Source organism: Giraffa tippelskirchi, chromosome 13 (assembly GCF_054371585.1).
Source record: "Giraffa tippelskirchi isolate mGirTip1 chromosome 13, T2T-mGirTip1v1.2.pri, whole genome shotgun sequence".
In the NCBI taxonomy this organism is placed as follows: Eukaryota; Metazoa; Chordata; class Mammalia; order Artiodactyla; family Giraffidae; genus Giraffa; species Giraffa tippelskirchi.
In genome coordinates this window covers 39497185-40060655 of record NC_137287.1, presented here as the reverse complement: position 1 = coordinate 40060655, position 563471 = coordinate 39497185, and the positions used below count along the sequence as shown (strand labels likewise).

General features: G+C 49.4%; 16 protein-coding genes, 8 long non-coding RNA genes, 1 other non-coding gene and 1 pseudogene across 178 annotated transcripts in view; 12 read left to right on the top strand and 14 right to left on the bottom strand.

Moving 5' to 3' along the window:
- NHERF2 (NHERF family PDZ scaffold protein 2) overlaps window positions 1–681 on the top strand; it is a 10707-nt gene extending 10026 nt beyond the window's left edge. For all 8 annotated transcript variants that reach the window (XM_081555499.1, XM_081555498.1, XM_081555496.1 and 5 more), the window contains one exon: window positions 1–681. This exon is cut by the window's left edge. The gene's annotated coding sequence lies outside the window, so the exon portion shown is untranslated.
- A 635-nt stretch (window positions 682–1316) lies between these two features.
- On the bottom strand, window positions 1317–6860 carry NTHL1 (nth like DNA glycosylase 1). 7 transcript variants are annotated; one of them, XM_081555490.1, is made up of 7 exons: window positions 6251–6860; window positions 5773–6151; window positions 5442–5680; window positions 4761–4931; window positions 3733–3892; window positions 1614–1719; window positions 1317–1540 (listed from the first exon to the last, which is right to left on the bottom strand). In XM_081555490.1, exons 2-7 carry the CDS (start codon window positions 5894–5896, stop codon window positions 1417–1419), a joined length of 924 nt encoding a protein of 307 aa, XP_081411616.1. In that variant the 5' UTR covers window positions 5897–6151; window positions 6251–6860; the 3' UTR covers window positions 1317–1416. The 7 variants fall into 7 exon arrangements, with proteins under 7 accessions (XP_081411616.1, XP_081411613.1, XP_081411614.1 ...); XM_081555487.1 differs by having other exon boundaries at window positions 4761–4934; window positions 5773–5934; window positions 6720–6860; XM_081555488.1 differs by having other exon boundaries at window positions 5773–5934; window positions 6720–6860.
- A 131-nt stretch (window positions 6861–6991) lies between these two features.
- On the top strand, window positions 6992–37724 carry TSC2 (TSC complex subunit 2). Of its 50 annotated transcripts, none has more exons than XM_081555450.1 (42): window positions 6992–7080; window positions 7609–7770; window positions 8785–8871; window positions 10635–10745; window positions 11405–11549; window positions 12537–12654; window positions 12996–13044; window positions 13461–13586; window positions 13908–13981; window positions 14995–15121; window positions 15862–16005; window positions 16800–16937; window positions 17442–17545; window positions 17960–18041; window positions 19108–19263; window positions 19698–19814; window positions 22133–22255; window positions 22915–23000; window positions 23183–23333; window positions 23943–24065; window positions 24526–24660; window positions 25881–26070; window positions 26866–26959; window positions 27158–27260; window positions 27395–27489; window positions 28573–28701; window positions 30063–30224; window positions 30369–30521; window positions 30644–30756; window positions 31253–31468; window positions 31945–32148; window positions 32717–32785; window positions 33968–34098; window positions 34467–34966; window positions 35135–35210; window positions 35431–35517; window positions 36236–36422; window positions 36507–36646; window positions 36783–36861; window positions 36943–37034; window positions 37126–37224; window positions 37333–37724. In XM_081555450.1, exons 2-42 carry the CDS (start codon window positions 7633–7635, stop codon window positions 37501–37503), a joined length of 5424 nt encoding a protein of 1807 aa, XP_081411576.1. In that variant the 5' UTR covers window positions 6992–7080; window positions 7609–7632; the 3' UTR covers window positions 37504–37724. The 50 variants fall into 50 exon arrangements, with proteins under 50 accessions (XP_081411576.1, XP_081411575.1, XP_081411568.1 ...); XM_081555449.1 differs by having other exon boundaries at window positions 36780–36861; XM_081555442.1 differs by having other exon boundaries at window positions 32621–32785.
- LOC145531841 (uncharacterized) lies at window positions 29556–33078 on the bottom strand. Its single transcript, XR_014072801.1, has 2 exons — window positions 32932–33078; window positions 29556–32798 (listed from the first exon to the last, which is right to left on the bottom strand). It is a non-coding gene; the product is annotated as an uncharacterized LOC145531841 (long non-coding RNA).
- PKD1 (polycystin 1, transient receptor potential channel interacting) lies at window positions 37716–77330 on the bottom strand. 7 transcript variants are annotated; one of them, XM_081555429.1, is made up of 46 exons: window positions 76870–77330; window positions 64002–64073; window positions 63815–63886; window positions 63562–63731; window positions 62661–63332; window positions 62392–62575; window positions 61098–61318; window positions 60674–60789; window positions 59939–60065; window positions 59382–59626; window positions 58245–59000; window positions 57343–57474; window positions 56924–57099; window positions 56600–56733; window positions 52437–56050; window positions 52089–52238; window positions 51072–51215; window positions 50709–50988; window positions 50429–50642; window positions 50177–50348; window positions 49920–50072; window positions 49157–49301; window positions 48389–49011; window positions 47995–48149; window positions 47655–47907; window positions 47379–47574; window positions 45592–45762; window positions 45253–45396; window positions 44961–45171; window positions 44750–44876; window positions 43953–44069; window positions 43823–43872; window positions 43278–43462; window positions 43113–43206; window positions 42708–42826; window positions 42432–42634; window positions 42163–42357; window positions 41657–41796; window positions 41164–41276; window positions 40789–40936; window positions 40569–40694; window positions 40264–40438; window positions 39861–40151; window positions 39654–39788; window positions 39273–39578; window positions 37716–39179 (listed from the first exon to the last, which is right to left on the bottom strand). In XM_081555429.1, the coding sequence occupies exons 1-46, from the start codon at window positions 77082–77084 to the stop codon at window positions 38709–38711; spliced, it is 12912 nt and encodes a 4303-aa protein (XP_081411555.1). In that variant the 5' UTR covers window positions 77085–77330; the 3' UTR covers window positions 37716–38708. The 7 variants fall into 7 exon arrangements, with proteins under 7 accessions (XP_081411555.1, XP_081411556.1, XP_081411554.1 ...); XM_081555430.1 differs by having other exon boundaries at window positions 43823–43895; window positions 43961–44069; XM_081555428.1 differs by having other exon boundaries at window positions 40569–40697; window positions 47995–48151; window positions 48391–49011.
- Window positions 77331–80132: 2802 nt separating this feature from the next.
- On the bottom strand, window positions 80133–92712 carry LOC145531831 (uncharacterized). Of its 4 annotated transcripts, XR_014072790.1 has the most exons (6): window positions 91188–92712; window positions 89772–89884; window positions 87133–87400; window positions 85667–85775; window positions 84687–84773; window positions 80133–80316 (listed from the first exon to the last, which is right to left on the bottom strand). It is a non-coding gene; the product is annotated as an uncharacterized LOC145531831 (long non-coding RNA). The 4 variants fall into 4 exon arrangements; XR_014072793.1 differs by lacking the exon at window positions 89772–89884 and having other exon boundaries at window positions 85517–87400; window positions 91188–92701; XR_014072788.1 differs by lacking the exon at window positions 89772–89884 and having other exon boundaries at window positions 85667–87400; window positions 91188–92701.
- RAB26 (RAB26, member RAS oncogene family) lies at window positions 92449–98453 on the top strand. 6 transcript variants are annotated; one of them, XM_081555423.1, is made up of 9 exons: window positions 92449–92802; window positions 93866–93976; window positions 96282–96323; window positions 96416–96482; window positions 96659–96711; window positions 97088–97153; window positions 97233–97289; window positions 97379–97455; window positions 97558–98453. In XM_081555423.1, exons 1-9 carry the CDS (start codon window positions 92620–92622, stop codon window positions 97658–97660), a joined length of 759 nt encoding a protein of 252 aa, XP_081411549.1. In that variant the 5' UTR covers window positions 92449–92619; the 3' UTR covers window positions 97661–98453. The 6 variants fall into 6 exon arrangements, with proteins under 6 accessions (XP_081411549.1, XP_081411548.1, XP_081411552.1 ...); XM_081555422.1 differs by having other exon boundaries at window positions 97358–97455; XM_081555426.1 differs by lacking the exon at window positions 93866–93976.
- LOC145531832 (uncharacterized) lies at window positions 98400–104471 on the bottom strand. Its single transcript, XR_014072794.1, has 2 exons — window positions 104236–104471; window positions 98400–104010 (listed from the first exon to the last, which is right to left on the bottom strand). It is a non-coding gene; the product is annotated as an uncharacterized LOC145531832 (long non-coding RNA).
- LOC145533600 (small nucleolar RNA SNORD60) lies at window positions 104113–104195 on the bottom strand. The gene has a single exon (XR_014074187.1). It is a non-coding gene; the product is annotated as a small nucleolar RNA SNORD60 (small nucleolar RNA).
- Window positions 104472–104872: 401 nt separating the features above from the next.
- On the top strand, window positions 104873–122554 carry TRAF7 (TNF receptor associated factor 7). 15 transcript variants are annotated; one of them, XM_081555411.1, is made up of 22 exons: window positions 104873–104935; window positions 109832–110155; window positions 112203–112318; window positions 112548–112605; window positions 114011–114102; window positions 116891–117007; window positions 117394–117486; window positions 117629–117662; window positions 118215–118398; window positions 118503–118631; window positions 119239–119456; window positions 119532–119605; window positions 119781–119829; window positions 119906–120033; window positions 120229–120311; window positions 120906–120945; window positions 121067–121183; window positions 121256–121378; window positions 121481–121600; window positions 121690–121821; window positions 121905–122024; window positions 122191–122554. In XM_081555411.1, exons 3-22 carry the CDS (start codon window positions 112241–112243, stop codon window positions 122203–122205), a joined length of 2004 nt encoding a protein of 667 aa, XP_081411537.1. In that variant the 5' UTR covers window positions 104873–104935; window positions 109832–110155; window positions 112203–112240; the 3' UTR covers window positions 122206–122554. The 15 variants fall into 15 exon arrangements, with proteins under 15 accessions (XP_081411537.1, XP_081411535.1, XP_081411544.1 ...); XM_081555409.1 differs by having other exon boundaries at window positions 118503–118637; XM_081555418.1 differs by lacking the exon at window positions 109832–110155 and having other exon boundaries at window positions 118215–118305.
- A 1130-nt stretch (window positions 122555–123684) lies between these two features.
- Window positions 123685–140614, bottom strand: CASKIN1 (CASK interacting protein 1). The gene is made up of 20 exons (XM_081555406.1): window positions 140521–140614; window positions 134528–134579; window positions 134324–134421; window positions 133876–134021; window positions 133688–133783; window positions 133448–133578; window positions 132848–132956; window positions 132654–132762; window positions 132469–132563; window positions 132197–132314; window positions 130968–131069; window positions 130794–130882; window positions 130634–130718; window positions 130457–130548; window positions 129568–129678; window positions 129384–129485; window positions 127944–128082; window positions 125834–127861; window positions 124720–125140; window positions 123685–124387 (listed from the first exon to the last, which is right to left on the bottom strand). Exons 1-20 carry the CDS (start codon window positions 140612–140614, stop codon window positions 124291–124293), a joined length of 4314 nt encoding a protein of 1437 aa, XP_081411532.1. The 3' UTR covers window positions 123685–124290.
- LOC145531833 (uncharacterized) lies at window positions 124595–136717 on the top strand. The gene is made up of 4 exons (XR_014072795.1): window positions 124595–124781; window positions 127972–128076; window positions 131954–132327; window positions 132769–136717. It is a non-coding gene; the product is annotated as an uncharacterized LOC145531833 (long non-coding RNA).
- Window positions 140615–147663: 7049 nt separating the features above from the next.
- Window positions 147664–151538, top strand: MLST8 (MTOR associated protein MLST8). Of its 18 annotated transcripts, none has more exons than XM_081555404.1 (9): window positions 147664–147700; window positions 148323–148396; window positions 148528–148576; window positions 148658–148820; window positions 149238–149313; window positions 149401–149553; window positions 150420–150544; window positions 150687–150850; window positions 150940–151538. In XM_081555404.1, the coding sequence occupies exons 3-9, from the start codon at window positions 148561–148563 to the stop codon at window positions 151056–151058; spliced, it is 816 nt and encodes a 271-aa protein (XP_081411530.1). In that variant the 5' UTR covers window positions 147664–147700; window positions 148323–148396; window positions 148528–148560; the 3' UTR covers window positions 151059–151538. The 18 variants fall into 18 exon arrangements, with proteins under 18 accessions (XP_081411530.1, XP_081411527.1, XP_081411529.1 ...); XM_081555401.1 differs by having other exon boundaries at window positions 148525–148576; XM_081555403.1 differs by having other exon boundaries at window positions 148284–148396.
- Window positions 150939–153601, bottom strand: BRICD5 (BRICHOS domain containing 5). The gene is made up of 7 exons (XM_081552273.1): window positions 153453–153601; window positions 153335–153356; window positions 152606–152728; window positions 152257–152412; window positions 152069–152170; window positions 151701–151854; window positions 150939–151597 (listed from the first exon to the last, which is right to left on the bottom strand). Exons 1-7 carry the CDS (start codon window positions 153599–153601, stop codon window positions 151503–151505), a joined length of 801 nt encoding a protein of 266 aa, XP_081408399.1. The 3' UTR covers window positions 150939–151502.
- Window positions 153602–155656: 2055 nt separating this feature from the next.
- PGP (phosphoglycolate phosphatase) lies at window positions 155657–156863 on the bottom strand. Its single transcript, XM_081555387.1, has 2 exons — window positions 156122–156863; window positions 155657–156022 (listed from the first exon to the last, which is right to left on the bottom strand). The coding sequence occupies exons 1-2, from the start codon at window positions 156759–156761 to the stop codon at window positions 155697–155699; spliced, it is 966 nt and encodes a 321-aa protein (XP_081411513.1). The 5' UTR covers window positions 156762–156863; the 3' UTR covers window positions 155657–155696.
- A 441-nt stretch (window positions 156864–157304) lies between these two features.
- On the top strand, window positions 157305–160049 carry LOC145531826 (uncharacterized). The gene is made up of 2 exons (XR_014072785.1): window positions 157305–158656; window positions 158803–160049. It is a non-coding gene; the product is annotated as an uncharacterized LOC145531826 (long non-coding RNA).
- Window positions 160050–163114: 3065 nt separating this feature from the next.
- Window positions 163115–175782, top strand: E4F1 (E4F transcription factor 1). 8 transcript variants are annotated; one of them, XM_081555343.1, is made up of 14 exons: window positions 163115–163276; window positions 168758–168906; window positions 169869–169974; window positions 172296–172489; window positions 172585–172705; window positions 172907–172966; window positions 173060–173229; window positions 173536–173745; window positions 173990–174098; window positions 174241–174458; window positions 174610–174808; window positions 174896–175038; window positions 175108–175170; window positions 175248–175782. In XM_081555343.1, exons 1-14 carry the CDS (start codon window positions 163120–163122, stop codon window positions 175602–175604), a joined length of 2256 nt encoding a protein of 751 aa, XP_081411469.1. In that variant the 5' UTR covers window positions 163115–163119; the 3' UTR covers window positions 175605–175782. The 8 variants fall into 8 exon arrangements, with proteins under 8 accessions (XP_081411469.1, XP_081411468.1, XP_081411467.1 ...); XM_081555342.1 differs by having other exon boundaries at window positions 172814–172966; window positions 173536–173736; XM_081555341.1 differs by having other exon boundaries at window positions 172814–172966; window positions 173993–174098.
- Window positions 175783–176224: 442 nt separating this feature from the next.
- Window positions 176225–180679, top strand: DNASE1L2 (deoxyribonuclease 1 like 2). The gene is given in 8 exon segments (XM_081555375.1): window positions 176225–176665; window positions 176887–177074; window positions 177167–177255; window positions 177350–177433; window positions 177513–177675; window positions 177678–177797; window positions 177909–178160; window positions 178518–180679. Coding segments are annotated over 7 exon segments (903 nt in total). The 5' UTR covers window positions 176225–176665; window positions 176887–176930; the 3' UTR covers window positions 178569–180679.
- Window positions 179847–192659, bottom strand: ECI1 (enoyl-CoA delta isomerase 1). 15 transcript variants are annotated; one of them, XM_081555364.1, is made up of 7 exons: window positions 192595–192659; window positions 192183–192462; window positions 189989–190116; window positions 182915–183061; window positions 182076–182197; window positions 181813–181991; window positions 179847–180496 (listed from the first exon to the last, which is right to left on the bottom strand). In XM_081555364.1, the coding sequence occupies exons 3-7, from the start codon at window positions 190103–190105 to the stop codon at window positions 180264–180266; spliced, it is 798 nt and encodes a 265-aa protein (XP_081411490.1). In that variant the 5' UTR covers window positions 190106–190116; window positions 192183–192462; window positions 192595–192659; the 3' UTR covers window positions 179847–180263. The 15 variants fall into 15 exon arrangements, with proteins under 15 accessions (XP_081411490.1, XP_081411484.1, XP_081411480.1 ...); XM_081555358.1 differs by having other exon boundaries at window positions 179847–180441; XM_081555354.1 differs by having other exon boundaries at window positions 179847–180499; window positions 192346–192462.
- Window positions 192660–193367: 708 nt separating this feature from the next.
- RNPS1 (RNA binding protein with serine rich domain 1) lies at window positions 193368–202048 on the bottom strand. 6 transcript variants are annotated; one of them, XM_081555372.1, is made up of 9 exons: window positions 201613–202048; window positions 201178–201504; window positions 199012–199199; window positions 198615–198770; window positions 197824–198015; window positions 197535–197637; window positions 197093–197246; window positions 194837–194978; window positions 193368–194339 (listed from the first exon to the last, which is right to left on the bottom strand). In XM_081555372.1, the coding sequence occupies exons 3-9, from the start codon at window positions 199080–199082 to the stop codon at window positions 194240–194242; spliced, it is 918 nt and encodes a 305-aa protein (XP_081411498.1). In that variant the 5' UTR covers window positions 199083–199199; window positions 201178–201504; window positions 201613–202048; the 3' UTR covers window positions 193368–194239. The 6 variants fall into 6 exon arrangements, with proteins under 6 accessions (XP_081411498.1, XP_081411497.1, XP_081411496.1 ...); XM_081555371.1 differs by having other exon boundaries at window positions 201187–201504; XM_081555370.1 differs by lacking the exon at window positions 201178–201504.
- Window positions 202049–209342: 7294 nt separating this feature from the next.
- Window positions 209343–251582, bottom strand: LOC145531809 (phospholipid-transporting ATPase ABCA3). 5 transcript variants are annotated; one of them, XM_081555313.1, is made up of 34 exons: window positions 251405–251582; window positions 243354–243552; window positions 243009–243138; window positions 242179–242395; window positions 240998–241068; window positions 240626–240890; window positions 239543–239670; window positions 238726–238891; window positions 234800–235059; window positions 232714–232830; window positions 232356–232476; window positions 230511–230684; window positions 228255–228436; window positions 225884–226027; window positions 225251–225380; window positions 224454–224608; window positions 224074–224229; window positions 223780–223990; window positions 222644–222794; window positions 220827–220925; window positions 219345–219531; window positions 218315–218618; window positions 217720–217993; window positions 215897–216101; window positions 215418–215637; window positions 214985–215143; window positions 214540–214712; window positions 213857–213985; window positions 213558–213752; window positions 211669–211856; window positions 211060–211230; window positions 210638–210828; window positions 210428–210501; window positions 209343–210078 (listed from the first exon to the last, which is right to left on the bottom strand). In XM_081555313.1, the coding sequence occupies exons 5-34, from the start codon at window positions 241049–241051 to the stop codon at window positions 209947–209949; spliced, it is 5115 nt and encodes a 1704-aa protein (XP_081411439.1). In that variant the 5' UTR covers window positions 241052–241068; window positions 242179–242395; window positions 243009–243138; window positions 243354–243552; window positions 251405–251582; the 3' UTR covers window positions 209343–209946. The 5 variants fall into 5 exon arrangements, with proteins under 5 accessions (XP_081411439.1, XP_081411436.1, XP_081411437.1 ...); XM_081555310.1 differs by having other exon boundaries at window positions 243009–243224; window positions 243354–243559; window positions 251409–251582; XM_081555311.1 differs by having other exon boundaries at window positions 243354–243559; window positions 251409–251582.
- On the top strand, window positions 213600–226316 carry LOC145531821 (uncharacterized). The gene is made up of 4 exons (XR_014072782.1): window positions 213600–213754; window positions 213896–214013; window positions 223716–224640; window positions 226085–226316. It is a non-coding gene; the product is annotated as an uncharacterized LOC145531821 (long non-coding RNA).
- Window positions 251583–269649: 18067 nt separating the features above from the next.
- LOC145533591 (small nucleolar RNA SNORA72) lies at window positions 269650–269797 on the bottom strand (annotated as a pseudogene).
- Window positions 269798–274400: 4603 nt separating this feature from the next.
- LOC145531810 (ankyrin repeat domain-containing protein 26-like) lies at window positions 274401–552701 on the bottom strand. Of its 16 annotated transcripts, none has more exons than XR_014072771.1 (29): window positions 356364–356735; window positions 353848–353962; window positions 353512–353685; window positions 348760–348866; window positions 347161–347298; window positions 344029–344096; window positions 341465–341498; window positions 340310–340379; window positions 337169–337229; window positions 336880–337079; window positions 333438–333531; window positions 327082–327110; window positions 326914–326986; window positions 320695–320940; window positions 309061–309143; window positions 304343–304494; window positions 302710–302880; window positions 300929–300962; window positions 300514–300649; window positions 298777–298825; window positions 297732–297912; window positions 296880–297025; window positions 293669–294604; window positions 288565–288635; window positions 287702–287792; window positions 281632–281787; window positions 280691–280905; window positions 275765–275810; window positions 274401–274640 (listed from the first exon to the last, which is right to left on the bottom strand). XR_014072771.1 is itself a non-coding variant. In XM_081555327.1 (29 exons), exons 5-28 carry the CDS (start codon window positions 348816–348818, stop codon window positions 275783–275785), a joined length of 3375 nt encoding a protein of 1124 aa, XP_081411453.1. In that variant the 5' UTR covers window positions 348819–348866; window positions 353512–353685; window positions 353848–353962; window positions 460998–461066; window positions 552251–552701; the 3' UTR covers window positions 274401–274640; window positions 275765–275782. The 16 variants fall into 16 exon arrangements, 14 of the variants coding, with proteins under 14 accessions (XP_081411453.1, XP_081411440.1, XP_081411454.1 ...); XR_014072772.1 differs by having other exon boundaries at window positions 302710–302877; XM_081555327.1 differs by lacking the exons at window positions 296880–297025; window positions 356364–356735 and adding exons at window positions 460998–461066; window positions 552251–552701.
- Window positions 420174–436738, top strand: LOC145533270 (uncharacterized). The gene is made up of 3 exons (XR_014073966.1): window positions 420174–420257; window positions 421784–421861; window positions 435497–436738. It is a non-coding gene; the product is annotated as an uncharacterized LOC145533270 (long non-coding RNA).
- Window positions 552702–552899: 198 nt separating the features above from the next.
- Window positions 552900–562303, top strand: LOC145531820 (uncharacterized). Of its 2 annotated transcripts, XR_014072781.1 has the most exons (5): window positions 552900–552956; window positions 553178–553328; window positions 553905–554056; window positions 557260–557331; window positions 559638–562303. It is a non-coding gene; the product is annotated as an uncharacterized LOC145531820 (long non-coding RNA). The 2 variants fall into 2 exon arrangements; XR_014072780.1 differs by lacking the exon at window positions 552900–552956 and having other exon boundaries at window positions 553021–553328.
- Window positions 562304–563471: the final 1168 nt, after the last annotated feature.

The window sequence follows — 563471 nt, the reverse complement described above, 5'->3', positions numbered from 1 at the left end:
CCTGCTCCCCACCCGCGGGGTGCTAGGGGAGTGTGGCCGCAAAATGGGCAGAGGGAGCCCCTGAGATGTGAGAGACCCAGGGAGACAGTGAGGGGCAGGGGGATAAAGGGGGGAGGGGCGGCGGTGACCCACGGGCTGGCCGCTGTGCTGACTGCCTGGGCCTGCTGACTTACAGGAATTTGTGTTTTGGCTTTTTTTTTTTTCCAGAAAGAGCTCTAGCTCCACATATGTTTCCACTTAATAGCAGAGCCCTGCCCCCACCCCCTCAGGACGTGCTCTCTAAATACTTGCAATAAAACAAACCTTTCTCTGCACACCATTTCCCCCCTCACCCCCTCAGCAGCAGCCATCCCAAGTGGGAGCCCCAGGGACTGGGCTGGGGGCTCGCAGGCTTCAGGGCAGGGGCTGTGGGAGCTGCCCTCTGTCCCATCCTGGGGTGGGCGGTCTGAGGATGGAGGCCCGTGCCCCTGAGGAGGGCACCTCTGGACAGGCCCCTCGTCCCTGCAGGGCAGCCCCCAGGAAGGATCCCAGGCTCCGGGCTTGGCCCCTGCCGGGAGCCTCCCTGGAGGAACCCCGATCTGCCTTCCCTCTGCCCAGATCCCGACCCACCGACCGACATCGCTGTCTGCCCTACAAGCCATAGCGCATGCGCGCCCTCAGAATAAACAGGCCTTCCTTGGACACTGGCTGGCTGTCCTTCCTGAGCCTGCGTGTCAGGGGCTGGGGGGGCCATGGTCCAGGCAGGGAGGCGGCAGTCCGCGGCGCCCCAAGACTCAGCTGAGGCACACAGCCCCCTTCCTAAGCCTCCACTCCCCAGATCCATCTGCCTGGCCCCTCCCAGCGCACTGGGTCCCCCTGTACCTCTGAGCCCTGCCCTCCTGTCTCCAGACTGGGCCCCGGCCGCCTGCAGGAGCACGCGGGTCAGGCCTCTGCCCTATGTGGGCCTGCCTGGGCCTGCTGGCGTCGGTGAGACCAGGTGGCTGTGTAAATACTGGGGGTGGGGGCTTGAGGCAGGGCTGGGCTCTCGGGGCACAAGTTCAGGAGGGGGCGTGTTCCCAGGTCCCTAGCCAGCTGCCGAGGGAGGCAGCTGCGTCCCCTGCGGGCGTCCAGACAGCTGGCTGCAGCTGGCTCCCATGACCCCCCGCCCCCGGCCCTGCACGCAGCCCAGATCGTCACGTCCCCATCCCAGCCTCCCAGGCCGCCCTGTTCCAGATACATGTGAGCATGGGTGTGCACACAGCTCACACACAGCTCATGCGTGTGCTTTCCAGCCTGCCTTCCGCCTCCGCCCTGGTACAACTCAGCCAGACCCCAACTACAAACAACCCCAAGCTTTATTATAAACAGGCTACGGCTCCCCAGCAAAGGCACAGAGAGACAGTGGCCAGAGTGGCGCCGGGTAGAGGCCCCAGGCCCTCAGGGTCCCCGTGCAGCTGGGCACAGGGCCCGGTTGAGGCAGGCCTGGCAGCGTGGGCGGACGGGCAGGCAAGTCTGCTGGCCGAAGCCCACCAGCAGGCCGTTGATTTCGCTCCACAGTTCCCTGTGGGGGTGGGAGCCATGAGTGTGAAGTGTGGAGGGAGGGAGCCCGCCCCGCCCCACCCTACCCCACACACCTGGGCAGCCACTCCTCCAGGGCTCTGCGGGTTTCCTCTGGGGACCTGGTTGCCTTCTTGGTCCACCTGAGTCGGTTGGCGATTCTATGCACATGTGTGTCCACTGCTGCTTGGAAACGAGGCAGGGTGAACACTCAGCAGGCTCACGGGCCAGAATGCCCATGCCTGCCCTTGGCTCTCAACGTGGGTGGGTGAGGGGTCCCTGTGGCTCCTCCCTGCCCCCCCCCAAGCTTCTGAGGAGGGCCCAGAACTGCATAGGCCTGACAGAGGGTTGTCTGGGCCTGTGGCTGGGCAGGAGCTGAAGCCAGACCCAGAGGTCTTGGCCTTCTACACGGGGTGCAGGCAGCAGCACCTCCTTGCCCTGGCACTGGCTGTGGGTGCCAGGCTGGATGGCAGCAGCTTGGCCCGCACAGAGCATGTGCCACTGCACCGTCAGGGACAGAGTGGCAAGCGCGGCCAGGACAGCAGCAGCTGTCGTCCACAGGGCCGCAGCCCCTGCTCCCGACCGGCCACCCGGGGGCTTGGCCAGGGCATCTGCTCGGTGGGGCCCCCTCCCCTCACCAGATGCGGTCCCTGCCTCCTCCCCCCATTGTGTCTGCCCAAAAGAAAGCGAGAAAGCGAGTTCCTGCACTAGCTCACTTCTCTGCTGCTAGCTGCCTGGAAAAAGGCTCAGCTCTCCCCCAACAGCTGTGACGGGCATCCCGGGGGCTCAGGGAGAGCAGGTGAATGGAGAAGGCACACCCTGGGGTCACCAAGGCTCGGCTTCTTTCCCTGTAACGTGGAGGTGAGCGCTCCCTTAAGTTACCCGGGGCTGCACCGCACTGTGAGGCCCCGGGTGGGCTGGTCCAGGAGGGCTCTGCACCTCTGGGCTGCTAACAGGAGCAAATGCTTCCCCTGCTTTGTGGCCCAGTTCAGAGAGGCCAAGTGCCTCGCCCAGGGTCACCCAGCTGGGAGGGTGACCAGCTACTGGAGGGGTATGTGCTCCGACCCCCACCAGGGTCGCCCTGCAGCTGGCCGGGCCCACGGACGACCACGAAGCACACAGTTCCCACACTCCGCCGGTCCAGCTGAGGGAGGGCCCTCCCCCACAGACCCGCCCGCCCGCCCGCCCGCCCGCTCCTGGACACGGGCAGCCAAGGACAGCCACCAGGAGAAGCTCGAGTGTCTGCTGAGCGGCTGGCAGCCGCGGGAGCCCACTGGGGGTGGGGGACTCTGCCTGGCCCGGCTCCTGAGCTCCTGCCTGGGGGGCTGGGGGTGCGGAGCCCTGCTCCTCCCGCGGGCAGGGCAGGGAAGGGGTCCCCAGCCCAGAGGCAGGCTTTACCAGCCACGGGAGCCCTGGGGCATTCCCTACAGCCTCTCCTGGCTCCTCTGCACAAGCCCCTGAGAAGCGCCAGGGTGGGGCACACAACGGGTCATGGGTCAAGGCCTGGTTCCCAGGCTGACTGGGCCTGTGCCATGAGGCCTCGGAGGCCCCAACCCGCTGGGCTAAGATCTGAGGAGGCCGGCCTGCCCTGATGCCGTGGTCTGTCTCCACTCGGCGCTCCTCCAGGGCCAGGATGCAACACAAGGACCCAGAAGAGGAGTCCAGGACGGGCCGCCCCCAACCCCTGGGGTTCCATCTTCCTTCTGTCCACGCTCATCCCAGACCCTTGTGCTCTGACCTCTCCCCTGCCCCGCGGCTCTGCAGATGCTGTTCCTTCTGCCCAGAGTGCATTTCCTCCTCTTGGCCTGGCCAGCCCACCTCGCCACTCAGCTCTTGGCTGATTTATCACCTCCTCAGGAAGTCCTCCAGACACCCCAGACCAGGCTGGCTCCCAAGGTGCCCTGCACGCCCCGTCAGCGTTTCTACCCTCAAGCGGAGAGCTGTCTGATGTCTCTCTCGCTCATGTGGCACAGTCCTGAGTCGGCCGTGGGCCTCTTCTGGGGCTCAGCACACCGCAGGTGCTCAGCAAACAGGAGCTCCTCCCGTCAGTACCCATCTCTGGGTGGGGCGGCCTTGCTCCTGACTCTTTGGGCTGAGCTGTGAACGAGGAGGCCTGAGCTGGGGACGTGGGGAATCTCGACAGCAGCCAGCAAGCCTGGAGCCGGCCACTCCTGTCTCATGGTGTGCTCCACTCACCAATGCCTGACACGGTGCCCCAGGCCACCGCCATGGCCAAGTGTGCCATCTTGGGCCCAACGCCGGGCAGCGCCACCAGCTCTGCCACGGAGGCTGGGATGTCCCCATCGTAACGCTGCTGCAGGATTGCACTGGTCTGCTTGATGTACTTCACCTTGCTCTGAAAGATTGTGGGGGTGAGCCCTGGAGGTCAGGGGTATCACCTGACTGGGGAGGACGAGGCGTAGAGAAGACCCCCAGGTGCCCAAAGCTACCCATCACCGGTCCAGGACACACTCAGAAGCACCTGCTTGCCAAGGGCAGCAGGAAGGCCAAGGGAGGCCCAATGCAGGCCTACCTCCCACCTGCCTGGGCCCCAGGACAAGTGTGCGGGGTCTGGTTTGAGTCCCCCTGCCCCATCACTCCCTACAGGAGACCAGGCAGGCTAAGAAGGGCCAGCCGTGTCAATGTCAGCAGCTGGGCCCACAGTACCTGGGCCATCAGGAAGGAAGGCTGGAGACTGGGGCTCGCCCGCCTGCTGCCAGGCCAGCAGGGCAGTTCCCATCCTGGGCCTGAGTGGACAGGGCTATTTAAAACCCATCTGACAAACTGCAGCCCAAGCCAGTGCCAAGGGGAAACAGCCCCGCCTACCCGCCACCCAGCACTTGGTGGCGGCCTGCTGCCGCTCCCGAGGGGGAGGGCTGTGCACTCCAGGGAGGCTCTGCGTCAACAAAGGACTAAGTGGGTGGGCAGCCTTAGGGAGGAAGGGAAGGGCCAGGCGGCTGGGCGGGGTGGAGGAGGAAGGAAGGGGTGGGCTGCAAACAGGAAAGGCCAAGGAGCTCTGGGGTCTGGACTGAGGCCCCACCACCCAGCCCCCTGTAGGCTGGTCAAAGAGGCAAGGGCAGGATGGGGCTCCAAGGGAACTCACAGCCAGGGATGCCTGCCCCGGCGATCCCCCCCCTCACCGCACCCCTGCAGCTGCTCAGCCTCCTTGACACCTTTTGCAAGCCAGTAGCGCCCCCAGGCCTGCTGGCCACAGGCTGGCTCACCCTCCAGAAGCCCACGGGATAGATGAGTGCGCCCAGCGTGCTGTCGTCCGTTTGCAGGATGCTGTCCACCGTCAGGCCCCGGGCCCGTAGCCGCTGCATGGCGCCCGCTGTCACCTGGTCCTTGGTCTGGCTGGAGAGCATCAGGGACAGCAGCACCTGGTACCTCTGCACCTGCTTGCACAGGGACGGGCACCAGGATGGTGGTGGGTCCTGGGTGCTCACCGTGGGCCAGGCCCCAGCCAAGCCCTTTACTCATCTCCACGTGTCACTCCGGGCCTGGCCAAGGGGGCGTGTGTGGTGTCTGGCTTAGGTCTGTTTTTCCACTCAGGAAGAAAATAACTGCACCTGCTTTGCAAGATCACTGTGAGGCTTAAAGAACCGCACCTGGCACGACGCCAGCACTTGACACTGCTCGGTTACTCTTGTTATTGTTATCACTTCACAAAGGATACTGCGGTTCACTTTACAGACAAGCAAACTGAGGCCCAAGTCACAAGGTAGCAGACTTGGGGTTGGAATCAGGTTGGTCTTAGGACCAGGCTCTGGCCCAGTGAAGTATAAGGAATTCCCTCTCTGAGCCAATGTTACCCAACACCCCTCATGTGCCAGCTGTCCCTGCTAGAGACTAGGAAGCGAGTGTCTTGTTCAGAAGAGGTCACCGGCAGATGGGTCCCTGCCTACCTTTGGGGATGCGCTGGGGTCAAAGCAGTGCTCAGCCCCTAGCTGGTCCACGGGCGCGTCCTTCCCACTCCTCATGGTCCGGATGTTGTCCAGCTGCCGCCGCCAGTCCTGAGGCTCCCAGGGTGGTGCCTGGAAATGCTTGGCCCCCTCGCCTTCCTCACCTTCTGAGGCCTCGTAAGCCACACTCAGTCTTCGTGCCTTCCGCTGATGCTTCACGGGGCTGTAGCTTTTCCTCCCTTCTGCAAAAAGTGCCACTGGGTGTGGGCGCTGCCCTACCTGCTATCTCATCCCATATCGTTTGTTCAACAACCACCCATCACCCATCACCTACTACAGCCTGGGGTTCTCTGGCCTCTATGGCACGTGTTCTGGGCCAGGTCAGCCTTCCTTATGGCGCTGCCCCTCTGACCAAGCCCACTGCTGCACATGAGGACGCTAGTGATGGCTTCCACCATGGCAGCTTTCGCTCTAGTCTCGACGCTGTCAGAGAGAGCTTAATAAAAATCTGGATTAAGTCACGTGACTTCCTGTTGGAAACCTTTCATTGGTTTTCCTCTTTACTCGTGAAGAACTCCAAACTGTCCTGGCATCAAAGCTCCTGCCCGTTGTGCCTGTCCCCTCTGCCATGCTTCTGCCCAGTGTGTCATCCTGTCTGTCTGGACTACCCCTGGAGACTTTGGGTGTCTGTGTGAATCCTCCTCTGGCCAATCCTGCAGACATCCAGGCAAGACAAGGGGCAGGGGCCCTGTCATCCTCACTCATTGCTGAGTCCCAAAGTAAGCCCCCAAAGTAAGGAAACATGTAGGTACCTGGTATGGATGTAAATAGTAAGGAAAGTCACACCATTTCCCATTTTCTCTCAGAGGCACCCTCTAGCACGGGGAGAAACCATCTGGCTGGGAGTGTCCCTGGCACCGGACCTCTGAGCTGGAAGCAGCTCTCAGGACAGGGCCAGTGCGCCTCGCAGTCAGCCTGGCACAAGTGGCGTACCCTAGGGCATGCTAGTGGGACTGGGAGGGCTTTCTTGAACAAGATGTAGGCGGAGGAGGTGGGAATGCCCGAACTCAGCCCCTGTCTGCTGGGAACCGAGGGCAAGGCAGGAACTCACGGCCCGCCCCGCTGTCCCCCTCCGTGCAGCCCAGGAGCTCGCCCAAGGCTGCTGGGTACCAGCCCTCGCGGGTCGGAGCCCTCACGTGCGACTGGGACCCCAGCCTCCAGTCCCTTGCAGGTTCCCTTCCCCGCCTCTCATCCTGTGCCCCATCTCGGGCGCGGCGCTACCTGCAGCCGCCTCTCCACTCTGGAGCGGCGCGGCCTTCTCCCCACCCCTCTGCAGGCTGGCCCCGGTCCCCCGGCTCCGGGTGCGGGTCACCACCATCCTCACTCCCGCTGCGTTCATGGCGGATTCCTGCGGACTACACCTCCCGCCTGCCCCCGCGCCCTTCCCACGTGACCAGACCCTTGCCCGGCCGTCCAGACAGAGAGCGGCCCAGGACTACGCCTCCCAGCAAGCGCTGCGGCGGCCCTCGGCGCCCTCCCACGGCCGGAAGTGCGGGTCGCGTTTCCGGCGGTGGCCTGGGGCCTGGGGTGTGCTGGGTTCTCCGCCCCGGGACAGCCCGGTGCCCCGCGGGCGGGGCGAGTGGTGAGTGGCTCGCGGCGTCTGGACCGCTGGCGCCGGCTCGGCCCGCGGGGTGGCCGGCCCCGACGGGGCGGCGGGGGACGCTTGCTCCTCCAGGCCTGCCCCGCGCTGAGGCGTCGGGGGCGGACCCCGCGGTGTCTCGCTTGGCCCTCGGGCGTGCCCACCTCAGACTGACCCTGGAGCTCCAAACATTCCTTGGCTTTAAGTCTATGGAGGGTGCGGGGGGATGGTCCCTGCTCCTGACGTCCCCCTGACAGTCCTCCCCCACACGCGGAGAAGAGAGACGGCAGACGGGGCTCCCTGGACCCCGCGGCGGCCGCCCCCGGGGCCCTTCCCTCACCGCACGCACTGAGTCAGGACGCGCGGGCAGACGGCCGGGCCCTTCCCGGGTTTATTTCTGGCCGGGACCGCCTGGCTGTGGTGGAGGTCTCCTGGGGGCTGAGGGAGGAATAAAGGTCGTGCCCACCGGGAACCTAGGGTTTGCGGGCGGGCAGAGCCGTCCCTGATGTCTCTGCCTGATTCTCGGCACAGAGGAGTCCTCTGGTGCGTCCCAGCATGGCTAAGCCAGCAAGCAAAGATTCAGGCTTGAAGGAGAAGTTCAAGATTCTGTTGGGACTGGGGACTCCACGGCCAAATCCCAGGTCTGCAGAGGGCAAACAGACTGAGTTTATCATCACCGCGGAAATCCTGCGAGTGAGTGAGCTGCCTGGGTCTTCTCTATTGAATGGGAGGTGCAGGGAAGGCTGAGTTTGACCTGTCACCAGGTTCTGTGGGGCTGCTGTCCCCAGCACCATGGTAGTGATGGTTGCGTCTTTTCCTCTGGATATTCAGGAAGTCAGGATCTTGGGGACTTGGTCCAGCACACTGGAGTTAGTATTCAGATGTTGATGTTAAGAAAATCTGTTTCACTAGATGTGACCAGAACACCACAGTCTCCACAGGTGATTAGGATTATGCCCAGGTATAACTGATAACTTGAGAATTCTTGGGAGAAGTAAGTCTTCACTCTTTTGCATGTGTTGGAATCTCCCTACCACATGCCTACTCAGTGCTTTGGCCATAAATAATGTTGAATTTTTGCGCTTTTAAGTTCGTCAGTTGGTGAAGGTGGCAGCAAAATGTGATAGATACATCCATAGGATGGAGAGACTGTTATTTGCCAAAAAAAAAAAAAGGAATGAAGCACTGATAAGATGCAAAAGCATGGATGAACCTTGAAAACATCCTAAGTGAAAGAAGCCAATCACAAAGGCTCATGTTAATGTATGATTCTGTAGATATGAAGTGTCCAGAATAAGCAAATCTATAGAGACAAAGTAGATTAGCCTTTGCCAGGGCTTGGAGTGGGGGAGGAAGGGATGGGAAGTGAAGCTTCCTTTTGAGGTGATGAAAATGTACTGGAATTAGTGGACCTGGTTGCAAGTGCTGAGTATACTAAAAGCTGAATTATACAGCTTAAAGTCATTACAATGTTGAGTTTCATATGTGAGTTTTTTTAGTGAAAAAAAGTGTAGCTATGGAAAAAAAAGTTGTTTGTTGTCGCTCCCTTAAGTTGGGAGTGGTCAACTGGTGATTCCTGGTTGCAAGAGGTCTGCTCTAGGTCACCAGTGTTGGTAAGACAGGGCAGTTCTTAGAGTGCCCTGTGATTGGCAGATAAGGAGACCTGGTGCCTGAGCCAGGACCCCCTTTCCTTCTTTATCTCTCCAGGAGCTGAGTGTTGAATGTGGCCTCAACAATCGCATCCGGGTGATAGGGCAGATCTGTGAGGTTGCCAGAACAAAGAAATTCGAAGAGGTAGGTGTGTCTCGGGTGGGTGACTGGAGAGATTCATGTGAGCTGCGCTAGAGCCTGATTTGGCTTTTTCTAGGAGCAGACCTGACAGCTGACTTTGCTAATGAACTGTCGCACACCATTTAAGAAATTTAATCTTTAGTGCTGGGGAGGGCTTCCCTGGTGGCTCAGCTGGTAAAGAATCCTCCTGCCATGCGGGACACCTGGGTTGGGAAGATCCGTTGGAGAAGGGAAAGGCTACCCACTCCAGTATTCTGGCCTGGAGAATGCCATGGACTGTATAGTCCACGGAGTTGCAAAGAGTCAGAAACGACTGAGAGACTTCTTTCACTTAGTGATAGGGAAGCTTCTGGAAATGTCCTGAGCACAACCCTGAGAGGCCAGTTACGTGTGGAGATGGGGAGCAAAGGGTTAGGCTCTTTTAGCAGATCCAGGAAAGGTTTTGCGGTGGCTTACAGAAATGCACGCTCACTGTCCTTTCACATTACAAACTTGCAGCAAAGAACAATAGGGGAATGTCTGTTTTGTTCAGCAGAGAGTATACCTTGACATAGAACAAGTCCAGGCACGCCAGTCTCTGTCTTTTGGGGAGAGACGTTTGGGTGGTATTAAGCAGCCTCACAGATGTAGGCGTGTTTATTTCTGACAGATGCTTCCAGGCTTTTTCCCATGTCCTGTGGACAGAGGGGGACGCTGCTGTTAGAGTTTCTCAAGGGCTGTGCCCTTGCCTTGCCGTCCCACTTTGGTGAAAGTGACACAGGACTAGATGTGGGTCTCATACCTGGCGGGTTCATATCTGCTTGGGTGAGAGTGACCCCTGTGTCCTCTGCAGATCATCTGAAACGTGCAGGCTGCACTTCACCAGGGATAAATGTGAGGATAGGCATCAGAGTTCTCAGAGTTGTCAGTGTGAGTGCAGAGAGGGGAGCCATGGCTGGGGTGCCGTCTAGTGAACGCGCGGCTCAGCCTCAGAGGCCCGGGTAGTCAGGGGCTCAGGTTGCATTGGGAGAAGTGCAGGGAATGGGAGAGAGGAGCGGAGGTTCTGGGGTGTCTGGAATTGGTCGGAGTGTTGGTCAGACTGCATCTAAAAGACATTTTAGTCTCCCTCTTAAGAAGAGTGAGCGCAGGAAAGGGTGAGTGGTCTGGAAACCTTGGCTGAAGTGGGGAAAGGAAGGTGATGTGAGAGGCTGATTCGAGGAGCTCTGGGGAAAGGCTCAGTTCCCTCGTGGGCTGGGTGGACTTAGGAGGCAGATTCCAAAACCTGCACAGAGTACTTAGCAGATCCAGCCGGGCAGCAGAGGCAGAGTCGGGGTGAGGTGCTAAGTAGCCCGAAGCTGGGTTGTTCACACAAGGGGGAACCAGAGTACAGGGCTCCTGGGTCAGGCCACAGGCCCGGGGATCCCTCTGTCACTGCTGGTTCTGAGCGTCTTCTGGTGACTTGGCCCAGAGAGGCTGAGAAAGCTCTGGGAACTCTCTGCTGATCTCCGGGGGCAGCCAGGACAGCCCCCCTGGCCCACCTGCTCTCCTCCCTGCCCTCAGCCTATGGCCTGGTGAGGGTTAAAGGACCTACTAGGGTTTGAAATAGCTTGGAACCGGTCCCCTGGTCAGGCTCATGCTCGCTGCTGGCTGTGACGTGTACATGAGGGCTTTAGAGAAGCGAGTTTAAGTCAGAAGACCACATTGTTCTGCTCTGTCCTTTGCCTATGAGACTGTCCCCTGAGCTGAGGGGCCAGCACACCAATCACCATCCCCTCTCTGCCGGGCAGCACGCAGTGGAAGCACTCTGGAAGGCCGTCTCGGACCTGTTGCAGCCAGAGCGGCCACCCGAGGCCCGGCATGCAGTGCTGGCTCTGCTGAAGGCCATCGTGCAGGGGCAGGTAAGGGCGGCCGTGTGCTGAGCACGCTGGACTTGCATCTGGTGGTGGCACCCTGCACGGGTCGGCCAGTGCCCAGGGCCCTGCAGCTGCACTGCTCGTGTGGGCACGTGGTGTCAACCCCTCGTATCTCTGTGACCCGCACACACCCCCACCTCCTCTCCTTTCCAGTGAGGGTGTTTGTCCCTCCTTTTTCTCTGGGTTGCAAACGAGGCAGTCTGTGCAGCATGAGGAGTGGTGCTGGCACGAGTGTGCCGTTGCTGTCTTGCTCTCATTGACCTCTTTCCCCTGCTCACCGGGGTCCGGCCCTGCTGGAACACCCAGGCCACCTCGCCATTCCTGCCCGGGAGGTTCCCTCACCTCCTGGCTGGTTTTCTCTACGCCTTCACACCACCTCTCGAGGGTGGGGCTTCATTGGCCCCTGCTGAGTACCCACCCCCGTGTCCAGACCTGGGCGCCTAGTAGGTGCTCCACACATGGGTCAGCTGATGGCCAGTGCGCCTGATCCCCTCCCCAGCTGGTCCCTCACAGCTGCTTCCTAGGGGAGGGAGACAGAGCCCCAGGGCTGGGAGTCTTGGGGCCTGTGGCACTTCTAGGACTTCTCACAGCTGCCCAGGAAACCCAGGGGATCCTGACTGCTGACCCCATGGTTTTGTCTTCAGGGGGACCGCCTGGGCGTTCTCAGGGCCCTCTTCTTCAGGGTTATCAAGGATTACCCCTCTAATGAAGACCTCCATGAGAGACTGGAAGTTTTCAAGGCCCTCACTGACAATGGGAGACACATCACCTACTTGGAAGAAGAACTGGGTGGGTGCCACATTGGGTGTGAGGTTTCTCTGGCCTTGGTGGTCAGATTTAATCTGGGATACCCAAGGCTTCAGGGTCCAGAGGGAGCACTGCAATTCACAAGGGTGGCCTGAAGAGGGCGCTGCAGCACCCAGGTTTGCTCACCTGTGTGCAGTCCGGTTCAGCTGCTCAGAGCTCCTGGGGAGTTTGTTAAAAATGCAGAGTTCTGGGCTTCGCTCCAGACCTGCTGGCTCTGAACCCCTGGGGATTAGGGACTGGACATGTCTTTTGGGTGGGCAGGGGGTGGTCTGAGTTTTGTTGTTGGAGAGCGTGCAGTCAACCCAGGCCTCAGGCTGGGTCTTGCCCAGGGTGTCCTGAGGTTTCCGGGGCCCAGGACACCTTGACTGTCTTCCTCCTTCCCCTTCATGCCAGTCTGGCCTCCTAGTCCTTCCCTTAGCTGTCTGTCCTCCCTGTTGTCCTTACAGTGTGAGTTTCCATGATCTTTAGAGTTCATGTCACTGCTGTGGGGAGAGAGAAGGGCAGAGGAAGAAGTGAATCTGACTTGGGCCTTGTTCTTCCGTCACGTAGAAAACAGGCCTCAGCTGTCGGCTCTCCTCCAGCACAGGTGCTGACGCTGAGGCAGTGGTCAGGTTTTCTGTCCAAGTTTATTTGGCTAGGAACTGAGAATTGCTTGTGTTTCTTGTGGGGTAGGCCCTCCTAGACTCTTACCCTCTGTTTGCACCCCCAGCATCAGGGGTCAGGGCTGTGAGCATCAGATGCACAAAGACTGCCGTTTCCCCAGCCCAGACCCTTCACACACATGGGTGCTGGTGAGCTCCTGTGACTCGCTGGCCTACTAGGGCTCCCGCTCAGCCTCCATCAGCATCCTGGTGGCCTGCCTGTCATTCCATGGGGACCACTGACGTGGTTTCCAGCAGAGAATGGGAGGGGGACACAGTTTCCTGGGAAGGGGGTGAGTTGTATGAACGTTGCTCTGTTTTTCCCTAGCGGACTTTGTCCTGCAGTGGATGGATGTTGGCCTGTCCTCCGAATTCCTCCTGGTGCTCGTGAACTTAGTCAAATTCAACAGCTGTTACCTTGATGAATACATTGCATCCATGGTCCAGTAAGAAAGCTTTTCAGTCACATTGGCCTGATCGCAGTCTCACTGTCTCATGTCCGCAGTGCAGCTCTACAGGGCGAATAAAGCTGTTGAAATCATTAAATGAGACATTGGAAGTGGCCAGAGCCATTTTCCACATGCTGTCTGTGTGATGTCACCTGGTGATGGGTTTACTGTCACTTGTCATGTGTTCAGAACAGCTGCAGCCTGCGGGTGGGGCGTGGTGTTGGTGCTGCACACCCCGAGCTGGGTGGCGGGAGCCCTGTGGGAGGAAGCAGGAAGTAGAGTGGAGCCACCCAGCCTCTGGGCAGTGTCCTTTCAGCTGCCTTGTGCTTCTTCCCCAGCATGGTCTGCCTGCTGTGTGTCCAGACCGTGTCCTCCGTGGACATAGAGGTCAGTGAGCCCCCAAATCCCCCCTTGCCCCAGGGATGGTCCCTTCCATCCTCCTGGGAAGGCCAGGTGGTGTTGCAACTGAGACCCTAGGCCCTTGGGTCAAGCCCTGTGCTGCCGCTCACCAGCTGGGTGGCCTCTGGCATGCTGCTTGGCCTCTCTGAGCCCAGGACTCTCCTGTAAGGAAGGGCAGTTAGGTGGCATCAGTTTTGGGGTCATAGTTCATGACGGGGTGATCCGCTGTGACTGGGATGGAGCAGGGCCTCCCAGACGCTCACTGACTCTGTGGGTCCCAGGAGGGCCACTTTGGCAGAGGGAGGGCAATCATCACTGACCAAAGGGTCGTCGGTGGGAAGCGGTGGAGGTGTCCCATTCCTGTGGGCAGGAGGCAGTGGCCTGACCCTCTCTCCACCCCCCAGGTATCTCTGCAGGTGCTGGATGCCGTGGTCTGCTACAACTGTCTGCCAGCCGAGAGCCTCCCCCTGTTCATTGTCACTCTCTGCCGCACCATCAACGTCAAGGAGCTCTGTGAGCCTTGCTGGAAGGTAGGGTCTCCCCTGCCGTCCCACAGGGACTTCCCAGGGGAGGTGACAAGTCAGCCTGAGGATGGGACAAGGGCCCTCTTGCATGCAGTGAATGGCCTCTGACTCTTGGAGGCCCAGACAGTGGCCTGCTTAGGGAAGCCAGGGCACTTTTCCAGTGGCTGAGCGGAGGCCAGGGTTTGGTGTCATTTTGAAGGCAACCTTGGCTGTCCCTGTCTGGGAGGATGTGGTGGAGAGCAGCTGGGTGCGGAGGGCTGCAGGGCGTGCCCGTGCGAGGCCTGGGGCTCGTGTCTGCCCGTCTGACCGCAACGTGTTCCTCCCCAGCTGATGCGCAACCTCCTGGGCACCCACCTGGGCCACAGCGCCATCTACCACATGTGCCGCATCATGGAGGACAGGTGAGTGAGTGCGGGCCGCCCGGCCTGTGGGCGAGGGTGCGGGTGCGGGCAGCTCGGGGGCCATGGGGCCCCCGGGTAGGCTCCCCATGTGGGCTGTGGCCCAGCACAGGCTTATGGGAGCCTCCTGGGCTGGTGGGGGGCTGCTCCATAAGGGAGCCCTGAGTCAGGGCGCATGTCTTCTGCTCCTGTCCTCCTGCTGGTGAAGTCGGAATACTCAGCCTGAGCTCCCGACCTCCCTCCACACGCGGACCTCCTCCAGTGGGCCACGTCCCCAGGCCCTGCCTCACTTCCTGCAGCCAGACCATCGCAGGGCTTGTCACTTCTGCCCCGGGATGGCTCATTGGTCCACTCCTGGCCCCACCCCCACCCTCAGCTCTAACCTGCTCACTGCTTTCCTGCACCCACTCTTGGCCTCCCAAGTCCAGTCCTCCACACAGCAGCCACACAGATCTGACCGTGTCCTTCTCTGCCTGAAGCCACAGTGGCTCCTAGTGCCCTCAGCCTGTGAGCCTCTCTTTCCCTCCGTCATGCTTTTCTACCACCCACCCCAGGCCTTGTACTACTCTTCGCCTTGCTGGAATGTCCTGCTGTCTGGGTTGAGTTTCTCTGAGTGTCCTCGACATCTCAGTGTTGTGCCTGGATTCGCTGATGGCCCGAGCAGGTCTGCTTTCGTGTCCCACGGCTCCTCCTCAGCTGTAACCGAGGAGGGTCCCCGGCCTTAGTTTACATGATCATTTGGTTCACACCTGTGTCTCCAAGGCTGTCAGCACCACGAGGCCGAGGGCCTTTGTGTCCTGGCAGCTTGAGTGGCTCCTCAGCCAGTCAGCATGATGACTGTTGAGCAGACGTGAGAACGGACCGCATTGTTGTGCTGCCCCTGGGCCCCCTATGCAGCCCATTCCCCCGCTCTGCTCCCACCTCAAAAGCGTAGGGACCTGTGGAGAAGCTGCTGGAGCCTGACAGACGCCAGGCTGCCCTCTGCTCACGTCCCGTCTTCCCGGGAACGCTTTCAGAGCCTACATGGAGGACGCACCGCTGCTGAGAGGAGCTGTGTTCTTTGTTGGCATGGCTCTCTGGGGTGCCCACCGGCTCTATTCTCTCAAGAATTCCCCAACATCTGTGTTGCCGTCATTTTATGAGGTAACTTAGTTTCCGCACCGTGGTAAGTTGGTGAGTGTTGGGGGGCTCCCCTCAGCTGGGCCAGGCCCGTCATACTGGAGTCTGCTGTAGGGACGGGGCTTTGCAGGTAGGGACGAGATGTGGGGCCTTTGAAGTGTTCATTTGCAAGCAGATGTTATTCTTTATGAGTTTCATCTTCTGCCAGCTAGCATCAGGACTGCTCAAGATGCCCTTGAGGATAGCTACATGCTTGCTTTCGACAGTCCCCTTGGTCAAGCGGCAGCCTCCCCCTTGCTCTAGAATGAGGCCAGAGATGGTAGCGCGTGTCTCCACAGTGCCTGGTGGAGTCTGGAGCACTTTATTGTGTATTTTCACGTAGTTGTCACGGCACCCTGGTGAGCTGGGGTGATCACACTCTCCTCAGCTTACCAGACGAACAGATGCGCTGGGTGGTGTCCAGGCTTGCCCCATGTCCTGATCAGGGTCGTCCTGGGTGGGGAGGGCATGCTGTCTGCACATGGCTTGCATTTCATGAGGCCAGTCAATTGGGGCCCAGAATTTGAGGTGAACGGTCTGGCTCCATCAGGCCCTTTGGAGCCAGCATAGAACACACGCTTCTGGGCTCCTGAGGTGCTGTTTCTGTGGCCTGTGAGACGTGTGGAAGTGAGGTGTCTCAGGCTAGGTTCTGAGGGAGGGCCGCGTGCCGGGGCTTCCTTTGTGAGAGCTAGCAGGAGCTGACCACCACGTGCCCTGTGTTCCAGGCCATGACCTGTCCAAATGAGGTGGTGTCCTACGAGATTGTTCTCTCCGTAACCAGACTCATCAAGAAGTACAGGAGGGAGCTCCAGGCCGTGACCTGGGACATCCTGCTGAACATCATAGAGCGCCTGCTCCAGCAGCTCCAGGTGAGGTGGGCAGGAAGGCTGGCACGGGGAGGACCGGGACTGTGGACTGGTCAGCTGGGAGGGCCCTCCCTCAGAGCCCGCTGTGGTGTGTCCCCTGATGGTGTTCAGGGCTGTCGGCTCATGGTCCACTGAAGATGGTTGTTTTTCCCAAACATGCTCCGTCAGCTGGAGCAGGACTGTGTTGTAGGTGAGCAGGGGGTGGGGGGCCACGTCAATCAGGATGGACGGAGTAACCTGCCAGGTCGCCCCCACGGCCGCAAGTGGACCGTGAAGACAGTTCCTGCCCACCGCTTTGGTGGAACTTTGGAGGAAGGCATTGCCCGTAGCAGGAAGGAGGATGTGCTGGAGCAGGGGCTGTGAGGAGAGGCAGCCACACGCAGCGCAGGCTTGGGCCTGGGCCTCCTGGGGCACTGGGCAGGCGGCCAGACCCATGGGAGGAAGGACCGGAACTCAGCAGGGCCTAGGTGCTCGTCCCTTAGGGGTGGGTGCTGACTGTTCAGGCAGTGCTTAATCTTGGAGGGATGGGCTGGAAGACCATGCCACGGGGCCCCTTAGAAGGTGTGAGAGCCTGGGGGCAGCCCACTGTGCAGGCAGCGCCAGCGCTCTGTGGGATCCGCAGTTCCCAGTGGGCAGGAGTGGCACAGTGCCTGGCACACCCAGCACGGGGCAGTCATGCCCCCGGCCCGGCTGGAGGGCTGGAGTCTGGACTCAGCTGCCTTGAGCTGAGGACTCCAATGCCGAGTCCTGGAAGGGAGCTGGGCTCCTTCCTGAGTGCCGGCGTCCTCGTGTTGCAGAGCCTGGACAGCCCAGAGCTGAGCGCCATCGTGCACGACCTGCTGAGCACAGTGGAGGAGCTGTGTGACCAGAACGAGTTTCACGGCTCGCAGGAGAGATACTTTGAGCTCGTGGAGAGGTGTGCGGACCAGAGGCCTGTAAGACCACCTCTCTCCTCACCTCGGTGGGGCTGGGGTTTAGGTTAGGTGGTTGGTGGGTGCGCTGTATGGGTCTGGGGGAGGTTCTCCGTGAATTTGAAGTAAAGGCCTGGGCAGGCTTCTGTTCCCCTGGGGGTCGTGCCCTGGTGGTGATGTCTGCAGGCGTCAGCAGGCTGGAGGCGTGCGGGTCTGGGCACTCCGCACAGCCTTACTTCATCTCCACCCACCTACGTGGTGGGAGACGCCTGGCGGTACCATGTTCGGCATGTCTGCTCCCCGAGCCTCAGGCTGTCCTGGCACCAGAGAGGCTAGCCTGATGCAAGGCTTTCATGTGGGTTTTCAGTGAGTCCTTATGAAGGCCAGCAGAGCCTCTATCGTATAGGCTCCCTAACTGTGTCCTGGAGTGGCTGGCCTCCCGGGCCAGCAGCATGCGGCTGGATTTATGAGGAAATCTCGGGAAGGGCCAAGTGGCTCCTTAACTCCAGGTCTGTTTTCTTTTGATAGGAGTCCTCCCTCTTAAACTTAATAACCTATAGGGCTCAGTCCATCCATCCAGCGAAGGACGGCTGGATCCACAACCTGCAGCTGCTGATGGAGAGGTTCTTCAGGTAGGCGCACCGGAGGCGGCGGACCTGTGTCTGCTCTGTAGGCCCATGACCAGGCCACAGTTAGCGTTTTCCTCTCCGGTTCTTGAATGTGATGGTTCTCACTGCACGGGAGAGGGTCTGTCTTCCAGTAGGGCAGACAGACAGTCCCCTGAGGTTGCTGCACTTGCTCCTCCTGTGGGGTGGTTGTCTGGAAAGAGGATGTCTCTGAGGGTCAGGTGCTCTGCCTTCCACCCATTCTGGGTCTGCATGTTGCTGCGCTGGGTCCATTCGGCAAGAATCTGGACTCAGTCTTGCCTGCCACCGAGGCGGTGGGTGTGGGGTGCCCAGAGGGAAACCCTCGGACTTCAGGCTGGCGAAGGGGGAGGCGGCGGCCGGTGCACCTGCCCAGCCCCAGCAGGTGTGCCCCGCCCCCAGGAACGAGTCACGCAGCGCCGTGCGCATCAAGGTGCTAGACGTCCTGTCCTTTGTGCTGCTCATCAACAGGCAGTTCTACGAGGTGCGTGTCTGGGCCGGCGCGGGAGCCCTGGGGTGGCGGGGGTGGGGTGACCTCTGAGGGCCATGCAGGGCAATGCTGGCCTCAGAAGCAGCCTGTGGCCCTTGCTGGGTGCTGCAGGCCTCCTGGGTTTGGTTGGCCTGGGACTTGGGGTCTGCTGGGGCCCCTCAGTGGCAGGCTTTGTTTGCTCATTGACCCCTCCCTCCCTCCCTCCTGCCAGGCCTGTGGCTGAGAGGCCAGGAGGGCATAGCCCCTGCCTTCAGGAAAACAATCTTATGTGGGAACGTTTTCCTTTGATTTTGGGATCACGCTCGCTCTCCAGACTCTGGGTGGGTCACCCACTGCCAGGGTGGTGCCAGGCCCCGCCTGCCTCTCTGTTGCGTTGCTTCTTCTCCGGTCCATCCTTCTCTGGGTTTGGGGCCAGAACCTGCCCTTCTTTCCAGAACAGCCACAGCCTCGCCCGCCGGGCTCCCTGCTCCGGGAGAGGCGCTCGGGCGCCAGGTGTCTCCTCTCTCCCAGCAGCATCCTCGCGGCGGCTTCGCTGTAATACCTACTGCTCCTGGGACCTGTCGGCCCCGCCTGCCCCTCCGCGTCCCCGCTCTCTGCATCTCTGTCTGCTGGAATTCACCCTTCAGAGTCAGCATAGCACTGCCTCTTTCAGGAAGCCCTCTGGGCTCCCGGGTCCATTGTGTTGGGGTTGTCATGTCTTGTTCTCCGCTCCTGTAGTGCCTTGTACCTGCTTCTGTGAAAGCACTCATCCTACCGCCCCATGACAGTGGGCCCCGTGATATCAGTGCACATGCAGAGGGCCCTCCGCGTGGGGTCCTTCTGAGTTGTGACACTGAGGGAGCGGGGACATGGTCACTGCCGCACCTGCAGGCTCTGCCCACGCTGGGCCACTGTGTACCTGTCATTGTCCTGAGCTGAGGGGCTGTGCCGAGCGCCCTAGTAGGGGACCTCCGGCTCTCGCACACCCCTGCCAATGGGTTGACCCAAGTCTGGAATGATGTGTTGGGTGTGTCTCAGCCATGGCCAGAGGCTCACCTGGCTGCTCTTGTGCTTGGTGCAGGAGGAGCTTATCAACTCAGTGGTCATCTCGCAGCTCTCCCACATCCCTGAGGATAGAGACCACCAGGTCCGGAAGCTGGCCACCCAGTTGCTGGTAGATCTGGCTGAAGGCTGCCACACCCATCACTTCAATAGCCTATTGGACATCATTGAGAAAGTGAGAGCTGTGTGAACCTGGGGGGCCCAGGTGGCCACTGGGACCCCTCTCAGTGGCAGAGCTCAGCAGGCAGCAGCGTTCCCTAGACCCGCTGCAGACTGACTGCTCAAGTCTCCCCGAGACTGGTTCCCTCCCGGAGTTGGGAGGCCTGGCCGGGCCTGCTGCTGCCTGGGGTCCCTGGACGTGTCTCCGTGGCTTCAGGGAGGGCTGGCTGGGGCGGGGCTTGGGTCCATTGCTCTTCTGCACAACCAGCACCCTTTTTCTTTTAGTTTTAAAATGCATTTGCAGTTTTTGATCTGTGCCTTGGCTGAGTGGACAGCACCTTTTCTTCTGAGAAATAGAGGAGAAAGTTCGCTGGTAGAGAACTTCGGAGGTGACGATTGCTGCCTGAGGGAGCGCAGAGCTGGGGTTTAGTGGAGGTCTTCTCTCTACAGGTGATCGCCCGCTCCCTCTCTCCGTCCCCCGAACTGGAGGAGAGGGATGTGGCCGCGTACTCGGCCTCCTTGGAGGATGTGAAGACTGCAGTCCTGGGGCTCCTGGTCATCCTTCAGGTGGGCTCTGCCTCGAGGGTCCTGCTCCCTGGGGACCTGCACACTCCCAGGGGTCACAGAGGGCAGGCCGTGTGTGGTCCTGCCGCCTCGGGGCTGTGGGGCCAGGTCAGAGTCCTCACGACGGGGTGGACGAGGCCCCGAGTCAGTGCAGATCTGCCTCAGCTGTCCCTGGAGCCAGGGAGGTGGGAAGGGCTGCCCTCTGTGTGGCCCCACGGTTGCGTGGCTTTCTTTAAAGTAGCTTTATTGAGAGGTAACGCACATACCATACAGCTCATCCATTCAAGTGTGTGGTTCGGTGGTTTTTGTTAAGTTCACAGAGTTGTGCAGCTGTCGTTACAGACAGTCACCCCAAAACAGCTCCACACCCATTAGCAGTCCCTCCTTATTCTCCCCTCAGCACCCCCAGCCCTTAGCAGTCACTGACACGCTTTCTCTGTGAATTTGCTTACTCTGGGCATTGCATAGCTATGGAGTCACACAACACGTGACTTGTTCTGTCTGGCATGTTTCACTGAGCATAATGTCTTTCAGGGTTCTCCCGTGTCATAGCATGCGTTGGTACTTTGTTCCTTTGTCTCGCTGAGTAATGGTTATTGTGTGGGTATCCATTCATCAGGTGGTGGTCACTTGGGTCATTTCCACTTTTTGACTATAGTGAACACTCATACGAGTTTTTGTGTGGACAAATGTTTCCTTTCTCTCAGGTATCCACCTAGGAGTGGACTTGCTGAATCAGCCAATAACTCTGGGAAATTGTCTGAGAAGCTGCCAGGCTGTTTTCTTTAGAGTCTGTCGTCTGAGAAGCTGCCAGGCTGTTTTGTTTAGGGTCCGCTCCCATTTACATTCCGAGCAGCAGTGGTGAGGGCCGTCTTCGCCACACCCTCATGCACACTCCTGATTTTCTGTTTCTTTTTGATTGTCACCATTCTCGTGGATAGGAAGTGAAGTCCCATTGTGGTTTTGATGTGCATTTTCCTAGTGACTGATGACGCTGAGCGTCTTTCCACGTGCTGGTTAGTTGCTTGTGTCTTCTTTGGGGAAACGTCTGTTCGGGTCCTTTGCCATTGTTAGGTTGGGTTGTCTTTCTTGAGCTGTTGGGGTCCTCACTCTCTGGGTACAGGTCATCTGCCCATTAGATGCTTGTGCCTGTTCTCTGTCCCCAGTGGCTCTTACCGTGTTGTGCTCGCTCTCCAGGATGGTGGCTGTCCTTGTGTGCTCACAGGCGCCCCTGGGGCTGCTGGCACCGTGGCCGTCCCTTCGCGCCCCAGCAGGGCAGTGATAGACGCTTCTGTTGCCTACCACCCGTCCATCGCTGACGGGTAAAGCATCACGGTGCTACTTAAGGTCACCTGCCAGGATCTGTATTGTGTAAAATGGAATGTTTGAATCAGTTGGTTCATCAACTACTTTGTAAAACATTGATGGTAGAACAGTTCCTGTAAAGTTTACACGTGGTAGACTTTTTATTACCTGGCGTGAAAGTTTAAAATTAAAGTGTATTTGGTACAAATACTGAACGGCACCTCCTGAGCGTCTTGTCGGCAGGAGCCTCATGCTCCCTGTGTCCTGACTTGAGAGATCGTGGGGAGCCCTGTGGTCTGGATGGACCAGAACCCTGCTGCAGGGAAGGAGGGAGAGACGATCTTGCTTTCACTTGGAAATCCAGCCTGGAGACCTGGGGCTGTCAAGCGTGTGTGTGTGTGTGTGTGTGTACAGTGATACATGTTTCAAGTCTTCTCCAAGGCTTAGAGTACAACAGAGGGGACCCCAGCCCTGCCCCATAACCCCTGACCCCTTCCTCCAAACCAGGCTGCTGGCAGCCCTGTGCTCCATCTGTCACCCCACTCCCTCAGGCCTTGCCTGTCAGGGAGGTTGCCTTGTGGAGGGGGTGGGGATGACTACCCCACCACGAGGGGACAGCCCCCTTCATGGGCCCGCGCGGGGTGACCCCCTAACCCCCGTTTCTCCCTCTTTGCCTCGTGGCGTTGAGAAGGTGCTGTCAGCGCACGTGGGTCCTGCCACACATGGCTGTGTCTTTGGGCAGTTTCCCTGATTTCTTATCTGATTCCCTTTGACAACACAGATATGTAACTGTCTCTGGTGTTTCACCTTCACCAGGGGTGGGCACGTGGGGCCGTACCTGTGGAAGGAAGCCTGGAGTGGCGTTGGTGGATCGCAGGGTTTGTCTGTTTTAAAGGGCGGTAGATGTGGTCAGTTACCTCAGTGCCTGCCTGGCTGCTCCCCCGGACACCCCGGTGCTGGCTCCCTGGCTGCATCTCAGCCTCCTGTCCTTGAGGTGACTGGCATTCTCTCTGCAGACCAAGCTGTACGCCCTGCCCGCCAGCCATGCCACACGCGTGTATGAGATGCTGGTCAGCCACATTCAGCTCCACTACAAGCACAGCTACACCCTGCCCATTGCCAGCAGCATCCGTCTGCAGGTGTGTGCCCAGGGCGCCCAGCAGCTGCAGCCGGCTCGGCAAACGCAGTGACCGCTGGCTGGAGGGGTGGCGGGGCCCTGGGGGGTCTGCAGCAGACTGTCCCTCCTTCACACCAGCTGAGCCTGTTGCTTCCTTGGCTTGTGGTCTGTGTGCCTCTCAGTCACATGGGGTTCTGAGATAGGGGCGAAGAGCGGGAATTGCCCTGACTTCCAGGGGGTCCTGATGCCCCAGAGCCTGGTGGTGGAGGGCAGGGCGGGGCACCCTGGCTTGAGCTTCCACCTGGGAGCTGGCCCAGGGTGAGCAGAGGTCGCTGGGGTGGGAGCCTTGTCCCTCCCTGTCCCTCATGGAGTGTCTGCCTGAGGGGATGGCCCTCTGTGTTTGGGGGGCGATGGTGTCCTGAGCAAAGCTCTGCTGTCAGTACCCCGGGCCATGTGTTGCTGCCCGGCCAGGTCCCACTGCCCCAGGTGAGAGACCGGTGTTGCCCAGCTCTCATGAGGATGTCACCAGCCCTGTGGGGAGGCCACGGGCACCGTGGCGTTGGGGCGGGTTTGCCGTTGAGGTGGCCACCTCTGCCAAGAGCCTGGGTGGCTGGGCGGCCATGGCCTGCTCTGTCGGACCGCGCCGCCCGCTCTCCTCAGGCCTTCGACTTCCTGCTGCAGCTGCGGGCCGACTCGCTGCACCGCCTGGGCCTGCCCAGCAAGGATGGGCTCGTGAGGTTCAGCCCCTACTGCGTCTGTGACTACCTGTACGTCAGGGGCCTGGGGTTGGGTGGCAGCTGGCTGCGCTCTCCCTGGGGCGGCCCTGTGGCTGGGGATGGTTCCAGAGGGCTTGGCGGGCAGCCCCGGTTGGGGCTCGGGGCCTGCGTCCATCCTTAGCCTGCTGGAGTGGGAGCTCTGGCCTCAGCGCATCTCCTGCTCGCTCCCACAGGGAGACAGAGAGGAGCTCTGAGAAGAAGGCTGGGGGGCCCCTGTCCCCGCCCACCGGGCCCCCTGGCCCTGCGCCCACGGGCCCCGCCGTGCGCCTCGGCTCCCTGCCGTACTCCCTGCTCTTCCGTGTCCTGCTGCAGTGTCTGAAGCAGGTGAGAGGGCTCCCAGCTGCACTGGGTCAGACCAAGCTTTGTGGATGCTCCCCAGGTGCTCAGCCCCTTCCCCGTGTGCGTGACTGTGGGGGGCACTCAAACCTGAGGGCCCTCTGGTTCCATAGCGGGGTGCTGAGTGCCTGCCATGGGCAGTGCATCCCTGGAAGCTGGGTGTGGAGCCCAGGAAACCTTCTGCTCTGGGAAGTGGTTGCGGTACAAGAGTGGTTGTGGTACTGTGTGGAGAAACAGCTGGATTGTAGCGTGGGGCGTGCCTCAGGGGAGGCTCTGACAGGAGATGTGGGGCTAGGGGGATGGTGGCATTTTATGTCTTGGGGTGTGAGGGGGGCAGGTGAGGGCAGTCTTGGAAGGTGGGTGATTCCAGCAGCAGGAGGGAGCCGGGGTGGCGGTGAGGTGGGTAAGTTGCCTGCACTGAAGCTGGAGCTGGGCCTCCTGCCCACCTGGCGTCTGGAGGCAGTGGCCATGGTCCAGGACTGAGCCTCCAAGTGCGAGCTGCGGGGAAAGAGGCCCAGGTCACGCGGGAGAGCGGGTGCGAGCCCTGCTGCTGCCCAGACGGGCTCCGGCCCTGAGACCCATCTCCCGTTGCTGCAGGAGGCCGACTGGAAGGTGCTGAAGCTGGTGCTCAGCAAGCTGCCTGAGTCGCTGCGCTACAAGGTCCTCATCTTCACCTCCCCGTGCAGTGTCGACCAGCTGTCTGCTGCCCTCTGCTCCATGGTGCGCCTTCTACTTTGGCCCTCCCCTTGGTCCACAGAGCCTGTGGGGTGGGCGGGCCCACATGTAGCACAAACAAGTTTGCCTCAGAGGCTCAGTCCCTGGCTGGAGCGCAGGAGGGGCCTCCAGGACCCTGTTGTCCCATCTGGCTCGCCTGTGGGGGATCAGGGGCCTCAGTGAAGGGCTGAGCTCACGGGCCCGGATGGGGTCCTGACTCCTCCCCTGCTCCTCCAAGGAGCTCTGTGATATGGGCACCCCATTTCCTGTCTCCCTAGCGGGTCAGCAGGTGTCCTCCTGCTGCTGTGAGAAAGCAGACTGCTGGTTAGAAAAGGAGGTAGGAGGGTCCCAGGGCTTTGGCCCATCCTCCCGCTGGGCCTCCATTTTCAGGGGCCTGCCTGGGTCCCCAGCCACCTGGCGTGACCTCTCTGCCGACAGAGCTTCACATCTGGGCCGTGGCTGTTAGCTTTCAGGTCCCAAGACCCTGGAGCGGCTCCGAGGCACCCCGGAAGGCTTCTCCAGAACCGACCTACATCTTGCTGTGGTTCCTGTGCTGACGGCACTGATCTCTTACCATAACTACTTGGACAAAACCAGACAGGTACTGGGCGGGAGAGGGACAGTTAGTCCCCAGGATGCTGGCCTCAGACACAGCGGCCCAATGTCTTCCTTATAACCTGGTGCTGGGCCAGGGTGAGGGCAGCTGCTTTTGTTTCCCTCTGGGGCCACCGCAGGCGTGGGCTGGCCCAGCCTAGAACCGCAGACGTTTGGACCCAGTGGTGCTCCCGAGTTCTCTCCGGGTGTGGGCTTATGCAGCGCTTGAATGTCCCCTCCCAACGCAGCCCCATTTTCTTTTTAAGGAGCATTTCCTGGCTTGTCCTTGCTCCAGCTTTAGGGTAGGTGCGCAGCCTCTTGACTGACCTGGGCGTGTGTGGAGAGGCAGAGTGGCCGGGCCGAAGGCCCCCTACTTCTCTCTGCCTCCACATCTGTCATTAGGAGCAACAAGCACGCATGATAAAGCCTGTCTCCTCAGGTCCACACTGCTGGGTGCAAAGCCCGCAAGGAGCCGTCACCTCTTTTAAGTTCCCAGCGCTTATCTTTGTCACTCTGTCCTCATTGAGCAGAGAACAGAAGTGTTGGGATGGTCAGGGCAAGGCGAGGCGCTAGACCCAGGACCATGTGGGCCCTGAGCCCACGCTCCCAGTCAGTGCTGCCGGGGGCTCACTGCACCTGGCTTCCCCGCCTCACTGCCCACTCACACTCTGGGGGAACGTGAGCCCCAGCTCCTCCTGTGTGGCCTGGCCTGGTTTCCATGGCTGTACTCCTGGGGTAGCTGGCCATACTGGCTGAAGGTTCCCCAAGGACCCGTGCGGCCCAGAGTGTTACTGAGGGGTGGGGCTGGCTGCAGGAGGTCAGAAGCACCCAGGGCGCAGGGGTTTTGCCCCGAGGCTGTGGCCTGAGCCGGCTCTTCTCTCCCGGGATGCGGCCCAGGGTGGGTGTGGGCCCGGCCGCCTTGCTGTGGCAGACAGCTGGGGATTCGAGAGCCCAGGGAGTTGAGCCCAGCGTGTCCTGGCTCTGGAGTGGGCTGGGGGCATGTGGAGAGGCGTCAGGGAGGCCTCGCTGTCCACTGAGCTTGGGGTCAGCTGCTGGTGACGCTGCCGCTTGGGTGCCCCAAGACCTGGGATAAGGCCCTTGGCCTTCCCCTCTGGGGTGGGGGTGGAGAGACCAGGCCCTGGCTCCCAAGAGGGGCGCTCTGTGGATGGGTCAGGGACGCGGGCCAGCCTGTGGTGGGCCTGGTGCGAGTCTTCGTGCCGTCCACAGCGTGAGATGGTGTACTGCCTGGAACAAGGCCTCATCTACCGTTGTGCCAGCCAGTGCGTGGTGGCCCTGGCCGTGTGCAGCGTGGAGATGCCTGACGTCATCCTCAAGGCACTGCCCGTCCTGGTCGTGAAGCTCACACACATCTCGGCCACGGCCAGCATGGCCATCCCACTCCTCGAGTTCCTGTCCAGTACGTGTCTGTGGCTTCGCCCATGTGTGCTGGGATGGGTGTCAGCCGGGTGGGCTCTTGAGTTTGGGGCTGCACCTTGCCTGAAGTAACCCTTCATGACTCTCACCTCCCCTTACTTCAGGTAGGTGTGCTGTGCCTCATGGGCCCCTCTGCTGCCTCAAGGCTTTTGCACCCCACCCCCCATGCTTGAGGGCTTTCCTTCCTGGCCCCTGAGGGTCTGGCTTCCTTTTTGCCCTCACGGTCAGGGGCCAAAAGCCGCCTGTTGGCTGGCCCTGGGGTGTGCTCGGCCTGGCTCTCAGCCTTCCCTTTGTCCCCTCAGCATAGCCACAGCTCGGAGGCCCTTTCACCTCTCAGGCTGGGGTGTCCAGGGGCTGGGGGTGCCTGACTCGCCCCTTCCTTCCCAGTGTCCCTGGGTATCTGGCCCTCAGCAGGCCTCAGGCATGTGGACAGCAGGAGCAGGGCAGGGCTTTGCTTTGTAAAAGGCCACCTGGGAGAAGCCGTGATTGCATATTCTTTTTGTTTACAAAGTTTTATAAAGGTGTCCTTAGCTCACAGGTCATAAAAGGAGTCTGGAGCCAGGGGACCATTGTTTGCAGCCCTTGGAACCAAGGCCCAGGGGTGGGGCATGGTCATGTTTGGGTGGGCTGCCACCTCCACTCCTTTGCTGCCCCCTCGGGTTGCAGTAGCTGGGCTGGCGTTAGACACACAGCACAGGACCCCTGATGCCCAGCCCTGCTGTGACTGTGGGCCCGTCTGCCCAGCCGTCGGGCCCCTCACTGGCTCTCCTTGTTGCAGCTCTGGCCAGGCTGCCTCACCTCTATAGGAACTTCGCAGCAGAGCAGTACGCCAGCGTGTTTGCCATCTCCCTGCCATATACCAACCCCTCCAAGTAAGTCCGAGGGCCCTCCATGCGTCCCTGTAGGCCCTCCTCCTCCTGGGTGTGGCCCAGGCCAGCTGGAGGCCTCTGCTCACCGGAGACCAGGCCTCTGGGCATAGAAGGCCTGCTTGGTCTTGGTGCCTCTGACCTGCCGCCCTCCCTCCTGGCACGTCTCCCTGGGCTGCCAGCACCGCCTTCTCTCTTCGGCAGGTTCAATCAGTACATCGTGTGCCTGGCCCATCATGTCATAGCCATGTGGTTCATCCGCTGCCGCCTGCCCTTCCGGAAGGACTTTGTTCCTTACATCACCAAGGTGAGCCAGTGAGGCCGTTGGCCGTCCACGGCTGGAGCAGGGTGACGAGGGGGAGGAGAGGTGGGTCCCACTGGGCACAACTCGTGGCCACCTGTGTCCTGGGCCTGTGGCTCAGCTCTACTCCTCTCTGCCAGGGTCTGCGCTCCAACGTCCTCCTGTCTTTCGATGACACCCCCGAGAAGGACAGCTTCAGAGCGCGGAGCACCAGTCTCAACGAGAGGCCCAAGAGGTGTGGGGCCTGTGTGGGCGGGGCAGGCCTGCCAGCAGGGCTGCGTGGTGATGCAGCCGGGGCTGCCTGGCTGCCCCAGGCCAGGGAGTGGAGATGGGCTGTGGCTGAGGGTGAGCCCCCTGCAGCCGTGCTGAGCGCCAGGTGCCCTGGGCTCAGGAGGCCGGTGGCCCCAGAAAGCCGGGGAGGCCCGCGCCCTCCGGGGCCTCGGTGTGGCTGAGCCTGTGTGCTGGATCCTGGCTGGTCCTGCCTGGATGGTGGGCAAGCACAGACTCGCCGAGCTGGAGATTGGGGTGCCAGCTAGTTCTAGGGCATCTGGATTTGTGGCTGACTTCACTGAATGAGCCCAGGGTTGACTCCTGAGAACCCTACACCCGGCCTGGATGAGGGTCCAGAGCCGCAGACACCCAGCCTCAGACTGCGGTGGCCTGCTCCCCCGAGCTCTCCCTCGGCCCACTGCTGACTGGGGACACGCTCTACATCTCAGCTGCTTTTGCCAAATCTGAGAAGAGCCGTGCTAGGCCTCGTGTTCTTGTTTTGCATTCCATTTGAACGGCTGCCCTCCGTCCCGCCCCCACTTCCCGTCCAGCTTTCCTGGCTCTCCCTGGTGGGAATACGGCATTTTCCAGAAGTCCGTGTGACCAGAGTCAGAGGCTGTTCTCTCAGGGTCCCAGCGGCTGGGACTGGGCCTGGAGTTAAGAACTGGCCTTTTCTGGAGCTGTGCCCCTCAGGGCACCAGCACCTGGTCCCGAGCCGGGGGCGGGACACCTGGTCAGCACAGCCTGGAATCTGCCGTGCAGTGCGATCCACACGTTTAATTTGCACTAATGTTCTTTGTTTTAGTATCATGCGTGAAACCTTACTTTTTCACTGTCATGTTTACACGATGTATTTTTCATGCATTTTTGTTTTCTGTTTCTCCCCTTGCTAACTGGCCTCTGGCATGGTTTTTTGTTCATCTCACCCGCGGGCTCTCCATCCTGACCCTGTGGCCTGTGACCTTTCCTCCTCATCCCTCCAATGGCTTGTCCTCCCTGCCGGGAGCTGGGCTCTCTGGGGCTTGGGCCTTCCTTCCTCACCTGGTAGTTTGAGGATAGCCAGACCCCCCAAACAAGGCTTGAATAACTCTCCACCCGTGAAAGAACTCAAGGAGAGCTCTGCAGCCGATGCCTTCCGGTGCCGCAGCATCAGTGTGTCTGAACATGTGGTCCGCAGGTAGTGGGCTCTGTCGGGCGGGGGGCTCGGACCCTGGAGCTGGGCCGTGAGTGGCGCTGCCAGGCGGGAGCACCCGGGTGGTAGTGCATGGGGCTGCTTGCATGACCTCGTCACCTGCCCATGCCCTCCCTGGCCAGAGTGGAGGAGAGCCCGCCTGGCAGCCCTTGGGCCGCGTGGCCGGGGCTCTGGGGCAGGGAGCCTGGTGGAGAGGGTTGGAAAGGTTGCATTCTGTCACCCGGCCTCGAACTAGCGCGGGCTAGCTGCACAGCGTCCTCAGAGGCCGGCCTGGGGGCCCGAAGCGGGGTGACCCTTGTGGTGTCCAGTGGCAGCGCCCACAGGCTGTCCCGGAGGTCAGGGGCCTTTGCAAACTAAAGCCACACCCATGCCAGTCACTTGAGGACAGTCTCTAGGGTTTGGCTTTTCTCTCACGTTCTCTCAAGTGGGCTTTCTTCTTGATTTTTTCCTCTGGGAAAGGTCTGCTTTCTATGGCAGGTGAGAGGAAACAGGGGCTTCTGTGTAGGGCTGTGGGCCGGGGGCCAGGCACAGGAGGCTTGGCCTCCCCAGGGGTGCAGCCTCGTCACTTTCCCTGCTGTGTCTTGAGGCTCTTGAGGGGTGGGGTTCACCGCTTCATGGCAGTGGGCCAGGCTACACCGTCTTCTCACCTGGAAGCCCCCTCAGGCCTCAGCGTCCCACAGCTCGGAGACCCAGCCCCTTGCTGATGCCTGGCTCGGGCCCCAGCCTGAGCCTGGCTTCCCTGAGTGGGGTTTGACCTGGGTGGGAATCGGGGCTGGGGAGTTGTCAGGGAGGCTCCCCTCTCAGCTGTTTTCAACAACTTACCATGAGCAAAACTCAGCCACAGGGGTGTGAAATTTGTATTGGAGTGAGACCTGCACATGCCCCTCCTCCTGGTCACGGGGCAGGGCCAGGCAGCTGAGTGTGGGGGTGAATGCAGAGCCTCACACGGGACCCAGACCCTGCCCGTCCTCCATGGGAGGGCCCGGGGGCAGAATGCAATCTTTGTCTGTGTCCTGTGGTCTCCGCGTCTCTGCATGACTCCACTGTTCTGCCACAAAGTGGTCACCTAATTCTCTTGTGCTTCGGTGAGGGGCCAGCCTCTCTCCCCGTCTCCGCGGCCTCTGCTCCGACAAGCCGGCCTGGGTCTCTCCATGAGCCCTTGTCCGCCTGCCCCCCGGGGTGGTGTGTCCACTCTTTGCCAAGATGTGGTTCAATGGGCCACGTGCCCTGCCGGGTCTTTCTGAGCGCGGCCCTCTCCGCACCTGCATGCCTTGAGCTTTGGCCCCGGTGGTAGATGACTTGGCCCCTGCCAGCATCTGACCTCACCGTGGCTCTTCTTCCAGCAGGATCCAAACCTCTCTCACGAGCGCCAGCTTGGGGTCTGCAGATGAGAACTCAATGGCCCAGGCCGACGACAACTTGAAAAACCTCCACCTGGAGCTCACAGAGACGTGTCTGGACATGATGGCCAGATACGTGTTCTCCAACTTCACGGCGGTCCCCAAGAGGTGCAACTCGGGTTCCAGGACGGGGCAGGGCTGCACTCTTCTGTGACTGCATTCGGTCAGAGCGGCCGCAGGAGTGGTCTAGGGGCGCCTTGGCCATCCAGGGCGCCCATCCAGTGAGGTGCTGACCGACTCCTGTGCTTTCAGGTCTCCCGTAGGAGAGTTCCTCCTGGCTGGTGGCAGGACCAAAACCTGGCTGGTTGGGAACAAGCTTGTCACCGTAACGACGAGTGTGGGGACTGGGACCCGGTCACTGCTAGGCCTAGACTCGGGAGAGCTGCAAGGCGGCCCAGAGTTGAGGTGACCACTGCTTTCTGCCTCTGTCTGCCTGGCCTCCATCCTGAGCCCACACCTGCATGACAGTGTCAGACCACCTGAGCCCATGGAATACCTTGGTCACACTGGGACCCTTCTGTCCTCAGCTCTGACCCCAGTATGCACATGCGACAGACAAAGGAGGCGCCTGCCAAGCTGGAGTCCCAGGCTGGGCAGCAGATGTACCACGGAGCCCGGGACCGTGTCCGCTCCATGTCTGGTGAGCCTCCGCCCCACCCCACCTGCCTCCCAGGGCCTCTGTGAGTCCCCCATGCAAGTCTCAGAAAGGCCTGTGAGCTGCAGCACAAGGCAGTCTGTTCAGGCCTGGCCCAGCTCTAAGGAACTCCAGTGCTGTCTGCGAGCCCTCCCCACCAGGTGAGGAGGGGGTGCAGCCTCTGCGCAGCAGTGCTCAGCCCCCTTGCCACGGGGTCCCGTTCTCAGGGCCTGTGTGAGCTGTCAGCCCAGCCCAGCCCACCCCTGGGGCTTTCTCTGCTGTCATTTAGATGAGCCATGGTCTGAGCGGCGGGTTCTGGGGCCCCTGCCTACTGTCCTGGGTCCACCGAGGCCGACTCGACACTGTATGAGGGCCATGCTTGGGGAGGGCCAGGCTGCCTGGGCCCCAGCTTGGAGTTTGGCAGCCTGGGCCCCCGCTGGACAGCCAGGCCTGTTGGGCCAAGCGGTGGTGGTCGCCAGCCCTCGCCTCTCCTCCTCCTCAGGGGGCCATGGCCTTCGCATGGGTGCCTTGGACACTCCAGCCTCCCACTTCCCCAGCAGCCCCACGTCCCTGGGCTCCCAGACTGCTCTAGCCAGCCAGCCTGAGAAGGCCTCAGGTGGCAGCCCACTCCCAGCGCAGAAGGAGAAGACAAACCTGGCTGCTTACGTGCCCCTGCTGACCCAGGGCTGGGCGGAGATCCTGGTCCGCAGGCCCACAGGTACCCGGGGGCGGGCCCCTGCTTGGCCGGCCTGGGCTGCTGTCAGCTCGTGGTATGCACAGTGACGCAAACGCTCTGGACACGCGGGAGCCAGTGGCAGGCAGTCGGGAGGTCACCTTGAGCTGAGTCCCCAGAGGTGGGCGTGAGGGCCAGGCTGGCAGCTGGTATGCTCAGGCCACCAGAGCAAAGCCCTGCCGGCTGGGTGGCTTAAGCACAGGATCTCCTGCCTCCCGGCCCTGGAGCCCGGGAGCCGAGTGTCAGGGTTGTGGATAGGCCTTGTTTCTCCCGCGGCCTCCTGGGCTCTTCGATGCTGTCTTCTCACTGGGTCCTTACACGGTCATCCCTCTGTGTCTTAGTCATCGTTTGTTGTATGGACCCCGGTCAGAGCAGAGCAGGGCACAGCTGGGGCTGCCCAGGGCGGGCAGAGGGCAGGGCTGCTGCTGGGGTGCTGTGCTGAGCCCTGAGCCCACCCACAGGGAACACCAGCTGGCTGATGAGCCTGGAGAACCCACTCAGCCCCTTCTCCTCGGACATCAACAGCATGCCGCTGCAGGAGCTGTCGAACGCCCTCATGGCTGCCGAGCGCTTCAAGGAGCGCCGCGACACAGCCCTGTACAAGTCGCTGTCGGTGCCAGCGGCTGGCTCGTCCAAGCCACCCCCACCCCCACGCTCCAACACAGGTGAGCGCTGGCCCTCGCCCGCCTGTGCGCCCCGTCTGAGGGCGGACATGCTGCGTGGGGTCCCAGGCCATCTTGCACTGCCAGCCTTGGGCACTGAGGAGGCCAGCTGCACGTGGGCACACTCGTCTGCAGACCTGGCACTTGAGAGTGGGGCCTGCTTCTGCAGGGGGACCCTCTGGAGACGTGGTACCGTGAATCGGTGGCTCGAGCCCTGCTCAGCCGGCCCCGCTCGTGGGGTGGACATGGGCTTCGTTCTGCACCCTCCTTGGGTGCCCAGCACTCAGGGTCCTGGAGATGGCCGCACTGCTGCTGGGGTGTGGGTATGGATGCACCAAGCTCGCCTGCGCCCGCGCCGCCCTCCTCCCCAGCTTCCCTGCAGCCGGGTGGCCACTCGTGAGGAGGAGAGGAGCGCTCCTGTCCCCGGCGTGCGCCGGAGCAGCTGGGAGCGCTGGCCGCCCCTCTCTCTCTCCAGGCTCGGGTCCTTGCAGGACCGGCGGTGCCTGTCCTCTCTGCTCGGCTGTGCGTGGCCTTCCTCCTGCTGACGGGCCGCTCACGGTTTCCCTTGCAGTGGCCTCTTTCTCCTCCCTGTGCCAGTCCAGGTGCCAAGGAAAGCTGCACAGGAGCATTTCCTGGGCAGGTATTCGTACGCTCTTTAAGGAAAGCAGTGTTTGCTGCAGAGCACCGCTCTGCCTCATAGACGCTATGTCATCGCCCCTCCTCTGGTCACCCCTCCCCGGCCCTGTCTGAGCCTCTCATCGCCTCAGGGAGCCATCCCCAACTCACATGAGGATGTTGGTGCAGAATGCCTGTGCTTTGCCGGCAGGAACCCCCACTGCCTTGGGCTCTCTGTGGCTGAGTTCTGCTCCCAAGCCCGTCGGGCCCTCCCAGCCCATCTTCAGCTTGAGGAAGTGACCTGGGCGAGTCCACCCCAGGGGCGGGTAGAGGACAGAGCTGCCCCGCCCTGGCCTCTGGTGCTGATGGGCCTTGTGAGCCCACAAATGGGGGTGTGTCTGTCTTACACACGGGCTGCCCAAGGGCCCTGCAGGCTGGCTTCCAGCCTGTTGCTCCCAACCCCCGGCCGGAGGGTGTGGCTGGCCAGGCGCTCCATCCACCCAGGCCTCCCGCATGGGCAGGACCAGCTCAGGGCGGGCACAGCAGGGCTTCTCGAGGTGGCTGATGGACTGTGTGGTGCGGGGCTGCTCTGATTCGGTCGCTTCTTCCAGCCCCCTCGCCCTGGCACTGGCACAGGAAATCTGGCTTTGGGGTCATGCTCACTCCTTAGCTGCCTGGCTCTGGGTCGGTACGGACTCAGCAGGCAAGCCTCCACCCTCCAGAACGGCTTCAGAGCCTGTGTGCACATGGGGCCCCTCACTGGTCTCTCCCTGGGGCCTGGCAGGGAGGAGTTCGGAATTCTCCCCGGCTCCTGAGGGCTGGTCAAAGCCCCTCCTCTGGGCCAGGGCATGTGTCAGACAGGGGCTTCTGCACAGGGGTCCTGTCTGCCCTTGCCCACCTGCCTTGTCGGGGGAGCCCAGGCAGCTTCTGTGGACGTTGGGATGGGAAGGTGGGCACTCCAAGGGGCCAGGTGCCCCCCATCTTGACCCCTGGGAGCCCATGAAGAGACCCCCTGTGTCAGGGCACTCAGAATGTCCTCCTCCAGCCGGCTCGATGGGAGGGGGTGGCTCAGAGCCCCTGGCAGGAGAGCCTTGGGCCAGGCCCTGCTGGGGAGCCGCTGTGCCCTCTCATGGGGAAACCCGGTACCCTGAGGCCACGTGAGAGCTGGGACCGGGCCGGCGTCCAGCAGCACGTCTGTGTCCTTCAGATTCTGCAGTAGTCCTGGAGGAGGGAGATCCAGGCGAGGCCAATTTGTCGGCGGAGCCTCCCGAGTTGGAAGACTTTGAGGCGACACTAGGCTCCGATGGGCGCTACGGGCGCAGCGACGCTTTCAGCAGGGTGAGTGCAGTTGGGGGAGCCGCCTGAGGGGCCGGTGGGTGCTATCACCCACTGCTGGGGGCACGGCGGGGCTGAGCTGCTGTAGGCTGGTTTGCTCTGCACTTCCGCCGCCCCCCATCCCTGTGTGTGTCTCTGTTGTGGGGCAGTGTGGGGTTCCCTGCAGGGGTCCACCCGGGGCTGTAGCCCCTCCACACTAGCATCCTATAGCCTGGGGCCTTGACTCTGTTGCTGAGCGAAGGGCATGGGAAAGTGCTTTTGGGGAAGGGGAACCCCTAGCTCAGTGCTGGCTGGTCCAAGGCCCTGGCTGGGGACGGGTGGGCTCCATGGGGCCTCCTGGTGAGCATTCCCTTTGGATCCGTTCTTCCCAGTCATCTTCCACCTCCAGCCAGGAGGAGAAGTCATTCCACGCAGAGGAGTTGCCTCCTGGGGGCATCCCCATCGAGCGGGCGGTCTCCTCGGAGGGCTCCCGCGCCTCCGTGGACCTCGCTTTCCAGCCCTCACAGCCCCTGAGCAAGTCCAGCTCGTCGCCTGAACTGCAGACCCTGCAGGACATCCTTGGGGACCCAGGGAACAAGGCTGAGATCGGCCAGCTGAGCCCCGAGGCCAAGGCCCGGTCGCAGTCAGGGATCCTGGACGGGGAAGCAGCTGCCTGGTCAGCCCCGGGCGAGGAGCACCGGGGCCCGGGCCCTGCCCAGCCAGAGGGCCCCCTGCCGTCCGGCTGTCCCCGCTCCCCCAGTGGTCTGCGGCCCCGAGGGTACACCATCTCGGATTCGGCCCCGTCACGCAGGGGCAAGAGGGTGGAGAGGGACGCCTTCAAGAGCCGAGCAGGGACTGCCAACACTGAGAAGGTGCCGGGCATCAACCCCAGGTGAGCCCCGCCTTCCTGGTGTTCCTGTGGGAGCCTGGTGCCGGCAGGGCCTGGGCAGAGCAGGCTGGCCACCGGAGACCAGGCTCCTCTGTGACCGTGCTCCGGCCCTCTCCCCCTTGGGCTGTGATGCTGGCTGCGACCTCACCCATCTCTTCCCCCTGCCCGCAGCTTCGTGTTCCTGCAGCTCTACCACTCACCGTTCTTCGGTGATGAGTCCAACAAGCCAATCCTTTTGCCTAATGAGGTAGGTGGGTCCTCTCTCCCTCACAGGGCCCCCTGGAGCCCGGCTGCACGTGCACAGTGGGCTGATGCCCCTGGCTGGGCAGTAGGGGCTGCAGCCCAGCTCCCGGAGGCATGCCAGAGGAGAGGCCTCTCCCGGACAGGCGCTGGGCTGGGACTGGCTGGGCAGGGCTGGAGGAGGGGACTTTTCTGCCCTGGGCTCAAGCTGGGTTCTGTGGCTACAGTCTTTTGAGCGGTCAGTGCAGCTCCTTGACCAGATCCCGTCTTACGACACGCACAAGATCGCGGTCCTGTATGTGGGAGAAGGCCAGGTGAGGCTGCTGGGCTGGCGGGGCGGCCTGGGTGCTGGGCAGAGAGGGTGGCCACCCTGCTGGGGGTGGGGTCCTTGTCCTCCGCAGAGCTGGGTTCTGCACAAGCCGCTAGAGTGTCAGGTGTGCATGGAGCACCCTTCACTCCGGGACTCAGGAGCGAGATGGACAGGCTGGGTATGAGCACAGAGCGCTGGGGGTGGGGGGGTCACTGACCCCGGGGAGGCAGCTCTGAGTGGAGACGTGGAGGAAGTGAGGACGCGCAGAGGAGTGCCGGGCAGGAGTGGCAAGGGGACAGGACTTGACTGGGGGGGGCGCGGTGGCACCCCTTGAGGCGGGCAGTTCCCGGCGCCAGGTTTGCATTGACTCGACCTGAGTCTCAGAAGTGCCCTGGCTGCTGTGGGCTGAGGGCTGGCCCCGCGGGAGGAGGGGAATGGGCAGCCAAGGACTCTGGGTTTTCCTGAGGACAGAGCCAGCCCAGGTCAGTGGCAGACAGACTAGGAACAGTGGGGTAGAGGTGGGGTGATGCCCTGGGCATGGGTGTGAAGCTGCATTGCCCTGGTCGGGTGAACGGCAGAAGGAGGGCTGTACCAAGCCACACTCGTCAGCCTGCTCCTGGCCCCCAGCAGCATCAGGCCCTTTGGGGTCCTGTGGGCCCGGGACGGGGGGTGGCTGGGGGCAGCCTGGGAGCTGGTGCTACCATGCCTTCGTCTCCCCGCAGAGCAACAGCGAGCTCGCCATCCTGTCCAACGAGCATGGCTCCTATAGGTACACAGAGTTTCTCACGGGGCTGGGCAAGCTCATCGAGCTCAAGGACTGCCAGCCAGACAAGGTGTACCTGGGCGGCCTGGACGTGTGCGGCGAGGACGGCCAGTTCACCTACTGCTGGCACGACGACATCATGCAAGGTGCGCCCTCCCTGCCCGCTGGCCCGCTCCTTGCGAAACCCCCACCCAGCCCGCCCGCCCTGCTCAGCTCTGCCCACCCCACAGCTGTCTTTCACATCGCCACCCTGATGCCCACCAAGGACGTGGACAAGCACCGCTGTGACAAGAAGCGCCACTTGGGCAACGACTTCGTGTCCATCGTCTACAATGACTCTGGCGAGGACTTCAAGTTGGGCACCATCAAGGTGTGCTTGGGGGCCCTCAGAGGCGAGCCTGGGGCCCTCGGGGCGGCAGGTGTAGGTCTGGGCCCCGGGCAGAGTGTGGAGGGGGTCGCAGAAAGTGGCCGTCAGTACCACGGTGACCCTGCTTTCGTGTGAGCAGGGCCAATTTAACTTTGTCCACGTGATTATCACCCCCCTGGACTACGAGTGCAACCTGGTATCTCTGCAGTGCAGGAAAGGTGAGGCGAGGCGGGGCGGGGGGCAGGGGGTTGAGGAGAGGCTCCAGGGCTGAGCCCCACATGAGCGCCATGTCTCTGCAGATATGGAGGGCCTTGTAGACACCAGCATGGCGAAGATCGTGTCCGACCGAAACCTGCCCTTCGTGGCCCGCCAGATGGCCCTGCATGCGAACGTGAGCAGTGGTAGCCCCTGGGAGGTGGGGGTCAGGCCCACAGGTGACCCCACACAGGGCTCACTGTCCTGCCCTCCCAACCCCACCCCAGATGGCCTCGCAGGTGCACCATAGCCGCTCCAACCCCACTGACATCTACCCCTCCAAGTGGATTGCCAGGCTTCGCCACATCAAGCGGCTCCGCCAGCGGGTAGGAGGCCAGGCCGTTGGGAGGGTGTGCTCCAGAGAGATGGGGTGGCCAGCCTGGGGAGCGTGCCCCACCCCCTCTGGACTTGCTGCTGAAGCCCGCCCCCCCCAGATCCGTGAGGAAGCCCACTGCTCGAGCACCAGCCTGCCCCTGATGCAGACACACCCTCCTGGTCATGCCAAGGCTCCAGCACAGGCCCCGGCCGAGCCCACACCCGCCTACGAGACGGGCCAGCGGAAGCGCCTGGTCTCCTCTGTGGACGACTTCACTGAGTTCGTGTGAGGCCGTGCAGGGTGGGTAGTTGGACCCGTGGGACTTCTCTGACGCAGACACATCCTGGGCTCCTCAAGCTGTTTGAGCAGCTGTGCTGCCCTGTGCTGACCCTCCCTGCCCCCATGGCGCTGGGTGATATTTATCTGTGCAAATAAAGTGCTGGTGTGACCCAGGCCTGTGCACTCAGACACACACCCCAGAGTGGACACAGGCACGGAGCAGTCAGTCAACTCGTTTATTTGACTTCGTCTGTTGGGGGGTGGGACTAGGCTGTAGCTTCAGCCATGCCCAATGGAATGGGAAGGGGGCCTGCCAGGCTGCTGCTGGGGCCTTGCCCTTGGGACAGCCTCACATGTACGTGATCACGCTCACCTCCCCCGGCCTGGGAGCCAGCCCCCAGGGAGAGATCTTCCCCTACCAGCCCTAGGGTCCCAGCCCTCATCCAGACCTGACACCAGCAGGCCTGGGCAGGACGCTAAGGCCATGGCGGTGGCAAGGCCAGCCTGGGGGGGTTTCCCCTCCAAAACCCTTTCTGCCCAGCACCTGCCCAAGGCCAGACTTGGATCTGAGAAGCAGCTGCTGCTCCTCCAGCTGGGCGGGCAGGTGTCTGGGGAGGGAAGGCCAGCTCTGGCGGTCCCAGCTCCCCTTCACTGTGGGTGACTGTGGGCATAGGCTGCTTCAGCCACCAGACCCCTCGGCTGTATTGAAAAATAAAGCGACGTACAAAAATATATACATTTTAACCCCACATAAATTACAACAGATGCGGTGGCAGCTGGAGGCGAGGGCACTGAGCAGGGATGGAGGAGGTAATAACTTAGGGGAGGACGACAAGAGTGCAGGCCCCTCCCCAGAGCCTGGGTCCTTGGCAGGGGAGACGGCAGCCAGGAGGGCGGCCGGGCACAGCCCGCTGTACCTGAGGACTCGGGAAATAAATTAGCGTCTGAGGCCGGGCACTCGTCCAGCACTGCTGTGTCCTCCCACAGGAGTGGGAGGGGACCCTGGGTCTGAGCTGGCCATGTGGCCTCTGTAAAGTGCTGAAGCCCGCAGAGAGCCTGCCTGCTCTCTGGGGACCTGCGTGCAGCTGTCCTGCCTGGCCTGCGACCGAGGGTGGCAGAAGGTGATAATACTGAGCGGTGTTTGCTCTGGCTCCAAGGGGCCAGAGGGGAGCCACGGGCCCGTCCTGGGGAGCGGGGAGCCCAGAGGCCCTGGCACTAAGAGCTACTGGGGTGGATCTTGTTCTTGGCCCGCAGCGATGCTCTGCTGGGGCCTGTAGCCAGGCCAATGCCGCGACTGGCCCGGGCAAGGCGGCTGGGCAGGATGGGCCGCAGGCCTGGGGAGGGGCCGGGAGGTGGGGAGGCCGGGGGCGCACTGCTCCTGCGGCCTTGTAGGTGCTGCAGCCGCCGCTCCAGCTGGTAGACGTCCTCCGTGGCCTGATTGAGCCGATCAAACTGGGCAAGTAGGGCCTCAAACACAGCATGGAGGCGGGAGGGCTCGGGCTCCAGCTCCCGAGGCCCTGGCCGGCCCAGGCCCACACTCAGCCCATCCAGCTGGCTGGAGGAGGTGGAGGGGCGGGAGGCGTCAGAGCCCCCGCTGGGTGGGGGCACGTCCGGAGAAGCCTTGGAGCCCCGGGATGAGCGGGAGGGCAGCGGCTCCATCCCTTCAAAGCGGACTTTGTGGCGGAACTGGGGGCGGCACAGGGGCTCGGTCAGTCCGGCTGCGCCCTAGGCTCTGCTGGGCCCAGGGTGCGTCCCTCTCCCCCCCTGGGCCGTACCCACCTCCTTGACCTTGCTGAAGCCCATCCAGAGGCGCAGGCGGCGCAGGAACAGCTCCACCATCTCATAGTCCTGCGGCTCCCAGGCGGGGCGGTACAGCTCCCCACGCAGAGTGTGGTACCGCCACCGCAGGAGAACAGACCCCAGCCTCAAGGCCCCCCACAGCCGCAGGGCCCAGAGTCCCGTGCACAGCATGGGGGACAGGCGCCAGGACTCCGCAGGGCACAGGGCAGGACCCCCGGTCCCGGGGCACAGCACCAGGAGGGCCTGGGCAGCGCTCCGAAGCGAGTCCACACAGGAGGAGACCAACTGCGGGGGAGGGGGCACGAGTGAGGGGTGGGTCCGGACTCAGCCACCCTCTCCCACGGCCCCGCCGGGACCTACCAGGACAGCAAGCTGCGCGTAGGCTGCGGCGAGCACCACCAGGCCTAAGGCTGCCCCTGCGAGCTCCGGCAGCGCCCGGCACAGCGTCTTGCCGAAAACTGACCACTGGCGCACAAAGCGCAGCTGCTGGGCGGCCTGCGGACAAAGGGCGTCAGGCGACTAACCCTGCCAATGCTGCCCGCCCCGACCCACCGGCTCAGCCCTCACCTTGACCAAGAGCAGGAAGAGCAGCGAGGCGGTCAGGCCGCGAGCAACGGCGCTCAGTTGGGCCACCTGTTCGAAGCTGGTGAAGCGGTGCGGGCGGCGGCGCAGGAAGCGGGTCCACTGGCGGTCGGCGGCGCCCAACTGAGCCAAGCGCACCAGCGCCGCGGCTGCTGTCAGCGCCACCAGCAGCCACCGCGCCCAGGTCCCAGCCCGCGTGGCGCGCGCGCGCCCCTCCCTGCGCCAGGCGCGCACCTCGGCCGCCGAGAAGTACAAGGCGAACAGAAGCAGGCTCACCTGGTGGGGCGGGGTCGGGGTCGGGGTCGGGGTCAGTTTCGAGGGAGGAGACCGGGGCGGGACCAGACTCGTGGAAGGAGGGCAGGGCCACGGCCGTGGGGGCGGGGCCTACCGAGGTGAGCAGCGGCAGCGAGAGGCCAGCGCTGAGCCGCCGCAGCGCGAACGGGCGGACGCTGAGCGCTGCCACTGCGTGTCCGGCCGCCGGGAACTCCAGACGCAGCGTGACGGCGGCGTGCAGCCCCACGGCCGGGCTGTAGCGCGTCAGCTCCACAAACACGGCGCGGCTTCTGCGCGGAGGGCACGGGCAGGGGCCGGGAGTCGGAGAGGGCCGCGCCGCGCGGGAGAGACCGGTGTTCTCCAAAGGGGCTGGGGCGGCGCGCGCGGGGAGCGGGCGGAGGAGCCGAGCGCGGGGCCCACCTGTTGTCGATCCAGTTGTGCAGCTGCAGGAAGCCCAGCTGCGTGCGGCTCTCCTCCAGGCTAGGCCCCAGCTCCTGCACGTAGCCCCCGCTGTCGTACACAGCGCAGGAGCCCCAGGACCACATGCTGCTGGGAGGGGCGGCGTCAGCGCCGGTGCCCCGGCAAACTCCTCTGAAGGGCTGCCCCTACCCCCGGCACCCCGGCCGCCCTCCGGGCTCACCCCAGCAGGTCTGGCGCCGAGTAGGCCCAGATCTCGGAGCCGTTGAGAGCAGCGCTCCCCCAGCCAACGCCGTAGTCGCTGGTGCTGAAGCTGCCCGAGGCTGCTGAGCAGGCAGGGTCTCTGGAGCCAGGTGGGTGCGGGCAGAGCGCTGAAAGCAGAGGGTCCAGGGCCCTGCCTGTTTACCAGCCTCCGGGCCAAACTCGGCGGGGCCTCACCGAACCCGCCCAGCACCCCAGGAAGTAGGTATCACTGTCTGTACATCAGGAGACCCAGGCAGGCCGTCACCCAGCTGCGGGTGTTGGGTCCAGACCCCGCCAAAGGCTTCCCTTTGGAAACAAGTTAGGCTAAGTGCCAGGGCGCCCCTCGGCTACTCACCTTCCTGCAGCCGCACCTGCCGCAGCCGTGGGGGCCCCAGCTCTGGCCTGGACTGGTTCCCGTGGATGTAGGGGAGCAGAACGTGGGACATCCATGGCCAGAACTCATCAGACCTGCCCACGCCAGACCCAGAGTCAGTCACATGGCTGTCCCTCACAGCCTGGCCCCCCCGGGGTGAGAGGCCCAGGGCACACTGCCAGCACAGTCCTGGCTGGGCCAGTGGGAGGTGGCCAGTGCTGCCCAGGGGAGGAGGCACGGCCTGGGCTTCCTGACACTCGGGGCTGGTGAAGCTGGGCTGGGCCTGTACTGTGTCCTCTTCCCATGGCCAGCAGCACCCACTCCAGTTCTGATGACCAGAAATGGATTGAGACGCTTCCCAAAGCCCCCAAGGGGCTGCGCTGCACCAAGGGTGGGATTGAGGTGAACCCTGGCCGGCATCAGCACCGCCCTGGCCCGGAGGACAGACCTGTGCCTGCATACAGGGCGTCCGTACCGGGTGATAGCCAGGAAGGACTGGCTGTCCAGCTCCTGCTTGATGGCACTCTGCAGGCGGTAGGCATGGTTGTGGCATGAGGTATCCCCGTAGTTGGCCAGCAGTGTCACCAGCAGGAAGAACATGTAAACCAGAAGGCCCTGGGGGGCAGGGATGGCCCTGGGGTCAGCCAAACCCAGTCTGGCACCCCATGGGTGCAGCCTGTGACAGAGCATGGCTTCCACATGCTAGGCAGCAAAGTGCCCATAGCCAGGGAGGCTGGTGCTGAGAGCCAGGCCTGTGGGCACACATGGTCTGCGAAGGCCAAGAAGCCACACCAGGGCTGCAGGAGGAGGTCGTGGGAGGGGCGGGGACCACAGAGCCCTAGACCACCCGTGGAAGGGCCTTCTGTGGTCAGGAGGAGGGCTCATTGAGGTTTTCGAGAAAGGCGCGCCCTCCTGGAAGGTGCTGCCTGGGCCAGGAGGCCGGGAAGGGAGGCCAGGCGCCAGAGCGGGGCCCGAGCTCACCCGCAGCATCCCGTGCAGCCTCTTGACCTTCCGGGCTTCCTCCTTTGCCAGGAAGAGTGCGAAGCCGTGGGGCGGCCGCACGCGGGGCACTCGCTCGCTCACAGGTGTCACGGCTGGGCTCTCCACCAGGGTGTCATCCTCATCAGGGTGCAGCCGCTTGGCCACCAGGGAGAAGTACAGGGCCTCCAGCAGGACCTGGGCCAGGGCTGGCGTCACAGGGGCCCACGGCAGCCAAAGCCTGGCGGGCTGGCCCCACGCACCCCACTCACCTTGAGCGGCTCCCAGCAGAGGAACGAGGCCAGGAAGCTGGAGCCGCTTGAGAGGAGCCACATGACAGACACGCTGGGGGGGAAGCTGGCGCCGACCCACCCTGACACACCCACGGCCACGGCCACCAGAAGCAGGCTGAGCCCGTGGGCCAGGGGTGCACACCAGGCTGGCAGCAGCCGCTTCCGCAGACCCTCCACCAGCCCTGGGAAGGCAGACAGATGGGTCAGCAGTGGCTCAGAGGACCAGGGAAGCTGTCCTGGGATTTGGGAGAGCACCTGTCCTGGGGAGCCTGGCCGGCGGGGGCTGTTCCCATGTCAGGCCTGGGCTGAGCAGCCCCGTGTTCCCCGGGCTCCACAGCATCACAGGCTGGGTCTTCTCACCAGGGGCGCTGCACCTGAGACAAGATGGGGGCACTCGCCCGTCACTGCTTGGGGGCGCGGCCAGCCCCCTCTGGCCTCTGTGGAGAGAGGACAGCGCCCCAGGCCAGGCAGAGGGTGCTGGGCCCGCTGGCTGTTCTGGGGTAGGGCCAGGGCTCAGCAACCTGGCGCTCGCCTTGTGGTGCTGAGATCCGATGCTGTCCTTCCTGCCGCCGCTCCAGCAGCTGTCGCCCCACAGCACCGCACCAGGGCGACTTGACTGAGCTCCCCACCACCACCCCCTCCCCGGAGCCCGGCACTCACAGGCCAGTGAGCAGGTCTGTTTCTCCCTGAGTGTCCTGGGTGGGGGCCAGGCTGCCGGCCCCTTCAGCCAGGATCTGCCGGATAAGGTCCTCATCTGGAAGGGGCAGGACGGGTCAGGCTGGAGCCCTCCTGGGGGGCCGGGCAGCACCTCCCCACCCTGCGCACCTGAAGCTGAGAAGTACTTGGCAGGCGAGGAGGGGCTGACCAGGGAGAGACTGTCCTCCTCTGGGCCTGGTGTGAGGCCCATCTGGCCCCGAGCCAGCCGCTGCAGGGCACTGCCCGTGACAGACGGGTCACTCAGCAAGTCTGGCCAGCGGAGGGTGCCTTCGCTGAACGGCCAGCACACCAGGCTGCAAGCAACAGTCAGCAAGGCAAGGGGAGCCCGGGCACGTGGCTGCACACATACCCAACCCAAGTCCTGTCACACGCAGACACACGGGACTCTAAGCAAATGCTCCCAGGACCGGCGTGTAGCACAGATGAGGACACGTGACCCACACGACACACAGAAGAGAACACTCAATGCCCACGACACACGGATGGGGACACGCAACCCACACGACACACGGACAAGTGACCCACACAATACGCAGAGGACACGCGACGCGACATGCGGAGGGGGACACGCGGAACAGGACACGCAATGTGACACATGCGAGGCACAGCTGACCCACACAAGAAACAGCTCACGCTTTCTTTAGGGACCCCACCTTTTAGAATCCTCCAGAAATATGTCCTGTTTCATTTGTTCAGCGAAGGCCTGTTGAGAAACACACAGAAAGCCTGACCCCAGACTGCCCGGGCCGCAGCCCCACCCGGCAGGCCCCCAGGATCCCGCACCTTGGCACCAAGTCCTGGGAAGGCGAGCATGGAGCTGTCCAGCATGGACGAGTCCAGGCAACTGTCCACGTCCAGCGCCTGCGGCCCTGTGGGGGTGGGGCTTGGGCCCCCTGCCACCTGTGGGAGAGGTAGGTGGTCAGCAGGACGCAGCTCGGGCTCCCGCTGTGGGGAGGCATGCCCGCCCCAGTGAGCAGAGTCTGAAGCAGTGCTGTCCTGAGAATGTTCTAGAAACATGCAAGTGCCCCACACCTACAGACTCCATCACAGGAGCCACTCGCCAAGTGCCAACGCGGAGCGCCAGGAGTGACTCCTGCAAGAAGCTGAAGTCGTATCTAATCTGAATCAGCGTAACTGTGGGCAGCCACACATGGCTAAGGACTACCCTACCGGGTCGCTGCCCGAGCTGTGTAACCTTTGCTGAGCACTGCGTGAGGTCTCTTTCTGGCTCTGGCCTCGGGTTGAGTCAGGAAGTGCCCCTCTCGGGTTTTATCAAGCCTGTGTGGGACTGGTGTTGGTCTTTCCATAACCGCTTGGGGGATTCGCTACTGAGGCCACCTGGGCTGTTCCTGGAGGTTTTAAGAGGCCAAGCCAACTGCCGCGCTTGCCCGGGGTCTGCTCAGACTTTCTCCTCACATCGGTTTTTCTCAGAACCTGCAGCTCATCGTCCTGGAAGCCCGTCCCTGCCTGCTCAGGGACCTGACACGCGGGTGTCAACAGCTCACGGGGGCCCGTTCACGCCTGACTCTGACATGCTCTGGGTGCCAACCCTCCCTGGGCCAGGGGCCCCATGCACCCACCTTGCTCCGGGACATGCGGAAGAGGAACAGGATGGCCAGGTAGACGGGGTAGACGACCAGGCTGGACACGAGGCCGATGGCAACGGTGTCCAGGCTCAGCGGGGCCAGGCTGGACGCGGGGCCCCGGCTGCGGGAGAGGACAGACGGGCTGGCTTGCGGGGAGGTGTTGGGGGGGTTGCTGAGGTGGGTGGGCCGGCCCCGCAGCACATACCTGTGGGCGCTGTCCCCCACAGCCCCGTACCACACAGCATTAGCACCCAGGAAGAGGCCGACAAGGAGGACGCAGCACGTGGCGCGCTGCACGCGCGTGAAGCGGCTCCGAGGTGGCCGGTCCCACATGGAGAGCCAGACGTGCTTGTCGAAGAAGCCGCGCTGCAGCTCAGCCACCAGGAGGCGCTGGAACCGCCGCAGCGCTGCGTCGCCTGGGGAGGGACAGGTGGGCTTCAGGAGACCCCAGGCCAGGCATTTGTTTGTTTTGTGGCGGCCGCCAGGAAGGGTCTTACTTGCAGCCAGCACCTCCTTCTCCACCAGGCCCCCATTGGCCTCCGTCTCCACCGACAGCCAGTCGTTGACAAGGAAGAAGGTGCTGCGGGTGCTCTGCAGGTCCCGGACGATGACGTGCTGCAGGAACCAGGCGGGGCTCAGCCCTGCAAGAGGGGGCAGGCGGTCGGGGCCGGCAGGCGGTGGGCGGGCAGGGCAGGTAGGGCAGGGTGGGCAGTCAGGGCCAGTGGGGTGGGCGGTCAGGGCCAGCAGGCAGCGGGCTGCGGGGTGGGCGGTCAGGGCCAGCGGGCTGTGGGTGGGCAGGGCAGGCAGGACAGGGTGGGCAGGCGGTGGGCCCCCACCTTTGTTGTCGTGCCACACACGGATCTTCCACAGGCGGCCCAGGCTGTGTGGGGTGGCAATCTGGAAGACGTCCAGGCTGTTGCGCTGGAAGGCTCCATCCCCATCCAGGTGCCGGTGGCCGCTGCGGCCGTCTGCCCCGCACAACATGATGCCCACGTGAGCCGTGGTCCCTGGAGGACAGGCGGACAGGAGGCACGACTCTGGGTTGCTGTCCCCGGATGCTGAGCCTGGGTGCGTGTGCCTGTCTATCTCCCTGCGACAGGCAGACGATCTCAGGCCCTCAAACTGTTCCACGAACGGCCCCCGGTAGTGGCGGCGCGTTAACTGCGAGTGACCACGGAGGACAGAAACACGGCTGCCAGCCTGCAGTCTGCTACGCGAGTAAGAGACCCCCGTCCTGGTGGCGACTGGTGACACCACCCCTTCCAGAGCCTGCTAGGAACCAGTCACCGCGCACCTGTCTCCACACGAACCGCCGAGTACACAGTGCTCTCACCTCCGTGTCGGCCACGGTAAACCTACACGTTTTATGAACGTCATAGAGAGGAATAGAAAAAAACTTCAAAAATAAACATTTCCCTGGACTTTCTTGGCGGTCCAATGGTAAATATCTGCCTTGCAATGGAGGGGACACAGGTTCGATCCCGGGTCCCAGAAGATCCCAAATGCACTGGGACAACTCGGCCAGGGCACCATGGTGACGAAGCCCTTGCTCTAGAGCCCGGAACCACAGTCTTGAGTCTGAGTGCCGAGAGCCCGTGCTCCGAGAGCCCATGCTCCGCAGCCAGAGAGCAGCGCCCGGGCCACAACTAGAGAAGGCCCACGCAGCAACCAAGACCCAGGGCAGCTTCAGGATAAACAAACACATACACATTCAAGAAAATAAACACTTTCTTAACAGGAGAGGGGACCAGGCGGTAAAGATGAAAGCACAGCAGAGAGATGAGAACTGGAACCAAAGAAGTGCACTTGGAATCAAAGGCAAACGCGTAAGTGAAGACCCAGTCAACTGTGCGGCTCCTGCCACCAACCCAGGCCCTAAAAGGCCGCCGGTGGCAGCAGAGTGGCTGACACAAGCGGGACAGTGGCTGCAACAAAAAGGAGGAAGACGCCGCGGGGCAACCGATACGGCAAACGCTTCTTCACGGGAGACGAGCTCTTGGAGGGGCTTCACAGCAGGAGCACGGATGACGTGGGTGGTAAAATGACCTCTGGCAGAAGCACAAAACCGCCTCTAAGATGGTGCTCACTGACAGGAATGCTGCTCAGACCACTCGCTCAGTTTCCCACAGAGAAACAAGATGCCTGATCTCAGCGTCCAACACATGCATCATACAGTACTGACCCCATGCCAACCTGCTTCTCTGACGTCTATAACCGATGGGTCAGAGAGCTAGGGATGTCATGAAAACAATTTTTTCACCAGGACAACCTGCTGCTGTTTAGTAATCACCTCCCATACTGATAGATGGACTTTGATGGTGGCTCAGTCAGTAAAGAATCCACCTGCAATGTAGGAGACCCGGGTTGATCCCTGGGTCAGGAAGATCCCCTGGAGAACGGAATGGCAAGCCACTCCAGTATTCTCGCCTGGAGAATCCACGGACAGAGGAGCTGGGCGGGCTGCAGTCCATGGGGCCAGAGTTGGTCATGACTTAGTGACTAAACCACCACACAGTCGATGCTCCGGCTGGTCCTGCCCGCCTGTGCATGCCAGTGGCTGCCCTGTGGGACTGCGCACCCACAGGCCACCGCGTGTGGACCCGCCCTGCCGGAAGCCCCTCACCTGAGCCCCGGCCCCAGCCGGTCTTGACCAGGATCTCATACTTGAAGCGGCCCCCCTTCCCGCAGAACGGGATGGCGCGGACCCGGCGGACGTCCAGCTGGTCCAGCTTCCGCAGGATCATGGCCATGACCACGTAGGTCAGCAGGCACACGGCGCAGGTCAGCAGGACGACGTGGTTGACGCCTGAGGCCGGCTCCTGGGGAGATAGGCCCGTCAGCCCCGAGGCCGCGCACCATGGCGCCGGGCTTCCCTCCGTCCGGGCGTGGCGCCACTCACGGGAAAGGTGAACTCGACGCGGCTGGCGGGCACGAAGAGGCTGGCACCAAAGGCGGTGAGGTGGCGGGTCAGGCAGACAGCCTCGTGAGGCGAGGTCTCCTCCAGAGGCACCAGCCCCTCCGTGCGCCACGCCATGTCCTCCTCGCTGAAGTACTGGCAGAGCGACGTGTACAGGCCCACGGACACCGCCAGCGCAGACCAGCGGAAGTGGCTGCTCAGGTTCAGGTAGTAGCTCGCGCCCAAGTCTCGGGACCTGCAAGGGGGGGCATGTCATGGCCAGGCCCTGCCCGGCCTGCTCCCACTACGGGGACCCCACCCACCAATGAGGCCCACTGCGTACCCCGGGGAGATGAAGAAGGTGTAGGGCCTGTGGTCGCCGCCCGCCAGGGCCTCCAGGCTGATCCTCTTGCTGGCTGAACAGTTGTGCTCGTTGGGCTGGGGCTCCGAGTGCAGGTAGGCGGCCAGGAAGGGCTCGGGCTCCTCTGGCAGGTACTGCTCTGTGGGCGGGTAGCACAGGCAGGCTCGGACCCCCGCCCGGCAGCTCACACGCCCCGGGAGCCCTCCCCCGTCTGGGCAGGGCCCTAGGGCCTCGTGAAGCAGGACACAGGCCTGACCAAAGGCTGCAAGTTGGGGGTGCCCGTGAGAAATGCCTATCTAGCTGGCCACCGTGCCGCCTCACACGGGCTGGGCCGAGAGACAAGGAGGCCGTACACCAGGGGCCCCGCCTGCCACGCACCGTCCAGCACCGTGAAGGTGAGCTGCAGGTGCAGCCCGGCCTCAGGGTTGCTGTTCTCAGGGGTGACCACCACGCTGACTGAGGCCCGGGGCTGGATGATGGCAGAGCCGGCGGGGACACGCTGGCCCTGGGTGGCCTGATCCGAGTTGTTGGGCACCTTCACGGTGATGGCGCGCTCTGAGGCCAGCTGCCTGATGGGGATCTGGGCACCGGCCTGCGTCTGGAAGGCCATGGAGGCCACCTTGGTGGAGACGGTGTAGTTGCTGATGTAGCCAAAGGGGAAAGGGTTGGAGTCCACGAGCAGGATGAGCTGCACCACATCGCTGAGGTTGGGCAAGGCCGCGCTGAAGGCCTCGGGGATGGAGAAGTGGCAGCCAGGGCCTGGGGCATCGCCCTGGCACAGCAGGCTCTGCGGGTCCGAGCGCTTGCCCTGTGCCAGGATCTCCTCCCCCGCCAGCGTCAGGGGCTCCTCGTTGAGCACACGGGAGCGCGTGAGGATGCCCACGAGGGCGGACGAGAGCTGGTAGGCCCTGGACGCCACCAGCAACGAGGGCGGCTCTGCCCCCAGCTCCGAGGACTGTGGGCCCTGCACATCTGAGCTGGCCACGTGGATGAGATCGCCTGTGGGCGGGAGAGGTCACGGGGGCAGGGGGGAGGGGGAGGCAAGTGAGGGGAGGGGTGGAGGAGGGGTGGGGGCAGAGATGGGAGGGGAGCAAAGGTCAGAGGCCCGAGGCAGGGGCAGAGATGTTGGCGTGGGGCAGCGCACCTGTGATGTTGAGGATGCTGTCTGCAATGGTGGTGGGTGTCCCCGCACCCGTGGCGGTCTCCGCCTGCAGGATGCGCATCATGTCCTCCAGCCTGTGCAGCGTCTTCTTCAGGCAAGAGCGGCACACGAGCTCCCGGCTGGACACCTGCAAGGCACCCGCACCGCGTCCAGCTGGCTGGCCAGGCCAGTGGGGCTCGCCCCGCTCACCCCGACCCTAGGGCAGCCTCTGCAGGGGCCTCCCCACCTCAGCCAGCCAATCTGAAGCCCCCTTCCCGTTGCATTCTGCAGAATCCACGCTGACCACACCTCCGCCCCAGGCCTCTCCCCTGGGAGCCCCTCAGCGACCCTTCCCCACATGCAGGCCAACTTCAAGGTGAAGTGACCCCACTGGCCATCCCAGCCCCTCACACGACTGAGCCAGCTGCAGAGAAGACAGCGACCCCACCCAGCGCAGAGACCCTGCACTGTCCTCCTGAGGCCACAGCAGCAGCCCCCGGCCTCCCCGGCACCGTGGCTCCATCAGGACGGAAACCAGCCCAACCTGGCTGCTGACTCCTGGGTGACGGGGCGGGGACCACAGGCCCGGGGGGAGCACAGAACAGCATCTTCACGTCCGCCACCCCCACCTGGTACTCCGCATGCCCAGAGCCCCAGGGGCCGCCCTGGGAGGTGCGCAGCCGTGCAGATGTGGCTGGGAAGGGAGCTCTCGGGGCATCGGTGGGGGGGGGGGGCCCAGGCTGCCGCGTGGCTGGGCCTGTCCTACCGTGCACTGGGCCAACGCAGCCGCCACCTGCTGGATATCATCCACCGTGTTGACCCGCAGGGACACCAGTGTCTCTGTGATGTTTTTGCGTATCTGGGCGCGCAGCTCCTGCCTGGGGTCCGGCTCCACCAGCACGGGCAGCGCCTGCTCGTACTGTGGGTACAGGGCCGTCAGCGGGCAGCACCAGCCCGGCACTGGCAAAGGGGGCTTCCCGGGACCTATGGGGGGCCGCCTGGCACGGGGGGGGTCTCGCCCACCTCGTTGAGCACGGCAATGAGGGCCAGCGAGTACTCCATGACATGCTGGGGGTCGGCCTGCCGCAGCAGCCCGGGCAGCGTGCTCCCCGCCAGGCTGTGCAGCCAGGCCATGAGGTCCGGGGGGCCGTCAGTGGGGTCCCCGGGGGGGTCTGGCAGGGTGATGGTCAGAGACCTGTGGGCAGAGGCGGGGCGTGAGCTGGGCTGGGCCCTCTCCCACCCCCAGCCGGGCCGGTTCCATGGGCGCGGGCTCACCTGTTGAGGGCGACCACGGCGGCCCCTAGCTGGTCCTGCACCAGCACGGCCAGGCCCACCACAAAGTGTGGCGCAAAGCCAGGTGGCAGCACGGCCCCGTAGGTGGCGAGGCTGCCCTTGTAGACGCAAAACTCCTCGCAGTGGCCTTGGCGGCAGCGCCGCAGCTGCAGCGCGTACACCAGCGGCGCACCTGCATCCTCCGCGTCCTGCCAGCCTGTGGGCCCAGGGCGTCAGCGGGGTCCCTGCCTGCCCCGCCCAGCCCCGTGGCCACCGTACTCACCCGCGCACTCGAAGTGCAGCTTGGTGGTGAGGGCACGCACGTCCTCCAGCGGGAAGAGGCGGCAGGAGCCGCCCCGTGGCGGGCGGTTGGGTGCCAGGCGGATGGAGGCGCAGCCCTGCTCCTGGCCTGAGCGGCCCAGCACAGTCAGCGTGAAGGTGTAGCCCTCACCGTCGCGCAGCACGCCCCGCCGCACCACCAGCCGCATGCCCGCGCTGCCCGTGGATGTGGTTGTCGCGTCCAACACCAGCGTCTCATTGCTGAAACTGCGCGCGGCCCAGAGCTGAGGGGGCACGGAGACCACGGTGCTTGGAGGAGGGTCTCCTCCAGGACCCCCCCCAGCGCACCCAGCCCCTTCCCACTCACCCCGCGCTCCGGGCCCCCGTCGCAGTTGTCACAGCGACCCTCCAGGTACACATAGGAGCTGCGGCTCACCGCGTACACCGCCTGTGCCTTGCAGGACACGCACTCCAGGGACACGATGGGCACCCGGCCGCTGCGGACGAGCACCTGGAAGCCAGCAGGATGAGGGGGCCTGCCCACCCAAGGTGGGGCTCTCCCAACACCAGACCCTCCTGTTTGCTCGTGCGGAGGGCAGCAGCAGACCCGCGGGGGAGCAAGGCTGCCAGCCCTGTCGTGCCCAGCCCTCCTGTGCCCCTGGCCCTGCCACGCCCACCTGCCAAGGCTCCTCTCAGCCCAGACCTCACCCAGGACTCTGTGGTTTTGTGACTCCCAGGCTGGAGGAGGGGACTTGAGGAGCACAGACCACAAGGGCTTGTCTTCTGCAGCCCCCAGGGCCCCCCGACAGGGGCGCAGACACAAGTGGAGCAGAGGCAGGAAGGCGTGAGGGGACGACAGCTAGCTAGGTGTGGCTCCGTCTGAGCCCCTCGCTGCTGTGCACTCCGGGGGGTCCCTGGCACACAGCCCCAGATGGCCCCTCTGGGCAGGACCCCCGCCGGGCAGAGGCCTGGCACCCCCCGGCACGGGGGACGCACCCCATCTTGGGCGCCAGCAGGGCCTGGCACACCAGCTCCCGTCACAGCCGGCGGGGCGCCACGGGCTGCTGCGCTCAGGGAGGGAGACTGTACCATGCAAGCGGCCAGGCCTCCGTTCTGGGAGGGGCTCCCACGTGCTGGGAGGGGACGGCCTAGGGCTGCGCCTCAAGGCTTCCTGCGCTGCCTCGGCCTTTTCGAGGAAAGCTGTCTCATTAAACAAAAACGGCATCGAGAGGAGTGATAACTCAAGACCAATGGCTTCCAGGAGCCCCGAAACGTAAAGACACCCCTCAGGAGCGGGAGCTGGGCGCTGCGTGTGCTCTGCTTCGCCAGCCGCGCCAGTCTGGGGGCCAAGGGCTCCCCGGGGCTGGGCCGTGGCAGCACCCACCGTCTGACTGGTGACCTCCTCCTTGCGGCCGGCCTTCCACACGGTCAGGTTGAAGGTGTACTCCACACCAGCGCGCAGACGCTCCCGAGGGATGGTGACCACGCTGCTGCCACGGGGCCCGAAGTTCAGCACACACCCGCCGCTCTCACTCTGCAGCCCGTATGGGGGGGGGTGAGACCCCAGAGCTGCTCTGGCCCGCCCTGTGGCAGCTGCGAAGACCCCCTACCTCCCACTGCGGTCCAGCCCCCTCCCCGGGCACTCAGACCCCAGGCGGACCCCAGGCCTGCCGGGCTCGTCACACAGATGCCCCGAGCAGGGCGGGGAGGACGCACACCCCACGTGGCTGACCTGCGTCGCGGCCACGCAGGCCCAGTGGAAGCTGAGCGGCGTCTGGTCACCATCCTCCAGGTTGGGGTCGTAGGACTTACTCCCGTCCAGCACCAGGTCCTGGGAGTCCGACCACACACGGGAGGAGCCTCCCTCGACGATGGGCACCAGACGCTCGGGGGCCACCGTCACGTTGGCCTGGATGCTCCGCGCCAGCGGGGTATCCCCGAACGACACCATGAACACAAAGCAGTAGTGGCCCACAGGCAGCGCGAGCCGCGGGACCACCAGCTGGGGCCGGCTCACGTCCACCCCCGGCAGGGCCACCCGGGCTGCGCGCCCAGGCCTCTGGCAGCTGGCAGCGCGGTACACCTCCCAGCGGTACTCAGTCTGGTAAGTGACGCAGTCTCGCAGGTCCACGTGGGCCTCCAGGTAGTTGCGCTGGGAGCGCCTCATGAGCACCTGTGGGGGCAGGGCCACGTCCACCGCGGGCTCCCTGCATGCCAGCACGTGGACGGTGACCGTGGCCTGTGCCACGAAAAAGCTCACCAGATTGGAGGCGTTCACCTGCACACGGTAGTCCCCGGGCTGCAGGTAGGAGTGCACCGCCCAGGGCACGTCCGTGTCCTCCGCTGGGGCCCCGTCCCCGAAGTCCCAGTGGTAGGACACACGCCGGGCACTGGGGCTGGTGGCTGCCTCGAACTGGGCGGAGCGGTTGGCGAAGCAGCGGTGGCCATGCAGCACCACATGCTGGATGACATCCTGCACCTCCACCAGCAGCGTGAGGTTCACACCACCCAGCTCGTTGAAGGCGCGCACGTGGATCTCCAGCAGCCCCGCAGCCACGGGGGTGTAGGTGACGTCGCGGCCCGAGAGGATGACCAGCGAGTCCCCCTGCACCTTCTGCAGCGAGAAGTACCAGGCGTAGGCAACGCGGGAGCCACGCTGCACGCGGGCGCTAAAGTTCCGCTCAGCGCCTGTGGCGATGGCCGGCCCGCAGCAGCTGGGCACCTGCAGCCCCCCTACAGCCTCCAGCACCGAGACCCGCACCTGGGCCTGCGCCCGGCTCACGTGGTTCTCGGCGTGCACGCTCACCGTGTAGTCCCCAACCCGGGGGAAGCTGCGGGAGAAGTGGGGCGCGGGCAGCACCTCGAGGCCGGCCCCGCCGACCTGCAGGAGGAAGCGGGCGGCCGAGCCGGCGGCCAGCAAGACCTGAAAGTGCACTGGCTGCCCGGGTTCCGCCACCTTCCTGCTGGCCCACAGCACCAGGCCCACGACGGGCTCCTGCACCGTGAGGTTGTGTGTGGCCACGACCCAGCTGACTGCGTTGGAGGCATTGAGCTGGACCGAGACTGGGCCAGCGTCGGGAAGGACCACGGTGACATGCTGGCCCTGCCTGCTGCCGCCCAGCATGGCCCAGTGCCAGCTCACATCAGTGCCCGTGGCCAGCTGCCCCCAGAAGGGCACCGTGGAACCGGCCACCACGAAGCCGCCGTCCAGGCCCCCGGTCCGGATGCTGAGGCCGCTGACGGGCACCTGCACGACTACCTCCACGCTGGCGTTGGCTGAGCCCAGCTGGTTCTCGGCCGTGACTGTGACCAGGCGCAGGCCGGGGCTGGGGAAGGTGAGGGTGGTGGACGGCTCTGGGGTCTCCCAGTGCACCCCCTCCTCCAGGGACCAGGTGTAAGTGACACCGCTGCCCCCAGCCAGCTCGGCCTGGAGGGCAACACTCGCATTGATGGCAGCTGGGTTCGGGGAGGCGGTGACGGCCAGCCACCCCACCGGCTCCACGAAGTCCACCGTGCAGTTTGCTGAGGTGCTGCCCAGCATGTTGGTGGCCCGCAGCTGGACGTGGTAGGTGCCGGCCTCAAGCACGGTGAGCGAGAAGGCTTTGCCGCTGCCGGCCAGGCTGGGGCCTCCATCGCGCTGAGCGGCCCAGCTGTAGGAGATGTTGGTGCCGTCACGCACCATGGCCTGCAGCTGCAGTGTGCGGTTGGTGGGGAAGCAGCAGCCACCGCCTACCACCTGCAGTCCCTCGATGTGCTGCAGGACGTAGATGAAGATGCTGTCCTGGGCAGCGCCAACCTCATTCTCGGCCGTGATGATGATGTTGAAGGTGCCCACGGAGCGGAAGGTATAAGAGATGGTGGGGCCCCCGGGGATGGGCGTGCAGCGGTCACAGAGGACCCAGGAGTAGCGCACGTCACTGCCAGCCTCCAGTGTGGTGCTGAAGCTCACGCTGCCGTTGAGGGGCACCACCGTGCGGCTGGCGTTCACGCTGAGCCCCCGCACACGCTGCTGCACTGTCACGTTCAGCCGGGCCTCCCCCCGGCTCACCTCGTTCCAGCCGGCCACCCTGACTTGGAAGCAGCCTGTGCTGCCGTAGGCATGGGTGACCGTGGGGCCCTGCAGCTGCCCGCCGTCCCCCAGCTCCCACAGGTAGCTGGCGGGGCACCCACGGCCCACGGCGGAGAACAGGTAGGGCTGCTGCAGCTCCAGAGCATGGGAGCCATTGACCCTGATGCCCATGACCTCCACAGGCTCCTGCACCTCCACCAGCGCCGAGTCGTTGGCAGCTGAGATGTTGTTGGATGCGGTGACTGTCACCAGGTAGGAGCCTGCAAGCTGGTAGGTGAACGTGGCCTCGGGGCCCCCGACGCGGGCAGCGGCATCCTCGGCGCCGAAGTCCCAGGTGTAGCAGTAGGGGAAGGGGGGCCAGGCACGGGCCAGCAGGCGGGCCTCATCCCCAAGCCGTACGAACTGCCTCTCGGGCTGCAGGGTGACATTGCCCAGCTCGGGCTCCACGCAGACGCTGCTAAAGTAGTGCGCTTTGTTCACGCGGCTCGACAGCACCAGCGCCAGCGGGAACACACCACTGCGAGTAAAGTTGTGCATCACAGTCGGGTCCCCCCGGACGCTGATGTTGGACGAGCCGTCCCCGAAGGTCCAGTCAAAGACGTAGTGGACAGGGTCCCCGGTGACGTGGGCTGTGAGCCGGGCATGTGGCTGGGAGGCAATGCAGGCCACCGGGTCGATCCACAGCACCTCCAGGACAAAGACGTGCACGGGCAGGCTGCGGGCCAGGCGGCCGGCGGGGCTGTGCACGCCCACCGTCACCGTGCAATTCTGCGCCCGCTGGTACACATGCTCCACCGTGGCCTCGGGGCCCGTGAGCACTGTGCCGTCCCCCATGTCGAAAGTCCACGTGACGTTGTCGCCAGAATCCAGGGCAGCGCTGACCACCGTGGGTACACCCTGCTCCACGGCAGGGCTCAGGCTCACCGTCAGGCCACGGAGCTCCTCGAAGACGCGGATGCTGACGCCCGCCACTGCGTGGCTCACCGTGTTGTTGACCTCCAGGCGGACACGGTACGTGCCCCTCGAGGCGAACGTGTGGTTGATGTCTGGCTGGGGCTGGGAGATAGCTGGGGAGCCGTCCCCGAAGTCCCACGTGTAGAGGACACCGCCCGGCGATGGAAGCGGGCACGGGAAGAAGGTGACAGGCCAGCCAGCCACCAGGACCTGGCTGCCCACAGCCACGGCCACAGCCGGCAGGGCGGCACGCACGCTGACAGGTACCTGCTGCGTCAGGTTCTCGAAGGCAGTGGACACCAGCAGGGTCAGGTTGTATTCACCTGATGGACAGGCCCCGAGTGGGGATGTGGCCGAGCCAGCGCTGCCACCTGGCTCCAAAACCCCTCCCCACCCTGGGCTGTGGGCAGGGCCGTGGGGCAAACAGGGCCCCAGGTGGAGTGTGAACACCCGGGCCCGCGTGCTCTCCAAAAGGGGCGAGGCAGAAAGAGGTGAAGGGCAACGGTCTCAGGGGTGAACGCCTTGGGTGACGGGGTGGGTGCAGGGCTGGGATTCTGGGGCAGTTTACACTTCCATGTGAGGCTTCTGGGACTTCAGAAATGACTTCCAAGGATCTCCCCTTCTCCCCCAGAAAAGGCTCAGGGAAGGGGGTGGGAGGGCCAGAAGGGGTCTGCTTCTGGCCGGCAGACTCCTGTCGCGGGGCTCTGAGGCCCAACCCCCCTCACCTCTCTTCTTCATGCTAGTGGGGGCCCCAGGCCACCAGCCCCGTCTGCATTCTGGAGGCAGGACCCAGGGACCACCCCAGAGAGGCACTGCCCCAGGGCAGAGTGCGCCCGAGCCGCAGGCCGTGAGGGCGGCAGGCAGCCGCTCACCTGGGACAGTGTAGGTGTGTGTGGTGTTGTGCTCCACCAGCACCTGGGCCACCGCGGGGTCGGGGACCTCGAAGGACTCGTTGTACGGAGGCTTGAACTGACTGACCGCCTGCTCCCCATCCCCAAACATCCACCTGCCGGGGCAGGGAACAGGCAGTGAGCAGCCTGGGGAGGCTAGGAGGGCCCGCTGCGCCCCTGCAGCGCCCACTGGCCCAGCTGCAGCCCTTCTCAGGTACCACCACCCTGCTGCGGCCCCTCTGAAGGGTCCGCGTCCCCAACACATCCTGGCAGGGAGGTGGGGGCTGGGAGAGACGCCACACTCACAGGAAGGCCACCTCCATGGCCGAGTCCACCAGCACATGGGCCGCCAGCGCCAGTGTGGCGTTGGGCGCTAGCACGGGTGGCAGCGCAGACACCCACAGGCCCCGCATCCGGTGCATCGGCTCCACAGTGACATTGAAGTGCGCGCTGACACTGCTCACGTGGTTGGAGGCCGTCAGCTGTGGACACAGGCGGCAGTGAACAGGCCACCTGCCAGCCGTGAGGCAGTGTGGACAGAGCCCCCCAATCCCCGCACTCACCCACAGCTGCCACCGGGTCCTCGGGAGCAGAGCAGAGCAGAAGGCACAAGTGAGCGGTGCACAGCCCCGCCCCGCCCCATGCCGGAGACCCCCGCCCCACCCCACCCCTGCCCTAGAGACCCCCCACCCCACCCCACCCCCGTGCCTGAGACCCCCACCCACCGAGAGCTTGAAGACGGCTGCGCTTTGGTAGATGACATTGAAAACCACATTGTGGAAGGTCAGGGACTGTTTGTCGTCGATGGTCCAGCGGAAGACCACGTCCGAGCCGGCTTCCACCACAGGACTGTACCTCTGCAGGAGGGCACCATGTGAACTGGCCATGACCCGCCCCAGGCCATGGTCCATGGGGGACGGACACTGCCCCCAGCCCACGTCCACCCGCCTGGACAAGGCTGTCTGTGGGCTTCCCTTTCAGCCACGGAGGTCACACTGTGCAGGGCTGAGCCCAGGCCTGGCCACACACCGACCTGTCTGTACCTCGGAGGCCCAGTGCCCCGACCAGAGGCCAACCCACCACGGCCTGCGCCCCCATTCCGGGCTCCCACTCAGGATGCACGTGTGTCCCCACGGGCCTCGTGGTTCTGGACGCTCCCCTATGTCACCCGACAGACAGGTGTAAGCAGGGAAGACAGGACACAACTGCGCAATGGCCCGTGTGCGAGATGGGCCCCCAGAGGACGGGCGCGGCCCCTCCCGCAGTGGCCCCAACAGCAGCTGGGTGGTAGTGGGCCCCAGCCTTAGAAAAGGCTCTCTTCGCCTGGTGAGACCCCAGTGGGGGTCTCGAAACACACCCAGGAACAGGAAGGTCAGAGGCAGGTGAAGAGCTCAACAGCTGGCTCAGGAAATGTGGGAGAAAGAAGTGTTTTCAGAACAACTGTTCCAGGGGTGACTCTCCCGTCATTTGGGGATTGACGAGCCATTTGCGCGCAGAGCCACCCGCCGGAGCCTGCCCAGAACCCGACACCTAGCCTAGTGTCCCAGCGGCCAGGCTCGCTCCACGCTGGGGATGGGCTGCCCTCCACGGGGAGCCACGTCTTGGGGGGGATGGGGACCCCACTCACCACCAGGACGCCCTGCAGCACGCGGGCCTCGGGGCTGGGCATGGCGCGGAGCCCGTGGATGGGCTCCTCTGCTGTCACCAGCAGGCTGAGGCTGGCCCGGCCGGCCCCGTTCTCTGCCGCCACCTCCACCTCATGCTCGCCCTCGCGGAGCTCTGGCAGCGTCAGCACCGAGAACAGGCTGCCGTTGGCCTCCTGGGTGCAGCCGGGTGCCAGGGCGGCCACAGCAGCCGGGCAGGCAGCCTCAAAGGGCGCACTGGCGTTGCCCCCGGGCCAGCGGGCCACAGCGGTGGCGTTGGCGCCCGAGTCCACCTGCAGCACCAGGGCTGAGCCGCTGGTGGGCACGTAGAGGCGGCCGTCTTGGGCGGCCGGATAGATGGCCCGAAGCCCGGCCACCGGGGAGAGGACGTCGAAGCTGCAGGTCAGGTTGTGCCTGGACACGCCATTGCCCACTGTGGCCCTGACCTCGTAGTGCCCTGGCCGCCGCAGCCCTGGGTTGGGGCTCAGGCCTAGCAGAGGGGTGAGCCGCTCTGTGGCGGCCAGCAACCGCAGGGCGCAGGCAGGGCCGGCTGGGGCCGACTCCAGCTGGGCAGGCAGGCGGGCGAGCCAGGCCGAGGCGCTGGCGGAGAAGTACGGGGCCTCGGGGCCCGGGCGGCCATGCGCCGGGGGGCAGCGCAGGAGGGCGCCTGGCCCCGCGTCGTGCTGCAAGCTGACAAGGTCACCGGGGAGCAGGCTGATGTCCTGGCCGTGGAAGGGGACCTGCGGGAGAGGGCGGCAGGGCTGTGTCAGGTCCTCAACACGCGAGGGGGCACTAAGTCACTCCCCACAGGGCCTCCGTGTACCTTGGTCACTCGGGGCACCCGGCTTCCCAGGGGCCTTGGAGGCACTCAGGGCAGGGACGGATGGAACACAGGGCAGAGAGGACACAGGAGGGGTGGGCTGCCTGGACAGGGGCAGGGCCTCTGCCGGACGCTGGCCAGCCGTGCCCCGAGGGCAAGTGCAAAGGCCCTGGGGTGGGGGCAGTGGTGGGCAGCAGGGGACCGGACGGCTTAGCCAGAGGGTCTGCATTTGGTCTGTCTGATGGCAAGCCGGGACCTCGGGGGTGGAGGGAGGCAGGCAGCAGGGGCCAGAGGCACGCACCGAGTACTGAGCGGGGGGGCCCGCAGGCACGGAGAAGAGGAACTCTCTCCACAGCGCGTAGGAGACCCCAGGGAGGCCTGGCCCTGGTGTGGATCCATTGGCACAGGCCCCAGGGTGGCAGGGGGTGTCCAGAGGCAGACAGACGTTGGCTCGGGGGCACAGCAGCCCTTCTGGTGTGCACACAGGGGCCAGCTCAGTCCTGTTTTCCAGGGACCTACCCTGGGGCTCGCTGTTTTCCGGGGCCCCTACAAGGAGAGGAAGGGTGCCGGGGGCCCCAGTGTGCTAACAGACCATGGGGACACCCTGCTAGGAGACGAGGTCTTGCCGGGCAGCGTTCCTGGCCCCCAGCATGACCCCTCTCACGCTCCGACCCCGGCCCCAGCAAGCTCCTCTCCAGAGCCGTCCTTGGCGTGCCCGGCATGAACCGGCATCTCCAGGCCCCACTCTGTCCACCCTGAGGCTGGAGGCCAGCCCAGCGGGCAACAGACCGACAAGACACGACAGGGCAGAGAGGCCACTCAGGCCCCCCAAGTCCTACTGCCAGGATGGGGCCCCACCTGCTCTGCGCCCCGCCCGGTACAGCTGCAGCCGCAGTTGGGCGGGCTGGCCCAGCTCCTGTGTCCCGAACTCGGCAGCAGTGAGGAAGGCTTCACGGCTCGGGCTCAGGCCAGGAAACGCCATCACCTGGCAGGGCAGGGGGCTGCTCAGCTCCGCAGGCCCTGGCCCTCAGCCTGGCCCCACCCCGACACCCAAACACCCACCAGTCAGAGGGGAGAGCCCCCCAGTGGCCTCGTCTCACACAGCGGGAAACCACGCTGCTCAGGAGAAAAACATCAGGTCAAAACCGTCTCTGAGCAACAGGAATCCCACCTTCATTTGTAAAAAAAAAAACCCCCAAATTGAGAGAGAAGGCTCGGGAGATTGGAGGCTCTCCCAGGTGCCAACCAGGGTGCTCCTCTTCTCTGCCCTGCAGTCGGTTTTCTTAATTCTCCCCACTGGACACAGGATGTTAATAAGGCCCAAAAAAAGCTTCATGGGGTTTTTGGTGGAGGGATTATCTTGTTTTTCAAACTGTTTATCACTTATTTGGCCATGCCGGGTCTCCGCTGCGCATGTGGGATCAATCCTTCTTGCAGCCTGTGGGACCTAGTTCCCCAGCCAAGGATCAAACCTGGTCCCGTGCATCGGGAGTGCGCAGTCCCAGCCACTGGACCCCCAGGGAAGTCCCAGTCTTCTTGCTTTTTAAAGGGACCCGGGGCAGCCAGGGCAAGAAGCCTGAAGGACCCGCCTACCTCGACGAGCTCCTGGGGGGCCAGGAGGGCCTCCTGCTGTTCCAGGGGGCTCAAGGGCCCCTGAAGTTCCCCACTGGGTGCTCCCACGAGGAAGTTCTCTGCATCCCACACAGGGCCTAGGGTGCAAGAGTGCAATGAGATGCTGGGCCCAGGCAGGGAGAAGAGTGTTGGGGGCCCAGGGGTTGAGGGACCTGGGACTGAGCCACCTAGCAGCAGGCCCTGGCTCGCTCCACCGGCTACGGGCCCAGTCCAGGACAGAGGACACTCAGCAAACACGTGACAAACACTGAACCGGGCGCTAGGAGCAGCTGTGCTGGCCAGGTGGGGAGGACTCCCGGGTGGCCAGGGGACCCTGTGTGCCTGGTGAGGTGTTCCTGGCCAGGGTAGCAGGTGTTCCCACCCGCCCACCCTGGGCCCCGCGCACCTCCGGGCCGCAGCTCACAGACGTAGCTGTGCGGCGCTGAGCACAGGTCCGTGTTGCACTGCCCGGCGGGCCCCAGGCGCACACAGCGCTCGGCTGTGGCGGGGTGCGGCTCCCCGGGCAGCCAGTTCTGGCAGCTCTCCAGGCTGAAGGCGCCGCCCTGGGGCACGGGGCCCGCTGCCGCCCCCTCCATGGCCGAGAAGCCGATCCACACGTCCAGGCTCCTGCGGCAGACAGCAAAGGGCAGGCGCTCGGGGGCTCCCCAGGGACCAGCACCTGCCTCACAGCAGCCCGTCAGGGGCTCCGCCTCTACCCCCACTTCCAGACGGGGACACTGAGGCTCAGAGACCGGACCTGGCAAGCGGGACCCAGGCCAGCGCCCACCCAGGCCCATCTCACGGGGCCGGGGTCCAGCTGAGACCCACACAGGGCTCTGCCTCACTCTGGGCCTGGCCACAGGACCCACGTGTCCTGAGGAGAGGCTCCAGGTGGGGCCTGTGGGCACCAAAGTGAAAGTGAAGTCACTCAGTCGTGTCCGACTCTTTGCGACCCCATGGACTGTAGCCTACCAGGCTCCTCTGTCTATGGGATTTTCCAGGCAAGAATACTGGAGTGGATTGCCATTTCCTTCTCCAGGGGATCTTCTCGACTCAGGGATCGAACTCAGGTCTTTCGCACTGTAGACAGACGCTTTACTGTCTGAGCCACCAGGAAGTAGACACCCACATACCGGCCCCCAAACGGGCCAGCCCCACAGCTCTGCAGGCAGGGACCCTCCTGGAGGCAGGGCTTGGGGACAGGCGCTGGGGTCAGAGCCGGCCCCAGGGCTGTGTTTCTACCCAGGGACCCCGGGCAAGGACTGTGACCTCTCTGAGCCTCGATCTCCCCTCAGGACACAGGACGTTCAAGGGGACCCAGAGTCGGTCACCCTCTTCCCACGGGGACCCAGGGGAGGAGGGGGCCAGCCTCCACCCCATCCCACCCCTGGCTACAGCAGGCGCTGAGGGCCACCCCTGGTGACCACTACAGAGTAGAGTCCCCCGCAGGCCTGGATGGCCAGAGCGCCCAAGAGGCTCCCAGTGACCACCCAGCAAGGTCACATCGGACTTGCCCTGCCCTCTGCAGGAGGGGCCCAGCTTGGACAGACAGGGAGAACACAGGGCCGGGTGGGGGGCAATTCCCACAGCGGGCACCCCGGTGGCCACAGCTGCATCAGCAGAGCTGACAGGAGCTGCTGCCCAGAGCCCACGGCCGGCCAGATGCAGCCCCTGCAGACGTCCCACACCCGGGCAGGCACCTGGTTACACGGGAGACCAGGAAGTGCTGCACGGCGGGGCTGTCCACCATGGCCAGGGCGGCCCCCGCCCAGGCCCGGCACTGCTCCTGCGCCTGTGCCCAGGACGCCTTCTCCGCTTGCAGGCGGTAGCAGTGCCCGTTGCCGGGGAAGATCTCAGTGTCCGAGGGGCAGAGCGGGTGCACCACTGGGGGGCAGAGGGCAGAAATGGGCGTCAATGTGTGCCTTGCCCGGGCGGCCCGCCCACCTGACAAGGCGAGGGCGGCCCCCACCTCGGGCTGGCTCCTCGCCCAGGGCCACGATGCTGTAGGTGGCCTCCAGGCCAGAGCCGCCGCGGTTTCGGACGCCGAGCTGCAGAGTCTCGTCGCTGTGCACCGAGGCCACACAGACTAGCTCCAGAGCGGCGGGGGCCGCCTCCACCCGCACCTCCGCCCCCAGATGGGCAGAGCCCACCCCCAGGGCCAGCACGGTCGTCACGGGGTAGTGGCCGGGCAGCACATAGCGGTGAGTGGCGTCTGGGCCCGCGACGTCCACCTCCGGGGACCCGTCGCCGAAGTCCCAGTGCGTGGAGCTGACCGGCAGTGAGGCGGTGACGTGGAAGGCTGCGGGCTGGCCAGAGGCCAGGGGTCCTCGGGGCCCCAGCAGGGTGGCCCCCGGGGTGGCAGGGAAGACGTGCTGGAGAAGGCTGGGCCCCCGGCAGGCGGGGGCGGGGGGCAGGGAGGGGCCGGAACAGGAGGGCAGGCAGGCGGCAGAGGCGTTGGGGGGCTGGGCTGCCCCACAAAGGCACTGGCCCTGCTCCGAAAGGGCCGCGAGGGCCTGGCCAGCCGCGAAGCAGAGGGGGCCACAGGCCTCCGGGGGCAGCGGGCCCTCGGGGGCAGCCGAGAAGGCCACCAGCGCCATGGCGCCCGAGCTGCCGTCAGGGACACAGGCGACATACTCTTCACCTGCAAGGGCGGGCAGGCTGGTCCCAAGGGTGCATCCCTCACCCAACCCCACCCCAGATCACATCACCTCCGACCCAGTGATGGCTGCGGAGCACTCACCCCACCCCAGCTGGGCACCTCTCCTCCCGTGCACATCGTCCCCTGGGCCAGAGGGCCCTCCCGACCCCTCCCCAGTCAGTAACACCCCCACCCCGAGAGGGCCCGCAGGGGTCCCGCCTGGCACACTCACCGCAGGCTCCGTCCAGCAGTGCTCCGCCAAGCAGCGGCTGGCCGGCCAGGGGCCCGGGCCCAGCACACGTGGCCGCCTCAGGCCGTACCACGCGGACCCGCTGCCCCTCCACCCAGCGCGGCAGCCAGGCCAGACTGCAGTCACACTCGAGCGGGTTCCCGCCCAGGTTTCTGCAGGGGATGGGGCAGGCTCAGTGGGCAGTGTGGGCCCCTGGGCCCAGCCGCCCACAGCCGCCAAAACCATCGATACTTACATTTCACTTAAATTAAATAAATTAGCAAATATTCCTTCTTCTAACGTAGAAATCTTGTTGTTGCTTATGTCCCTGTAAGAAAGGAGGGGTTCAGCGTGGTTTGACGAGAGCCCCCTGAACCACCACGGGGACAGGCTGTCGCTGCCTGCAGCGTGGAAGCCCGCAGCCGCCCCTGGAGGACACTCACAGCTCTGTCAGCGCCGAGAGGTTCGCCAGGACCCCGATATCCAGCGCCCGGAGCAGGTTGTGGGAGATGTCCCTGCAGAGTGTGGCAGACAGAGGTCAGCACGGGGCAGCCCAGATGCCCTCTGTCAGTGGCCACCCACCCTGAGCTCCATTTGCCCAGGTCAGCACTGCTGCCCATCTGAGAAACCCGAGGCAGGAGGAGATGGCCCCCAGCACTGCGTCTGTGCCCTCCCCCTGCCCCTCCCGCCCAGCAGGGTCAGATGCATCGTGGGGGACAGGCTTCACCTCTCCACACAGGGTTCAGAACACACGAGGCACCCCAGGGGTCTCCAGGGCCGGGCACCCAGATGCTACAGCTGGGGGGTTGGGGGTGTCCTGAGACGCAGTGGGGCACAGACGAGACCAAGGGGGAGGGACCTGGTGGAGGACTCCGCAGTACAGCAACAGTGACAGCCCATGTTAACCCTCCGGGGTCAGGGCACCGCTTAGAGCTGGACTTCCGTAAACCCAGGCACTCAAGGTCAACAGAACCATGTCAGAGAACCAACCCCAGCACAAGCACAAGAGAAGAATCAGTTTCTCAAAGCAGAAACTATCAGCAGAAGGAAAATCTCAAAAGCCAGAAGATACAACTGCGTAAAAACATGCAACATCCACACATTTTGGAAAACAAACTATCAGCCGGGAAAAGCACTAGCGATGAAGACGACGGATTGCTCTGTTCAGTCGCTCGGTCGCGTCCGACTCTCTGTGACCCCGTGGACTGCGGCACGCCAGGCCTCCCTGTCCTTCACCATCTCCCGGAGCTTGCTCAAACTCATGCGCATGGAGTCAGTGATGCCATAAAGGCTCATAATACTCTTTCCATATACGCCGTTAACAAACCATAAAGCAAGCAAGCTACTCCAGGAAAGAAAAATAAAAAAAGACCAGAGATGAGAATAGGACAAGAACTACAAACGTCACAGATGTACAGGAAAACGCCCAGTCTCGTAACAACTGGAGAAACACCAAGAAAACAGCACAAGAGCCCTTCAACCTGCCATCACCCGCAGCGCTGGCGACACGGTGACACCATGACGACGTGACCCCAGCCCCTCGTGAGTCCTTCCGGGGACACGCTCTCCAGCCACCAACGCCACCTCTCCTCCCAGCCCAGAGGTGGAGGCCGGTCGCCTCACCGGTCCAGCTCCTGGGATGGGGATGCCGGACCAGCCTAACTCAGTGGCACCACAGTCTCCACACTAGCGAGGCCTGGGCCTCCTGCCCTTTGAGCCTCTGCCCGTCAGGTGTCACACTGGCCCTCTGATGTCCCCAGAATGCCATTCACCAGCCCTGCCCTCCCAGTGATGAGCACCAGTCACACAGGCCACAGGCCCGCCAGTGCCTCCTCCAGGCCTGTCTCCAGGTCCCGCCAGCCCAGTGCCCCCCGGCCACAGCCCAGTCCAGCCCCCCAGCCCTGCTGTCCCAGCTCCCGTGGCAGCTGGGGGGTGTCCCGAGCCCAGCTCCATCGCCCCACCCAGCCCACAGACAGCGGAGCTTAGTAAGAGCTGGCTGGCGTGGAGACAAGGCCCTCCTGGGAGTCGAGGCTCTGAATGCAGCCTGGACCCCAAGCACACGCCTCGGGCAGTGCTGGGGTACCTAGGCCACCCCTCACCCCCTGCTCACGACGTCCAGAAACGAAACTCAGGAAGTGATCCCCACCCCAGTCCCTGACCGCTGCTCCTTCTGGAGACTGGCTATCCAAGCAGGGCTTCGCGGCCACCTCTACCCAAAGACTGACTGTGCCCCAAGGGCTGGAAGTCGGGTCTCAGCTGGGCTGCCCACGTGATCCTGGCTCCCAACACGGCCTGGGGGGCTTCTGATCTTCAGGTCGCCAGCCGGCCTGCAGGTGACCGACAAAGGGAGCTCGGGCCAAAGGGGCTCCCGTTCCCCCTCAGGCCCCACCAAGGGGGTGAGGGAAGGTGGACTGGACGCACTCCGCTAACCCCTGGGAGCCAGGTCTCGCCCTAGGCATTGTGGGGCAGCCATTGGGACACTGGGCACTGAGTGGACGGCACATGGACATGATGTGTTCTGCCAACGCTGGCTGCAGTCTGCCTGGGAGGGGGGCGCAGGCCCCAGGGACAGGGCCACAGCAGCCTCCAGCCCACAGTTGCAGCCCATAGGAGGTGGGCAGGACTGAAGTCTCCACTGAATTGGGGGCATCCTCGAGAGGGGCTGTGAGCAGAGAGCCTCAGGCACCGTCAAGAGGGCTGCATAACCAGGCGCTGGGTCCTCCAGGCAGCGGAACCCCTGAACCTGGACCGGGATCCCCGAGCTCAGGGCTGGGGATCCTGCTGGGATCGGACGGGGCAGAGGCTTCAGCCCGGAGGCCCAGCAGCCCCACCGAGGCTCTGCCGGCGGCCTGACTGTGCAGGCCGGGGGGACGCTTGACTTGGCAAAGGTTCTGTCCTGGAGACAAACTCAAATGGCAGCATGGGCCACCCAGGAAAGGGCACGGCTGCATGCCCACCTAGAGACGCGACAGGAGCTGATGGCCAGGGCAGCTCACAGGCCCCCGAAGCTGCGGCAGCAGGAGAGACACGGTGCGAGGCGCTGCCACGCACGTACAGCCTGGCTACAGCTGCCCAGGCCTGAAGGAGCCCCCGGCCTGCCCATCACCACGTTAAGCTGCTGAAGTTCATGCCAAGCCTCCAAGCTGTTGCTGAGGAGCGAGTTGGACGCCACTGCATGGTCACCGAACCCTGGCTTCTTAATGGCGGGTGAAGATTCCACAGGCAGATTCTGACTTATCCTGTTGATCTGTCCCACAAAGCTACCAGGAGGAGTCCTGACACCTGGAGGATCGCCAGAGCACACCGGGCTCTCGCCGGACGGCCTAGAGAAGGCTCCCCAGCAGTGCTGACACTGCTGATGGAAGCAGTGTCCATTATAAAGAGCTAGGGACAGTCACATCTACTTTAAAAAACAGGGAGACACGGTGACTCCCACATCACTGCACACAAGCCCACCTAGGATGCTGGGGCTCCTGGGCCATCCCCGGGGTGGGAAGGGACAGGCTGGGAGACCAGGGGACGTGGCCAGACTGCACCCAATGTCAAGTTCAATGCCCTGGAGTGGGGGGGGGGGGCAGGCCATGAGAAAGTTCAGCTAGACCCAAGCAGGGGCTTGTCTGGGGCTGAAGGGGGCACAGCTGTGGAGCCTGAGCCTCCAGGGTGGGGCTGCAGAAGCCTCAGCCCTGGGCCGTCAGAGGACCCAGAGGTGGGCTCGAGGGGGCGTGCAGGCCTGAGGCCCCCCCGGGGGCACCAGAGACAGCGTCCCAACCAGGGCCTCAAGTGGAAGAGAAAGGAGGACAAGCCCTACAGTGTTTTTCCACATCCCGTTTTCTGGAAAATCCATCATTAGTGGCAGCCCCTGGGAGCCATCTGTGGTTGGCTCCCAATCACCGTGGTGCCAGAAAACCAGGGCAGGAGTGGGCAGAGTGACCCTGGCATCCCCGCCACTCGGCCGGCACCACCCACAGGACGCCACCCTGGCCCCACTGCCCCACGGCCCAGCTCAGTCCTCCACCCAGTCCCGCCCAGCTGCCCCCAGGAGGCTTCCCCCACCCCGGACCGAGGGGTAAGGCCACACACTTCCCGCGCCAGGGACTCCCCTGGGCCTGGCTAGGGCCCAGGTGCAGAAAAAGACCCTGCAGCTTGAAGGCAGGCCCAGGACAGAGCCGAGCTCACCACCACGGGCCAGAGCCGCCTGGGAGCGTGCGGAAGGGTAACGGGGTGAGCTGGAGGGGCCGGGCAGAGGGGACCCTGGAGGCGGACTCTGCTGGAGTCTCACAGCCCTGAACGGCCACCTCTCCACATCTCCGTCTGCTTTTGTCGTCACCATTCTTGGGGAACGCCAAGGCTGCCGTGGGCTGGCCCCACCCCGCTCCAGCCCCTCGGGTTTCCTCTGCGCCCTGCCCCCACTTGGATTCCCCGTCTTACCAAGTCTGGGGTGGGGCACACGGCCAGCCCAGGGAGCCACCCACAGGAGCCCAGCAGGGCAGCTGTCCAAGCGCCACGGTGGGCGGCTGTCCGCCTGGGGAGGAGAGCACGCACTCAAGAGGGGTTGAGCCATACAGGGTCAACCCTCTGGGTCATCCGGACCTCCCAGGCCCAGGCCAGCAACTTCCGGGGACCCCAAGGCAGGAGGGGAAGGGGGGACCTGGGGCCCACACACCCGCACCAGCACTATGCATCACCTCCCTGGGCACCAGGGACCAGGCTAGGGGGCTGGCCCCCGACTGCCCACAGCACTGGACTGAGACGAGGGTGTCCTCACACGTGCCCCTCCCCTTCTGTTCCCTCTCCTCTTCATTTACGTATTTATTTGGCTGCATCAGACTCTCCGTGGTGGCACGTGGGCTCAGCTCCCTGACTGGAGATCAAACCTGCGTCCCCTGCACTGGAGGGAGGCTTCTTAACCACCATGCCACTTCCTCTCCTGACCCGGGACAGGCAGGGGTGATGGGGAGGAAGACCCCTGTTCGACCTCCCAGCGCCCAGCAGTCACTGGAGAGCCCCGTCTGCCCTGCCCCCCACCCTGGGGCAGGCCCAACTCCCCCGTCAGAAACCCAGCCTCCAGGGGGAGTGTGTCCTTCCTGACAGATCTCTTCTGCTGCAGCAGGAGCTGGGAGTGGGGGATCCCTGCTTCCACCAGCCAAAGGGGTCTGGGGGAAGGCAGTGAGACCCCACCCTGTGGACACCGGTGGCTCTGTCTGCCCCCCACACTGCGCCCAGCCCCTGCCTGCAGCCCCAGGCCTTGCAGAGGGGAGAGGATGTCTCAGGGCCCAGGGGAGAGAGGGGGCGGGCTGAGGGGCAACGCTGAGAGGGAAGAGGTGTCCGAGGCAGAGCCCAAGGACAGGGTCCTTCTTGAGGCTGGGTGGCTCCAAGGGTGTCGCCTCCTGGAGCTGGGGACGTGGAGGGACCCGCCCTGCCTCCTCCGGCAGCCTCAGTTTCCCCCTCTGCCCAGGCGGGGGGTGGGGGGGGCGGGTGCCCACTCCCCAGTCCAGATACCAGGCGGGGTCTGGGGGCCAGCTGGAGCCCCTGAGGAAACATCTGTACATTCCAGACACATGTGGTCAGCAGTGGAGGCAGGCGCCAGGCCCCAGACCACACCCCACCCCATGGCGCTGGCCGCCACGCTGGAAACAGGGCTGGGGAAAGGGCTCTGGAGGGGCCGCCTGCACATTACGTAACCGTGCAGCGGGCCAGCGGCCGCCTCCCCACCCCCTGGCGGGACAGGACACCCCCCCTCCCCGCCGCCCTGTCCTCTCCGCGGTGGCCCCAGGGCTCCGGGGAAACAGGGACCCCCACCACGTCCCCACGGGAGCCAGGCCCAGGCAGAAGGGGCAAGAGGCCGCAGGCCGGTCCTGGGCCCCTGGGACCCCTCAGGCCGGTCCAGACCCCACGTCCCCACTCGACGCGGCGGTAACGGCTCCCTTTGGCAGCGGGACGGGGTGGGTCAGTCTGAGTCTGGTAACCTTGCTCTGTCTTCATGCACTTCTATTTATGGTGAGCAAGGCTGGCTTCCGGGGCCGGAAATGATGTTTAAATTAATGAATTCAAGTTTTGGGGAGAGAGCTGATCTGAAGAAAAACACGCAGAGAGGGTGAGCAGCAGGCAAGAGGCCCGGGGGGCCTGGCTGGAGCCGCCCATCCCCATCTGGCTCCTCACGAGGGCCGGGAACCAGTGAGAGTGGGGTCCGGGCCTCTAACATGGGGAGAGGCCCACAGGAGCCCCGGGCGCCCGTCTCGGGCGTCAGACAGGAGGGGCCTCATCGCCAGGGCGCGTGGAGGGGCTCCCTGCAGGGCGTGGCCAGCCTGCGGCTCAGCTGTCAGCGGGACGAGACACAGGCGTCCGGTGCGGGGCTGCCCTCCCTGGGAAGCCCCTGGACCCACAGGCCACAATGGGGAAGGGAGCCCCGAGGAAGGGCCTTCCCAGGGCAGCCCACCCAGAGGCGGCCTCCGTCAGGGCACTAACCAGGCCAGGATGGGGCGAGGGGCCGAGGAAGAGGAGCCCCCCCTCAGCTGGGGACTGAGGGCCACTCTTCAGTCCCCGGGGTCGCCCCTGCTTGGCAGGGGGCAGGCACGTGGGTCCAGACGGTGGGCAATCCTGCCGCCCAGCGGGCTCCAGGGCTTGGCTTGCGGACATGGGGTCTGCAAGCCTGACCGGGCACTGGCAAGGCTGGCCTCCACTTCAGGGCACGGCCCTTTCCAGGGCGGCTCCGCAGGACCCCAGGGGGCTCCAGGGCCCGAGGGCTCAGAGCCGGGGACATGTTCCACCTGGCCTGGGCCTGTGGGCGCCTCAGGGGGAGAAGGCCCCGAAACACAGCCCCCCCCACCCAGCCTGGGCACGGCCGGGCCCCTCGGCACAGATGGCTGCCAAGCCATGAGGAACGAGGTGTGCTGAGAAGAAAGGACGTGCGTGAGCTGCATTTTCCCGCTGGTCAGCCCAGCGCCGGGCCCGGGGACACCGCCACCCCAGACAACGCGGCAGGAGCTGGATGTTTTCATTCCAGCACTCGGCAGGCTGGGCCCGCTGGCACGGCAGAATGTTCCGGAAAGGAAAATGTGTGTCTCGTCCAAAACGGCCTCATCACTTGAAACCAAACCCCAGCCGGGGCCCCCTCAGGAGCCAGGGTCCCCACACGCCCACCCACGGGCGACACTGCCCACCCACGGTTGACCAGCTGTCATAAGATGCCTTATACCTTCACCACGTTACACATCCACACGGGAAGGCATGGAACACACAAACACATAAAACTGAGATGAAAGCGCTAGAGAAACACGCCTGGCATGATACATCCCACCAGCCGCCTGGCTTTGTAGTAAAGGCACCTCTGAGGCCAGACCAGAGGCAGGAAGGCCTTTGGACACGAGGCCTCCAGGACTCGGTGCTGAAGGGTGTGTAGGAGCCTGCCTGCCCAAGGCTCACTCGTGTGTCTGGTCTGAGCAGCACAGTCACACATGTGCCGGCAAGGGCACAGCACAGGCCTTCTGTGTGCGCTGCAGCAGGGTAGGTCCTAGAGGCCCAACTCCCAGCCAGCACTTGGGGACTGGCGGTGGAGTCTGAGCTCATTCAGAAGGGCCTGGGGGCCACTCTGGCAGCAGCTACGGTTATGTGGTCACCATCAACCGAGTGCCGTGGGGACACCGCACACCCTCACCTCTGAGGCCCACAACCACAACAGGCGCATCCACTCACGGTGCCCAAATGCAGGGGAGGCAACTGAAACAGAGGCTGAGTGACTTGGGCAAGGTCACACAGGAAGCAGAGGGGCTAGGATGGGAACCAGATCTGCCCCATGCTCCTCCCGGGGGGTCACAGGGAAGGCCCAGAGCAGGGATAGCCAAGGGAATCCGGAGGAAGGAGCTGGTGGGCAGGGCCAGGCAGGTGGCCAAGGCTGAGTCAGAGCCCACCTGGTCCCCTCTGAACACATCCAGCCCCACTCAGGGACACCTTTGCCGCCACCTTGGTTACTGGCGCCGATCCCCAGGCCCTGAGTGCAGCTCCAGAGAGAGGCCCTGAGCGCACTGATGACCACCTCTCTGCCACAACCCACCAGCCAGGTGACCCCAGGAAGCAACTCAACCTCTGGGAGCCTCAGTTTCCTGGTCTATAAAATGGAGCCAAGTGTGGTTCCCAGGCCACGGCACCACACCGCCAGACAGAGAGCTCAGCAGAGTCCTGCTCACCGCAGCCGGGCAGGGAGACCAGGCGGCAGCGGGAGGGGGTGCGCGGCCCTGGATACTTTCTTCAGGGGTTTCTTTTTTAATCCGCAAACTATAAAAGTCACCGTTCCAGAGTATACAGTTCAGTAGTTTTCCGTATATTCTCAGGACTGGGCAACCACCACCCCGAATTCCAGACTATTTCATCCCCCAGGGGGAAACCAGCGTGCTTGGCCACCACCCCCAATCCCAGACTCACCCCAGCTGCAGACACTTGTCTGCTTGCGCTTCCAAGGCCTTGCCCGTTCTGGACGTTTCACATCAGCACAATCACACAACACGTGGCTCTCTACATCTGAGTTCTGTCACAGAACACGTTTTCAAGGCTCACCCATGTTGCAGTAAGCCTCAGTACCGCATTCTTTCCCGTAGCCGAACAGTATTGTACAGACAGGCCCCACTCTGTGCACATATCCATCTCCAATACGTGCTGGGGTTGTTTCCACCTCTTAGATCCTCTGAATAGTGCTGTTGTGGACATGTGTGTTCAAGTTTTTGTGTGGACGTAGATTTTGTTTCTCGGGTCTACACCAAGGGGCAGAACAGCCAGGCCCTCTGGTGACTACATTTACTTTTCGGAGGAGCTGCTGGACTGTCTTCCAGGCGTGCCGCATCCCCACCAGCTGTGGACGAGGATTCTCACCAACACCCAGTATCATCTGTCTTTTGGGGACAGCCAGCCCAGCGGGTGTGAAATGGTATCTCCCTGGAGTTTCAAGTTGCATTTCCCTGAAAGCTAGACACAGCGTCTTTTCACGTGCTTATTGGTCATTTGTGTGTCTCCTTTGGAGATTGGTCTGCTCAGATCCTCTGCCCGCTTTTTATCATCGAGTCACAGAGTTTTTATGTATTCTAGCTGCAAGTCCTTCATCAGACAGATGACAGGACGCGTGTTCCCCGCCCTTCTCCAGGGCGGTGGCTGTCCTCACTGCTGCCGGGGCCTGCCTGTCTCCTGAGGGGCTACGGGCACTGGGAGTGCTCTGCTGTCCGTCCCTTCAGGTCCCCAAGTGTCACAGCTGTAGCTGAAGCCTCCCCATTCACCTGCCTGCCATGCCAGGGGCCACATACAGGAGCGGTGTGTGCACAGCTCTGCCGTCCAGGTCTCACCAGGAAGCTCATGTGACATGTGTACCCGCAGTCTGCTTCTCCCAGTGCGGGTGGCTCAGGGACCCCAAGGGGGAGACCAGCTCGGCACGTAGGATGTCTCTGCACCCCAGCCCGCGGTCTTTCTAGAAGACGCCAATCATGACGCTTCCCTCCTGGGTCCTTCAATGCTGCCCCCACTGCCCTCTCTCCAGAGGCCCCACCTCCCACCCCTCCATCACCTGGAAGCTCTGAGACCCTGCCAGGCTGTCCGCTCTATGTGGGATGCTCTCTCCCGGCGCTGGTGACACCTCTGCACGAGCACTGAGTCTTGGCTTCAGTGTCATCTACGCTGGAGATCCCTCCAGTGGCCCCTCCAAAGCGGCCTCCTCTCTATCATTGGCCTCCTCTCTATCATTGGTTTTAATACTGGCTCCACTGTGATAACAGCCTCAGAGAGGTGGGTCTTGAAGACCCCAAGCACAGGACCAGGCACATGGCAGCCAGGCCCCCTCTCTCTTGGGAGGGCCCAGAGGCAGGACCCTCTGCTGCCCCACCAGCCCTCAAGGCAGCACAGGCACCACATGCATGGCTGCCTACATGGTACCTGGCTTTATACACAGGCCAGGCTCACGCCAAGCCTGGGGGTCCCCACCCCCACGCCCACCTTCCCTCACACCAGTGCAGCTCCCCAGGGGCTGCATCTCCCAGAGCCCCCCACACTCCCCTATCAGTTAGGGGGACATGTCAGGAAGGGCAAGGCCCTGGATGCCACCAGCCAATGGCAGACTCCAAGGCCCCAATATCCTAGTCAATGAACCAAACCCCCACTGAGTCCCTGCTCCGAGCCTGATCCTAGATCCGACATCCATGAGACAGTACGAAGCCCACTTGGAGCCCCTGGCCATCACCTGAAAGGTGGCCGGCCAAAGTCAGCCACACTGGACATGACAGACGGACGGCACCCGGGCAGTGCCGCCCCATCTAGAACTCTCTGCGCCAACCCGGCCAACACGGCAGCCGCTGGTCCTGTGGCTCGAGCGTGGGAAACGTGGCTCCCCACCCGACACAACTCTGGGCCCGAACAGCAGTGTCCGGGAAGGACGCCAAGGGCAGAGGGACACACAGAGACATGTCCCCGCACCAGGTGCCGTGGGAGCCAGTCTCTTCAGCAAATCACACGAGAGGGAAGAGAGACGGAAGCAGAGCCTGCACAACTGCAGAGATTTAAAAGACGTCAACTAGCTGCACTGCCACTGCGTGGACCGTATTTGGATCCTAATTTGTCCAGTGAAAACACTGAGACAACCACAAATTTGAACACACTGGACATGAAAGGGACCAGGGAACTGTGCACTGTTTTGGGTGTGATCGAGGGGTCACCATACATTTCCAAATGCTAACAGATCAAAAGCAGGATGGCTGGAGTTTGCTTCCAAAAGGGTGGGGGTGAGGGTGGAGCAGCAGGCCAGGCCACAGGGCAGTGGGTCTGTGAGGTTCATCACGCTCTTCCGCCCACTTCTGTGTAAGTTCAAACTCTCCAGGATAAAAGCTTTAAAAACAGGAATGTAACCACCTTTTACTGAGTGACATCATCCTGTTCAGGATGCCACCTCCCAGCAGCAAGCATCATTTAACCCAAGGAGGCTGGGGTCTCAAAACCTTGGGCCATTCTGCAAGCCCTGAATTCCCCACCAGCCAGCCCTTGTTCCCGCCCCCCGCCCCCCCGCCCCACCAAGTCAGGACACAGCTGTCCTGCAGCACCTCAGGCTGGCCAAGGAGTCTCAAATGGAGGGGTGGCTGCCCAACGCTGATGACAGAGACACTGGGCCCAAGTCCCCTAGGCTCAGGCTAGGGGTGACACCCAGGAGCCTCCCCCAGGGGGTTCCCTGGCTTCTTGGACCTCATTCCTGCGCCCTTAGAGAAGAGAAGTTTCACCTGCCTCCCTCTCTCTGACGGGGGGTGTGCAGGGTGGACAGGCAGGATGATGGCTGGGGCAGCCCACACAGAACAGATGGTGGTGCGGGGGGCTGGGTGGGGGCAGGCCTTAGCATCTGCAGTCAAGGGTCCAGCTTCCCATCGGTTCCTCGCACTCAGCCCTGCAGAAATCTCTGAGGCAGCTTCAGAGTGTCAACTGGAACATGAAGTCTCCTCGGTTCCCCGACTCCCTCCTCCCAGGCTGCAGGGCCAGCAGCCCTGGAATCCTGCCGGCTCAGGCCAGGCCGCCAGCTCCCTGGGCGTCCAGAGGCTAAGTGGACACACGCAAGGCTCAGGCTCCACTGCTGTGCCCAGGAGCCTGCTCCCTGCTGCAGGCCCCTGGCCAACCTACCAGTACCACTTATTTCCTGGACAGCTCCTGGAGGCCAGCCTGCTGCCAGGTGATGAGGTAGCAGAAATAACCAGCAGGACCTGGGGCCTGACCCCCAGCAGCTCTCAGCCCACCAGAGATGGAGGCAACCTTGCTCACAGCATCCAGAAACAAGGGCCGGGGGTGGATCCAAAACAATTACGTGGGCACTGGCCACAGACAGGAAGCCCATCTCCGTGGAGACAGCCGTGAGGGGAAACACTTCAGCTGTCAGGGAGCAAGGACAGCGTGGCCCCAAGGCTCCCAGCCGCTGCCCCTGGAGAACCAGCTCCCCCACAACACCCAGCAAAGCCCCAAGGAGGAACCCTCCAGGAGAAGTACCCACCCCTGCCCCGCCCTCAACATCCAAACTCGCCTGAACACAGACCACGAGGGTCCCCGTAATAAAAGGCAGCCACATGCTGGAGTCGCCCAGGGACTGTTACAAAACCAAATCCAAGCTTTAATAAGCCTGGGGATGTTGAATGCCCCCCAAGGGATTCCAATGTGCAGCCAGGGAGCCGTGGAGTCCTGGCTGAGGTGTCTGGAAACACCCAGACTGGGCAGTAAGGATGTGTATCACAGGCCAGGAGACTGCCCCCAGCTCTGGGTCAACTGTCTGAAAATCTCAGTTCCCCGCACCCTTTTCAATCCGACGCTGCCTCTGCCAGGCATCAGCTGTTACTGGTCACTTGTGCTCGGACAAAGCATATCACCATCACCTCCGGCCTGTGTTCTCATCTGTACAATGGGCATCTTTGCTGTACCTCACCTCAGAGGGTCAGGCTGAGGGTTAAGCATGACAATTCACTACCACACCTTGGCACTGGCCCAGGATGGAAGTGAGCTCTCCATAAAGACTGCGTGTTATTATTTCCTCCAAAATGCAAATCTGTGGGTGATTTTTCAGCGTTTTAAACTCCTCCACGGCAATCACAGTCACCCACTGTTCCCAGGATAACATCAGAGCGCTAAACAGGACAAATGAGGCCCGCGAGGACCCTAACCCACCTCCCATCCTGCCCTCAGTTCCCCAACAGCTGCCACAATGGGGGTGTACCCTACACCTGCGCTCGACCCAGTCCAGCCCCTCGGTCTTCCCCTTCCACTTCAAGCATCAGGCCAATTCTTAGCATCCATCAGAGCTCTCCACAGTCCGGCCCAGCTTCCTCCTCCTGGGCTCCCAGGTGCTGGGTATCGCCCCAGGCCAAGTCGCATCCTATTAGTCTCTAATTAGCGTTGAAGTGTTTGCGGGAGACCGCCCCGCCCCGCCCCGCCCCGCCCCGGCAGAGCCCACGGGCCCCAGTCCGCTGGCGTTCGCGGGGCCCCGCCGGGCGCGCGGTCTCCGGCTGCACAGAATCCAGGATTTTCCCATTTCCCTCTGGCTGAGGCCAGGCGGGCTGAGAGCCGGCCGCGGGCCCAGGTTTTCCTTATTTAGTCGGGCAGCCCTCACTACGCTGGAGCCTCGCCCTGGGAGAGGCCTGGCTCGCACCCCGTTTCCCCTTCTAGAGGCCGGGGACGCGCCCACGCCCTGAGAGGCTCGCCAGGCCTGCGGCCTGCCCGGCCGGCCTCTCCCCGGAGGGTGCAGGCGCCCCTCGCCCCGGCGGGCAGCCGGGCGCCATGGCAACCACCGGGCCCGCGCGGCGGGCGCGCGTTACTCACAGCGCGGTGGCGTCCGCGGGGATGCGCAGCGCGGGCCCGAGCGTCCGCAGCCCATGGCCCGAGCAGTTGACGAGGCAGGCGGCGCCGGGCGCTGGGCCGCAGAGGCAGGGGGGCGCGCACGGCCCGCAGCCGCGCCCGGAGACCCCCGCCAGCGCCCCGAGCCACAGGCCCAGGCCCAAGGCGAGCGCCAGGCGGGCGGGCGCGGCGGGCGGCATCGTCAGGGCAGCGCAAGCATGGCCCCGGCCCGCTCCCGAGGGCCCGAGCGCCCCCGGTCCCGGCGGCCGCGGCTCAGGCGGGGCCCCCGCACGGCATGACTCGCAGCGGGGCTGTATCCGGCGGCGGCCGCGGCCTGTCTGCCTGCGCGACAGCCTCTCGGCGTTCCAGCTCGCGCGCTAGCGCTGCAGTGCGGCCCGGCCGCCGGCTCCTCCTCCTCCCGGCGCGGCGCGGGGCGGGACGCCCTCTGGTCACGCCCCCCGCGCCGTATAGATTCGGGCGCGGCGCGGGGAGGGCGCTGGGGCGGGGCGTCCGGAGGTCCCGCCCCTCGCTCGCGGGGTAGCGGGCGGTGGGCGTTGCTAGGTGGGTGTGGCGTGTTGAGCTCCGCCCTTCGCTCCAGGCCGTAGGCCCGGCCCCCGGCTCTGCTCCCCACGGAGCGCCGGCCGCTGCTCTGGGCTCTCGGGTCTCTTCGCCGCATGCGCCTCCCAGCCCTCAGCGCTCGGGAGCAGTCACAGCAGCACTGAGAACACCAGCCGGCACCTCCGAGGCCTGGCTATGCGCGCTATTCCGCTCCCAGCGCCTCTGCCCCCCTCCACCACTGCGGTTTCCCGAGTGTTTGGCACACAGTAGGCACTCAATAAATGCGCATCGCTTTTCGGTCTGTGACTCTGCCAAGGGAGCTTCTGTTCCTCTCTGTGTTCAGGACATAATTATGAAACTAACGCACGTGGTGGGATGAATCCAAACCGAACAACGTGGATGAATCCTGAAAATATGTTAGAAGCTAGACACAAAGAACAACATATTATACGATTCCATTTATTTTTAAATGTCCAAAATAGGCAAATCCATAAAGACAAGAAGTAGATTAGTGGCTCCCCGGGCTGGAGGGAGGGGAAATGGGGAGTGACTGCTAATGACTATGGGGTTCCTTTTGGAGATGATGACAGGTTCTGGAGTTAGATAGTGATGATGGTTGCAGAGCCTTGCAAATATACTAAAATCACTGAACTGTGCTCTTAAAAGGGTGAATTTTATGATATGTGAATCAACTTTTAAAATAACGAAAAAATAATAAAAGTGTTGGGCCATTTGGTCATGAGTGGATACCTGACCCAAGCTGGTCAGTTGAGTCCCTCCACCAGAGCCTGGACAGAGTAGACACAAGGAGGGGGTCCCCAGACTGCCCTGTCCCACTTAAGCCCCTGTCCCACTGTCCAGCGACTTGGTGTCAGGCTGTGTCTGAAGACTTCCCAGCTCCCTCCATGTGCTTCATCTTAAGCTAGCTGGCAGCCTCAACTGAATCCACAGGTGTTGTACCCAGGTCCTGAGGCCACTTTCTGGGAAGTCCTGGTAGGACCACCGTGTGGGCACACTGAAGCTCTGCTATTTCCTGGGGGGTGAAAAGGCACAGGTACCTCCCTTTCTCAAGCAGGCCATGGCATAGCAAACCTGTTTTAGGACTGGGAGAGGGTCACACCCAAGTCGGCACCAGCTCCCAGGAAAGACCCAAGGAAGAACAGGTTCCCGGCTCAGGCCCCAGCAGGAGGTGAGCGGGGCACAGCCTGCCAGCCTCACAGGCCAACGACCCAGGAGCAAGCAGAGGCTCTGGGGGGTAGGGGAAGCGGATGGTCCTGCCCCAGCAGCAGGGGTCCGTTCTGAAGACTCAATTCTCACAACCCACTTTGTCCCCAAATCAGGACCTTAGAGCAGTGTGGGGGAGGGGCTTAAGTTAGACCCAAGGAGGAACTTCCATCCTAACAGGGAGGGATCGTGAAGCCTGCAGACCCCTTGGGCCTTGGGGCCCTTATGACATAGAGTCACAGAGGGAGTGCTTGGGGACCTACCATGGAAACACTGGCATGGAGGCTGAGCCACAGTGGACTCTATGGGACAAAGCAAGAGGAGGGGGAGGAGAAGGAGGAGGCTCAGATGGTGCCCTGCCTGGGGGCTGGGTGTCAGAATGGGTGGAGAGACTGTTGGCTGGGGGCCAGGGTTGGGGGGGGCGTAGGAGGATGTCCCACGGAGGAGAGATGTGGGGGGAAAGGTGAGGAGGGGCTTCTGGACAGATGGGGCTGGGCCCAGCCACTGGAGAAGGTGTCCAGAGTACAGCTAGAGGTGGGGTATGAAGCTGGAGGAGGGGTAGTGAGCACACCTGGGGCAGGTGGGAGAATCCAGAGGCAGAAACCCCAGCCTGGAGTTGGGGAAGGGGGAAGCCTTGGGGGGAGTCAAAGTGAGAGAGGCAGAGAAGCAGAGGGGAAGCTGGGGGAGGAGCTCCAGGGGAGAAGCCCACAGGGGCTTGTGCTGCAGAAACAGAGCAGGCCTGGGCGGGTGCAACTGTCAGTCCCTCCCTGTTCCCCCTGCACCTCCTCGTGGGGCTTCCAGAACCCTCTACAGCCTCCCACCTCCTGGCCTTGCCCCATGTTCTTCCCTTGGCTTGGAATGCTTTTGTGTCCCACCCCTTTGCAGACTCAGCAGAGGTGACTCCTCCTCCAGGAAGCTTCCCCAGCCCCCATCTCGTGCTCATTCACATTACACCGCCATCCGGGGACACAAGCACGTGTCCCCCAGCTTATCCTACCGGACAGCCCTCCCCAGGGTCACTCGATGCCTCCTCCACCCTGCTGTGTTGCTGCAGGAAACTGAAGGCGCTGTGTTCACCGTGACCCTTGCTGAGTCACACTGAGTGGAGGGGACGGCAGAAAGGCAGATGCAGGATGGTAGCAAGTGAGGGGATGTAGACACGGCTTGTTTCCCTGTTTCTAGAAGCTTAGATATGAAAGGAAAAGGAGGCAAGGGACAAGAGAAGGACACAAAGTGAGAGCCAAGGTTTTCTCTTAATACGGGAGAGACTTGAACCAATTTCCAGGCTAAGGGGAGGGTTCCAACAGAGTGGGAGAAGCGGACCGCAGAGGAGAATGTGTGCGCAGGGAGTGAAAGGATTAGTGGCGAGAACTTCCTGAGAGATTGGAGGGAGGAAACCCACATCTTTCAACTCCCCACCCACTCAGTGACGGCCTTGTTCCATCCACTCTTCAGGACTCTAGGAGGTGTGTTCTATTACTATTCCTTTTATTAAAGGGGGTAACTAATACACAGAGAGTTTAAGAAAGTTGCCCAGTCACACAGCAGGTAAGTGGAAGGACTGAGATTACTTTTCAAACCCCAGTTTTTTAATTCCAGTCAAATGACCAACTGTTAAGATTCAAGGACTCAAGATGAGGGAAGATACACCTGTAAGAAAGAGTGATGCAAAATAAGCAAAACAGATTAACCAAGTCTAAAGGACTGCTTGAATGTCGCTATGGAATATATGCAATTGATTGAAAAGGATTTCTGAAATAGAAAAATATGTGTGTGTATATATATGTGTGTGTGTGTGTGTGTGTGTGAGAGAGAGAGAGAGACAGTCTCTCAGTTATATCTGACTCTTTGTGACCCCATGGACAGTAGACGGCCAGGCTCCTCTGTCCATGGAATTCTCCAGGCAGGAATACTGGAGTGGGTTGCCGTTTCCTTCTCCAGGGGATCTTCCCGACCCAGGGATAGAACCCAGGTCTCCTGCACTGAGGGGGATTCTTTACCATCTGAGCCACCAGGGAAGCCCATATATATATAGGGTTTTTGCCACAGGGCGTGTGGTATTTTAGTTCCCTGACCAGGGATCGAACTTGCAACCCCTGCATTAAAAGCAGGGAGTCCTTATTCAAAATCTATTTATTCAGGCTGGGCTGGGTCTTACTTGTGGCTTACAGGATCTTCACTGCAGCATGTGGACTTTTTAGTGGCCGCATGCATGTGGGATCGAGTGCCCTGACCAGGGATCCCCTGCATTGGAAGAGCAGAGTCTTAACTGCTAGATTACCAGGAAAGTCCCCTGGAAAGACATGTATAAAGAAGAAAATTAATTATCTGGAAATGAAATTCTACACTATTTCAACAAATCACTTGGTGAGTCAGAGGAAATAAAATGTGCCAAAGATCCTCCCTGATTGAGGGAGGGGGACATTGGAGAAACGTTTGTTTATAAGAATTAATTAATTATGGCTGCATTACGTCTTCATTGCAGCAAGCAAACTTTCTCTAGTTGCTGCGAACGGGGACTACTCTTTGTTGTGGTACACCAGCTTATTGTGGTGGTTTCTCTTGTGGAGCACAGGCTCTAGGTACTCAGGCTTCAGTAGCTGTGGCCCATGGGCTTTGTTGCTCCACGGCATGTGGAATATTCCCAGACCAGGGATCAACCCCCTGTCCCCTGCATTAGCAAGTGAATTCCTATCCACTGTGCCATTAGGAAACTCCAAGAAACGTTTAATTCTTGATAAAATATAGATTTCAATGCTTTTTATTAATACTTAATGATAACTATTAGTTTAAAATAAAGGGGGAAACTAGAGGTGAGGGGAAAGAAACAAGAAAACCTGATTGGCCCAGGAAGGAAAGAATTAAAAAAGGCAACAGTGGATCAGTGTATTAACCAGAACACAAAGTAAGACCAAGCATGTGAATGATCACTATAAATATAAATGAGTTAAATTCCCTTGATAAAGAGCAAAGATTTTCATAATAAGAAGGCACACTAAGTCCAGGTAAATGTTGTTTACAGAGACACAGCTAAGACAAACAACCTAGAAGGCTGAGAGTAAAGAAATAGAAAAATGAAGACACAAAGAGGATGGAGTGGCAGTATTAATACTAGGAAAATAAAACCTAAATCAAAAGATAGTAAATGGGAAATGAGTCCATTTTTTTTGCACTAATTAAAAATACAATCTGTGTAGAACATATAATGAACCATTGTGTTCTCAAAAAAAGAACATCAGCAAACACAGCTACACTTAAAAATTCACAAAATCATTGTGGAAGACTTTTTTACACCTCCCTTTGAACTGTACAAATCCAGTGAACAATTTTTTTTAATTCAGTAACGATATGGAGAGTTTGAACCACACAGTTAGTAAGTTCTAGTTTATGTAACAGTACTTTGACAAGTATCTGGAAGATTATGCAATTAAGTGACCTTAGGAAACACTGCCCCCTAGAGGTGCTCTGGGTCCTTTCATCTGCTAACCGCATCACGAGTCTAGCTCACAGCTGGGGCTTCCCCAAACCCAGCTTAACCCAGGGATGTTCACCTGGGTAAAAGCCTGAAGAGCCATTCACTGAGGGTCTGGGACAAGGATGGACATCCTGATGACTCAGGTAACTGAAAGGTAAATGTGGAAGTGGTGGATATCTCCATTATCTTAATTGCAGTGATGGTTTCATGGGTGTACACTTACGTCAAAACTAATCAAATTGCACACTTTAAAACTGTGCAGTTATTGGATGTGTTAGACATTCATAAAGTTGTTTCTTACATATTTAAACACTCACAATGACAAAAAGCAGGTCAGTGGTAGCCAGGAGCTAGGGGTGGAAGGAAGGAATTACTGCAAAGGGACATGAGGAAATTTTGGAGGTGACAAAAATGTTTTATATCATGAGTATGGTGATGCTTAAATAATGATATTTGTCAAAACTCACTGAACTTTTTAGTTCAGATTGGTGAATGTTGGTATACAAAAGGGCTTCTCTGGTGGCTCAGTGGTAGAGAATCCACCTGCCAATGCAGGAGACATGGGTTCAATCCCTGGGTGAGGAAGATCCCCTGGAGAAGAAAATGGCAACCCACACTTGTATTCTTGTCTGGGAAAAGCCCATGGACAGAGGAATTTGGCAGGCTACAGTTCATGGGATCACAAGAGTCAGACACGACTGAGCAACTAATTCAACAACAGGTGTACATAAATTATGCCCCAATAAACCTGATATTTAAAAATTTTACCATCTAGAAATTGAAATACCCTTTTTTAAATCTTTTAACTTTTAATTATTTTAAATCAAGATTAAAATCAGATTATCTATAGAAATGACTAGTAATGAGCACACATCTTACCAAATCTATGGTACACAAAGTTATACGTGGAGGGAAACTGATAATATTACTTTTTTAAATTGATGATCATGGAATATCAAACTAGTATATAAGTTAAACATGCTTGTCAACATTCTAGAAAAACAACTATAAAATAAACCAAAGCAAAGTAGAAGGAAGAAAATTAGAAAGTTAAGAATATAAGTTAGCTATTTTAAAAAGAAAAAGTAGGGACTTTCCTGGTGATTCTGTGGTTAAGACTTTGTCTTCCAGTGCAGGGTGTATGGGTGTGACCCCTAGTCAGGGAGTTAGGAATCACACATGCCTCTTGGCCAAAAAAATAAATAAATAAATAAAAGAAGCAATAATGTAACAAATTCAAAAAAGACTTTTTAAAAATGGTCCATATAAAAAAAAAATCGTATAAAAAAAAAAGTAGAGGGACTTCCTTGGTGGTACAGTGGATAAGAATCTGCCTGCCAATGCAGGGGACATAGATCCCATCTCTGGTGCACCACAGCTGTTAAGCCCCTTTGCCTAGAGCCCATGCTGCACAAGGGAAGCCACTGCAAAGAGAGGCCCATGCACCTCAACAACCCCGCTTGCCACAACTAGAGAAAACCCTTGTGCAGCAATAAAGAAGTAAAATAAAAAAAAAAGTAGAATTGATTAATAAAATCAAGAGCCATTTTTAATAAGCAAGGCTATTAAGTTTCTTTTTTAAATCTCTTGGCAAGTATAGCTGAAAGAGAGATGAAAATAAAATACAGCACATTAAGAATGAAGATTTATTCACAGAAATAAAGAGTGAAAAATTATGAGATTATGTGCAATTTTTTTATCTAAAATTGTTTTGTCTAAAAACATGTTGAAATAATATAAACTATAAAAACTGACTCAAGAAAAAGTAGAAAACTAACATCCAAGGAAGAAATTGAAAATATATCAGAGCCTTGCCACAAAAAGACACTTAGATCTTTTCTTTTTTCTTAATTAAAAAAACATTTTTTGGCCATACCATGCAGCATGTGGGATCTTAGTTCCCGGATGGAACTCCTACACAGGGGAGTCCCTAGTTCAGCTCTTTTAATGGGAAAATCCTATCAAATGTGGAAAGATCAGATAGCTGTGATTTTATTTATACTCTTAGAGAACAAGGATCACATCTCAATGTACTTTATGCATGCTTATGCATAAATATGCAATGTACTTAGTAAACATAATTTGGATACCTAAAAAAATGGGGACAAATATAAGATAGAAAAAGAAATCCATAATCCAGTGACTTTTTTTAGATTTGCTCAGTCACAGAAACCTTGTTTCAAAGTCCCAAAATAAAAACTTGAATGGCCCTCTTTCAGCTGAATGAAGGATCCCAAAGGCATCAAGGTCCTAACCCCCAGAGGGTGTGAACACTACTTCATATTACAAAAGTTAACGCAGATGTGACTAAATGAATGGTCAAGATGGGGAATGACCTTGGACTATCCAGGCAGACCTTAAATGTGTTGTAATCACAAACGTCCTTGTAAGAAGTTTCGATGGCAGAAGAGAAGGCCAGGTGCCTATGGAGGTGGAAACTGGAGTGATGTGGCCACAAGCAAAGAAAAGCTGGAGACCACCAGAAGCTGAAGAGTCAGGGACTCTGCCCTGGAGCCCCCAGGAGGAACCCGCCTTGCTGACACACCTTGACTTCAGTCCCATGAAGGTCATCTCACACTTCTGGTCTCCGAAGCGCAGGATGGCCAAGTTGAGTTGCTTTGTGCTGCTGTGTCTGTGAAAATTTGTTACAGCAGCTGTAAGGAATTCACCTATGAGCCGTTACCAAAGCTACAGTGGTTACCCCTGAAGGACGTGATCTGGGGGGAGTGAAGAGATATTTTTAGGGGGGCTGTGCTGGGTCTTCATTATAGCACATGGGTTTAGTTGCCCTGAGGCATGTGGGATCTTACTTCCACGACCAGGAATAAACCCGAGTCCCCTGCATTGGAAGGCAGATTCTTAACCATTGGCCCACTAGGGAAGTCCCAAAACAAGGACTTTAATTCTTGCCTTTCCCTTTTGTGCAGCCTACGTGCCTGCAAAACTCATATATATATTATTTTTATAATTAAGAAAAGAAAAGAGATAAGGCAAGTGAATAGCTTGGCCCACTCCAGGGGCAGCCAGCTGCAGACTTCAGTGGTTGTTATGGTTACACGGGGTTCATTTTATTCCTTCCCACTGACACAGAGGTCTCCCCTGCCAGGAGGCCATGTGTGGCATGCGGGAGCTGCGAGGTCTTGCCCCCCTGGGGGCCTCAGTGCAGGGGCTGGATCAGAGCGAGGCCTCCCCCACACTCTCCACACTGCGACTGGCACACTTTTTGTCTCGAGGCTGCCAAGAGCAGCCAGATGTCAGTTCCTGAGCGGCCGTGGGAAGCAAGGATGGGGGGGGGGCTCACAGCCACACCTGCAAGGGAACAGCGCTGTGTTCCACAACCCACCCCCCACTGTGCCAGTCAGTCCTTTTCCTCACAGGCGGGGATGGACATGCACTCCTTCTACCCGCTGGGCCTCAGGGGGCGTGCGGGGCACACGGCGTGTTCCCTTGGCACGGTTGCAGAGTATGGCCCCTGAGCTCCAGGGCCTTGGGGTCAGTGGGGGGTCGGGAGGGCTCCTCTGATACCAGCTGCTTCCTCAGGTGACTCCTCAGTCACATCCGCGCTGTTGCAGCTCCTCTCTGATGTCTCCATGGCAACGTTCACGGGGATCTCATGGAACATAAGGTGTTTGAGCTAGAAGGGGCCTCAGAGATCAGTTCTTCCCACCCCCTCATCTCACAGAGAGGAGAGCGGGTTCAGACAATGTGAGCCCCATACCTGGGGGGGGGTCAGTGGGTGCTACACACCCAGTGGGGCCCCTGCCTTCGGGCACCACTCCCAGCCAGGGTCCCTCTCCCTGAGATTGCAGATCGCTGAATTCTACAGGACTGTCTTCTTGGGAGGTGCTCTGAGGGCACAAGTATTGGGGGCTCTGCCCCTCCCCTCTGGCTAAAGGAGCCTGAAGTCCAGCCTCACTCTGTTCTGCTCAGTCCTGGGCTGACCCTCCAATGTGTGGTGAGGGCAGGCAGGACGGACACTGTCCTCAGGAACCTCACTGACTGGTGCGGGGGCAGCACAGTCCCCAGGAACCACTGGAGAGCAAACGTGAGTGTCCATGTGCCTGTACAAGACTGGGGGCAGGAGGAGCCCAGGAAGTCTGCCCAGAGGAGGAGGATCCAAGCAGAGCCTGGAAGGAAGGTCAGGGAGGACTCTTATTCCTGCCTAAGGTTGCCTGGCTTGAGGGCCACACCCTATGGCTGAGCAGCGAAGCCGGAGTGCTTGGAAAATCGGAGACCAGAGAGAGACTGACTGAGGCCATAGATTCCAGTTGGTTCTCATGGCTGGGGAGTCACAGCACACACCACTCTAGGACCCCTGGTCAGACATGTGGACGGACAAGTCAGAAGGGAGAGTGCAGGAGGTGAAGGCCCCAGACAAGGGGACCAGAGGTCCAGGCCAGCAGAGGGTGCTGGAGAGAGGGTCCAGGAGTGACGCCCGGGGTGGTTCCATCCATTTGCTGGGATGTGGAACTGTGCAGCCCACCTGCCCCCCACACCCAGCAGTGAAAGTGAAAGTCGCTCAATTGCATCCAACTCTTTGCGACCCTATGGACTATAAAGTCCATGGAATTCTCCAGGCCAGAATACTGGAGTGGGTAGCCTTTCCCTTCTCAAGGGGATCTTCCCAACCCAGGGATCCAACCCAGGTCTCCCGCATTGCAGGCAGATTCTTTACCAGCTGAGTCGCAAGGGAAGCCCAAGAATACTAGAGTGGGTAGCCTTTCCCTTCTCCAGCAGATCTTCCAACCCAGGGATCGAACCAAGGTCTCCTGCATTCCAGGCGGATTCTATACCAACTGAGCTATCAGGCAGGGCCACCCTGAAGCCAGAACGGCCCCCTCCCCAGGAGACACAGCCCTCATCCTCACCTCTACCTCAGCCCCAGGACTCATTTCAGCTCCAACCCCTGCCTCAGGGACCTAGCCTGCCTTCGGGAGGTCTCTGCTCCAGGTCTGAAGATCCCCAGCTCCAGCCAGAGCCCCGCTGCTGACCTTTCCCACCACACAGCCTGCTTCTCCCCTTGCTAGGTGCCCGTGTCCAGGGCTGTGTGACAGACATCTCCACATGCTCAGCGTCTGCAGTGTGGGTGCTCATCTCCTCTTCCTGGGACCTGCCAGGGTGTCTTCTTCGCTCACAAGGCTGGCAAGTGAGGTCCTCTCCACCTGGGCTTCTCCACCAGGACGCTCGAGCTTTCTCATGGTGTGGCAGCTGGGTCCCAAGAATGAGTGTTCGAGGAGCCAGGAAAGGAGAGCTGTCAGCCTGGAGGGTATGGTCCAGAAACAGGCACAGGGTCACTTGCATTGGTCACAGCAGTCACAGACAGCCGCCATAGACCCTCCCCTCACTGGGAACAGCAGCAAAGCACCTGTCATCTTGAATCCAGCCGTGCAGTCTGCAGGGTCTCGGATTCTTTCTTGCCTCACCTCCAGGCCTGCAGATTCTGGCTCCCCCTGTCCTCATTACCCCTCCTTGGGCTCCTGCAATCCCCTCAAACTCACCTCCCTGTCCACACGCTGTACCACCCAGCTCCTCCTGGCCACACCCAGGAGCCAGGAGCAGCACCTTTCAGTTCAGTTCAGTTCAGTTGCTCAGTCGTGTCCAACTCTTTGTGACCCCATGAACCGCAGCATGCCAGGCCTCCCTATCCATTACCAACTCCCGGAGTTTACCCAAACTCAGGTCCATCAAGTCGGTGATGCCATCCAGCCATCTCATCCTCTGTCGTCCCCTTCTCCTCCTGCCCTTAATCCTTCCCAGCATCAGGGTCTTTTCCAATGAGTCAACTCTTCGCATGAGGTGGCCAAAGTATTGGAGTTTCAGTTTCAACAACAGTCCTTCCAGTGAACACCCAGGACTGATCTCCTTTAAGATGGACTGGTTGGATCTTCTTGCAGTCCAAGGGACTCTAAAGAGTCTTCTCCAACACCACAGTTCAAAAGCGTCAATTCTTCAGTGCTCAGCTTTCTTCACCGTCCAACTCTCACATCCATACATGACTACTGGAAAAACCATAGACTTGACTAGACGGACCTTTGTTGGCAAAGTAATGTCTCTGCTTTTTAATATGCTATCTAGGTTGGTCATAACTTTCCTTCCAAGGAGTAAGCGTCTTTTAATTTCAGGTCTGCATTCACCATCTGCAGTGATTTTGGAGCCCAGAAAAATAAAGTCAGCCACTGTTTCCCCATCTATTTCCCATAAAGGGATGGAACCAGATGTCATGACCTTAGTTTTCTGAATGGTGAGCTTTAAGCCAACTCTTTCACTCTCCTCCTTCACCTTCATCAAGAGGCTTTTTAGTTCCTTTTCACTTTCTGCCATAAAGGTGGTGTCATCTGAATATCTGAGGTTATTGATATTTCTCCCGGCAATCTTGATTCCAGCTTGTGCTTCTTGCAGCCCAGTGTTTCTCATGATGTACTCTGCATATAAGTTAAATAAGCAGGGTGACAATATACAGCCTTGACACACTCCTTTTCCTATTTGGAATCAGTCTGTTGTTCCATGTCCAGTTCTAACTGTTGCTTCCTGACCTGCACACAGGTTTCTCAAGAGGCAGGTCAGGTGGTCTGGTATTCCCATCTCTTTCAGAATTTTCCACAGTTTATTGTGATCCACACAGTCAAAGGCTTTGGCATAGTCAATAGAGCAGAAATAGATGTTTTTCTGGAACTCTCTTGCTCTTTCGATGATCCAGCAGATGTTGGCAATTTGGTCTCTGGTTCCTCTGCCTTTTCTAAATCCAGCTTGAACATCTGGAAGTTCACGGTTCACGTATTGCTGAAGCCTGGCTTGGAGAATTTTGAGCATTACTTTACTAGCGTGTGAGATGAGTGCAATTGTGCGGTAGTTTGAGCATTCTTTGACATTTCCTTTCTTTGGGATTGGGATGAAAACTGACCTTTTGCAGTCCTGTGGCCACTGCTGAGTTTTCCAAATTTGCTGGCAGATTTAGTGCAGCACTTTCACAGCATCATCTGTTAGGATTTGAAATAGCTCAACTGGAATTCCATCACCTCCACTAGCTTTGTTCGTAGTGATGCTTTCTAAGGCCCACTTGACTTCACATTCCAGGATGTCTGGCTCTAGGTGAGTGATCACACCATCGTGATTATCTGGGTCGTGAAGATCTTTTTTGTACAGTTCTTCTGTGTATTCTTGCCACCTCTTCTTAATATCTTCTGCTTCTGTTAGGTCCATACCATTTCTGTCCTTTATCGAGCCCATCTTTACATGAAATGTTCCCTTGGTATCTCTAATTTTCTTGAAGAGATCTCTAGTCTTTCCCATTCTGTTGTTTTCCTCTATTTCTTTGCATTGATCTCTGAGGAAGGCTTTCTTATCTCTCCTTGCTATTCTTTGGAACTCTGCATTCAAATGGGAATATCTTTCCTTTCCTCCTTTGCTTTTCACTTCTCTTCTTTTCCCAGCTATTTGTAAGGCCTCCTCAGACAGCTGTTTTGCTTTTTTGCATTTCTTTTCCGTGGGGATGGTCTTGACCCCTGCCTCCTGTACAATGTCACAAACCTCCGTCCATAGTTCATCAGGCACTCTGTCTATCAGTTCTAGTCCCTTAAATCTATTTCTCACTTCCACTGTATAATCATAAGGGATTTGATTTAGGTCATACCTGAATGTTCTAGTGGTTTTCCCCACTTTCTTCAATTTCAGTCTGAATAGCAGCACCCTCTCTCTGTTGCTCTCCTCAGAAACTACACTTCCCACCAGAAAACTTCCAAGCTCCTAGGAAAAACATTTAAACTCACCTTCCAATCTAGCCCCCTCCTTTGTCACCAATCGAATTACCTCGCATTTCTTCCAAGCAATTGGACCACACTTCAGCCTCTTCTGCTCAAAGTGGCTCCTGGCTCTCTGAATCTACACATACTCACTCCCTCCACCTGGCAAGTTTCTCTGTCTCCACTCGTGTTGCACTCCTGCTCAATCTTCAAAGCCCGGTGCAAATGCCCCACCTCCACAAGGTCTTGCTCTCACTACTCAACACACTAGACTTACTATTCTTGCCTATGGAGGCATGTTCTCCCTCAAATTCGTGTTGGCAACAACATGTCCTCTTGAAGTGGGGCCCACGTTTCTAGCTCATACTTCTTTCGCCAATTTAATAACTGTTTATTGAGACCTGGATCCGGCTGCCAGGGATATGACAGTGACCAAGACAAGCTGCTTCCTGTGCCCAGAGAGCTTACATCCCAGAGGGTGAAACAGATGGCAAACAGGGGAACCAAAAGACACGATGATCAAAGATTAGGAGAACTGCAGGAAGGCAGGGAAGGCAGAGGGGGCCTGCAAGCCAGGGATTCAGAATTCCCTCTTTCCAAGAGAAACCAGAGACCTGAATTTTCACATACTCTCCCAATTTTAAAGGTTGCCAGGTCAAGTCTTTCTCCACTACTTTCAGTCCCCTCCGCTCCTGGCTTCCCACTCTTTCTGGATTGCCAGCCTTCTCCTCTTTTCCTGTTTACTCTATGGGTAGCCACCCCCCCAACTCAGGACACCTCATCTGCAGCCCCACCCCTAAGGCAATGAAACCCCTGGTGCTTCCCGTGCCTTGGCAGCAGCTGGCAGGAAGAAGAAGAGAGCCCATGGACCAGGATGTTAGGGTCAGTGGGCACCGCCGAGTTGAGACCCTGGGCCAGCCTTGTGGGAGTGAGACACCTGGAGTCCCGAGGGCCACAGCTGTGGGGGCCCAACACCCCAAACTCAGGCCTCACCAACCACACATCTGTGCACTGACCTGGAAGAACTGGGGAACCAGAGGAGCAAGACAGTCAAGGAGGTCAGGGGGCCCTCAGGTGGGTCCCCAGGTCTGACAGGGCCCTGAGGGATGGGTCTCTCTCCAGGGAACCTCTAGGCAAGCCCTGCTTTATGCTCTCTGGAGCCGCAGTTCCCACGTAGATATCCTAGCTCTGCGGCTTCCTGCCTGATGACTAGACAGCTCCATTCCCGGTCCTTCTCCCCCCACCCCCCTGCCAACCCCCAGCCTTGGTTTTCCATCTGATCGTCGGGGCACCAGAGCAGCACTCACCTGCACCCAGCACACGATGGCACTCAGTTCAGGGCAGCCTTGCCCCAACCCTCTCATGCAGGGCCCTGCCAGGTCTCTGGAGGAATTGCTTGGCTGGGTGGCATCCTTCCATCTGTGTTTGCCCAGACCTCTGAGCCCCAGAGGCAGCGTCTGCCCATTGTGATTATTTGGATTCTGGGCACTGCCAGCTGAGAGGGCTCAAGCCTCTGAAGGGCCCAGGGTCCCAGTGACAGTGGTCATGTCTCAGGACAGAGGAGTGCAGAGCAGGGAGCTGCCTTTTGTCTGCACCTGCTGCCTGCAAGCCCTGGGAAAAGCGCATGTCAGCTCACCACTCCCAGGATTCCAGGACCAACTCAGCCTCATCCTCAAAACCCGGAGCATCTTGGGTGGCGGTCCTGGGACAGAGGTGCCAGGCCCTGCAGAGGAGTCTGCCAGGCCCCAGCATGGGGTTTGGACTGTCAGCTCTCGAAAGCACTGACAAGCGTAGGAGCCAGCCACAGCCTGGCCTCCCACCTCCTTCACCTCCTGGGTCCCTCAGGGCAGAGCCCTAGGTGAGTAGACGCTCAGAGGGCCTGCCACTGGCTGTGACACTGACTTCCCTTTCCCCGGAGATCCTGAAGCTTGAGCCTGGCAGACAGAAGCCCCAGGAGAGAGTGCCTGGTCGCCCCGGCCCTGCCGCTCAGCCTGGGCCCTACCTCCTGCCTCTGATAACCAGCTGTCAGCTGAGCCCCAGGCAGCGGGGCGCACCTGGGTTTGTTTGCCAAGCATGGAGTGTTGGAGCTTCCTGGCCCTGCCTACTCTGGAAGGGAGGGGGCGGTGCCGCAGCAGGCCAGGTGGCAACTCCAGCTGAGATGGGATCGAGTCCCAGGTGCCCATCCCACACAGGCCCGCTGCCTTAGTGCCCCCGTCTCTCCTCATCCCGGGCCTGGAGGTAGTCCGGGGGCGGGGGTCACCGGGCAAGGGGCAGCTCGGGGCGGGGTGGTGCACAGCAGAGGAGCAACAGGACGCCGAGTGCTCGGTCACCCAGGCCCACGGCCCCACACCCGCACCGAAGCCCGGGTGCCGTTACGGAGAGGCACCCCTGGGCGCAGGTTAGAGCGGTAACCGCCCCCCAGGAGCCGAGGCGCCGGGACCCCCCCGCTCCCGGGCCCGGGCCCCGCCCCCAGGGCGGGCGTCTTATTTGCATATCCCCGCCCCCGAGTGGCCATTGGCGGCGGCAGCGGGAGGCCGGGCCTGAGTGGCTGCGCGGCCGTGGGGCGGCGGGGGCGGGGCTGCGCGGAGACTGGCGCCCGGGATGTCGCCGCCGCCGCCGCCGCCGCCGGACGGCTTCGGCTTCTGGTCCGGGTCTGGCTCCCAGGGCGCGGAGAGCAGGGCGTCCTGGGGCGCGGCGGCTGCGGCGGGAGAGCACTGAGCGCCCTCCAGCCCGCTCGCCATGTCCAGGAAAAAGACCCCCAAGAGCAAGGCGGGCAGCGCACCCGCTACCTCTGCCCTGCCCGCCGCCAACGGGCCCCGGCTTGTGCGACCCGGGACTGCGCGTCCTGGCCCCGAGGCACCGCCCAACGGGCCCCTGCAGCCCGGCCGTTCTTCGATTGGCGGCGGCGGCGTCGCCTTCAAGGTGAGCCGGACACCCCCAGCCCCAGGCAATGCGAGTGCAGCAGGTGGCGTCCGGCCCGAGCTGAGCGGGGAGGGGGTCCGGGGAAAGGGTGCAGGGCCCTGCGGAGCTTCAGCGCGGAGCTGGCTCCCCAAGCAGCACCCCGCAGCTGGCAAGGCTGGCGCGGTGCACCGCGCGCGCACACACACACACACACACACACACAGCTGTCAAACCCGGGTTTGACAACCCAACATATGGCAAGGCTGCCCCCTCCCCCTCGGCGACCCTCACCCGGCGGGCAGGGCCGGACAAGGGGTCCTGCGGAAGTCACAGCCTGGCAGGTATCTTCTCCTTGTTCCCTGATGCTCCTTCCCCTATCGAAGCCCCCAGCCTCATCTTTCCATATGTTGCCTTCTCTGACCCACAGGGTCTTCCAGTCTCCTTTTAGGGGGAGAAACTAGGAAAAGGTTCACAGGCTGGGTGAGGCGCGCTGGGGCCTCCTTCTGGCCAAGGCTGAAGCTGATGAATCCTGAGGGGCTGGGGTGGCAGGCCCATCCTTGGGTTTTGGAACCTTTGACAACAGACTGGGGGAGAGGAGAAGGGCTTGAATGCCCTCCCGGCCCCTTGGCCTGAGCCCCTCCCCAAGCCAAGATCTGACCCTCACTTGGCAGATTTCTCTAGAGTCTTGCTGGGATTGGAAGAAGCCCTCTGGCGCAGAGCCCCCACCCCCACCCCAACCACCCCAGGGCTCTCAGGAGGCCCCCAATGACCAACACTCCGGTTCTGCTCCCCATGAAACTCCAGTTGCTCCCCTTCCAGACCAACCATGGTGTCCAGGTGGTGCCCCACACGAAGGCAGCAGCTCCTGTCCCCCCCCACCCATGGAGGACAGAACCTTCTAGAGAAGGCAGTTAGAGGTCCAGGCCCTATGTCTCCCCAGGCCCTGCTGCACCTGCAGACCTCATGCACTCCTGCCCCTCACCCATGGGCCCCCTCTGGCCAGGCCAGCTCAGGGGAGACTGGCCCCTCCCCTGGAGGGGTTCCCAGATACCCAGGTGCCCTCTGCCCTTTCCTCGTGCCCCAGGTCATGCTGGTAGGGGACTCAGGCGTGGGGAAGACCTGCCTGCTCGTGCGCTTCAAGGATGGGGCTTTCTTAGCAGGGACCTTTATCTCCACCGTGGGCATCGACTTCCGGGTAAGAGGGGGAGCTGACCTCCCAAGCACCAACGGGGCCCAGCCATGCCCTGGGCCCCTAACACCAGCTCATGGCTTCTTGAAATGCCCCTGGCAGCTGGTTCTCCGTTATCCCTTTGGGACCAGCGGCCTCATGAGGTGGAGCTCTGGGCTAGCCCACCTGGCTCCCACAGTCAAGGTAGTTAAGCTGGGACTTCTTCACCACCAAGCTGCCTGCTTCCCGACACCTCAAGGGTCCTGGGGACAGGTGGCAGCTGTATATGATTGAAGCAGAGATGGTACCCCTGCGTCCCAGGCTGGCACAACCCTGGGGGCTGGATCTTGTGCCTTGAGGGAGGTGCATCCTGGTGCTCCCATGGGAACTCAAAACCCATGGCCGCTGGGGAGGCCAGTGTCACTGCCCCACTGCCCAGAGGGGGCCTGAGGTGCTAGGTCCTACTAGACAGAGGGCTGTGGCGCTCAAGCACACACTCGGTCTCAGAGCCAAGGAGAAGTCCCTGTCCTTGGGCGGGGAGGCTTTTGGGAAATGATCCCCGCTCCCCAGCCCTGACTGCTTTCCCCTTCCAGAACCCCCTCACCACCTCACCCCCCGCCAGGGCTGTATCCTGGGGTCCTTCTGGGGGATGGGCCTTCACTCTTGGCTCCCGAATTGCCCTCCAGCACCCCAAGCAGCCTGTGGGGTCATGGGGGACCACAGCCTTGGGCCTGCTGGGCTCTGGTGCCCGTCTGAACTCCGTGTCCTGGGGTGCTGGTGTGTCCTCAGCAAATCCCAGATTTGCATTTTTCTCACCCTTTAATTAGACCCAGTCGGCAGAAGGCGGTGAGGGAGGCCCATTCTGGGGACAGGGAGGGGGCGCTCCCTCCAGTCTTGGGAGCCATTCTCTATCCCATTTTGGGGGTAGAGCCCTCATGTGCTCTGGGATGAAGTAAGGGTGGAGGCGCCAGAAGCGGAGGTGGCCCTGGCCTCCCTCTCGGCTCCAGGGCAGGTGCGGAGGGAGGTGAGGCAGTTTGGTTCACACCCTGTTTGGGGCGCCGGGGAAGGTGTGATGTCCCTGAAGCTGGGCTGATGGCTGCACCCATTCCCTGGAGACCCAGAAACACCCAACAGCAGGAGCTGGTGCAGCGGGAGGAAGTGCTGTTCCCCTGTTCCCGGGGCCTCAGCTGGTGACTGGCAGCCCCCGCCCCCACCTCAGCAGATGGGAGCCGGAGTTGAGCCACTTCCTGCTCTAGTCCTGAACTGGGAGTGCCCGGCAAGGGAGCATCGCCAGCCAGCCCACAGGGAGCGCCCACTGGTTACCAGGCCAGGTCCTGGGTTCTGAGCTTACCGAACGGAGCCCATTCCCGGGGAGCTGCAGAAGAGGCTTTTAAATGACCAGTTTAGCCCTGCTCTGGGCCAAACTCAGTTCTCTGTGCTTTGCACACAGTGCTCATAGAGTAATTGGGGCAGCCATGTGATGGGCACCCTGGCTATCCCCATTTGTGGATGGGGAAACTGAGGCACAGTGTTAGCAATAGGCCTGGCATCACACAGTGGGTGACTTCAAATAAGTCCTTCAAGGCAGAGGTGCCGGTGGCCCGGGAGAAGGGCCTGGGGGCTAGGAGCAGAGCACAGGGGAGAGGAATACAGGGTGAAGCTGAAACGGCAAGTGGGCACAGGGAAGCCAGCTGAGGCTGGGCACCAGGGAGCAGAGGACAGCGAGGGTGAAGGAGAGGGGATGGGCTGGGGGTGCAGGTCAACAGGGCTCAGTGACTGGGGTGGGTGGCCACCAGGGGCCCTGGAGGGCAGGAGCTGGCGGGGCTGTGTGCCAGGCCTCCAGGCTGGGCAGAGGCAGAAACACCTGGCCCAGAGTTGGACACAGCTGGCCATGGAGGGGGGCAACCTTCAAGTCCATCAGGACGGCCATCTGGGCGGGAGTGGCCTGGGCACCCGCTGTGCGTGGGCCACCAGAAGGGGCCCAGCAGCAGGAGGTAGAGGAGGTGTCGGCGAGAGCTGGGTGGCCCCCAGGGACTCAGATTCAAGGGGAAGCATTATCTGCAGGTGGAGGGCAGTAGGTGGTCAGAGGAGAACCAGGAGGTGGGCCTGAGGGCAGAGTCTGGCCAGCGGAGGCGTGGGGTAGTGGACTCAGGGGCACACCTGGAGCTCTTCACCTCAGGCTCAGCCCTGGCCTGGTACTGACTGCCCACCCCCACCCTATCCACTCCACCTCAACCCCCAATTCCCAAGCCCGCTGGAGGGGGTCTAGCCGCCACCTAGGACACTGCATTAGGTGCTGGGCCCTCGCTGGAGCTAGCTGGTTGTGTTTCAGAACAAAGTTGTGGATGTGGACGGCATGAAGGTGAAGCTGCAGGTGAGAGGTGATGTCGGGGGTGGGGGGGTGAGGGCAGGGGCACCCTGGGAAGGACCAGGCAGCGCTGATGGCTGTAGGTGCCCCGGTCATAGATCTGGGACACGGCTGGCCAGGAGAGGTTCCGCAGCATCACCCACACCTACTACCGCGACGCCCACGGTGAGCACGGGGCCCGTACCAGCTCCGGGGAGTCGGGGCCACGGCCCCCAGGCTTCTGCCCCAGGAGGGCACCTAGGGTGTGAGGAGGGCAGGAGCGGGAAGGGCATGGCGCACGAGGCGGAGGGGCGGGTGCGGGTGCTGTGGGCTCGGGAGGTCCTCACTGCCCTTCCCCCCAGCACTGCTGCTACTCTATGATGTCACCAACAAGGCCTCCTTCGACAGCATCCAGGTCAGAGGCTTCCTTCCGGGGGTCGGGCGGTGGGGAGACAAGCCGAGATGGGGCCGCCCACGTCCCCAACACCCCCTCTGGCACAGATGGCCTCAGGGTCCCAGACTCCTGAGGACCCTCCTGACAGCGGGGGAGGGGGAAAGACTGCCCCACCAGGAGCATGTTGAGTGAGCCGAAGGGGGGTTCCTGAGGCACCTTCCAGTCCAACACCTTAGATAAGGGAGCTGTTGGGTTGCCCGTGCATGGCACCCAGGGTGCACTAGTTCCGGGGACCCTCTGCTGGTTAGACACCATCAGGCACTCTGGGGGTGTGTCCTGGAGGGCCAGGGTGCCCAGAGCACTGGCCTCCAGCCTGGCCTCAGCCCCACCCACGCAGGCTTGGCTGACTGAGATCCAGGAGCACGCCCAGGACGATGTGGTTCTCATGCTGCTGGGGAACAAGGTGGGCACTCTAGCCTTAGAGGGGAGCCGGGGGTGGGGGTGGGTGACAGGGCCAGCTCTCACCAAGGTTCCTATGCCAGGTGGACTCTGCCCAGGAGCATGCAGTGAAGCGGGAGGACGCAGAGAAGCTGGCCAAGGTGAGCTGGGGTGGGGTGGGTGGCGAGCGAGCGCCCCAGGGCTATGGTGCCTGAGCCGCCCCTGCCAGGCTGCCCATGGCTGTTTGCAGGACTACGGGCTGCCGTTCATGGAGACCAGTGCCAAGACGGGGCTCAATGTGGACTTGGCCTTCATGGCCATAGCCAAGTGAGTCCTCATGGTCACCAGGAGGAGCCCCAGACCCAGGGTTCCGCGCCCCTTCCTTGGGGGTCCAGGCTGCGCCATCCCACAGTCACCCCTGCTCCACAGGGAGCTGAAACAGCGCTGCACCAAGGCCCCCGGCGAGCCCCACTTCCGGCTGCACGACTACATCCAGAAGGAGGGCCGGGGGGCTTCCTGCTGCAGACCCTGAGCCTGTGCGGCCTGGCCTCCAGGCGTCCTCCTGGAAGACTGGACAGCCTACAGCAGTCAGACCCAGGCTGAGCTTCACCCACCCCTCATCTGGGCAGGGATCCAGAGCCACGGTCCCAACACAGGCTTTACAAAGCCAGGGTGTCTGCAGTCCTTCACCTGCTGCTGCCCGAGGGCCTTGCCCCCAAGGCAACCATCTTCTGTACAGGAGGGACACCTGAAGTGTAGACTGCCAGGCACCTGGCCCTCTGGCCACGGGGCTCTGCCACCTCCATCCCCCCATGGGCACCCCCAACTTCCAGGGTGGGCTGCAGCACCCACACCATGTGTACAGTGCCTAACTGCCTAGAAAGCCATGTCTTCAGCTGTACTCGCCCAGGAAGGAAGGGGCAGGACTCTGCCCACACCGGGGGCAGAGGGCTTCACCACCAATCCCATCCTGCACTGCACCCCAAGGACCACAACTGCCTGCTGCCAGTCCCCTCAATGGGAGGCCCTGGATCAACATCAACAGGGTCTTTCAGATCCTCGTGGAGGATGCCAAGGCTATGGCTTTGTAACGCAGTGTTCAGCACATGGGAAGTCACGGAAATGTTAGAGAAATCAGGACCACCAGCCTTGCCTGTGGACCAGGGTACCATTTCAGCAGGCTGACACACAGCCTGGGCCCAGTGAGGTCAAGTCACAGGGGTGGGCAGGGCACTCCACCTTGTACTAAAGAAAAAATTCCCAAGTCAGTCTTTTGATGAAAAGCTTTTATTTCCGATCCTGGTGAATAAAGTTTGTTTTCTGGAGTGCGTCTCATCCATTGAAAGACAGCCACAAGCTCTGGAACCATCCGTAAGGAATTAAAGAGTTCACGAACCACCCCAAGGCAAAGACAACCCAAAAACCTAGAGAAGGTGGTCCTAGTAGGTGGAAAATCACTGGCATGAACTTCCATTTTCATGTTGCCCCAAGACTGCCCAGGGATGAGCAGTCATCCCAGGGAGTCCTCTGCCGTGCTAACAGGTGTGAAAACAAACACACGTGCTGTACCCCAAGAAATCTTTACAGAGAGGTTGAGAGGTAAAGATCTTCTGCAGCTTCTTCAGCCTAGCGCTAGGCTCATGGCCCCTACCTAACTAGGGCCATAGAACTCTATTCCTGCCTTGTCCAGGGTGACTTCTGCTGGAACCCCTGCCTCACCATCACCTTGACATGGAATTGTTGCAAACTGGAAGAAACGAACTCAACGGATTAAAAAGGCAGGGACCAAAAGCTAGTAAAAGGATCATGGCAACTAGAGGCCCAAATGGGGGTTAAAAACCAGACAATACTCAATAACATCCCTTTAATAAAGTGCATCCTAGACAGTCAGCACTTGGGTTACCCCGTTAGAAAGGATGAAGCCACTTGGCATGGCTGTGTAATTTTACTACCCAGTGTCATGATGTAACAAATCTTACTGCACACACTTCCAGTACAAGGCCAGTCTATTATCAGTCACTTTATCAGCCCAAGAGACAATGACAGTCTGCAGTGAGTTCCAGGTGGATTCACTCATGGCAGAGAGGATATCTGAAAGATCATGGAGCTTTATGAGTAGCAAAGCTTCCCCAAGGGGTGGCCCCACCACAAACAGCTCCAACCCCTGCTGAAATGAGGCCAACTGCCCTTTTCTCCCAGGGTGGGTGATGTTCTAGATGGTGAGACTAGGTTCCTTTGGTTACTCAGCTGGCCTAGTGTACATTGTCTCATAAACAGAACATTGTTTAGACAAGCAAAGGCCACAGCTAATCCTGAGAAAGAGGTTGTGGTCTGTTGAAGAGGGCAGCTGGCTTATATCCAGACTACAAAGAAATAGATGTCTGGATTGTATAGTCCATGGGGTCACAAAGAGTAGGACACGACTGAGCGACTTTCACAGGGACTGGAATGAAAACTGACCATTCCCAGTCCTGTGGCCACCCGTTTTCCAAATTTCTTGACATCAGAGCAGCACTTTCACAGCATCATCTTTTAGGATTTGAAATAGCTCAGCTGGAATTCTATTGCCTCTAGTAGCTTTGTAGTAATGCCTACTAAGATCCACTTGACTCCAAGATGTCTGGCTCTAGGTGAGTGACAATACCACCGTGGCTATCCAGTTGATAAGACCATTCTGGTATAGTTCTGTGTATCCTTGCCCTGCTGCTCCCTCGCCTAACTTGGGACCTTTTCTTGTCCTTGGCAGTGAATGGTGGCTACTAGTTTTCAAGCTGCAAGATCTCAGCCCCATACTTTACAGGGGATTGTTACATGAAATACAGCTGCATGGCATTTTGAATGTCTCCTTCCCGAGCTTCCCTGGTAGCTCAGTTGGTAAAGAATCCACCTGCAACGCAGGAGACCCCGGTTTGAATCCTGGGTAGAAAGATTCCTTGGAGAAGGGATAGGCTACCCACTCATAGTATTCTTGGGCTTCTTTGTGGCTCAGCTGGTAAAGAATCTGCCTAGGTTCAACACTTGGGTTGGGAAGATCCCCTGGAGAATTCCATGGACATTCCATGGTCACAGATTGTCTTGTCAAGCTGAGTCAAGGCTAATGTGTTACTGTTACTTGGGGTTTAGGTGGGTTGAAGGTGTGGCAGTTCTTTAAAATTTTTACTGAAGTATAGCTGACTTACAATGTTTTAATTTCTGGTGTACAGCAAAGTGACCCCACCATACATATATCTCTAGGTCCCTCCATGTTGCTGTAAACAGCATTTCATGTTTTGTGGCTGAGTAACAAAGAGTTGGACATGCCAACATGAGTTGGACAGGACTGAGTGGCTGAACCAAATATTCCATGGGCTACACACTTCATGTGGTCACTAAGAGTTGGACACAAATGAGCACACACATAGTATTCCACTGTGAAATGAGGGATTTTGCTCATAACCTTGTAGCATGTGAAATAAGCATAATCACATGCTAGCAAAATTATGCTCAAAATCCTTCAAGCTAGGCTTCAGCAGTATGGGAACCAAGAACTTTCAAATATACAAGTTGGGTTTCAAAGAGGCAGAACAGAATTGCCAACAGTCACTGGATTATGGAGAAAGCAAGATTGCGAGGAGAAATAACCTCAAATACGCAGATACCACCCTAATGGCAGAAAATGAAAAGGAACTAAAGAGCCACTTAGGGGTGAGAGTGAAAAGGCTGGCTTAGAACTCATTACAGAGAAGGAAATGGCAACCCACTCATCTTCTTGTCAGGAAAATCTCATGGACGCTAGTTAATGGGGTCCCTAAGAGTTGGACAATACTTAGAGACTGAACAATATTCCATAGCATGTATGTACATCTTGGATAAAAATGTACGCATCTGTCAATGGACATTTAGTGTCTTGTTATAGAAACCATGGCATGGGAAAGAGACAAGTGACACTCGGAGATGCAGAACAGCACGGTTTATTTAGCACCTGTTAGGACTCCGCTAAGTCGCCTCCAGAGGCTGAGTGCACAGGCTTTGTTCTGGCTATCTTATATGGCATGGGGTTCTGGGTCCCTAGTGACTTTCCTGCCTAAGCAGTTTGGCTGACCCAATAAGCAGGCCGGTTCACAGAACCAGAAGTGGTGAGAAATAAGCAGGCCAGTTTACAGAAGCATAAGTGGTGAGCATAGCAATAAACTTAAGCAACTATCTTTTTTTTTGCTCTTCACTATGAACACAGGAGTGCATGTTATCTTTTTGAATAATTGTTTTGTCTAGGTATGTGCCCAGGAGTTGGACTGCTGGATCAGATAACAACTCAAAAAGGGAACAGCTACCCACTCCAGTATTCTGGCCTGCAGAATTCCATGAACTGTATAGTCCATGAGGTCACAAAGAATGAGCAACTTTCACTTTCCAAAGGTTAAGCTTGTTAGCCTCCTCCAGTAATTAAATTGGCAGCAGCTACTGCCAGGCCAACATGGAGCCACTGAATGCAGTTGCTTGGAAAAATAGCCTATTGGCTGAGGAATGTCTACCAGCTTCTGTATTAGGACCCTACCACCCAGGGTAGTCCCCTCCTTTCCAGCCAGATACAAAATGGCTTTTTAAAGAGACCCAGACCAGGAGCTTTAGTGAGGACTAATTTTATAAATACAAAGAAACATCTTTGGGGGCACTCAAGCCTAATATAGCTCTTCTCTCTTGGGACAGCTGTCTATTTCCAGGGATTATAATGTATTCCATGTACTGAACTTGTTGCTATGAAATTTGTGCCTTTTTCTGGAAGAACCGGTAACTCCAGGCTTGAAGGAAATTAAGCACTTCAATGTCGTTCTCATCTGAGCCTCCATATCAACATGTTATCTACAGACTGTAGAACAGTCCCTTTTAGCATATCTTTAGTTCCTTTCTTAGGGTTTGGGCAAACAAGTGTTGATGTCCCAACACCCCTGTGGTAGGTACTTCTGTCCACCAAGTACATTGTTGCATCTGGTCCAAGTTGGGGTTAGTCCACTCAAAGGCAATCTGATATTGTGAAGGATCAACTGGGATTTAAAAGGCATCCTTGAGGTCAGAGAGTGAACCACATAGCATCTTCAGGGACTTTTATAAGGACTGGCCACAAGGGGGTGTATAGGGACCACTGCATCTTCTTGCTGAGGTCTCGCACCATCCTGTATCCCTCATTTGGCTAACTGAAAGAATGGGACTCTTGACTCAGACTGAGAGAGCACCAAGAGCCTATGTTTTAAGAATGCATCTGTTTAGGGTTGTAACCTTTTCCGTCTAATCTTATGGCTATTGTTTGTTAGGGTAAGCAGCTTCTGGCTTAAGGCGAGTTTCTGCCAGTTGGGTGTTAATGGCCTTCCAGGGACTCTGTCTCAAACTGCAGGGTTCACGGCTTGTAGACTCTGGCTGGGAACAGGTCCTTGCTCTTCCTGTTGATCAGCCTTAGCCAGGGTCAAGGTTAGAGGCTGCTTAAGGCTTCCTAACTGCCATGTGGCCCTAAGGGAGCTCAGGTCTCTCCTTGATAGTGAGGTAGGACAATCAACCCAAAAGGCATGTGAGAGGCTCAGTGAAGTAAAGGGTGCAAGGATTTTTATCAGCTAGTCACCAGGAAGGAGACCCAGCACAAGAAATCTGGACAAAATGGCTTCTGTATTAAAAAAAAAATCCTACCTGCCATCAGGGGCTCCCCGATGGATACACCCCTTGTGGTGGGGGAGCAACCAGAATCCCTGGGCTTCCAGCATGGCCATTCCAGGAGAAGGGGCCCCTTCTTTAGCAACCAAGGGCAGTCCCACCCCCAGTGACTGGCTTGTGTGTAGACTGGGCATGGCCTGGGAGCTCCTGGTACTCACTGGCCAATGGCTTGTTGGCTTACACTTAAACCTCCCTTGGTGGTCTCACCTCCAGACTGATGGTTGACCCCTCCTGCCCACTTTGGGTTGCCCTGAGGTTATGAAGCATGGTTGAGAGCCAAGGCCACCTATTTAGTTTGAGCCTTGGCCTGGCTTTTTCATGGTGAGTCCTTTCCTTCTCTTCAATCACCAAATACTTCGAAGGCCACCTCTAGGAGCTATGGCATATGTGTTTGTGGGCCTAATTTTAACTGAGTTTTTACCTAGTTTCAGGGGGATTGACCCTAGCAAGCAGAGAGGTCAACCTGTTAGAAGGAATGAGAAAATGTATTTGAAAGCCAGGTAACACTGAAAAAGATCAAGGAAGTGACCCAACAAGAAGAAAACCCTGTTCTCTTTCAGGGACAGCCTGTGAAGGCTTTTTAGAAAACCTTAAAAGAGTATCAAACTTGATACACTGCAGTTGGCTGAAATGACCTTAGGAAGATCAGTTCAACCATAGAGTCTCTTTATTTTTCCTATACTTGAGTGTATCCCCCAGGGACTGGGCTGCATGGAATTGACCAGGCAATATGGTGCTTGCAGGTGGGAATATACTGCACAGGCTGGAAGTGAGGGGGGTCCCAGAGGGAATGAAAGTAACTTGGAGGAACTGGAATTGGGATTAACAGAAGGTGGCACGAAGGCAGAGTGTGAGGTGGGAGCAACAGGAGGGTCCCAAGTCGTTCACCCTGCGTTCCTGATGATGCCTAAAGGGACGTATGAATTCTACCAGACATACCATCGAAGTTGACCAAGGTACAGTTTGCAAGTGAGGTTCAAGAAATTATCTTCCCCAAAGGCATGAAACACCAGCCTTCCTCCCAAGAGAGAAGCCATAGAAAAAAAGCGAGGCAGAAAGCGGGCAGAGGGAGAAGCCAGACATTTCCCAGCCGCAGCTGGGAAAGGCCCTGGATTTACCTGGAATCCAACGATCCCCGTCAGGGCAGCAAGGCCCCTTAGAAAGACGCTAACCTCAAGGTCTCCAGCCGGGTCACCGACGGTCCTGAAAGTCAGAAAGAGCCCAAATGTAGTCAAATGCTCTATCCTGCCATTTCTGGCAAGACCTGTTTTCACCCCCAGGCCCTTCCACGGTGGGGGCACCCTAAAGCCTCAGTCTTGCAATATAATCAGACTGCACGTGCAGTTTTCATACGAGGTGTCAGAAATTAAAACAATTCATCACAGGCTTGGAACTGAATTTGGGAAGCCAGCCCCAGCCCAGCCTTACCTCTGGGAACCATAAACAGTTCGCACTTCCGACGGAACTGGGGCGAGCGGGAGACAAGAGGGGCGTAGAGGGTGAAGACCAACGTGGGCGTTCTGACTGAGGAAGGAGCCCGGGGGCCAGGTTGGTCGACGAGTTTGGACCATCTACCCAGGTCCCGCCGGGCCAGAGTCCCTCCTCCAACGTGCAGGGTTGGGAGTCTACAGTAACATTTCCCACCGCGTGCTTGATCCTGAAAGACTGGGCGTACGCGAGACTCAAGCATTTATAGAAACTGTCCCAGCTCTGCGATTGGGCAAATCTGGAGGAAGTATCCGCCCCCGTCACCGCTGATACGCTCTTCTTTATACTCTTCCTGTCTCCACCAATCGAGCCAAGGCATCGCTTTCGGAAGCGGACTCCAGCGCCCGACCCCTTAAGCCCCACCCTTTTGCAGAGGCCATTCAACCTAGCTGCAACATAGAGTGATTCCGAAGCCACCAATCCAGTCCTGCGACGTAGGAGCCGCCGGAAGTCGTAGTTCCTGAAGAGCCGAGGGGAAGGCGGCCGCCTGGGGCCGCGAGAGCCGGAGAACTACAATTCCCGGCGGGCACCGCGCCGGTGCGCTTCCGGCTCTAGCGGCCCGTCCCTTCCCCGGCCCGCGGCTGAGGGGGCACGATGAAACGAGAGGATGACGCTCCCGTTCTCGAGCGGCCACGGGCGGGTGAGTGTCCGCGCGGGGTGCTGGGCCCGGGGCTCGCGCCTTTGGTCCGAGCGGTGGAGCGAGGGGCCCGGCGTTTGGGGTCCCGGGAAGGGTTCGCGCCTAGGGGGCGGGGCTCAGGCGCGCCGGGGTTTCCCTCGTCCGTGCGTTTGTCTGTCTGACAGCTGGGCCGTCGCTCGCTCCTCTCCTCCTTTTTCTTCTTTATTCGCTCCTTCTTCCTCCGTTTACGGTTCGCCGCCGAGTGACCAGCACTGTCACAGGTGCGGGGAGACTGCGGAAAGCGAGACCCCACTTCTCCTGTGCTCTTCTCGAGGAGGGTTTCACAGCCTCGCCCCTCTTGGCACTTCGTGCCCATCGTCGCTGCCCGCTGTGCCTTGCAGGGTGTTGATCGCTATCCCTGGGCTCCACCCACCAGATGCCAGTAGCCTCCCTCGCCCCCGGTGTGACAACCAAAAATATCTCCAGCCATTTCCAAGCGTTCCCCCTTTTCAGAACCGGTGATGGGGGGTCACCCCACAATACACAGACACAGTCATGAAGATCTGTGACAGGTGCTATGAAAAACAGAAAGAATCAGGGCGTTGAGAAAGAGACAGTACTGGGGGCTCCTGAAGGGCTTGAGGTGGGGCACCTCCAGCAAGCGGCCTGTCCTGGGAAGTTGCTGGAAAAGCGTTTTGGGCAGAAGAAGAAGGACTGCAAAGGCCCAGGATGAGAAAGTTCAGAGGACACCAGCGGGTTCTGGCGACAGGGTGAGAGGTGAAGTGGTAAGGCCAGGCCAGAGTGCAGGATGGAGGCTGCGTGGTGCTCACAAGGGAGGCTGTTGGGGAACTCGAGCACAGGAGAGCGGGCATCACATCTGTCTAGTCAAGCAAGTCTGGTTGTGTGCGGAGGGTGGACTGCTGGCTTCCCTGGGGAAGGAGAGCTGGATTGTGTGCGGTGGGGGGAGGGTGGGGGGTGGGTGGGTTCCTCTTCTAATCCTTACTTAGGTCTGGCTGCCTGGGCCAGGTTGTCTTGAGCCAGGTCAGGACGGTCAGCTGGGGCTGGGGCTGAGTCTGAGGTCCTGCTGGATTGTACCCTGCTCTTGCTGGGGGAGAGTTTCCACCCCACTGTGCTGTGTCCCATGCTTAGAGCTCTGTGCTGCCCAGCTCATCAGTTTCCCCTTCTCCCATCCTGCAGACCTCTCCTCATATACACACAGGCCCCCTCTCCTGGGGGCTGCCCACCCCCAGCCTTTAGCAAGCATGTGGCATCTCTCTTCCACATTTCTTCTCTTTGGGCCTCTCCCTTCCCACACCTCTTCTCCCCTCTGTCATAAATCTCCCCTTTCACTGCTCTGGGCATCCAAGCTTCTCCATGGAAACCCTAGTCCCTGTGTCTCGAGGTGCCTACATCGCATAACAGCACTGCCTCCAGGAAGCCAGACCCTCCTCCCTCAGAGCAGGGAGAGCCGGGATATGGGCTACCTGGCTGATAAGAGCCCAGCCAGGAAGAAGGGGCTCAAGCTGAGGTTCTCTGTGGAGTGACTCCACTATGGTTGTGTGTCATGATCTCTCTGGAAACAAATGGAAAAGATCACGGTCTTCAGTATTGCCTAAGGGGGGACAGGAACCCCTGGAAAAGTGCCTTTGGCAGATTGAGCAGTTCAGTGGTACTTCCAACCCTCTGCCTCCTCTCCGCCCCCCCAGGCTCCTGGCTTCTCCAGAGTCAGACCCAGGGTTAGTTGTCGCCACATCCCCTCCCTCTAGCGTTGGGCCTGGCATGCAGTGGGTGTGAACCTTGGCCAGTTGGCTGGACCAAGGAGTGGGCAGTTTGGGAAATGGAAGAGGATGTGGCTGAAGGGCCTGAACCACTTTGGAGGCTTCGGCTGCCCAGACACAATGATCCAGCCTCTTGCTGGCTTGAGGAGCGGCTGGTTTATGTACAAGGTGGGGCCCCTTGGTTTGCTGGCTGCCACAGAGGAAGCAGAAGGAACAGGACTTTGGTCAGCCTCGGCCCTGACCTCTTGCTGGATGTCTGTGCCTGCAGTGACCTTGCAGCTTCCGTTTTCAGTTCTTAAAAAGGAGCTGATGTCGGTGGAGCCTTCACTGCTAACTCACATGGCATCTCTCACAGTTCCTTCTAGACTTGGGTACATCCAGTCCATTTAATGGGTGAAGAAACCTGAGGACTAGGCAGGCACACAACGTGCCCGAAGTTGCACACTTGCCAAGTGGCAGAGGTGGGGTTTGAACTCAGGTCTCTCAGAGCCTGGCACTTATGGTTGGGCACCCAGCATTTCAGGCCTCTGGCTGGCTCACCCGGGGGGACCCATGAAGATGGACCCACCAATCCCTATCAGCTGATGTCCTCTGTGTCCCGTGTGCTGGCCCTGAGTCAGAAGAGACGGTCGCTCCCCAGAGGAGCGTTGAGTCAGGTGTGGGCTGGTGCTGACGTCACTGTGCACACCTAGCCCTCAGCCGCCCGGGCAGGAGGAGGTGGGCTGTCTGGAAGTCTTTTGGGGGATGGATGTTCCCAGGAGCCCCCGGGAGCAAGGAGGAGCAGCCCAGCAGAAACCAGGACTGGAGGGGTGTGCCCGAGGGCTGAGGGGCGTGGGCTGGTCACCTCCAGACCCAGATCTGGCCCAGGGACTGCGTGCCCTCCCCGACTTCCACTGAGAAGCAAGAAGGAGAAAACCCAGGAGACAGAAGCCACACAGGGAGCAATGAGACAACGGCCAGGGGAGCCTGGAGGTGCACACGGGGCCCAGGGACTACCAGCCACTTGGCTCTTAGGTCGAGGCCCCGGGCCTCTCTCCACGAGTTTAGACCCTCTGATTTGGGACAGCCTTTGGGGCTTGGCTGGGCCCTGAGGTGGAGGGAGGGTGTGGGCAGGAAAAAGCGGCCCTGCAGCTGGACACTGAGAGAGGAGGATGAATGCCACCTCTTTCCAGCACATTCTCTCCCTGTGCTGGATCTGGCCAGCCTCTTCCTCCAGGAAGCCCTCTGGATATCCCTCAGGCTGAACCAGGCCCAGACCTCATACGTGGCCCTCAGATATGGGGAAGAAACGATGGGGGGATGAGGCTGGCCCCCAGGGCGGGTGGGGAGGGGAAGGCATTTCCATTGCCAAGTGGAGGTTAAGGCTGGGCTGCGGTGCAGGGGGGGCCCGGCAGGCTGGAGAGGCTGCTTCTGGACAGGAAAGGCCAGGAGGCTGGGTGGAGGGGGCAAGGGGGCAGAGCCCTGGGGAGGGCAGGCCACAGCAGGTGTCTCAGGCAGCTCTGAAACCTCTGTGGAGTCTGGTCTGTGGGTGCCAGGGGAAGGACGGAGAGGAGAAGGCCAAGGCCTGGGCTGAGTGCTGGGCCGGAAGGTGGCTGGGCAGGCCCCAGACCAGGGCGCACTGGGGTCCGAGGGGACCCTGACAGTCACAGCCTGCCTGTCTGGGATGGAAAAGGCATATTAAGGAGACGTAGGGAACAGCGATGGGAAGTGTGTGTAGCTTTGCTATGGCGACCAGGCCTGTCTCTACAGGACTTGGCAGCCTGGCCTGGGCTTGGGCCTGGGGGCCCCTGGGGACCCCTGGGCTTGGGCCAGGGGACCCCCGGGGCAGGGCTTACCTGGGGCTGTGTGGTCTGCAAGTGATGCCAAGGCTGCACACAGAGCTCCGCAGAGCCACCCACACCCCTCCCTGGGCGGTCAGCATCAAATGTATGGCCTGATGGCGTTTAGAGGCCAGTCCACCCCTGCTGGCTCAGCATGTGCTGCTCAGGGGACCCCACCACACCTGCTGCCCAGCTGTCGGCGCGGCTGGCAGATCTTGGCCTTGTCTGGCCACCCTGCTGACCGTGGCTGCCACACAGCTGTCTGGGTAGTGCCCGAGGGGAAGGGGGCGTCATGTCCCACACTCCTGAAGGGGAGGCCCTAGCAGATCCCTTTGGGCTCCCTCCCAGGGGGGCTGATCAGAGGAACGGGCGGGGGGCTTTCCTGAAGCGGGGTGGATGGAGAAGTTCAGGCGCTGGGGCATTTGGGGCAAATTTCTAGTTCCTCATTGGGCAGTGAGTGCACCCAGGGCCCCAGGAGACCCTTAGACACGAGTGTGGGTGGACAAAGACCCCTGGGTCTTGACCCCAACTCAGGCGAGGCAGGGGAGGGGCTGTTCTTGGTCCCCCGTCCCTCCAGCCTCACCCCAGGTGGACACCCCATTTCCATCGGGACTGGGGGCCTTTCTCAGGGATAGGATCTCTGAATCTAGCTCCCAGACTGTGCTGAGGTGCCTTGGCTGGGAGGCAGGAAGGATGAGGGGGAGTGCTTTCTTGCCCTCCCTTTCCCCGGGTCTCCCGGGTCTGTCAGCCCACAGCTTTTCCCGGTTTACCAGGGGCCAGGTTCTGGTGTGGGTGAGGATTCTCACTCTCTGTTGACAACTTCCTGCCTGCCTACGAGCCTCAGGCTGATTGTGAGGTGGGGAACGGGCCTCCTCCCCCGGGGCCAGGGCACACACCCCACCACCCAACCCCTGGGCCGGCCTGCATGGAGCCCCAGCCCATGGAGTGCTGAGCTGTGCTCTTGCGTTTCTAGGGTTTTGGCCTCCAGGAAGAGGATACTGGGGAGGACTGTTATTACGAAATGCAGCCCCTGGGGGGCCAGTCTGAGGGCGGGCCGGGGGCATCTCGCTCAATTCCAAGTTCTGGATGCAATCTCAGCGTTCTGGGTGGGTGGGGCGAGCAGGGTGCCCCCACCATCCGGGGCGCACGCCCCCGCACGCCTTCCAGGGCGCATGGGTGGGCAGGGCTAGCAGGGTACCCCCACCACCGTCTGGGGTGTGAGGGTGGGCGGGACGACCAAGGTCCCCCATCATCCAGGGCTGGAGCGGCGCCCTGAACCCTGTGAACCGGAAAGTGATTCCCTCCGTCCTTCCCCCTCTCAGCCCCGGGTCGTGTGTCATCGCCCCGCCGGACCCTATTGGCTGTCTAGGGACTTTCCGGCTGATTTGCATGTTGCCTGCGAGTCCTGCGTACCTTTCTGTTTACTTCACTTCAGAGCGGGACAGCCAGACCACCGCCGCCGCAACAGGCGCTCAGGCAACCAGCACCCCTGGGGGCAGGCAGGCTGGCTGCGGCCCGGGGAGGGGGGCGCCTGCCAGGGTCTCAGCCGCCCGGACCAACCGTGGGCGCCGCTCTCTGCAGCCAGCAGCTGGCCTCGTTGGCCCAGGGAGCTTGCAGCGGAGGGGGCAGATGATTGTAAAATCCAGGTCAGTGTCAGCCGGCGGCTGCCCAGAGCCAGCCATGGGTTTCCCCAAAGGGGTGGAGCTCTTCACACCGAAGGGTTGAGTGCTGGCGCTGGCTGGGCCTCACGCCAGCCACAGCCCAGGATCCTTACTCCTAGCAGGGCCGCCCCAGGATTTCCTCCTTAACAGAGAGACCCATGGGGGCGCTGGAGGTGGGCTTCCAGAGCCCCTGTTACCCCCTAGAGAACAAGCCACAGAGAGCTGGGGGCAGCAGGGGCAAGCCCTTCGAATCACAGCGGGCAGGAGGGGGAGGGTTTGGCCAAGCTCTGGGGACCCCCCCCCGGCACTCAGAGCCCTGCAGGCGGGCGAGGTGCCTCATGGCAGTGCCACCTGTGGGGGCCAAGAGGCATCCTGTCAAGGCCTGAGTCTCAAAACTTAAGCTGGTGGTGAGAGGTGGTCTTTGGAGGGACACAGCTGGGGAAAAGTGCAGAGAGCTTTAGAACCGACCCCTCCCTGCCATCCTTCCGGTGGGCCCCAGGGCACACTGCTTGGCTGTTGTGGGGGGGCGTGGGTGTCGCTGCATGGGCCAGGTCAGGAGGGCCTGGTGTGGAAAGTGCCAGAACCAGCTGGACTGTGCCTTGCTCTCTGCTGGACTCACGTGGGGGGTGTAGAGCATCTCTCGCCTTCTCGTAGGGGGCTGGGTAGTCCTTCCCCATGGAGCCTCAGGGTCCTGCAGGACCCCCAGAGCACAAGGTGGGCCCCTGCCTGCCCCGCAGCACGGAGAGAGCTGTTCTTGATGCTGGTCTGACGGCTGGGCTGGGCGCCGAGCCCGTGGTGCATGTCCAGGGGAGGCTGCTGGAGGTCTCCCGAGGTGGAGAGCTCATGTGGGCCTGGTGACAGGGCCTGGGCGTGTGGCCTTCCTCCCTGTGCAAAGCTCGACTTCAGGCTGAAGCCTCAGGGCTGTCAACACAGCTGACCACCGTGGGGGGGACATGGTGCTCCTGGCTGTAGACTTGGCAGGTCCTGACGGCAGGCACACCTCTTTGGGGGTGGGGGGTTTGCTGATATGGCCATCTCCAGTTCAGTTCAGTTGCTCAGTCGTGGCGATTCTTTGTGACTCCATGGACTGCAGCATGCCAGGCCTCCCTGTCCATCACCAACTCCCGGAGTTTACTCAAACTCATGTCCATTGAGTCGGTGATGCCATCCAACCATCTCATCCTCTGTCGTCACCTTCTCCTCCGGCCTTCAATCTTTCCCAGCATCAGGGTCTTTTCCAATGAGTCAGTTCTTCGGATCAGTTGGCCCCATCAGGGTGGGCACTGTCTTGGGAGTGGAGCTGCTCTCCCGGAGGGCCCGTCCTCTGTGGGTGGCTGACGGGGTCTCCTTACACTCAGGCCTCGCTAGCTCTCCCTGGGCCCACCCTAGCCCCTCTCTTCTCGGGTGGGAGTCCCCGGAAACCAGGGGTGATGCCCACAGCACCGTCTCACCAGTAGCTACCTGCTACCCTAGCCCTTTAGACTGAGTCACCCTGGGGGGTGAGCAGAGTCATGCTCTGTTCCTAGGGTGGGTGACCTGCACATGGTCCAGAGTCTGAGCTCTGCGCTCTTCTCCTGCCCGAAGGGGCTTTCTGCCTGTGGTGCGGCTGGCAAGGGGTGGGTCCCCTGGGGTGTGGCCAGCATCCCACCACCCTGAAGACTGGGGCCTGACTACACCTGCCCTGGCAGGAAACGTCCTGAGGCTGGCCCAGCCTTGGCCCCAGGGGCATTCGGACCTTGGACCCCGGGGAGCAGACAGAGAAGGAGTGGGGGGGGCAGAGCTGGTGGGCTTTTCCCGAGGGCTAAGCCTTGGAGCAAGGTAGAACTGAGCACAGCTCCTGCCTCCCCTGGGCCTCCTCCTTCCCTCCAGCCCGTCCACACCTGGGGTGGGCGGGAGGTGACAGGGCTTTGACCACACAAACCCACCCTTGTTGGGATTGGTGGTGGAGCCAGGCCGAAGCCAGAGCAGGCCCGCTGGCGCGGAGCAGCCCCGCCAACCAGTCTGGAGCCCTGTGTTTGTGCTCTGCCCACAGGGGACGCCGCCCGAGGAGCCTGGATGCTGCTCTAGAGCATGAGCTCGGGCAAGGGCGCCCGCTACAACCGCTTCTCCGGGGGGCCAAGCAACCTTCCCACCCCAGACGCCACCGGGGTGAGGGGCACCCCCCGCGCCCACCCCGCATTCCTGGGCCCCGGGGGACTTCCCGGAACACCCAGTCCGTCCCTGGAGGCCCCTCGGGTGGGCTGTGCCGTGTGTGTGGTTGGTGTGTCTGCTAGTGTGCATGCAGGCTCCTCAGTGGGACAGTGTGTCAGCCCGTATCCACGTGTGTGTCCACATCCTCCATGGGGTCAGGGCCGAGTCACATTCATTCTCTCTCCAGACCAGAATGGAAACCACCTTCGGGCCCGCCTTTTCCGCTGTCACCACCATCACAAAAGGTGAGCCTGGGAGCCCAGGCCAGCTTGGGCTGGGGAAGCAGTCCGCCATCCCGCTGCCCGCCCCCAGGTCCCCCTGCACCTCCTCGCAGAGCCCTGCCCGCTGCCTGTCCGGATGGGCACCACTTCACACCCCGTCCCTTATCAAGTGACCCCTGACCCATCCAACCCCAGGCTCTTAGGATCGGGCTCGGGGACAGGCTGGGCCTGGGAACGTGGCAGGACAGACTCTTGGGGTCCTTCCTGGAGTGTGGGCCCTTGGGGAGTCCCCAGCGTGGTGTGTCCAGGAGGTGGGGAGGAACCAGCACACAAAGGCACAGCCTCCTCCCTGGAGACGGCACATGGCCCCTCTGGGAAGGACTGCTCATCCTTCTGCCTCTTCAGGGCTTTGCCCATCCTCACAGTACATGCGTGCATGCCAAGTCGCCTCAGTCGTGTCCAACTCCGTGACCCCATGGACTGTAGCCCGCCAGGCTCCCTGTCCTTGGGTTTCTCCAGACAAGAACACTGGAGTGGGTTGCCATGCCCTTCTCCAGGGGGTCTTCCCCACCCAGGGATTGAACCCATGTTTGCTGCAGCTCCTGCATCGCAGGCATGTTCTTTACCACTGAGCCAGTGGGAAGCCCCACCTCAGAGTGCCCCAGCTGCTAATTAAATTAGAGTTTTAGCTGCTTTTCCAGGGTTTTCTCTGGATACACATGGTAGCTGGGCCTCCAGCCCGCCGCACACTTCTGCTGACCCAGGCTCCTTTCTCCTGCTGAGTGACCCCCCGGGGGCTCTGAAAGAGCCCTCTTTTTTCCTCAGATGTTCCTTTCTGAGGAAAAAGCAAATACGCATCCCCTCTACCCACATCTCTCGTGTCTCTGATTTCTCATCTGCCTTTAGGAGCTGTGTGGCACACTACTCTGGCAGTCGTGAGCTCCTAGGCAGAGGGCAGCGGGACCTGTGCCACCCAGCACCCCCATCAGTGTCGGGGCAGGGCAGAGCCAGCGACCAGGCCCTCTGATTCCAGGCAGGGACGCAGGGCCACTCACAGGGCAGCCCACTGAAGCCTGGATTGTGCACCTGTGCCTTTGGGGCTGGTCGTGGGGACGTCTGGGCCTGGCTGGGCCCGAGACCGGGGGGGCCACTGTGCACCTCCAGCTGCTGCCTGTTCCCATGTGGACCCCCGACCAATGCCTTCTCTGGGCAGTTGGGGTGACACGCAGAAGGAGGTGGGTGGAGAGGGGGCCTGGACCGCCAGGCTGCTGTGCCAGCTGAGGGGCTGAGGACCTCTCTGCCTGGGGGCAGCAGGGCAAGGGCTGGGGCTGTCCGGGATGGCCCCTGCCTGGCCCACGTGCGGGGGCATTTGCTGTCCGCCCGGTGGTCAGGCCTCCCCGCGGCCCAGCATGGCCCTCTCTCCATGCAGCCGACGGGACCAGCACGTACAAGCAGCACCGCAGGACGCCCTCCTCCTCCAGCTCCCTGGCCTACTCCCCGCGGGATGAGGAGGACAGCATGGTAGGTCTGCGCCCCGCCACGCACCCCTCCCCTCGGGGCAGGCCTCTCTCTCCTGCCAGGCCCTCCCTTCCGGCCCGGGGCCCAGGAGGAGCTGAAGGTGCAGGCTCCGCTGTGGGGAGCGCCCCGCGCTCAGGGGTGAGGGTGGAGCAGACGCTCAGGGGTGAGGGTGGAGCAGAAGGTGAGGCAGGGGCCCAGCGCAGTGACACCCCCAGGCCTGAGCCCCCGTGGCCAGATTTCCAGGGAGGCAGCGGGCGAGGGGCAGCCGGGCCGGGGGGTGCGGCACCTGCAGGTCTGGACGTTTAACTCCCTCCTATGGGAGTGGTGGGAGCCATGGAAGGTTCCTTCAGGAGGCTGACCAGGTCTGATCCCCATGTTTGAAGCTTTCTTTCCTACTGAGTAGAGGCTGTGTGTGGGTTGCTGGGTGGAGGCAGGGGTCCTGAGCCTGGGAGTGCTGACCAGAAGCAGGAGTCAGCAGGCAGGGAAATGTGGACAGGCCCAGGCGGGGGTTCCTGATTAAGGAGTTTGGGGCAGCATGGAGCTGGCTGTCAGTGCCCAGGCCGTGGGGCCAGGGTCACAGTGGCCGTCCCCTGTCAGTCTGGCCCCTGGCCCCTCGCTAGGCTCTGGGGCTGCGGGGGGAAGCGAAGGCGGACCCGGCTGGTGGGCTTGGGGCGTGGTCACCCTCGGGCCCTCCCACCCGCACCTCCATCTCTGCGCTGCCCCTGCTTTCCCTGGGACCTCCACCAGACTCTGGCTGGCTCTCCAGCCCTGCTGGCCCCCGGCACCCAAGGTTTCTCCTCGGTGGCCAGCCTTTGTTTTCTGTTTATTTATTTATTTATTTATTTTTATTTTATCCTTTAAGTTACTATAGATAGTTATATTTATTGCTTTCACCTTTTAACTTTTATGATAGAGTTGAAAATTATTTATGCATCACCATAGGGAGAAAAAAAGTATTTCTAATTATTCAAAAAACACACTCGTGTGCCCAGAACGACACTAGGCCCTCCCCAAGCACAGGCTCCCACACCTGGGCTCTGCCTGCCTCTGTGTCTGAGGCCTGTGACGTGCCCGGGCCTGTGATGTGTCCAGGGTCCGTGACATGTCCGGAGGCCTGTGATGTGTCTGGGGTCCGTGACGTGCCCAGGATCTGTGACGTGTCCGGAATCTATGACATGTCCGGGGCCTGTGATGTGCCCAGGATCTGTGACATGCCCAGGATATGTGACGTGCCCAGGGCCTGTAACGTGTCTGAGGCCTGTGACGTGCCCGGGATCTGTGACATGCCCAGGGCCTGTGACGTACCCAGGGATCTGTGATGTGTCTGGGGCCTGTGATGTGTCTGAGGCCTGTGACTTGCCCGGGGCCTGTGACGTGTCTGAGGCCTATGACATGCCCGGGATCTGTGATGTGTCTGGGGCCCATGACGTGCCAGGGGCCTGTGACATGTTCATGGAGCAAGGCTGGAAGCAGTAGGCCCGCCTGCTCAGCTGGGCCTTGAGGACAGTGGATTCCTTGTGCCTGTGGTGTCTGGAATCCTTGGGTTTTGGTGGCTCCGGGTGTGGGCACGTGCTGAGGGCTCTGAGCCGCAGCCACCTGGACACCAAGTCTGTTGGCTGTTGGGCCCCCCAGGCTGCCCCCGCTGCTTGCCCTGAGGAGCTGGGCCTTCCCAGGCCCTGCGGTTTGGGGCCAGCGGCCCTGCCCCCGGCCCAGGCCTGCAGCTGCCCCTCCACTCAGGTGGAGTAGGGTCCCCGTGAGGGGGAGGCAGCCAGGGAGAGAGACCCGAGCCGTGCGCTTGGCCCTACTCCCGCCTGGACCTGCTCTCGCTCTCTGGCTTCCAGCGCTGCCCTGGGGATGGTCTGACTCACTTCCTCTGCCTGTCCCCTCTCGTTCCTCATGTGGCGTTCCCATGCAAACGTGCCACTCAGGCTGCCGGGCGCTGCCCTGGCGAGGGAGGTGTCTGTCCGTGGGCACACTGGGCACACAGATCTCTGCCGCCCGCACGCGGGGAAGCTGGGCCCTGACACTAAGCCTGCCTCCCTGGGCCCACAGGGGTCTTGCGCCTCGGGCTGGTGGGGAGGGGACCCTTCCAACAGTCCGCACACCCTGTGCGGCTCGGAAGGAGGCAGCCAGGCTGAGGGGGCTGGGCCCAGAGGGGCTGGTGGGCTGGGCGCAGAGGCAGGCGGTTTATGGCTCTTGAATGAGGCTTCGGGAAGGGTGAGGGAGGAGCATGGGAGTGATTGGAGCCGCCCCTTGTCTTGGCACACCCCCCTTCTGTGTCTCTGGGGGCTCAGGCAGAGGCCAGCACCTGTGGCCCTCCCACCTGCTCTCAGAAGCTGGACTGCAGTTTGGTCGGGGGGGGGGTGTCCACCGTCCCCTGGGAGCCGCCCCAGCCTGGCCTACTGTCCCTGGGCAGGACGGCCCCGTGGGCCCCTGGAGCCCCGCAGCCTCCTGCAGCCAGCCTTCCAGCCCCTCCCTCCGGCAGTCTGGGGGCCATGGCCACCCTCACCCCAGGATTGGCTGGTGGAGGTGCCCCCTCTGTGGCCCACATTCCCTCACGGGAAGCAGGAAGCAGGCCGAGCGTGTCCTCGTAGAATTGAATAGCAGGAAGTCTCTCCATTTACACAAAGAAAGTTGGCAGACGTGAGCGGGCGTCCCAACTGCAGGGCCAGGACCGCGGGGCCGGCAGGGCCTCGCGCAGACGGCACAGTGGGGACTGGGCGGGCGCCCGCTGGGCCAGGGGTCTGGGCCTGGCCCTCCCTCCGGCTGACGGCTGCCCCCCTGCCCGCAGCCCCCCATCAGCACCCCTCGCCGCTCCGACTCGGCCATCTCCGTGCGCTCCCTGCACTCCGAGTCTAGCATGTCCCTCCGCTCCACATTCTCGCTGCCCGAGGAGGAGGAGGAGCCGGTAGGTGTGGCCAGTGGGGGGGCCCTCCCCGTGCTGGGCGGTGGGGACCCCTTCCCCTCAGGCCCCACTTGGGGCCCTCGTCCGCACAGGTCCACATCGGGGACTCGGGGGCCCAGGCAGGGTCCCCCAGGCACGTTCTTCTCAGTCCGTGTCCCAGGGGCTGCCCGGGGACCAGTTTTCAGAAGGAAAGGCAGGGCCCACCTGGGGCCCCTTCTGGTCTGCGTCCCAGGAAGAGGGTGGGCACGACTGGAGGGCCCCTTTGCGCATGAGTCCCCTCGAGCCCTAGGCCTCAGCGGGCTCCCCTCAGGACACAGCCTGGCCCGCGGGACGGGGAGCTAGTTGCCCGCAGCCCCGGCGCCCCCTCACCCCGCCCTGCTTGGTTTCAGGAGCCGCTGGTGTTCGCCGAGCAGCCCTCGGTGAAGCTGTGCTGTCAGCTCTGCTGCAGTGTGTTCAAGGACCCCGTGATCACCACCTGTGGGGTGAGCTGCCCTCCCTGGCCTGTGCACTCTGTGAGCCCCGCACCGTGGGGCGCCCGGGCTGGCTGCCCAGCACATGCCTCTGCAGCGGGTGAGGGGTGGGCCCCACTGCGGCCATGCCCCCACCTGCCCGTTGTCCCCACAGCACACCTTCTGCCGAAGATGCGCCTTGAAATCAGGTAGGACCCTCTCAGCCCAGGCCTGGCCACCCAGCTCCCCAGTGGCAGGGAGGTCCTCCTGGGGAGGTCTGCCTGGGGCCCCGCACTGACGGAGCCCCCAGTCCTCCCCCACTGGCAGCTCCTGGGCCAGCACTCAGGCCAGGCTCGGGGCCTCCACAACAGGGCAGCTCGGTGCCCTCCCACAGCGGGCGTGGGCGAGACCCCCGGGTGCAGCGCCCGGTGTCAAGGCTGCCAGCCTCGCGGACTCAGGCCTTGGCCACTGGCCCACTCCATGCTCTGTCTCCAGCCCCCCGGCACTAGCCCAGACTCCCGGGTCCACTAAGAGGCCTCTGTCACCACCGCTCACCCAGTGGTCGTCCCTGGTGGCACTGCCGAGCGTCCCTTCCTGTTCTGGGAGCCCCAGAGGGGAAAGTAGACAAGGGGATGAGGCCCCCAGTGGAGGCTCAGCCCACCCAGCAGGGGAGCAGGCTCCAGGCCCGCCCACCAGAGCATGATCTCCCCGGGGCGGGGCTGGCTGGGCGGGCTGTGGGGTCAGTGTGCCCTCCCCCCCAGAGAAGTGCCCTGTGGACAACGCCAAGCTGACGGTGGTGGTGAACAACATCGCAGTGGCCGAGCAGATCGGCGAGCTCTTCATCCACTGCAGGCACGGCTGTCGGGCGGCGGGGGGTGGGAAGCCCTCCGTCTTCGAGGTGGACCCCCGAGGGTGCCCCTTCACCATCAAGCTCAGCGCTCGAAAGTAAGGGCCCCCGTCTGCCCCTGGTTCCCGCCCCCCGGGGCCCCTGAGAGCCAGGGCCTCTGGGGACTCAGCCCCTGCGCCGTGCTGCCCGGCCGCCCCTGCAGGGACCACGAGGGCAGCTGTGACTACAGACCTGTGCGCTGCCCCAACAACCCTAGCTGCCCGCCCCTCCTCAAGATGAACCTGGAGGCCCACCTCAAGGAGTGCGAGCACATCAAGTGTCCCCACTCCAAGTACGGGTGAGTGGGCGGGGGTGGGCGCAAGGGGCCGCCCGGGCCGGGGCAGGTGGGTGGGGGGCGGCGAGCCTGGGCTGGCATTCACAGTCCTTCCTCCAGCAAACCTTGGCTGAGATCCGCCTGAGTGCTGGGCACTGGGGAGACGGCCTTAGCAAGAGCCACACCGTTGACTGTGTAATTACAAACCGAGGTACAGGTGCCGAGGAGGAGACCTGAGCCCCGTGGGGACACGGCGCCCAGGGAGCTGGGGGCTGATGCATGCAACGGCACAAGCTGGGCCCGGACCTGGGAGAGGGCTTCCGGCAGCTGGACCAGCAGCAGGGAGTTGAGAGCAGAGGGGAGAGGGGCTGGGAGAGGAGGCGGCAGCTGGCTCTTTGGGGCAGAAGCCAGTGAGGGGGAGCAGGAGTCCTGGAGAAGCTCTGGGCCAGAGTGCAGCGGCTGGATTGCTGGCGGAGGCAGGATGGGCGGATGAGCGAGCGGGTGTGCGCAGGGTAGTGGCCCGGCACAAAAGTGGGATTTGCGGGAGACTCTCGGGGCTGGAGAGGCAGAGGGAAGGGCCCACCTGGGCGGGCAGGTGGGCAGGGCAGCTGTCCTGTCCCTCCAGGTGCACGTTCATCGGGAACCAGGACACGTACGAGACGCACTTGGAGACTTGCCGCTTTGAGGGCCTGAAGGAGTTCCTGCAGCAGACAGATGATCGCTTCCACGAGATGCACGTGGCGCTGGCCCAGAAGGACCAGGAGATCGCCTTCCTGCGCTCCATGCTGGGCAAGCTCTCGGAGAAGATCGACCAGCTGGAGAAGAGCCTGGAGCTCAAGTTCGGTGAGAGCCCGGCCCAGGGGGCGCGGGGGTCAGCCCTGCCTCTGGGTCTCTGACACCCCCTCCCCTGCCGCTCAGACGTCCTGGATGAAAACCAGAGCAAGCTCAGCGAGGACCTCATGGAGTTCCGGAGGGACGCGTCCATGTTGAACGTGAGCGGGCAGGGGCTGTGGGCGGGGCCGGACGCTGGGAGGTGGGTGGGGTGGGTCCCAGCAGGAGGCCTGTTCCACTCAGGATTAGGTGTCTGTGCTGGGGGCCCTGCCTGGGGCAGGAAAGGCCTTTAGGGCCCCACCCACCCCACCCTCTGCTCTGCTCTTGGCCCCGCAGGACGAGCTGTCCCACATCAACGCGCGGCTGAACATGGGCATCCTCGGATGTGAGTGTGGGCCCCCTGCTGCCCACCCTGTGTTCCCCGGGCCCCCAGAGCCCTCACCCCCGCCATTTCTCTGCAGCCTATGACCCACAGCAGATCTTCAAGTGCAAGGGAACTTTCGTGGGCCACCAGGGCCCAGTCTGGTGTCTCTGTGTCTACTCGATGGGGGACTTGCTCTTCAGCGGCTCCTCTGACAAGACCATCAAGGTGGGTAGGGGCCTGCCCAGGGGCCTGGCAGCCTGGAGCAGCAGGGCTGGGCATGGCACGCCAACCTCTGCCAGCTCCAGGCCTGCCTGTGGACAGGCCTTTCTCTGTTCCCCCATGCTCACATCATTCGTGCTGTAGTGCCCCCTGCCACCGGGCTGGCCCTGCTGGGATCTGCCCTGACCCTGGTCTCTGCAGGTGTGGGACACATGTACCACCTACAAGTGCCAGAAGACGCTGGAGGGCCATGACGGCATCGTGCTGGCCCTCTGCATCCAGGGGTGAGTGTGGGCGCACGTGTGTCCACTGAGCACAGGGCCCACGTGGACTGTGGCTGCATGTGTCCTAGGGTGAGTTTGTCTGCCACTCCTGGGACTCCGAGCAGGGCCGAGTCATGGGTGGCAGTATGTGGGCCTCCGTCTCTGATGCTGTGCGTTCCGTGAGCAGAGCCTTGACCCCGGAGAGCCTCAGGTGGCCAGGGACAGGTGGGACCGGAGGGGAGGCAGGCTCCTGCTGGCCAAGAGGGTCCGGCCACCCCCTCACGCCCAGAGTGCCCCTTCTAGACAGTCCCTCCTGGCGCGTGTCATGAGGCTGTGTGCTGTGGGCGTGAGTGTGTGTGTGTGAGATGACTGCCAGCAACGCTAACAAGGGCAATTACCTCCTGGCTCAGCTGTCAGACGCTTGCCAGGCAGGCATGTCCAAGGTCCTCTCACTGAGGTGGGAAGACCGAGGCTGGGCTCAAGGAAGCTGTAGTGGTCCTGGCAATGGCCCAGGCCTCTGGTTCCCGGTGGCCAGTGCTTGCTTGGCCCGGCCAGGGCGGTGTCGGCAGGGATGCTGGCTTCTCACGCCCTGACACCCTGGCTTTGCTTCCCCAGGTGCAAGCTCTACAGTGGCTCGGCCGACTGTACCATCATTGTGAGCAGGGCCGGCGGGCGGGCAGGGTTGGGCCCCACGCCTGCCTGAGAGCCTTGGGCACACTGTGCCACTGGGGCCTGGGCTCAGCAGGGCCTAAGGCTTCACGCCTGTCTCCCGCCAGGTATGGGACATACAGAACCTACAGAAGGTGAACACGATCCGGGCCCACGACAACCCGGTGTGCACGCTGGTGTCATCGCACAACATGCTCTTCAGTGGCTCCCTGAAGGCCATCAAGGTCAGGCCCGGCGAGGTGTGTGCAGGGCGCTGGGGCGCGCTCCCCAGCCTGCGCTCATGGCCACTCCCACAGGTCTGGGACATCGTGGGCACTGAGCTGAAGCTGAAGAAGGAGCTCACCGGCCTCAACCACTGGGTGCGGGCCCTGGTAGCCGCCCAGAGCTACCTGTACAGCGGCTCCTACCAGACAATCAAGGTGGGCCCTGGCCCTGAGCCGGCGCAGGGAGGTCCTCACACACACCCTGGGTTGTGGGTGGGCAGCCTGGCCTGGGACCAAGTGGCCCGTGCTTGCCCACAGATCTGGGACATCCGGACCCTCGACTGCATCCATGTCCTGCAGACGTCTGGCGGCAGCGTCTACTCTATCGCCGTGACCAATCACCACATCGTCTGCGGCACCTACGAGAACCTCATCCATGTAAGAGTGGACGCGGAGGGGCAGCCTCTGACTCCGGGCCCCTGTCTGCCCCCATCTGTGCCTCTGACCTGCTGGTGCCACCCCCCCAGGTGTGGGACATCGAGTCTAAGGAGCAGGTGCGGACCCTGACGGGCCACGTTGGCACCGTGTATGCCCTGGCAGTCATCTCGACGCCAGACCAGACCAAAGTCTTCAGTGCGTCCTATGACCGGTCTCTCAGGGTACGAGCCGGCTGAGCAACTGGAGGGGGAGGCTCAGGGTGGGTGCCAGGCCTGGGCGGTCCTCATGTCCCCTGTGTCCCCAGGTCTGGAGTATGGACAACATGATCTGCACGCAGACTCTGCTGCGTCACCAGGGCAGTGTGACCGCGCTGGCCGTGTCCCGGGGCCGGCTCTTCTCCGGAGCTGTGGACAGCACTGTGAAGGTCAGCGCCATAGCCCAGGCCATCCACAGGGGCTGCGTGGGGAAGTGGGAGCGAGGGAGGTGGGTGGGAGCTAGCACCCCGGGCAGTGGGGGGCAGGCACGGGTGGCAGCTGGCTTTGGGGCTGGGTGGCCAAAGTGGCATTTGAAACGGAGTCTTCCCCCTGCAGGTGTGGACTTGCTAACAGAATCCACACCGGGTCTCGGCTTCCTCTGGGCCTGACCTAGGCCTGTCTAAGTCTGGTGGGCACGTGACTGGTCTTGGGGTCTCTGCCTGCCCCATGGGGACTCAGCCAGGCAGGCAGTGCCCTCCCTGCCCTGTGCCCAGTGAGCCTCCCTCTGCTTGGCCCTGTCATCGTCACTGCCAGGACAGTGCCCAGCCCATCTGGGTGCCAGGTACGACGCTCGCCAGGCCCACCTCCATCCTCACTCCAGATGGACTGTGGGCCTTTTTACTCACCTTTTCTACACTGTTTTTAGACTGTATATAGATTTGATTACTTCTTGATTGAAATAAAAGCTGCACAGACTGTGGCTCTGAGTGGGGATGGTCCTCGGGGAGGGAGGACACCTGAGCATGTCGGGGTACACAGGCGCTGGCCAGTGGGAGGGAAGCTGGGCAGGGACCACAGAGGTGCCTGTTGACAACCCCAGGATGTGGTCCTATTGGTGACTGCTCCCCCCTGCCAGGAACAGGCAAGCCCCCCACTTGCCCCAATATACACCCCCCCCCACCAATAAAAGAGCCAGGCAGCTCTGTTTTCTGCTGTTTATTGACAGCTGACAGTAGCTCCCTGCCCAGACCCCCCTCCCCACCTGCTAGCCCTGGTCTGGGCCATCCACTGCAGAGAGGCCAGGCGGATGGCCAGGCCCACCCACCCAGGGACGTGTTAGCATGTGACTGCTAGGAGGGGCCCCACATGCCCAGACACCACCTCGGCAGAGCCCCTCCACCCACCCGAATCACAGTCGCTGGTTTTTGGCGTTTTTTAATTCTCTCTCTCTTTTAAAGAAATGTCAAAGTTGTGCCCAACACACGTGGATCAGCAAACACGACAGAGGAGCCCAGTCAGTACTTTTTTGGAGGGGGGAGGGGGAGAGAGAAGGCGAGAACGGCCACACGACACCACCTCGGACCACGAGCAGAGCATCTGGGAACAGGAGCAGGGCAGGCTGTCTGCGTGGGGCCAGCTGGGGCCCCCCAGAAGGGAGGGTTGGGCACACCCTTGCACGCACCACACACAGCCTGGCATGCATGCCCTGCACCCACTGTTGTCACCCATCTGACACACCCACGCTGTGCACACAGCTCCCTTGGAACCCAGGGGCACCCTCACACCAGCACCCCAGAGAGAGGCGGAGCCCTGCCCACTGTCTCCACCGCATGGAGGACACAGCCCAGCGGCGAGCAAGGCACATCCTTCAGGTTCTTCAGACGCAGAGAAATTAGGAGAGAGATCAGAGGAGAGGCCCTGGTGGAGCACGGACCCCTCCTCGGACCCCAGCCTCCCGTTTGTGCTACTGGGCCAGGGGTCTGGCCACTCTGGGACCGAGGGAGGGACAGATAGACAGACAGATGGCCAGGGTCTCTTGACAGCTTTTGTCTTGAGCTAGACTCCAGCGTCCTTGCAGTTGGTAAATGGTTTTCTATAGAATCAATAATATTTTTTTTCTTTCTTTAAATATATATTTGTTAAAGTTATACCTTTTTGTATCTCTGGGGAAATCTGCCTTAGCTCATTCCCAATAAATTAATACTCTTCGATAGCTTATATTCTGGGGGTGGGGGTTGCTGTGGGGCAGGGGGCCCAACCCAGCCCCTTGTGCTGCGCAGGAGCGGCTGGCAGAGGTCCCTATCGGGCAGTTCTGTGCTGGGCGTAGGCCTGTGCTCTGCCCCAGACTGGGGAAGGGGCTACAGCGGCTGCCCCCTGCCCACTGCCCCCCACGGTGGGCCCAACCCGGGCTCGGGGCGGGGGTTCAGGAGCAGCCCCTCCCGCACCACGGCGGGCAGAGCCTGGCGATGGGGCAGGCGGCCCAGCAGTTATTGCACGGGGAGGGGGCAGCAGCATCTGACCAGAGCCCTTGGGTCCCCTGGCCAGGCAGTCGTCCGGGCCGGGCCTGGCGGCAGGAGTTGTGCTTGTTCGGGAGCCTCGCGCTCGGCCCCCTGAGCCCCGCCCTCGCGGCCCCGCCCGCCTGCCTGCTCACGCCGCGCCCAGAGGTGCCCATTCTGAGGTAAAGGTCCGCGTGCGGGCCCGATGGGGGCGGCCGCGTCACTCCAGCATGGCGTCCAGCTGGTCGGCCAGGTCGTCAAACATGCTGCCGATGTCGTCCAGGATGCTGCCGGTGCTCTTCTCCGCGGCCGAGGGGCTGCGGGCGGGCGCGGCGTGAGCGGCCGGGCCCGGGCAAAGGCGGACCGCCCCTCCGCGCGAAGGCCGCCCAGTCGCGGACACCGCGCCCCGGTCACGCCCACACACGCTATGTGGGCGGGGCTAACTCGAGACCACCACGCCCCCATGATGTCTGCTTCGCCCCACGCACGACCAGCCCTCCTGCGCCATGTTGGCCCCGCCCCGCAGTGTGGGGCGGGGCTAGTTCAAGGCCACTCCCCTCCGACGCGACTCGCTCTCGCCGCCACAAAGCAGCCTACACGTGAGCGGCAGCCTCGGCCGCGCGCAGGCCGTACCCGGTCCCGCACCTACCGCGAGCCCTGCGCGTCCTCCTGCCGGATCTTCTCTTCTACGGCTTGCAGCGCTGCCGCCAGGCACGCGCTCGTCTCCTCCAGCTTCTGCCGGGCGCTGTCCCCCGGCGAGGCGCCGTCGGGCGCGGCTGGGGGCCCTGCAGCCGCGGCGGCAGCGCGCGGCGGTTTGGCGGGCACGTGCAGCGCGGGCGCACCCGGCGACGGCGGCCTGGCGGGGCTGGCGGGGCTGGCGCTCAGCGCTGGCGGCGTGCTGGCCGGCTTGGCGAGGGCGGCGGGTTGCTGGCGCGCCGGCGAGGGCGCGGGCGACGGGCTGGCACTGCCCGACTGCAGCCCCGCCGCGGCCTTGGCCGGCTTGGGCGCCGTGGGCGGTGGCGGCGGCTTGGGAGACACGGGCGGCGGCGTGCCGTGCGCACGCTTCACCTCTGCGGGGAGGAGGAGACTCGCACCGGGGTGGGAAGTCGCGCGGCTCGCGGAAATCGCGCGCTGCCTGTCCCGACCCAAGCCCTGTCGAAACACTGCCCAAGGGCCCTGCTTCGCAACCGCGAGCGAAAATAACGCCCTCTGCACTGCAGACCCGGCTTCAGCTCCAGCCCTTCGTGCCCCTCCGCCCTGGGTTTCCCTGAGGCTGTGGCGGGCCGGGGTGGGGGTGCGGAGCGCTTCCCTATGCACACCTGTTTGGGTCACTGCTTCCAAACTCTGACCCATCCGCCCTCCACCTCCAATCCCTTCCAGGTGTGGCCTGTTGTAGCCGCTGGCCCTTCCATTGCTTGAATGTCACAGGGCCTTTGCACCTCTGATCTTTCTGTCTGGAAGCCTCTCCCCTCCCTCCTGTGCTGGGGTCACTCTACAGCCATGTCAGAGTCCCCCGAGCCCTCCGGCCTCCTGGGCCTGTCCTCCTTCCACAGGTGCTATTTATGCACCTGTGCCTCCTCCACTGAGGACGTAAGGTACACAACTGTCCCAGCTCTGGGCTGATGCGGTAGTCCAGCAGCGGCTGGATGAGGGGCTCTGGGGATACCTTCCCACCCCACTCCCCCTGGCCTTCATCAGATCCAAGCAGAAAACCCTGCAGACCATGGCGTGGGGCCCCTCCCCAGCTGGGTCCCCACACCTACCTGGGCTGCCAGGACCTGGCAGCGGCACCTTCTTGGAGGCAGGTGTGGGCGAGCCCTGGATCTTGGGCGTGGGCTGAGCCAGAACCGGCTTGGGAGAGACAGGTGGCTTGGCCAGCTTCCGGGCATCGCTGTCCGGTGGGGGCAGCGGGGGCAGGTGCATGAGGTCAGAGGGCGGGGGCTCAGCAGGCGGGGGCGGCGGGGGCAGCTCTGGGGGTCCAGCCTGCTCAGAGGCCGGCCGGCGGCGCACAGTGCCCGTTCCATTCTGGTACACGGACAGCGGTGGTGGGGGAGGCTCGGGACCTGCCTCCCGCTCCTTGACCTTGGGCCGGCGCTTGACCGTGTCAGACTCAGTTAGGATGAACTTGACGTTCTCCTGCTGGCTCTGCTTGGCCCGGATGCGCCTCTTGAGGGTGGCACTGGCCTCCACCCTGGCTAGAGGAGGGCCCTCTGCACCCGCCTCGCCCTTGGCTGGACCTCGCGGCCGCTGCTGGGCAGCACCCTCTTCCACCAACTGGCCATGGTCTGCAGGCCCCGCTGGCTCTCCGGGACCCCGGCGAGCAGTGGCCAGCAGTCCCGTGACGGGCCCGCTCAGCGTGCGGCGCCGGTTCACCACCTCGCCGTCAGGTCCAATGGCCTCCTTGTGCTTCACTGAGGCCAGCACCGTGGCCACCCGGCCTGGCTCCGGGCTGGCAGGGTGAGGCATGGGGTGGCCCTCAGGGGGCCTGCGGGCTGCCCGGCCCCCACCCCCGATGGATGACAGCTCAAGCATGGCTGCGATGCTCTTCACGCTGCCGGCACTTCCTGTGTCCACGCTGCCAGCCAGGTCACTGGCCCGCCGGCGCTGTGCCCGGACCCCCAGGCGGCTGTCCTTAGCCCCGGCCCCCTCAGTCTCCACATCTGGCGCCGGCTCATCAGCCAGGTTGGCGCTGGCCATGGCAGAGCTGGAGCGCTTGGGCGGGGGCGGGGGCGGCCCCTTCTTCCGAGGCCGCACAGCGAACGACTGGCTGCGGTTGACGTTCTTGTCTGCACCGGCGGGCGCCCGCACCGAGTGGCTGCGGCCCACGCGCCGCTGGACCGTGGCATAGGGCCCGGCGGCGGCTGGCACCAGCAGCTCATCCCGCTCCGGCTCGCTGTCGGATGCCGCGTAGCGATTCAGGCTGTGGGCGCGCTTCTTGGGCCTCCCTGGCTCCTCATCGGCCTCGGGCGGCAGGCACAGTGTGGGTACAGGTGCAGGCGTGGGCCCCAGGGCAGCTGACCCGGCCTCGCTCTCCACTGGTTGGGGCAGCACGTAGGCGAAGCCGCGGTGTGTGGGCGACTGAGGCAGCGAGCGGGGGGACATGGGTCGCTCCGTGGGCGGCAGCAGCTGAGGGGTGGGCTTCACCTTGGCTGTGGCTGGTGCTGGGCCATGAGGCCCCCCTAGGGCCTGTGGGGAGCTTGGCCGGGGTTTCGTGGGTGTCTGGGGGGGCGTGAAGTGGCTGGCCCCCGGTGGCAGGACCTGCCGAGGCTTGCCGGGGACCGGGGGCACGCTGGCCCGCTTGACGCTGTGGCCATGGCGGCTGGGGCGGGCCTCCTTGGGAGGGGTGCTGGGGGCCAGCCCCTCATCGAGCAGGTACTCCTGGCTCCGCGACATGGGGCTGCTAGGCCCCGGGGGCCCGTTGCCCAGCAGCTCCTGGGAGCTGCTCATGTGCCGCGCCCTCCCCCCCAGGCTGGGCTCCTGCCGCCCCGAGGCTCTCGGGGCCGGTGGCAGGTGGTTGGAGGGCTTTTCAGCCGGGGCAGCCGCAGCCCCTTCCGCCGGAACGGTCAGGGCCGCCTGCAGCTCCCCGCTAAGCTCGCTGTCTTGGAAGGTGGTCATTTTCGGAGACTGGCAGTCAGCCGGGGCAGGCTCGGGTGGGGGTGGCGACTCAATGGCCGTCACCTCCAGCGACTGTGGTGCCTTCCGGCGCAGGGGTCCCCCCTCGTACTTGGCGTACTCTGCCTTCTGCAGCTCTGCCAGTTTCCGCACGGCCAGCATCAGCTTCTTCTGGTGGCCTGAGTGGGGGCGGGGCGCAGGTCAGGCCCCCGGAGCACATGGACGACTGGGTCGCGCGGCGGGGGTGGGGCGGGGCCTCACCCAGCTTGGTGATGCCGATCTCCTGCAGGTCCTCCCAGGTGATGTCGGTGATGAAGTCAATGTTCTCGTAGCCGTTGTCCACCAGCACCTTGTAGTACTGCGCCAGGCCGATCATGGACAGCCACACCGCCAGGTTCGCCTATGGGGTGGGGGACACAGAGGGCAGCCCGAGCTGGCTGCCCACACCCTGCCTTGCCGCTCGGAGCTGGTGGGGGGGGGCACCAGGCCAGCCCGGCACAGAGAGACGGAAGGACAAATGGACAGGCCGGAGGGGTCAGCACAGCCTTGACAGGAGCCCGAGGCCAGCTCACACACACGTGCGGACACAGGCAAACACACACAGAGGCGTGACTCTCTCTGCGGGATGCCCTTGGGGGCAAGGGGAGGAAGAATACCCTCCCCTGCCAGGCAGGCCAGGCAGCCATGGGGACAGCACCCACGTGGACACACCTCACGCGTCACAGATGCAGACACACAGCACCACCGACCAGCGACGTGTATACGCATAGCCTACACCCCAGTCATCCGTGGCACTGAGTCACACTCGCGCCCTCTCACCATTTCCTCACCATCGTCAGGCACACGTCACACAGCCTTGTCACACGCGTGTGCAAGTATCCATGATGGTCCTCACCCAGAACCAGCCGGTGGCCCCCTGACCGGGATCCACCTGTCCACACTCCCAGCTGGACGTCACTCACACACCAACACAGCACACTCAGTCACTGCCTGGGTGCGCAAGCAGTGCGAAGCCCCCAGGACCTGGACGTGCTGGCTGGGAGGACCCCTGAGCCACGGACTGAGTGGGGTGAGGCGGCGTGGAGGAGCATGCACCCGCCTGTCCCAGCCCCAGGGGCCCTCAGTGGCCACGGCATCTCCTTCCTGGACGGGTGGGAGCCCAAGGCAGCACGGGTGAGACAGGCTCCAGGCCCCTTTCTCCCAACCCGGAGCCTGTGCCTCCGCAGGGTGTCCATGCGTGACAGCGCGGGCCGAGGCCAGTGTGGCCATCAGTGGGCACCTGGCATGTGTTCAGTGCATGCGTGTGGTCTGCGTGCTGAGGCCTGTGCTCACACACGCCCTCCCCATGCATGTGCCTGGGTGTGTGCCTGGGTGTGTGGCAGCCCCCTGCGGTGTCAGGTGGGCGTGCGATGGGCAGCGCTAAGGGGCACCGGGTGGTGCCATCATCCCTGAGTGGCAAGTGCGTAGTAGAGACGGGGATGCTCCAGGCTCCAGGCTCCCCTCACCCGAATAGCCCTCAGAGGAGGTCACCCCGGCCCCTGCCTGAGGAGGCTGGCCCCGGGGCCCCTGACAGACGGACAGAGGCCACCCTCCGCTGTCCTCTCCCTGGACTCCCCAGAAGGCAGGGGAGGGCCGTGGCTGTCTGTCCATCTGTCGGTCTGCCCCTCCTGGGCCTGGCCAACAGGGTGCAGGGGGCCTTACGGGTTTGTGCTCGGGCAGCCAGTCGGGGAGGCTCAGGCTGCTGATCTCCGCGGTGATCTTCTTCCGGTGGCCGGGCTTGGTGACCCCGATGGCCGTGAGGTCCTAGGTGGAGAAGACTCCTGTTAGCCGGAGGCTGGGGGTCCATCTCTGGGCCAGCTGGTGGGCAGCCTTCCAGGCAGCTCACCTCAGGGGTCATGCGGCTGATGGTGGGCAAGTCGTAGCCAGCACTGATGAAGTTGGGGGCATAGAGCTGCAGCTGGAACGTGGCAAGCCACTGGCTGACAGCCTCGGCGCCCTGGAAGACACAAGGCACCCGCTGCAGGCTCGCCCACCCGCTCCCCGGCCAGGCGTGCACCCAGCCACCGCAGCGCCTCCTTCTCTGCTCAGCCGAAGACCACATGGCGCGAGCTGCTGTCCGCTGGGCCGTCCGCAGCTGCCATGCCCCTGTCAGCCTGGCCGGGTGCTCCTCCCTCTGAGTCCTGGCTCCACCGTCTCAGCATGGTCCCACGCGTTGGCCGCCTGCTGTGATCTCCACCAGGAGGGTCCCGCTGCCGTCCACATCACAGGCCTCCCTGACCGCCCCCCTTTCCTGGACCAGGGCCGCCCTGCCGTGTGGCCTGTGACAGGGGCTCTGGGAACAGGGCCTCAAGAGGGGCCGCTGACTGCTGCCTCCCCATGCAGGAGGTGGGCTCTGCCCGGGGGGACGCAGGAAGACTCAGCCAGCAGTTCACGCCCACCCTAGCACGCAGGTGCACGCACACGGACCCATCTCACCCCCACACACACTTCCACTCATCTTGCACCCACACCCTCCGCACACACACACAGGCGCACCCGTGCCCAGACCACAGTCACACCAGCCACACGCAAACACCCCCGCTCACTTCATGCCGTGTCACACTTTCAGACACACTGGCTTACACGCACAGCCTGCACAAGAGACAACAGCTACGCACACAGACTGACAGACCGACAGAAGGACAGGCCTGGCCCATCGAGGGCGCTGGCTGTGCTGTGGCCCAGCCAGGTGGGCTTCCCCGGCCCCCGCCCCTGCAGCCGCCCCGGCCCTGTACCTTGCCCTCGGACACCGCCTCCAGTTTCTTGGGTAGCTGTTCCCCATAGCCCTGCCCGGCATGGGCTGCTGGAGGCTGGGCCCGGGTTGCACCTAGGGACGAGAGGGTGAGGAGGGGTGAGGGCTGCTCAGGGGCCACCTCCGCACCTGGCCAGCAGTGCCGTATCCTTGCCCTTACCTGCAGGGCCCTCCAGAGGCTTGACTGGGCTGTCCCCGGGGCTGGAGTCGGACACTGGCTTCTGGGAGAGCACGGTTGCCAGGAGCTGGAACCCAGACAGGCTGGCTGGCCAGTGCTGCTCCAGACCCAGGCACCCCAGCCCTGCCGCCACGCCACCTACCTTAACCCCTTCAGAGCCCGCGTGCAGGGTGTGGCCCCCGCCACTCCGGCCCCCAGCCGCGCTGCTCAAGCTGCTGCTGCGGTCCCCGCCTGCCCACAGGACAGAACAATGTCAGTGATGCCCGCCCCGCCCCACCCCACCCAGCCCCACTGCCCTCCAAGGCCCCCCACCCACCTGCAAAAGGCTTCCTCAGCACCCAGATCTCCTCGGGGGGCGCAGCGGGCCCCGCGGAGCTGCCTCCCTGGGGTGGACTTGGTTCGGCACCTGCTCGGGGACCTGCAGGCCGAGCACAGCTGCTCTGAGCCCTGGACCAGCTCCAGGGCCTGTGTAGAGCAAAGACGAGACACATGCACATGCACACACGCATGCGTACATACACATGCGTACACACGCATGTGCACACAGGCTCACACGTACACACATGCAGAGACACGCGTACACACACGAGCGTACACATGCACATTCACACAGACACACATGCACACACAGAGACACACGCATGTGTGCACACATGTGCACACAGGCTGGGAGGCTCAGCGCCAGCTCCTCCTGCCCCAGCTGTCTCCAAGGAGCTGAGAGACCCTCAGAAGACCCCTCCCAACCCTGGACACTGGCAAGCAGGAGAGAACGGCAGAGCAGGGTGCAGGCCAGCTGTTCTGCCAGTGGTCCTGTATGTCGCAGGAGGATACAAACCCCTCTATGCCAGGAGAGCAGGGGGAGGAGGTCCCCAGGAGCCTGGGGCCAGGGCACTCGATGACCTTGGGTGGACTGACCACACCTCCTAGCTGGCCCCCCTCTGCCCTCTTAACGGCCTGTCAACCTCCACGTCCTCTGCATAGGGTAAACCAGTCATACCCGTACCCCATCTGAAGCCATTCCACAGCCCTGGGGCCTCCTCCTACGCCCCCCTCTCTGTCACCAAGTCAGCCACCCTGGGCTCCTCTGGACCCTCGTACACGTCACACTCTGTCCTGCCTGAGCACCTCTGCACATGTGGTTCCTGCTGCCCCAAAGGCACTGCCTGCAGCCTGCCCCCTCCCACTTCTCAGGGCCTTGTCCTTCCACTGTCTGAAGCGGGCGTCCATCTGCAGTCTCTGCGTCACTGGTCGGCACGTTGCCCTCCATGGTGACGTCACTGTCCTGTGCTCCCCTCCCCCCAGGGCCAGCTCCTTGAGAGCAGGAACGACAACCATTTGGGTGACCATCTATTCCTTGAGCCTGGTGTGCAGTGTCTGCTGAATCAATGGAGGACAGGGTCTGGGGACACGGATAAGAGAGCTGGTAGGACAAACCCTGGAGCTCACACCCAGCAATGGCAGGAGCTCGCAGTCCCGGCCCGCCCTGCAGCACACTGAGCACATGCTCCCGTCTGGCCACGAGCCCCTGGCCTGGGCTGGACTTGCCTGCTCGCTTGACGATGGCCTCACCCAGGGAAGACGGGAAGTAGCCCACACGGTCATTGCCTGTCCTGTTGTCATGGATACAGCCCTTCCACCGGCCATCTGGGTGCTGCTCAAGGACCTGGCCGGATAAGGTGAGGGGAGCATGCTCGGGGGGGACTCCCCTCCAGGTCAAGTGTATGGGTGGCCTGGGCCCCCCCAGTTCTTGCCAGGTGTTGGGGGCAGCATCCCAGGCTCCTCTCAGCCCTGCTCCAGCAGCCCCAGACCGTCCTTACTGTGATAATGTCCCCAGCTTTCACATTGAGGCTGGTCAGGTCGTAGTTGTTGCAGTAATCCTTGGTTGCCCGGACCTGCAGGGCCGCCGAGGCCTCTGGGGACACAGGAGGTGGCAGACCCCCCAGTCCTGTGAGCCGGCCCGGCCCCAGCCCTGCCCCGGCCCCCTGGCCCCGCCCAAGCCCACCTCGCAGCAGCTGCTTGATCTCCTTGCTGGCCTGGGAGGTGGTGAACTGATGCACAATGTCCAGGGCGGTCTGGCTGTAGGTGTTCCTCACGTGGGCATTGATCCCATTCTGCAGGTGCCAGAGAGTGAGGCCTGTCAAGAGCTTCCTCCACCCTCACCTGACCCCCGTGCCCCCACCCCGGCCCCCGACTTACATCCAGCAGCAGCCGAACCACCTCCGTCTTCCCGCAGAGCGCGGCCTCGTGCAGGGCGGTGCCAGACTTGGTCTGGCGGTTAATATCGATGCCGGCTTGGAGCAGGAGTCTGGCGGGGCGGCAGGGGGAGCAGGGAGGGCCTTGCACGGGAGTCCACTGGCCCGGCACCCCGAGTCGGCCTCCGACTCCTGGGGGCCCAGGATGAGCCAACCCGACCCCACCTCCCTGCAGGACGGCCTCCGCCAGTAACCGAGAACTTGCGGGGGTCCCCCTCCCGGTGCGAACCCTTTACATTCTGGTCTCGTCTCATCCCAGGACAGGCAATGCTGTGATGCGCACTTTGAGCATGGGGAAATGGAGGCTCAGAGACGCCGAGAGTGGCCACAAGGCCACCTAGCAGGCGGCACAGGCTGCAGGGTGGTAGAAGCCCGCTCCCCAGCCCCTGCTGGGCATCCTCTATGGGGCTGGCTGGAGCCATCCCTTGTACCAGAGGCCTGACCCCATCCCTGTGGCTCCCCGGCCGCTCCGGTCTTATTGCCAAGCCAGGAGCAGGCACCCTGAGGCGGGATGCCCCTCACCCCGCCCCCACCCCGGCCATACCTGATGATGTCGATGTGGCCGTTCTTGGCCGCCAGGTGCAGGGGGCTGGTGCCGTTGGGGTCGGTGGTGTCCCCCGGCCGGGGCTCCAGCAAGGCCGTACACATGTTGCTGCTCAGAAGCAGCTGGACCACCTGGAGGGAGAGGTGAAGAGTAGGGGGCCTGAGAAAGGAGGTGTTGGGGCCCCCCAGGAGAAGATGACGGAGCACATGGAGTCGCACTCGGCTCCCCGGGGAGACTTACCCCAACGCGGCCAAACTCACAGGCCAGGTCCAGGGGCGTCTTGCCCGAGTTGTCCACCATGCAGGGGTTGGACTGGTGCTGCAGCAGCATTTCGGACTGCAGGGACCACAGGGCGTGGTCAGGCCCGGGGGCATCCGTCAGGTTCCTGCTGCCCCAGGCGCCCTGTCGCCCCCAGGGGCGGTCCTTACCACATCATAGTGACCGTGCTGGGCCGCCAAGTGCAGGGGGATGTGGCCCTCGTCGGACGGGATGTTCACCGCTGAGCCCGCCTTCAGCACCAGCTTCATGGGCTCCTTGCGGCCCTGCCAGGCCGCGTAGTGCAGTGGCCGCATGCCTGGGGGGGGATGGGGGCAGTTGGGAGCTGGGGCAAGACCGTGACCCTGACCCCAACCCTGACCTCCAGGACGCTGACCCCACGAGAAGCTGCCTCGACCCAGCCCAGGACCCCGGGCTGAGACCTCAGTTGAGGGATCATCGAGGCCTCCAGGGTCCCCAAGCTCTGACTTTAACCCCGCTGCCCCTGGCTCCGAGGTCGCTGGCCTTTACTGTCCACCTCCATCACTAAATTACAAGTCCAAGAGGACAGTGGTTTTTATCCACTTCCCTCACTGCCGTGTCCTGCCTGGCAGGCCTTGCCTTTGTTGTCCTTGATGTCCACAGCAGCTTGGGCCTCCAGCAGCATGGTGATCAGCTCCGTGTTGCCATTCAGGGCCGCATGGTGCAGGGCTGAAAAGCTACGACAGGTGATGGACATGTGTGGGCAGGTGCCAGACACGCCCCCTGCCCCAGGAGTCCCTGACCCCCACACCAGACTGATGCCTCCCCGGGCTGAGAACTCACCCATCGGGGTCTTGGAAATTGACATTGATCTTCTTGGTGGAGCCCAGGAGCTCTGCGGAGGGAAGGAGACACGGTGAGGGAGGCCCACCAGGGGCCCAGCCCCCTCTAGGCAGCCCGAGAGCAGCTGGCTAGCTTCCTGGCAGGCTCAGAGCCAAAGCTATCTAGGTCTTTAGTCTAGAAGCGTTCATTCATTCACCTCTGTTCCCTGCACCCAGCACCAGGTACCAGCTTTCGGACCTCGGTTTCTCACTGAACTGAGATTCTGCAAGGTTTCCCCAGGCCAGGACCTGTCTGAGAGGCCAGGGCTGGGCGCCACACAGGCACACACATGTGCACATGAAGCCCTCCCTGGGGACGCTGGCTGAGCACCTGCCAATGGTGGGAGGGAGAGAGCCAGCCCAATCTGTCTCTCAGAAGGGCCCAGATGGGCCTAGGGGTGGCCTGCCACACCCGGAAATAGGGGTATCTCTGGGGGAGAGCCGCACTTCCAGGGTGCAGCCTCCCCCAGCTCCAGACCCAGGCCTGGCCAGTGTGGATGTGCCCCATCCAGCCAGGTGGGAAGGGGATGTCGACAAGTGGGCCCGTGCCTGTGAGCAACCACGCGGTAACGACCCCCTCCTCAGCCTGCTTGAAGCCCATGGGGCTCCGGCTCTCCCTCGGACACCCCGGTCTCCTCCACAGTCCTGGCCTCCATTGCACGCTGGCCAGCGGAGCGGAGCCCACCGATGCCCTCCCCATGGGCTCAGGTCCAGCCGGACTCGGGCCAATCCCCTGCCTGTCTGGGCCGTGGTTACATAACCCATTTGTGGGTCAGTCACTCTGTGAGGGAGGGGCTGGCAGGACAGAAGCCCCTTTGTCCAGGCCCAGGACAGGGATGGGGGTGGGAGACCGAGGGAGTCGGGTCCCAGAGGGGCTGCTGCAGGGCCCACTTGGTGACCCACAGCAGCCCCAGCCGCCCCGGTCTCGGTTCTCAGCTGCTGGACATGGGGTATGAGGTCCCTGGTGGCCTACAAGGCCCGCAGAGTCGGACAGGCCTCTGCCCCTTACTAGCCCTGTGGCCTGGGCCGTGAGCTCGGAGAGTCTAACGGGCTGGCCTCACAGGTCCAAGGGCTCAGCACGCGGTCGTTGCTGACACAGCTCTACAGGAATCCTCCTCACTCTCCCCAGGGAGGGGCTTCTCCAGCCAATAGACCAAGAGCAGAGGCTCCAGGACCAGAGGCGTCTCCACCCCGACCGCTGCCCCCTGCTCAGACATTTGGCTAATGCTGAAGTCTGTCTAAGTTTGCACCAGTGCCACTGTTGGTGGTCCAGGGCAAAACCTTGGAGGCAGCCCTGGGTCCTTATATCTTCATCAGTAAATCCTGTGGGCTCTGCCTTTAGAACCCTTTTAAAGCACACCTGGAATCCTATCCTTTGTCGGTACAAACATCCCCACCCTGGGCCAGGCCAGCATCTCTCGAAGGACCACAGCCACCTGTTCTCCACTGGCCTCCTCGCTTCCACCCTGCCTCCTCCAGTCCATCCACTGAGGTCAGTGGGGCCCCCTGAGGACATGCGTCTGATCCCACTGCTCCCATCTCACTGGGGTTAGAGGCCACAGCCGGACAATGGCCCTGCATGACACACTTCCCCCTCACCCCTGTTCCAGTCACATGAGCCTCCTTGATGGCACTCCGACACACCTGCCTCTGCCACCACAGGGCATTTGCACAAGCTGTGTATGTGGATGAGGCAGACATCATTCTTCCATCTTCCCATGACTCCCTCTTCATATCCTCTAGGCCTTTATCCAAGACCTGCTTGTCAAAGCCTCCTCACTCCCATCTAAATGTTAATTATCTGGGAGTCCGGTGGTTAGGATTCAGCACTTCCACTGCCAGGGCCGAGGTCCAATCCTTGGTTGGGGAACTAAGGATTCTGCAAGCCATGAGGCGTGGTCAAGTAATTTTAAAAATTGTTCTTGTTCAGTTGCTCAGTCATGTCCTACTCTTTGCAACCCCATGGACTGCAGCACGCCAGGCTTCCCTGTTCTTCACTATCTCCTGAAATTTGCTCAAACTCATATCCTTTGAGTCGGTGATACCATCCAACCATCTCATCCTCTGTCACCCCTTTCTCCTCCTGCCCTCAGTCTTTCCCAGCATCAGGGTCTTTTCCAGTGAATAAATAAAAGGGTAACTCCCCATCCCATCCGGTGTCTGTTGTCTTTTTCTCTTTAACTCTCATACCACCATTTATCTTGTTTATTGTCCATCTCCATCACTACATTACAAGCTCCAAGAGGACAATGGTTTTTATCCACTTAGCTCACTGCTGTATCCTTTCAGCTAACACAGTGCCGGGCACACACAAGGCGCTCAGCGCCTGGTGACTGAACTGAACTCTCATCCCACATACTCCGTCTACCTGCCAGGCCCGGCTTCAAGCGTGGGACCCGTGCGGCCACTCAAGAGGAGCCCCGCGCCGAAGGGACGCTCTGCCATTGCTGTCTAGAGACTGTTGTCTTGTGCACAAGGCAGCTCCCCTTTTCATCCTGCACTGGGCTCTGGGAACTATGCGGCCGGGCCGGCCGCCGACCCTGCTGCGAAGCTGAACGGAGCCCAGGAATTGGTGTCCCACTAGGGCACCCCCACTGCACTCGGCCACGCTCAGCACCTTCTCCCACCAGAAGGCTCTGCCCGACTCTAATGTTGCTGCCCCCGCGCCCTTAGTTCCAGTGCAGCGCGTCTCAGCTTCTCCCCAGAGCCTTCCCAGGCCAGCTTGCTCTCCCTCCTGCAGCCGGACACCCAGGCAGCTGCGCCAGGTGCTCCGAGCAGAGGCGGGGACCCGGCCATGCCTGCAGGTGCTGAGGTCTCAGAGGGGCTGGAGGTCAAGGCCCAGAAGTGATACAGACAGACAGACAGACACTGGTGGGGAGGGGGCGTCTGCATCCAGAAGGGGACCACCCCCCACAGGAGGAGGGGGCTTCTTGTAAGGTCATCTCCCCCCTCCCTGGGCTGGTCTCAAAGAGCTGGAACTGGATGTAGGTAGGCTTGAGGCCTTGGAGCACCCCCATGGGGACACTGGGCACCCAGGAAGCCCCCAAGCGGCAGCCTGCCTGAGGCTGGGGGGCTGTACCTTGCGGAGACAGGTGTCTTGAGTGAAGCTGGTGCAGAGCAGGGCTGCCCGGGCCTCAGGGCGGGTGGAGGGCAGTGGGCACAGAGCGGAAGGTCCCGGGAGCTCCTCGCCCTTCCCACGAGGCACCAAGTCCTATGGCTCACCGCCCTCACGGGGCACGCACCTGGCCCCTGACCCCCAGAACTCGGGCTCTCCTGTGGCCCCCACCTCTAATTGTTTTCCTGCCACCATCCCAACCTGGGAGACCAGCTGCAAACTCCAGCTTCAGAGACCTCAGGGGAGACAACCCCAGACCCTCTTCCGCCCTGGCCTCCCTCCACCCCTCTGCCCAGAGGCTCCCCCAGCCACGGAAGCTGTGCACAGGCTACATCCGTGCCCTCCAGGGATGGGCCTTGGCCTCCTCTGCTCCCTCGTCAGCCTGGCTGCCCACCGTGGCCTCCAGCAGGGCGAGGCTCCCCCACGCCCCCAGGGCAGGTAGCACCAGGCCAGGCGCTGGAGGGCAGCTCTCGGTGGGCTAAGGTGAGCAAGTGCAGGAGCACTGGCCTGTGGTCTCCAGTGAATCTGAAGAAAGGGGAGGTGGGGCCCGGAGGAAGGACAGGGCGTCCCCGCACCCCGGAAGTCCAGCCCCCACCCCAGTAGTTTCCCTTCCCAGCAGAGCGGTCTCTTCTTCCCTCCAAGGACGACTGCTAAGGGTGGCAGCCTGTGCATGTGAGCGGAGGCTCCCTTCAGGCGGGATGGGGGAGTCTCCAGAGCCCGGGGTGACGCTGGTGGGGGGGCTGAAGTGAAGGTGTCAGCACTGGGAGGGGACTGCGGAAACAAGGGTCATGGGAACACCTCTAGAGTTGGGGGGCCCCAGGGAGCACGGCTGGATGCCCCCCACCCCATGGCCCAAACTCCAGCTGTACTTTGCTGAATCAAAATACATCTTACTCCAAAGCAGGCCAGTGTTGCCATGACAACTGAGCTAATTCATGGAGGGATTTCTTCGTCTGATTTATTACGCCTGCCCCTGTTGAGTCAGAGAGCCCAGATTCAGGGGCCAGGGCAGGCGTCTCTCCTACCCATAGACCAAGCCACGCAGGGGCGACTGCAGAGATCCAGGTAGGGACATGGGTGGCGGTAAAAGCCCCACACATCCCCTCGGGGGCCTGAGTGGAAGAGAGGAGTCCCCAAACCTGACGCCCCACTTCTTCCACGCACCTGCCCTGGGCTGTCTAGGAAATGGCCACGGTGGCTCAGACAGTAAAGAACCCGCCTACAATGCAGGAGATCCAGGTTTGATCCCTGGGTCGGGAGGATCCGCTGGAGAGGGGAATGGCAACTCATTCCAGTATTCTTGCCCGGAGAATCCTATGGACAGAGAAACCTGGAGAGCTACAGTCCATGGGGCGGCAAAGAGTTGGACACGACTGAGTGACCAACACTATCACTACTAGCCCTTCCTGAGTACGCACGAAGGCCTGGGCTTCCTGCATACTCTCATTGTTCTTAAAACAAGGCTGTGGGGCAGGGACCACCAAGGGGCCCATCCCACAGATGAGGAGACCTGAGCTGTCTGCACCCAAGGTCGGCTGGCCACTAGGTGGAAGTCTTTGCCTTGCTTTCACCTCTCATCCCTGCTCCTGCTTTTGAGGCTCAGCTGAGGCAGCCTCTGCCTGAAAGCCCTGTATTTCTGGGCCTTGAGGCCCTGAAGCTGGTCCTCAGTGGCAGCCCATCCCTGGGCCCTGGGTACGGAAGGCAGGGCCGGCCTGTGTCTGTGAGGCACACAAGTGCAGCTCTCTAACTGCACAGGGCAGACAAGGAACGGCCAGGCGGGGCTGCAGTGGGAAGGGTCCTCCTGGGGCTCAAGGAGCTGCCCTCAACTGCCCCAGGGGCCATCTCAGTTCTCAGCATCTCTCCTGGGGAGAGGCGAGGGGGCTTCCCCTGCTTACACACCCTCCTAGGGGACGGCATGGGGCGTGGGCCACCCAGACCCCACCTGCGACCCAGAGGAGGCCGGCCGGTGCCCTCACAGGTGCCCTGACACACTGACACGGCCAGACGTGTGCAGCAGCACACACCCTTCCGTCCATCCCCAGCATCCCCGGGGGAGGCTCTGAGCTGAGCTGGGATGAGTGCTAGCATCAGGGCTCCAAGCTCCTAAGCATCCCCTGGGGCGCCCACAGCCCCAGCTCAGGAAGGCCAGTGGGAGACCCCCTCCCCTCCCAGCCCCTTTTCCCAGTAGGGAAGCCAGAGAGGGCCAGAATGGCAACTGCCTGCAACTCAGCCTGCCCGGGGCTGGGCGACCTTGGGCCTCAGCTTCCCCTCTGGTAAACGGCCCCCTGCCGGCCATGCCTGGGCAGCCACACCCCCAGCGTGGTCCTGCCCCCCCTCCCTGCCAAGCCTGTTATTAAACACGGGGCGGGGAGGGGTCTGACACACTGTTGGCCTTGTAGTCGCCCCTCACCGCAAGGCGCCCCTCCTTCTCTCCATGGCGTTGTGGGGCGGGGGTGGGTGGGTGGGGGGAGCCGCCTCGCCTTTTAAAGGCCCAGCAGAGACCTCCAGCTGTCAGCCCGCAGCCCGGAAAGGGAGGGCATCGCAGGCGGTAGAGAGGGATGCGAACGCCTGCGGCCAGGAAGGCGGATGCCGCCAGGTGCCCGCTGCGGGGCTCGGGGTGACGGCCGGGCCCTCGAGGCCGCCCCTCTTTCAGCGCTGGCAGCAGGGAGCGCGGACCGAGGGTCCGGGCGCTGCTGGCACCGCCCCGCCCCCCGGGACCCGAGAGCATCCCCCTCCGCGGCCGGCGCCGGGCGGGGTGGGGGGCTCGGCGCTGGAGACAGCCCCGGGGCGCGCCGCCGCTCCCGCCCGCCCTCCGTGCCCCCCGCGCCCCCTAGACTCACTGGCCTTCCCGGGCCGCGGCCTCTGCAGCAGCCTCTGCGCGGTCCCCACGTCCTCCGCCTTCACCGCCTGCACCAGCTCCTGCTCCTTCCCCATGGCGCGGTCGGGGCCGCAGCGACGCGGCTGCGCTCCGTGCGCTCGGCGCGGCTCCGAGGCGGCGGCGGCGGCCCCGCGGCACCGGCCGCCTCCTCCGCCCTCCCCCGCCGCCTCCTCCGCCGCCCGCGCCCCTCGCCGTCCTCGGGCTCCGGCTCGGGCTCGGGCTCCCGGCGCGGAGGGGGCGGGGAGCGCGTCACGGGCGGGGGGCGGCCCGGGGGCGGGGGCCGGCGGCGGCGGGCGCAGGGTGGGGGCGCGGCACCTGGCGCCGCCTCCCGGACGCCTGGGTCCCCCTCCTGTGGCCGCTGACCTCGGTGCGCCCGCGCCGGCCGCGCGCCTGGCTCCTTGGCTCCGCCCCTACCTCCGGCTTCGTCCTCCCAAGACGCCCCCTCCCCACGTGCCGGCCGCGCGGCTCGGGCCTGGCCTCTGCGGACACCCCGCGGCCCGGGCGATGGCCGGGGGACTGGACGCTGAGCCCCGACTCGGCGGCGACGCCAGGCAGAGCCCGAGAGCCTTCCAGAGGCTGCGGGACCCACGGGGGGAGGGACTCCGGCAGTGGGCGGGCGGGGACCCGGGCACCAAGAGACCCGGGCAGCGGGCGCGGGAGCCGGGCCGCCAGAGGCTGTCAGACATTTCTGGCCCGTGGCTCCCGTGGGAGGTGTCGAGGGACTGTGAAGAGGAATCTCCCACTAATGAATTCGGTGTCAGGGAACCCGCACACCCCCCGCCCCGCAACTGCACCTTCACGCCCCGCAGTCTCGGGCTCTCTCCACAAACAATGCTCCGCGACCCCCGCCCCCGCCTCAATTTGAACCCCGACCTCAGTGCAGCTGCCCAGCACCAGCTGGGGTTCAGCCCCCTACCCCTACCACTAAGAAGGACTGGGTTCCCTAATCCCCAGCACTGAGTGGCATGTAACTCTTCAGATCCACAAGTGGGGTTGGGGGGGAGTGCTTCAATACCCCACCCCCAGCACCAGTGGGGTCACAGCCCTGCCCAGCAGCAACCTGAACCCCCACACAAGCCTGCTTACCCCCAGCCTCTGGCCACAGCTTCTGACAGCCCCCCACCCCCACCCCCCCCCTCACACACAGGTCTCATCCTTCTGACCTCAGCCTCCTCGGGGTCTCACCTTGTCATAGCTGCAGCATTCTAGAGACAGAGTGGCTCAGACTCTCCTCATTTGCAAGGACGGGCAGATCATCCTCCCACCACGCAGCCTTGGGAAGGTTCACACACATGATGGTGGGATGCCCCTCTCCCACCCAGACCATCAAGCCGGTCCAGGAAGAAGACAGTCAGAGGGTGGGGGAGCGTGAGCAGCAGGCACTGGGATTCCCTGATCTGGGCAGCTGGTCAGTCCCCTCCATAGGGTCTCCCGTGAAGTTAGGGAGCAAGCTGATGTCTTATGTCCATGGGGGTCCCTAAACACAAGGGCCCTTCCCCCCACCCTTTATGGTTACCAATTCCTGGGCACCTGCTGCATCAGGCACTGTGCTGGTCACTTCATAGGTGAACCTGGACTTACTGTACCCTTTTCACAGATGAAGAAAGTGAGGCTCAGAAAAGCCAAGTGACTCCCAGAGTCTCCAGCTCATGAGTCTGAGATCTGAACTCACAACCGCCTCTGCATTTGTCCTAGTTCTCCCTCTTACCAGATTTGTTTTTCCAGTCACTTTGTCTTTCTGTGTCTTGGTTCCCCCTCTGTAAAATCGGGAATAATACCTCCCTGTAGATTATTTGAGAATTAACTGTAATGCTACCCATAAAGCACTTTGCCATAGAACTTAGTAAGTGCTCAGCAAATCGCTTCTGTGGGTATTGTGATATTGCCCATCTGGGTAGTGATTGCATTTTATTCATCTGCAAAGCCTAGCAGTGTGCCTAGCACACAGCAAACATTACCAAAAAACAAAAAAGTTAGCGTCCTTACCATTATTTTTATGTTTTGGCTGCCTGAGACAAACATAAACTGTGGTGTTGGAGAAGGCTCTTGAGAGTCCCTTGGACAGCAAGGAGATCAAACCAGTCAATCCTAAAGGTAATCAACCCCAAATATTCACTGGAAGGTCTGATGCTGAAGCTGAAGCTTCAACACATTGGCCACCTGATGCAAAGAGCCGACTCATTGGGAAAGATACTGATGCTGGGAAAGATTGAAGGCAGGAGGAAAAGAGGGTGACAAAGGATGAGATGGTTAGATGGCACAGCAACTCTATGAACATGAGTTTGAGCAAACTCCGGGAGATGGTGAAGCACAGGGAAACCTGGCATACTGCAGTCCACGGGATTGCAAAGAGTCAGACACGACTGAGCGACTGAACAACAACAAAGCAAACCACTCTGACCTGAGCCTAACATTTTCAGGGCCTGGGGCAAGTGTATAAACAGAGGCCCACACACCAAATGTCTAAGAATTTAAATATAAGTTGTGCTAATAACGTGTTAAATAAAGTATGTTCTATGATCCTACCTTGACAAATACACCTTCATCATGACCTGAAAGGCCAAGTCCTAGTTTAGAATGATCACATAACTCTGGAAAGTGAACTGGCCCTGCCTCTAGCTGCCTCACCTCCATTCTCTGCCCACCTCCACTTTAGACAACTAACAGGTAGCTAATAGACCTAGGGGTGGGCAACTTGCTGTGTGGTCCATCATCCTTTCAGGAGGACAGACCTGGGAAGAGAGCTGACAGATTCTGCTAGATTTGTCCTGGTAGGTGAGGCTAATGCCCTAGGAGGAATGAGGCATTCTAGATCTGCTACCAACCAGCCCAGAGAACCGGGGACAAGCTCCCTATGTTCAGCTGGCCCATCTGTAAAATGGGCCAGCAGTTCTGCCCACAGTCCACGGCTGATGGCAGGGTCTAACTGGAAACAGAGATGTGAACCTTCCTGGGGTACCCCCATCCGAGGGATGGGGGAGACAGAGCAGGCCATCCACTCTAGCCCGGGATATGAGGATGCAGAGGCGTGGGAGCTGGGCAGCTCTCCAGGAAGTTGGGCCTAGGAGGACGATCCCAGGAGGAGGGGTTGCTGAACCAGCAGAATTGCTGAGGCTCAGACTGGAGTGGAGCAGCTGCCTCACTGCAGCCTGGGCTGGCCCTCTGCCCAACTGCACAGCAACTTGTCCCCCCACCCCGGCCACAGTGCAACTCCTGCTCCTGCCCACCAGCCGTGTGCCCAGCTAGGAGCTCCCTGAAGCCCCCCAGCCCCCCCAGGGCCCTGGGGTCCAGCCCTTTGTGTAAAAAATGGTGATGATGAGTGTCCCCTCCCGGTGGACTGCTGGGGGCATGGAGGTCTGAGAGCTGCCACGGTTTCTATCATTCTCAAAGATGCCGCCTCTGTACAGTGCTCAGCTGATGCATAGTACATGGAAGGGATCAGCAACCATGGGTCGGGACTCCCCTTCCTGCCCAGCAGGGATCCTGGAGCTACTCAGGCTGAACAGGGAGCCTGGCCTGGTCTCTCAGTTACCCCATAGGCACAGGACATATGCAGCCCTCCCCCCAGTGCCAAGTCACATCAGTCGTGTCCAACTCTGGGCAACCCTATGGATTGTAGCCCGCAAGGCTCCTCTGTCCATGGGATTCTCCAGGCAAGAACACTGGAGTGAGTTGCTGTGCCCTCCTCCAGGGGATCTTCCTGACCCAGGGATTAAACCCTAGTCTCTTATGTCTCCTGCATTGGCAGGGGGCTTCTTTACCCCTAGTGCCACCTGGGAAGCTCCCCACCCAGAGTCCCCACAAAAATGCAGACTGCTCAGGGCATGCTCCCACCCCTGGCCACCGGCCCACAGACACTTGGCTGTGTCCCCCAGCCCTCTTCCCCGCACTCAGGCTCTCAGGGTTTATGCTGCTCTGGACATCCTTCAGGTGTTCCCAAGCCCGCATATCCATCTGCCACTCCCCGGAGCTGCCCTGGGGTGCCCCTGTACTTAGAGAGGAAGATGAGCATGTTTGTGGGGCAGGGGTGCCGGCATGCAGTTGCCCAGCCAGAAGGGGTGAGGTCAGGGTGTAGCTGAGCCCAGCGGTGTGGGTTCTGCCATGTTCTAACCATGTTCCTTGGGATATGTGACCCTACATCTCTGAGCCTCGGGGGGGGTTAATTTAATTTATTTTTGGCTGTGTTGGGTCTTCATCGCTGTGCAGGCTTTCTCTAGTTGCGGCAAGCGGGGGCTACTCTCTAGGTAGTGCCAGGCTTCTTGTTGTGGTGGCTTCTTCTGTTGAAGAGCATGGGCTCTAGGGCACGCGGGCTCAGTAGTTTAGTTGCTCCATGGCATGTGGGATCTTCCTGGATCGGGATCGAACCCATGTCTCCTGCGTTGGCAGGCAGATTACCACTGAGCTACCAGGGAAGCCCCAAGCCTCAGTCTTCTCACCTCCAAAATGGGGGTGGTTCCTCCTTGGCAGGGTTATTGTGAAGACCCAACACAGAATGTGGGTAAAAGGCTCAGCACAGTTTGGCGGTTTCTCAAACACTGAAACGTGGAATTACCACATGATGCAGCAACCCCACTGCTACTATATACCCAAGAAAAATCAAAATGTGTACTCAGAAGTACTCGTATAGAAAAGTTCTCGCAAGCATTATTTGTACTAGCTAAAAAGTGGAAACCATCTCATCAAGTGTCCATCGATGAATGGAAAAATGGATAAATGAAATACGGTCCCTCCATACATCCTTTTTGTTCAGCCATAAAAAGGAATGAAGTACTAACACAGGCTTCCCTTGTGGCTCAGCTGGTAAAGAACCACCTGCAATGCGGGAAACCTGGGTTCGATCCCTGGGTTGGGAAGATCCCCTGGAGAAGGGAAAGGCTACCCACTCCAGTATTCTGGCCTGGAGAATTCCATGGACTGTATAGTCCATGGGGTCACAAAGAGTCAGACACAACTGAGCAACTTTCCCTTTCACTGACACAGGCTACAACCTGGATGGACCTAGAAAATGTTATGCCCAATGAAAGAAACCAGACACAAAAGGCCATATATTGTATGACTTCATTTCTATGAAATGTCCAGAAGAGGTAAATCCATGGAGTCAGGAAGCTGATCACCGGCTGACAGGAGCTGAGGGGAGGTGGGGTGGGGGATGGGGAGTGAGTGCGGAACGGGAAGGGGGGGAGGTGGGGTTCTTTTGGAATGATGGGAATGTTCTGGAACTAGACAGAAGTGGTGGTTGCACAACATTAAGTGCCACTGAACTGTTCACTTAAAAATGGTAACTTTCATGTAATGTGAATTTCATTTCAATTCAAACAAAACATTCGGTATAGCCCCTCCATACAGAACAAGCTCTCAAAGCTATGAAAGGTGCTAAAAAAAATCAGGAGTTCAGCAAGTAAAGAGGCAGAGATGACGCATCCTAGGTGTGGGCAAAGGTTCAAAGAGAGGGTTCAGTGAATTCTGAGACTGCCGTTCACTCGTGGCTTGTACAGCGGAGAGGAGGAAGCTGCAGGGGCCGGGCCCAGGAGTCTGGAGGGTGATGGGGGACACTTGCAGCCTTCTTACAAGGTTCAGGCTTAGGATATTTTTTTATTAAAAAACATTCATTTATGTAGGGGGTGGTGGTCCACGGGATCCCGTCTGGCTGTCACACATGGGTGGGCACCACACACAGACGAAAAAGCCTTTGGGGGCAGGTCCATCACGAACTGTCTTGGCCGTGGGAAGCGAAGGTGTCTGTGGGGCCTTTGATGGACAATGTCAAACAGGGTGCTGGCTGTGAGCTGGAGACAGGTAAGGAAGGGCCCGGAGCAAGGAAGGTACTGAAAGCCCTGGAGAGTGGGCAGGAGCCCCCAGGGAGAGGGCAGACACAGGATCTCTGGAGGCCGCCAGCCTTTAGGGGAAGGCAGAGAAAGAGAGTGAATGCGGGCGGCAAGAAGCTAGCAATGGTCACAGGAGCTTTCTAGGAGCAGTGCTGTCGGCCACTGTGTAGACAGATGTGGCAAGATGCACGCGAAAAGTATGCACGGTATTTGGCAGTGTGAGATGGCCAGTGACCTTGTGAAACTCTCACGGGAGACTTGGGAGTAAAACATGACAGCTGACAGCAAGTCAAGCTGCTAGTGAGAAGTGAGGCTGGATCTCTGAAGAGTGCCGTCTGCAAGGATGGTGTTGAAATGCTGAGGGAGGGACTTCCCTGGCGGTTCCGTGGTTCAGGTTTGGTGCTTCCACTGCATGGGACACAGGTTCAATCCCTGGTCAGGGAACTAAGATCCTGCATACCATATGGCGCACAGACAAAAAATTAAAGAAAGAAAAGAAAAAGAAACGCTGATAGGAAGGAAAGAGGGAAGATTCAGGGAGGAAGATTGCTGGGACCAGGGCCTGGGTGGATCGCAGGGGACATGGCCTTGGTCAAGGGGCCAGAGAAAGGAAAAGGGGTGCAGCTGCAATTCATAAGCCTGGTGGGAAGACATCCTGGGAGAGGCTGTCTCAAGGACTCTGTTTTTTTTTGAGGCCACGTGTGTAGAATGTGGGAAGGCTGGATGGAAGAGGAGGCACGAGGGACTCCAGTAATGGAGGGGTCACTGGGATTAGTGAAGGGACCTGAGGGTCCGACTGGTCTGCACAGGCCTGACAGGGCCCAGACTAGGGTTGCCTGATGTAGCAAAGAAAACTACAAGACACCTAACCACACTTGAATTTCACACAGGCAACACAGAACGTGGTATATTCCATGCAATATTTAGGCTGTACTTAACAAAACACGTTGCTTATCTGAAATCAAATGCAACTGGATGTCCTGTAATTTACCTGGGAATCCTAGTGGGCACCAGACGGATGGGGGGGCGGGTGTGGATGGTACCACCCGGCCCAGGGAACCGCTCTCGGGAGGGTGGGGTCCTCGAGAGGGGAAAAGGCTGGGGTCGCTGCTTTCGTCCCGGGGCCTGTACCGCTTCTTCCCAGGAGGCAGGGGCCCTCTGCCCCAGAGCTTCAGTCTCGTCCCCGCCACCCCCGTCCCTCGCGCCCCTTGGTGTCGCCCTAATGCCCCATCGATAACTCGACGCTCGGCTTCTATCGACTTGCTCCGATTTCGCTAGGCGTCCTGGGCCGCGACGGAGTGCGGAGCCGCCTGAAAGGTACAGGGGCTGCGGGACGCGGGCTGGAAGGCGGCGTCCAGGGGCCGGGAGAGCGCGCCCGGGGGGCGCTGACTCCGCGGTACAGAGTCAGGGCAGTCGGCGGAGCGCCGGGGAGCTCCCCCCCTCACCCCACAGGGCCCGCCGCCGGCCCACTACGCACGCGCGGCCACCGTGCTCAGGCTTCGCTCCCGGGCCGGTGCGCAGCCCTGCGCTTGCGCGGCCTGCCCCTGCGGCACCGCGGCGGCCGCGGCGCGACTGCCCCCTGCCGGCCGCCGGTGGGAGGGCGTTCCGGCGGGGGAAGCAGCACGCGCCTCGGAGCTCCCAGCTGTCCCTTGCCGGTTGTCACGTGTCTCCCTGAACCTCTCCGCGCCTCGGTTTTCCCGGTGTCTAAAATGGGGGTGATCTCATTATTCCCCATCACCGAGTAATATGCTGTAACGTATTTAGGACATAAGGTATTTCGTAAACACTGCACTCCCCATCTCTGCTCTAGATGCTCTGATCTCTGGTCCCTGCCTGTCAGACCTAGTGCCCTGTGTTTATTTGAGTCCTTCCAGCAGCCACACCATGAATACGTCTCCAGGCACAGTGGGCAGTGACCCCGTCATCTTGGCCACTGCAGGCTATGACCACACGGTGCGGTTCTGGCAGGCCCACAGCGGGATCTGTACGCGAACCGTGCAGCACCAGGACTCCGTATCCTCCGCTGGGGCGATGGGGCGGGTGGTGCTGGACAGGATGCCCGGTGGGAAGGACACGGCACTGAACCCGCCGGGGTGGAGGCCTCGGAGGCCCCTGTTGGTCACCTTCCTTAACAGACCCAGCAGGTGAACGCGCTGGAGATCACACCCGACCGCACCATGATTGCAGCTGCAGGTACCCTGCCCTCAACCCCAACCCCTGATTTCTCCTAGGTCGATCTGCACAGCCTCACTTCAGTTTGGCCTCTGCTTCTAGGTTACCAGCACATTCGCATGTATGACCTCAACTCCAATAACCCCAACCCTATCATCAGCTATGACGGGGTCAACAAGAACATCGCATCTGTGGGCTTCCACGAGGACGGCCGCTGGATGTACACGGGCGGGGAGGACTGCACCGCCCGGATCTGGGACCTCAGGTGTGGGGCGCCGGGCGGGAGCAGCTTGCTGCCTGGGTGGGTAGGATGAGGGCCAGGCCGGGAGACTGTCTGCGCAGGTGACTTCTTGAAGGCAGGTGAGGAAAGCTGGTAGGGCAGGGAGGCAGACCCACAAAGACTCCCCCGGGCAGATCCTCAGCCTGATCCCACAGGGGACTCTGGAACAAGCTGCACCAAAGAGCAAGTCCCACCTCGAGGCAAGGGCCCACCCTTTATGCCCTTTCTCAGTCAGTCATTGGCTTCAGGCTGTCCCAGGGAGGTCTGAGCCCCCCAAGTCTTTCCTGTGAGACAGCTCCCATCACAGGCAGAGGATAAGTGGCCAGGGAAAGGGTCTCTCAGGGAGGAGGGGGGCGCTGACGGCCACTCACCACAGACAGGGTGTGTCCCCCCATCTCAAAGGTCCCGGAACCTGCAGTGTCAGCGAATCTTCCAGGTGAACGCGCCCATTAACTGTGTGTGCCTGCACCCCAACCAGGTGAGGGGGCCGCCTGGGGCTGGGTACCCTGGGGCTCTGGAGGGCAGGGTTGTTGCCCGGCCTCACCTCCCTGGCGCATAACCTCAGGCGGAGCTCATTGTGGGTGACCAGAGTGGCGCCATCCACATCTGGGACTTGAAAACCGACCACAACGAGCAGCTGATCCCAGAGCCGGAGGTCTCCATCACATCTGCTCACATTGACCCCGATGCCAGCTATATGGCTGCCGTCAACAGCACTGTGAGTCCCGGGGAGGGGCATGCAGCTCGGGGCCCAGCTCTTTAGAACCCTGTTCCCTGCAGGTGGGCTCATGCCCCAGGTGTCCCTGTGGCCTCTCCCCTCTCCCCCCGAGTCCTGCTTCCCCATCCTGGCTCCAGCTCTGACCCAGCCAGCTCCTAAAGCCAGAAACCTGGGAGTCACGCCCGGTGCAGCCTCACCGCTGGCCGTGGCCCATGCAGCAGTCCAGGCACCTCCACCTCCAGAGTCTTTCTGGTTGTCCACTTCCCTCTCTCCTCCTGGTCCCAGTTTCCCTCGTCTCTCCCAACAGTGACTGCAGCCTCTCTGACTTCCTTCCTTCTGTGACATCCCCCTGTCCCAACGCAGAGCATCTTCAGCAGGAGCAGCCTGATTGCCTCCTTCTCCTAGGTTAACACTGAGATGCTCCGGGCTCCTTACCAGGGCCTCAGGACCCTACCATTTGACCCCTGGATTCCTGTCCAGCCTCCTTTTCTCCCTTAAACATCCATTTGATCTCAGTGAATCAGTTATCCCTCGACATTCCCAAACCGTCCACTCCTAAGCCTTTGCCCTGCAGTTCGCTGTGTCTGGGTGCCCTCGTCCCATCTTGTCCTGCACATTCCTGTTGGCCAGGCGCATCCTTCAGGAAGGCCAGGCATGGCCTCCTGCCCTCAGCTCATCAGGTGTGGCCCTTGCTCAGGGCCGGGTCTCCCAGGTGCTCCCCATTGCATGTCCCTGGCCCCCAGGTCCTTGTGCGCAGCCACAGTGCTGGATGGCAGCCCCTGGATCTAGGTCTTGCCACTGGGTATCCTCCCCTACCTGTCAGACTGGAGGCCCTTGCCTCCTGTGACTTCTCTCCTCCCTGGCAGGGGAACTGCTATGTCTGGAACCTGACCGGAGGCATTGGTGACGAGGTGACACAGCTCATCCCCAAGACCAAGATCCCGGCGCACACCCGCTATGCCCTGCAGTGCCGCTTCAGCCCCGACTCCACGTGTGTGCAGGGCTGGGGGCAGGAGGCAGTGTGCCTGGGGCTGGGGGGCCTGATGCATTGGGGTCTGCTTGGAGGACAGCACGGGGGTGCGGGATGGGAGGCCTGTTGATGGCACCCCTGCCACACTCACCCCCGCCCCCAGGCTCCTCGCCACCTGCTCCGCCGACCAGACGTGCAAGATCTGGAGGACGTCCAACTTCTCCCTGATGACGGAGCTGAGCATCAAGAGCAGCAACCCCGGAGAGTCGTCCCGGGGCTGGATGTGGGGCTGTGCCTTCTCAGGGGACTCGCAGTACATCGTCACTGGTGGGCCCCGCCGCCCTGCCCTCTGCCCCACGGGCCCAGCCTGGGGCTGCTCCCCGAACCCCATCCGTGCTCTCCCTCCCTCCCTGCAGCTTCCTCTGACAACCTGGCCCGGCTCTGGTGCGTGGAGACAGGCGAGATCAAGAGAGAGTATGGCGGCCACCAGAAAGCTGTCGTGTGCTTGGCCTTCAACGACAGCGTGCTGGGCTAGCCTCGTCCCTGGGCACTGCAGGCAGCCGTCCAGGTGGCACCAGCTGGGTGTGTCTGTCCAGCTGCCCAGGTCAGAGTGACACCCCATGGGCTGGCCGCTTCATCCTAGGCTCGCTGGACTGGACTGAGCGACCCTGGACCGGCCAGGCCAGTCCACTCTAGGACTTTCTCAGCCCCGGCTGCTTATGTGGACGCAGCAGGGCTCAGGGCTCATTCCCTTCTGAAACTCTGGAGCCACAGGGCCTAGAGCCACCAAGGGGGTCCGAGGCTGGTGCTCACCCCCAGCCAGGGCCTCCCCTGGTCCCTCCCCGGCCCTGTTTTGCATCCCCAAGGCCACAGAGAACACTGTCACGGCCAGGTGGAGTGGTTTATTATCCCCGTCCGCCCTCCGTGGACTGGTGACAGGGTCGGCCAGTTGGCTGGCCTTTGGGGCCAGGCTGGGGGCTCAGTCCGGGAGGTAATAAAAGCAGACAGACACACAGATGTTACTTGGGAAGCAGATGTCGATACATAGGTAGATCAGCCGCTGCCTCTGGGGCCCTGGAGGAGGGGTCTCCGTGAACCCCAAAGGACCCTTCCCCGCTCCGCCCCCAGACTGTCCTGTGGGAGCCCAGGCCCCTCCGCACAGCCTGCCCCGACTTACCCTCTGCGCGTCGGGCCCAGTAAATGGGGGTCTTGGCACAAAGGTGCTGCACGGGAGCCCCTACTTGGGCAGGGTCCACCTCTCGGCTCCCAAGCACTGCCAGCAGCTCCTGGGCATAGTGGGTGTCCTGGCTGGGGCTTCGCATTGCCTGGAGCTGCAGAGAAGGACGCTCGCACTGCCCCTGGCTTGGTGGGGCCCACACACCCCAGGACATGCTGGCGGTGTGCCAGCCCTGCCCCGGCTCTTGTCAGCAGCCTCATCCACAGGAAGACAGAGCTTCTGTTCCCCTGAAACTGGAGCCCCAGCCCGCCCCAGGCCCAGGCTACACACAGGACCCTTTGTCTGGCCCCTGGCTGGAGGCTCCTCACCTGAGAGGTGTTCACCAGCAGCTGCAGAGTCTCACGGTCTCGGGGTTCCATCAGGCGCAAGAAGCAGGCCCGGTGCTCCGAGGGCCGGTAACAGACGTAGCCCTGGGCAGGCAGGCAGGTGAGGCAGGGCCACCTGAACCCCCCGCCCCGCCCCACCCCACCCCACCCCACCCCGCCATGCCACTCACGCTCTGCCCATCGAATAGCACTGCCCAGCTGCGGTTGCTCTGGGCTGGAGTCACCCGGATGGTTGCCACGTTCTGGGCCACGTCCACCTGCTCGGTTTGGTTGGACCGGGGCATGCCTGGGCTTGGGAGGCTCAGGCGGAGCGTCTGCAGCAGGGGCTGAGTGGGAGGCGGGAGGTCGCTGGCCAGGCTGGGGCTGCCCCGACCCGCCCCCAGCCCTGCTGGTTTCTGATGTCTGCTCCCTGCCTTGCTTGGCCCTACTGGAGGGCTGGGCGGGGCTGGTCTCTCCTCCCCCTCCTGACTCCCCTCCCGACTGTCTGAGCCTCTGCCTGGGTCCTGAGAAGGGGCTCACCTGGGAAGGGCTGTGGCTGAAACCAAAGAGCCCTCCAGCCACAGCTGCGGTAGTGGTCAGCGCCAGCAGCAGCAGCAGCAGGCCGGGAGCCCTCCAGCGCCTGTGGCAGGGCTCCGTCTCCACCTGGAGGCACATTGGAGTCAGTGGGGCCCGGAGTGGAGGCCAGGCAGTGGGCTGGTTCAGAGGAGGTAGAGGCTGAGGAAGTTCAGGAGACAGGTGCTCCCCCTGCCCTGCCGGGCAGCCCTGGGCCTCTGTCCCAAGAGGGCGCGGGTCAGAGGGCGCGGGTCGGGTTAGCGCTCACCCTCGTAGGTGTGGGGTGCTCGGGCCAGCTGCTCCCCTGCCCCATGCTGCAGCCACGGGACAATGCGAGATTGTCTGCTGCTCCCGAGTCGAGTCGGCTGGGAAACCTCAGGACACCTCCGATGAGCCAGTCCTTCTGGCCCCCTCCCTGCCTGACCCCCCTGCTTCCTCCCCAGCCCAGCCACCTGATATCCAGGTCAGAGACGGGATGCCTGGAAGGGCTACTTATCGCTGCCCGGCTCTCCTGATGCCTGGTCTGCGCAGACTAGAGCGCATGTGGGCCTGGGAGCGCAGGAGCCGTTGTGGAAGCGGAGACCCAGTGGCTGGCGCAGAGGGCAGCCCAGGTTGTCCAGGAGTTTATAATACAAAGTCTGGTTGGGGGCTGATTTCATTTTCCTGTAGACGCCTGTTCCCAGTCTCTCAGGTTACCTCTACACTCTGGGCGTGGAGCCTGGCATACAGGGGGCCATGGGCAAGTGCCCATTTCATGGGACTCTGTGGCACTTCCCTTTCCTCCCAGGCACCTCGGCTGCTTCCCAGTCCCCACCAATGCAGGGCAGTCCACAGGTGCACGCCCAAGACCAGGGCAGCTTCTAGGAGGTTCCACTGCTGGAGGGGCAGCCTCCTGGGACTGCCTGCATACTGCAGGATGGTGAGGCCAGCCTCATGCCCATCAACCCCTGCCCGGCCCAGCATGGCTGTCCCTAACTGATCAGTGCTGTGCGTTTCCAGCTGCTTGGGGCTATGGATCCCAGCACCCAGTAGCTCCCAGCACTGGCAGGTTTCAGGAGGTGCGTGTCCTTCACCAGCTTCACCCCATGACCCCTTCCTTCTCTGGTTATTTTTTGTGTGCCTTATTTTTCCTGATTCTTCAGAACCTGCCCCTCTGCAGTGGGCCTCAGACAGGGCGGAGTTTCTGTGCTCAGAGTCCCAAATCGAAGAGTCCCAGAATGGCCCTGTCCTGAGGGTACCCCCTCCTGCTCCCTGGCCGCCTGGCTGTGGTGAGACAGCCGCACCCTCCATGCAGAGGCCGCTGTCCAGGCGAGAGCAAGGAACACCAGAGTCAGCTGCGGTTGAAGAGTTTAATACACCTTTGGGTTCACACAGTGCAACAGGGGTGGGGGGGGCAGGATGCACAGGCTCCCAGGCCGCTGCCCAGCCGAAGAGGGGGGTGTCGCCAGCTGCCGCACCTGCTGTGTGCTCCTGGTGTGGGTGACAACGCCCTGACAGGCCTGCTCAATATCCAGACCCACCTTGAGCCGACCTCGCAGAGCCAACGTCAGCACCACCAACCTCACAGGCGCCGCTGCCCTTGCATTGCCCCCGGTGAAGTATGAACCCCAGATGCTCAGGCCTGGGAGGAGCCAAGGCTCAGGACATGCTTTATTGCTCTGAGAACTCTTACAGGGTGGGTGAAGGAGCATGGTGATCCTGGGGCTAGGAGAGAACTGTGGGCTCTGAGCAGAAGCCGCTGGGTGTGGGGCGAGGCACCAGGAAGCAGTCGGCCAAAAAGAACAGCTTCCCAGGCCCTCCCCTACAAGTGCAGCCACAGGCCCATCCTCAAAGGTCAGCAACTCAGGGAGCAGGCAGAAAAGGCCACAGCCCCCTGCCAAGAACCCTTGGCTAGCCAGTGGACCCAGCCAGTCCTCCAGCTGGCAAATGACAAGGGACCTCAGGATCAAGAAAGGTGGCCCCGTGGACCACTGACATATGACACCCATCCCAACCAAGTGTCTGGGAAGAGAGGAAGAGATTTGATTCCTGTTTTGGGGAACACTTCTTTCCTCCCCTACCCAGAGGGAGCCTTGGGTGACAGGCATTCTTTGGCCAGCACATGCCTTTGGCCGAACTGCTGGCTGCGGGGCACGCAGACTTCTTCAGTGGGATTTTCCCTACAAGACAGAGCACAGCTATTAATCATATGCTTACACTTAAGTCCACCACCTGACAAAGTTGTTAGAGCGCTAAAAAACAAAAACTTTTGGTACCAATGCTGCTCTGAGCTCCCTCAACGGCAGCCCTGAGTTTAACGATGGCATTCATGCCCTCCTGGCTGCTTGCCAAGCAACAGGCTCAGTCCAGACCACCTGGGTTTACATGCACCTTTGGAAAGGACGAGGCTCAGCCGGGCTGTTTACAGAAGTGCACGACTGCATGAGGGTGGCAGCCCTGGTCTCTAAAATGGAACAGACACTCAGTTGTGACATCGGAGTGGTTTTGAAGGAAGTGTGGGGTGGTGAGGGCAGCACCCCAGACCCCACGGACAGGAAGGCTCCACCAGAGAGCAGCCCCTTCCTATGCTCCCACCCTGCAGGTGAGGACCTGAGGCACCAGCAGGTTCCTCTGAGGACCACACCGATGGGGCCCTGGCTGGGTTTGCACAAGTTGTTCACAACAGTGGAAATGATCAGCCCCTCCTCCCCACTGACTCCTGAAACTTTCAATAAATATATGACACCCCTAGACCCACCTCAGTCCCACCAGTAGGCCCTGAGGTTACCTGAATCCTGGACATACATTGAACCCAACAGCAAGGCCCATGGGCACCTAACGCCCAGGATCCCCACAATGTCCTCCAAGCTTAAAAGTGCATCTTAAAATATAAGCATCTGTAAACAAAGTCGCCCTCCAAACGTTTACTTACGAGGTTAACAACTAGCACCTCTGCTTAATTCCAAGTAAGCAAACTTGAAGCCACCTAGCTGAGCGATGCTGAAGCCCCACCTATTAACTTGGGTAAGTGATTTTCAATTTTTCTTTTTTTATTCTGGAGATTAAAGACACTAAATCTTTAACCTTGAAGGGCAGGCAAAAGGTCGGCTATGCTGTCAACATAGAAATCAGGGACCATTTTCTTCTTGGCCGTGCAGTCACTTTCCTGATTACTTTTCACGTCCCGCAGACTGGAGACGCCCGTGAGGGTCAGGATGGTCTTCAGACCACAGGTCACGCCCAGGAGGATGTCTGTGTCCAGGCGGTCGCCCACCATGACGGTGCGCTCTGGGTGGATGCCATACTCCTGGGACACGCAGTCGAAGATGAAGCGGCTGGGCTTCCCAATGATGTCGGCCTGGCGCTGGGCGGCCATCTCCACGGCTCGGACCAGACAGCCGGTACCTGCGGGGGCGGAGAGGGAGGGGAGGCGTGCCGGGGGTCAGAGGCCGGGAGGGGCTTGCTGCCCGCCCTCCAGCCTCCTTCCACCCGGGGCGCACGGACCCGCGATGAAGCGGCCGTTCTCTAGTGGGAGTCGGTTGTCCATGTTGGTGCCTACAAGCAGGCAGTCGGGCTGTTGCAGGTAGCGCACCGCCTTGGTGAGCTTCATGTAACTGAAGTGCGGATCAAAGCCCACCACGACGGCGCGCACATCGGGCTCCAGGGGCGCGTCCAGCCAGGCGCCGGGGCCTTCGCCCCGCAGCGGCTCGGGCCCCACGCCCACGCAGGAGACGCCCACGGCCTCCAGCTCGGCGGCCAGGGCCACGCTGCCCAGCACGTAGGCCTTGGGGGCCGGGGAGCCGGCCAGGCGCTGGCGCAGGTAGAGCGCGGTGCAGTAGGCCGTGCCGAAGACCTCGCGGCAGGCGTCGGGCCCTGCCGGGCCGCCGAAGCCCAGGCACCGCAGCTTTTCGGCGTAGGCCTCGCGGGTCTTGCTGCTGTTGTTGGTGATGAAGCCGAGGCGCTTGCCGCGGGCCCGCAGCGCCGTCAGGGTCTCGGGCGCGCCGGGCACCGCCGTCTCGCCGCGCCACAGCACGCCGTCGCAGTCGAAGAGCACCGTGTCCACGTCGGCCAGCAGCGCCTGAGCCCGCTCGGCGTTCAGCCGCACGCACCGGCCGTCGTCGCCGCCGGCCTCCGTCGCCGCCATGGCCGCCCGCCGCCGCCGCCGCCGCCGCCACCGGCCGCCCGCAGCCGACGCCGCCGCCGCCACCGGCCGCCCGCTCTTCCTCGCAGCCGCCTGCTGCCGGTCCCGCCCCGCCCCCGGCGCGCTCATAGGCCCCGCGCCTCGCGCCTGCGGCCCATTGGGCCCCGCCTGCGCCAATCTGCCCCCGCCTCCCGCGGGCTGCGGGAGCGCCGGGCCAACCGCCGCTGTCCGCCGCGGACAGGCGGGCGGCCATTGGCTGGAGCGCCTTGGGCGCCGCGGTGATTGGCTGGCGGGGAGCCAACCGGCATTCTGCGTGGAGCGCTCACTGCGGAAATTCGGCCGAGGAGCCGGAGCGCCGCCGCAGGACGTAAGGCTGCTGTTCATTGGCTGCTGCGGTACAGCTCGCCTATTGGAGGCGCTTGGTCAGACTAGGTGACGGAGACCCTTAATCGCGTGACCCCCGCGCCGGGCCGGCTGTGATTGGCTAGCTTGTCTCCAATCTTGCGGGCGGGGCTCTCCACGGGATTGCGGCGGGAGGGGGCCGCTGTCCCCTTTGGGCCGGAGTCACGTCCGCACCTTTGCCTGGTCGGCGCTGGCGGTGCCCTCCGCCGTGGACACGGTGTCTGCGCGTTGGCCGATTATGACCTTTCTGAGAGGCAGGCCCGGGCTCCTTCCTAACAAGCCTTGCGTTCTCATTTCCAGGCCTTTGCAAAATCGCTTTCCCTGTGCTTGGTGGTCATGGGGACGAGTGATTACAGGACAGTAGGATCAGAATCTAAGAGAAGGACGTTAGTGCCTAGAACACAGCACTCGGTAACTGGTCGCTCTCATCATCATTAGGTATTACTAACTTTTATGGAGGCGTAAAACATACAGGAGATCAAACCAGTTAATCCTAAAAGAGATCAATCCTGAATATTCATTGGAAGGACTGTTGCTGAAGCTGATGCTCCAAAACTTTGGCCACCTGATGCGAAGAGCTGATTCATTGGAAAAGACTCTAGTGCTGGGAAAGATTGAGGGCAGAAGGAGAAGGGGACAGCAGAAGATGAGATGGTTAGATGGCATCATCAACTAAATGAATGTGACTTTGAGCAAACTCCGGGAGATAGTGAAGGACAAGGAAGCCTGGTGTGCTGCAGTCCATGGGGTTGCAAAGAGTCAGACACACACAAAACATAAAGTGCATAAATCTTAAGTGTGCAGCCTGATAGGATTTTAAAGAGTTGGACACAACTGGGTGGAGTGAACAACAGGCCTGTGTAAACACAGCCGAGATCAAGGTATAGAATATTTCCATCACTCCAGAAAGTTCCCTCAAGTCACTATGCGTCCCTAGAGGTTACTCCTCACCCAACTGCTTTTCTGCCTTCTGTCACCAAAGAGTGAGTCACAGCCTCCTTTGCCTGTCCTGGACTATCTTGCAGGAGCTTGCCCTGTGTACTCCTGGTTCTTCTTTCTTTTGGATCAACATAGTATCAATGAAATCCATTCTATTCAGTGTTTTTTTTTTTTAATTGTCACATGGGTCATTGTAAGAATTTACTCCCCTGTTCCCCACTTGATGGACATTTGGGTGGCTTCCAGTTTGGGGCCATTGTAAATAATGCCCCTATGAAGGTTCTTCTTCCTACACGTTCATTTCCAGACATAGGCCCTCATTTCTCTTGGGTAGATACTTAGAAGTGGAATTGCCAGTTGACACAGTAGGTGTAGTTTTCTCCTCATTACTTTCACTAGGGCCAGGGGGCAGACTAGCAGGTCCCAGCTTCCCAAGCACTTACCCTGTGCCAGGCGATCCAGACCTCCAGTTCCTAGTGTGTCAAATCTCTGCTCCTCTCTTGGGTCCCTGCTGCTGCTGCTGCTGCTGCTAAGTTGCTTCAGTCATGTCCGACTCTGTGCGACCCCATAGACAGCAGCCCACTAGGCCCTTCCGTCCCTGGGATTCTCCAGGCAAGAACGCTGGAGTGGGTTGCCATTTCCTTCTCCAATGCATGAAAGTGAAAAGTGAAAGTGAAGTCGCTCAGTCGTGTCTGACTCTCAGCAACCCCATGGACTGTAGCCTACCAGGCTCCTCCATGGGATTTTCCAGGCAAGAGTACTGTAGTGGGGTGCCATTGCCTTCTCTGCTCTTGGGTCCCAAGTCTCCATAAAGTCTACTCTGGGGCCTGCCTTACCCCCAAACCCATGAGGTAAAGCCAGTAACCTCTGTACCCTTAAGGCCCTGCTTGTTCCCCTATGGCCTGTTTGGTCTTGGCTGGTCTGGGAACCCCTGGAGGACAGGGACCATGGGCCATAAGAGCGAGCCACTGACAGTCACCAACTGGACAATTCAAAGTTGAGACTAAACTCAGTTGACCCCAAAGCTGAGCTCTGTTTTGTTTAACATTTCCTGTAGGTTGTAGGGTCTGAGTTGGCATGGCAGGAGAGGTGGAATGGCCAGTATCAAGAGAGGGGACGGTTATGGACAAGGTCCTGAAGGAGGCTGAGGACTGTCCCTGGAAGAGGTGTAATGTGTCTGGACAGGAGAGGTGCACAGCACGATGGCTTTGTGTCCCTGACACACAGTAGGTGCTCAGTGTATACCTGCCAATAGACAGTGCCAGGGTCCTCCCAAGTGAGGAAGCTGGACCACAGGTGGACTGGGGCATGGACTTAGATGGTTCAAGGACATACACTAATCTTCATGGCATTCCATGGATTTAAATTGTATTAGAGAACTTCCCTGGTGGCCCAGTGGTTAGGAATCCGCCTGCCAATGCAGGAAACACGGGTTTGATCCCTGGTCCAGGAAGATTCCACATGCTGCGGGGCAACTAAGGCCATGTGCCACAACTACCAAGTCCATGCTCTAGAGCCCGAGAGCCACAGCTGTGGAAGCCCGTGCACGCTGGAGCCTGTGCTCTGCAACAGGAGAAGCCACCACAATGAGACACCTGCACACTGCTGCTAGAGAGTAATCCCTGCTCTTTGCAACTAGAGAAAGTCTGCATGCAGAAATGAAGACCCAGCACAGCCAAAAATAAATAAATGATCTAAATGATATTTGAAACTACCAATAGCCATTAAATCTATGTTTTCACAGAGGTTCTCCTTTCTAATGAGCTAAGCAAAAAAAAAGGGGGCCATTGAAAAAGGACTGAAAGGAATTCCCTGGCAGTCCAGCAGTTAGAACTACAAGACTTCGTTGCAACGGGTGTGGGTTTAATCCCTGGTTGGGGAGCAAAGATCCCACAAGATGCACCTGCGGCCAAAACAAAACAAACAAAAACTCTTTAAAACAAAGAAAAAGGACTGAAGTGCAAAAAAAAAAAAAAGCAACTTAAATAATTCTCAACGTGAGATTGGTTGAGTAAATATAAGTACATCTGAGGACTGGAGATTAGCCACCATCATGGAGGGTGATGGGTTTCCCTGGTGTCTCGCGGCAAAAGATCTGTCTGCCAATATAGAAGATGCTTGATCGATCCCTAGGTCAGGAAGATCCCCTGGAGAAGGAAATGGCAACCCACTCCAGTATTCTCGCCTGGAGAATTCCATGGACAGAGGAGCCCGGCGGGCTACAGTGCATGGGGTTGCAAAGAGTCAGACACAACTTAGCGGCTAACATTTTCACTTTCACTTTGGAGGGTGATGGAATTTTTGTCAGGCTCTGGCCATAGAGAGGCTGGTGTCGCCTGTCAAACACACAGTGTGCAGCTGGAGCCCATGTGAGGGCAGGGTGGAAAAGGAGGCCACCTGGGGGAAGGGAGACTTTGGGGAAGGGAGAAGGCCTGACCTGGCCACTCTGCCTTCCAGGGACTTCAGGCCCATCCACTCCTGTGTCCGCTGTCTGCCTAGGCTTCAGCTGAAGCGGGGCCCAGAGCTTACCAGATCGGGATTCCCTTTTCTGACCCCCAGGGAGTAACCAGGCAGGAGCCCTGGACTGTTGCTGGGAACTCTGTCGCACAGGCTCTGGAGCACGGAGCAGGGCAGGTTGTCGGTCTCCTCTGGGCCAGCTCCTCCTCATGTCCACCAACACCCAGGCTGTGCTCTGTCTTTGAAGTCCACCCCTATTCCATTCCTCTGGGGGTCTCCCTCTACCTCTCTGCAGCTGGCTTTCCCATCACTCCCCAAAACATCCTCAAGAGAGGTGTCCTGGTCCTTTCTTCCCAGGTGCTTCCCAGATGCCTCCTGCAGCAGAAGCACCCACCTGCTCCTCCTCCTGTTTGTCCCTCTCAGAGACTGTCTTTCTTCCTTGCCCAGCAGTTAGAAGGATCCTTCTGAAACACTGTCACTCTCTCTGCTTAAACCCCTGCAATGGTGAGCAAGCCCCTTGTAGAAAGCAGCCCCATTGTTACCCTGGCCTGACCTCTGGGGATCTAACCTGTGTCTCACACATCCCAGCTCCTGCCAGGTGAAGAAGGATCCTCAGTTCCTGAGCTGGGAAGTCTCAGAATGGAGATGTCTCTGCTGGTGCCCTTTCTGGGGCAGAGCTGCCTACTCTCTGCCCGGGCCCTTGTGTCTGTGCTTGGTTTTCCCCAGAGACTGGCATTCCTGGAGGGAATGGGGTGTGACTCACCTGAGTCTCTGGAATCCAGCACTGAGCTGAGCCACAGAGAATAACTAACCTGAGAGAGCACGCCCTCTGGGTTTCTAGCCCATGACTCTGGACAGACCTCTGGCTAGCAGTTAGACCTTTGGCCAGCCAGTTAGATCTCTGGCCAGCACTTGCGCAAGTGTTCATCAGTTCTGCGCCTTAGTTTCTTCATTTTCAAAATGGGGATGATTGGTATCTTCAATGAGAAAACCCTGTAAAACACTTAGCTTAAAAAAACTACTTAAATACTACCTTGAAAAGAATTTTTAAAACTTGTATGCTCATGTTCCTAGCAGCACCATTTACAATCATAGAAAAGGTGGAAACAGCCCAAATAGGCAAAATGAAAACTGGTCTATTCATATAATGGAACATTATTCACCCATCAAAAGAAACGAAGTACTGTTGCATGTTGCATGCTACAACCTGAATGAACCTCAAAAACATCATGCTAAGTAAAGGACACCAGATGCAAAAGATTACCGTATGTAAAATTCCGATTATACGAAATGTCCAGAAAATGCAAATCCACAGAGAAAGAGGTTTGCTAGGGGCTGAGGGAGGGGACAATGAGGGGTGACTGCCAATGGGTACGGATTTTCTTTTGGAATAAAGACAATGTTCTGGAACTACAGGTTGGTGATAGTTGCACAACGTTGTGAAGGCACTGTCACTAACGGTAAATTTTATGTGTACTTATCACAACTTGAAAACTAAACACCAATACAGTATACTAATGCATATATATGGAATTTGAAAGATGGTAACGATAACTCTATATGCGAGACAGAATAAGAGACACAGATGCATAGAACAATTTTATGGACTCTGAGGGAGAAGGTGAGGGTGGGACGTTCTGGGAGAATAGCATTGAAACATGTATATTATCATATGTGAAACAGAACACCATTCCATGTTCGATGCATGAGACAAGGGCTCAGGGCCGGGGCAATGGGATGACCCAGAGGGATGGGATGGGGAGGGAGGTGGGTGGGGGGTCCAGGAAGGGGAACACGTGTAAACCCATGGCTGATTCATGTCAATGTATGGCAAAAACTATTACAATATTGTAAAGTAATTAGCCCCCAACTAAAATAAATAAATTTATAAAAAAAAAAAAAAGAAAAAAAGAAAACTATACAAAAGAATGAAGGAGTTAGTGAAGCCATCCCCAACTCGGGTTTTGTCCTTGGTCTGAGTCAGCTAGTAAGGGAGGCTCTGCCATCCGAGGGGGTCGGAGGCGGGCAGCGAGCACCACTCTACCGGCCTGATCTGGGGCAGTGTCCCGGCAGCGGCCCTCTAGAGCTCGGATCCCGGCCGCGGAACGCGCTCAGGGCCGAGCAGGAGGCGCCACCAGCAGAACTGGCCGCCTACCCAGGCTCTAGCGGCTAGACGCCGCTCGCGGACCGCAGCCCCAGCATTTCAATCCTCAGGCGCGGCCCCGCCTCGCCTGCCCTTGGCCCCGCCTCGCCCGCCCTTGGCCCCGCCTCGCCCGCCCTTGGCCCCGCCTCGCCCGCCCTTGGCCCCGCCCCACCCGTCAGTCTTCTGCACCGTAACCACACCTCTCCCGGCAGTTCCGCCTCCTGTTCTGTCTCAGCGCTTGGGCCCGCCTCTGCGCCTCCAGGCCACACCCTCGCACGGCGCCCCGCCGCCTGCCCGTCAAACCCGCCCGGGCCCCGCCTCGTCGTCCTCCTCTCATCTTCTCGCTCGCTCGCCTCGGAGCGGCCCGTTGTTATGACGACACGGTCGTAAATCCGCCATCTTCCTGCGGCGCGTTGCGACATGGAGGGTGCGATGGCAGTGCGGGTGACGGCCGCGCATACGGCAGAAGCCCGGGACGAAGCCGGGCGGGAAGCGGGCGAGGGCGGGGTCGCAGCGGCGGCGGCGGCCTTGGCCCCTGGTGGCTTTCTCGGCCTCCCGGCGCCCTTCAGCGAGGAAGGTAACAAGGGCCGCACGGGGCCGGGCGCGGCCGGGGTGGGGGCGGCTCAGCCTGGCTGGTGGAGGCCCCGACGGCCTGAGCTTCGGGCGCTACACACCCTCCCGGGCCAGCTTCCTTGCAGACCTCGTGGGTCTCCGCGGGACTCCTCAGAGCTTTCCACGAGCCCTCTGGTTTCCTCAGGCCCCCGGGCCTCACCCTGCGGGGCGCCGATCACCACCGGGGTGGACCCCAGCGCCCACCACGGATACGCACTGGTGTCCGAGCCACACGGGCTGTCCGTGGAGACTTTGGCAATCGGCTCCACCGCCTGCCGCCCCCGCCCTGTCTCCGCGTCTAGACAGGGCCCGGCCCTCCTCTGTGCCCCCTCCCACCTCACCTGACAGGCCACCAGGGCCCTGGCCGGGGTGTGGCTGAGGCTCCGGGAGGGCGGGGCCCCGGGTCTCTCTTCCACCCCCAGGGAGGTGGCAGAGCCCAGTGCTGCAAAGCTGCAGGCCGCCCAGCCCCAGCCCTGCCACATTCTAGCTGTTAGATCCTGCGCAGGTGACCACATACCTCTCTGAGCCTCCATTTCCGCTTACAGAATGGAGACGCCGGTGTTGACGATAAAAGTATGGAGCACTCATCCTTTTTCATTCTCAAGCCAGCCCTAGATGCTGTTATTGTTATTTGTTGTTATTCCCATTTCGTGGATGAGGAAAATTGAGGTTCAAAGATGTAAAAGTGACCAGGTCACCCAGTTATTTAATACTAGCTAATCTGATCACACAGACCACAGCCTTGTCTATCTCAGTGAAACTAAGCCATGCCGTGTGGGGCCACCCAAGACGGATGGGTCATGGTGGAGAGGTCTGACAGATTGTGGTCCACTGGAGAAGGGCATGGCAAACCACTTCAGTATTCTTGCCTTGAGAACCCCATGAACAGTATGAAAAGGCAAAAAGATAGGACACTGAAAGATGAATTCCCCAGGCCAGTAGGTGCCCAATATACTAATGGAGATCAGTGGAGAAATAACTCCAGAAAGAATGATGGGATGGAGCCAAAGCAAAAACGATACCCAACTGTGGATGTGACTGGTGACAGACGCAACGTCCGATGCTGTAAAGAGCAATATTGCATAGGAACCTGGAATGTTAGGTCCATGAATCAAGGCAAATTGGAAGTGGTCAAACAGGAGATGGCAAGAGTGAACATCGACATTCTAGGAATCAGCGAACTAAGGTGGACTGGAATGGGTGAATTTAACTCAGATGACCATTATATCTACTACTGTGGGCAAGAATCCCTTAGAAGAAATGGAGTAGCCATCATGGTCAACAAAAGAGTCCGAAATGCAGTACTTGGATGCAATCTCAAAAATGATAGAATGATCTCTGTTCGTTTCCAAGGCAAACCATTCAATATCACGGTAATCCAAGTCTATGCCCCAACCAGTAACGCCGAAGAAGCTGAAGTTGAACGATTCTATGAAGACCTACAAGACCTTTTAGAACTAACACCCAAAAAAGGTGTCCTTTTCATTATAGGGGACTGGAATGCAAAAGTAGGAAGTCAAGAAACACCTGGCGTAACAGGCAAGTTTGGCCTTGGAGTATAGAATGAAGCAGGGCAAAGGCTAATAGAGTTTTGCCACGAGAACGCACTGGTAATAGCAAACACCCTATTCCAACAACACAAGAGAAGACTCTACACGTGGACATCACCAGATGGTCAACACCGAAATCAGATTGATTCTATTCTTTGCAGCCAAAGATGGAGAAGCTCTATACAGTCAGCAAAAACAAGACCGGGAGCAGACTGTGGCTCGGATCATGAACTGCTTATTGCCAAATTCAGACTTAAATTGAAGAAAGTAGGGAAAACCACTAGACCATTCAGGTATGACCTAGATCAAATCCCTTATGATTAGAACGTGGAAGTGACAAATAGATTTAAGGGTCTAGACCTGATAGACAGAGTGCCTGATGAACTATGGACAGAGGTTCGTGACATTGTACAGGAGACAGGGATCAAGAAAATCCCCATGGAAAAGAAATGCAAAAAAGCAAAATGGCTGTCTGAGGAGGCCTTACAGATAGCTTGGAAGAGAAGAGAAGTGAAAAGCAAAGGAGAAAAAGAAAGATATTCCCATCTGAATGCAGAGTTCCAAAGAATAGCAAGGAGAGATAAGAAAGCCTTCCTCAGCGATCAGTGCAAAGAAATAGAGGAAAACAACAGATTGGGAAAGACTAGAGATCTCTTCAAGAAAATTAGAGATACCAAAGGAACATTTCATGCAAAGATGGGCTCGATAAAGGACAGAAATGGTATGGACCTAACAGAAGCAGAAGATATTAAGAGGAGGTGGCAAGAATACACAGAAGAACTGTACAAAAAAGATCTTCATGACCCAGATAATCACGATGGTGTGATCACTCACCTAGAGCCAGACATCCTGGAATGTGAAGTCAAGTGGGCCTTAGAAAGCATCACTACGAACAAAGCTAGTGGAGGTGATGGAATTCCAGCTGAGCTATTTCAAATCCTCAAAGGTGATGCTGTGAAAGTGCTGCACTCAATATGCCAGCAAATTTGGAAGACTCAGCAGTGGCCACAGGACTGGAAGAGGTCAGTCTTCATTCCAATCCCAAAGAAAGGCAATGCCAAAGAATGCTCAAACTACCGCACAATTGCACTCATCTCACACGCTAGTAGAGTAATGCTCAAAATTCTCCAAGCCAGGCTTCAGCAATACGTGAACCGTGAACTTCCAGATGTTCAAGCTGGTTTTAGAAAAGGCAGAAGAACCAGAGATCAAATTGCCAATATCCGCTGGATCATCGAAAAAGCAAGAGAGTTCCAGAAAAACATCTATTTCTGCTTTATTGACTATGCCAAAGCCTTGGACTGTGTGGATCACAATAAACTGTGGAAAATTCTGAAAGAGATGGGAATACCAGACCATCTGACCTGTCTCTTGAGAAACCTGTATGCAGGTCAGGAAGCAACAGTTAGAACTGGACATGGACCAACAGACTGGTTCCAAATAGGAAAAGGAGTACGTCAAGGCTGTATATTGTCACCCTGTTTATTTAACTTATATGCAGAGTACATCATGAGAAACGCTGGGCTGGAAGAAACACAAGCTGGAATCAAGATTGCCGGGAGAAATATCAATAACCTCAGATATGCGGATGACACCACCCTTATGTCAGAAAGTGAAGAAGAACTAAAGAGCCTCTTGATGAAGATGAAAGAGGAGAGTGAAAAAGTTGCCTTAAAGCTCAACGTTCAGAAAACTAAGATCATGGCATCTGGTCCCATCACTTCATGGGAAATAGATGGGGAAACAGTGGAAACAGTGTCAGACTTTATTTTTTTGGGCTCCAAAATCACTGCAGATGGTGATTGCAGCCATGAAATTAAGAGACGCTTACTCCTTGGAAGGAAGGTTATGGCGAACCTAGATAGCATATTTAAAAGCAGAGACATTACTTTGCCAACAAAAGTCCGTCTAGTCAAGGCTATGGTTTTTCCAGTGTTCATGTATGGATGTGAGAGTTGGACGGTGAAGAAAGCTGAGCGCCGAAGAATTGATGCTTTTGAACTGTGGTGTTGGAGAAGACTCTTGAGAGTCCCTTGGACTGCAAGGAGATCCAATCAATCCATCCTAAAAGAGATCAATCCTGGTTGTTCATTGGAAGGTCTGATGTTGAAGCTGAAACTCCAATACTTTGGCCACCTCATGCGAAGGGTTGACTCATTGGAAAAGACCCTGATGCTGGGTAGGATTGGGGGCGGGAGGAGAAGGGGACGACAGAGGATGAGATGGTTGGATGGCATCACCGACTCGATGGACATGGGTTTGGGTAGACTCCAGGAGTTGGTGATGGACAGAGAGGCCTGGCGTGCTGCAATTCATGGGGTCGCAGAGTCGGACACGACTGAGCGACTGAACTGAACTGAACTGATTATTTGGATGCCAGGATTGTGTGACCCCTGAACACACTCCCTTAACTTCTGGGGCTCTGTCTTCTGGTAGGTTGGTGGTGAGACTCAAAGGAGGGCATGCACGTGCATCTCTGAGAGCAATTCTGGGGACCCATGAGGGCTGCATTAACAGGGGCACTGAAGACTTTGGAGCCAGAATTTTGGTCTCTGCTCTCTGAGCTTGTCCCAGGAGACTAGACTGGGCCAGGCAGACAGGGGTTGGCTGGTGATACTGGGATGGTGGTCTTTGTTTCCACAGGGTTTGTATTCTCAGTACATCTTTCCTTGTTCCTTCTTATTCCAGCTTAGTTAGGGGCTGTACCACCTACCGAGGGGTCTCTTTGGAGGTTGCTGTGCCCTGCTGGACTTGCCTAGGGCTTCCTCTCAGGGTTACAGGGCTGGGAGTGTTCCCCTCTGTAGAGGGAATTCCTTTAGTGGCAACACGCTGATGCAGAGTCAGACTTGGTGAGTGGGCTGGGAGGATTAGGAGGGTGGAGGCACCTCAGTGCTCGGCCGGTGACTGTGTGCTATCTGGAGGTGTGACCGCCCTTGCCAGGTGGCCTTCTGTGGGCGAGTCTCGGCTGTGGTTTGGCCCTTTGTTCATTAATCCAGTAGGCATCAGCTGGGCTCCTTCTGTGCTCCAGCCTGAGTTTGACCTTGATGTGGGATTGCTCATGAGGCGGTGGGAATGGACAGACTCTTATAAAAGCGGAAGGAACATCTCCCATCACTTGGTGCAAACAGCAAGATGTCTGGGGTAGACCCTCAAGTTTAGGTCCTGGCCCCAACACTCACCAGCGGGGTAGCCTTGATCTCAGGTTGTTTTTACGGAGTGGGAATAGTCATTTCCATTTCTTCAGGGTGCTGGTCGGATGGGGTGATAACCCAGGGAGGTGCCTGGCACACTGTAGGGAACTCAGTGAGCCAGAAGTCCTCCTGCAGGACCTAGGGTGGGGACTGGCTGGTCAGCCCAGATGGTGAGGGGCTCAGGGCAATGGCCCCTGGCCCTGGAGTGTGGAGCCCCTCTGGGAAGCCCCACCCTGGGTGTCTTCACCAGGGTAGGGAGGTGTTGCCTGCTTGGAACCAGTGAAGTGTCAGGTCAGAGTGAGAAAAGAGTGGGCATGGGTCAGGCTGCCCCACTTCTCCCATGTTTGCCGAGTGCTGGCCTCTCAGCTGGAGCTGTACACACACCAAGTTGGCCCATTTTACAGATGACGAAACAGGCCCAGACATGGCTGCTGAGGTGCCTGAGGGCACATGTGAACCCCGGGTCCTCCCCTGTCCGTGAACCAGCATGGCTGAATCCCCCTGCCTCCCAGCTGCTCCCTGGGCCTCTCTGCCCTCCTGTCTGAAGTAGGGGCTTTGGACCCTTGTGCCCAAGTGGATGGTCAGGGCTGCCCCCTCCCGTATGCGGCTCTCCCTGGGGCAGGCCCCTGGTTCTGATGCCACCCCTGGGTGGGTGTCCCTAGGGCTGGAGCCCCCCCAGTCCGCCTGACCGTGGGCTCCTTGCAGATGAGGATGACGTGCACAGATGTGGCCGCTGCCAGATGGAGTTCACCACCCTGGAGGACTTCGTTCAGCACAAGCTCCAGAAGGCCTGCCAGCGGGTGCCTCAGGAAGCCCTGCCCGCCACCCCGGCAGCCGCGTTGCTGGGTCGGGAGGTGAGCGCCTCCCCCCACCCCTCCGCCCCCGCCATCGCACACAAGTGTGCACATACATCCCCGCCTGTCATCTGACAGCAGGATGAGGAGGTGGTGGCGTGGCAGGACACACCGGTGCAGCGGGGTCCCTCTGACATGGGGGCAGGCAGAGGGTGGCACCCGGTCATGGGTGGGGGGTGCTCTGCGCTCCCCTGGTTGGCCCGGGATGGCAGCCTGCTCAGCAGCCTCTGCGTGGAGCCCGCGCTTTGGGGCCTGGGGTCGCTCCTTTCTTGGGCTATCCTGACTCAGGGATGTCACGATGGCTTTTGTCTTTCTGTCCGTCCTCCTGGCCTATACACGTGGTTCCCAGGGATCCTGCAAACGAAGCGTGGCTCTGTCGTAAAAATGGCCACCTTTGTTGCACGCCATGTGTACTGGAGCTGTGCACACAGTCTTACGAGGCCCACGGCATCTTCGTGGGCTGGGCGCTCTCGATATCCTAAGCCTACGGAAGTGGGCGAGGATACTGCGAGAGAAGTTGGTGCCTCCAGTCACCCCGGGAGGGGCCTGAGGATGGGGCCCAGAGTCGTCTTGCTCTGCCCTGTGGTCTTTCCTGCCCCTCCCAGGGGTGTCCTCTTCTTTGGGAGGGCCCCAGCCCCACATCCCTGGGGGCCCTTTCCCCGACCCCCTGGCTGGGCCGGTGGGTGGAGGTCCTCACTTCCTCTCTGTAGAGCCTCTGCTGGAGCTTCTGGTCACTTCATCCTGGAGTCCTCCTTGGGCTGCTCAGGGCTTCGCGTGGGGCCCTCGTTGGCCGGAGGCATTGGAGTGATGGGGCTGACCCCTGGGCCTGGGGTGAGGGGTTCAGGCTGGGAGCAGACTGGGAGCAGTACTCTGCAGGGGAGATGCGAGCTCCTGTGTGAACACACACCTGAGTCCTAGAGCCCTGAAGACGGGTCTCCTCCATCCCTCCCGCCCCATGGCAGGTGGCACCAGGAGTGGCGGGCTCAGAGGAGCCCATCACCATGGCCCACATCGTGGTGGAGGCAGCTGCGCTCGCGGGAGACATCAACCACCCGCCTGACATAGTTGGTAAGCCGGTCTGGCCCCACCGTGGCTGTCCACACGCGGCTTTCTCAGCACTGACCCAGTAGTCGTCCGTGGGCAGGGCTGGGACCTCTGCTGCCCGTGCCCGTCGGCTGTCCCGGGAGCAGGACCTGGCCGAGGAGGGGCTGGGGCCCTGTGCGCGCCTTCCCAGGGCAGGGCCTGCTGGAGGAGCGAGCATTGGGCATCAGGCCACGCACTGCCTGGAAAGGGGGAGCCAGAGCCTGGCAATCCTGGGGACTGCTGGGCCTCAGGGCAGCTCCGCTTTGTGCACAGACCACGAGCTGGCTGCTGTCCCTGCTGTGTCCCCAGACTCTCTGCCCTGCTCCTTCCAGAATCCTCCCCACTTTTCTGCCAGTCCCCACGCCGGCCCCGGTTCCTGCTCCCCACCCACCATCGGCTCTGGAGGGTCGGCTGGGGCGCGCATGGTTGCTCCGGCTCAGCCCCGACCTGCTGCCTGACCCTGGCCGTCACCTCCCCAGTGCTCTGTCCCTCTGGCAATTCCCACCCTGATTCCCACACTGCTTTGGTTTTTAAGAGCGTGCAACGCCAAGTCAGGCTCTTTGATGGCTTTTTTAAAGCCGAAGTGCCTCATTGATGTGCAGGAGGTGAGGGGGTGTTGGGAGGTCTGGATGGGGTCACATGCTCCTTTACAGGGGACGGAGTGTGTTGCTGGGCCATTCAAAGGGCAGCCTGAGGGGCCCGGTGGCTGGGTGTGAGCATGGCAGTGGAGAGGCTGGGTTGGCCTGATGCCTCTGGAGGTGGGGACAGGAACGGGCAGGGGCTGTGGCAGGGATGCGAATCGGCAGCTGGACAGGAAGGTTTGGGTGACAGGGAGAACTTGGCCTTGGGAAGCCCTGGGGACCAGCTGGGGCAGGAAGAGGGGTGAAGGTGGCCTGGGGGAGGGGAACCTCAGAGCAGGCAGCCTCCCTCTCCCCAGGGAGGCCATGGGACCTGTCCCTGTCTCCACGCTGCCTTTCCCCCAACATTCCTGTGGACGAGGATGGTTGCCTGCCGCTCCTCCAGGATAGGAGTGTGGACGTGTGGGGCAGGGCTGTGCTCCAGCCCTGATGTGGCATTTGGTTTCTGGGTGGGAGGGTGTCATGTGGGGAAATGCGTGCCCTAGATTCAGGTAGCACCTCCAGGCTCTGGCACCCTGGAGGCCCTGCCTGCCACCCAGCCTCCAGCTGGCCCACCCTATGCTCCAGGGGCTCCTCTCTGGGCACCCCCGCCTCTCTTGCCCCCTAGGAGTTTCCCTTTTGCAGACGTCCTGGGTGGCCCAGATGTCCCCCTGGCTCAGTGATCTGGAGCCCAGGCCAGAGTCCTGAGCCGCCAGCTGCTGGCATCATCCCAGGACGGTTCTCAGCCCTTGCAGGGCCGGTGCACGGTTCACGGGGACCGCACAGGTTCCGGATACCCGCTCCAGGCCCCCTGCCTCTTCCCTGGGACCAAACTTGCTTTTCATCTCTGGCTTCGGGGTAACCACGATCCCCCCTCTCTGACCCTTCCGTCTGCTGTGCGACATTCAGACTCAGGGCCGAGCCCGGCGGAAGGCCCTGTTCTTTTAGGAATTCGCTTCTGGGGTGGAGGGAAGCTGTCAGCCCCACAGGAGCGACAGATGCCCTAATTGTTTCTGAGTCACGGAGCTTCCGTTCTGTTTTGGAAGAATGGCTTGTCAAAACATGACACTGGCCTGAGTGAGATGGTTTCTAAGAAGCGGCTTCATAGCCATTTTCCACACGTCATCTTCACGAGCAGAAATGATGAAGTGTGTTTACAGCTTAGTTTTGCACATTGTCACATTTCTTCAATACCCACGAGAGCTGCAAAAGCCCATCTTCCCCACCCTGACTGTCCCAGGCGTGTCCGGAGCGATTGCTCTCCAGGCGGGTCCCTGGCCTGCCTGCCTCGAAACTCATGCTGGTGGGCAGTCCCAGGGGCGTTTCCTCTTCACATTAGCAGGAGCCAGGGCGGCGAGCTGGCCTGTCCACTGCCTCTGCACCAGCGCTTGGCTGCCCTTGGGGACAGCAGAAGGCCTGTGCATGTCTTGCCCTGTGTGCTTCTTGGCTGGGGGCAGGGCATCTGTGTTGACACCCTGGCTAACTGTGTTCCAGAGGCCTGGAGCTCCTCTGGGCTGCCCCATGGAGTCGGAGCATCCCTTCCCGCCATCCCTTCTGGCCAAGCAGGTGCCGCGTGCTGGGCCGGGGTCGGTCGAGACGACCCCCCTGACCCCAGCAGGGTCCTCAGGCTCCATCCAAGGGCGGCAGGTCAGTGGATCTCGGGGCTGAGGCCGCTCTCCCTTTCCTCAGGAGGCGGACACGTCAAAGAGGTCATCGTGGCCTCAGAGGCGGAGCTGGGGGACAGTGAGGTGGCCGAGGCCCCAGGCAGCCCCAGCCGGGGGGGGCCTGGGCTCGCAGCGGAGGGTGAGCAGGCCCAGGTCAAGCTGCTGGTGAACAAGGACGGCCGCTACGTGTGCATGCTCTGCCACAAGACTTTCAAGACGGTGAGGCTCCGGGGCTGTGGGTGCTGGTGGGGAGCCAGGCCTCTGGCCCCTCCCTCGCTGGGCGATGCCTGAGCCTCGCTGCCCCTCCCGCACAGGGCAGCATTCTCAAGGCCCACATGGTCACGCACAGCAGCCGCAAGGACCACGAGTGCAAACTGTGCGGGGCCTCCTTCCGGACCAAAGGCTCGCTCATCCGGCACCACCGGAGGCACACAGGTGAGCCGGCCCCGGCTCGCTGCCGCCGACCCCGGGGGCAGTTCCTGGACCTTGTGGCCCCTGACTCCTGGAGGCACGAGGCCGGGACTGACCCCGTTCTCTCCGCAGACGAGCGCCCCTATAAGTGTGCCAAGTGTGGGAAGAGCTTCCGGGAGTCGGGGGCGCTGACCCGGCACCTGAAGTCTCTCACCCCGTGTACAGAGAAAATCCGCTTCAGCATGAGCAAAGACGTGGTCGTTGGCAAAGAGGACGTGCCCGCAGGTCAGCTTGGGGGGCTCCCCAGGCAGCCCTGGTTGCTCTCAGTACCACCCTGCTCCATGTGTCCTCACGGGCTCTCTTGGTTCTGCCTTAAAGGGTCCAGCGCCTCCACTGTGGGGGCTATTACCCCATCGTCGGTGGCAGGTGAGCCCATGGAGACGTCGCCGGTGATTCACCTGGTGACAGATGCCAAGGGCACTGTCATCCACGAAGTCCACGTCCAGATGCAAGAGCTTCCCCTGGGCATGAAGGCCCTCTCCCCGGAGGTGGGGGCAGGTCAGGGGTGGCCCTTGTCTGCTCAGTCTGGGCCCTGTTCTGGGCGCCGGCTCCGCTGGGAATGGGACTGACCTGGGCCTGCCTTCCTGGTGCTCAATCTGGTTGCAGGGGAAGGGAGATGAGAGACCAAGGTCGTGGCAGGGAGGGGTGGGAGTGGGTGGGCTGGGGGTGAGGGCAGGTGCGGGGGCCTTCCGGAGTGAAGGCGCCAGGTATGCATGGGCCTGGGGCCCTGGGGCGGCCTGCTGTGCTGAGTGCTGGATCGCCTGGCCAGCCCCCTCCCTCTGCCTCCCCTGCAGTCCCCGGGCCCCCAGGAGTTTCCCTGCTCCAGTGAGGGCGGCCGCGAGAACCTTCTGCACCAGGCCATGCAGAACTCTGGCATCGTACTCGAGCGGGCCCCCGGGGAGGAGGGGGCCCTGGGGCCAGCCACCCCAACCGCGTCCAGTCCCCAGCCGCTGGGAGACACTGCCCCGGAAGTGCCGCTGCTGGAGGTGGAGCAAGTGGAGACAGTAGGTCCCTGCCCCACGGTGGGCTTCTTCTGCAGGGCTGGACTTGGGGTGCCAAGTCACATGCTAGCCCGGCCGCTGCCGGCCCCATGGCCGTCCCTGGCTGTGGGAAGCTCCTCACCGTGTGCAGTGACTTGTCCCCTGACCTGCCTACCGCCTCCCAGGGTGGGGGTGCCTCCGGGTGGCCCCAGCGCTGCTAATGGGGTACAGCCACCATGGGTGCTGGAGAGATGCTGTGGTCCCCCAGCAGGTGACTGGCGAGGCCTCGGCTGTGCCCAGGACCCACCCGTGCCCTCAGTGCAGTGAGACCTTCCCAACGGCGGCCACCCTGGAGGCCCACAAAAGAGGCCATGCAGGTGGGTGGCGGGGTTAACCGTCCTGGACAGCTGTGGGCAGCCAGGATGGGCCTTCGGGTGGGCGGCAGGCAGGCAGGGTGGCCGGTGGCTAGGGTGGGGCCCTCAGGTGGTGGTCCCAGCCTGATGTGGAGCATGGCTGCAGGGTCGAGGCCCTTCACGTGCCCGCAGTGCGGCAAGGCCTTCCCCAAGGCCTACCTGCTCAAGAAGCACCAGGAGGTCCACGTGCACGAGCGCCGCTTCCGCTGCGGGGACTGCGGGAAGCTCTACAAGACCATTGCCCACGTCCGCGGCCACCGGCGCGTCCACTCGGATGAGCGGCCCTACCCCTGTCCTGAGTGCGGCAAGCGCTATAAGACCAAGGTGGGCCCTGTCCCCCTGCCTGTGGCTGCCCGCTCCCTGAGCCCCCTCTGTCCCCGGGTCCCTGCCCCCTTGTCCTGGCGTGGGCCCTCGGGGCTGGCAGAGCTGAGGCCAGGCCGGCCCTGACGTGGGCGGGGCGGGGTGGTCTCTGCAGAATGCCCAGCAGGTACACTTCCGGACGCATCTGGAGGAGAAGCCGCACGTGTGCCCGTTCTGCAGCCGTGGCTTCCGGGAGAAGGGCTCACTGGTGCGCCATGTGCGGCACCACACGGGCGAGAAGCCCTTCAAGTGCTACAAGTGTGGCCGCGGCTTTGCCGAGCATGGCACGCTCAACCGGCACCTGCGCACCAAGGGTAGGGCCAGGAGTGGGCGGGCAGGGCAGGGAGCTGGGAGCGGGTGGGTGGCAGCCCAACCAGCGCTGACTGAGTGCCCCGCCACAGGGGGCTGCCTGCTGGAGGTGGAGGAGCTGCTGGTGTCTGAGGAGAGCCCCGCTGCAGCTGCCGCCGTCCTGACCGAGGACCCGCACACCGTGTTGGTCGAGTTCTCGTCCGTGGTAGCCGACACGCAGGAGTATATCATCGAGGTGGGCGGGGGCCCGCCGGGCTGGGGTGAGGCCTGGGGTGGGCAGGGCTGACCTCTGACCCCCATCCAGGCCACTGCAGATGATGCAGAGACCAGCGAAGCCACAGAGATCATCGAGGGCACCCAGACAGAGGTGAGGGGCTGGGGAACGGGCAGAGGGGTGGCCTGGCATGCTCATCGGGCTCGGGCTGAGCTGTGGGCTGCCCACAGGTGGACAGTCACATCATGAAGGTGGTGCAGCAGATAGTGCACCAGGCCAGCGCTGGGCACCAGATCATCGTGCAGAACGTGACCATGGACCAGGAGGCGCGGCTGGGCCCGGAGGCGGCCGCAGCCGACACAATCACCATCGCCACCCCCGAGAGCCTGACGGAGCAGGTGGCCATGACACTGGCCTCGGCCATCAGCGAGGGCACTGTGCTCACGGCCCGCTCGGGCACCAGTGGCGCTGAGCAGGCCACTGTGACCATGGTCTCGTCGGAGGACATTGAGATCCTGGAGCATGCTGGCGAGCTGGTTATTGCCTCCCCAGAGGGCCAGCTTGAGGTGCAGACGGTCATTGTCTAAGCACAGGCACCTGCAGGGGCTGGCGGGCCGGTATGGGGCAGGAGCCGAGAACCTTGGGTTCCCTACCCATGCTTGCCTGGCTGAGTACAGACAAGAGGGCTTAGAACTCAGACTTTGAGAGGGGACGTGGGAGTGTAAATAGAATTTTTGGTTGCTTTACAATAAAATGTGAAAATCCGCCACTTGTGATGTTGCGGCATTAGCAGCCTCAGGCTGGTGTCTGGCAGTTCTTCCCTGGGGCAGTCCCCGCCTGCCCAGGCCACCCTCGAGGCTCTGGTGCCTGGCTGGTCCACCCAGGGCTCCCACGGGGCTGGTGGCACCTTGACGATGTGTGGGTGTCATTGGCATGTGGACAGGCAGCCTCCTGCCTCTGCCCTGCTCAGCTGGAGTCGTGACTCCCGCTTCCTGTTGCCCATCGAAGTGGGTGGGTGGGGGTGCTGCTTGCTAGCTTCCAACCCTGGGACTGGGGAATGAGGCAGGGAGAGCCAGGAGTCTCGGCTTTGTCCTTAAAAGTGATGACGTGGAGAAGCAGCAGAAGATGTTGGGCTGTAAACAGGGCTGGTCTTTCATGATTGGGTGGCCTTAGTTTCCCTGCGGGGATGCAGCTTGAGGGAGATTCTGGGTGACCTAGTTTCTCGGGGGTAGGGACAAGAACAAGCCCTGGACTGTGGGCATGGCTGGCCCTCTTTTCTAGTCCCGATGTGGCTCTTGGGTTGGCAGCCTTCTAAGCCCCTGTTCCGATAGGTGTGGGGCCCCAGAGCAGTCTCAGGGTGGAAGTCCTGCCTCCCTGTCCCCCCTCCCTCCCGTGTGTGGGGGGTGGTCCTCTGTAGGATGAGAGAGAGGTGAGAGCCAGGAGTATAGCCACCAGCTTCGTGGAGGGGGCGGGACGCAGCGCAGTCTGGCCCCTCCCTGGACCAGGGCTACAAATACCCCTGGAGTTGGGGTGCCAGCGCTGCTGTTGCACCAGCCCTTGCAGTCTGTCTCATGCCACAGACGCACCCCCAGCCTGGACCTCAGACCTCTACTGGGACGCAGATCCTGAGCCTATCCACACACCTCAGGTGAGTTCAGTGTGGGAGTGCTAAGCAGGGGCTGGATGGGAATGGACTCTAAATATTTGGGCTTCAGTTTCCCCACGGAGGAGGAGAACGGACAAGGCTGTGAACCCAGCACCACCCTGGGGAGACCTGGAGAGCAGCAGGGGGCGGCGGACTGTGGGCGGCAGAACCTGACCCGGTCCCCGCGGCCAAGATGAAGGGTGGGCTGGTGTGTCTCACTCCAGGTCCACGCTCAGGACCGGCAGTGTCTGTCCCTCTAAGACCGCCCATGGGCGGGCCCCTGACCTTATTGGCCGCGCTCTGGGCGCTGGGGGCTGCCAGAGCCCAGGCACTGCGCATCGGAGCTTTCAACATCCAGAGCTTCGGCGACAGCAAAGTGTCGGACCCGGGCTGCGGCGGCGTCATCGCGCAAGTGAGGCTGGGGTCCCGGGGCAGAGTCGCGGCTGGGCTCCTCTGACTGATCTGCGGTGCGCCTGACTCTGCACCTGCTGGCCCCTCCCCCAGATCCTGGCTGGCTATGATGTCATGCTTGTGCAGGAGGTGCGAGACCCCGACCTGAGCGCCGTGTCCGCGCTCATGGAGCAGATCAACAGGTGCAGCGGGCAGGGCCCAGCGTGGGGAGCCCCGGCCCGGACCCCAGGTCTCGGAACGATGCCTTGACCCCAAGCCCGGCCCGTATCTCCGCAGCGTGTCCAGGCACGAGTACAGCTTCGTGAGCAGTGAGCCCCTGGGTCGGGACCAGTATAAGGAAATGTACCTGTTCGTCTACAGGTGAGGGGAGGGGCCGCGCGGTGCGCGGAGCAGGGCTCCCGCTCACGGCGCCCACCCGTCCTTTACCCCCTGCCCTCAGGAAGGACACGGTGTCGGTCGTGGACACGTACCAGTACCCGGACGCCGAGGACGCCTTCAGCCGGGAGCCATTCGTGGTCAAGTTCTCGGCACCCGGCTCCGGTGAGGCCCCGCCCCGCCCCTCTGCAGGCCCCGCCCTGCCGCCGGCCTCTGACACCCAGCCCCTCCTGCAGCCACCAAGGAGCTGGTGTTGATTCCGCTGCACGCGGCGCCGCACCACGCCGTGGCCGAGATTGACGCGCTCTACGACGTGTACCTGGACGTGATCGACAAGTGGGGCACCGACGTAAGCACCCCGCGTCCGCAAGGCCCCGCCCCGCTCCCACGGCCCGAACCGGGAGGCGTGCTCCTGGGTCGGCCACAGAGCCTCAGACCGGGCCCCTGCCGTGCCCCGCAGGACATCCTATTTCTGGGCGACTTCAACGCCGACTGCAAATACGTGCGGGCGCAGGACTGGCCGGCCATCCGCCTGCGCAGTAGCGAGGTCTTTAAGTGGCTCATCCCGGACAGCGCCGACACCACGGTGGGCAACTCAGACTGCGCCTACGACCGCATCGTGGTCTGTGGCTCCCGCCTGCGCAAGAACCTGAAGCATCAGTCAGCCACCGTGCACGACTTCCAGGAGGAATTCGGCCTGGACCAGACTCAGGCAAGTCCTGGGCCCTGGGGCGAGAGGAATGCTGGACCCAGATCCCAACCTCAGGGTATCGGGCACTCCCCTGCTTGCACTAGCGTTTCTAGAAAAAGCCCTTAGAGGTTCAAGTCTGGCCTATGGAACAAACCTGGGGTGGCATGCAAGAAGCTCTTTACAACCCTGGAGTGGGGTCCTGAGACTGTGCTCCCAGCCCACCCACAGGCCATAGCTGGTGTAGATGCCAACGCCTCCCCCCAGGTGCAGCGGTTTGTTTGGACACCCTTACTGGGTAGGGGGCAGTTTTCTGGGGTGGTGCTTGAAGGAGGACTGGCTGCTCAGCAGGGTCTCAGGCTTGGCGCCTTCTCCCTCCAGGCCTTGGCCATCAGTGACCATTTTCCTGTGGAGGTGACCCTCAAGTCCTGACAGCCCTGGGGCCTGGCTGGGGCAGACTGCCTGCAGACTGGCCACAAGGAGCAAGCCCCACAGGACTCCTCCAGCATGGCCAGCCAACCCCCAGCAAGGCTGCAGGGCAGGGGCAACTAGGCCTGGACAAGTGATGGGACCATTCGGAGCCCATTTTCCCATCTGTGAAATAGGCTGCAACCACCTACCTCATAAGGTTGTGAGAAACATCTTCCAGCATGCTGGGCATGCAGCTGAGCTTGATAAACAGCACACGCTCAGCCAGGGCCCCACACACATGTGGGCTCTGACTCCTCCAGGTCCCTTCTTAGGGCTCAGCCCTTCTGGGACACAGACCTTGGTCCTGCCACCCAGCAGATCCCTGGTCCCAAGCCACCTAGGGAACAGGGACAGCCTGGCCTGCCCACGCCACCTTTTCTGCTGGGAACCCACCATGTCCAGACTGGGCTGGCTCCAGAAGACAGTGCCTGTGCTCACTGGTGGAAGCTTCTTGCTCTTTGTGTAAACTAAGTGCTTCCAAGCACCTGAACTGAGTGCACATGGGCTAAGTGCTCTCACACACACGTCGTGTGGATGTGCAAGGCCAACCTCCCAATCCTCAGCGATCTTCCTCCAGCCCTGGTTCTCAGGTCTGCAGGCCTCTAGCAGCACTTGTGGGTACGAGGGTCCTGCCCCACCCAGCACTGCAGTTGGTGGGGGTAGGTCAGGAAGGTTGTCCCCCTACCACCCGCTGGTTGGCAGCCCTGGGACTTGTGGAGAGCCCCTCATTGGTGAGTGGGCAGGCTGGGTGAGGGTCCCGCCCATAGAACCCCAACAACTCACTGTGGTACAGCCCCTTCAAAGGTGCCTTCCTAGTAGCTTCCTCCTCAGGAGCCCTGCGCTGGGCAAAGGCTCGCCAGGGAGGCTTGCCCCCGAGAATGGGGGACAAGCCAAACTGGGGTACACAGCGTAACTGACAGGGACCTGATAAGGTCGCTGGTTTTCGAAGATCTCACCTTTCGCAGGATTTAACTGGCTTGAATTATACCTTTGTTTCAAAAGAGTTTGGACAACCTTTTCTTGCTAGATCTTTCTGAAATAAGATTTAGGACACTTGCAATGTAAAATGCCTCCCTCCTTCCTCTCCAAGTTATCCAGTTTCTCTGAAACTTGTACAGGTTTTCCATCCAAACATGGTAGCCCAAGGTCTTTCCCCATTTCCTTCTCTCGTGGGGCTCGTCAGGGCCCACCAACTACTTGGCCTTATGCCTCTAGCAATCAGGTGTCCCACTAGCCAGGAACGGGAAACTCGAGGGCTTTATTCTGCTCTGGGAAAAAACAGCACACATGTTCAGTGGTGACATTGTCGAGGTCCAGGAGGGGCCCACCTGCCAGCTTATTATCCCCAGTCAAGACACTGCTTGCCAGCTGTGCCCCTCAAAGGGCACTCGGGAGTGGCAGCAGGTCTTGAGACTATGGCTGTGAGGATCAGGGCCTTCTAGGGAGATGGGCAAGACAAAGGAATGGAAGTAATTTTAAATTGGAAAAGACTGGACTTAAGTCCTCTAGAGCCACAGTGCCCGGAGGGGTGGGCTCAGCCAAAACCCTGGAGGGCAGCCCTGCCCTCAGCCTTTCCTCTGTCGGAGCTTCTCCAAGTACACCCGCAGCGACTTCTGGATGGAGTCTCTGCAGATGAAGCTGACAAAGTTCTGGATGTCAGCGTCGCGCTGCCTCAGCAGGCGGTCTGCCGTGGCCTTTCGCATCATGTTCTTGGTCAGCTGGCGCGCGTGATCTGAAGAAGACGGGGCCCACCTGTGAGGACCCGGGCTCTGTGCCGGGACAGCGGTATTGCCAAGATGCCCCAGATGGTTCCAGCCGAAACTCCGGCAGAAAACTCAAGTGAGCAAAGGGAAGAAAAGGAAAACCACTCGTCCCCTGCTGTCTGCCGCCTGCTTTTAAAAACATACAGGACGATACTGTGAAAACTGCCTTGTCAGCCCGTTATTTTCCCTCAGCTATGTTGTCGGGAATATCTTCTATGTCGCTAACTATTCCTTTACCATGTCATTAACGGCTGGCTGTGCGGTATTTGGGCATTGGCAAACCTGGCCCCCCACAGCTACAAGAGCTAAGAATGGTGGTTGCATTTTTATATATGGTGCAAAAAAAATTTTAAAGGCTAGTATTTGTGACATGTAAAAATCACTTGAAATTCAGAATTCAGTAGCTTGGTGTTCCAGTAACACTAGATACACTACCTAGTTCACACACCCTGAGGCTGCCCTCACTCCGGTGCTGTGGTTATGGCAGTGACCGTGTGACCAGCAAAGCCGGACATCTCCCTGGCCCTCTACAGACAGTCTGCTGACCCCTGGTTTCTACTGTCGTTGACATAAGCACTCCTACTGCCAGATGTAGAGCTTGTAAGCTGTTTCCAGTTGTCTGTGTAGTGAGTTGAATAGTGGACCCCAGAAAGGTATGTGTAAGTGGCCTGATTAGGAAAAAGGTTTTCGCAGAGGTAACTAAGATGAGATCATTTTGGATTTAGGGTGGGCCCTAAATCCAGGGAGGGCTTCCCTAGTGGCTCAGTTGGTAAAGAATCTGCCCACAATGCAGGACACTGCCTGCAATGCAGGAGACCCAGGTTCGATCCCTAGGAATATCCCGTGGAGAAGAAAATGGCAACCCACTCCAGTATTCTTGACTGGGAAATCCCATGGACAGAGGAGCTTGGTGGGCTATGGTCCATGGAGATGCAGAGAGTCGGGCACGACTTGGCGACTAAACCACCATAACCACTGCCTGAATCCAAGGATAGGTGTTAGAAGGAACGGGAGGTTTGAGATATAGAAACATGTAGAGGAGAAGGTGTGTGAAGACACAAGCAGGGGCTGGAGTGATGCAGCCACAGCCCAGGAGTATCTGGAGCCCCCAAAGATGAAAGAGGCCAGGAAGGCACCTCCCCGGGGCCTCTGCAGGGAGCAAGGCCCTGTTCACACCCTGATTTTAGACTCTGGCCTCCAGACTCTGAGACAATGCATTTCTCTTGTTTTAAGCACCTAAGCACCCTCACCCCTCAGTTTCCCATCTTGTCACTTCTTACACCAGCCTCAGGACACGAAGTCAGTCTGCTACTGTGAGCGGCTCATCTGTGTATGGCTTGAGAACTCCTGGTCTTATCAGGAGCCTCAGGCTGAGAGGGGAGAGGGCTCTGCCGGCCCACCAGTACCCACAGCTGCTCCCCGACCCCCACCCCGCCCCTCACCTGGAACAGCCAGCCACCGGGTCATCTCTGAGACCGCTGCGCTCAGCACCTGGTCCTCTGGCACCAGCTGGTCCACCAGGCCCACCTGGAGGGCCTCTGCCGGTGGGAAGAGCGACCCCAGCTGCAGGGCCTGCTCCGAGGCGCGGTGCCCGATGGTGTTCACATACATGTCTTTGAGCCTGGAAACAGACACCCGACTTGGAGTGGGGGCTCGGGGCTCCTGGCCAGGGGGTGGGGGCAGTGGGCCTGGCCCCCAGCCTTACCAGAAGGGGGCGATGATGCCCAGCAGGGTCTCGTTCAGCCCTATGTGGTACTTGGGGTTGTCAGCCAGGACCCGGCAGTCACAGGCGAGGGCGATGAGACAGCCCCCCGCGGGGCAGGCTCCCTGCAGGGAGAGCCAGACCACTGGGCTCCGGGGCCGCCGCGCTGGTCCCCGTAGTGTTCCAGAGAGCTGGCATGGGCACGCTCCGGGGCGGCCGTGAGCTCCCGGGTGCCTCCAGCCCCCTCCCCTCCCCTCCCTTTCCCTCCCTGTGCTGCACCAACCCTGTCTGGGGTGTGTGCGCAGCGGGACTCGCTCACCCATCAGCCTGCACACCCCTCTTCCCTCAGGGTCACTCGGGGCTGCGAGTGGCTTCTCCTCTCTCAGCTCTCGTCTGGTCCCTCAGACCCCAAATGAGCATCTGGCCTGGGCTGTCACCTCACGTCCTGCCCCAGAGGGCCTGGGGCCACCACTGTCCTCACCTCCTGCACCCACTGTCCACATGGAGGTGGCCGGTCGCCCAACCCCACAAGTCTTCCCAACCCCAGCCCTCCTCTTCTCCAGCCGGCTCAGGCCCCTGGTCTCCGCCCCACCCTTGCCTTAGGTTAGGCCAGAGCGATGCTCCCCAGATGTGACCACAAGCCCTGGCTCCCATCCCCACACTCACCCCCACCATGTGGCCCCCTCTTCTCACCCGATCTGTAATGGCAAGCTGACCTCTGCGGGTCTCCCTGACTGCTCCCTTCCTCTCTGAGGGCTTTCTAAGGGAGGGCCACGTCCACCTACCCCAAGGGCTGGCTTGCAGTGAGCAACCCAGGTGGCCCCCCCAGGAGGAACACTCACGTTGATGGCGGCAACCAGCACCAGGTTGGACAGGTACGTCCGCAGCCACAGCTCCTGCACGGCCTTCCAGTACTCGGCATAATGGGCTGGGTTCCTCCCACATATCTCCATCAGGTCCAGGCCGGCAGAGAAGACCCTGGGGCAGTCCTAGGGGGATGGGGGGCACTGTCAAAGTCCGCCTTGGGGCCCAGGGAGCGCACAAGCGCTCGAAGGCGGAAGAGCTGAGGTCACGCTCAGCAGCAGGATGGCGCCCCCAGGCGCCCTGAGCTGGGGGCTCTAGGGACTCAGCCGGGACGCTCTGGACTGTCCCCTCTGCATCCTGCCATATTCTTCCCCTTCCAGCTTCAAATGGGACGGGCAGGCGGCAGGGCCAGGTGCTCCCCAGGGACATAAAACGCGGGCCCTGTGTACCCGTGCGCACAGCCTGGGCAGAGGAGTCAGAGGCCGGGGAGGCTCCTGACAGTCAGAGAGGACACGCGTTCTGGCTAAGCCCAAAGGGCCAGCAAACCACAGACCCACCAGGGAAGGAGGGCGCGGCAAGCGGTCAAGACACACCTCCCCTCTGCCCTGGGCCAGCACTTGTGAGACTGAAGGCTGGGCGGGGCAGACCAAGACAGAAGGGGACCAGTGCTCCCGGTGTGGACACCAGGTTCTGGGTGCTCAGTGAAGAACCCAGGCTGGGGCAGGAGGGGGTCCCCGGCCGTCACACGGGGACCTTACGCCTGGGTTTCCCGCGAGCCCTCACTAGAGCATGTCTGGAACCCGAGGCTGCTGTGAGGTTGCTGATCGCTAAGCAGAGCTGGCTACAGTCGCCACAGGCCAGTGCAGATGACAGCCGCCACCCCCCCCACCAGTGTCCGTGAGGAGGGGCAGCCACACTCGACATCCCCTACGTCCTCATACGAAGTGACTGAAGCCAAGTGCAGGGCAGGCGTAGACGCACCCCGTGCTTCTCATATACACGGTGTGCAGGGCACCTGCAGGCTGGCCTTGTTTACATGGAACGCATTCCACTCTTGCCTCTAAAGCACCCCCAGGGATGGGAAGCTGGGCCGTCGGTATGAGTGTCCTACCGTCTCACCGGCCGGAATCTTGGGGTGGTGGTGGTGAGCTGCCCTGCTCCGAGGACGTGGCAGGACGGCCGTCCAACTTTCCAGCCTTCCTCCTTAACCTGTTCCCACCAAGAGCCCCTGGCTTCTCCTCCCCGCCGCCCCCTAAATTCAACACACTTTCTCAGCACCGAAGTCGACAGGCCGACAGTGCGGCCCACGGTCCTGGCACTGGAGGGAAGCAAAGGCAAAGAATTCTATTCTGGATGTGAGAGAAGCAACTGCATCGATGCCAGCTGGGGTTAACTTCTGCCAGACAGAAGGGATGGGGGCTGGCCTGTTTCTGCGACTTCCGACTGCAGTGATTCTTCTGCAGTGGGTCGAGGTCAGGAGCAAGTGAGCAAGGGAACCTGTTGTCTGTTCTTGCTCCCTTCCCCGACCCCGCTGCAGTAGGGGCCCCAATAGAGCTTTGCCTGAATTTCTTGTCGGGCCTCTAGTCAATTTCTATTGGATGAGCAAGGCCAAGAACACTGGTCAGTATCAGATTTAGGGCCCCTAGTGTGTGGCTCGTCCCCTCCTGCAGAGGGGATCTGGGCACCTCTGGGACCCCCGAACGCAGCTTCCCGGTGGGCAGCAAGTGGCTACCTGAAGCCCTGCCTTCCTGACCCAGGGGGGCTCAGGTCCCTCATCTAGGCAACACTGCCCCCGCCTCCTCGTCCTTTCCCCTCTCCCGGTGTTTCTCTACTTCTCCTCTCTGTCCTTTCCTCCTCCTGTCTTCTCCTTTCCAGAGTGGATGTCGGGCAGCCACAGCCTCACTCCTCTCAGCTGGCGAGACCTCTGGCCGCCCACGGTACACCTTGACCGTTGCCCACCAGAGGCTGGAGAGTCTAGCCTCACTCATGCAGACCCTGGCCCAGTGGGCCACCCCTGCCCAGAGAGCCACAAGAGTGACAGTTTCAGTTCTCATGTCGGGTAGCGGCTGGAAGCCCCATTGTCCTGGCATTGACTCATCTTTATTTTCCTGTTCTCTTTCTATTTTTCAGTCTTTTCTGTCCCTCCCCTGTTTTACACCTCTCCCTTGATCCTTATACCTGCACTCCCATCCTTTTTTATCTGGAAAACCTGCCCGTGTCTACAAGTTTGTGTCATTGGTATCTTTGCCTTATGTCGTTTTGTCTGTCCAGCTGCCCTGCTGATGTTGTGGGCACAGTGGAGGACTTTAGCCTTGAAATACAAAGGCAGCCCTTGTATTGTATATCTCAAACACTGCTTGAGACTCCAACCTTGGGTTACGTGGTGGGATTTTAAAGACAGAAAAGAAAGGAGCTTTCGTTTCTCCCTCCTCTGCTTTTGCAATGCAACTGTTCTGACTGCGCGCTCAGGAACTACCTGATTCATCTGTAGTCCCTCAGAATGAAGGAAAAAAGCGTGGGGGGAGGGCACTTTAAATTCAAGTGGGAAAACTAAGAGGCCTCTGGCTCTGTCTTTATGTAAAAATTGACTTGTAAATGGGCTGTATTCAATTGGCTTAAAGGCAATTGAGCCCTTACATATTCTCAGAAACATAGAAGAGGCTCATCAGAATACATTTTGGGCTCCTGTGATCTGGGAAAATAGTCAATATTTGATTAACATCTGGTATTAGTGCTGGCTTAGGCTTATGGGTTTAATTAACACAGACCTGTACTTTAGAGTCACCCACATTAAGTATTGGAGAAGGCAATGGCACCCTACTCCAGTACTCTTGCCTGGAAAATCCCATGGACGGAGGAGCCTGGTAGGCTGCAGACCATGGGGTTGCTAAGAGTCAGAAACGACTGAGCGACTTCACTTTCCCTTTTCACTTTCATAGATTGGAGAAGGAAATGGCAACCCACTCCAGTGTTCTTGCCTGGAGAATCCCAGGGACGGGGGAGCCTGGTGGGCTGCCGTCTATGGGGTCGCACAGAGTCGGACACGACTGAAGTGATTTAGCAGTAGCAGCACATTAAGTATTATTTCCCATCTGCTGCTAAGTCGCTTCAGTCGTGTCCGACTCTGTGCGACCCCATAGACAGCAGCCCACCAGGCTCTGCCATCCCTGGGATTCTCCAGGCAAGAATACTGGAGTGGGTTGCCATTTCCTTCTCCAGTGCATGAACAGGAAAAGTGAAAGTGAAGTCGCTCAGTCGCGTCCGACTCTTAGCCCGACCCCACGGACTGCAGCCTACCAGGCTCCTCCATCCATGGGATTTTCCAGGCAAGAGTACTGGAGTGGGGTGCCATTGCCTTCTCCGAAAGGAAACTATAAGCAAGGTGAAAAGACAGCCTTCAGAATGGGAGAAAATAACAGCAAATGAAGCAACTGACAAAGAATTAATCTCAAAAATATACAAGCAACTCCTGCAGCTCAATTCCAGAAAAATAAACGACCCAATCAAAAAATGGGCCAAAGAACTAAACAGACATTTCTCCAAAGAAGACATACAGATGGCTAACAACCACATGAAAAGATGCTCAACATCACTCATTATCAGAGAAATGCAAATCAAAACCATAATGAGGTACCATCTCACGGCGGTCAGAATGGCTGCTATCCAAAACTCTACAAACAATAAATGCTGGAGAGGGTGTGGAGAAAAGGGAACCCTTTTACACTGTTAGTGGGAATGCAAACTAGTACAGCCACTATGGAGAACAGTGTGGAGAGTCCTTAAAAAACTGGAAATAGAACTGCCAAATGACCCAGCAATCCCACTGCTGGGCATACACATGGAGGAAACCAGAACTGAAAGACACACGTGTACCCCAATGTTCATCACAGCACTGTTTATAATAGCCAGGACATGGAAGCAACCTAGATGTCCATCAGCAGACGAATGGATAAGGAAGCTGTGGTACATATACACGATGGAATATTACTCAGCCATTAAAAAGAATACATTCGAATCAGTTCTAATGAGGTGGATGCAACTGGAGCCTATTATACACAGTGAAGTAAGTCAGAAAGAAAAACACCAATACAGTATACTAACGCATATATATGGAATTTAGAAAGATGGTAACAATAACCCTATATGTGAGATAGCAAAAGAGACATAGAATAGTCTTTTGGACTCTGTGGGAGAAGGTGAGGGTGGGATGATTTGAGAGAATAGCACTGAAAAATGTATATTATCATATGTGAAACAGAATGCCAATCCAGGTTTGATGCATGAGACAGGGTGCTCAGGGCTGGTGCACTGGGATGACCCTGAGGGATGGGATGGGGAGTCAGGTGAGAGGGGGTTCAGGATGGGGAACACATGTACATCCGTGGCTGATTCATGTCAATGTATGGCAAAACCACTACAATATTGTAAAATAATTAGCCTCCAATTAAAATAAAAAAAAAAAAAAGAAACTGATGTCCAGCTTCAAAGGGTCCCTGGAGCATCCCAAAGAGAGAAGCAAAGCTAACTGGGTTCACTGGTTGTGTTAAATTCCGTGGGAAACACTGTCCAAACTCACTGTTGCTGGCCTCAGGTGGGACCATTGGGCTCTCCCCAGTTTTATCACGACCGCCAAACAGATGGGGAGGGGGCTTGGGGTGCTTCCACTGTCCAGTCTTTCCCCTTACTCTGTGTTCAAAAGCCCCGTTGGGAACACTCCCAGCTCGAGGCCCCCAGGTCCTGGCCCGGTGACATTTCCCACTGCGCCCAGCTCCAGTTCCTCCAGGATCTCCTTCCCTCCAGGCCCCGGCAGCCCAGACACTGTGACTACCTACTGAGCTTGCCACTTCCTAGCAGCCCACTTCCGAGGGTTTACAGATGCACAATCTCAAGCAGTACAGCCTCACATCAGGGACACTGTTACACACATAATAAGACGTAAGCGTCAGAGACAACAGATCTCCCTCAGGGAGCGCCCTGGCAGCACAGTGGCACTGCTTCGGAGGTCCCCTGTGGGGAACCCCTCATGTGAGGGGCCGATGACCAGAGACGGCTGGTTAGGAATCGACGGGAGAGCGGAGGATGCTCCAAACCCCAGGAGGTGAGAAGGGCATTCGGAGGGCCCTCAAGCCCCTTCTGACAAAAGCCTCCTGGTGAAGTGCCTCTGCACCCGGGACTTTGTTTCTAGGAGCCCTCTGGGCCACAGGTTTCTCAACATGGGAGGATCCTCTTCTAAGCCAGAAGAAACACCTCTGCACTGTATCCTTAAAAGCTGGAAATCTAAAAAAACAGATGGGTTGAAAAGGGAAAAACTTAAACTGTACTCTAACACTGCCTGACCTTTATATAAGTTGGGGTGATGGAGAAAAACTGTGAAGGAAGAATTATAAACATATGTACAAACTCAAAATATGCCTTCCTTGTTTCACATGCCCATGCAGCTATCTGGAAAGAAAGGAGACCTTTATTTTACTCTTTTAGAAAGAGGACTTTTACATGCAAAAGATTCCCTGTGAAATGTGGGGATGAGATTTTACATCTCACAGAAGCAGCTCAAAACCCTAAATGAGGCTAGATTCCCTGGCCAAGATTGTACCTGATTACTGCTGATACAGTTCAGTTGCTCAGTCGTGTCCAACTCTTTGTGACCCCATGGACTGCAGCACGTCAGGCTTCCCTGTCTATCACTAACTCCCGGAGCTTACTCAAATTCATGTCCATCGAGTTGGTGATGCCATCCAACCGTCTCATCCTCTGTCCTCCCCTTCTCCTCCTGCCTTCAGTCTTTCCCAGCATCAAGGCCTTTTCCAATGAGTCAGTTCTTCGCATCAGGTACCCAAAGTACCTGAGTTTCAGCTTCAGCATCAGTCCTTCCAATGAATAATCAGGACTGATTTCCTTTAGCATTGACTGGTTTGATTTCCTTGCAGTCCAAGGGACTCTCAAAAGTCTTCTCCAGCACCACAGTTCAAAAGCATCAATTCTTTGGCGCTCAGCTTTCTTTACAGTCCAACTCTCACATCCATACATCACTAATGGAAAAACCATAGCTTTGACTAGACGGATTTTTGTTGGCAAAGTAATATCTCTGCTTTTTAATATGCTGTCTAGGTTGGTCATAGCTTTTCTTCCAAGGAGCAAGCGTCTTTTAATTTCATGGCTGCAGTCACCATCTGCAGTGATTTTGGAGCCCCCAAAAATAAAGTCTCGCACTGTTTCCATTTTTTCCCCATCTATTTGCCATGGAGTGATGGAACTGGATGCCATGATCTTAGTTTTCTGAATGTTGAGCAGAAAAGGAATGGTTTGTGCAACTGCCAATACCTTTTGTCGCATATGAAGTTAACACCTCCTTCCATGTAGAAACCAACACCAAGAAAATCTGTCAACAAGCCATTTGACTTCCACAGATAATTATCTACTAATCCTTGCCATTCAATGTGGGCAAGGAAATGAAAACTGGCTCTCCAGCTTGTTCTCTTGGATCCCGCAAAGCATAAGAAGTCTTCTGACAGGAGGTTTTCATTTTCTCATAACCCTTTTCTTTTCAGTCATACTGATTTATGCTGCATTTTGTCTGGTGCTGTTGTCCGCCTACTGTTGTAAACCTGCGACCAAGACTTTTCCGTCCAAGGAGAATTCAGAAGGAAAAAGCCTGGCCTCTGAGACCTTGGCTCTAGGACCTGCCCGGAGAGGGATGGGGAGCACCGCTCTTGGAACAAGCAGTCTCCGGGGCCAGCCTGGGCCCCAGGAAGCTTCTGAAAACCAAGTCTGCACAGGGTCCAGACTTCGTGAAGTCGCATGGTTTCAAGGTCACCCCTGCCCAAAGGAACCCGCTCTCACCTACATCCAAGCCCAGGTATGGTGCATCGAGGCCTGCCCCAGGGCCTGGCCCCACAACTGCATGGGCCTGGGAGGCGGCCTGGGACAGAAGCATCAGCCGCCTGCGGGCGAACCAGCTGCTCACAGCCCAGCTCCCACGAGTCACACCCAGGACTATGACCCCTGGAAGGCCTGTGATGGTACCCGCACTTGGGCTGCCTGGGTTTTCTCCAGCCTGTGATGTGTGTGGCTTTCTGGGCTCGGGGCCTTGGGGGGAGCTGAGGAGGACTCACAGAAGTTAGGATGACGCCGCGGAAGGTCTTGTCGTTCTCCAGCTTCTCTAGGCTGATGACCACCTCCGTCAGCAGCTCCAGGCTGAGGGAGTTCACGGGGGGATTCCTGAACTTCATCACGGCTACCCCTAGTTTGAAAACGAAGAGGACAAAGCTCGTGCCAGCACGAGAAAGGTGCCCCCAGTCATCTATGGGAAGGCCATTGGAAGACACAGCTGTTGGGTTTTTTAAACTGAGGTGAGATTCATGTATCTTATAATAAAGGGAACCCTGTACACATCGGCAGTTACCATTCCTCCTGTTCCAGCCCCTGGGCGTGTGTACTAAGTCACTTCAGTCATGTCCGACTCTTTGAGACCCTACAGACCAAAGCCCACCAGGCTCCTGTCCATAGGATTCTCCAGGCAAGAATACTGGAGTGGGTTGCCATGCCCTCCTCCAGGGATCTTCCTGACCCAGGGATCACTAATCACTAGTCTCCTTCTTGTTCCTATGGACTTGCCAACTGTGGACCTTCTATGGAAGCGGAATCATAGAAAATATATGACCTTTTGTGTCTGCTTTCATTGACTGCTTCCAAGGTTCATCCACGAAGCAGCACGTGTCACTGCTTCGTTCCTTCTCAAGGTCAAATAACTTTCCGTGATCTGTGTGTGTACAGCACGTTCTGCTTATCCATTGACCGGCCAGCGGACACTTGAGTTAGTTCCACCTCTTGGCTATTGAGAGTACTGCTGCTGGGAGCACTCACGTACACATTTTTGTTGATCTTTCTTTTTTGAGTTTAAAATGTATTTTACTTTTAGACAACCTACATGACATGTTTTTTTCCCTCACAAACAATGCCACCACTCCAAACAAATCAATGTTCAAAACAAATGAAGAGCTCATGATGATATCAGTCCAATTTTCTCCCCGATACCAAGTCTGACAACCTCATGGGAGCAGAGGCCTTATTGTAAGTGAGCAACTCTAAGAACTAGATGTGCGAGGAGGAGCTCCAGTGGGGGGTTCTGCTTCACACTTGTTTAAGGATCAAGGGTAAGTGTATCAGGGGCCGATGTTCTCAAAACTCTCCGTTTATACATTCATTCTGCCAGCAGCAGGAAAAGCGGGAGTGAAGGGCCTGCCTCTGTGGACAGTGCAGCTGCTGGCCTGGCTGAGGCCATCTGTTTCCACTTCCCCGCCCAAGGGCAGACCCTAGGGGCTTCAGAAATGTCATCCTATGCAGAAGAATCAATCAGAACTTTCAGAAGTGAGCTCCCCAAACAAGGTTCGGAGGTAAGTTTCCGAAGCTGCCTCTGGATCTTTGCTGTTTAGTGAGACAATATCTAAGAGTTTGGGGGAAATGTAAAGGCCAAAGGTGAACAGATGGACTTGGACATCACCAGGTAAATAATCACACCCCTGGCATGGGGTGGGTACAAAATAAATGTTTCTTGAATGTTGAATAGAATCTAAAGTCAGCTTTTTTTTTTAAAAAATATTTTTAATTGGAGGATAACTGCTTTACAATACTGTGTTGGTTTATGCCATACATCAACACGATAGCACTTTGGCACTTAAATGAAAACATTTTATAAAGCACTTTTACTCCATTAATTCCTCCAAGTCTCAAGATGCCTGAAGGCCACCTGGGTCTGGCAATGAGGACAGAACCATGCTTGGCTTTGACCTCAAACTCAACCTCCTACCAGGATAAGCCGGCAATGTTTAGGAGGCTCAGAGCTGGGAGGCCGAGACAAGCTTGTCCTAAAATGTGAGTCTGTCTGTCTCTGCCCCCAAGCCCACTCAGGACCTAGCTCTGAAGGGCTCTCTGGTGGAGAAAGCACAGCTTTCTCTTTCAAAAGTGCTCTTTCTACCTCTTTTTTTTTACCCCCCTTGGAGACTTTTAAGAGGTGTTCTGATGGAGGTGGGTAGGAGTGATTTTACTTGTGGCTCCTGGCTGTAATTAAAAAAAAATATCTGCTGGGTTCTGTGCCACCTGGGAGTATTAACAAAAAGTTAAAAATGTTATTTCAAGGTGTTTCCAATGCTTTTCGCTTCCCAAGTTAATAGCTTGTATAAGGAGCACATACCCCAACCTTTAAAAACAGAAACATGTTTATCTTCATAATGAACTGGGGGGGCGGCGGTGGTGGTGAAACACCTCGACTGCTGATGACCGTTAGCTTTGAACTCAACAGAAACTTACTTCAAAATCAGGCTTTATCTCGGGATCTTTGGAAATTCGAGCGCTTTCCCGGGTCCGGATTCTAGGTCTGGGTCCGGAGCCTGGGGCCCCGCGGAGCCCACTCTGCTGCCGGCGGTCCCCCCGTTCCTCACCGCGGGGATGCCAGGCGCTCGGGGTCGCTTACCTGCGGCCGCGTCCGGCTCCACCAGCACCCGCTGGCTTCCGAAGCGCCGAGCGCCGTCCCCGCCGCCGCCGGCCGCCGGCTCCGTGCGCCCTAGGGTCGTGCCCCGGAGCAGCGCCCCTGCGGAGGTCAGCGTGAGATCGGTTAGCCCCAGCGCCCGGCGCCCCGCGCCCGGCGCCCCGCGCCCGGCGCCCCGCGCCCGGCGCCCCGCGCCCGGCGCCCCGCGCCCGGCGCCCCGCGCCGGTCACGCACACGAACGGAGCAGGGTGCGCGCAGGGAAGCGCACTCCCGACGCCAGCGCCATCTTGGCCGAGAACGGGCAGGTCGCGGCGCCGGGGCGTGGTCTTGCCGCCCGCCCCGCCCCCGGGGCCCGGGCCGCTCCTCCCGGGCGGAGCCTCGGGCTCCGCGGAGCAGGACGTTTGGGCCGCGCGGATTGGACTGCACGTAAGTCACGGAGCCAGGGGTTTGCGCTCAGCGGCGGCCAGGGGCTGCGGGGATCTGGCTCTGACACTGGAGCGCCACTTCCTGCCGGCGAGGAACCAGACTTGCAGCTGCTAGCTTAGCCTGGGGCAGAACAGCTTGGTGACGGGAACTGACTTTCACCTTCTCAAGAGGCAGCTCACTCCAACGGGGCTCCTCCTGGGGGAGGGGGAGGCGACAGCTTCCCTTTGCCCTCAATCCTGCTGAACACACACTGTGCTGGCATTCGGTTTGAAAACACCGGACACAGGAAGGGCCAAGAGATTATAATGTCTTAAGCGGTCTTCCTTCTGGAACAAACTCGTTTTTGAGGTGGGGAAGTTTTTCCGTGGTCATCTAACACAGCAGTGAATGAGACCCACCTTTTTGGTCGGGCAGAATTCAAGGCCCCTGGAACAGTTGATAACTGCCCTGGTGGTCCAGTGGTTAAGACTGTGCTCCCAACGCAGGAGGCAGGACCCTGGCTGGGGAACTAAGATAAATACTTTCAGAGTTTTCCTGGTTAAAATGTTTTGCAGCTATGACTTTGGAAATGAAACCAAACATTTATTTTAGGCAATTGTGTTTAATTCTCTTGCAACTGAAGCGGCCTTGGGGGCAAAGGACAGGAAGGAGGCAGTGAACCTGGCAGACATTGCACTCTAATCCTAGGTTTATTCAACACAATTCTTTTACTCTACACAACAAAGTACAAAGACAACATCATCTAAAATCCTACAAAGTTACAAAACTCAAAACAAAATTGATAGTACTGACTGTACAATAAAAGCTGAAAAAGCAATGTACACGTTGCCAAGGTAACCAGCAAGACCACCAAGAATACCAACACAGTGGAGTTGGGGTGGGGTTCTGTGATGACCTGGCAGAGCTGGCTCTCAACAATTTCAGAAAGAAGGGGTCTGTGTGTGTGTCCTTGCACACGACTACGTGTGTAAAGAACCATTCCGGGCAGATGACGGGGGTGGGGGCGGTATTTGAGGTTAGGACTCAGGCTGGGGAGCAGGGCCAGGCTAACAGGAATAGCAGTTGCCTAAAAGCATGCCTTTCCTGTGGGACCCCCAGACCGGCCCCAGGTCATCTGTGGAATAGGAAAATGGGCTCCCAGGACGGGGCTGTCCCCCTACCTGGAGCCCCCTGCTCACCCCTGCTGGCTCTGCCTCTAAACTGACTCTCAGGAACTAGAAACATGGAATCGCTCTAGATAGAAAACTGGAGGGCATCTTTAACAAGTATGACCCCAGACCCACAACACTCCTGCAACTGGAAGCCCGCCGCCTGGGGAGACGTCTGATCGTCGGATCGCTGCCTCCACCTTGAAGCCTGCCCCGAGGGAGGGATTTCTTCCTTGTGACCCCTCTAGAAACGGACAAGAGCAGTGGGAGGGAGTCGCAGGGGCGGAGCTCCGGGCCCCGCCTATCTATCTGGAGGAGTTGGAGCTGGAGCGGCTACGGTGGCGGCGGCGGCCGGGCGAACGGGAGCGACGGCGTGCAGGTGACCTACGGCGTGGGGAGCGCGACCTGCGGGGGGGAGGAGAAACGGTGTCAGACTGGAAACCCACGGCCACGACCACAAGGGTGCAGCCGCCTTCACACAGGGCCGCATGGCTCTAACTTGCCAGTCAGACAGCTAGATCCCTCTGGGTGGCGCCGACAGAAGCCCTGGGGCCCTGGGGAAGACGGAAACGTTCCGGAGACTAAGGGTTCTGTCCCCCAGGGCCCTGCGGTGCAGCTGGCCAGCACTAGCAGAAGGGACGGCTCAACCCTGGCCTCTGCCAAAGCTGTAGGCTCCTCTGACCCTTCCGGTCTTCTCAGAGGGCTTCCCTCAATCGGGCAGCTCTTCCCTTCCCTGGCTGGACCTCCAAAACCACCGGTGCCAATGCTGCTTTCCCACCCCCATCAGGGGGCAGGCGGGGCTAGACAAGGTCCCGAAGTCATTGCCCCCTCACTTTGTTTTGTCAATATATAAAGGGAAACTGGTCCTAATCAGCCCCCTATGAAAGCCCAGAGTGACCCACCTTCTCCTCATCCGTGGGGGTGACCTGCGCCACATAGGAGGAGGTGGCAGCATCCTCCTGGGAGGGCTGAATCTCCGGGGGGGTGGCCGTGGCCAGGGGGCCAGCACAGCGGTGGCAGTGATCTCCTGGCCATCAATTTGTCCTATTGAAAAAAGGATAAAGTCACAAAATACCTATCAAACATGCACCTACTCTGGAGGGCGAGACAGAAAGGAGCCTGGGGGAACAAGGACAACCCACTCTGGTCACAGAGAAAAAGAAGCTCATAATCACTGTCACTGGAGCTTTCATCAGGAGACCCACCGGGGGCAGGACCCTAACTGAGGACTCCATCTTGGTGTGCTGGGATACCCTTCTGGGGAAGCCCATTCAAGTCAGCACCTAAAGAACAAGCAGGAACTTGCTAAGTGAGGGGAAGGGCTTGCCCCCACCCTGAGCTGGAAGCAGGTGCTGCGCCTGAATGCCCTCCTTGAAAGTAACAGGAAGGGGGCAGAAGAGAGGAATGAGGAGACAGTCAGGGGGCTTCAGCAGGACAGAGATGGGGTGAAATTTAAGAACTCAAGGGATGAGGGGGAGGGACAATCCCAGGAGCCTGGTAATGGGTCAGGTGAAGGATGATGGGCACCAGGGGTCTGGATGAGCTGTGATTTGGGGGGGAAGGGGAAGGGTTGCATCAGATGAAGAAGGGACTATTTCTGGGATAGGGAACAAAGGACAGGATGTTCAGGAGACTTCAAGTTTGTCTAAAGAAAGTTTGCAAAAAGTGCCTCAGGGAGGTGAGTCTGTGTGCAGCCAGTACTAAAGCCACACAAGTGAATGAAACCTGCAAGGGGAGGAAGCTCAGAATGGGGCATGAGGAACCTGCAGGGTCTCAGGGAGAGGCAGAGACTCAACAGTCCCAGGGAACCAAGCACAGCCAGTGTGTTCCCAAAGGGTGGGTGGCAGGCTCTTCTACCTTCTCAGCTTCTGCTTTCAAGAGAACTTCTGAGGTACTGACTCACATCAGTACAAATCCAAGATTTGCACCTATGTTCAGAACATACTTGAAAGGCTGAAGTAGATACAGCCTAAGATGGCCCTGGCCCATGGCCAAAAGCTAGTCCTGGTTAGGTATTGCATGCGCACTGACTATGTAACAACAAAGAAAAAAAAACAAAGGGGAAAAAAAAAAAAGGAGAAAAGTCATCCTCTGGCTAGCTGCCAGTAAAAACCAAGCCCTTCCATTTCTTTCTGGAGACTGAGCGGTTCCATTCAGCACAATACAAGAAGACAGAGAAGAAGTCCTATCAGAATCTTAAGACAAGGTGGAATATTTATCATCACACACATCCTGAATGTGTCTAAGCCTCCTAAATGTTTATCAAGTGCTCAGACTCCATCAAACACAAGACTGACAGTCTCTAAAACAAAGGCGTGACTCACAAAGTTAAGAGCTGATGCCTGCAGAGTGACGGATCCCAGTTTAAGCTCAACTCCTAGAAACACTCCAGGGGGATTTAAGGAGATTGAAAGACTTAGTACCTAAGTACCAAGGAAAATTTTGTACTACACAAACTCTACCAGGGTTCAAGGGCAATTATCTTTCAAACATTTAAGAGGTCCTCCAAGGATGCCAAGGTTCTCAGGGGTTCAGACTCTTTTCCCCACTCGGCCTGGCAAGCCATATGGGGCTCGGGCAGTCCTGGCTCAGCTCAGCTGCCTGGAGGATAGAAGCAGCAAGTGGGCACAGTGAAACCCACACTCCTTAAAGTGCTGCCTATTCAAGATGCGAAACGACTGACAAGTGTTCACAGTCCTTCAAAGGTTGTCAAAGCCAATACAAAGTGGCTGTAAACATCGTCAACAGTTAAGATGCATTTTAGGAAAGAGGTAAAATTTGTGGATTCAGCAAAGTTATCCTAAAAATGCTAAGTTTTAGCAAAACAGAAAGTAACTCAGGATTAAAGAAAACATGCCCATATAAAAATGATGCTTCATTATAGTCAAATACTTTGTGAAGAAAAAAAAATCTTTCATTTGATCCTTAAGCTTTAACAGATTGAAATATGCTAATATATTCATATTTGATGAATACTTTTTCAACAATAATGCTCTGTAGAACATGTTTTTGGTAAACACACAACCACTGAGTAAGAACTGGAATCTTGACAGAGCTCCAAGGAATTCCCACATGCAGCCAGACTGGAAATCAGTTCTTATCACACCAGGTGTGGTGGGCAGCTGGTCTGGGACAGGTCAGGGCAAGGCTGGACTTACCTCCGTCCATGTGCTTCAGCGCTTTCTCAGCCTCGTCTGGATTCTCAAACTCCACATAGGCATAGCCTTTAGACAAATGGGGGTGCATCCTTTCTACAGGCATGTCAATCATTTTAATTTTCCCATATGTGGAGAATATCTCCATGATGTGATCCTAGGGAGGAAGAAGGGTCACTTAGGCTCACCCTCCCATCACTTGTGTAAAAGTCAGAGAACTCGCCAGACAATGACCACACTCTCAGCACCCTAAGCACACACACAAAATATATTCCGTTAAAAGAAAGTAACCAGTGCTCTACTTGGTCACATGCCACCAACTCAGCCCTCAGAAATGCTGCATTCTACATTCACCTTCTGGCAGAGACAGGCTTCTCGTTTTCCATTTTAAACATCTGCAAGAGATACACCCCAATGTCCACTGGACAGAAGCAGGATTCCTCACCTTGGTCACATTCCTGGTGAGCCGCCCAATGTGTACTTTGGTGGGTTTAGGGGAAGGGCTCCGCCTTTTCCTTTCCTTTTCATCTCTTTTGGGTGGTTTGGACCTAATTGAAAAATACAAAATCCTATCAAGACAGTGAAACTCCTTTTTTGGTCTACTTTGGTAATAACTATGGTAACCTTATAGCCCCAGTCTGTAAACTTAGGTCCCAGATAACTCCTGAGTTTTGGAGGTGATCCCCTGAACCAACCAGTCCCTGGCGGAGAAGAGGGGCTGGAAGAGGGCTCACTTGGAGCGGGAACGCCGCCTGTTGTCGTGTCTGCGCCGAGAAGGGCTCGGGGAGCCGGAGGAGCTGCTGGAGCTGGAGCTGCGCGACGTGCTGGAACTTCCCGAGCGGCTGGAAGCTGAAGATGAGCTAGAGCCGCTGCTGGAGCCCGTGCTGGTGCTGGAGCCTGAGCTGGAGGTAGAGCTGGACCGGGACCTGAGGGGCGAGCGGGGGGAGGTCACCGGCGGGAGCAGTGCTTCCTCACGGCAGACAAGTCAAGAGGAACCGCTGGGCTTGTATTCTCAAGCCTCACGGCTTTCCCCAGCAGGGCAAACACCGACACCCTCCAGCCCCATCCTAACAAAGCCCTCGCAGGGAGAGAAACAGCATATGTACCGTGCAGTGACAGGACTGCTTCCTACCTATACAGAAGCCTTGCCTACCGGGAGGAAAAGGAGCAGTCTGGCAAGTCAGAGCCCCTGGCTCAGCTTGGAAAGCAGCTACTGACTGACACAGGCTGGTTTTCAACAGAAGGAAAAGGAAAGAGCCAGGCTAGGGTGATCCAACCACAACTCCAAATCAAAAGCACGCGCGAGAAAAGCATAACCCAAGATGGCATTCCTAACGCCTCCAAAAAAGAAAAAGAAAAAAACATACCAACACCGCCCTCCGTATGATCAGAGCAAAGCCCAAACCAGTCTGCCATAAATTAGTAACCTGAGTGCTTTCTTTATCAATAAAAAGACACTCTGCAGGCTCTTTGGGAAGAAGAGAGCCGTGGCCCTGGAAGTAAGGCCCTGACTCGCCAGCCCCACCTGGTGCTGCTGCTCCCGCTGGAAGCGCTGCGCCTCTTCCGAGTCTTATCCCTGCCACGATCCTTCTCACTCGACTCCTTGGTGGCCCCTTTATCTTTAGAGCGGTCCTTGGACTTCTCATCTGAGCGGTCTTTGCGTTTGGTGGGAGAAGGAGCCCTGGACAGTGAGGGAGAGTGTGAGATGACATGCCCCTTGGGCTGAACCCTGAAACCACAGCACAACCCAAAAGGGGATGCCAAGGGCTATAGAAACCCCAGACCACCACAGAGCAAAATGGTCTGTGGCTTAGGACACTTTCACTGTAAAATTCAAGATATTTCCAACGTCCCCCTTTATGAGGGCCCCTAGCAACGAGCACCCCAAAAGTAGCACTAGAAAAATCTGACAGAAGGATTACCTAGTGCTGGACTTTTTATTATTTTCTTTGACTCCTAGCAAGCTCTTCTTTTTCACTCCTGATAAATCCATTCTCCCCTTCTGAGGTGTTCAAAGCAGCAATGGCGGCCTCACTTATCTGAACTCTCACGTCTAACTTGAGTCTGAGAAACGATCCCTAATCGATTGCAATTTACGCCAAAGTGCAGCCTAATAACAAGATAAAAGGATTCACAGAGTAAATTGGCAAGGCAACAAATCTACTTTGCAGTCAAAAGCTGAGCATAGGAGCAGGCAAAAAGGAACACAGTCAGCAGTGAGCATCTACCAAGCCAGGAACACCCGGCGCCATTTCCTCAGGGATCCCGCCCCCACAGGAGGCACACCAAGAACCTCATCAGCTCAGCTTGTCTTTTTCTCAAGCAATGGTGTGGGTGGTGGCGTCCTGTTCTTTCACAGGTAGTACAATGCCCACTTCTCACCAGTTTGACGGTGAGCCCTCTACAGTCCTTTAGAGACACTACAGGAGCACTTTTGCATGCAGAGCAGAGAAAACCCTCCTAAGTGACAGGATTTGACCTCGTTTCACTGCTGAATCTTTGCAGGATACATTGGATAGATATTATAACTGGAAGCAAAAACCATTTCAAGTGACTGGTACCAGTATCGAAACATTTAATAACCAAACAAATGAAACGTCCCCCATTAACATTTAAAAAGTAGTAAAGTGAGACAAAACATAACAGAAATGTAACCTGTAGAATCTAGGTGGTGGTTCTGTGACCATTCAGTGCACTAAATTTTTTCAGCTTTTTTGTATGCTCACAATTTTGGAAATGGATGCATTCACCACATGTAACGGTTTAGCTTAGTTCCTGGGCTACAGCATGTACTCAGTAAAAGGTCATCAGTAAACTATTCAAGAAAAAACTATTAATTCACTATGTGCTCTGTTTCCTGGGGCTGTTGCCTTAAGTATTTCCAGTGAGGTTTTGCACAATTTGCTTGAGTTGTAGAAGCAAAGATCTCAGGATGTTAGCCTCAACTACTCCTATCTCACCTTCCTGTAAGTAAGTAACCTGGACATAGCCCACCAATCGGGATCCTGTTTCCATGTGTGCAGTGCTGCCAAAATGCTGGATAAACATTCTGACTCAAGAAAGAGTGCCCAGCTGTGGACAAGCAAATGAGAGTGCAAGAGAGTATTACCTGTGCTGTTCTTTTCCAGGGCTATAAAGTCTCTTTTAGAGGTTATGTCTTAAAATGATAGGGCATACACAAAAGAAGCAGCCAAAATTAAAATAAATAAATAAGGCACTACAGACACTCAGTAGGCAACATTGTACATGGTTAGTGTGCTCGCTTGGACAATCAGTGAGTATAATTCAGTGCTTAAGAGTCTGAAGTCTCCCCCTTGGGTTTGATTCAAAGCTCTGTTGTGTCTTTGTATCAATCCCTTAATCTTTCTGTGCCTCAATTTCTCATCAGCATTAAGGAGAGACAGATAGTTCCTACACTTCACAGCTGTCAAGAATATAAACCAAATTAACCGATAAAAAGAGTCTTGGGGATCTAGTTAAGGCTCAACAAATGTTAGCTAATATTAGGAGGAAGGCTTTGGAGGCTTTTCTCTGAGGCAAACTCTTGGCTCCGAAGTCACACAACCTCTGAATGATCAGCAGGGGTCCCTGCACTGCCCCCATTAGGATCACTAAGAGTAGCACTGTCCAATAGAAAGAGAGCCAGCTACAAGAGTACTCTAAAATTTTCTTGTAGCCAAGTTGCAAAGAAGTATTAGTTAACAGATGAAGTTAACTTTGAGTAATGTATCTATCTGACACACTACACCCCAAACATAATCTTTCACCCATCAGCATACAAAATGATTAAATATCCACTTTTCCCCATGCTACGCTTTTTAAACACATCAATTTGAACTAGGTACATTTCAAGTACTCAGTAGCCACGTGTGGCCAGAGGCTACCTTATTACACAGCTGACCTAGAATACATATTCCAGGGCCCCACCCCAGTCCTAAAGATGTGCTTTTTAGCTTGTGAAAACAACCACCACCGTTTATTCTCAAAATTCAATTAAGACCACAGAGTAAGGGAAGGCTTTTCTGGGTGTGGCATGAGGGCTAGAAAGCAAAGGTTGATGCTGTTTACACAAGTTCAGGTAACAGGACCTTGGTTACCTCCCCCATCCTCTGGAAAGGTGCGCGTCTAACAGCCAAAAATAGAGAACAATTAGTTATATCTCGAGTGGATGGCGTTTCAGCTCACATCTTCGAAGCACCTTCTCCATTTAAAGTACATTTCAGGCACAATTCATGCGAGATTGGAAAAGGCCACGCCTCTGCTCCGTCGATTTTAACCTTTCCGTATCCTCTCTTTTGGGGTTACCCGTCAAACTGGGCCCAAGACATTAGAGGCCGTATCCCCAAGGGCTAGCACCGGGAACGGCACACAGGAACTCCGCAGACGTTCGTGGAGTCGATGTTTGAAATTAATGGCTTCAAAGGAAGGGTCAGTCGGTCACCCAGGGAATCCCAAAAAGCATCTCGTATCCACCGGCCCCGCCCCACACGCGACCTCGCCGCCCCGCGTCCGCATTCACTCACAACTCCCCAGTCCAGGAGCCAGGCCGCGGGCGCTTCCAGGGCAGGGCCCGGCGTTGCGGGCCTGGGTCTCCAGCCCGGTGAGAGGGACTGGACGGCGGAGGCCGAATTCCCGGCCGCTCCGAATCCCGCGGGCCTCACTGGTCCCGCTGCAGAGCCGAGGAAACGAGGGCGCTCTTCCGCCCGCCGCGGCCCCGACCACTTCCGGGCCGCGGCTTCGGCGCCTCCCACTCAGCCCGCCCCGGGCCACACTCTTGCTTCTCAAACCCGGAGCGACGCCACGGGCCCCGCCGTCACCACCGCGTGGCCAGGGAGGGGGCCGGCTCCACGATGCGCCCCGCCAAACTTGACGGGCGGGCCCCAAAGCTCGGATGGGGTCGGATTTCCCCCTACTTACATCTTCCCGCCGCCGCGACCTCCTCCCGCTCTTCTCAGCCTCAGAGGGCGGCGCGGCTCTTGCGTCAGAATTAGGGAGCGTGAAGGCGCGGTCGTCTGGCGCGCAGCGATGACGTCGAGCGCCTCGGCCAATGGGCGCGAGCGAGAGTGTTAAAGGGCCAAGGCCCGTTTGGGGAGAGACGCGTCGGGGCGCTTACCCTGGAGGCGCGACCGGGGCTGCCCCGGGCGGGCTGCACGCCTCGTGGGGCCGTCAAGCTGGCAGCTCTCTGGGGCTGGGAGGGCTGCTTCGTGCGGGCAGTTCGCTGGCTGGCGCGGAGTGGGTTAAGGCGGCCGCGGGCCCGCCCCTTTCCGGGCTAGCTGCGGGCCTCGCGGCGTCCCGGGTCGCTGGGCTCCAGACCTCCGCCGCTTCGTGGAGGGTCCCGGGCGGCCTGGAGGAAGGGTGCGCAGGCGCTGCACGCTCTGGCGGCTGGCCGTGGACACCGTAGGGCGGAGGCTGCTTCGCGAGCAGGGCAGTTGCGGGGATGGGTTCGTGCAATTACCGCTCGTGGCGTGAGGGGTGACCCTGTAGGCGCAGATTCTGTGCCGGGGGAATTGTACCAGGAGGACAAGGCAGGGGGTAGTGCTGCCAGAACGAGCGGGCTGCAGAAGGCAGGGTGGAAGACAGTGTTCAGAAAGGAACGCGCCTCCGAGGAGCTGACCGTGTCGCTGAGGCCTGCAGTAGAAGGGCATGCCCGGCAGAGGGAACAAAAGGTGCGAAGGCTCCTTGGAAGAAACCGGGGCTAGGAAGGTGGAGTTTAGCGTTTTGAGGAACAGAGAACTTGTGCAACATACGGCGCCAAGGCTTCATCCTGCACTGTCCGAGTCTTCTGGCAAAGGCAAGAAGCTGAGGGTTAGAGGTCCAGGACCAGGCAGGAGGCTGTCGGAGTAAAACCCGGCGCTGAGCGGGCCAGGGCTTGCAGATTTGTTTACTGTTGTGTCCCTCCCTTCTCCGAGCTGCGCCTGGGAGGCAGTCAACGTTTCCTGACTGTTAGTGGGAGGAGAAGGCAATGGCAACCCACTCCAGTACTCTTGCCTGGAAAATCCCATGGATGGAGGAGCCTGGTAGGCTGCAGTCCATGGGGTCGCTAGGAGTCGGACACGACTGAGCGGCTTCCCTTTCACTTTTCACTTTCATGCATTGGAGAAGGAAATGGCAACCCACTCCAGTGTTCTTGCCTAGAGAATCCCACGGACGGGGGAGCCTGGTGGGCTATTGTCTATGGGGTCGCACAGAGTCGGGCACGACTGAAGCGACTTAGCAGCAGCAGCAGCAGCAGCACTGGGAGAAGAAAAGGTGCGCTCCCACCCTAGACGGGCGTATGAACAGGTAGGTGCCGCAAGGAAGAGAAGGGAACAGATTCAAGGCCCTCTTTTGGGAAAAGGAACCAGTGTAGCTTGGAGATGGATCAAATATCAGGGGAAAGGACAGGACAGACCAGGACGGGGCTTGGTGGCTCCGGATGGATGGATTGATCTGTGATTGAAGTCTTCGAGTCATTGCTTGCTTCTCCATGTGGTTTTCCCAGCCAGTGGATGGTGGCCCCTTCCCTTCATCCTGTTCCTCTGGCCCTGTCCAAGGTGTCAAGTGTGCCCCTAAAACTAGCCTGGGCTGAGGGGCATCTGAGGAGTTGGGGACGGAAGACAGTTCCAGGGGCGGGGGGTGGGCAGCCTGCCTTTTGAGTCCTCTGCCTTGGCACCAGCACACCTGGGAGGTGGGGGCTGGCACTCAGTCTGGGTCCCTGTTCCCCTCTGCATTTAGATTTGGGGAGGGGAGCATTTATTTCTGCATCACTGTCACAGCTGCCATGGCCACTGAAGGAGGCTTATGTGGGACAGAAGTGTGGCTCAGGCCCTGCACCAGTGAAGAGGCCCAGAGGGTGGGTGTTGGGGGCGGGTGTGGCCTTGGTGGGCCAGGCCTGCAGCACCCGGAAGTCTGTAAGGAAGCCACGGCAGCGTGTCAGAGCCCCATATTCAGGGCCACATCAATATGTGCTGGGAAGGCCTGGAATCCAGAGCCTTTGCCCAGGGACACAGTGACACCCACCGTGGGGATGGGGCAAGCCCGTGATCACCACCGTGACAGAAGGAGGATGGAGACACAGCCATCTGGAATCTGGATTTTGTTTTGTTTTTTGTTAATGCTCTAGAGTAATAGAATTTGGCATACAAGTAAAAATTTTTTTAACACATTTTATATTAAATGTAAAAGCATGATTTATTCACTTACGAATTTAATCCAATTTGTTTCTAAATATTGATTTCATTATCAACTGTGTTACCAGCTTGTGTTATCAAGTGTGCTGAGCTTTAAAATTTTGAGCATTTTGGGTTTTGCCATTTTGAGACTCAGCAGGATGTGTTTGGAAGGAACATGAGAAAATAAAACTCTGGAGGTTCCCCAACCCCAGCCTTCCAGGAGTCCTGGGTTCCTTTCCACCCAGCCCCCGGTGCCAACTTGCTGAGGCCACAGAGATTGAGGGCCTGGGAACTGTGGCCTTTGGGGACCTCAGGGGGTGGTTGGTGTAGGTTTGATGGATGGGGTGGGCAGGGCTTCCCCGGACAGGGCCCTGGGCAGCTAGCCCCAGGCCTGGAGCTCCAGACCGTAGGCATCCTGTGGCTCTGGCCAGTGTCCTGAGCCCCTCTCCCTTAACCCCCGGTGTCGAGGTCCACCTGCTGATAATGTAGGGCTGCACTCACTTTGAGGAGCATGGCCCCATCAAGGCATACTGTCCCCCTGCCTTTATCTGCTATGTACCTGGTGGCCTCGGCAGTGCCTGCCGTTGCAGGCTGGTACCCTGCACACTGAAAGGGCCAGGGAGCGCCTGGGCTGTGTTGGAGGTCACAAGGGCCGCACAGCTTTGAGCAGGTATTTGCATACACTTGTAAAGCATGTCTGCCCTCTGCTGACAGACTCTGTGCCAAGGGCAGGCATGGTCCAGCCAAGCGGAAGAAAGGGGTTTGGGTGGGGTCAGGGCGGTTGTAATGTATTGGTGACCCTGGGAGAGGCGTTAGAGGAGGGGGTGGGTCAAGAGGGACTGACTCCTGTCTAGGGGTGAATGCCTGCAACCCCCAAAGGAGCCTTGGAGGAGGCGCCCGGGGGAGGTGCTGGCCTGTCCATCTCGGGAGCCAGGCTGGATCTGAAAGGGCCAGCCAGCTATGAGGGCCTGCAGTTGTGGGGAGGCCTCCCTGGCTCTGTGTCTGCTGTGTGGGGGCTTCAGGTCCTGAGCAACCCCCCAACCCCAAGAGACACAGACTGCCCAAAGGAGGGGCTACAGGGCCAGGGGCCGCTGAGCAGTGGGCTCGGGGGCTTGTGCTGGTTTTCGTGCCTGGAACCCCATGTCCATTTCTGCCGCGTGGAGGTCAGACTCAGCAGGTATCACTAGATCTGAGCTGCCCACCCTGGGGCAGGGGACAGGGAGGGCCAGGCCAGAGAAGGGGGCAGGTGTGCCCCATCACTGGGTGAGTCACTTTAGCCCCAGGCCTGCTCTGGCCATCTGCAGCCAGTGGACTTGGGGCTTCTCCGACCTTGGAGGCATATCACACTAGCACCTGTGGGATGTGGGCTGGGCCCCAGGAGTGGGGCCTGGGCAGCCCTGTGTGTTGAGGAAGGAAGGCAGGGGCCCCACTTCTGGGCCCAACCCCAGCTTCAGCACCGCCTGCTTGGAGCCCAGGCCACGTGTGCCCGTCAGGCGCGATGGGACTCTGGGTCCAGTGCTGTGCTGCCTCCTGGCTGTCTCTCCTTGGGGGCCTGTGGGGACTTGTCATCTTGATGCCCCTCCTTGGGCAGCCTCCCGGCCCACCTTTACCCTGAACCCTCCTTAGGGTGTCCTGCCCTCCCTTGAGGAAGGGAGAGGGACTTCAGGAGCTTGGGGTCAGGCCTGAGCTAGGGTTCAGGGAATGGGGTCTTGTGTCTGGAGAGTGGACACTGTATACTTGGCCTGCTGGCCTCAGCTGTGGAGTCAGGTGAACAACCTAACTGACCTTGGTGTTGGGGGTACCTCGTGGCACCCCTGTGGGTTTTCTCCTTGATGCAGAAATGGGTGGAGTTTAGCCTCTCTCAAGCCAGGATGGGCCGTCTGCAGGTGTAGCTCGGAACCCTAGCACAAACAGCTGGGTGCGGATGAAGGTGAGTGGCACTCACCTTCACACTGACCCATCTGTGTGGGCATGAGGGTCCCAGGGGGCCTTGCTAGCTCATGCCATGAGCGTTGCACTGGTTCCCAGAGGTGAACTGAACAGCAGCTGGTGTGGGGTAGCCCTCAGATGAAGCTGCAGGAGTTGACTGCCCCAGCTGGCAGTCTAGCCGTGGGCCAGACTTTTGGAACCCTCTCCCAGCTCCCCCCACCCTCCACTGTCATTCCCAGGCTCTGGCCCCACAAGGGTCAAGTCTGAGTGCCCTGAGGTCTTAGGATGCCACCACCTCTGTGTTCGAGGACCGGACTAAGTTCAGCAGGGCTGGGGGTGAGTCCAGCCCAGGCAGGCAGGGCCGGCCCCTCCTCCACCTGCCTGTGTGGTCAGTCCCAGTCTGTGAGCCCCTGGGACCTGCCTTCCAGCCTTCCCCTGGAAGTGCTGACCTTGTCTCCCTCCCCCATTTTGCTGGGCTTTCTCTGCCTCAGTCTTTCTGCTGCTTTGAGTCTGGGCCCAGGGGTCCCCCAAGGTCACCAGACTGGGGTGACGTTGGTTTCCTCTCAAGTGCCAGGCTAAAGATTTGGGGTTGGAATTTGCCCAGAAACTGCCCAGTTTGTTTTGCTTTTCTGAGCCCTTGCAGCCCCAGGACTAGGGCCCTCTGGCCAGGGTAGGGTGGGGAAGTAGACCCTGGGGTATGGCCACAGACCAGCAGAGTGGCCACACCCAGGTCTTCCTGGCTGAGGCGGGGTCTCATCAGCTCAGGTGGACAGTGAAGGCATGTGCGTGGAGGGCGTCACTTCCTTTATGAGGCAGCCTGCCCAGCACAGTACCGCTGACTGCGATTGTCTCCTGGTATCGGGGGTTTTTTTGGTGGGGGTATGCCTGGCTGAATAAAAGACCGTGTGTCCCACCCTGCATCTGGTGCGGCCATGGGACTGCATTCTGGATGATGACAGGGACAGAAAGCATGTGACAGTCAGGAGCTGTGCCCTTCTGCTCTGCCCCCTGCTTCCTGCTCACTCATCTGGGATTTCGGTGGCACCTTGGACCCTGGAAAGTGACCTTGAGGAGGGAGGCCTGTACCTCGATGGAGCAGGCAGGTGAGTCTGGCTCCCTGAGACCTTGACCCCAGGTGACAGAACTCCTGCCTTCTCTGGACTTGGTACTCAGCAGAGAAATAAACTCGTGTCCTTTGTAAACCCCTGCGGTGTGGTTTTCTGGTCTGTGCAGCAGGCCCAATGAAGTCTCATTCCACAGGGGCTGCTCCAGTGACCGTCTACCTGGCAGCCCTGCCCCATGGTGAAGGCAGAGGAGGGGCTTGGCCTCAGGCCCGCCCCCCGGCCCCGGGCATGATTGCCCAGTTCCTTCCTCAGGGCCCTTGGTTCTGAGTGCAGCTGTGAGGCTGAAGTATGGCCCCTGTGTCTGCCGACAGTCTCAGCTGAGCCACACTGTGGGCAGGACTCTTCCACAGGCCTGGCTCTCAGCCTGGTTGCGATTTCTAGCCCTCGGGAGCTAGGACCAGGCCGTGCAGGCAAGGAAGGCATGACCTCAGCCCTGGCGGATGTGGCAGCCTTTTGGGGTCAGCATCTCTAGGGACTGTCTGGACTGGGAGGTCTGAGTAGAATGGACAATGCTTGGGGTGGGGGTGGGGGGAACAGGCTGACCCTCCTGTTGGGGAGCCTGCGGGTCCTGTCCCCAACCCTGGGCTTGGAGCTGCTACAGCTCAAAGCAAACCACCAGGGCTGCGGTGGGGGCTTCTGAGGCCCTAATCCTGGTTCCTGAAGGACACGTGGCTCCAACGCTGGGTTCCCAGCAGCCTCGCAGATGACCTGGGGGTGCCACGTGGACCCTAACAGTGGCACCCATCTGTGGCTCTTGGGGTGTCTCCTAAGCGACTCTCCTACAGTTGCCAGAGCTCTGTGCAGTGTGGTTCATCTCCCACCTGACGTGTGCCTCCCCTCTGGTCCCCGCTGCTGAACTAGGCTGTACCTACACCTTCCTTTCCATGCCTGCTGATGGGGTTTTGGATTACCACGACCCCGCTTTCATCCTGCCAGTCTGCTCTGAGCCTCTCCACCTCATCTCCCATCAGCAAACTCACCTCTTCCCGGGCCTGTGCCATCTGATCTCAGTGTGTGTGCCTCACACATGCTGTCCTTCAGTCCTGAGCACCTTTCCTCACACTGTGTTTTGTGTCATCGAAGGGAAAGATGACGAATTTCTAAATTTTTAGCATGGGGTTAAAAACAAGGCCAGGATGCCCTGCAAGAGGGCTGCTGGTGGACATGTGGCTCAGCCCCGCTGGCTTCTGGCCTCCGCTCAGAACCGGCAAACCCAACCCAGCCGCAGCAGCCACGCACCTGCAGACAAGCCACAGCCCACCTCTCAGACGTTTGCTGTCGGGCAACGTTTAGGACCCCAACCACCCCTGTGTTTATTTTTTTCATAACATGTAACTAAATGAAAACGTTTTGAAGATCCTTAAAGGGAGTGACAGCTACTGGAAACTATTTTCAACATTCATAAACTTCGAGAGACTAATAAAAATACCAAGTTGAAACTGTACCAAAGGAACCAAAACCAAATCTTTTCTAAGCCCATGAATTCTAAGGGACTGTAAAAGGCTCAAAGATTCAAATCACAGGAATTTAGAAAGCCATAAGAGATAAGGATGCACCCACCAAAAGGGAGCTGACGCTGAAGACGACACTTCTGGAAAAAGGTGTTGAGCCTATGAGCGGCCCTGGAGCCAGAGACCCTGGGCCCTGGGCTCACCCAGACCCGCACCCTCCTCCACCAACCCTGCCTTCCTCTTTCCTCACCCTGGATGGAGGGTCTGTCGAGTGGCCCTTTATCCAACCTGCTTTTGTACTTGCAGTTTAGGCTTCTTCCACAGCAATGAGTTCTGTAAATTTACTGCAAGTTGAGAAAAACGAGCTCTCACTTTTGTCTGTTTTGTTTTGTTTTTTTGGCCATGCCTTGCAGCATGTGGGATCTTAGTTCCTCGACCAGGGATCAAACCTGAGTGCCCCTGCCTTGGGAGTGTGGAGTCTTAACCTCTGGGCCACCAGGAAGTGCCCTGCTCTCATCTGGAACTCGATATAGGAGGCTTGTCTGGGGCTGGGCGGGTGCCAGGGCCGCGGGCCCACCTCGTGACTCACAGACGACGGTTGCCTTCCCTCCCAGCCTTTATTTTCCAGACAATTGCCGCGCGTTAGGTGTGCCCTCCATGGATGCTGCTCGGCCCCAGGTGGTCCCCGACTGGCTTCCTGGCCTGTGACGTCCCCCTGGAAGATGCTGGTGGGATGATGCCGGGTGCAGGGCTGGCTCTATCTGGTGCAGCGTCCATGCTCTCCGGAGAGGGGCTCCCAGGACACGCGGCAGTGCTGGGAGCTGAGACCTCAGCGCCTAATCCGGCCACGTGGGCCCTGGGGATGGTGACAGGCACCTCTCTGTCCATACCCAGGCAGCCCATGAGCCGGCTGCCCTGGCCTGCTGGCCTCCCACTTCACCAGGTGCGAACGTAGGGGTGTGGCTGTGCACTCCACCCAGACCCGTGGCCTGCCTGCACGGACAATTGTGATTCTGGAGAGCCAGCTTGGGACCACCTGAGACGCAGGCCTGCCTGGGCCGCTTCTCAGCTCAAGGGCAGCGACACACCCGGTCTATGCTGTGCCTGGATTCTCCTCTCCATCGTAGAGAACAGTGATCAGAAGAGAGGTGTGGGGCAGGGTGGATGCAGAGGGCAAGGATGCCCATCGAGCACCCGGCTCCTCATGGACCCGCGTCCTCGGCGGATGGCTGCAGGTGGGCAAAGCTCAGGAAGACCTGCTCCAGCGAGGTCTGGCTCACGGAGTAGTCATCCACCCCATACTTCTCCTTGGCCTTCTCTAGAATGCCAAACACCTGGGGGAGTTGAGAAACCGCTGTCAGCCAGCCAGGGCCGGGGGCCTCGGCGGGTCTGGGAGTCCTCTGGCCATAGCGGGTGGGAAGGGCACCAGCAATCTCACCCCTGCCTGAGGTGAGCGGGCCTGGGCGCCCCACCCCACTCTCACTCTTCTCAGCTGTGGTCCCTCTGCAAGTTCCCTTTTTCATACCGATTTTTCCCCCCATTTGAGATATTTTGGCTATAGACACCCCAAACTTAGTAGGCATTAGGGTGAGTGTTAGAGCAGAAACTGAAAGCGATTCTTCCTTGGAAAGAGCTGACTGGAGAAGGAGTCACTGCTGGGGGCCCAGTGGGGCCCAAGCTCACCTTCGCCCAGCTGAGGTCATCGCCAGGCAGGTGGTAATGGACCATCCCTTGGTGCTCATCCTCCAGGACGCTACCTGCACAAAAGAGAGACCATGTGCCCCTGAGGGCCAGGATGGACGGCCAGGGGAGGGTGGCGTTGGCTCCGGAATCGTGACTTTTGTCCTAGTGCTCAGGGATGCACAGATGCACGGCGCCCTCTGTGGCACATACCTGGGAAGGTCAGGTTCACGAACGCCTTGAACTCCTCCAGGGCTTCCTGCTGCCCGTTGCTTCGGATCTTGGCCCGTAGGGAGTAGCCGCTGCCAAACTTGCTCTTGAGGTGCTGTGGGCTGCCCAGGCACTTGAACTGACCCTGCACCATGATGGCCAGCCGGGTGCACAAGGCTTCACACTCCTCCATGCTGGGGAGAGAGGGCGGAGCCCGATATGGCACTGGGGAATGCTGATGTCCGCCCTCCACGTCAAAACTGTGCACCTGGGAAAGTGCTGACGCCCAGATCAAGCTGTTCCTGATTCCTATGCTCAGGGTGTGGCCCACTCGCCTCACAGATTCTTCACCAGAGGCTGACAGGTCTTCCGTCCACCCAGCCCCTCCCGGCCCACCCCTCCCACAGCCCCCATCCTGGCTGTACCTGTGGGAGGTGATGACGATGGCCTTGCCGGACTCTCGGGCCCGAGCCACGGTGTCCCACAGCAGACGCCGGGCCACAGGGTCCATGCCAGTGGATGGCTCGTCTAGGAAGATGACTGCGGGCTCTCCCAGCAGGGCAATGCCGGTGCTGAGCTTGCGCTTGTTGCCACCGCTGAGGTCAAGGGGGCGCGGGGGAGGGCGAGGCTGACAGTTAGTGTGGGGTCCCAGGTCCCAGCAGAGGATGGAGCCCAGGAATGGCAGAGCCCCCAGGAAGGAGAACAAGGTGAACGTGCCTGGAAGGACCACCTCACAGAGCAGGAGGCCCTCAAGAGCTGTGCCCAGGGGTTGGCCTGCAGCCCACAGAGAGCAGTACCACTGCCTGTCTGCACCCAAGGGGGCCTGACGGGGCCCGGCCGTGCCTCCAGCAGTGAGTGCCTGCAGGGCAGCCCTTCTCACCTAGCGCTGCCTGGGCCTTGCTGCCATATCCCTGAGGATCCTGGAACAATGGGTGGGAGCCCCTGACCCATGTGCCCCCTGCTCTATGGTAAGGGAATACCCCAACCCCACCCTGGGAAGGTCTGAGAGTCATCGAGCCGGGACTGAGGCACACCTGTACGTCCTGACCAGCTTGTTGGCATGCGGCTCCAGGAGCAGACCCCGCAGCGTATTCTCAACGCACATGCTGATGTGGTGCTCAGGGATGCCCCGGAGCCGGGCGAACATGACCAGCGTCTCCCGGCCGGTCATGTGGTCCAGGAGGGCATCGAACTGGGGACAGTAGCCGATTCGCTGCCGCACCTAGGGTTGGAGCACAGCAGGGAGTTGGCAGGTCAGAAACCTTCTCTCAGATCTCCCCAAGGTGGTCCCTCAGCTGGTGCACCAGCCCTGGTGGCCGCCCTCTGCCAAAACCTGCCAAGTGGCACTTTGGTGGGGACACTGGAGAGGCTTGCCTGGCTCAGTGAGGGCCGGGGGTGCTGACACCCAGACTTCCCCCCAACCAGGGGTCAAAGACTGGCCAAAGCCCAGTCTACCCTGGGCAGCAAGGGGGCGGACAGCTACAGGAATGCATTGATTGTATGAAGTGACCATGTCTACGCAATGCTTTACAGCTGAGAGATATCCACTCTTTAGTTCATCGGATGTTTAACAAACACCTAACGTGTCCTGGGACCTTCCCTTTCTCCCTCTGTTAAGAGATGTTTGTTGGTGACACCTTTGGGGCACGGTGTAGCCTGGGCAGACGGTACGGCAGCTGGTCTCGGGTGAGTAGCCACATTTGGCAAAGCCAGAACGCCACGTGGCTGGCCTCCAGCTCCAGCCACGTTTGGCAGCTGGTGTGCACAAGCATGCCTGGGTTCTGTGGATTCCAAAGATGGGGTTTCTTTTTCTTTAACCTCCTCTGGGCTCTCAGGCTTCCAGGATCTGGTCTTAACTGGTTTGGAGACCTTGGCTGTGACTGTGGCAGTTACTATCTCTCCCCTATTCTTTCTCTTCCAACTGGAGCGCAGAGTAAACGTGTCTCAGGCTCCTCACCCTGGCCTGTGTTTCCTGGACTACATTTATAGATCCCTCTTCCTTGCATGCCTTTTCAATCTTGTTTATTTCTTTGAACACAGGAAACATGGTTGTTTTATAATCTGGGTCTGATAACTGCAAATCTAAAGTGGGAGGGTTGACCCCCTACAGAGCCCTGGCGTCTGTGGGCTCCAGCCACAGCATGCGGTCTCCTCTGTCTGCTTTGCTTTTCAACAGGCCCTGAAATACTACGTGAGGGGTTCTCGGAGGTCCAGGATGAAAGCCTTCCTGCAGACAGAGTGCTCTGCGTGCTGCAGTCAGGGCATGGCCAACAGGGAGCCCCTGATGCCAGTTCAGTAGATGCTGTCACTCCTGGGCACAGGCCCTTCTCTGCTCCTTCCTCTGCCATGCTTAGCACACCGGGAACTGTCCACACAGTCCCCAGGGACAGGATGGCCTTCGTCATGCTAACCTAGAAGGGTGGCTCATCATTTCTGCCCCCTACACACAATAAGGTCCTTAACCCACACCCGAGAGTCAGCTGCCAGTGTCCTCTGTGCAGGGGTGGCTCCTGCTTGCAGACTCCAGCTGGGGGTCGTCACTAAGCCTCTCACTCTTCCATGATCTCAGCCATGTGGTTTAAGATTAACCTTTCATCCAGCTTTTGGTTCTTGGTTTGAACAGCCCAGGGCACCATTGCCATCAATCTGTGCACACAGACTGGAGTCCTTTTATGAGGGCAGAGTTCTGTGGGTGCCGCTTTGTGCCCAGGTCCAGAGATGTCACTAGTCCAGGGTTGGGGGGACACAGTCTCAGCCTGCCCGTCTGCTGCGCCTGGTCCCTTCCGGCCCCGGGCACTCTGATTTAGCCTCACCTCTCTCTCCACCACTTGCTTAGCTCTGGCCGCGGCCACTGCCTTGTCCTGCTGTCCCTGAGCCTCGAGCCAGAGGGAAGCCTCATCCCTGCCTCCCTGGCCGCACCCACCTTTCTGATGTCAGAGCTGATGCTGTAGCCCCCAACAAAGGCATCCCCAGAGGTGATGGTCTCCTCCCCGGTCAGCATTTTGAAAGTCGTGGTTTTCCCGGCTCCGTTGAAGCCCAGCAAGCCGAAGCACTCCCCTTTCTGGACCGCGAGGGACACCTTGTCCACGGCGAGGAGCGGCGCCCGCTGCTCGTACACCTGTGCGTAAGCGGAGAACACAGCCGTGTGGAGGCGGGGCCAGCCGGCCAGGGGCGGGGCAGCAGGGCGGGGGGGGGGCGGGGCCGCGGCGTCCGCCACCTCACCTTGGAGAGCTCCTTGATGATCAGAGGCTTGTCTAGCAGGGAGTTCAGGCTGGGGGACAGGATGCGGTTCCTTTCGTCCATCACGTCCTGGTCTTCAGGGAGCGCCGCCGTCCGGATGTACACTTCTGTCTAGTTGTTTGGGAAAGAGACTGCCGGGGTGAGCTTCCCCGAGGGGTCCGTCCCCGTGGGAGGAAGAGCTAACTAACTAAGGCCTCCCAGGCTGCTCACCCCAGCTTAGCCCGACGCGGGCTGACTCAGGTCTCCCACAAGGGGAGCTGGGCGGCCATCAGAGCTGACACTGGCTCCGAGAAGACATACAACCCTTTCCTTAGAAAAGCCTAGTGTCTTAACCCCATTAGGCCTGGGGCCACCTGTCCTGCAAGTGCTGCCTCGGCAGATTTTGTTTGTTTGGGGAGGAGATGTATGTGACAAACACGAGGGCGCCCCGGCCCCCAGGTCTCCGGGGAGACTGAGATCTCCGAGGCCCCAGGCTCCCTCGATCCATGGCTTCAGAGAGCCCCAGGGGACGCTGTGAGCACTGCCGGTGGACTCCCTGTGCAGTGGCCCCAAGGAAGGCTGACCTCGGTGGCAGGGTGGCAGGGTGGTAGGGTGCCCCCGCCCGCCTCCCCCCTCCCCCCCCCGCAGAGCAGCTGAAGGCCCGACGGGTACCCGGAGCCACTCACCAGTGCTCGCCTCCTCCGGAAGGCACACAGGCAGGTCTTCAGCCTCCACAACAGGTCGGCCTCCACAAGGAAGAGCAGGGTGAGGTAGGCTATCCCTGAGGTGGCCATGGAGGTCACGAACCTGCCAACCCCTGGGGTGCTCCACGCGTAGAAGTTCTCCTGGTACTGGATGTCTGTGCAACACGGGACAGGGTGCTGCACCCGTGGCCTGGAGCGTCGCTCCCCTCCAGGGGTCCCAGCTCCCCCGCCCTCTCTCTGCGACCCCGAAGCACCTGTGCCCAGGCCCTGGGTGAAGGCTGCATAGGTGGCGCCCACTGGGCCTCTGAGGGCATGTCACAGCCACACGGGGACCCAAGCACTGCCCGTGTTTTGGCGGCTTCACCTTCGAGGTGGCCCTTGTGCCTGCGAGGGGATCAGCAGTCCCGAGTAAGGCCTGGACACTCACTGTATTTCCGGCAGTAGTGGGCTGCCACGTCGGAGGAGGTGCAGTACCGCCTGGTCTCGTAGTTCTCGTAGAAGCTGCTCACTGCCATCCCCAAGCAGTGGTTGGGCAGCACCAGAAACACGCGGTCCAGGGTTCTGGAAAGTTCTTCTAACTTGACCGCTATAGGGAGGAAGCACAGGCCAGTCAGCGCGGGAGTACACACCGCACCAGATCAAACCGGAAGGGCTGGTGTCCGGAGTTCCCCACGCAGCCCAACCACGCCTGCCCCAGGGATCCGGCACGGGGCCTGTTCTCCTGCTGGTGTCGGCGCAAGGGTGCCGTGGGGCAGGGCCGCATGCGCACAGGGGCTGCAGCACGGCCGGCCAGGGTGCCGACTGGTCGAGCGGCTCCGCGGGCCACGGAGTGAGTGAGGGGGTGGGCTCCTGGCGCCCACCTGGGATGCGCATGATGGTGACAACGAGGAAGGTGGCGATGCCCGACAGGATGTTGAATATGGTCAGCCGCGTGTAGGCGGTGGCCGCCCCGGAGAAAAAGAAGCTCATCAGGTACATGAGGGGGATGATGGCCCAGCCATAGAGAGTGAGCAGAAGCAGGGCGTCGGCCACGTGCCCATCCCGCGTGAAGGCATGCACGTCGAAGGCCTTGAACACCACCTGCAGCGGCACAGATAGTGTGCGTGAGTCCCGGCCCAGCAGCCCCCAGGCCCCACCTCCCAAAGGGGCAGAGGTCGGGGGGGGGGGGGGGGGGGCGAGGCTGAAGACGGGAGGGGCGGGGCGTGAAGACGGAAGGGGCTGCCTAGGCCTTCCCACCCTCCTCCTGTAGCAGGGGCAGAGCCGCCAGCACCCACCAGAAGCCCAGGGTGGTTTTGCAGGCTCCCCCCACCCCCAGATGCCCCAGCGCCACGCAGCTCACCAGCAGCAGCAGACTGGGGACGAGGAAGGACAGGAGGTCCCACAGCAGAGCCGAGAGCCAGAAAGTAGCCATGTGGACGCCGCTCACGAACTGCACGTGCTTGGCCTGGACGGCCCTCTCGCTGACTGCTAGGATGGAGAACGTGCTGGCCAGGAATGCCATGGCGAACAGCAAGTTGAGGGCGATGTCGAATCCTTTCCGGCCCCTGTGGTGGGAGGCGGAGAGGGCATAGGACAGGTCAGGGATAGAGCACAGCACTTCCGGGCAGCTGGGCCATCCAGTGCTGGCTCACTACTGTCCAAAGCGGGTGATGCAGTAACTCAGCCTCTAAAGGGGGTTAAGGGAGAATCCAGAGCCTCAGGGGGCTCTGCACCAGGCAAACTGCATCCCCCTACCCCTCAGGAGAACAGCTCCCTTTCTGGGCATCCGGTCCACAGTGATGGCAGTGCCGCCCTCCCAGTGGCCTTCCATCTTCCCTGTGCACCCACTTCCCACAGACACTCAGGTGTGGATCCAACACTTCTGCCCGGCTCTCTGCGGCGGCCAGGGTCAGACCCGCCATTGGGCGTGGCATCGGGGTGGTGACAGTCTCCCCACTCTTGTTCTCGAGTGGGCAGGACCTTCAGGTGCCAGCAACACCTTTCAGAAACCATTGCTGACAGCATCATTCTGTAGCTTAAACTGCCCCCTCCCCACCCCCTGAATGTTTCAACAAGCAGTGCTGGGGTGGGGAATGCTCTGAACTGATGAAGTGCTGGCAGACGTGGATGAATCTTGAGAGTGAAAGCCAGTCACTCAAGGCCACATGGTGTCTATTCCACCTATGGGAAATGTCTAGGACAGGCAAACCACGGGGACAGAGAGCCGACTCCCAGCTGCTTAGAAGTGGAGGGGAGAGGAACGGGGAGTAACTGCCACGGTGCCGCGGTTCCTTGAAGATGATGAAAACATTCGATAAAACTATGACTCAATGTCCTAGAAACCGTTCAATTGTGCACTGTGAACAGGCAAACCATGTGGCAGGTGGGTCATGTCTCCTAGAGCTGTTCCAGCAAAAGAAAAACTCCTGCTCTCGTCCACTTTCAGTGTGCTAAGCCCGACTCCCCAGCCTGACCCCTGGTGCAGTGAGAACAGAGGACTGCCGCCCAGTCTCTGCTTTTACAGTGGGGTCGAGAGGGGGCAGAGGGGGAGGAGGGCACTGAAGGGCCAGGAGGCAGTCTAAAATGGGAGGTGGTGATGAAACCCCCCATCAGTGAATGGCTCTGAGGTGGGGTGACTGTTCTGCAATGAACAGACTTTTCCAGTTTTGTCTGCACGGTCCCCAGCGGCCTAGGGGCTCTGCAACCGGGAAGAGGAGAGTCCTATACACACAAAGGTGACAAGGCCGAGGACAGAGACACCTGAGGTGGTCCCAGACTTGAGGCCACCGAGAGGCAGTGACACATACACACGCCAGGCACTGAAGGCTGCACCCCCAGGACATAGGTCGGCAAGAGTCGGGTGCAGATTTGGGAAGAGGGTGCGGCGCCCTCCAAATCCACAGGAGTCTCTGGTGGGGCCTAGGTGTGTGTAGGCTGGGGTCTCCCCAAAGTCTCTGCTGTCCCAGGAAAGGTTGTATGTGGAAGGCTGGGGAGGGTGTGGGGTTGGGGTCCCGAGAACGGGAGCTTCCTGGGAGCAAAAACAATGCTGTGTCTGCTGCTGCAGCCCTGAGGGTGTCGGGGGAGCCCAGCAGTGCCTCAGATGCGGAGGCGATCAGTCCTGGTGCTAGGAGCAGGTCCTGAGCACCTGGGGACTGGGTCCTGGGTGGGGGACAGGGCACATACTCATTGAATTGGTCCTTGGCGGCCTGCACGGCACTCCGGGGCTGGGGGAAGTTGGACACCGTGATGGAGGCCCGGGAGCCGCACAGCAGCTTGAACAGGAGGTTGTCCACGACGGCCAGCGCAGTGGCGGGGGAGTGGTATGCCTGGTTGTTGAACAGGGCGGTGACGACTGTGCGCTCGCCCGTGTCTCTGAAGGACGCTGCCACCAGGCACCGCTCGTTGAAGCCGCCCCCCTCCACTGAGGCCCTGAAAATCAGGAACTCCTCCAGGTCACCTGTGTGGTGGCGGCAGGGGCAACGGCAGGGTTAGTAGCGTGCACGACCGGCTCTAGGCTGGCGGCCCGCCAAGGCCCCACTCTGAGTGCCTGTCCTGAAGGGCCGCAGGAACCATAGAGAGGACACATCACCTATTTGCACGCTGTCCAGGGGCTGTGGGGCCACGGGGTGGGAGCCACAGGACCCAAGGCTGCAGGCCTGGGGGGGCACCCCCATAGCCACAAGCTCTTCCTTCTGCACCCCCCACATGGGTGAGGGGGGGCTCTGCCAGCACAAGCCACACCCCGAGCCCCCTGGTACACCCCCGAGACGCCCCTTACCCAGCACCTCTCGAGGCTCCTGGCCCTCGGCCTGCAGCACGTCTTTCAGATGCTCCGACAGCTGCTGATCCAGCCGAGAGGTCCCAGGGACCGAGAAGGGCACGACGGTGCGGCCGTACTCGCCCAGGGTCAGCTTCAGTATGGGGTCGTCAAAGATCTCGGAGGAGTAGTTGATGGCCAGGAGGGCCAGGGTGAGGCACGTCACGGGCACCAGGACCTGGGCCGCCGCCACCTTCCACTCGCGCCAGCTGTAGGCGGCCTTCTTCAGGAACATAGCCCAGAACTGCTGGCAGTGGAGGGCCGGCTGCGGCAGAGGGGGACAGAGATGACACGGCCGTCAGCCCTGCCCTTGCCCCCCGGCAGCATGCGCGGTCCCCATGCAGGCCTAGGGGCCTCCGGCTGACAGTTGCGCCCTGGGTCCCAGGGTTCCCCCCAGGGCCCGGGCCCTGATATGGAGGGCCCATGAGAGCACCTCCCTGTAGGTCCCCCCGGGCCTTGGGGCCTCACACCAGCTGTGGCGGCAGGGCAGGCACTGTTCTGTCATCCAAGGACGTTAGTGGACCCTGTGCTACCCCAGAGAGGAGCCAAGGCTTCAGAGGATTCCGGCCGCGCTCACAGCAGAGCAGATGGACAAACCTCCCGCTGCCTGTACTCCCCACGCTCAGTCCTTCACTGTGCAGGTCAGGTCAGCAGGGACTGGAGCCCAGCTCCGCTGTGAGCTACCCATATGACCTTGGCCCAGGCCTCAGCTTCCTGTCTGTAAAATGGGCCCACGACTGCCTCTGTCTCACTGGGTACAGGGCACATGTACACGGGGCGCTGTCAGCCTTATGAGCGGCGTTTGCCCTTATTCTTGAGTGGCCAAGTTAGAACAATGAGAAATGGCGGGTGTTCAGTTAATATGTTCCGAGTTTTCCTTCTCGGGGCCAGCCCTCAGGAGCACGAGCTGCGACCTGCCCTCTTCCCGGGGCCCGGACCCTCTGGATGCCTGTGTCTGCCCCGGTGGCCTCTGACGCTCTCACGGTCTCACCCCGGTGTTGAGCCTGACGGTGGTGCACTCCTCCTCAACCAGTGCACCGACGCCATCAGTCAGGTCCATGGTCCCACACAGGTGGCCGTCCACGGCCCAGTCGCTGGCCCGCCTCTCATGCTGGTACTGCAGGGCAGGGAGCTGGATGGCCTGGATGTCCATGCTGGTGTCCACCAGCTTGCCAACCCTGGCCGAGACACGGAGGCCGAGTCAGGACAGGCTCCTCGGGGAGGGAGAGGGCAGCGGAGGTGGAAAGCTGCTGACTGTCAGGGGCACTAAGGCAGACAGCCATCTGTCCTGCTCATCCACTCACTCATCCCTGCCTATCTCCAGGACGCCAGCTGCGGAGATCAAGCAAAGGCCAGGAGAGAGAGACAACCAGGCAGGCCCTGATCGTGAGGGCCCTGGTATCCTGGGGAGACTGACCACGGTCAGCATTTATGCCCCAGACTGTCCAGAGGGACAGGACGGGGCGCAGGGCACAACGGCAATGCGGGGAGGGCTTGTCACAGTGTGGAGACCTGCGGGTTGTGGCTCAATGCACACTGAGATCAGGAGGCAGAAGAGTGTATCTTGGGAGGGGCCACCTCGGGCGTGCGTGACGGTGCATGTGGGGGGCGGTCCCATGGACTGTAGCCCCCCAGGCTCCTTTGTCCATGGAATTCTCCAGGCAAGAGTACTGGAGTGGGCTGCCATTTCCTTCTCCAGCGTGCTTCCTGACCCAGGGATCAAACCCGGGTCTCCTGCATTGCAGGCAGATTCTTTACCAACTGAGCTCCTCAGAAGTACACGTAGGGGGCAGGTGGGGGCAAAGCTGGCAGGTCCTCAGGTGGCAGAGCCCAGAGTCACAGCCTTGGGCTGCGTGGGGGGGCTGCACTGAGGCCGGGAGCCACCCAATCTGTGCACCTGTGTATCTATATTCACTGAAGCTGTTGCCTCCTCTAGGCTGTGTGAGCCTCAAGGAAAAAATCTGCATAACATTTATTTTTATATTTCTTGTTCTTAGCACTGTATCTGCTGAATAAAGCATTCAAGAAATGCTTGACCAACGTGTTAATTGTCTGGAGCCCACGCCGCAGTTCTGAGGGGTGAAGGCTAAATTTTGCATCTTCATTACGGAAGGCGACATGCCTGGGGATGATCACCTGAGCTCTAGAAGAGCTCTCGGGAGGGGCCCAGGGGAGGGGCCAACACACACGGTGGGAGTGCAGCATCCAGGCATCAGAGTTCGACTGCTCTGCGGTCTGAGTCACCTGCGTGTCGGGAACCTGGCCGAGTCTGTGCAGGTGTTATTAACAGGGCCCTGCGGATGTGAGCTCAGGCCCTGAGGGCTGGCCCGCTGCCCTCCTGCGACCCCGGGCTGCAGGTCCACCTTGGATGGGTGTTCCAAGTGACAGTCAAGGGCACTGCTTTATCATCATCCTTTAGAAAAGCCACCTGGAGGGCTGAGCCCCCAATGGATGCAGACGCACGGGTACTGACCGGAGGAAGACCTCCTCCATGGTGGTGACGGAGGCCCCGAAGCTGGCGATGCCCAGCTCCTTCTGCTGCTTCTCCAGTTTAGCAAAAAGACTTTCAAACCTGAAAAAAAGAGAGACCAGGGTGATAAGTCGCTTCTCAGTGACTTTCTAGATGATCTGTTCCTAAATAATCACCTCTGTGCAATGTGGGAGAGGGGCAAAGGAAGGTGAGTGCCTGGAGATGGTGTCTCAGTAAAAAAGTTCAGCTTTGTCTTCCCCTGTCCCCCTTCCTCCCTCAATATCGCATTTTTTCTAATAACCTTTTTTTTTTGGGCCATGCTGTGTGGCTTGTGGGATCTCAGTTCCCTGACCAGCGATTGAACCTGGCAGTGAAAGCGCCGAATCCCAACCGTCAGATCGCCAGGGAATCCCCACACATCTTTTGGGTACTTGGGCCTGTACGGCACTCTTTGATAGCACACACCTACATGAAGTCACAGACCAAACCAAAAGAAATTGGGGAATATTCATGGACTTGTAGGACACAGAAGTCCTTTCTAAGGAGAAATCACAAAGGAAAAGATAGAACCCATTTGATGTAAAATCTCTGCGAGGGAAAAAACTCACAAAATTAGAAGGCAGCAATGAATGGGAAAAAAGGTACAACACAAATGGTTGATGTTAATACTGAATACACAGGACTGGGACATGAAACAGCCAGAAGAAGTAACGCTTAGCATCCAGTAAGCACCAGAAGTGGTCAATCTCCTGCCAGTAGGAGTGGAAGAAACACAATATGATAACTACACAGTGTGGGCCATTTCCACCCATGATACACACAAGTAATAAAGAGAAGTCCAACTCAAAGCTGGCATCTGTAAAATGGACCCTCCCCCATCCTGCTGCTGGGGAAGTCAAACTCAACACCTGTCCAGGGGGAAGTCTGGTAACATGTACCCCACTGCTGGGGATCTACCCTAAGGGGTCACTGGAGACCTCAACAGAGTTTTCTAGAAAGATGTGCATTAGCATATTGGTGTGTGTGTTTCTGTAAAACATGAATATGTGACGACAGAGTAGGTGTTAAATTATAGTACATCTAAGTCAGGGAACACTGCCATGATTAAAACCACATTTCTCAATCAGGCTTGTAGCAAGATTAATGCACCTGTAAGTTTTCTATTCCAAAGTTTCTGCATGTGAATCAGAAGTTTTGTTTTTACCTGCCCACATGGGGAGTCTGCTCTGTTTACGAGGCATGTGTCCATGGCTCAGACTACGAGACCAAGAAGATATGTGAGTTCACAGCTACACACTAACCCTGAGTGGCTGCAGTGTGAGGAGCGAGCCACACATGGAGAGCACCAGTGCACCCAGCACCCTGTGATGAGCTCCCTTCTCCTTCTTGGGTACAGCCCTGATGCACAGGGAGGCCTGGCACCCTGGGCCCAGCAAGTAGACTCACCAGGTACCAACCATCACCGGCCCAGGAGCTGAGAAGGACCCCGGCCGAGCCCACAGGTGCAGGGAGCGTGTCTCACACACAGGCGCCTTAAGTCCCACTGAGCCCCCTTCTCAGATCTGCGCCTATGTGTGTTCTGGGACATGTATATACCTCTGTGTGCTCTCTCTAGGATGCGTGCCTATGCATGCTCTGGGACACATATGTCCCTGTGAATGCTCTGGGACACACACGTACCCTTGTGTGCTCTGGGACACATATGTGCCCATGCGTGCTCCGGGACACGTATGTACCTGTGCATGCTCTGGGACACATACATACCTGTGCGTGCTCTGGGACACACATGTGCCCGTGTGTGCTCTAGCATACGTATGTACCTGTGCGTGCTCTCCTTGGGAAGAATGAACGACAGCTCTGCCCCGGCACTGCTCTCCAGGGTGGCATTGGGGATGTGGTGCTGCACCAGCCGGGTGATGCCCTCGGGGTTGCAGTGAGGCTCCTTCACCAGCGTCATGTGGTAGCCTGCGCCTGAACACCCCGGAGTGTTCAGTGCTCACCCAGTGAGCCCAGTGGGGTTCACCCCGGGCCCCGGGCTCCCTGGGGAGGGGGCAGGCTCCTGGGGATGGGGCTGCAGAGCGGGGGCAAGTGAAGTGGAAACGATGCTCCTCAGGGTGCCTCAGGGCTGTCACAAGGGTCTCAGCTCCCCTCCCCCCACCCTCGCTGGGGAGAGATGCTGGAGAACTGGGGTGCTGAGCACAAGGAGGTGAGAGCAGAGCTGGACTTCAGACTGCAAGTGGCAGAGGCTGGGGTCCAAACTGTCCCCAAGACCTCTTCTCCCTGCTTTCTTGGTAACAGAGCCTCAGGACAAAGGCCGTCCTCTTCAGCCTCCCCTGAGCATGATGGTGACCGCTCGGGGTCGCCTGCCACTTGCGGGGCTGTGTGTTGGCCAGGGGAAGCTGGGGGAGTTCAGGGTGCAACTCCTGGGGTGTCTGGGGGAGGAGCGCTGCTCTTCTGCCTTTGTTCCTTCTGCTGGAGGGATGTGGAGCAGATCTGGCCTGCCAGGACCACTTCGGATGGCGAGCGGTCCTCCAGAAGGGAAGCTGCACTCACATAGCAAAGAGGGGGCTGACTGCACCCACTGCCCACCTACTCTGGGTGGTGCTGAGGGCCCCCCGCCTGTTTGGGAGCTGAGATGCTGGTGAGCAGACTTGGGCCCTCCAATGGCACCCCTGCTCTTGGCAGGCCCAGCATTGACTGCTAGTCTACTGGTCAAGGCCAAACAACGCTCCAAATTAAGACTTTCCGCTCTCCTCTTCCTCATTCTTATAGCCCCTCCGCCCGGGCCTCGGGTCTCCACCCACAGGGAGCAGACAGGACATCTAGAGAAGGCCGCTCCCTACCTGACCTCAGGGGCCCTCGGGGAACGTGACCAGTGGATACTTTCTCTAGCACCTGGACCAGCCACGCTGACCCGTGTGGAATGGAGTTTCAGCTGCCCGCCCGCCCCGCTCACCGTATTTCTCCTTGAGGAACAGTGACGACCCACAGCACTGCAGCTCCCCCTTGGCCATGATGGCGATGCGGTCCCCCAGCAGGTCGGCCTCGTCCATGAAGTGGGTGGTCAGCAGGATGGTGCGGTCGCTCTTGTGCTGCTGCAGAAGGTCCCAGATGGCCCTCCTGGAGACGGCGTCCACGCCTGAGGTGGGCTCGTCCAGCATCAGCACCTGGAGGGCGGAGGGGCGGCCTCGTGAGGATTGCAGAGACCTGTCCCGGGCTGCAGGCCGTGCCGCAGGCCCCCCGGCCCCACCTTGGAGCCCGCGATGAGGGCGATGCCAATGGAGAGCTTGCGCCGCATCCCACCGCTCAGAAACCTGCTCCGGGAGTCCCGCTTCTCCTCCAGCCCGAGCACGTGCAGCATGTGTTTGACCTCCTCAGGGCACTTCTGACGCGGCAAGCCTTTCAGCTGAAACAGCGGGGACGGAGATCCGGCTCGTCCAGCTGGCCTTGGTGCTGTCCCTGTCCCTCCCCGTGCTGGACCTTGCGTCCTGACCACCCCGCACCCCCACAGTCTGCTGACGGCTCTCTGGAGCAGGTTCAGTTTGCTGGAAGGCTAAGGGCTCCCAAGGCTGCCTCACGGGTGATGGGACCACCGCGGCAGCCCGTGAACCCTGTCCCCCGCCGGCTCACCTGAGCATAGAAGTACAGGTGCTCGGCGACGGTCAGGTTGTCAAACAAGACGTCGTGCTGTGGGCACAGGCCCAGGCTCTTCCGGATCTGATCCATGTCCTGGGAGACGTCGTACCCGCTGATGTACGCTCGTCCGCTGGTCGGTGGGAAGAGACCTAGGGCCGAGCAGAAGACCCCGGGGCCTGAGGTCAGTGCAAACATCCTCCAGGAGCAGGAGGAGGGCTGAGCCTCCCTGGTTCGCGTGATGAGCGCCCCGCCCCACCAAGTGGGCCTCCAGAGACAGAGGAGGGTCATCAGCACTGGGTGCTGATGCGACCCTGAGCCCTCGGGCAGAGATGGGGTGGCTGGTACCTGGGGGAGCCAGTTGGAGGGCAGTCCCAGGAGTAGTGAGGCCTGGAGGATGGTCACTGCCCCATGACCTCCTGACCTTGCAGCCCAGTCTCCACAGGAGTGGCACCTTGGACACGTGCTTGATCTTGATCCCGGCCACCTCGGTTTGTTAGGGATGAGGTGGCATGTTCCCCACACCCTCGTTGCCCAGGTCCCAACTAGAGCCTGCGCTCAGGGAGGACAGGGCGACCGCCAGAGCTGGGCCGGCTGTCCAGGATGGCTTTTAGGAGAGTGGGTTCGGGACCCCCGTCAGTACGGGTGGAGCCCTTCCCTGTGGCCTGAGGGGCTCCTGCCCTGTCCCAGGGCCCCTGCAGCGCTGCAGCTCTCAGCATGGACAGGACAGCCACCTGAGGGCATGCAGCCAGGCGGTCAGGGGTGGGGAGGGGGCGTGGAGGCTGGGCCCTCACCCGTGAGCATGGAGAGGGTGGTGGTCTTCCCCGCGCCGTTGTGGCCCAGCAGGACGGTGATCTGGCCCTCGTACAGGTTCAGGTTCAGGTCTCTGACAGCCGCCTTGCCCTTGTTCCCCACTCTGAACACCTGCAGGAGAGGCAGGGCCAGCCCTGGGCATCAGGAGCCCCTCGGGCCCTCACTGCAGAGGCCTATCGTCCTACTCCCCTGGGAATCCCCGTCCACCCGAGGGTGTCGGGAGGAGATGACACCCAGCACTGCGGTCAGAGCACTGCGAGGCCGGAGTACTGATGGAAGGCCCCCTCCTTCCTGCGGCTCTCCACCCGTCCCTCCCCAGGCCCCCAGCACCCGGCGTCTCGGCGTCTGGGCAGGACTAGAAGGTCTGGAAGGCCCAGGCATCGCATATAGAGAGCCCAGAGAGCGTCCACTGCCAAGCTGATCAGAGGTTAAGGGGGGCAACAGCAGTTCCTGACTCGATCTTGAGCCTCCACACTGGGCCCCGGGGCAGAGCCGGGGTGGCCGGTGCCTTGGGGAGCCGGTCAGAGGGCAGCCCCAGGAACCTAGGAGAAGCGAGGCCTGGAGGATGGTCCCTGCCTTGTGACCCCGCAGTCTAGTCCCCACAGGTGTGGCACCTTGGACACGTGCTTGATCTTGATCCCGGCCACCAGGTCCTCGGGCTCAGCTTCAAAGTACTCAGTCCTGAGCACCTTCTCAGGGTCGTCATCCTCCTCCTCTTTCCCGAGTGCTGTCCTGGGGCGTCCACACCAGTACGAGGGCTAGGACAGAAATCTCGATCAGCCCAGTCACGTCAGCTCATTTTTTCTCTGCCACAGAGAAACCACTGACCGACACGCTGGAGCTGCGAGCCTGCCAGCCTCGAGCCTCCCCCGTGAGGCGCTGCTGCAGAGAATGCACTGCCGAGAGTCCTGGGCTCGGACGGAAACCCCTGGCAGCTCTGCGCCCACTGCCCTGGGAAATGCCGAGTCTGTTCCCTGCTCTGCCACAAGGGCTCACTGTGCACAGAGCTCAGAGGTGACAGGAGGGGAAGTAAACCAAGAAACTGAATACAAAGCCAGGTCAGGAAGTGGTCCTGCCCAGGGCGATGTGGGCAGGCCCCAGCTGCATCCTCTCCCAGGGCCGGCCTCCCTCCCACGGTCTGGCTCCTGCAGCGCAGGGGTCACTGGAGGGTGGCACATGGTTGGCACAGTGGTGTGGGTGGGGTCACAGGAGAGGTGAGCACAGGGCCCTGGAAGAAGCCCCCCAGGGGAAGCCCTGCTGGGGGAGAAGGTCTCACCCACAGCTCCAGCCCCGCTCCCCGTGTACCCCCACAGCCAATGGGGTGGTTCCAACGCGTCACATTCCATTGGTTTGGCGGGACACCTGTCTCCCGTTTTAAGTGAATGTGTCTTACAAATTACAGAAACCGCCACACAGACCAATGGCTAGTATTTTTCTTTTTCGGTGACAAAGTGATGGTGCCTCTAAGAATCAGGACCATCTTAGATGTGATGAAATAATGAGTGGACCTGATGCTGGGAAAGACTGAAGGCAAAAGGAGAAGAGGGCGGCGGAGGATAGATGGTTGGATAGCATTACTGATTCAGTGGACATGAACTTGGGCAAACTCTAGGAGATAGTGAAGGACAGGGAAGCCTTGCGTGTTGCAGTCCACGGGGATACAAAGAGCCGGACACGACTTAGCGACTGAACAACAATGACAAAGTGAATGGACACTTGACAAATATTAGTTGAACCAAAGATAAACAACGAAGTGTCTCCTGGCTAACCTAGCTAATCAACAGGGAATTAGTTAACAATTTGGTGGTGTACGCAGGAATACTGTGTAGTCGTTAAAAAGTGAAGCTGGTTGAGAAAAACGCATGTTTAAATAGAAACATATTTACAAATACAGTATACTAATGCATATATATGGAATTTGAAAGATGGTAATGATAACCCTATATGAGAGACAGAATAAGAGACACAGATGCATAGAACAATTTTATGGACTCTGAGGGAGAAGGTGAGGGTGGGACGTTCTGGGAGAATAGCATTGAAACATGTATATTATCATATGTGAAACAGAACACCATTCCATGTTCGATGCATGAGACAAGGGCTCAGGGCCGGGGCAATGGGATGACCCAGAGGGATGGGATGGGGAGGGAGGTGGGTGGGGGGTCCAGGAAGGGGAACACGTGTAAACCCATGGCTGATTCATGTCAATGTATGGCAAAAACTATTACAATATTGTAAAGTAATTAGCCCCCAACTAAAATAAATAAATTTATAAAAAAAAAATACAAATACATTTAAAAATTTATAAATATGCACAGATAAAATCTAAAAGTGTATTGGTAAGTAGACCCATATGTATATGTATTTAAAATACCTAAGATGTACACTGGGCTTCCCTGGTGGCTCAGATGGTAAAGAAACCACCTGTAATGCAGGAGACCCGGGTTTGATCCCTGGGTTGGAAAGATCCCCAGGAGAAGGGAATGGCTGCCCACTCCAGTATTCTGGCCTGGGGAATTCCACCGACAGAGGAGCCTGGGGGGCTAAAGTCCATGGGGTCGCAAAGAGTCGGACATGACTGAGCGACTAAGACTTTGTAAAATGTACCTAGAAAAAAAGAGCAAGTCTCTAGCATTTTTACATCATCCCCTTTTCTAAGAACAAACGTATACATGTCAGACAAGACACACGCTTGCTGCACACGCACAGGAAACCATCCGAAGAACGACACCCAGAGTGTCAGTGGTGTTCCTTTCTGGGTGGTGGGACTATGCTGTTCACTCCAGCAATGTGATCAGTTTTGCAAGAAGCTCTGTTACTTTGTGTGCAGAAAACCCAACCAGACAATTTTTGAGGAAGGCGGCTTGGGTGGGGCTGCGTGCAGGCCCTGTGGCCAGCTGGTCAGTGCCAGCTCCTCTCAGACCTGGGCATTGTAGGTCAGGGGATGGAAGGGCTTGGGGCACGCAGGTGGCCATCAGAACTCACCAGGATGAAGAAGTACCAGGGCTGGGGCACGCCGAACTGGCCTGGGAGGACAGCCTCCACATACCAGGTCACCAGCCCGTAGAGGGTGGAGTCCAGCAGCAGCATGCCCAGCACCTGCCCGAAGGTGAAGTCGTCGTCCACATTGACGGGACTCAGGAGGTCTTGCCACTGGATGCCTGTGCCTGGAAGACACGCCAGGAGACAGGCCTGATGCGGACCCACAGGGCAGAGTCAGTGTGGCGGCCCCCCGCTCCCAGCAAACCCTCCAGCTCTCCCCCCGCCTTTCAGACCAGAGCAGGTCACCAGCTCGGTGTCACAGAACCAGGGAAGCTCATAAACTGACGAGAGGGGCTCACGTTTGATTTGACATATACGTGTGCAAACATGTGTCCATCTACACAACCCACCTGTACATGGACACACAGACACATGTACACACACGTATGACATCTGGGTAAGGCTAGCACTGGAACAGGGTGCATTTAATAGGGGTCTTTTCAGAGAAGGGAAATATGTCAGTGCACATAAAGCTCTGTTCAGCGGTGCTCGTGGTGTTCTGTCTTCTCACTGGTTTTGTAGCATCACCGTCCAAAGGATGCCTGGGGGTTTCCGTGTGGCTGACTCCAGGGCCCCTGGTGGAAATGGCTGGTCTCCAGCCTTGTTCTCTGTTAACTTCCAAACAACTACAAATTTGTCTGTTTTAGGAAAATTCAGTATAGAATTTTGAAAACTGGGAGATGCCATCTAGTTTGACTTCTCTTTGTAAATGGCTATTTTAAAGAGCATGTGAACCCTGGAAGGTACTGTGCATTAAAAAAAAATCTACGGTTTATCACACACTGCTGAACACAGAGAGATCCATATATTTAAAAGTCCCAGTGTCAGCTGAAGAAAAAAATTCTAATGGAGGATAAAGCCACACTGAAGGTTCTCGTGGACACCCACACCCTTGCTCCTTAGACTATAGCCAGGAAGCCATGAGAAGCAGGAATTGAGGCCTGGAAGAAACGCAGGCTTTGCACCTGAAAGAGAACACCCGCGTGGGGCAGGGCTGAGACGCAGGGTTGCATTTCCCCTCCTGTGAGCAGAGCAACTCCTCCGTCTCCCCGGATGGAGGCCAGCGCAACACCGGCTACACGGAAACCCATCCTGTCCCTCCTGCCACTTCCTAGAGCCGGGGAAGCGAGAAGGCGGGCCATGTCTGGGCCACGCACCTCTTCAAGCCCTTCCGTGAGACGCTCTGAGTGATCAGAATGATCAGGGCCTTCTCCTGAGAAATGAGTGCTCTGCCACTGGAGATTTCCCAGCAAGTGTGGGGCGAAGGGGAAAACCAGGTGCACTTTCAACCCTTCGGAGGAGCCTTGACTCCATCATCAAGTGAAATCTGAGCAAAAATGAGAGCTCCCAGGCCAGCATCAGCCCAGCAGTGTTTATTTGACTGCCAAGACATTTTAGACTGCTAAGCCTAGTAGCACAGACAGTAAAGAATCTGTATGCAATGCAGGAGACCAGGGTCTGATTCCTGGGCTGGGAAGATTCCCTGGAGAAGGAAATGGCAACCCGCTCCAGTATTCTTGCCTAGAGAATTCCATGGACAGAGGAGCCTGGCAGGCTACAGTCCATGGGGTCGCAGAGTCAGACACGACTGAGCGACTAACACATGACATTTTACAAGTTAGGAATGTCACAAAACCCAAGAAAGCCATGCCCTGCTGTGTCCCTTTTCCCTCTCTCAGGTTCCCTGTCTTCATTGCCAATCCCTGCAGGAGGTATCAGGGAAACAGGGGGAGGGGAGACACTAATTCCACTTCTTTACTGAGAGCCGGGAGGTATTGAGCCTACAGACTGAGACCCCAGGCCTAGGAACCCTAAAGCCCCAAGGCAGGCGGAGACTCAGAGGTGACCAGTTTGAGCCCCACCACCAGTAAGTGCAGACTCTCACGTCCAGTGTCTTCCAGCAGTGACAGCTGGTCCCAGGCAGGGCTTTGTGGGGAGCTCAGAGCAGGGATCGGGGGGTGGCCGATGTCACGGTGGACACCCTGACTCTCTGTTCAGCCCACCACGTGCCTCTAACCTGCCTCCCCTGTGGCTCCGGCCCCTCCTCCCCGTCGTGAGGACCTGCCTTCCGGGTGCTCGGTTCGTGGAGCTGTGCCGACCTGGCTGGAGTGAGAGTCTCGGAGCTGGAGGGCACTCTGCTCAGACCCTCTTGGGGTAACTGAACCAGCAAGGGCAGCTGTGAAAAGGGAAACTACTCACCTTTGGCTTCAAATTTCCCTATGAGCTGGGCTCCCATCGCCATGGCAACATTGGACAGGAGGCAGGAGAAGAGCTTCTGGCTTAGCGTCATCCAGTTGTACCGAGGAGCGACGAAGAAGTAGGGGATGTAGGAGAAGAAGTAGAGGAAGCCGCCGATGGCCGCTGCCATGTTGGCTGCGGATGGAGAGAGGGGCAGATGGGTGTGCGCACCCCCGGGTCCCCCGGGGCACCAAGGACCTGTCCCTCGGGTGAGCTGCCCGACCCCAGCCTGACGTTGGCTGGGGACCAAAGTTCAGTGCTGGGGGACCCCCAATGAGTCCACAGCCTCTTCCCTTGTCAGGGTGCCTATGCTGCAGGGAACACCACTCCACCTGGGGCGGCGCATGTCTGCCCCATCCCAGGGACCTCATAGTGACCGCTCCACCATCTCCTACAGACCCGCCTTCAGCTGCCTTCTCCTCACGTGACAAACACTGAGCCCTGACGGCCCACTGTGCACCCCCCAGCCCTGCCCCATCTCGTTCACTCGTTCGGCCCACAGAGTCTCCTTGGATCCGCTCTGTGCCAGGCCCTGGTCCAGGCACCAGGGAGGCAAAGCCCTCCACTTGGGGAGCCTAGGACCAGTGCAGACACAGCTGGTGGAACTAGGGGAGCTTAGGACCAGCAAGGACACAGCTGGTGGAACTAGGGGAGCTTAGGACCAGTGTGTGCATAGCTGGTGGACAAGAAAACCAGCAAGGCAGGGATGCTGGGTGGGCACAGCCTACGAGGGGCAGTAAGCCGCTGACCCGGGACAAGACGCACCCTTGGCTGGGGGGCTATAACTGTAACCAGGTGGCCAAGGGAGGCTTGAATGGGAAGGTGACACGTGGGCAAGACCTGAAAGAGGCGAGTGCTGGAGGTGTGGGGAGACAGGGAGCTTTAGTCCATGCAGTGACCTCACAGGCTCCGGCCTTAAGACTTCTTTATGCCCTAAAGATCTGTTGAGGACATCAGGGTCTTCCCTGGTGGTCCAGTGGTTAGGAATCTGCCTGCCAATGCAGGGGACGTAGGTTCAATCCCTGGCCCAGGAAGATCCCACATGCCTCGGGGTAACTAACCCCGCCCACCACAGCTACTGAGCCTGAGCTCTGGAGCCCGTGAGCCACAACGAGAGAAGCCACCACAAGGAGAAGCCTGCTCACAACTAGAGAAAGCCATCGTGAAGCAATGAAAAAACCCAGTCCAACCCAAAACAAATAAATAAATAAAATTGGTTAAGGTGGTAAATTTATTATATGTATTTTACCACAATAATAATAATAATAATAATGATAATAATAATAAAGAAGTTACAAGACACGAAGAGCAGACTGAGAGGCTCCAAGTCAGGTGTAATAGGAGAGATGGGGGAATAACAGGGCATAGTGTGACAGATGGCGAACTGAAATGAAGGTCTGAGATCCTCAGATCCAAACATCTACACAGAAAAACCAGATCTAGACCGTCAGCAGCCTTCTTCCCAGCAAGAAGGGAAGCCCCATGGCCATAAGCGAATGTTATCAAAGTGCCAAGGACACGCTTACACTCAGCTAAAGCAGCCTTCGGAAGTGAGGGCAAAACAGAGCCCTCTCGTGACACAGAAAGTCAATGAGAATTAACCCCTTGCCGAGCTTCAATGAAAGAAATGCTCAAGGATGTATGCCAACACTTAGAAAGCTGAATGCAGAAGACGCGCAGAGTAAAGAACACCTTGGCCTCTGGGTCGTTTCTGCTCAGATGCCCTCGGACCCCGGAGCCTCACGCATCCCAAGAGAAACACCGCTGTCTTCTGAGCTGGGGATCCCCTAAGACAGGACAACTCACCTTTGCTGAAGAAGGTGCTGACCATGAAGCTGAAGGAGATGGAGGAGATGGCAAAGCAGGCCAGGAAGACCAGCACCAGTGAGGGGTCGCTGTGTGCGAGCACCGCCACGTCCTTCTTCACCTGCACGGCAGGGACAGTGGTGGCGGGGACAGGGACACAGGGCCACCTCCGTGCCCTCTGAGGCGGGCATCTCCAACATTAGAGCTGGGAAGGGCAGGAGGAGGCGCCACACGGCACTTTCTCCCGCCAGGATGGAGTCTTGGGGGTCTCCCTGGGGGTGCCACGGCTGCCTCTGCCCACCCCCCACCCCGGACACCTTGCTTTTCACGTCAGACTCCCTTCCAGGGCTGCGCTCACCTTGACGCAGAAGAGCAGGGTCATGAAGGAGACGGCGATGAGGAGGAGGAGGAAGAAGAGGAGGAACCACGCGGTCCAGAGCAGCCAGCTGCTGAGCCCCATCATACGCACGTACTCCTGGGGGCACATGGGCACTGCTGCACTCACTCCACGCCGCCTCCCCGGGCCCCAGAGCGCCCCCCCCACACACCACGCCATGCCTGCCCTGGCCCATACAGCTGTGCCCGCAGCCACACGGGGCTGATTTGGCTGAAACTAAGCTTAAAAATCCTGCTCCTCAGCCCTGCCCACCACAGGCACCCAGTGGGCCTGTAGCCCACTATCAGCATGGACCGCGCTGGTCTGGGGGTGGGGGGACCAGGGCCGATGAAGCGTCTCTCCTGGGCCGGCAACCAACCGAGGCTGATTTTCCAGCTTCCTACTCACAATTTCAAATGGCCTGAAAAATAGGATTGGAGCGGTGGCTACCCACACACCCCACCACTTGGGCTCAATGATCATTCAGCATCTGGTCACGCTGGGTCCATCAATGAATCTGGGGGCGTGTACACATGCAAACACTTTCTCCTGAAACCTGTCCTTGTCCACAGTTGACTGCTTCAACATTGCACCGTTTTCTTAAAGTTATTTAGGTGCCAAGCGAATAGGACCCACCTCATGAGTTCCCCGAGCCCCTCGTTTGCAGCAGTTTAAAAGCTCCAATAATCACAGAGTTGGCACTGCTGAGAACACTCTAAATGCCCTTCCACTGGCACTGCAGACATTGCTAAAGGGAGTACTATTCTGCACTTAGTCGCTCAGTCGTGTTTGACTCTTTGCAACCCCATGGACTGTAGCCCGCCAGGCTCCTCTGTCCATGGGGATTCTCCAGGCCAGAATACTAGAGTGGGTAGCCATGCCCTCCTCCAGGGGATCTTCCCGACCTAGGGACTGAACCTCGGTCTCCCGCATTGTGGGTGGATTCTTTACAGTCTGAGCCACCAGGGAAGCCCAAGAACACTGGAGTGGGTAGCCTGCCCTTCTGCAGGGGATCTTCCCGACTCAGGAATCGAACCAGGATCTCCTGCATTGCAGGAGGATTCTTTACCAGCTGAGCTACCAGGGAAGGCCTGCTAGAGGGAGAACCTCATGTAAATTCTGATGATTCTGACAGAGTCAGTGCTGGGAGCTCGCAGGGAACGCTATTGGTCCAGGGGTCTGCAGCTACGTCACATCAGTGAGGTGCACCTCACACACCTCCCAGGCCCCCACGAGTCTGCCTGGCAGCCAGACACTCTGGCCACCCTTAATTACCCCCACAGTTAGCTTCCTGCTCGCCATGTAGGGGAACGTTTTTCTCCCATCGACCTACTGTCTCAACAGAAACAGGATGCAAGCCACATACATTATTTGGAATTTCAGCAGTTGCATCAAAAAAGTTTAAAGGGAGGATTTCCTAGCAGTCCAGTGGCTCAGACTCTGTGCTCTCACTGCTGAGGGACTGAGTTCAATCCCTGGTCAGAAAACTAAGATCCTGCAAGCCACACGGCAAGGCCAAAAAAAAAAAAAAGTTTAAAACAACAAGTAAGATTAGTTTCAATAATGTGTTTTACTTAAGCTGATGTATTCAGAACGCTGTCTTTTCAATGTTCAGTCTTTAGCATGAAAAGTAAAAAAGTGTTAGTCGTTCAGTCATGTCCAACTCTTTGCAACACCAGACTCCTCTGTCAATGGAATTCTCCAGGCAAGAATACTGGAGTGGGTAGCCATTCCCTCTTTCAGGGGACCTTCCCGACCCAAGGATCGAACCCAGGTCTCCTGCACTGCAGGCAGATTCTTTCTTGTCTGAGCCCTCAGGTTAAGTCCTCGTCCAGCATATGAACTATGGTGCTTTATCAGGGTGGTAAAAATTTGGGCAGACCAGGCTTGATTTCAGAGAAGCCCAAGATGGGCTGAACCTCGCAGGCATCAGCCCCACGCCCAGCTGCCCCGGTGACCTCAGTGCTCAGCGGCTGCCCCAGTTGGGCAGCAGGACTCAGGACAGGACTGCCTGCGGCCGTACAGAGCCTGAACCCAGGGTCCCCCCAAGCAGACACAGCAGGGTTACCTTCAGCTTCTTCTCCTTCTCCTGTACGATGGCCCGGGTGATGCTGAGGGAGGTGTAGGTGAAACTCAGCATGAGCAGCAGTGGCAGCTGGTACTGGATGGCGACCAGGAAGGGGTCGGAGATGAAAGGCGGGTAAGGGAACCGCTTGGCGATCACCGCGAGCTTCTCGAACAGCTGGTGCGCGGAGGCGTTGGCGTGGTAATACATGATGGCCCTGTCCACTGCGTGCTGCATGGCCAGGAAGCCCTCGCGGATGTAACCTGTGTGTGGGGGCGGAGGGCGTTCTGGCTCATGGGGCAACACACGCGGAGGACGTCACATCCCGGTGCAGGCACTCGGAGCGCTGCAGGCACCGAGCTGGTGACGGGCTGAAGTCTCCTGCAGGCCTGACGTTCGCAGGGGCCGCTCACTCCTCTCTGGCTCCTGAGCCCTCCCTCGACCTTCCCAGCCGGCCAGGCAGCATCTCTCTGACCAGCCTCTGTGTCATCACGTCTTTCTCTGTCTCTCTTCTGCCTCCCTTGCCTGCTTTCAAGGACCTACTGAGATAATCGACAATAGTCTTGCTCCCTCAAGACCAGCTGATCAGCAACGTTCATTCCCATCTCACAGGGAGGCAGGATCCACAGACCAGAGGCCAGCACTACACCATCTCTATGTGCTCCGTGATCCCTCTCTGCTGGCCCTGTTTGACTCCTCACAGGCGTCTGTGATAAAACTTTTACAGTGAAAAAGACAGGGAGGATACACATTCCAGTCCAGAGCAAGGCCTGCTAGGGGCTGAGCCTACGGAAGTGTGGGCACAGCCTCAGGAGAGAAGGGTGGCCTGGGTCCCTGAGGTCCGAGCCCCGGGGGACATGGGGTGCAGGCCTGGGTGGTGTGGGTACCCTTGTCCCTAAAATAGTGAGTGATGCTTAGAACACCTAATGTCCAACACTGAACTGTCAGCTGCCTGGGTTACAGCCTCTAGAAAACAGAAAAGCAATTCTATGCCCACCCCCAGCACAAGGCCTTCACTTCTGCCATCTCCCTTAAGAGTAAGCAGTTTCATGGCTGTGATAACAGCAGGCGTCCAGTGAACAGTACCCCTTACTGTGCGGGGTGGCGGTTTAGTTCTCGTCTTCATGGAGACCCTGCAGAATAGCCAACACTGTCCTCATGGGACACACAGGGCCACTGAGACCAAGGTGTGGAGCCCCTACACAGCAGGAGGGGCTGCCGCCAAGACGGACCCTGGTTTCTTCCCTTGAAAGCCAACGTCTGTTTGGCTGTACACCACCTCCCCAAGGAAACACCTTGCCTGCCCCCTCTCACATGTGGTTCCCCCATGAGGCCACGCATGCTACCATGGGGTCTTCACCACCACAACCTCTGTGGTTGCTCAACACCGATGAGTAGCTACCCTCTGTGATCAATCATGGCCCCACAGCTGAAATTTTAATGATTGTCAATAATGCTGTGGGAAACATCTTTGTGTATCTGGATTTTCTCCTTCTTTCAGGCTATTCCAGGGGCTGTGTCTTTGTCAGGGATCAGGGTTCAAAGGTATGGACACTTGGGGGTGGGCTTGGGGACAACCCTGGCCTAATTCATGGAGGGGAGGGGTGGTGCTGCTGTGTGCCAGGTTCACATCCTTTCCACACCTCTCAGGGTCTTCGTGGGTTTTTTTAAGCTGATTTGGACTAAGGAGTCCTTTATGACACAGGAAGCATTCACCCTTCATCATTTGCTGCAATGTTTTCCCAGTCTCTTATTTTAAAATCACTGTTCTATCTTTTCCTTTTATTTTTTTTTAAAGCAAATTTCAAGTTTGTACACAGTGAAATCTGTCAGGCTTTTCCTTGGGGAACTGTTTCCTCTATTGCTTCCAAACTTAGGAAATTGTCCCCACAAACAGGAGGGACAGCCCTGCCCTCGGTCACTGGTGCCAGGGTTTCCTGCCGCTGGCCATAGGCAGTGGGTGTGGCAGCTGACGTGGTTTCTCCTCCCAGTCGGGGACCTGCCCGGGGCTCCACTGTGGGGCCTTACACATTTCACCCTGCCTTGCTTGTCCCTGCTCCACTTTCAGATTTAAACTTTTTCCTTGGAACTTTAGCCTGGTGACAGGGCCCTGGCCTCTGAAATGCATCTCCAGAGGCTGGTCACCTCCTGCAGTCCCAGGCTCCGTTTAGGGAACATTCCCAGGTCTTTTCATCAGACTAATAAGTTCTGCCTCTTGCAGACCTATGCTATGCTATGCTAAGTCGCTTCAGTCGTGTCCGACTCTGTGCGACCCCATAGATGGCAGCTCACCAGGCTCCGCTGTCCCTAGGATTCTCCAGGCTCTTGCCATTTCTTTCTCCAGTGCATGAAAGGGAAAAGTGAAAGTGAGGTCGCTCAGTCGTGTCCGACTCTGTGCGACCCCATGGACTGTAGCCTACCAGGCTCCTCCGTCCATGGGATTTTCCAGGCAAGAGTACTGGAGTGGGGTGCCATTGCCTTCTCCTCTTGCAGACCTAGGAATTCTGCATTCTTTGAAACACCCAGGATGCTGCCTGGAGGTCTTGGCCTGAGGGCAAAGCCTACTCCTGGAGCCCAGAAACTCAGTTTTAAGATGGGACCATAGTCAGAGATGGAGAAGGCAATGGCACCCCACTCCAGCACTCTTGCCTGGAGAATCCCTTGGACAGAGGAGCCTGGTAGGCTGCAGTCCATGGGGTCGCTAGGAGTCGGACATGACTGAGCAACTTCACTTTCACTTTTCACTTCCATGCATTGGAGAAGGAAATAGCAACCCATTCCAGTATTCTTGCCTGGAGAATCCCAGGGACGCGGGAGCCTGGTGGGCTGCCGTCTATGGGATCTCACAGAGTCGGACATGACTGAAGCGACTTAGCAGCAGCAGCATGGTCAGAGGAGGCAAACAAGCCAACTATGTGCCAGAGTTACACAGGACAGACCAACACATACCCTGATGGGACAACGAGCCGAGATCTGATGTCTGCAAACACTCCACTAACTTGATGAAATCATGGACAATTACACAAGGACCACAGAGCTTACAAAGCCTATAAAACTACACAGAGAAGGACAGGAGAGAAGGGAAATGTGGAAACAAGCCCTAAAGACCCTGTGCAAATTGAAGCTCCTTAAAAATGGAAACAGAAAAATTTTATTCAAGAGCCCATGCCATAGGTATTTTTAAAGATCATTTTGGTCTCTCAGAATCCAGGATTACTGGATGTTTTTCTTCTACCGCACGTGTGCTAAGTCACTTCAGTTGTGTCCTACTCTTTGTGACTCCATGGACTGTAGCTCACCAAGCTCCTTTGTCGATGGCAATCTCCAGGCAAGAATACTGGGGTGAGTTGCCATGCCCTCCTCCAGGGGATCTTCCTGACCCAGGAATGGAACCCATGTCTCTTATGTTACTTGCATTGGCAAGCGGGTTCTTTACCACTAGCGCCACCTGGGAAGCTTCCCTTCTTCTGCAAAGAAGATCTAATATTCATAAAAAATCTTCCTCCAGGGTTTCCCTGGTGGCTCAGTAGTAAAGAATCCACCTGCCAATGCAGGAGACAGAGGTTCGATCCCTAATCCGGGAAGATCCCACATGCCACGGAGCTACTATGCCCGGGCACCACAACCACTGAGCCTGTGCTCTAGAGCCCGGAAGATGCAACTATTGAAGCCCATGAGCCTAGAGCCTGTGCTCTGCAGTAAGAGAAGCCACCGCAATGAGAAGCCTGGGCACCATGAGGAAGAGCAGCCCCTGATCGCTGCAACTAGAGGAAGGACCACACGGCAACGAAGACCCAGCACAGCCATAAACAAATAATAAATAAAATTACTTAAAACACTTTCCTCCAAAGAAATGCAGGATGAGTTCCCCCAAGTGACTATCACCAGCACCCGGAGAGGGAAGGAGGCCCCTTGAAAGTGCTCCTCACCAGGTTCTCCGCCATCAGGGGAAGTGGGCTCCCTGGGTCCTGGGTTTGGGAAGAGTGGGAAAAGGGAAGTGGTGTGCCATCCCTCTGTCTCTTTCAGGAAAAAGGAGCCTGTCTGAGTCCACATGTAGTTTCTTCGCGTGTAACTGAAGCGTAAGTGGTATTTCACCTGCAGAAGTCAAGAGAAAACCAAGTGCTGTGAGGGGTCTGGCCAGAGGATCAAACGTCCATGCCCACTGTGGGGGGCTGGGGGACCCTCGTTCCTGTGACCTCAGCACTCCACTCCGCAAGGCCTGGGTCTCAGGAGGTGGGAGGGAGTGGTCCTGCTGGGGCACAGGGAGCCCGGGGGAACCTCTGCACCACCCATCACCACGCTCCTCTGCGTCACCAACGGGAACTCCACCTGTGATGCATCACCGCTGACCAGCAAGCCTCCAGCGTAAGGCTGGGGACCCGACGGCTTCCCAGCCTTAATGCCAGAGGGGGAACCAGAAAACCTTTGTTTGTTTAAATGTGTGACTGAAGTTCTAATGCCATGTGGCACCAAGTTCCAAGTATCTGTGGCTTTCCTACTTGTCCTATTTGATTCTGTCCAGGGAGATCAGTAATGCCTTTTACAGAACAACGGGACAGAGGGGCCACAGAGACAGTCTACAGCCACTTTCCTCAGGCAGGCGAGGCTTCTAAAACTTCTGGATCCAGGGGACAGTCACATTTGTTCCCAGGCAGGCAGAGCATCTGCAGGTGGGGAGGGGGCAGTGACCACCAGTGGCCTGGCTCCTGGAGAAGCAGCTGGGCTCCTTGGGGCTGGGGTCCTCACCGCCAAAGGCAGGGGGTCCCAGCTGTGGTTGAAGGTGTGCTCGAACACCAGGGCGGCCAGCACGTTGGTGGAGCGGTTGTCGTATCTGATGTAGTCCTCGAAGTCCTTCTCGGAGGCAAAGCCACGAGCTATGGGGAGAAGGGGCACCCGGAGTTGCCCAATCGCCCACTCTGCTTGGAAAAGCTGTACCTTCAGATCAAGGACTAAAACTCCCAAGTTGCTCTAGCGCTTTGTAAACCTCTCCTAAGATTCGAGGAGGCTTTTGTTTCTGGCAGAGACGGGCTGCGGTGAAGGCTGGCAGAACCTCGCCATCCAAGCTGGTCCTGGGCTTCTGGAAGCTGAGAACCGGAACTGGGCCGGCAGCAGTGCTGAGTGCTCACCGGCCCCTCTCTGGGGGTGGCCGCCCTGCCTGGGGCTCTGCAGCCTGCGTCGGCCTCTCTCATAACCATAATGGTGGGCTTTAAAAACCCAAGGGGGTGTGAACGTATAGTCTGTTCGGGGATCTCTTTCATTCAGACCCCGTTTCATGTGAAGAGTTTGCCCCTTAATCCCCAAGGGAGGAAGCAGAAACCTTCCCCTAAGTCCTGGCTGCACTGGACTGGACAGATCAAGGAAGGGTGGTGCCCAAACCAGGAGCAAGAGAAAAGGGAGATACTCTCTGTTCTGAGAACACCGACCTTGCAAGGGCGGCTGCACGCTTCCTGGGGATGTCCCTTAGCGTGCTTCCTGCTGACCTTTGTCAGAGCCACCCTCGCAAAACCACATTCCAGGAGAGGTCCCTGGCACTGGGCACTGAAAACATGCCTTGCCCTTGGAAGAACTTCGCTGGGGTACATGGACGCCATGCCCACTTGGATAGCTGGGGTCTGCAAACCGTCATGCATATTCCTTCACGTGACCCTCACGACCCTGGTTTCTGCTACATGAGACTCCATATGGCTGAGGGATTCGAGCAGTGCGGCCACGATGGGGGCGGCTGGGTCCACCTGGCCGCTGCCTGGCTCTTGCACCACCAGCCCTGCCCTGAGGCCCAAGCCTAGCAGCACTGCAGACCCCCGGCCCCCCACACCCTGGACACCGCACCTTGCAGATTGATCACCAGCGCCCTCTGCACGTTCTCCACCACCGTGCGCACCGCCTCACTTTGGGATGGAATGTAGGCCAGCTCCCAGGCGGCCCCCAGGGGAGGGAAGCTGAAGAAGAGGGGCAGCTCTCGGATGGACTGGCTGGGGTAGAGGGTGGCATTGGGCACGTTCTCTGACTGGATCTTCAGGCGGAGCCAGATCAGGATCCCAGAGAAGAGCAGAGGCAGAAAGAGCTCCAAGAGGGTCACCAGCACCTTCCGCTTCTGGGGAGAGATGGGGCCGCAGGGTGAGGAGGCACCAGAGCCCCTCCCACCAATGCCCCTCCACCAGGCTCCCCCCACTCCCGCAACACCCACAGAGCCGGGCCCACCTGCAGAGTATAGTTCTTCCAGAGCAGCAGCGCCAGCTGCCTGAGCACCGCCATCCTCGCTGGAGGGGCCGCTAGTCGTGGACCAAAGACAGGGTCAGGGTGTCAGTGAGATGTGAATGGTGTTGGCGGAAGGTGGGAGGTGGGGGGTACAGTCTCTCCTGAGACACAGGCCCTTAGCACCTGCTTGTGTCCCAGCCTGACTCAGACCAGCTCCCGGAGGAGGAGGCACCAGGTCTGTTCTGTCCTATTCTGTGAGTTCCAGGAACACACACCCTGTTAGGAAGCTGACTTATAGTTTTTTCTGGAACCAGATGCACCATGACCACCAGCGTGGCAATTGTGATGAACGTTATTCGCACGTTCTCTGCAGTTCATATGAATGTGCTGTTTCTTTTTTTTAATTTATGTGGATCTGCCGGGTCTCAGTTGTGGCATACGGGATCTAGTTTCCTGACCAGGGATCGAACCTGGGCCCCCTGCACTGGAAACGCAGAGTCTTAGCCACTGGACCACCAGGGAAGCCCCTGAATCTGCAGTTTCTTGGCAGAAACTCAGGCCGATGCAATCCCGGCCCTGACACTTTACTCTCCACCATCCTAGGACAGTAAAAGCAAAGTCAGCTCAGAGTCCTGGATGTGGGCAGATGTCTGAGAGCTGGAGAGGGCTGTGCGGGAGCAGTGAGGGCCCTGACCTGGGAGCAGACACTGTAGGTGGACACACAGGTGGCTGGAGGGTGCACGCTCTCCCGCCTGGAGCCCTAAGGACCAGTTTTTCCCGCTTTAACTGTGAGCAGTGGCCTATGGGCCTCCACCTGACAACACTGGTCACTTTTCTCTAGAGAGAGTCTGCTCTGAGTCACTTGAGAAAGTTGATATTCTTTTAATTGGAGGACAACTGCCTTACAACGTCGTGGTGCTTTCCACCGAACAACAACGTCAGTCGGCCATAAGTATACCTATGTCCTCTCCCGCTAGAACCTCCTCCCACCCCAACTCCATCCCATCCTGAATGTTCCAATTTAAATCCAGCACACGGAGCTGGGAGAATCTGATGTGAGATGGATCACCAAACACAGTGACAGCGGAAACAAGAACAGAGGCTTATCAAGCTCTCCCTGGATCGAGGGGAATCCACCTTCTGAGACTGCAGTGTGAGAAGCAGAGACACGGAGCCACACTAACCTCTAGAGAAGGAGGGGGTCGGAGGAGCTCAGGAAGGCCCCAGGACGCCCACGGCTAGAAGCACGTGGTTCCAGAAGCCGTGGGCATGAAGGCCGAGGCTGGACCTCAGGTGGGCGGTGAGGGCAGTAGAGGAGGGGGATCCGAGAGCTCCTTGTCACTGTCCACACCAAGGACGCAGCTGGAGTGGAGAGGGGCCCTTCACAGCTCCTGATCCTGCCTGTGGGGAGAAGCACCTGTGACTCACAGGAAGAGTCCTGAGTGTGGCTAGCCGGCCCCACACTCACACGGACCCAACAGCATCCATCAGGTGGGTCAGGACGCAAGAGGGACTCGGACAAATGGCTGGAAAACCCTTCACTAGTTAACCCGCTCCAACACTTCAGCCCAGAGAACCCACCTCCAGACCCAGTGCTCATGGAGTGAGAGCTTGTTTGTTTTCTGAAACAGCCAATTTTACTTCTGTCTCTAGTTAGTTGAAAATCATTTTCAGGAAAGCTCATTTTTAAATTAAACTCTTGCTTTAAAAAAAAAAAAAATGTGGCTGTCCGCATCTGTCTAACAGTTGTTCCTCAAAATGTATGCTTTAAAGGGCACTCAATAAATGTTAACAGAAAACACAACTGCGAGAAGTTATTTACAAATTAACTTAAAATACGGCTTTTCATTAACTGCATAGTTAAAATGTGAAGCAATTAAAGCTAAAACAGTATGAAGTGCTATTAAGCAGCGAATGAGTAAGTCATCCGAATTCTTTTAGAATTAACAAGCTGGAGAACCTGTCTTAAAAGAAGTCGTAGACCACTGATAAAAGAGTAGTCATGTAGTGTTACCCATGAAGGCCTGTGGTCTGCGAACAGTTTCGAGAACCGGTTCAGGCTAAGATGGGGAAGGGGTGCCTCCGGGGGGCTGGTCATCCACAAGGCTGGCTGACGGGTGCCTGGTGTGGCCAAGATGATGCTCCTTGACCAAGAGGGGAGGGTGAAAAGGTCCCAGTTCAAAGACGTCTTCTGGACAGAGAAGTCGACGACCTCCTTTTCTGGAAAGGTCTGGCCAGGAAAGGACACGTCCCCAGGCTTAACCCCACCTTTCCAGGTGCAGGAGGGCCAGGAAGGCAGAGAGACAGCCCATCCAGCTTCCCATGAGAACAACCCCGGACAGCGGCGCCAGGAACTGACCTGAGTCCTGGCGGCAGCTCCAAGCCGAGGCTGTCCTCTGGGGCTACGGGAGGCCGGGCTGGGAGGAGGTGGCCCCGCACAGACGGCTCTGGGGTGGGGCTGGCAGGGCTCTGGAGTGCAGGGGGCTGACCTTGGAGCTCGGGAGCACGGACACCTCATGGGACATCGGGAGGGGCCCGGGGCTCGCTGGCATGACGCTCTGGCACCTTTGGGCAAATGGGGGGCACCAGGGCATAATTTAAAAAATAATCGTAAAACACTTCTCACTGAGTTAGAAAATCAAAGTGCAAAAGAGATCGCAAGCACGTTTACTTCAGCGGAACTAAATACTATCACAGAAACATGGATTCCCGGAAACTGAGAACACTGGGGAGGCACTGTGCTCTCTCTCCTAGTACCACAAACCATGAGAGACTTTCCCTTTCTATTCCTTTATATTTCAGAACTTCCTAACCCAGTCCTGGCTCTGGTGCCCTCATCCTTTCTCAGATGAGGAGGGAGCGACTGTCCCAGGATCACACAGCAAGGATCCCACCCCCCTGGTCTGTTTTTACCACGGAACCCCTACAGTCCTGTGTACCCTAAAAGCAGCAAACACCACTATAAAATCTGTACATAATTTCTCCCAGAACCTAACGCTAGAAATCAAAAAGAAAGCATATCCCTGGAGCCTCACTACCATAGCAGACATAGTATGTATTTCTTTTAATTAATATATTTGGCTGTACTGAGTCTTAGTTGCAGCACGTGGGATCTTTTTTAGTTTCAGCCATAGGATCTAGCTCCCTGACCAGGTACTGAACCCGGTCCCCCCTGTGTTGGGAGAGCAGAGTCCTAGCCACTGGACCACTAGGGGAGTCCCATCATATGTATTTCTGTCTCCCCACATGGCTCTGCGCCGGCCTGGCTCTATCTGAAGTCTCCCTGAATGCCATACCAGCGGTCTGTTCTGAGTGCAAAAGGAATTTAAAGGAGGAGATTCCTGGAATTACAAAATCTGGGAAGCTTTCTGGTTACGAAAGCAAATGTACACGAGGAAAGGAAGTTCAAGTTCCTCAAAACACTTGAGGCCTCGGCACTCAGAGTCTCCCAGAAATGGTGGGGTGGGGGGCGCTGGGATCCAGAACCAGCCCGGGTGGGTCCACTCCAGGCTCTGCCTGCAGAGCCCCTCAAGAGCGTCTGAGGACTTCTCACAGGGCTCACGTCACACCTCCCAGGTTGGAGCCAGCAAAGGAAGGGAAAGCGCTTTCTACTGCGGAAAGGCTTGTTTGCTTACTGTTAAAATATTAAACGTTACACAAAGCATTGACTATTTCAGTGTTTGCTTTTCAGGTGAGCAATTGAGCTGGTTCAGAGTGAGTGCAACTGTGGGCTGCTCACCCCTGAGCATGCTCTCGAGGGTGCACCAGGTCCCTCTGAAAACCATGCTCCCAGTTTGGGAGCATCGTGTCGGGTGCTCGCCAGCACATGCTGAGTCCTGACACCTCCCTTCCTGATTTGGGGACTTTTTCACTATGGGCTTGAATATGTCCTCCAGTTTCTATGCACCCAAGCAAAAGAAGCTTTTATTTCTGCATACACAGAACAGAATGGTGGGAAGTATTCTTGCCTGGGAAATCCCATGGATGGAGGAGCCTGGCGGGCTACAGTCCATGGAGTCATGAAGAGTTGGACACAACTTAGCCACTCAACAACAACAACAAAACACTTCTGGAAAAGGTCACTGCCAAGCAGGCCTCAAGGCCAGCAAGAAGTGGACAGGCCCCTGGGCCCAGGCACACAGCGTTCCATCACATGTTCTGATATGTCCTAAGCTTGGCACCTTTCCTTCCACGGAAGCCAAGTCTGCACAGGCGTGGAGGGAGGCATGGCTGGGTGGGAGGGGTCTCAGCAAGGCCAAGGCGTGAGATCCCCCTGTCATGGAGAGCAGACAATCACAGCTCTGCCCTCTTGACCACAGGTGCAGAACAGAGAGAGATGGCCTTGTTGGTGATGTTGGCTGGGTCTTGGCACTTTTCCTGAGGACCAAGGTGGGCAAGGACCCATCTCAGCTGGGAAAGCATTTCCTGATGGACACAGGGAGCCCACAACAGTCAGTGGTTTTAAGCCTATGTGTGTACCCACTGAACAAGGCATGAGAGTACTTAATTGTGTGCTGGCAGAGCCTGTGGCCTTGCAGGATATACAAAGCAAAAAAGCATTTACTCATCCAGCAAACATTTGCCACGTGCTTGTGTGTGGTGGGCACTTACATCAGGTACTAAAGATTCGGAAATGAAATTCAGTGTTCTTAATCCAAGGAGTTCACAGTCTGCAAATGCTCGCATGGACTGTAATCGCTACATGCTGAGTTGCTTCAGACTGTGTTCTGAAAAGTTGTGTTCAACTCTTTTGCGGCCCCATGGACTATTATATATGGCCCGCCAGGTTCCTCTGTCCATGGAATTTTCCAGGCAAGAATACTGAAGTGGGTTGCCATGCCCTCCTCCAGGGGATCTTCCCAACCCAGGGATAGACCCCACGTCTCTTGCGTCTCCTGCATTGGCAGGTGGGTTCTTTACCACTAGCGCCACCTGTGATCGCTACAGCTGAAGTCAAATGAAGCATCGTGAGTTTCTGGAGGAGCTCCAGATTGTGTGTGTGAGTGTGTGGCTGTGTGTGTGTGTGTGAGTGTGTGTGTCTCTGGAAAAGCTCACAGGCAGTTACACAGAAGACCAGCATCAAGTTTCTTTTTCCTTGGGGTGGGGAGGGCATTCTGGATTTTGTGTGTGCGTGCCCGAGTGTGCGTGTGCGAGTGTGTGGCTCTGGGAAGGCTCGCAGGAGGTTACACAGGAGACCAGTTTCTCTGAGATTGGGAGGGCATTATAGGATTCTGGAGAAATTAGAGTGTGTGTGGGGAACAGAAAGTAACTCTGAGTGGCGGGGGAGGAGCGGCAGAGACTGAACCAGGAAGGGGAGTCAACCAAGGCCTTGGGATGCTCTGCCAAGAAGGGCACTGGGGTGGAACCTGGGTGGGGGTGGGAAGCAGGTAGAGGGGTATCCAGAAGTGCTGTAATTCTGCTTGAGGGTGTTCTGTTTTGCTTAATCTTTTACCCAGTACATGATCTGTTAAATTGTGAAAATATCTGATTCAGTGGATTCCGCAGGTGAATGTCCCAATACCAACAAGCAACATAAAAAAATCAGGCTGAAAACAGTAGGTGTATGTATAGAGGATGGTTCCCACCACTAAACCCCACTGTTGGTCTTCAAGCACGATGGGAAAGACAATCTGGAGTAAAGGAATGGCGAGAAATTCTACTTTAGAAATGAGGAAAAATTTGGTTTTACTAAAAAATATCAATAACCTCAGATATGTGGATGACACCACCCTTATGGCAGAAAGTGAAGAAGAACTAAAGAGCCTCTTCATGAAAGTGAAAGAGGAGAGTGAAAAAGCTGGCTTAAAGCTCAACATTCAGAAAACTAAGATCATGGCATCTGGTCCCATCACTTCATGGGAAATAGATGGGAAAACAGTGCAAACAGTGGCTGACTTTATTTTTTTGGGCTCCAAAATCACTGCTGATGGTGATTGCAGCCATGAAATTAAAAGACGCTTACTCCTTGGAAGGAAGGTTATGACCAACCTAGATAGCATATTAAAAAGCAGAGACATTACTTTGCCAACAAAGGTCCATCTAGTCAAGGCTATGGTTTTTCCAGTATTCATGTATGGATGTGAGAGTTGGACGGTGAAGAAAGCTGAGTGCCGAAGAATTGATGCTTTTGAACTGTGGTGTTGGAGAAGACTCTTGAGAGTCCCTTGGACTGCAAGAAGATCCAACCAGTCCACCCTAAAGGAGATGAGTCCTGGGTGTTCATTGGAAGGACTGATGTTGAAGCTGAAACTCCAATACTTTGGCCACCTTATGCGAAGAGTTGACTCATTGGAAAAGACCCTAATGCTGGGAAGGATTGAGGGCAGGAGGAGAAGGGGACGACAGAGGATGAGATGGCTGGATGGCATCACTGACTTGATGGACATGGGTTTGGGTAGACTCCGGGAGTTGGTGATGGACAGGGAGGCCTGGCGTGCTGCGATTCATTGGGTCGCAAAGAGTCGGACACGACTGAGTGACTGAACTGAACTGAACTGAATATTTAATACATAGATGCACCCTGGCACTCTTGCTGGTCTGTGTGTCAGCGGCTGCAGCTCCCTGAGGGAAGAGGGGCTCCGTCATCACTCTGTGACACGTGGGTGATAATGGGCCCTCACCTGCTGGCTTACTTGACGTCTCTCAGGTATGTTGGAGTTCACACACTTCCGGATATCATGGCTTTAAGCAGACCCTTAAAGAGCCAAAGCTTTATGATACTTTGCAGTGATTTGGTGAGCATCTATCATGGGCACTTAGAACTTAAGAAGGAAATATACATTTTCTTTCCTGAGAAGTTTCAAACCTGGAAATCTTTTTCTTTTTTCTCTAGTGACAAATGAGTGCAGCAGACTGTCAGTTAGCTTACTGGTTTTAAACCAATGCACTCAAATCTATCCCTTCAAGGAAAAGGTGAAAACGCGTGAGTTACAGCTTTTCAAAATAACCTGTGCCGAGAACAGAGGATTTATGAACACAGATGTCTGGGGATGTTTACACCAGTGCGTGACAGTATTGCCCCAGATGCAGCAAGAGCATCATCTACATGAACACTTGCACCTGAACAGCAAAAGCTTTGGGAACCAGAACGTCTACCCGACACCTGAGAGCCCCTGAACACTCACCAGCCCAGATTCATCAAGAGCTCTGGCACAATTGGTGGGTGGGATTGAAAAGTAAGTATTGGGTGCATAGCACAGTCTGTGTGCCTTCCTGAAGTTCACTGTGGACCGCTAGAAAACCAGGAACTGACATACAGAGAACTCAGAACCAGACTTTCAGATGCTGGGCTCAGGCCTCACCAAGAGTTCATAAATGGCATGTAGACTTGATCACCTGGCTCTCTTTTAAGAACAGCACACATTTGTACAATAGATTTTGCACTATTGAAAAAATTAATCATGTTCACTTTGCCTCTCATCCATTTAATAGGTCTGTATTTGTACATGCTTGTATGTCCATGATATTCAGGACAGTAGCATATGGCTATCTTTTAATTATTTATTTACCTATTTTTTGGCTCTGCCACTGCACAGCATGTGGGATCTCAGTTCCTTGACAAGGAATCAAACTCATGACCCTGTGGAGTCTTATCCACTGGATCACCGGGGAAGTGCCCACATGGCTATCTTTTCTAATAAACAAATAAAATACATGGCGGTGCATGCTCTAGTTCTTTTACATATAGCAGTGCCCCGGAAAAGAGCTTCTGGACAACTTATTTACACAACTGGCCCTTCTGTGGATAGGTGGGAACAAATATATAAGACGTGGTCATGGCCCCAGGGCCCTGTAACGCCAGGTTCAAGGCCATGCTTCAAGGGCATGGTCATCTGGAGGCTCGGATGGAGACTTACTTGGTGAGTCTCACACTCAGAGCCCATGATCTGTGGTGGCGGGCTCCTCAGAACCACACGGCTCTAAGTTTGCACTGAAGCTCCAAGCAACAGGTGATGGGGTATATTTTTAAGCCAAAGGTGTGGCCCAGAGGAGGCTACAAGGAGAGAGTTCCACAAAGTCTCTGCCATCGCCTACTCTCTTAACCCTGGCTGCAGCCTCGGTCCGGTTCGCTGTCCCACTAGCCTTCTGCTTCTCGAGGTGTAGGAAACGAGGTAACGAGGCAATTGAGCATCCCCAGAGAGAGGTAACCATGGATCTTTTGTAATAAGCAAGGCAGCAAGCTCATTAGCTCTTGCAACGGTGCCTCTCTGCCCGTCGACTCCAAATGTGGAAGACGACTCAGCGAGGCAGGGGTCAGGCACTGCCCAAGTCTCCCAGGACAGGCATGGACATCGCCTAACACTTTCCTGGGGGTAGGGCATAGACCTTCTATGATTTTTGTCAGCTTGGAGTATCACCCACTATTCCAGCCTCTGCTTTCTGAAATCCTTCCGATTATTTCCCAGTCTAGTCCTCGCCCCTTTGTGCAGCCACCACTGACAACACTGACTGGTGTGAGGGTTCATCTTGGCTGCATGATGGAATTTTCTGGAGTGCTTTAAGATAGAAAGTGATGTCTGAGGCCCACCCGTGGAGATTCTGGGCTGTGGTTTGGACCTGGGACTCTTTCCTGGGTGATTCTAACTTGCAGCCAGGGTTGAGACCTTCTGTTCTTGTCAAAAGCCATCCCTCCACCTCTGCACACTCACAGCAGCTTTTCTGGATGTCCTGTGTGGCACTTATCTCATTCTGTCTGAGGTCAGTTACTTGGGAATAAGTCATTTCTTCAGCTCTATCCCAAGGTCCCCAGTCGTGCACAGAGTCTTGCCCATCACTCTCCCCAGAGTTCTAGACTGCTCTGATCCCCCCACACCCCCAAAAGCCTCAAGAGCAGAGGAGTCTACTGTTGTTTCAGGAAGCAGGGCTGGAGAAGAAACTGCTCCAGTTTCTTCTGGAGAAAGACTCCAATTAGGGAGTCTTACCTGGGCCTTCCCAGTTGAGACAAAGTCAAAACAGGTTCCCATGAGACTGCCTGGCATATACACTGTGGCAGCTAGTGACTTAAAAAAAATAAACAACGTGAACTCCCTGTCTTGTTCCAAAATGCTGTTTCATCAGAATCATGATCAATAACCTTAGAGAAGGGATGATGTCATCCTGTTTGTTGAACGTAGTAAGCAACTGTTTAATTAAAAAAAAACAACACCCTGAGAAGTTAAAAAGGGTGGAGGGGATTCCCATGGCATCAGTTTTTACCTGTTTTCTCTTTCTTTTACTTTTCCAACGACCTTAACTTTCTAAAGGAAAACATCCTTAATCTTAAAAAAGGAGCATCAAAGTGTTTTGAATCAAATGATGCATCTGCTCAGGAGAAAAAAGAGCCTAACTCTTCCACCTGCACCTTGCCTGCCTGGGTCTCCACACTGCTCCAGGGTGTCATGTACTCCTTCAACAAGCGTTCCTGGAGTGCCTGACATGTGCCAAAGTGCTGGCTATGTGCTAGGAGCACAAGCCCCAACAAGAACCATTCCGTGCCTTCAGGGAGCTCACAGCTCAGGAGGCAGAGGAGCAAGCAAACAGAAATAACCCTAGCAGGTAACTGTCTTTAATCAGGCAAAATCCCAGGAAGTGGGGAGGGGCATTCATTCCAGGGACAAATATGCATCAGGCATGCATCCTAAGCCTTCTTTAGGAGAAGGCCCCTGCCCTCATGAAGCTTACAGTCTACTTCAGGAAAGAGAGGATACCTAGGTAAACACAAATTCATACCAAATACAGATTGACCATGGGCACCGAGGTTGTTGCGGGCCCCTCCGCCTAGACCAGGAGGTCCTCTTCCTTCGGTTCCCCACACAACTCCCACCACTAACAGTGGACCACTGGACCCCCACCCTGAGGCTCATGAGAAGGAGGGTTTGAGAGCAGGGCGGACTCCGATACGAGAGTGCATTCCCACCCACACTGGGAGTCTCTGCACCGAGAGATGAGCCAGCAGCATTGTTGGCAGCCCTGCCTCGGCTCCCCGGCCAGGGATGCTGCATGGCTTCAGCAGCAAGTGCTCAAACTGTCTGCCGGGTGAAGGCCAGCGGCTCTTAAGGTAGGAAATGTCTGTCCCCCTTCCTCAGTTCTGCACAATGGATTCCGCAGAGGTTCTAGTTCCGGGAAGGGTAAGTTTCTCCAAAGGGAGCGCCTTTGGGCAGCTGCCTGCGAGGACGGGGACACGCCCAGAACTCTCGCCTCGCGAGGGGCAGCCTGAGTCAGGGCAGCTTGGCATTGCGGGGAGATACACCTGCTGGGCCACCGCCGGAGGTCGGCGGCAGGGCGGGGGCGCGGCAGGCTCGCGGGAGCGGCCGGGTGCCCGGCCCGGGAGGGGAACAGCCGGCGGGGCAGAGAGCGTCCCAGGCGGGGAAGTGGCCCCCAAGCCAAGAGCCCTACGAGCCAGCACGGGCGAGCTACGGGTCCTGGCTGCACTCACCGACCCTCGGCGCCCGGGCGACGGCGGCCGGGGCTGCGCTCTCGCGGGGTCCCCGGCCTCGGCTCCCGGCTCCGCTCTTGTCTCGCGGCGGCGATCGCTGCTGACAGCTGCTGGGCCGCCGCGGCGGGGAGGGGGAGCCTGCGACCGGCGTCGGGTTGAGGACCTGGCGGCTCCGGGTCCTGCAGGGGGCGCGCCGGCCGGCTCGCGCATGCGCAGCGGACCGCCCCTGCGGGTGTCGGACCCGCCCCGGGAAAGCCCCGCCCCGCCCCACCCCGCTTCGCCTCTGTTTGCGCCTGCGCAGTGCCCCGCGCGTCCGCGACACGGTCTGCAGGGGACGCGCAGCACGGCCGGCAGGGGGCGCGCGACTCGGGAACCTTGGGTGCGGGCTCACTCGTGAGAAGAATCGCGTGGTCCACATGCATTTCCAGGCAGCTGAAGTAGTCGTTGCCCACTTCTGGCTTTCCTGGCCATCCGCCATTTCTCCTCCAGCACGGTGTTTGAGTTCTGGGCCTCTTCTCCCGACGGTAGAAGGGTGCTTTGCCACCATGGGCCTGGTGCGTACACGGCTAGGCAGATGAGGCCCTGGGGAAGATGAAGGGCGTGGAAATTTCTAGAAAACGGCCATGGGGTGGGCAGGAAGGCCCAGACTTCTTGGGTGTGGCGTCAGTGCCACGGCACAGTTCAGGGGGTAGTAAGGCCTCGAGGGTCACCTCAGGCAGGAGGGTCGAGAGTTAGAGCCAGGGTCACCTCGGGAGGGTCACAGGTCAGGTCGGTGTCCCCTCAAGCCGAGAGAGTCGTGAGGCCAAGTTAGGGGTCACCTTGGATGGGAGGGTCCCGAGGCCCGGCCGGGGTCACTGAGGGCAGAGGGGCTCGAGGAGGGAACGGCGTGGGGCCAACAGTCGCCAGGGGCCGGCCACTCGGCTCCTCACTGCCCGGGTCGTGAGCGCGGCCAGCAGCGTGTCGATTCTGAGGATCCTCCAGTGGCCCAATGTCCACCAGCCGCTGGCTGCCTGGCTGCCGTTGGCCGGGCCTCGGACAGCTCCTGGCGGAGGTCGCTTGGCCCGGACGCCGCCTCCTGACCAGCTGGGCTACTGCCCGCTCTGAGTACGCCCCTGGGATGAGGACACGATTGACTGAACCGTAAAGTAATGACTCGTGGCGGGAGCTTACATCTGCCCCCAGACTCCTTATGGATTAGCAATGAAGCATCGCAGAACCGCGTATTTACATAGGAACTTATTTCACTCTCTGAAGTGGTGTTATTTACTTGTTTGCTGTTCTTCTGTCTCTCTCACCAGAAGGTGGACTACATGAGGGACGTTGTTTAGTTCATGGCGACATCCCAGGGTCCTGGCACAGAGGAGGCATTTGATAAATATTTATTGAATGAAAAAGCCACAAAGACCTGGCTTCAGATCTTGCCCGGATCCTGTAACTAGTGCAGGCCTGGCACTTCAACTTCGTGAACCTCAATTTCCTATTCCTGAAATTAAAATGATAATACCAAACTCAAAGGTATTTAGTATTTCAAAATGAAATGGGAAAAAACCATAAGTGCTGGTTGCAATGCCCTGGCACCTACAAGCAGAATATAACTAGAGATTTAATCTAGACTGGTCTCTGTAATGAGGATTCAGAAAAAAAATTGAAGGCAATTACTGAATAAGTGGATTATTAATGTCACAAACATCTTAAAAATTGTCTCTCCCATCATTCTTTGTATACTGTGCCCCTTCCCTCACAACGAAAGTATTGGGAAAAACTCTGTGAACCTGGATGACTGGTCCTTCTCTTCACCCTGCTTCTCTTCCTTAATCTTTTTTTATTTCAAGAACCAATCCTTCCCATTTCTAACTTAAGTTGGTTACACCATGAGTTTTTTTGAACCCTTTCTAAATATGATCACAGTTCTGCATAACCAAGTCCAGAAACAGAACTGGCTGACTCAGAATTTCCCTTTTATGGGTGGGGCTACTAGAAGAAGAATGAGCTTGCAGATCAAGGCAGACAACTGCAAAGCGTTCTGTATCTTTGTTCTTAATCATGTTAGGGTGCCTGCTATTGTAATTATTATCAACTTTCATAATCATGAACTGGGAGGGTGTGAAGGTCACTGGCAAAGGCATATTGTCATATGTAAAGATTCCAGGCTCTGGACTTCCAGTTTGCAAGCAGCTGCCAACAGTGACTCACTTCAACTATCACGGAGGGCTTCCCAGGTGGCGCTAGTGGTCAAGAATCCATCTGCTAATGCAGGAGACCCAGGAGATTGGGACTCAGTTCTTGGGTTGGGAAGATCCCCCAGAGGAGGGAACACTGGCAACCCACTCCAGTATTCTTGCCTGGAAAATTCCAGGTACAGTGGAGCCTGGAGGGCTACAGTCCATGGGGTCACAGAGTTGGACACAGCTGAACATACATGTGCGTATACACACACACACACACCACTGAAAAATCCACCAACCTTCAGCAAGGCAAACCTGAATGCTCCATCTAGTCTTCTTCCATTGGGAGATCCATATAATGGTCATAATTTTTTTCAAAGTACACAATAGAGCTGAGACCAGAACCCAGGTGTTCAGGTTCTTGAGCTCTTTAATACACTCTGGTACGTTAATTAGTCACGTTCTTATACCATGGATATATGCCTAAAAATTATATGATACACTTCTCTGGGTCCACATGGCTCAGACATTTCTCAAGATCGATGGAAAATCTTAAAGTGGATAGTGACACTCATAATCAAATCTGTGGCTTTACAAGAGGCAGTAAGCCTAGTCATCATAATAGTTGGCTGACATATGGTGGGGCTTCCCAGGTGGCTTAGTGGAAAATGATTTGCCTGCCAGGGTAGGAGACACAGAGATGCGAATTTGATCCTTGAGTCGGGAAGATCCCCTGGAGGAAGAAATGGCAACCCACTCTAGTATTCTCGCCTGCAAAATCCCGTGGACAGAGGAGCCTGGCAGGCTATAGTTGATAGAGTTGCAAAGAGTCGGACAGGACTGACTGACTGAGCATGCACACAGGACATATGTAGTAATATATGTATATATACTATATACATTTTTAAAATGAAACCAGTATTGTAGCTCTATTTCTTTCGAGGGGCACAAATAGTATCTATATATCTACATATGCTTACACATGTATCTTTTTATACAGTAGTTACTGGTATTCAATGCAGAATTTTAGAATAGGGCTTCTCCAGTTGTTTCCAGAGGACTATGTTATAATTGGGGGATGGCTTCTAGACCAAGGGCTGTACACATACTCCTTCGTTCAGTGGTTAAGAGGCATTAATTTGTAGTGGTTAAAACCGGTTATAGGCTCTGGCCACACAGTATTGAACTGAATCCCAGATCTTAATGTCTTAACTCTTCTCTGCCTTGATTTCCATGTGTAAAATGAGGATGATATAGCACCCACTTCATAGGATTGTTATGAGTATTCAATGTATCTAAACATATAAAATACTTTAAAAAGTGCTTGACAGCTCAGTTTCCAATTTTGGGGAGAGTATGAGTAAAGCCTTTTATAATTATTTGTGACAGGTTCATGTGTAAAAAGAAAATTTTTACATTTGAAAATAAAAATTTTCATTTTGGGGGGTCAAAACTTAAGAATGGGATTATTGGATTGCATGGAAATGTATGTTTAGCTTTATAAAAAACCGCCAAAGTATTTTCCCAACTGGCTCTACCAATTTGCATTGACACTGGCTCTGTATAAGAGTTCAGTAGTTCTGTGATTTTGCCAGCACTTAAAATTTTTTAGCCATTTTAGTAGTTGTGTAGTAGTATTTTGCTGCTGCTGCTGCTAAGTCGCTTCAGTCGTGTCCGACTCTGTGCGACCCCATAGACGGCAGCCCACCAGGCTCCCCTGTCCCTGGGATTCTCCAGGCAAGAACACTGGAGTGGGTTGCCATTGCCTTCTCCAATGCATGAAAGTGAAAAGTGAAAGGGAAGTCGCTCAGTTGTGTCCGACTCTTCGCGACCCCATGGACTACAGCCTACCAGGCTCCTCCTTTATTATGGTTTAAATTTACATTTCCCTCATGACTGATGATGTTGGTGTCTTTCCATGGGCTTGTTTGCCATGCATGAATGCATGCTAAGTCGCTTCAGTCATGTCCGACTCTGTGCGACCCTATGGACAGCAGCCCACCAGGTTCCTCTGTCCTTGGGATTCTCTTGGCAAGAACACTGGAGTGGGTTGCCATTTCCTTCTCCATGGTTTGCCATACATGTATCTTTTCTGGGGTGAAGCATCTTCAGTGTTTTTGCCCATTTAAAAAAATTGGGTTGTTTGTTTTCTTATTGAGTTTTGAGAGTTTTATGTATTCTGGATACAGCTCCTTTGTCAGGTAAGTGATTTACACATTCTCTCCCCAGTCTGTGATTTGTCTTTTTATTCTGTTTACAGTCTTTTGCAGAGAAAAAGTTTTTAATTTTGGTGAAGTCCAATTTATTAGGTTTTTTTTTTATGATTTTGGTGTCATAGCTAAGACCGTTTTCCTTAATCCAAGGTCACAAAGATGTTGTTTTTTTCTATTAGGTTTTGAGTTTAGGTTTGTGTTCTATTTGAAATTAATTTCATTTAATGGATTGAAGTATAGATCAAAGTGGGTTTATTTTTTCCTATACATGGGTTCCACTTGCTCCACCACTTGTTAAAAAGATTACTCTTTTTTCATTGAATTGGTCCTTTGTAAAAAATTGGACTTATTTGTGTAGGTCTAGTTTTGGACTCTTTTCTGTCCCATTGATCTATGTGTATATGATCTTTTCGCCCAGAATTTGGAAAATTTTTCTGTAAAGGGTGCTGCTGCTGCTAAGTCACGCTTCAGTCGTGTACGACTCTGTGTGACCCCACAGACGGCAGCCCACCAGGCTTCCCCGTCCCTGGGATTCTCCAGGCAAGAACACTGGAGCAGGTTGCCAATTCCTTCTCCAATGCATGAAAGTGAAAAGTGAAAGGGAAGTCACTCAGTCGTGTCCGACTCTTCGAGACCCCATGGACTGCAGCCTACCAGGCTCCTCTGTCCATGGGATTTTCTAGGCAAGAGTACTGGAATGGGTTGCCATTGCCTTCTCTGCTGTAAAAGGTGAGATAGCAAATTTTTTCGACTTTGTATGCCAAGAGGCAGAGTTGAGAATATCATATAGCTACTTGTTATGTGATACGAAGCAAATTTCCATAAAGTTTTTATTAGTGGGATTCAATATAATAATTGAATGTGTTTTTTTCAAAACATGTATCTACTAGTGAGAAGAATGGAATTCTTTTTTATGGGATAGCATACTGTATAGCTGTGCTCAAAGATAGGTTCCCTACCACCAAAATTGACTGTAAATGTTAATCTGTGATGAGATTTGTATATTTCATCATGAACATATGATTTTGAGTGCATTCATGAGTTTGAAAGGCATTGATCAAATTCTATTAAATTCTTTCCTTTTAGCTTGTTCTTATATTCCAGATTAATTATAATCATTAGAAAGTTAGGTGCAAGCTCCTCTATTGCAGTTAAATGGATTTTGAAATATGAAGATTTCCTTTGCATTTTTGTTAAGGTCTGAAAAAATGCTTCTGAAATGTAGTTTGACCCTGGAAAACCTACCTGCTGCAAATTTGTCTGGAGATAGAGATTGCACTTCTTGTGTTCTGACAGCACTGGAAGTGCTTAGAGCACCTTGACGTTACTTGTGACAATCAAACAACGTTGGTTGTTATCAAAGTGGCTGTACCACAGTATAAGTTTCACATAAAAGTACTGTAAAAGCTAACCTTCAAAAGCTATTTAGTGTTCAATAGAAGTAGTTGCATAGCAACCCACTCCAGTATTGTTGCCTGGAGAATCCCATGGACAGAGGAACCTGCTGGACTGTAGTCCATAGGGTGTCGAGGAGTCAGAAAGGACTGAACTTGAGCTCTTATTTTACCTATTTGTGTGTGTTTGTTATGTTTTCTGGAGAAGGCGATGGCACCCCACTCCAGTACTCTTGCCTGGAAAATCCCGTGGACGGAGGAGCCTGGCGGGCTGCAGTCCATGGGGTCATGAAGAGTCAGATACGACTGAGAGACTTCACTTTCACTTTTCACTTTCATGCATTGGAGAAGGAACTGGCAACCCACTCCAGTGTTCTTGCCTGGAGAATCCCAGGGACGGGGAAGCCTGGTGGGCTGCCGTCTATGCGATTGCACAGAGTCGTACATGACTGAAGCGACTTAGCAGCAGCAGCAGCAGCAGCAGCAGAAGTAGTTGAGGGCAGCTTTTCTAACCATTAAAAGGTGTCAAAACCATTCTTAGTTTACAAGCTGTAGAAAAATGGGTCGTGGGCTGGATTTGGTCCATGGGCCATAGTTTGCCTGCTTGTGCTTCAGCTAATACCATATTGCCTTTTTAAAAAATAATTTTGTTTATTTATTCATTCTTTCACTTCTCTCTGGCTGCGCGGGGTCTTTGTGGCTGGGTTAGGGCTTTCTCTAGCTGCACAGAGTGAAGACTGCTCTCTAGCTGCGGTGCGCGGGGCTCTCTCTGCGGCGGCTCTCTGGTTGTGGCGCGCAGGCTCTAGAGTGTGCAGGCTCAGTAGTTGTGACACACAGACTTAGTTGCCCTCGGCATGTGGAATCTTCCCCGACAGGGAATGGAATCCATGTCCCCTGCATTTGCAGGCAGATTCTTAACCACTGGACCACTAGGGAAATCCTGGCCATTCTAATAGATATGTAGTGATATCTCATTCCTGTTATTTGCAGCTCCCTATGATGAATGATGAATGATGTACTCTTTTCATGTACTTATTTGTTATCTCATTAGTGAGTTGAGCAAGCGCCGGGAGAAGGTGAAGGACAGGGAAGCCTGGTGTGCTGCAGTCCATGAGGCCGCGTAGAATCAGACACGACTGAACGACTGAACAACAACAGGGACAAGTGAAAAGGGCATCAGCAGCAGTTCAGAATTCTACAGCAAAGGGCAGAAAGGGCTAGAGAAGGAGAGTCGGGCAGAAGTCAGATTATGAAAGCATCAGTGGCGCTTTAAGAGGTCTAGACATTAATGTGACTCAGAGTGCCTCATGGTCACGTGTGCTTTTAAGATTGGTGACTCTAAACACCACGGGAGGGATGAATCTGAAGGGCATATGAATAACCGGAGGAAGACGAATCTGAAGGCATTAATACTGGGGGAAAAAAGCTGATGCAGGCCTGAACTGAGGGAGTGTTTACAGAAATATTTAGGATATAAAATTTTCAGGGTACAATATAGAATAAATCTTTAAGAAACCAATAAATGTACAAATCCAGGGACCCTGAAGGAGTCGATTCTGCTTGTTATTTTATAAAACGTATCGACTGAGAAGAAAGTGATCAACATGAACTGACTGAAGTGGCTTCTAGCTATTTTGTAGTTTTCCTATCTCACATCGTCCAGTGTTGAAGGGACTCATGTAGGCGTTTTATTTGAATTTGTTTTTCCTGGACCTACCAATCTCATGGAGAAACAAGAGCAAACGACTCAGTTGTATGCTGCTGCTAAGTCGCTTCAGTCGTGTCCAACTCTGTGCGACCCCATAGACGGCAGCCCACCAGGCTCCGCCATCCCTGGGATTCTCCAGGCAGGAATACTGGAGTGGGTTGCCATTTCCTTCTCCAATGCGTGAAAGTGAAAAGTGAAAGTGAAGTCGCTCAGTCGAGTCTGACTCTTAGCAACCCCATGGACTGCAGCCTACCAGGCTCCTCCGTCCATGGGATTTTCCAGGCAAGAGTACTGGAGTGGGGTGCCATTGCCTTCTCCAACTCAGTTGTATAGGTTAAAAGAAAAAAAAAAAGCAGGTTGATTTTAGAGCTTGTAGTCTCTATTCTAGCAGATAACTGAGAATCTTCTGTAAATGCAAAGGTGAGGACAGAAAGGAAAAAAGTACAGGAGTGAAAAAAGAAACAGTGGATGATTTCTTACCATAGCCCTGACCGTATGACTGATTAAAGGTGCTAAATTAATTAGTATTTATGGACAACACGTTACTAGATTCAATAGACTGGGCATCCTTGTAGAATCAGAATTGACTTCCTATATGCTGCTTTTAAATGATACAGCACTCCTTTATACCAACATCCCTTGTGAACTCTTAATTCATTACAAATAATAAAACAAGTTGATATACTATGTGGACACAGCTGAGAAGGAGCTACTATGTAGCATATTTCCCATGACTCCCATTCCCACTGGGAAAGTCAAATCTAAAAAATAGGAAGTCACAGAAAACACAAGAAATATTTTAGTATTTGGTATCACAGTTGCTTTTCTAGTTATACTGACTATAGTCATAACTAATACTTATGAATTCACAGCTATATAAAAACATTGCCACGAAGTCACGTTTGGAGAAGGCAATCTCTATATGTCTACCTAGTCTCCCAACTAGTCCCAGAGTTCTAAACATAATCCTGCTACCCACTCTCAGGTGTATGCTAAATACTAGCCTAAATGAACTTACTTTTTTCAAACTCTCTTTGTTATTCATTGTATTACTATGGTCAGAGGGAGAATGCAAACACTTTGCTAAGAGGTATTGATTGGCTGCAGGTTGCATAAAAGGTGTCAGCACAAGGTAGATTTTGCCACAAAATCTAATTTGGAACCATCAGAAGGATGGTAAGGCCATGCCCAGGTGGCCCACAGCTGAGTGCTCTGGGCTTCTGCATTACCTTTTTTGCTTTCTGTTTCCTGGAAGCTGCGACTTGCATAGCTGACGGAGTGAGTAATTCCCTACCGGGAACAGCGCTGCAATCTTCATCTTTATCTATTATGGTCTTCTGTCCAAATTCTGTGGATGCTGACTGATTTTTGGTCGATTGGGACACCAATGCACACTGGTCATCAACTTTCAAATGCCTGGCTCTTTGACAAGTCTCATTATTGAGGCTCAAAGCGGTAGAAGCCCAATCTGAAAAATGTGAAAACAAAGTCTCCACTTATTGGAATGTGAGTAAGAGTAAAACTCGAACTTGTACAAAGTCTTTCTTCAGAGAATCAGTTCCATGTCCTCCTCTCCCCTGAAACTCACTAGTCCTTCACAGCTTACTGTATCTCACATGTCACCATCATTCATGAAGAGATGTTAACTGGTGTGTCTCGTTTCTTCTACTTTTTAATTGTCTAGTATTACTGATTTTGATTCACTCAATTTCTATTACATATTCTGTATTCCATAAGAACTTGACCAATAATTATTTTTTCAACATACAAATATATTATGAAGAAAATTTACATCTACCTTATTTTACACTTAATGATGCCTTACAATACTGTGTTCTAGAGACCATGGTTTTAATGAATGCTACTACTTTAATTAATGTTATAAACCTAGACAACATTAAAAAGCAAAGACATCACTTTGCTGACAAAGGTCCGTACAGTCAAAGCCACGTTTTTTTCAGTAGTCATGTACAGATGTGAGAGTTGGACCATAAAAAAGACTGAGCACTGAAGAATTGATGCTTTCAAAGAGTGGTGCTGGAGAAGACATCTGAAGAGTCCCTTGGACAGCAAAGAGATCAAACCAGTCAATCCTAAGAGAAATCAACCTTGAATATTCACTGGAAGGACTGATGCTGAAACTAAAGCTCCAATACTTTGGGCACTTGATGTGAAGAGCCGACTCACTGGAAAAGACCCCGATGCTGGGAAAGATTGAGGGCAGACGGAGAAGGGGACGGCAGAGGATGAGATGGTGGGATAGCATTGCTGATGGGATGGATATGAACTCGGGCAAACTCTGGGAGATGGTGAGGCACAGGGAGGCCTAGCGTGCTGAAGTCCATAGGCTCACAAAGAGTTGGACCCGACTTAGCAACTGAACACCACCACCAACGACAACTTTAATTACAATGAGATGGTCTTTACTCAAATTATCAATATCTTCAGAACTGATTTTTTAAGCCCTGGATAGACATCATAAACTTATATAGACATGATAGTCTTGTGGGTGACTAATTGTTTCCACGTGAAAATAGGATAAGTCTAAGACCACACTGGAGAAGGCAATGGCACCCCACTCCAGTACTCTTGCCTGGAAAATCCCATGGACGGAGGAGCCTGGTAGGCTGCGGTCCATGGGGTCGCTAAGAGTCAGACACGACTGAGCATCTTCACTTTCACTTTTTACTTTCATGCATTGGAGAAGGAAATGGCAACACACTCCAGTGTTCTTGCCTGGAGAATCCCAGGAACGGATGAGCCTGGTGGGCTGCCTTCTATGGAGTCGCACAGACTCCACATGACTGAAGTGACTTAGCAGCAGCATGCCACATCTTAGGTGATTTAGAATAATACTAAATAAACTGAGGGATGCTTACCATTCCTCTTCCCCATCTTATTACCTGCAGGAGGGCAGAGTTCATGAAGACCAGCCACATTAGCAGCCACCAGGGGCTCTTCCAGGAAGCCATGGGGTCGGGTCTCCTGGGCGTGTCTCACTTGCAACCTAAACAGGAGGAAAGATTTGATTTCCATTCAGCTCCAGACCCCGCAGTGGCAACACTCACCACTTACCAGATCAACAGAGGGAGGAACCCTGAGCCCCACATACTGTCTTGGAAAGCTTTGTGTTGGCCCTGGATGGAACTACCTACTGTAGAATACAGACTGTCTGGGGCTCTCTTTAGGAGGAGTCCATATCAAAGTCAGGAGGGCACCTAGACCCGCCTGCACGGTGCAGCCCATACCTCCAGCCCTCCAAAAGCCAAGCCATCTCTGCACCAACCACTGCCCAGCTCATCTGTCAGCAGCAGGGTGTGGCTGTTGGCATCCGACTCAGGGAAGCCAGCGTGGAGCCAAGGGTTAGGGCACCTGCCAGCTTCTGCTACTTCAGGCACAAATGAATCTAAGCCCTACTAAGCCAACCCAGAGAGGGGAAGGAACCTGGCCTAAGATCACACCGCAAGACAGTGACCATTCTAGGACTGGAATGCAGGTCTTCTGCTAGTTCGAGGCTTTCCTCACCAGAAGACACCGTTCATCCTCCTCGGAGCCCCCGCCCTGCAGCCAGAGAGCTGAGTGAGGAGGGGTTCAGAGGGTACAGCCTTGGAGAAGCCAATGAGCACAATCTCCTAAAAGTAGGTGAGAGCAAACCGGCGGGAGGCTGGAGGGCAGCGAGGGCTTTCCTCGGAGTCCTCCCGACGGTTTGCAGGGAAATCAGGATGGGTCGAGCCTGGAAAAGCCGAAAAGCCGTGCTCACCCTCGCCTCTCGCTTCGCCTCGCGGGCGCCTTGGCGAGCTGGTGTCCGGGGGTGAGTCGGTGGCTTTTCTCCATCTGGAGAAAGCATTAAGGGCCCGGCCTAATGCGATCCGCAAATGTGCTGCTGTTTCCGACCTGAGGCGGCGACTCTGGGCCGAAGGGAGGCGGCCAGAGCGCGGCCCTGGGCCTGTGCGTCGCCCTCGCTCGCTCGCAGCAGCCGTCCCTGGAGCGCACGCCTCCTACAAGTACCCGCCGCCTGGCGGTCTCCGCGCCCCCGCTGCGTCCCGGTCCCGCACACCCACTGGCCGCGGCGGGCGCGTCGCGCAGCCCTTGGCGCTCTAGGCGCTCGCAACCCATTTGCCAAGCGGCCGGACCTCCCGACGCCCGAGCCCACTAGCTGCTGTCAGCCCGTTTTCTACCTAGAAAGCCCCCCCCAACCCGAAGATTCCCCAAGTCGGTGGAGTTCCCCCACGCTCAAGCGTCCCCGAATGCCTCTCCTCCAAACCACTGGGACCCACGGAGCCTGCCCGGCCAGAGGTCTCCGAGCTTCGCCGAGCGCCCGCGTCCTGAAGTTCCCGGGAACCGAGTCGTGCCCTGCCGCTCGGAGCCCCTCAACCCCACTGCGCCGTCTTGCTCCGCTCCCCACCCACACCCGCGGTGGAAGAGCCTTTCCGCCCCCGGGCGCCAAGCTCCGAGCACCCACCTGGTGCCGCAGAAGCGTCCGGGACGTGCAGCCAGGCGGCGCGCGCTCGGCGCGCGCTGGGGAGAGGCGGACGGGAGCGGCCCGGTCCACACCTCGTGCGGGATCTGGGACCCGGACCTCCCCTGACGCCGGCCACCAGCTCGCGCGCTGTAGTCGCCACCGCCGCCGAGAAGTTCAATGGGGCTGGGACCCAGCCGCCCCGCCTCTTCCGCCCCCTCCGGTCGTGCGCAGCGCGGCGCTGATCCCGGCCCAGAAGTGGAGGGCGCGCACCGCCCCCTGCACCGCTGGGCTAGTGCGCGGCGCGCCCGGGCACCCGCCCGCCCTCTCGTCGACCCCGCGCCCTCCGCCCGTGCCGGGGACGCCGCGGGCTCGATGGGAGCGCGTGAGGGGCGGGAGCCGGGCGGCTCGGAGCGCGCGGGGCTAAGGCGACAGCGAGACTCCTCCGCCGTCGGAGGAGCTGGAACGCTCCTCCGGCCGCTTTTTTTTTTTTTTTAAAGCTGTGCGCATATAAGACACCATACAAGGAACAAATTTCTAAGACAACACATACAGTGACCATATCAGGGCTTCCCTGATAGCTCAGTTGGTAAAGAATCCGGTTCGATTCCTGGGTCAGGAAGATCTGCTGGAGAAGGGATAGGCTACCCACTCCAGTATTCTTGGGCTTCCCTTGTCCCTCAGCTGGTCAAGAATCCACCTGCAATGTGGGAGACCTGGGCTGGAAAGATCCCCTGGAGAAGGGAAAGGCTCCTCACTCCAGTATTCTGGCCTTAGAGAATTCCATGGACTGTATAGGGTTGCAAAGAGTCGGACACGACTGAGCAACTTTCACAAAGATTTTCACATACAGTGAACAAATATATTTTTATACTCTAATACAGCATATAGTAATTGCTAAGATATATATTAATTGGTATGCATAGGAGATAATGTATTACATAATAATTTGACATAAAACTGGTGAAATGTTTGTACTGGGTCTTTTAAACAACCATAGTAAGATTTTCTTCTTTTTTTCTCTGTAAAGTTCACTTAAAATACAATAATACTGATAATCCTTGATGCCTTGACTATTTACATGTAACATACACACACGCGCACACACAGTCACACATCCAGTACTAGTTCTAGCTTCTCATTACCTGGGCTTCCTATAGATTCATGCACTTCTACTCCCATAACCCAATGTTGGGGATTCCTGGGTTCCTTCTGGCCTCCTCTCCCCTGATCTTTCCTAGTGAGGAAAAGTTATCGTTGTATTTCCAGGTTGGGGGCACAAGACAAGAAAACCTATGGGCCAAGGGGACGTGTTACCATCCTGTGTGATGACCACCCTACAGGCTCTGTAGATCCCTCCATAAGGACAGATCTGTAGCTGAAGAGGAATCACAGTGGGAAGAGCCTCTCACTATAACCTAACAGAGAATAGAGGGCAGATGGAAATGGGGTATGACTAAAAACAAAAAACTACAAGATGGTGAGAAGGGCGTCATCTAGATTCTGGAGATGTGGCTCCATGGAACTGGTGACTCGTAGACAGAAATATATCTGCCCCCAGCAGCCTTGGTTTAGAAACTTATTCAGACTAAAGTGTACATAAAGAAAATAGGTCAGTATTTGATTCGATAAATACTTTTTAGGGATTACTCTTCTGTGTGCTAGGCACTACAAGGAATAGAGATCTGAATGGAGCAGGGTTGTTGACATTTAGAAACTTTACAGTTGAGGGAAAAAAAGAGCAATATAGCATGAAAAATTAAATAGTCCTACAAGAAATAAATGAAATATCACAAGGAGGGGGAATGACTCACTAGAAAATATATGAAACAATCAGTGCTTCAAAAATTTAGACTGAACAAGATATCACTGCAGGCTAGTCTGAGAATGCATCAGAGACTAGTAAGTATTGATGTATGGAAAGAGGAGGGACGTCCTAAAAGCTAGGGTGAGATGAGCAAAAAGTCATAAAGCCAGAAAAATAAAAGGGTATTCAGTGAACATGGTGTGGACCAGAGGATTTCAGGATCGGGGTGATTGGTGTCTAATTCCAAAAATGGAGGTTAAGATTGTGATGTCTTGGTTGTCAGACTGAGGAGCTTAACATTTTTCTAGTAGCCACTAAAATTTTTTGAGTTCTGCTACCAGATAGGATATAGTAGATGGCAGAAAGCCATAACCTCCACTGAAACAACTAAAAACATACATAAATTTTTAAAAATCTTTTTTTAAATAGAAGCAAAGAACTAAATTTACAGAGATGGAGGAGCTCCTCCTAGATGAGCCGAAGTGGCCAACTGTTCACTCCTCTGGAAGCATCTGTCAAGTCTAGGCAAGGCTGAAGATTGGGGTGGCATCAGCAGGAGACTCTTCTAGGGGGAAGGGAAATCAGTGGAGAACCTCACACATAGGCAGGCATGACAGATTAGAATCTATAAGTGCCCCAGATGCAGGGCTGGTTTCCCTTGTGGGGTGTTTGCTAAGTGTTGAGGGGGCATGGTGGGCTAGAAGACTGGGCTAGAAAGAGCTCACAGAAATGTCCCACAGCCTCTCTTGGGAACAGGTGCTTGGAAGACAAAGCCCCACTAGAATGAAGGCAAAGCTACAAACACATCACAGGTCTTGTCCAAAGAAATCTGTAATTAGAGGAAGACTTTGTCTAATTAAGATGTCACTGAACACCAGTCTCGCTCAGTGGATCTTGGATCTCGCTCTTGGATCAAGGTGGTCTGCCCCACATCCTATCTGCCCAGCAGAGGAAAGAGCAAGCTGTCTTCTGTTGAAAGGAACACTGATTTTAGTTTCTATGATTTTCTTATGCATAACATCCAGCATATAATAAAACCTTCTAAGACCTATGAAGAATCAGGAAGTATTTGAAGAGATAATGGTCAAAGAATTTCCAAAATTGGTGAAGGAATTCAGGCCACAGATTCAAGCAGCTTATCAAACCGCAAAATAAACACAAAACCATGTCTGGCAACTGTCATCAAACTTCTGAAAACCAAGTAAAGATAACTTCTTAGAAGTAGTGAGAGCAAAACTACACATTATCTACAAAAGACAAGTTAGAAATGTACTTAACTTCACCAGAAACTATAGAAGCCTGAAGACAATGAATGACATCTTTAATGTTAAAAGGAAAACAAAAATTGAGAATTTCAAGCCCAGTGAATCCTAGAATTTTATATGTAGTGAAAATATCCTTCAAAATAATGTAAAATAAAGAGGTTTTTAGGGAAAAAAAAAAAGGAGAAAATTTGTTAGTAGCAGATACATACTACAAAAGTAATTAAAGGAAGTTCTTCAGGTTGAAGGAAAATGAGTCCAGAGAGAAGCAGGAAGAGCAGCAATCAATGAGTCTGTAAAGAGAAAAACAGTAGAGAAAATTGATGAAAAGAAATGCTGATTCTGTTAAAAGATAACAAAGTTGAATAACCCTAACCACAATGACCAAGGAGAAAAATAAAAAGAGAAGACACTAACTACAAATATCAAGAATGAAATAAGGTTCTTGCTGTAAAGCCTGTAGAACCTTATTTTACAATATTTTTTTCTGCTATTTCCTTATTCTTATTTTCGATGATTTCATCAGGTTGCTATTCATTGCATGATTGCCTCAGATGGAAAAACTTATAATTTAGAAAGGAAAATAAACAGGATTTGAAAATGATTTGAAACAGAGAGAAAGGAGTGAGGGAGAGAAAATTAACTGGGTGAAATCTTTACATGAGATGCAAAATTCACAATAGTGTTTTATTGTTGTGTTATTTAGGGAAAATGAGTCTGAGCAAGATGGTGAACTCAGTTAGGGTAAACTAAGTTTCAATTTACCTCTCGGACATTTGAGTAGAGATTGTCTAGGAGGAAGATAGATATGTTGGTTTGGATTTCAAGGGAAGTCTGGAGTAGAGATTCAAGTTTGGGAGTCATCAACTTACAAGTAGGATTAAAACTGTGAGACAAGTTTGATGATGTGTAGATTGAGAAAGAAAGGATGGAGCCCCCTGACTTTACGAAAATTGGTCCTACATTCTTGGTGCCACAAAACAACACAGAGAACAGAGCCCCAAGTACCGAGAGAAAGAAACTGCATGTCCAGCTGAGGACTTTTGTCCTCAAAGAGGAACCCGGAACAGCTCACTGTGTAAGGATGGAGTTGGAGCTCTGCATCTGGATGTTCACGATGAGCAAACAGATGCAAGCACCTCATGGACTTAAAGCTGTTTAGGAGAAAGCAAACTTCCCATCTAAACTGAACGGCCCTTATCTAACAAGTGCAGTACTGTAGTTGGCAAATGACCAGATGCATTGTTAGATGTAGACAGCATTATGTTTGATTTTTTTCCCATAAGTGTCATAAGAGACTAAGAACTAATGATATTAATAAAGACCATGATGTTTTAAAGGTATTGATAGTGTTATTAATAAATATTATAGGAAAATAATAAATTTCCAGGCATATGAGCATAGGGATATTTAAAAGAGGCAAACCAATTTTCTGCAGATCTCTGGAATTAATACATTGCTATCAAACCTCGTCCCTCTAAATTTTTGCTTCCTTTTTGAAAACCAGACTTTTTTGGTAAGGGAGAATATTCTCTTCTATTTAGTTTCTCTCATGAAATTCACATCTTTTTTGTAGACATTTTGGCAACAAAGGGTCTCCCTGTATGTTTATATTGAACCACAGACCTTCCAGTAACATCCTTTGGTTTCCTTTTAATTACTGAGAAGCAGTGCTGTAATTTTATACTTGAGGCAGCAAACAACAGAAATTCCTTCATGGTGACTCAAGAAAAAGCGAGTTTGTGGTAAAGCTTCATGTGAAGTGGAATTGGAAAACTATCGCGTGCAGAGGAAGCTTGAGGGAGAGCTACCCCTTGCCCACCCGACCACCGCCATGAGCTAGCTGGCTTTTCTCACAGCATCCTTACTCCCCTGGACACATCTTCTCTGATCGCCCTCCGAGGTCTAGCCTTCTCTGCCTATGTATCATGTCCCTGTTTCCTTATGAGTCTATTCCAAAGTCTTCAGCCCACCATAACTCTCCAATTCTGCTTCATGGCACCTTTCACATTCTTCTCCCTCATGTATCTGAATTTGTTTTCAAATGTAAGTTCACAAGACCAAGAACGTGCATGACCCAGATCATCTTTTCTTACCAGGTCTCTGCTATCCGAAAGACTGCCTGCTCTTAGGTTATTCACTCTCATTCAAACAGCAGTAGCTTGAAGGTGGTGGGAGTAATCATTATTTGGTCAAAACTTTGCTATTTTGGCAGAAATCCCTGGAACTGAGAAGTTTTTCTCTTCAAAAGAAGTAGCCACAGAAGAAGCATTTGAACTTTTGCCTTTCCAATAAACACTGCATGGCCTTTAGCCTAGACTCTAATTCTTTATCATGTATATCTTCTGTCTCTTATAAATTAATTTGTGGTATTTAGAGATACATATTTTGGGGTGAAGTCAATTACACAGTATTTCTCAGCTTTCTCCCCTTCTCATCTAGAAATTGAAAGCCTAAATAAACCCCAGTTGAAATAAAAGAACACAAGAGACTGTGGAAAATTCTGAAAGCGATGGGAATACCAGACCATCTGACCTGTCTCTTGAGAAACCTGTATGCAGGTCAGGAAGCAACAGTTAGAACTGGACATGGAACAACAGACTGGTTCCAAATAGGAAAAGGAGTACATCAAGGCTATGTATTGTCACCCTGCTTACTTAACTTATATGCAGAGTACATCATGAGAAACGCTGGGCTGCAAGAAACACAAGCTGGAATCAAGATTGCCGGGAGAAATATCAATAACCTCAGATATGCAGATGACACCACCCTTATGGCAGAAAGCGAAGAAGAACTAAAGAGCGTCTGGACAAAAGTGAAAGAGGAGAGTGAAAAAGTTGGCTTAAAGCTCAACATTCAGAAAAATAAGATCATGGCATCTGGTCCCATCACTTTATGGGAAATAGATGGGGAAACAATGGAAACAGTGTCAGACTTTATTTTATTTATTTATTTTTTTAAAACAAGCTCTGGCCAGTTTTATTAAAGAAAAATTGTACATGATTTACTTTTCACCAGTCTGTTCTGGCATGCTTCTAATAATATCAGAATCACCTAAAAAATAAAACACAGTAATTTTTACAACTCATTTAATGGCAATTGGTCATCATCAAACTAGCAATGGTTATCTTTAAAAGTTATCACACTAGCTGTGCTACCATTTCTCAAGGTTGATCAGATACCTAGAGTCACAGACATTTCCCACAGATGATGCGTCATGTAAATCAGACTTGGTTTATCACCAGCATTTATAAAACCAGACCTAGGCAAAGAACTAGGTCTGGGGACACATGCATGGTCTTAATATAGTGAATGTTTAGCCTGTCCTAATTCAGACTTTATTTTTCGGGGCTCCAAAATCACTGCAGATGGTGATTGCAGCCATGAAATTAAAAGACGCTTATTCCTTGGAAGGAAAGTTATGACCAACCTAGAAAGCATATTAAAAACCAGAGACATTACTTTGCCAACAAAGGCCCGTCTAGTCAAGGCTATGGTTTTTCCAGTAGTCATGTATGGATGTGAGAGTTGGACGGTGAAGAAAGCTGATCGCCAAAGAATTGATGGTTTTGAACTGTGGTGTAGGAGAAGACTCTTGAGAGTCCCTTGGACTGCAAGGAGATCCAACCATTCCATCCTAAAGGAGATCAGTCCTGGGTGTTCATTGGAAGGACTGATGTTGAAGCTGAAACTCCAATACGTTGGCCACCTCATGCGAAGAGTTGACTCATGAGAAAAGACCCTAATGCTGGGAAGGAATGGGGGCAGGAGGAGAAGGGGACGACAGAGGATGAAATGGCTGGATGGCATCACTGACTTGATGGACATGGGTTTGGGTAGACTCTGGGAGTTGGTGATGGACAGGGAGGCCTGGCGTGTTGCGATTCATGGGCTCGCAAAGAGCTGGACATGACTGAGTGACTGAACTGAACTGACCTCACCTGGCCCACATTTTTTTCTCGGTATCTCTGGTAGCTCTCTTCCTGGGCCAGCCCCTTTATCTAAACGGTTCAACAGTTAAGGAGATGGTCAAAAGAAACACTTTGAGTCTGTTGTTTCTTAAAAATACTCTACCTAAAGTCATCCTCTTGACAAAGAGGCACATTTTGGGGTGAAAAATTTTGCTTCCCTACAATGCCTTGGATCAGGTAGAAAAGGTTAACATGGAAACCCAAGGAGGAAGCCACCTGCTTCCCAAAATAGTCCCTATAAGTTTTGAGGGACTTGCTTAGATGCCTGAATCTAAGACTTGGGGGACTTCGGCTGAGACCAATTTCTTTTGCTAGGTAAGGGTCTTGCTGATTAAATGTTGCCTAAGACAAGCCGAAATGGCAACCCACTCCAGTGTTCTTGTCTGGAGAATCCCAGGGACGAGGGAGCCCGGTGGGCTGCCGTCTATGGGGTCGCACAGAGTCGGACATGACTGAAGCGACTTAGCAGCAGCAGCAGCAAGACAAGCCAAGAGGATTTGGTGCCCATCAACTTCAGGTTTCCTTAGACTGGTTAAAGTGGCTGAATTGCGACCTAAAACTCCTCTAGGAACAAGGGGGGAAATTGTGGGGAAATAAACTTCCCTGGGGTTTCTCAGAGGCTCTTTGTCTCTTACATCTCCAGCCATTCATCTAATTAATTGCTCCAACCTGAAAGGATTCATAGTCTCATCTCCCCAAGGAGACTAAATATTATAGCTCAGGGTAGGTCCCCCGAAGGCGCTCTGTCTCATTAAGAATTTATATTTCAAGAAGGGATGAGGCCAAGATCTGGCTCCTTGAGAGATGTTGTTGCCAGCAAAGCCTATGAACAGTTACCAGGTTTAAAAAAAAAAAAAAGAAAAGAAAAAACCAACTTAGGAATAAAAATACTAACCTTCTTTGCCTTGTGCTTTGTCTGATTTCTCTTGCTCACAGGGTGATACCTTCAGAGGCCTTGCTCCTGGCCCTTCAAACCGCAGTTCCTGGTGTGAACCAGCTTGGCTGACGCTCCTGATTGGGGCAGGGGGGCCATGTGCGTTGACGCTGCATAGGACACCTTAATGCAAGATGTCAACGAGCCCTGTGAGCCCCATTACCTGGAGCAGCTGCGCCTGTCTCTGCTCCCAGAACCCTCCAACTCCACCCCTGCCCCGCTGACGAGAGCCCTATGGAGCAGCCCCGCCCGCGGTCTATTGGAGAGCATGGGCCGTACAGGAGGGCTCCCACCTTTCAGGTCCTTTGCTTCTCAACACAACTAATTCCATTGGCAGAGCGACAATGGGCAGAAGGACCCTTTTGGGGTGGGTACCAGCTTTACTTACATATCAAAGGCCAGAGTAAGGAGGAGATCCTTCCCAGGAAAGGAAAAGGCCCTTCACAAGCAGCAGGGACAAGGTTTCCTGCCGTCCTGCACCTGCTGGTGTGGAACAACTGACCTGCTCTCAACACACGGCCCCAGGTGCAGTCCTGGGTGAGGGGGCAACACCTACCTGTATGTTTACTGTGAGATATTTAGTAAGAACTGTGTCTCTGATTGCAATAACCTGTCCAGGCCTTCAGGATAAAAGGAATGAATACCGAAAGCCCAGCCAAAAGAAAGAGTGTCTCCAAGAGGTGAGTGACAGTGAACGCCAAGAGGAAGGATAAATTCAGCCAAACAAGGACTGGAAAGGTGTGGCTTTGATTCAGTGACGTGGAAGTCATCAGTGACTTGGGAGCAGTTTTGAGGGAAAGAGAGGGAAGACGGTCTAGAGTTGCCAGAGATACAGGCAAACCTTTCAAGCAGTTTGTTGTGGGACCTAAGATTGTCTGGTAAAAGTGAGAGGGGAAGAGCGGGGTGAGAAATTTATAGAAAGGAGATTTGAAATCATCATCAGAAGATACAAATTACTGAAATAAAGCAGCAGGATCACTGGGCAGTGCAGCACCGAGACGTGAGTCACGTGGAGAGGGTGAGGGGGGAGGAGGATCAGCAGTCTCACATGAACTGGAGCTCTGCCAAGTCAGACACCGAGAGGACAGGAGGAAAAGGGGATCAGGATTAAGTGAGCATTAGTAACTTGTCAGCTCTTGGAATTGTGGAGGAAACCACTTCCTGCACCCTCTTAGGTTCAGTGTTTGGGAATCTGCAAATTAAATTGTTAAAAGCAGATAACCATGAGAAAAAACACTTAATAGCTTTCTAGCAGTCATGTACACATGTGACATTTGGACCATAAGGCTGAGCACCGAAGAATTGATGCTTTCAAACTGTGGTGCTAGCGAGTCCCCTGGACAGCAAGGAGAATAAACCAGTCAATCTTAAAAGAAATCAACCCTGAATAGTTTCATTGGAAGGACTGATGCTGAAGCTCCAATACTTTGGCCACCTGATGTAAAGAGCCAACTTATTGGAAAAGACTCTGATGCTGGGAAAGATTGAGGGCCAGAGGAAAAGTAGGCAACAAAGAATGAGATGGTTAGATGGCAGCTTCGACTCAATGGATGTGAATATGAGCAAACTCTGGGAGATGGTGACAGACAGGGAATCCTGGTGTGTTGCAGCCCATGGGGTCACAAAGAGTTGGACACAACGGATCAACTGGACAATAACAACATACAAGCTTCATACAGAAATGTGACTTGAAGGGGAGGCTACACCTGGGAGATGACGTCAGCAAATGACAGGGAGTGGGAGATGAAGGCATCTTCTGAAAGACAGGTGACTTGGGGGAGGAGGGGCACTTATGCGAGAACAAATAACATTTTGGAAAGATAAATGGTACTTTAGGAGGATATATGGGAGATAGGGAGTTTTGTGAAAATGTCTGTTTGTCTGGTGCTTGGAATTATTCTCTAATTTTAAGACTTTTTCCAAAATCAAACAAAAATAGATAGGTTGATAGGTAAAGAAAAGGTGAAAAGTCTTGGGCAAATCTTATTTATCTATGAGGAACTTTTCTCTAATTTTAAGACTCTCTCCAAAAGTAAATCAAAAGTCAATTAAAACTGACTCAAATGCATTCCTTTTTATAGCTGAATAATACACAACTTCTTTATCCATTCATCTGTTGATGAATGGTTGCTTCCATGCCCTAGCTATTGTAAATGCTAGGAAGTACATAGAACGAAAAGAATGAAAGAAATACATAGACATTTTCAGATTCTTTTAAAGCTATGGACATAACTGCAATGAACACGGGTACGTGTGTTTTTTTGGAATTTGCTGTATGATGCAGAGATCCCAAAGCTGGTGGTTTGTGAAGAACTAGAGGGCTGGAATCGGGAGGGAGATAGGAGGGTGGTTCAGGAAGGAGGGTTCATATGTATATCTATGGCTGATTCAGGTTGATGTATGGCAGAAACCATCACAATATTGTAAAGTAATTATCCTCGAATTAAAAATAAAAATTAGGAAAAGTTAATTCATTTAAAGGGCAAAAACTCAGGCAAATCTTATTTCCCCACGTGGAAAGATCTATGAGTGAGTGTTTAAAGTTACATGTAGCAAGTTTATGCCACTATTAATAGTTACAATACCTCAAAATATTGACAGTAGCCATAACAGCAGTAGCTAAATCTTTAGGTCTATATATAGTGATAAAAACTGGAAAATACAAAAAAGCTATCAATCAACACCACTAAATAGTAATGACATGTTTGGTTTTATGGGTGCTGTTTAAACAGCTGGTATTAGGGCTCAGTTTGAGTTTGTAAAGGGCGTATCTGGTGGCTCTTATGGTAAACAATCCAATGCAATGCAGGTGACTCCAGTTGATCCCAGGGTCTGGAAGATCCCCTGGAGAAGGGAATGTCTGCCCACTCCATTATTCTTGCCTGGAGAATTCCAGGGACACAGGAGCCTGGTGGGCTACAGTCCATGGGCTCGCAAAGAGTCGGACACGACTGAGCGACTAACACTTTCACTTTGAACATGGAAAACTCAACAGTCCTGATGTTTCCGCTTAAAAGTAAGTTAGACGCAGAGAAACATGGCTTAAATTGCCATATAAATTTTCATGATACACACAGAATACAAAAATATTTTCCTTTAATAAAGATTTTCTCATGTTTAATGGGAAAGAACTAAAATGTCATGGAAACAGTCCAGTAGGGATATTTTTACTATTGAGTTATCAAATTATATATTTTTTTCTTCAAAATCTATATATATCATTTTGATGTTTTCACAGGTAGGTCTTAATATAGATTTGATCCACCTGTAGATAATAGGGAGTACAATCTAGAGAATTCAGATTCAAATTCAGCAGCACCTGGAAAGAGATAGAATTATATTCTTTATCTAGAATACTTGAGTTCACAAAGTATTAGCTAAAAAAAAAAAAAAAACAAAAAACCTGAGACCTTTCGTAGTGTTCTGAAGAATGAAACATATCTATATATGGCATGACACAAAATAGAAGATAATTGCATTATCTGCCGATGGTTGAATGTGTGGCTGAGTATCAGAGCTTCTGGTTTTCTCATTCTTCGTTCATTTACTCAGTAACTATGTGCAAAGGTGCTGTAACAAGCCCTGGAAGTAAACGATGAAGGTGACCCAGTGCACCCTGAAAATGATATGCTATAAAGTGGAAAAATAGATGAACAGGCGATTTCATACAGAGTCATAGATACTAAGACAGATACAAAAGACGGCACAAGGAACACTCAGAAGGAACGGCCTGCTTTGTGTCAGTGCTGCCAGCTTCCTGGTGGGGGCGCTGTGGAAGCAGAGGCCTGAAGGACAGGAAAAAGCACAGGAGACGGAGGGGAGAAGCAGGTACAAAGACCGGAGGTGAGGAAGCGCACCTGTGGGATCCTACAGTCTGGCTGGTTAGATGCAGAGCTGAGGGGCAGAGGAGGGGGGTAAGGAGATAAGGCCGACTACTGTGGCAGGACCCACACTGATGTGGGTGGTTGGAATTCTTCCTGAGGGCAAAAGATAAACTGGTGACAAAGTCAGTGACTGAGAAATTTTAAAGTCACCCATCAAGTGACAGTGACACAGATGTAATTGCTTGAGTCTGGGGTTCCTAGCCTTAACCACTACCAGACACTTGAGAAGCTGAACTCCATGTTTTCTGAGAATAGTGTCAGGGTGCAGGCTGACAGTTCCACAGGGATGGAGGAAGTAGAGGAAAGATATAGCCAGAAATGAAAAGGAATACATAGACCTTTTCAGATTTTTTAAAAAAGCTATGGAACATAATAAATAAGAAATAAGGATATTTTTTACTATGATTGCTCATGTTTTCACATTTTTCATTAGCTATGTATAAGAAAAAGTATATAACATAGCATTTGTTATACAAACAATGAAAAGAGATGCCACTTACTCTTCACAGTATTTCAGAAATCAATGTCTAAATTTAATTCATACGTTTTGGCAACATACCTTCTTCTAGTTCTCTATTTATATGCTTTTCCACCTTCCGCTGCATCTGGAATAAGTCAAATATTATTTATGCTTAGGTTAAACAAGAGATATTATCATAGAAATGATATACAACTTACTACATGTGATATTTAAATAATACTTTTAGAGACTAGACCTAACTTGAAGATTACTTAGCAGAAAAATAATCACATAAATAAAAGAAAATGAATTCCTACTTACTTTGCTTTTAGATAACAGAGCACTTATATATGGAATGCTATTTAGATTAATTTGATAAAAGTACAATAAATGTCAGTCTATTGAGTACACATAATTTCAGAGGTTACGGAATGACCCATAATCCTAGTAATGACCCACAAGATTACTATCTTCTCCTCTAACAGCTCTTGCCCTAAATGTGTACTTCCGAGACCTTTATTTTGATTTCTAGGTAAGGGTCGTGTTCAAATGGAGGAAGTAGTTTGAAGTTGAATGTTAACAAGGAAAACACATCTGCGATTTTCTTTAAACTTTTCCATTTAATGAAAACATAGAAAGGTGAGAAGATTATACACAAGAAAACAATGTACCAGCAAGATTTAATTTCGAAGATGTTTAGTGAGAAGAATTCTCCCATGAGTGCTAGTTTCCGAACTATGTCTCATAGAGGGGGAAGGTCCCACAGGGGTCACTGCTGGGTTGAGAAACAGAAGTCACAGCTGCCAGGGTCTCTGAACGCTCCTTATCTAAAGGGCTCTATACTTGTCTCCGTTTTACACAATACGGTTCCACGCAACAGTTTTTGTTTTGTTTTGTTTTGTTTTAAAGAAAGGTTGTCTATTTTGAAAAAAACAAAATTTTTTTTAAGGTATGAGAGTCATTGATTTAGTCAAAGTTCCTAATTCTACAAAAGTAGTAACAAAGCCAATGGCATTCTTACTGAGTCCAGAGTCCTACGCCAGCTACTTCCTCATATTAAGAAAAAACACATAAATCCTAACTAAAACGCAGAGAAATTGAACATGTAAAACCTTATTATACAGTTCAGTAATGCTTGTGGCATGACATGACATAGTAGCTTTCTAACTAAATGATATGTTTTAAAGGCATGAGCAAGAATAAATTTTTATCAAACTCCTATTTGTAGCAGTCTATATAGTTAATTTACACAGCATAACAGTTTATTAAACACAGGACAGGGAACTTGAAGGAGAAAATCTTGAGTTGAATCAAGCAGGCCAAAACTGAAGAGATTCATCCTTAAAAGGATGTTCGTTTCCTCCAGATAAAACCTGGCTTATTAAAATTTGTCAACAAATGAATTATCCATATTTTGCATTATTTAGGACAAAATGTAAAACACAAAACAGATCTCTCTTTACTGTCTAGCATACTTCTATCCAAGCTCTCATCATTAGTTGGTATATACAAAAAAGTATGAGCATAATCTCAACTATAAATCTGGTCAGAAATTACAGTTGAACTTCATTTCCTCAGCCTGAAGTTTCGAGGGGAGGACTTATACTCCTACCCTCCTCATGAGAAGCGAGATTTACCTAACGGGTGAGTTTGGGAGAAGGAACTAAGAAGTGCTTGCTTGGTTCTGAATCTCTTCTTTGAAAAGATGTATGTGCCCACAGCACTGTGAACGTGGGTCTGCAGTAGGCAGCCTGCCCCAGGGACGGGGCTCAAACATTTGCTTTCACCTCTTAGGCCTGCGTGGGGAAGTGTCTGACTTGGGATGAAGTGTTCGGAGGCCCGCTGTCACTGCACAGCTAAAGTATGTCCACCAGGTTCATGGCTCTCAAGAACTAAGACCCAACACAGCTGCAGCGCTGTCAAAGAAACAGATTGCTTGTCTATGATGGCAAGAAGCCAAATGAGAAAACAGGTTGAGATCGCATTTAACAAGGGCTACTTTTCTCTGAATGTGAGAGTTGGACTATAAAGAAAGCTGAGCGCCGAAGAATTGATGCTTTTGAAGTGTGGTGTTGGTGAAGACTCTTGAGAGTCCCTTGGACTGCAAGGAGATCTAACCAGTCCATCCAAAAGAAAATCAGTCCTCAATATTCATTGGAAGGACTGATGCTGAAGCTGAAACTCCAATACTTTGGCCACCTGATGTGAAGAACCGAGTCATTGGAAAAGACCCTGATACTGGGACAGATTGAAGGTGGGAGGAGAGAGAAGGGGACGACAGAGGATGAGATGGTTGGAAGGCCTCACCGACTCGATGGACATGAGTCTGAGTAAGATCTGGGCATTGGTGATGGACAGGGAAGCCTGGTGTGCTGCAGTCCATGGGGTAGCAAAGACTCAGACACGACTGAGCGACTGAACTGAACTTTTCTCTGCATCACCAACATCATGAAAACACCATCAAAACCATAAACCTGTGTGCACTGACTGGATATTTTAATCATAATGATTACACGATGAAAACTAGTTCCAATTTAAAGACTCCCCATCATTACTCGCTTAGTCATCATTCACCCAGGTGCTGTCAAGCAAAAGGGAGCTTCATTTAAAAATTTTTAATGTTTGCTTGAACTACAAATTTAGAAACATTCTACAATTGCTCAGAAAGATATTTTTTAGAAATTTATATAAAAAGGCTATAAGTAAAATAGCAATTAAAGATGTATTCTTGTGTAAGAAAATGACAAAAAATGATAACCTAAAACGACAAATTAATCTTTTGATTTAGTATTACAAGTTTGTTTAATTCATAAAAAGGATTTGTCCAGGATTCCTTCCGATGAAAAGCACCCATATGTGGTCAGTGTTCAGACTCCCGTCAGTCGCTTATGCTGAGGGGCAGAGAGCCTGCGGTGGGAGCAGAGGAGCCTGCGGTGACTGTGAAGCGTGGCCAGAGTGAGACCATCAGAGAGGAGGCCAGACACCTGAGAGAACCCTTTCAGTTACCAGGGAATAAGAGTTCATTTCTGAAGTAGAATCTAAAGGCAGCTTTTCAAGAAATTGAAGAGGTTCATAAGTATCTCTTAAAAATAGACATCTAGGACAAAAAAAAAAATCATAAAATTTTTTTCTCCTTGATTAGTACAGTTAATTATGGCTTTTACTCATGTATGGATGTGAGAGTTGGACGGTGAAGAAAGCTGAGCACCACAGAATTGATGCTTTTGAACTGTGGTGTTGGAGAAGACTCTTGAGAGTCCCTTGGACTGCAAGGAGATCCAATCAATCCGTCCTAAAAGAGATCAATCCTGGGTGTTCATTGGAAGGTCTGATGTTGAAGCTGAAGCTCCAATACTTTGGCCACCTCATGCGAAGGGTTGACTCATTGGAAAAGACCCTAATGCTGGGTAGGAATGGGGGCGGGAGGAGAAGGGGACGACAGAGGATGAGATGGTTGGATGGCATCACCGACTCGATGAACATGGGTTTGGGTGGACTCCGGGAGTTGGTGATGGACAGAGAGGCCTGGCGTGCTGCAATTCATGGGGTCGCAGAGAGTCGGACACGACTGAGCGACTGAACTGAACTGAACTTAGTGCACATAAGTCAAATAAACAGCTCAGAAGTTTCATATTGAACACTGAAGTATTATTGAAATTCCCAATGCAAGGGGGCTCCAGGACTGGCCTCGTGGTGAGAGTGCTCAGTAAAGATCTGTTCTGCTCTTTCTCCACCTCAACTTTGGTGCTCATCTCTAGCAGCCTCTCATTAGTCCTGGGGAATATGGAAAACACCAATTTCATTCATGCTTCCCTACATGACTGGCATTTTTTAAGTTGCTGTATAGTAAATGGAATTCCCATTAAACTATTTGAACACTGAAAACACAGAGGAGACCTCCTGTAAACAGTGACAGTTGTAACCTTGCTCTAAAGAAGTACACATGTGTCTGGGGCGCCTCAAGTGACAAGTCACAGTGGGAGACCAGAGAAAGGGCGTCAGAGAGAAGGGAGGTGGGCTCACAGTGATCCCTGCTGCCTCTGGGACACACCTGCCTCAAGGAAACAGTTCAGGGATGAAGAAACATATCATCCCACAAAGCCATTTTCAAGTGCTTCCTTTCACCACCCTTGTATATACGGTTCCCTCATGAACTCGGAAAATTAAGCATTTGGCTTTGAGGAATCACCTAGAGCCACAATCTCGAGGGGAGGACGAGAAAGTCAATGGGAGACAAAAGGGCTAAATAACAGCCCCAGGAACAATGACAAGTATCCCCTCTTTTCCAAAGTTCATTTTATGTTACTTCACTTCTACGAAGGGCCTATGTCAGCAACTGTTTTTGATGGCCCCCTCCCCCCCAAAAAAAAACTGAGGACAAGGTTTGGTTTCATTTCAAAAGGCAAAAAGTCACAACTGCATTCAGTGCATGTCTACAGTGAGAGGCATCGCGCTCCCCAAGCAGGGAGACCGGCCCCTCCGGGATCCTTCCCCAGAAGCCACACCCCACATCCCAGCATCAAGTCGCCACAGCCCTGAACCCTCTCTGGGAGCACCTGCGCTTCCCTTGTGTCTACTTATTTTAGGCATCGGCTAGCAGAATGTGTCCTCTGGTACCTGCTGCTTTGCTGTATGCTCTTCGGGCTGAGGAAAGGCGTCCTAGGAGTGCTCTGCTTTCAGACGGCAGCGGGGAAGCCTGGACTCAGCACTGCAGGTGGGATCTGCCCTTTCCAGCCTCCACATACCCCCTCAGTCAGGTCACCATGCTAGCTTCAGCCACTCTGTGAATTACCCTGCCTTTCACCCCTGTGTGAATTCCCCCTATTTCACAAGCATGCTTTTAAGTAGCATAGAAAAACTTACAAGGATATTGTATAACTCATTTTTCTTAGGGTGCCCTCTAGAAGTGACTATATAGTTAGCTTTCATTTCCTACTAATCTCAGGAACCTGGATCAAGAAAAATTAGGCTTCAGAGAAATGAATGGACGAAATTTATCTTCTGTGATTCTGTGTTTTGACTTACTTGTCTAGTTTATTTTCCAATGACTTTGTAAGTTTTAGTTCCTCTAAGTAGAGTTTCTTATATTTTTCCAACTCTGCTTTATTAGAATCTTGAGAAGTTTCCATCTTGGAGATTTCAGATTTCAAGTCTTTAATTCTGAGTTCCATCTGACTTCTTATGGAAGCAATATGCTCCTCTTGTAGCTGCTCCAAGTTTTCTTGAGATGCTGCTTGTATCTAAGTCAAATTTAAAAAGATACATTTTTAAAATAATTATAACCTGAATAATTATATTTGTTCCATTTAGTTTTGAGTCAGTAATTCAGACAGCGATTTTAAATGTGAAAATAAGAAGAGTGGAACTTTAAAATACTTTAAAATAATTCATGTCAATGTGACATGAATTAAATCTGAATTATAAAATTCATGTGGAATCAATGTTATAGTAGTACTTAATGAACCGGATAATTCAATGACTAAGAGGATGAAGTGAAAATTTAGAAATTGAACAGACAACTTAAGAATAATTCAAGAGGATGGTACCAGTTCTAAACCACATATTTTTTTTCCTCCTCATAGTCTTGTTTTATACCAATTGGTCTTATAAGTAAAAGGATTCTCTAGTGAGAAGCATTCTGAAAGATCAATTTAGTGATAACTGTGATGGAAACTGAAATATTTATAAGGAGAAACAAGTGCCCCCTTCCTTTCAGAAATCTACAAAACACACTGCTCTAAGGGAAGTAGAGGAAACACATAAGCTGTATACATCTAAAATGTAATTTACAGTGAGGTGAATTCAAGCACATGACTTATCAACAAGTTATCCTGCAAAAATAGGTTGACTTCTTTTAATTTCTCTATAAGATCCTGTCTTGCTCTTTCTTCAATCTCCCGTTTATACTGCTCAAATTGAGTGTGTTCTATCATATTCAGTTCTATATGACTTTCAAGTTCCACTACCTCTTGCTCCAACTTCTTTATCTCTTTCTCTAGTTTCTCACATTTCCTTTGCCATCCTTTCATTGACAATAACTCCTGTTCAAGAACTTGAATTTTTGCATCCAGGTGCGGACACTGTGAACATGCAGTTTCCAGCTCTGCTGGAAGACGATCAATCTGCAAAAATAAAACAATACCATTTGGTTCTGAGGGAAGTGGACTGAGCCCAGCCTAACACAAACCGAGAATCAAATACATACGATGGTATCTGTATTATAGACTGCAGGACCTGGAATACCTCAGAGAATCAAGAAAGAAGTTCAAACCACCAAGAGTCACAAAATATATTCCTCACTATCATCTTAGTCACACAACATCTGCACTTGATTTTACACTCTTTAATTGTTCTACAGTAATACTTTTCTATCTTTCCTCCGTAGAATGACTGCAAGTCACATCCTAGTAGAATGTCTCTTACTCCTTCCCCCCATCTTGTCCCACGGTTTTTAAAGAAGTTTGAGGTATCCTGTGTCGAGTTATCTAGGGCTGAGTTAGTAAGTGCCTCCCAAAAGAAGATTGTGAAAATAAGACTAATTACTAAATCTTGTAAATATGGATTCTAATCCAATAAGCCTTTTTCTGAACTACAAACAGTTTTTGCTCATTTGAATTACATTCCAAAGAGAAATGATTCACAAGGTTAAAGAAATCCCATCTCCTAAGAGTTTAGTGAGATGATCCATACATTTTTCTGAACAACAACAAAATGCCTCATTCTTGTAACCCTTTGTTACTTTCCACAGAATAAGAGAACATGTCAAACAAAACAAACAAACAATATTTCCTGGAATTTCAGTGACACAGAGTTGGAAAGAACTTTCATTTAGACAGAATGATTACTTGGTAAGTCGACGTGAGTGGACTTACCACTCACGTGGTGGTTTTCAAACATGTCTACAAATTCTTTGACACTTTTGTCATGAAATTCCCTCCCATTAAACATGTGCTGGCCTCAATAACTGATTCTAGTGGACAGAGCCTGGGGGAACTGCTATGTGATTTCTCAACCTAAATAGCTTCTGACTTTGGCTCCATGGGGAAAGCCCATTCTTAGCATTAGTCACCACACTCTGAAGCAGCCCAGGCCACATACTGAGCACGTCAGTGTCCCCACTGACCGTCCCCACCTAATGTCTCCTCCAAAAGCCAGCTCCAACTGCCAGATGTGTGCATGAACAAGTCTTCAGATGACTCTGGTCCCCACCTTCACGACACCCTGGCTGATGCGACTGGAGAAGAAATGAGCTGGCCTCACTCACTGAGGCTTGCCCCAACGCAGACTTGTGAACAAAGGAAATGCTGTTTTGAGTCACTAGGCTTTGAGGTGATCTCTAATGCAATTTGTTAACAGTAAATAACTGGCACAGATACTGATATTAAAAACGGGGTTCAGTGCAGTTCAGTCGCTCAGTCATGTCTGACTCTTGGTGACCCCGTGGACTACTGCACGCCAGGCTTCCCTGTCCACCATCAACTCCTGGAGCTTGCTCAAACTCGTGTCCATCGAGTCGGTGATGCCCCCTAACGAGGTACTGCCATTTAAAAAGAGCTGAAACATGTGAGAATGCCTTTGAACCTGGAGGTAGGTGGCACTTGAATGGATGCAGAGAAAGGAATGAAAACCCAGCAGGCTTCCTGACACTGTCCACAGAAGCCCGATGGTCCTTGAAGAGGCTGCTGGTGACGGCTTCTAGGCAAGAGGAGAAGCTGACTCTGACACAGGGGTGGAGACTTCTTGCTGCGAAGCAGCTGAAAGTACATCAGTGAGGGAGAGGCTGTCAGAACAATGAAAAGTGCTGTGAAATATAAAGGAGCCAGGACTCACTGGGTTCAGTGTCTGCATCCCCTTTACAGCACCTCCACATGTCCAACTGTCACATGATGCTAAAGGACAGAAATGGCTTCTGGGCTAATATCAAATCTAGGGTGCTGCCAGGGAAACACGGTCTAAAGGTAACACCTGTAGACTGTAAGTGGAAGACCCTGGAAAGACTTAAGGTGGTACCTCAGATGCCTTTAAGGATCTTAAGAGCAGAAGAATGTTAAAGGTGTCATCCTGCAAAGTTTCACAGGAAGCCCAAGGTGCAGTGCTTCCTTCAAAAAGATTTTTGAGGGTAACTTTTCTAATGGCGTGAACCCCAATCAAATTCACAGGACACCAAAAGCTTTAAAGAGAACCTTGGCAGCAAAAACACTGCTTGTTTGTTTCACCTAACAGAGACCAAGTGTGAGTCGCCCAGTCATGTCTGACTCTGTGACCCTGTAGACTGAAGCCCACCAGGCTCTTCTGTCCATGGGATTCTCTGGGAAAGAACACTGGAGTAGGTTGCCATTTCCTTCTCCAGGGGATAGGGCTTCCCTGATAGCTCAGTTGGTAAAGTACCTGCCTGCGGTACAGGAGATTCCGGTTTGATCCCTGGGTGGGGAAGACCCGCTGGAGAAGCGATAGGCTACCCACTCCAGTATTCTTGGGCTTCCCTTGTGGCTCAGCTGGTAAAGAATCTGCCCACAATGCAGGAGACCTGGGTTCGATCCCTGGGTTGCGAAGATCCCCTGGAGAAGGGAAAGGCTACCCACTCCAGTATTCTGCCCTGGAAAATTCCATGGACTATATGGTCCATGGGGTCTCAAAGAGTCAGACACAACTAAGCGACTTTCACGTTCACTTTCTCCAGGGGATCTTCCCAACCCAGGCATCAAACCTGGGTCTCCTGCATTGCAGACAGATTCTTTACTGTCTGAGACACCAGGGAAGTCCAACTGAGAGACCAAGACATACAAAATGAGAAGAAGCCTTTGGGATTTTCTTAGAAGTTCGATAAAGAGGAACCTGGCTTAGGAATCATGACTCACCTACAGACAGAGGTCATTTCTTATGAAAAAGACAGCACAGAGCTCAGAGTGTGAGCACAGAAATTAAAAAATATATATATTATCTTTGATGAGCTCACAAGTGATCAGCATTTGTAGTCAACGCAGTTTATAAACCTGGTGCCAGATTTCAAAATGAATGACTTTGCTTCAAACATCTGAAAATGATTTTTCATCATTTCATCATTTTTCTGGAATTTAAACTGGTGACATTTATTTGTTAAATATAGAGGTTGTTACACATGAAATTGACCATCTGGTGATGTCCATGTGTAGATTCATCTCTTGTGTTATTGGAAGAGGGTGTTTGCTATGACCAGTGTGTTCTCTTGGCAAAAATCTGTTTGCCTTTGCCCTGCTTCATTTTGTACTCCAAGACCAAACTTGCCTGTTATGCCACAGATCTCTTGAGTTCCTACTTTGCATTCCAGTCCCCTATGATAAAAAGTATATTTTTTTTTTCGTGTTAGTTCTAGAAGGTCTTGTAGGTCATCATAGAACTGCTCAACTTCAGCTAAAGAATTCTAAAGGATAGCAAGGAGACATAAGAAAGCATTCCTCAGTGATCAATGCAAAGAAACAGAGGAAAACAGCAGAATGGGAAAGACTGGAGATCTCGTCAAGAAAATGAGAGATACCAAGGGAACATTTCATGCAAAGATGCGCCAATTAAGGACAGAAATGGTATGAACCTAACAGAAAGCAGAAGATATTACAAAGAGGTGGCAAGAACACAAAAGAACTATACAAAAAAGATCTTCATGACCCAGATAACCATGATGGTGTGATCACTCACCTAGAGGCAGACATCCTGGAGTACAAAGTCAGGTGGGCCTTAAGAAGCACCACTACGAACAAAGCTAGTGAAGGTAATGGAATTCCAGTTGAGCTCTTTCAAATCCTAAATGATGATGCTGTGAATGTGCTGCAATCAATATGCCAGCAAATGTGGAAAACTCAGCAGTGGCCACAGGACTGGAAAAGGTCAGTTTTCATTCCAATCCCAAAGAAAGGCAATGCCAAAGAATGTTCAAACTACTGCACAATTGCACTCATCTCACATGCTAGCAAAGTAATGCTCAAGATTCTCCAAGTGAGGCTTCAACAGTACATGAACCGAGAACTTCCAGATGTTCAAGCTGGATGTAAAAAAGGCAGAGGAAAACCCATGGCTGATTCATGTCAATGTATGGCAAAAACTATTACAATATTGTAAAGTAATTAGCCCCCAACTAAAATAAATAAATTTATAAAAAAAAAAAAAAAGGCAGAGGAACCAGAGTACAAATTTCCAACATCCAGAGGATCATAGAAAAAGCAAGAGAATTCCAGAAAAACATCTACTTCTGCTTCATTGACTATGTCAAAGCCTTTGACTGTGTGGATCAAAGAAACTGTGCAAAATTCTTAAAAGAGATGGGAATACCAGACTACCTTACCTGCCTCCTCAGAAACCTGTATGCAGCTCAAGGAGCAATAGTTAGAACTAGACATGGAACAACGAACTGGTTCCAAACTGGGAAAAGAGTACATCAAGGCTGTGTATTTAACCTGCTTATTTAACTTATATGCAGAGTACATCATGTGAAATGCCACAGTGGAGGAATCACAAGCTGGAATCAAGGTTGCTGGGAGAAATATCAATAACCTCAGATATGCAGATGACACCACCCTTATGGCAGAAAGTGAAGAGGATCTGAAGATCCTCTTGAAGAAAGGGAAAGAGGAGAGTGAAAAAGCTGACTTAAAACTCAACATTGAGGAAACTAAGATCATGGCATCCAGTCCCATCACTTCATGGCAGATAGATGGGAGAACAATGGAAACAGTGACAGACTTTATTTTGGGGAGCTCCAAAATCACTGCAGATGGTGACTATATCCATGAAATTAAAAAACGCCTCCTTCTTGGAAGAAAAGTTATGACCAACCTACACAGTATATTAAAAGCAGAGATATTACTTTGCTGACAAAGGTCTGTCTAGTCAAAGCTATGGTTTTTCCAGTAATCATGGATGGATATGCGAGTTGGACCATCAAGAAAGCTGAACCCCAAAGAACTGATGCTTTTGAACTGTGGTGTTGGTGAAGACTCTTGAGAGTCCCTTGGAGTGCACGGAGATCCAACCGGTCAATCCTGGAGGAAATCAGTCCTGAATATTCATATGACTGATTCTGAAGCTGAAGCTCCAATACTTTGGCCACCTGATGTGAAGAACTGACTCATTGAAAAAGACCCTGATGCTGGGAAAGACTGAAGGCAGGAGGAGAAGGAGACGTCAGAGGATGAGATGGTTGGATTGCATCACTTACTCGATGGACATGAGTTTGAGCAGGCTCCAGGAGTTGGTGATGGACAAGGAAGACTGGCTTGCTGCAGGCCATTGGTTTGCCAAGTTGGACACAACTGAGCGACTGAACTGACACATAAAATACTAAATGCTAATGGAAGTTTTTTAAAGTGTGGCTATATTTACATTTTACTTTCTAAAGATGCTCTAAAATAATTTTCATCAGTGGTTCAAGATATTCCTGGTTTTGTTAAATCACATCTTACGAAAATAATCTTTGAAAAAAAAATCCCATGCAAACTCCACCTCTTTAAAAAAACAAAAATCCAAGAAAGGAAAAAATATATTCTTTCAGAAAGAACTGTTCCATAGAGAGACAGTATTCATTCCTGGTGAAGAGAACAAACTGCAATATTAAAAATGATTCATTCTCTAAAATCTCACAGAAAGGTTTGGATTACAAGAGAAATTCAGAATTCTCAATCAAATCATTACTCAAAGTTCCAGACTCAAACAGATGTTTGTGTATGTACCAGTGTTCATGGCAGCATTATTAACAACAGCCAGAAAGTGGAAAAACCCCAATTTCATTGACAGAGGAATGAACAAACAAAATGTGGTCTATATAAAATATTGCTTTTCGACTGGATTCTCACGTTTTAAATTAAAATCTTACGACAAAAATCATTAATTTTATGAATTCAGTCCTCTTCTTCTATAAAGAGGAATTATGCTACCAGTAGCAAACAATATCGGTAAAAATTCAGTCAACTCTTTAATCAATGAGATTTTTCACACTGTCCAAAACATATTACTAGAAAAAAGTTAAAATTCTTCCTCAGTATGACAGACATTAAGAGGTTGACTTACCAATCTTGTACGTAACTTTTTCTGAAGTTGTTCAGTTTTGCCCACTTGCTTTATGACTGTAGTTTGTAACTTGGCATTTTCAATTTCAAGCCTAAAATGCAGATTTAAAATAATTATTCTCACACATAGGTTTTTTTTTTTTTTAACATTTTTTGGATGTGGACCATTCTTAAAGTCTTTATTGAATTCACTACAGCATTACTTCTGTTTTATGTTTTGGATTTTTGGCTGTGAGGCACATGGGATCTTAGCTCCCCGACAGGGGTCAAACCCGCACATTCTGCCTTGGAAGGCAGAGTTTTAACCCCTGAACTCTCAAGGAAGTCCTTCACACATAGATTTTTAAAACACCACACTGTTGCTGAACAAACATCTGCAGTTCAATTATAGAGGATCTTAGAATTTTGAAAAGTAAATGATTTGGCAACTGTACTGTTTTTCTAGTTGTGTTTTGTGGACAATCGGCTTCTCTGGTGGCTTAGATGGTAAAGAATCTGCTGGCAATGCAGGAAACCTAGGTTCGATCCCTGGGTCAGGAAGATCCCCTGGACAAGGAAATGGCAAGCCACTCCAGGATTCTTGCCTGGAGAATTCCATGAACAGAGGACCCTGCTGGGCTATATCTCATGGGGTCATAAAGAGTTGGATGCGACTGAGTGACTAAAACTTTCCCTTTTCACTTGTGGGTAATGTGCAAAATATGGAAATAATGGGGGAAAAATATGCATCTCAAAACAGCTCAAAGCTGAAATGTCACCTAGCTTCACAGTGATGTGTTTATTATCATTACTGATTTAATTCTTGTATTATACTGTTTATCTGCTCTATACTTAAGTTGTTTTCTGTGATGCTTTAAATCGTACTTTTGGATGTGATCCTGTGGTTTTTCAGCACATCTCACGGCCTCTATATGTTGATCCTGTGCTTCTTGCAACTAAAAAGAGAAAAAAAAGGAAAAACAACTGTTTTAACTACTGATAACCTAGCGAATCCGCCATCATCACTTTCTGTCTCTTTCGTCTGCATATTGTTTACAGCTGCTTTCCTGCCATACAGCAGAGTTGAGCTGTTACAACAGACGCCTTACAGTCCACAAACTGAAAATATTTACTGTGTGCCCTTTGCAGGATGCTGACCTCTCCTCTAGCACTCAAATACAACATCATCCATGCTTTAAATTAGATTTTCTCAAACAAACACATAAATTTGTTAACTGGCCAAATGGGGAAAGACAGAAAATTACCTTATGGTAACTTTTTATTTTTTTTATTCCAAGCTCCACATCAGCCATCACTTTAAATATGCACATATGTGAATGACCACGGCTCTTCCAGTGATTACGAGAGCTAATACAGCTGTTGGTGACAACCAGATGCTTCAGGGCCTAGTGTGAGAGGCAGGAGCTACACAGGAGCTAGAATGCATAGGCCTGTGTTCCAGTTCCATCAGTTCTCAGCTGTGAGTCCTGGGGCAAATCACTTAACCTTTCTGTATCTCAGTTTCTCCATCCATAACATGGAGACAGTGGTAGCATCAACCTCAGTGGGATGCTGGGAAGATTAAACTAGCGACTATATACACAATGTATTTAGAAGAGGATGTGGCACATAGTAAGAGCTGTTTGTAACTGGCATTATTACGGTCGCTGTATTTTAACTGAAAACGATTTGGGGTCTTCTACACAAGTCACCGGAGAAGGCAATGGCACCCCACTCCAGTACTCTTGCCTGGAAAATCCCATGGATGGAGGAGCCTGGTAGGCTACAGTCCATGGGGTCGCTGAGAGTCGGACACGACTGAGCGACTTCACTTTCATTTTTCCCTTTCATGCACTGGAGAAGGAAATGGCAACCCACTCCAGTATTCTTGCCTGGAGAATCCCAGGGATGGCGGAGCCTGGTGGGCTGCTGTCTATGGGGTCGCACAGAGTCGGACACGACTGAAGCGACTTAGCAGCAGCAGCAGCAGCACACAAGTCACAGTGAACTCACTCTTCATACCGTTGCAGGTGGCAGTAAGGGGGAGCATGAGGCCCAGAACACATGTGTCCAGTACTTCGAAAACGTTCACTGACTCCACTAACCACCTAGTACTTCAGTACTTTTCTCCACTTAACAATAATTTGTAACTTACTTCCTCTCTGTACTACTCAGTGGACAATGACCACCGGTTAATATGCAAATAGCACCTCCTGGACAGAGTGGTACAGAACTTTACATGACCGTCAGAGGAAGGGTGAAGTCACTGCCATGGAAATATTACCCGACTGCTAAATCAAAGTTCTGAATAAATTCATTCCCAGCAACTGTTCATGTCTAGCAAGTACTCAGATGAGAAAATTAAGGTTACCAGTTATGGATATCAGAGAAGACATCCCCAGAACCTTAGGCTGGGAAGGTTACAAATCCATAGAGGCCTGAAAGGCTAGATACCCATAAATCCCACTTCTGGCTGCATAATGAAGGAAAGCACATTTACATTTTACTACCAGAGTCAGGGGAAAAAAAGCATTTAATTGAACAATTCTCCTCTATTAGACTAAGTGCTTTCAATTTTACATTTAATTACTTAAAATACATTTTAATAAAAGTTTTACTATACCAGCGTCTCCAAGAAGAAATTATTGGTATGGATGAAGTACTTAGTTGTATTCTAACAATTGTTAAGCTAAACTATTTTCCATTTACGCAAGACAAGTGCTGTGCATATCAAGAAATATTCCCTGTTAGATTAATGTATACTTAGACAAGATTCTCCCTCATGAAAAAAATGACAACAATGTAAAGTGAAGGGCTAAATTGCTCTTCACAGACTAGATGACAGGGCTGAAGAGAAAGGGCTCGATGAGAGCTGGACAGTCAGGGAAGCTCTGGAGGAGGAGAGACTGGGCACCAGGTCTGAATGAACGGAGGACTACCCAAGAGAAATAGAAACTGTAAAGACAGGACAGTCTGAGCAAAGGCAAGAAAAGGAGAAATCAGCCAGTGAACTCTGAGGATAAAATCCCACCACAGGGAAATAAAAACATGCCCATCCAGAAACGTATAAACCAATGTTCACAGCAGCATCATTAATAGTCACAAAGTGGAAACAACCCAAATCTCCATCAACTTATGAATGGATAAATATGGCCACATACTGTTTATCGTTTGACAATCAACAGAAATGGAAGAAGTGATACGTGCTATTACATGGATGAACCGCGAAAACATGACATCAGATGAGAAAAGCTAACCAGAAAGGAACACACACTGTGTGATTCCACTTATATGAAATACCCAGAACAGGCATGTCCACACAGATGGATATCAGACTGGGGGTTGCCTGGGGCTGAGGGAGATGAGGGGGCCATAGGTGGTTGGCCCCATCATAAGGGATGCAGGGTTTCTTTTGAGGGGTGATGGAAATGCTCTAAAATTGACTGTGGTCACAGGTGACACCTCTCTAGACTAAGAGATACTGGACTACACACTTGGAATGGGTGAATTATATGATACATCAATTATATCTCAATAGCTTTTTAAAAAATCCAAAGGCACGATCTAGATAATGTTCTTAATTCTTTATTTTGGATGTACATACTATACTCCATCTGAGGACCTCCTTGCTTTTACAATATTATCTAAAATGAATAGAAAAGAAGGCAACGCCTGAAGTCAACTGGTTTGTATAATACCCTTTCTGCACAAGTTATTCTGAAATTCACGAAATAAATATAAATATATACAGAACTCTACAGCCATTCACAAAAGGGAAGATGAGAAATGATAATTTTCTGGAACCTTCCATTAAACATTATCCTCTGATTTTATCTGGCTTGCCTCATCATGGTAATACAGCTATCACTAAAAAAAAATATTGTTCAATAGAAAAAAAGTCTCTCAACTTGTGTGACCAATGATGCACATTTCTCCACTTTCCTAAGGGTAAATAACATAAGTAAAACATATATAATGCAAATGGCAGAATGTAAGCCAGAGTTTAAGAAACGAGTGCATTATAAAGATAATAGAACTGGAGTAAATTACTTGTAATGAAAATACAAAAGAAAGCTGTTTATGAAAATGAGTGTCCTAAAACACTTTATCCTACATATTAACTGTCGACACATTCAATTTCACACGTAGCTGACTTGTGAGTTGACGTAACTTGCTCCTTAAATCCTGTGTCTCAACTTCTAAGCTGGCACGATAACATGACAAGACCTCCAGTGAAGCCTCCGTCATAGACCGCTTTTTGAGGATATCAGCCAGTTCTTGCCGAAGTTGTCTCACAGCTGCCTAATAACATGCTCTGTCACTGAGTTTATCAAATCACTTTACTATGATGTTGTGCTAATAATAGATAACCACAACATATGGACTTTGAAAACTATCACCACACACAGCAACTCACCTTCTTTCCCTCCTCACTGAATCTGGTTACAGACACAGAAGGGGCCACCCTCCGACCTTCCTGATATTAAGTTACTCCACAAAGATGCAGATCCGCTGTCCACGCCCTGCCCCTCCCAATACATCTGCAGAGCTTCACCACCTCACAACCAGAAAGAAATGGGTGTGAATGTGCAACAAGTGGTGGAAAATTCCACCCTGTGGAACATTTCCCCTCTTTCTTTATTAGAGGCTTTGATTAACTTCAGAGATCTTCACATATTCCAACCAGATCTTCACAATATTCCAACCATATTCCAACCATCTTTCCAACAGATTCCTATCCCAGCAAAAAAAGGAGGCCATTCCCTTGTGGCTTATCTATTTGATATCTAGTAGTGTGTCTATGTTCATTCAAAACTCCTAATTTATCCCTCCTCCCCACCTTTGCCCTTGGCTAACCATAAGGACCTGCTGTAGAGCACAGGGAACTCGACTCAGTATTCTGTAGTCACCTACATGGGAAAAGGAACTGAAAAAGAATGGATGTGTGTATAACTGAATCAATTTGCTGTACATCTGAAACTAACACAAAATTGTATATCAACTATATTCCAGTATAAAAGAAAAATCAAATTTAACAAATGAGGTTGCTCCCATGGCCCTCAAGGAGCCTCGTTATCCTGGCCTCCACCTACATGCCTCTGGACCGCAGCCCCTACAGCCCTCTCCCTGACTCACTCCATTCCTGCTGCTCTCAAATCCTGCTGCCACCCTTCATTTTTATGGGGCAATCTGGTATTCAAATGATAGTAATTGATCCTTAAAATGAGAATTATGAGCAAATTGTTTGTAAACATGTGCTAAGTTAATAGCATAACTAGCAGTGGGAAGATGAAAACAAGAAGAGTTTGGTTAAAGCTCACCACTTGAGTCCCAAAGTATGATTTAATGACAAGTATATTTAAACGACTTGCCAATGAAGTATCAATTAGTGACAATTCTTTAAAGAGTTGACAGGCCATAAGAATAAATGATTCAAGCCTGAAATGTTTTCCAAGTTAATTCAAATTTACATGAATAAAATTAAAATTATACCAACAAATATGACAAAAAGGTATGACAAGTTACTGAAGCCAAAGTACTATATATAAGTGATAGCATCTGGGAAACATGGAATTGACTGTCAAGGTAATCCATGTACCTGAAGCTTAATTTCAAAATATTCATTTTAGGTTTGAGCATTTCTTTTATCTGCTCCATCATTATACCAACATGTGGTAACATAAAGATGAAAATTATTATCTTAATAGTAAAAGACTAAATTACTAATACCTGTCTATATTAAAAATTTAGAACTTAATCTCTTAACATTTCACAAGCGACACGATGTCTCCACTCAAAGTGAAGCATCTCTCAGGCCTAATTTTTATTTGCCGGATACAAGGTGTGCTTTTAGGCTTGTTTAGAGACTATATATTCACAGCCTGCGTATTTTTTCATTCAACTAGATTCACCATTTGGCCAGAATCAAGAATCACTTTGAATTTTCTTTCAGGAAGTCTGAGAATTATTTCTCCTTCTGGATACTTACTTCTCTTTCTGCTTTCTCATTTTCATACTGACACATTCTCTCTTTTAAATGATTGCATTCATTGATTAACTCCTTGTTTCTTTCGTCCAGCATCAGACCTCGTTTCTCCCTTTCAGCAAGAAGTTTTCTCATGATCTGCTGAAACTGGTCTTGGATGCTAATGACTGTCTTCTCTTTACTGTCGGCTCTGTTTTGTGCATTATCCAGTTGCTGTCGGAGCAACATGTTTTCACTCTGGAGCTGAGATAATCTCTCCTCTAAGGATTCCTGCTTTCCAAGGTATTCATTCACTTTGCTTTGTTCGTTCTGATACATGTGTTCAATTTCCTGCTTTTGACACTCTGCTTGGCGTAGGTCTCTCTGGACACGTTCTAACATCAAAGTCTTTTCTCTGAGATCATCTCTCCTCTGATACAGCTTGATTCTTAGCTTATTGAATTGACTTTCCACTTTAGAAAGTTGCTGGGAAACCGTCTCACTGTTACTTTTCAGCTTAGTCACATCGAACTTCATTTGGTCCTGCAAGCATAACCTCTTGTCTTTTGCTTTCTGGAAGGCAAGTTCCAGGTCTCTTTGTGATGTCTGACCTTGATGACGCTCGTGTATATCAGCAGCCAGTCTAGAACAGAAGGATTCCACTTCTGTTTCCAGTCTTTGTTTGCTTTGTTTTACGTTCTCCAGCTCAGAGTTTAGCATTGCATTCTCAGCTACCAGAACATTAAGCTGACCAGTATACTGGAATTCAGTCTTTGTTAATATTTCCTCATTCAATTTCATTGCCTTCTGAAGATTTTCAATATCCTCAAAATATTTCTTCTCCTTTTCCTGATTCTGATTTTTTACTGCATCTATTTCCAGTCTTAGGCTGGCAATCTCACACTGCAGCATGTGGTTTTTGCATAACAGATCTTTTGTTTTTCCACCACTATCAGAAACCTAAATGAAACAAAGGAGACTTCTAGTTAGTACTCAATAAAATGACATTTCATTATTTCCTCCGAAATGAAACACTAACCTGTATGTTTATACAATGAAAAGACTGCAACAAGTGGCTCTCCAACCAGAAACATTAAGGTTTGATACAAACCTCAAACTTTATACAAGCAGAAACTCCCAAAGGTTCAAAAACTTAATTAAAGACAATGAATCCATGAAAGGAAAAAGAAATCCCGAGTGACTTTTCAAGAAGCTCAGAACTGAAAAGGCTTTTCTCTGAACCACAGTGAACCCAGAAGGCTTAAAATAAAAGATTTCTAGAGTTGACTACACTTAAAACTTGTATCCAATGTGGAATATTTATACAATGGAAAACTACTAAGCCATGAAAAAGAATGAAATAATGCTATTTGCATCAACAGAGATGGACCTAGACATTATCACACTATGTGAGGTAAGCCAGACAAAGACAAATATTATATCATACTGCTTATATGTGGAATCTAAAATGAATTTATTTACAAAACAGAAAGAGACTCACAAACATAGAAAACAAACTTATGGTCACCATGGAGGAAAGGAGGGTAGGGGAAGGGATAAATAAGGAGGTTGGGTTTAACATATACCATTATATATATAGCAAAGTGTATATAAAATAACCAGTAAGGATCTACTGTGCAACATTAGGAACTACATTTAATATTATACAAGAAGAATCTGAAAAGGAACGTGTGTGTGTGTGTGTGTGTTCCTCACTCAGTCATGTCCAACTCTTTGCATCCCCACAGACTGTAGCCCGCCAGGTGCCTCTGTCCATGGAATTCCCCAAGCAAGAATACTGGAGAGGGCAGCCATTTCCTTCTCCAGGGGATCTTCCCAACCTAAGGATTGAACCCAGGTCTCCTGCTTTGCACATGGATTCTTTACTGTCTGAGCCAGCAGGGAAGCCCCATTTATATAATATACACACACATATACATATATGTCTGAATCACTGTGCTGTATACCTGAAACTAACACAATATTGTAAATCAACTGTGATGCAATAAACAACACCACTCGCTACCTTTAAAAACACTGCATCTGATACCTCCTATACAGCTACTCCACAGCAAGAGCCATAGCTCTCTATATATTTAAATAGATTATATTTTGTACAGAAATTGTTTGAGAATATGCTACCTTTCTAACATTTTAATAGGCAATTACAGACTTATACCTATTGACAACTGTACTAAGCACTTCCACAAACATCAATTAACTCATTAGCTGTAATGATTCAGGAAAGGAAGAAGTTAAAACTATATAAGTAAGCTGCAGGCTTTTCACCAGGTTTTCTGACTCTATTAGTCCAATTACATCAAACCACAGTTACTGCTCTAGTACAAACATATCAATACAAAATCATCTTCCTATTTCATTCATGGTATATACACTAATGGTAAATAAGGTAAAATTTAGAGAGGTCTTCTTAGAGGATCATGAGATTATTTCCTGCTGTAATAACTTTCATTCTCTCTTCATACTGTTTAAAATAGTAAGATGGGAGAAATACAATGAAAAACATAATAATGATCACTAAGTGTATACTATGGCATATCTATCACTGTTTTCAAAAGTTCCTTGTACTGAAACAGGACACTACAAAGAGCAAAGGCTCATTTTCTCACAAGTACAAGAATGACTTCCAAAGTATGGTCTCTGAACTGCCTATAGTTTTATAGTTTTCCTCCTTACCTTCAGTGGAAGTATAAACTAACCTAATGATCAAGGAAGGGAAATCACTACCAAATACTAGAATATCTACTATTAGTAGCAAGAGTTTTTGATTTTTATTCCCTCGTTGGGAGGGGGGCTTCTATAAGTTTATTCTAAGAAAATACCTTGTTAAAATGTCCAAAAGTATTTTTGCAACTCATGTTGCAGCTTTTACAAACTGAAAAACTGTAAATGATGTGGAAATGCCATTGACAGGGTATTGGTTAAAGAAATGACAGTGGAGCCAAGAACGGATTCTGATTTGGACACTGGAGATGAGGACGTGCACGGAGTGACCGACACGCTCGCCCCAGAGCAGAGGGACTCTGTCGGGCAGCGCAGTCGATGGGGGAGCACAAGTGATCTGCCTGGCCTGACCACAATCAGGGTCCCGGCTCCTTTGAGACAGTCGCAAAAGATCTGAGATCAGTTCCATGGAAAATATTAAAGGCCTCTCCTTGGATGAGGCCATTGTATGTCCCAACCTGACTGATGTAGACAAATGGATTTGAATTACCAATAGTACTTTTCCGAGCTCTCCCCAAGAGGTTTTCATTGTGGGAGATCTGCTGCTAGGACCTCAGGGATGGGACCCAGTCCATGTTTGCGAGGGACATCGGCTGGGGAGTGAATTCCTCTGCTCTGAGATGCCACTTGAGAACTCTGCAGAATGAAGGAGAATCGACTTCAAGAGTGTTTGGTTTCTACCAACTGCTGGAAAAAAATTCCACGGGGAGCATTCCTGCACCTCTCGAGGATGCCAGTTAACACCTGTCCTTGAGGACTCTACTGTGAGGGAGAACCCAGCTGGGGAAGCTGGAGCCAGCTCTGAGCTGTTCACGGGGCAGGTGGACTGGAGGACTGAAGGGCACAGAGTGAGGGGGTCCATGACCCTCAGCCACCTGACACATTGAAGGCCAGAGGTAACTTGATGTAAAATTAGGCACGATCTTCCCTCCCCATGCCCCTTCTCTTCTAGACCTATTCACTCACCAGTGGTCCCTCAAGGCAGAAGGATATGTCGCCTGAGGCGAGTGGAGAGCTTAACCTCCAGTTTCTACAACAATCTCAACCCTGTGGCTTCTCAGTAACTATTGTGTGAGCTACTGACGTGACCTCTTCCTCCCTCTGATCAAATAACTGCACCCAGCATTTCAGGATTATAGAATTCTTATTTCTGGCCTTGTTACTTGGGGAACTTTGAATTTCTTTGCTTTTGTTCTTAAGAAGTAACCTAAAATTTCCTATAACACTAAATAAATGGTACATCACTAAATAAAATGGTACTTCTCCAAAAAAAGGGGATATTATAAATAATATTGATGAAATAGTGTTAGAAATTTGAAATTTTCACCAAAAATTACTCTACCTGATTCCGATTATTTCTCATGGTCTTCTGTTCCATTCTGAGTGCTCGGAGAGTGAGTTCTAGTTGTTGTTTCATTTCAACTTCTTTAGTATATTCGTCTGCTTTTCTTAACTGCTCCCTATTTTTTTCATATGACATATTAGCATTTCTTCTATTCTCTTCTTCTTGCTTTAAGGTGAATCTGAAAAATTTAGAGAACTCTTCTTAGAAAATCACGGGATTATTCGCTGCTGCTGCAATAACTTGCATTCCTTCTTCACAATCTTTAAAATAATAAAAATAGGGGGGATACAATGAAAAACACTTAATAATGATCATTGTTTTCACACAAAGGGTTAAGAATAAAATCGCATAAAATTTTGTGGGTTTTTTTGTCTTGAGAAAAATGGCTACTTCATACAACTGTGGGTGGGAATGTAAAGTAATGTAAACTTTCTGAAGAATAGTTTAGAAATATAGGTCACAGACCTTTTTAAAACTTCTCATTCTTTAACCGATATTATTAAAGAAAAATGTATTCAAAATAATTTTAAAAGGTAGAAATGAATTTATAGAAAAGATGTTCCTTACAGTATTAAATAGAATACAGAAAAGTGAAAAACAACTGAAAGTCAATTTGGTAAATAAGTCAATTTGGTTTCCAATATGGTGGACTCCTGTATGGTCATGAAAATGATGATTTGGAAAAATATACATTAAGTTATTAGAAGCATTCACTGTTAAGAACCTGCTATATTATTTCCAAGAATTTCACACTCAATACGTTTTCTCCCCTGTAAAATCCAAGAGGATAAGTTAGTCCTTATAACACGCCTACATCTCTGCAGTATTAAACGAAACAACAGTTCAAATATTTCTTTAAAAGCGAGATGTATGGTACCTCAAGCTGCCGAGCTCTTGTTCCCACTCTGCTTTCTGACGTTCTAACTGTGATTTCATTTCTTTGCTTTCTGACAGCTCTTTTTGTAGCCCACAAACCTTACTTTTCATTTTGTGAATTTCTCCTCTAAGTAGTTCACAGTGGCTTCTTTGAAAATCTACTAACCTTTCATGGGAAAAAACTGCACCCTGCATTTTCAACAAGCGACCAGAATCTGCGTGACAAAGAAAACAAAGATAGACACAAACAAACAAAAATTTATGTGAGTAATTTTTGAATATAAAGGACTGTGCCTTTCACAGTCAGTCATCCAGGCACTGAACAAATATTGTCTATAATGTGGAAGACATTCTTCTAAGGTCTGAGATAAAACAGACACCCCCGGCTCTTGTTTAGCTTGAAGTGTAGTACAAGAGAAAGACAAATCAGATAATTATGACCTCAGAGAGATACTGTAAGAAAAGAGAGTTCTATGATAACATAACAGAACTTGACACAGATTGGGTCCAGGAAAGAGTTCCCTGGGGAAGAGATGTCACACTGAGCAATGAAGGATGAGCGGGAAGTAGTGAGCAGAGTAGGAGGAACAAGCCTGGGGTCAGTCTCCAGCCGCCATATGTTTCTAACCAAGACAGAGGGAGCAGCTACCGATTTACCTTCCTGAGTGGAGCAAGAAAGAACAACGCGGACAAAATAGTTAAACGATGATTTTCATGACAAAGGCCTTCAGGGAATGAAGGACAATGATCCCGGAAACACAGGCAGGAGGTTACCCTAAGGAACGCCCCAGCTCACGGCCTGGAGAGAATTTCCAGGCCCCTACACGAGGAGAAGGAAAGGCAGCTGAGCCCACTGGAGGTGATGAAGCTGAGAGTCTTGGGAAACCAACGTGGGCAGAGATCACAGGTCAGAACCGTGGAGAGGAGGGAGTGGGACACAGAAGAAGGACCCTGGAGATCTGAGGAGGAGCCCCTCGGGTATCAAGCAGAGGAACGAACAGTGCACATGTGTGAGAAACCACCTGAGACCAGGGAGAAGCCAGCTGAAAAGACTACAGGAAACCGTGCCTGGTGCTCACTCACTCCCAGGCATTCTACCTATTCTCCTGAACCAGGCTGGAAAAACTACTTACCGGCAGGATGAACAGGGTAGTCAGCAAGGTCTTGCCTCCAAGGCAGGAAATAATCAGCCCTAGCCCCAGGGCCCCTCTGGATGCACCTAACAAATCAAGAGAAGCAAGAGCACAGAAGGATCTCTGGAAAACTCTCAATATTTGGAAACTAAATCACACGGATCTAAATAACCCTTGAATCAAAGAGGTCACGAAAAGAGAAAGTACAAAGTATTTTAAACTGAAGGAAAATGAAAACGTTAAGACCAGCAGACATTTTAGGAAACTGACAAGCTGATTCTAAAATTCAGTAGAAAGAAGGGTAAAAACTAAAACCAGATGGAACTACACAATTGTGACCTTTAACCGCACAGCAAAGAGAGGCAACAGTTGGGCTTGAAGCAAGGGGGGTAGCATGATGAAACCTGAATGTTTAAAAATAGGCAATAATTACAGTTGCTGTGCAGACCGAGGTTCTGCCAGGTGGAGGGGCAGGTAAGAAGTCCTGAGATTATTTCAGTTACTCTAGAAGGAAAATGATGCTGACCTGACCGTGGGTGAAGGCATAGGAAAGAAGAAGAGTCAACAGAAGGTACAGTGAGTGAGAAGGATCATAGGCCTGTGGCTCAGAGTACACACTCACTTTCATGTCCTTTTAATGCAAGACATACTTCTGAGATGCACAGCACTGTAACATATCCCTGGCTCTAGAGAAGTACTGACAAGGTGTGCATATATCACTACTCAACACACAGACAGGCTTTCTGTTAACATTTACACTGCGGTCCTACCTTTACACCCCACGTCGAGAGGTTCTACTTGCAACATGGAATTCGTAGAGTAAAGCACGTCGCCATCCTCAGAAACAGTCTCAGACGACCGAGTTAGGTCATGCAGGTCATTCCCGTAATTAATTTGTTCTTTGACCTACACATAAATAATACAGTTTCACAATGTCCTTAAAATATGTATAAAATATACTGAGTGTACAGAGGTGATAAATCTCTGTATCAAAACAAAAACAGACGTTTCTTAAAAGAAGACATTTTTATCAAAAGGATAACTTTATCAACAGTGTTTCTAAATGATGTGTGCAAAGTAAACTTCCCTACAACAAAGGAAGGTTTTCTATTTTACCACTATTCCTTTTACAAAGTATTTTCGACAAGGATAATATTTTTGAAAGTTCATTTTTTTTTACTATACCTTCTTCTTTTCATACGGTGTTTTCCTTGCAGGCCTAAAAGAACAAATGATTCTTTTCAGGCTAATATTAGATATTCAAAAATACAAACAATACCTAAACTTTTCTTTTTTATACAAACTCTGCATTGGTAAGTAATTGTCTATAAAGGATGCAGAAATAAGTAAGAGCAGCATTAAAGGACACAGAAAATATATTAGTAATATTAATAAAGTATTAAAGTAGATCCAAGGGAAAGGAAAAGCATAAAGTTACCTGCGTTGTGTGATAGGAAACAGTATACCAGTGTCTTTTGCACCTGTCCTTTTCAGTAAGAACTTTTATGGCAATACGACCTATCTGGAAGGTATCCCTTCAGTCCTTCTAAGAAAGAAACCCATTGGAGTAACCAAGATATTAGCTTTTTGAGGACGTCCTATGCATCGGCCAGGCATTATTAGAAATGCTTGATGTGTCTTAAGGGCATGTTGATCCTCGCAGTCACTCTGGGAGACAGGATAGGAAGGAAGACATGGAGCGCACAGAGGCTGAGGAACGTGCCCGAGCCCACTCAGCATGTCACCAACAGACCCAGAATCCAAACCCAGGGAGTCTGGCTGCCACACTGCTCTTCTAGACTATGCTGAGAAAGTAATATTGAAAAGTCTTTTTAAGTAATACACTAGCAAATGAATCTATAGTATCATTTCAGGTCTAGCTATAGCTATAAATGACGATTTCTGAAACTTAAAACATATTTCTCAAAAATTAAAAAGACTTCAGAGGTAGGCAAGACTGGAAATCTACTGTCAATAAAGTTTTGTTTTTTGTAAAGAAATTCATCGATAGGCATTCATTCAACCATTCTGCTGTTTCTTCATGCATCTGACATACATGTATTGAGCACACAATATGTGTTAATGACCTGCTTAGTACAGGAAGCACGGTTTTTGTCATTTAGATCTTTATCATCCAAAAGGAATAATTTGTGAAAGAAACTGTTAATAATTTTTTTTCTATTGAATATAAATAAAATCTTCCCTTTCCTCTGGAATCTATAAACAACTGTGAAGTTAATATGATGTGATGTTTCAGAGTACCTTACAAAATCATAGCTGCTCACCATGTTACTATCAACTAGAATCATCAAGAAATGACCATATCCTATTCAGTATAGCCTAAGTGTTTGTAAATTCACAATTATGTAATTTTTGAAAATCTATATATGATAGAATTAACTTAAGTAATCATCTGCATATTCCATTACACAGGAATATTACACTTCAGACCAATGAAAAAGCCCTTACCATAAAACTATACATGAACAGAAGTATTATGTAGAATTAGTTTACTGTAATACTTTAAAGATAATGTCATATAACCAATAAGCTTTCTAGTATGGAAATGCAAACAAGATTAAACTAAATAAATACGACTTCTGCTGGCTCATTTCCAATAGCATATATACTCTAAAAGCTCCCTTCTTAACATAAAATAAGAAACGACTTTGAACTCCACATTCCACTTCAGTTACCATCCAGTTCTTCATTGCCTGTCCCAGTAACATTTCCTAAGGGATGTTTACGTGTATTCACTACAGTCCAGCTTCCAAGGGGACTATTTACTGAAATGACTTCTGGCCAAAGGCACTGGTTCTCACCTTAACCTTTCAGCAGTGTTCGTCCACTAGAGTTGAGCAATCTCTTGTCTTGGCCTGAGCACTGTATAACGCTGCTCTATTTCCAGAAGAAGTATTCAGTGCTTATATTTCTCCCCCTACAAACAAGGAATCTGTAGCATGTACCTGTCATCACCCTGATCCACTTCCCTTAAAACGCTGTCATCATTCACGTGCAGCAGATCACCAGTCAGTGAATCGGTCTTTTCAAATATTGGTGCAATCACACGTTCTTCCGGTGTCCGTTTGTCATTGTTCTTTTTCTTTACTCTCTTCCTGTGCACGCCAGGATTGCTACTTTAAAAAGTCCACAAAAAAACCCCAATGTTTTCTAATAATTCAACGGATAAAGAATAAAAAAAACAGTTCTTGTAAAATGCCAACTCTTACCCATCTTAAGTCTTTGATTAACTCACAAAAAAGTTATGAAGCACCAACCACATGCAAAAAACCAAATTCTTCCTTCAAACACAGATATAAAATTATGAGACAATATGATATATAAAAGTTGACATATGAAAGTGACCAGTGAAATAAGGAAGGATTTGCAGAAGAAGTGAAGAGAGGAGGTCATGAGAAACAGAAAAGGGAAAAAATCTTTCTACTTGGAGGTTTGAATGTGATCACCAACATCAGGCACAGGGCATCTAGGTTGCTTCCTAGGAACCTGGAAGGAAGAGTACAAAATACATGGAAGAAAGCAGAGAGATGCATCTGGAAAGACATTGAGAAGAACCTCAAGGGCTACACTGAAAACCTGGAGTCCACTGGCTAAGTGCCTTGACTCTTAGACATGGGAGTCATAATTAGATTTACACTATATTTTTCATTTTGCTACTAAATATAATAATGGTGAATTTAGGGATTTCCCTGGTGGTTCAGTGCTTAGGAGTCCACCTGCCAATAAAGGGGGCAGGGGTTCGATTCCTGGTCAGGGAAGATCCCGCATGCCATGGTGCAACTAAACCGTGCTCCACAGCTACTGAAGCCAGCACCCTAGAGCCCACGCTCAGCATCAGGAGAAGCCACCACACTGTGAAGCCCAAGCATTGCGGCAGCAAAGACCCAGCACAGCCAAAAATAAATTAAAAAGAGAATTCAGAGAAAAAAGTAACACTTAATTTAGGTGGTATTTTAAATGACATGAGGCACATACACCATGAAAGAAGAAATCAAGGAAGTATCTGGCCAAGGGAGGAGAGTTTACTTTTAAACCACCTGCATGATGTGGTGACAGCAGCATCATGGCTGAAAGACCAATGCCTCATCGGTTCTCCCGCCACCAACAGTAATTTGGCCTTCATCCATGGACATACTCAAAGCGCTAGGAGAAAAAACCCTGCCAACCAAGAGTCCTCTAGCCAGAAACGTTGTCTTTCAGAAATGAAGGAGAAATAAAAACTTTTCCAGACAAAGCAAACCTGAGGGAGTTCATCACCACTAGTCCCGCCTCATAAGAATTGCTGAAAGAAGTCCTCAGACTGAAATGAAAGGATGTTCATTAGTGACAAAACAAATTTAAATATACAACACACTGATTAAGGCAAGTATGCAGTCAAATCCAGAATACTCTAATATGTAACATGGTGGTATGTTAACAAAGGAACTCTAGTAATAAGGCTAAAGGAGAAGAGTATTAAAAATAACTATGTCTCTAGTGAAATATAAAATCTGTACATCACAAACATTAGCTCAAGTTAGAAATTATTTTATAGGAAAATAACAAGTGACCTGCTGGTAAATATTGCTATAGGATTACCTATCAGAACCTTCATTCTCCATAGCAGGAAACTCCTGGTTGCTGTTTCCTCCACTCCTTCTCTGCTGAATCAATCCACTCTCATCAGCAGCATCGCATATGTTGTCTGATACTTCCACTTCACTACTTTTGTGCTTCTTTTCTTCTTCAACCTTTAATGAAAGCCTGACACTAAGAATAATTGTTACTTCTTCATTATAAAGATCTTTGTTTTCAATTTTATCATTTGCCTCAGCGTCTGCCCTGAATTTAAGTGATAAAAATATTTTTGTGTTTATTTTATCACTTACAATCCACTGACATTTTTGTAAAATCTGCTCCTTTCTGTTTGAGGAAATGAAACAAAATTCCCAAAATTTCAAAAACGGTTTTCTTAATAAGATGCAATTATTCATATTCAGTCTTCCCCATCTGACTGGCAGAGACAGACAAATAAAAAGACAAAGACACAAAATCTGTCCTGTTTGGTCTCTACCACCTGCATTTTCCATTAAACAGCCAGATGTAGAGGATGTAACACCTTCGTGCCTCAGAAAGGAAACATTCTTCTCTTTGAACTAAAGCTATTCTTTCCCCTCTGCCTTTTATAATTCTTTTTTCACTTGGATCGGGGAGATAGCAAAAAAGTGTTCATTAAATTAAATGAATGAAAGTTTACCAAAACACAAGGAGCAGAATGAAACTGAGGAGTTGATAGTTCATGTGGAATTCTGGAATAAAAGTAATGCTTCCCAATTCCACATTCAATAAGCATCAAACCTTACAGCTAGAGGGAATAGAAATAATTACCTATTCAGTTCAGTTCAGTCACTCAGTTGTGTCCAACTCTGTGCGACCCCATGAATCGCAGCATGCCAGGCCTCCCTGTCCATCACCAACTCCCGGAGTCTACCCAAACCCATGTCCATCGAGTCGGTGATGCCATCCAACCATCTCATCCACTGTCGTCCCCTTCTCCTCCTGCCCCCAATCCTTCCCAGCATTAGGGTCTTTTCTCATGAGTCAACTCTTCGCATGAGGTGGCCAACGTATTGGAGTTTCAGCTTCAACATCAGTCCTTCCAATGAACACCCAGGACTGATCTCCTTTAGGATGGAATGGTTGGATCTCCTTGCAGTCCAAGGGACTCTCAAGAGTCTTCTCCAACACCACAGTTCAAAAGCATCAATTCTTAGGCGCTCAGCCTTCTTCACCGTCCAACTCTCACATCCATACATGACCAATGGAAAAACCACAGCCTTGACTAGATGGACCTTTGTTGGCAAAGTAATGTCTCTGCTTTTAAATATGCCATCTAGGTTGGTCATAACCTTCCTTCCAAGGAGTAAGCGTCTTTTAATTTCATGGCTGCAATCACCATCTGCAGTGATTTTGGAGCCCCCAAAAATAAACTCTGACACTGTTTCCATTGTTTCCCCATCTATTTCCCATGAAGTGATGGGACCAGATGCCATGATCTTAGTTTTCTGAACGTTGAGCTTTAAGCCAACTTTTTCACTCTCCTCTTCCACTTTCATCAAGAGGCTCTTTAGTTCTTCTTCACTTTCTGCCATAAGGGTGGTGTCATCTGCATATCTGAGGTTATTGATATTTCTCCCGGCAATCTTGATTCCAGCTTGTGTTTCCTGCAGCCCAGCGTTTCTCATGATGTACTCTGCATATAAGTTAAGTAAGCAGGGTGACAATACATAGCCTTGACGTACTCCTTTTCCTATTTGGAACCAGTCTGTTGTTCCATGTCCAGTTCTAACTGTTGCTTCCTGACCTGCATGCAGGTTTCTCAGCAGGTCAGATGGTCTGGTATTCCGATCTCTTTCAGAATTTTCCACAGTTTGTTGTGATCCACACAGTCAAAGGCTTTGGCATAGTCAATAAAGCAGAAACAGACGTTTTTGTGGGGCTCTCTTGCTTTTTCGATGATCCAGCGGATGTTGGCAATTTGATCTCTGGTTCCTCTGCCTTTTCTAAAACCAGCTTAAACATCTGGAAGTTCACGGTTCACGTATTGCTGAAGGCTGGCTTGGAGAATTTTGAGCATTACTTGACTAGCGTGTGAGATGAGTGCAATTGTGCGGTAGTTTGAGCATTCTTTGGCATTGCCTTTCCTTGGGATTGGAATGAAAACTGACCTTTACCAGTCCTGTGGCCACTGCTGAGTTTTCCAAATTTGCTGGCATATCGAGTGCAGCACTTTCACAGCATCATCTTTGAGGATTTGAAATAGCTCAACTGGAATTCCATCACCTCTACTAGCTTTGTTCGTAGTGATGCTTTCTAAGGCCCACTTAACTTCACATTCCAGGATATCTGGCTCTAGGTGAGGGATCACACCATCATGATTATCTGGGTCATGAAGATCTTTTTTGTACAGTTCTTCTGTGTATTCTTGCCACCTCTTCTTAATATCTTCTGCTTCTGTTAGAATTATCTACTATTGCCCCACTATTTACCAAAAACAGCAATAAAATCAAAAAATATTCAAGGTTTTGTTTAAGGCCCCTAAACTGGCAGGCCCTAGCATTTTATGGCACCAAAAGAGATGATACAATTCTGGAACACTGAATGTGATACATTACCAAATAATTCATCAGATTAATCAGATAAGTTAAAAGCATGATTTTGGCACAGTAATTCATTGCCTTAGTTGGGGGTAGGGATCATCTCCCTTTTTTTCTTTTACAGGAGAATACATAGAGGTTTATTTTTGTTTCTTTTTTTTGTTTTTTTTGTCTGTTGTTCAAACTTAGTCAAAGCACCTCTTATACAAAAGTGCAAACAAACAATTTAAGAAACCTATTACGGAAGAAAGAAAAATCTCACAGCATCTCAAAACTCGGTCTTCTCCTTTGTAAATAAACACTTAATTTTTTTTTTCTTTTTTGCTCAGGGTTTATACTACCTATGGGCTTCCCTGGTGGCTCAAATGTTAAAGAATCCACCTTCAATGTGGGAGACCTGGGTTCGATCCCTGGGTTAGGAAGATCCCCCAGAGAAGGGAACAGCTACCCACTCTGGTATTCTTTCTGGCCTGGGGAACTCCATGGACAGAGGAGCCTGGCAGGCTACAGTCCAAGGGTTCGCAAAGAGTTGGACATGACTGAGCAACTTTCACAAACACACACAACTATGTAACAAAATCACACATGTCAAAACTTTCTACATTTTAGTAAACAGCATAATGGAAAGGTCTGTCTCAAAAGAAACATCTAAGAGTGCCAATTAAAGCACGTGTGGGAGCACGTGTATTTGTTATTAAAAAGATCATGAAGCGGCCATGCTGGAAACCTATGTGCCCAGTGACTGCGGAAAGCAAAGAAGATCACACATATTCAACCACAGTGAAGAGATTAGAGGGAACACGTGTTCATGTCCCATCTCTCAGTCAGTCCTTTCTTCCTGATCTATGGAAATACAACTTATATTTAACCCAACAGAGTTAAAGGGAAAAAAAAATGCAAAACCCTAGCTGATTATACTTCTTAAGCAATTTCCTTGGTGCTTATTCTGGCTCAGAAGATCACACGGTACATAGCTAAATGAGTTTCCCAGTCCATATGAAAGACTGACAGAGAAGAATTAGATATTAGAATTGATTGAAGGACAAAAGCCATGAAAATAGTTTCCTGAATTCCTATTATTGAGATAATAATCGATTTCTACACAATTACCTCTTTGGATGTCCCCGCTTTATTCATAAGTGGAAAATCAAAATGGACCACATCATCAAGAAAGAGAAAAACCAAAGCAAGAGAAAATGAAGCTCCACCTCTTTTGGAATTTGAATTTTCTCTTTTTCCAGAGCCAGCAACTCTACTTGTAACATGTCTATTTCACTCTTAAACCTCTGCATATCCTTCTCTAATTATTCATTTACATATACTTTAGATGCGCTGTGACTATTAGGTGGAGAAGAATTCCCATTTTCTAATTCAGGTTTCATGCTTTTATTGTCACTAGCACTGCAATTATCTGCATGCACTGGCTTCTGGAACCAGTCTTGTATTGCTTTATTTTTCAGATCAGTATTTTAACAACAGCAAGGGGAATGTGAATTTTTATTTGAATTATATGTTTCATCTTACCAGAGCAGACAAGCCACAGGCTAGAATGACATGCCTGTCCCATGTCTAATTTCCGATTAGCGGGATCTTGCCTCATATTTTGTGGCATTTGCTTATCAACGTCTTGGTCTTTCACTTCGACTGTAACTACCAGCTCTCCTACTTTTTTATTTTCTGTATCATTATCAAAAATCTCCTCAATTTTGATAAACACATGTTCAATGTCTAGTTGATAATTTTCAAAGTCTACTTTATTTTCAGGGAAACAAAGCTTTCAAGATGACCGACAAGTCTATCCAAGGGACCCAGAGTTTACAGGCCACAGAAAAACATTTTTGAGACTGGGTTCTTTTTGTTCAGGAAATGCTTGGAATACTAGAGAGACAGATACTCCAAATGCATCTTTTTCCTCACAATCAGGAATATAATTTGTGAGATTAGGAGATATTTCCTTTTTGTTTGCTCCTTCTTTAGATCATGTAGTGGATCTTCCTCAGGACAAACGGTAAGTTTGTATTCCTCACAAATTTCACTGAACTTTTGCTTTAATTCATTTGTGATGGGTTTTAACTTACCTTTCCATTCTAATTTGTCTTGTTGGATACACATTTTCTCATACAGTACTACACCAAAAATCAAATTTACAGTTTTACATACCTGTGAATGGTTATTTTCATCTTCATCAAGTTTTTCTTGTTCTTCCTCTGTTATCATTTCCAAGTCTAGTTCTCTTGACAGATCTGCATGTTTAGTTAAAATTACTTAGAATGTTTAGATAAAGACATAATCCTCATTTAAAACATAGATCTAAAATATTGTGTCAAATGACAGATTAAATCAAACTTATTCTTCTGTTGAATATTTACTTCTTTAAGAACTACTTCCGGGGGGCGGGGCTAAGATGGCGGAGGAATAGGACGGGGAGACCACTCTCTCCTCCACAAATTTATCGAAAGAACATCTGAACGCTGACCAAACTTCACAAAACTACTTCTGAAGGCTGGCTGAGGACGTCAGGCTTCCACAAAAACTGCGCATTATCTTCAAAAGAGGTAGGAGAAATTATAAAAGATAAAAAGAGAGACAAAAGAGTTAGGGACGGAGACCCGTCCCGGGGAGGGAGTCGTAAAAGAGGAGGAATTTCCAAGCACCAGGAAACCCTCCCACCGGCGGGTGTGGGGGAGGATTTTTTATCTCGGAGGGCAACGTAACTGGGAGGAAAAAATAAATAAAATCCACAGATTACGTGCCTAAAGCAACTCCCAGCAAAGAACCCCAGACGCTCGCATCATGCGCCACCAACAAGTGGGGGCTGAACGGAGAGGAGCGGGCGGCATTGCCTAGGGTAAGGACCGGGCCCGAGTGCCCCGAGGGCAATCTGAGGGAGCTAACGTGAGATAGTAACCTAAACTGTGGGACAGCGAGAGAGAGAGAGAACTATCCCGCGAAAAGCCCAACTCTAAGGCACTGCCGGCCCGCTCACAGAACAAAGGACTGAGCGATACCAGAGGAGAGCTAGCCGGCTGCGGACCGCCCCATCCCCCGCCGGACACAGCGGGCAGGCGGGGCCCGCCAGAGCCGGAAAGGGGCAAACTCGGCCCCAGAGAGGGCACCCCCTACCAAACTGCAAACAGGCTCCCAGTTACTAAGCAAAGACTGCCTGAGATCCCGGAGGGTCGACAGCCGCCGGGAGGGTCGCAGCCAGAGACCAGCTCCCCAGAACTGACACAAAGCACACCGGAGCCGGGCGCGCCCGTAAACCGAGGCGGGGACCAGGGAGGTGATAAGCTGCACCGCCCCAACAGGGGAGAGCGCGTTCGCCAAACTCCTGGCCGCCTGGGCAGCTCCGACCGGGAACGGCACAAGCCGCGGGCGAAACCGAGTCTGCGCCTTTGTGGAGTAACCGGGAGCCTGAACCTGAGCGGCTTAGACCTGGGAAGTGCACGCAGCTCAGGGCCCGCTCCCCGGCCGAGTAACCTGAAGCCTGAGCAGGGTAGACGGGGAAAGCACACGCGCCGTGAGCAGGGGCGAACCCAGTGCGGCCGAGACACTGCGAGCTTACCACACACACGCCAGATTTGCAGTGTTCCTTCCTCCCCACAGCACGATTGAACAAGCGAACCTAAAGAGATCACCTCCACCGCTTTGTTGCAGGGCGGAAATTAGATACTGAAGAGATCTCCAAACAGAAGCCAAATAAACAGAGGGAAGCGCTTTGGAAGGGACAGGCCAACAGATTAAGATCCCTGTAGTTAATACCGACTGCATTGAAAAGGACCTATAGATCTTGAAAAGTATAAGCAGGAATAAGGATCTATCTAAAACTGAGCAGATCCCACACTGCTCACAACACCTCCAGAGAAAGTCCGGGATATATATATTTTTTACTTTTTTTTTTTTTTTAATTTAAAAAAAAAATTTTTTTTTCTCTTCTTTCCTTTTTCTTCAAGTCCTCTATTACACCTTTAACTTTCATTTTCATAACCCACTATTAACTTGCAAAAAAAAAAAAACCCTATTTTTGAAGCAAACTACATACATATATCTTATACCTTTTGTGTTTTCTTTTTTTTAATGTTTTTTTTCCTGTTCTACATTTTTTTACTGTTTCTTTTTTTACTGTTTTACTGTTTTTTTTTTCTTTTTACACTGTTTCCTTTTTTTTTTATATTGTAAGTTTTATAAGAGTCTAACCTCTACTCTAGATTTTTAATCTTTGTTTTACATATTTGATATCAACTTTGTACATTTAAGAACCCAATCTTTAGGACCCATTTTTACTCAGGAGTGTGATCACTGGCCTGATCACTCTCTCCCCCTATTGATGCTCTTTCTTCTCCCTCAGGGAACCTCTATCTCCCACCCTCCTCCTTCTCTTCTCAACCCAATTCTGTGAATCTCTGAGGGTGTTCTGGGTACCGGAGAACACTTCAGGAACAGGATACTGCCCAGATCTCTCTCTCCCCTCTTAATTCCTCCCTTTCTACTCATGCTCACCTCTGTTACCTTCCTCCCCTCTCTCTATGTATCTCTGTGAATCACTCTGAGGGTTCCAAACTGTGGAAAGCACAGAGGGAAGTGCTTACTGGCTAGACTGCTCTCTCCACATTTGAATTCCCCTCTTCCCCTCCTGGTCACCTCAACCCCCCCCCCCCCACCTCATCTCTCCATGTAACTCAGTGAACCTTTCTGGGTATTCCTCACTGTGGAGAATCTTTTCACCATTAACCTAAAAGTTTTATTATTGAGGCTGTATGGAAGGAGAAGTCTTGAGGCTACTGCAAGAATAAGACTGAAAGCCAGGGGAAATATTAATTAATAAGAGACCATCCAATAGCCTCCATAAATTCACTGAAACCAAGCTCCACCCAAGAGACAATAAGTTCCAGAGCAAGACATACCACGCAAATTCTCCAGCAACGCAGGAACATAGACCTGAGCATCAATATACAGGCTGCCCAGAGGCACACCAAATCCATAGACATCTCAAAAATTAATACTGGTCACTCCATTGCACTCTAGAGAGCAGAAATCCAGTTCCACCCACCAGAACACCGACACAAGCTCCCCCAACCAGGAAGCCTTGACAAGCCACCTGTCCAACCCCAACCGCAGTGAGGAACCTCCACAACAAAGAGGAACTTCATACTACCAGAATACAGAAGGGCCACGCCTAACACAGCAATCTAAACAAGACGAAAAGACAGAGAAATACTCAGCAAGTAAAGGAAAATGAGAAATGCCCACAAAGCCAAACAAAAGAGGAGGAGATAGGGAATCCATCTGAAAAAGAATTTAGAATAAGGATAATAAAAATGATCCAAAATCTTGAAAGCAAAATGGAGTTACAGATAAATAGCCTGGAGACAAAGATTGAGAAGATGCAAGAAATGTTTATCAAGGACTTAGAAGAAATAAAAAGGAGTCAATATAGAATGAATAATGAAATAAAGGAGATAAAAGACACTCTGGAGGGAACCAACAGTAGAATAACGGAGGCAGAAGATAGGATAAGTGAGGTAGAAGATAGAATGATGGAAATAAACGAAGCAGAGAGGAAAAAAGAAAAAAGAATCAAAAGAAATGAGGAAAACCTCCGGGACCTCTGGGACTATATGAAACGCCCCAACATTCGAATCATAGGAGTCCCAGAAGAAGAAGATAAAAGGAAAGGCCATGAAAAAATACTCGAGGAGATAATAGTTGAAAATTTCCCTAAATTGAGGAAAGAAATAGTCACAGAAGTCCAAGAAACCCAGAGAGTTCCAAACAGGATAAACCCAAGGTGAAACACCCCAAGACACATATTAATCAAATTAACAAAGATCAAACACAAAGAACAAATATTAAAAGCAGCAAGGGAAAAACAACAAATAACACACAAGGGGATCCCCATAAGGATAACAGCTGATCTTTCAATAGAAACCCTTCAGGCTAGAAGGGAATGGCAGGACATACTTAAAGTAATGAAAGAGAATAATCTACAACCCAGATTACTGTACCCAGCAAGGATCTCATTTAGATATGAAGGAGAATTCAAAAGCTTTACAGACAAGCAAGAGCTGAGGGAATTCAGCACCACCAAACCAGCTCTCCAGCAAATGCTAAAGGATCTTCTCTAAACAGGAAACACAGAAAGGATGTTTCAACACGAACTCAAAACAACAACGTAAATAGCAACGGGATCATACTTATCAATAATTACCTTAAATGTAAATGGGTTGAATGCCCCAACCAAAAGACAAAGGCTTGCTGAATGGATACAAAAACAAGACCCCTATATATGCTGTCTACAAGAGACCCACCTCAAAACTAGAGACACACACAGGCTGAAAGTGAAAGGATGGAAAAACATATTCCATGCAAACGGAGACCAAAAGAAAGCAGGAGTCGCAATACTCATTTCAGATAAAATAGACTTTAAAATAAAGGATGTGAAAAGGGACAAAGAAGGACACTACATAAAGATCAAAGGATCAATTCAAGAAGAAGACGTAACAATCATAAATATATATGCACCAAACATAGGAGCACCACAATATATAAGGCAAATACTAACAAGTATGAAAGGGGAAATTAACAATAACACAATAATAGTGGGAGACTTTAATACTCCACTCACGCATATGGATAGATCAACTAAACAGAAAATTAACAAGGAAACACAAACTTTAAATGATACAATAGACAAATTAGATTTAATTGATATTTACAGGACTTTCCACCCCAAAACAATCAATTTTACCTTTTTCTCAAGTGCACATGGAACTTTCTCCAGGATAGATCACATCCTGGGCCATAAATCTAGCCTTGGTAAATTAAAAAAAATTGAAATCATCCCAGCCATCTTCTCTGACCACAATGCAGTAAGATTAGACCTCAATTACAGGAAAAAAACTATTAAAAGTTCCAACATATGGAGGCTAAAAAACACGCTTCTGAATAACCAACAAATCACAGAAGAAATCAAAAAAGAAATAAAATTATGCATTGAAACGAATGAAAATGAAAACACAACAACCCAAAACCTATGGGACACTGTAAAAGCAATACTAAGGGGAAGGTTCATAGCAATACAGGCGTACCTCAAGAAACAAGAAAAAAATCAAATAAATCAACTAACTCTACACCTAAAGCAACTAGAGAAGGAAGAAATGAAAAACCCCAGGGTCAGTAGAAGGAAAGAAATCTTAAAAATTAGGGCAGAAATAAATGCAAAAGAAACAAAAGAGACCATAGCAAAAATCAACAAAACTAAAAGCTGGTTTTTCGAGAAGATAAACAAAATTGATAAGCCATTAGCCAGACTCATCAAGAAACAAAGGGAGAAGAATCAGATCAACAAAATTAGAAATGAAAATGGAGAGATCACAACAGACTCCACAGAAATACAAAGGATCATAAGAGACTACTACCAACAGCTATATGCCAATAAAATGGACAACTTGGAAGAAATGGACAAATTCTTAGAAAAGTATAACTTTCCAAAACTGAACCATGAAGAAATAGAAGATCTTAACAGACCCATCACAAGCACGGAAATCGAAACTGTAATCAGAAATCTTCCAGCAAACAAAAGCCCAGGACCAGACGGCTTCACAGCGGAATTCTACCAAAAATTTAGAGAAGAACTAACACCTATCCTACTCAAACTCTTCCAGAAAATTGCAGAAGATGGTAAACTTCCAAACTCATTCTATGAGGCCACCATCACCCTAATTCCAAAACCAGACAAAGATGTCACAAAAAAGGAAAACTACAGGCCAATATCACTGATGAACATAGATGCAAAAATCCTTAATAAAATTCTAGCAAACAGAATCCAACATCATATTAAAAAGATCATACATCATGACCAAGTGGGCTTTATCCCAGGAATGCAAGGTTTTTTTAACATCCGCAAATCAATCAATGTAATACACCACATTAACAAATTGAAAGAAAAAAACCATATGGTTATCTCAATAGATGCAGAAAAAGCCTTTGACAAAATTCAGCATCCATTTATGATAAAAACCCTCCAGAAAGCAGGAATAGAAGGAACATATCTCAACATAATAAAAGCTATATATGACAAACCCACAGCAAACATTATCCTCAATGGTGAAAAATTGAAAGCATTTCCCCTAAAGTCAGGAACAAGGCAAGGATGCCCACTTTCACCACTACTATTCAACATAGTTTTGGAAGTTTTGGCCACAGCAATCAGAGCTGAAAAAGAAATAAAAGGAATACAGATAGGAAAAGAAGAAGTAAAACTCTCACTGTTTGCAGATGACATGATCCTCTACATAGAAAACCCTAAAGACTCTACTAGAAAATTACTAGAGTTGATCAATGAATATAGTAAAGTTGCAGGATATAAAATTAACACACAGAAATCCCTTGCATTCCTATACTCCAATATTGAGAAAACAGAAAGAGAAATTAAGGAAACAATACCATTCACCATTGCATCAAAAAGAATAAAATACTTAGGAATATATCTACCTAAAGAAACAAAAGACTTATATATAGAAAACTATAAAACACTGATGAAAGAAATCAAAGAGGACACAAACAGATGGAGAAATATACCATGTTCATGGATTGGAAGAATTAATATAGTGAAAATGAGTATACTACCCAAAGCAATCTATAGATTCAATGCAATCCCTATCAAGCTACCAATGGTATTTTTCACAGAACTAGAACAAATCATCTCACAATTTGTATGGAAATATAAGAAACCTCGAATAGCCAAAGCAATCTTGAGGAACAAGAATGGAACTGGAGGAATCAACCTGCCTGACTTCAGGCTCTACTACAAAGCCACAGTCATCAAGACAGTATGGTACTGGCACAAAGATAGAAATATAGATCAATGGAACAAAATAGAAAGCCCAGAGATAAACCCACGCACATATGGACACCTTATCTTCGACAAAGGAGGCAAGAATATACAATGGAGAAAAGACAATCTCTTTAACAAGTGGTGCTGGGAAAACTGGTCAACCACTTGTAAAAGAATGAAACTAGAACACTTCCTAACACCGTACACAAAAATAAACTCAAAATGGATTAAAGATCTAAATGTAAGACCAGAAACAATAAAACTCCTAGAGGAAAACATAGGCAAAACACTCTCCGACATAAATCACAGCAGGATCCTCCATGACCCACCTCCCAGAATATTGGAAATAAAAGCAAAAATAAACAAATGGGACCTAATTAAAATTAAAAGCTTTTGCACAACAAAGGAAACTATAAACAAGGTGAAAAGACAGCCTTCAGAATGGGAGAAAATAATAGCAAATGAAGCAACAGACAAACAATTAATATCAAAAATATACAAGCAACTTCTGCAGCTGAATTCCCGAAAAACAAACGACCCAATCAAAAAATGGGCCAAAGAACTAAACAGACATTTCTCCAAAGAAGACATACAGATGGCTAACAAACACATGAAAAGATGCTCAACATCACTCATTATTAGAGAAATGCAAATCAAAACCACAATGAGGTATCATTTCACACCAGTCAGAATGGCTGCTATCCAAAAGTCTACAAGCAATAAATGCTGGAGAGGGTGTGGAGAAAAGGGAACCCTCTTACACTGTTGGTGGGAATGCAAACTAGTACAGCCACTATGGAGAACAGTGTGGAGATTCCTTAAAAAACTGGGAATAGAACTGCCATATGACCCAGCAATCCCACTGCTGGGCATATACACCGAGGAAACCAGAATTGAAAGAGACGCGTGTACCCCAATGTTCATCGCAGCACTGTTTACAATAGCCACGACATGGAAGCAACCTAGATGTCCATCAGCAGACGAATGGATAAGGAAGCTGTGGTACATATACACAATGGAATATTACTCAGCCATTAAAAAAAATACATTTGAATCGGTTCTACTGAGATGGATGAAACTGGAGCCCATTATACAGAGTGAAGTAAGCCAGAAAGAAAAACAACAATACAGTATACTAATGCATATATATGGAATTTGAAAGATGGTAACGATAACCCTATATGCGAGACAGAATAAGAGACACAGATGCATGGAACAATTTTATGGACTCTGAGGGAGAAGGTGAGGGTGGGACGTTCTGGGAGAATAGCATTGAAACATGTATATTATCATATGTGAAACAGAACACCATTCCATGTTCGATGCATGTGACAAGGGCTCAGGGCCGGGGCAATGGGATGATCCAGAAGGATGGGATGGGGAGGGAGGTGGGTGGGGGGTCCAGGAAGGGGAACACATGTAAACCCATGGCTGATTCATGTCAATGTATGGCAAAAACTATTACAATATTGTAAAGTAATTAGCCCCCAACTAAAATAAATAAATTTATTAAAAAAAAAAAAAAAAGAACTACTTCCAATGACCTAAAAACTTCAACAAACCATTTGGGAAATACCAGATGTCACCAGGTTACAGGCACACAAACAGCTCAAAGATTCATTCACAAATTCATCCAAACATCAGTGAACAAAACAATCAGAAACCAAACAAAAGTTCAAAATGCAGGACAGACATAAAAAGTCACAATATATTCTCTTCTCTACTTAATAACAGGACCTTTTTAACAACACGCCAAGCTTCAACTGCAACATTATTCATGGTTTACAAAATTCTCTTACTTTTTAGCTTTTATCAGTTCCTTCATCTGAAATGCTTCCCTCTATTCTTCCGACAAATTACTTTTCATCTTTTAACGCTCAACCTGCTTTGTGAAATTGTCTTTGATTACTGCCACCCCTGATAAAGAGGTATGCCTTTCCTTGTAGCTACCTTAGTACTTTAAAGATTTTTCTAGTGTTATCTTTCTACATTTTCCTAGTGATAGATATAGATCCGAACTGTAAATTATTTCTTCACATGTCTATCCTCTTGGCTCCTAGACTGCAGAGGACAAGCTCTTAAAAGCCACTTTGGTATATACAGTGGTGTTTTTTTTTTTTTTTTAATTTTTTTATTGAAGGATAACTGCTTTACAGAATTTTGTTGTTTTCGGTCAAACCTCAACATGAATCAGCCATAGGTATACATATATCCCCCCTTTTGAACCTCCTTCTCATCTCCCTCCCCACCCCACCCCTCTAGGGTGATACAGAGCCCCAGTGTCTCTTATTCAATAATTATTTCTTGGGTTTCTGCTCAGCACTAGACACTGGAGTTTAATGAAAAATGTAGAAAAAGGTGTCAAGGGTGGCTTTTCTAGAGATAATGCCTGAGCACAGACTTACACAGTTCAAGGGCAAAGAGGGCAGGAGAGGGAGAGCATTAAAGGCTGTAGCAAGACGGGGAGAGAAGCACACACGCCGCAGGGTAGATATTTGTCCAAAGTAAAGGGACAGGGACTGACAAAGATCATGGCATCCGGTCCCATCACTTTGTGGCAAAGAGATGGGGAAACAATGGGAACAGAGACAGACTTCATTTTCTTGGGCTCCAAAATCAACGCAGATGGTGACTGCAGCCATGAAATTAAAGGACACCTGCTCCTTGGAAGAGAAGATATGACAAACTTAGCATATTAAAAACCAGAGACGTTACTTTGCTGACAAAGGTCCATCTAGTCAAAGCTAAGGCTTTTCCAGTAGTCATGTGTGGATGTGAGAGTTGGACCAATAAGAAGACTGAGCACCGAAGAACTGAAGCTTTTCAACGGTCGTGTTGGAAAAGACTCTTGACAGTCCCTTGGACTGCAAGGAGATCCAACCAGTCAATCCTAAACAAAGTCAGTTCTGAACATTCATTGGAAGGACTGGCGCTGGTGCTGAAGCTCCAGTACTTTGGCCACTGGATTCGAAGAGCTGACTCATTAGAAAAGACCTGATGCTGGGAAAGGTTGAAGTCGGGAGGAGAAGGGAATGACAGAGGATGAGATGGTTGGATGGCATCACCGACTCTATGAACGTGAGTTGAGCAAGCACCGGGAGATGGTGAAGGACAGGGAAGCCTGGTGTGCTGCAGTCCATGAGGCCGCGTAGAATCAGACACGACTCAATGACAACAACAGGGACAAGTGAAAAGGGCATCAGCAGCAGTTCAGAATTCTACAGCAAAGGGCAGAAAGGGCTAGAGAAGGAGAGTCGGGCAGAAGTCAGATTATGAAAGCATCAGTGGCGCTTTAAGAGGTCTAGACATTAATGTGACTCAGAGTGCCTCATGGTCACGTGTGCTTTTAAGATTGGTGACTCTAAACACCACGGGAGGGATGAATCTGAAGGGCATATGAATAACCGGAGGAAGACGAATCTGAAGGCATTAATACTGGGGGAAAAAAGCTGATGCAGGCCTGAACTGAGGGAGTGTTTACAGAAATATTTAGGATATAAAATTTTCAGGGTACAGTATAGAATAAATCTTTAAGAAACCAATAAATGTACAAATCCAGGGACCCTGAAGGAGTCGATTCTGCTTGTTATTTTATAAAACGTATCGACTGAGAAGAAAGTGATCAACATGAACTGACTGAAGTGGCTTCTAGCTATTTTGTAGTTTTCCTATCTCACATCGTCCAGTGTTGAAGGGACTCATGTAGGCGTTTTATTTGAATTTGTTTTTCCTGGACCTACCAATCTCATGGAGAAACAAGAGCAAACGACTCAGTTGTATGCTGCTGCTAAGTCGCTTCAGTCGTGTCCAACTCTGTGCGACCCCATAGACGGCAGCCCACCAGGCTCCGCCATCCCTGGGATTCTCCAGGCAGGAATACTGGAGTGGGTTGCCATTTCCTTCTCCAATGCGTGAAAGTGAAAAGTGAAAGTGAAGTCGCTCAGTCGAGTCTGACTCTTAGCAACCCCATGGACTGCAGCCTACCAGGCTCCTCCGTCCATGGGATTTTCCAGGCAAGAGTACTGGAGTGGGGTGCCATTGCCTTCTCCAACTCAGTTGTATAGGTTAAAAGAAAAAAAAAAAGCAGGTTGATTTTAGAGCTTGTAGTCTCTATTCTAGCAGATAACTGAGAATCTTCTGTAAATGCAAAGGTGAGGACAGAAAGGAAAAAAGTACAGGAGTGAAAAAAGAAACAGTGGATGATTTCTTACCATAGCCCTGACCGTATGACTGATTAAAGGTGCTAAATTAATTAGTATTTATGGACAACACGTTACTAGATTCAATAGACTGGGCATCCTTGTAGAATCAGAATTGACTTCCTATATGCTGCTTTTAAATGATACAGCACTCCTTTATACCAACATCCCTTGTGAACTCTTAATTCATTACAAATAATAAAACAAGTTGATATACTATGTGGACACAGCTGAGAAGGAGCTACTATGTAGCATATTTCCCATGACTCCCATTCCCACTGGGAAAGTCAAATCTAAAAAATAGGAAGTCACAGAAAACACAAGAAATATTTTAGTATTTGGTATCACAGTTGCTTTTCTAGTTATACTGAATATAATCATAACTAATACTTATGAATTCACAGCTATATAAAAACATTGCCACGAAGTCACGTTTGGAGAAGGCAATCTCTATATGTCTACCTAGTCTCCCAACTAGTCCCAGAGTTCTAAACATAATCCTGCTACCCACTCTCAGGTGTATGCTAAATACTAGCCTAAACGAACTTACTTTTTCCTAACTCTTTGTTATTTATTGTATTACTATGGTCAGAGGGAGAATGCAAACACTTTGCTAAGAGGTATTGATTGGCTGCAGGTTGCATAAAAGGTGTCAGCACAAGGTAGATTTTGCCACAAAATCTAATTTGGAACCATCAGAAGGATGGTAAGGCCATGCCCAGGTGGCCCACAGCTGAGTGCTCTGGGCTTCTGCATTACCTTTTTTGCTTTCTCTGTTTCCTGGAAGCTGCGACTTGCATAGCTGACGGAGTGAGTAATTCCCTACCGGAAACAGTGCTGCAATCTTCATCTTTATTTTATCTATTATGGTCTTCTGTCCAAATTCTGTGGATGCTGACTGATTTTTGGTCGATTGGGACACCAACGCACACTGGTCATCAACTTTCAAATGCCTGGCTCTTTGACAAGTCTCATTATTGAGGCTCAAAGCGGTAGAAGCCCAATCTGAAAAATGTGAAAACAAAGTCTCCACTTATTAGAATGTTAGTAAGAATAAAACTTGAACTTGTACAGTCTTTCTTCAGAGAATCAGTTCCATGTCCTCCTCTCCCCTGAAACTCACTAGTCCTTCACAGCTTACTATATCTCACATGTCACCATCATTCATGAAGAGATGTTAACTAGTGTGTCTCGTTTCTTCTACTTTTTAATTGTCTAGTATTACTGATTTTGATTCACTCAATTTCTATTACATATTCTGTATTCCATAAGAACTTGACCAATAATTATTTCTTCAACATACAAATATATTATGAAGAAAATTTACATCTACCTTATTTTACACTTAATGATGCCTTAGAATACTGTGTGTTCTAGAGACCATGGTTTTAAAAACACTTTTAATGAATGCTACTACTTTAATTAATGTTATAAACCTAGACAACATTAAAAAGCAAAGACATCACTTTGCTGACAAAGGTCCGTACAGTCAAAGCCATGTTTTTTTCAGTAGTCATGTACAGATGTGAGAGTTGGATCATAAAAAAGGCTGAGCAGTGAAGAATTGATGCTTTCAAAGAGTGGTGCTGGAGAAGACATCTGAGAGTCCCTTGGACAGCAAAGAGATCAAACCAGTCAATCCTAAGAGAAATCAACCTTGAATATTCACTGGAAGGACTGATGCTGAAACTAAAGCTCCAATACTTTGGGCACTTGATGTGAAGACCCGACTCACTGGAAAAAAACCTGATGCTGGGAAAGATTGAGGGCAGGTGGAGAAGGGGACAGCAGAGGATGAGATGGTGAGATAGCATCGCTGATGCGATGGATAGGAACTCGGGCAAACTCTGGGAGATGGTGAGGCACAGGGAGGCCTAGCGTGCTGAAGTCCATGGGCTCACAAAGAGTTGGACCCGACTTAGCAACTGAACACCACCACCAACGACAACTTTAATTACAATGAGATGGTCTTTACTCAAATTATCAATATCTTCAGAACTGATTTTTTAAGCCCGGGATAGACATCATAAACTTATATGAGACATGATAGTCTTGTGGGTGACTAATTGTTTCCATGTGAAAATAGGATAAGTCTAAGACCACACTGGATCCAAAGAGCACAGATCACCATGAGGCAAGAATGAATACAAAAAAGAAATATTTGCCTTCAAAAAAAGGAACTGTCAGGTATAAATTTCTTAAGAGAAATCAAAGAAACAAGCAAGAAATGTAAAAGTGAAACTTTAAACCCTGTGTCAACACAAGGGCCTCTTTATCATTTCACATCCAACCGTGCCAATGGTTTAAAATGCTGGTTCTGTAGTGTGCTCTGAGAATTCCTGAAGTCCAGAGACCCACTGGGCCAGGGGGTCCAAGAGGTCAAAACTGTTTTCACAACAACTCTAAACGTCACTTCCATGCTCATTATGTTCTGAGTGCACACAGGAGTTCTCCAGAGACAGGATATGTGATAGCACAACTCTAATGACTAAAGGAATTAGCCATTATGATTGTGTGTGCCTGTATTTTTACGATTTTTAGTTTTATTTTCCAGGAGTTTCCAGCCGAGGCGAGAGTTGGAGGTGGCCTGCTGCAGGGTCAGGGGCACTGAGTGCAGCAGTGCATGCCTGGGACCTGTTGAAGGAGGTGCTGTTATCTTCATTACCTCCACCATAGTTTGGCCTCAGGTCAAACAACAGGGAGGGAACACAGCCCCACCCATCAACGGAAAATTGGATTGAAGAGTTACTGAGCATGGCCCTGCCCATCAGAACAAGACCCAGTTTCCCCCTCAGTCAGTCTCTCCCATCAGGAAGTTTTCATAAGCCTCTTATTCTTATCCATCAGAGGGCAGATAGACTGAAAACCACAATCACAGAAAACTAACCAAACTGATCACATGGACCACAGCCTTGTCTAACTCAATGAAATTATGAGCGAGTCATGCTGTGAAGGGCCACCCAAGACAGACGGGTCATGCTGGAACGTTCTGACAAAACATGGTCCACTGGAGAAGAGAATGGCAAACCACTTCAGTATTCTTGCCTTGAGAATCCCATGAACAGTATGAAAAGGCAAAAAGATAGGACACTGAAAGATGAACTCCCCAGGTCAGTAGGTGTCCAATATGCTACTAGAGATCAGTGGAGAAATAACTCCAGAAAGAATGAAGAGACAGAGCCAAAGCAAAAACAACACGTAGTTGTGGATGTGACTGGTGATAGGAGTCAAGTCCGAGGCTGTAAAGAGCAATACTGCATAGGAACCTGGAATGTTAGGTCCATGAATCAAGGCAAATTGGAAGAGGTCAAACAGTAAATGGCAAGAGTGAACATCGACATTTTAGGAATCAGTGAACTAAAACGGACTGGTTTGTGGTTTCGTCCGTAAGTCGTGTCCGACGCTTATGACCCCATGGACTACTTGTAGCTCACCAGACTCTTCTGGCGATATGATTTTCCAAGCAAGAACGCTGGAGTGGGTTGCCATTTCCTTCCTCGGGAGATTTTCCTGACCCAGGCATCAAACCCAGGTCTCCTGCACTGCAGGCAGATTCTTTACTGACTGAGTTACCAGGGAAGACCCCAAATGGACTGGAATGGGTGAATTTAACTCAGATGACCATTATTTCTACTACTGTGGGCAAGAATCCCTTAGAGGAAATGGTGTAGCCATCACAGTCAACAAGAGTCCCAAATGAAGTACTTGGATGCAATCTCAGAAATGACACAATGATCTCTGTTCATTTCCATGGGAAACCATTCAATATTACAGTAATCCAAGTCTATGCCCCGACCAGTTATGTGGAAGAGGCTAAAGTTGAATGGTTCTATGATGACCTACAAGACCTTCTAGCACTAACACCCAAAAATGATGTTTTTTTCACTATAGGGGACTGGGATGCATAAGTAGGAAGTCACGAGATATCTGGAGTAACAGGCAAATTTGGCCTTGGAGTACAGAATGAAGCAGGACAAAGGCGAACAGAGCTTTGCTAAGAGAACGTACTGGTCATAGCAAACACCCTCTTCCAACAACACAAGAGAAGACTCTACACACGGACATCACCAGATGGTCAATGATGAAATCAGACTGATTCTATTCCTTGCGGCCAAAGATGCAGAATCTCTATAAAGTCAGCAAAAACAAGACCGGGAGCTGACTGTGGCTCAGATCATGAACTCCTTATTGCCAAATTTAGACTTACATTGAAGAAAGTAGGGAAAACCACTAGACCATTCAGGTATGACCTAAATCAAATCCCTTAGGATTATACAGCGGACATGACAAATAGATTCAAGGGATTAGATTTGATAGACAGAGTGCCTGAAGAACTATGGATGGAGACTTGTGACATTGTACAGGAGGCATTGATCAAGAACATCCCGGAGAAAAAGAAATGCAAAAAGGCAAAATGGTTGTCTGAGGAGGCCTTACAAATGGCTGAGAAATGAAGAGAAGCTAAAGGCAAGGGAGAATAGGAAACATATACCCGTTTGAATGCAGAGTTCCAAAGAATAGCAAGGAGAGATAAGAAAGCCTTTCTCCGTGATCAATGCAAAGAAATAGAAGAAAATAATAGAATGGGAAAGACTAGAGATCTCCTCAAGAAAGTAAGAGATATCAAGGGAACATTACATGCAAAAATGGGCACAATAAAGGACAGAAATGGATTGGACCTAACAGATGCAGAAGATATTAAGAAGAGGTGGTAAGAACACACACACAAAAACTATACAGAAAAGATCTTCATGATCCAGATAAGCACGATGGTGTGACCCCTCACTTAGAGCCAGACCTCCTGGAATGTGAAGTCAAGTGGGCCTTAGGAAGCATCACTACGAACAAAGCTAGTGGAGGTGATGGAATTGCAGCCGAGCTATTTCAAATCCTAACAGATGATGCTGTGAAAGTGTTGCACTAAATAGGCCAGCAAATCTGGAAAACTCAGCAGAGGCCACAGGGCTGGAAATGGTCAGTTTTCACTCCAATCCCAATGAAAGGCAATGCCAAAGAATTTTCAAACTACCCCACGATTGCACTCATTTCATCCGCTAGCAAAGTAATATTCAAAATTCTCCAGGCCAGGCCTCAACAGCACATGAAACGTGAACTTCCAGATATTCAAGCTGGATTTAGAAGAGGCAGAGGAACCAGAGATCAAATTGCCATCATCCACTGGATCATCGAAAAAACAAGAGAGTTCCAGAAAAACATCTACTTCTGCTTTATTGACCACCCCAAAGCTTTTAACTGTGTGGATCACAACAAACTGGAAAATTCTTAAAGAGATGGGAATGCCAGACCACCTGACCTGACTCCTGAGAAATCTGTATGCAGGTCAAGAAGCAATAGTTAGAACTGGACATGGAACAACAGACTGATTCCAAATAGGGAAAGGAGTACGTCAAGGCTGTATATTGTCACCCTGCTTCTTTAACTTGTATGCAGAGGACATCATGCAAAATGCCGGCTGGATGAAGCACAAGCTGAAATCAAGATAGCTGGGAGAAATATCAATAACCACAGATATGCAGATGACACCACCCTTATGGTAGAAATCGAAGAAGAACTAAAGAGCCTTTGGATGAAAGCGAAAGAGGAGAGTGAAAAAGTTGGTTTAAAACTCAACATTCAAAAAACTAAGATCAAGGCATCCGGTCCCATCCCTTCATGGCAAATAGATGGGGGAAGATGGACACAGTGACAGACTTTATTTTGGGGGGCTCCAAATCACTGCAGACGGTGACTGCACCCATGAAATTAAAAGACGCTTGCTCCTTGGAAGAAAAGCTACGACCAACCTTGACAGCATATTAAAAAGCAGAGACGTTACTTTGCCAACATCGGTCTGTCTCGTCACAGCTGTGGTTTTTCCAGTAGTCATGTGTGGATGTGACAGTTGGATTGTACAGAAAGCTGCACACCGAAGAATTGATGCTTTTGAACTGTAGTGTTGGAGAAGACTCTTGAGAGTCCTTTGGACTGCAAGGAGATCCAACAAGTCCATCCGAAGGGAATTCAGTCCTGAACATTCATTGAAAGGACTGATGCTGAAGCTGAAACTCCAATTCTTTCGGCACCTGATGTGAAGAACTGACTCAATGGAAAAGACCCTGATGCTGGCAAAGACTGAAAGCGGGAGGAGAAGGCGAAGACAGAGGATGAGATGGTTGGATGGCATCACCAACTCGATGGGCGTGAGTCTGAGTAAACTCCCGGAGTGCTGGTGAACAGGGAAGCCTGGTGTGCTGCAGTCCATGGGGTTGCAAAGAGTTGGACACGACTGAGCGACTGAACTCAACTGAACTCCCATATAGTAAACATCAATAGACATAAACAAAAGTTCCTTGGAATTCTCAATAATTTTTAGAAGTATAAAAGGATCCTAAAGCCAACAACTTTCAGAATCACTGTTTCAAAAGATTATGTCTATCAAATAGTCATTAAAGTATGATTACTTCCCCTACTTCTAATAATCAAAGACGCCACAAACTCACACACACACACACACAGTCTGCTAATCAAAACATCTGATTGGCCTACATTCATCTGTGTAACAACATTATAATGAAATAATTATCAGCTGAAATACAACTGACATATTAGAAAGTGAAGTTTTACTCTAGGGAAAGGTTAGAGTTCAAACAAGCATTCTTGGGCACTGGAAAAAATTTAGAGTCTAAAATTTAATCACTGAGATTTCCTGAGAAGTATAGAGAGTCCAAACTGAGAACTTCAGAGTGTTGAAACAGACAGAAACATCTTGAGTTTAAGCTTACATTTTAAAAATTTCTTGTTCTTATGCTTGTAAATATCTTTTGTTTCAAAAGACAGGTATCAACAATAACATTTGCCTTATGTATGTCCAATTCTTCAATTAAATTTGCAAAGAAAATGTTAGAAGTATGAAGACTGAGCATTTCAAATATTTCAGTGTCCCTCTTTCCAGAGTTAACTATGTACTGCAAAATTTACCTGAACTGGATGTTTGTAAATCCTTCATTCTGACTGTTTTATTAGGAACAGAATCTTTCCTTCTCACTGCTGGCTGAATGGGGTTTGGAAAGAATTTGATTACTAAATAACGTACATATGAGACAATCCACAGTTCAGAATTCAAGATAAAATCATAAACGTTTTTACCTTCACGTTAGGATATTTCCCAAAAGAATCTACAAGGAAAAAGGGACATAGAGTTAATTACATGTAAATATGAAAGACAGCTGTACATCCATGCAGAGTTAGTACCGAGCAGAATCCTCACGCTCAGCCTTGGCACTGAACACATTCAGTTTCAGTGTCTTGTTTTTAGGGGGATGTTAGGACACCGGCAAGACAGACATATGAATCTATTATACATAGTGAAGAAAAAATAGAAATACAGGTTTAACAAAACATGCAGTAAGATTTCAAAAGTAACATTATGCTTTGAATGGCTTTATAAAACATTAAAGTGCACATAGACCAATGTGAGCGTGCTGACTGATGAGGAGAAAATGGATCTTAATCAGAGGAGCAAGTCATGAACCCAAGAAGATAAACGTGAAAGCTGATGGTAAAATACAACAGCATATTTTGAATGCAACACAGCAGTTATCATTTACACTATTATACTATAAATACTTATCATGTTCTTCAATCTGTCCAGTCATTTAAGAAGTGCACAGTTGGGATGACAGTTCACCAGAATGCATAATTCATTTCTCATCAAAGACAGAGTAATGAACTGATTAGCCTGGATATACACTTGTAGAAAAATGGCTCATAAAAATATTCATTTTTTCCCCATATCCATGTGGGCTACTGGTATGCCTACGTGTCTTGGCTCCTCTAGTTTAGCCATCTTAAAGTGTCTCGATCCACTCATGCAAGAAGGTATGTAAGACACATCTAGGAAATAATGTGTAATAAATTCTCAATATTGAAATACAATGATCAAAAAGGAAATAATACATTTAACTGCCACAGAATTATTAGAAATTAAAAATCTTGCATGTTTCAAAATCACTGTAGTATTTATTAAAAGTATTTCTAGCATTTAGGGAATGAACCCTATTAATCTGCTTGGCTTCAAAATTTAGTTTGGTTTGGTACATCATGCTAACGCTTCAAAGGATTTCTATGAAACAACTTTCAAAAAATCAGCTCTCTTTAAAAAAAAAAGTCAATGCCTCCTTTTTCAAATTAATCTAATTTGAATAACAAACACCAGTACAACATATATCTTTTTTATTTTTTTGCTTTCTTTTTTTTTATTATTTATTTTAGTTGGGGGCTAATTACTTGACAATATTGTAGTGGTTTTTGCCATACATTGACATGAATCAGCCATGGGTTTACATGTGTTCCCCAGCCTGAACCCCCCTCCCACCTCCCTCCTCATCCCATCCTTCTGGGTCATCCCACTGCCCCAGCCCTGAGCATCTGTATCATGCATCGAACCTGGAATGGCGTTCTGTTTCACATATGATAATATACATGTTTCAATGCTATTCTCTCAGATCGTCCCACCCTCACCTTCTCCCTCAGAGTCCATAAGACTGTTCTATGTGTCTGTGTCTCTTTCTGTCTCGCATATAGGTTATCGTTACCATCTTTCAAATTCCATATATATGTGTTAGTATACTGTATTGGTGTTTTTCTTTCTGGCTTACTTCACTCTGTATAATGGGCTCCAGTTTCATCCATCTCAATAGAACTGATTCAAATGTATTCTTTTTAATGGCTGAGTAATATTCCATTGTGTACATGTACCACAGCTTCCTTATCCATTCGTCTGCTGATGGACGTCTAGGTTGCTTCCATGTCCTGGCTATTATAAACAGTGCTGCGATGAACATTGGGGTACACGTGTCTCTTTCAATTCTGGTTTCTTCAGTGTGTATGCCCAGCAGTGGGATTGCTGAGTCATATGGCAGTTCTATTCCCAGTTTTTTAAGGAATCTCCACACTGTTCTCCATAGTGGCTGTACTAGTTTGCATTCCCACCAACAGTGTAAGAGAGTTCCCTTTTCTCCACAGCCTCTCCAGCATTTCTTGCTTATAGACTTTTGGATAGCAGCCATTCTGACTGGCATGAAATGGTACCTCATTGTGGTTTTGATTTGCAACTCCAGCTGAGCTATTTCAAATCCTGAAAGATGATGCTGTGAAAGTGCTGCACTCGATATGCCAGCATATTTGGAAAACTCAGCAGTGGCCACAGGACTAGAAAAGGTCAGTTTTCATTCCAATCCCAAAGAAAGGCAATGCCAAAGAATGCTCAAACTACCGCACAATTGCACTCATCTCACACGCTAGTCAAGTAATGCTCAAAATTCTCCAAGCCAGCCTTTAGCAATACGTGAACCGTGAACTTCTAGATGTTCAAGCTGGTTTTCGAAAAGGCAGAGGAACCAGAGATCAAGTTGTCAACATCCGCTGGATCATCGAAAAAGCAAGAGAGTTCCAGAAAAACATCCATTTCTGCTTTATTGACTATGCCAAAGCCTTTGACTGTGTGGATCACAATCAACTGTGGAAAATTCTGAAAGAGATGGGAATACCAGACCATCTGACCTGTCTCTTGAGAAACCTGTATGCAGGTCAGGAAGCAACAGTCAGAAGTGGACATGGAACAACAGACTGATTCCAAATAGGAAAAGGAGTACGTCAAGGCTGTATACTGTCACCCTGCTTATTTAACTTATATGCAGAGTACATCATGAGAAAGGCTGGGCTGGAAGAAACACAAGCTGGAATCAAGATTGCCGGGAGAAATATCAATAACCTCAGATATGCAGATGACACCAGATTCTCCACAGTGAGGGATACCCAGAGAGGTTCACCGGGTTACATGGAGAGGGGAAGAGGGAGGAGGGAGATAGAGATGACCAGGAGGAGAAGAGGGGGACTCAAACGTGGAGAGAGCAATCTAGCCAGTAAACACTTCCCTATGTGCTCTCCACAGTCTGGAACCCTCAGAGAGGTTCACGGAGTTACATAGAGAGGAGGGAGGAAGGAGATAGAGGTGAGCATGAGGAGAAAGGGGGGAATCAGAGGAGAGAGAGAGATCTGGGCAATACTCTGTTCCCTAAGTGTTCTCTGGTTCCCAGAGCACCCATAGAGATTCACAGAATTGGGCTGAGAAGAGAAGGAGGAGGGGGCGATAGAGGTGCCCTGGGGGAGAAGAAAGAGAGTCAACGGGGGGAGAGAGTAATCAAGCCAGTAATCACACTCCTGAGTAAAAATGGGTACTAAAGATTGGGTTCTTAAATGTACAAAATTGATATTAAATACTATAAAACAAAGACTAAAAATCTAGAGGAGAGGTTATTAGACTCTTAAAAAATACAATATTAAAAAAAAAACCCAAAATCACAAAAAGTATAAGATATGTATATGCAGTTTGCTTTAAAAAATAGGGTCTTTTTTTTGCAAGGTAATAGTGGGTTATATAAAGGAAAATTAAAGGTGTAATAGAGGACTTACAGAAAAAAGAACAAAAATTTAAAAATTAAAAAAAAAATGGTAATAGTAAAAATATATCCATGACTTTCTCTGAAGCTGTTGTGGGCAGTGTGGGGTCAGTTCAGTTTCAGATAGTTCCTTGTTCCTGCTTATACTTTTCAAGATCTATAGGCCCCTTTCAATGTAGTCGGTGTTCACTACAGGGATTTTAAACTGTTGCAACCTGTCACTTCCAAAGCGGTTCCCTCTGTTTATTTGGCTTCTGTTTGCAGGTCTCTTCAGTGTCTAATTTCCACCCTGACACAAGGGGGCGGAGGTGGTCTCTTGAGGTTCACTTGTTCAGTCGTGCTGTAGGGAGGGAGGAACACTGCAAACTAATATCACTGGCGTGTGTGTGGAGATCTCGCAGTGTCTCAGCCGCACTGGGTTTAACCCCGCTCACGGCATGTGTGCTTTCCCCGTCTACCCTGCTCAGGCTTCAGGTTATTCTGCTGGGGAGCGGGCCCTGTGTGCACTTCCCAGGTCTAAGCCGCTCAGGTTCAGGTTCTCGAGTACTCCACAAAGGCGCAGACTCGGTTGGGCCTGCGGTTTGTGCCAATCCCCGGTCGGAGCAGCTCAGGCAGCCAGGTGTTTGGCGAGCGCGGTGCGACTTATCACCTCCCTGGTCCCAGCCTCGGTTTCTGGGTGTGCCCGGCTCCGGTGTGCCTTGTGTCAGTTCTGGGGAGCTGGTCTCTGGCTGCGACCCTCCCAGCGGATGTCAACCATGCGGAATCTCAGGAAGTCTTTGCTCTCTGGTGCTGAGTTTGCCCCTTTCCGGCTCTGGCTGGCCCCGCCTGTCCACTGCATCTGGCGGGGGATGGAGCAGTCCGCAGCCGGCTAGCTCTTCGCTGATATTGCTCAGTCCTTTGTTCTGTGAGTGGGCCAGCAGTGCCTTAGATTTGGGCTTTTCGCGGGATAGTTCTCTCTCTGGCTATCCCTCAGTTGAGGTTGCTATCTCATGTTAGCTCCCTCAGATTGCCCTCAGGGCATTCGGGCCTGGTTCTTACCCTAAGCCATGCCGCCCACTCCTCTCCGTTCAGCCCCCACTTGCTGGTGGTGGATGCGAGCATCTGGGGTACTTCTCTGCTGGGAGTTGCCTTTAGGTATTAATCTGTGGGTTTTATTTATTTATTTTTCCTCCCGGTTATGTTGCCCTCCAAGATTCAAAACCTTCCCCCAAACCTACCGGTGAGAGGGTTTCCTGGTTTCTCCTCCTTTACAACTCCCTCCCCGGGACGGATCTCCGTCCCTAACTCTTTTGTCTCTCTTTTTATCTTTTGTATTTTGTCCTACCTCCTTTCGAAGACAATGGGCTGTTTTTCTGGATGCCTGATGTCCTCTGCCAGCATTCAGAAGTTGCTTTGTGAAGTTTGCTCAGCGTTCAGATGTTCTTTCGATGAATTTGTGGGGGAGAGAGTGGTCTCCCCATCCTACTCCTCTGCCATCTTAGCCAATCTCCCCCTCCTCCAACATACATCTTTGATGCCTAAGAGTTACTTGGAGGGACTGCGGTTTACCCCACTTCTGGCACCCCCTCCCACTGCCAGGATTCTCTGGGGCAATAATGATCTTATCTCTTTTCAGGGTAAATACACTGAAGACATCTAGAAAGAGTTCTTCCAAGTGTCCTCATCAACTCCAAACTCACCTCCCTAAGGCCTGACTTTCCTCCCTTTGTCCTTTCACTAGATTCTCTCCTCTCTAAAGGGTAATCTCTGGATCTGTGGTCTTAATTCTTCCCCCTTTACATTTTTTCTATGGATCATCTCCACCACTTCTTTTTCCCTCTTTGCTTAGCAATGGTATCTTACACCTGTAATTGTTATTTCAACTCTTTGCTTCCCTCCGGCTATAAACATGCTCAGAAAGAAACACAAAATAGTGCTTTTCCTTGATCCTGTTCTGTCCTGCTCTTCCAGATTTCTCTAAAGGCAAGGCTATACCCTTGCTACTTGGAGAGCTTGTTAGAAACACAGAAGCTCAGCCCTCCTGCTCAGCATGTGCACTTCACACATGGTCCCCAAGCAACTAATTAAAATTTCAGAAATTCTGGTCTACACGGAGTCTGCTTCTATGTGACTTCAACTTAATTCATTCTCCTGAAATCTCAGCCTCCGTTTCCTCACACAAATACATTCCCCCCAAACTGAAATGACATTAGAATTTGGAAACCTTCCAATGAACTCTCTATGAGGCTGTGGGTTCCTTGGTCTCCCCATCACACCCCCTGCTCTCTCCTTCTTTCCAGTTCTCTTGTTTTGTCCCATGTGACACCATCCTGGAGAGCAGCAACATTTCATATGACATCAATTTGCACATATTTACAGCTGAGCACCTATGCCCACGCTCCTCCACAGAGGATAAAACACAGCTCTGCATGCCTAGGGACCTCAGTTCTGAATGTCTTCCTAATAACGAGTAAAACAGGAAGAGGGGGAGAACCCTGCTGTTCTTTTCTGACAAGTTTTGGTGTCGGAAGCTCACTTGAAATTCATTGTCCATGTCAAATACTCTCCCTTTATCTAAAGACCCTCATTACTTACTGCCGCCTTCCCACACAGACCTGTGTTTCCTTTCTTCATTTCCTTCCCTATCCTCTGCCTCTCTCATCCTTCATTCCCTCTTGCCTCTTATTTCTTGGCCTTCCTTAGGTGGTAGAGTATCTTGAAACAGAACTAATAATTTGTTTTTGGTCATGTGTCACATGGAATCTCAATTCCCTGAGCAGGGATCGAAACTCCACCGCCTGCACTGGAGCGTCTTAACCAGACAAAGTCTAAAACTTTGGACCGTGAAGTAAGTCTAAGAACTAATAATTTAGCTCCTTAAACTGGATTCTCAATGTAATCTGTGGTAGACACCTGATAAGATGCATAATTGCCCTCCTTTTCTCGTCTTTTTTCTCACTACCCATCCGACAGGTGATTTTCTTTGCCTATTAGAATGTATCAGCATTCCTATTTTCAGTCAACGTTCTGTCAAATGATTTTTCTGTAAAACACAGTTCTTACCTTCTACTTGTCCATTTAATGTCTTTTTTCCTCTTTGACCAGCAGTTCCAGGTAAATGATCCACATGCTTCTGTGGCAGGCTCTCAGAGATACTCTGTTAGAATGAATGATAACAATGAGTTGCATGAAGCGTTCCTAATCTGTTTTGAAGAAAGTACCCTACTTTTAACCCGGTTAAGACAGGTTTTGCCAAGATCCCACAGTCGCTATGTGACAGAACCAGGATGCTGAATTCAAACACGGTGCTGCATCACCAAGCAGTGGCTGCTGCATCTAAGAGATCAGACCCTTATCATCTCCTTCCATAGCTGCCACCTTCAAACAAGGCACAGTTACTTTATGTTACTTCAAGTATGGCTGCCATAAACGTACTCTGCACGTGCTACTTAAGCTCTCCAAAATGGTTTGCACTCACTAAAACATCACTAAAGCTAACTGCTGTTATTATAGCCCCACATATTTATTACTATTTCCCATGCTTTTGCTTCTCTTGAAATGTTCCTTGCAGATCAACCTGATAATCCAAATGTAGTAATATGTTCAAGCTTCAAGCACTATCTTGTCAACGTTGATGTGGTAAAAAAAAAAAAAAAAACACAATCAAAACGAAAATCAAAACTACAGTGAGATACCACCTCACACCAGTCAGAATGGCCATCATCCAAAAGTCTGCTGCTGCTGCTGCTGCTTAGTCACTTCAGTTGTGTCTGTCTCTGTGCGACCCTATGGACTGAAGCCTGCCAGACTTCCCTGTCCATTGGATTCTCCAGGCAAGAATACTGGAGTGGGTTGCCATGCCCTCCTTCCCGACTCAGGGATCAAACCCAGGTCTCCCACTGAAGGCAGATTCTTTACCGCTCAGACACAATGAGATACCACCTCACACCAGTCAGAATGGCTATCATCTAAAAGTCTACCAACAATAAATACTGCAGAGGGTGTGGGGGAAAGGGAACCCTCTTGCACTGCTGGTGGGAAGGCAAATGGATACAACCACTATGGAAGACGGTATGCAGATTCCTTAAGAAACTAAGAATAAAACCACCATATGACCCAGCAATCCCACTCCTAGGAGTATACCCTGAGGAAACCAAAATGGAGAAAGGCACATGCACCCTGATGTTCACTGCGACGCTACTTATGACGGCGAGAACATGGAGCAACCTAGATGGCCATCGACAGATGAGTGGATAAAGACATGGTGGTACATACACACAAAGGAGCACTACTCAGCTGTAAAAAGAAACGCATCTGAATCAGTTCTAATGAGGTGGATGAACCTAGAGCCTATTATACAGAGTGAAGTCAGTCAGAAAGAGAAATACAAATATCATATACTAACGCATATGTACGGAATGTAGAAAGATGGTACTGACGCATTTATTTGCAGGGCAGCAATGGAGAAACAAACTTAGAGACACGGGGAAAGGGGAAGAGGGGAGAGGGTGAGACGGATGGAAAGAGTAACATGGAAACTTACAATTCCATATGTAAAAACAGATAGCCAATGGGAATTTGCTCTATCACTCAGGGAACTCAAAGAGGGGCTCTGCAACAATCAAGAAGGATGAGATGGAGAGGGAGATTGGAAAGGGGGGTTTGGGAGGGAGGGGACATGGGTGTACCTATGGCTGATTCTTGTTGATGTCTGACAGAAAACAACAAAATTCTGGAAAGCAATTATCCTTCAATTAAGAATAAATGAATTTGCTACAATCCTATTTGAACATTCACATGGTTTACTGCTTCTTTCCCTGTAAACAGCACACTAACGACTCTAACTTATCTATGTCTTCTGGAATGGCAGGTAAAGATGAAAGGAATGATCTAGACGTAAAAAAAGGAGTAAAACTATGATTATCCAGGTTGAAGATTTAAAAGTTTTCAAATACATTTATGATGATCAAGCAGGACTCAATATTCACAACGGGAAAGAAAAAACAAACTAAAAAAAATCAAGTGACCACAATGACTAACTTTTCGATACGGAAGAATTTACATGTTAGTTACACATGTATAACAAAGAACTGACATGGTAATTTAACATCTATAAATATCAAAATTAATAAAGTTTCTTAAAAATAACATGGAATGTACATGTTGCTAGAGATATTTTTAAAAGAAAAAATATCTTCCACAGATAATTTTATAAACTCTGGTAGTAATTTTTCTTTCCTTATGATTTTATAATAACAAGTAGTCTATATAAGAAAAAAAGCATAAATTGTGATTTCATTCATTTAATGTATGTAAGTACCCATTATTTGCTGACATTCGGAAAAAAGAAATCAGAATCTCTCCAGAGGAAAAAAATATAGTTCTACATTTTTTATTTCAGATTGTTGCAGCTAAAAATTTTCTCATTTAATGAAGAGAGGGTAAAAATCTCATATATAAAATTAAAAATTATAATTTTAGTAAAAAGAATAGATAAAATGCTTATTTATTTCCTCTTTATTTTCAGAAAGCTCTAAAACACCCACCAAGATTATAGCAAACAGTAAGATAAATTAGATAAGTACATTAAGTATTTAGCGTCAGACACGACTGAGCGACTGAACTGAACTGAAGTTAGAAACCACAAGAAACAGAAGGGCCGAAAATTCTTAATTCATAATACACCTCCTAAGGCCTAAAACAGGGCTCATCTTGAATTGTCTCTAAACGAAAGTTTCGCTAGGTTAAATAGAAGACATTGCTTCATTAATTTCAAAGTGAGAATTTCTTTAAAATGAGAAATCACTTCAAATTTAAATGAACATCCAGAGGCAACTATATTCAAAAAACATATATACATACACAAGTATAAACAAATCACGTTGCTGTACACCTAAAACTTACACAGTATTTTAAACTGACTACACTTCAACTGAAGGAAAAAACAAGAACCACCACCAACGTCGAAAACAACCACCAAAAAAATAAGGAACACATTTTCTTTCAGTTCTTCATAAAAATCAGCCATATGTCATTCAAAAGAGTATGAGCACTGTTTTTTCACGACCTCACTTTCTCTTCTTAAGCTGAATTTGAAATTATTTCTCGCATATTTATAATATAGAGTTCCTGGTCTGACTTACTCCCACTATTTCTGTTGTGTTTGTATAATAATCTGCCTCATCCTCACCCTCATTCCATCTTATATTCACCTTGCCCTTCTTAAAGGAATTCTTCCCCTTCATCCTCCTCTCCATCTTCATATTCATCTAGTTGTTTTTCCTCAGTGCTTTGTAATTCTTTTCTTTCATAACGACATACTTAGTAGGCGAATATTTATAAATCTGAATCATGCACATGTATGGCTCTTATTATCACACCATTTCGTATCGTGACTTTGAGGGCTTCTATTTCTGTAGTGGGATCCTTTTTGTCATCATAAGGATCAGGAGAATGGTATGTGAACAAGTACAGGGAAAGAAGAGTTACAAACAGAACAACTTACCTTTGTACGACCAAGGCCTCCTACAGACTTGAGAAGTTTTGGAACAGGCTCAGGCGATGGGAAGGCAGGATGACAGATGCCCTCAAACCCGGGTGATGGTTTGGGAAATGTTTCAACCACATCTGCAACGTTACTATCAGAATTATTGTCCTCAGAGAAAGTTGTACTCTCTGGTCTCAAAATGCCACATTTTGCTTCTACTACAGTGAAAACAGGAGAGAGTACATGAGAACATGTGTCATTTCAGATCAGAGAATAACACCAGGAGGACAGTCTTCAAATAACTTACTGTTTCTCTTGGATTGCTGAGAAGGCTTCATTAGCTTTGCTAACTCTGATTTCACGACATGCTGGAGAAGAAAATAAGAGCTTGAAGAATATAATAAGTATCAACCTGAATAAAAGAATTATAACATCCCCCATTCCTCTATGATCTAACACAAAGAGCACAGGCTCTGGAGTCATTCAGATGTGGATTCTGCCACTGACTGACCTTCTCATGGGGAAAGGATTATGACAGATGACATCAGAAGCCCCAGATGTTCCTCTCCTTACCCCTAATTGACTGCTATACAAATACTATGACACCCACTAGATTACTTTCTCTACCAAAATGTTCTAGAGTGATCATTTATCTCTGGTAGTTTAGAGCACTACTGAAAAACGAAGACATTTAAATTAATTGCTATATTTTGAAATTTGCTTCCACGATTAATATATACATGAATTATCACTTGGGAAGGGAAATACGAAAGTTTAGGTTTTAGCAGAACTTTATTGAGATGGGCTAGAACTGCAAACAGGATAAGCTACTTCTATTCTGTTTGTCAAACAGCTAGAGACAAATGAAACAGGGGAAAAAAATTCAGCTGCTTCTAAGAAACAGGGAAAAAAACAAGGTTAAAGCAGTAGGGCAATGATCATGAATAAAAGCTATAAACACTCCAAACAGAAAGCCATAGGCAAACATGTTCACAATAGAGGCAGAGAGAGATGGACTGAAAGAACAGACACTGAAGAAATGTGTTCTGCAAGGAAAAATTAGGTTAACAGTAAATATTTAAAAAAAAATTTTAAAAAGGTAGAGGAGGAAGAAGAAAGGAAAAAGTGAGACATTCCTAGTCAAGAACAAACTTTATGGAAAAAAAACATAAGTATAATAAGGTATGTGAAGAAACACATATATTTAGAATTTATATACAATACATCAGGAATATATCAGAATTCTTAAGGATATACTATGAGAAAAGCCTCTGTTTCATATGATTTTATTAATATATTTTTATGCATCTACAGTGTTCTTAAAATTTTATGAAAGTATCAACATCAGTTCTGTTCAGTTCAGTTGCTCAGTTGTGTGCCACGCTTTGCAATCCCATGGACTGAAGCCTGCTTCCCTGTCCATCACCAACTCCCAGAGGTTTTACAAACTCATGTCCATTGAGTCGGTGATGCCATCCAACCATCTCATCCTCTGTTGTTCCCTTCTCCTCCCACTTTCAAACTTTCCCAGAATCGGTATTTTCCAATGAGTCGTTTCTTCGCATCAGATGGCCAAAGTATTGGAGCTTCAGCTTCAGCATGAGTCCTTGCAGTGAATGTTCAGGACTGATTTCCTTTAGGATGGACTGGTTGGATCTCCTTGCAGTCCAAGGGACTCTCAAAGAGTCTTCTCCAACACCACAGTTCAAAAGCATCAATTCTTCAACGCTCAGCCTTCTTTATACTCCAACTCTCACATCCGTACATGACTACTGGAAAACAATAGCTTGGACTAGACAGAACTTTGCTGGCAAAGTGATGTCCCTACTTTTCAACATGCTATCTAGGTTGGTCATAGCTTTTCGTCAAAGGAACAAGCGTCTTTTAATTTCACGGCTGCAGTCACCATCTGCAGTGATTTTGAAGCCCCAAAAAAGAAGTCTGTCACTGTTTCCATTGTTTCCCCATCTCTTTGCCATGAAGTGATGGGACCAGATGCCATGATCTTAGTTTTCTGAGTGCTGAGTTATAAGTCAACTTTTTCACTCTCCTCTTTCACTTTCGTCAAGAGGCTCTTTAGTTCTTCTTCAATTTCTGCCATCATGGTGGTGTCAACTGTGTATCTGAGGTTATTGATATTTCTTCCGGCTATCTTGATCCTAGCTTGTGCTTCATCCAGCCCAGCATTTCACATGATGTACTCTGCATATAAGTTAAATAAGCAGGGTGACAATTTACATCCCTGATGTACTCCTTTCCTGATTTGGAACCAGTCTATTGTTCCATATCCAGTTCTAACTGTTGCTTCTTGTCCTGTATACAGATTTCTCAGGAGGCAGGTCAGGTGGTCTGGTATTCCCATCTCTTGAAGAATTTTCTACACTTTGTTGTGATCCACAGAGTCAAATGGTTTAGCACAGTCAATAAAGCAGCAGCAGATGCTTTTCTGGAACTCGCTTGCTTTTTTTATGATCCAGAGGATGTTGACAATTTCATCTCTGGTTCCTCTGCCTTTTCTAAATCCAGCTTGAACATCTGAAGTTCATGGTTCATGTACTCTTGAAGCCTGGCTTGGAAAATTTTGAGCATTACTTTGCTAGCATGTGAGATGTGTGCAATTATGCGGTAGTTTGAACATTCTTTGGCATTGCCTTTCTTTGGGATTGGAAGGAAAACTGACCTTTTCCAGTCCTGTGGCCACTGCTGAGTCTTCCAGATTTGCTGGCATATTGAGTGCAGCACTTTCACAGCATCATCTTTCAGGATTTGAAATAGCGCAACTGCAATCCCATCACCTCCACAAGCTTTGTTCATAGTGATGCTTCCTAAGGCCCACTTGACTTCACATTCCAGGATGTTTGGCTCTAGGTGAGTGATCACACCATCATGATTATCTGAGTCATAAAGATCTTTTTTTGTAGAGTTCTGTGTATTCTTGCCACCTCATCTTAGTATCTTCTGCTTCTGTTAGGTCCATACCATTTCGTCCTTTATGCTGCTCATCTTTGCATGAAATGTTCCCATGGTATCTCTAATTTTCTTGAAGAGATCTCTAGTCTTTCCCATTCTATTGTTTCCTCTATTTCTTTGCATTCATCACTGAGAGAGGCTTTCTTATCTCTCTTTACTATTCTTTGGAACTCTGCATTCAAATAGGTATATCTTTCCATTTCTCCTTTGCCTTTTGCTTCTCTTCTTTTCTCAGCTATTTGGAAGGCCTCCTCACACAACCATTTTGCCTTTTTGCTTTTCTTTTTCTTGGGGATGATCTTGATCACTGCCTCCTGTACAATGTCACAAATCTCCATCCATAGTTCTTCAGGCACTCTGTTTATCAGATCTAATCCCTTGAATCTATTTGTCACTTCCACTGTCTAATCATAAGAGTAAATACTACATGAAACTAATTTCAGAGCAGGAAAACTAATTTCATAACAGAACACTTTACCTTGGTTTTAAAATTTAAGACTTCATTGTTTGATGTAGGCACTAAATCAACGCCAGGTTTGTTGGGAAACCTTTAAAGCAAAAACATACAATAAAAATGAGTGAGCTCATTTGCTTGAACAAAAGAAAAAAAAGCAAGTGAAAGTTTGTCTATATATTAAATGAACTTCTTGACATGAATAAAATTTGGCCTGTTTTAAAACAGCTTTTTAAAAAATGTTTTTAAAGATTTCTTGTCTTTACTGAATTAGTTCCAATGGTGCTTCTATTTTATGTTTTGGCTGTCTGACACTGAGTCATGTGAGATCTTAGCTTCCATGATGGAGTATCGAACCCACACTGCCTATATTGGAAGATGTCTTACTAATCATCTTAACCACTGCACCCCCAGGGAAGTCTCCAAAAAAGTTTTTCTGCTTGCATCTCTCCCAACCGATGAAATATCTAGTTAACACTCATTCTTAGTTTCCATAACAGAGAGTGACAGCCAATATATCAGCAGAGCCTAAAAGTAATTTGTTTTCACCAGAAGTTCTAATAGCTGATCTGAAAATCCAATTGATGGATGAAATAATTCTTGTTTGCCCAAACTGGAATAAACTTAAGACTTAAAACAAAGTGGAAGAATAGGCTTTTCCTTCTCCATTGTCTCTTCAAGGTTCAGAGACGAATCTGAGTCCATCCAAAATGGGAATCTTGGTCCGTCAGCAGGGACACCACCTATTGAGATGGCACCACTTCTCTCCTTTACTCTAAGAGGGAGCACAGGGAGTTTTCCCACAATGTTGAAACTTAAAATGGACACAAATCAAAGAACTAATTTATATCTTTAACTTATATGCTCTATGGGCACTTCTCAGTCTCTGCTGAGGGCCATGGGAATGGACGTGGGAGCCAGGAAGGCCAATTGTCAAATCACAGGTCAACTCATTTTAACCAGGGTCAATTCACTAACCTCCTGAAACCACAGTTGCCTAATTAAGTAAAAGTAGGACACAGCTACTTTACAAAGCTACTGTGATGACTCTATGTGGTCACAAATGTTAAGCATATAATGCAGTGTCTAACCCAGAGTAGAACACTCAACAAACATTAGTTTCTCTTTTCCATGTTCCCTTAGTTAAACATATAATTTAAAACATCCATAAAATCCTACCTCCTTAAAGAGTCCTCTTCAGAACTTTCATCCACTATTAAAGAAAAAAGCAAGATACATTTTAAATCAACGGAAGAAACATAGAGAATATTAAAACTTCAAGACTGATGCTTTGTTTAAAAGTATTCCTTTCCAACCGCACCTGGAGGCCACACTAGAGGAAGGGAACAGTGGTTGTACTATACTCATAGGCCACTAATGCCTAAGAACCACTCCTCCCCTTTATAGTCATTAAATGCAAAACAAAAAAACAAAGAAAGAACTGCTGTTTACAATGACCATAATCCTAACCAAACTCCAGAAGACTGACAGAAAATGATACTAAACCATTAATAGAATCAGTACTATAAGCTGACAATAGCACACTTAAACAGCACAGTATTTCTGGACTTTCACTCCCTGGAGCAGTGAACAGAGCCTACAGGTGTCTTGCTGGGACATAACACAACTTCTCTGGGTCTTCAGTTCACAATGAAAATGCCCTATCACAGGGAAGCTTGGTCTACAGGCACTGAACTTCAGAGCATGGTAAAACATCGGAAGCAAAAGTCTTCTCTTCCTGGCCCTCTTTCCAAAGGCAAGAGAAGTATGAAAGATGTGATTCCAGGTTTAGAAAGGATAATCTCTTGAAAGGCAGTTGGGGGAGGGCAAACAGGGAAAGGGGCTCAACTCAGTGGTGAGAATGGGGACTAGACCTGTAGTGGTGAGCATGAAGTAGGGTACACAGAAGCTGAACTTTTGAAAAAAGTTCCATATATATATATATATATACACACACACACACATATACACACACACACACACACACACTAGCATGTTTAAAAAGAATCTCTTAAGACTATCTCCTTCCATCACACAGAGCAGGATGGTCCAAAGAGTGCTGTGTACTAGTGAGGGATATCATTATATCAATCCTCCCCATTATATGGCAAATGTTTATAGAAATCATGCATTTTCAGCTTGGAAGGCACACATCATCACGTCCTAAGCTGATGAACAAGGGGAGGGAGGGAAGGATGGAGGGAGCCACGGACTCTGGTGCTGTTGGATGACATTTCCCAGGGGTCGTCATGATCTGATGCTGGAGGGATGACTCACATGCAGTGACTCCACGGGGAGAGGAGCACTGCAAGCCTGAGCCTGGAAGGCAGGGGCAGTGATTTGTAAATGTTTGCACCCTGTGACATCAGAACAACGCTTAGGACACAAAAGACACTTGAAAGTTATCTGTTTAGTGAACAAAGGAACAAAAAATAAGCATGTTTTCTCTGAAAATTTTGTTTACAAAAATACAGAAATTAACCAGAGAAAACTCTATTCTGAGCGTATTGAAGACCAAGAAACTGTCATCTCTGTATATCCTCTGACTAGTGTATTAAAACAACCTACAGTTCTTTAATAGATGTTTTTGTTGTTCAGTCACCAAGTTGTGTCTGACTCTTGTGACCCCATGGACTACAGCTCATCAGGCCCTTCCGTCCATGGGATTTCCCAGGCAAGAGTACTGGAGTGGGTTGCCATTTCCTTCTCCAGGGGGTCTTCCCGACACAGGGATCAAACTGTATCTCCTGCATTGGCGGGTGGATTCTTTACTACTGAGCTACCTGGGAAGCCCCCTTTGATTAGATCGAGGTCTATTCAGTTAAAGGTATCCTTGGATACCCTGTACAATGTGCTAGATGCTACATCCACTGGACCTAATGCTGTTTTTGTTAATGCAAAGTATTTTTGTGCTTGTATTCGAAACTGCAGAGTCCCAAGTTGTTCTATTTGAATATCTACTATGATCATCTTTTAACTGATGGCAAGAGAACATCTTGTTCTTACAAAACTATACTGTCATGACAATTGTCCAACACACAGAAGAAAATATCTGGTCCTAATGAAGTCAACCTATCTCACTCTCTCTGGATCTGTAAGGAATGAAGTTGGTAATCTAGATCTGATTGGTATAATAGGCAAAATAACTGGTTCTCAGCCAGGCATTGCTTTTCTGCCTTCTGTACTATTGGTAGGTATCTTTCAGAAATAATCTCTCACTACTATGCTGCACACTGGCTCAGCTTTGCAGTTATTGTTTATCATTTCTTATCCTACCAGGAAGGGATTATTCAAGTTCCCAGTTTTAGTAATGGTAACTATTTTAGTGAGACTGATCACTGCACAATAACTACTAACTATTCATTCACTAAATGCAAACCATTTCTAAAAATGAAAGTTCACTGTCATAAGAAGTCCAATCTGCTATACTATGACTATAGATGAAATGTACATCATACTAAAAACTTTTTTTCTGATTTACACAAAGATCTAATATAGAACTTTAGGGGCCATATTTAATAGATGGATTTCCTTTCAGACAATAATGTCTTTGATGTTAAATCACCTACAATTAACTTCTTAAAGAATTCTGAATACTGGAGTATAAAGAAATTAGTTTAAAAAATGAAATGCACATGCAATTTACACTAATTTTTTCCTAGTTCTTTCATTATTGAAACTTCCTCATTCCTACTTTATCTATGGTAGAATCACCAAGAGTAATTCGGTATCAGATGACTTACCTGGGTTGCTATTTTCAGGAGAAGTTTTAGGTCTCTTTTCTTTATACTCAGAAATCAGTTGGTGAAAGCTATGTATTAAAAAGGTGATAAATAATATTTTAACACTGATATGAAAAACAACTACCAAATTCTTAGATCATTTCAGACAATGTCAGCGATAATATCAAAACTTCAATTGTCCCATACATTTCAAGTTTCTAAGTTCTATAAACTTTTATTTAGCATGTAGTAAAGGAGAAAGTAAAGGTATATTGTCACCCTGCTTATTTAACTTATATGGAGAGTACATTATGAGAAATGTTGGGCTGGATGAAGCACAAGCTGGAATCAAGATTGCCAGGAGAAATATCAATAACCTCAGATATGCAGATGACACAACCTTTACGGCAGAAAGTGAAGAAGAACTAAAGAGCCTCTTGAAGAAAGTGAAAGAGGAGAATGGAAAAGTTGGCTTAAAGTTCAACATTCAGAAAACCAAGATCATGGTGTCCGGTCACATCACTTCATGGCAAATAGATGGGGAAACAGTGGAAACAGTGACTGACTTTGTTTTTTTGGGCTCCAAAATCACTGCAGATGGTGATTGCAGCCAAGAAATTAAAAGATGCTTACTACGTGGAAGGAAAGCTATGACCAACTTAGCATATTAAAAAGCAGAGACATTACTTTGTCAACAAAGGTCTGTCTAGTCAAGGTTATGGTTTCTCCAGTAGTCATGTATGGATGTGAGAGTTGGACTATAAAGAAAGTTGAGTGCAGAAGAATTGAACTGTGGTGTTGGAGAAGATTCTTGAGACTCCCTTGGACTGCAAGGAGATCCAACCAGTCCATCCTAAAGGATATCAGTCCTGAGTGTTCATTGGAAGGACTGATGTTGAAGCTGATACTCCAATATTTTGGCCACCTGATGCAAAGAGTGGACTCATTAGAAAAGACCCCGATGTTGGGAAAGATTGAAGTCAGGAGGAGAAGGGGATGACAGAGGATAAGATGGTTGGATGGCATCACTGACTCAATCGACATGAGTTTGGATAAACTCTGGGAGTTGGTGACAGACAGGGAGGCCTGGTGTGCTGCGGTTCATGGGCTCCCAAAGAGTCGAACACGACTGAGAGACTGGACTGAACTGAAAGGAGAAAGAAAAGGAAGATGAAGTCGTCCTGAACTCAGGGCAGTACAGCTCCAATAATTAACTAGATTTAGCTTGGCATACGAAAAATCTCTCGAGCTTGCAAATCCTAGCTCTATAACCAACTGCTCTTTGTTCCTGGAGGAGTTATTTCTCTATGGTTCAAAGTCTTCCTCTACACAACTGGGATATTACTACCTTATTTCACAAGAGGATTAATAGGATTTAATGAGATAATATACCCCCAAAATGCTTGCAGAAACAGTCAAAGAGTGGAATAATTTCATCTTCAACTTTATTGCTGTAACTACTTTGGAATTCCAAGTAAATCCCAATGTGTGCTTTTTCATACGTTTAACATTCAAGTGTTGCATGAAACTGTTATTAATTCTGGTGATTAGCTGTTCTTTGTGGTTTGTAACTTAGGGAATCTCAGCTCTTATATAATGTTACCTAAATTTATTATAACATATGAATTCACTACATTAGAGAACATAATGATCCCCCACTACTGCAGCTAATTACACCAAGAGCAGAAAACTAATCTGAGTCAAGACCTGGCCTGGACCACTACTCTTTCTTCTCTACCTACTCAAACTCTGAACCAGCAGATCTTTCTGACAATGATATTTAATCTCCATGTTCCTCTCCAATTCACTTGGAAGACATATCCCTACTCTTACAGTGGACACTGGCAAGTTCTAGACAGGGCTTACCTCTCTGAATTCGAACTATTTTACTTGAGGTTTAGGGATTTCTGCTGAATGGGTTCCTTATGGGGCAGATTCTGTAAACATTTAAGGTGGAGGCAGATAGGAATCTGTTGAAGATTTTCATTATTATGGGAAACAGATCCCATGAGGGGCCAAGCATAATTAGGGAATCTCAGGCAAGCTGGCACCCACTAGTCTGGAAAGGATGACAAGGAACCTGTGACCTAAGAAAAGGTGCCCCCACAGGACAGAAAGCTGCCTTGAGGTTCAAGTCTAGATACAAAGGAGAAAGGGAAGTCTGCTCAATCCCTGAAGGAGCACTTGACCCTCTCTGACAGCCTAAAATGGTCCCCGCAGACATCTGCTAGCAGAAAAGATAAATAAGAGCCTCAACGGCACCTCATCGTGAAGATCTAGGCTTACATGTGGGCTCCGCACAAGGTGTCTGAGTGAGGAGGGAAGCTAGGAGGCCCAGCTGCCCGAACTGGGTGCTGGTGGTTTGCAACAGTGACTGAAGGACAAGCATACGTATGACAACAAAGGAGCTCTCACTCTGAAGTCGACGTGTGCATCACCTTAGAGGCTGGGGAACCTGGACCCAAAGAGGCGGCCTGGGAGCAAAGGTCAATCGTTAGCCCACTGCAGGATGAGTTTCTTTTTCTCTTTTTCCTTTTAAAGTGATTTTATTAAAGGTCTTTATAGAGCCACATCCAGAGTCCAGATCCAGCTGTCAAGCAGACCCTGTCAAGACCAGCTGTAGCAGCAGTGCTGCAGCAGTAGAATCAATGCAAGCAACAGAATGACGAGAAAGAACTATTTTCTCCCCTCCAAATGACTTATGGAAGAGGACTGTCTCGTTGATCTTAGGGAATCCGCCGGGTTCTTGGAAAATTCAAGTGGAACTGTATAGAGAGGCAAGTCCTCAAGGGAAAACACAGGATGTGCTGCTCAACTAAATATTTCAAGACCCAACAAACTAGTTAGAAATATCACAACTGTGACACTATTCGTACGCCATACCGAGAGGTCACACTTGGAATGAAACGGCTAATGTCAAGCTTTCTAAGGATCAAGGTCTGCATGTCCTGAGATAAAGCACCCGGAGCCCACAGCCAAGAGTAACTAATTGGCCTTTGCTTGGCTTTCAGCTCTTGAGGGGGAACATCTCACCACCATTCTCCAAACTGCGTGCACCAAACCGGAACTCTCACTGGTCACGTAGCAAGTAACAGTTAAAATTATTTTTGGCTGCAGTTTAGTGAGAACTGGCATTTTAATGTGAACACTTACACATTAAGACCACTAAGAGCAGCAAAGTCTTCCGCAGTCCGTCTCAAAATATCTTGCGAAAAGATGTCAACACCTTGCTGAAGAAGAAGTCTGACGACATTTGGTGATTTAGACTTGATAGCAAGCATGAGGGCTGTTCTAAAACAACAGAGAGATGACTTCAGCCTCAGGAAGTTAAATTAACTTAAAGAGTTAATTTGATATGCTTTACCAAGTGAACCCCTTGCCCTTTCACGAAGAACTGACCATTTACAGGCTCCAGTGTTCATCTTTGTAAATTACCTCCAAGGCTAAAATGAAGGGACGGAAAAGCCTCCTGTCCCATTGGGATGCCAGGTAGCAGCACTTACGGGGACTTCGCTGGTGGGCCAGTGGATAAGACTCCAGGCTCCCAATGCAGGGGGCCTAGGTTCCATCCCTGGCCAGAGAACTTGATCCCATATGCTGCAATTAAGAATTCCCACAACTAGGACCCTATGCAGCCAAATAAATAAATAAATGTTTTTTAAAAACAATAATAAAGTCCTTGATGGACAAGAAACAATGCTGAGGTCACTTATCTGAGGCAAGTGACTATTTAAGGGATGAATTCCCCATTTCCTCCTTCGTCTGATAGATTCAGCTTCAAAGTCAGCTAGAGGTTGGGTTAAGGAGAGGCTACTTGCAGGCTTAAATCAAGAATATTGATAATAATGGGAATAAAAATAGTCATGGTGGCAGTTAATGATGTGGACAAGCATGTGCTAGGCACTAAAAATGAAATACTATATATAAAATCTTTCTTAACACAGGCACCTTTGAAAGATGCATTACTATTTGCCTTTCATATCAGGAAGCTTATTTGCTGATCATAAATAACCCTAATCGGTAGGAAACCTAGGAATTGAACCTAGTCTGAATCTAAAGCCCATCATTTTCATCTGTATCGTCCACCTCTGACTTGTCTTTGTTAAAGGAACTGTTTATCCAATCAAAGCTGTCTTTCTTCCTTCTACCTGCATTAAAAATGAAAATATCAAAACGTACTAAAATGAGAAAGGAGAAAAACTGATGAGCCCACAGGATCTGGTAACAGTGAGTAATAATCACGTTTTTGTGGCTGTTGTTATTTAGTCGCTATGTTGTATCTGACTCTTTTGCAACCTAATAACATCAGCATTCTTCAAACAAAGTAATTTAAAGCAAAGAGTTATCCAAAAGTCAAAATCAAGTCTTTTAGTTTACTCTGCATCTTTTTAGAGGTTAAAGAATTCTTTTAAAAGAATTAAGAAACCTGATACTGTCATGAGGTAAACTAAAAAGCAGAATCCATATTTCATAAAGCTAATAAAACTAATTTGAAATCCCTCAGCTATTACAAGATCGACCAAACACACAAAAAACAGGTTGCATATGACATCAGTCAATATTACAAAGGAATATGAATCCTGCTATATATATATTCCTGCTATATGTTGTTCATGATTCCCAGTCAGAATAATTGATTTTCTACCTAAGTGATGATGTGTTGATCACAAATCAATCCTCTTATTCATTTAATCTTGATATTACCATCCTAGAACCGCACTGAGAGTTTAAAAAGAAAAAGAACAATGGTACCTTTTTATCTTATCAACCGCATGTATATTTGCTTCTTTCTTTACTAAAAACTCCACCATTTGCTCTCTCCTTTCTTGTATCCCAAGTAACAGTGGTGTCAGGTCATCCTGTAAAACAGGGAATACCATTTCTAATGCACACAGTTAACCTATTTCAAAACTGAAATTAAAATCGTGCAATAGATTCTATGAACTTAAAAATAAGTGTCAGAAAGTAAATGAAAGAGAGCCCCCTCCTCCTCATCGCCCTGTGCACCTTCTTTCTCTTTAATATGCTCCTCCTCTGGGCCTTCCCTGGTGGTCCAGTGGATAAGAGTCGAGCTCCCCATGCAGGGGGTGCGGGTATCACTTAGCTGCTGTATCAACTGCGTGTTTTAGGAACAATGCTGAGGCAGAAACATATAATACTATCTGTAGCATGCATAACCTATCCAAGGATGACCATGAGTAAACTCAAAAGGTTTACAGACATTCCAGTGGGAATATTCTTCTCTACATGAACATGCAAACAGGAAACTTTTTTTTTTTTTTTTCAAAAAATCAACCGTGGGAACCCTGTTTTAGTGCTTTCTCAGATATGTCTTCTGGAATTTAATCTTACTCATTCTCTCTTCCTTGCTTGCTCTTTCCACTGCCCTTCCTGAAGTTAGACGTTCTGGCTGACAGGTCAGCATTAGCTAGATGCTAACTGCATGCAGAATGAGCGCCCTCCCCACTTTATCTTCAAAGACCCTTCTTGATGACTCTCATGTGATTACCTCCAGACCACCAGGAGGAAGCTTCCAAAATCCTAGAGTTCTGGTGTCTGTCTTACTTTACTGCTCTTAGTTAAAGATTGCAACATAAAATTACCAATAAATACACGCTCAACATTTTCTCAGGGAGTTGCTCTTCCACGAGCTCTCCCTGCGCTGTCTCTTATAATCCTGTGTGTTTGTGAGAATTATTCAGTGCGAAACCACCACAATCAACTTAAAAATTCTAATTTGAAAAATTCAATCCCGTTCTTAAGAGATTTTTTAAAATATGAAATCAATTATAGATTAATTAGACTGTCTTTAAAACCTTCAAATATTTATCAAAATAAACTATCAATCCAAAATTGGAAACTCAAATGCTTATGGACAGAAAGCTAATGACCTGAGTAAGTGAAAAAGCCAGGTGATACCGGCAACCCCGAAAACACATGTCCCGTACAGAAAGGGTGGCCTCTGCACGCAGACCAAACAGTAGGATGGGCTCAAGGGGGTCCAGATTTGGTCCCTGGAGAAGCCTGAACTGCAGACTTCCGCATGAGCCTCCTAAATTTGAAATGTTGACTCAATGTGTGTAGGTAAACTAAACATATCCAAGGGCCATGTTTGGTCTATGGCCCACTTTTGGTTTTATGTTTGCTGTTTCCAACAGGTGGGTGTAAAGCAAATATTTGTATGTGAACCCTTTCCTTTCTTTAGTATCATATGTTTCACAAAATAAGTGGGTCCCAATATGTAATAAATATGGCTATTAAGACTCATAATTCAAGTAAACATAAATTCTTTTAAAAAGATTCATAATTCACAGTCAAGAATGTTTCCACTGCCTTTTGAAAATACAGTCTATCTCTAGAATTCTTCTAGATTGTGAATCAAATGGATAATGAATTCCTAAGCCCGTTGAAAATAAATGCTTAAAACAATTCCCCTCTGTACTAACTTCATGGGTTTTAAAGCTCTCATCTGCTTATGCCAGGGATCAGCAATTCTAACAGACACACTGCAAGAGTCTGTCCTGCAGCTGACACCAAAAAAGGCTCATGCGTTACTATGACTGCAGTCAGGAAAACCCTGTTGGTAACGAACATCTGTTGACCTAATGATCTGGATGATAAGAGAAGGTGCAAAATCCTTCAAGGGTCAGACTCTACAGACGAAGTGACTTCGCCATGAGTAAATCTCTAAAGACTCTCAGAGTGTCACTGAATGATGAGTGGTTGGAAGGAAAAGGAGTTATCATTCAAGTCCATAGATACTGCCAAGGATACTCCTTTTAATGTCTCAAACACAGGGGCAGCAAAAAAGTCAGGCTACTATTGTTGGAAAGGAGGAAGCTGATGGAAGTAGCTAGCACTGATCAAACTCCAACGCTTCTAGAGACTACTTTCTTTTGTGAAGGGTGCATTTAGAAATTACATGTGTTCACTGCATAGTTAGTCATCAAGGATTGGATCAGAATCTCAATGGAATAGTTCTAAACACACACATCCAAGCGTTCCTGGATTTACTCAGTCAAAATCTTCAGGGAACAGCCTAGGCTTGTAAATTTTTTTAATAAGTTTTTCCAAATAATTGTAGTTCACCAACAGAATATAGCTGAGACTTAGTGCAGCAACCACTCCAGTCTCATCTCTTACTCACATGGCCAATTCCTTCTCTTACATGAGGGTTTGACTAAAAAAGAAAAGTGTAAGAGGTAAGAGTCATCAAAACTGCAATTTTTATAATTTTCCTGGGTAAACAGTGGTAGAACAGGGACTAGTAAACCCAAAAGGCAACCTGATCTCATTATTTATAAACCCGTTACTTCCTTCCCATCAAGACATTCTAGATGGGAGAGCAGAGTCTAGACTCTTATCTAAGTGGATGGTTCCGCCAGAATAGGATAATATATCAGTTAATTATTTGTTCTTCTCTCTTAATTCCCACTTACTCGCCACCTGTTCACTGCCACTCTGTTTTGCTCAGAGTCTTCTTAAAACTGGCACATAGGTAAGTTTACAATTCACTAACAGTCTTTTTCAAAATAACCATTATCCCTGAAAACTGAAAAGAACCTCACAGAAATATATAAACTGAAGGGAATAAAAAGCACAAACCAAAATCTCGGGACTTCCGAAGTGGTCCCGTGGCTGGGTCTCAGTGCTCACAGTAAAGGGGGTCTGGGTTCGACCCCTGGTCAGGAAACGAGATCCTACATGCTGAAACTAAGCCCAGCACAGCCAAATAAATAAATATTAAAATAAATAAATCCTCTTCTTGGCATTTCCCAACTGCCAAAATTCCAGCTTGACTTGCTCTTTTCAATTGCTCGCTCCTTTTCCTTTCCTTTTACCCTCTTAAGACTTGGGCAATGAGAGAGAAACCGCGTTTATATAAATCATTTTTCATAAAATGGGAATTTGTGAACAGCAGCAAGATTTCTATTATGTTGTAAAATGCTTTCGTTATATTTGAATTGTAAGACAAAGTCTACTGAGGCAAATTTTGCTTTACTGTGTTATTTTGCTGCTGCTAAGTTGCTTCAGTCGTGTCCGACTCTGTGCGACCCCATAGACAGCAGCCCACAGGGCTCCCTGGAATTCTCCAGGCAAGAATACTGGAGTGGGTTGCCATTTCCTTCTCCAGTGCATGAAAGTGAAAAGTGCAAGTGAAGTCGCTCAGTCGTGTCGGACTCCTAGCGACCCCACAGACTGCAGCGTACTAGGCTCCTCCGTCCATGGGATTTTCCAGGCAAGAGTACTGGAGTGGGTTGCCATTGCCTTCTCCGGTGTTATTTTAGACTGATTACAAAAAAAAACTTAAGTGGGGAAAAATATTTCAAAAATGTTTTACCTTTAACTAGTGCAGTGTTATCACAAAATACCGGCCATAAACACATAAAGGAACGCTTTACTCTCTAATGCTTGAGAAATATCATGATTTAAAGTGAAATCGTAGACAATTTGGTTCCTTCAAAATACTTTCACTCAGGGAAGACTGGAGCTTCCAAACACGGAAAACTGAGCCCACCTGTGAGAGTGGAGGGAGTTCCTGGCAGGGCTGCGGGGGCCGGACTTCACCTGCTTCCTGAAGAAAGAGCAGGAGGGGCAGCTCCCCAGGCACAGCTGCAACCCCGCCGAGCAGCTCCCCGGGGCTGAGCGTGGAAGACCCCAAGGTGTACCTGGCGAACCAAGTGGTCACCAGCACAAGTGAACGCCCTTGCTGCTGCTACTGCTGCTGCTAAATCGCTTCAGTCGTGTCCGACTCTGTGCAACCCCATAGACGGCAGCCTTCCAGGCTCCCCTGTCCTTGGGATTCTCCAGGCAAGAACACTGGAGTGGGTTGCCATTTCCTTCTCCAATGCATGAAAGTGAAAAGTGAAAGTGAAGTCGCTCAGTCGTGTCCGACTCTTAGCGACCCCACGGACTGTAGCCTACCAGGCTCCTCCGTCCATGGGATTTTCCAGGCAAGAGTACTGGAGTGGGGTGCCATTGCCTTCTCCAGTGAACGCCCTTGCTGGGTGTCAAACATGACCTGACCCGCCTAGCCGGATCTCAGAACCCGGGGTCCTGGAGGGCTCCGGGCTCCAGGTCTGCTGCCTCCCAGGCCCACTTGCACTCTCCCAGCTCCCCCTGCTGGGCACTCGGTCTCCTACCTCCTCTGCCCACCCGCAGCGGCGCACATTCCCTGAGCCCCTGTAAACAGCCCGTCCCCACATCACTTCAGTCCCCACAGGCCTTCATTTGCTGTGGGCTCGGAGCCTACCACCCACTCCCATGCACGTTCTAATGGGATAAACATTCCTTCTGGGGCTGAAGGGTGGCTGGCAGACAGCTCTGCCCTGTCTGGGGGCACCGACTTTTTTCACCCCTGCCCTCTGACTTGGGTTTGGAATTGTTTCCATGGTAACAGGGCCTCATGGACACTATTCAGTTTACCACTGTTGTAAATAAAACACTTGTAGATTAAAAAAATGCTTCACAAACATTTGGTAAATAAAGTTAGTTGAGCTATACCTCGTTCCTGGCTTCTATATTGGCGTTGTAGGAAAGCAGCTTTGCTGCGAGTGATTCATTCTCGCAAAAGACAGCGTAGTGCAGAGCGGTGTTGCCACAGATGTCCGTGATATTGGGGTCGGCACCATGCTCCAGCAGAAGAGTCGCACACTCCTCCTCTTGGCATTCTACGGCCTGTCAGTGTTGTGCCAAGAAACAGAGTGTAAATTCTAGGAATTCAAAGTAAACAGTCCACAAGCTTCACCAGTTTGCTATATTTCAATGAGATAAATTCACTTTTAGTCTCAGTAGCTAAATCACACCCATCTCACGTGGACATGGTTTGCTGCCCCATACCTTTATCAGCGCTGTCTTGTTTTCATTATCACACAGGTTAAGCAGGCATTTTTTCTCCAGGAGGAGAGATACCACCGCTGAATGGCCATTGGCACAGGCCAAGTGGAGGGCAGTCCTACAAAAGCAAGAGCAGTTTTTAGGAAAATTGTAGTGTAACTGTTTTAAAACAAACAACTGTTCATGTGACTGAAAACACTCAATAGCATGGTATTCCTATCCTTCTAAAACAAACATTTTGCCTTCTTCTGGAGAAAGAGCAGCATATATTAACTTTAGCTCCTCTTACACAGTAATGAAAGAACAAAATACTTGAATAGAATGCGCAAGACCTTGAGATTCAGCTCAACTAGACTTTCACTCTGTCACTTATTAGCTGTCACTCAGCCTCTTTGTGCCTCAATTTCCTCATCAACAAAATGGAGAGAGAGTAGTAGTTATCTCACAGGACACCGCTGCGATGCTAAATGAGATCCATGCACAGGGTTTAGAACTGTTCCTCGCACAGATAACACCTAGTAATTGTTAGATTATATTATCATACTTACTACTATTACTACGGTCTTACAAGGACAACATCTGAATGAAGTCAAAGGATATTACACCTCCTTTGCAGATATGTTTTGAGGATTAGAGACAACACTGTACTTCGATGATTCTAATAGGCTCATTTTCTCACATTTTAACGTCTCTGACTTTGGAATATAATTTATAATTCACAGTCTTTACAACTGCAAATTGTAGCATTTTTCTTTGTTCATTTCTCATTTTTCCTGTTGGTCTAATTACCAGGAGGTGTTTTCGTCTAAGTTTGCTTTAGAGATGATGTATGTTATGTGTTATTATATAATACAGGTACACAACACAGCGATCCACAATTGTTAAAGGTCATACTGCATTTAAAGTGACTATAAAATATTAGCCATATTCCCCATGTTGAACAATATATCCTTGTAGCTTGCAGGATTTTAGTTCCTTCACCAGAGATCGAACCCTGGGCCCAGAGCAGTGAGTCTTAACCACTGGACTGCCAGGAAATTCCCAAGATTCCCTTGACTCTGAAAAGGCTGAAAGTTGTCACAGGATACCAATCCTCACAAAAAATTCTAAAATAAATTGAAAGTGACAAATCATTTTTATCTGTGCCACATTCCTATTAGTGCCAGAAAGACAAGCCCTGTCTGCTCATCCGACTTCCCTACAGACAGCTTGATCTACAGAGATTTTTAAATTTGGGGGGTTGCTAATTCAACTTTCAGATTTTTTTTTCTTTTGGTGCCGAAACCCAGGAAACTCCAGAATTCCCTCCTTTGAAATCATTCTTAGAAAGGTCTCTGGGGTGGGATATATGTATACTTACAACTGATTTATGATGTTGTACAGCAGAAACCAATACAACATGGTAAAGCAATTACCATCCAATTAACAAAATATAAAGGTTAATAAACAGTAGAACCAGAAAATAATGTCTTTGTCAGCACACAAAAAATGTATAAATAGGAATAGGTGTTTTCTTCTGGTACTTTTCTCACTCTGTATATTTAAAATTTTTGATCTATACTCCATCTGAAACTTTTTGGTGAGATAAAAATCTAGTTACTTTTCTCTAAATAGTTACCAGGTTATTTCTCCAACATCTACACATAATTTATCCTTTCTAATAGAAAATGTCATCAAGCAAACTTTGATATCTAAAAGGGCAAATCTTTGTCTACTATACAAAACTTTCAATTTCATCACAACAATTAAAGATAGCATGTGTAACCCAAGGTCTTTAAAACCACGATATGTTTATTTGGTTTAAATATGGAAAGACCATATATCCTAAGAAAATGTCTTCCTATTCAAGGACACAGTCAGCTTCCTACTTCAAAGCTGTCTTCTAAGGTCCTTCAGCAAGGAACATATACACGTCAGTGTACACTGATATAAAACAGATATTGAATTGTATCTGAAGAATTTTTAACCCAGAAGCTGACCTGTCATGGGGATTATTTTTCTCACTATGCAGTTTTCTGTAATATATAACATTATGGTATAAAAATGTGTAGATTAAAAATAAGATGCCGACAACATCAAAAATCTGTCCACTGCCAATATCCACAATGGACGATCCACGGGAAGAAGAGTTTTCATAAATCACATGAGAAAAACAATGTGAGAGCCAGGGAATTCCAGAAGATTTCCTGAGGGCTATAGAACTTGAGAGTTCTTACTTATGAGTACATCATGTTAACGCATGCATAATAACAAATGAAAAGGAGGAGGAGGAGGAAGAAGAAGAAAAAAAGGTGTTATTCATGTTTTATTTCAGTTCTGTGATTACTGACATTCAGTTAAATATCTTTAAAACGACCAGTAAAGTGCTCTATAAGGGGAATTATAAGCGGGTCCGAAACCAGCTAAGGCTTTTGCAGCCTATCAAGTCTGTGGGGCGCTGGATCCCACAAAGGTGTCTGCGAGCCTTAGAGGGGAAACTCACAGGAGGGACCCGTGCCAGGCCCTTCCTCCCCACTTACCTGTCCAGCTTGTCCCTGTCGTTCAGGCCATTCTTTCCGAGAAACAGAACCTGCTCCACTTTGGCTACGTTGCCTACGTTGGCAGCTTTGTGGATCTTTCTCAGGTCCTTGTTTCGGACGTGGTACCCGAGCTCAAAGTTGGTTCTTTCAGGAATGCTGTCTCCCCCAGGGCTGACAGAGGAGCCGAAGGGCGGCACTGCCCTCTTACACCTGACATCCCAACTCTTCTTCATCGCAGAGCCTACGGGCTCCAAACACACCTCACCTTCCCCTCGGCTCTTCACAATCCCCTAAACCCAACACGAGCGCTACAGGTAAGCCAGAGCCGTCCCGCCACAACGTCCCAGCTGGGAAGCTCAACGGTTTGGAATCTTGCATCCCAGAATGATCATTGCTAAGCAACACCTCTAAACACACTGCCCGCGTGCCAGAATGCCCAGTGTGCATGCACAAGAACTGGAAGTGCATTTTTCAAAAGAAAAAACAATATCAATAAACCCTTACCTAAGGTAAGAAGGAAAGAGAGGACACTGAAATAAACACAGAAAGAAAAGCGACTTTACAACAGATAACTTAGAAGTAAAGAAGCATAATCGTAAGGGACCATTATTATTGATGAACAATTACAAATTGGAAAACCTAGAAGAAATAGAAAAATTCTGAGAAACATACACCCTGTCAAGACTAAAACAAGAAAAAATAGAAAAACTCAACACTCCAGTAACAAATAAGGAGATTCAAATATTAATTAAAAAAAAAAAAAACCCTCCCCAAAGTTAAAAGCTTAGGACCAAATGGATTCAAAGCTCAATTCTACCAACATTCAAGTAAGAATTAAAAGTAAGACTCTGCATAAAAAACACTTGACACAATTCAAAACCCATTCAAGATAAAAAAAATTCAATAAAATAGAAATTTCCTCAATACAATAAAAGCCATTTATGAAAAGCATGAAAACTGAAAGTGATAGTCGCTCAGTCGTGTCTGACTCTTTGCTATGCCATGGACTATACAGTCCATGGAATTCTCTAGGCCGGAATATTGGAGTGGGTAGCCTTTCCCTTCTCCAGGGGATCTTCCCAACCCAGAGATAGAACCTAGGTCTGTCGCAATGCAGGCAGATTCTTTACCAGCTGAGCACCAAGGAATCCCAAGAATACTGGAGTGGGTAGCCAATCCCTTCTCTGGTGGATCTTCCTGACCCAGAAATCCAACCAGGGTCTCCTGCATTGCAGGTGGATTCTTTACCAACTGAGCTAACAGGGAAGCTAGTCTACTTGGGAAAACAGCACCTGAGAGTAGGAAAAGCAGGGACCAAGAGGCTTGACCAGGATGGCTGCCATCTTTAAAAACAAAAAAGCCCTCTGTCCTGTGGCTAATTCATGCTGATGTTTGGCAGAAACTAACACAATTAAAAGACGCTTACTCCTTGGAAGGAAGGTTATGGCCAACCTAGATAGCATATTTAAAAACAGAGACATTACTTTGCCAACAAAAGTCAGACTAGTCAAGGCTATGGTTTTTCCTGTGGTCATGTATGGATGTGAGAGTTGGACGGTGAAGAAAGCTGAGAGCCGCAGAATTGATGCTTTTGAACTGTGGTGTTGGAGAAGACTCTTGAGAGTCCCTTGGACTGCGAGCAGATTCAATCAATCCATCCTAAAAGAGATCAATCCTGGGTGTTCATTGGAAAGACTGATGTTGAAGCTGAAACTCCAAGACTTTGGCCACCTCATGTGAAGAGTTGACTCATTGGAAAAGACCCTAATGCTGGGAAGGATTGGGGGCAGGAGGAGAAGGGGACGACAGAGGATGAGATGGCTGGATGGCATCACCGACTCGATGGACATGGGTTTGGGTAGACTCTGGGAGTTGGTGATGGACAGGAAGCCCTGGTGTGCTGCAATTCGTGGGTTCGCAAAGAGTCGGACACGACTGAGCGGCTGAACTGAACTATATAAGGAACATTGCCCATGTATGCAAAATAATCATCAAAATAAAATGTTATAAAAATTAAAACATATATGCAAAATAATTATAATCAAATAATTTATGATAAACTAATAGTAATATAATAATAAGCTTTAAGTTAAACCGGTAAGTATATGAATGTTTATATTTAACACGAGATGAACATAGCCTTTTATTTTTTTTATTTTATAAACATACCCTTTTATATCTGTGGGAAAGTGGTAGATTAATCAGTAAGTTCTTTGGGACAATAGGTAAATTAGGAGGAAAACGGGCAAACTCAGATTCCTTCTTCAATCAATGCATCAAAATCAATTTCATATGGATAAAAAATGTAAAGGTTAATATATATATGTGTGTGTGTGTGTGTGTGTGTGTGCCTGAATGTGTGTGCATATACACACTCAATATATTCCAGAAAGTGGTGGAATTTTGCAAGATCAAGAACTGTGAAAAAAGAAGTCTGATATCTGCCTGATTGTTAACCCATTGTAAGTTACTTTATCTTCCATCTGAAAGTTTTGAACATATTATAATATAATTACAATATAATTATAAATGTTACAGTTATAATATTTCTAATTTAAAGTATTTGCAATGACAGAGAACAACTAGACTTAATCACGGTGATCACTTTGAAATGTTTAGAAATATTGAAATATTATGTTGTACACAAGGAACTAATGTGGTGCCATAGGTCAACTGTACTTGGAAAACTAAGAAACAAACAAACTCAAAGAAAAAGAAGTCAGATTTATGGTCACCAGAGGCAGAAGGTGGGATGTGGGACCATTGGATGGAGACAGTTAAAACTTCCAGCTATAAGATAAATTACTCGGGGTGTAATATACAAGATGTTAAATACAAGTAACACTGCTGTACATTATATATGAAAGTTAAGAGAGTAAATCCTAAACGTTCTCATCACAAGGAAAAATTTTTTTTCTATTTCTTTAATGTTGTATCTATAGGAGATGATGGATGTTCACTAAACCTATTGTGATCATCATTTTATGATATATTGGGTTGACCAAAAAAGTTCATTTGGGGTTTTCCATTACATCTTACAGGAAACCCGAATAAACTTTTTGGCCAACCCAACATGTAAGTCAAATCTTTATGCCGTACACCTTAAATGTATACAGCATGGTATGTTAATTATGGGACTTCCCAGATGACTCAAGAGGTAAAGAATCCGCGGGCCAATGCAGGAGACGCTGGAGATGAGGGTTGGATCCCTGGGTTGGAAAGATCCCTTGGAGAACGAAATGGCAACCTACCCCAGTATTCTTGCCTGGGAAATCCCATGGACAGAGGAGCCTGGTGGTCTACGGTCCATAGGGTCACAGAGAGTTGGACATGACTGAGCTATTGAGTGCATACACACATATACACACAGACACGTTAATTATGTATCAATAAAATGGGAAGCAAACATAAAATTTAATCATCCAAAAAGAAACAAAAAAGTTTAAGAATTCTAGGGGATTCCCTGGTGGCATACTGGTTAGGACTCTGCACTTTCAGGGCTGAGGACCCGGGTTCGATCCTTGGCAGGGGAACTAGGATCCCAGAAGCCACGAAGCATGGCCAAAAAAAAAGAAAAAGAAAAAAGTCTAACACTTGGCTTCCTAAAACATTTCTACTAACTGTGTTGTTTTCCTGTGTGTGAGCCATACTTTCCTGTTTCTTTGTGTGTCAAATTTTTATTGAAAACTGGACATTTTAAATAATATAAGGTGGCAATTTTTAACCATCACCCTTAGAAGTCATGAGTTTTACCAGAATATGTGTATGTTTTTCTTTGTGTCTTTTTACATCAGTCCTGCCGGTCCAGGGAGTCCTTTCAGACTCAAGTCTTTTCTTCTTTCCCTTTTCTTTATTCAAGGAAACATTCTACCAATAGTAGTTTCACTGTAGCCTCTTTTCCATCCATGGCCTTTTCTCCTTCTGCTGCTTCCATGGTTTGAATACCAGGCCTCCAAAATCTGTTCTCCAAGTCCCTCAGCTTTTCCCTCATGATTTACACTCTGTGGTTTTCCACTGTTGTAGATGGTATTTCCTCCACTTGGACATTTTTCAACTCATCCCCTGGATTTTTTACTTTGAAAATCTCATTTGTTTTTCGTTGGGGAAAACCATTTAGGGCTGTAGTAGAATCTCCTTACATACTCTTAGTTTGTGGTTTTCCAGTTTCTTTCTGTTTCCTCCAGAGCAGTTCTATTTCTACACAAGAGGAAAACTTCGTATAAGAGTTCTGTAACAGAGATGGCTGTTCTCAGTGGGCCGCTTGTTATTCCTCTTTCTGGCTGCTGAGTCCCCTTCGATGCTGCAGCTTTTAAACTCTTTTGTGTATAAATATTGGTGCTCAAATATGGTAGAACAAAGTGGCTACCATGCCACCATGCCAAGGAGCCACAGTCAATGTCCCTGAGGGACCACAGAGACCCAGCTGGCCAGGGAGCAGTCTCCTATCAAGACATCCACAGAAAAGCTCTCTTGGGACTTCCCTTCCAGTCCAGTGGTTAGGACCTCACCCTCCAACGCAGGAGGTGCAGGCTCAATCCCTGGTCTGGGAGCTAAGTGTCATACGCCTTACAGTCAAAACACCAAACATAAAACAGAAGCAATATGGCAGCAAATTCAATAAAGACTTTTTCAATGGTCCACATTAAAAAAACAAAACAAAACAAAACAAAACCTTCAAAACAAAAAAAGAGAGAGAGAAAACTTCTCTGCCCCAAAGCGCTACTCTCTTCCCAGAGGGAAAAAAGCTCAGAGCCACTATTAAGCCTGCGTTAGGACCAGCCTGCCTGCCAGCCCCAGAACCTACCCATGGCCAGAGGGGAAGCTGGCATCAGACGACTGCAAGATTACATGATCCTGAATTACTCTGATACAGCAACCATACAGAATGAAATCTATTTATATGCATATCAGATCTTGATGTGGGGAAAATCTTTAGAAGTACAACATCAAAGGCAGGAGCCATACAAATATTTATACAGCTAATATTAAATTTGAAAACTGAAAAATCAAACATGAAAATACTTGAAACACACATAACAAACGATTATTAATGCCAACATGTAAAAATAGCCCTTAAAAACAATTAAGAAGGTGAGGAACAGATTCATTTTAAAAATGGGCAAAAGATATGAATAGGAAACTCACAAAAGAAGAAAGGCCAACAACCAAAAAAGGTATGATATCAGTAGCAATAAGAAAGAAAGTTAAAACACTTACCAGGCTGGCAAAGATTTTAAAGAATATACTACTCATGGCTAGCAAGGATCAGGTTTGAAACACATTTTAGCAAGTTGGACTTTCAAATGTTTAAATGCAAATGAAGAACAAACCGAAATCTGAACTTTCTAAGTGTACACAAAAATTGCTACACTCCAAATAACATCTCAGAACAAATTCACGTTTAAAAGCTTAGACAGCTAAAACCATAATATGGTTATGAAGTACTCTTGGTCTTAGCACATTCATTCACTCATTCCTTCTGTATTTTTGAGCACCTGCTTCATGCCAGGTCATAGCACCAAGGATGACAGTGGTAAAGGAGACAGATGTAGTTCTACCCTCAAGGAATTTAAATTCTAAAGAAACTATTATGAGAGCATTTCAGACAAATTTTGCCAATTTTAAAACACACTAATGATATGGTCACTTAACCTCCCAATCTAAAAACTAATATTGAGGGACATGTTGAAACATTACTCAAAACACATTTAAATCATAAGTAGCTTATCAGTACTGTAAAGGGAAGAAAGACAGAGCTTCACTTACTCCAGCCTTTGTAAAGATTCAACTCCAGGGACTTCCCTGGTGGTCCAGTAGCTAAGATGCTGCACTCCCAATGCAGGGGGCCTGGGTTCAATCCCTGGTCAGGGAACTAGAGCCCACATGCCGCAACTAAAGATCCCGAGTGCCACGACTAAGACCTGGCACGGCCAAGAAAATAAACAAAAATAAAGATTCAAACAATAACAGAACTTCCCTGGTGCATGCTAAACCACTCCGGTCACGTCTGACTCTTTGCTATGGATTATATCCCACCAAGCTCCTCTGTCCAAGGGATTCTCCAGGCAAGAATACTGGAGTGGGTTGCCATGCCGTCCTCCAGGGGATCTTCCCGACCCAAGGCTTGAGCTCGTGTCTCCCGCATAGCCAGGCAGTTTCTTTACCACTAGCGCCACCTCGGAAGCCCTCTCTGGTGTTCCAGTGGTAGAGAATCTACCTGCCAATAGAGGGGACACAAGTTCGATTCCTGGTTCAGGGAGATTCCACAAGCCACTGGGCGGCTGAGCGGAGCTCAAGAGCCCATGAGCTGCCAAGCAGAGAAGCCACCACAATCAGATGCCCACTCACCACAGCAAAGAGCAGCCCCAGCTCACCACAACTAGAGCAGCCTGTGTGCAGCAGCAAGGACCTAGTGCAGCCAAAGATAATAAATACATCAATCAATAAATAATTTTTAAAAATAAATTTTAAAATGATAATAATTCACTGTGACTACATCTAATACTTATATTTAGTTGAGGGCTGACCATTACCACGAATCTGTTGGTCCCCTCCCACAGCAGGTCAATGTCCACAGTAAGGAACTGACTGATGTCGTTGGTTGTGCTTAGGAATAACTGAAAAGCGAACGGATCACAAACCCTCCTTAGGAGGAACGCAGCCTATATCCTTGTTTGAAAAGCAGTTGTGTTCTGATGAAAAGTCTCTTTAAGCATTCAAAATGAAAGATGGTGTAGAGGCTCAAAGGCTTGCCTGCATCTACTCAGGGATTTGTCACAGGTTGTAAAAGAGAGGCATTTGCTACTTGGCGTAGTGCAGAAACCCAGGCTGAGGAGATGAGGCCAGACCAGGAGGAAGGCAGAGGGAGGATGAGCTAGCTGCCACAAAGAAGCTGGAAAGGTCCCATCATGGGTTTCTCCTCATCCACGGGGAAGTTGCATATTCCTAGAACTTTGCCGCCCTCAGTTAGGAGACAAGAGAAGGCAGAAACAGCCACAGTATTGAATGGCTTATTATGTGTCAGGCATGTATTACATGCTTGACAGTTTATGTAAATTAATCTCACATCAACCCTGCAAGGCAGTTCATATCACCACCACTTCTTTAAATAAGGGGCTATATTGAAGTTCTTTTGATTTTTTTTTTTTTTTTTGGCTGCACTGGGTCTTAGTTGTAGCATGCAGGATCTAGTTCCCTGACCAAGGATTAAACCCAAGTCCATGGAGACTTAACCACTGGATCACGAGCAAAGTCTCAAAATTGGGGTTCTTGAGGTAGAGAGAGCTGTCGAGTATCACAGTTAGTGAGTGGCGAAGCCTGTTGGAAACTCATTTATTTCCTCTTCACAGAGCCATATAGGATATAAAATAACTTCCTTGGGCAAAAAAATATATGAGGTTAAACATCTAAAAGAAAATATAAGAAGGTATCTGTGTGGTATCAAGGTAAGAAGGGATTTCTTTAAAAAGACATACAAAGCCAACTATAAATGATAAGATGAATAAACAGCTATTCATTCATTCAACAAATACTTTTGAACACCTACCAGAGACTGCTTGAGGCACTTGGGATCCACCATTGAAAAAAAAGACCCAAATCTCTACTAACAGAGGATTAGGATCCAGCATATATAAACGATGTCTACAAGTAAATGAGAAGAAGACAAAAAGAAACTCCTGGGCAAAAGGTATGACAAGCAGTTAACAGAAGTAGAAAACCGCATGCCAGTAAACATGAAAAAAAATGGGTCTTTACCTAGCCATCAGGAAAATACAAATTATAAACATCAAAGAGATACATTTAACAAATATGAAACTGGCAACAATGAAAAAGCTGGAAAATACTGAGTATCATTGGAGATGATAGGAGATGATATGGTACAAGAAGGACTCCTAGATTTTTGGTTGGAGTATAAATTGGTACCATGATCTCAGATAATTATTTGTGCAGTAATAGCTAGTAATTTGAAGATGGTATATTATTTCTCTCAGCAATTTCTTCCCTAGGCACAGACCCTAAAGAAGTTAACATATAAAAGAACATGTAGGGAATAAGACGGGAAGACCACTCTCTCCTCCACAAATTTATCGAAAGAACATCTGAACGCTGACCAAACTTCACAAAACTACTTCTGAAGGCTGGCAGAGGATGTCAGGCGTCCACAAAGACAGCGCATTATCTTCAAAAGAGGTGGGAGAAATTATAAAAGATAAAAAGAGAGACAAAGGAGTTAGGGACGGAGACCCGTCCCGGGGAGGGAGTCGTAGAGGAGGAGGAATTTCCAAGCGCCAGGAAACCCTCTCACCGGCGGGTGTGGGGGAAGATTTCTTATCTCGGAGGGCAACGTAACTGGGAGGAAAAAATAAATAAAATCCACAGATTACGTGCCTGGGGCAACTCCCAGCAAAGAACCCCAGACGCTCGCATCATCCGCCACCAGCAAGTCGGGGCTGAACGGAAAGGAGCGGGCGGCACTGCCTAGGGTAAGGACCGGGCCCCAGTGCCCTGAGGGCAATCTGAGGGAGCTAACGTGAGATAGTAACCTAAACTGTGGGACAGCCAGAGAGAGAGAACTATCCCGCGAAAAGCCCAACTCTAAGGCACTGCCGGCCCGCTCACAGAACAAAGGACTGAGCGATACCAGAGGAGAGCTAGCCGGCTGCGAACCGCCCCATCCCCCGCCGGACACAGCGGGCAGGTGGGGCCCGCCAGAGCCGGAAAGGGGCAAACTCGGCCCCAGAGAGGGCACCCCCTACCAAACTGCAAACAGGCTCCCAGTTTCTAAGCAAAGACTGCCTGAGATCCCGGAGGGTCGACAGCCGCCGGGAGGGTCGCAGCCAGAGACCAGCTCCCCAGAACCGACACAAAGCACACCGGAGCCGGGCGCGCCCGTAAACCGAGGTGGGGACCAGGGAGGTGATAAGCCGCACCGCCCCAACAGGGGAGAGCGTGCTCGCCAAACTCCTGGCCGCCTGAGCAGCTCCGACCGGGAACGGCACAAGCCGCGGGCGAAACCGAGTCTGCGCCTTTGTGGAGTAACCGGGAGCCTGAACCTGAGCGGCTTAGACCTGGGAAGTGCACGCAGCTCAGGGCCCGCTCCCCGGCCGAGTAACCTGAAGCCTGAGCAGGGTAGACGGGGAAAGCACACACGCCGTGAGCGGGGGCGAACCCAGTGCGGCCGAGACACTGCGAGCTTACCACACACACGCCAGATTTGCAGTGTTCCTTCCTCCCCACAGCACGATTGAACAAGCGAACCTAAAGAGATCACCTCCACCGCTTTGTTGCAGGGCGGAAATTAGATACTGAAGAGATCTCCAAACAGAAGCCAAATAAACAGAGGGAAGCGCTTTGGAAGGGACAGGCCAACAGATTAAAATTCCTGTAGTTAATACCGACTGCATTGAAAAGGACCTATAGATCTTGAAAAGTATAAGCAGGAATAAGGATCTATCTAAAACTGAGCAGATCCCACACTGCTCACAACAGCTCCAGAGAAAGTCCGGGATATATATATTTTTACTATTATTATAATTTTTTTTTTAATTAAAAAAAATTTTTTTTCTCTTCTTTCCTTTTTCTTCAAGTCCTCTATTACACCTTTAACTTTCATTTTCATAACCCACTATTAACTTGCAAAAAAAAAAAACCCTATTTTTGAAGCAAACTACATACATATATCTTATACCTTTTGTGTTTTCTTTTTTTAATGATTTTTTCCTGTTTTACTTTTTTTTACTGTTTCTTTTTTTACTGTTTTACTGTTTTTTTTCTTTTTACACTGTTTCCTTTTTTTTCTTTTTTTTTATATTGTAAGTTTTATAAGAGTCTAACCTCTACTCTAGATTTTTAATCTTTGTTTTACATATTTGATATCAATTTTGTACATTTAAGAACCCAATCTTTAGGACCCATTTTTACTCAGGAGTGTGATCACTGGCCTGATTACTCTCTCCCCCTATTGATGCTCTTTCTTCTCCCCCAGGGAACCTCTATCTCCCACCCTCCTCCTTCTCTTCTCAACCCAATTCTGTGAAACTCTGAGGGTGTTCTGGGTACCGGAGAACACTTCAGGAACAGGATACTGCCCAGATCTCTCTCTCCCCTCTTGATTCCTCCCTTTCTACTCATGCTCACCTCTATTTCCTTCCTCCCCCCTCTCTATGTATCTCTGTGAACCACTCTGAGGGTTCCAAACTGTGGAAAGCACAGAGGGAAGTGCTTACTGGCTAGATTGCTCTCTCCACATTTGAATTCCCCTCTTCCCCTCCTGGTCACCTCAACCCACCCCCACCTCATCTCTCCATGTAACTTAGTGAAACTTTCTGGGTATCCCTCACTGTGGAGAAGCTTTTCACCATTAACCTAAAAGTTTTATTATTGAGGCTGTATGGAAGGAGAAGTCTTGAGGCTACTGCAAGAATAAGACTGAAAGCCAGGGGAAACATTAATTAATAAGAGACCATCCAATAGCCTCCAAATACACACTGAAACCAAGCTCCACTCAAGAGCCAATAAGTTCCAGAGCAAGACATACCACGCAAATTCTCCAGCAACGCAGGAACATAGACCTGAGCATCAATATACAGGCTGCCCAGAGGCACACCATATCCATAGACATCTCAAAAATTAATACTGGTCACTCCATTGCACTCTAGAGAGCAGAAATCCAGCTCCACCCACAAGAACACCGACACAAGCTCCCCCAACCAGGAAGCCTTGACAAGCCACCTGTCCAACCCCAACCGCAGTGAGGAACCTCCACAACAAAGAGGAACTTCATACTACCAGAATACAGAAGGGCCACGCCTAACACAGCAATCTAAACAAGACGAAAAGACAGAGAAATACTCAGCAAGTAAAGGAAAATGAGAAATGCCCACAAAGCCAAACAAAAGAGGAGGAGATAGGGAATCCATCTGAAAAAGAATTTAGAATAAGGATAATAAAAATGATCCAAAATCTTGAAAGCAAAATGGAGTTACAGATAAATAGCCTGGAGACAAAGATTGAGAAGATGCAAGAAATGTTTATCAAGGACTTAGAAGAAATAAAAAGGAGTCAATATAGAATGAATAATGAAATAAAGGAGATAAAAGACACTCTGGAGGGAACCAACAGTAGAATAACGGAGGCAGAAGATAGGATAAGTGAGGTAGAAGATAGAATGATGGAAATAAACGAAGCAGAGAGGAAAAAAGAAAAAAGAATCAAAAGAAATGAGGAAAACCTCAGGGACCTCTGGGACAATATGAAACGCCCCAACATTCGAATCATAGGAGTCCCAGAAGAAGAAGACAAAAGGAAAGGCCATGAAAAAAATACTCGAGGAGATAATAGTTGAAAATTTCCCTAAAATGAGGAAAGAAATAGTCACAGAAGTCCAAGAAACCCAGAGAGTTCCAAACAGGATAAACCCAAGGCGAAACACCCCAAGACACATATTAATCAAATTAACAAAGATCAAACACAAAGAACAAATATTAAAAGCAGCAAGGGAAAAACAACAAATAACACACAAGGGGATCCCCATAAGGATAACAGCTGATCTTTCAATAGAAACCCTTCAGGCTAGAAGGGAATGGCAGGACATACTTAAAGTAATGAAAGAGAATAATCTACAACCCAGATTACTGTACCCAGCAAGGATCTCATTCAGATATGAAGGAGAATTCAAAAGCTTTACAGACAAGCAAGAGCTGAGGGAATTCAGCACCACCAAACCAGCTCTCCAACAAATGCTAAAGGATCTTCTCTAAACAGGAAACACAGAAAGGATGTTTCAACACGAACTCAAAACAACAAAGTAAATGGCAACGGGATCATACTTATCAATAATTACCTTAAATGTAAATGGGTTGAATGCCCCAACCAAAAGATAAAGGCTTGCTGAATGGATACAAAAACAAGACCCCTATATATGCTGTCTACAAGAGACCCACCTCAAAACTAGGGACACACACAGGCTGAAAGTGAAGGGACGGAAAAACATATTTCATGCAAACGGAGACCAAAAGAAAGCAGGAGTCGCAATACTCATTTCAGATAAAATAGACTTTAAAATAAAGGATGTGAAAAGGGACAAAGAAGGACACTACATAAAGATCAAAGGATCAATCCAAGAAGAAGACGTAACAATCATAAATATATATGCACCCAACATAGGAGCACCACAATATATAAGGCAAATACTAACAAGTATGAAAGGGGAAATTAACAATAACACAATAATAGTGGGAGACTTTAATACTCCACTCACGCATACGGATAGATCAACTAAACAGAAAATTAACAAGGAAACACAAACTTTAAATGATACAATAGACAAATTAGATTTAATTGATATTTACAGGACTTTCCACCCCAAAACAATCAATTTTACCTTTTTCTCAAGTGCACATGGAACTTTCTCCAGGATAGATCACATCCTGGGCCATAAATCTAGCCTTGGTAAATTCAAAAAAATTGAAATCATCCCAGACATCTTCTCTGACCACAATGCAGTAAGATTAGACCTCAATTACAGGAAAAAAACTATTAAAAATTCCAACATATGGAGGCTAAACAACACGCTTCTGAATAACCAACAAATCACAGAAGAAATCAAAAAAGAAATCAAATTATGCATAGAAACGAATGAAAATGAAAACACAACAACCCAAAACCTATGGGACACTGTAAAAGCAATACTAAGGGGAAGGTTCATAGCAATACAGGCGTACCTCAAGAAACAAGAAAAAAATCAAATAAATCAACTAACTCTACACCTAAAGCAACTAGAGAAGGAAGAAATGAAAAACCCCAGGGTCAGTAGAAGGAAAGAAATCTTAAAAATTAGGCCAGAAATAAATGCAAAAGAAACAAAAGAGACCATAGCAAAAATCAACAAAACTAAAAGCTGGTTTTTCGAGAAGATAAACAAAATTGACAAGCCATTAGCCAGACTCATCAAGAAACAAAGGGAGAAGAATCAGATCAACAAAATTAGAAATGAAAATGGAGAGATCACAACAGACTCCACAGAAATACAAAGGATCATAAGAGACTACTACCAACAGCTATATGCCAATAAAATGGACAACTTGGAAGAAATGGACAAATTCTTAGAAAAGTATAACTTTCCAAAACTGAACCAGGAAGAAATAGAAGATCTTAACAGACCCATCACAAGCACGGAAATCGAAACTGTAATCAGAAATCTTCCAGCAAACAAAAGCCCAGGACCAGATGGCTTCACAGTGGAATTTTACCAAAAATTTAGAGAAGAGCTAACACCTATCCTACTCAAACTCTTCCAGAAAATTGCAGAAGATGGTAAACTTCCAAACTCATTCTATGAGGCCACCATCACCCTAATTCCAAAACCAGACAAAGATGTCACAAAAAAAGAAAACTACAGGCCAATATCACGGATGAACATAGATGCAAAAATCCTTAATAAAATTCTAGCAAACAGAATCCAACATCATATTAAAAAGATCATATATCATGACCAAGTTGGCTTTATCCCAGGAATGCAAGGTTTTTTTTAACATCCGCAAATCAATCAATGTAATACACCATATTAACAAACTGAAAGAAAAAAACCATATGGTTATCTCAATCGATGCAGAAAAAGCCTTTGACAAAATTCAGCATCCATTTATGATAAAAACCCTCCAGAAAGCAGGAATAGAAGGAACATATCTCAACATAATAAAAGCTATATATGACAAACCCACAGCAAACATTATCCTCAATGGTGAAAAATTGAAAGCATTTCCCCTAAAGTCAGGAACAAGGCAAGGATGCCCACTTTCACCACTACTATTTAACATAGTTTTGGAAGTTTTGGCCACAGCAATCAGAGCTGAAAAAGAAATAAAAGGAATACAGATAGGAAAAGAAGAAGTAAAACTCTCACTGTTTGCAGATGACATGATCCTCTACATAGAAAACCCTAAAGACTCTACTAGAAAATTACTAGAGTTAATCAATGAATATAGTAAAGTTGCAGGATATAAAATTAACACACAGAAATCCCTTGCATTCCTATACTCCAATAATGAGAAAACAGAAAGAGAAATTAAGGAAACAATACCATTCACCATTGCAACAAAAAGAATAAAATACTTAGGAATATATCTACCTAAAGAAACAAAAGACTTATATATAGAAAACTATAAAACACTGATGAAAGAAATCAAAGAGGACACAAACAGATGGAGAAATATACCGTGTTCATGGATTGGAAGAATTAATATAGTGAAAATGAGTATACTACCCAAAGCAATCTATAGATTCAATGCAATCCCTATCAAGCTACCAATGGTATTTTTCACAGAACTAGAACAAATCATCTCACAATTTGTATGGAAATATAAGAAACCTCGAATAGCCAAAGCAATCTTGAGGAACAAGAATGGAACTGGAGGAATCAACCTGCCTGACTTCAGGCTCTACTACAAAGCCACAGTCATCAAGACAGTATGGTACTGGCACAAAGATAGAAATATAGATCAATGGAACAAAATAGAAAGCCCAGAGATAAACCCATGCACATATGGACACCTTATCTTCGACAAAGGAGGCAAGAATATACAATGGAGAAAAGACAATCTCTAACAAGTGGTGCTGGGAAAACTGGTCAACCACTTGTAAAAGAATGAAACTAGAACACTTCCTAACACCGTACACAAAAATAAACTCAAAATGGATTAAAGATCTAAACGTAAGACCAGAAACTATAAAACTCCTAGAGGAAAACATAGGCAAAACACTCTCAGACATAAATCACAGCAGGATCCTCCATGACCCACCTCCCAGAATATTGGAAATAAAAGCAAAAATAAACAAATGGGACCTAATTAAAATTAAAAGCTTTTGCACAACAAAGGAAACTATAAGCAAGGTGAAAAGACAGCCTTCAGAATGGGAGAAAATAATAGCAAATGAAGCAACAGACAAACAATTAATCTCAAAAATATACAAGCAACTTCTGCAGCTTAATTCCAGAAAAATAAACGACCCAATCAAAAAATGGGCCAAAGAACTAAACAGACATTTCTCCAAAGAAGACATACAGATGGCTAACAAACACATGAAAAGATGCTCAACATCACTCATTATTAGAGAAATGCAAATCAAAACCACAATGAGGTATCATTTCACACCAGTCAGAATGGCTGCTATCCAAAAGTCTACAAGCAATAAATGCTGGAGAGGGTGTGGAGAAAAGGGAACCCTCTTACACTGTTGGTGGGAATGCAAACTAGTACAGCCACTATGGAGAACAGTGTGGAGATTCCTTAAAAAACTGGGAATAGAACTGCCATATGACCCAGCAATCCCACTGCTGGGCATATACACCGAGGAAACCAGAATTGAAAGAGACGCGTGTACCCCAATGTTCATCGCAGCACTGTTTACAATAGCCACGACATGGAAGCAACCTAGATGTCCATCAGCAGACGAATGGATAAGGAAGCTGTGGTACATATACACAATGGAATATTACTCAGCCATTAAAAAAAAAATACATTTGAATCGGTTCTACTGAGATGGATGAAACTGGAGCCCATTATACAGAGTGAAGTAAGCCAGAAAGAAAAACAACAATACAGTATACTAATGCATATATATGGAATTTGAAAGATGGTAACGATAACCCTATATGCGAGACAGAATAAGAGACACAGATGCATAGAACAATTTTATGGACTCTGAGGGAGAAGGTGAGGGTGGGACGTTCTGGGAGAATAGCATTGAAACATGTATATTATCATATGTGAAACAGAACACCATTCCATGTTCGATGCATGAGACAAGGGCTCAGGGCCGGGGCAATGGGATGACCCAGAGGGATGGGATGGGGATGGAGGTGCGTGGGGGGTCCAGGAAGGGGAACACATGTAAACCCATGGCTGATTCATGTCAATGTATGGCAAAAACTATTACAATATTGTAAAGTAATTAGCCCCCCACTAAAATAAATAAATTTATAAAAAAAAAAGAACATGTAATAAAATTGTCCATAAAAACAAAATTGGAAAAACTTTAATTAGATGTGTGACAGGAGGGTAAAAAAATATGTGTTCTGAGGTCTTCGTACAATGGACTCAGCAGCAAAAATGAATGAAAGCTACACTTAACAACATGGATGAATCTCACTAACATAATGTTGAGCAAAAAAAATATGCAGCTGCAGACTACTCACAGTATCATTTCATTTACACAAAGTTTTAAAAGTAGAAAACCACAGGACAGGAACTTCCCTGGTGATCCAGTGGCTAAATTCTGCACTGCCAATGCAGAGGGCTGAAGTTTGACTCCTGGTCAGGGAACTAGGTCCTACATGCTGCAACTAAGAGTTCACATGTCACAACTAAAGATCTCACACGCTGCAACTGAAAGATTCAACATGCCACGACAAAGATGGAAGATCGAGCCTCAACTGAGACCTCGCACAGCCAAATAAATAAAATAAATATTTAAAAAATAAAAATGAAGAAAACAACACTACATATTTTGTTTAGGAATATGCAGTAAAAGTATTAAGAAAAATAAGGGAATTTTGAACTCTAAATTCAGAGTAGTTATTACATCTGGGGATAAAAGAGGAAAATGTACCTACTTCTTTGTACTGATAGTGTTTCATTGCTTAAGCTGGGAGGATGTACATGAATAGGTACTGTGTTACTATTTGTGTGTGTGTGCTCAGTAGTGTCTGACTCTTTGTGACCCATGGACTGGAACCCGCCAGGTCCCTCTGTCCATGGCATTCTCCAGGCAACAATACTGGAGTAGGGTGCCATTTCCTACTCCAGCAGATCTTCCCGACCCAGGGATTGAACCCAGGTCTCTCACATCTCCTTCATTGGCAGGTGGATTCTTTACTATTAGCACCACCTGGGAAGCCCTATATTACTATTTCATCTGATGTAACTCTTAATGATTACATAATAATAAATTTAGCAAGCTAAGTATAAACCTATAAAAACAGACCTTGCTTATGAGAAATACACAAGGACTCCTCAAATATAAATTAATGCTGTTCTCTGTAAGTTGTAAACAGCTAATCTTTGCTTTGGGTTTCAAATCTACCAGGAAACCCTGACTTAGAGAATCAGCACAAAATGTGCAGCCAGGGACATAAAGTACCGAAAACAGTGAAGGAGACGTCTTAACAGCTTTTCCTAAAAGCACGATGAGAAAACAGAGACACAAAGTCAGATCAATGGTGTCAGGTTGTCAAAGGCTACCTTGGAGATACCTCAGGGCAAAGGCTGTAAAGTACAAGAGGCCCAGGTTTTTAAAACATGGGCCAAGTGTGGGAAAGACCCAGAATGATCTTGGAATGGGGCACTCCTGAACTTTGAGACTGAGGGTATGGGAAAAGCAGAGGGTTCATTCCTAGAAGGATTTGGGGCATGCCTGGATCAGAGAGCCAGCAAGGCTACAACAGGAACCACTCTGTGTTTCTCATGCTATTTACTGGGTTGGCCAAAAAGTTCGTTTGGGTTTGTCCATCACGTCCTATGGAAAAAGCCAAATGACCATTTCGTCAACCCGATACTGGTCTCCCCAACTCAGTATGAACTTCTTCCAAGGCAGAGAGGAGGTCGTCAAACGAGTTCTCACATGTCCAGGGATCTGTGCTACACCGGGAGGGGTCCAAAGGTAAAGCACACAAAGACCTCAAGGAATGAGAGAGCAAGGTCACAGGTGAAGTGCAACGGAGGAGAAAGACATGGAGAGAATGAGCTCAAAGTCAAACACAATGAGGGGGGAAATGAACGGTGGTGAGAGGACTGGGAAAGACTTGGCCAACATCTTGCATCTTGACAGAGATAGGACTAGGAACAGAGGGGCAAGTGGAGAAAGGCTTGAGAGGAGAGGAGAATAAGCAGAGGAAAGCAAGAGGCAACAACAGTTCTATATGACTACGGCATGGATACACAACCAAACACACCACCATTGCAAGGAAACAGGAAGCCACATACAAGGGCAGTGTAAGAACTCAGTGATGCCTACCTCAGTTATCAACAGAAATTCTGACCAAGTGACGTCAGCCCTCTGCAGCCACAGGTCCCACATCTGCAGACAGAAAATATTCAGGAAGGGATTTCCCTGGTAGTTCAGTGGTTGACACTCCGCCTTCCAATGCAGCGGGTGCAGGATCAATTCCTACTCAGAGAACTAGTATCCCACATGCTGCAGGTTGCAGCCAAAAATTTCAAAAAGCAAATAAGCAAACACAACATTACAAATCAACTGTCTTCAAATTTAAAATGTTTTTAAAAAAGAAAAGAAAATATTTAGGAAAAAATTCTCCCAGAAGTTCTGAAACAAAACTTGAATTTGCCACACACCTTCGACTACTTCCACAGCATTTACATTGTATTGATCGCTATTTACAGAGCATTTACATTGTATTAAGCAGTATAAGTAATCTAGAGATGATTTAAAGTCTACAGAGGATGTGCTGAAGTTACATGCACATACTTGAGCATCCTTGGATTTTGGTATCTGCAGGAGGTTCTGGAACCAATTTCCCTACAGACAGCAAGCGATGATGCACCTACTTCCTTTCATTCTCCCCAGTAATGCTAGTTACATTTTGACTCCAAGGAATGACCTGCTTTATTGAGCCAATACCTTAACCTGAATTTGTGGCCAAAATTCAAATATTTCCAAGTGAATTCTCGTAAACTTCTATACCTCTGATAAAGACTGTGCAAGCTTAGGAAGCCTGCCTGGGATGTCTTCCTCAATCAGTATTATAGTAAAGGCAGTTTGGTCCAGCTGACATTCGGTTGGGTAATGACTCAGTGAGAAATGTGCTTGGGAAGAAAATCAGAAGAGATTCACATTTCTTTACAAGTTATAAACAACACATTTTTGTAACCAGAGAAATAAACAGAGCTCTCTTCTCAGAAAGCAAACATTTGTAGGCAAGTCACTAGATGACATCTGCTCTCTGATGGAAAATTTATGGAAAACAGCATGATCCAGGCCAAGCCAAGGGAAAGACCAATTACTATTATTTAGACTACACCACTAGTACACTTCCTTGTACAATAAACAATCACCTACCCTTTCACCTATGAATCTCTCCACCCTTTAACACCGATGTTCTCCAACTAGACACTAAATGCTTCCTTCTTCCAATAGTTAGTGATCTATTCAGTGCTCAGTGCCAACAGCAAGGATGAACATTACTGGTAGGCTCCTTTGGCCAACTTAACATATATTAGGAAAGAAGGGTGAAAAAGGATGGAAGAGAAGAAAGAATGAGAAAAGAAGTAAAATTCGTAAAGGAAGAAGTGCCTAAGACTATGACAGGTAGAGTCGAGTCCCTCTACTCAGCTGCTAGCCACTTGCATTGATGCTATACACTGAGAAAGACATCAAGTGAATTAGAGAAGAGAGTTTACCTTAGCTCTGACTCTCACTGGTTCTGAACCTTGGTTAGGTCTGTTTTGGGATCCATGACCTCTGAGGCGCTCTTTATCCTGTCCTTGAGTTTTCAAACACCACTGGTCTACCACATATCTTGCCACAGTAGATACAGAGAAGCCTGCTACAAGGAGTCCACCCACAAAGCGACACAGTCAAGATGTCAGCACTCATGTACCTATGGTAACCAAGTCCCCCTACCCAGAAACTGTCCAAGATGACCATAGGAAAACAGAACACAGGAGTATCAATAGTTGCAAGCAACTATTGTGAAATAATGTCAACCATATGATAAAAATTTTAAGGATTTTTAAATACAGTATTTATTTCTTGATTTGGCTGTATCAGGTCTCAATTGTGGCATGTGCGATCTTGGTTGCATCATGCAGATCTTTGGTTGTGGCATACAGACTCTCCAGTTGTGGTGTGTCGGTCGGCTCAGTAGTTGTGGCATGCAATCTTAGTTGCTCTATGGCATGTGAGATCTTAGTTCCCCGACCAGTGATCAAACCCACATCCTCTGCATTGCAAGGTGGATTTTTAACCCCTGGACCACCAGGGAAGTCCCTTAACGGTTTTTGATTTTGTTTTTTTTTGTTTTTTGCTGTTAGGTCAAATATAGGCAGGATCCAATAAAGAAAAAGTCACCAAGGGCAGATTTTTAAATCTTCATTCTTAAGAAAGTGGTACAGCTGGAGACCATGACAAAGCACAGGGAAACCTATAAGAACTTCACTTGAAGTTGCTCTCTTACCAAGGACCAATAGCAGTCAAAGTTGGTTGCGAGAGGAGCCACATTAAAATAAGTAGGCAGACAGAGCTATGACCCCAGCTCCCACAATTAGTCCTTTAGGATGCTACATGAATCAAATTGCAAATTAAAAAAAAACTGTATGATCAAAAATGATATTTTTTAAGATTCTTTTGATGTTGACCATTTTTAAAGTCTTTATTGAATTTGTTACAATATTGTTTCTGTTTTGTTTTGCTGCTGCAAGGCCATGTGGGATCTTAGCTCCTCGACCAACACTCCCTGCATTGGAAGGTGAAGTCTTCTCCATTGGAACCACTGGACCACCAGGTGAGTACCAAGAATTATATTTAAAATATTTAATGATTGTTAAAGCATAGGTACCAACCAATCAAACAGATGGCAGCCATAATTATTGATTGGCCAGGTAGGTAGGTATGGCTGGGAGGTACTATCCCAGATGCATTCCTGACCGTCTTAAAGACAGATTTCTAGGGTATACAAACAAACCATCAAGGAGCCTGTGGTAGCCATTACTGCTGTTCACTACATATTTCCAGTTCTCCTCTTGGGTCCATGGTCCGAGTGCATGACCCCAACCCTTTGAAGTTAGCCATGGACATGTCACTTGCTTTGGCTAACAAAGCAACAAACACTTAACAAAATGTGAGTGTTATGTGTCACTTCTACCCAGAACATTTAGAGAACCAGCTCTCAACTTGTCATACTTCCTATTCTCTACAGAAATGGCAATCAGCAATGCTTTAGATGGCAACAGCACTGAGAAGAAATGTGATCGATATACAAATGAGTGAGAAAAAGCCCTCTGCGTATTATGCTGCTGAGATTTTTTTGAAGGTTACTGCAGCATGATCTAGCCTATCCTGACTGATGCCAGGAAAACTCTGCCCACTAGTTTTGGGAATAATCAAAAGGTGATGGGGCCATTGCAAACACCCATTCAAGGACATGTGAACAGATTAAAACCAAGGTGGAAACTATAAACACCTGCGGCATTAAAACAACAGTAACAGAACATGCAAGAGGTAATATTTTGGAAACAAAGTTTTACTCTAGGAATCTAAACTTTAGGTAGCATTTGCTGTGAATACTTAAGAAAACAAAAGTGATCTTGGACTTTGAGAAACAAGATATAAAAGATGAGTTGATAAGACAGTAGCTTTAAATGAAAGGGAAGCCGGCATTAAAAAAAAAAAAAGGAAACAATCTTGATTCATTAAAAGGAGTAAAGAACGGAAATTACAGAAAATAAACTGGATGTAGTTTTTTAGCATACTAAGATGAGGGATCAATAAAAATGAAAAAGAGCAAGGGAAACTATTTAATCTAAACAACAGAGAGAAAATACTTGGAAGAGAAAATTAACAGAGCATCAGGGACCTATCGTATAATAACAAAAGATATAAAATGTAAGTTATCAGAGTATAAAAAGGAAAAAAGAAATAGTATAGGGTTAAAAAATATATTTGAAGAAATAATGGCTGAAATTCTCCCAATTCAGGGAAAACCATAAAATGAAAGATTCAAGAACGTGAATCCTTAAAAAGAATAACATCAAGGAAACACACACACAAAATACCATAATCAAACATCTGAAATCTAAGGACAAATAAACACTGCCTATAGGGGAACAGCAATTCAAATGGATAGTGGATTTCTCATCTTAAACCAAAGAGGCCAGAAAGAAGTAGCAGACATTTCAAGTGCTGAAATTAAAAAAAAAAAACAAAAAACATTTGGACCAGAACTCTATGCCCAGCATAAATACCCTTCAGGAATAAAGGGGAAATCCAGACATTCTCAGAGGAAGGAAGACTAAGATTTGTCATCAGAAGACCTACCTTTAAAGAAATGATAAAAGAAGTACTCTAAAAAGAAGGCAGGGCTCCTTTGGTGGTGCAGTGGATAAGAGTCCACCTGCCAATGCAGGGAACACAGGTTCGATCCCTGGTCCAGGAACATCCCATATGCCATGCAGCAACTAACCCCACACATCGCAACTACTGAGCCCATATGCTGCAACCATTGAGGCCTGAGCACCCTAGAGCCTGTGCTCTGCAGCAAGAGAAGCCACTGCAATGAGAAGTCCACGTGACATAACAAACAGCAGCCCTGCTGGTCACAATTAGAGAAAGTCCACAATCAACAATGAAGACCCAGTGCAGCCAAAATTATTTTTATTATATTCTTTTTAAAATTATTGTTTGAAATTTAAATTAAATTCTTTTTTAAATTATTTTTACGAAGATATTTGAAAGAAGGTAAATTGTAACAGAAGATCTGAAACTCCAAGAAGGAAGAAAGAACAATGTAATGGGTAAAAATAGGGTACAGATTGTAGAATGCCCTTGTCTTCAGGAACTTTAAAAAAAATTTTTTAATTTATTATTTTTGGCTGCACTGGGTCTTCCCCGCTGTGCACAAGCTTTCTCTACTGGCAGACAGCAGAGACTACTCTTCATTGCAGTGAGCAGGCTTCTCATTGTGGTGGTTTCTCTCATTGTGGAGCACAGGCTCTAGAGTGCAGGCTCAGTAACTGTGGCACAGGGGCCTAGGTGCCCTGGGGCATGTGGGATCTTCCCACACCAGAGATCAAACCCATGACCCCTGCACTGGAAGGCAAACTCTTAACCGCTGAACCACCAGGGAAGTCCTTCATTAGCATTATTAAAATCTATGTTTGGTAGTTGAAACAAAAAATTATATCATCTGATGTGGTCCTCAATGTATGAAAAGAACACAATTAAGATAATTACCATATTAAAAACAGGAAAAGGTAAAACCTAAATTAAGGTAAAGTTTCTACACTTCACATAGTGTCTGTGATAAGACAGTACCACCATAAGAGGGTTAGGGGAAAGAGAAAGATTCAAAACCTTCACAGAGAAGTCAACATGTAATTCTAAAAAAATTTTCAAGAAGACCACAGGAAGGCAATAAAAGGGAACCACAGGAATAAGAGACAGAGAAACAAAACATAAAATGGCAAGCTAAAACCCTAAAATAGGGACTTCCCTGGTGGTCCAGTAGCTAAGACTTGGCGCTCCCAATGTAGGGGTCCTGGGTTTGATCCCTGATCAGCAAACTAGATCCCACAGGTCACAACTAAGAGTCCACATGCCACAATTAAAGATCCTGTATGCCACAAAAAAAAAAAAAAAGATCCCACATGCTGCAACTAATACCTGGTTCAATCAAATAAATAAATAAACATTTTTAAATAAAAAATAAATAAACCCTATAAATATAACATACAGGTATAACAGCAATGATATATATTTATATAGCATATAATTAAAACATATCAATAGTTACATTAAATGGTTGAAATACACTGTATACCAGATGGAGACTCGCAGAGTAGATTAAAAAAAAGTACACACAACTCAATTATGTGCTCTCTATAAGAAATCACTGCAGACGTAATTATATAGACAGGTGGAACATAAAAAAATATTAAAGCAAAAGAAAAATATATCATTCTAATAGCATATTTAATAGTTATTTCTTTAAAGGAGTGGCTACATTAAAAGAGATAAACTTCAAAGCAAAGAAAATATCCATAGAGGAACATTCCACCAAGGAAATACAGGCACACTAAATGTGTATGCATCAAACGATAGAGCTCTAAAATACTTAAAGCAAAAACTGATAAAATTGAAAGGAAAAATACGTGAATTTACAATTAGAGTTTGAACACCCCTATGCCAGCAATTGATTGATAACTAGAGAGAAAGTCAACAACGCTACAAAAGAACTAGACAACACTGTCAATCAGCAAAATTTAATTGACCTTTGCTGCTGCTGCTGCTGCTGCTGCTAAGTCACTTCAGTCGTGCCCGACTCTGTGCGACCGCATAGACAGCAGCCCACCAGGCTCCTCTCTCCCTGGGATTCTCCAGGCAAGAATACTGGAGTGGATTTCCATTTCCTCCTCCAGTGCATGAAAGTGAAAAGCGAAAGTGAAGTCGCTCAGTTGTGTCCAACTCTTCGCGACCCCATGGGCTGTAGCCTGCCAGGCTCCTCCGTCCATGGGGTTTCCCAGGCAAGAGTACTGGAGTGGGGTGCCATTGCCTTCACTTTACCCAACAATAGCAGAATATACATTCTTTTCAAGTGCCCAGGGAACATTCACTAAAATAGATCATATTTTTGGACATGAAACAAACCTCAACAAACTTAAAATAACTGGAATCATACAGTGTGTTCTCTGACCATAATGCAATTGAGCTAGAAATCAGTACCAAAAAGGTAACAGGAAATTCTCCAAATAGAAACTAAATAACGTATTTCTAAATAATTCATGGGTCAGAGAGAACTGCTCAAAGGAAACAGAAAAATTCAAAAAATGAATTAAATTAAAACATATCAAATTTTGTGGAATATGGCAAAACAACTTACAGAAAGAAAAATTTATAGCACTAAATGCTTACTTAAAAAAAAGGAAAGATCTCAAATTAATGATCTAATTCTACCCCAAGAAAATAAAAAACAAAGAGGAAAAAATCCAAGGCAACGAGAAGAAAAAAAAATAATAAAGAGCACAAACCACGGAAGCAGAAAACAGAAAAGCAGCAGAAGAAATCAATGAAAGAAAAACCTGACAATTTGAAAAGGTCAACAATATGCATCCACAAAACGATAAATTGACAAAGAAAAAATCAAGACTGATGAAGAACAAAGAGATGATACAAACTACTGATATCAGCAATGAAACAGAGTATCACTACCGATATCACAGTTATTAAAAGGATAATTAGGGAAAACACCAAACAACGCCACATGCATAAATTCAACAATTTTGATGAAATAGGCCAACTCCTTGAAAAACAGAAACAACCAAAATTCACCCAACATAAAAAAGATAATCTACAGAGTGCTATAACTATTAAGGAAATTGAGTTCATAGTTGAAAGCCTGTCCAATACGAAAGCTCCAGCATCACGTGGTTTCTTTCACTGGAGAATTTTACCACACATTTAAAGAATTAACACCAATCCTACACAATCTGTTCCAGAAAAGAGAAGAGGAGGAAACACTCCACAACTCATTTTATGAAGACAGTATTACCTTGATATCAAAATCAGATAAAGACAGTACAAAAGAAAGTACAGGTGACTAACTCTCATAAAGTTAGATGCAAAAATCCTCAAACAAAATATGAACAAATAAAATTCAGCAGTATACAAAGAATGATACACCATGACCAACTGTGGTTTATTCTAAGAATGCAACGCTGTTTTTATTTGAAAATCAAACAGTATAATGTATCAAATCAAGAGGGTAAAAAAGATAAGTCACAAGAGCTTATCAACTGATACAGAAAAAGGCATTTGACAAAATTAAGCACTTATTCATGATCAAAATTCTTACCAAACCAGGAATAGAGAACTTCCTCAGCTTAATAAATAGCAATAATCTACAGACAATGTCATACTTACTGATGAAAGACTAAATGTTTTCTCCCTGATATCAGGAATAAGGTAGAAAGTCCACTCTCAGCACTCTTATTCATAGAACTGGAAGTGATAGCCGGTGTAATAACGCAAGAAAAGAAGACAAAGGCATGCAGATTGAAATGGAAGAAATAAAACCTTATTTATAGATGATGTGATTGTCTGTTAAATCACCTCCTAGTCACCTTATTCGTGACGAAGGGATTCCCACCTTATTGTTAAAGGAATGGCCAAACACATGACACATGACGTTGGACAGATGAGACAGACAATAGTTTATTAATCATATATACTCAAAGTCCAAGGGAAGAGCTGATACAACATCCCATGCGTGCATGCTTGCATGCTAAGTCACTTCAGTTGTGTCTGACTCTTTGCTGCACTAGGGACTATAGCCCACCAGGCTCCTCTGTCCATGGAATTCTCCAGGCAAGAAATATTGGAGTGGGTTGCCATGCCCTTCTCCAGGTGATCTTCCCTACTTAGGTATCTAACCCATGTCTCTCACGGCTCCTGCGCTGGCAGGCAGGTTCTTTATCACTAGTACCACTACATGCCATATAGGACCCCATAGTGGTCTCACTCAGGACAAAGTAAACAAGCAGGGACAAGGCACAGGCTTTGTAGTATCAAGAGTGTGAGGTGAACTCTGGCTCTCTCAAGAGGATATGACTGGCTTGTTTGAGTAATTCTGCAGGCTGCAGGGAACAGAAACCCACTACTCCGTTATAAGCAGGAACTTTGCCTCGATCCTTAGATAAGAAAGGTTGTATGCCTAGGAGACCATATCCATGGGAACAGAGTGAGGAGGGGAACCGTCAGATACACATTCAAGGCCCTCATGGGTTCACCAGATATCAAGGCAGCACATAATACTGGGCCTTAATTTTAGGCCACATTGTCTACACAGAAAATCCCAAGGAACCTACCAAAAAACTCCTAAAACTAATATTGTGGCTCAGCTGGTAAAGAATCCATCTGCAACGTGTGAGACCTGGGTTTGATCTCCAGGTTGGGAAGATCCCCTGGAGAAGGGAACGGCTACCCATGCCAGTATTCTGGCCTGGAGAATTCCATGGACCGTATAGTCCATGGGGTCACAAAGTCGGACACGACTGAGTGACTTCCACTTTCACTTTAGAATGGCTGCAGGATACAAAGTGAAAGAAAGTGAAAGTTGCTCAGTTATGTCTGACTCTTTGCGACCCCATGGACCATACAGTCCATGGAATTCTCTACACCAGAATACTGGAGTGAGTAGCCTTTCCCTTCTCCAGGGGCTCTTCCCAACCCAGGGATGGAACCCAGGTCCCCTGCAGTGCAGCCAGATTCTTTACCAGCTGAGCCACAAGGGAAGCCCAAGAATACTGGAATGGGTAGCCTATCCCTTCTCCAGCTGATCTTCCTGACCCAGGAATCAAACCACGGTCTCCTGCATTGCAGGCGGATTCTTTACCAAACTGAACTCTCAGGAAAGCCCAAAGTAACACCCAGAGTTCTACTGTATTTCTGTATTTTAGCAAATAGCATGTGGACCATAAAATGAAAAGCCCAACACCATTTACAATCACTCCAAAAAATGAAATATTTAGGTACACATACAAAAGACATTGTTCAGAATTTTACAAAATGCTTATGATAGAAGCCAATAGATCTAAATACGAAAGAAACAGACTATGTTCATGGATTGGAAGACTCAGCATGGTAAAGATGTTAATCCTCCCCAAACCAATCAATAGGTTTAACACAATCCCTAGCAAAATTCCAGCAAGATTTTCTGTATAATATAGCCACGGTTCTTCAACAGTTCATATGAAAATGCAAAAATAATAGCAAAAACAATTTTGATAAAGAAGAGGAAAGTGAGAGGAATGATTATATTCAATTTTAATACTTACCATATAGACAAAATAATAAAGATGGCATGGTACTGGAGGAGGGGTAAACACATAAATCAATAGAACAAAATAAAGAGTCTGGTAACTTCCCTTATGGCCCATAGGTTAAAGGCTGCCTGCCAATGCAGGGGAATTAGACATACCAAGAGAACATTTCATGCAAAGATGAGCACAATAAAGGACAGAAATGGTATGGACCTAACACAAGCAGAAGATATTAAGGAGAGGTGGCAAGAATACACTGAAGAACTATACAAAAAAGATCTTCATGACCCAAATAACCATGCTGGTGTGATCACCCACCTAGAGTCAGACATCCTGGAGTGTGAAGTCAAGAGGGCCTTAGGAAGCATCACTACGAACAAACCTAGTGGAGGTGATGGAATTCCAGTTGAGCTGTTTCAAATCCTAAAAGATGATGCTGTGAAAGTGCTGCACTCAACATGCCCACAAATTTGGAAAATTCAGCAGTGGTCACAGGACTGGAAAAGGTCAGTTTTCATTCCAATCCCAAAGAAAGGCAATGCCAAAGAATGTTCAAACTACCACACAGTTGCGCTCATCTCACACGCTAGTAAAGTAATGCTCAAAATTCTCCAAGCCAGGCTTCAACAGTATGTGAACCATGAACTTCCAGGCATTCCAGCTGCATTTAGAAAAGGTAGAGGAACCAGAGATCAAACTGTCAACATCCATTGGATCATCGACAAAGCAAGAGAGTTCCAGGAAAACATCTATTTCTGTTTTATTGACTACGCCAAAGCCTTTGACTGTGTGGATCACACCAAACTGAGGATAATTCTTAAAGATATGGGAATACCAGACCACCTGACCTGCCTCTTGAGAAATCTGTATGCAGGTCAAGAAGTAACAGTTAGAGCTGGGCATGGAACAACAGACTGGTTCCAAATCAGGAAAGGAGTACGTCCAGGCTATATACTGTCACCCTGCTTATTTAACTTATATGCAGAATACATCATGTGAAATGCCAGGCAGAATGAAGCACAAGCTGGAACCAAGATTGCTGGGAAACCTATCAATAACCTCAGATACAAAGATGACACCACCCTTATGGCAGAAAGTGAAGAAGAACTAAACAGTCTCTTGATGAAAGTGAAAAGAGGAGAGTGAAAAAGTTGGCTTAAAACTCAAGGTTCTGAAAACTAATCATGGCATCCAGTCCCATCACTTCATGGCAAACAGATGGGGGAACAATGGAAACAGTGACAGACTTTATTTTCTTGGGCTCCAAAATCACTGCAGATGATGCCTTCAGCCATGAAATTAAAAGACGCTTGCTCCTTGGAAGAAAAACTATGACCAAACTAGACAGCATATTAAAAACCAAAGACATTACTTTGCCAACAAAGGTCCGACTAGTCAAAACTATGGTTTTCCCAGTAACCATGTATGAATATGAGCGTTGGACTATAAAGAAAGCTGAGTGTTGAAGAATTGATGCTTCTGAACTGTGGTGTTGGAGAAGACTCTTGAGACCCCCTTGGACTGCAAGGAGAACAAACCAGTCAATCCTAAAGGAAATCAGTCCTGAATATTCATTGGAAGGATGGATGCTGAAGCTGAAACTCCAATATTTTGGCCACCTGATGAGAAGAGATGACTCACTGGAAAATACCCTGATGCTGGGAAAGATTGAGGGCAGGAGGAGAAGGACAGAGGATGAGATGGTTGGATAGCATCACCGCCTGGATGGACATGAGTTTGAGCAAGCTCTGGGAGTTGGTGACGGACAGGGAAGCCTGGCGTGCTGCAGTCCATGGGGTCGCAAAGAGCTGGGCACGACTGAGCGACTGAACTGAACTGAACTGAACTGTATTTAACATGGAACAGATGACCAATAAGGACCTGCTGTATAGCACAGGGGCTTCCCAGGTGGCGCTAGTGGTACATAACTTGCTGCCAATGTAGGAGACAATGAGAGACCCTGGTTCTATCCCTGTGTCGGAAAGATCCCCTGGAGGAGGAAATGGCAACCCACTCCAGTATTCTTGCCTGGAGAATCCCATGGACAGAGGAGCCTGGTGGGCTACAGTGCATGGGGTCACAAAGAGTCAGACTTGACTGAAATGACTCAACATTTCAGTCAGGGAACACTAGGAACACTGCTCAATATTCTGTAATAACCTAAATAGGAAAAGAACTTGAAAAAGAATATATATATACTATATATAGATATGTATAACTGAATCACTTTGCTGTACACTTGAAACTAACACAACATTGTAAACCAACTATACTCTAATACAAAATAGTTTTTAAAAATTTATATTGCACATGCTTTCATCTATATCTTTCTACATTATTTCATTATTTCCCTTGGGAAAATACCTAGAAGTAGAACAGATGAATCAAAAATATGTACATTTTAAATTATTTTGAACACATATTTCCAAAACTCATTCTAGAAAATTATAAATATACACATTGCTAGCCCTCAAGTAAACTCCAGTATGTATACATCTTCGTATATTTATTTGGTTTTCATTGTGGGTTTCATCCCATCTTATTACAGAAGAGTTTCAAGCAGCTTTTAAAGCTATATACAAGATTAAAAATATGATCAAATGGAAACTAAGGATAAGAAAAAACAAGATGAGGACAGGTGTGACATTAACATGTAAATACACTGAGATTCTCTGCAGCTGAGCACTGTAAGAAACTATATTCAAGCTTTATAAATATCCAGACAAATACTTGATTAAGCAAGGTGATGACTGAATGAATCACTTCCAATTCCTTTTGAAAGCTGGAATAGTATGCATAATAAATGACTGAGTTAACGACAGTAATAAAGTCATGTTGATAGTCATGAGACAGATATGAATAATTAGGTGATGACTGCATTAGTAAAATAAAAATAATTTTCACTCAGATGGACATCAAACTATAAAGTCCAGTGAGGTCTTCAGTCCAAAAAGGAGATTTATTATTCAAATAATTATTAAAATTTCCTATTCCTTTGTTCTTTTCTGTCGGAAAATTTTAATCAATATCCATATCCTCCTTTACCCAAATATTCACTATGCATGCAAAAGTAGTGAACTTAGTCTTATTTATACTGCACAATACTATTTCTTAAAAAATGAGTAGACTTTTAGACAATACTTATATAGAAAAATGAGGAGGTAACTTCCAGAACCAATCATTAACAATGGTGAAAACAAACCAACAAAACCAGGAACCGTTCAGTGCTACTGGAGGTGTCTGTCCAATATGCTAGCCCCCAGACACAAATGTCTAAGTCAAATTTGAGTGAAAATTAATTAACACCAAGTAAAATTTAAAAAGTCAACTCTTCAGCTTGACTAACCATGCTTCAAATGCTCAGTAGCCATATATGGCTGGTGGCAACCACTCTGGACAGTACAGATATGGATAGCAGATTATCATCACAGAAAGTTCTATTGCGTGGTACTATTTGCAGAATATAAAGTGTCTTTGATCAATAAAAAGACAGCACACTTAAAGGTGTATATATAAGCTGACTGACTAGAGGTCAAAATGTATTTTCCAATAAAATCATGAGTACAGATTATTTCTAGATGAGTCCGTAAAAGTCTCCTTGAGAAATAACAAGTGTTGGCAAGGGTGTGGAGAAGTTGGAACCCACCTCCACTCCTGGTAGGAGTGTAAAATGGTGCAATCCCTATGGAAAATAGTTTGGAGGTTCCTCAAAAAATTAAGAATTACCATATGACCCAGCAACTCCACTTGTCGAGGGAATTTAAAAGAAGGGTTTAAATAGATACCTGAGTGCCAGGGTTCACTGCAGCATTATTCACAGTGGCCAGAAAATGGAAACAATCCAAGTGACCATCAGCAGATGAATGGATAAACAAAATGTGGTTCACACATTCAATATAATAATATTCAGCCATTAAAAGAAGTAAAGATCTAATAGATGTTACAAAACATGGATGAACCCTAAAATACAGCAAGAAGATGAATACTGTAGGAAATATATGAATATATAAAACATCTGAAAGTGAAAGTGTTAGTTGCTCAATGGAGTCAACATCTGAAAATGAAAGTGTTAGTTGCTCAGTGGGGTCTGACTCTTTACTACCCCCATACCCTGCAGCCTGCCAGGCTCCTGTGTCCATGGGTTCTCCAGGCAAGAACACTGGAGTGGGTAGCCATTCCCTTCTCCAAGGTGATCTTCCTGACCCAGGGATCAAACCTGGGTTTCTTGCATTGCAGGCAGACTCTTCACCATCTTAGCCACCAGGGAAGCCCATTTCACATGATAGCACAATAATACTCAAAATCCTTCAAGCTAGGCTTCAACAGTTCATGAACCTCCAAACAGCTCGAGAACTTCCAAAAGTACAAGCTGCATTTAGAAAAGGCAGAGGAACCAGTGATCAAATTGCCAACATTTGTCAGATCATAGAAAAAGCAAGCGAATCCCAGAAAAGCATCTACTTCTGCTTCATTGACTACACTAAAGCCTTTGACTGTGTGGATCACAACAAACTGGAAAATTCTTAAAGGAGAGGGGAATACCAGACCACCTTACTTGTCTCCTGAGAAACTCATATGCAAGTCAAGAAGTAACAGTACCAGACATGGCACAGTGGACTGGTTCAAAATTAGGAAAGGAGTATGTCAAGGCTATATACTGTCACCTTGCTTATTTAACTTATATGCAGAGTACATCATGCAAGATGCCAGGCTAGATGAATCACAAGCTAGAATCAAGATTTCCAGGAGAAATATCAACAATCTCAGATATGCAGATGATACCACTCTAATGACAGAAAGCAAAGAGGAACTAAAGAGCCTCTTGATGAGGGTGAAAGAGGACAGTGAGAAAGCTGGCTAAAGACTCAACACTGAAAAAATGAAGATCAAGGCATCTGATCCCATCACTTCATGGCAAACAGATGGGGAAAAACTGGAAACAGTGACAGATTTGATTTTCTTGGGCTCCAATATCACTGTGGATGGTGGCTGCAGCCATGAAATTAAGACACTTGGTTCTGGGAAGGAAAGCTATGACAAACATAGACAGTGTATTAAAAAGCAGAGACATCACTTTTCTGACAAAGGACTGTATAGTCAAAGCTACGGTTTTTCCAGTAGTCATGTATGGATGTGAGAGCTGAACCTTAAAGAAGGCTGAGCACCAAAGAATTGATGTTTTTGAACTGTAGTGGTAGAGAAGACTCTTGAGAGCCCCTTGGATAGCAAGGAGAACAAACCAGTCAATTCTACAGGAAATCAACCCTGAATATTCATTGGAAGGACTGATGCTAAGGCTCCAATATTTGGGCCACCTGATGCAAAGAACTGACTCATTAGAAAAGATCCTGATGTTGGGAAGGATTGAGGGCAGGAGGAGAAGAGGGCAACAAAGGATGAGATAGTTGTATGGCTTCACTGACTCAATGGACATGAGTCTGAGCAGACTCTGAGAGATACTGAAAGACAGGGAAGCCTAATGTGCTGCAGTCCATGGGATCGCAAAGAGTGGGACATGACTTAGTGGCTGAATAACAACAACATAAAATATCTAGAATAGGCAAGTTTACAGGGGCAAGAAGTAGATCAGTGTTTATCAGGGGCTGGAGGGAGGCATAAGGGTAGGCACTGCTTGATGAGCACAGAGTGTGTGTCTGGGTGATGGAAAAGTTTTGAAAATAGTAACAGTGTTTACAAAACATTGTGAATAGTTTATGCCACTAATTGTACACTTAAAATGGTTAAAATGAAATATTTTGCATTATATATGTTTTGTGAAGTCGCTCAGTCGTATCCAACTCCTTGTAGACCCTATGGACTGTAGCCTACCAGGCTCCTCCATCCATGGGATTTTTACCACAATGAAAATACCCTTAAAAAGTACTCACTGAAGGACTGGCCAATGTAAACACTAAAAATAAAATCTATTTAGATGTCAATGTCACTGGAATCCTGCAAATTGACAATGCAACATAGTTGTAAATAATTCTATTATACACTTGTAATCAAACAATCAGGTAAACAATTGCATTGCTGAAAAGTAGTGCTTTATTACCTAGGAATGCTGCAGTTAAGGAATAACAAGCTTAATTAAGGAAGGAGGTCTTCACCTGAGCGGGGAATTCTGTGACAATTCATTAAACATCTTCTCAGCTTTTCCATCAACATTGGAAGTGGCTAGTAAATCATTTTATATTACAATTTGATTTAAAAATCACACCATGGAGCTTTTTCTTTTCCTTGACATGAGGATATCACTGACACTAAATTTACAGTGGTCAGTCTAGGTATTTATATTTTGCCTTCATAAATAAAATTTTAAAAGAGAAAGAGGATGGGGAAAGTAAACAATCTTTCAGTTAGGTAAGAGTAGAGGTTTGCAGCTAATATTTGTTTGTGCTAAACACTTGATATACATTATCTCATTAAAGTGCTTGCAGCGACAACTGAGAAAATACAGAGACTAAACACAAACTGATTTGCACACAGAAGATGACAGAAGAGTACACCGGAAATCAACACCACGTCGTAAATCAACCACACTTCAATAAAAAAGGAAGAAAATGACAGAAGAAAGAAATTAAGAGATTATAGGTTGGTATAATTACATTGAAGACTTCCCAGTTGGCTCAGTGGTAAAGAATCCACCTGCCAGTTCAGGAGATGTGGGTTCAATCACTGGGTTGGAAGGATCCCAGAGATTGAAAGAAGAAAATGGCAACCTTCTCCAGTATTCTTGTCTGGAGAATCCCAAGGACAGAAGAGCCTGGTGGGCTACAGTCTATGGGATCACAAAGAGTAGGACATGCCTGTGTGACTGAACACACACACACACACTACGTAATTACATCGAGACCGGGAAAAAGATGTGACAGAACAGACATAATACTTAGCTACTCAAAGTGTGGTCTGCATCCAGCAGCACTGGCATAACTTAAGGGTTTGGAGCTACTGGTTCACAACCTCTGTTTCAGCAAGATACACACATTAAAGTTTGATGAGAGGGCAGTAGAGAGGAAACCTCTGAAGGAGGTCAATTCAGTCCTTCCCTAGATGGCATCAGATACTGTCAGTGACCTACCCATCAGCCATTCTCAAACCCTTCTCTCTTGCCTGCCTTCCAATAACAACACTAAAACAGCCAGCTACTTCCCTGCCTCTCTTCTAGCTAAGAGTAGCAATGACCACCCAGGGAGACAATGAGACATGATGAAATGTTTACCGGGCAGCTTCTGGTAAAGAGTTTCCCATTTGAGAAAAGTAGAGATGGGACAGTGAGATTTTTTGTTTTGGCTACCTTATAATTACCTTTCTTCTAAGAGTCCTATTGTAAAGTTACAATGCTCATAACTGGGACAGCTATTTCATGGCTAATAAGAGCAGGCATCACCAACACAGATACTACGAACACACACATAGGGTTAAAGAGAGTCTTATGATATCACTGAGCCACTGCACCAACTGCACGGTTCACCTTTGAACTTCCTATGTTTTGTGAGATAATTACGTGTCCCTTTGTCTAAGTCACTGTTCTTTTCTTAGGGGTTTTTAAAACGTTTTATTTTATACTGGAATATATTTGATTAACAATGCTGTTAGTTTCAGACAGACAGCAGAGGGACTCAGCCATACATATATATGCGTCCGTTCTCCCCCAAACTCCCTCCCGTCCAGTTTGCCACCTAACACTGACCAGGATTTCCTCTGCTGTACCGTAGGTCCTTGCTGGCCGTCAATTTTAAGCATGGCGTTGTGCTGTCACTGTTCTATTACTTGCGTCTGAGGGCATTTCTAATATTCCTTAGGGTCAGTAGAGTGAGAAGAAAAGAGAAAGAGAGAACTGTCTAGTCCGTGTGTAGAAAAAAAGTTCATATGTAGGGGACACAAAAAAAAACTCTGAAGGACTCAGAAATTTTTAGTCACATTGTAGACTTGATTAATTCCGTTATTTACATCTCAAAGAGTTGTGTGTCTTAGTGTTTTTTCCCATAAAAACTGATAGCTGGTAAGTCTGTAATTCAAGTGAATTTTCTTTATAGACACAGAATGTGAATCACACTTGAATTGCAGTATTCTATTAAAAAAGGTTTATGAAAGTCAGTGATTAAAATTGACAAGCTTTGTACAGCAGAAATTAGCACAACACTGTAAATCAACTATACTTGAATAAAGTAAATTTTGAAAAATGACAAGCTTTGTTACTTTTTTGTTAACTAGGTTACTTTTAAACATTATTTATTTCATAATGTGTGTTGTTGATACACATTCACTGTGTACCTCCTCAAACCTGCTAAAATATAGAATTTCAGTCCGTAGGGAGCAGATTTCAAAGTGATATAAGAAGTAAACAGGTTATATTTTCCCCGAACTTCTCATGACTAAAAAAAATTAATCAAAGAGTATTTCCTCCCATTTTCTTTCCTTTCCTCTGAATCAACAAAGTCTTGTTTGGAAGAAAAATGGAAATTTCAGCATCTATTTCTGTATGGAATTGAAATGTTCCATGACACTTCTATCATACCTACCACTATAAGCCAGGGCTGCTCCACTTCTGTTGCCAACAACAAAAAAGTGCAGTAAAAGATATGAATTACCAGAATTTGCAGGGATTAGGATTTAAATATTCTCATTATTGAGTATGATGAAAGACTATATTTAAACACTTGTGAATGAAAATCTTTTATGAATCTATAAATGCATTTCCTATAACAGTAACATAATAAATCTTTAGATCATTGTGAACTTCCATGGATCTCACAGAAATCAATGATGTAAAAACTACGGAAAGGTTAAAATGAAAGATGAATTGCTTGAACTTAACTGTTAATGTATCCTAGAACATACCTCAGAGATACACATGGGAATTGTTTCTGGATTTTTTTTTAATCATTTGGTTTTGGCTCAGACCTTTTTTTTCTTTTGCAGGGGACTTGTTTGTTTGTCATTAATCTCTTCTCTCAAAAGATTACAAGATTATGCCCAAGAAATAATTTGGGTTTTCAAAGTTTTATTATTTTTAAATATATTTTTACAGTATATGCATTCAAACTTAATGTATACTTAACAAAATAATTCTCAAACTCCAGTGTGCATGGGAATCAGCTGGGGTCTTGTTGAAATGCAGGCTCAAATTCAGGAGATCTGGTGCTGGGCCTGAGACTCTGCATTTCTCACCAACTGAACCTGGCACTGCGGGTTCCCACACCATTCTTTTGGTAGCAGGGCCTTGCATCTTATTCGTCACAAAGTGCATTCATTTATATGATTCTCCTATAATTCTCACGCTCCCCCCACCATATCAATGCTTAAGAAAAATTAAGTTGCTGAGAGCTTCGGGGTCTTCTCAAGACCATATGCAATACAGCTAACCCTCCAACCCACACAAACAGACACAAATCTAATTTTCTTTCTACTTCAAAAGACGGCTTTTCCCTGCACCCCTGCCAGGTTAGACATCCAGTCCTTTGGAGAAAAATGAGAACAAGTCCTGCAGTGCACGAGTTCATTTAGACTGTATAATTATCTGGGCTTCCCTGGTGGCTCAGTCGGTAAAGAATCTGCCTGCAATGCAGGAGATCTAGGTTCCACCCCCGAGTTGGGGAGATCCCCTGGAGAAGGAAATGGCAATCCACTCCAGTATTCTTGCCTGGAAAACCCCATGGACAGGGGAGCCTGGCAGGCTACAGTAGCCAATGTATGAGCAAAATAAATCAACTCCAACTACAATTCAGGCTACAATAGAAGGATTTATTTGGTTTTATTTATATATCAGAAGGCATTGTAATTTTGAATTTAATTACACACTAGAATGTTATACAGAGAGCAATGTCCATTTACATACACTGTGTGTCATTATCACACCAGCTTTAAATAAAGCAGAAGTTAGTTAATATTCAGATGGGGGAAGGATGGGCGATAAACAGACTTACTAATTCAGAAGACACTGGTCCCAGTCCAGAGGAAAACAGAATAAGGGCTTGGTTCTCTTTCCACTTTTGTCTTCCTTTCCTCTTTTTCTCTACCCTCCTCCTTCCTTCTCTGCCACAGCATCCATCTCTATAGAACCCTTAAGGATCTGGTTCCATTTTTCATGAGGGAATTAACTGAAAAAGTTAAAATGCCTGCGAGGGTCTGAGAGCAGCAGAAAGCCTCGTTATTTGGAGTTCTGTAGGCCAGCTCATGGCATTCACACTTAAGGAAGCCTCCTGCAACACTACCCAGAATAAGCATATGGCAGACCTCTGTAAGCAACCATCACTAACTATTCAGTCATGTTCATTATGTTTGAATTAACAGTGACAGGACACGTCCTATTTATTAGATGATGTTTCTATTTAATTCCCTATTATCTATTAAAGTCTCTCAGCTCTTGCAGAAAGGATGCAGAGAAAAGTCATGCACAGAGCTCAAGGACCACCCACATATTACTTTTCCCATTCTTTTCAAAATACAGTTCAAAAGAGTGGACTTCAAAAATCAGCACCACCACATTAGTACAGCATCGTAACCTCACACTTCTGGTTCTGACTAGAGTGCTGGAAGGAGAAATGCACTGCTGGTTTTTTCCCTAGCTGGGAGCCAAGTTACCCTCATTCCTGGGGAGCAAAGTGGAAGTGACACTGAACTGCAGAGTTGCTGGGTGAAAGGATGGTTTCAATATACTGTTGGTGGTATGGTCATGTAAGCTATCCCGCATTACATTCTCTGAATCTACACATCTGTCAGTGGGTCAGTGTGCTAGCATCACAAGACTGGAAATGAAGGCTAGCATGGACCTACTTAAAGATCACTGCTTCTGTCACATACGTCTCCAATACTGCTCAACTGACATGATGTGGGAGGGCTGTGAAGATTAACTGCAAGGTAGCCATTCAAGAGGGCTCTGAGCTAAGACCTTGGTCCTGTGGGTTGGCTCAAGTCAGGCATCTATGGAGCTTTCTATTGGGATTTTCTGAGATCTGATAGCTTATCACCATCTCTCATTCTCTAATCCCAAGTGACCACTATGCTGATGGGATATAGCCAGCACTGGGATCGCCACACACAGACTCCAATCTCTCTTTATTTTTTGCTTGAACGGTGTTCTTCTAAAGTTGTAGGTTACCCACTGCTGCAAAACAGCTATAACCACTCTAGAGCTTTCATTCCCATGTACAGACTTCTCTCTTCCCCCACTCTGATTTGATTAGAGAAAAAACAAAAAAATGCCTGCAGAGTTACTACTTGCATTCACCATGTCACAGCATGAGAATCAAGAACTCTATATATCTGAAACTAACAAAACAAGAGTAAGATGTTTATTTTTGTGGGGTTTCTGATTTTTGAGGTTTATGTAAAAATGGTCATCTCTTTTTGAAGACAGGAAAAGTAATACAATGACTCAGAGTGAGCCCTGGGTACAATGTGTAGACATGGCTGAATGTCCTCATGCGACTTAGATTTTGTTAACTCTAAACAAATCCTGTTTGCAGGACTGATTATTCTTTACTAAAAAAGGAATTAAAAAATTTTCCTCAGCAGAAAAACTGACACAAAGTCTTAACAGTAGCCTAAAGACTAAAAATTCATTTACTGAGTGCATTTTGTTTAAATTAAAGTAGCATATAATCTATTCAATGTCTGAGTTCATTTGTAAATAAATGCCTACCCCTGCAAATAACAATAATAACATGCTGCATGTGTTGCAATCTTTTATACTTTTAAACACTTTCAATATGAAATGAACCACTTTTAATTTCAATAAACATCCAGAAAATTTATACATTGATTTAATTGTCAAATGTTCCACCAAAAAGAGATATTGAAATCCTAAACTTCAGTACCTCAGAATGTGACTTACTTGGAAAAAGTAAGGTTATAATGAGGCAATCAGGTTAAAATGAGGTCATTAAGGTAGACACCAATCCAATATGACAGCATCTTTATTAAAAAGAGGAAATTTAGACACAGACAGGCTCAGAAGGAAGATGATGTGAGGAGACAGCAAACAGACAGTATGAATCAAGCCAGGGAATATCTGAGACCTCCAGAAGCCAGTTTTCTTCTGCTTGCCAGGAATCACTCATTTCAACCATTGTTTTCTTTAGTGAGGCTTCTCTTGGAGGATCTGACATGGAAGCTGATGGGTTCTGCTTCCTAGATGAAGGAACTATGGTTGCAAAAGTGCTGAATTTCTAAATTTACATAATGAATGTTCAAGTAATATGATTGTGTACCGTGGAAAAATAATTTCAGGGAGCAAGTTCCTTCTTTCTAAGTGGGGGCCTGTAATTTCATTGCATAAATGTCCTAGTATATTCAGCATATATTTATGAAGTACTTATTATGTGCCTGGTACAGTATGAGACAGGATAATTCATGGAACACACAATTAAACTGAGATGTCATTATAAGTAGATCTGGCAAAAAATGACAACAGTTTCCTAAACACTCTAGGTGGAGCCAGGAAAAAAAAGAGTCCCCACCCCCACTTTGGAAAGCTTGAGCTAAGTTTGATACTGTCATGGAAGAACTTGGTATATTCTCCATTAAAACAGAGATATTTTTGTTGGGCTTAATAAATAATATCAACAAGCTTTATTGTTCAATTAAGGTGATTGAATCAAATGAGATTATTAGCAATTCTCATGGCAGCAATGCCTAATCTTTGCTTACCATTTGCTCAAAATTGTCAAGCACTCTCTTCTTTGATCTTTTCAACCACTTTATTGGGCAGGTACTACAGTGACCTCACTGTGAAGATGAATAAACCCGTACATAGAGGAGCAAATACCATACTTATGAGGTCACAGATGTAATAAAAGTGCAGTCACATTCCAAAACCATGATTGTCTATTTCCAGAACTGACAGAAGAAGCAAAGGACACTCACTTTCTGAACAGCACATCCACTAACTAGGTTAGACTTTGAGTAAAGGGACTTCCCTGGTGATTCAGGGGTTAGGATTCCGAGCTTCCAGTGGGGGACTTGATGGGAGAAGGGCTTGATTCCTCGATCAGGGAACTGGTATCTCACACACTGAGTGGAATGGCCAAAAAACTTCTAGAAAAAAAAAAGAAAAAGAACTTTGGGTAAAAATTCACCTCTGAATCTCCTGAAATAATAGCCTTTGATTCACAGTTATGCAAAATCCTCCCTTCATTTTTACAAAGTCTAGTCTAAGAGAGTAACAATACTCCAAGAAAAGAAAATACTATAAAAACTACAGATAGCAGGGTTTACAGATCCCTCAGAATGTGAATTTCATTTGTTGAATAAATCACTCCAGAGTACAAATTAGTATTTCAGAAGAGAAAAAAGTGCATATAGATGATCATTGGAGTAAAGGAGTAACAGATGGCAAGTGGAACCTTTAAAAATCCAATATCAGTGAATCAGACACATGAGATTGGAAAATACCCTTTTGTTTCTACCTTCAACAAATCTCTTCCCAAATAAAAATTCTCCTGTCAGCTATAGAGTTTATATCAAATCTACCACAAGTGTTCAAAGCAAAGAGAAAACCATGGTGGTGTTAAATGACAGAACTGGAAATGGCCTTAGAGACTATGTGTAACCCTCATACAGACGTTGAAACCTCAGCACAGAGTTTAAAGTTGGTAACACTGTAGATTGAAATCCTATGGCTAAAATGCATTCATTGTTAATGTGGGAATCGTAAGAGTGTTTGTCCAAAGTATTCTTTCTTCTCTCTGTGTTCTTCTGGAGGTGAGGTCTGACATGTTTATTAGTTCAAACAGTTCGTAACTCTGTTAAGAACATCCAGCGCTCATATATTTTCTAAAGCTGACTTATCACCAATAAGGTATTTCATTTTCACAAGAACCTTTTCACACATGGGTCACATGCCAATGCAGCATTTTTCCCTCATAATCTTGAAAGGTGAGGCAGATTTGACTCCATCCTTCTTCTAGAGCATGTGGGGAGAGTATCAGCCACAATGACAGTTAGGAGGATGACTTCACTGAGTTCTGGTCTGTGATATATAGCTGGGAGAGGAAAATTATTTTAAAACGTGCTTCACATCCCCCAACCTCTCTACTCCTTGCATGGTGGCACTGGTAGTCTTTTGTTCCACATGACACGACCTCAGCATGGAAACATCCCAGGTTCCTGGGTCATCACTTGAAAGAAGCCCACTCAGGAGAGCTGCCCGACCTCCACTGTACTACAGCATGGGTGACAAATAATCATTCTCTGACAGCACAGAGAATTCAAGATGCGCTTGTTACCACAGCATCACCTAACCTCTCCTACTATCATAGGGAAGAACTCTCTGTAATGACCAGTCCTACAATTGTGCTTATTCAGAACTGAGAGCATCCTGAACACATGCACACAGCTTTCCATATCATGATGGTGTTGACAGCAAATCAAAAATCTAAAAGAAAGTAATATAGCTGGCTTTATTTTCTCTTTCTCTGGGTCTCTCACTTCTGTTTCTCATTGTCCACCTACTCTGGGGCTCAGTCTATATCCCTGAGATGCGAACACTAGGCTTGCCAGCTCTACTCTACTGGATCAGCCTTCTCCATGTCAACATTCTAACAATTTCAGGCTCCACATCTTTGGTATCTGATTCGCTTTATTCACTGGGTTCGTTGTTACATAACTGATTCAATCCATGTCGACATCTACTCAAGTTAGTATCTCTAACTTATCAGGGTCTGTTACAAACACAGATTGTGGCTGGTATCCCTGCATATATAAGGATGTGGAATCAAATATCCTTTAGTTGGTATATCTTACTATTTCTTCTCCAGGTTTTGGCACCATTATAGTTAACAAGGGCTTCCCTGGTGGCTCAGATGGTAAAGAATCCATCTGCAATACAGGAGACCTGGGTTTGATCCCTGGGTTGGGACGATCCCCTGGAGGACGGCATGGCAATCCATTCCAGTATTCTTGCCTGGAGAATCCCATGGACAGAGGAACCTGGTGGGCTACATGGGGTAGCCATGGGGTTGCAAAGAGTTGGAAACGACTGAGTAACTAAGCACAACACACAGCCAAAAACACCCTTCACATCTGTTGGTTAGATAGGACTACCAGAAAATAACTTTTTTTCACTTTTACCTTTTCCCTTGATAAGTAGTTTTACATAAATATATTATTCACCTTATCTATGTTGGGAGACATAAGTGATTCCATTAACAACAAAATGTCAAGAAGAGCAGATATACCTAAATCTTTCCCCTATTATGGGAATGTAAAGATCTCATGAAACTTCTAAGGAGAGGATTCCCTTCAGTTGGAGTTGAATGTTGGAAAAATTTCTCCTTGCCTTCTGACATGATATGATACAGTTGCAACAGTGATGGAGAAGGAAAGGGGATGATTTTGGAGGAGAGCTTGAAGTGATGAATTGAGAAGAGAGGAATGTGACGCTAGTCTGCTCCTCTGAAACTGTCGGGAATCACCAAGTCAGTAAAACCTCCAAACATCTGAAGACAGACACATATTTATAGTCTTATTTTCCTTTTGTAAAGAGGAAAATCACTACATGGGGAAAAAAGAGTGAGAATATTTGCAGCAACAAGAGACAACCTAACACCAGAGATAAGCATGTGTAAAGGGCACCTGCTTCCCTATAAGAGACACAGAAGAGAGATTATCTTGAAGATACACAAAGAATTGCCTGAAGGACTAGAAGCTTTTATCCAGAGAAAAAATGGGAGGAGAAGGCAAAGCTGAAAGAATTGTCAAGAAAACACAAGAATATGCTCAAACCAAGCCCAACCATGAGTGAGGAGGAGCTCAGTCACTTAAGGAATGTGCAGTGGCTCAGAACACCAACAGCAAAGGGCATGCACATCACCGGCTTCATTCACAACTTACTGGTTCTTGGTCAGCGATTTTAACCCATTGTCATAAATCAACAACCCTAACCCTAACCCTAACCTGATGTCCAGTATTAATAGTGTCTGCCATGGTAGCTTCACTTGACCCATTCTGATTGGTGATACAGGACACAGGTCATTACTCTGTGATCATGGCACCTATTTCTCTAGCTTTCTAGAAACTGGGACCTAGTCAATATATTTTAATTTACTTATTTTCTGCTTAAACCCCTAATGATTGACTTCTCTTGTCTGTAAGCATACCCCTGGAGTGGACATCTTTTGTGCTCCGCTCAGATCCTCTGATCCCACTCTTCAGTGCTGGGCGGTTTCCCCCCAGATTCTGTGCGTTCTTGGTTGTAAAGGCAACTCTTGCAACTTTCTTTGAAAGGACTACCCTCGGAGTATAAAACTGTTTTGTACACAAGCCCAAAGAGCTGAAAATGCTTGAAAACTGATGCCCTCCTTAGGCAGTATTTGACAAATGACCAACAGGTTAGGAATATGAAAACTCCTATATCAGCTGGGTAGGGCTGCTGTAACAAAGTACCACAGCCTGAACGCCATCAACAACAGAAATTTACTTTCTCACAATCCTGGAGGCTAGGAGCCAAAAATCAACCTGTCATTAGAGCTGGTTCTGCTGAGGCTGATCTCCTTGGCTTACCTTCTTCCTGTGTCTTCACGTGGTCTTCGTTTCGTGTGTGTCCGTGTTCTGATCTCTTCTTAGGAGGACACTGGTCATAGTGGGTTGGGGCCCACCCATGCGACCTCATCTTAACTTTTTTCCTTTTTAATTGGAGGATAATTTCTTTAAAATGTTGTGCTGGTTTCTGCTGTACAACAGCACAAATCAGTCATAAGTATACATACATGCCGCCTTCCCTCTTGAGACTCTCTCCCACTCTATCCAACAGCACGCCACTCCAGGTCATCACAGAGTGCCGGGTGGGGACCCCTGCATACAGCAGCTTCCCACTACCTATCTACTTCATACGTGGTAGTGTATATATGTCAGTGCTAGTCTTTCAACTTGTCCCACCCTCTCCTTAACCCACTGTGGCCACAAGACCATCCTCTATGGCTGTGTCACTGTTCCTGCCGAATCAACAGGATCACCAGTACCATTTTTCTAGATTCCATGTATATTCATTAATTTGGTTTTCTCTCTCTGACATTTCACGCTGTGTAACAGGTTCTAGGTTCATTCACCACATTACAACTGATTCAAATTCATTCCTTGTTATGGCTGAGTCATATTACACTGTGGGCTTCCCAGGTGGCTCAGTGGTAAAGAATCCACCTGCAGTGCAAGAGACGTGGGTTTGATCCCTGGGTTGGGAAGATCCCCTGGAGGAGAACATGGCAACCCACTCCAGTATTCCTGTCTGAGAAATTCCATGGACAGAGAAGCCTGGAGGGCTACGGTCCATGGGGTCACAAAGAGTCAGACACAACTTAGTGACTAAACAACAATATTCCATTGTATATATGTACCATAACTTCCTTACCCATTCATCTATCAATGGACATCCAGGTTGACTCCATGTCCTGACCAGTATAAATAGGGCTGTGATGAACACTGGGGGGTATATGTGTCTTTTTTAATTACGGTTTTCTCAGGGTATATGCCCAGTAGTGGGATTGCTGGGTCATAATGGGCTTCCCAGGTGGCGCTAGTGGTAAAGAACCCACCAGCCAATGAATGAGACATAAGAGACATGGGTTTGATCCCTGGGTCAGGAAGGTTCCCTGGAAGACGGCATGGCAACCCACACCAGTATTCTTGACTGGAGAATTCCATGGACAGAGAGAACTTGTGGGCTACAGTCCATGGGGTCACAAAGAGTTGGACACAACTGAAGCAATTTAGCATGCACACATGCCCAGCACATAGTAAGTAAAAACAACTCCAAATATAGTCACATTCTGAGGTACTGAGAAGTTAAGACTTCAATATCTGAATTTTTAGGGGGACACAATTCAGCTTATATCAACAACCTCCCTTGTCTCAAGCAGATATAAACAATGAGACATTGTGTACTCCAGAGAGGCTCTTAAAGATGAAGCTGAGGCTGGGACATGGTCTAAAATCACACTCTTTCCTGAGTTTCTTGCCCTTGTTTGGCCAGTTCCACTCAGTATTTCAGAGGTTTCTTCTGGGAGCCCTTCCTTAATAAATTACTTGAACAGGAATTCTCATCTCTGGCTTTGCTTCCTGGAAAGCTGAACCATTAGATTATTCTGAATAATACACCTTCCTTTGCTCAGATGGTATTCCAACAGAAAAAACTTCAAGAGGACAAGCACATCATCTGTAAAGCATCAGGAAGTGCTGCCAATGAGACAGAGAACTGAGGACTTTGAAAGCCCTCTCCTCTACAGAAGCCCTGAGGACACGGGGGACAATGGTCAGAAATCACCTTTCCAGAGCTCTGGAAATTAACCAAAGGCTTGCAACACTCTAGAAAACACACATCCAAGAAAAATGGCTGAATCTCAGTAAGAACAGACAACTTGCAGCATTTCAACTTGTCTACTTCTATCCCCCTTTCCAACTCTGCAGTAGCCTTGAAAAACCAACACCCTCACAATCAGTGAAAACTAACATTCTAGCAGCCTCTGAAAGTGTCATAACAGGGATGAAGTTATTCCAGTGCCCAAATCCCAGAGAACTGCCATTATCTGACCTGCCTGTCCATTCCCTGGAAAGGAACTCTCATAGAATCAGCTTTCATTTGACCTAATTCAGAATTCTTCCAGGGAAACAGCTTTTCAATACACTGTAATCAAACTATCAAATGTGAAAGCAACAAGAGATTCTTGAAAGCTGCAAAAAAGATGTACTCATCACATACAAGGGCTCCTCAATAAGATTAATAACTAATTTCTCATCAGAAATCATAAAGACCATAGGCAGTGAGATGATACATTCAAAGTGCTGAAATAAAAACACTATCAACCAAGAGTTGAAGCAGTAATTCTATAGAACCAAGACTTTTACATCCAGTAAAATTATCCTTTGAAAGCTAGGGAGAAATTAAGTTACTTCTATATAAACAAAAATGGAGAGAAGTGGTCATTAAAATACCTGCTCTACAATAAATACTAAAGGAAGAAATGAAGGAACACTAGACAGTAACTTAAATCCACATAAATAAATAAATTATAGCAGTAGAGATAGCAACATAAATATAAAAGATTCTATAATGTGTGTATTATTTATAGTACTTTGTCTTCCTAACTGATGAAAAGCAAACTATAAAGCAATAATTATAAATCTGTGTAGATGAGCCTATAAAGAAAGAAGATGCAATTTGCATGGCAATAACAGCAGCAAGGATGATGCATAAACTAGGGTCATTTAGGAACAAAGGTTTTTAAACTACTGACATTAAGTTTGTGTTAATCTTACTAGATTGTATAAATTAATATGTTAATCATTATTCCTAGGACAGTCACTAGGAAAATGATACATACAATAAAATAAATGACAAGGGAATTAAAGTGATACACTAGAAAAACAACACAAAAGAAGGCAGTAAAAGAGGAAATGCAGAACAACAAGAACAAAATAGACATGAGGCATCGAGAAAATAAATAGAAAAATGGAAAACATAAGTATTACCATATAGCAATTTCATTAAATGTAAATGGAATAAACACTCAAATTAAAAGGCACTGCTTGGTAGAATGGATTTTTTTCTAAAAAGAGGAAGAAAAAAAACCCATGATCTGACTACATGTAAATCAAAACCACAATGAGATACCACAATATTCTAAGGTATTATTTGTTCTTCCTTCTCTTTTATGACATCTTTGTCTGGTTTTGGAATTAGGGTGATGGTGGCCTCATAGAATGAGTTTGGAAGTTTACCATCTTCTGCAATTTTCTGGAAGAGTTTGAGTAGGATAGGTGTTAGCTCTTCTCTAAATTTTTGGTAGAATTCCGCTGTGAAGCCGTCTGGTCCTGGGCTTTTGTTTGTTGGAAGATTTCTGATTACAGTTTCGATTTCCGTGCTTGTGATGGGTCTGTTAAGATCTTCTATTTCTTCCTGGTTCAGTTTTGGAAAGTTATACTTTTCTAAGAATTTGTCCATTTCTTCCAAGTTGTCCATTTTATTGGCATATAGCTGTTGGTAGTAGTCTCTTATGATCCTTTGTATTTCTGTGGAGTCTGTTGTGATCTCTCCATTTTCATTTCTAATTTTGTTGATCTGATTCTTCTCCCTTTGTTTCTTGATGAGTCTGGCTAATGGCTTGTCAATTTTGTTTATCTTCTTGAAAAACCAGCTTTTAGTTTTGTTGATTTTTGCTATGGTCTCTTTTGTTTCTTTTGCATTTATTTCTGGCCTAATTTTTAAGATTTCTTTCCTTCTACTGACCCTGGGGTTTTTCATTTCTTCCTTCTCTAGTTGCTTTAGGTGTAGAGTTAGTTGATTTATTTGATTTTTTTCTTGTTTCTTGAGGTACACCTGTATTGCTATGAACCTTCCCCTTAGTATTGCTTTTACAGTGTCCCATAGGTTTTGGGTTGTTGTGTTTTCATTTTCATTCGTTTCTATGCATAATTTGATTTCTTTTTTGATTTCTTCTGTGATTTGTTGGTTATTCAGAAGCGTGTTGTTTAGCCTCCATATGTTGGAATTTTTAATAGTTTTTTTCCTGTAATTGAGGTCTAATCTTACTGCACTGTGGTCAGAGAAGATGGCTGGGATGATTTCAATTTTTTTGAATTTACCAAGGCTAGATTTATGGCCCAGGATGTGATCTATCCTGGAGAAAGTTCCATGTGCACTTGAGAAAAAGGTAAAATTGATTGTTTTGGGGTGGAAAGTCCTGTAAATATCAATTAAATCTAATTTGTCTATTGTATCATTTAAAGTTTGTGTTTCCTTGTTAATTTTCTGTTTAGTTGATCTATCCATATGTGTGAGTGGAGTATTAAAGTCTCCCACTATTATTGTGTTATTGTTAATTTCCCCTCTCATACTTGTTAGTATTTGCCTTATATATTGTGGTGTTCCTATGTTGGGTGCATATATATTTATGATTGTTACGTCTTCTTCTTGGATTGATCCTTTGATCTTTATGTAGTGTCCTTCTTTGTCCCTTTTCACATCCTTTATTTTAAAGTCTATTTTATCTGAAATGAGTATTGCGACTCCTGCTTTCGTTTGGTCTCCGTTTGCATGAAATATGTTTTTCCATCCCTTCACTTTCAGCCTGTGTGTGTCCCTAGTTTTGAGGTGGGTCTCTTGTAGACAGCATATATAGGGGTCTTGTTTTTGTATCCATTCAGCAAGCCTTTGTCTTTTGGTTGGGGCATTCAACCCATTTACATTTAAGGTAATTATTAATAAGTATGATCCCGTTGCCATTTACTTTGTTGTTTTGAGTTCGTGTTGAAACATCCTTTCTGTGTTTCCTATTTAGAGAAGATCCTTTAGCATTTGTTGGAGAGCTGGTTTGGTGGTGCTGAATTCCCTCAGCTCTTGCTTGTCTGTAAAGCTTTTGAATTCTCCTTCATATCTGAATGAGATCCTTGCTGGGTACAGTAATCTGGGTTGTAGATTATTCTCTTTCATTACTTTAAGTATGTCCTGCCATTCCCTTCTAGCCTGAAGGGTTTCTATTGAAAGATCAGCTGTTATCCTTATGGGGATCCCCTTGTGTGTTATTTGTTGTTTTTCCCTTGCTGCTTTTAATATTTGTTCTTTGTGTTTGATCTTTGTTAATTTGATTAATATGTGTCTTGGGGTGTTTCGCCTTGGGTTTATCCTGTTTGGAACTCTCTGGGTTTCTTGGACTTCTGTGACTATTTCTTTCCTCATTTTAGGGAAATTTTCAACTATTATCTCCTCGAGTATTTTTTCATGGCCTTTCCTTTTATCTTCTTCTTCTGGGACTCCTATGATTCGAATGTTGGGGCGTTTCATATTGTCCCAGAGGTCTCGGAGGTTTTCCTCATTTCTTTTGATTCTTTTTTCTTTTTTCCTCTCTGCTTCGTTTATTTCCATCATTCTATCTTCTACCTCACTTATCCTATCTTCTGCCTCCATTATTCTACTGTTGGTTCCCTCCAGAGTGTCTTTTATCTCCTTTATTTCATTATTCATTCTATATTGACTCCTTTTTATTTCTTCTAAGTCCTTGATAAACATTTCTTGCATCTTCTCAATCTTTGTCTCCAGGCTATTTATCTGTAACTCCATTTTGCTTTCAAGATTTTGGATCATTTTTATTATCCTTATTCTAAATTCTTTTTCAGATAGATTCCCTATCTCCTCCTCTTTTGTTTGGCTTTGTGGGCATTTCTCATTTTCCTTTACTTGCTGAGTATATCTCTGCCTTTTCATCTTGTTTAGATTGCTGTGTTAGGCGTGGCCCTTCTGTATTCTGGTAGTATGAAGTTCCTCTTTATTGTGGAGGTTTCTCACTGCGGTTGGGGTTGGACAGGTGGCTTGTCAAGGCTTCCTGGTTGGGGGAGCTTGTGTCGGTGTTCTGGTGGGTGGAGCTGGATTTCTGCTCTTTAGAGTGCAATGGAGTGACCAGTATTAATTTTTGAGATGTCTATGGATTTGGTGTGCCTCTGGGCAGCCTGTATATTGATGCTCAGGTCTATGTTCCTGTGTTGCTGGAGAATTTGCGTGGTATGTCTTGCTCTGGAACTTATTGGCTCTTGGGTGGAGCTTGGTTTCAGTGTATATATGGAGGCTATTGGATGGTCTCTTATTAATTAATGTTTCCCCTGGCTTTCAGTCTTATTCTTGCAGTAGCCTCTAGACTTCTCCTTCCATACAGCCTCAATAATAAAACTTTTAGGTTAATGGTGAAAAGATTCTCCACAGTGAGGGATACCCAGAAAGGTTCACTGAGTTACATGGAGAGATGAGGTTGGGGGGGGGGTTTGGGGTGACCAGGAGGGGAAGAGGGGAATTCAAATGTGGAGAGAGCAATCTAGCCAGTAAGCACTTCCCTCTGTGCTTTCCACAGTTTGGAACCCTCAGAGTGGTTCACAGAGATACATAGAGAGGGGGGAGGAAGGTAATAGAGGTGAGCATGAGTAGAAAGGGAGGAATCAAGAGGGGAGAGGGAGATCTGGGCAGTATCCTGTTCCTGAAGTGTTCTCCGGTACCCAGAACACCCTCAGAGATTCACAGAATTGGGTTGAGAAGAGAAGGAGGAGAGTGGGAGATAGAGGTTCCCTGGGGGAGAAGAAAGAGCATCAATAGGGGGAGAGAGTGATCAGGCCAGTGATCACACTCCTGAGTAAAAATGGGTCCTAAAGATTGGGTTCTTAAATGTACAAAATTGATATCAAATATGTAAAACAAAGATTAAAAATCTAGAGTAGAGGTTAGACTCTTATAAAACTTACAATATAAAAAAAAAAGAAAAAAGGAAACAGTGTAAAAAGAAAAAAACCCAGTAAAACAGTAAAAAAAAAGAAACAGTAAAAAAAAAAGTAAAACAGGAAAAAAAACATTAAAAAAAGAAAACACAAAAGGTATAAGATATATGTATGTAGTTTGCTTCAAAAATAGGGTGTTTTTTTTTTTTTGCAAGTTAATAGTGGGTTATGAAAATGAAATTTAAAGGTGTAAAAGAGGACTTGAAGAAAAAGGAAAGAAGAGAAAAAAAAATTTTTTTTTAAAAATTAAAAAAAAAAAAAAATAATAATAGTAAAAAAATATATATATATCCCGGACTTTCTCTGGAGCTGTTGTGAGCAGTGTGGGATCTGCTCAGTTTCAGATAGATCCTTATTCCTGCTTATACTTTTCAAGATCTATACGTCCTTTTCAATGCAGTCGGTATTAACTACAGGGATTTTAATCTGTTTGCCTGTCCCTTCCAAAGCGCTTCCCTCTGTTTTATTTGGCTTCTGTTTGGAGATCTCTTTAGTATCTAATTTCCGCCCTGCAACAAAGCGGTGGAGGTGATCTCTTTAGGTTCGCTTGTTCAATCGAGCTGTGGGGAGGAAGGAACACTGCAAATCTGGCGTGTGTGTGGTAAGCTCGCAGTGTCTCGGCCGCACTGGGTTCGCCCCCGCTCACGGCGTGTGTGCTTTCCCCGTCTACCCTGCTCAGGCTTCAGGTTACTCGGCCGGGGAGCGGGCCCTGAGCTACGTGCACTTCCCAGGTCTAAGCCGCTCAGGTTCAGGCTCCCGGTTACTCCACAAAGGCGCAGACTCGGTTTCGCCCGCGGCTTGTGCCGTTCCCGGTCGGAGCTGCCCAGGCGGCCAGGAGTTTGGCGAGCGCGCTCTCCCCTGTTGGGGCGGTGCGGCTTATCACCTCCCTGGTCCCCACCTCGGTTTACGGGCGCGCCCGGCTCCGGTGTGCTTTGTGTCAGTTCTGGGGAGCTGGTCTCTGGCTGCGACCCTCCTGGCGGCTGTCGACCCTCCGGGATCTCAGGCAGTCTTTGCTTAGTAACTGGGAGCCTGTTTGCAGTTTGGTAGGGGGTGCCCTCTCTGGGGCCGAGTTTGCCCCTTTCCGGCTCTGGCGGGCCCCGCCTGCCCGCTGTGTCCGGCGGGGGATGGGGCGGTCCGCAGCCGGCTAGCTCTCCTCTGGTATCGCTCAGTCCTTTGTTCTGTGAGCGGGCCGGCAGTGCCTTAGAGTTGGGCTTTTCGTGGGATAGTTCTCTCTCTCTGGCTGTCCCACAGTTTAGGTTACTATCTCACGTTAGCTCCCTCAGATTGCCCCCAGGGCACTCGGGCCCGGTCCTTACCCTAGGCAGTGCCGCCCGCTCCTCTCCGTTCAGCCCCCACTTGCTGGTGGCGGATGATGCGAGCGTCTGGGGTTCTTTGCTGGGAGTTGCTTTAGGCACGTAATCTGTGGATTTTATTTATTTTTTCCTCCCTGTTACGTTGCCCTCCGAGATAAGAAATCTTCCCCCACACCCGCCGGTGGGAGGGTTTCCTGGTGCTTGGAAATTCCTCCTCTTTTACGACTCCCTCCCCAGGACGGGTCTCCGTCCCTAGCTCTTTTGTCTCTCTTTTTATCTTTTATAATTTCTCCTACCTGCTTTTGAATATAACGCGCTGTCTTTGTGGAAGCCTGACGTCCTCTGCCAGCCTTCAGAAGTAGTTTTGTGAAGTTTGGTCAGCGTTCAGATGTTCTTTCGATAAATTTGTGGAGGAGAGAGTGGTCTCCCCGTCCTATTCCTCCGCCATCTTAGCCCCGCCCTCCTTCCTTCTCTTTTAAAGTTTCTATTGTTTGGGGATCTGAATGTTTTGAAGAAAACACTGAATCATACCTCACCTCTGTGTGCACATACGTACACACACACACTAGCATAGTTTTATGTCTCAGTTCTACATGCTGAAATGGAGGAAACTCAATAGGTAAGGGCCAAATAATGATATTCATAGAACTTAATGCTGTGTCAACAACATGCCCACATCTATCCAAATGTAGGCTTTCCAAAACATTTTAGAAACAAAATTTATACTCACAAAATATGCCACATACATGCAAACTGGGCCAGAGAGCCTTGCAGAATCAGAAGGGACTATTTTGCAATATGTACTATCTCCCTTTATCTCCACTGCAACCCTGTGATATAAATATTAACAGGTATTTTAATCTCCACTTAAAAATAAGGACTTAGATGTCAGGAATATACACTATTTGCAGAAGCTGCACAGTTAATTTGTAGCAGAAACAGTATGAAAACATACCCTGATTCTTTCCTATTTTTATTGGAAAGAGCACATCTTCCCTCTCATCATACAGGCAGCCCGTTGAAGCAGCAAGTGAAATTGTTCTGACTTTGTAGTTAAAATACCTGAGAGAATTTTTAAGTAGGTGATGAGATTTTGCTATTCTATAACTTAATTTAAAAAGAGGAATGAAAGAAGTTGTGCTGAGAATGGGATGCAAGTCTTTAATGGCATATTTGCTTAAAATACTGTAGACGGAATTGCCCATGAGCTGCTTATTGAAATCAAATAAATTTCTTTAAATCACTGTCTTTTTCTTTTCATTAACAAAGTCTGCATTGGCGATAAGTTTGCAGTCATTACAGTGATAAAACGCGGCCTATCAACCTGTCTAGAGGAAGTCAATAGCACACTGAACCAAGCACCCTCCCTTCAGCATGTACACACACAAATGTAATATCCTCATTTTATGGCCTGAAGTATTTTTCTCTTCTACTATGTGCTTTTCAAAAAGTGGCAATGCCTTAGAAGCAAAATGAGGACACTCGAGGAACTTTTGAAATAAATTCATTATCTGTTCCTGTTAGAGAAAATTGTCATAAACCACAAGGCATTGTATTTTGGCTACACTATCAGCCAGCCACCTTTTATGGAACTGTCTTTACTACCTACTGCATTTCTTGAAATTGCCCACGTTGCTCATAAATATCAAACAAGGTTCACATACTTACCTGGGCTTTTCTATTTAGCAAGTGACAGCAAAAGGCCCTCCCAGTAGAATGCTATCCATGTAATTTAGCTGAGGAAGTAAAACTAAGAACCAAGACGTCTCTTGTCCCACCATGGTTGCACTGCTGAACAAGAAAATGTCCCTTACCCTCACTGAGAAGCAGCACCAAGAGGGAGCATAGAGCATGTTTGTATGATGCAACCAGCTGTGCATGGAATGAACTCTCAATTAAAAATTATGTAAGAGTAATAATACTAGGGTCACCACTGTCATTTTAATTTCAGTGGAATTGAAAGCCAGTGCTCTGCCAGCACTAAGCCATTCTGATTCATTTCTACCTCCTTCTCTAAGATGGTATAGCCAACACAGTATAGGTCTCCAATGCTACAAGAAGAGATTAAGTGGGAAGGCAATCAAAGATTACTTTAAGGCACAGAAAAATCCCTACAACACCTATGATATTCTTCTCCCTTCTTGTAGAAAAGGATTTGGCTCCCTGTTTCTTCATCTGTAAAACAGTAATAAGAGTATCTGACCAAGAAAACCGTTGTAAAGACCGAATGAAAAAAAGCATGTATCAAAGTCTTCTGGTTAAGATGACACCAAAAGTCTGCATGGAAACACCACCAAAGTCACCTCTAGCTAGGCTAACCAAGAATAAAAGACAACACAAATTGCTAGTGTCAAAAATGCAAGAAATGCCATCACAACTGATCTCATACATATTTAAATAGTAACAGAGGAATACTTACTACAAAAAACCCTATGGTCACAACTTTGGCCATTTAGATAAAAGAGACAAACTCATATAAGGAGAAGTAAATAAGCTGAATAGCCCTATATGTACTTTTTAACTGAATCAATATTTAATAGCCTTCTAAAAAAACACACAAAGTATCAGGCTAAAATGGTTTCACTGGTAAATTCTACCAAACACTTAAAAAGAAATTATACCAATTCTCTGCCAAAAAAGAGAAACAAGAAATAATTCTATGAGGCCAACATTATCCTAAAACTGAAACCAGATAAATATTACAAGGAAACAAATAACTAGTATCCAAATGATTAAGATCATGAATATATATGTGAACTTCCTTATAAATATTAGCAAACAACTCAAAAACTGCATAAAAAGAATTCTATAGCCCAACCAAGCAGGATTTATTCTAGATATGAAAGGTTGGTTCAACATTCAAAAATCCATCAATGTAATCCATCTTATTAACAGAAAATTCTAGGTAACATAAAATAAACAAAAGATAAAATTTTAAGGATCAGAAGCCAAATAACGATTATCATAGCAACAGAACAACAACTGAAATCACTCACTGAGTCCATAAAGAAGTGATCTTTTTGCTCACTGCCATACCAGTTCAGCCTTGTCCTACCAGGAACAAACAGAAAAAGGGCAAAAAGCAAGGCCAGAACTGAGGGGCTTGCTTTCTCCTTTACCTGAGAGTCTGAATGAAGATTTTGAAATTTAGCTGTTTATGTACCCATTTCACAGAACAAAGAAAATCAATACTCAAAAGACTAAATAACCTGTTTTGGATCAACCAGTGCTTGAGTAACAGACCAGGAAGTGATGCCAAGTGTGACAGCAAAGCAGTAGCCATGGAAGCACACTGGATCTTAGAAATAGCAAAAAGGAAACTCCTGAGTGACAACAAAGGAGCCATTTGGGAATCCCTCTGGGCAAAGAGGCCTGGATTAAGAAAAAAGGAAGTGAGTCTGCACCGTAGTAGCAAACAAGCAAATCACCCTCTTCCCTCTCTGCTACTTGATTCATGGAGAGAGTGACACTGGAGTACATGGAGCCCAAGGGCAGAGGGAGAAGCAGACAGGTAGGAGAAAAGGTATCTGCAACACTGTGGGTGTAGACAGGAGTGCGCTGCAGTGCTGGGGGTACGCCTTACCTGGGTGACTCACAGAAGGCTTCCATTGAAGGGAAGGAGTGAAAGTGAAAGCAAAAGTCGCCCAGTCCTGACTCTTTGCGACCCCATGGACTATACAGCCCATGGGATTCTCCAGGCCAGAATACTGGAGCGGGTTCTCCAGGGGATCTTCCCAACCCAGAGATAGAATCCATGTCTCCCACATCACAGGGAGATTCTTTACCAGCTGAGCCACAAGGGAAGCCCAAGAATACTGGAGTGGGTAGCCTATCCCTTCTCCAGGCGATCTTCCTGACTGGGGTCTCCTGCATTGCAGATGGATTCTTTACCAACTGAGCCATGAGGAAAGCCTCTTATGAGAGGAAGAGCCTTAAAGATGAATGGACATCAAAGATCTTAACCATTGACTCTTCTATTAACTAACTGTGTGAGCCTAAGTAAGTTATGTAACTTCTCTGGACTTTGCAATGTTTCATCTACAAAATGACAGAGGAAGATGAGAGTTTTTAAGCATTCTCTTAGTTCCATCAGTCAAGAATTGTATGCCTTTGTAACAGAATGGAAATACTGTCCGACTTTCCCCCACCATCTCTCATGCATGCCGTGTTTTTCCTTTCCCTTCTGCTTACTTTGCCAACCCACACTACCCTACTACACCCCTAGCACCACCACTGAAAAGAGAGGAAGTGAAACACAAGTTTTAAAATGGCAAGTGCCTTTACTCTTAGCTGAGTTTAACATGCATTTAGTCATCTGCAGTGGGTTATTCTGGCTTTAGACTCTATTTATTCTGTCAGTCAGTAAAAAAAGGTACCACTCAACACACCACCACCACAGCATATGTGCAGACTCTAGCATGGAAAGAGGACTCCTTTTTGTGGAATTTTAGAAAAGCTATTAGCTTTATAGCATTTCACTAATATTTTTGGCATTTCAACATACGATTTCAAATCTTAGGCATATGGAATCTCTAGGGAGTCTATTACATTTGAATGAACTGTAATATTTTATTGCTAAAGGGCTATTTTTTAGACAAACTAAAGAAAAAAAAAGTGATGAAAATGCTGGGTCATTGTAGAAACAGAAGGAAAAAGAGAAAAGTACAGAGGAATTAGTACAGATAAAAACCTTGGATTCTGACAGGTTCTAAAGGGCAGAGATGACTCAAACTAACATAGGGAAGATCCAATTATTCAAAATCTTCTTTCCATTATCAGCAAGGAAAATCAGCATCCCTGTGACCATGTTCTGTCATATAGCTGAGCTGGGATGGCAGAGTCTAGCCTTTGAGTGAGTAGACCCAGCTTCTGAGTGCTGTGTGACTTTGGAGAAACTCTTTAACCTTTCTGAATTTCAGTCCCCCCATGTGCAAAATGAAGTATTTTGTGAGGAGAATAGAAAGTGGAAAAAATGGATTTTAGGTCATACTATCTGGGTTCATTCACTCACTTATTCTTTATTATATGCTTACCAGGCATAAAGCACTAAGGATCTTCCGGTGAGTAAAAACAAACAGAAAGCTATGAAAATATAATTACACCAATAAAAATAAAGATGCACTTGTGAGGTAGCCAGAGAAAAGATGTGCGACACCAGAACTATGATAGGAGCTGAGTTGTGCATGTGATGAAAATAAAAGGCTTGGGGAATGGAAGAGAACGTTCTGGGAATGGCCTTGAGGAATTGCAAACTAGCATTAACTAGTCAAGGAGGACAAGCCTCCAAGACAAATAAAGGAAAGGAGAGAAAGGAGGACTCTGGGATATTAACATTGTTGAGACCAGAACAGGTCTCTCAGGAGGCAGCCTGTGGTTGACCCATATGAGCCTGGTGACAATGAGGGAGCAGGCAGGGCCATGTCTACCTCTCTTAGCTTGGTGACTGTCAACAAGTCTTGAGGCCAGTTTGAGTCTCAATTTCCCCAGCTATGAAAAAAATAATGGAGCTAACCATATCTCCTTTAGAGAGAATGCCACAGTATTTGACAGAGTCACAAAATATTCCCCTGTATGTACAAGATTCATGCAAGAAAATTTTTCATGGCATTAATTCAGATTTAACACACCTTCAAATTTGTCTTGGTGGGGTTAATCAGAATAACTATTATGAAATTGACTCCTCAGTCAAATATACTATAATTGACAACTTTTAGGTAACAATCTACATAGACGTGTAAATATGCAAGCAAATAAAACCAAAGTTAAAAGATCATTAGCAGGTAATTCAGGAGGATTATATAATAGAGGTCTATTACATGGATCAGTTACAGTGTTGACAGCACAGCTGTCATCATTTAAAATTTCTCTTTCACATCAAGACTAAACCGGTCTTACAACTCCCAAGAAGATACCACACTTACTACCCCATTCTTTTGCAAGAATTAGAACAAAAACCTCACCTGTTGACATTCCTCAGTAAATAAACAGCATCTACAAAGCACAGGGCATTCCCTTCTTGCTCTTCTTTATCTGGGAGAACAGTAGGCAGGATTACCTTTTATTTCATGCTTGTTATGTTCAAATGACCAGGTTACATGCTTTATATACTTCATCTCCCCTAAGCACCTGGCAAACCTGCCAGGTAATTATGACCAGTCCCAACAGGGGATGAGACTGAGGCTCACTGAAGTTAAATGACTTACAGTTACAAGGCTCATACATGGAAGAGCCAAGATCTGAAATCAAATCACTCTTGTTCTAAAACCTAAGATTTTGTTATATCAATTTTTCCCCCAAACTCAATGGCTCAATGGGGTAACAATAAAAGAGGTGGGAAGGGAGGGAAGGGCAGAAGGAGTCCAATGATAACACTGGCAGTAAAGGAGAATATTATCTGTAGATAGTGCTGTCCGATTTAGCATATAAAAATACAGAACATTACATTTGAATTTGAAATAATCCTTTTTTTAAAAGCCCACCCCCATGTAATATTTGGGACCTATCCACACTAAAAACAATTGTTTGATATTTAACTGAAATTCAAATTTAACTAGGCATCCTGTATTTCACCTGGTAACCCTATTCGTAGTTTTAAAACAACAATAAAACTATCTAAAACTATCTTATGGAGGCACCTTAAAAAACTAAACAAAGAGCTAACATATAATCTGATATCCCACTCATGAGCATGTATCTGTAAAAAACTATAATTCAAAAAGATACATGCGGCCAATTCCATTGCAGCATTACTTACAATAGCAAAGATACGGAGGCAACCAAAATGTCCATCAACAGATGAATGGATAAAGAAGATGTGGTACGTATATATGATGGAATATTACTCAACCATAAAAAATAAAGAAAAATGTTATCTGTAGCAACATGGATGGACTTAGAGAATATCATACTAAGTGAAGCAAGTCAGAAAGAGAAAGACAAATATCACATGATTTATTGCTTATATGCGGAATATTTTAAAAATGATACAAGTGAACTTACGTACTAAACAGAAATAGACACACAGACATAGAAAACAAAATTACGGTTACCACGAGGGAAAGGTGGGGGACGTTTAAATTATGAGTTAAGGGTCAATATACACACACTATATAAAATAAATAACCAAGAAGGATCTACTGTATAGCACAGGGAACTATATGAATATTCTGTAATAATCTATAAGGGAAAAGAATCTGGAAAAGGATACACACACACACACACACACACACACACACACACACACACTATACAGTTGTTCATTTTCTAACTCATGTCTGACTCTTTGTGACCCCCACGGACTGTAGCATTCCAGGCTTCCCTGTCCTTCACTATCTCCCAGAGTTTGCTCAAATTCATGTCCATTGAGTCAGTGATGCTCTCTAACCATCTCATTCTCTGCCACCCCCTTCTTCTTTGCCCTCCATCTTTCCCAGCATCGGGGTCTTTTCCAGTGAGATGGCTCTTCACATCAGGTGGCCTAAGTATTGGAGCTTCAGCTTCAGCATCAGTCCTTCCAATGAACATTCAAGGTTGATTTCCTTTAGGATTGACTGGTTTATCTCCTTGCAGGGTGGCCCTGCATGCCATGACTCATAGCTTCATTGAGATACCCATGCCTCTTCACCACAACAAGGCTGTGATCCATGAAGGGGATATATACATATATTATGAATCACTTTCCTGTACACTTGAAACTGATACAACACTGTAAATCCAATATACTTTAATACTAGAGTCTAACCCCCCTCTCCTTGGATCTGGATTGGTCTTGTACCTTGCCTAACCAAGAAATTTTAGCAGAGTGATGTTCTGACACTTCTAAGCCTGGAATACTAGAAGCCTTGGCACTTCCTTCTAGGTCTCTTGTGATGTTCACTTGCCAGATGCTCCCTGTGGGAATACTCTGTCACAGAATTCTGATGAGAACCCAAAAGCATGCAGCCAGGACGTGGGCAAGAACTCTTGTTGACAATCACAGCTGAGTTCCCAGCCAGCAACTATGAATCATATAAATGTCCAGTCAGGTAACCCTGCAGGTAATCAGAATCTCAGTTTCTTCTGACCATACCTGCACAAGAGACCTCAAGAAAGAATCACCCAACTCAGTCAAGCACAAGCTGTGCTAGACAGTTATAAATTTTCTGCATCAGTGGCTTGTGTATCATACAGCCATAGGTAACTGAAAGTGAAGTGAAGTGAAAATTGCTCAGTCATGTCTGACTCTTTGTAATCCCATGGACTATACCATCCATGGAATTCTCTAGGTCAGAATACTGGAGTGGGTAGCCTTTCCCTTCTCCAGGGGATCTTCCCAATCCAGGGATCGAATCCAAGTCTCCCACATTGCAGGTGGATTCTTTACCAGCTGAGCCACAAGGGAAGCCCAAGAATACTGGAATGGGTAGCCTTTCACTTCTCCAGCAGATCTTCCAGACGCAGGAATTGAACCAGGGTCTCCTGCTTTGCAGACGGATTCTTTGCAGAAGGATCCAACTGAGCTATCAGAGGATGGAGAAGCATAATTTATGACATTAAAAAAGGAAGTTCCACATAAATATTTGGGAAACACTGAAATTATATTTTCCTCTTGGAGATTCACAATGTCATATCAACAGTTCTGGAAATATGCAAGAAAAAAGGATTTAATTTTATTCAACCCCATGTTTCTTAAATAGTCACATAATTCATTCTGTATAACTCACTAACATTTTGGGAAACAGTGTCTTGGAAAGCTCAGTTTAGGAAATTCTACATCATTCCAAGCTATGTTCCATCAAAACAAATGAAATGATAAACCCTAATGGTGGACTCCAAGAGAGAACTAAGATGTAGAAATATTATTTAGATTATACAACATATATGGTAACTATATTCTCTGAACAAACAGGGATATATGTTCTAATGAAGAAGAATACACACAGAGAGAATGGGAGGGAATATTTGAAATTGAGATCTATTGATTGTTTGAGGTCTATTCCAGGAAACCTGGGATGCAAAACATCTGAAGCAAAGTCTTTATTGTTAATAGAAAGTTCTCAGTTAAGACGCCTTCTATCTTAACACAAGCTAGAGATTTCAACTCAAAGTTTCACCTCACAGTTTAAATTACGCAGCTTGTCTACAGCAGACAATCTAATTCAAATCTTCACTTTAAGCTGTGCTATATAGATAGGGCTTTACTAGTAAAATAAATCACAAAGTACAAGGAATATTTGTCTCCACCCATTTGTCTGAAAAAGATCTCAAGTCATAAAAACTATAATTCTCTACCATTTCTTGACATCTATATACCAGTTGACATATTTTCCCTCTTTAGTTCATGATAGTAGGTGGAAAGATATTTTTTAACTTCTCATTTATCTACTTTTAATAAATCATAAAGATAGCATATTCTTTTGCAGGTTTTCTTAAATATGAGTGTTTTTCAAGTCAACTGCTTGAAGGAAAAGACATTTTTATTTATGGATTCCGCTGAGATGAAAGAAAGTAAACAGCTGTATAAATAAATTGCTACAAACATCTCCTTCATTTTAATGTAGTTATCGAAGTACAACAGGTATTTACAATGAAACACTGCATAGAGAGAAGGCAAACACATGAAATCAACCAAGAGAGATGTCGGTAAGAAGAATCTGTGGTCTTGCTATTTTATTTGTGAAACTTGAGGATACCAATGAATGGAAAGCCAGGTCAGCTGAGCATAAGCCACTAATGCAGAAGCAGCTTCTCTTCACAAAAAGCTCTTGTTTCATCTTATCTGGTTCATTTTGCAAAGAGGAGACTCCAGCTTAGATAAAAAGCCCTCACCTGCCCTGGGTGTGAGCAGTAGCATGTTCTCAAAAAGTAGCACCTTTTCAAAAATGTTCACATACCACTGTTATCATATATTTTAAAGAAGAGAAAAAGTATAGATGAAGTGGAGTGAAATATACTACAAAATCATCAATCATCAAACCTCAGGAAGCACAGTAATCAAAGAGTTTTTGGTGAGTGTATCTGTGTTTTTTTAAATGTGTTTTCTCACCTCTATTAACAATGAAACAGGCTCCATCTCTCAAGAAGACACATGGCCCTGTTCTAGGGGTTTTATTTGCATTGACATATATAGAAATGGCACCCTGGACATGGACAGGACAGACATGGGCCCTAGAGAGAGGCTCTGCCTACCTCTCTCCTCTCCACTGGCTGTGCTGGCAGGTTGCTGGACTTGCTATTGCCACATAGCAAACGAGTTCTTCAAGTTCATATATCCTTCCAAGCAATAGCGGCCCACCCAAAGCATATACCTAGTCCCTTGGACGGGGAAGGCACTGGCGACCCAGTCCAGTCCTCTTGCCTGGAAAATCCCATGGACAGAGGAGTCGGGTAGGCTGCAGTCCATGGGGTCGCTAAGAGTCGGATGCAACTGAGCGACTTCACTTTCACTTTTCCCTTTCATGCACTGGAGAAGGAAATGGCAACCCACTCCAGTATTCTTGCCTGGAGAATCCCAGGAATGGGGGAGCCTGGTGGGCTGCCTGCCGTCTATGGGGTCACATAGAGTCAGACACGACTGACGCGACTTAGCAGCAGCCCCTCTGATTTTAAGTCCCATTAAGGTTTTTAGTTACACCTGAACAAGAGAATTAACACCCTAAGGATATGGTAAATAGATCTAGGTTGTCATCAATTGGGGAAAAGTAACTTAGTTACAGGTGTGTAAGAGTAGAAGCAAAGTAAGCAAAACAGTCCAAATAACCTTGTACAACATGTGAATTCTTAAAATGTTAACTCAGGAAGCCTTCCCAAATGTTTGTTAGAGAGATTGACAAGTAATCTAAAAAGACCAAGGTACTCAAGAGATACCTTAGGTTCTCCTGGAAGAAGAAATATTAACAAACTTATACACACACACAGAATCACAGCTGTGGAAATAGGGTTACTAGAATCAGTTGCATGGAAGCTTCCTTCCATTCAAACTTTGCAAAACCTCTATAAATAAGCCAGTCCCATGAAAGTCAAAACTTCACATCCTTGACCTGAGCCCTCCTTGCCAGAGTTTTGAATTTACCTTTTTTATCTAATAATTCTACCTGAAAGTTTATTATATAAGCATTTACACTCTCATGCTCTTTTTCCAATTCAATTCTCTTGACAATCCAGAGAAACTGGACCCAGTTATACAAGAAACCCAAGGACAATAGACTTCGGTGAGTTTCTAGTGACACAGCTACTTAGGGGAGAGGCAAACAAGGTTGGGACTTGAAACATTTTTTTTTTCTTTTTTAACTATTAATCAACTGCTCTTTCTCTAATGATTGATTCTCAGTTTATCTCTCTCCTATTCCCTTGCACCATTTCTGTATCCAATTTTACGGCACTATCAGGTAACTCTCAGAGTTATCTGAGATCATTACAGGAAGGTAACAAGAAAAATCAGAGTTTTCAAGACTAAATTCAGACCAGGAAAAAATAATCTCTCTATATAACGAATGAAACAGTGCTTCAGTGGTAGGAGAAATAGGTGCTGACCTAAGTAACTTTGGAAATGAGAGGAGACTATGAAGTTACAGATAAAAGGAACTGAACATACGATAGCATTGTAGTTGATAAAGGTGTTTCTTATGGGAGTTGTTGTTTAGTCACTAAGTTGTGTCTGACTCTTTGTGACCTCATGGATTGTAGCCCACTAGGCTCCTCTGTCTGTGGGATTTCCCAGGCAAGAATACTGGAGTGGGTTGCCATTTCCTTCTCCAAGGCATCTTCCTGATCCAGGGATCAAACCCATGTCTCTTGAATTGGTAGGCAGATTCTTTACCACTGAGCCACCAACGAAGCCCTTCTCCTAAGAGTGAAACTGAAAGTGAAGTCGCTCAGTCATTTCCAACTCTTTGCGGCCCCACAGACTGTAGCCTACTAGGTTCCTGATCCACGGGATTTTCCAGGCAAGAGTACTGGAGTGGGTTGCCATTTCCTTCCCCATCTCATAAGAGTAGAGGCTACCAATTCTGAAACCACTTTATGTGTATACTGGAACTAAACATATAGGTAAATGGATAGTGGGCAGTAGGAGCTAGGTTTCCCATTATTACACTGGGAGGTTACAGATAAACAAGCAAGGAGGTTAGAATGAATTATGTGATACAGGTTAGAGTCGGAAACATCAGTATTAACTCACATTTAACTTAATAGAGACACAGATGGGTAAAACATAGAAATGATCGCTAACATGTATATATATACACAGGTTAGTAAACATATATATGTGTGTGTGTATATATTTCTAAATTCTGTTTGCTTTAAGCAATGACATCCCAGTAGCAATGAAACATCTAGCACCCAGATCTTGGCTTACAACAGAATTCTCCAATACAAGGAGAAATAGCTGATTCTAGGATGAAGGCAGTGAATACACAAAGTGAGCCTGTATGCCACAGTGCCAGAAAGTAAGGAAATGCTCAAAAAACAGAGTGATGAGTATGCCAAAGGGACACAAGACTCAAATGAAAGTGTTCAATGACCAAAGCTGGAACAGTTAGAGCAACAAAATAAATAACATACTACTGGGCTACAGCCTAATATATAAAGTAACTATCAATGAACCCATGCTGATATTAAATAAGTTATTAAATACATAAATAAATAAGGAAGAACAGGAACATCTCCTATACAGAACTCCAAATAATCTGTGTATGTCCTCCCACTCGTAAGTAAAGCATAACCTGTCCCCCCATCCCCAGTGTGGGCAGCACACAGCAACTTCCTGCTAAAGAGTACAGTATGGAAAGGGAGGGGAGGAGTAACTTTACAGCATGAAAACTATTTCAACCAAATGATCAAGAGTTTAACATCACTGGCAAAGAGTCATGTTGACAGCATGTACTCTTTTTTTAATTGAAGTATAGTGAATTTACAGTATTATATTAGTTTCAAGTATACAGTATAGTGATTCAGTATTTTTAAAACACTGGGTATAATTTTCTGTGTGACACAGTATATCTTTGTTGCTTATCTCTTTTACGTATAGCACTTTGCATCTGTTAGTCCCACACCCTAAATCTGTCCCTCCACCATTCCCTCTCCCCTTTGGTAACTACAAAGCTGTTCTCCCTCCCTGAGTCTGTTTCTGTTGTGCATATACATTCATTTGTACTATTTTTTAGATTCCACATATAAATAATATTGTCTTTCTCTATGATTTGTTTCACTAAGCATAATATTCTCTAGGCCCATATATGTTGCTATAAATGGCAGAATCTCATTCTTTTTTTAAGCTGAGTAATATTCCATTGTATATATATATGCTGCTGCTGCTGCTGCTGCTAAGTCACTTCAGCCGTGTCCGACTCTGTGCGACCCCATAGACGGCAGCCCACCAGGCTCCGACGTCCCTGGGATTCTGCAGGTAAGAACACTGGAGTGGGTTGCCGTTTCCTTCTTCAGTGCATGAAAGGGAAAAGTGAAAGTGAAGTCGCTCAGTCGTCCGACTCTTAGCGGCCCCATGGACTGTAGCCTACCAGGCTCCTCCGTCCATGGGATTTTCCAGGCAAGAGTACTGGAGTGGGGTGCCATTGTCCTCTCCGTATATATATATACTACCTCTTATTAATCCAGTCACCTGTTGATAGACACTTGTTTCCATGTCTTGGTAGATAATTGTAAGTAGTGCTGTTTTGAATACTATGGTGCATATCTGAAGTATCTTTTCAAATTAGCATTTTCATTTTTTTCCTGGCTTTATACCCAGGAGTTAAATTACTGTATCATGCAATGGTTCTGGGTTTCCCTTGTGGCTTAGCTGGTAAAGAATCCACCTGCAGTGCAGGAGACCTGGGTTCGATCCCTGGGTTGGGAAGATCCCCTGGAGAAGGAAAAGGCTTCAGTATTCTGGCCTGGAGAATTCCATGGACTGTATAGTCCATGGGGTCACAAAGAGTCAGACATGACTAAATGACTTTCACTCACTTTCATAATGGCTCTGTGTTTAGTTTTTTTGAGGAAAGTCACACTATTTTCTATAGTGGCTGCACCAATTGACATTCCCACCAAGAGTGTATGAGGTTCCCTTTTCTCCACATGCTGTTGTTGTTCAGTCATCAAGGCATGTCCCACTCTTTGCAACCCCATGGACTGTAGCACAGCAGGCTTCTCTGTCACTCACTATCTCCTGGAGTTTTCCCAAGTTCATGTCCATTGAATTGGTGATGCCATCCAACCATCTCATCCCCTGTTCCCCTCTTCTCCTTCTGCCTTCAATCTTTTCCAGCATCAGGGTGTTTTCCAATAAGTCAGCCATTCACATCAGGTGGCCAAAGTATTGGAGCTTCAGCTTCACATCAGTCCTTCCAGAGAGTATTCAGGGTTGGTTTCCTTTAAGATTGACTGGTTTGATCTCCTTGCTTTCCAAGGGACTCTCAAGAGTCTTCTCCAACACCACAGTTCAAAAGCATCAATTTTTCGGCACTCTGCCTCCTTTATTGTCCAACTCCCACATTTATATATGACCTTTCCAACAGTTGTTATTTATAGACTTTTTGATGATGGCCATTCTGAGGTAGCATCTCATTGTAGTTTTGATTTGCATTTCTCTAATGATTAGCTATGTTGAGCATATTTTCATGTTCACGTTAGCCATCTGCATGCCTCCTTGGAAAAATGCCAATGCAGGTTTTCTGTCCATTGATAGACTAGGTTGTTGTTTTGATACTGAAATATGTGAGTTGTTTATATAGTCTGGATATGAACTCCTTGTTCTCATGTAACTCATGTAAGTTATATCTTTGTAAATATTTTTGGCCATTCTGTAAATTGTATTTTCATTTTGTCAATTGTTTCCTTTGCTGTGCAAAACCTTTAAGTTTAATTACATTTCATTTCTTTATTTTTGCTCACATTTCTTTTCCCTTAGGAGACCGATTCAAAATATACTGCTACAATTTATGTCAAACACGTACCTGTGTACACATGCCTATGTACTTTTCTAAGAATTTTACAGTTTTCATTCTTACATTTAGGTCTTTAAACTGTTTTGACTTTATTTTTGTATATGATACAAGGGAATGTTCTGATGTCATTGTTTTACTTAGACTTGTCCAGTTTTCCCAGGACCACTTATGTATATTTTTTATCCATGGTATATTCTTGCCTCCTCTGGCATAGATTAATTGACCACAGGTGCATTGGTTTATTTCTGAGTTCTCAGGTCTGTTTCATTCATCTGTGTGTTTTTTGTGCCATCATCTTATAGTTTTGATTATTGTAGCTTTATAGTACAGTCAGAAATCTGGGAGGGCAATACTTCCAGCTTTCTTCTTTTTTCTCAAGATTGCCTTGTCAGTTTGAGGTCTTTTGTGGTTCTAGTTGAATTTTAGTATTTGTTCTAGTTCTGTGAAAAAATGTCATGGGTACTTTGATAGGGACTGCATTTAATCTGTAGATTGCTTTGGGGAAGATGGCCATTTTAACAATATTAAGTCTTCCAATCCAAGAGCATTAAATATCTTTCCATTTCTTTGTATCATCTTTAATTTCCTTCATCAGTGTTTTATAGTTTTCAGAACACCAGTCTTTTGTTTCCTTGGACAGCTTTATTCCTAGGTATTTTATTCTTCTTGATTCAATTTTAAATGGGACTTTTCATTTTTTTCTGATATTTCATTATAAATGTACATAAATGCAACAGATTTCTGTATATTAATCTTGTATCTTTTAACCTTGCTGAATTCACTTATTAGTTTTAATAGTTTGGGGGCAGAAACCTTAGGGTCTTCTATGTAAAGTCATTCATTTGCAAATAGGACAGTTTTACCTCTTCCCTTCCAATCTGAATACATTTATTTATTTTTCTTATCTAAATGCTATCACTAGGCCTTCCAGTTCTATGCTAAATAGAAGTGACGAGACAGGATGTATTTTTCTTCTTCCTGAATTTAGCAAGAAAGCTTTCAGCTTTTTATCATTAAGTATGATGTTGGCTGTGGGTTTGCCACACACGTCCTTTATTATGTTGATATATGTTCCCTGGGTACCCACTTTGATGAAAGTGTTTATCATGAATGGATGTTAAATTCTGTCAAATGATATTTTTTTTTCTGCATCTATTGAGATGATGATGTGATTTTTACCCTTCCTTTTGTTAATGCAGTGTACCACATTTGTTGATTTACAAATGTTAAAACACCCTCATAATCCTCATTAAATCCAACTTGATCATGGTGTATGGTCCTTTTTATATATAGTTGAAATTGATTTGTGAATATTTTTACATCTATATTCAGCAAAGATATTGGCCTGTAATTTTGTTCTATATTGTCTTTGTATGCTTTTGCTATCAGGGTAATGGCCTCACAGAATGATTTGGGGAATAGGTATAATAGGAATTGGTTCTTCTTTATTTGTTCATAGAATTCCCCCTTGAAGTTATCTAATCTTGGACTTTTCTTTTCTGGGAGCTACTTTTTTATTACAAATTCAATTTCACTTCTAGTGATCAGTCCGCTCAAATTGTGTTTCTTCCTGACTCAGTATTGGCAGGCTGTATATTTCTAATTTTTTCATTTCTTCTAGGTTGTACAGTTTGTTGCTCATAGTATTCTCTTACAATTTTATGTGTCACTGTGTTATCAGTTATTATTTCCCCCTCTTTCATTTCTTATTTTGTTCATTTGAATCCTCTTTTCTTCTTGGTGAACAATTTTATGTGTCACTGTGTTATCAGTTATTATTTCCCCCTCTTTCATTTCTTATTTTGTTCATTTGAATCCTCTTTTCTTCTTGGTGAACCTACCTAAAGGCTTATCAATTTTATTTTTCTTTTTTAAAAACCAGCTCTTAGTTTTATTGATCTTTTCTATTTTTTGCTGTTGCTGACATCTTTTATTTTTATTTCTCTCTTATCTTTATTATTTCCTTCTTCTTCTATTTTGGGATTTTTTTCTTCTTCCTTTTCCAATACTTTTAGGTCATATGTTTAGATTGTTTATTTGCTATTTCTCTTGTTTCTTGAGGAAGGCCTGCTGCTAAGTCGCTTCAGTCGTGTCCGACTCTGTGCGACCCCACAGACGGCAGCCCACCAGGCTCTGCCGCCCCTGGGATTCTCCAGGCAAGAATACTGGAGTGGGTTGCCGTTTCCTTCTCCAGTGCATGAAAAGGAAAAATGAAAGTGAAGTCGCTCAGTCGTGTCCGACCCTTAGAGACCCCATGGGCTGCAGCCTACCAGGCTCCTCCGTCCATGGGATTTTTCCAGGCAAGAGTACTGGAGTGGGGTGCCATTGCCTTCTCCGAGGAAGGCCTATATCGCTATAAACCTCCCTCTTAGAACTGCCTTTGATGCATCCCATAGATTTTGGAAAGTTGTGTTTTCATTTTTACTTGTCTTGAGGTATTTTCTGATATCTTCTGTGGTTTCGTCACTAATCCATTTCTTAAAGGTAGAAATTTATTTATTTGGCTGCGCTGGGCTTAGTGACGGCAGGCAGGATCTTCATTCTTTGTGGTGGCATGCAGCATCTTTTAGTTTCTGCATGCAGGATCTTTGACCTTCATTGCAGCATGTGTGGTCTTTAGTTGTAGCATGCAAACTCTTAGCTGTGGCATGTAGGATCTATAATAGTTTCCAACCAGGGATCAAATCCAGGCCTCCTTCAATGCGAGTGCAGAGTGTTGGCTACTGGATCACCAGAAAAGTTCCAACCAACTGACCTTTTAGTAGCATGCTGTTTAGTCTCCATGTGTTTCTTCTTTTCCCATTTCTCTTTTTGTAGCCAATTTCTAGTTTTATACCATTGTGGTTGGAAGAAAAGCTTGATATAATTTCTACCCCCTTAAATTTGTTGAGGCTTGTCTTGTGGTCTAATATGTGATTGATCTTGAAGAACATTCCAAGCACACTTGGAAAGAATGTGTATTCTAGGTTTTTTTGGATGTAGTGTCCTGTAGATCTCAATTAAGTCCAACTGGTCTCGTGTGTCATTTAGGACCTCTGTTACTTTACTGATTTTCTGCCTGGATTATCTGTCTGTGGGTTTTAAAGTCCACTACTATCACTGTATTTTTGTCAGCTTCTCCTTTTATACCTAATACTATTAGTATTAGTATGTGTGTACTAAGCTATACACACACATACACACTCCTGTATTGAGTGAACATGTCAACAAGTGTAATATCCTCTTCTTGTATTGATCCTTTTGTCATTATATAATGTCCTTCTTAGTCTTTTGTTATAGTATTTCTTTTAAAGTCTATTTTGTCTGATGTAAGTATTGCCACCCCCACTTTCTAGCCATTTCCACTTGCATGAAATATTCCCTCACTTTTAATCTGTGTGTGCCTTTAGCCCTGAAAAGAGTCTCTTGTAGACAGCACATTGAAGAGTCTTATTCTGTTACCCATTAGCCACTGATCTTCTGATTGAAGGATTTAGTCCATTAACATTTAAACTAATTATCAACAATATGTATTTTTGCCATTTTATGACTTATTTTCCAGTTATTTTTGTAGTTCTGTATTCATTTCTTCCTTTTGTTTCTCTCATTGTGTTTTGACAGTTTTCTTTAGTAGTATGGTTTTGTTCTTTCCTTTTAGTTCATTTGAGTCCTCTCTCTTTTCTTCTTGGTGGGCCTAAAGGCTTATCAATTTTGTTTATCTTTTTACTTTTTTTACTTATACAATAGTCTATCTATTGTATGTGTTTGATTTGTGGTTACCACAGAGTTCATATATGCTGATCCATTATTATATTTACTTATTTTAAACTGACATGTCATTTAAGTTTAAATGCATTCTAAAAGATCTTTGTTTTTTACTCCCTTCTCCCACATTTTGTGTTTTTGATGTTATATTTTACATATTCATGCTTATCCCTTAGCTGCTTATTATAGCTATTGTTGCTTTTATAATTTTGTCTTTTAATCTGTATACTTACTTAAAAATCTTTAATCTTTACTATATATCCACCTTTTCTACTGTGATTTCCCTTTACTACAGATTCTTTCTTCCACTTAGCAAAGACTCTTAAACATTTGTTTTAGGGTAGATTTAGTATTGCTTGATCCTAGTTTTTCCTCGTCTGAATTCTTTAGCTCCCCTTCTATTTTAAATAATAATCTTGCTAGGTAGAGTATCCTAGGTTGCATGTTTTTCCCGTTTTGCAGTTTGAATATATCATGCCACTCTATTCTAGCCTGCAAAGCTTCTGCAGCTAAATCAGCGAGAACTTTATGGCAGTTCCCTTGTATATAGCTTTTTGTTTTTCTCTTGCTACCTTTAGAATAATCTCTTTTAACTTGTGTCATTTTAATTATTATATGTCTTGCCTTAGTGTCTGTTTGAGTTTACCCTGTTTGGGACCCTCTGTGCTTCCTATACCAGGGTATCATTAAAACATTTACCAAGTGAAGGGAAAAGCAATGCCATGAATATTCCAAGACACAAGATATTTAAAATTATCTTTATATTTGCTTTGAAAGAAACTGAGGCAATCTCTTTCTTCTCTTACCTGATTTCTCTTCATGAGATTTTTCTTGTGCTTATAACTAATGTTACTCAGCATGTTGGAGTTACCAGTTGGCAGTGGGAGGCAGTGGTTTGACACAACGGGTAGGGGAGTCTAAGACTCATGTATTTACAGAAGATAGGCTTGCAAAGCGGACAAGCCACATGTGGATAAGGAGGAGTTAGCTCAAAGGTTTCATTAATTCTAGACTCAAGAATCAAAAGTGAAACTGGTCTTTTAAATAGAGTACCTTAACAGAAAATTAAAGCACTAATTAGAGGGCTTCTCTCAACTTGGTCAAAAATTCAGAAGACATGGAAAGCTTTATTTTCTTTTCTACTTCAATTCTAAGCAGCATACAGAATTAATATAATGGACAAGCTGAACTCAGCATGGTACAAAGTGAATCTCTTTCATGAATGGAGTAAGGCAGAGGCGGAGGGAGATGCCACAGCAGTAGGGAGGGAGGGACTTGAAAACTACATTTTATATTCCAGTCACTGTAAGAATCATGGAAGGTTCTGACCTCCTCACTATTCATTTTTTTCCATTCCTAAAGAGAACAAACAAAGCAAAAGAAAACAGCTTCAGGCCTCAAAATAGCAGGTTTCAAATGCTGAGAATCATGATGCATACAACACCTTACAGCAACCCACTGTGCATGATTTCAGAGCATCAGCAGCAAGTAGCGAAGGGATACAGGGATATGGATCACTCCAGCATTACCTGCTAAAAGTTATTACCAATCCCAGCTCAGTAAGGCTGCTCAGGAACCTTGGGAAGCTGAAAACTCTAAATACTAATGAAAAACCAAACTGAATGCTCTTGATCTTGATCTCCATTCAGGAAACCCCAAGCAAGTCTGTAAAAGGTTCTCCTTGAACATATTCCCTGAGCATTTGCGATGCTATGGTCTGGGGTGCATATGAACATTTCAATGGGAAGATTTCTCTAAATGAGATGCTCTAGTTCCAAATTAACTTCAATTTCTGGCTAATTCACCAGATCTTTTCCCCAGGGCCACCTCCTCTTGAAACTCCTGGGAATTATGTTTTCTTCTCTGGGGGCAGCCCAAAGCCAACGACTGGTTCATGGGTACCATGGTTGGTTCCCTTGTCTTAGAGTGGAACAACTTTTAGTGATTTATCTTCCAGAGCTCCCCATGGCATCAGGCTGAAGTTAGACCTCAGCTGAAACCACATCATTGACTAAATCCTTACTTGTCCTATTCACATTCTCTCACTTCCTTACAGGTTTTACCTGAGAGTAATCCCTCCAGAAAAACTTGTGCCGGAATTCCTTTCTCAGGTTCTGCTTGTAGGCAGTCTGATCTAAGTTAACCCCAATAAAAAATTCTAATGCTGATGACGTTGGTGACATTATCAACAACTGCAAACACAACAGAAACTTTCATATACTGAGTGTTTATTATAGTCAGGCACAGTTTTAAGGGTTTTACTGAATAAATCATCTCTTTTAAGCCTCACAAAATCCACGAGGTAGGTACTATTAATATCCCCATTTGGTAGAAGAAAAGTTTTGGAGGAGTTAAAAATACTCGCCCAAGGTCACACAACCAGTAAACGGTGAATCCCAGGCAGTTATTCTCACTCCTAATCTATTTTACAACCACAAAATTCTTAACTCATTATTGACTAGGGAATTTTTGCACAAACTAATGCCTGTGGCCAGTGATTTTTATTTTGGCCAGCTTAAAATTAATTGTTATTTCCCTAATACTCTGAGGGTTACTACACTCAGTAGTTACACCTGACACACCCACAAAATCTTCTAATTTTTGTGAAATGTTGTCTTCAACCCACTCTTCTGTAGAAGCAAAGAAGCATTCTCCAGCACCATGAGTTTCACTTTTACTTTCCCTATCAGAATCAATCACTGAGGGGTTTTTGTCTTTTTTTTAATCTAAGATCATCTGAATTCAGATCATCTGAATCAAAACTACATTCTGAAGAACCTGAATAAAATTCAGCAAAAAATTCTTCACTCAAAATTTTGTGATGCATCATTTTTTAAAATTTTATATTTATAATATACACAAGGTTGGAACAAAAACTTAATGGAGCAAAATGTGAATGATAATGAACTCGATCAATTTTAAGTTCTAACAACTTCCATTGTGATGTTCATTGTATCACTCTCTAAAAATATACTGATACATCTTTAGTCATTAATACATTAAAATCAATCCGTTATAAAGTTTCTTATCTTCAGAACTCAAAAACATATCTTTGACAACCTAGAAGGGTGGGATTGGGGGGAGGTAGGAGGGATGTTCAAGTGAGAGGGGACAAGGGTAGAACTATGGCTGATTCATGCTGATGTTTGGTAGAAACTAACACAATACCGTAAAGCAATTATTCTTCAATTAAAAACAAATATATATATATATATATTTTTAATGAACAACAAAAAATTATCTTTAAGCAAATAGTCTATTTTGGCCCTGGGATCTAAAGAAGTATGAAGAATTGAGGCCTGAAAATACAAGAAGGCCAGCTACTGATTAGTAGGGTGTTGGGGACACCATTGAGAGGAAGGGGCCCTATCACCTTCTCTTCAGTAGAGCTCAGGTCACACAAAGTCGAAGTCCAGATTCCTTCTGTATTATAGACTAATTTAAGGAAAAGGAATACTGAAGCTCCAATATTTTGGCCACCTGACATGAAGAGCCAACTCACTGGAAAAGACCCTAATGCTGGGAAAGATTGACGGCAGGAGGAGAAGGGGTTGACAAAGGGTGAGATGGTTGGATGGCATCACTGACTAAATGGACATAAGTTTGAGCAAACTCTGGGAGATTAGCGAAGGACAGGGAAGCCTAGCGTGCTGCAGTCCACAGGGTTGCAAAGAGTCAGACATGACTGAGCAACTGAACAGCAAGGAAAATCAGGTGAATGATCCACAGCAGCTGGTATCCTGTACTTTGGGTTCATGACTCCTGGCTGTAAGAACCCAAACCGGCTGTAAGAACTGAAACTGGCTGTAAGAACCCAGGAAAAGAGTTACAAGAGCCTTTTCTTTTCTCATTCCCGAGAGCAGCTACAAATATCCCCTCAACACAGAGCCTCAGGAGGGCTGTTTTTGCTTAACAGCAACCAGTGAGAAAGCAAAAGGCCAGCAGTGTCCCGCCAGAGACTTACTGTGCCCTGGACCACTTCCCGCATAAACAATGTGGGGATGCCTTTAAAGAAAGGATGTCCTTGGCTTTTTGAGGGTTAGAGTGATCATCCTACAAAACCACAACCTTTCCCCGGCCTTGAGTTCCCCGTTTGCAAAATGTAAATATCTGTGGTTTTACTTCTGCATAACCTTTTTTAGCAAACCCACAAGAATTTGAGTTCCAGTGTAAGTGATTTGCCAACTACTCCAGTTAGGCATAATTAGAAAAAATAGAAACCAAGGTTTTCAGGGGAAGAAGACAGTAACTCAGGAAGCAGAATCAGAGTAGGAAATTTGACAATAAAACCCAGGAAGAGAGAAGAGAGGGAAAACAAGCTTAACTCGGGGCCAGATGAAAACTTCTAGGCACTTATCTTTAGTGAAGAAATTGTTTCTCTCTATATACGTAATTCAAAATAAAGTTTTAGACTGTACACAGTCTTATGTCACTTTACACGTATGTCAAAATTAAACCAGTTTCTCTTAGGTTTTTTTTTTTAATTAAAAACTTCTTGAGAAGTCCTTAGCAGCTGGACTCTTCCTATCTTTGGAACCTTTGCTTGGCCACCCTCTTAAGATACTTGACAAAACAGCATGAGGTAAAGTGAAGCCTATGTCTTAAAAACTAAATGCTTGTGCTTATTGGGAAGAAGGAAACTGTGATTTGTATAGTAGTTGCTAATGTCTAAGTCTGCCATAATGGATAGAAACAAATCTGAATGCCTAGATTATTCTGCATTTTGGAAGCCAAGGGTGAATGCTAGAGATGGGATATAGGCAGATTGAGGCAGTATTTTTGCGCTAAAAATTCCAACACTATCTCTATGGCATTGAATGTTTAGGAGAAATCCTAGTCAGAGAGGAGAAAAATATTTTGAGGTTGTGCTCATTATTGACAACAAAGTAAAGCAACTCTATAAACACAACCAATATTCACCTGGAACAGGGTAGTTTTTTGGAGAAGGAAATGGCAACCCACTCCAGTATTCTTATCTGGAAAATTCCATGGACAGAGGAACCTGGAGGGCCACAGTCCATGGGATCGCAAAGAGTCAGCCATGACTGAGCACATCCACACAGGGTAGTTTCATGATACTCATTATTAAACCACGAAACACACCTTCCTGGTTGTTAAATGGCTGTTGTCCTCAGCAACCTGAGCTCCTCCATTCCTCCCCAGAAATCACAGGATTCCCAGGACCTAGTAACTAAAGGACTAACACCTATACTAACAAAAGGTCCACATAGTCCAAGCTATGGTTTTTCCAGTAGTCATGTATGGATGTGAGTGTTAGACCATAAGGAAGGCTGAGTGCTGAAGAATTGATGCTTTTGAATTGTGGTACTCGAAAAGACACTTGAGAGTCCCTTGGACTGCAAGGAGATCAAACCAGTCAATCCTAAAGGATCAACCTTGAATATTCATTGGAAGGACTGATGCTGAAGCTGAAGCTCCAAAACCTTGGCCACCTGATGCAAAGAGTCGACTCAATGGAAAAGACCCAGCTCCTAGGAAAGATTAAAAGCAAAAGGAAAAGAAGGTGGCAGAGGATGAGATGGTTAGATAACATTACCGTCTCAATTAACATGAATTTGAGCAAACTCAAGGAGATAGTGAAGGACAGGTCACAAAGAGTCGGACTCGACTTTGCGACTGAACAACAACACCTAGACAGGCTCAGACCAGTGTCCACCCTAAATGGTCAGGGCCCCACCACTGACGGCAGACCAATCTGTCAACGTGACATTGAAACCACATGATGGGAGATCATGAAATTGTATTAGTAAATAAGAGCTGCAAAATGGAAATGAAGAATACAGTGCCTATTACAATTCATTTATAATAAATAAAAAATATTTTTAATGAAATTCTCACTTCTTTTTAATTAAAGTTTCTCAACCATTATGTTTCCCACTATGGTATTTTTAAGACTCTAAGCTTTAGAGTTGGAAAGACAGGTCAGTATATCTAAAATGTGTTGTGGGTGAGTCAAAACCTCTGAGCACCTATTGACCTTAAGTCACACTGAGCCGCTTACATGGGGCTAAGCAGGCACCCAGAACAACGACCTGCCTACAACGCCCCAGTCAGAACTCACAGACCAGCAACCAATCCTGTCACACTGTGTCCTGTTTAGAATGATTCATACTTTTGGTTTTTTTAATTAATTTATTTACTTTAATTGGAGGCTAATTACTTTACAATATTGTGGTGGTTTCTGCCATACACTGACATGAATCAGCCACTGGTGTACATGTGTGCCCCATCGCAAACCCCCTTCCTTCCCACCTCCCTCCCCATCTGATTTCTCTGGATTGTCCCAGTGCACCGGCTTTGAGTGCCCTGTTTCATGCATCGAACTTGGACTGGTCATCTATTTCACATATGGTAATATACATGTTTCAATGCTATTCTCTCAAATCATCCCACCCTCGCCTTTTCCCACAGAGTCCAAAAGTCTATTCTTTATACCTGTGTCTCTTTTGCCGTCTCGCATATAGGTCATCGTTATTATCTTTCTAAATTCCATATATATGTGTTAATATACTGTATTGGTGTTTTTCTTTCTGACTTACTTCACTCTGTATAATAGGCTCCAGTTTCATCCACCTCATTAGAACTGATTCCAATGCATTCTTTTTAATAGCTGACTAACATTCCATTGTGTATATGTACCACAGCTTTCTTATCCATTCTTCCGCTGATGGACATCTAGGTTGCTTCCATGTCCTGGCTATTATAAACAGTGCTGTGATGAACGTGTCTCTTTCAATTCTGGTTTCTTCAGTGTGTATGCCCAGCAGTGGGATTGCTGGGTCCTATGGCAGTTCTATTTCCAGTTTTTTAAAGGAATCTCCACACTGTTCTCCATAGTGGCTGTACTAGTTTGCATTCCCAGCAACAGTGTAAGAGGGTTCCCTTTTCTCCACTCCCTCTCCAGCATTTATTGTTTGTAGATTTTTTGATAGCAGCCATTCTGACTGGCATGAGATGGTACCTCATTGTGGTTTTGATTTGCATTTCTCTGATAATGAGTGATGTTGAGCATCTTTTCATGTGTTTGTTAGCCATCGGTATGTCTTCTTTGGAGAAATGTCTGTTTAGTTCGTTGGCCCATTTTTTGATTGGGTCGTTTATTTTTCTGGTATTGAGCTACATGAGCTGCTTGTATATTTTTGAAATTAATCCTAATAAAAGTAAAAATAAACAAATGGGACCTAATTAAACTTAGAAGCTTTGGCACAATGAAAGAAACTATAAGCAAGGTGAAAAGATGGCCTTCAGAATGGGAGAAAATAAAAGCAAATGAAGCAACTGACAAAGAATTAATCTCAAAAATGATTCATACTTTTAAAAAGCTGTTTCATTTCACTATTGCACACTCACATAGGAGAGACTTTTTTGGAGGATAGTTGTCTGGGAAACTTCCCTAATTTTTTTTCCAGCCAAGAGCAAACTGTAGCCTGTTGTGCCTCTTGGATCCCTTAGCTATCAAACAAGGTATGGACACTGAATAAGTCTGAGGAGCATGCCGGTGAATTACAGCTGGGAGCAAAATAGCAACAAAGACATAGTTGCATCCAGGAAGAAAGAGTTTTCCAACGTGTGTTTCATTGTCTCTCCTTTTCTTTTTCTTCCTTCCTTCCTTCCTCCTTCCCTTTCTCTCTTATCTATGATCTATAGTAGCCTATTTAGAAAGGTCAAGAGAAAAGGAAGAAAGGGGGAGAGAGAGAGGGGGAGGAGGAGAGAAAGAAAGAGAAAGAAAGGGCCACTTCTGCCTGAAAGGTTGGTTAAATCACAGCCCAAGTCTTAACATAAAATTGAGAGATAGCCTCTCTGCTTCAAGCTGAGGAACTCAAGTCCTTTTTCCATACACTCCATTTAACAAAGGACCATTCCTCTTTCAAACATTCAGTACCCGCATTAAGACCCTCCTCATTGCCTGCTGCCAAGACAATCTCTAAGAAATCGTCTTCTACTTGGTAATACCTTGTTGAGTTATTTTCCCCCTAAAACTACACTTTGGAGATGAGATGGTAGACTTTTAAGAGATATTACAAAATTAAGAATTCTGCCTGTTGCAGTTTCTCGGAACTAAAGCTGATCCTCATCAAATTATGCTAATTTACTGTAGAATGTTTAATTAAATCCTACCCCAAGCAATCTACTTCCAGGGTTTATTTTTATAGCTTAGAACTTTCAAACACGGAAACGCCTTTCAATTTAAATTTTTTAAAAAGAAACTATTCACTGGGGAAACTATTCACTATTTCACTAGGAAAAGAAATGTACTTTACCTCCTAGGCTTATTCCACCTTTAGTCTCTTTCTTTCTTCTTCCCATTCATTGTCTCTTTCTCTTTTCAGGAAAACAGAACGCTCCTTGGAAATCCCCTTCTTTATTCTGGTTTCTCTCTGAAGTGGCATTTTCTTGAACAGGCCATTTTCCTGGCAGATTGTGTTTGACTGAAAGTAATCATAAGCGACTGGAGATAAGATGAGATCTCTTCCATCAGAGGATGTCACCACTGACCTTGGAGGGTTTCAGTATCTCTAAACCCTCAGGCTCACTGTGTGAGGAAGAACAGGCTGACCTGTACCAGCCACCCCACCTTGTTCCCACAGACTGACGTTGGGGTGGAGGTGCTCTCTGCTCCACTCCAGCCTTGCATACAGCCCCCAAGTGAACCCTCTGTCAGCTGTGCTTCCTACGAATTCCGTTCTAGAGACCCCTCCACTGCCAAGCCCACTGAGCTTCTGCTGCTACATGCTCATTCAAGAATGTTAGACGAGAACCAGCAGATTTGAAATTTCACTCCAGTCAGGCATATTTTGTCCTTCTGCACAAAACATTACATCTGAATGTTGCATTAGCCCCAATTTTTGATTTTAATAGTCTGATGCTTTCAAATTGCTTTCCAGAGCAAGTACTTTTATCTTTATAAGGTTTCATCCTTTCCTGGATTTGAGTTAAAACAGAAAGCACTGACCTCTAACATCTGAATGTCACACACAATTTAAAGTGGACATGGCATCACTGAGGTCCTAGCCTTTTCCTATCAAAAGTCTCTACACCAGGACAGTCTTTTACCTTTGCTGTGTGACCTCTGCCCTTTCCAGCGTAAATCCCAAGGAGGAGGAGCAGTCTCCCACATAAAACACCCACTCTACCTCCTTGGAGCTCTTGTACAGGCAGCTTCTAAGGTGATGTCAGTGACGTCTGCCTCTTGGCCTTCCTGTCCTGGGTACCCCCTCCTGGATGGTGCCAGCTTGGTCTCTGTGGTCAGTTTGACACAGTCAGTTCCAGACTTCAGCTGTAAATTATGACATCACCTATCACGGATACTCTCTCTTGCTCTCTCCTCTGCACACCTGGCCTGGGAAAACTTCGTGCCATGCAGCACACAGGTAGCCCATGGAGATGCAGGGAGTCTCAGCCAGCACCTGGCCAACAACCACATGGATGAGCCTGAGAGCAGATCCTCCCCCAGCTGAGCCATCAGATGAGCCTTCAGCTCCTGCTAACATTATGACTATGCTCTTATGAAAGATTAAACCAGATTCCTGACTCACAGAAACCATCAAATAAATTTTTGTTGTTTGATGCCACTAAGTTTCAGGGCAATTCATTACATAATAATTGGCAACTAATACAGCGATGTTGACTATCCTATCCTTTTTTCTTCTAGTCTCTTCTCGTATCTCTTTCAAAGTCTCATTATGAAAGAAATCACTCAGTTATTTTGAACAAAGGGAATCTCAATGCAGAGAGTTGGTTATATAGGTGATAGAAATGCTGGGAACTCAGAGAAACAGTGAGACCATCCAGAGGTTAACAGCATCAAGCAGTCACTACCACCCCCTGACCAGAATGGCAGAGAGGGGGCGGTGTTGCCAGAGCCCAGGGGCCAGCTCACTCTACAGTGCAGTGCTGTTGAATAGAACCTCCTGAGGTAAAGGAAACGACCTGGAAATTGCACCATCCCACATGGCAGCCAAACAGAAACATGTGGCTGTTTAGCCCTTGAAATGTAGCTAGTGCAATTGAAAATTCTTTTTAATTTTATTTAAATTTAATGAATTTAAATGTATATAGCTGGATATATGGTAGTGGCCATCATGTTGCACAGTGATGCTCTAGAAGCTGAAACCACAATAGGCCATTCCCTTGGGATGTGGAGCTTTGAAGGACATGCAGATGCTGCCTAAGATGCTACCAGAGATAGAAAAGGACCGGGAGGTGGTCCCTGACATCTCTCATCTTCACCATCATTCTTCCCTCTCCAATTTCTTGCCAGGGCTTCCTATTGGTGGGATCTAGCAAGCAGCAGATTTGAGAAGCCAGTTTCAGAGCAGGAAAAGAGGTGCCAGCTTCAAGGGAGCATGTTCCTAGGAGGGAGGAACTCAAAATACTAATGAGCTCTAGAACATCCACAGGCATACACCTTTCTCATGATGAAGCAAACAACATTTTCTTGTATGTGGTACAGTACAACAGTCCTCTCCCTAAAAGGGATCTGAGAAAGTAAATGTCTCTCTACCCTGATTTACATGGTGTAAGGACTGTGGCATTTTTCACAGTAAGCTGTAAATGGCTGTTGTTAGTTTTGCATAAAAAAATTACCCCATATTTAGTGGCTTTAAAAAACATATTTATACCTTCTTACAGTTTTCCTAGGACAAGAGTTCAGGGAGAACTTAGCTGGGTCCTCTGCTTAGGATCTTACATGCTGTAATCAAAGTGTTGTCCAGGGCTGCAGTCTCAAATGAAGGCTTGGTAGAGAGGAATCCACTTCCAGCTTTACTCAGGCAGATGGAAGAATCCATTTCTTCACAGCATTGTGGCTGGGGGACCCAGCTTGTTACTGGCAGCTATGTGGAGGCTGTCCTCTAGTCCTAGAGGCCCCCCATGGTTCCTTCACACATAACATTTCCCATAAGCAGGTCAGAGCATGGCTGTTTGCTTCTTCAGGGCCAGCAGGATATGTTCTTGCTCAGACTGTTACAAAGAAGTCTCATAAAACAAAATGCAATCATGGGCACAGCACCCCATCTCCTCTGACATCTAGCATAACCTAATCAAGGACCTGTCATTTCATCAGCTTTTCTAGGTCATGGGTTCCAACTGTCCCAAGGGGAAGGGGTTAAACAAGAACACTAGTCATTGGAGGTTCACCTTGGGTAGGTCCTCCATGGTGCTGGAGAACCAAGTCGATGTCCTACTAATATTTGATGTTCATACTCTTAATAAACACCATTGCGACTGGCACAAAAGAGTTGCATAATAACAGTTTCCTGGGTTAGAAAATCATATTTGCAAGGAATTGCTCCTCGGGAATATGCTGACACCTGACATGCAGCAAGATGGGAAATGCACAGGAAATAAGCTATTCCTGGAGGTCCACCATCTGCTTGGCTAGAAGAGTAGTGAGATGTCGCAGCCTTAGGTGTGACAGCACAAGCTCACCCACCTACAAGAGTACAGATACCAGGATTTGCACAGTTCAAGAACACTGTCTAAGATAGAAGGCACACAGGCGTCGCTACGTCACAGGACAGGAAGCAGATGGAACATATTTGGCTCACATGTCACTTTTTTTTAATTGAATTAGTTGCTAACATTTTCAAGTCAGGAAATTTCACACCTAAATTCAGATTTTTTTTCTCCTGAAATTGTGTTAATCAGCAGGATATAACTTGCAGTCACCCTTTTTAAATGGGGCATGTACTTTCAGTCCATCTCAATCCTTACCCAGCTCTCTTTTCAGAAGCCATATGAGTTTGCAACCTCTGACCTAAGATAATGTCCTGGTAGGCAGAACAAATTCAACACCTGGGAACAGAGGAGATGACTAAACCCCAGAGATCCAACCAGGGAGCGTACATCAGTGATGGACTCTGTGAAGAATGGAGTCAGACTGCAGTTACAATAAGGAGACTGCACAACACAGTCTTTACAAAGAAACTCAGGATATGGATCAGAAAGAAGGTTAGTTCTACGGAAGTCAGCTAACAAAGCACACATGTGCTGCAGAATGCCATGACCAGAGCTGGGCCGAGCGGTACAGTGAGAAACACACGGTATGCAAGGATGCCTGGTGAGCCCTAGGACCCTCCTTCTCAGGGAGGTGTGCCTGGAAAAGGAGCCCCATGCGCCTCTCCCAGCAGAATGCAGGGACTGAAACCAGAGCTCCATCCTTCAAAGAGAACTGGCTCAGAAAGTAGAGAAGAGAAACAAACCTACAACTGGGAGTAAATTCCTTAAAAAGACAGGCAGAGAGGCTGGGGTTAATAGATTTCACTTAATTCTTCAATTATAAGCATCAAAAGTTGTTTTAAGAACTATTTGTCTGGTTTTCTTCAGAATGAAGTTATTAAAGTCTTCTGTTTCCTTTAAAAATAATAAAATATCATCAAAGAATCTGACATACTCAAAATCATAAATTTTAATGAGTCTAGAACAATTAACAAAAAGTTTCCATTCCAAAGGGTAAATTGCTGTTTTTATGAATTTTTCCAAAGATAAAAGAAGTTGCTCTTCTCTGAAGTTTTCTTTTCTTGCCCTTTTCTCCTTCCACAACATTTCCTGTTTCTTAGTCATCCACTACATACAAGGGTACAGAAGGATCAACTTCCTCCTGAGAAATTTCTGAGTACTTACCTGTTACTCAATTCTAATGCTTTGTACAGTCACTGGTTCCCATGGTGATTAGTTGAAAGTAACTACCACCCGCTGGACACCCACAGACTTCCCCACCATGCCAAGCAGCCACCCCTATTCTTGGTTCACAGAGGACCCACATAGTGAAGCTATATCAACCCTGGAAGTGGTGGGCATCGCTGGAAACTGGGTGAATTGGCAGTAGTCAGGTATGTTTCATGGGAGGTGATGAGGAGCAGTGGACAGCCCTCCAAGGTCAATGCCACCCATTTCAAGGTTGGCTTCAGATGCTAAGAGTGGTGTAGCAACAGTGCTCAGGCATGCCTATCCTACAAAGAACAAAATAAACCTTCCCCAAGATATATCAAGGGAATATTTCATGCAAAGATGGGCACAATAAAGGACAGAAATGGCGAGGACCTAACAGAAGCAGTAGCGATTAAGAGGAGGTGGTGAGAATATACAGAACTATCCAAAAAAGGTCTTAATGACCCAGATAACTACAATGGTGTGGTCACTCACCTAGAGCCAAACATCCTGAGTGTGAAGTCAAGTGGGCCTTAGGAAGCATTACTAGGAACAAAGCTAGTGGAGGCGATGGAATTCCAGTTGAGCTATTTCAAATCCTAAAAGATGATGCTGTTAAAGTGCTCCACTCAATATGCCAGCAGATTCGGAAAACTAAGCAATGGCCATAGGACTGAAAAAGGCCTGTTTTGATTCCAGAGCCAAAGAATGTTTACACTCTCATACAACAGCACTCATTTCATATGCTAGCAAGGTTAATACTCAAAATCCTTCAAGCCGGGCTTCAACAATACGTGAATCGAGAACTTCCAGATGTTCAAGCTAGATTTAGAAAAGGCAGAAGAACCAGAGATCAAACTGCCAACATCTGTTGGATCACAGAAAAAGCAACAGAATTCAAAAAAAAAAACATGTACTTCTGCTTTATTGACTATGCCAAAGCCTTTGACCGTGTAGATCACAACAAACTGTGGAAAATTTAAACAGACGGAAATACCAGACCTTTACCTGCCGCTTGAGAAACCTGTATATGGGTCAAGAACCAACAGTTAGAACCACACATGGAAAAACGGACTGGTTCAAATTGATAAAGCAGAACATCAAGGTTGTATACTGTCATCCTGCTTATTTAACTTATATGCAGAGTACACCATGTGAAATATTGAGCTGAATGAATCACAAGCTGGAATCAAAGTTTCCAGGAGAAATTATCAACAACCTCAGATATGTAGATAATACCTGGTCCCATCATTTCATGGCAGATAGATGGGGAAAAATGGAAATAGTGACAGACTTTATTTTCTTGGGTTCCAAAATCACTGCAGACAGTGACTGCAGCCATGAAACTAAAAGATGCTTGCTCCTTGGAAGAAAAGCTATGACAAACCTAGACAGCAGATTAAAAAGCAGACACATCACTTTGCCAACAAAGATCTGAATAGTCAATGTTATGGTTTTTCCTGTAGCCATGTATGGATGTGAGAGCTGGACCATAAAGAAGGCTGAATGCCAAAGAACTGATACTTTTCAACTGTGGTGCTAAACACTCTTTAGAGTCCCTTGGACAGCAAGGAGATCAAACCAGTCAATCCTGATGGAAATCAATCCTGAATATTTATTGGAAGGACTGATGCTGAAGCTCCAAATTTGGCCATCAGATGTGAAGAGCCAACTCACTGGAAGAGGCCCTGGTGCTGGGAAAGACTGAAGGCAGGAGAAGAAAGGGATGACAGAGGATGAGATGGTTGGATGGCATCACCAACTCAAAGGACATGAGTTTGAGCAAACTCTGTAAGACACTGAAAGACAGGGAAGCCTGGCATGCTATAGTTCATAGTGTCACAGTGTCAGACACAACTTAGTGACTGCACAACAACAACAAACAAACATACAGCCTGGAATTATGAAGGAGGTGATGGCAACCGTGAGAGAAGGAACAGGAGGAATTGAGTGGGCGGGTGTAGGACACTGCAGCGGACTGAGCCCCATCCTCCCATCCTCAGTGTGGTTAAAGGAACATACAGTCCCTAAACTCTTTCCTTGGAATCCGGCTGTCACTTCTTCTCTTTCTCCAGCTCGCCACCCACTACTGGAAGTTTCTTTTATGATACGAGTAAGTCCTTCATTTTTGTTTTCTTTCACTCTTTCTGAGTAAAACAGTTGAATACTCATTAATTTAAAAATGTATCCAGCTACAGTCTTTAAATCATGGCTCAAGGACTGTTTGCTCATAAGGGCACCAGGCAAGTGCTCCGTGTTTTCTGTGAAAGGAGAATGTGCATTTATTGTGCTCCCAGGAAGGTAAGGCTTCCCCTTCTGATTGTTATACCCTAAGGGAGGGGGCAGGGTGGAAATGTGTCCATGAAGGATGAGTTTATTGATTCTCCATGGAGCATAGCCTTAACTTTAAAATGAACCTCCAGGTACCAGAAGCTTGGTACAAAACCTCTCGGAATCACTGCACATCTTTCACCATTAGTGCTCCCTTGAGAACCTGCTAAGTAACCAAGCATGTCTGCTCCTTGATGATTCTCTTCTTAGGGAAGCTAGGTTTTGACTGGAATTTGGTTGTACACATACCCCAAAGGTTATGAAGTGATGCTGCAGACACAAGGACAAGTCACATGTCAGCCAGGCTCATCCTCTCCATCTGGGGTGGAGCCAGATTGATGGACCACAGTGAACTGTTTCGGGGTTTAAGTGAGAAAGCTTGTGAGAAGAAGGATGAAGTTGAAAAGAGATTTATTTTTATACAGTAGACAAAGGAAAGGAGGTCAAGATTGCTACCGATCATTAGGAACAATGTCTCCTAACCTTCTGTGACCACCTCAGCTGTGTGCCCTGCCTTTCAGGAATGGGCAGCACCTGACAAATACACCATCTGTGGCAGGGATAATATTGTGCCCTGGAATAAGACCCAGATCACAGCTCAGGGTCTCAAATCTCGCTTTTATCAGATGCATTTTCAGTCTATATGGGAAAATGAACGACACAGGAGAAAAATAACTTATGGTTTCTCACATCCCTGTGGCTCAAACAGTAAAGAATCTGCCTGCAATGTAGGAGACCCGGCTTAGATCCCTGGGTCAGGAAGATCATCTGGAGAAGGGAATGGCAACCCACTCCAGTGTTGTTGCCTGGAGAATTCCATGGACAGCACAGCCTTGTGGGTTACAGTCCATGGGATCACAAAGAGTTGGACACACCTGAGAGACTAACACACACACACACACAATATATATATAGTTATAGTTATATACAACAATGATATATATATATAGAGTTCTATTTTGTTTTTGACTTTTGTACTTCTAGAAATTAGAGCATGCCGTATATATTGTTCTGCAATTAGTTTTTAAATTAACTTTTTACTTAACCTAGAAAATGTTTTCTGTTAGTAATTATTGATCCAAGTCAATATTTTAAGTGCAAATTATTATTCATTGTTTAAATTTGTGAAAAATACATGCATTTACTTAAGTAATTAAAAGTAAATATATTAACATATATTAAGAACAAAAGACACTTTACAAAACCATCCCAGAATCAATTTCCTTGGTACAGTAATGACTACAATGCATCATCTGAACAACTGACCAGTCAGTGTCCATTCAAATCAGCCACCAATACTTCTCCTTCCTCTTCTACTCCACAATCTATGCAACACATTTTGACACTTGTTCTAAAGTTTGAAAATTGCATATCTTTACTCCCCAATGAAACAAGGAAGTACTTGAAGGCAAGAATCTTGTCTCACAGATAAATACAAAGATACACAGATACACTGATATATACACAGATACATACACAGTAATAGATACACAGATTTTATTTCCTGCCTTCCTACTGTCCAGTTAATTGTTGAACACATAATAAGTATTTGATAAATAATAGTTGAATTTAACTCTAAGTCTCCTTTTTAAGCTAAAAATGTGATTGTTGTAAATGTTTAAAAGGCTAGAGGCTAGAGCCATACAGGAACACAAACATCTTCTCTAAATGTACACCCTTTGCTCCATGGACCTCAGTACTAGGAAGGAGGGAGGAGCTCACTTTCACAGGCAGGTGTTTGATCTGTAACTAACGAACATTATTCTCCTTATTTTCTGTGGCCTGTGTTACTTTAAAAACTGTCTCAAAATAGCATATTACTGAGTCTTCTAGAGTGAAGGCAGAACAAGTATGACAAAGAAAACTCTGAGGTGGCCTCACTATGTATGGGCTTCCCAGGGGGTGCAGGGGTAAAGAATCTGCCTGCCAATGCAGGAGACACAAGAGACGCAGGTTCAATCCCTGGGTTGGGAAAATTCCCTGGAGGAGGACATGGCAACCCACTCCAGTATTCTTGCCTGGAGAATTCCATGCACAGAGGAGACTGGCAGGCTACAGTTCATGGGGTTGAAAAGAGTTGTACCCAACTGAGCAACTGAGCACACACTCAAACAAAACTTTTGAGGTATATGGATAAAGTTAAAGATGCAAAGAAATTTGGTATAGTGTTATTGTAAAGTAAAATTTAGAAACTAAACATCAAAAATAAAAATATTTAAAGAAATTAAACCTTTTGGCCCATGGTGTCTGGCTATCTAAAGAGGCTTATTCCTGGAAAGCCACAAGATTATGTCCTCAAAACATCCTCAGAACATTACGGATGTTCCACTGCATGCCAAGGCTCAGCCTTACAGAGGATTGCCAAGTAGTATTCACTGGCAGTCCGTGTCTCCTAAAGGTCTCCATCATCTTATTTCTTAATGATCTAGATGGGCATAAAAATGTCTATTATTATTTCCATCACTGCTTTATCTTGCTTAATAAGACAAAGTATATAACATTACTAACTAAAATTTTCTTTTGTTAAAAGCTGTCCCTTTTCTTCAGTACCATTTCTCTAGATTCCGTATTATATGTGTTAGAATATGGTATTTATCTTTCTCTTTCTGACTCCCTTCACTCTGTATAATAGGTTCTAGGTTCATCCACCTCATCAGAACTGACTCAAATGTGTTCCTTTTTATGGCTGAGTAATATTCCATTGTGCATATGTACCACAACTTCTTTATCCACTCATCTGTCGATGGACATCTAGGTTGCTTCCATGTTCTAGCTGTTGTAAATAGTGCTGCAATGAACAAGGGGGTACATATGTCTCTTTCAATTTTGGTTTCCTCAGGGTATATGCCTAGGAGTGGGATTGCTGGGTCATATGGTGGCTTGATTCCTAGTTTTTTAAGGACTCTCCACACCATCTTCCATAGTGGCTGTATCTCTTTCCATTTACACCGGCAGTGTTCCCTTTTCTCCACACACCTTCCAGCATTTATTGTTTATATTTATTGTTTGATGAGGTCCATTCTGACCCGTGTGAGGTGATACCTCATTAGAGTTTTGATCTGCATTTCTCTAATAATGAGCGATGTTGAGCATCTTTTCATGTGTTTGTTAGCCATCTGTATGTCTTTGGAGAAATGTCTGTTTAGGTCTTTTTCCCACTTTTTGATTGGGTTGTTTGTTTTTCTGGTAGAGAAACAGACATAGAGAATAGACTTACGGACATGGGGAGAGGGGAGGAGAGGGTGAGATGTATGGAAAGAGTAACGTGGAAACTTACATTACCAAATGTAAAATAGACAGCCAATGGGGATTTGCTGTACGGCTCAGGAAACTCAAACAGGGGCTCTATATCAACCTAGAGGAGTGGGATGGGGAGGGAGGGAGTTTCAAAAGGGTGGGGATATATGTAAACCTATGGATGATTCATGTTGAGGTTTGACAGAAAGCAGCAAAATTCTGTAAAGCAATTATTCTTCAATAAAAATTAATAAACTTAAAAAAATACAAAAAAAGTTGTTACTTTTCCTTTCCTGTAACAGTAAATCAGTAAAAAAAAAAAAAAAAAGATGATAAATTTTATTATTATATTTTGGGAAAATTCATTAGTAGTAAAAAAATATAGTTTGAGCAATTCAGTGAAAATAGAGGTAAAGGGAAGAATGGACATGGTTTGTTTAAATTGATATGATGTGAATGCTGAAATCATGTCATCAAAGAGTATGGGAAATTTATAATACTCAAACAGTAGACTCCCAATTTGGTTTAAATCAGAAGAAAATGTTCATGTGTATTTTCATTTAAGTTTGTTTGTACACATGTGTGTGTGTATACACACACACACACACACATATACACACAGATTGACAAAAGATATTTCCAATATTTGTAATCTCTAGATGCTGAAATTACCTATAATTCATTTTCTTTAATCTGTTGAAAATTTCCTATAATTGGCACCTTTTAATAAACACAAAGTAATATGTTAAATTAAAAACCTTAACATAATCAACAAAAAGGAGGAGACAAATTTGTTTTACTTGTAATAGATTAGAATTATAAATTCAAAAGCACAGAAAACAGAACCTAAAGGCAAGTCAATGTTCAATACAAAATGAAGACATTTTCAGTATTTACTGTAACCAATTTCATTTGCTAAGTAAAGCTTTTACTACAGAATTATTCGATTCTCAACTCAAGTGAATATTTTTGATAAACAAGAATACCTCATAAGGTTAAATCAGTCAACCAGTCAATATTATACTACACAGGCAGTTTTTTGGTTTCCTGGGGCTTTTTGTTTTGTTTTTAGTACAAACGGAACCTCACCTCCCAGCAGTACTCAATCCAGAGCAAACCCACCTCCTCATCTCTGACCAAAACCTCCCCGCCCAACACCACAGCTCACTGTGAGCCCCTCCCAAGAGCAAGTCTCTCTTACTCCCGCCCCTCGTCCCCCACATCATGGATTTCCTGGCCCATCATGAGGATAACATCAGCACACAACACCAGAATGACCAGTGTGGGAGTGTGGGTTCTCCTGGCCCCTGGCCATCTCTGCTCCCACCACAGTGATAAAAACCAACACCAGTGATGAAGAGAAATGCATTTGACCCCAATTATCAGCTCTGATGAGCCTCAGGGAAGGAGAAGGTGGAACCTAACGACTGGGAGCTTCCTTCTGGCATTCATGCAGTGCGTTCATTCATTCATGCCATAGACATTTCAGGAGCGGAGGACTGAGTTCAACCACAATCTGAGCACGTGGAGTTTCACAGGCAGGTATGAAAAAAATACATAATCCAGGAAAGACCCTCACTGTAGCCATTTATCAGCAGACCTCTTCCTTCTCTTACAACAAAAACACAATAAGATAAGGAACTGCTTCTTTCCTCCTTCCTGTAACACTAGTCTCTTCAGATCATTCAGACTTCTGCTCTCACCCTTAAATGCTATCAGTTCTATCTGCCACTAAAAATGACAACCCTGGGATACCTGGTTGAATTCTCAACTGTTACTTCTTAACATATCTTTTTCTTTTTGATTCCCTGGTTTTCCATATTAAGGAGATTAACTATAATGTTCTCACCTACCATGGTTTACTAAAGACTAAGTTTATCAAAGGGCTAAGTTGCTTCAATCATGTCCAACTCTTTGTGAATCCATGGACTGTAGTCCACCAGGCTCCTCTGTCCATGGGATTATCCAGGCAAGAATACTGGAGTGGGTTGCCATGCCCTCCTCCAGGGGATCTTCCTGACCCAGGGATCGAACCTGTGTCTCCTCAAATTCCTGCATGGCAGGCTGATTCTTTACCATTGAGCCACTGGGGAAGCCCAAGAAAGGGCTAGTTCTGAATGGTCGCTCAGTCATAACTGACTCTTTGTGACCCCATGGACTGCAGCAAGACAGGCTTCCCTGTCCACCACCAACTCCCAGAGATTGCTCAAACTCGTGTCCATCAGGTCAGTGAAGCCATCAAACCATCTTATCCTCTGTTGTCCCCCTCTTCTCCTGCCCTCAATCTTTCCCAGCATCAGGGTCTTTTCGAATGAGTCAGTTCTTCACATCAGGTGGACAAAGTAGTGGAGTTTCTGCTTCAGCATCAGTCCTTCCAATGAATATTCAGGACTGGTTTCCTTTAGGATTGACTGGTTGGATCTCCTTGCAGTCCAAGGGACTCTCAAGAGTCTTCTCCAACACCACAGTTCAAAACAATCAATTGATCAAATTAACAAAGATCAAACACAAAGAACAAATATTAAAAGCAGCAAGGGAAAAACAACAAATAACACATAAGGGGATCTCCATAAGGATAACAGCTGATCTTTCAATAGAAACTCTTCAGGCTAGAAGGGAATGGTAGGACATACTTAAAGTAATGAAAGAGAATAATCTACAACCCAGATTACTGTACCCAGCAAGGATCTCATTCAGATATGAAGGAGAATTCAAAAACTTTACAGACAAGCAAGAGCTGAGGGAATTCAGCACCACCAAGCCAGCTCTCCAACAAATGCTAAAGAATCTTCTCTAAACAGGAAACACAGAAAGGATGTTTAAACACGAACTCAAAACAACAAAGTAAATGGCAACGGGACCATATTTATCAATAATTACCTTACATGTAAATGGGTTGAATGCCCCAACCAAAAGACAAAGACTGGCTGAATGGATACAAAAACAAGACCCCTATATATGCTGTCTACAAGAGACCCACCTCAAAACTAGGGACACATACAGACTGAAAGTGAAGGGACGGAAAAACATATTTCATGCAAACGGAGACCAAAAGAAAGCAGGAGTCGCAATACTCATTTCAGATAAAATAGACTTTAAAATAAAGGCTGTGAAAAGAGACAAAGAAGGACACTACATAATGATCAAAGGATCAATCCAAGAAGAAGACATAACAATTATAAATATATATGCACCCAACATAGGAGCATCACAATATATAAGGAAAATACTAACAAGTATGAAAGGGGAAATTAACAATAACACAATAATAGTGGGAGACTTTAATACTTCACTCACACATATGGATAGATCAACTAAACAGAAAATTAACAAGGAAGGAAACACAAACTTTAAATGATACAGTAGACAAGTTAGATTTAATTGATATTTACAGGACTTTCCACCCCAAAACAATCAATTTCACCTTTTTCTCAAGTGCACACAGAACTTTCTCCAGGATAGATCACATCTTGGGCCATAAATCTAGCCTTGGTAAATTAAAAAAAAATGAAATCATCCCAGTCATCTTCTCTGACCACAATGCAAAAGCATCAATTGTTCAGTGCTCAGCTTTCTTTAACTCTCACATCCATACATGACTGCTGGAAAAACCATAGCCTTGACTAGACGGACCTTTGTTGGCAAAGTAATATCTCTGCTTTTTTTAATTTACTTTTTTATTGAAGGATAATTGCTTTACAGAATTTTATTGTTTTCTGTCAAACCTCAAGATGAATCAGCCATAGGTATACATATATGCCCTCCCTTTTGAAACTCCCTCCCATTTCCCTTCCCATTCCACCCCTCTAGGTTGATACAGAGCCCTTGTTTGAGTTTCCTGAGCCATACAGCAAATTCCCGTTGGCTATCTATTTTGCATATGGCAATGTAAGTTTCCATGTTACTCTTTCCATACATCTTACCCTCTGCTCCCCTCTCCCCATGTCCATAAGTCTATTCTCTATGTCTGTTTCTCCACTGTTTCCCTGTAAATAAATTCTTCAGTACCATTTTTCTAGATTCCATATATATGTGTTAGAATACAATATGTATCTTTCTCTTTCTGACTCTCTTCACTCTGTATAATAGGTTTTAGGTTCATCCACCTCATCAGAACTGACTGAAATGCATTCCTTTTTATGCTTTAATATTCCATTGTGTATATGTACCACAACTTATTTATCCATTCATCTGTCGCTGGACATCTAGGTTGCTTCCATGTTCTAACTATCGTGAATAGTGCTGCAATGAACAATGGGATACATGTGTCTTTTTCAATTTTGGTTTCCTCAGGGTATATGCCTAGCAGTGGGATTGCTGGGTCATATGGTGGCTTTATTCCTAGTTTTTTAAGGAATCTCCATACCGTCTTCCATAGTGACTGTATCAATTTACATTCCCACCAACAGTGCAAGAGCATTCCCTTTTCTCCACACCCTCTCTAGCATTTATTGTTTGTAGACTTTTTGATGACGGCCATTCTGACCGGTGTGAGGTGATATCTCATTGTAGTTTTGATTTGTATTTCTCTAATAATGAGCAATGTTGAGCATCTTTTCGTGTGTTTGTTAGCCATCTGCATGTCTTCTTTGGAGAAATGTCTGTTTTAAGTCTTTCTCCCACTTTTTGATTGAGTTGTTTGTTTTTCTGGTATAGAGTTGTATGAGGTGCTTGTATATTTTGGAAATTAATCCTTTGTCAGTTTTTCATTTGCTATTATTTCCTCCCATTCTGAGACTTGTCTTTTCATTTTGCTTAGTTTCCTTTGCTGTGCAAAAGCTTTTAAGTTTAATCAGGTCCCACTTGTTTCCTTTTGTGTTTATTTCTGTTACACTAGCAGGTGGGTCATAGAGGATCTTGTTTTGATTTATGTTATCGAGTGTTCTGCCTATGTTTTCCTCTAAGAGTTTTATAGTTTCTGGTCTTACATTTAGGTCTTTAATCCATTTTGAGTTTATCTTTGTGTATGGTGTTAGGAAGTGTTCTAATTTCATTCTTTTACATGGAGCAGTCCAGTTTTCCCAGCACCATTTATTGAACAGGCTGTCTTTGCCCCATTGTACATTCTTGCCTCCATTGTCAAAAATAAGGTACCCATAGGTGCATGGGTTTATTTCTGGTCTTTCTTGTTCCATTGGTCTATATTCCTGTTTTTGTGCCAGTACCGTACTGTCTTCATGGCTGTAGCTTTGTAGAATAATCTGAAGTCAGGAAGGTTCATTCCTCCAGCTCCATTCTTCTTTTTCAAGACTGCTTTGGCTATTTGGGGTCTTTTGTGTTTCCATATGAATTGTGAAATTTTTTGTTCTAGTTTAGTTTAAAATGCCATTAGTAATTTGATAGGGAATCACATTGAATCTGAAGATTGCATTTGGTAGTATAGTCATATTCACAATATTGATTCTTCCTACCCAGGAACATGGAATATCTCTCCATCTGTTTATGTCATCTTTGACTTTTTTCATTAGTGTCTTAGAATTTTCTGTATACAGTTCTTTTGTCTCCTTAGGTAAGTTTATCCTAGATATTTAATTCTTTTTGTTGCAATGGTGAATGGGATTGATTCCTTAATTTCTCTTTTTGAATTTTCATTGTTACTGTATAGAAATGCAAGTGATTTCTGTGTGTTGATTTTGTATCCTGCAACTTTGCAAAATTCTCTGATTAGCTCTAGTAATTTTCTGATACTATCTTTAGGGTTTTCTATGTACAGTATCATGTCATCTGCAAACAGTGAGAGCTTTACGTCTTCTTTTCTGATATGGATTCCTTTTATTTATTTTTCTTCTCTGATTGCTGTAGCTAGGACTTCCAGAACTATATTGAATAATATTGGTGAAAGTGGACACCCTTGTCTTGTCTCTGATCTTAGGGGGAATGCTTTCAGTTTTTCACCATTGAGAATAATGTTTGCTGTAGGCTTATCATATATGGCCTTTACTATGTTGAGGTAGGTTCCTTCTATGCCCATTTCTGAAGAGTTTTAATCACAAATGGGTGCTGCATTTTGTCCAAGGTTTTTTCTGCATCTATTGAGATGATCATATGGTTTTTACCTTTCAGTTTGTTAATATTGTGTATCACACTGATTGGTTTGCATATATTGAAGAATCCTTGCATCCCTGGATTAAACCCAACTTGATCCTGGTGTATGAGGTTTTTGATGTGTTGCTGAATTCTGTTCACTAAAATTCTATTGAGGATTTTTGCATCTATGTTCGTCAGTGATATTGGCCTGTAGTTTTCTTCTTTTGTGTTGTCTTTGTCTGGTTTTGGTATCAGGGTGATGGTGGCCTCGTAGAATGAGTTTGGAAGTGTTCCTTTCTCTGCAATTTTTTGAAACAGTTTTTAGAAGGATAGGCATTAGCTCTTCTCTAAATGTTTGATAGAATTTTCCTGTGAAGTCATCTGGTCCTGGGCTTTTGTTTTTTGGGAGATTTTTGATCACAGCTTCAATTTCAGTGCTTGTAATTGGGTGGTTCATAATTGCTATTTCTTCCTGGTTCACTCTTGGAAGACTGAACTTTTCCAAGAATATGTCCATTTCTTCCAGGTTATCCATTTTATTGCCATATAGTTGTTCATAATAGTCTCTTATAATCCTTTGTATTTCTCCATTGTCTGTTGTAACTGCTCCTTTTTCATTTCTAATTTTGTTGATTTGATTCTTCTCTCTTTTTTTCTTGATGAGTCTGGCTAAAGGCTTGTCAATTTTGTTTATCTTCTCAAAGAACCAGCTTTTAGTTTTATTGAGCTTTACTATTGTTTCTTTCATTTCCTTTTCATTTATTCCTGCTTGGATATTTGTGATTTCTTTCCTTCTACTAACTTTGAGGGGTTTTTGTTCTTCTTTTTCCAGTTGTTTTAGGTATAAAGTTAGGTTGTCTATTCAATGTTTTTCGTGTTTCTTGAGGTAGGATTGTATATCTATAAACTTCCCTCTTAGAACTGCTTTCACTGGATCCCATAGGTTTTGAGTTGTTGTGTTTTCATTGTCATTTGTTTCTAGAAATTTTTAATTTCCCTTTTGATTTCTTCAGCAACCTGTTGGTTATTTAGAAACATGTTGTTTAATCTCCATGTGTTTGTGTTTCTTATAGTTTTTTTCTTGTAATTGATATCCAGTCTCATAGTGTTGTGGTCGGAGAAGATGCCTGATATGATTTCAATTTTCTTAAATTTACTGAGGCTTGATTTGTGACCCAAGATATGGTCTATCCTGGAGAATGTTCCATGTGCACTTGAGAAGAAGGTGTATTCTTCTGCATTTGGATGGAATGTCCTGAAGATATCAATGAGATCCATCTCATCTAATGCATCATTTAAGACTTGTGTTTCCTTATAATTTTCTGTTTTGATGATCTGTCAATTGCCGTGAGATGTGTGTTAAAGTCTCCTACTATTATTGTGTTACTGTCAATTTTTCCTTTTATGTCTGTTAGTGTTTGTCTTATGTATTGAGGTGCTCCTATGTTGGATGCATAGATATTTACAATTGTTATGTCTTCCTCTCGGATTGATCCCTTGATCATTATGTAGTGTCCTTCTTTATCTCTTGTAATCTTTATTTTAAGGTCTATTTTGTCTGATATGAGGATTGCTACCCCAGCTTTCTTTTGCTTCCCATTTGCACGGAATATATTTTTTCATCCTCTCATTTCAGTTTATATGTGTCTTTAGGACTGAAGTGGGTTTCTTGTAGACAGCATATTTATGGGTCTTGTTTTTGTATCCATTCAGATAGTCTGTGTCTTTTGGTTGGAGCATTTAATCCATTTATTTTAAAGTAGTTATTGATATATATCTTCCTATTGCCATTTTCCTAATTGAGGTTAATTTTGTAGACCTTTTTTCTTCTCTTGTATTTCTTGACTACACAAGTCCTTTTACCATTTGTTGTAAAGCTGGTTTGGTGGTACTGAATTCTCTTAACTTTTGCTTGTCTGAAAGCTTTTTATTTCTCCATCAATTTTGAATGTGATCCTTGTCTGGTACGGTAATCTTGGTTGTAGACTTTTCCCTTTCAGTACTTTAAACATATCCTGCCATTCCCTTTTGGCCTGCAGAATTTCTGCTGAAAGATCAGCTGTTAAGCATATGGGGTTTCCCTTGTATGTTACTTGTTTCTTCTCCCTTGCTGCTTTTAGTATTCTTTCTTTGTGTTTAGTCTTAGTTAGTTTGATTAGTATGTGTCTTGGTGTGTTTCTCCTTGGGTTTATCCTCTATGGGACTTTTTGTGCCCCTTGGACTTGATTGACTATTTCCTTTCCCATGTTGGGGAAATTTCAACTACAATATCTTCAAAAATCTTCTCATATCCTTTCTTTTTCTCCTCTTCTTCTGGGATCCCTATAATTCAAATGTTGGTGTGTTTGGTATTGTCCTAGAGGTCTCTGAGACAATCCTCAGTTCTTTTCATTCTTTATTTTGCTCTTCAGAAGTTATTTCCACCATTTTATCTTCCAGCTCACTGCTCATTCTTCTGCTTCAGATATTCTGCTATTGATTTCTTCTAGAGTATTTTTAATTTCAGTAATTGTGTTGTTTGTTTCTGTATGTTTATTCTTTAATTCTTCTAGGTCTTTGTTAATTGACCCTTGCATATTTTCCATTTTGTTTTCAAGGTTTTTGATCATCGTTACTGTCATTATTCTAAATTATTTTCCAGGTAGTTTGCCTATTTCCTCTTCATTTATTTGGACTTCTGTGCTTCTAGTTTGTTCCTTCATTTGTGTAGTATTTCTCTGCCTTTTCATTATTTTTTTTTAACTTATTGTGTTTGACGTCTCCTTTTCCCAGGCTTCAGGGTTGCATTCTTTCTTCCTTTGGGTTTCTGCCATCCTAAGGTGGGTCCAGTGGTTTGTTTAAGCTTGTACAGCGTGAGATTTGTGCTGAGATTTTGTTTGTTTGTTTTTCCTCTGTTGTGCAAGGTTGCATGAGGTAGTAATCCTGTCTGCTGAAGACTAGGTTTATATTTTTGTTTCAATTGTTGTTTAGATGAGGTGTTCTGCACAGGGTGCTACGGGTGGTTGGGTGATGCGGGTCTCATATTCAAGTGGTTTCCTTTCGGTGAGTTCTCACTATTTGATACCCTCTGGGGTTAGTTCTCTGGTCATCTATGGTCTTGAAGTCAGTTCTCCCTCTCCAAAGTCTCAGGGCTTAATCTCAGGTCCGGAACAAAGATTCCACAAGTGGTCTGTTATGTCATTAAGTGATATTAAAACAAATATGCAAAAATGAGAAACCAAAGATGAACACCAGAGAAACGACAGTTACAAAATCAGGCAAATAGCAATTAAAATAATGGAATATACACAAACACATACACACCCATGAGCAAAGTGAAAACAGTCCAACAAAAATAAAGCACAGTAGACTGATTCGATGAACAAAGTAAATGAAATATTATATTTACCAGTTAAGAATAAGGCTAACTAAAGCACAAACTGGAAAACAAAACTAAAGCAAGGTGCCAAGTGGAGAGTAGGGCAATGAAAACCAAACTAACAAATATGTTGAGAGGAAAGGACAGAAAGAAAAGAAAAGCCTCCGTAAGCCTCTTATCCTTATCTTTCAGAGGGCAGAGAGACTGACAATCACAGTCACAGAAAACCAATCAAACTGATCACATGGACCATGCCTTGTCTAACTCAATGGAACTAGTGCCATGTAGGGCCACCCAAGATGGATGAGTCATGGTGGAGAGTTCTGCTGAAATATGGTCCATCCACTGGAGAAGGGAATGGGAAAACACTCAGTGTTCTTGCCTTGAGAACCCCATGAACTGTATGAAAAGGCAAAAACGTATGACATTGAAAGATGAACTCCCGAAGTCTGTAGGTGCCCAATATGCTACTGGAGAAAAGTGGAGAAATAACTCCAGGAAGAATGAAGAGACGGAGCCAAGGCAAAAACAACACTCAGTTGTGGATGTGACTAGTGATAGAAGTAAAGTCCAATGCTATAAAGAGCAACATTGTGTAGGAACCTGGATTGTTAGGTCCATGAATCAAGGTAAATTGGAAGTGGTCAAACAGGAGATGGCAAGAGTGAACATCGACATTCTAGGAATCAGTGAACTAAAATGGACTGGAATGGGTGAATTTAATTCAGATGACCTTTATATCTACTACTGTGGGCAAGAACCCCTTAGAAGAAATGGAGGAGTGGCCAGTAACTGGAAAAGGTCAGTTTTCATTCCAATTTCAAAGAAAAGCAGTGCCAAAGAATCTTTAAACTGCCACACAGTTCTACTCATCTCACATGCTAGCAAAATAATGCTCAAAATTCTCCAAGCCAGGCTTCCACATACAGGAACCATGAACTTCCAGATGTTCAATTTGGATTTAGAAAATGCAGAGGAAGCAGAAATCAAATTGCCAACATCCACTGGATCATTGAAAAAGCAAGAGAATTCCAGAACAACATCTACTTCTGCTTTATTGATTACGCCAAACTTTTGACTGTGTGGATCACAGCAAACTAAGAAAAATTCTTCAAGAGATGGGAGTATCAGACCACCTGACCTACCTCCTGAGAAATCTTTGTGCATGTCTAGAAGCAACAGTTAGGAGCTGGACATGGAACAACAAAGTGGTTGCAAATCGGGAAAGGGGTACGTCAAGGCTGTATGTTGTCACCCTGCTTATTTAACTTACATGCAGAGTACATCATGTGAAATGCTGGGCTGGATGAAGCACAAGCTGGAATCAAGATTGCGGGGAGAAATATCAATAACCTCAGATATGCAGATGACACCATCCTTACAGTAGAAAGTAAAGAGGAATTAAAGAGCCTCTTGATGAAAGTGAAAGAGGAGAGTGAAAAAGCTGGCTTAAAACTCAACATTCAAAAAATGAATATCATGGCATCTGGTCCCATCACTTCATGACAAATAGCTGGGGAAACAATGGAAACAGGGAGAGACTGTATTTTGGGGGGCTCTGAAATCACTGCAGATGATGACTGCTGCCAGGCAATTAAAAGATGCTTTACTCCTTGAAAGAAAAGCTATGAGTAACCTAGACAGCATATTAAAGTACAGAGACATTACTTTGCTCACAAAGGTCCATCTAATCAAAGCTGTTTTTCCAGCAGTTATCTATGGATGTGAGAGTTGGGACTATAAATAAAGCTGAGCATCAAAGAGTTGATGCTTTTGAACTGTGGTGTTGGAGAAGACTCTTGAGAGTCCCTTGGACTGCAAGAAGATCCAACCAGTCCATCCTAAAGGAAATCAGTCCTGAATATTCATTGGAAGGACTGATGTTGAAGCTGAAACTCTTAATATTTTGTCCACCTGATGTGAAGAACTGACTCACTGGAAAAGACCCTGATGCTGGGAAAGATCAAAGGCAGGAGGAGAAGGGGATGAAAGAGGATGAGATGGTTGGATGGCATCATCGACTAAAGGAAGATGAGTTTGAGCAAGCTCTGGTAATTGGTGATGGACAGGGAAGCCTGTCTTGCTGCAGTCCATGGGGTCACAGAGAATCGGACAAGACTGAGTGACTGAACGGAACTGAGCATATCCCAGCCCATCAAAACATGACCCAGTTTCCCCCACAGCCAATCTCTCCCATCAGGAAGCTTCCTTAAGTCTCTTATCCTTATCCATCAGAGGGCAGACAGGATGAAAACCACAAACACAGAATACTAATGAAAGGGCTAAAGAGTCATCAATTCATCAATTGATCATTCTGCCCAAAACTTTACACTGATGGTTTTTAAGACAGAATGCTTGGATTTGTGATAATTACCCAAAGCAAAAAACTTTCTATTTCTAAATCATAGGAGGATAGCTGTTTCATATTTAGAAGAAATGTTGTGAATGTGAGAGGGAAAATTAAATGGGAGGGTTGAAATTTAAAGAGAAGTTCACAATATACATTTAAAAAATGACCATGACCACACTTCCAGTTTATCACTTTGTATTCCAGATTTGAAGACAGTCACCATTCTCATATGTCTGTTTCCTTTATTCAAAGTGCAATATACAATGATTTTTATTTGGTAGATATTTTCAAAGCATGTAAAACTTTATGTGTGTTCCTTACAAACTGTAAAGCAATGGGAGAATTTACTTCCTTCTTACAAATATGTTTTCAGATTATTCCAAATGAAAGTTGAAATGGTGCATTTTTAACTAAAACAATAAATATTTCACAGTCTATCCTTTAGAAGTTGCCTATTTACAAATAGTGGATATAAGACCCTATTTCAACATCAACAAAATTGTTTCAGAGGAGAAATAGTCCCTAGAGGCTGAAAAGTTGTGTTCTGCTCAGTTTAAAATGGAACTATTTGTTAAAGTGCTTTTCTGTTGCCTTAAATTAATTTAAATACATTAGAAATAGTATCGCCCACCAGTTAAAAGCCTAGGAGGCTAGAATCTGATGAAACTAGCCCTGTGTTACTGGATAAGTTAATTAAAGTTTCAGGCTGTCAGCCCCCTCATTTGTAAAATACTGCATTCTATCCTAGAGACAGTGAAAGGCTTAATGAAATAGTACATGTAAATGAACTAGCAGACACCACACAGTGAGTGCTCAATAAATGTTAAGTGTGATGATAACAATTATGAAGGAAAGGTGATATTAATTTTCAAATGAGTAGGTGTTTGTCGTGTGTACCGATTTACCCATTACTGTCTCTGTGTGTCTATCTCAGGTTTGCAAATAGTGCTTTGAAAACAAATAGGAAATGATCCATTGGATTCATAGCAAGTATTAATATAAACACATGACTCAGTATTTTTTCTGAATGTTCTGCTGACACCAAACATCAGAGAAAGACACAAGGCTGGAATCCAGGAGTGAGTTGCAATTGTATTCTCTACATCAGGCTGAGAACTGGTGGAGGGACTTGCAAAGACAGAAGCCAATAAGCTTATTATATTGCAAACAGAAAAGACAAAGGTTTTTGTAATAAACACAGATTGAAAAGGGAAAGATTAAAAAAAAAAAAAAGAAAAAGAAAAGGGAAGGATTAGAGGATGAGTAACAAAGAAGAGAAGTAATTATCCTGAGTGGGCTAAAGGTGTAAAAGGATTACCACCCACCAGGCCAACTCAAGAGAATGAATCTCACAGCTTTCAGCAGCTGCAAGGCAGGTGATCCTGTAAATATTCACATAATATTTCTAAAATGAAATGCTGCTGTTAGAGAAACAAAAGAATGAAATGGGTTGTGCCATGTAGGTGTATCTGTCAGAAAACCGTCAGAAAAAGTGCTGGAAACCAGGACTCGAACCAGGCAGTCCAATAAAAGGTATTTAAATACAGAGCACTAGTTATAAGGGTGTTGGTAGAACTAAAACAAAACAAATAAAACAGGGGAAGGTGAGAAAACTGCTACCCCTCTAGGGCTAGGGAGGATGGGGGCTGTATCTGAAGCAAAAATAGGAGTCAAATCCACACAAGGGCTCAGACATGGAGAGAGACTGCCTGAAGCAAACACAAATCCTGTCTCTTTCTAGTTCACCAACAATGCCTGCTATTGGGAGAACCTATATAGCACATAGTTAGCAAGGGAGCCTGGGAGAATAGGTATCAAGGCAAGGGCATGGAGTAGATTTGAAAGCAAATGATCAGATGACCAGCACAACAATCAATCACCAAGGACACCTATGAAATAGCGAAAAAGAGACCACTCCTTCCACTTAAAGTTAAAGGGAACCCTCAACTCAAAAGAGATGACATCAACATTAGTTTTCCTGAGTACCATTTGGAAATAAGGTTGGGTTCTGTCCCCCCATCAAAAAGGCACCGTTAATATTGGAAGTCTTCCCACATAATCAGACATCTTTCTGCATGCAAAAGGGTCAGAGGAAATCCATTTTCAGTTGTTAATCTACTCTTGGATTTTATAGCCCTCAAAGAATTCAAGGAAAAAACATAGGGAAATGAGTGCAGGATGGTCATAACTTTAATTTTCCTAAGATATTATAACTTACACAAATACCATCGAGCAATTTCCTAATTTTATAAAATAAGGATATTGTAATAGTAAAAAGACTAAGTCCGGTCCTGGCTGCCCTGTCTTTACTTTCCTCATTTTGTTGCAGCCTCTGAAAAGTGTTCAGATCCTGTACAGAATCACAGAAGGACACACACTACCTTTTCTCAAAGGGAGGTTCCCAAAAGGATCATATTGACTTGTAAAACTGAATGAGCTCTGCAGGGGAAAACACAGAATCCTGGACCAACTAAATGTGTACAAGCTTGGTCAATGTCACCTCTGGGTCCTACTTGCCCTAGGCTGTGAGGATTAGGTTAGACCAGCTCTGCATCCTCAGGGCACACGCAGAGATGGAAGTGCCGACTTGCTCAGCTCAGTCTCACTAAAGTGTGAGAACAGAAACCATAAAACCCAATTCCTGACCCAGTGTGCATGCTCAGGTCTTACCCACCACGTGGGCGGTCAAGGACACCTGAGCACTCAAAACAGCTCCCTAGACCAGTCCCTTAGCCCCTCTCTTGTGCCACCATTTTTCTCTGCTCACATTCACGGAGCAATATATCCTCCAAATTGACCAGAAAAGATCTCATCCACCCATGATGCCCATGAGGGTGGAGCCAGCACCTCACCATTCTTCTTCCCACCAACTAGTTTAATATAAAAATGGGATGGTGTTAAAAGACGGCCTAATAGAAGAATTCATTCTTCTCTTATTAAATTTAATGATTTTATTGACAAACGTCAATCTGTAATTGCAAAGAAAACAAAACATGAAAAGAAAAAGACATAAAGAGTTCTCCCATTATGCTGATGCTGGATTAAATGATCACCAATACTAAATTTCTACAGAAAATTAACAAGATGAGGTGGGATGGGTAGCATGAATATAAACCATTGATAACATGTCCCTCATATAATCACTGCAGCAAACCCAAGTGACCTGAAAAGTCCACTAGAGAATTCTGATCAATAAAGTAAAAGACATGTGGGGGTTTATTTCTCTTTGGTTTCTTAACTAATAGGTAATTTAAATGCAAGTCCTGCTCAGAGCTGCTTCAAAAAAGAAGCCCGTGTGGTCACAGGGTGTCACCGACAGCAAAGGTCCTGCTTTGTTTACACCTAGGGACATGACAGCACCTGCTGGCTTCATCACCCCAGAGAGGTTAAATGATGCTCAATATTGCTTGACCTGAAGAGAGGTTGGTTATCACCCTGAGTAACGAGGCAAAAAATACAATAACAAAGTGATTCTTTGTGAAATTAATGCATCCTTTGATATATCAAGGTACACGCTCAGAGTCCTGTGTCCAGGTACACACAATTTCCTGGCATGAAAGGGCAGAAGGGAGAAATCCTGGGTTGAAGAAAAAAGGCACAATTCACTTCCAACGGTTCCTAGATTGATTTCATCAGCTTCCACTGAGAAGAGCTTTGTAACATTCTTCTGTCACTGTCGGAGCCCTGACCCAAAACTTGAAGTCTAGAAAAGTCACTTTGAGGAACCACACAGCCTTTTTTCGAGGAAGCCACCTGCTTGGTGCACCCAGACAACAGCCTGACACCGTCCACGCTCGCCCAGAGACAGCACAATTGCAAGTGTGAGCCCACCTCCAGGGAAACCAACGTGTAAAGGTTCTTAAAAAGAGCATCTTACCTGATGCGGCTGTGAGCTGGACCATCTGCTATAGGAAGGGACACTGGACGGCTTGCTGGCTGCGGTTCTCTGAAAAGGGAGAAAAGATGTCATGCTGTCACACAGACCGAATACACTTTATATTTCTGTAAGTGAATGGTTTATCCAGGGTCTACAGTTCCCAAAATTAGCATGTCTTAGAGTCTATCCTGAATATTCGTTGGAAGGACTGATGCTGAAACTGAAGCTCCAATACTTTGGCCACGTGATGTGAAGAGCTGACTCACTGGAATAGATCCTGATGCTGGGGAGAAGGGAAGGCAGGACCATAAGGGAGGGACAGAGGACGAAATGGTTGGATGGCATCATCGACGTGAGTTTGAGCAAATTCTGGGAGATGGTGAAGGACAGAGAAGCCTGGCATGCTGCAGTCCATGGGTCACAACTGAGTGACGGGACAAGAGCAAAGAGTCTGTCTGAACTAAGTCTGTGCCATTTCTTCCAAAACATAGTCTCCTCAACAACTATAATTACATGGACATTACAGTCAAGATATCTGGATCCAAGTCTCGGTTTGTACCAGCTGTTTAACTTGGTACGAGTTACCCACCTGCTCTCTGTCTCCACTTTCTCTTCTATGAACCCAGAATAATCAATGTTATGCCACAGGCTTCCTGTGGGAGTCACATATGACAATAGTTGTGGAGCGCTTTGTCTAGTAAAGAGCTATGAAAATACGAGGCATCCATTCAACAAGCAGAAGATAAGACTTTGCTATATGTTTCTGTTTGAAGCAAAACTGGTTTACAAACACCCAAGGTAATAAATCAGGTCATGGGACAGTTGGTGATTCTTTTTTAAATAAAAAAAATTTTTAATTGGAAGATAATTGCTTTACAATGTTGTATTCGTTTCTGCTGTACAACAATGTGAATCAGCTATATGTATACATGTACCTCCTCCCTCTTGAGCTTCCCTCACAGCCCTCCATCCCCTCTAGATCATCACAGAGCACTGAGCTGAGCTCCCTGTGCTATACAGCAGCTTCCCAGAGGCCAGTGTATTCATGACAATTCTACTCTCTCAATTCAGGTGGCCTTGTTATAAAAAGATCCTTTATCTTACAAGATGAACACACCATTGCTGGTCAACCTGGGCTCACAAAAAAGACCCAAGCTCACCATAGAGGAGCTCACCCAAAAACCATTCTCATCACCACTTCCTTTGCTTACTTCTACCATGGAGGCTAGAAAAGCTACAAGCTCACTCTGAGTACTTCCTCTCATCAATACTGGCCCATGAGATGTGACTATGATTCTGCTATGGGTGGGGGGTGATATGGGAGTTCTGGGAAACCCTTTGCTTTTCTGACAAAAGGGGAAAGATAAGACTTACACTTTCTCCATCACTCTTCTTTCTCTCTACACACAGATATGCTACATGGGAGCTGCAGCAACCATTTTGTAACCAAGAAGAAAAGGCTGAACTGCTATCTTTGATCTTGTTCAGCAGCTGAACCATGACTTATGGCTACTGTGCTGTACTCAGTCGCCTGGTTGTGGCCTTCTTTGTGACCCAACGGACTGTAGCCCTCCAGGCTCCTCTGTCCATGGAACTGTCCAGGCAAGGGTACTGGAGTGGACTGCCGTTTTCTTCTCCATTCTGGGTAGTACTTTTGCCTAAACCCTCCTTGTGTTATTGGCAATAATCATGCTTGTCTGCTAACTGCAAGGTGTAATGCAAAGCTCTACTAGCTCATTCAGATGAAGAGTCAAATTACAAGATTTTAATTCTTCAGAAGTTTGTGGATGTTTCAGGTACAGAGAACACACAGACAGAGGCATGAAGATGTGGAAGTGATCGATAAACTTGAAAAACGATCAGTAGATCAATATGGTAAGGCCAACTCCTGCTTCCCCATTTCTGTACTCCATCTGCTCTTCAGGACCGCTGTGGGATCCTGGGCCAATCTTTGCTGATTACGACGGCTTCCCTGCCTCTCTGCAATGGTAAGCCTGGAGTGCTGGATGCTGCTGTGTCCTGCCTGCTCTGATCAGCTTCCCTCTGCATCTGCCTCCCTGTGGGAGGAGGGCTGGGACCAGTTTTCAGGCCCTTCCAGTCTCTCCTGGCCCAGTGAGGTTCATGAGATCAGACCCAAGAGTAAGTGTGAGAGAAGCATCTCTGTTCTCAACTTAGATGGAAGGAGAAACTCAAGGAGGAGCTAGAAGTTAAACCAAAAGCTTCATTGTATTTCCTCAGGGAGAAGTAACAGGAATGATCTTACCACTGAAGGACCATGTGTATTCTCTGATGCTCACTTTCCTAATTGTGAAATAAGGTCTCCATGCTGTCTTCCCATCTAGCCCCAAATCCACTCAATTCAATGATTCTAATATATTCACATTTAGAGTATATAAATCATTACCTATTATAGTGGCAACACTGACTTTTCATGAAAAGATCTGATTGTTTTCAACGCCATTTTGTTAAACTTCTTAAATCTCAGCTAACTAGATAAGGTTCATAATCTAAAATAACTTTTTGCCTGGATACTTTAACAGAGTTCGTCTTCTCTACACTTTTAGGAACAGGCTGTCAGCTCCTTTTCCAGCCTAACAGTTTGGGCTTCAGTGAAGTCTCTTTATGTCTCTTTAAATGATAGATTTTAGAATTAAGCATGAGACTAATTTTGGAGGCATCATGTCTTGAGAACACAACTCATCATTGTTTAAAGTCACAACGTGGGTTTCTAAAATTGTAACAATGAATTTTATATTTGTTATCAAAAAATCAATCTTTGAATTTTTTGATTGAGATGTAATTGACACATAACATTGTGTAAGTTTAAGGTCTATAGTATGTTGATTTGATACATTTATATACTGCAATATGATGACACCTGTAGTGTAACACCTCTGTCAGATCACACAGTTACCATTTCTTTTTTGTTAGAACAATTAAGATCTAGTCTATCAGCAACTTTGAAGTTTATTACAAAGTGTTATTGACTGTGATGACTAAGCTGGGCATTAGATATCTGAAACTTATTTTATCTACTAGTTGCAACTTTGTATCCTTAAATAATGCCTTCCTCCCCCCAGCTCTTGCTAACCACCATTCTCCTCTCTGTTACTATGATCTTGAGTTTTTAAAATATTTATTTGGCTGTACTGGGTCCCAGTTACAAAACATGGGATCTTTGATCCTTGTCGCAACATGCAGGATTTTTAGTTGTGGCATGCAAACTTCTAGTTGGGGCATATCGGATCTAGTTCCCCAACCAGGGATTGAACCTGGCCTCCTACATTGGGAGCACAGAGTCCTAGCCACTGGACCACCCGGGAAGTCCCTACCTTAACTGTTCTAGATTTCCATGTATAAATGATATCAGACAGTATTTGTCTGTCTCCTTCTGACTTATTTCACTTAGTATAATGTCTTCCAAGTTCAACCATGTTCTCACAAATGGCAGGCTTTCCTTTCTGGTGGTTGAATAGTATTCTGTTGTGTATACATCTTTTATATCGTAAGTGTCAATGAACACTTACTAGGTTGCTCCCATATCTTGGCTCTTGTGAATAAACATGCCTTAAACTGGACATGGAACAACAGACTGGTTCCAAATAGGAAAAGGAGTACGTCAAGGCTGTATATTGTCACCCTGCTTATTTAACTTATATGCAGAGTACATCATGAGAAACGCTGGGCTGCAAGAAACACAAGCTGGAATCAAGATTGCCAGGAGAAATATCAATAACCTCAGATATGCGGATGACACCACCCTTATGGCAGAAAGTGAAGAAGAACTAAACAGCCTCTTGATGAAGGTGAAAGAGGAGAGTGAAAAAGTTGGCTTAAAGCTCAACGTTCAGAAAACTAAGATCATGGCATCTGGTCCCATCACTCCATGGGAAATAGATGGGGAAACAGTGGAAACAGTGTCAGACTTTATTTTTTTTGGGGCTCCAGAATCACTGCTGATGGTGACTGCAGCCATGAAATTAAAAGACGTTTACTCCTTGGAAGGAAGGTTATGGCCAACCTAGATAGCATATTTAAAAGCAGAGACATTACTTCGCCAATGAAAGTCCGTCTAGTCAAGGCTATGGTTTTTCCATTGGTCATGTATGGATGTGAGAGTTGGACGGTGAAGAAAGCTGAGTGCCGAAGAATTGATGCTTTTGAACTGTGGTGTTGGAGAAGACTCTTGAGAGTCCCTTGGACTGCAAGGAGATCCAATCAATCCATCCTAAAAGAGATCAATCCTGGGTGTTCATTGGAAGGTCTGATGTTGAAACTGAAACTCCAATACTTTGGCCACCTCATGCGAAGGGTTGACTCATTGGAAAAGACCCTAATGCTGGGTAGGATTGGGGGCGGGAGGAGAACGGGACGACAGAGGATGAGATGGTTGGATGGCATCACCGACTCAGTGGACATGGGTTTGGGTAGACTCCGGGAGTTGGTGATGGACAGAGAGGCCTGGCGTGCTGCAATTCATGGGGTCGCAAAGAGTCGGACACGACTGAGCGACTGAACTGAACTGAACTAAGCTTGAGAGCACAGACATCTAGTCAATATCCTGTTTTCATTCTCTTTGTATACACACCCAGCAGTGGGATTGCTGGATCATACAGTTGTTCTAGCTTTAATCTTGTAAGTAACTCCCATACTCTTTTCTGTACTAGCTACATCAATTTATCTTCCTACCAATAGTGTAGGAAGATTTCCTTTTCTCTACATTTTTGTCAGCACTTATCTCTTATCTTCTTGAAATCTTCAGTTTTTAGAAATAAAATTTAACTTGTGATAATCAAAGCCAAACTATAAGCAGTGACATTCAAAATATATTTTTAAGAAAAGTGTAATGAGTGACCTGCAGCATATGACTCAGATTCTTAAGGAACCTTGAAGCAAAAAGGGCAGAAGGTGGGCACTTGTGGAGTTGAATGCAATAGGAAATGGACTTCTGTCTCCTCTGGGTAGGTATCACAATACTTCCACGCCCACGCTATGCTTTTCTCTAAAGGTCACACTGCAGATCAGCACTGACGCAAATATGATTAACTTTATATGGATAATTGCGGTCTTGTGATTTACATGCTTCAAGTCCTTCCAGTGCTAAGATGCTCAGAATAAATGTAAAAGGCAAGAGAGACAACAAAGCACCCGGGCAACATTAAGTACAAATGTAAAAGTCATAACAACAGTCGGGGCTTCCCTGATGGTCCAGGGGTAAAGAATCTGTCTCCCATTGCAGCGGGTGTGAGTTTTGATCCCTAGTCAGAAAACTTAATATTCCACACGCCTCGGAGAAACTCAGCCTGCAAGCCACAACTAGAGAAGCCTGAGCACCTGGCACAGACCAAAAAAAAAAAATTATAACATTGATAATCACAAAATAGCTTCTGATGGATGTGGCTGTAGTTGAAAATCAGTCTCATAGCAAAAAACATGAAACCTGGTTGGATTTCCTTCATGTGCTTTTAAATAAAGCAGCCATAATGTGTGGTTTGGATTTCAGCTTAGACAAAAATAAACTCACCTGACAAACCAGGTAACCAACTGTTCATACCCTCACCCCGCTCCCGTTAGAGTCCTGAGCAACCAGTGGTTAATCAAAGGGCAGTCCCAGATTAGAATAAAGAGCCTTGTTGGTTTCAATGCAAATTCTCTGATCCAGGGAATTCACAAGTCTCTGAGAGTGGGATCCAGCAATTTGCATTTTTAAGAGGCTCTTCAATGGATTCACATTAGATTTTACAAGCAAAAAAAAAGAAGGCAGAATAATCCTAGCATACCCTTCTCCTGCTGCAGGCATCCACTGAAAGACAAGAATCGGGAAGAGTAGAGGCAAGAAGACCCAAGGATATTATTGAGCAGTTTTCTCTCAACAGATAAAACGAACTCTCAGACTCCAGCGAAATATTTCTGGAAACTGTGGGCAGACGTTGGGGGGAAAAAGAATCTACTTTTTAATCTACAGATATGGATTAAACTTTGAACCACCAAACATTGAATTAAATGGGTAGGCAAGGGTTTCAGTTTGGATATCCACTCCCACCCCACACACTGTGCCCTTGGAAAACCTTTCCTAAATACCAAGAATAGACTCTGCCCTTTGGATATGTTTCTGACCTACTCCTTATCAAAACTCTCATCGCTGTATCTTGTAATTGCCTTCTCAATGCAGCTTTCTCTTCCCTGCTTGTCCAGTGGCTAAGACTTCATGCTCCAATGCAAGGGGCCTGGGTTCAACTCCTGGTCAGGGAACTAGATCCCACATTCTACAACTAAAGATCCCACATGCCCCAACTAAGATCCAGTGCAGCCAAATGAATGAATAAGTAAGTATTTAAATACAGCTTCCTCTTATAGATTGTACATCCCACAAGGTTAAAGGGATGGGCAGGGGGAGTAAGTTGGGGCTGGATCTTATTTACTTACCTAACCAGGAATGCCTGTACCTAGAAAATAATAAGTGCTCAGTAAACATGAAGTCGGACACAACTGAAGCGACTTAGCAGTAGTAGCAGTAGCAGCAGTAAACATGAAGTCAAACTTAACCCTATCACCAGTATGGAGACCCTGGTGATGAAAGTGACATTTTTAAGGGCAAATATCTGTAAAAATTGGTATGATTCAGGGCTCCCCTGGTGGTCCAGTGGCTGAGACTCCATGCTTCTAATGTGGGGAGCTGTGGTGGGGGGAGGGGAGGGGAGGGAGGCTTTGATCCCTGGTCAGGGAACTAGATCCCGCATGCCACAACTACAGATCCTGCAATGAAACCCAGTGCAGCCAAATAAATATATTTAAAATAAAAAAAAAAATAGGTAGGATTCAAGAGCCCCAGTGGTACTTGAACTTCTTAAAAGCATACCACTGTCATCCTAGACTTCAAGATATTAGGATGGAGAATTGTCTTAATATGGTTTCATAGAAAACACCCCTCAAGCAACTAGGGCAAAAGCAATAAGGAGAATGGTAGACCCCACTTTGAACTTGAGAATCTTGGGTGCAGGTTGATCCACATGAAAAGTCTCAGGAACGCATACTGTGGGCACACTTGGAGAATTAGATGGCCTGTCGAAGCAGGCTGAAGTCAGAAGTCCAGAAGACATTGAGACTCACATATTTATCCTTTTTTATATCTTTTCTTTCTCCCTTCCCCAGGCTGGTGAGGCTCACGGGAATGTAGGTTACTCACATCACAGAGGTATTCAGGAGGAAAAGAATGTAGAACATTTTAGTGACAAAAGCATCAGACGATGCTACTAAGAGGCTTCCTTTTTAACAGTGTTCTATTAAACCAAGCAAAGGGAATGCTGTGCAGAAACCTGGACCACAGACCAAGTTCGAGGGCAGCTCATAATTGAGGAAAGCTGCCAGATGCCACAACAAGAGAGCCAGCCAGCCAGCCAGCCACGTTTCTCCATCTTACAACTGTCCTCCAAGGCTAACTGCCCATCACCAGAAGACAAGGAACCTGGGGAACATGAACGTTTTCCAGTAGCTGGAGTATTCCTGCTTTAAGCCTTGAGTCTCTATGAAGCATGAAAAAATGAAAAACCAACAAATAGTGTTGGAAGATGCCAACTGGATGTGTGAATTTAACATCTTAACACAAAAAGTCATTGACAAACAGGATCCAGGAATCCACGTGGGTTACTCAGACAGACTGAACTCTAGATAACAGACAAAACTTCTGGGATTTTCATTTTGGATGGAAAAACAGTGTTTCCAGCTCATGCAAGAAACAAGACCGAAAAACCAAATAACTTAGACAGTAGTAACGTTTTTAATAAGCAAGGTATAGAAAGCTGACTCAAAAAGCCAGCTTTTTCTTCCAGAGCAAGAAACTTTGTAAAGTACAAATGGCAAAGCCTCTACCCAGACACGCCTTAACAAGTAGCGACTGAAAAAAAAAAACAATTCACAAAAGCAGGCAAGCCAAGAAAAGAGAATTGATTTTTGTTTTGTTTTTTACAGCTGTGTTCCAGTAACATTTTTAAAATTTATTTACTTTTAATTGAAAGATAATTGCTTTACAATATTGGTTTGATTTCTGTCATAACATCAACATGAATTAACCATAGGTGTATATATGTCCCCTCCTTCTTGAATCTCCCTCCCGCCTCCCACTCTTTCCCTTCCCTCTAGGTTATTACAGGCCCCAATTTGAGTTCCCTGAGTCATAGAGCAAGCTTCCATTGGCTATCTATTTTACATATGCAGTATATAATGAGAATGATTTAAAAGAAAAAAAAAATGTATGAAGTGAAGCCCTGAAATCTCTTTAACAATTTTGCTATTGAAAAGGCCACATAGTTTCCTCATTACAGTTGCGATGTTCTAGAATACACGTTCCAATATGTCCTGCTACACTGGCTCATCATTTACTAAACGCCTATACAGTCAGTGTCCGTGTGGTAGTTAAGAGACAGTCTCTAAACAACTTGTTCTTTATAAACACAATCACAAACTGATCACCCTCACTTTAACAAGGAAGTGTTGGGCTCAAACATGGAATCACAGAACTCTGCTGCAGAGCATCAGTGCATTCCTAACGCTGCAGAGTATCCTGAGTTGGGTAAAGGATGCTACCTGAGAGTTGACCTAAATCTTTCCAGTTTGAATAAACCTCTGATCATTAAGATATATGACAAGCAGCCCCCAGATTCTCCATTTCATCTTAGTGCCAATCATCCTTTGAAATTCTTTTTTCCCTTAAAATGATCGATTTTCTTTAACATTTCTCTGTGTGCCCTCTACCCAGGCTTTCAGTCATGTCATTGTCCTCCTTGGCCACCCCCAGCACCTCCAAACTCCTCCTTCCGAAGCTGTGAAACCTGAAATTGGATGAGTTACTATTCCTTGGGTCCTCATTCCATGACAACATGCAAAATAAAATAAATCTAAGCTAGCCTCCCTGTCTTCTCTGGTGGTTCAGACAGTAAAGAATCTGCCTGCAATTCAGGAGATGTGGGTTTGATCTCTGGGTTGGGAAGATTACCTGGAGAAGGGCATGGAAACCCACTCCAGTATTCTTGCCTGGAGAATTCATTCTATGGACAGAGGAGCCTGCCGGGCTACAATCTATGGGGTCTCAAATAGTCAGACACGACTGAGCAACTAACACACAAGGTAGCTTCAGTGCAAAAACTGAGAGAAAATCTCAATACAATTAAGCACTAAAGATGGATTTAGTAACTGTATTCAATAGGCTTTGCCTCTTAGTTTTATTTACTTTTGAGGAATGGAAGGGAAATAGCTGAATCTGGTTTAAAGAGACCTAGCCAGATCTTTGCGTTTGCTTATAGAAAGTAGATGTAAAAATAATGCAGATTCCATCATTCTCTAAGATTTAAGAAACCATGTGATTTCCTGAAGTCAAAATGATGCTCCCAGGATTTCCATTTGTTCATCCTCCCTACCCCCACTCACCTATATACTTTAACTTGACAAGCAGTTTTTTGCACACCTAGTATATGCAGAGCACTCTGTTAGCAACAAGGCTGACAAAGATGGAGGAGATTCTCCCCAGTGATGCTTTTCTTCTTCCTAATCCAGCCCAGCCCCAAAGGACCAGACGAAGCCCACACGCTGTCATTCTGTATCCCATCCCCCCACTACAATTTCTTTATAGCTCTGATCATGATCTGAAATTATCTGCTCATGTACTTGTTTGGTTCTACATTATTCATGTCCTTCACTAGAAAGCAAGTACCAGGAAAAGAGGGTTCTTGTCTTTACCCCACGTTCCTTTTTGTCTGTTTTGAAATCAGTTAATCGTTGATTTACTTGGCTGTGTTGGGTCTAGCTGTGGCACACGGGATCTTTGGTGGCAGCACGAGCTCTCTGGTCATGGCATGTGGGCTCCGTCGCTGTGCTGCACAGGCTTAGCTGGCCTACAGCATGCGGAATCCTAGCTCCCCGACCAGAGATCAATCCCACATCCTCTGCATTGGAAGGCGGATTCATAACCACTGGACCTCCAGGGAAGTCCTGTCTTTTCCCAGCTTTCCTTTCTTAACCATCATTATTACTCTCAGGCATACAGCAGTATCTCAGTCAATACGAGCTGAAATTGTGAATGGAGAGACTCACGTCTTACCCTCAAAGAGTGAGGGAGATGAACAAATCCAAAACTCAGCTACAGGAGGAGGGGTTGCTCCTTTAGCTTGTGTGCCCTGCATGTGGGAACCATTCACAATGTAAAAAATTCATTTGCTCGTCTACTGCTCCCTGGTGGCTCAGATGGCAAAGAACCCACTTGCAATGCGGGAGACCTGGGCTTGATCCCTGCATTGGGAAGATCCCCTGCAGAAGGTCATGGCATCCCACTCTAGTATTCTTGCCTGGAGAATCCCCATGGACAGAGGAGCCTGGCGGCTGTAGTCTATGGGGTTGCAAAGAGTTAGACACGACTGAACGACTAAGTACAATAGCTTTTCCGGCAGAAATAGTGAAGTGTCTTACTGAACAAATTGAGGACAATTTCCCAACAAGTGGAAGTAAAATATCTTAGGAATTTTATTTATTTTAGGTACTTAATTCTCAGCTACAAAAAGGCACCCTGTAGGTTACAATGGTCTCCTATTGGCAAGTCCCTAGCCTTGGGTTTTGAGTCCCAGGCTGGAGGCAGGGACTGAGGATGGAGAGGTTTTTTCACCAACAGATGCTGCTTTAAGTGACCAGAGTGTGGTCTCCAGGCTCCAGATGGCCTCAGATGACCCCTGGGTCCTGGTAGCCACACTATTTTGAAGCTCCCTCCACAATGTAGCAGGGCTGGTGTGTTTAACACACGGACGAGATGAGGGTGGGCACCCACCAGGTTAGGTTCTAACCCGGCTGCTTGCTCACTCTTGGATCACACACCTTTCTATAGAGAGTAAGTGGTGTTGGGAAAACGGGACAGTTACATGTAAAAGAATAAAATCAGAATATTTACTCACACCATTTATGAAAACAAACACTAAATGGATTAAAGACCAAAGTCTAACTCCAGATACTCTAAAACTTCTAGAGGAAAACATAGGCACAACACTCTTTGATGTAAATTGCAGCAATATATTTTGGATCTGTTTCCTAAAGCTAAGGAAAGAAAGCAAAAATAAACAAAAGAGACTGATCAAACTTAAAAGCTTTTAATGGCAAAGGAAAGCACTGACAAAATGAAAAGACAATCTACTGAATAGGAGAAAATAACTGCAAACAATGTGACTGGTAAGGAACCACGAACTTCCAGATGCTCAAGCTGGATTCAGAAAAGGCAGAGGAACCAGATATCAAATTGCCAACATCCACTGGATCATTGAAAAAGCAAGAGAGTTCCAGAAAAACATCTACTTCTGCTTTATTGACTATGCCAAAACGTTTGTGTGGACCACAACAAACTCTGGAAAATTCTGAAAGAGATGGGAATACCAGACCACCTGACCTGTCTCTTGAGAAACCTGTATGCAGGTCATGGAGCAAGAGTTAGAACTGGACATGGAACAACAGACTGGTTCCAAATAGGAAAAGGAGTACGTCAAGGCTGTATATTGTCACCCTGCTTATTTAACTTATATGCAGAGTACATCATGAGAAACGCTGGGCTGCAAGAAACACAAGCTGGAATCAAGATTGCCAGGAGAAATATCAATAACCTCAGATATGCAGATGACACCACCCTTATGGCAGAAAGTGAAGAAGAACTAAAGAGCCTCTTGATGAAACTCAGCATTTGGAAAACTAAGATCATGATATCTGGTCCCATCAGTTCATGGCAAATAGATGGGGAAACAGTAGCTGACTTTATTTTTTTGGGCTCCAAAATCACTGCAGATGGTGACTGCAGCCATGGAATTAAAAGATGCATGCTCTTTGGAAGAAAAGTTATGACCAACTTAGACAGCATATTAAAAAGCAGAGACATTACTTTGCCAACAAAGGTCTGTCTAGTCAAAGCTATGGTTTTTCCAGTAGTCATGTATGGATGTGAGAGTTGGACTATAAAGAAAGGTGAGCACCGAAGAATTGATGCTTTTGAACTGTGCTGTTGGAAAAGACTCTTGAGAGTCCCTTGGACTGTAAGGAGATCCAACCAGTCCATCCTAAAGGAAATCAGTCATGAATATTAATTACAAGGACTGATACTGAAGCTGAAACTCCAATACTTTGGCCACCTGATGCAAAGAACTGACTCACTGGAAAAGACCCTGATGCTGGGAAAGATTGAAGGCAGGAGGAGAAGAGGACGACAGAGGATGAGATGGTTGGATGGCATCACTGACTCGATGGACATGAGTTTAAGTAGCATCTGGGAGTTAGTGATGGACAGGGAGGCCTGGTGGGCTGCAGTTCCTGGGGTCGCAAAGAGTCAGACATGACTGAGCGACTGAACTGGACTGAACTGAGCTGACTGGTAAGGGGTTAATATGCAAAATACATAAACAGCTCATACAACTCAACATAGACAAGACATATATCCCAATTTAAAAAAGGAAGAAGATGTAAATAGACATTTTCCCAAAGAAGACATGTATATGGTCAACAGAGACATGAAAAGATGCTCAACATCGATAATCATCAGAGAAATGCAATTAAAACCACAATGAACCATCACCTCACACCTGTCAGAACAGCCATCATCAAAAATAACACAAATAACAAATGTTAGCAAGGATGTGAAGAAAATCGAACACGGTTACCGCAAATGTAAACTGATGTAATTACTACAGAGAACAGCATGGTTTCCTTTAAAAAGTAAAAATAGTTCTACCACATGATCCAGGAACTTCATTCCTGGATATAGACACAAAGAAAATGAAAACATTCATTTGAAAAGGTACATGCACCCCGATGTTCATAGCAGCAGTATTTATAATAGCCAGGATAAGGAGGAAACCTAAGTGTCCATCAACAGATGAATAGATCAAGAAGATGTGATGTATGTACACAACGGAATATTACTCAGCCAAAAACGGGAACAAAATTTGCCATTTGCAGCAACATTGATAGACCTGAAAGGCATTAAGCTTAGTGAAATAAGACGGAGAAAGACAAACACTTATGTTATCATTTATGTAGAATCTAAACAATAAAACAAGTGAATGAATATATTGCAATAAAACAGAAACAGACTTATAGATATCAATTTAGTAGTTACAAGTTGGGAAAGGGAAGTGAGAAAGGGCCTAATGTGGTAGGGGATTAAGCAGTGCACACTACTATGGATAAAATATTTAAGACACTGGGACTTTCCTGGTGGTCCAGTGGCAAAGACTCTGCACTCTCAGTGCAGGTAGGACCCAGGTTCGATCCCTGATCAGGGAACTAGTTCCCACAAAACTCCTACTAACCCTACTAACATAAACTCCTACTAAGAGTTTGCATGCCACAGTTAAAAAGATACAGCATGCGTTAACTAAGACCCAGGACAGCTAAATAAATAAAATAAAATAAAAATAAATAATTAATTAAGATACCATGATATTGGGCTTCCCTGGTGGCTCAGATGGTAAAGCATTTGCCTGCAATGCAAGAGACTTGGATTCGATTCCTGCATCTGGAAGACTCCCTGTAGAGGGAATGGCAACCCACTCTAGTATTCTTGCCTGGAGAATGCCATGGACAGAGGAGCCTGGGAGGCTACAGTCCATGGGCTTGCAAAGAGTCAGGTATGACTGAGTGACTTTCACTTCACTTCACTTCACTTCACTGTGATATTAATTCAAAAAGACAAAGGTACCCAAATGTTTGTTGCAGCACTATTTACAACAGCCAGGACATGGAAGCAATCTAAATGTCCATCAACAGATAAATGGATAAAGAAGTTGTGGTACATATATACTATAAAATACTAGACATAAAAAAGGACAAAAGTTTGGGTCATTTGTAGGGATGCGAATAGTGATATGTCATACAGAGCGAAGTAAGTCAGAAAGAGGAAAACAAATATTGTATAGTAATACATATACATGGAAGGGTTTCTCTGGTGGCTCAGATGGTAAAGAAACTTCCTGCAATGTAGGAGACCTGGGTTCGATCCCTGGGTTGGCAAGATCCCCTGGAGGAGGGTATGGCAAATCTCTCCAGTATTCTTGCCTGGAGAATCCCATGGACAGAGGAGCCTGGCGGCCTATGGTCCAGGGAGTTATAAAGAGTCACACACGACTGAAGTGACTTAGTACGCACACATAAATGGAGTATAAGCTATACAAATATTGAATTACTATGCTGCACACCTACAACTAATTGAAACTAATATTGTAAATCAACTGTACCTCAATTTTTTAAAAAAAGTGTTTGGTTTCTGTGTTAGTTTTGTGAAATGTGCTCTGTTGATGCCATGCCACATTCTTCCGCGTCCCCACATTCCCCAACACCACCCCAGAGGTGACTGTTACCTTTGGAACTTATAGTGTGAAAACCATCCTATTAGGAGGTTATGGATTTGGTTATTACCTCTAGACCTAGAACTTAAAACTCAAATTTGATTTCACTGGCCAAACTTGCAAACTGAAGATTTTTTGGCAAAAGATGTTAGAAGTTGATCAAGCACACGTTGTGGTGTCAGTTAGTATGGTCAGAGTTCTTTCAAACAAAAGAAACCTTAAATTTCCTCTTTATTGGCCTTATGGTTACTGACCAAACAGGACAATCCTGGCTCAATGTGGGGCTGGACAGCATGTGAATTCCAGGAGAGTGGGATCCCTGGAGGTGTCTTGGAGGCGGCCTGCCATCTAAGGTCTGTGGGAAAAAAACTGGGAAGCAAATTTTTTATCTCCTGAATCTGATACCAAATCTGCAGCATTAGCCAAGTCATTTCTGCTAATCTATAAATTGAGGAGATTGAATTAAAAGCAAGCTTGCAGTAAAAATATGTCTATGAATATGAATACATTATTTAATACTTTTTCAGGACATTTTCATATTAATGATACCACATGGTAGACAATGCTGAGGGAGAAGGCTGGGAGAAGGCTGGCTAGAAGCCAGTTTTCCCAAACAAGGCTGCCTCGAACTGAGCTTCCAACCTAATTGTTCCTTCCTCAAAGCCACGAGGATCCTCAGGAGGGTCAGACTTTCTTGAGCTCGTTGTTGCTGTGTTTAGTTGCTCAGCTGTGTCTGACTCTTTCTGACCCCACAGACTGTAGACCACCAGGCTCCTCTGTCCATGGAATTCTCCATGCAAGAATACTGGAGTGGATTGCCATTTCCTTCTCCAGGGGATCTTCCTGACCCAGGGATCAAACCCATGTATGCTGCATTGGCAGGGGATTCTTTACCAGCTGAACCACCAGGGGTGCCCTGAGCTTAGACACCACCAAGGCACCATCATCCACAAGTCCTTCCAGAGTTTGAACTTCTCAAAGCCTGAAAAGAGTGTTAGCAGTTCCTGAATTTCAGGAGAGGTTAAATCGCCCCCTCACCTCATCAAATTAGAGACCCTTTTCTATCTCCCAGACTTTCCTTCATCCCAGAGACGTATGTGACTCTCAGAAATTTTCCCTCATAAAAACATGTCCTGGGACATGGCCCTGTCCTCATGTTCATCCTGGGCTTTCCTCTCATCTCTCTCTCTCTCTCTTTTGTTCCCTCTCATCTCTTTATTTTCATTGTGGAACAGAGTGGGAGGAACATGTTCACTACAGAAATATCAGCAGAGGCTGCAGCTGTATGGCTTGTCAGCCATGGACACTTGTGATCGTGTGACTGTGGGCAGTGGGTCGAGCAGGGCCACAGCTCTCATTGTTTATCCTTGGTGCTAATCACTATACACCAAGTACCCTGGGCATGCGCTCTTTCTAGAATGAGTGTGTTTTACAAGTGGAAAATATCTGGAGTCTCTGCTCTGTGACCACAAACGGAATATGTCAGAGAGAATGCGTTTATGACTCTTCCTGAAAATTATCACGTGACTGATCCTCCTTGCAGGCCTTAAAGTAGAAAAATACACTTTAGTGTTTTTTTTTTCCCCCGAGGAAACTAAAGACTTCACAATTCTTAAAATAAGGAATGAACTATGAAGTCTAAAACCTTATGCAAAAAGAAGCAACTGCATCCTATGAAAATGTCATAAATTAAGAATTATGTTAATTCTTCCATATACAACTATTTAGAAGAGTTTTGTTGCCATCTACATTATTTGAAACTTAGTAAAAAAAAATATAGGAGGAGAGAGGTAAGGTGGAGAATTGAACCTAATTTTAAGAGAGTGAGATTTAGGGTCAGCATGCGTAAAAGCACTCACAAGCATTAAATTACAAAAGAAATTAACTACCCCATGCAATGTATACTTAAGTGCAGTAAATTCTAAGAAATTGTGGAAAGGCTGCTCTCTTCAGACACACTACTTTTTAAGTTGCTATAGATTTTTTTTCTCTATAAGTTTCTCCAGGGGAAAATGGAGAATGGGATAAAATAGTTATAAATCAGAGCTTTGCTCTAAGAAATAAATGTCATAAAAGGACATGGGAAAAAATGTTCTTTAGTACCTAGTTTGCCTGTCTGGACTTGCCTAGAATATATATCTTATAAGTATTCCACATGGCTCTTGAAGCATCTAATAAGCAAGCTTTAGAATCCTGAGCAGTCATTAATTAATGCAACTGTCATGGCTGAAATGTTTACCTTGACTGCCACATATCTCAGTGCATTAGGAATAACCACCTGAAGTCATAATAATTGGCTTTCATGTCATTAGAATTTTTAATAGCTATGATGAACTCTTGTCTTCTGTTTTATTCCTGTCATTTTGAACAAGTGGAAATGACAATTAAGAGAGTGCTGTCACAAGGGAAGGCATTGTGCATATCTGGGGCCCTAGGAAGGCACTCACCTGGTTGCAGCAGTTTCTTTAGGAAACTCTACAGACAGGTCTTAGGGAGAACAAAGTGGAAACTTTTCATTTCAAACTCAACTTGTTTTTTTACATTTCCTGGTCTGGATCTTTTGTCCCCCGATATTTACCTTTTCAATGATCAGATGCAAAATATGAGTCTCATATAATGAGGAGTCCAAGAACCATACTCAAAAATCAATTTCAATTCCTTATATTCAGTCCAGAACAAATCCAAGCAAAAAAAAAAAAAAAAAATTACCAATGAATCAGAAAATACCCCATGTATCACCTTCCATGAGAAGGACAGGAAGGAATCTAGTTTGCAAGGTGGCCTCTTTTGCTTCATAACTACGATGAAAAGAGAAGGCACGTTATATACTCAATTAAACAGAGGTCATTGCAGAGAGAAATTCGAAACATTTTCAAGAAACAGTGCTTTACAAAAATTGAATTGGAGTCTGTAGGAAAATGGTGTGTACGGTAGTGATAAGTTGTCATTTACATAAGATCTGACATATGCAATATACATGTGCATATTTGCAGAAGGACATAAGCACAGAACTAACTTGTTTATAATTGGAGGTGACTGGCTGAAAGGAAACGTGTATCAGTTTGCTTCTCCTCTGGTCTGAGTATTCAGTTTCATGTATAATTGACAGATTACCATTTTTATGAGGTGCAAAATAAAAGTAAATAAATTATGAGAATTCAAAATATCATCCATTAGCCAGGAATACTCAGGTTTTCTTTGAATGAACACTCAGCAGCTGCTATTCCTCAAGGCATTCCTAGCAGATCAGCAATTTCTTTGGCTTCTTGGTTGCCAAATTACTTGGGTCCAAAACTAAGACTGGTAGACAACCAGACTGCAAATAAGACCCAGGCCTCAAACATATGCAGAGCTTAAACTCTTAGCATTTGGGCAGAGAAGCCAGCATCATACTAAATTCTGAACTCAGATTACACCTATTTTTAGGGATAAAGTGGGGAGAAGGCAATGGCATCCCACTCCAGTACTCTTGCCTGGAAAAATCCCGTGGACAGAAGAGCCTGGTGGGCTGCAGTCCGTGGGGTCGCGAAGAGTCGGACACGACTGAGCGACTTCACTTTCACTTTTCACTTTCATGTATTGGAGAAGGAAATGGCAACCCACTCCAGTGTTCTTGCCCGGAGAATCCCAAGGACGGTGGAGCCTGGTGGGCTGCCGTCTATGGGGTCGCACAGAGTCGGACACAACTGAAGCGACTTAGCAGCAGCAGCAGCAGGGATAAAGTGAGGACATTCCTAATGGAACCATCAGAAGGAGCTTTCTCCTCAAGAGCAAAGCCTTGAGGTCAAGAAAACCTAGTCACATGTGCCATAATGTCTGGGATGTAAAACATAGGTATATTTGCTTATGTAACTAAAATTATGTAAAATTACATTTTGAGGGACTTCCCTGGTGGCTCAGTGGTTAAGCATTCACCTTGCAATACAGGGGACACAGGTTCAATCCTTGGTCAGGGAACCAAAATCCCACATGCTGTACAGCAACTAAGCCCATGGACCATGGCTACTGAGCCCACGTGCCACAACTAGAGAGTCCATGTGGCCACAACAATGGATCCCACGTGGTGGAAAGAAGATGCCGTCTACTGCACCGAGACTCAACCCAGTCAAGGAACAGTACACTTGAATGTGCATCCAACTATGGATGGACATGCAGACACATTTTTAAATTTGCACAGTTCATGTGTATACACAATATATACATTATGTATTCTGGGTAATACAGTATCTATTGTATATTATAAATGTGTTCATGTACATTATTTATATTTATATATTGATTATTTTACTTTATATATTATAAATATATGAACATCACCTTGTATGTTAATACATAAGTCTATGCAATATACTACATACTATTTACAGTGTATTAAATTATACAGTACATTTCATATATAATATGGGGTATATTACATAATACATTATATAGTATGTATATATTGTGAGATATATTATATAACATGAGATATAAATTATATATAATATGCTGTTAAATATAAAGATTATATATTGCACATTATATGAACAAGTTATATAATATATGGGCTTCCCAGGTGGTGCTAATGATAAAGAAACTGCCTGCCAATGCAGGAGATGCAAGAGATGCAGGTTCAGTCCCTGGGTGGGGAAGATCCCCTGGAGGAGGGCATGGCAACCCACTCCAGTATTCTTGCCTGGAGAATCCCATGGACAAAGGAGCCTGGCAGGCTACAGTCCATGGGGTCTCAAAGAGTCGAACATGATTGAAGCAACTTATCAGGCACACATAAAATATATATCTCCAATACTTTGGCCACATGATGCCAAGAGCCAACTCACTGGAAAAGACCCTGATGCTGGGTAAGACTGAAGGCAGAAGGAGAAGGGGGCAGCAAAGGATGAGATGGTTGGATAGCATCACCAACTCAACGGACATGAATCTGAGCAAACTCCAGGAGATAGTGAAGAACAGGGAAACCTGGTGTCTGCAGTCCATGGGGTTGCAAAGAGTTGGATACGATTTAGTGACTGAACAACAACAACAATAGGGATATTACATATTTTGTACACTGTATACTGTATTGTTGCAGAAATGTGTATACAAAACTATAGATACTGAACTTATTTTGAAATTTAATACATTGTCAAGGGTAATCTTAAATGTATGCAAGTTCTAACTTCTACAGAGTTTAGAAGAAAATAACCCTTCACAGAGAAGACACCACTATCAAAGTGTTACTCAGTCGTGTCCAACTCTTTGTGACCCCATGGACTGTAGCCCACCAGGTTCCTCTGTCCATAGGATTCTCCTGGCAAGAATACGGGAGTGGGCAGCCATTCTCTTCTCCAGGGGATCATCCTGACTCAGGCATCGAACCTGGGTCTCCCGCACTGCAGGCAGATTCTTTACCATCTGATTCACCACTATATTTGTTCCCAATAGAGCACTTCATAAGCTTTCCTACCTCTCAGATACAGGCATCTTTAATATTTAGAGTCTTATAAAGTTCATGGATGCTCTCCAATTTCAGACCTAAAACCAGTTCACTTTCTTAGTTGGTGTTGGCTAGCCTGGCTTCAGTCAGCTGGCTGCTTTAAATACAACTACCTTAAACACAACTCTGCAGAATGATTGTGGTATCCTCACTGTAGTGAAAGAAACATCAAGTCCCCCAGGATTTGTGAAAAGGTGAGTTTGTGGCCAGTGTTGGGCCAAGACAGCTGAATGGGCAGGTCCGTAACCTGGGAGGCAGTCCAGCCTTCCAGGCCTCCATGCCTTGCTCAGCAAACATGATGCTTCATGTATCAGCGTGGTCGTTTAAAAGGCTTTGGAATCCCCTACCTCCTCAACATGCACACAAAACACACCAGCAGTCACGTCAATTCCCGCTTAGATGCAGCATCACTGGTTCCATTACCATGGCCCAGACACAGGCCAGGGAAAAGCCCTGCACGGAGGAGTCCCCCTGTGATTAACAGATGGGGGTCAAAGGGGACAGAAAGAACAGAGCCCAAGCTCAAGCTGACATCAGACACTTGTTCCCAAAAACACAATAAGCATGTGAACAAACGGGTATGGAGCCCACTTGGTACATGGCAGATCTGATCATGCTGCATAAATAATCACTCCTAAAACTGGGGTTGGAAGGAAAAGCTGTCCAGGGTGTCATCATCCCGTGCTCTGCGACCCCTCCCCCAGCACGGACTGGGACAAGCTGCCCTCGCTCCACAGAAACTTCGCAGCTTCAGGTCTGGGAGCCACAGCGGCTCTGGAAAGGACACCCAGGATCATATGGCAAACTGCTCAGGTCTGGACTTAAAGGAGCGCCTGCAGATGCGGCGGTGGTGGAGGGTGCCCTTGCCCCCAGCCTCCTAGCTCCAGACTCGTCATCACTGCACAGGGTGCAGGGTCCCCACCTGCTGCAGTAAGGGTGAGGGCTGGGAATCTCTCCTCTCTGAAAAGGGCATCTGTTGATGTGCTGGCCCTGGTCCCTTTCCCACAATATTTTTTATACATCGTTGTTGTTCAGTCGCTAAGTCCTTTCTCTTTTGCAACCCCATGGACTGCAGTCCACCAGGCTCCTCTGCCTATGGGATTTATCCGGCAAGGATATGAGAGTGGGTTGCCATTTCCTTCTCCAGAGGGTCTTCCCGATCCAGGGATCGAAACCACGGCTTCCGCATTGGCAGGCGGATTCTTTACCAACTGAGCCACCAGGGACACCCATTTTTTAATACATCAGTCAGTTCACTCGCTCAGTCGTGTTCGACTCTTTGTGACCCCATGAACTGCAGCACACCAGGCCTCCCTGTCCATCACCAACTCCCGGAGTCCACCCAAACCCATGTCCAGTGATGAGTCGGTGATGCCATCCAGCCATCTCATCCTCTGTCGTCCCCTTCTCCTCCCGCCGTCAATCTTTCCCAGCATCAGGGTCTTTTCCAATGACTCAGGTCTTCGCATCAGGTGGCCAAAGTATTGGAGTTTCAATACTTTTTTTATACATAACAACAGTCTATTCCTTTGAGAACTCCTCCACTCCCACTGCAGGCAACAGTTCAGGGGTCTCGGCCGCCAGGTGACCCAAGTCTTCCAGGAAGTTTCTTCACCCAGAATTTGGTTCTTGAGTGAAATGGCTCGAGAGGTGCTTCATTGGATGGAGAAGCCCTGGAGAGACCTTTTATTCGTTTCTATAACTCACCTGGATCCCTAGAGCTTCCCTCCTTGTTACTTTTTCTAAGCCCTATAGACTTAATTTTTCCTTTTTTAAATTTAATTTTATGACCTATCCCCTATCCTGCCAATAAATTCTATTTTGCTTAAATTAGCCAGGGTTAGTTTCTGTTGGCTTGAAACCAAAATACCATAACTGATAGAGACCCTTGCCAGTGACCTTGTTTTCAAGTTCTTTTCTGCTTTTCACTGCATCTAGCTGACAGATTTTATTTTCTTGGGCTCCAAAAATCACTGAGGATGGTGACTACAGCCATGAAATTAAGACACTTGCTCCTTGGAAGAAAAGCTATGACAAACCTAGACAGCATATTAAAAAGCAGAGACATTACTTTGTCTACAAAAGCTCATATAGTCAAAGCTACGGTTTTTCCAGTAGTCATGTACATATGTGAGAGTTGGACAATAAAAAAGACTGAGTGCTGAAGAATTAATGCCTTCCAACTGTGGTGCTGGAAAAGACTCTTGGGAGTCCCTTGGACAGCAAGGAGATCAAACCAATCAATCCTAAAGGAAATCAACCCTGAATATTCATTGGAAGGACTGATGCTGACGTGGAAGCTCCATTATTTCGGCCACCTGATGGGAAGAGCCAAGTCACTGGAAAAGACCTTGATGCTGGGAAAGATTGAAGGCAGGAGAAGGGGATGACAGAAGATGGTTGGATGGCCTTACCAACTCAATGGACATGAGTCTGAGCAAATTCCAGGAGATAGTGAAGGACAGGGAAGCCTGGCATGCTGCAGTCCATGGGGTTGCAGAGTTGGACACGACAGAGTGACTGAACAGCAACAAGTTATCAAGTTCTGTTCATCACAAATATACCATTTTCCCTATATATAATATATAACAGTGTATCTTACTATAATATACTCATATACCATGCCATCTTTTTCTCATCCATAAAATGCCCTTATGATATACATATTAATACAGCATCTACACTGAGGATGAGGCAATAACTGGGTTCAAGTAGGTTAAATCAGCCATGCATTGGGATACTCTGAGGCCTTGAAAAATCAGACCAGGACCTGACTGCTGACTCAGTGAGTCTGAGAGGTGCCCAGAGGGTCACTTTCTTAACAAGCATCTGGGAGGATGATGTGGCTGGTCAGGGGCACATTTAAAGCACTAGACTCAGTCAATCTTCTCAAACTCTAACGCACCTACAGACCACATGGGGAGCAGATTCTGACAGCAGGGCTGAGGCAGGGCCTGCGACTCGCATTTCCCATCACTTCCGGTGCAGCTGCTGCTGCCAGACTGCCCTCAGCAATGAGGATGCCGTCCCAGACTGCACAGTCAGTCACTGCCCCAGCCTGGACTTGACTTTGGGCTTTTGTCTGCTCTTATTAGCTCTTGCCCGCTGGAGGGAAGCCTGGTCTTTACCGGGGAGGACCCTGAAACCTAGAAGGAGCAGCTGTGATGGCTGGTTAGTTAAATGGTCAACAGGAGGCAACCTCCCAGGGTGTTCTGGGGTGGGGGGTGCTCCCGTGACCGCGAAGTCCATTCTGCAGGAAACTCTGATTAAAAAAAAAATGAAGTAAAGGGCCAGGCCAGTATCTTGTCACATGTCACTGGTGGGGCAGGCAACTGAGACCCGAGTGAAGAAAGCACACATTCAGTTAAAAGATGCCAAAGACTGACTGAATGCCAAGCGTCATGCTCCCACTACCTAAAACAGCTCCCTCCTCAAGCAGGCAAGACACATCCTTCCTTTAAAAGAAGAGACAGGGGGACCCAAGACCCTAGAGACCAGACGTCGAAACTAGCGGTCCACCAGCCCACCTGGCCCACAGCGGCATCTTCTCTGTCCTGCAGAGTCTGGTGTGTTGGCTGGTTACTCAGTTGCACGTTTAAATATCGGGAAAATGTACACTATCATCCAGAATGGAAATATTGAAATTTTGACAACCCAGAGCCCCAGCTCACACCTTCCAAGAACCAGCTCTGGCTGTGAGGGGAGGAACATAGGTCTGACGGTCACTCAAGTAGCCACATTCCCAGCCTGTGGACTCATGTGACACACACTGAGACCGGGTCTTCAGGGCCCACTGCGCTCCCAACCCCATCATCCTGCAGTCAGGACACCCTGCACCATTTGGGTTTGGATGACTGCAAAAAAACTGGAGATTCCTGGTCCAGGGCAGTTCACTGCGATAGGAGACAAGAGGGAGCAGAGTTGAGCCGTCTCACTAGGAAAAAGTTGCATCTATTCAAGTGCCAGAAAAGAAACCCAGGAATGCATGCCCCTCAGCCTGCTGTAGCAGTAAGGTGGCTCTTGGTTGGTGATAGTTGGCTTATTTCTGAAAAACCCTGCCTTAAAAAGAAAAAAAAACAAAACATTTTCTCTCCCCTCATGGGTTAGTGGTCCCCGCTGCACACAGCCAAAGATGTTTCTGAAGGAGACCGAAGATCCAGCTGGCAAAACCTTGCTTTAGCATGATTTCAGATCGCCAAATCTCAAGAGTCAACATAATGCCACACTTCTGTTGAAATTACAGGACAATTAGGACTATGTGGGGTGTGAATTAGCACTCTGTACACAGCCTGTATTTCTTCTTATCAAAGGGAAACAAGAAAGCATATCCAGAAGTAGATTGGGGCAGTTTCAGGGCAATCAAATTTCTGCAAGGAATTTAAACACTGACACTTGCTTTGCTGAAGACAAAAGGTTTGCTCGTAATTCATTAGACCTTTAAGACCATAGCCACATGCGAGCGTGTACACACATGCACGCGCGCGCACACACACACACACACACACACACACACACACACACACACAGAGCTATATATTTGAGAGTCAGCCTTGAGAGGAAGCAGTCCCCTCCTCTAGTGTTCTGCTGTCTCCTTGCAGCCTGAAGGTAGAAATAATGAGCCTGCAGAAGGGAGTGAGAGATTTTATCTTCGAGACACTGACCCAAATGACTCCATTAGCATGCTCCCAAGGAATGACTCCATTAGCATGGTCCCAAGGAAAAGTTGTCCTCTCTGGATGGGGATGGGAGGGGGCTCTGGGGAGACAGGAGGCACCGAGATGTTCAGCTTCCATTTGGAACCAGATCCTCCCTGACCACGAAGGACATGTATGCCCTGACCCCTGCCTCCCACAAAAGCCAGACCTTGTCATTGTTGTGCTCCTTGCCTGCAACAGAACAAAAGCTTCTCCAGTCAAGAAGCTCTACCTCCCCACTCCCGGCTCTCACCAGAAGCCATAACCCCGTTCAGCCCACATCAGGGAGGTCCAGGCAGCCCATTGTGATGGATCCCCTCGGCCCAGCCTTGCGGTTTATCATTCACGTGATTTCCCTTCTGGGATCCTTTTCTTGAGGATGATCAAAGCCACATCTCCTCCCCAGAGATCTGACTTCCCAGAGAAACCATCCTTCCCAGTTCTGAATGAGGGAAGGGAAGAGAGATGAAGTGGGGTGGGAGTGCTGGAGGGGGAGGGCAGGTACCACACAGACACACACAGCGTCACTCCAGGCAAAAACATCTCCTTTAACAACGTAAAGACCTATGACATCTGAGATGAGATCACTGGACTTTCACATTTTGAGCACCAGATATTTTTTAATCCAGAAGTGCTGCCAAAGAATAAGTTTGGGTTTAAAAGTATGCAAATAATAAATGCTGGAGAGGGTATGAAGAAAAAGGAATCCTCTTGCACTGTTGGTGGGATGAAACAGCCACCATGGAGAACAGTGTGGAGATTCCTTAAAATACTAAACACAGATCTGCCATATGACAGAACAATCACACTACTGGGCATACACCCAGAGAAAACCCTAATTCCAAAAGATACATGCAACCCAATGTTCATTACAGTACTATTCACAACAGCTAGAACATGGCAGCAACCTAAATGTCCATCAACAGAGGAATAACAAAGAAGATACAGTTTATATATATGCAAGAGAATATTACTTCACCATAAAAAATGAAATTGGGTCATTGGTAGAGTCGTCAATGGACTTTGAGTCTGTCATACAGAGTGAAGTAAGTCAGAGAGAGAAAAATATCATGCATACACGATGGTGTGATCACTCACCTAGAGCCAGACATCCTGGAATGTGAAGTCAAGTGGGCCTTAGAAAGCATCACTACGAACAAAGCTAGTGGAGGTGATGGAATTCCAGTTGAGCTATTTCAAATCCTCAAAGGTGATGCTGTGAAACTGCTGCTCTCGATATGCCAGCAAATTTGGAAAACTCAGCAGTGGCCACAGGACTGGAAAAGGTCAGTTTTCATTCCAATCCCAAAGAAAGGCAATGCCAAAGAATGCTCAAACTACCGCACAATTGCACTCATCTCACATGCTAGTAAAGTAATGCTCAAAATTCTCCAAGCCAGGCTTCAGCAATACGTGAACCGTGAACTTCCAGATGTTCAAGCTGGTTTTCGAAAAGGCAGAGGAACCAGAGATCAAATTGCCAATATCCGCTGGATCATCGAAAAAGCAAGAGAGTTCCAGAAAAACATCTATTTCTGCTTTATTGACTATGCCAAAGCCTTTGACTGTGTGGATCACAATAAACTCTGGAAAATTCTGAAAGAGATGGGAGTACCAGACCATCTGACCTGTCTCTTGAGAAACCTATATGCAGGTCAGGAAGCAACAGTTAGAACTGGACATGGAACAACAGACTGGTTCCAAATAGGAAAAGGAGTACGTCAAGGCTGTATATTGTCACCCTGCTTATTTAACTTATATGCAGAGTACATCATGAGAAACGCTGGGCTGCAAGAAACACAAGCTGGAATCAAGATTGCCGGGAGAAATATCAATAACCTCAGATATGCAGATGACACCACCCTTATGGCAGAGAGTGAAGAAGAACTAAAGAGCCTCTTGATGAAGGTGAAGGAGGAGAGTGAAAAAGTTGGCTTAAAGCTCAACGTTCAGAAAACTAAGATCATGGCATCTGGTCCCATCACTCCATGGGAAATAGATGGGGAAACAGTGGAAACAGTGTCAGACTTTACTTTTTTGGGCTCCAGAATCACTGCTGATGGTGACTGCAGCCATGAAATTAAAAGACACTTACTCCTTGGAAGGAAGGTTATGGCCAACCTAGATAGCATATTTAAAAACAGAGACATTACTTTGCTAACAAAAGTCAAACTAGTCAAGGCTATGGTTTTTCCATTGGTCATGTATGGATGTGAGAGTTGGACAGTGAAGAAAGCTGAGAGCCGCAGAATTGATGCTTTTGAACTGTGGTGTTGGAGAAGACTCTTGAGAGTCCCTTGGACTGCAAGGAGATTCAATCAATCCATCCTAAAAGAGATCAATCCTGGGTGTTCACTGGAAGGTCTGATGTTGAAGCTGAAACTCCAATACTTTGGGCACCTCATGCGAAGAGTTGACTCATTGGAAAAGACCCTAATGCTGGGAAGGATTGGGGGCAGGAGGAGAAGGGGACGACAGAGGATGAGATGGTTGGATGGCATCACCGACTTGATGAACATGGGTTTGGGTAGACTCCGGGAGTTGGTGATGGACAGGGAGGCCTGGCGTGCTGCAATTCATGGGGTCGCAAAGAGTCGGACACGACTGAGTGACTGAACTGAAGTGAACTGAACTGAATGCATATATGTGTAATCGAGAAAAATGGTACAGATGAACTTATTTACAAAGCAGAAATAGAGTTACAGATGTAGAGAACGAACTTATGGTTATCAAGGGAGGAGTGGGGTGGGAGGAACTGGGAGATGGGATTGAGATAGATATATATATACACTATTGGTACTATGTATAAAAGAGATAACCATTGAGAACCTATTGTATAGCACTTTACATAGTGGAACTTTACATACTGCTCTGACCTAATTGGGAAGGAAATACAAAAAAGAGGGATTCATGTATAAATATTGCTGATTCACTTTGCTGTACAGTAGAAACCAATACAACATTGTAAATCAACTATACTTCAATAAAAATTAATTTAAAAAATAAGTTCGGGGTGCGACATGGTATGATTCCAGAGTGTAACCACTTACTTGTTGTGGGACCTTGTGCATGTTTATGCAATTGTGCACCTCGAATAGTGTTTGGCACATACAAGAAGTTCAATAAATGTGGCTTAATCATAACCATAGAAATACTAATAATATTTGAGTAAGTCTTGTGAATGCACATGCAGAAGTAGCCCTAACCAGGCAAGGATTACAGATGAAGTCAGTCCTGCCTCCCAATCATGTTGCCAAAGGAAAGTTTTCTTAGACTATATTCCTTCCCGAGGACATTTGGGGGAAGCCCCCCACTGCTAGACCAGGCTTTGTTCATGACTGAACTTGAGCTTGAGGCCCCTGAGTCAGAGTTCTGTGAGGGGCTGGCTAGGAGACACATCTTAGGTAGCTAGCCAAGTAGTCAAGCCAGCTCCTCACTCAGGGGAGAGTCTCAGTATGTTAGAACTTGCTGGAAACCACAGAGCAAATATAGCACCTCTTCCTGGATGGTTAGAATTTAAAATGTCACCTTAAAATTATAACAAATATGGATATAAATAAAGTAAAAGTTGGGGGGAGGGTAAGATTTTTAACTTAAAATATATAACTTCAAGAGAAATTCAGGGTTATAGAAGGCCGGTATTTCAGGGTCTTAGATTGGGAGCAGGGATTAGGCAGTCTCTCTGCTTTGCCCTTTGAGTGGTTGGGAAACACCCAGTCCCCATTCAAGCTCTAGACAACAGCAAGAGTGGGTGTTATTATTGCCATTTCATTGGTGAGGAATCAGGCACAACTAATCTCCAGTGACAGAAGACAGACTGGTGATTTCCTAGGTCCAGGATCAGAGGAACTGACCACAAAAGGGCATGAAGGAACATTCTAGGGTGACAAATATTCTATCTTGATAGCAGTGGTGGTTACATATACCTGCACACATTTGCCCAAAAAACAAACTGAACAACTTAAATAGGTATAGTTTACTGTGTGGATAGCAAACTAGAATTGATTTTTTTTAAAGCCTTCAATTTTTAATTGAGAAGGCTGTTGACTCTGAATCCAATTGCAGGAAAAAATAAAATAGACCCCATTAGACAGTAGAAGAACATTATGGGGATGAGAGGAATACAGATAAAATGGTGGGTAGGTGGCACCAGTGCTGAGCCATAATTAGCAGCTTAGATATTCAAGGAAAGTACAGAGGAACTTTACATCTAGGGTAAGAGAGACTAGCAGGTAAGAGAAAGAGATTGTCAGGTACTGGCAGAAGGACCAGAAAGAGGTGAAATGCACAGGGCGGGGCGGGGCGCGTGGGGGCGGGGCGAGCAGGGAGCCTGGCAGAAGACTTTCAGGGCAGGGGACCCTGTGGTTCCACAAGCTATGCAGGTCACAGGCTGTAAATGTCACCTCCACAGGCCAGGTTCCAGTTGCCTCCATTAGTGCTGCAAAACTCTAGCAGAGGTCGCTTAATATGCAAACTGTCCCTCTTTCTTTGGCTCTGCTGGGAGCCATTCTCCCTGATTCCCTCTACAGAGATACTCAACTGCCAAGTGTGTCTGCACCAAGGGGTTCCATACTCAAAAAAAAAAAAAAGAAAAGAAAAGAAAAGGACTTATTTTTAGCTCCTGAAAACTCGCCAAGGTTTTCCAGTACAGAGGAAAGATGAGTGACTATGCTTCTTTTGGTTTCAGAGATTGGGGCAGGGGGGATGGAAAAGAAAAAGAAAACCAACCTGAAGTTTGTTGCAGTGTCGCTCTTCATTTTTCAGTGTTAATTTGGAAATTGGCTTCAACTTGGCGTGAACCTTTGCATAGAAATATATTACACTGAACACTGAAGTGTTTTAAAAATACTGGTTCACTCCAGTAACCGTCTGTCACTCTTTGCAGCACATAGCAATTTAAAATTATTGGAGCTCTTAAATTAAGTGCTTAAATTTGAAGGTGATCACCACTCTGAGCATGTGGATTGCACAGCTATCTCAGCTATAACAGTGCTTCAATTTTCTTTAAGCAGGTCATTTTGGAGAGTGATAAGGGAGTCTGATTGCCCAGCATGCATTGATTTAAACTACTGGAGTCATCAATTCATTTCTACAAGCACTTCTGTTTGGGTGCAGTCTTGCTCTGACAGCTTAAATTGGGCCAAATTAGCCTATACCACACATGCTGAAAAAGCTAATGTATTTTGGTAATCTACCTTTTGGGGGGCAAAATTAACAATCATTTCAGCTAAGGCAAAAACAGGACTCTAGAAGATGTATTTGCCTTTCAAAAACACAAGGTCATGTAGGTGGGATTTTTCTGTGTGTCTAATGTCAAAAAGTCACAAAGGGAATACATGTATTGGTTTTTCAGAGACACTTGGACCAATATAAGACATTCGATTTCTCAAAAATAATATGAATTTTATCTGAAGGTAATGCCTCTTGTAGAATTCTGTGTCCTTGCTAGAACCTACAACTTAACATTTTATTGCATTGGAAATACTAAGGTACAAGGTTTAATCACCTGACTGTATTCAGGGAATAAAATATCTTTTAAAAAAATTCTGTTGAAGTGTAGTTGAATTATAATGCTGTATTAATTATTGCTGCTGTTGTTCAGTCTCCCAGTCTCGACCAACTTTTTGTGACCCCATGGACTGCAGCACACCAGGCCTCCCTGTCCCTCACTATGTCCCGAAGTTTGCCCAAGTTCATGTTCATTGCATCGGTGATGCCATCCAGCTATCTCATCCACTGATGCCCTCTTCTCCTTCTGCCCTCAATCTTTCCCAGCATCAGGGACTTTTCCAATGAGTCATCTGTTCACATCAGATGACGAAAATACTGGAGCTTCAGCTTCAGCATCAGTCCTCCCAGTGAATATTCAGGGTTGATCCCTTAAGATTGACTGGTTTGGTCTCCTTGTATAGCCAATTATTGCGGTAGAGCCAAGGAATAAGTTACACATATATACACATTCTATTTTATAGTCTTTCCCATCATGGTTTATCACAGGATATTGAATATAGTTCCCTGTGCTACACAGTAGCACCTTGTTGTTTTAAAAAACCTTTTTTCAAAGTAAATATGCCCTTGTCCTGTTACAAGAGAAAGTAAAAAAGTAAAATAACTTAACCAAAGAAAGTTAAGAAGAAAAACAGCCAGTGGACAAGATGTCTCACGTAACAGATCTCAAAGTATCCCATTATCAGGTACTCTGAGAAAAAAGATTTGCTCTTAAAAATAAGTGGGAAAATGCTGACTCAGTTATACCAAAAATAGTAATAACAGCTAACATGTATTGAACACTAGGTCTTACTCTCCTGTCACCCTTACCCTTACAGCAATTCCCAGAGGTAAGTTACAGCCCCTCCCCCTTTTACTGTCATATAGAACTTGTTTTTATTTATTGGGAATAGATTACTATATCTACAGAAAAACATTTTAAGGGGATGTCAGAGTAAGAAAATACAACACAAACACATACATTCTCAAAGGGTTTCTTTGCAGCTCTAATGAGGTATAACATACATACCATAAAATTCAGACACTGTGAATACACAATTCAAATAGCATGTCGTAAGTTTATGTTTATACCACCATCTCCACAGTCCAATACCAGAATATTTCCTTTACCCTGAGAAGTTCCCTTGTGCGCATCTAGTCTGCAGTCAATCCCCACTACTACCCCAAGGCCCAAGCCACCTCTGATCTGAGAATTTCACAGAAAGGGGATCATACACTATGTGTCTTTTGCACTTGCTTTCTTTCACATAGTGTAGCATTTTTGAGGTCCATGTTGTAGCATCTATTAGTAGCTCTTTTTATTACAGAATAGTATTCCCCTATATGGTTATACTACAATTGATGGACATTTGGCTTGCCACCAGTTTTATGCCATTATACGTAAGGCTGCTAAGACCGCTTGTGTATATGTCTTTGTGTGTATCTACATCAACAATTATCTCCTAGGTAGAAACCTAGCAGAACTGGTAATTCATAAGATAAGTCTGTGTTTAACTTTGTAGGAAACTGCTGCCAATCTATTTTCCAAAGTGGCTGCACCATTTTACATATTCACCTTTCCACCAGCAATGAATAAAATCCCATTTTACTGGAGGAAAGTGAAAGTGAAGTTGCTCGATTGTGTCTGACTCTTTGCAACCCCATGGGGTGTAGCCTCCCAGGCTCCTCCGTCCATGGGATTTTCCAGGCAAGAATACTGGCGTGGGTTGCCATTTCCTTCTCTAGGAGATCTTCCCAACGCAGGGATTGAACCCGGGTCTCCCGGATTGTAGGCAGACGCTTTACCATCTGAGCCACCAGGGAAGTCAAGGGAGGATCAGATACATATTCCACAAGACTGCACAACCAGTCACCACAAAGCAGGGGTCTGTAGCTGAATGCCTGACTCTTGGCTATCCATGTTTCGTAACTTCTCAAAATTGTATAGATTATCTGAGGTTAAACAAACGTCCCTGATGTAGGACTTAAGAGGACACAAGACCTTGGTAGTTATATGGAACTTTCAAGAGGAGTTAATAACATGCAGTGTTTTCCCACACATTTTGTCCCCAGGACACTTGTTATCAAACTACATGTCTTCTGTTGAACTCCCTAAAAGCAGAGCCTGAGACAAGGGAGGGTAGAGATGATTTGTTGCAGAAACAAATGTGCCGTGGAATGAGGGAAGCAGGCTAGAAAGGAAAGAGGGACTCAAGAATGAAGCTTCAGGAAGAGTTCACCTTCTACCTTACTGAAGCTCAGAACAAGCACTGGACCAGAGACTAAAGAACACAGTAATCTTGCCCAGGGTTCCTCAAGTCAGTGGGTCACTGACTGCGGGCTGCCACTACTCTTGGGTCAGGGGAGAGGAGGGGGGCTACAACCTCCTCTGCTTGGTGTCTCCAGGTGGTAGAGAGCAATGGTTCAGAGCAGAGGCTACTGGGAGCCTCGGCAACCGGCTCACGAGTGCACAGCCCTGGCAACGGCACCTTAGGAAGGTGCCCACAACACCCATTACAGGAAGCGTCTCACCCTCTCCTAGAGGCTGACCCACCAAGCTCTTCCTCACCGCTGGGGCTTTGTACTCACTGTTCTAATTTGAGGGTCTTACCCTGACACAAACAAAAAGCATACTGGCTTCTTCTCATCCCTTGAGTGGGTCTTAGTTCAAATGTCAATATGAAAAAAAAAACAAACTGAAAAAGAAAGGGTGATTGTGGTCATCACAACTGGTTCTACATCCTCTACACGATTCAAGGCTGCTCTGGATCTTACGCTCCCATCATCACATGACTAATAAAACAGCAGAGCTCATCACCGAGGAGGCACTTCCTCCTGCTTTACCTCATTTTTCCCAGAATTGCAGGCCTCGGGAGCATATGCATCAGGACGGGACAGGACAGGCAGTGCTGTAGTAACAAACAGCCCCCAAATCTCAGTGGCTGAAAATAAAGATGAGTTACTGGGTTGGCCAAAAAGTCTGGGCATCTCTTATGGAAATGAACTTTTTGGCCAATCCAATATTTCTTGCTGGTACTACGCAGCCACTGGGACCAGCACAGGCAGCAGCGTGTGGAGACGGTGAAGGTACTACGCTGTGAAAGGCACTCAGAGCCTCCAGTGGACCAGCCATCAGTCTGAGTGTTTCTAGTCACTAACTGTCAAACCACAGGGGAAGAGTGTTCCAGAGACTCTAGCATTAGCAAATATATGCACCAGCCCAGAAGCAGCACATGTTCTCTGGGACTCACTGTTAGAACTGCCCATAGGGCCTGAGAAGTGTCATCCCCATGAGCTCAGAGACCAGCGGAGGAATGTGTGGGTGTCCTTAAAGGCTTGACTTCATCTGATGATGAACAGCATGGCTCTGATCACAGTTTCCAGCCAATAAAGGAACTCCTTTCCTGATGGCCTCCCATATTAAACTAGGTTTGAAAAGAATAGAACTTCCAGTGGTGTAGAGATAAAGAGTAATTAAGTTGACCATGAGCAGTAGTTAATGAGGTAGCAAACCCTTCCAAGAGAACACTAGCTCAATCCCAAGTCACGGGCCAAGGAAGTTCTGCAGTATTTTACAATGTTAAGAGCTTTTCTACATTTACTTGGAGGAAGAGAAAGTTGGCTTGCTTCTATTGCTAAGGTCACTGAAGGTCAAGAGGCTATAAAACTTATTTTAAGACCAAGCCAGGACAGTGATCTGACAGGGTTATGGAGCACAAAGCCTTAATTAAAGTTCCCAAGTAAAGAGAAAGAATTTAACTATGTGCTTATATTATTCTCTGTGTAAAGAAAGTCTTTCAAACTTCTGTATCAAAAAAAAGTCTTTGCAGCTAACTTAAAATAAGTCATCTTTTTCAAGGAACTTAGATTGATGATGCAAAGGTAGCTTTTAACTTAATTGTTATTTTTTCCCCAGGACCTGCCACATACAACAGGCAATTAGGAGAGCCGTCTTTTTCTATTCAGCATGCATGTAACTGCTGCAGTGTACTTTAGAGACTTTCTCTTGAAATTAGCTAAATTTAGGACACTTCCCTACTTGCCTGTGAGTAGCCTAGAAAGACAAGAAATTCTAAATATTGGGTGGGAGGGGAAGGAGATGTAAGAGATCATGATCTGTGGACAGAGAACTGAAGCAGTGTATGTGTCAGCCATGCAAAATTGTTCCCAAGATTTAAATTAAGAGAAATCACCCTGATTGAAAAATCACAATTTTTATGCAGAAGAAAATCATCTATTTATGCAGAAGACCCAAATAGACATTTCTCCAAAGAAGTCTACAGGTGGCCAACAGGCACATGAAAAGATGCTCAACATTGCTAATTATTAAAGAAATTCAAATCAAAATTAATTGAGGTACCACCTCACACCAGTCAGAATGGCCACCATCAAAAAGTCTATGAATAACAAATGCTAGAGGGTATGGAGAAAAAGGACTCCTCCTAAGTGTCAGTGGGAATGTAACTGGTGCAGCCACTATAGAGAACAGTACGAAGGTTCTTCAAAAAACTAAAAATAGAGTTACCATATAGCCCAGCAACCCCACTCTTAGGCATATATCCAGATAAAACTATAATTGGAAAAGATACATGAACATTTATGTTCATCACAGCACTATTTACAAGAGCCAAGACAGAGAAACAACCTAAGTGTCCTTTGACAGAGGCATGGATAAAGAAGGTGTGGTATATATAGATGATGGAATATTACTCAGCCATCAAAAACAATGAAATAATGACATGTGCAGCAGCATAGATGGACCTAGAGATTATTGTGCTAAGCAAAGTATTAATAAATCAAAAAGAGAAAGGCAAATACAATATGATGCCACTTACATGTGGAATCTAAAATACAATACAAATCAACTTATCTACAAAATAAAAATAGACTCACAGGTTAGAGAACAGACTTGTTGCCAAGGGAGATGGGGGTGAGGGCGGTAAGGAATGAGAGCTTGGGATTAGCAAAGGCAAACTGTGCAGGATGGATAAACAACAATGTCCTACTGAATAGCACAGAGAATAATATTCAATATTTTGTGACAAATCACAATGGAAAATATGGAAAAAATATATGTGCGTATAACTGAGTCACTTTGCTATACAAATAAATTAACACAACGTTGCAATTCAAATATATGTCAATAAAATTTCCAAAATTAATCAATTAAAAGGGATCACATAGATTGCCTATTTGCTTGCGCAGATAGAGGAGGAATTCAAGAACTGTGATTATCCACCCAAAAGTCAAATCTCAGAATGTCTGATTTTGCTTATATTTGCACTTATAGTTGCTCTTCAGTGCAAGTGAGTGAATATTTGAAGTAGGAAATACCTCCCTCAGTTACTTGGGTTGCTGACTGCTTCTCATCTTTCTCAGTGCACTCCCAGCCCAGCAACGAGATGAAACAAACATGTGCCCAAGCTGAGGAGGAAGGCCATGCCCAGGCTCTCCCTACCTGTGGGGGGGTCACTGGCTCACATCTGTCAGAGCATTAATGGGATCTAATAATAGGCTGTTTTTCAGAGGTATCTATTCCCTCAGCCCCTCTAGTCTGGGCTCCCTGCTTTCCCTCAGATACATCACACCCACTGAAATCTGCATTATATCACATTTAAAACGAAGGTTTTGACCCTCAAAAAATTAGAACATCTGGAAATAATGAGCCCCAGGCTCCCTGGGCTACTGAGGGGGGTGATGAGCTCAGCTGCACTTCACCCTCTTGGGATGTGAGCTCCAGTCCGTAGCAGGGCCGGTAGGGGCTGCCGGGAGAGAAGGACCCCCAACTGTGCACTTGCCAGTTTCAGTGGTATAAATACCCTCACCATACTGATGTCAAGCACTGCAGGGCAGCCAGCTTACACATTTCCTATAATTGAATCGCTGGCTCTCATCAGCTGGTACAAGCATATGCAACAATGTTTCCAGAATACCCTATTCGGTACCTGACACTCCATGCTCAGGTAAGGTGGCACATGAATTAAAATCAGACCTGCCTCAGACACTATGTTACCCAGCTTGGCTCTGCAGGTATCCACACCAACCACCATGGGAGGAGATATTTCTGAATCTTTCCAGCTGCAGCTCTAGATAATTCCAGGGCTTATAGGGGGACTTCTCAGAGGACACTTACTATGCTAATACCGGGATAGGCTGATATTGCCTCACTATTTTCAGATCTAGAAAGGGCTGCTAGAAGATTGAAAGTCTTATCTGGATTCAGATTTGACTCTACAATCTCCACCACCTTATCTTTGAATTATCGTTAACAGGTTCTTGCCTAGTCCCTACCACCCTAGTCTCAACTCCAATCCTTTCTGTAGCTAGCTGGCCACTAGAATAACTGTCCTCCAACAGCTGTGAGAATGAAGCCGCCCATCACCGTTTTCATTTCTCACTTCCTTATTAGGCAAGCCTTCAAAGCTTCCTGTGGCTTTCCATATCTAATCAAAGCCTTCAGCTCAGCATTCAAACCTGCCCGCCCATAAGCAAGAGCAATAATCCTGGGCTTTTGTGGCCTCTCATAACACCAACCAAGGTCTCTGAAATCCCTACAGACCCTCCACATTGCATCTCAATGTCCTTATTCACAGAAGACAGCAATAACTCTCACTCCCATCTTTCATCAGACTTGCTGGAATTACAGAGCATCTAGTAAGCATGCTGTCTGCATACTAAGTGCCAGGGACACTCCACCTGCCCCTTTCACACACACACATCCCCGATAAATCATACAACCCTTGTGAAAACAGCCAACATGGAAAGGATGCACACTTCATCGTCACACTTTCAGGGCTCTCAGAGAACAAGTCCTTAGGCCCCCTGCTGTTTTCAGAGAGCACTGACATCCCCTCTTCCCTCCTTCCACTTGGAGAAGGATGGTGGTCAGAGACTGTCCTATAAGTTGGGTCCCTTTCTGTGTCCTACTTGTCATGCACCAGGATAGCGGCCCTGTTCCTCAATATCACAGGCTATGAACTGAGGACACAGGAGACTCAGACAGGCTATAGGAGATAGTGTTGGCGTCTCACCCTTGAGGAATAGACTTTACTGAGAAAGGAGGAAACTCATAAAGGCAGACTGTAGGAGATGCTGCTAGCATCGCCCCTTAGTGACCCTCTCAGCACCTGCACGCACCCCCAGCTGGGGCAGACAGTTTTCAGCTGCTAAGGGTTACCCACCTGCCATCTCCCAGCTCTGCTGAGGCTTGCCTCGCCAGTGCCCCTGAGCATGCTGGGAAGCCAAGAGATACAAGCAGCAAGTTCAGGGCAGCTCACGTGCCCAGGGGCAGCCTCAGTGGATTGGAGGAAGAGTGAGTGCAGAATGCTCATTTCTGCTCTTGGGAGGGAGTGCAGTCACATCACTCTGCAGAAGGTCCCAGAGGCACTGAGCCTCATTCTTCCACAGCAGAAATCTACTCTCTTTACGTCTTGTTAACTTGTCTCTGTTTCCAGTCTCACTTTTTCACTTGTGTTTGCCTGTTGTCTGAACCCACATCTTGGGCTCCGCTATTGGGAAAATAAGAATGGAGGTCTGGGGTCCATGAAAGAGGGGCAGGCACACCTGGTAGCATCTCCCTGGCACACATCTGCCAGGTCCTGGGTGGCCACCTGTCATGGGGTTGTGGAGTTTGGTTCCCATCCATGCTGAGTCTCCCTTCTTACGGACCAGTGGTACCCCCGCTAGGGCCATGTTTCAGCCCCTGGGACATTTGGTTAAACATGAAGATGATGTTGCTTGTCACAACTGAAGATGAGCACTGCTCCTGGCATCTAGTGCGTCGAGGCCCGGAGGCTGCAAACGCACAGGCCAGCTTCCTATAACAAAGGATTTTGTGTGGCACAATGTCAATGTAGAGGTTGAGAAATCTTGTCACAAAGCAAGCATGAGAACAGCTCTGTCCCTGGCAAGAATCAGACCATTTGTGTACCAGACTAGGTGTGGGGTCAGCCATTTACAGGAGACCATCTGGCCAGCACCCAGAGCCCTGGAGCCCTGGAAAGAAGAGGGGACCAGACTTCCCATGGGAAGCTGAGCTGAAGTGGCCCCTGGCTGGGAGAGGACAAATTCTGGTCTGAATACTTGTCTGGGCAATGTAGACAGAGTCCCTGGGGTCATTTTCCACTCTTGCACTACAGAAAGAAGGTATCAGCTTGCCCCCTATCATTTCTTTCTAAAGGGAATATTCTTAAGAACCTTCTCTGTGCCTGCAATAACATAAAAACAAAAAACCCTCTATAAACAAGTAAGTGTGTTAGTTGCTCAGTCGTGTCTGACTCTTTGTGACCCTATAGACTGTAGCCTGCCAGGCTCCTCTGTCCATGGATTTCTCCAGGCAAGAAATACTGGAGTAGATTGCCACGTCGTCCTCCAGGGGATCTTCCCAACCCAGGGATCAAACCCGAGTCTCCTGCTTTGGCAGGCGGATTCTTTACCATCTGAGCCACCAGGGAAGCCCATCTCTTCCAAAGAGGAAGTCATCTGCCCCCATACTGCTCCCCATCTCCACACACCTAAGGAACCCACGAGGTGCGAGGGAAAACTGGATGGGGAGGTGAGCCCACTGCCACCTTGGCTGACCCAAAATGAGTAGGATTGGCTCAAAATTCTTTAGGCACAAAGAACATTTTCTTTAAAGGTTCTAACTCTCAAAGATACCACCATGAGTTTCACCAGAAGCAGGAGCAGGATCCATGCTCAGGGTGAAATCACCGGTGTCCCAAGTGAAGAGACATCAGACAGGACGGTGATCCAGGTGAGTTACCTGCCTGGAAGGACCAGGACATAGAGATATTGTCCGGCCCCAGTGCACCTGGGAGAGTGCTCCTTGAGAATTCCAGCCAAAGACACCAGACAGGGCTCAGTCATCACTGAGTCAGCACCTGTCTCCCTGAACAGCTCCTTGGGCTGTATAATTTATCAGCCCCACTCCTCTACGTGGCTTCCTGGCGAGGTATGGAAATGGCTCCTCAGTCCTAATTTTAGTCTCACATTAAAGCCTCATGTGCTCTGGAGCAACTTTGCAAGTCACTGATTGTTTCTTTTTGGGGGGAAAATAGAGAAACAGAGAAGTAAAGCAGCTCGCTGACGGCAGACATCCACAAACCAGGCAGCCAGCTCCAGCCCAGAAAACAAAAGGGTCTTTGGTTCACCTGTCAAGACTGTGCCCTTCCTCGGCCTCTTCCCTGGAAGGTTATCTGATTTTTTGAGCCAGGTGTGATGGAGCAAAAAGCACTGAATCATCACTCAGCGTGAGTGGCTGGCTGGTTCCGAGGCCGCCAGGGAGAACTGGCAGAAGATGCCGCTCTCAGCAGTGGCTGCAGCAGCTGCCTGGGAGACAGTGGGTTTCTCTCCTCTAACCTGGCAGCTGGAGAAAAAAGGAAGGAGTTAGGGGTCAGGGCTGTTCCCTGGGCACCTGTATTTACCCACTGACCTTGCTGCTTTCTTCCAAATGTCCCTCCAAGAAATGAAAGAATCTTTCAAAGCTATGAGGAAGCCAGACTTAATCAGGTAGAATCTTTAGGGTTTTTGTAGTTATTTTCATCCACATATTTTCAGTGACCCATTGACTGTTTATTAGCACATTATTGAGTCTCCATGTGTTTGGCTTTTTGCAGGTTTTTTCTGATAGTTGATTACTAGTCTCATAGCATTTTAGCCAGAAAAGATTCCTGATATGAGTTCAGTCTTCCTAAACTTACTAAGACCTGTTTTGCAGGCAAGTATGTGATCTATTCTGGAGCATGTTCCATTGTACTTGGAAAGATTCTACTGCTTGGAAATATTCTGGAAATATTGGAAATATTCTGGAAACTTGGAAATAGTCTGCTGCTTTTGGATGAAATGTTTCATATATATATATATATACATTTACTTCCTGCCTTCAATTCCCTCCTGCCCCTCCATGAGGCTCTCCAAGATGAACAAGTGGGTCTGACACAGGCCACTTTCAAATTACTCCTTCTGACCTGGGTCCTAGAATGTGTGGGTTGTTGCGTGCACCCTTTAGGATTGGAGTCTCTATTTCTTACAACCTTCTATTAGGTTGGCACAAAAGTAGTTGCAGTTTTGGACCATGAATTTTAAGTCACTATAACTAGGCTCAAACATATCTTTATTAATTAAAATAGGAACCATTACAATCAACACATTTTTGCCAATGAGAAAAAAATTTGTTTATTCCTATAGCATAAAAGGGCTTCCCTGTTAGCTCAGATGGTGAAGAATCTGCCTGCAGTGCAGGTGACCTGGGTTCAATCCCTGTGTTGGAAAGATCCCCTGAAGAAGGGCATGACAACCCACTTCAGTATTCTTGCCTGGAGAACCCCCATGGACAGAGGAGCCTGGTGGGCTACAGTCCATTGGATAGCAAAGAGTTGGACATGACTGAGCAACTAAGCACACTAGCATAAAAATCTGTGCTTCTGACAGTATGGAGATTCCTTAAAAAACCAGGAATAAAACCACCGTATGACCCAGCAATACCACTTCTAGGTATACATCCTGAGGAAACCAAAATTGAAAAAGACACATGTATCGCAATGTTCACTGCAGCACTATTTACAATAGCGAAGACATGGAAGCAACCTAGATGTCCATCGACAGATAATTGGCTCAAGAAACTGTGGTACATATACACAATAAAATACTACACAGCGATAAAAAGGAATGCATTTGAGTCAGTTCCAATCAGGTGGATGAGCCTAGAGTCTATTTTACAGAGTGAAGTAAGTCAGAAAGAGAAAAACAAATATCATATATTAATGCAAATATATGGAATCTAGAAGGATGGGACTGACAAGTCTGTTCATGGAGCAGCAATGGAGACACAAACATAGAGAACAGACTTATGGACAAGGGTGGGGAAGAAGAGAGAGAGGGTGAGATGAATGGAGAGAGTAGCATGGATGCATGTGCACTAACAAATGTAAACAGCCAATGGGAATGTGCTGCATGACTCAGGGAACTCAAATGGGGGCTCTGTAATAACCTAGAGGGGTGGGAATGGGCAGGAGTAGGAGGGAAATTCAAGAGGGAGGCGACATATGAACACCTATGATTAGCTCATGTTGATGTGTGACAGAAAGCAAACCAATATTGTAAACCAATCATCAATCAATTAAAAATGAATAAATATTTATAAAAACAGAAAGGGAAGGTACTTAGTGAGAAAAAAAAAAGTGTGTGCTTCGGGATTCAACAAACTCTTGGAAAGCATTTTTTTCTCTCCTACTGGTCGTGGAAGCATTTCCCTAGAAAAAGTTGTGAAGATGCTTGAAGAAGTGGTAGTTGGTTGGCAAGAGGTCGGGTGAATATGGCAGATGAGGCAAAACTTTGTAACCCCGTTTGTTCAACTTCTGAAGTACTGGTTGTGCGATGTGCAGTCAGGCATCATTGTGGAGAAGAACCGGGCCCTTTCTATTGACCAGTGCCAGCTGTAGGCCCTGCAGTGTTTGGAGCATCTCACTGATTTGCTGAGCATACTTCTCAGATGTAATGGTTTCATTGGGATTCAAAAAGCTGTAGTGGATCAGACCAGCAGCAGACGACCAAATAGTGACCATGACCTTTTTTTGGCCCAAGTTTGGCTTTGAGAAATGATTTGGAAATTCTTCTTGGTCCAACCACCGAGCCAGTCATTGCTGGCTGTTGTATAAAATCCACTTTTCATCACACATCACAATCTGATCGAGAAATGATCCATTGTTTTTGCATAGAATAAGAGAAGACAACACTTCAAACAACTATTTTTAAAAAATTTTTGGTCATCTCATGAGGCACCCACTTATCAAGTTTTTTCACCTTTCCAATTTGGTTCAAATGCCCAACGACCAGAGAATGGTTGATGTTGAATTCTTCAGCAACTTCTCTTGCAGCTGTAAGAGGATCAGCTTTGATGATTGCTCTCAGTTGGTCATTGTCAACTTCCAATGGCCGGCTACCATGTTCCTCATCTTCAAGACTCGCATCTCCTTTGCAAAATGTCTTGAACCAGCACTGCACTGTACGTTTGTTAGCAGTTTCTGGGCCAAACGTATTGTTGATGTTGTGAGTTTTCTCCACTGCTTTACGACCCGTTTTGAACTAGAATAGGAAAATCACTCATATTTGCTTTTTGTCTAACATCATTTCCATAGTATAAAATACAAATAAAACAAACAGCTAGTAACATGTCATTAGCAAAAACACATAAAGTGATAAATGCCCTTTAAAATGAAGTGTAACATAACCACATTTATTTAAGAATATATTACAATATGAAATGACAAATGTCAATAATGCAAAAATTGCAAAAAAAAAAAAATCACAATTACTTTTGCACCAACCTAATGGCTCTCCTGAAAGCAATGATATCTCAAAGTATATCTCACCTAATGTGTCACTAAAGCTAGTGTTTCCTTATTGATGTTCTGTCTGGATGATCTGTCCCTTGATGTAAGTGGGTCGAGTCCACAACTATGATTGTGTTACTGTCAATTTTTCTCTTTATGTTTGTTAATATTTGTTCTGTGTATTTAGGTGTCCCCATGTAGGATGCAGATGTATTTATAACTATCATATCTTCTTCTTGGATCGATCCTTTGATCATTTTGTAATGTCCTTTGTCTCTGGTTACAGTCTTTGTTTAAGTTCTATTTTTTTTCTGATATAAATACTTTTACCTAGGCTTTCTTTTCATTTCCATTTGCATGGAATAACTTTTTCCATCCCATCACTTCCAGTTTGTATATGTTCTTAGATTTGAAGTAAGTCTCCTATAGGCATAGGTCTTGTACTTGGGTCTTACACTCCACTCTATTCAGCCATTCTATGTCTTTTGATTTGAACATTTAATCCATCTATATTTAAAATAATTATTAATACATGTGTAATTACTGCCCTTTTGTTAATTTTTTTGTGGTTGTTTTATAGTTCATTTTTTGTTTCTTTTTTTATTTCTTTGTTCTCTTCCCTTTTGATTTGATGACTATCTTTAGTGTCATGTTTGAATATTTTTCATGTGTGTGTATATTCCATAAGCCAAAAATTTATAGTAGGTAAGTTTATATATATAGCAATATACATATATATATATACACATAAAATATATGGTTATTTTAAATTGATCTCTTAATTTCAAAGGCATTTTAACAATCCTGCATTTTTACTCCCTCCCACATGTTTACTTTTTTTACATCATTTTTTTTTACTTCATTTTGTGTAGCCCTTAACTGCTTATTGTGAATATAGATGATTTTACTACTTTTGTCTTTTAACCTTCCTACCAGCTTATAAGTGGTTGATCTACCTTTGCTGTGTATTTTCCTTTACCAATGAGAAATTTTCTCTCATAATGTTGACATTTATAGGTGCATCTTTTCTTTTCTGCCTAGAGATGTCCCTTTAACATTTCCTGTAGAGCCAGCTTAGCAGTACTGAACTCTTTTAGCTTTATTTATCTGTGAAACTCTGTATCTCTCCTTTAAATCTGAATAATAGGATTGCTGAGTAGGGTAGTCTCGGTTTTTGGTTTTTCCCTTTTATCGCTTTAGATATATCATGCCACTATCTTCTAGCCTGCAGAATTTCTGCTTAAAAGTTAGTTGATAGCTTTATTGTAGTTCTTGTTGCTTTCCACTCACTGCTTTTAATATTCTCTCTTCATCTTTAATTTTTGCCATTTTAATTACAGTGTGTCTTGGTGTGGATCTCTTTTGGTTGGTCTTGTTTGGGACTCTCAGTCCTTCTTGAGTGAAAAAGCTGGCTTAAAATTCAACATTCAGAAAACTAAGATCATGGCATCTGGTCCCATCACTTCATGGCAAAAGATGGGGAAACAGTGGAAACAGTGACTGACTTTATTTTCGGGGGGCTCCAAAATCACTGCAGATGGTGACTGAAGCCATGAAATTAAAAAATGCTTACTCCTTGGAAGCAAAGTTATGACCAACCTAGACAGCATATTAAAAAGCAGAGACATTACTTTGCCAACAAAGGTCCGTCTAGTCAAGGCTATGGTTTTTCCAGTAGTCATGTATGGATGGGAGAGTTGGACTATAAAGAAAGCTGAGTGCCAAAGAATTGATGCTTTTGAACTGTGGTGTTGGAGAAGACTCTTGAGAGTCCCTTGGACTGCAAGGAGATCCAACCAGTCCATCCTAACAGCGATCAGTCCTGAATATTCACTGGAAGGACTAGTGCTGAAGCTGAAACTCCAAGAAACTTTGGCCACCTGATGTGAAGAGCTGACTCATTGGAAAAGACCCTGATGCTGGGAAAGATTGAGGGAGGGAGGAGAAGGGGACGACAGAGGATGAGATGGTTGGATGATATCACTGACTCAATGGACATGAGTTTGAGTAGACTCTGGGAGTTGGTGATGGACAGGGAGGCCTGGCATGCTGCAACTCATGGGGTTGCAAAGAGTTGGACACAACTGAGTGACTGAACTGAACTGAATTGGTGCTTCCTGGACCTAGTTGTCTGTTCTCTTTCCCAGGTTAGGGAAGTTTTTATCTATTATGTCTTCAAATACGTTCTCTTTCCCTTTCTCTCTCTCTTCTCCTTCTAGGACCCCTATGATGCAAATGATAGTATACTTGGCTATTGTTCCAGTGATCTCCTAACCTGTCTTTACATTTTAAAATTATTTTTCCTCTTGAGTGATTTCCACTACTGTCTTCCATTTCACTAATCCATTTCACTCTGTATCATCTAAACTACTGTTGATTCCTTCTAGTGTGTTTTTTATTTCCATTATTGTATTCTTCAGCTCTGTTTGGTTCTTCATTTTCCAAGTCTTTGTTAAGATCCTCACTGTGATCACTGATTCTTCTCCCAAGTTTGTTGAGCATCTTTTTCATTTTGAATTCTTTATTAGGTAGAATGCTTATCTCCACTTCACTTAGCTCTTCTTTTGAATTTTTATCTTGTTAGTCCATTTTCAAAATATTTCCCTGTTGTCTTACTTTGCTTGATTCTCTGTTTTATTTCCATGTAACAGGAGGTCAGTTATATTTTCCACTCTTGGAGAAATGGTATTATGTAGAAGGTATCTTATGGGGTCCAGAAGCACAAGTCCCTATGTTCACCAGAGCTACAGGCTCTGGAGTGCCCTCTACATGGGCCGTGTGGACCCTTGTGTTGTGGCAGTGCTGACCACTGTGGGCATGCTGGCAGGCATGGTTGCAAGTCCCGACCTAGCACAGAGGCTGCTCGCTTTTGGTGGATTCGGCCAGATCCTGGCATGACTGGTTGCAAGGGCTGGGGAGTCCTCATTCTGGTGCTGACCCACTGGTGGTTGGGGCCAGATCCTTGTACGAATACACTAGGGATTCCACAATGATGCTTGCCAGTGCCATCATCCTCATGTTGGAATGAACTTCAGAAGTGACTGCCACTATCTGTGTCTCCCACATGAATCCCAGTTGCGTCCTGCCTCCCCATGAGGCTCTCCAAGACCAGCAAGTGGGTCTGACACAGGCTGCTTTCAAATTATTGCTTCTGATCTGGACCCTGTAACAGGTAAGCGTCCGTGTGCACATTTTAGGATGGGGTCTCTGTTTCTCAGAAACTTTTGGCTCTCCTGAAAGCAAGCCCTGCTGACCTTCAAAGCCAAATACTCTGGAGGCTTGTATTCTCAGTGCAGGCCCTCTGGAATGGGTGCCCGTTGTGGCACTGAGACTTCTCATTCCTTGGGGAAATAAAAAAAAACATGTCCACAGTCTACACTTACACCCATTTTGACAAGTGTGTGTACTATTGGGACTTTTCTAGAGAAATAGCTTTCAAAGTATAATTCCTGGGACAGGAATCAGCAGGGAATTTTTTTAAAATGCATATTCTCAGCCAATACCCAAACTTCTTGAGTCAGAAGCTTTGTGGGTGGGCTCAGCACTCTGCTTTTAGAAGGCCTCAAGGTGACTCTAATGCCTTCTAAAATTTGTGAGCAAGGAGTGGAATTTCTTTCCAGTTCTAGGCATCACAGGTGATACCAGCTTCAGGAGAGTTCAAACCTGGCAAATACATTCCTTCCATTTAGTCTTCTTCACGGATATCATATGGTCAATACAGAGATCAGATTGATTATATTCTTTGCAGCTGAAGACTGAGAAGCTCTATACTGTCAAAAACAAGACTGGAAGCTGACTGTGGGTCAGAACACGAACTTCTTATTGCCAAATTCAGACTTAAACTGAAGAAAGTAGGGAAAACCACTACTCCATTCAGATATGACCTAAATAAAATCCTGTATGATTATACAGTGGAAGTAACAAATAGATTTCAGGTATTAGATGATTAGATCTGATAGAGTGCCTGAAGAACTATGGAGAGAGGTTTATAACATTGTACAGGAGGCAGTGATCAAAGCCATTCCCAAGAAAAAGAAATGCAAAAAGTCAAAATGTTTGTCTGAGGAGGTCTTACAAATATTTGAGAAAGGAAGAGAAGTGAAAGGCAAAGGAGAAAAGGAAAGATACACCCGTTTGAATGCAGAGTTTCAAAGAATAGCAAGGAGAGATAAGAAAGCCTTCCTAAGGGACCAGTGCAATGAAATAGAGGAAACAATAGAATAAGAAAGCCTAGAGAACTCTTCAAAAAATTAGAGATTCCAAGGGAACATTTCAGGCAAAAGTGGGCACAATAAACGACAGAAATGGTACAGACCTAACAGAAGCAGACGATATTAAGAAGAGGTGGCAAGAATACACAGAAGGACTATACAAAATAGATGTTAATGACCCAGATAATCATGATGATGTGATCACTCACCTAGAGCCAGTTATCTTGGAGTGTGAAGTCAAGTGGGCCTTATGAAGCATCACTACAAACAAAGCCAGTGGAGGTGATGGAATTCCAGTTGAGCTATTTCAAATCCTGAAAGATGATGCTGTGAAAGTGCTTCACTCAATATGCCAGCAAACTTGGAAAACTCAGCAGTGGCCACAGGACTAGAAAAGGTCAGTTTTCATTCCAGTCCCAAAGAGAGGTGATGCCAAAGAATGTTCAAACTACTGCACAATTGCACGCATTTCACATGTTAGCAAAGTAATGCTCAAAATTCTCCAAGCTAGCTTTCAACAGTACATGAACTGAGAACTTCCAGATGTTCAAGTTGGATTTAGAAAAGGCAGAGAAACAGAGATCAAATTGCCAACATCTGCTGGATCATAGAAAAAGCAAAAGAATTTCAGAAAACATCTACTTCTGCTTCATTGACTACGCTAAAGCCTTTGACTGTGTGGATCACAACAAACTGTGGAAAATTCTTAGAGATGGGAATACCAGACCACCTTACCTGCCTCCTGAGAAATCTGTATGCAGGCTTAGAAGAAACAGTTTGAACCGTACGTAGAAAGAGACTGGTTCAAAATTGGGAAAGGAGTACATCAAAGCTGTATGTTGCCACCCTGCCTATTTAACTTATATGCAGAGTACATCATGAGAAATGCCAAGCTGGATGAAGCACAGGCTGGAATCAAGATTTCAGGAGAAATATCAATAACCTCAGATATGCAGATGAAAACACCGTTATGGCAGAAAGAGAAGAGGAGCTAAAGAGCCTCTTGATGTGGGTGAAAGAGGAGAGTGAAAAAGTTGGCTTAAAGCTCAACATTCAGAAAACAAAGATCATGGCATCCGGTCCCATCACTTCATGGCAAATAGATGGGGAGACAGTGGAAACAGTGACAGATTTTATTTTTGAGGGGCTCCAAAATCACTGCAGAAGGTGACTGCAGCCATGAAATTAAGATGCTTGATCCTTGAAAGAAAAGTTATGACCAACCTAGACAGCATATTAAAAAGCAGAGACATCACTTTGCCAACAAAGGCCCGTCTAGTCAAAGCTATGGTTTTTCCAGTAGTCATGTATGGATGTGAGAGTTGGACCATAAGGAAGGCTGAGGGCTGAAGAATTGGGTGCTTTGAACTGTGCAGTTGGAGAAGACTCTGGAGAGTCCCTTAGACAGCAAGGAGATCCAACCAGTCAATCCTAAAGGAAATCAATCCTGAATATTCATTGGAAGGACTGATGCTGAAGTGAAGCTCCAATATTTTGGCCACCTGATGTAAAAAGCCCACTCCCTGGGAAAGACCCTGATGCTGGCAGAAGGAGAAGAGGGCAGCAGATGATGAGATGGTTACATGACATCACTGACTCAATGGACACGAATCTGAGCAAATTTCAGGAGACAGTGAAGGACAGGGAAGCTTGCCGCACTGCAGTCCACGTGGTCACAGTCAGACAGGACTTAACAAATGGACAATTGATATTGCTGTGGCATGGCTACCCCTCTCCCCAAAACATTATTTACTGACTTCAAGCTTTTCAAAATTTGCAATTTAAACTTCTCCTCAGAGTGTGAGTGTTATATTAGCATAAGTTTCTCATAGAATGCAAATATCGGTAGTCAGATGCATTTCAAAGCTGAAAAGCTCTCACACCTGTCATGCCATTAGTAAACTGCTTTTACTCGAATACAAGGAATCCTATATGAACCCCATTAGCATTTTAAGAACAAAACAGTTACTTGTCTAAAAATGATTGCATGGAGAGGAGGAGTAGGGGATGAAGAAAAGAAAGTATCCATGTAAATACGTGTATAAGGTAAGTATCTGTCACTGACAAATATTACTATCTCACCCAGAGATTATTGAGACTGCTGTATTTCTACTGAATAATATCACTCCTTTCTAAAATGCTTATGATAACATCACAATACTTCACCATGACTTTCATGTTTCCCTGGAATCATTCTCCAATACAGCCCTCTACATTCTGTTTTCCAGCCATCCAGAGAGGACCCTTCCTGCCTTTTCCACATGGCCATGGACTTCTGACCTGTCTGCTTGGCTCTTATGAACCTCTTCTGTAAAGATTACTGCTACCCTCAGTCAGATTAAAGCCCCGCTACTCGATTGGCAAAGATGAAATAAAATGTTAGTATTCATGTCATGAGAGGAATATTTTCATACACTTCTCGTGAGATGCAAATGGGAGCAACTTTTCAGGAGAACCGCTGTGTAGTACATCCTAACCCTAACCCAATAAGTCTACTTCTAAGACTGTATCCGAAAGAAATGTTAGGAAAATTGCACTTTTTTTTTTTTTTAAGGGAATCTGTCCAATCCATAGAGCAGTATCCTCTGTTCTTTGGTAACTGGTTCCTGTGTGCACTAGTAATTTGACATAAAGGTTGAGAGCAAATTTTGGAGCTGGCCACCTGGATTTGAAACCTGGTTCTGAAACATGATACCTGTGTCACACTGGGCAAGAACTTAAAATCTCTGAGCTGTGATGTAACCACCCACTTAAAAGAATAACATTTGTGCTCCGTCTCCCATGCAAAGGTGGTGTGAGATGCCCCATGGGAGTACTTGGCCCCGTGCTGGCATCTAGTTCCCAGGCAGGACTGTGGACTAGTGTTGCTTTGTGACTCGATCCCTCTCTGGAACCAACTGAACCAAGGGGATGCATATAACATAAGCTGGGTCCATCAGACTGTTCCGGGAATTTGGAATTGTGATTGAGAGTCAGCTAAAGAGTCTGTGTACTATAGAAGCATAACATTAAACATATTCTTCCATGTGGACTAAGAATCTGTGAAGACTCTTTGGAGAATGAGAATTTTTACAGCCCAGCAACCACAACAGCAGAAGCAAGAAACAGCAAGTGCCCGGGGGCTTCCTAAGCCTGGGTTCTGCTCTCCACTGGAAGCCTGTCTTTATTTCCATCCTTAGGTTTTAGGAAACACTCGATTCCTTCTACTGCATAGATTAGCATGGTGATTATCATCTATACAGTCCGGTCTTTGTCTTCTTCTGCCTTTCTCTGTGCCTCTCAAGGCACAAGGAGATTATCAACACCCAGGATCACTTGACCTTCTGACCACACCCTGTTACCTTGTGATTTCACCTTTGATTTTTTTTTAAATTAAATTCTCCATCTTACCATGATCTTCTATAGGATAAAGCACACACATGGGATTTTCCTTTATTCCCTGAGTCACAGTGTTCTTCTAGACTAGGTTCTCTGTCTTTTTCATTGGATGTTTTCTCCTCTGCGGTGTATTTACTGCTGCCGAGGAGTTCTCTTTTTCATTTCATGGTTATCATGGAACACTTGTCCAGAATTCAGTTCCTTTCCACTAGGACCTTTTTGTTTCTCTCTAAACAACAAATGGGTATTCCCAGTCCTGGCCAATTGCTTCTTTTTAATTTTGTTGTTGCTTTTGTTTTGGTGTTCCTAGGGAGCTCAAGTGGAGTAGCTGAAAGAGAAGAGCAGAGGGGCTCCCTTGAGGCTGGGAGCGGCCCTTCTTAGATGGGATCTCTAACGTCTCTGGATTTTGACAGGTGGCTGTTTAAACCGAGTTTGGGACGCCGGTGTAGTGGTGGCGTGTCCTATGGCCTTGGCAGATGATCTGAGTGCTCTGCATCCCTGCGGGAGCCTGGAACCTTTCCTCCCTCAGGGCGGGTCCTCCTCGACTATTCATTTCTTATGTAATTCTTCCACTGCTCCAGTCAAAAGAGAGAGAAAGGAAGTCTTTTGTCTCACTTCTCTGCAGATTGAGGATGGTGAATGGGGATTTTAGGGCTTCTGTAGACTCCCTGTGGTCGCAATGCTACAGCTGCCAATCTCCCCTTCCTCCTGGGCACAGTGACTGCACCTCCCAGCCTCACTTGCAGCTAAGGGGCCTGTCTCAGAGAGCTTCTGACCAAGTCAGCCACGTCCAAGATGACTAAATAACAAGTGATTTGCGATTTTCTAACTTTCTTCTCCTTCGTGGAGAGGACCCTGAGGACCTGGAGGAAGAAAGATCCATAGATGGAAAAAGCCTGGAAGCACCTCAGTGGGGTAACCATGGTGATGTGTAATGAGTAAGAAGGAAACACATAATGCATTAAACACTGAGGTTGTTACACTGCATTTTCAGCAATTACCCTACCCTGAATAATTTACTCACCAGTATTGGTCCTTAAATCCTGGAGCTGTGGTTCAGATACATGCCATATCACGCTACAGTATTTTAATTCTTTTCTTGCTGCCACTTGGGGAAATCTAGGGCATTTGATTATTTTCCCTTTCCTTATTTCATTCTACTGGTGATCTATTTTTTGTTTAGTTGCTAGTTTTTACTAGTTTTTGTTCATTTTTTTAGAGATAAACCCGTGTCAGGCAGATATTGTTACCTGAAAGTGACTCAGCATATTTTAAAAAAATCTATTCTAACCATTTTTTCCATTCTATTTTGCAGTACATGTAGGTAATTACAAGCCTGTTTCTTTTCCAGACTGTAGGTTTCATGGATTCAAGAATGATGACCTAGTTTTCTGGTGACTCGTGTGGGAACCACAGCACCTGGTGCATGGTGGTGGTGCTTTAGTCACTAAGTCGTGTCCGACTCGTGCAACCCCAGGGACTGCAGCCTGCTAGGCTCCTCTGTCCACGCGATTATCCAGACAAGAATACTGGAGTGGGTTGCTATATCCTTCTCCACGGTTCACAGTAGGCACCCAATATTTTTTGACTAACAGGTATACTTGTCACCTATAAGATAGGATGACTGAATCTGGAATTTTGTCTGCAAGCTGCAGCTGGAGGTAAATATAACTGGATTCAGCATTGAGGGGAAAAAATTAAGTATAAGCTGTAAATAAATCTTTCAATGGCCATAGAGATGACTCTGTCAAAAAAGCTCAACAATTCATCATTTTAACTGCAATAAGAAAAAGTAAGCACCATCTGTTGAACTGCCAGATTCCTTGTCAATTATATAGAAGTAATCAACACATCTAATTTTGAGAATATCAACAGAAACTCAGTAAAAGTTTTAGAACTGTTAATGTTGTTCAAACACAGGTAGGTCAGCTTTGTTGTCTATTGACATACACATAGTATGAGACAAGTCTCTCAAGAAACCTTCAATGATATAATCCAGATTTTCCTTTACAAGGTGAAACTTTATTACTTTAGAAGTTCATTGATAGTTTCAAGCACTTAACTGAAAATTCTAAAAACCAACAGACCCCTCGAGGAATAATGAGATGTGTAAATGGGACCAAATGCTGAGTTGCCATCTTTGGCCTTTTCCTGGGCTTCCTGAGACAGTCCATTCAAAATCCCCATCCAGGCACAGAAGTTCAAGGCCATGGATTATAGTCACTGGACTCTAAAGTTCAGGCTGGATATAAAGCAAGATCTGCCTTCATTTCTCTCTCCTATCTATATATCTATCACTCCATTAAGTGTAAAATGTTTTTCTCTTCCAGCTGTTTTTCCCAAATGCGTGTCTTCTCTGAGTTCTAGACCTGACTGAATACCACAGGTCACCAGGGGATGCCCCGTAGGCACCAAAAGTGATGTGCAAAAGACAAAACTCTTGACTGCCACCATTCTCATCCTACCTCAAGCCCGCCAGGGTGATCCTCACCATGTCAGTGTGTGTCCCGTGCTTCATCACATTGCAATACCAGAAATCATCTTTGATTCCGTACGCTCTTTATTTATCAAAATCTTGTCATCACTGCCTCTAAGGGATATTTCTCTACATCTCTTCTTTCACAGAATAATCTTGGTCATCACTGCACCCCGCCTGAACCCCAGCAACAGCTTCCTAATCAGTTTCCTTCTTCTGCATCGGTTACCACCAGTCTACAGCCAATGCAACTTTTTTTAAAGAAAAACACACATCAAATCAAAGTTGCCTTTCCTTGTGAAGGCCCAAAGGCACTAAATAAATTCACCCATATTGCTCTCCATTCACATTCCACATCATTTTTCCTTCTTCGACATTTCCTTTTAGTGATAATTGTTATCCTTTTAGTTCCCCCTACATGCCAAGCTCTTTTTCCTTGCATTTGGCTTCTGAACATGACATTTACCTCCTGTTAGATGTTTTCGCCACTTTGAAATGGCTACTTCCTTATTCTTCACATCTTACTTTAAATGTCACCTCCTCAGAGAAGCCTTCCCAGATTGCCCTCCTTGATCTTTTCCATCTGGGACATTGGTTCACTCAGTGTCTTGGATAAAGTGTGACACTTAGTGCTTATTAAATATGATTTAAATAACTAAATGAATAAATTATGATGAGAATTTCTGTACTTGAGAGAACCACTGTAATTGAGATGATACTTTTACACACTTGTTGCTTATAAATTTATAAGTTAACTGTTACCTAAGATTTATAGTGAAAAAGGGTGGAGTTCTTAATGAAGCAAAGAGTTATTTTTGTTCCCCAAAGGGAGGAAAAAATCAGGACTAATTCTGGTAGAGAAAGTGCTGGTAAGGTCAAGGGAGAGAACAGAAATAGCTAACAGGAGGTTGTTTATCTAATGTGGAATAGACAATGAACTCCTTGTTGGTCCTTCCTGTAAAATCTACCTTGCTCACTAAGTCGTTTTGAGAATATCAACATGTGCTAAATCTTGTATCTAGACTAACAGCGACTAAGCCAGTGCTCGGGGCCACATATGCAGTCTGCTCTCATAGACAAAGGAACCAGAGAAAGGAAGAAGGTGACATCCTGACAACCATGTGAAAGGAAAGCATTTTTAGAATAAGGTACAAAAGGCAAAAAATATAAAAGAAAATATAAAATTGAAATTACTTTAAAAATCCACATGAACAGGGGCAGGGAAGGGATAAATTGAAAGACTGGAATTGACATATACACACTATTATATATGAAACAGATAACTAGCAAGGACCTACTACATAGTACAGAGGACTCTACTCAATATTGTATAATAACCTATATTGGAGAAGAATCTAAAAAAGGGTGGACGTATGTATATGCGCAACTGATTCACATTGCTGTACACCCAAAACTAACACAACACTGTGAATCAACTATACTCCAATAAAAAGTTTAAAAAACCTAAGAAATAAAAGCCACATGAACAAAAGGAAAAGTCAAGCCACAGACTGGAAAATGCATATGCTGTGTGTATCACCAACAATGTTTTAGTACCCAGAATCTATAAAGAACACCACATTTTTCCTTGGAGAACAATTCAGCAATATCTAGTAAAGTTGGAGATATTCATATCCAAAAACTTAGCAATTCCATTGTAGTCTGAGCCTCTGAAGAATCTTTCTATGCGGAAAAATGGATAAGACAATGTGACAGTGAAAAACTGGAAACATCCTAAGAAAATGGACAAATAGATTGCGGCAAAATCAGACAAAAGAAAACTATAGAGTATATATAAAATTTTAAAACATGCCTGCCAAAACTATGTATGATTTATGGGTATAAGTGTATTAAAAATATAAAAATATGCATGAGAATTGGAGAAGGAAATGGCAACCCATTCCAGCATTCTTGCCTGGAGAATCCCGTGGACAGAGGAGCCTGGTGGGCTGCTGTCCATAGGGTCGCACAGAGTCGGACACGACTGAAGCAACTTAGCATGCATGTATGCATGAGAATAAAAACATCACATTCATGAGGATGGTTCTTTCTGGAAAGGAAGGCAAAGGGATGGAATCAGCAAATCTGGATGGGAAATCATGATTTATGAGTGGAAGGGGAGTCCCTGGGGGTTGTGTTTGCACTAAAGTAACTTGTGTATGTGTAAAATCCCTAAAAATTACACAAAAAATGTTAGAACTCAGGAAATAAACATAAAGAGAAAAAAGAAGTGGAATAAACTAGGATGAAACCTGGGCTAAGATTAGTAAGCAAAACCCATACTGTTCATGATCAACCACTCAGCAAAAATTTTTCTAACTCTAGAACATTTATTGAAACAATCATTTAAACTGTGTTCTAAATTTTAGGAAGTAAGTCCTCTCATGCTGACCATGGCCTTGTATTCAAAAACTTCATAATCTCCAACTTTGGAGATATCAGCAACGATTGCAACCCCATCGCTTATCCAAAGAAGAGCGGAAGTCACCCTCTGCCTCTGTGTCCTGGCTGCAGTGTAGACGGCAAGAGGGGTGACACAGCTTGTCTGGTTGATGCATTTCTGAGTTAGTCTGACAGAGGAGGCATAAAGTGCATCTCTAAAAGCAAATGGAATTATATCGTCGTAAATAGGTAAAAGCTCTGGTTGGGGCACAGCAAGCGCACCACCCAATGAACCACTCCAGGCTGCTCTCTCTGCCAGAAATAATCCAGGGCCTTTTGTGTCGAAGGAAACCATGAATTTTTCTACTCCCCAAGCAGCAAGAGCACGCCTCTGCTCCCCTGGCTGTGAGGAAACTTCCTAAGATAGAGGAAAGAGGGAAAAAATAGAGCAAGCATTTGGACTCTGAGGAGAAAAAAAATATGGGTCATGCTTTTGTCTCCTTCTGCTCATCTCTGGAGAAATGAAATTCACTTTGAATCAACTAGGGATTTAACCTCCTTCTAAGGAGGCCAAGATTTTATCATAATATAAAACCTGACACAATTGCAGTTGAATTTAAACCAGAGTTGCTGTTGGTCTTTGTTTTTCCCGGAAGCTCTGACAGACACTAGTGCCCATAAGCAACGAGCAATATAAAAAAGGTATTCTTTCTTTACAACAGGCCAGGATGTTTTGCTTCCTCATCTTTTCCCAAGAGCCAGTAGGCTTGGCAATGGTTGTGCAGTGAGGTCTTACCATAGGGGTACCCCAACCCTCCAGGAAGATGTTCAGGCTCACAAATCTCCCTCGCTCAATTCCTGACATCCAGGGTAAGTGGGACCTGGGTCCTCAAGGAAGTGTTGCCACGACCCCAACTTCCAGAGTCTAGAGATAGGAAACTTTCTCCACTGTGGGCACTGTCACACACCCCCTCCTCCTTCCCCAGAGAGTGCAGGGTGTGATATCTCCATTTAGAAACAAGTCACCCAGATTGTGAAGACATATATTTACATCCCAAACTCCTTCCAGCCTAGCTTGTGTAACAAAAATGAATGTGACACCATTCCTGATGCGAGGACTCTCTGAAAGTAGCTGAAAGTGAAAGTTGGTCGTTCAGTCGTGTGCCTCTCTTTGTGATTTCATGGCCTTATAGCCTGCCAGGCAACTCTGACCATGGAACTCTCCAGGCAAGAATACTGCAGTGGGTTGCCAATTCTTTCTCCAGGGGATCTTCCTGACCCAGGGGTTGAACCCAGGTTTCCTGAGTTGCAGGCAAATTCTTTGCCATTTGAGACACAAGAGAAGCCCTCCAGAGGTAGTTGACATTTATTCAGAAGACCACACATACCAGAGATGGCATGCACAAGGGTTCACTGGCTTGCTCGCTGATCAACCCACAAGTGTGCTAATTAGCATAATGAATAATAAAAACGGATTGTCATTGGTGATCTCAGTGTCTCGTTAATCAGCATGATGGGCATTAGACACGAGTTTCCTTGGTGAAAATGATGGTCTTCAGATACAAAGATGGGCAAGAATACGGCAGATATATCCTTATTCTTACATAACAGAGAGTTTTTTAAAATCTAGCATATCTTCTACCCTCTTTAATTCCTATTTGGTCCCAGGACACTGGTTTAGAAGATTCTTGATCATTTCATTCTAAAAAGAAAAATGGCGGAAAAAAAAGTACACCATAGAATTTTTGCCTTAAGTGAATTTTTCATTCAGGGTGATTTGGGAGTGGACAAAAGCACAGAGGACCAGGATTTTATTGACTTCATGGAACTTTGGGCTTGCTTGCCTTAGATTTTAGATGTATGGGAGAATGCTGTTTGAAACTTGTTTTCCTTCTATCTCACAGAGATATGGGGAAGGAAGTAGCAAATCTTACCGCAGCTAATACTAAAAGGAAGCCAGTTGTGCACGGCCAATTAAGTTTAAGTCAGCTTTTAGCATAAGGATAAAGGCAGACTCAAATGATGGCTCAGGGAGAAAATAAAATTGGAAAAGAGTGAAGATATAATTGGTCAATAAATGACTGATGGGAAAAGAGCCAAACAGGTGGGCTTAGAGGAACAAAGAAAAGTGAAAAAATAAAAATAACCGAAGGTACCAAGCCAGAATGAGAATGATAGGAACTACTGAAAACAAATAGGTGATATGAAGATATACATTCAAACCTTGAGAACAAGATAAAATCATGACTGCATGTCCTTTCAATGTCAGAGGAATATTATCTGTCACCAGGATCATTTAATTTTCTAGGAGAAGGTAACTATGTTTGATTAATGATGTCTCTTGATTAGGAATTGTAATTTTTGAAGTTAAATGTTAACTTTAGATTTTCTCTGATACAAACGCAAACAATATCTGAACACTGGAAATGGTATTGCCAAAAGGGTCATTTTTATTATTTGTATTTTTACCATTTTACCAGTTTTATTGCCCTGTGGAAGTAGACAGGTTTTATATCTAAATTTAGCAAACTTATTCCAGCAGTAATTTTTTCTGGGCTTATATATAATGAGATTTTCAAATTCTCTTTGAATCAGCTTTAACATCCTGCTAGTTCCCTCATTAACGAGTTAAATAAATCTTTGACATGATAGTCATGTTTTAATTTTTTTAAATTATACTTCGGTGAAAGTTGGAAAAGTTGCCAACACATTTACGTGTAGCTTCCAATGGCGCAAAGAGTCAGGAGACAGATTGTTGTCTTAATATTACTGCTCTCCAAATACCTACAAGGAGAGATGTAACATGTTCTGTTTGGGTGGAAATATTTTCATTGCCATTTGACAAAGAACAAAGCTGAGCTTGAAGAAGTGAAGTAACTTTGTCTCATTAAAAGCACCAGAGCATGCATTCAAAAGGATGCTGGAGTCTTTTCCCCAAGTCATACAACCTTCAGATTCCATGAATAGAATTAGAAAATGAAATTAAGGAGTCTCCACAAAAATACACTTCCATCTGAAGCAGCCCCTTAGTGCAAGCAACTGTTCTGTGTTGCTCCAGGCACTTTGCGGAAATGTCTAGTGCAGTCCCGCCAAGGCTTCTGCAGCCTGAGGCTCATCTTCACTCTGTGAGACGATCTGCACTCTTATCAAGAAAGCAGGCACAATGTATAGGCTCTTCCTGCAGCTCTCTCCTAATAGTTGGATAAAATCGTCTTGGCTTTGGTTCTAACTAGGGCATTTAGGGGAACAATGCAATTATTATTGCAATTTTTGAGTTGTCAGAGAAGGAAAGAAAAATCAAGAAGATCAAAATGTTCTAAAACCAACATTATCCCTGTTTTGAGACCAAAGTTTTCAAGTTACATAGTCCTCATTTTTTCCACTTTCTTTCTTCCTTTAGAACTTGAAGATTACTTTTGATGGACAGAAAGAGGACTGGGAAATAAGAAATTGAACAAGACTCCCAAAGAAGAGATGCTAAGAAAGGACTTGTCTGTTATCAAATCATCCTTTTTCTTATATCTTCTGGGCACCCTACTAGATACACCCACTTATGAAATTTAGGGTCTATTTAAAAAGACAGTGTGAACATGGAAGAAACAGTTCAATAGAGGCAGACCCTAAATGTTATGGAAATTCAGGAAGATGTGAGTCGGGGGGGGGAGTAGCGGAAAGCAGGTGGTCTGTTGACACAGGTAAGTGTGAATGCAGAAATCAGAGTCCATAGGAGTCTCCAGTAATTTGTAAGGTTGCTGAGCAGGAAGCAAAGATTTCCAAATACAAGGAGATCTGTTTGCAGAGTATATGTTATAAAATAATAATAAAGTCATAGTAATTGAGTTCTTACTTTTTGCCAGGTATAATAAGTAACAATTCACACATATGTCGTGTGTGTTTAATTTCACTAGGTCCTCAGTCTGTGAGATAGATAAAATTATATCCATTTCGCTGATGAGAAGATGGACATGCTGCCCAAGACCTTAACCAAGAGTTACTAAGTTCACTCCTTGTGTGTGTTCACATGAAGGTGGGGACAGCATGCATGTGCCCAGGCAGAGGTGGGACAATCACGTGGTGAAGTTGCAAGTCACTGAAGAACAACAGGCTTTAGAAAATGACTTTAGAATTTTGGGGGTACATGGCATGATGAAATCAGGATGCAGGATAGAAAAGCAGAGAGAGGGAACAGAGCCTAGATTGTAATACACATTTCTTTTCAAAAGATTAATTCCTTCTATTTAAAAAATGTATCTTATTTGCCTTCATATAGTTACATTCTTTATAATTTTTGGTAAAATGTAAACCAATCATAAAGAGCCATTTTGGGAACTGCTTTACAATTTTTAAAGCATTTTAAATACTTTATTTGGTCCTAGTAATGCTGTGAGATGGGGAGAGCAGGGATCACTTCCTCCTTTGTACAGAGGAGGGAGATGGGCAGAAAGTTTCATATTACTCCTTCTCTGTCTTCAGTGGCCATAAACAATACCATTGCTTGTCCACTAGAGACAAACCAAACATTTGAAACTCATCTTTTATACATAAAACAGGTAACTAACAAGGACCTAGTACACGGCACAGGAAACTCTACTCAATACTCTGTAATGGTCTATATGGGAAAAGACTCAAAAAGAGAGTGGATATATGTACATGGATAACTGATTCACTTTGTTGTACAGCAGAAACTAACACAACATTGTAAATGAACTATACTACAGTGAAAGTGTTTAAGGATAAAAACAAAAATCATCCTTGAATCCTCTCTTTTCCATATGGCTTCACTCCAATCAGCCACCATGACGAACAGCTGTTCATCATTTTAATAATTCTGAAACACAATGCCTCCACCCTCTGTCTAGATCATACCTGATGCTGCCATCACTCATCTGGATTCCTCCAACAACCTGAAACTGACCAGCCTTGCCTCCAGCCTCACTAACCCCCAATTCCTTTCACAACTACCACCCCTCCGCGGGAGTTTTATGAGGTTTTGGGGGCCAGCAGGAAGTACCTGGTGCATCATACATCCACCCTGCGCTCCGTATCTTCCAGACACGTCAAACGCTTTTGCTGCCCCAGAGAGCTTGCGTGGGCAATCCTCGTGTGCTGTTCTGTGTGCCTGGAATACTCTTCCTCCTTGTCTACGTGGGTCTTTGGATTTCACTTGCTATGCCTCCTCCCCCAGAAAGCCTTTCCAAGTCCCCCTAGATGAGAGTCAGGCGATTTTCTGTGTACACTTAGCTTAGCTTTTATCTTGAACCACTCTTCCTGTTTGTCAGTGTCATCAGTAGACTATAAAGATATTGTCACATGGTTTTTTCCCTCTGTCATCCATTCCTTTCATACCTCATAAGATACATATACATCTTGTACATTGAAAGAGCTTTACAGGGACTTCTCTGGTAGCCTGGTGGTTAAGACTTCATTTCCCAGTGCAAGCGGTGAGGGTTTGATCTCTGGGACATAAGATCCCACATGCTTCACATGGCCAAAAAAACCAAAAAACAGAAGCAATCCTGTAACAAATTGCATAAAGGCTTTTAAACTGGTCCACATCAAAAAATCTTGAAAAAAAACACAAAAAGAGGACTTGACAGGGTAGAGGCTTCAGCTGGGCTCTAGGGAACATGAGAGACATAAAATGTTTCTTGTCCTTGAGGGAGATTTCTAGGAACCTTGGAAAAACAAAGAAAATTCAAGGAAAAATACTACACGCCAAATGGCCAAATGTAACAAGTTGAATGATGGCTCCCCAAAGGCATATCTACTCAGGACTTACCAATGTGTCTTATTTGAAAAAGAAAGGCTCTGTAGGGATGTAATAAAGTTAAAGATCTTGAGGTGAGAACATCCTGGTTGACCTGAACAGGCCCTAAATCCAACGCAAGTGTCCTTATCAGTGGAGAAGACGCTAAGGGAAAAGGAGAGAGAGAGAAGACAGCAATGTGAAAACAGAGGCAGATGTTGGAGTGAAGAACAAGCTGAGGGTCATCAGCTGCCCCCGGAAGCCAGGAGAGAGAGATGGGGACAGATTCTCACCCAGAGTTTCCAGGAGAACCAGCCCCACTGACACTTTGATTTTGGATGTCTGGCTTCCAGAACTAAGAGGGGATATTTCTGTTCTTTGGAAGTCACCAAGTTTGGGATAAATGTGTCACAGGAGCCCTAGGAAATGAATGCATCAGATAACAACAATAACAAGAATAGCAAGATCTCACTTATTTTCAGTGCTTTTGTCCATGTTAACTCAACTCCAACAACCTAAGATGTTATCTCTTGCTTTTCCTTGTCCTCATTTTCCAATCATCAGACTTGACTGTAGTAATGAGCATGTAGAGATTGGTAAGTGCTTGGTAAACATTGATTGGTAACTACATTTTGTATGATAAGAGAGAAATTCTACCACAAGCAGAGGAAAAGTGAAAACACAGAAATGTGTGCCTCTGTTGCTTCTAAAAGGGGAAAAAACATCTGTCGGCAATAGGAAAGAACTGTCAAAAGTACACAATATCGAGGACAAAAATCAGGAAATAAGTTGTTTCATGAGAGTGTAAATGTATAAATTTTTCAACAAGTTAGAAAATAAATAACTACCATCTCATCCAAGTTATGGGAGCTCCTCTGAATGTTTTAATCATGCTCTATAGTGATATCCAATTCAAGAGAGATATATTGTGAGCTAAGTTGCTTCACTTATGTCTGACTCTTTGAGACTCCATGGATGGTAGCCCACCAGGCTCCTCTATCCATGGGATTCTCCAGGCAAGAATACTGGAGTGGGTTGCCATACCCTCCTGCAAGGGATGTTGTCGACCCAGGGATTGAATCTGCATCTCCTGCAGCTTCTGCATTGAAGGCAGATTCTTTACCACTGAGCCACCGGGGAAGCCCATTGGTTACATTGGTAACCAAAATATTCAGAGATATACTGGAGAAAACAGTTTCTTCCTCCTCACTTACCAAAAAAAAAAAAAAAAAAGGGCAAACAAAAGAAGAAAAAATATATGATAAACACAATCAGCTGGAACTGAAGACTATAAGTGAAAGTTCAGTTCGGTCGCTCAGTCGTGTTCAACTCTTTGTGACCCCATGGGCTGCAGCACGCCAGGCCTCCCTGTCCATCACCAAATCCCGGAGTTTACCCAAACCCATGTCCATCGAGTTGGTGATGCCATCCAGCCATCTCATCCTCTGTCGTCCCCTTCGCCTCCTGCCCCCAATCCTTCCCAGCATCAGGGTCTTTTCCAATGAGTCAACTCTTTGCATGAGGCGGGCAAAGTATTGGAGTTTCAGCTTCAACATCAGTCCTTCCAATGAACACCCAGGACTGATCTCCTTTAGGATCGACTGGTTGGATCTCCTTGCAGTCCAAGGGACTCTCAAGAGTCTTCTCCAACACCACAGTTCAAAAGCATCAATTCTGCAGCGCTCAGCTTTCTTCACAGTCCAACTCTCACATCCATACATGACTACTGGAAAAACCATAGCCTTGACTAGACGGACCTTTGTTGGCAAAGTAATGTCTCTGCTTTTTAATATGCTATCTAGGTTGGTCATAACTTTCCTTCCAAGGAGTAAGCGTCTTTTAATTTCATGGCTGCAGTCACCATCAGCAGTGATTTTGAAGCCCAGAAAAATAAAGTCTGCCACTGTTTCCCCATCTATTTCTCATAAAGTGATGGGACCAGATGCCATGATCTTAGTTTTCTGAATGTTGAGCTTTAAGCCAACTTTTTCACTCTCCTCTTTCACTTTCATCAAGAGGCTTTTTAGCTCCTCTTCACTTTCTGCCATAAGGGTGGTGTCATCTGCATAGCTGAGGTGATTGATATTTCTCCCGGCAATCTTGATTCCAGCTTGTGTTTCTTGCAGCCCAGTGTTTCTCATGATGTACTCTGCATATAAGTTAAATAAGCAGGGTGACAATATACAGCCTTGATGTACTGCTTTCCCTATTTGGAAGCAGTCTGTTGTTCCATGTCCAGTTCTAACTGTTGCTTCTTGACCTGCATACAGGTTTCTCAAGAGACAGGTCAGGTGGTCTGGTATTCCCATCTCTTTCAGAATTTTCCAGTTTATTGTGATCCACACAGTCCAAGGCTTTGGCATAGTCAATAAAGCAGAAATAGATGTTTTTCTGGAACTCTCTTGCTTTTTCGATGATCCAGCAGATGTTGGCAATTTGATCTCTGGTTCCTCTGCCTTTTTTAAATCCAGCTTGAACATCTGGAAGTTCACGGTTCACATACTGTTGAAGCGTGGCTTGGAGAATTCTGAGCATTACTTTACTAGTGTGTGAGATGAGTGCAATTGTGCGGTAGTTTGAGCATTCTTTGGCATTGGCTTTCTTTGGGATTGGAATGAAAACTGACCCTTTCCAGTCCTGTGGCCACTGCTGCGTTTTCCAAATTTGCTGGCATATTGAGTGCAGCCCTTTCACAGCATCATCTTTCAGGATTTTAAGTAGCAGCACTTTCACAGCATCATCTTTCAGAATTTGAAGTAGCTCAACTGGAATTCCATCACCTCCACTAGCTTTGTTCGTAGTAATAAGGAAGAGTCAAATTTTTCTCCTTTTATGGTTTGAAATTTGAACCTACACTCTTAGTTAGTGCCAAATGCTGTCCTTCCTGGCAAGGGACACAGTCCTTGAGCTCAGAGAACTTACCTTATATTCCCCCACACCTCACCCTACATCACTAAAGTCTGCTCACAGCATATCCTCTCACCTAGCACATCATGGCCAGCTAACAAGAAAAAGATCATAAGACAAACAAAAAGGAAAAAAACACGATCTGAAGACACAGAGCAAACTAAGAACCAGACATAACAGGGATGCTGGAAACATCGGACGGGAGTTTTAAGCAACTACAATTAATATGCTAAGGTCTCTAATGGATAAAGTAGACAATAGGCAAGAACAGATGTGCAAGGCTAGCAGAGAGATGGAAATTCTAAGGAAGTACCAGAAAAAAAAAAATCCTCAATAGATTAAAACAAAACAAAACAAAACCTTTGTAAGAGAAATAAAGAATGTCTTTGACAGGCTCACTGGTAAATTGGACGTGGCTGAGGAAAGACTCGCTGAGCTAGAGGATATTTCAATAGAAAAGCAAAGGGGACAAAGAACTGAAAAAACAGAACAAAATGCCAGGGACCGTTGCTTCTAAGTCACTTCAGTCGTGTCCGAGTCTGTGCAACCCCACAGACGGCAGCCCACCAGGCTCCCCCGTCCCTGGGATTCTCCAGGCAAGAACACTGGAGCGGGTTGCCATTTCCTTCTCCAACGCACGAAAGGGAAAAGTGAAAGTGAAGTCGCTCAGTCGTGTCCGACCCTTAGCGAACCCATGGACTGCAGCCTACCAGGCTCCTCTGTCCATAGGATTTTCCAGGCAAGAGTACTGGAGTGAGTTGCCATTTCCTTCTCTGGCCAGGGACCGTGGACAACTACAAAATGTGTAATGTATGTGTAATGGGACTACCAGAAGGAAAAGAAATGGAGAAATGCAAAGAAGAAATATTTGCAACAGTAAAGACTAAGAATTTCCTCCAAATTAATGCCAGACACTATATATATAGCACTAGGAAGCTCAGAGAACACCAAGGAGGATAAATGTCAAAAATCTACACCTGGGAATATTATCCTCAACTACAGAAAACAATGATACAGAAAAAATCCTCAAAAAGCCCAGAAGGAAAACACATTACCTACAGGGGAACAAAAATCAGAACTGCATCCAACTTTGCCTCCAATAAGAAGACAGCAGAGTGAAATGTCTAAAGTCTTAAAAGAAAGCAGTGAAGGTGAAATAAGACATTTCACAATGGATATTAACTGATGACTTTGCAAGTACACAAGTTTTTATGTTTTACATTTTTTATGTATTACATGGATTTTTATGTATTACCTGAGTATTTTACTTTCTGAAAAATTCTTCAATCTATATACTGAACATAATAAAAGTTTATTTTTAAAAAAGGTCTACAGAATGAGGAGTGGAGATGATAAACAGTGAAGCTTTGATGACCACCTCCAGTTTCTCCAGCTAAACTGATCACCAGTTCCTGGCTTGAGTTTTAGATGAGAAAAAAAAATTAATTTCAAATCATGTTCACTATTTTGCTGATTACAAACACTGGACATTTTGACTACTAGACTTTTAATTACCTAAAAATAACCAGAAAGTGCACTGGGTTCCTGAACTTTCATGCAGGGTAAATGTTTTAAGAATTAGGCAATTTACAAAGCGTTGCCTTTACAATATTTTGCAAACCTTCCTGAGATGGTCTGCTTGCTCCATCTCTGTGTCAAAGGCAGAGGATGTCGTGGAGGACTTGAGTCATAGCTGAGCAATCCAAGGAAATCCACTGTGGACCTCTTGTGAATGAGACAGCTTTCACAATATTCCAAGGCTGCTTGTTACAGCGTTTAGCCTCACCTGGCACCCCACTCCAGTACTCTTGTCTGGAAAATCCCATGGATGGAGGAGCCTGGTAAGGCTGCAGTCCATGGGGTCGCTAAGAGTCGGACACAACTGAGCGACTTCACTTTCACTTTTCACTTTCCTGCATTGGAGAAGGAAATGGCAACCCACTCCAGTGTTCTTGCCTGGAGAATCCCAGGGATGGGGGAGCCTGGTGGGCTGCCATCTATGGGGTCGCACAGAGTCAGACACGACTGAAGTGACTTAGCAGCAGCAGCAGCAGCTAAAATACTGCTCTTAGAAGTTCCAGGTAAATGAAATCCCAAAGGCTAAGGGTGAAAAGGCAGAGGGACAGAGAATGCAACTTATGTTCAACAAATACTGTATTGTGCAAACCTCTCTGTTGATAGTAACCACAATGTCTCAAACATTTATCACCAGCCCTGTTCAATTTTAACTTCTTTACCTACATTTTTTTTCACTTTATTCCTACAACTATCCTTTCAAGTGAGTATGACCATCACCATTTATGGGTAAAAGGAAATGAGGCTCAGACTCACATTTGAAAAATAGCGATCGTTCCAGAATCCACTCCATTCTAGATTCAAAACAGGTCTGTCTCAGACCCAGAGCCCTTCAGTTCCATTAGACCAGCATTTCTCATGCTGAGAGATCTGATGACTGATTTCTCAAGGAACCCTGTGACTTAGGAAGTTACTGTAACTCTCCAAGCCTCTGTTTTCTCATCCATAATTCTGAAATAAAGATAGTAAAACTAGGATTGTTCTAAAGGATGGTTACAAAGTGTCTGGAATAGCCTGGGTGCATGGGGGTTGTCTAACACTGATTAGCTATTGTTTTATTAATGTGGGTATAATTATTGAATAAACAGATGATCCAACCAAAGTTTTTTGTTTTTTTTTTTGATCCAACCAAAGTTTTAAAAGGTGGGGGAGGCCCATGATCAAATACATTTGGTTAATCCTGGAGAAACAAAATCCAACAGGTCCTGTATGCAGGACAATGACATTCCAAGTAGGAAAAATAAACTATACAGTGTTTCCAGCACTTATTTGCAGAGAAAAAAAAAAGTTTTTTTTCAGAGCATATTCATTAACATCATTAATTTACTGAACAGACATTTATTGCACTGATATGACAAAAACAATTTGCACAGTTTGTCTCTCATGAAGCTGGCAGACAGCAGGGGAAAGATACAAAAGAAAGTGAAAAACAAATTTAAAAGTTACAAACCATGAAGAACTCTATGAGGTGGAACTTGAGAGTCCCTTCAAATGCTAGAAAGTATAGAGGGAAAGGAAGTACTACAGGGGAGGGACGGGGTGTTAGGAACAGGAAAATAACCCATGAAAATTTTTCATGGAAATCAGAATGAATCTCAAGCTAACAGCTTTATCCCTATTTGCTGTTTTCAAAGACTGACACTTAATCCCAACAGAAGCCATGTCCATTTAGGACAAAATTATGTCATTTGTCCAGTTACCCTATTGTTGCTATGATAATCAAAACAGAATGGTATAAATAGAGAAATTAGAGACTTTAGCACAAACATGAATTATGCAGATGAGGAAACTGAAGCCAGGGGAGGTTAACTGACCAGAACCCCACCTCTGGGTGCCTGGACCCACACTATTGTCATTACATCACTGTCAGCCCCCGTCTTTCATCATTTTCTGAACTAGAAAAAAGCAAGTATTTATTAACCTTGGTGGTCAGGGGACCAAAGCAAATAACCCAATATCTCCCTCTTTTGGTTGAGTCCCTTCACTGTTCACTTGAAACTATCACAACATTGTTAATTGGCTATACCCCAATACAAAATGTTTTTGATGTTTAAAAAATAAATTAAATTAAATTTTAAAAAAATCTCTCTCACTAGGGTCCTTAGAGTCCTGTTGGGAGACCTGGTTCAAATACAGGAAAATAACACAACCAAGTTGAAATAGGAGCTCAGGGGAGCAATGGAATAGAAAAAAACAGATCTTATTGAAAAACAAAAACAAGACCTGCTCTCAAGCACCACTTGGAAATTTGATGATAAATGATGGGTCTCAGTACTTTGCTAAAACACTTCCCATGCTTTTAAACCTACAATACCAAGTGCTGGGAAAGACTAGGACAAATGGAACCCTTAAACATCACTGGTGAGAGTATAAGATGGTACACCACTTTGGAAAACAGGTTGACAATTTCCTATAAAGTTAAAAATAGGCTTTCCATATGACCCACTAATTCCACTTCTAGGTATCTGCCCAAGAGAAATGAAACCTATATTGTCCTAAAAATCTGCACAAAAATATTTATAGCAGCTTTATGCATAATCATCAAAAATTGGAAACAATTCAGGAGGGTCCTTCAACTGGTGAATGGATAAGCAAACTTAGGTGTTTCCACACAAGGGAACACTCTTCAACAGTAAAAAGGAATGAACTGCTGACACACAACATGAATGAATTTCAAATGCACTTTGCTAAGGGAGCAAAGTGCTGTTCTAGTGAACTGAGAAAGTCAGCAAACACTAAACAAAAGATGCAATAAACTGCACAGTGATAAACAATATAAAAATAACACAGGAGAGGAACGAGGTGGGGAGTGCAAGGATGTGACTAAGATAGACCAGTTGGAAGAGCATGGCCCTATTCCCAGCCATATTTTACAGGGAGTGGATCCTTCAGTATGGGACAAGGCATCCCTGGAAGGGCCATAAACGCCCAGTCTGTAAGAATTAGCCTTAGGACCCCTTAATGAGACAGGACAAGAGCTCCATGACCTCAACTAGGTAAGGTCTACAAGTCCCTTGCCAGCCTGAAGAAGCTTCAGAAGACAGACCTTCATCTTCCCCAACTAGGTAAGGTCTACAAGTCCCTTGCCAGCCTGAAGAAGCTTCAGAAGACAGACCTTCATCTTCCCAATAAAGCTTTCTTGGGATCTATGACTCTCAGGGGAGATTTGAGATAGGAGGTAGACAGGTCCCCCAGGGTAAGCAATTGAAGTTCATTCCTTATGGAAGAAATTCCAAAATAATAGCAAGACAATCAAGAGAGGAGGCTGGGCCCTGCCCAGATAAGAGATAAGGGACCACACCTCATTCTTGAAGTCGGGAAACCTTTCCAACTAGAAAGCTCCTTGGCAATCAAAAAGGGAATGATGTCAAAGCTACCCAAAGCTCTCTGCTGGAATCCATCTTGGCTGAGAGATGCATGCACACAGATGGGAGGATCCTGAAATATACCAAATATGAACTCTGAACCAGACAAACCAAAATGACTGGCCAAAGGAAACCCAGAAAAAATGTCTTACAAAAGTGATTCAATCGCCATGAGGGTGTGACTCTCTCTGAGCCCACCCTTGTGTCTATCCACAAGTATTGGACTCTTTCCCTCCTAATGAACACTTTGTTTCACTGCTTTCCTTCTTTGTGGGAATTCTCTTCTACAAAGCTGAAAGGGCAGGCCCTTGTCACTGACCACTAGTCTAGTGGCTAGGATTCAGCTCTCACTGCCACGACCCAACCTTAATCTCTGGCTGGGAACTGAAACCCTGCTTCAAGCTGCTGCAGGCTAAGGCCATCTGATATCAGATGGACTTGCAAGTGCCAATGGGGTGGTCAGATGAGGACTCTCTAAGAAGATGACATCTGAGCAACGACCTGATGGGCATGAGGGGTGAGACCTTGTCATATGGGGGAAGAGTCCGGAGTGTACAGGAAATGCATGAGAAAATTCTTGGAAGGATTTCCTGAGAAAGATCACGAATGCATTTCTACCTTAACTGACCACTCCAGCTGTTAATTGGAAAACAGATCCTTGCAGCCGAAGAAAAGAAGCAGGAAGGAGAGAGGGTACCACCCACAGTAGCTCAGACGGAAGATGACGACTGAGGGGAAGATCCTCACTGATGGCTCCATGGAGACACACACACACACACACATTTTTGAAAGGGGACATTCTCTCCCTGAAGGAAACAGAGATAGAGCAGGAGGCATGATGTAGCTCGAGCAAACTGCTAATTATGCCAGCAACAAAAGGAGTAAAAGGAGAAAAGTGCTAGCTCTTAATGTCAGCGAGACAAATGTTTACTGTCTCCTGGGAAGACGGGCAATGGAAAATGAACAGAGCTCAGTCTGGTTAGCACTGATCTGTCTTCCCCAAGCATGTGTTGTTGAGAAGGCTGCCAGACCCAACTAAGGGGAAGAGGGGACAACAAGGAGTCTAAATGGCTTTAAAAGACCCCCATCTGTCCAGAATGTCCCTGTGTATGTCCTACCCAAACCACCACCTCAAAACTTTGAAACCTGAGTTGCTGCCTAATGTGATTATATAAACAGTACTTCTGAACAGGAACTGAAAAAATCAGGCCCTGCCCAGGTTCAACAGAGAGTAACAGGCACATATTCTTTGCGCCGGCTTTCAGTTCAATTCAGTTTGGTTGCTCAGTCTTGTCTGACTCTTCGCAACCCCATGGACTGCAGCACGCCAGGCTTCCCTGTCCATCACCAACTCTCGGAGTCTACTCAAACTCATGTCCATCACGTTGGTGATACCAACCAATCATCTCATCCTCTGTTGTCCCTTTCTCCTCCTGCCTTCAATCTTTCCCAGCATCAGGGTCTTTTCTAATAAGTCAGTTCTTCCCATCAGGTGGCCAAAGGATTGGAGCTTCAGTGTCAACATCAGCCCTTACAATGAATATTCAGGAGTGATTTCCTTTAGGATGGACTGGTTGGATCTCCTTGCAGTCCAAGGGACTCTCAAGAGTCTTCTCCAACACCACAATTCAAAAGCATCAATTCTATGGCGCTCAACTTTCTTTATGGTCCAACTCTCACATCCATACATGACTGCTGGAAAAACCATAGCTTGGACTAGCTGGATCATTGTCAGCAAAGTAATGTCTCTGCTTCTTAATATGCTGTCTAGATTGGTCATAGCTTTTCCTCCAAAGAGCAAGTGCCTTTTAATTTCATGGCTGCAGTCACCACCTGCAGTGATTTTGGAACCCAAGAAAATAAAGTCTGTCAGTGTTTCCATTGTTTTCCCATCTATTTGCCATGAAGTGATCAGACCTGAGGCCATGATCTTAGTTTTTTGAATGTTGAGTTTTAAGCCAGCTTTTTCACTCTCCTCTTTCACCTCTTTGCCTGCCTTAGTCTGGGTTTTCCTAGAAACCAACTCTAAGTACAGATTCAAGTGCAAACATTCATTTGGAGGATGCAGGAAACTTTACTAAGAAGTGGGAAAGTGACACAGGGAAGAGAAGGCAGCCCATCAAGCTAGGCTTTCTTGTAGAGAAATGGAGCTTGATTCTTTGTGCAAATTCAGATGCTGTGTAAAATAATACCTAGGAGTTACATCACCCAAGGAAACACAGGAGCTGGGGTATTGATACACCAATTGCTAGTCATCACTGGCCAAGGGCTGCTGAGGAGCAGGGAATAAGTTATTTTCCAAGTGCTGACAGCCTCCTAAGGCAGAAACTTTAGAAAAAAGCCTAAAGGGACTTCCCTGGCTGGTGCTCCAGTGGCTGAGACTCCGTGCTCCCAATGCAGGGGACCTGGCTTCCACATTCGGGGAGCTAGATCTCACACGCTGCAGCCAACAGTTCACATGTCATAACTAAAGATTCCACATGATATAACAAAGATAAGATCCTGTGTGCTGCAACTAAGACTCAGCACAGCCAAATACACACACACATACCTAGAATATTTTTAAAATTAAAAAAAGAAAAGAAAAAGTCTTCAGGCAAAGAGATGTAAATACAAGCATCTGGATGTCAAAGGGAGCTCTCAGAAATCCTGAGGCCCAAGGACAGAACAAAACATCACAGATTGTGCTTCACTGCAGGCTTCCCCACATGGTGTCAAAGCAAGTCATTTCTTTGCCTCTGCAGAGGAAATGATTTCAACAAATTGCAAAAAAGGAGGAACTCTTCCCTCTATCCATTTTTCTCAAAGCACTCCTCATTGATTTATCCATTACATTATTGTTATAAATTAATAAAGTAAGGCACGCGTTAATTTACTTTATAGGTTTCTCAGCCACTGATTTCCTATTATCCCTATTACCCAACTCACTGACTCCTGCAGATAAATTGTCTGCAACACAAATGCATCCCAGACTTTTGGATTTTATTAAGTATATAAAAGGTGTGTGATTTGTATTAACAACTCAGCTCATCACCCCATATTGAAAACTTAGCCAATTAAGCTCAAGTGCATATTAAAATAGGAAAGAGATTCCCAATTTCTACTTAACATTCTTATTGCCTAATGAATTGTTCATTCTTTCCAATTCTAGTGTCATTTGCTTAATTTTCTTTTAATTTCTTAAATGTAAGAAAAACATGTCTAATTTTCTAGATGTGTGAAAATACACTGGCTTAATATTGCTTGTGAAAACTTCCTAAGAACATTGAAGAAAAGTGCAGTCATGAGTGATCAGTAATATATACAACAACTGACACAGTGCCAGATAAACAGCAGGCACTCAATAAATGCTTGGTGAATGGATTCATACGCCTACAGTTATAGGAACAATGTTCATGCACAAATCAGGAGACCAGTTCTGTTGTCACTACAGCAGCTTGTTTATTTATTTGTCCGTTGTGTCCTCCCAGGTTTTTGGTGAGCCCTGTAAAGTGAAAATATATGTTTGTATCTATAATATTTCTTAGGGTTAATTGGAAAGTTCTTTATTTCTATAGTTCTTTGATACATTAATAGACTTCAATAAGAACAGAAGCCATTATTTCATTCTTTATTCATTCAAAACATTTACTAAAGGCTAACTATGTTTCACTCATTTATTCATTAAAGTATTTACTAAATGCTAACTATGAGGGGCTTCCCTGGTGGTCCAGTGGCTAAGACTCTGTGTTCCCAATGCAGGGGACTTGGGTTCAATCCCTGGTCAGGGAACTAGACCCCATCTGCCGCAACTAAAGATTCTGCATGCTGCAATGAGACCAAAGTGCTACAGCCAAGACCTGGCACAGCCAAATACATAAATATGTTTTAAAAGATTAAAAAAAAAATGCTAACTATAGGCCAGGATTTATAAACAATTTTATAATGCAGATAAAGTTAGCTTGGACTGCAAGGAGATCCAATCAATCCATCCTAAAAGAGATCAATCCTGCGTGTTCACTGGAAGGACTGATGTTGAAGCTGAAACTCCAATACTTTGGCCACCTCATGCGAAGAGTTGACTCATTGGAAAAGACCCTAATGCTGGGTAGGATTGGGGGAAGGAGGAGAAGGGGATGACAGAGGATGAGATGGTTGGATGGCATCACCGGCTCGATGGACATGGGTTTGGGTAGACTCTAGGAGTTGGTGATAGACAGAGAGGCCTGGCGTGCTGCAATTCATGGGGTCGCAAAGAGTCGGACACGACTGAGTGACTGAACTGAACTGAAAGTTAGAATAATGGCTAGAACATTATCTGTGGTAAACAGTACATAATGCAACATAGTGCGGCCCACAGAACAAGGAAACTGACTTCAAAGGAAGTCTGGAAAGTTTCACGCAACATGGAATATTTGAGATGTGTCTTCTTGAGGTTCAAGAGGCTCCTGGATGGTGAAAAAGTAGGCAAAGGCATTCAGGGTGAAGAGTCAACATATGCAGAGTTGCAGCCTTTAACAATATTACTTTTTTTTTTTTTTTTAGGAAACTTGGTTGCAGTATTACTGTATTAGTCATAGTTCTCCAGAAAAAAAACATATTAATAGGTTATAGAAAGAGAGAGAGAAGAGAAAGAAAGATTTATTTTAAAGAATTGACTCATATGACCATGGGGGCTGGCAAGTCTGAAATTTGTAGAGCAGGCAGGCAGGTTGGAAATTCACCTACGAGTTGATGTTCCATCCAGTTTTCAAGCCAACAGTCTGGAAATTCAGTCAGGATTTCTATGTTCCAATCCTGAGGCATAAGTCCTCCTTCTGGAAACCTAGTCTTTTCGGTCAAAGCCTTCAACTGATTGGATGAAGCTCGCCCACAGTCTGGAGGGTAACCTTCTCTATTCAAAGTTTATTGTGCACGCCTGCATGCTAAGTTGCTCAGTCGTGTCCGACTCTTTGCAATCCCATGGACTGTAGCCCACCAGGCTCCTCTGTCCATGGGATTCTCCAGGCAAGAATACTGGGGTGGGTTGCCATGTCCTCCTCCAGGGGATCTCCAGACCCAGGGATCAAACCCTCATCTCTTACATCTCCTGCATGGGCAGGTGGGTTCTTTACCACTAGCACCACCTGGGAAGTCCAAAGTTCACTGAGTTAGGTGCTAATCACAGCAATATCTCAATCAAACAGTGGAGCGCCGTTGTCTAGCCAAGTTGACACATACAAGAAACACTCCACAATCATGGAAGCAGTGGTCCTCAAGGTGCAGCCTCAGCCAGGACAGTCGTATCACCTGGGAACCTGACAGAAACACAAGTTCCTGGGCCTTCACCAGACTTCCTGAATCAGAAGCTCTCAGGCTGGGGCCCAGCAACAGGATGCTAAAAAGCCCTTCAAGTGTTCCTGGTGCATAACAGGGTCAGAACCGCTAGACTCCTAGTTTGAGTTCTAGTGTCTGGGTCAGAAAGAAAAGTACAAACACAGAAGCAGGTTATTAATTGCCTTTTTGTTCCTGGGCTTTAGTCACTTGATAGATTCCATGTTTAAACGGCATCCCTGCTAGAGGAACAACAGAAGAGAGGACTGTTGACTGTTTATAAATCTTTACTCAGAGATGCTATGTAACACATCCATTGAAATCCTCCTCCATCACCAGCTCCAGCTCTTCAGCTACAGACTCTGCTGAGCTGGCTTCCATTTCCCTGATGAAGGTCAGTCAGATCTACATCAGAACTTGCCTCAAGACTCTTCAATCGCCCTTCTGATGGTATTGATCAGGCAGTGGGAGCCCTCTGTGAACAGCTTCACAGTGGTCCAGAGACAACATGGCAAGAAAAGAAACGGGGATGGTTACTGTTTGAACTCCTCTCAGTGATGTAAATACCCTATTCATTCACTGCCCACAAGTCTCCTATCAGTTATCTGTTGCTAAAACAATGCTGCATAACAAACGAGCACAAAACCTCAATGACTGCAATGACATGTGCTTACTGCCTGGGTATCTTAGCAGGCCACTCTTCTGATACTGGCTACACCCAGTCACTGTCTAAAGATTGGATGACTGGATATGATCCTGCAATCCCACTCCTGGGCACATATCCAGACAAAATTATAATTCAAAAAGATACATGCATGTCTATGTTCCTAGCAGTACTATTCACAATAGTTAAGACATGGAAGCAACCTAAATGTTCATCGATGGATGGGTAAAGAACATGTGGTACATACATTCAATGAAATATTACTCATCCATAAAGAAGAATGAAACAATACCATTTGCAGCAACATGGGTGGAGGTGACCCACTGAAGTAAGTCAGAAAGAGAAAGCCAAATACCATATGGCACCACTTATATATGGAATCTACAAAACATACAATACAAATAAACATACCTGTGAGACAGAGTCCCAGACACAAAGGACAGAGTTATGCTTGCCAAGGGGGAGGGGCGGGGGAGGAGGACGGATTGGGAATTTGAAACTAGGAGCTGCAAGCGATTACACAGAGGATGGCTAAACCACAAAGTCCTTCTGTACAGCAGAGGAAACTATATTCAATATCCTGTGATGAACCATAATAGAAAAGAATATGAAAAAGAATATATAACTGAGGGACAGGGAAGCCTGGTGGGCTACAGTCCATGGGGTCACAAAGAGTCAGATGTGACTTAGCGACTGAACAACGACGACAATGTGGAACTGAATCGCTTTGCTGTACAGCGGAAACGAACCTAACACTGTAAATCCACTATACTGCAATAAAATAAATTCCAAAGAGAAGACTGGCTGGCTGTGGTTGACCGCGGACGGCCACAGGAGACCCAAAGAGCAGCTGGGTGGGACCCCCAGCTCTCACCCTCCGTCACCCTCGCCGCTCAGGCTCTCGGGCTGAGGCAGCGCAGGAGACAACCAGCGGGAGTGAGACGCTGCCTCCTCAAGCCCCTGTGGGCACCACGCTCGCTAAAATCCCATTGGTTAGAGCAAGTCACACGGCTGAGCCAGACCTGGGGCTGCGGACAGTGTAGACTTGGCAATGGGCCTGATTCATCTCCCCCCAGAAGGAAAGAGCTGAGCTCCTGTTTAATGTCTACTTCACCCTGATCGGGAAACTCCTGCCTCCCCTCCACCCTTTTCACCCGGCTCCCTCCAACTCACGGTCTGGAGGCACCTCAGGTGTCACTTTCTTAGGAAACCTCCGTGGACTCCTCAGATGCCCGCCTCAGGAGGTTCTCTCAGGGCACCAGGATCCCCATGATTGTAGCACTTACGGCATGGACATGACACAGTAAAGTCAAGAAAGCTGACCAAGAGAGATGCTGACAACATGTATTTGGAAAAGCATGTGGCAGAGTTGGCCATCCACATCCATGGGTTCCATATCCACCAATTCAACTGACTGTAAATAAAGAATATTTTTAAAAAATCCACTAAGTTCCATTTTCCTTCTCATTACAGGGGACTGGAATGCAAAAATAGGAACTCAAGAGATACCTGGAGTAACAGGCAAATTTGGCTTTGGAGTACAAAATGAAGCAGAGCAAAGGCTAACAGTTTTGCCAAGAGAACGCACTGGTCATAGCAAACACCCTCTTCCAACAACACAAGAGAAGACTCTGAACACGGACATCACCAGGTGGTCAATACTGAAATAAGATTGATTATAGTCTTTGCAGCCAAAGGTGGAGAAACTCTATACAGACAGCAAAAAACAAGACTGGGAGCTGACTGTAGGTCAGATCATGAACTCCTTATTGAAAAACACAGGCTTAAACTAAAGAAAGTAGGGAAAACCACTAGACCATTCAGGTATGACCTAAATCAAATCCCTTACGACTATACGGTAGAAGTGACACATAGATTCAAGGGATTAGATATGATAGACAGAGTGCCTGAAGAACTATGGACAGAGGCTTGTAACATCGTACAGGAGGCAGTGATCAAGACCATCCCTGAGAAAAAGAAATGCAAAAAGGCAAACTGGTTGTCTGAGGAGGCCTTAAAAATAGCTGAGAAAGAAGAGAAATGAAAGGCAAAGGAGAAAAGGAAAGATATACCCATCTGAATGCAGAGTTCCAACGACTAGCAAGGAGAGATAAGAAAGCCTTCCTCAGTGATCAATGCAAAGGAACAGAGGAAAACAATAGAATGGGAAAGACCAGAGATCTCTTCAAGAAAATTAGAGATACCAAGGGAACAATTCATGCAAAGATGGGCTCCATAAAGGACAGAAATGGTATGGACCTAACAGAAGCAGAAGATATTAAGAAGAGGTGGCAAGAATACACAGAAGAACTGTACAAAAAAGATTTTCATGACCCAGATAATCACGATGGTGTGATCACTCACCTAGAGCCAGACATCCTGGAATGTGAAGTCAAGTGGGCCTTAGAAAGCATCACTACGAACAAAGCTAGTGGAGGTGATGGAATTCCAGTTGAGCTATTTCAAATCCTAAAAGATGATGTCGTTAAGGTGCTGCACTCAATATGCCAGCAAATTTAGAAGACTTGACAGTGGCCACAGGACTAGAAAGAAAAGGTCAGTTTTTCACCCCAATCCCAAAGAAGGGCAATGCCAAAGAATATTCAAACTACTGCATAATTGCACTCATCTCACACACTAGCAAAGTAATGTTCAAAATTCTCCAAGCGAGGCTTCAACAGTATGTGAACCATGAACTTCCAGATGTTCAAGCTGGATTTAGAAAAGGCAGAGGAACCAGAGATCAAATTGCCAACATCCATTGGATCATCAAAAAAGCAAGAGAGTTCCAGAAAAACATCTACTTCTGCTTTATTGATTATGCCAAAGCCTTTGACTGTGTGGGTCACAATAAACTGTGGAAAATTCAAGAGATGGGAATACCAGATCACCTGACCTGCTTCTTGAGAAACCTGTATGCAGGTCAGGAAGCAACAGTTAGAACTGGACATGGAGCAACAGACTAGTTCCAAATTGGGAAGAGAGTACATCAAGCTGCATATTGTCACCCTGCTTATTTAACTTACATGCAGGGTACATCATGTGAAATGCCAGGCTGGATGAAGCACAGCTGGAATCAAGATTGCCGGGAGAAATACCAATAACCTCAGATATGCAGAAGACACCACCCTTATGGCAGAAAGCGAAGAAGAACTAAAGAGCCTCTCGATGAAAGTGAAAGAGGAGAGTGAAAAAATTGGCTTAGAACTCAACTTTCAAAAAACAAAGGTCATGGCATCTGGTCCCATCACTTCATGGCAAACAGATGGTGAAACAATGGAAACAGTGACAGACTTTATTTTGGGGGGCTCCAAAATCACTGCAGATGGTGACTTCAGCCATGAAATTAAAAGGCGCTTGCTCCTGGGAAGGAAAGCTGTGACCAACCTAGACAGCATATTAAGAAGCAGAGACATTACTTTGCCAACAAAGGTCCATGTAGTTCAAGCTATGGTTTTTCCAGTAGTCATGTATGGATGTGAGAGTTGGACCACAAAGAAAGTTGAGCACCAAAGTATTGATGCTTTTGAACTGTGGTGTTGGAGAAGACTCTTGAGAGTCCCTTGCACTGCAAGGAGATCAAACCAGTCAATCCAAAGGAAATCAGTCCTGAATATTCACTGGAAGGATGGATGCTGAAACTCCAATACTTTGGCCGGCTGATGTAAAGAACTAACTCACTGGAAAAGACTCTGATGATGCTGGGAAAGATTGAGGGCAGGAAGAGAAGGGGACGACAGAGGATGAGATGGTTGGATGGCATCATCGACCTGATGGACATGAGTTTGCACAAGCTCCGGGAGGTGGTGATGGACAGGGAAGCCTGGTGTGCTGCAGTCCATGGGGTCACAAAGAGTTGGACACAACTGAGCGACTGAACTGACTAAGTTCTAAAAAGCAAAACTTTAACTTGTCAGGTGCCAGCAAGTATTTCAATTCCCTTGAGGAGGGCATGGCAACCCACTTCAATATTCTTGCCTGGAGAATCACATGGACAGAGGAGCCTGGTAGGCTACAGTCCATAGGGTTGCTAAGAGTCAGACATGACTTAAGCTGCTTAGCATGCATGCACAGCAAGTATTAACATGGCATGTACACTGTATTAGCTATTATAAGTAATCTAGAGATGATTTCAAGTATACAGGATGTTATATGCAAATACTATAGCATTTTATATAACAGACCTGAGCATATGCATATTTTGATGTTTTTGATTGTCCTGAAATTAACCTCCTATGAATAGAGAGGGACCACTGTCTTTGATTACTAAATGACTGAAGGACTACATTAAAGCTTTACTGGTTTTTTGAGAGTTTAACTTCTAGAATAGGTGACATAAAATCCTGTTTATTATGAACACTGATTTTCCTGATCAAGATCCACACACACACCACTGTGCTTTCTCCATATGCTGTCCCTTCCACCTGTCACCCTTCTACCCTGGCCAATCAAAATCCTCCGCCTCTTTCAAGGCTCCCCCAGGCTTAGGTAGTCGCTACCTGCTGAGTCCTGAACAACTCACTTGTACTGATCTGGGCTCTAATGACCCTGTTTTAGAATTGATGGTCTGAAGACAACAGAGTGTTTACATTAGCTAACGAGAAGAGGCTATGAAGGAACCAAACCCGTCACCCCACATTGTGTCTTTGTGGCATGAAGATGAATGCAGGCTGATTATTTTTAAGAAACAGAAGACTTAAAAAATGTTTCTTGTTATGTTCCCCCTAATTGCCTAAAAGAATCTAGATAGAAGCTTCATCCTGGGAATAAAGCCACCACCAGAGATGTCTGGAGAGCATACGGGCAGGGTGTGGTGGGCAGACTTGGCCATCCCTAGAGATCACAACCCCCGCTGCATCCAGTTGTCTCTGCTGATCCAAACAGCTCTTCTGTTTGGACAGAAAACAGTTATTTTTCAAACATTTGCTTTTCCATCTCCATGTGCCTTTCCCCCCTCCCCTTTGAAGTCCCAAACCCCACTCTCAATACCCTTCTTTTTTCTTAATTGGGGTATAGTTGCTTTACAACATTGTGCTAGTTTCGTCTGTATAACCAAGTGAATCAGCTGTATGCATACATATATCCCCTCCTCTTAAGCCTCCCTCTCACCCTCCCCACCTCATCTCTCTAGGTCATCACAGAACTGAGCTCAGCTCCCTGTGCGATACAGCAGCTTCCCACTAGCTATCTGTTTTACGCATGGTAGTCCATGTAAGTCAATCCTAACCTCCCAATCCATCCCACCCCTTCCCCTTCTGTGTTCACTTGTCTACTCTCTAATCTGCATCTCTATTCTACCCTAGAAATAGGTTCATCTGTACCATTTTCCTAGATTCCACATATATGCATTAATATCAATATTGGCTTTTCTCTCTCTTACTTCACTCTGAATGACATACTCTAGGTTCATCTGTGTTTCTATAAATGACCCAACTTCGTTCTTTTTTATTGCTGAGTAATATTCCATTGTATACATGTACCACCTCTTCTTTGTCCATTACATTCTCTTATGTCTTTAGCGGAAGATGGCATTTAAAGTGAGAATTTGAGCCACTGGGGTGACTTACTCCAGTTTGCCTGGGTCTCTCCCATATACTCATGTTATTCACCTTTGTTTTAGTGTCTCCTGTTAAGCTGTTCCATGTCAATTTCACTCTTAGGCCAGTCAGAAGATCCTAGAAGTGTAGAGGCAAATTCCTTCCTCCCCAACAAGGCTTCTAGGACACTGCCCTCAATTGTGCAGAGATGGGCTGGAAACTTACACCAGTGTGCCCAGGGCGGACTGGTACAAGTGAGGGCGTGAGCAGCAGGCAACAGCCCCACCCTTGATCTCACCTTTCAGCGCCAGTGAGCGTCATCAGTCAGCCTTTTCTCAGGCTCCAGGTCCCGGTTTCTGTTCCATCACTACCGCCTCACTGGGAATTCTAGCCTGAGCCCTGAGCTCCTCAGTATGGTCATTTCCATTCCCAGGTGACCGGACCCTGCTTTCCATGTAGTTTCCTGACCTACAATTCAAACACGGCAGCCACACCGGGGCCCCCAGTCTGATGTGCACCCAAAGGCTCAGCTTTTTGCCTGGCAAACCCTGAATCCCCACCTCCAAAGGCCATTTTCCTTACAGGGCTTTCCTGTCTCTACTTATTTCCACTGAGGCTCCAGCATCCTGCTCACTTGACACGTTTTTCAGCTGCTCTTCTCTCTCCTTCCATTTCATTCTTTCTCTGTCTTCTCCACTTCTTCTCTAACATATTCATTTCCCGTAAGGGTTTCGTTCCCCCAATTTGTGTTTTCCATCTCCATTTTCTCTCAGGGAGTTCCAGCAACTGAAGAAACATGACCTGCCTGCTTACCTGCCAGCCTGAAGCGGAAAACTAGGCGATGGAATCTTAGGAAAAAAACAAAAGACTGACTCAGCAGCAAGTAAACATCATTAGCAGGAAGCGAGTTGGCCCCAGGAGTGGTGATTAGGCATTTTCGGAAGTCATAAGGAAGGGAAGTCTGTAAACGGTACTGCAAAAGCATTAAAATAATCACTGACTGGCCACTTTTATGAAGTCAATGACTTGCAAGCAGTATGATTCATAACATAAAAGAGCCTTTTTAAAATAATTAGCAGATCAACATGCCAGCAGCTCCTAGTCATCCTCCAAGGGGGCAGTGGGGGCCCAATCAGGAGAGACGGTCCATGGTGGATATTGGAGGTCCTCAGGGCTCTATCCTTACATTACATGCTCTTCCTAGGAGATGATGGATTGCAATCTACTGTGATGGATTGCATTTCTACTGTAAACCATTGACTGCTCACTTTAACCCAGACGATCTCTCTGAGCTCCAGACACACAAAGGCAACAGCTCACTGCACGTCTCTCCCGGATGTCCTGGAGGCACTTTGTGCTGGTCAATTTTCATCTGTCACTACAAACACGCTCTCCACTTTCCTCCACTCTGCTCTGAGCACCAGAAGATTGTCTCTGTGAACCTCATAAACTATTTCCCCGGCCTTCTGCATTCTAGGAGCTTTTAATCAGTCCCTGGCAGGTGGTCAGAGGAGGAGAGAGGTCGCAAGCCCTGCTTCCTCAGTTTCCTCCCTTCCAGGCTATACTGTCACAAGCCCACAACACCCAAGCCCATAAGGCTTGTTAGCTGACTCCTTTTTTTTTTTTCAATTTTTTTTTTTTTACTTTACAATATTGCAGTAGTTTTTGCCATACATTGACATGAATCAGCCATGGGTCCACACGTGCTCCCCATCCTGGACCCCTGACTCCTGCTTACTGGGAAAGTGAGTTCTGAGAACCACTGCTCCTCTCGGAGCCTCAGACCTACACACAGTGGCTATGACTTTCCATCATCACTGATGACAGAGCGCTATGCTGGCCACTGTTGATTTCCTTTACCTTGATCACAACTTTGTAAAGAGACTGTGCTAAACTCTCTTCCGTGATGCCTTACAAGTGTGCATCTGTGTCCTCATATCTCAGACCACATTTCTGTGGCAACCTCCCAAATGACCTCCATGACCCTGATCAACCCACTCCAGTCCATTCCCCATCATCTTTCCTAAGTTCAAATCTGAGGAAGTCTCCCATCTTTGCAAACTCTTCTGCACTCCCTACTGGCTTTGAGATCAAGTTGAAATTTTTAGTTAGGGTTAGGGTTAGGGGTTAGTCAGACTCAAGGACCTTCCTTACTGGCTTCCAGTTACCTCTGCAGCCTCTTTCACTGTTTACTTTGGCCTCTCCTTTCTCCCTGAGACTGTATTATTGAATTCCAAAGGTCACCTTGTCTCTCACCTCTGGACTTTCTCGTGTGTTGATTCTCTAACAAGGATGATGTTCTTTTGTCCCTGCCCAGCTAACAGCTGCCCACAACCAGACTGTGCTCAGCTAGGACAGGGACACGCCACTGTACCGTGAGCACCTCATCCAGGGCCTGGGACCTACCACTCCAGCGCCACGCAACACCCAAGCCACTTGCTGTACTATTGAGCACTGAAATGCACTGAGTCTACATTGAAATGTGCTGTGAATATAAAATACATACTTCCTTTTCAAAGAATTAGCACAATGAAGCATAAACTGTCAATATTTTTACATTTATTGCACATTCAAGTATCTTAGCTAAGTATATTAAATTAACTAAAACTCTACTAAAATGAATTTCACTTGTGATTTTAATTTTGCTTAATGGTAGTCAGTTTCCCATTGGAATTTATTGTGTGTGTGTGTTCAGTTGCTTAGTCATGTCTGACTCTTTGTGACTCCGTGGACTGTAGACTGTCAGGCTCCTCTGTCCATGGGATTTTCCAGGCAAGAATACTGATGTGGGTTGCCAATTCCTACTCCAGGGGATCTTCCTGACTCAGGGATCAAACTGGTGTCTCCTGCATCTCCTGTGGGCAGGTGGATTCTTTACCACTGTGTCATCTGGGAAGCCCTAGAAAATTGCAAATGATGCATGCAGCTCCCATGATATTTCTACCAGAAAGGACCGTCTGATAATTACCTGCTGAAATGAGTGAAGGTGAAACATCAAATAAACAAAGAAGAAAAATCTCCAGGTTCCAAATTTGTCTTTCCTTTCCTTTGAAATGTTCTCCAAATCCTCTAAGTCTGGGTTTGGTGGCCTTTTATGTGCTCTCAGAGCTCTTGCAAGTCCCCCAGTTATGACAGCCCCCATTATGACAGTTGTCACATGGAGTCACGCTGTGTTTTTACTTTCACGAGGGCAGGCACTCTGTCTGTCTCATTCAGCTCTGGATCCCAGTGCCTGGCATGATGCTGACCTCGCAGTGGATGCCCATCAAATGCCTGATGAGTGAGGGCACTAGGAGGTGACCAGCCATGCGGTGAGAGGAGAGACCCAGTGACAACAAGGAGATGGTGATGGCATGGACTCTGAGCATGTGCCCCTTGGGGACAGACCCCCACATCCCTCATGAAGGGCCCTACAGGGAGCCCCGGGTCTGCGCAATGACATCCCAGGGAGGTGGGTCACTGCCTTACTCTTTGCCACCTCTGGTTCAGGAAAGCATCTGGCACAGGCCTAGAAATCCCAGTCACATCAATGAGGGCCATGATCCGGCCTGAGGGCACTTTGCTGGTCTCTCTTCTGTGCAGGGCTCTGAACCACAAGGTGGGTCAGAGGACGTGATGCCTGGCTCCATCCTGATGAGCCTGAGTGTAGGACTGCTGCAGCTTTAGACACCTAGGCAGGCTGGAGGTGGGCATGGGGGTGGGCAGTGGACACGTTCCCTCCTCACTCTCTTCATACTCCTCAACTGCATCCCCTCTGCTGAGGCCATTCAGGAGTAAGTGAGGGACTTCCCCAGTGGTCCAGCGGCTAAGACTCTGTGCTCCCAATGAAGGGGGCCAGGGTTCAATCATGCATGCTGCAACTAAAGATATGCATGTCGCAAAAAAGACTGAAGATCCTGTGTGCTGCAATTAAGACCAGCTCAGAACAATAAACAAATATATTTCTTAAAAGAAGTAAATGAGAAACAGCTCTATCTGGACGTGAGAAGTGCTGACCTCTCTCCCTGCTTCCTAAGTATCTGGACCTCCTCCTGTGTCCTTTAAACAAGTCACCTCCCTGTGTTTGCCCAGTTTCCCCTGGCATTTCATCTTCCATATTAACCTACAGTTGACATTTGTCAAGATGATGGCCATCCAGAGTGCTAGCTTTCATCCTCACAGGATTTGGATAGATGTTACCCTCATTTGGGCAAAAGGGGAAATGAGCTCAAAACTCATGAGCAAATGTTTTAGGGTCACATGGTAGGAAAGTGACATCATGGGACTCCAACTTTGGGGGCTCTGTGGCCATGCTCTTACCATCTCTGTCTCTCTGGGGGTCCGCTACAAGGAGAGATGGATCTGGTGGTCAGTCTTGTCCATACCAAGAGTCAGTGAAGCAACTGACAGAGAAGAAGCCATAGCTGACTTTCCCGCATACAGCCAACTTTTCACAAGCAGCAGAACTGAAGGCTTAAAAGGCTGCTCACAGGGGCAAGATTCCACGACTCACAACGGAGCCCCAACTCTCCAGGTGTTCTGAGAAAATTCACAATGGTCAATTATACATATATATTCTTTTTCATATTCTATTCCTTTATGTTTTATCACAGGCTCTTGACTATAGTTCCTTGTGCTACAGAATAAGACCTTGTTGTTTATTCATCCTATATATACTAGTTTGAATTTGCTGATACTAAAGTCTCAGTTCATCCCTCCCCTACCCCCACCTCTTGGCAATAACTGAGTCACTTCACTCTACAGTAGAAATTAACACAACACTATAAACCAGCTATGGGCTTCCCAGGTAGCTCAGTGGTAAAGAATCAGCCTGCCAATGCAAGAGATGCAGATTTGATCCCTGGGTCGAGAAGATCCCCTGGAGAAGGAAACAGCAACTCACTTCAGTATTCTTGCCTGGAGAATCCCATGGACAGAAGAGTCTAGTGAGCTACAGTCCACGGTGTCACAATAGAGTTGGACACGATTTAGCAACTAAACATCAACGACAATAATGTATCAACTATAGTTCAATAATTTGTCTTTTAAAAAATCAGATGAGATAAACAAAATTTAAAAACTGCATAATGGTCAACCTAGTATCCACATCCTTGGGGCTTTCCACTCACCTGAACTGTGGCTTTCACCAGAAACTCTGAACCACATGTTCAACCCTTTGAAAATTCCCACTACGCTAACATACCAGGTGGTCTTTTCACAACATGACTTTTCCTTTGGTGCCCTCTTCATGCTCTCCTGATTCTGGAACCTCAGTCCAACCCTACTTCCAGCTGGTACTGCCTTTTTTATTTCCACATCATCGAGCTCTCAAACTGGTTTGAGGTCCTTCCATAAGAAGGAAAGAAGTGTCTCGATTACAAAAGACCTTTTGTGTAGTTTCTATGCACAAAAGAGAACAGCAGGGTTTAGGGGAAGAGAGAAAGGGCCCTTCCCGAGGCTGACAGTATGAGGAAGGGAGGCTGACATGCCCTTGAGTCTGGCTGGGACACGGGTGACATCCTTGATAACTCACGAGCCCCACAATCATGTCTGCTTGGCTGTGGAGAGGTTTGCATTTCGGATGAAGTCAGCATAACCACCCCTCTCTTGTCACTCCAAACATATTTCTCCCATAGTCTCCTCATCTATAAAGGAGAGAAAAGGCATTAAAATGTCCATTTTGTGGTGCTGATGTAAGGAAGATGGGAAATTCTGGGTAAGGACTCCTGGTATACCACCTGGCACAGGGAAAGATTCAATGCACACGAGTTAGATCTTAAGGACACACTCATGTGGTTCAAGACATCTCTTGAGATCCATTCTGGGGGAATTCCCTGATGGTCCAAAGGTTAGGACTTGGCACTTTCACTGCCGGGGCTTGAGTTCAGTCCCTCATCAGGGAACTGAGACCCCACAAGTTTCCAGGCACAGCCAAAAAAACCCCCCAAAAAACAAAAAAAGAAATCCATTTTTCCAGGAACTTCTAAGAGAAGCCAAACCTGCTGGTATGGGCACCATCAAAATAATAAGAGGGAAAAATCAAAGCAAAAAGGGGGAAAAGAGGTTTGAATTACACTGTCATGAAAAATTCTTGACACTAGATAGGCCATTCTATGTAAATCACATGCAAGTATTCTTCATAAGAGAGGCCAAGCTGGTTTCAGTTTGAGGTCAAAAGAGAGACAGTTACATCCTATTCTGCCCAAAGGTTTGAATTAAGTGCTGAGAGGCAATAAAGTAACTTTGGAGACATTCACAGGGGAGAATTCAGAGAGGGCAAATACGGAGGAGGCTTTGGTGTTGGACTGGAGAAGGTACAAGTGTGTACCGAGCTCCCAGTGAGCAGCAGCTAGAGGGAAATGGAAGGGCATCTCTGTGTCAGATACACTGAGGTTATTTCACGGAGCAGTTCAAACTTTTCAGGAGTGTCAGTGTGAGATTGGACTTTACAGGTGACTTAGTCCCCTTTAAGGAATCAGTTCCAGTACTGAAAAATTAAAAAGCAACAACAACAACACACAAATGCATACATTGCATCTCAGTTAGACCCAAGTGTGTTCGTTAAAGTTCATCTGAAGACCAAAGTTGACAGGAGAGAAAAGATTTAATATTTAAAGGAAAGTTACATGACTATGTGGATAGACATGGCCTCTCCTACTGTCTCAGTTTCCTGAACCCCATGCATTTTGTGAGACCCTAAAAAGATGATAAAAAGTCATTTGTACATCATAACAGTAATTTCAGGAGAGGAAGGCCCTCTCAGAGCTTCCTAACTATGGACCTGAGCTCTAACTACGGACCTGGCACCATTCACCACTTGACATACATTTTTCAGGTGATGCTTCCACAAAGGCTATGAAATGAACATGCTGCGATTATTTCTATGATGGCAATGCAGGCCCTGAGGCCCCCATGGGGTTAGGGCTCGGGAGATTAGAAAGAGTTGAGATTCACAGCAGGACCAATAGGAGGTAGGGAAGAGCTGGGATGAAAGAGGGAACAGAAAGTATGTCAGTTTCACGTGGGGTGAAATGAGCAAGAACAGAAACCTCCTAATTGTTCACAGAGATAGGAAGACAGGCAGAAATGAGCAGAGTGAAGGCAAGGAGGGGGCACTGTCGTCCCGGGAGTGGGAAAGGAATCTCTGACGGAGGACAGCTTGTAGGCCTTTCCTTAGAGCTCATTAAAAGCACTAGGAGGGGCTTCCCTGGTGGTCTAGTGGTAGAGACTCGCACTTCCTCTGCATGAGGCATGGGTTCAACCCCTGGTCAGGGAACTAAGATCCTAAGTGACAAGGTCAAAAAAGAAAAAAATAAAATTTAAATAAAACAAAAGCACAACTGCATGGGAACCGGATGCAAATTTTGTTACCAGGTGTCCCTTAATAGTTTCTGAAATGCTTTTCCTTCTAAAAGTTAAATAGCTTCAAATTGGTTAGAGGTAGTGGAAGGGAATGTTGAAATTAAAAGCTCTCAGAGGGAGAACAGATTTCTACCCAGAAGATGGGCAGAAATAAAGTCTCTTTAGTGTCTCCTGGAGAGCAAAGGTAGTGAGAACTCACAGGTGTAGGAGCCAAGAAGACCCTTAAGGATGGTCCTTCCAAGTGCCTGCTCAGTGGAGGCTGGAGCTGAAGGTCCCAGCTCTAAATCAGACCCCTACATGATGCATAGACTTGCCAGCCACATCAAGAACCAATCACTTCTGGGACTCCTCTGGTGGTCCAGGAGTTGGGAGTCTGCCTGCCACTGCAGGGGACAAGGGTTCAATCCCTGGTCTGGGAGGATCCCACATGTTCCAGAGCAATTAAGCCCATGCACCACAGCTACTGAGCCTAAGCCCACGTGCCACCAACTAGAGATTAGCCCCTGCTCCCCACATCTAGAGAAAGGCCATATGCAACAAGGAAGTCTCAGCACAGCCAAAAATAAATAAATAAAACAAATGAAAAGAATAGCTGTTAAAAAAAAAAAAAAGAGGGACTGGTTACTTCTCACTGCACGTTGGTGCCACTGCTTTGAAGAGTAACTTGGGAATATCCATCATGACATTAAGAATTAGCAATTCCAGCTGCTCATAAAAAAGAATGAAATCATGCCATTTGCAGCAATGAGGAGGAAACTAGAGATGATCATACTAAGTGAAGTAAGTCAGAAAGAGAAGGACTAACATCATATGATATCACTTATATGTGGAATCTAAAATATGACACAAATGAACCTATGAAACAGAAACAGAATCACAGGCACACAGAACAGACAGATGGTGGCCAAGGAGTGGATGGGTTGAGAGAGGGACGGATTGAGAGTCTGGGATTAGCAGATGCAAACTATTATATATAGTATGGATAAACAGGAAGGTCCTACTGTACAACACAGGGAACTCTATTCTATATCCTATGATAAATCATAATGGAAAATAATACATTTCTAAAAAGGATGTAAAAAAGAATTAGCAATTCCAATTTAACAATGTTGCCTGTGAGATACATAGATACACAGGGAAGTAAATATGAAGTTGTGTGCTGTAGTCCCATTTATAATATTGAAATATGGACAATCTAAATGGTCATCAATGAGACATTAAAATAATGATGAAATATGATGCACTTCTTAGCATATTTTTGGCAATACAGAAAGATCTTCAAATAAAAATAATAACATGTAACATGAATAAGCTCATTTGTATTAAATGAATTTATACATATACTTTTGTGTGCATAAAAATATCTAGGAATTTTCATTAAAAGAGCTGTTTTCATAAAGGGGAAAGTTAGGGCATATTTGAGATGGGAGAACTCCTACTTTTCATTGTGTATTCTTCTGTACTATCTGCATTTTAAAATCATGAACATAGTTTTTTAAAAAAATATTTGAAAAGTTGAAAAGATGTTTCTCTGTGAAGAAGTATAGTTACCAAAAAAAAAAAACCTCTTTAAAATTAAGACACAAAACCCTGAGCTGAAAACTACAGTAAAATGGAGTCGATATTTAAATAAATTTTTTTATCCTTTATGACCAACGAGAGTCTATCCCAGGGATGTAATAGAGGTTTAATATTAGAGAACCTATTAACAAAATGTATTACTTCATTAGACCAAGGAAGAAGAATTGCATAATCATCTTATGGATGCCAAAGGACATCTGGTAAATAGCAAAAACTGATTAAAAGGGGAAAAATTATTTACAAATAGTTGACTGTCATAATGGATAAACAGTAAAATCTAAAAACAGCAGCCAACATCATAATTGAAATTATGGAGACATTCCAATTATGCATTTATATTTTTGAACTTTTAAAATTATGTCCATATCTGAGTTTTACACTATATATATGTTTTATAATATACTATGTATATGCTTCTATATTATATTTATATATGTTTATATATATGTTTAAATTTAAAAATTTATAAATACATATATATATTTACGTTGCAGAATCTGCCTGGAATATTCCTCTAAGAAAAGTGAGACAGATACACACACACACACACACACATATATATGAACCTCAGAAAGCATCAGTACTAAAAATGACCCAGCTCACTCAGCTTTAAGTCAACAGCCCAAACCACGGTTTTAAAATGGAATTGACACCACCACCATGTTTGAGAACCCTGAAACTCTTCTTGTGTATGAGCCTGTGCTATCTTAACAGGGTGCTTTCCTTCAAAATCAACAAGAAACTAGCACTTTCTGTGGAATCAAGGCTGTGCCAGGTTGAAGATTCATAAAACAGAAAGATAATAAGAAGTGGGAAAGCTCCCTTTGTACTGTACTATGTACTGTGCTGAGTCGCTCAGTCATGTCCAACCCTTTTGTGACCCCATGAATTGCAGCCCGCCAGGCTCTGTCCTTGGGATTTTCAGGCAAGAATACTGGAGTGGGCTGCCATTTCCTTCTCCAATGGATCTTCTCCACCCAGGGATCTAACCCAGGTCTCTTTCACATGCAGGATGTGTCTTCTGCATTGGCAGGTGGATTCTTTACCACTGAGCCACCTGGGAAGCCCAGGAAAGCTCCCAGGGAGTATCAAAATTCAAGGTGAAGCCACAGATTGTAAACAGTGTCCCGGTGAGGGGGATACTTTTAACAGATGGCCGAGAAGGGTGCTGATGGGAGTTGATACCATCTTCTGTGTTTACTTTAGTGTGTGCGATTGTGAAGGTGGCAACTGGGAGCCAGGAAACACGGGAGGTTCCCTGGAAAATGCAGCAAGGCAAGAAGTTGGCTCCTGGAAAAGCACATGGACGCAGAGAGTAGTTCAGACAAATGTGGAAACACAGGGCCACTGGGTCACAGTGGGACACAGCCTCAAGACGTGGAAAGAAGACGAAATATTGGGTTTCAGGGCAGGAGTGGATTGAAAGGTGACTTTTCATTCCATGACTAAGGATCCTCTAAACCAGGAGACTCATTGGAAATAAAATTCGTCACTCCCTTCCCTCTGCCACAGTGATGTCACATTTCCCCACGGACACTGGCTCTCATGCTCATCGTTAATAACAAACCCAAGATGTGGACTGAGGTCTGCTGACTTTGCATATGGCAGTCCTCACTTCCCCCACCTCCACCTCATTTGCCCATGGCTATCAGGCCCTTTCCATGTGCAAGAAACTATGAAGTCTGTAATGGGAAGAAACAGGGCACAGCCCTGATCCCCCAAAATACGGTGCATGGCTAAGAAGAGCTAAGAAGGGGCTTCACTGGCATTCCAGTGGTTCAGACTTCGCCTTCAATGCAGGGGGTGTGGGTTTGATCCCCAGCTAAGATCCCACATGCCTCACAGCCAAAAATCCAGAACATAAACAACAGAAGGAATGTTGTAAAAAAATCAATACAGACTTTAAAATGGTCCACATCCAAAAAAAAAAAAAAAACTTAAAAAAAAAAGAAGAGCTAAGAAGTGTTAGAGCATCAGATCCACCTGGAAGACTCATTCTGCCATCGGGCCATCCTGCTAAGTCACTGCAATCGTGTCTGATTGTTTTGCCACCCCATGAACTGTAACCTGCCAGGCTCCTCTGTCCGTGTGATTCTCCAGGCAAGAATACTGGAGTGTGTTGTCATGCCCTTCTCCAGGGGATCTTCCCAACCCAGGGATTGAACTCAGGTCTTTCCCATTGCAGGCAGATTCTTTACCAGATGAGCCACAAGCGCTGCGACAGCTATCTAAACACAGAGTAATCCCACGCGCCTCTGAAATGCCTTGGGACTGAAGAGCGAGCCTCCCGCCCCAGAGCCCCCTTGCTGCCCGCCCTTTCCCGGCGGGGAGGGGCGGGTGTTCGCCTGGCCGGCTCCGGGGTGGGGCTACACTCACCGCAGCCCTCAGGGCGCGGCCCTAACGGGTCTACCGGGCTACCCCGTCCCCACCTCCCCGGTGTAACTCATACCTGAGCTCCAGCAGCCCGTCTCCCGGTCTCTCGGCGCGTCACCGGAGCGAGACGCCCTCCGCGCAGCCCGCGCGCACAGCGGCTTCGAGGACGTGGGGCGGCGGGGGGCGCTCAGGAAGTGGCGGCGACCCCCGCGCGCGGGAAGCCACCGAAACCGACCTGCCCACAGCCACGGAGTGGAAACACAGGCACACACGCCATCCCGCTCGCGGTTGTGCAGCTCCAGAGCAGCAGCCCCGGGAGGCGCCCGCCCGCCCCCGCCCTCACGGCGGCCCGCCTCAGGCAGCCTTCCCTCGGCCGTGCAGGGCAGCTCCCGAGCCGGCTCCACGGCCTTCTCGCAGAACACCGCTCACGCTCCGGGCGAAGAGCTTAGGGCGGGCCTCTGTGGGGGTCGGCAGCGCGCAGGGGTCGTGTGAGCAGCGAGCACAGGCCGGCGCCTGGGGGGCGGGGCGGGCGGGCGCCTCCCGGGGCCGCTGCTCTGGAGCTGCACAACTGCAAGCGGGATAGCGTGTGTGCCTGTGGTTCCACTCCGTGGCTGTGGGCAGGTCGGTTTCGGTGGCTTCCCGCGCGCGCGGGGGTCGCCGCCACTTCCTGAGCGCCCCCCGCCGCCCCACGTCCTCGAAGCCGCTGTGCGCGCGGGCTGCGCGGAGGGCGTCTCGCTCCGGTGACGCGCCGAGAGACCGGGAGACGGGCTGCTGGAGCTCAGGTATGAGTTACACCGGGGAGGTGGGGACGGGGTAGCCCGGTAGACCCGTTAGGGCCGCGCCCTAAGGGCTGCGGTGAGGGTAGCTCCACTCGGGAGCCGGCCTTGCGAACACCCGCCCCTCCCCGCCGGGAAAGGGCGGGCAGCAAGGGGGCTCTGGGGCGGGAGGCTCGCTCTTCAGTCCCAAGGCATTTCAGAGGCGCGTGGGATTACTCTGTGTTTAGATAGCTGTCGCAGCGCTTGTGGCTCATCTGGTAAAGAATCTGCCTGCAATGGGAGAGACCTGAGTTCAGTCCCTGAATTGGGAAGATCCCGATCCCCTGGAGAAGAGAAAGGCTACCCACTTCACTATTCTGATATGGACTGTCGCAAAGAGTAAGACTTGGCAAAGCGTCAGATTGAGCGACTTTCACTTCACTAATTAAGGGGCTTTCCTCATAGCTCAGTCGGTAAAGAATCTGCTTGCAATGCAGGAGACCTGGGTTCGATTCTTGGGTTGGGAAGATCCTCTGGAGAAGGAAATGGCAACCCACTCCAGTATTCCTGCCTGGAGAATCCCATGGACAGAGGAGCCTGGCAGTGTACAGTCCACGGGATTGCAAGAGTCGAACACGATTTAGGGACTAAACCAGCACGCAGCACTTTGGGGAATGGATCTGATAGAAGAAAGACTAGTTCTGAGTGGGTTATAATAGACAGCAGAAGAGATGGATGTGGTCAACAGCCCGGTCGGGGGTCACTGAACACCGTGTCCTGAGACGACAGGACTTGTAGGTACAAGGACAGGGGTGGAGGTGAGAGGAGTAGCGGGGGAGGGGAGAGACCGCGTCTCTGGAGGCTTCTCTCAGGTAGCAGAGTAAACATCTGGGGGTCAGCAGGAAGAGCCTTTGGGTAAGGTGAGTTTTGTTTTGAACATTCAAGAGCACTTAGTCGGACACTTTGGCCATTTAGCAGATGGGGAAGCTGAGCCACTGGAATTACAGATGAAGTTAAAGGGCTTGTCTGAACTTGCAGCTCTTGGAAGCGGAGCCTCAGCTTGAACAGTTTTCTTCAGTTCCACTCTGTTCTTCTTGGAACTTCAGGCAGTTACCTTATCTAAAAAGGTAGGAGACCACAGTGGGAGGTTCACTGGAGACTAGAACTCAGAGGGGTGGTTGTTGTTCGGTCCCTATGTCATGCCCCAGTCTTCAGGCCAGCATGTACTGAGGCATGACGCCAGGCATCCCCGTCCTTCCCTGTCTCCCTGAGGTAGCTCAAATTCATGTCCGTTGGGTCAGTGATGTCATCCAACCATCTCACCCTCTGTAGTCCCCTTCTCCTTCGTCATATCCTCAATCTTTCCCAGCATTGGGGTCTTTTCCAGTGAGTCAGGTCTTTACATCAGGTGGCCAAAGTATTGGAGCTTCAGCATCAGCATCGGTGCTTCCAAGGAATATTCAGGGTTGATTTCCTTTAGGACTGACTGGATTGATTTCCTTGCTGTCCAAAGGACTCTCAAGAGTCTTCTCTAACACTACAGTTCAAAAGCATCAATTCTTCGGTGCTCAGCCTTCTTTACGGTCCAACTCTCATGTCCCCACATGACTACTGGAAAAACCATAGCTTTGACTGACTATGGGGACTTTTGTCTGCAAAGTGGTATCTCTGCTTTTTAAAACGCTCTCTAGGCTTGTCATAGCTTTTCTTCCAAGGAGCCAGGGTCTTTAAATTTCATGGCTGCAGTCGCTATCCGCAATGATTTAGGAGCCCAAGGAAACAAAGTCTGCCACTGTTTTCCTTTTTTCCCCATCTATTTGCCATGAAGCGATGGGACCGGATACCATGATCTCAGTTTTTGAATGCTGAGTTTGAAGCCAGATATTTGAGAGGGGTGGAGGCTTTCCAATATGTCCCCACTAGGGTGGGAAGACCAGGTCACAGGGGAAGAAAGGAGCCCAAAGGCGCAGACACTGCCCACAGGTGCTGGCTTTTCAGGCTGTGAGTCCAGCTGTCTGTTTCGCTCAGAATTAAAGTGTTGGTTTCCCACTTTGGGAAGCCGCAGGGTGGAGGGGGGGAATCAGGGGTGAACTTCGAAGTGTAAAATCACTGGCTTTTCTGGGTCTTAGAGGGCATCGGTGCACCTTTTCTTACAGTCGTGGCTGCTTTGGGGGCTGGCCACTGGGACAGCTGAGCTGGGTTAGACTAAGAATTGGTCTTGATCTGATTGACCCCTCTCACCCTGGACCCACACATGTTTTCGAGAATCATTCCTCCCTGGCAGGTGGTAGCTGGTTTAGAGCAGGGACTCTGCCTTTTTCATTCCAGAATCTCGCATGGTTAGGTGCTGAGTTTGGCAAATTGGAATGATGCGCTTTGTATCTGCAGAACTGATAATCGTTTGAGTCTTTAGGAAAACTATCTTGAGTTCCCAGGGGCTTACAGCTGGAGGTGGGAGCACAAAATGGCACAGTTCCCAGTGTGAACTTTTAAAATTAAAGTCTGAAAAAAATAAATAAAAATTGAAATCTGAAAACTTGGTTGTATCTTTACAAGTTTATTTCATACTTGTCTTTTGTATACCTGCTGATCTCCTAATCGTGCAAGAGTTTCAGCTGTCCCTTAAAATAATGTTTGTGATAAAAGGAATATTTAAGTGGATTCTAGTCAATCAGACTTTCCCATGATATCTTTTTAACCAGTTGATGAAAGAGTAGGTAGAAGTCATGCTTTCATTTTTCACTAGAAATCATTTCTTACATCCAAGTAGCAGTAAATAGTGTAATTTTGTACTTATACCTGGAGTGCTAAAGCATTTTGTTTGCTAATGCATTTGTTTTGGCTCTCACAGTAGATGGGTTGCTTATCATTTTGTTTTGAGGGTTTTTTTTTTTTTTTGGTTGTCATTGGTATAGCATTATTGGGGTTTTTTTTTTGGTAAAAATTTTAGTTGAAATATAGTTTATTTACAGTGTTTCACGTGTAGGGGGTGCTTGTTGACAGACATTGTGTAGCATTTATGAATTTTATACTTCAAATGTTTTTATCCTTCCAAGGGAAATTTTTTTAGAAATTTGCCAACGTAGATAGCAGAAAAACTCCTGTGACCTTTCTGTTTTCTATCCTATCAGTGTATAGGTTGGTTGTTTTTTTTTTTTTTTTTGATAGTAATCTTTTAAGATCCTTTTCCAATAAATAATAAGTAATTTACATGCTTTTGTCATGTGTTATTCCTTCTGTAGACTGTTGGTTTTTTGTCATTAGTTTTGTTGAGGTATAATTTATGTACAACACGATACACATTTTAATAGAGTTTTGACAACTGTATACAATCCTTGTAACCAGCAACCCAACCAAGATTTCTGCTATGCCAAGGATTCCCCTTTCTCTTTTGTGGCCCTGGCTACCTCCCATCTGCAGCCTTAGGCAGCCAAGGATTTTCGTTCCCCTCCAGATTATGTTTGTCTTTTTTATTGTGTTTCTGGAGTCAGCATGCCAGCAATTGCAAAGTTTTCTGTACAGGGCCAGTTAGAAGCATACAGTGTGTACTCCTTTCTGTCTGACTTCTCAGTACAATGTCTTTAAGATTATCTTTAATGACTGTGTTGATTGTGTATTTTGTTAGTAATTCATTCCTTTTTATTTTTTTAATTGTGGTAAACGATGCAAAACTTAAATGTTGCCATTTCTAACCATTCTTCTGTGTCCACTTCAGTGGCATTAATTATATTCGCATTGTTGTGCAACCATCACCCCTATTTCCAAAGCTTTTTCATAACCCCAAATAAGCTCTATAGCTTTTAAGCAGTAACTGCCCACTCTTCTACCCCCTCAGCCTCGTAGGCGCTAATCTACTTTGTTTTCGTGAGTTTGCCTATTCCAGACATTTCAGACAAGTGGCATCATACAGTATTTGTCCTTTTGCGTCTGGCTTATTTCCCTAAGCAGTGTTTTCAAAGTTCACGTTGTCGTGTCTATTGGCACCTTTTTTTGACTGAGGAATATTCCACTGAAGAGACGTACTTTGTCTGAACATAGGTTTTCGGTTCTCTTGAGTGTATACCTAGAAGAGGGATTTCCGGATAATATGGAAATTAGAAATGTGACCTGTTGTGGCCCCTCAAGGCTGTGCTCTCTAGGGCCGCACCGTCTCACATTCCCGCCTGCGCTGGCCGAGGGTGCCAGTTTCTCCCCATCCTCTCCAACACTTGTCATTGTAGCCATCTCAGTAGGTGTGGAAGGACTATTGGTGTTTCGTAAGGTACATAAGCATAGAGTATTGCTACAAACTTGGTGGGGGAATTAATGAGCGTAATTTTATATGTTCCAGGAGGTTGGACTGAGGCAAGTTCTGGAGGAGATGAAAGCTTTACCCGAGCAAACCTACCTGATGTGTAAGTTGGTAAGTTGACAGTTTAAAACAGTTTAAGAAATGTGATATTGATGTCAGATCATCTTCACATTAGTTTTTAGATATGATTTGTGTGTTTACATTCTCTGTGAGTCTGATCATACCCTAGTTATGCAGAAGTAGAAGGATTTGTGTTAATGATTATTATGTCTGTAGGGACCAAATAGTGCTTGGCACATGGTAGGTGTTCGATAAATACTTCTTGTTTGACTGGTATGACTTGAAAGGAATTAGGGTGGATCCAAAAGAGATGACACAGGAGCAAGTAACAGACCTAACGGGTGAAGTGTGTTGTTTCCGCTGCTTGTTTTCATCAGGTGAGGCCTTAGTGGGTTTAAAGGGAGAACAGGCAGTTTGCAGATTTAGCAGGAGTAGCAGTGACTTCCGAAAGCTTGCGTGAAGTTGGCTGGGAACTCATGCTGCGGAACACTACAGCTTGGTAGGCTAGAGGGTTCTGGAGTTGCAGACTGTTTAGAGCCAAGCGTGGGAGTTGGCACAGAGGAGAATTTGAGCTGAATGACCGACTTTCGAGGACCAGCGATTGGATGAAGAATAAGACACAAGACTACTGACTGCTGGAGGAGAAAGGAGTTCTTGAGAGCTTCTCCTGGAGAGAAGTCTGTCTGCAACTTGAGATTTCGTCCCTGGCCTGGTTAGGTAGTGTTTTCATCAGTCAGTTGGGCATAGAAATCAGTAGCTGCTGGAGTCCTGCTCCAGCTGGTCCAGGGTTCCCTCAGGGTGGACGGCGTCGGCGATGCGAATGAGAAGACACAGCGAGTCTCGGTGTTTCCAAGTGTCTTCTGACTTTATTGCTTTCAAGGCAGCTTTTATATTTTTAGTTTGTACAGAGAAACAAATGTAAAGTGTAGAGTCATGCCAAATCAGATCAATGGGTCAGCAGTTTTTGACCCTGATTGGAACCAGGACACTGTTTGTGTTTCTTGGTTATAAAAAGTTTAAAGTTGTTTACATCATCTTCTGGCCTGGAGGCCTGCTAACATCTTGTGACTCCTTTATTGATAAGGGTTGATCAGCCAGAACACTTTTGTATCAGGCACAGAAAGTACCAGAGTTACATTTTTTAAAGAATACAGGCACAGCAGATTATGACAAAGAAAGAATTTATAAACTCAGAGTTTCAAGGTAAAACCTGTTTTTGTGTAATCTATCTTGTGCCTTGAGCCTAACAGAAAAGAATGTGGTCCCATAAAGTCATGGTACAGCAAGCTGAAACAATGTAGCACAAACGTCAGTTCTTAGCAAAATCACCAGCTGAATTAACAATTGTCTTATTATTTGTATTAAAGCTAAACTTCTATTTATATAGATCTCTAACTATTACATTTTCATTATATAGGCTAAATACATTAAGAGTAAAAACATAGTAAATATAGACTAGGTGACAGTTTTATAAAGTAATATTTCTTATATTTTCTAATAAGCCTTTTTTCCTACGAAGAGTTCTGTACCTATTGGGGCTTTTGTGTGTTTAGGCTCTCAATGCTGTTTATTGTTAAGGAGCAGTCATGCACATTAGCTCCAAAAGCACAGGTATATTTATCAAACAAACTAATATGCTAGCAAGAGGAATTTGGATTAGTATACTGTATATCCTAGATAATTTTATCAGGGTGCTAACCGTTTTTCAGGGGCCTTGTCGATTGAGGTTTCAGATTGATCTATTTTAGAAGAGAATCAGGAAAAGGCCTTTTGTCTAAGTCACAGAAACTAGGAAGGGGTTTATTGTAGCAAACATCAGACAGACGGATATCATCTTTAAGGTGAGTGCTAAGGCAGCCTCCCGAGAATCCAACAGGCCTGAGAAGCCTTGCTCGATCACTCCTTCTCCTCGTGACCCTGTCATGGGTGGGATCTCGTGAGCTGGCTCCCGGCAAGTAGCGTGTTGTTAGGGTGTGTGGAGTACACAGAACAGTAGGAACACTTTGCAGTGACTGTGTTTAAGGATAGATACTAATGAACGGGGAACTGATGTGCAACAGGTCTGCAGTAAATATAAGGGAAATGGAAGGTCCTGCACTCAGGTTCCCAAGTCCTTCATTTGTTCCTGCAACAGATATGCACTCAGCAGTTATGAGCTGATAAAGGGCTCTGCTGTATCAATTGTAAACAGCAGAATCAAGAGGTTTGCCCCCGTGGCCTCTCAGCACCAGCGCCGCCCTCTTCTTGCAGAAAGGACCCACGGAAGGCTGTGCTTCCCCCAGGGTCGGCTTGGAGTTTGGATCGGATCCTGTGGTGTCCTGGGCAGAACATCAATGGACATGTCCTCTTATTTTCAGGCACCATCACGTTCATGGGTGATTCCGCCCCAGCGAGTATAGAAACAGAGATCATGTTGGAGCAGCTGAAGTAGCGTTACCAAGAACTCAAGATCCAGCTGGAGACAAGGTCAGGGGACTGAGGGAGGCCACAGAGGTCGGGGAACTTCCTGCTGCTAAGATGCGTCTGCTCACGCATCTGCCCATAGTGAGCGCGCTCAGGGGGACTGAGGCTTGTGGGGAATGTGGGTGACCTTGATTTTCTGCCTCCACCCCCTTTGGAAGAAGGCAGGACAGAAGGAATAGTTAATAACGGAATGGAGCAGGGTCCCTCCCCTGTCTGGAGGCTGGTGCAGAGGCCAGACCTCCCTGTGTGCCCTGCGCTGGGAGGTCACAGCCCTGGCTCTGTTCCAGCTGAAGCTGATTCTGGGAGCAGAATCTTAGTTCCTGGGATTGCCCTGCGCCAGGGGCTCCCCAGGTGGCACTAGAGGAAAAGAGGAGATATGTCACCAATACAGGATGTTCCTGGACCAGGGATCAAACCGGTGTTCCCTGCATTGGCAGGCGGACTCATCCACTGCACCACCAAAGAAGCCCTGCCTTCTTTTTAGAGTACTTCTTTTATCATTTCTTTAAAGGTAGGTCTTCTGGTGACAAATCTTAGTCTTCCTTCCTCTGAGAATGTCTGGATTTCCCCTTTATTCCTGAAGGGTATTTGTGCTGGGCATAGAGTTCTGGACCAAATGGTTTTTGTTTCTTTGTTTTTTTTTTTTAATTTCAGCACTTGAAATATCTGCTACTTCTTTCTGGCCTCTTTGGTTTAAGATGAGAAATCCACTATCCATTTGAATTGCTGTTCCCCTATAGGCAGTGTTTATTTGTCCTTAGATTTCAGATGTTTGATTATGGTATTTTGTGTGTGTGTTTCCTTGATGTTATTCTTTTTAAGGATTCAGGTTCTTGAATCTTTCGTTTTATGGTTTTCCCTGAATTGGGAGAATTTCAGCCATTATTTCTTCAAATATGTTTTTTAACCCTATACTATTTCTTTTTTCCTTTTTATACTCTGATAACTTACATTTTATATCTTTTGTTATTATACGATAGGTCCTTGATGCTCTGTTAATTTTCTCTTCCAAGTATTTTCTCTCTGTTGTTTAGATTAAATAGTTTCCCTTGCTCTTTTTCATTTTTATTGATCCCTCATCTTAGTATGCTAAAAAACTACATCCAGTTTATTTTCTGTAATTTCCGTTCTTTACTCCTTTTAATGAATCAAGATTGTTTCCTTTTTTTTTTTTTTTTAATGCCGGCTTCCCTTTCATTTAAAGCTGCTGTCTTATCAACTCATCTTTTATATCTTGTTTCTCAAAGTCCAAGATCACTTTTGTGTTCTTAAGTATTCACAGCAAATGCTACCTAAAGTTTAGATTCCTAGAGTAAAACTTTGTTTCCAAAATATTACCTCTTGCATGTTCTGTTACTGTTGTTTAATGCCGCAGGTGCTTAGAGTTTCCACATTGGTTTTAATCTGTTCACGTGTCCTTGAATGGGTGTTTGCAATGGCCCCATCACCTTTTGATTATTCCCAAAACTAGTGGGCAGAGTTTTCCTGGCATCAGTCAGGATAGGCTAGATCATGCTGCAGTAACCTTCAAAAAAATCTCAGCAGCATAATACGCAGAGGGCTTTTTCTCACTCATTTGTATATCGATCACATTTCTTCTCAGTGCTATTGCCATCTAAAGCATTGCTGATTGCCATTTCTGTGAAGAATAGGAAATGTGACAAGTTGAGTGCTGGTTCTCTAAATTTACTGGATAGAAGTGACAAATACCACTCACTTTTTGTTAAGTGTTTGTTGCTTTGATAGCCAAAGCAAGTGTCGTGGCCGTGGCTAACTTCAAAGGGTTGTGGTCATGCACTCGGACCATGGACCCAAGAGGAGAACTGGAAATATGTAGTGAACAGCAGTAATGGCTACCACAGGCTCCTTGATGGTTTGTTTGTATACCCTAGAAATCTGTCTTTAAGATGGTCAGGAGTGGATCTGGGATAGTACCTCCCAGCCTTACCTACCTACCTGGCCAATCAGTAATTATGGCTGCCATCTATTTGGTTGTGCTTTAACACATCTGTGCTTTAACAATCATTAAATATTTCAAATATAATTCTTGGGACTTGCCTGGTGGTCCAGTGGTTCCAATGGAGAAGACTTCACCTTCCAATGCAGGGGGTGTTGGTCGAGGAGCTAAGATGCCACATGCCTTGCAGCAGCAAAACAAAACAGAAACAATATTGTAACAAATTCAATAAAGACTTTAAAAATGGTCAACATCAAAAGAGTCTTAAAAAATATCATTTTTGATCAGACAGTTTTTTTTTCAAATTGCAACTTGATTCATCTAGCGTCCTAGAGGACTAATTGTGGAAGCTGGGGTCATAGCTCTGTCTGCCTACTCATTTTAATGTGGCTCCTCTCCCAACCACCTTTGACTGCTATTGGTCCTTGGTAAGAGAGCAACTTCAAGTGAAGTTCTTAGAGGTTTCCCTGTGCTTTGTCATGGTCTCAACCTGTACCACTTTCTTAAGAATGAAGATTTAAAAATCTGCCCTTGGTGACTTTTTCTTTATTGGATCCTGCCTGTACTTGACCTAACACCAAAAAAAAAAAAAAACGAAAAAACCATTAAGGGACTTCCCTGGTGGTCCAGGGGTTAAAAATCCACCTTGCAATGCAGAGGATGTGGGTTTGATCACTGGTCGGGGAACTAAGATCTCACATGCCATAGAGCAACTAAGATTGCATGCCACAACTACTGAGCCGACCGACACACCACAACTGGAGAGTGTGTGTGCCACAACCAAAGATCTGCATGATGCAACCAAGATCGCACATGCCACAACTGAGACCTGATGCAGCCAAATCAAGAAATAAATACTGTATTTAAAAATCCTTAAAATTTTTATCATATGGTTGACATTATTTCACAATAGTTGCTTGCAACTATTGATACTCCTGTGTTCTGTTTTCCTATGGTCATCTTGGACAGTTTCTGGGTAGGGGGACTTGGTTACCATAGGTACATGAGTGCTGACATCTTGACTGTGTCGCTTTGTGGGTGGACTCCTTGTAGCAGGCTTCTCTGTATCTACTGTGGCAAGATATGTGGTAGACCAGTGGTGTTTGAAAACTCAAGGACAGGATAAAGAGCGCCTCAGAGGTCATGGATCCCAAAACAGACCTAACCAAGGTTCAGAACCAGTGAGAGTCAGAGCTAAGGTAAACTCTCTTCTCTAATTCACTTGATGTCTTTCTCAGTGTATAGCATCAATGCAAGTGGCTAGCAGCTGAGTAGAGGGACTCGACTCTACCTGTCATAGTCTTAGGCACTTCTTCCTTTACGAATTTTACTTCTTTTCTCATTCTTTCTTCTCTTCCATCCTTTTTCACCCTTCTTTCCTAATATATGTTAAGTTGGCCAAAGGAGCCTACCAGTAATGTTCATCCTTGCTGTTGGCACTGAGCACTGAATAGATCACTAACTATTGGAAGAAGGAAGCATTTAGTGTCTAGTTGGAGAACATCGGTGTTAAAGGGTGGAGAGATTCATAGGTGAAAGGGTAGGTGATTGTTTATTGTACAAGGAAGTGTACTAGTGATGTAGTCTAAATAATAGTAATTGGTCTTTCCCTTGGCTTGGCCTGGATCATGCTGTTTTCCATAAATTTTCCATCAGAGAGCAGATGTCATCTAGTGACTTGCCTACAAATGTTTGCTTTCTGAGAAGTGAGCTCTGTTTATTTCTCTGGTTACAAAAATGTGTTGTTTATAACTTGTAAAGAAATGTGAAT

What these genes read in the sequence shown, in the direction of transcription:
- LOC145531810 (XM_081555314.1), bottom strand. Translation starts at nt 356,596, where the DNA reads ATGAAGAAGAGTTGGGATGTCAGGTGTAAGAGGGCAGTGCCGCCCTTC. An exon ending in GAGAATGAAGGTTCTGATAG is followed by an intron (nt 304,065 to 304,342) that starts GTAATCCTATAG and finishes CTTTCATTTCAG; the next exon opens with TCTGAGGACTTCTTTCAGCA. An exon ending in AAAAGTTACGTACAAGATTG is followed by an intron (nt 281,788 to 287,701) that starts GTAAGTCAACCT and finishes TTATTTTTGCAG; the next exon opens with ATTGATCGTCTTCCAGCAGA.
- NTHL1 (XM_081555487.1), bottom strand. Translation starts at nt 6,837, where the DNA reads ATGAACGCAGCGGGAGTGAGGATGGTGGTGACCCGCACCCGGAGCCGG. An exon ending in CCAGAGAACCCCAGGCTGTA is followed by an intron (nt 5,681 to 5,772) that starts GTAGGTGATGGG and finishes CACTTTTTGCAG; the next exon opens with AAGGGAGGAAAAGCTACAGC. An exon ending in CTGGAGGAGTGGCTGCCCAG is followed by an intron (nt 1,541 to 1,613) that starts GTGTGTGGGGTA and finishes CCACCCCCACAG; the next exon opens with GGAACTGTGGAGCGAAATCA.
- LOC145531809 (XM_081555313.1), bottom strand. Translation starts at nt 241,051, where the DNA reads ATGGCGGTGCTCAGGCAGCTGGCGCTGCTGCTCTGGAAGAACTATACT. An exon ending in CCTGGTACTTCTTCATCCTG is followed by an intron (nt 226,028 to 228,254) that starts GTGAGTTCTGAT and finishes TTTCTGTCCTAG; the next exon opens with CCCTCGTACTGGTGTGGACG. An exon ending in GTTCCTCAAGGAGAAATACG is followed by an intron (nt 222,795 to 223,779) that starts GTGAGCGGGGCG and finishes CGGGGTGTTCAG; the next exon opens with GCGCAGGCTACCACATGACG.
- PKD1 (XM_081555430.1), bottom strand. Translation starts at nt 77,084, where the DNA reads ATGCCGCCCGCCGCGCCCGCCCGCCTGGCGCTCGCCTTGGGCCTGGGC. An exon ending in TTATTTAATTTAAGTGAAAT is followed by an intron (nt 63,732 to 63,814) that starts GTAAGTATCGAT and finishes CATCCCCTGCAG; the next exon opens with AAACCTGGGCGGGAACCCGC. An exon ending in GCCGTGGTCGCCCTCAACAG is followed by an intron (nt 50,349 to 50,428) that starts GTGAGCCCGCGC and finishes CTCTGCCCACAG; the next exon opens with GTCTCTGACCATCACCCTGC.
- E4F1 (XM_081555340.1), top strand. Translation starts at nt 163,120, where the DNA reads ATGGAGGGTGCGATGGCAGTGCGGGTGACGGCCGCGCATACGGCAGAA. An exon ending in GGCGCCCTTCAGCGAGGAAG is followed by an intron (nt 163,277 to 168,757) that starts GTAACAAGGGCC and finishes GGCTCCTTGCAG; the next exon opens with ATGAGGATGACGTGCACAGA. An exon ending in GCCACAAGACTTTCAAGACG is followed by an intron (nt 172,490 to 172,584) that starts GTGAGGCTCCGG and finishes CCTCCCGCACAG; the next exon opens with GGCAGCATTCTCAAGGCCCA.
- RNPS1 (XM_081555372.1), bottom strand. Translation starts at nt 199,082, where the DNA reads ATGGATTTATCAGGAGTGAAAAAGAAGAGCTTGCTAGGAGTCAAAGAA. An exon ending in TCACCAGGAATGTGACCAAG is followed by an intron (nt 197,247 to 197,534) that starts GTGAGGAATCCT and finishes CTTCCTCCCTAG; the next exon opens with GATCACATCATGGAGATATT. An exon ending in CCCCCACGGATGAGGAGAAG is followed by an intron (nt 194,340 to 194,836) that starts GTGGGTCACTCT and finishes TCCCCCCCGCAG; the next exon opens with GTCGCGCTCCCCACGCCGTA.
- TRAF7 (XM_081555407.1), top strand. Translation starts at nt 104,903, where the DNA reads ATGACGCTCCCGTTCTCGAGCGGCCACGGGCGG. An exon ending in CCGTGATCACCACCTGTGGG is followed by an intron (nt 117,487 to 117,628) that starts GTGAGCTGCCCT and finishes TTGTCCCCACAG; the next exon opens with CACACCTTCTGCCGAAGATG. An exon ending in CCTACGAGAACCTCATCCAT is followed by an intron (nt 121,601 to 121,689) that starts GTAAGAGTGGAC and finishes CCACCCCCCCAG; the next exon opens with GTGTGGGACATCGAGTCTAA.
- RAB26 (XM_081555422.1), top strand. Translation starts at nt 92,620, where the DNA reads ATGTCCAGGAAAAAGACCCCCAAGAGCAAGGCGGGCAGCGCACCCGCT. An exon ending in ACGCAGAGAAGCTGGCCAAG is followed by an intron (nt 97,290 to 97,357) that starts GTGAGCTGGGGT and finishes CGCCCCTGCCAG; the next exon opens with GCTGCCCATGGCTGTTTGCA. An exon ending in GCCTTCATGGCCATAGCCAA is followed by an intron (nt 97,456 to 97,557) that starts GTGAGTCCTCAT and finishes CCTGCTCCACAG; the next exon opens with GGAGCTGAAACAGCGCTGCA.
- CASKIN1 (XM_081555406.1), bottom strand. Translation starts at nt 140,614, where the DNA reads ATGGGGAAGGAGCAGGAGCTGGTGCAGGCGGTGAAGGCGGAGGACGTG. An exon ending in TGGTTCGGCTGCTGCTGGAT is followed by an intron (nt 132,763 to 132,847) that starts GTAAGTCGGGGG and finishes TGGCACCTGCAG; the next exon opens with AATGGGATCAATGCCCACGT. An exon ending in GGCTGCCCGAGCACAAACCC is followed by an intron (nt 128,083 to 129,383) that starts GTAAGGCCCCCT and finishes CCCACCCCATAG; the next exon opens with GCGAACCTGGCGGTGTGGCT.
- MLST8 (XM_081555391.1), top strand. Translation starts at nt 148,268, where the DNA reads ATGAATACGTCTCCAGGCACAGTGGGCAGTGACCCCGTCATCTTGGCC. An exon ending in CACCATGATTGCAGCTGCAG is followed by an intron (nt 148,577 to 148,639) that starts GTACCCTGCCCT and finishes GCCTCACTTCAG; the next exon opens with TTTGGCCTCTGCTTCTAGGT. An exon ending in GCCCGGATCTGGGACCTCAG is followed by an intron (nt 148,821 to 149,237) that starts GTGTGGGGCGCC and finishes CCCATCTCAAAG; the next exon opens with GTCCCGGAACCTGCAGTGTC.
- ECI1 (XM_081555353.1), bottom strand. Translation starts at nt 192,646, where the DNA reads ATGGCGCTGGCGTCGGGAGTGCGCTTCCCTGCGCGCACCCTGCTCCGT. An exon ending in GGCATCATCGCCCCCTTCTG is followed by an intron (nt 181,992 to 182,075) that starts GTAAGGCTGGGG and finishes GTCTGTTTCCAG; the next exon opens with GCTCAAAGACATGTATGTGA. An exon ending in CCGGTGGCTGGCTGTTCCAG is followed by an intron (nt 180,442 to 181,812) that starts GTGAGGGGCGGG and finishes TGCTCACTTGAG; the next exon opens with TTTTCTGCCGGAGTTTCGGC.
- TSC2 (XM_081555435.1), top strand. Translation starts at nt 7,633, where the DNA reads ATGGCTAAGCCAGCAAGCAAAGATTCAGGCTTGAAGGAGAAGTTCAAG. An exon ending in TGTCCTCCGTGGACATAGAG is followed by an intron (nt 13,045 to 13,460) that starts GTCAGTGAGCCC and finishes TCCACCCCCCAG; the next exon opens with GTATCTCTGCAGGTGCTGGA. An exon ending in CAAGGCGGCCCAGAGTTGAG is followed by an intron (nt 30,522 to 30,643) that starts GTGACCACTGCT and finishes TTCTGTCCTCAG; the next exon opens with CTCTGACCCCAGTATGCACA.
- PGP (XM_081555387.1), bottom strand. Translation starts at nt 156,761, where the DNA reads ATGGCGGCGACGGAGGCCGGCGGCGACGACGGCCGGTGCGTGCGGCTG. An exon ending in GAACGGCCGCTTCATCGCGG is followed by an intron (nt 156,023 to 156,121) that starts GTCCGTGCGCCC and finishes CCGCCCCCGCAG; the next exon opens with GTACCGGCTGTCTGGTCCGA.
- BRICD5 (XM_081552273.1), bottom strand. Translation starts at nt 153,601, where the DNA reads ATGCTGGGCCGGGCAGGGGTTGATGGGCATGAGGCTGGCCTCACCATC. An exon ending in TCCACGCCCAGAGTGTAGAG is followed by an intron (nt 152,729 to 153,334) that starts GTAACCTGAGAG and finishes ATGTGCCTCCAG; the next exon opens with GTGGAGACGGAGCCCTGCCA. An exon ending in TGCTGGTGAACACCTCTCAG is followed by an intron (nt 151,855 to 152,068) that starts GTGAGGAGCCTC and finishes CCTTCTCTGCAG; the next exon opens with CTCCAGGCAATGCGAAGCCC.